Source organism: Pongo pygmaeus, chromosome 8, assembly GCF_028885625.2.
Source record: "Pongo pygmaeus isolate AG05252 chromosome 8, NHGRI_mPonPyg2-v2.0_pri, whole genome shotgun sequence".
Lineage (NCBI taxonomy): Eukaryota > Metazoa > Chordata > Mammalia > Primates > Hominidae > Pongo > Pongo pygmaeus.
Genome location: NC_072381.2, coordinates 136361771 through 136938486, shown reverse-complemented (window position 1 = coordinate 136938486; position 576716 = coordinate 136361771). Strand labels below are relative to the sequence as shown.

The 576716-nt window shown below is 47.9% G+C and overlaps 1 protein-coding gene across 1 annotated transcript; it reads left to right on the top strand.

Annotated features, from left to right (window-relative positions):
* The first annotated feature begins 131398 nt into the window (after positions 1-131398).
* TCERG1L (transcription elongation regulator 1 like) lies at positions 131399-376716 on the top strand. Its single transcript, XM_054436467.2, has 12 exons — positions 131399-131837; positions 133803-133949; positions 134711-134891; positions 203462-203653; positions 303876-303964; positions 307571-307659; positions 324847-325001; positions 337383-337452; positions 351859-351994; positions 364849-364938; positions 370779-370897; positions 375789-376716. Exons 1-12 carry the CDS (start codon positions 131496-131498, stop codon positions 375943-375945), a joined length of 1767 nt encoding a protein of 588 aa, XP_054292442.1. The 5' UTR covers positions 131399-131495; the 3' UTR covers positions 375946-376716.
* The last annotated feature ends 200000 nt before the right edge of the window (positions 376717-576716 follow it).

Genomic DNA, 576716 nt, shown 5'->3' with positions numbered 1-576716 from the left:
TCATAGATCAAGAGGGTTACAGCATATTTCTAACGTCCTAGGAAAACCTACTGGATGACTCAAATAACTCAGATGATAAAGACAAGAGTTTTGTCTTCTTATAGAGCAGCATAAAAAATGAGACCCCTTGGCCGATGCTCCCATAAATAAGCCATGATTCTAAAGGCATCGAGGGCTTTGGGCAAGGGTTCTGATCGTGGCCATTGGTTTAGGACTTACTTTCTGATGTTGCTGGGGTTGGGCTCTGTGTGACCAAGGTGAGCACTCAGCTCTTTCTCTCAGATGATATGTTTCCCATTTTTTGATTTTTTAAGAACTGTTTTAAGCTGTAATTTGGGGTTAGACATGTAAGAAAGGGAGGTATCTAAAGGAGACCGCAGCGCCCAGGTGAGGAGGCCCTGGCGAGTGTCCTAGGCATGACTCCATACCTGCGTGGCCCTCAGCTGCACCCAGCCGCTCTCCCGGTGGGAGGGAGCCCTTTCCCTTCTGGAAGGCGCCGTCCACCACACGGACCTGAGAGGACCCTGGAGAAGCCTCCTCCCCAACCCAGACATGGCCACTGCACTGGCCACGGGAGCTGTGTCCACCACCAACCAGAAAAGGGCCTGGACTTCAGGGCCTTTTAACAAATACTTAGTAATGTCTAAATTTAGAGGTATTATATTGTTGAAGGGTCCTTATTTTGACTCTAATTAAACAAAAATTTAAGTACCAACCATGGGAAGAGCCTTTTTCCAGAGTTTGCTTCCATCCCCGGAAGAGCCCCATGGGGCTGACTTTGCTGCCCTGAGTGGGCAGTGGCGGCTGCCAGGATTCCCAGGTGGGAAGCCCGTGTTCTTTCACCAATGGAAGCCCAAGGATGCTGCTCCTAGGAGGAAGCTGGAAGCAGGTGGGGGCAGAGCAGGCTCTGCTGGGGGTGCTGGGGCCTGAGCTGGGGGTGCTGGGGCAGAGAGAACAGGTGGAGGCAGACCCTGGGGCCGGATGCTGGGCTCAGATAAGCTCAGGCTGCAGAGGGGGTCACCAGCTGCTCTCACACCAAGGAAAGACCTGAGCCTGTGGCCCTTTCAAACGCCTAAAAGTTTGACAGCAAGGTGAGCCCCAGGGAGTTGCCCACAAATATAAATAAGTCAGGGAGGCTTGTGAAAGTGACATGGGAACCAGTGCTGCTGCCCAGCCCATGTCACCAGCAGGGAGTCCCTACCAGGAAATGCACCAAGTCTGGGGCCCAGCAGGCACCCCTGGAATACGTGCTCAGTCTATGCATTAATGAATGAGTAAAAGATTGGGCATTCTGATGAATGAATAAAAGGATAGAAGAATGAGTGAAAAAATAATAAAAAGAAAGTGCACAAAAGGCTGTTTATTAATAGAGCATAAATGAATGCAAAAAAGAAAGGAAGAAGGCAGGAAGGGAGGGAAAGAGGGAGGGAGGGTGGAGGGAGAAGGGAAGAGAGGAGGGAAGGAAGGGAGGAAGAAAGGAAGAGAGGGAAAGACGGAGAGAGGATGGGGGAAGGAAGAGAGAAAGGAAGAAAGGGAGGGAGAAAGGAAGGAAGGAAGAAGGAAGGAAGGAAAGAAGGAAGGAAAGGAAGAAGGAAGGAAAAGGGAGGAGAAAGGAAAGGAAAGAAGGAGGAGAGAGCAGGGCCGAGGAGCACTTCCTGACCCCGCTCTGAGGACGCTCTGGTGGCCCTGGGGGGACTGCCTCCAGCCTCCAGCCTCCAGCCTCTGTCCAGGGGCACTGGTGCCTGCAGCAGCAACCCACCTGTGATCCTGACGAGATCAACCTGCATTAGTGCTCTGCAGAACACTTTGTCCTTGGGCAAAAGCGGGAGCAGTCTCTTCTCTGAATCCTGCCTGAGAAGCCAGGCTGTCCTCATTTCCTTGTTTCTTTGTGGCAAGAGAGGGTCCAGCCATGGACAAGCACCAAGTGCCAGCCGCCTCCTTGCCCAGCAGCTGGGCCCAGGCATTCATTTCCACAGGCCCCTGGGAAAGATTCCGGCAGGGCTGAGCATTGCAAGCGGGATGCCTCACCCAACAACGTCTAGCTTTGGCTCCACGCTCCCTATTGAGCAGAATTCAAGTATGTTCCTGGAAGCAGATTGACTGCAAACGTTGCTTATTAGCCTGGCGCAGGCAGCTCTGCCAGCGGGCATCTGGCCATGTGCATCCCAGCAGAGTGCAGAGGGTGCTCCAACCAGGCTTCCGTCAGGCCCCACAGGGCAGGGAACTCGGACTCCCAGCAGCAGCCTCTCCACCTTCGAGAGGCAGCCCTTGCTGGCAGGACCAGCTCCTCCTCTCTGAAGGACTAGGGAAACACAGAAGTTTGTCAGCAGAACAATGACCACAGCTGTCTTTTTCTCTGAGCAAAAACTGAGGCTTGGGAGGCAAGAGACTTGTCCAAAGCCAGAGATCAAAAGGGCAGAGTCTCCAAGCCATTGCTGGGCTTAGGAATCCGGGTGCAGGTTCACTTGGCCAGCGTTTTCTTCTGAGGCTACTGCACCTCTAAAGGGAACAGGAATGACTGCACCCCACTGCGATCCAGGAGGCACAGTTGTAAGCAGAGGAGGAGGTAACGGGCAGGGCAGAGGGTGGCTGCTCAGGTGCATCCCTACCTGGGGAGTGGCCCAGGGAGGGGCCCAGGCACAGTGAGTCAGAGGCAGAGGTCTCACCACCAGACACCGCGTTCCAACCGTCATTCATCTTCCAGCTCCACCTCACTTGCATGGGCCTCTTGTAATTGAAAACTATCTACTTTGATCTATTTAATGGTTTTGCATTCTCATTTGTTACAAGCAAATATTTGCATTCCAAATACAAAAAACAATACAGAGCTTCTCAGCTCATCGGTGATGAAATTTCGAGGTTTTTATCCTGAAATTTCTCTTGTGGTCCAGCATGCTAGTCAGGCATGTCGACATTTCATGGGATTCCACCTTCCTTGGGTGGAGAGAGGCTCATGGGGTTCTGCCCCCACCGGACTTGATGGTTATCTTGCTGCTGGACAGGGAGGGGAGGGGTCTGGGGCCTGCTCAGTGGGTGGTTGCAATAATTTTCTGTTTTCTGTGTGATTGACACCTGCCAATTGGGGGAGGGGATGTGCTGGGGTGGGGCCAGGATGTGGGGGATGGGGCCCCAGCAGGCACACGGACTGGGCTGTGGGCAGTGGGTGGAAGGTGATGGGGGTGGGAAGAGATCCCTCCTCGCCTTGCCCTCTTCGTTCTCACTCACTGAGTCTCCAAATCCTTGGTCATTCCTCCTCTGAGAAATTTCCAAATTTATGTAATTTTTAGCCTAAGGTTTGATGAAGATACCTATAATATCACAAAAATTATGACGACTCCAGTGTTCTGCAAAATTTCTCTTTGCAATGGAAATAAATCAAATACTTAGCAGCAAGCCTTTGATGACAGGCATCTCTGGGGTCTCCCAAGTGACACTGATGTGTCCTGGGACAGGTAAGTGCTCCTTCCTCCACCCCTGAGAGCTTCCTCCTCTTCCTCACCCACACTTTCAAGATCAGCATACTTAGTCTGATGACAACCCTTAAAAATGGAAAGTTTGGCGGCATTTCAGCCAAGATTCTTTTCACTGGGGTTGCCTCAAACATTAATCAGTCTTCTATTATAAATGGCTCAGATGTAGAGCAGAGTTGGATGGATTTCAAAGACGTCTCTCTCTAACAAGCATGCACCGATAGTTTCCTAAAACTAAAAGGATCGTACATGGCAGAGGAGGAAAAAATCATTAGAGTCATTAATGACTGTGGCTTTGCTCTAAAGGCTGCTTAGATGCTGGAGCCCAGTTCGCATTCCTCTGGCGTGCTCGGGAAGCAATTCCCTTCTTTTATTCATGAGCCTGTTTCTCATTAGCTACCCTGTATAGATTCCAGAGACTTGGGCAGGATCCTGGCCTCAGAGGACTGCTGGCCATCCAGAGCTGAGGCAGGGCCCTCCACTTTGATTTTTAAAATAGAGGTTTTAGTCCATGCTTCTTTCCATTGCTAGGAGATGCATGGCCTTTTGAGGAACCGGCAGTTTCTGGAAGAAACCCAAAACTAATAACATTTTTGTTGTTGTTGGTGAAGACACAATTACTCAGCAGCCCCGGGGGTGCCCTGCTGGGCTCCAGCCTCAAATCAGCTACCCCTGTCCTGAGCCCACAGTTCCAAGGCCGAGGAATCTTCTGCTGGGTTAGTGCCAGGCTGTCCTGGCCTGTATGTGGTGGCATTAGTGGAGGCCAGACCCTGAACAGATCTTCGCCTCCGTGGGAGGGCAGGCACCGACGACCTGCCCCGAAAAGATCTTTGCCTCCCTGGGAGGGCCAGCACCGATGACCTGCACAGCTTCAGAACCGTTTCCCCAGCCTACACAAGTTTTGCTAAAATGAAGAAAAGTGGGGAGCGGAAGCATGCTCAATGGCTCCCTTTAGTCCCCGGCCAGAGTGCCAGGGGCTCCTCCAGAGCTTCGAAGCGGCAGTTCTCCCCAGACACCTGCTGTCATCGGGCTGTCCACACCGCAGCAGAGCGCATGCAGGTTCCTCCGGTGAAATGCGGGCTGTTCTGGCCAAGTCGTTCCTGCTCTGCCCTCTGACTAAAAAGTCTAACAAAACAGACAACACAACCAAACAACACCACCAGCAACTTAAACCATGGTGGTTAGTCCAGTTCCCAGTTTTAGGATACGTTTGTGGTTTGCTTTGTCAAAGAGACAGACTAAAGACACTTAAGAAGCTTGTATTTACAGAGAAATCTTAGACTTGCAAAGGGAGTCCCTGGTCACATCTTTATGGGAGTTGTGTTGTTGGAAAAAGACATGGTGGGCTGACTTGCTTCTTCCGCATTGCCTTCTGCTGGGCCTGGCTGTGGACATGTGTCTGTCCAGGCCCTCAGGGCTGCTGCTGGTTCTCGGGTTGTGGAGACTCAAGGACAATTCCAGGTGTGGGGGTGACGTCCCCAGCCTGCACGCTGGCCCTCACGGCATGGGCTCATTCGCCTTTGCGTATGGTGTGTTCAAGGTCTTTTACTAAGGCCTGCCACTTTCTCTTTTCTTACTAGAAAAACTGCTTTTTAACCATCTCCTTGAAATCCCTTGTAATACACGTGGGATTACAAACTAACATCAGACAGTTCAAAATGAAATAGTGCACAACGGTTGAGATCTACTTAAAGCTGGATGTTGGTAGTTAGGTTGACAGGACCACTGCAGCCTCTTCAAACAGGCAGTGCACACACACGTGCACATATGTATACATATGTTTCTTTTACTGATGCATGCACAAATTTTTTACTGTGACTAATGTTAGATAAGCTGTTATTTCATATTGTTTCCACATTTATACAACTTACGACTGCCCCAACACAAATAGAAGGTTTATTGGTTCAAATCCGCCCACTGTCAGTTCTGCATCTGAGTTTTTCCTTCCACGGCCAGCACCTTTCAGAATTCTTACAAGTTCACCAGGAAACACCCCCTCCCCAGCCCCCACTCTGCATGAGGGCTGCCATTTTCACGATGGGCTTTGCCATCCTTCGTTGGTCAACGACCCCCGGCTTCAGAGCCCTTCCTCTAAGATGGTGGCAGAGAAGGGACTTGGGACACTATGCGCAGGCCACACACGGCCCTCATTCACCTAGCTCAGGGCCTTCCTGAAAACGCCACCTCTCAAAGGAAGATCATACCAACTCCAACTCCTACTGGAAGAGCTGGACACCTGCTGTCCATCCAACTCCCACTGGAGGAGCTGGACACCTGCCATCCAGACTGTTGGGAAAAGAGTGTTGCAGGCAGCCCGGGGGTCCTGGGGGGAAGATCCCCATCAAGGGCCGAGGACACTTTGAGATTCAGCAAGAGGCCCACCTAGTAAGTCCAAAGCCTTTCGGAGCTTTAGGTTCTCAGACATTGACAGGGACAGCCGCACCATGTGATTGCTGTGGGGTCCAGGGAGGAGGTGATTGGCCTCAATTGGGCAAGCTTATGGGCTCTGTTATCTGAAACTGGGGCATGGCTGAGCAGCCGAGTGGGCCGACCTGCGGAGCCCAGGCCATTCTTCATATCTTGCTTCTAGGCATTTGGGTTGGATCAAAATGGTGCACTGTCTGTTCCCTTACATTTTTTGTCAGTTCCCATCTTTCTGCCTTGAAAATAGAGAAATAGAAGTAGAGCTTATGCTTTTTCAAAATCTTGTGAAATTAAACAAAACTAAGTCGGTTCCTACAGAGGCTTCCCTCTGTGCTGCCACATACCAGGTTACCGCCAGTTACCAGGAAGACTTGACCTCTCTGGACCTCAGTTTTCCCAGATGAAAAATCAGGGCACTGGCAACTCTCCCTGGAAGCTGAAGACACAGCCTGGCTCACGCCTGATGTTTGCTCAGGACTCCAGAACTCCGAGTTTTGTGTTACCTAATTTTAAGAAACTCGGAGACTTCCAGGCTAAGGTTGTGGATGACAGGATATTTCTCTTATTTTAGAGGAGGATACGATTTATTCCCTCAGCAGGTATCTATTAAGCACCTGCTCCAGTGCCGGGACTAGAGAGAGAATGTGTGAGACAAGCCCCAGCCCTGTTCACGCAGCTCCAGGCTGCAGCTTCTCAGCTGCCTGATTCCAACAAGCAGCCCAGACCAGCTGCGACCTCTTGTCTCCCTCCTTGGCGGCTGCTGCAATTGTCCTCATTATGTCCCTACACCTGCCTGTGTGCCTGTCATCCCCACTAATTAATCCCCACCTGCTCAGTCTCCTCTCATTGCAATCTCCGTCAGTGCTGAGGTTTCTGGAGCTTCTTCAAAGGGTGGAGGCACCAGCGGGCATCCCACCCCCCTTCAGCAAGGGGCTCACAATTCCCACAGCTGAACAGGGGTCTTCAGGACCAGAAGTAAACTGAGTCACCCTGTTCTAAGCCCTGGACATCTCACCCCTGGTGTGCAAGCTTTTCTGGAGTAATACGCTTTGACATCCTTGGCTTTATTTTTGATGTGATTGGGTAATTTTTGATAATCGATATCCTGTGTATTCAAGTAGACAGAGCCACACACAAGTGCTTAGTTTGATAATGTCATCCAGTAACAGAAATGTTTTCCTTTTCACAACACTTTTACATTTTTATCTAATTTTAATATGTTTATTTAAACAGTGGTAGCACTTTGGCAAATATCGTTCTCCTATTGTATTGTATTTTATTAATTTTTTGAGACAGAGTCTTGCTCTTTTGTCCAGGCTGGAGCGCAGTGGTGCAATCATAGCTCACTGCAGCCTCAGTCTCCTGTGCTCAACTGATCTTCTCCCTCAGCCTCCTGAGTAGTGGGTATGACAGGCATGCACCACCACACCCAGTTTTTTTTTTTTTTTTAGTTTTTGGTAGAGACAAAATCTCCTGATGTTTCCCAGGCTGGTCTCAAGTTCCTGAGCTCAAGCGATCCTCCTACCTCAGCCTCCCAAAGCGTTGGCATCGAAGGCATGAGCCATGGTGCCCGGCCTTTCTCTTGTTTTAGATGTGAGCTAACCAGGAGAATGAATCTCTCTAGCCCAGATTCCAGGTCCTGACAAGACTAATGCCCAGGCCAGAAGATTTTCGGTTCTTATAGAGACAAGCAGGCACTGCCCCGTTTGAACCTTTCCTGGCTCTGCAGTGCTGGGAAACGGCTCATATCCACATCAGGAAGCCTTCCCTGCAGCCAGGTGGGCTCTAGACCCTCCTCAGCCTCTGTGTGGGTGACCCTCCTGCCTTTCCAGACACACGTTCCTCAGATCCAGGGGCATCCACCACACAGGATGTGGCCCTTCTCTTTTGCAGCATCCCTGACCCCCAGAGACCAACCTGTGAGCACTCTCAGCTCCCAGCCTGGCAGCCCTCTCCCCTCTGTGCACTCTCAGGATGGGGTCTCCCTTGGCCCCTGCTGGACACTGGAGGTTTGCAGGCTTAGCCCTCCAGCCCAGGCCTCTCCCAGGCAACCTTGCCCATGTGTCCCAGAGCCTCCCGACACCCACCGCCTCCCAGCAGTTTCCCACCCTGGTTGGCCTCATCTGAAGACCCAGAACTAGGAGCAGGTGTGATGATTTCTTGTCATGCATTTGGACAAAAGGAGGTAACGCCCACTGATGTTTTCTATATCATATGCCACCCTATTTCACTGCTGCCTTCATGCTTCAAGCCAGCACGGCGCATCCTTCACCTGGGCCCTGGCAGCACCTTCCCAGCATGGCCTGTGCTTTCATTCTTGCTCCTCTTCTGCCGCCCTTCTCAACACAGCCCAGGAGAGATTTCCGTTCACAAATCCTAGCATCCCTGGCTGTAAATACTCATTTGGCTCTTCCGGTTCGTAGCCATGGCCATGACCAGGGCTGGGGTGCAGCCTGCACTTGCTCCCCTCCCAGCTGCAGCTCCTGCCCCCTGCCTTGCTGCTCCACGCTGCCCCAGCACATAGCCCTTCTCTAGCTCCTGGGAGGGTTCCGCACTCTTTCTTGCCTCTGGGCTTTTGTCCTTTCTGTTCCCCTTGCCTAGGATTCTTGTTACTTTCGTCTTTTCACAGAAGGTTGCATAATTCAGGGCTCAGCTTTCACGTTCCCTCCCCAAGCAAGCCTTTCCAGCCCACGCTAGGTAAGGTCTGTCTATGCAGCGGGCCCTGGCTCTCGGCTTTGTGCCCCTTGTCTGGCACCATGCCCAATGCAGAGTAAATGCCCAGCATGCCCAGAGGGAACAGCCAGTCCCTTAACTTGAGAGGGACTTTCATCTTTGCAGGAACTTTGAAGAAAGAGGGGCAGGGGTGTTCACTGGGGGGATCCTCTCAAGGGTTTTACCACAGGACTATGCACTCTTTCCTCTGTGTGATCTGGGTTCTGCATCTGATAAAGACCATTTTTAAAGTTAGATTTGATGAGATAAATGTTCCTTAACATATTTAATGCCACCATTTCCAAATCTGCTAGCAAACATTAAAAAAATCAATTCTAGCCATTAAAAGGAAGGGCATTTAATTATATGTAGGGTTAATGATTTTCTAGTTTCAAAATATACTTACAACACAGGAAATTATGCAGGCTGCACGAGGAAGCAAGAGACACTTAAAGACCCTCTTCTACAGAGCCCGACTTCTCCATGCAATGGCCACAAGCAACCAGCCAAGTTGCCAGTGGCAGCCACGGAGGTAAATTTCTTTTTACTTAGAGCTCATTAGCAAAGAAGCAGCTGTTGGTTCATCCAGCATGAGCGACGGCCGTTGTGGAATGGGAGACCTGGGTGCTGATTCCACCTTTCAACACCCTGCTGAGCATCGTGGGGTGTTCCAGACGACCAGACACTAGGCGGGTTGTCCTCGGTGAAATGGCAGAGGGATGGTTATGACGTTCTAGAGTTGTTCCTTCTCTAAGGGATACTATTGTGCCCTATAATATTTTGGAGACTAGATGAAAGCCCCACATTTGAAGCTGGAGGCACAGGTGCAGACCCTCCACGAGGGAGGTGGGGTCTGGAGCAGGTGGGACGGTGTGCTGTCACCATAAGGCAGGCAGTGGCATGAGACCCAGCACACACGAGGTTTCAGAGGAGGAACCACACCTGCCACAGAGGAGGAACCACACCTGCAATTCCAGTAAAAGTGAACTTTTGCCAACATTTCTGAATGCCAGCTTATTAAATATCTTCCCATCTAGTTTAAGAACTTCTAACACTTTTTGGTAGAAAAAACACATATATTCCTTAACTTAAAATGTTTTATGTATGTGAAATCTGGGGAAAACAATGAGAAAATCTGTGGAAGTATGACAGATTGCAATAGGGCCCATGTCTTCCTTAGATAAGCTCAAATTCTGGGGTGAATGGAGATGTTTTTTGGGAAAGAAGTAGAAATGGTGGCTTAGGAAAAACAAATGAAAAAGAAAGGCCTGAAGCATCCTCACAATCTGGGTCACTTTACTTGTTTGCTGCATTTTTGGTGTTGGTGCCCATTGGAGTGAAAAACGGGTTTGATCTTCACTATTTAATCTGAGTTTTCTCAACTAGTTTAACAGAAAGGGATTTAGTTGAGGTTACTTCTGGGGATTGGAGTTGAGAATCACATGGCTCCCTGAAGAAGCGGGTGAGGAATCCTCAGCTCAAGCTTCCTCCGTGCAGGCGAACGGTGCTGTTAGGATCCACCTGCCTTGTCACAGCCAGAGAACTAATGACCAGACGCAGCGGTGCTGGCCATGGGAGAATCACATGCTTCTAACAACCGCACTTGCCAGGAGAACATCTGCAGCTCGAGTGTGGCCTGGGCTCCGCCCCTGCCTCCAAGTCTCGCCTGGTCGCTTGGATGGGTGGATGCCAGATCGCACTCATGGGACTAGGTCCAGAGAACGTTCTGCTTTCGCAGTAATGAGAGGCACGTGTGGGGGAAGCTCCCTCCAGCATGTCCGCTGCAGTGTCCACCAAAACCCCCATCCTCCATCTGCCCTCTTGTGCCTTTGCCCCCGGAATTGTCTCCAGACCTGGTGAGGGGGCTGGATTGTCACCTGGCTCTTTACATTCTCACAGCACCAACTCAGCATCACAGATGACCTCTCCTCTCAACCACTGATAAGTATTTCCTCCAAAGTTAAATTTCAAAATTACAAATGTTCTGCTCTGGTGGGAATCTACTGGCCTGGAAATGCCAGACTTGGATATTAGTGGCCAGTTCCATGGAGTTAAAAGGCCTCATATTTGTCTAGAGAGAAGAGAGACACTCAGGAAGTGGAAGGAGACCTTTCCACGTGAGCTGCTCGGTGCCTCCCCCACCAGCATGTGCTCGCGTCCCTGGCTCTGTCTCCACCCTGGGCCTTCATCGTCACCCCAGCCCTTCCACCCACCTCTCCTCTGCGTGACGTGGGGCTGCTCTCTAGGGGTGAACTGAAGACTGGATGCCCTGTGCTGGCTCTCCAGGTGCCAGAGGGACACGGCTGAGCAGACTGAGGCAGAGCTGAGAGTGACAGCCCAGGGGTGTGGCAGGAGCTGAGGGAGCCAGGGGTCGCATCCTGAGTCCTGGGAGGACCTCTTTGTGCTCTGCACTCCTGTCTGGAGAGTGGGAAGAGGGGATGAGACCAGTAGTTATGAAATCCAAGGCCCAGATAGCCGCCTCATGGGAATGGGACTACCATGTAAGATGCAAACTGAACCAAACCAGAAGTCCAGATTTTCCTGTGTGAATTCGCTCAGCTTATAAATGTGGACAACTCATTCACAGTGGAGAAATCCTGAGGTCTAATGAACTGAGCTGTGGGCCATGTGCACCCTCTGGTTTCAGGTGTGTGACTCTGGGTTGAGTGAATTCCTCGTTCAACCTTCCAGATCCTTCTACCAAAGCAAAGAAAAAGCCGAGAGGCTTGAGGGAGGTTCTTGTCTTTAGTGACTGTGGTTAGTGCCTTTGCTCAGGCCACATTTCTCCTCCTTTCTGATCCCTTCCTGAATTTCTCTGGCTGAAGCCCCAATTTTTCAATGTGGATAATATGGAAAAAATAAAGTGGAATTGACATCTAAATAATTTTCCGTATTCTGATGACATTTTGTAAGGATCACATTTTTGGCAATGTTCTCTCTCTCTCTGTCTCTCTCTCTCTCTCTCTCTCTCTCTCTCTCCCTTGTATAAGGGAAAGTTGAAGTTGGGTGAAGCAGGGACTTGAAGTAGAAACAACCATTCCAGGCCGGGCGTGGTGGCTCACGCCTGCAATCCCAGCACTTTGGGAAGCCGAGGTGGGCGGATCATGAGGTCAGGAGATCGAGACCATCCTGGCTAACACAGTGAAACCCCGTCTCTGCAAAAAATACAAAAAATTAGCCGGGCGTGGTGGTGGGCGCCTGTAGTCCCAGCTACTTGGGAGGCTGAGGCAGGAGAATGGCATGAACCTGGGAGGCGGAGCTTGCAGTGAGCCAAGATGGCACCACTGCACTCCAGCCTGGGCAACAGAGGAAGACTCCATCTCAAAAAAAAAAAAAAAAAAAACAAGGAAACAACCATTCCAGGCTGGCTCGTGTAATCACATGAATCAGGGCCATCCGCAGAGCAGAGGGCTCTAGGTGCCACTCGGGAGGCTGATGGGGCTGGAAGTGGCTTCTCTCCCTGGAGGAGGAAGGCCCTCTTACTGCAGACCCTTTGTTCCTCTGGGTTTCGCAGTCCTTCCGTCCCTGCCACACTCAGACAGTGAGGTCTCCCATGTATGCATTGCTTCTGCAGCTTCGGACAGCAGCCATGCACAAAGTATCCTGCTCCAGGGAGTTGGCTGTGGGTGGCGTGGCCAAAGCCAGCATTGGGGTGGCGGGTTAGGCCGTGCCATCTGAATGGATGGACCAGGTCCAGGGAGGTGTGCGGAGCTGGGGCCATCTGTCAATGCAAACGCAGGTTGAGAATTGTTGTCATCTGCTGGAGCCTCTCCACAGCATCTCCATTTAATCCATTGTAGACACTTGCTGTAATCAAATTGTACAGAAAGAAAACAAATAGAAGAATAGCTAGTATGTGAAGAGGCAGTAATGGAATTCTGGTGAGAAAATTGCTTGGTAACAGCCAACATTATACCCATGGTGAACAAACTTCAATATGCCCAAATTAATGTTTATTCATTCCAAACTCATGTTAATTAAGCAAGCTATAGTTTAATTTTCAGGTTCTGAAAATGATTAAGGCTACCAAGCTGAGACAGCCTTGATTGTCTAGAAGTGACAAATAGAACTTCCTTCGTGTTATTTACCTCATGTGTTCAGAGAAAATGCCCCTCTTCTGGCTTGCATATTTAACTGTTGAAAGAAACATCTGTCTAGATAACAAGAATTTTCTCCTTGATATTGGTCATTCATTTGTAACTCCAATAAAAGTCAGGAAATCAGGCCATAATTTGGGCAGATTTACTTATGTGACCTTTGCAAAAGTCCCCGCTTACGAGATGGGATGGGAATGTTCTTTTGAAGTTTTACGATGTGCCTGTAGTCATGGCTTTGCTGCCCGGTGGACGACAGCCTAGGAGCAGGGCGCCACTGCTTCCAGTTTCTAAACAGAGAGAGAACTCACTCACGGTTTCTTGAGCCAAAGGCAGCGGTGCTGGGATTTAAATGCAGGTCCTTAGGTCTTCTCAATACCTAGACTTTTCTCAGATGAAAACGTCTTATATTCAAAAGAAGAAAAGACAGATGTTGTGCTGTAGGAATTAAAAATGTATCTTCCTTCCTCCACACAAGGCTATTTGACTGCATTTCCAATTCCCTTTTTCCTTGGCCTGCCGGGAGAGCCAGACAGAAGCTCTGCCTCACACTGTAGCTCAGGTGAACATGGGCAAAGGCCAGGTAACCCCAGCAGTGAGGGTGTATCCTGAAGGGGTGGAGAAGGGGCTGTGTCCTCAGAGTTGGGGTTTTTCCAGCTTCATAATGAGAAAGAGTTCAGGGAGCCCAGGGGAACATGGCTGGAGGAGGAGATGCCCACTCCGGGCTCACACCTCCCCCCGCCGCCCCACTGTCTGCACACTCACCATGCTCCGTCCCGCACTGCTGGGCAGTTCATTTGCCCTCTCCAAGCCTCAGCTCCTTGGTCTATGAGTGAGGAGGCTGACCGTGTCTGTTGTTGCCGGGTGAGGTAGGAAGAGCACGCACCCCTCCTCAGTAGCCCCCACCAAGCTGATTATCCCAGGAGAGGCCACGCCCGCCATGTGCATCCCTTTTGAGCTTCACTGGGCCCTGCCTGATGTGCCGGCATTCACAGCCCAGGTGCTTCGAATGCCTTAGCTGTTGTTTTAAGCATGGAAGTGTCCATTGGGTTGTGTGTGTGTGCTCAGGAATTTAAGACCACTCACTTCCTGGGTGTCCAGCCCAGGGGCCACTTATCCTCTCAACCACAACAGGGATGCCTCCCCTGTCCTTGATTCGGTTCAACAGCAGCCTCTTCGGTGGCGTTCTGGCCCTTCAAGTCACTGGTTCCAGCTGTAATCTGAGAAAACAAGGTCTCCTAAACATGAGTGATGGGCCCATTAAATAGCAAAGGCAGAGGGATCGGGGAGCGGCCTTGACCCGATGTTCTGGCCAAAACTTGGGCAGCTGCCCAGACGCAGCTGCTCCAGGCCCTGCAAAGCAAGTCTAGGCTTCCCATGTCTGCAAATGGGAAGGGAAAACCTTCACTCCCCACCTGCCCTGGCCCCTCCTTCCAGGGCTCTCTTTTGAAAGTCCACACTGCCCTTGCTGCAGTGCTGGCTGCTGCTGACAGCCCACACTGAGATGGGAGCTGACTGCCCAAGGGAGCTTGGCCAGGCCCCAGGTCTCCACTGCTCATCTCTCAGAACTGCCTGAGCTTCTCTCTTCTGTCTGTTCTGTTAGGGCCAATGAAGAATTGGAGATGGGCCTGGGGTCATTTGCCTCCTGTGATGTTGGCTTCATTTCAGCCATGCAATGTGACCCCAGGACAAGGCAGGGTCCGTGCTGCGCCTCCCCAGCCCTGCTCAGCTCCTGCCCCTGTCCATGGTTCCATTTTTGGTGCCATTCCTCAGAAAAGGCCTAGAATCTTTCATCTTGGCCACGTGCATTCAGGCAAAGACTGTAGTTGCTGTTAGAAATCTGGCCCCCGAAGCAGGGTCCAGGGCCACAGTGTCACTGAGCCCAAGGGCTCCCCAGCAGCCCAGATCTGGGGTTCAGAGGAAAGGCCCCTGGAAGTAAGGAGCCGGGCAAAGGACTGGGCCCTACTCCTTCACAAGAAAGGCACAGAATGGGAATGCTGTGGGCCCTGAGGTCACTTGGAGACCAGCCCTGCTCCTGCCCCACTGCAGAGAGCTCTTTGGATGCTTCTCCCCTTGTGCCCCTCACCCACTCTCCCATGGGATAAGCCCCGTGCAGGAGACTCTCCAACTCAGTCTATTTCAGAGAACCCAGTGTAAGATGCTGCTAACGTTGCCCTGGGAGTTGTCCTAGAAACAAGCCTGTAGGAGGGGATTTGAGAGGTGGACCTTCCTCCAAATGGTGCTGACTGGGAGTTTATACTGATGGGTACAGGGTACGGACCCCTCCTGACATGCTGTAATGCACACTTGTTACAGTGTTTACTGTCAGTGATGAGAATAGTATGAGAGTTGAAGGGGAGTCACGTGCTAGGGTGAGGAAAATGACAACTGTCAAGGCTGTGCAGACTTTGAAACGGCAGCTGCAGCTGAGAGCCTTTGATTCACTCAAGAGATGAAGAGGGAATCTCCAGGGGACTAAGCACCACCTTAAGGCTGAACGCAGAGGCCTCAGGGCAGCATGGAAGAAAACACAATCACCTGCAGCTGGACGGATAGAGCTGAGCAGAGGATGAGCTCAGGACTTAGGAGAAGATCACCAGGGATTCAGAGGAGGGGCGTCTGCAGCTGGGGCCACTCTCCTGAGCCAGGGCCAGGCCCTACTGGGGAGGGGCAGAACCTGAGATGCTGAGTGGGACCATACATGTAGATGTAACTGACAGCCACGAATCCACCATGTTCCCCTCCCCGCCCCACACTGACCCCTGCTGTGTCTGAAATAATGACTCCATGTCTCATTGTTTTGGAAGATAAAGATAATTCAAAGACCACAAGTGAAATAGGTGCCTTATAACAGGGGTCTTCAACCCTCGGGCCATGGACTGGTCCTGCTAGGAACCCAGGTCACACAGCAGGAGGTGAGCATGAGCCAGTGGTACTGCCTGAGCTCCGCCTCCTGCCCCATCAGCGATCAGCAGCGGCATTAGGTTCTCATAGGCGCCCGAGCACTATTGTGAACTGTGCATGAGAGGGATCTAGGTTGCACGCTCCTTATGAGAATCTAGTGCCTGATGATCTGAGGTGGAGAAGTTTCATTCCGAAACCATCCCACCCTCACTCTGCCAGTTCTGTGGAAAACTGTCTTCCACAAAACCTGTCCCTGGGACAAAAACGGTTGGGGACCACTGCCTCACAAGACGATGCAATGCTCTTCAGTGTCTCCCCAGCACCCTTCCTGGAAACGGGACAATATCGAGGGAACAGCTCCAGTCTGGGACTTCTGTTTCTGGCCATTATGAAGTCACTCATACAGAACTTGCTCTCCTGTGGTAAACAACTAGAAAATCAGACAAAATGCATGAGCATCTGTTTCCAGACACTGGACAACAGGCAGGGCAAGGCTGTGACCCTGGAGAAGGGGGCAAGGCTGTGACCCTGGTCAGGGGAGCTCCACGCCCTGGGAATGCCCTGGCTTTCTGCCTGGAGGGATTTTCTAGAAGACTGCACGGGGAGAGAGAATTGGCCTAGTACAAAGCATTTGGATGGAGCTGAAGACACGGAAGTGGGGATGCAGGGAGGCTGAGGCGGCAAAACTTCCCAGGGGAGATTCTCGAAGAGGGAGGAGTTGTAATAGGGCAGAGCTCCAAAAACCTGCATCACAGCAAATGTGAAGTTTTGTGTGTGTGTAGGATGAGACCACAGGAGGCCAGGCAAAGGCCAGCTATCAGGGAAAGAGCAAGTGTCCACAAATCTCCACGAAAAGGAGCAACTTCCAGAGCTCTCACTGAGGGAGTCGCATTGCAGTTCTGTTCATCTGAAATGAAGATGCTTTGCTGAGCCTCAGTATTCAGTCGGAAAGCAAGAAGGATGACACTCGGAGAGGAAGAGGGTTGCTCGAGGAGAGGAGCACGCTAGTCTATACCCTGCCTGGCACATTTCGAAGAGAGCCTCTGTGGATCGCGTTGACCTGGAGGTAACTTAACTGCCTGCCAGAGCAGAAGCCAACACTTACAGAAAAGAAAACAAAATCCAGACAGGCAGTAATGTCACTTTCAAAATATCCAGTGTTTAATATTTTTAAAATTGTGAGATATGCAAAGATACAAGAAAATATAACTTATAATGAATAGAAAAAACCATTAAAAAACAGACTCAGAAATGAAAGAGTTGATGGAATCGGCAAATGAAAACTTTAGTAAGACTATTAGAAATATGTTCAAAGATCCCGAGAAAAACAGGAACATATGAGATGAGAAAGGGATAAAGTGAAGTGACATTTCCAGAGCTGGAAAATGCAATATCTACAATTAAAAATTCACTTGACAGGCTTCATAGCAGATTAGACACCACAGAAGAAAATAGCAGTGAATCTGGGAACAATAGACACTACCCGAAGTAAAGGGAAAGAAAAATCAGTGAGAAAAAGGTGCCATGACAGTCACCCCTCTAAAGTCACAGTCTGTTTTCCAGTGTTGGTCTCAGAACTAATTCTGAGATCCAAAACCCACTGGATGAAGTTTAGGGTGCAGGTCCCTATGAGAAAGTTTCCTAAAATATGGTGTCAGATATGCTTGGGTAATCGTTTTCTCATTAGTTTCCCAGAAAAGCCCACAACCTCTTACCTACACAAACAAGCACCCAGGAAAGGAGCCCCTGACAGCCCTTTGGAGATGCTGGACACACGGTCTGCGTTGACCCTGATCCGCACCATGGCCCCTGCTGTAGGGAGCCTGTCGGGGAGGGCGATGCCAGAGTTCCTGTCCCAGGCGTCGCTGACCCAGATGCCCAAAGGCCCACAATGGCCCCTCCTGTAGGGAGCCTGTCGGGCAGGGTGGGGCCGGAGTCCTGTCCTAGGTGTCACTGATCCAGATGCCCAAAGGCCCACCATGGCCCCCTGCTGTAGGGAGCCTGTTGGGGAGGGCAGTGCTGGAGTCCTGTCCCAGGCGTAGCTGATGCTGCACCCACTGGCATTCACTTTACCCATCCCAGAATCTGTCATTGAAATTGATTGGAATTGGTAGGTGAAGAACCCTTGCATTTGTTCCACGACCTGTGGAACAGGAACTATCATAATTTGGGGGGCCAAGTGGAAACTTCTTGACCGTGGGCAGTCCCCCAACTCCCAAGTATCCTTCCTTCTGTCCAAGAGAATAAAAAAAATAAACAAACCAAACCAAGTCACAACAGCAAAAAACAAGACTGCATCTCTGGAGGGAATGTTGGAGATTATTGCCACTATCAAAGGCTTAAAGAATGCAGGGATAGTGGTCACCACTATGTACCTACTTAATCTACCAAACTGAGCCCCACAACACTTGGCTAACTCATGACAGAAGACCCTGAACTACCAGATACTCAGCCACATAGCAGCTCCATTTGTAGCACTGGGCTGAACGGTCTCCCACTGGCTAGAATTCTGGGAATTAACCTTCTCATACACTTTGAGCAGAGAGAGGAGTAGCCTAAGTCAAGAATATATGCACAATTACAAGCACTGGCAAATGGCCTGATTGGTTGCCCGGGATCCTGGAAAGACAAAGTGTAGAAGGCTGAGGACAAAAGGAGTGGGACAGCAGCATATAGATGGGTAGATGGGGCTCCAGGAGTGGACATAGAGTGTGAGCCTCTTGTCTTGCAAGCTGGCATCCATCAGGGAGCATCCACTCAACAGCCAAATGGGCAGAATAGCTTGGCTAGTAATTGGCAGAATGGCCACACCTGTGCTGGCAAGTGAACATATGAGCAGATAGGCAAGGCAGCAGTGATGGAGCTTATTCCTGGGCCCAGCAGCTTGGGCCTTTGTTTATTACAGTTAATCCAGCTATGGATGCTGCCTGATGTCTAAACTGCCAGCAACAAAAACCAATACTGAGCTCCTTGCACAGCATCATCCCCTGAAAAGACCAACCAGGAACTTGGTATCAGATTGATACACTGAGCCTCTTCCATCTTAAAAGACAGTGATTCACCTTGGCTAGAATCTACACATATCCTGGATGTGGGTTTACCTACTATAGGGCTTTGCGTAGTGCTGGTATGCAAGGATGCATAGAGAGTTTTATCCTCCAAGTTAGGGTCCCACTTATGACCTCACTGCACCAAGAGACTGACTTTACAACAAAGGAGGTGTGGCAGTGGGCCCGTGACCCAGGCACCCACTGGTCCTATCACATCCTACAATGAAGAAGCTGTGGCAGTGGGCCCGTGACCCAGGCACCCGCTGGTCCTATCACATCCTACAATGAAGAAGCTGTGGCAGTGGGCCCGTGGCCCGGGCACCCACTGGTCCTGTCACATCCTACAACTAAGAAGATGTGGCAGTGGGCCCGTGGCCCGGGCACCCACTGGTCCTGTCACATCCTACAACGAAGAAGCTGTGGCAGTGGGCCCGTGACCCGGGCACCCACTGATCCTGTCACATCCTGCACTCTGCCCTGCACCACTAGAAGGCCTAGAAGGCCTCAGCCTTGGAGAGCCTCAGAATGGCCTCTGGAAGGTGCCGGTGAGGCATCAGCTCAGATTCTTCCTATGAAGAGGGAGCGTCATCCACCAAGATGCAATCCTCATCCTAAATCAATGCCCACTCAAGAGACACAGACACAACAGATGAGCGTAGCGGTGGTTCCACTCAACACCACTTCTAATGACCAAACCAGGACATTCGTGCTTCTCGTCTCACCACTGGAAGCTCTGAAGGTGTAGAAGTCTTGGTGCCCAGAGGTGAAATGCCTCCACCAGGGGATGTAATTGTGGTTACAGCAGTGCCTGTAGGGGACAGGCTCTGGAGCCAGGCTGCCTACACCAGCATGCACGGGTGGTGTGACAGCAGGTACATTCGCTCAAGCCATTCATCCCTCACATCCTCACCCCACAGCTCTGCCTTGAATGCGGCACTTCAGAACACAGCAGTGGCCTCCGCTTGCATGGAGAAATGTTTTATGAGAATACATTTTATTTATATGCCAAGAAATAGGCAGAAAATACACAATAAAGGCAAGAAATGGGTCCCACTGTAGGCTCTGATCTGGAACACCTGGGGAAGCTCACCTTTAGGAGATACTCAGAGAGGCTCACGGAGGTCACCTTGGAGCTGCAAAAGAAAGGACGGATGTTGGGGACTGTGCAGAGCTGGAGCAGACATGGCAGGTTGAGGACCAGCAGGAACAAAACCTGGGGTGGGGAAGAACTCTGGCTCTTGGCCCACACGGGGCAGGGCCAACAGGAGGGCAGGGCCTAGGCAGGGCCAAAAGGAGGGCAGGGCCTGGGCTGGGCCAACAGGAGGGCAGGGCCTGAGGACCCCAGCGGAGGAATGGATGGAACCAGCTGAAGCAGCTGGCATGGTGGGGCATGCAGGCCTTAGGGCAAGCATGAAGAGTTTGTATTTATTTTTTATTCTGAGAGCCTTGAGAAACTACTGAAAACTTTCAGTTAGAGAAGTGACATAATCTGATTTATAATTTGAAGATGACCCTGCCCCTAGAGTGAACTCCATGGAGAATGGAAGCCACAGAGTTGAGTTTGGAGGGGCAGCAGTGAAGACTGGGATCTCCAAACCCTGCATTCTTCTTAGCTGTAATCCTGGCACCACAGGCCTGCTGCACAAATCCATGCCCGCCGGCTGGTGCATGCAGCTGCTCTGAGTGTGCACTGTTTCTGGCACTGAGGGCACTTGAATGTCACCGCCATCTTCAGAATCAGCATCAAGTGGAAAGGAAAGCTGGGCATTGTTCTTAGTTATTTTAGTCACATTGTCCTTTAGCCATTGACGACAGAGTGACGTCTGCTGCACCCCAGAGCCCTTCACTGCCCTGCACCCCCAATGTTCAGCCCCCAGAGAGAGCAGCGCTGGGATCCTAGCTTTTCGTTCCAGGTGGGTTGAGCCAGTGGGAGCCTCAGCAGGAGGAAGAGGAGGGCGGGGAAGATGTCTACTCCCCTTACCGCTCCACCCAGCTTCTTCCTCCCTTAGCCATGTCTACTCCCCTTCCCCTCCCTCATCCAGCTTCTTCCTCCCTTAGCCATGTCTACTCCCCTTCCCCTCCCTCATCCAGCTTCTTCCTCCCTTAGCCATGTCTACTCCCCTTCCCCACACCATTCAACTTCTTCCTCCCTTGATCGTGTCTACTCCTCTTCCCCCCCACCCAGCTTCTTCCTCCCCTGGCCATGTCTACTCCCCTTCCCCTCCCTCATCCAGCTTCTTCCTCCCTTAGCCATGTCTACTCCCCTTCCCCACACCACTCAACTTCTTCCTCCCTTGATCGTGTCTACTCCCCTTCCCCCCCACCCAGCTTCTTCCTCCCTTTGCCATGTCTACTCCCCTTCCCCCCCACCCAGTTTCTTCCTCCCTTGGCCATGTCTACTCCCCTTCCCCTCCCTCATCCAGCTTCTTCCTCCCTTGGCCATGTCTACTCCCCTTCCCCTCCCTCATCCAGCTTCTTCCTCCCTTGGCCATGTCTACTCCCCTTCCCCTCCCTCATCCAGCTTCTTCCTCCCTTGGCCATGTCTACTCCCCTTCCCCCCCCACCCAGCTTCTTCCTCCCTTGGCCATGTCTACTCCCCTTCCCCCCCACCCAGCTTCTTCCTCCCTTGGCCATGTCTACTCCCCTTCCCCTCCCTCATCCAGCTTCTTCCTCCCTTGGCCATGTCTACTCCCCTTCCCCCCCCACCCAGCTTCTTCCTCCCTTGGCCATGTCTACTCTCCTTCCCCCCCCACCCAGCTTCTTCCTCCCTTGGCCATGTCTACTCCCCTTCCCCACACCACTCAACTTCTTCCTCCCTTGATCGTGTCTACTCCGCTCCCCGCCCACCTAGCTTCTTCCTCCCTTGACCCCACCCTTCCATCAAGACCAGGCTCACCCTTCACCCCTGAAGGCCTGAGGTCGGGGCGGCTGCTCTTTCTATTAATAGATCCTGAGTGCATCTGCATCTTGAATGTCTTCACCCTGGCCACACCTCCAAATGGTCCTGCATCGAACGCTCTTCCCTTCGTTCCTGTGGAAGGCATCCTCTCACTTTTGCTGCAAGCCTGAGCACATTAACTTTCGTCTTCCTTTGGACTCGGTGCGATCATTCTGCCCTTTTGTGTTCTCTCCCAAGTACGGCACAGGATGAGTCGTCATGAGAAGGGTTCAAATCAGAGCAGCTGCCTGTGCAAGGTGACAATCAACTTGGCTCAGATGTTACACGACTAAGACGTTTGACTATTGAGCCTCTATCCCATGAACTTAGAGAAAATTCTAAACAGGTATTCTAAATCAACCCCACTTACTTCTTCATTGTCTTCTAAATTAGCCATACACGTTTGTAATGTGAGCTATTAAACAGAAACTTTAATGGCTTTGCATGGGTAGCTGAAAGTCCTTAAATGGTTCTAAAAGTTTACCTGAGGTCTAGAATAAAATTCACTAATTTTAATGTCAACTGCATTGTTATTTATCTAGTCTCTTAATGGAAAAATAATGCACAATAATTCCTAAAAGTTAATACGAGGAAGGCGAGAATAACTGCAAAGATTTTTTTTTTTTTTTTTTTGAGACAGAGTTTCGCACTGTTGCCTGGGCTGGAGTGCAAAGGCGTGATCTCGGCTCACTGCAACCTCCACCTCCCAGGTTCAAGAGATTCTCCTCAGCCTCAGCCTCCCGAGTAGCTGGGATTACAGATGCCCACCATCTTTTTTTTTTTTTTTTTTTTAAGTTTCAACAAATCACTCTGTGCCCAGGGCTCAGGGACTCCCTGCAGGAGTCACTATCTGTGCATTTGGGGTGTGGAGCACCTGGAACACCACAATGTTTTCCATTTCCCATGGGGCTGCGTCTTCAGGGTGATGTTCGCCCTCCAAGTTGATACCAAGGCTTGGCTGAATGGGCATCCAGCACCCAGGAAGACGCCCACAGCACTTTCTCTTTAAAGATTTCTGCATTCTTTCTATATTATGTTTTCCAGTTATAAACAATTACAAAACCATCATAAAATAATTTAAATTTAAATATCATGAACATAGTTAACTTGGAAATAAAAGTCAGATATAATCACCATGAAAATACTGTTTCTATTCTTTAAGACCTCTTCCTATATGTGTATTATAATTATTATTTTATGGGTGCATTTTACTTATAATAGATGACATTGATTCATCATTTTCTGCATGCCTGGCTGCATCTAAGTACTTTAAGCAGATTAGTCGTGAGACACAGAAAAGTTGTGAAATATGCCTAGAGTGGCACAAAGCCAGGAGCTGAACTCCATCAAAACCAGCAATGTTGCAAAGGGAGACCGTCCAACCACACACTCACGCTGCTGAAATTCGCTCTTCGCTTCACATGACTTCAGCATCTTTATAAGTAAGATTTGTAGATTATGTCTTAACGGCTGCAAAGCATTTCACTTCTACCAAGAATTCATGCACTTAGTCTTCTATTAATAAACATGTAAGTTGTTTGAGTTCCTTTTTCAAGTACACTCAATGCCGCGATGGTGATCACGTTTCGTACTTGGTGAATTTGTGATGGGTTTTTTGTCTTTGCACGCCAAGAAGAGAACCTGCCACATCAAAGCACCTACACAATCTTCATCCTGATAGCTATTGACCGATTGATTTCTAGCTCCCAACAGGAGTCAATGAGAGTGACTCTGTCATTCATAATCAAATCATTAATTTGATTATTAATTAGATTGGGTGTTTCTCACACACACACTGCCCCTTTGCATGGCTTTCTGTGGGAATGTTATGTCTTTATTTGTTATACCTTTACTGCCTTTTTAATTTTTATTACTTTACAAGGTTTCCTTATATATTAAGGATGCTGCTGGATTACTAAGTAACAGTTAGAAGCAATAAAGTAGATATTCATAAATTAACAGGAACTATAGAGCTGGATGAATAAGTAAAACAGAATAAGGCCTATAGCATTATACTCTTCATGTAAATGAAAATAACACATGCATGGGTTCTTTTGGAAATAGTGGGCAAGTTAATTTAGACCAAAACTACCACAGAGAACAATTAGAAAAGCTGGGAAAATAATGCTGAGAAAAATCAAAGAAGACATAATTAAATGGAAGAATATGTGAGATGCATGCATCGGAAAATTCAATATTGTAAAGCTGTTAATCTCCCCAAATTTACCTATAGAGGCAAAGCTATATCGATCAAAATGCCAACAGGTTTGTGTGTGTGTGTGTGTGTGTGTGTGTGTGTGTGTGCGCACACAGGCATGGGCATATCTGTGTAGGGGGAGAGGGTTTATTTATTTAGTTTTTGTAAGTGTACCAGCAAATTCTAAAATTGATATGAAAATGCAAACTCTTCAAATAGTCAAGGTCTTACTGAAGAGGAAGAAAAAGTGCGAGAACATTTTCCCTTCATATCAGTATTTATTTTCTGTGCTATCTAAAACATGGGTTATGGGAACGAAGGGAGACATAGAGACCAATATGGCAGAATGGAGTCCAGATACAATCCCTCCTGTGTGTGGACTGGATCTATGGCAAAGCCGGCACCACAGAGCACAGGGCAATGAACGGCAATGGGTCTGTGGGTTCTCCTTTCCGTATTTACCACTACACATAAATAGTAATTCCAGATGAGCTGTTGTTCCCAACCTGAAGGGGAATGCTACAGTTTTAGGATCATTTCCATTTCCAGGTAGGACGGAGCAGCTGAGGCAGACCAACCCCTTCTGAGGACAATGAGAAAAACACAATAGTCGTTTTGATAGGATCAGAGCTGCCGGAGCTGTGAGAACTGGAGGTTCTGCGCAGACACACCAGACACACTTGATTTCTGGGGCTGCTTGTCAGTTCTGGACACAAGGGAAAAGCTGAGAACGGGGTCTTTTCTTCGATGAAACATCAACAAAGCCATTGGCCGTCTCCAAGTCCAGAGACATAAAATTGCACGCTGGAGGCTCCAGTGCACAGCTGGTAAACCAACTTTGCCTCTGGAAAGCAGGAGGGGTGTTCAGTGGTTCTACCGCATTGAGAAGACACAAATAGAGCTCGTGATCTGCAGGGGGAAGCAGCGCAGGGGCGCACTGTGTTCTTGTGTTCTCAGCCCACTGTACTGAAGATCACGCCAAGAAGGCATATGAGAGGCTGGTCCAGCATAGTATTCTGCTGCATAAATGCACCAACATGTATTCATCCATCGTTATGCTGATACTTATCCAAGTTGCTTCCAACTTGGAGCTACTGTGAAAAGGGCTGCCACAGGCATTCCTGTGCAGATGTTTTGTTGTGCATACATGCACATTTATGTTGGAAAAGGTAAATTTGTGAGTACATTTAAAAGTACATTGATTGTAAAAACAAAAGTAATATTGTCTTGTGTAATTTACAACATGTTAAATTAAAACCTGAATTGCTAAAAAGTAAAAGGCCTGCTAACGATCCCTCAAAAGCAGCAGTGAAATGAACAAGTGAAACAGCCCATAACAGCATGGGTGAGTCTCACAGATGCAATGTTGTGTGAAAGATGTCAGTCACCATGGAGTGTGTGTCACAGTTATATTTAGATTGAGTTTGTGCTTTTGGAGCACAGGATAGTGCTTAGCTTCAAGGAGCAGGGTGCAGTTACCCAAAGGTGGCATGGGGTGTCTGGATGCTGGTGATATCCTATGTTTTCGACCTGGAAGACTTTCATGCCTATTTTTATTGTGTGTAATTTACTGAGTGTTGTATTTGTGATCTGTACATTGTTTTTAATAAAATAGTTACAAATATATACACATGGAAAACAGTACTTGTATGTTTCACTAGGATAAGAATCAAAGATACACAGCAGGCAGGTGAGCGCTGTTCCCCCAGGCCAGTGATGGAATGCAAGTGGGGGATAAGCAGAAAAGGGAAAAAAAATAAATCTGGGCACCTTGGCTCATGCCTATAATCCCAGCAATTTGGGAAGCCAAAGTAGGAGGATTGCTTGACCTCAGAGGGTTGTACCAGCTTGGACAACATAGTGAGACCTCATCTCTAAAATTAATTTTTCTTAAAATTTAAATTAGCCAGGCACAATGGCACCTGCCTGTGGTCCTTGTTACTCAGGAGGCTGAGGTGGGAAGATCACTTGAGTCTGGGAGGTAGAGGCTGCACTGAGCTGTGATCATGCCTCTGCACTCCAGCCTGGGATACAGAGCAAAACACCTATGAAAGAGAAGGGGAGGAAGAAGAAGAAGGAGGAGGAGAAGGAGAAGGGGAGGAGGAGGAGGAGGAGAAGGAGAGAAGAAATGAAAGGAGGGTGGGAGAAAAAGAATGAGGGACAGGAAAAGGACAGGCACCACAGAGACAGGGTCTGACTGTGTGCCATTGTCTGGGACGTGAGACGTATTCCTCCTGTTCCCCCCGGGTTCTGGGGAAGGGCAGCCTTTTGTTGTCTAGAGCCCCATGAGCTTGTTCATGTAGCCCTTGAGAAATTGAAAATACAGGTTTGCCTCACCTTGTTCCTTATCAACATCTCAACACGTTGGTTCAATGGTCACAAAGCACTGGCTTTGACTCCCTGAGAATGAAGCTGGAAGTCCATGCATACAAAGTGCTCGACAAATACATACAAAGCATTTTTACTCCTATTTTATTGAAAAAGAAACTGAGACTCCAAGAAAATAAGTTATTGGCTCCCCCTCAGTTATCCATGTGTAAGAGCAGGGATTAGAACTCACAGAGCAAAAATATGGTGAGTCTCCATATTTGCATTAATACTTTCCAAACTATTTATTGCTCTCAGCAGCAAAACAAAACAAATTTTTAAAGGTTTCAAAAAAAAATAGAATCAGACAGGATCCTCAGGAAAGTAAAATATGATCGTGCTCTTGAAAAGTGTACACTGTTAGGAAGATTCTTCTCTTGACGCTTGTATGCACAAATGGCTTCATGGTTCAAACGGGTTCTGGAAAATTAATAAGATAAAAAAGTATAATATTTGCCTAAATGCCTTGGTTTCAAGAACTAACCCTTATATAGCATTTACCACGTCCCAGTCTCTGGTCTAAGTGCTATACAAATATTAACTCAATTTTTTAAAGCCACAGTTTTCTTCCCTTCTCCCCCGCCCCCCAACCATCTTAGTCTTTTTAGCCAGTGATGGCTGGAGTTTGAATGCCACAAGCTGCATGACCCTAGGCCAGTCTCAAACTCTGCAGCTTGGGCCTTATCTTTCAAAGGGGACAGTGGGCAGCTTCTGCATAGAGGGGAATTTCACGGATTAAATGAGATCTTGAATGTGGAAGCATCAGCTCAGGCATGAGGCTGATGCTTTGTGAAAATCCAGGTGCCAGTCGCCTCCTCCTTGGACCCAAGTAGGGGACGCCAGGAAAGCATGGAAACAGAACAGTCCAGCTCTGCTTCTCTGGCTTTGCCTACCTTGGAGGACGTGCACCATCTGAGAAGCCCTTGAGGTTCCCTGGGGAATGATGGGCAGATGCCGACCACCCTCGTTTCTCAGAGGAGGAAAGACAGACCCTCCTCCAAGATGACCCACGCTCTCTGCAGACAATCAGAGAAGAAAAATCCAGGCTTCTAATTTGCAGGGTAAGTGCCTTCCTCCCAAAACACTATTGTGAGAAGTCGTTTTAGCGGCAGTGGCAATGTAATGTTTAGAAAATAGATCTGAGTAGAACCATACCTCATGTTTATAGTTTTTAAAAAGCATTCTGAGGACATTTACTCAAACTAGGTTATTAAGACAACTTTTTCTGGCTGTCAGACTCCTTTGTTGGCTCTGCTTTCTTTCCTTCATTTTCTTAGCCAATGAGACTAATACAAGGTTTGCTTAGTAAACCAATTTTTTAAGCTCAAAGAGAAATACCCGCTAAGAGGTTGCATTGCCTCTTCCCTAATCTTTTTAGCTTAGTGGGAAAATTTACTGTGGTCCTCTCCATTTTTCCCTTCACACACCGTTGGTGACACATTGTAGGGGATAATAAGGGAGAAAATGAAATTCTGTCTCCCTTCTAGAGATATACACCAGCATTGCTCAAACCTCTGGCACTTTTATTCTTCCTTTCTCTCAAGCTTGCCTTGAGAATTGTGCAAGTCCAGCTGTGCCTTAAAAAGAGAAATACTGAGGTTGGGTGGAACCCTTTTGCCCATCTCTTCTGAAGTGTATTTAGAAAGTAATCTCATGATTACTAGTTACCCTCTGATAGGTAATCGCTTTTTTAAATGCTTAGAGTGCAGGCACTCAGAACTGCTTTTTGTAGCTGGGTGCCATGTATTTTTCTGGAAAGATGAACCAAGGAAATAGTTTTCCAACTGTTACTGATATCTAAGGAAGACAGTGTGTCCAGTGGGGAAGGAAAACATGCACAGTGCAAGGTCTCAGCTTGATCTCCGTAGTCCTATGGCTCTGGGGTTCTCCAGAGTCCTTCAGACTTTCCCACAGTCCTCCGGGGTCCTCTAGGGTCCCCCAGGGTTCTCTAGTGTCCTCCAGGGTCCTCCAAGATTCTCCAGGGTTCCCCAGGGTTCTCAGGGATTCTAGGATTCTCTAGGGCTCTGTAGGCCCCTCTGGGTCTGTGTGATGAGGCCCTGCTGCCTCCCACTGTCTGGCAACCCCTCAGCTCCTGGCTGCTCCTTCCCGCTTGCTCCGGACTTCTGTGCCTGCATTCGGGCCTCGGTTCGCCCGCGCCACTCCAGTGCGAGACAGAACCCCCATCCATGCCATTTGCTCCTTGCTGATGGCCATGGCAAGCCACGTGGGGTGGTGGAAGGGCTGCTGATCTGGGACATCCTGGGTCTGGATTGCTCACGAATTTCAGTCCCTTCAGTTCCTGTGGACACAGACGGTGCTGCTTCCCTATTCCCGGGGGACTCTATGACCACGAACCCAAGACGCCGTCTCCTTTCAGCCCTGCCCCAGCCTCCATCAGCTGACCCTGCAGGTCATTCTCCCTCCTAGCCCCGGCCTGTTTTCTTCCTAAGTTATACCAAATAGGATAGAAATTTCCGCATGTACCTTCTGGACATTCTCCTCTCACCCACCTTATCCTCCTGCAATCACTTTTCCTCACTGAAGGGAGTCAGGGATCTTTCCACCTGTAAATCGGACACGGCTGCTCTGCCTAAAGCCCCTGATGGCTCCCCCTCATCCTCAGATACCCGGGGATTCCTAGTGGCCTGTCTCCCGCCTTTCCCCTGGCCCCACACACAAGGTGCTGCTGCTGCATGGAGTTGCCTGAATTTCCATTGTCCTCAGCTCTGTCTCACTCCCATGCACCCAGGGTTCCATCTCACGCCTGCTGTAACCAAACACCACAGGCCAGAGGGTTGGAAACCACAGAAAGTCATCCTATCAGGGTTCTGTGGGCTGGAAATCTGCAACCCAGGTGGCATCAGGGCTGGTTCCTTCTGAAGCTTTGAGGGTGAATCCGTTCCAGGCTCTCTCCTGGCTTCTGGCACCTCCAGACATCCCTGGTGTCCCTTGGGTGGTTGACACATTGCTCCCGTCTCTGCCTTCATTGTGACATGGCCACCTCCTCTGTGGGTCTTCTGTCCTTCTCTCCTAAGGACACTTGTCATTGAATTTAGGGCTGAGCATAACCCAAGGCGATTTCATCTCAGGCTGCTTAACTTATTTATGTCTACAAATACTCTTTTTTTTTTTTTTCCAAATAAAGTCACATTCACAGGTCCTGGGTGGATGTAGCGTTTTGAGGAGCCACCATTTGCCTGCAATAGCACAGTGTCCTCACCCAGCCCTGTCTCTGTCTCTGTCCCAGCTGAGCCCCACTCACCCGTTAAGCCTCACGCTGGACGCCGTTTCTCTTAGGAAGTGCTCTGAGCCTTAGTGTCAGGTCTGCACACCACCTGTGCTCCTGTGAAACAGGGATCTCAGTGCACCTGATCTCCCAACTGATGGCCCCCTAGCCCTCTAATCACCCCCTCAGCACCTAACACAGCCCTGGCCCTGCAGCCTGATCTCCCAACGGATGGCCCCCCAGCCCTCTAACCACCTCCCTCAGCACCTAACATAGCTCTGGCCCTGGGCAATTTTCCTTGCAGGTGTCTGTCGGTTGGCTGAGAACTCTGCACATAGTGGGAAGGGAGCAGGGGCTCAGGAGTGAGGCCTGGTGAGTTCAGCATCCCTCATAAGTGTGTGAGGGTCCTGAGGGGTTCTGCTGGGACACACATGCTTCTGGAGCGAGCTGAGGACAGTCTTGACAGCTCGGGTTGGGGGTTCCAAAGGGAGATTCTAGGGGCCTTGGCAGGTGGTGTTGTGGGTGGGGACAGGTGGCTGGAGGTGGAGCAGGCTGGGCCTCCGGGCTCCCTTCTCATGTCTGCAGATGTGTCTGATGCCGTATGGAACTTAGGGTCAAACCAAGGCTTCACCAGGCCCAGGATCCCCAGGTCTGAGGGTCTCTCCCGGCAGAACCCCTGGAACCCAGCTATGGTCAGGCTTTTCTGAAGATGCCTCTCCATGCAGTGGGCTGCTCAGACCTTCCCACCAGACCCCAGGAAGTGTAGAGAACACCTGCCCACAGCGGGCATGGTAGCTCCTCTCATGCCTGGCTGGTGTGTGCTCCGCGGTGTCTCTGGGTGGTGTGTCTGTGTGCCCGTCTACCCCTGAAGATGAGTTATTAAAGATGACTGAGGCCAGTAACAGTCAGCAGAAGTCAGGCTCCCCTGAGAGGGATGCGCTGTTGTTTGACAGATGTAATCAGGGGTCTAGAAATGAGGGCTTAGGTGCTCAGTGTGGCTGGCCTTGTGTTTTGTATGGCCCACCAAATAAGAGGGGACTTCATGCTTTTAAATGTTGGAAGTTTCCAAAGAAGAATGATATTTCACGATGTGAAAGCTCCATGCCATTCAGACCACAGTGCCTGTGAAAAAAGCAATGCTGGGCTGCAGCCCACCACGCAGGCACTGGCTGTCTGTAGCTGCCTCTGTACCACAGCAGAGCCCGCCAGCCCACACAACCAAACACATTCACTCTCTGGTCCTTGACAGAAAAGGCTGGCTGATCTCCCTTTAGGAGGAAGAGCCACTGCACTGGGGCATCTGAGATGGCATCCGGGCATGTGTGTGTGAACCGGCTTCCTGGGAGATTCTCAAGCACAGTGAAGTTTGGGAATGTGGATCTAGACAGTTACACAACCCACAGCCCTGCTCAAAGACAGAGGTAGCTTTGGCCTCACTGAAGCTCACGGGGGTTCACCAAATTCTCAGATTAATCTAAAGACCTGTAGGTGATGAGTCTGGGGTAGTTGTCATGACTACCCTGGAGGAAGTCTCGCTGGTGCCATGATGATACAGAATCAGGCCGTGGAACCAGGTAACAAAAAGGCCCCAGCAGGTAGACTTCTGAAACAGACTTCATTTGAAGAGCCGCGAAGCTTCTGGCTTCCCGGGGTGGGTCGGTCACCATCTGGGCCGCTGCTGGCTCGGGATCTGAGGGCGGTGCAGTCGCCTGGCTCCGCAGTCTTTGCTGGCATCAACACGTGTTATAGTCGGTGCTCATGTCCCTTTAATTTCCATCACGTCTTTCTCCTCAACACTGGAAACATCGCCCTCCTGGTGAACACGTGTTTGAGGTTTTCTTGTAATGAAATTAATTGTACAACATCCAGTGATGGTTGCCCCCTTCCCTGCCCTGCGTGGAAGTTTCACATCTTCTCCTACTTCAGATCCTCCAAAAACTAGCAGAGCCTTACTTGGGCATTTCACAGAAGTTGTCTTTCTCTGGACAGTGAACACTAAGGCAATGTGGCTGTCGTAGGGATGTTAAAGGGAACCCTTGGTCTCTTTCTTCCCATGCTGGGTACAGCTCCAGGACCTCTGTCCCTGGGCCCTGAGACAAGGCCCTTCAGCTTGGAGAGAAGGCATCAGCAGCGACGCTTTTAGAAGCCTCTTATGGAGGAGCTGAACGTGAGCGTGTTTTTGCATTTACATGGATGCCACTACCAGACGAGCAGCTTTCCTGACGACCGTGCAGAACGGAGCAGGGAACTTTGCCTTGTAACGCGCTATGTGGGTGCTGCTGTTTCATCATCAGACCAAACTCAGGGCTGAGTTAGGCGTGGGTTCGGATGCGGTGTTAACCTCTGAGATGGCTGTGTCGGGGCAGCCCCCGCTGCAGTGGGGGCAATTTCAGCCCATGTCTCTGCCCCTCGGGAGTAGCAATTTCAGCCCATGTCTCTGCCTCCTGGGAGTGCTACATCAGCTCTGGTCTGCAGAGGCAACTTCTCCCATGAGATCACATGATTTGGGGTAGACATGTGGGTTCCTACAGTTCCAGAGGCTAGAAGTATGAATTCAAGGTGTTGGCAGGGTTGGTTATTCTGGGAAGCCTGGCGGGAGGATCTGTCCTGGCCTTTCTCCCGGCTTCTGGTGGTCACTGGCCATCCCTGCGTCCTGTGGCTGCAGCCACGTCACTCCAGGCTCTTCCTCCGTCTGCAAATGCCTCCTCCTCATATGTCTCTGTGTCTCCCATCCCCTTCCTATAACGACACCAGTCATTGGGTTTAGGGTCCACAGGAATCAAGTATGACCTCATTGGAACTTGGTTCTATCTCTAAGACTGACCTTCCAAATAAGGTCACATTCAAAGGTAGCTGGGTTAGGATCTCAACATATCATCTTGGGACACACAATTCGACTCGCAGCAAAGCAGTTACCAGATTTTTATCTTCTTTTTAAAGGGCCTTTTTCCTCTTGGTTTAGACCAACAGGCTGAGCTTGTGTGAATATAACCCCTATCGCATGCACGTCTTCCTCCTTGCAGGGTGCTGAGAGGGAGGACAGGCTTTCCTGGGAATGGTGAGGCTGTCACTGACAGTCCTGGGACCTCTCATTTGACCCTCATTGCAGCTGAGAGAGGGCCACATGGTGGGGCTCACAACCCCACATACAGGATCACATGCTCTGAGCCTCGAGATGCCACACAACACCAGTGGCCTTGAGTCCTGTGTGGGTAGGACCGGGGCTGGAGCCAGTAGGCACTGTTCACACCATCCCACAGATGCACTTGATGCCAGGAACTGCTCCTCAGACACAGTTCCCTTGAGCTGAGTTCCCTTTTCTGCTCATTGCTCCTCTTGAATTTTCCCCACAGATAAAATATTATATGCTGAGCTCTCATTTGGGAATCATGGCTGCATCTTTATTTTGTAATTGCCCTGAAGTGTTGGATCTGATTAAAATATCTGGCTGGGCACAGTGGTTCCTGCTTGTAATTCCAGCACTTCGGGAGGTCAAGGAGGGGGCATTGCTTGAGCCCAGGAGTTTGAGACCAGCCTGGGAAACATAGCAAAACCCTCATCTCCACAATTTTTTTTTAAAATGAGCTGGGTGTGGTGGCACGCACCTGTTGTCCCAGATACTCAGGAGGCTGAGGCAGGAGAATCAGTTGAGCCTGGGGGTTCGAGGCTGCAGTGAGCCATGATGTGCTATTGCACTGCAGCTTGGGTGACAGAGCAAGACCCTGTCTCAGAACAAAACAAAACAAAACAAAAAACAAAACAAAACAAAAAACAAAAACAAAAAACTAACGTGATGGCCACAATCTTAGCAAGTAACAGAGACACATCCTCTTTAAAGCAACTCCATTGAACAAGAATCAACTTTGCTACAAAGAAATGCAGAGAGCCAAGGATGGCGTCTCCAGAAGGAGGAGCCCTAGAGTCTTGGAGCCAGTTCTAGGGTTCTGAGGGCCACGTGAATGTCTGCTCCTTCCCAGACTGGGGCTGGCCATGGACCACCCTGATGCCCCTGGGAGCATCTCAGCCTCCATGGGGCCTCTTGCTGCTCAGGTGCCTGGCCCCCTGCCGCAGGTCCTAGTGGAGGCTTCTGCAGTCATGTAGATTACAAGGGGTACTGAGCTAAACATGTTTAGAGTGTTCCATTATTACAGATTAATTTTAAATGAGACTGTGTAGCACTTATCGTAAATTTATCTCCTATAGACATACTTGTCACCTGTATTTTTATAATTAGTCCACTTTGATTTAATATTAGCCATTCAAATGAAGCATAAACAAGAACAGTTTGTGAACAGCCACGATCCCCGTCCTGGGAGAGAATCATAATAGGTTTAGAGAGATGCTCAGCCCTCCCGAATCCCCACCTAAGGGCAGGACTTTGATCAGATTATCTGGGCGGAGCAATTCCTAAAGGGCTGTCTGTTTCCTGTGGCTGAAATGCTGGCTTGAATCTGAATGCTCACAGAGCTTAGGATGAATTCAGGAATCACAACTCCCTTTCAAGAAAATGCAGAGGGAGAAAGGGAGGATGCAGGTAAGAGGCGTGATGCAGGAAGCTTCGCGTCTGTGCAGCGCCCGCAGCCGTTTAGGCTTTGTTGTGTCTGTTAACTTTTTTTTTTTTTTTTTTTTTGAGATATGGTCTCACTTCGTCACCCAGGCTGGAATGTAGTGGCGAGATTATGGCTCACTGGGGCCTCAACTGCCTGGGCCCCAGAGTAGCTGGGACCACAGGTGCGCACCACCATGCCTGGCTAAGTTTTATATTTTTGGTAGAGACAGCATTTCTCCATGTTGCCCAGGCTGGTCTTGAACTCCTGAGCTCAAGTGATTCACCTACATTGGCCTCCCAAAATGCTGGGATTACAGGCATGGGCCACTGCACTCAGTGTGTGTCTGTCACCTCATTTTGATTCTCACAACTTCCCCACAAGCACACTCCTGTCAACCTTTCTTTCTCGGTAGAGAAGTCGAGGCACAGAGAGGCTCTGTCATTGACCCTGAAGGTCCCAGGGCAGCTCAGGCTCATGGTGGGGCTGGGGCTGGGGCTGTGCTGTTGCCTGGGATATCTGAGGCTTCCGGCTCAGGCAACTGCAGCTCCTGGCTCCTCGTCTCTTCCTGGGCTCCCCCTTTGCTCATGAGAGGTGATGCCCACCTTCCAAGGCCCGATGTCCATCATCTCCCTGTCCCCATGGAGCCACGGAATGGCCTGGGCTGCTCAGGCAGCCCCTCCCTGCACTTGGAGACAAGACCTCACTGCTGAGTGCTGGTCCCCTTGCCAGGTACTCATTTGCTGGGACGTCCCCCACACAGATGCAAAGAGCACAGTGACCAGGAGGATGTGCTCCCTCCTCGGTGCCACTCACAAAACCTGTCTGGCCTTAAAATACCAGCCAGGCTGTCCCCAGGCAGAGGTGGCTCGCCTCCGAGGATGCCTGTCCACACATGTAACTTGCAGGAAGGTGCCCATCCAGGCTCTCTCCAGGTGGGTGCACCCTCGACCTTCTACCCAAACCCTAAGTGGTGCTCTGCTCCCAAGGACGGCTCACGGTGCTCTGCGGTCATGATGTCCACATGTCCCGTCTTTCTCCCGACACATGCTACTGAGTGGGGGACATTCCAGGACCCTGTGGGAGTGCAGGCAGGAGTCACTGAACACTGGGGCCTGGGCACGGGCGGCTTCGGGCTGCCTGGGCTTCCACCCTTGGTGGCCATTTGTTAGTCCTGCAGCCTTGGCAACAGTCACCTCATTTCTGGTTTCAGTCCCCTCCTGTGTATTCAGTCCCCTCCTGTGTAAACGAGAAACGACACAGCTTTTTGGGTTGTTCTGATGGTTAAGAGAAGATACAGAGAAAGGGCTTGGCCTGGCCCTGGCACAGAGCAGGCCTTCAAGAAATGAACTGGCAGAGACTGTGGCCATGGCAGGTCTCAGACCAGGGTGCTCTCTCCTGACCTGCTAGGAATGGACTTCCCTTTGGGAGAAAGCTCTTTTTCCAGAATCCCAGGGGATTCTCATTATTCACCACAGCTATGTCCTGTAAAGTCATGGTGAACACTGAATTCGTGAGTACTGAGGCCTTGCTCCTAGGGGAAATACAGGGTTAGGCTCCTACAAGCTTCTGACCACTTTCTGCCAACCAATCAGTGCATGACCTTGTGTTATATGTAGAAGTTTAAGGCACCTTATTAAGTACATATTGCTGATTCTTTAACCCTGGACTCGTGGCCAGCAGCACAGTGGCTCGTCCTTGGAGGGACTTCTCTAACACAGGCAGTTCCTCCTGATGGCACATCACAGGTGTCCTGCCTTTAGGAACACTGCACAGGACTCTGGCTCTGTGCTCCATGAAGCAGTGAATACACCAACAAAATGCATAAAAATGCAAAAGGTGCCTTGCTAAACAGTGTTTACAGTGTGGGGCTGAGAGGAGAAGGCGGAACCAGCACGGCCCTGCCTGCCAACCTCAACGGGAACGTCCCTGTGGCCGCACGGATGCTGTCACCTCTCTGCACACGTTCGTTAGTGACTGTGAAAGTACCACTAGTATCGACTTTAGCAAGTAGGTGAATTCGCAGACGTGGAATCCATGAATAACAGGCATCAACTGTATCTGCTCTTTGTATTCCCAAATATCCGTGACTTCCACCAAGCAGGGTCCTCAGCTGACCATTCAAGGTGACTCTTCCACCAAGCAGGGTCCTCAGCTGACCATTCAAGGTACCGCACAACCAACTCAACTTCTTTCAGCCTTAACACAAGTCCTTTTCGGCACACGTTGGCTGATTCACACAGGCCCTTCCACAGACCACTCCTCACATGCCCAGGAGGATTCCTCCCGAGGTCTTGCTAGGAGAGAGGGTGTGATTCCAGAGGGAGAGTGAGGTCCAGGCTGGAGGGACCCTGTCTATGCACCTGTTCTCCCCACTTCCTTCTTACAGTGCATAGAACTAGGCTGTTCGTCTCCTGGGCCTTACCTGTCCTGCTTCTCCGTATCCTCCCCTGTACAAACAGACAATGCTGCCTCCCCACAGGGAGCAGAGGGTGCATGAGACGATGCAGGTGGACTTTGGGAACTGCTCTGGGCAGAAGGTGCTCAGTGCACACAATTAGGGGTCCCTATTTGTCTTGCCAGAAAAGGCACATCCTTGCATCTGGGCTGAGCTTACCTGCAGCTCTGGGGAACCCGTTTTCTCGCACCTCCTCTGGTCAGCCACTCTGAGCCCGGAGTGCCCCCGGCCTACCAGGCCTCAGAGGATGGAGATTCGCCGCCCACCCGTGTCTCCCCACCCATAATCCGGGGGTCTCCCCAGGGACCACACCTTGACCCCCATCCTCAGCATCCTCACAGAACCTGACCCAGAGCCACACACATGGGGAGACTAAACTCCTCCACTCCTCGAAGGAGTGACATTTATATCTGTTCAGATGCTCTTCACAAATCAGGCTTCCGATGTATGAAATGTTTTCATGTGATTTACTGCTGCTTCCAGGAAGAAAATCTGAATTTAGACCAAGTCATCAATATTATTTAGTATTTACAACCCCACACATTAATGTGAAATTCTGAAGCCACCATCTCCATTTGTCTGCTCTGTTTCTGCATCCCAGTAAACGGAGCCAGTGTTCCCTGGTGAATTACCAGCCGGCATGGCCGTGATTGAGTTTAACTTCCCTGTGGCATCTGACCACTGGCACAGGTTGGCTCACAGGGGACATTACAGACCCCTTCACGCACACACCCCAGGCTGTTTCCCTGCATTGAAGGGAAGCCCTGTGGGAGCTGAGAAGAGCATGGAGAGCTTTGGTGCCAGATGCACGCAGTGGCGGAGAGCGAAGGCATGTCCTGGCTGAGGGCATGGCTCCCAGCTCTTCTCTGTTGGTGCCAGAATGAGAGCTAAAGCGGATGCCTCCCTGGCCCGGGGGAGCCCCTCAAGAAGGGGTGTCTAGGTGGGTGGGAGGGTCACTCCCACCGTGCTCTGTGCCTATGGGAGCCCCTGAGCCTGGGCAAGACCCCATTAGTGCGATATTGGGCAAGTGGGCGGAATGGTTATTTTCTAAACTCTCAGGCTTCCCCCAGGATCAGCCGTGCTCTCCTGGTGACGAGGTCCTGCTGTTCTGCCCCACCACTGGAGTTTGGAGTCAGCCTGGGAGTCCCCAGGGGGCTACAAGTCACCCTTGCGGTGGGCCAGGCTCAGCGAGGCCAGAGCTGTGGAGGGGAGGCCTCACCCCAGGATGGCTGGTTGGGGTGGTGCTCAGGACCAGGCTCTGGCAGCCCTGCAGGGGGGCTTCCTCCAGCCATGCTGCTGTGGGCAGCTTGTGCCCATGGCCTGTGCTACCCCACCCCAGCCTCCCCCACCACCCGCCCCTGCTGATTGGATCTGTCCTTTGCTTTCTTTCCCTAGTAATGAATTTTTGAGGTGAAGTGCACAGCACGGCGTGACTGCCCCCTCCCGTGCCGCCAGCATGGAGACGCTAGAGACCCACAGAGGGACATTGCTCCTCTTTCCTCACTGAGAAATTGTTTACGAATTGTTCAGGTAGAGCTCAAAGTTCTGAGTCACTAAGCCAGGCCCTGCTGTATGGGGCCCAGAAGGGTCTGGAGTGAGCTGTTCTCTACTCAAAGCAGCAGTGGCGCAGTCATGGCCCGAGAGCTGAGCTGAAAACAGTGAAATTAGGAAGCGCTCGGTTTTAAATGAGCGTTTTTCATGCTCAGGTCTCAGAAGTTGCTCTCCAGATGGTTTGTGTCTTTCTGTGTGAAACGTGCACCACCTTTGCTGCCCTTGGTAGGTTGGAACCCACAGCCCTTTTGATCTAGAAACTGAAAATGCCGGAGGATTTTTGGAGGTCACTTTCCTGGTCAGTCCAAGGCCCGGAATCACAGACACTGGAGCAGACCCATCTGTTTGGATGAGCTGACTTGAGGAAGATGAGAGGCTACCTAGAAGCCAGATTCTGGGCAGCGAGACTCCTGTCCAGAGGCCACTCAGCACGGACGAAGCCTGGTGCGAGACCGTTTCAAACCAGTCTTTCAAAGGGCAGGCGGGACGTGGCTGCGGCTCCCTTCCCCTCCCACATTCTCCTTTCCTTTGTATGTTCTTTAGGGAATCGACAAACTCTGTGTGTAAGCTGCGGGTGGGGGTGTCCCACAGCCCGGCAGGAGGGACGAGGGGCATCCTCACCTCTGTGGCCCCTGCTGCAGTGAATCCACACCCACACCCCGAAGGGAAGGTGTGCCCTGTTGCGGGGAGGGGGGGCTTTCCACACCATGTTCTCTACCCACGGCCCGCCCAGCACCACCTTCAGAGGGGAAGGAGGGCAATGTCTCCAAGCCCAGGCTGGGCTGCCCTGGGGCACTCTCCGCCGCCTCAGGCCTCAGCACACTGGTTCCCATGGCTGCCCTGCAGCTGGTCCTCCACTGGTGGGTGGCTGTGTCTGCAGTGTAGCCAACACCCCACCCCACCCCCATGTCAAGATGCTACATCCAGAGCCCAGGAGATCCTGAAACACGCTCAGAGTTGGGGGCCTTCTGGTCAACCGCTGCCCCATCCCCTGCCTCCTATCCCAGTGCCTTCTCAGCCCCCCACCTGGGGTAACAGCTGCTCGACATCCACCGTTCAACCTCTGGGAAGCTGTTTAAGGCTGATTTTCTCCATATAATTTCACATTGTTCAGTTTTTAAGAACCTTCCATGTTGATGCAATTAATGCTGAAGCTTTTCCTCTGGCAGTCAATGACATATTTCTAAGACTCACTCTACTACAAATGTCATTACTTCATCCTCATAACAAGAGAGCCAGTTCTCCTGTTGATGACAGAATATGCAGCAAGTCTCCTCACACCTGCACCGTGTTAACTAGAGTAACAAAGGCCGCCCCGCCCTGTGAGCGACAGAGCTAGGAGGGAGCCCCTCATTTCACACCTCTGCCCACTTTTCAGCAGAAGTGTTGAATATGGATTTAGAGAATCATTAACAGGCTGGCATCAATATTAAGAGTGACTCGATCTACAGGAATTACCTGTGGCTGAACTGTCTGTCTCCAGACTTCTAAGCGATCGCCAAACACTACACATGGCCTGGGAGCTTTGAGGAGTTTTCACAGAGAGATAGGACAGTGCCAAAGAAACCAATCAGAAAGGGTTTTGAATCCACATTACTCCACAGGGTGCGTGATTGAGTGGACGCATGGATAGGATATGACAGGAAATGATCTAACAGGATGTGGCTCGGTGCAAGGGATCCACAAGGAACCTCCTGGGGAGTGAATTCCCATAGCACTGAGGTCACAGCTCGCCGGCTTCCATGTGCCACCCTTTCTGCAGAATCATGACCCCTGTGCCACCCTCCGTGGCCCCCACAATCCCTGGTCCTTTCCAAGGGCCTCCAGGCTCCTGGTACACTTCCCTGTCTGTCCCATTCCCAGACTTATCTGACATCTGGGTGGACGTGAGTTCTGCAGTGAGAAGATCGCTTCTTTAGTTTTCTAGGTTCTATTTTCCGATAAGATCTAACATTTATGATTGGTTCCTAACCATACAGGTGAAGCATTTAAACAATCACTGGGCCCTCTTTCAAGTCAGGACTGCATGCATATGTTGTTGATGCAGAATGTGAATGAAAATGCCCTCTGAGGTGGTTATGCAGCCTGCTGGAGTTCATGCGTGGACATGCAGCTGGCCCTCCAAATCCATGGGTTCTGCATCCATAAATTCACCGCCCTCTCATCAAAAACCACTGGAAAAAAAAATGGCATCTGTTCTGAACATGCAGATACTTGTTTTTCTTGTTCTTCCCTAAACAATAAATTGTAGCAACTATTTACATAGCATGCACATTGTATTAGGTATTCTACATAATCCAGAGATGATGTGAAGTACCCCTGAGGATGTCTTAGGTTGCATGCAAACACTACGAAATCTTAGATCGGGGACTTGGGCATCTGTGGATTTCGGTATCTGTGAGAGGTCTTGGAGCAAAACCCCCAGGGATCCTGAGGGGCAACTATGGGATGTACATATTTGCTGTAAGGGATGGGCTCACAAGACCATGGACACTGACCAGTCTAAGGGGTGACTATAGGATGTACATATTTGCTGTAAGGAAGGGGCTCACAAGACCATGGACAGAACATGGACACTGACCAGTCTGAGGGGCAACTATAGGATGTACATATTTGCTGTAAGGGAGGGGCTCACGAGACTGTGGACACTGACAAGTCCCACAATATCCAATGTGAGTCGGCAGGCTGGAGACCCGGGAAAGCTGCTGGTGTAGCTTCGAGTCTGAAGCCCGGCAGGCTCAAGACCAAGGAAGAGCCGGTGTTTCCGTTTGAGTCTGAAAGCAGGAAAAAAGCTGATGTCTCCCTTCAAAGGCTGGCAGGAAGAAAGAATTCTCTCTTACCTGGGAGACAGTCAGCGTTTGTTTTATTCAGGCCTTCAGCTGATGAATGAGGCCCACCTACATGGGAGGGGACAACCTGCTTAATTCACCCCACCCATTCAAATGTTAGTTTCATCCCAAATACCCTCACCCACACACCCAGAATAATGTTTGACAAAATGTCTCGGCATCCAGGGGCCCAACAAGCTGACACAGGGAGGGAAGGCTCCTTGCGGGTGACACCAAGTGTCACTCCCATGAGGGACTGCTGTGGCATCACCTGCAGGGCTCTGACCTCAGCTGCCTCCGTAGTGGCCCAGGCAAGCCCTTTACTGTCGGTGGAGTGGTGCCACGCTCCCCAGCCTCTCCCTCCACCCTTCCCTTTGCGCTGCCACAGGCACCCTCCCCACTCAGGTTGGGGCTGGCTAGGAGGGCCCTGCTTAAGCTGTCTCCCTGCATGAGCCATTGTCCTGCTTTCTGCTGGGCCTGGAGGACTGAGATCCTGAGGGTGGAGGACACGTCTTGTTCATCTCAGCACTCAGGACGGTGTCTGGAAGGAGACGAAGCCCAGCCAGCAACTATGAATCCCACCCTCACACGCACTGCCCCCTCCCTGCTGTGCCAACCAGAATCACTGAGAATTTCCTCTTGGTTCTAGAAAACAGGGTGTCCTCTGCTTTTAAATGCCCACTGGTGCCGGGGAACCCACATGCCAGAACTGCATGTACACCACGGGGCGTGCTGAACGGTGTGTTTCTTTGGAATCACAATTTGTTCTTGCTTATCCCCTCTGGCCATCCTCACTGCTTCTGCATCTCATCAGCTTTCAGAATCCCATCGGAAGCTGGGCTGGAAGCTGTGCTCTCTGGCCTTCTCCTGGCAGATGGTTCACTCACAGACAGACCTGTGCTCCTTCTCGGGAGGCCTGACTGCTCTTAAAGCCTCTTTCCCCCTAAAATCCTGATCTTTCTGGGGAGAGTCTTCAGATCCTGATCAACACTGGGTGGACTCTCTGTCCGTAGACCACATGGCCTTTTAGAAAGATAATCTTTCAGTACAACATGAGAAATGGAAGCCGACTTCACTCTATGTCAGAGTTAAAGTTTGCATTTGGGAATGAGAGCTTTTCTTTCATGTAGACTTCATCAATTTATTATACCATCAGTGTCGGCTATTAAACTGGAGGAGTAGGATTTGGAGGCTGGGTTGAGATGGCTCTGCAAAGAGTGTGTTGAAAGAAGTGTAGAAAGTAAAGAAGAGGTTCCTCTTCAAAGACTTTCCTCCCCATCCAATTAGGGATAAATAGTAACTTCTCTTAGAAGCGAAATTTATTCAAAGACCTATGCTAACGTTCTTAAATATCTACTAGCTGCAATAAAAAAATCAATGTACTTTATGTTTTTAGCTCCCACAATTTAGCCTAAATATTTGCCCTGGCATGCTTATACTGGTCCAAGCAAGCATTAGGTCATAGCCTGTTGCTCTTCCTTATTTAAAAGTGTTTTTACCTTTCTCAGCATTCCACAAGTTACTTCCTCTTTCCTTTGTTCTCCTCTACCTTCGCCTCTTTTAAAAGTTATAAGTTGCTAGCCAATCGGGACAAATACAGAATGTGAGGTCCCATTCCAGCCAGTGGAAACCGGACACAGCAGTAGGATGGATGCGTCTGGTTATAAAAGACCCTGTCTCCTTTGTTCGGTGTACTCTTTCATGGCAGAACTGCTGGCAAGTGCACCCTTTCTGCAGAAAGTAAAAATGGCCTTGCTGAGGAAATTAAATTTATGTTCAAGTGCTATTTCTTTATGGCACCAGGGAACAAGCATTTCTAACAGAAGGTTAGTGTTGGCTTATGGTGAGCTTCTTCTACCTGCAGCCACATTTCACCTGCGTGCCTGTTGTACATCAATATTAATTAAGCAAATTTTTCTTTTCTTTCTGTTTTTTTGGACAGGATCTTGCTCTGTTGCCCAGGCTGACATGCAGTGATGCAATCTCAGCTCACTGCACCTTTGACCTCCTAGGCTCAAGTGATTCTCCCACTCCAGCCTCCTGAGTATCTGGGACTACCGGTATGCACCATCATGCCTGGCTAATTTTTTAAAAATATTTTTGTAGAGACAGGGTCTCACCATGTTGCCTAGTCTGGCCTCAAACTCCTGGGCTCAAGCAACCCTCCTGCTTCAGCCTCCCAAGATGCTGGGAAATACTTGTAAGGCATAAGCCACCATGCCCAGCCTTGCAAATGTTTTCTATGATAACATTGTAATAGTTTGTTTGCATTTTTTCTTGCAAATGCAAGAGGCGGTGTGAGGGTAGGTGTATCTGACTTGCGCTGAGGAGCAGGAACGTCCGCTTACTACACAAGAGCATCTACTGCCGTGACAGGCTTGCCTTACGAAAGACGTGAGAATCCTGCAGAGGTTTTGAAGTTTACATTTACTCTTTGGAGTCAAGAAGGGGGTTACTTCTTTCTTTGGTTTAAGTTACAGGCAAAATAAGCAATCAAAACAGTAATGTGCAGGCCGTTGCTTGAAGGGACAGTTGGGGGTGAAGACATCAGAGGAAGGGATAACATGCAGGGGTCACAGCAGCAGAGCAGGGAGCCTGGGGACACAGGGCCGGACTCTCGAGGGGCACATTCTGCTCCTTCTAGGGAGGTTCCAAGAACGGGTTGGACCCTGGCTCCCCCCCGAGCCAGCTGCTTTGGTCAGGCTCAGCGGTCCCCACGCCCTCACCTGGAGAAGACCCACCATCCACCAGCAGCCACACCCACCCAAGAGGGAGATTTCTGCCTGGGGACCAGGACACTATAACAAAACTAGTAACTGGGTTGAAGCAGGAGAAAAGGGAAAATGAGGCAGGAAAATTCAAAGCTGGATAAAGGGCAGAGTGAGTGAAAGCAGAGAACAGAAGCAAGGTGAAGGGACAGGTGAGCAAGAAGAAAGACAAAAAGCAGAGGTTCGGCAGCCAAAACAAGGGTGAGATTCAAAAGTGAGCAAGGACCCCGTGGCCGGCAGGATCCCGGCCAAATCAGTCAGGGGCAGCTCTATCAGAGATGGGCGTACGCCTTACAGAGAAAAAGTATCCTTCGCATCACCCCGGAAGATAATCGGCTACCTAAGGTTCATGCACAGGGGCTGCAAATCGTGCAGGTACTTAGAATTATGGGATGGAGGTGACTCACAAGCACAAAGGGGCCAAAGTAACTAAGCAGCACACCCACCTGATCAAGAAAGGGCAGAACACGGCTAGAGATTAGGCAGCCTTGGAAAGAGAAAGAAAAATAAAAACACTTAAAAGGACCCAAACTACACCAAACGGATGCCGATCTCATCTTGGAGTGGTCAGTCCACTTCCCGCTCCGAGAGGGGGACACTGTGCTTCATACACTGGCCCTGCCTTGCTGTGCTGTCTGTGTGTGTCTCGCCCAATTCTTTGTACCAAGAGCCTGGGCCTGTGTGGCACCATCTGGTCACAGGGTGACACTGGTTTTTTAGGGCAGCACCATAGTGTGGTGGCTGAGCGTGTGCACAGGGAGTCCCGGCCTGCCCCGTTCTCCTTGCGTTCCCCACGGCAAGTCACTTCTGCTGCCCATGCCTCTACCTCACTTGCCTACAAAGAGGGGATAATAACCATATCCAGCTCATAGACTGTTGCAGGGATTAAATGAGCGGAGGCATGAGAAACGCTTAGTGGGTCAGCTCCTAGAATCACCTGACATTCTTTGCTTTCTTACACAGCCCCAGCAAGATGCCTTTTCCTTCACATGATGGAGGTGTGGAGTTCCACCTGCCACAGCTGTGAGTGGGGATGGGGGTTAGGACTGTGGTAGGCTGTTTAGCTCTGTCCCTGTTACTCTTGTTAACTTACAGGCCATCTGGAACTTTAGGGTTAAAATTTTCCTAGGAAAATAAGAGTCAATAAACAATCAAGAAAGAGGCAGAATGTGAGAAGAGAGTGGGTTTTTGGGAAGGTGAATTGGCATTACTGCGCCCCTGGCCATGAGCTTAGCAGACACACTTTAATCCACCTTAGAGATCACGCTGCACACATCACTGGATGTTTGACATGTGGCCATTGCAGCCGCATCTGTATGTTCATAGTGTCAGCTCCACCTCTTGGTTAACTTTCAGAGATTTCAAGCATGTTTATTCAAAATGTAAGTAGAAAGTGTGAGTCAGCATAAGGACCCCAGCCTCACTGTACAGCTCTGAGAGTTCCACTCAGCTTCCGACTCTGACCTTAGCACACCCTGTCAGACCCTGACTCCAGGGCATGGAATAAAATTGTGAAAATGATGGGAAAAAGGGGCATCCATGGCTTGCCTTTTCTAGGTACGCAACGCATTTGAGAAATTTATGAAACTCAAAACATAATGATTTTCATGGCAAAGTTGCAAAAGAAAAGATTTGCAAATACCTAGCAAATGTCCATGCAGGAACGAATGGGCAGGGATTCCATGAGAGTGCTGCCTACGAAATCACAGCTTCACCTCAAGCAACTGTCAGAGCACTGCAGGGACATTCAAAGCCCCAAATCACAGGGACCATTAGCCGGAGAATCTCTTGACAATTACACTTCTGCTTCCACAGTTGCCTTCTCTTCCCCTTGTAGAGGCCAAGATCATATCACTTGCCAGATTGCACTTACCTTGGACCTGAGCAGATTTTATTTAAATACAGGCTCCTACCAAGCTTGCTGGCACCGCCTGCCTCCTGATGGCTCCAGTCCCCTGCAGGTGGTTCCCTAGTTCTGCAATTGGTGGGAGTCCCAGGCAAGTCTGCTCCTAAGCTGTTGTCCAGGAATAATTAATAACAGCATTTAGATAACAAGGTTTCTCCTGAATGTGGACATTAATTGAAGAAGAGCTCACTGTGGTGGTGACGTTGGTTGTGACAAATTGACCCTCGCTCCTGCTCCCCGGGCTGTGCAGATAATCTCCTCTGTGCTGTCAGTTTGCTGTATTATTTTGGAAGGCAAGATAAGCAGCCTCTTATAAATTAGACCACATGTACTTTGGAAGAGTTTCTCTTTAGGCTCTCTGTAGCCTCCTCAGTATTATTAAAATGTTGCTTGCATTTTACTAATGTCCATTGTGGTCGTGGGATAGAGACAGTGTGAACAGAAATACAGGGTTCACACCCAAATGTTGCCTTCAGAGTCATATTCATTTACAAGAGCAAATCTCCCCTGAAATAATGTGGCCAGGTGACAGAATCTATCCAAATGAAGTGGAAACTTGAAGAGGAAAAGGTCAACAGACACAGAATTCAAGTCAGTTGATGGGCATATTTTATTTTTGGAAAAACATTTTGTCAGTTATCTTATAGGTCACAAACAATTGCTAAGTAACCAAAAGTTGCAAACTTTTGGTTTAAGAAATCTCAGCCTGGAATTTGTAAGTTCAGTTTACATGTGACTTGCAACAAGTAGGGGGTGCAGTCTTGAAGGTGCTGACTCCCGCCCCATTGAGCACAGGGATTGAATCTCCCTGGACCTCAGCTGCAGGCTGGAGGCGTAAGGCAAGCCTGGCTGTCACCCAACCTCACTGCTTCACTTGCAAAGACTTCCAGGTGGGTGCTTCTTGATAGGCAGGGAGCCGGCATTGGCAACGTGGCTATTTGATGAGTGTGCACTGTGACTGTCTCCCTGAAAAGGTCTTTGCCCATGGAACCCTTGAGTTTGGTGTACACACAGAGGGGGCTTGTGGGTGACATTTCCTGGAAGACACTTTGAGAGCCAGATTAGCCTCTGTGTACTGAGCTTCTCTGAATGGGTAGCACAATACCGGGATCTGAACTCCTTCTCTTATTCTTATAACACCTCTTTTCATGTTAAAAATATTAGATAGTAATAATGGGACTAGAGGAGCCTAGCTGGAGATTGAAACTTGCATCAAACACAAGCTCTTGAGTTTTTTGAGGTCAAAGGGCTATCACATGGCCTAGAGATGGAGCTAGGAAGTGTCCACAGTGGTCATATAATTTATGTCTACTCAGTGGGGGGCTTTGTGTCATTTACCATCATAACGGTTCTCAGTGGGGATCCTGATCAGCCCAGCTTTCAAACAAATGACAAAAGCATCCACTATGAAGTCTATTGGGGCATGGAGGATGGGTGCTTCTCTTGGGGCAAGGCTGAGAGTGGAAAGGTACCCAGACTTCAGGCCCACTTAGTTATGGCCTGGCCCTAGACCATGAGGTGTCTGGATTGAGTCAGCTCTTAAACAAATAGGCCCTGTTGAGCTGCTTTATGTCACAGCTGGTTTTGAGGCTTCAAAGTGAACTTGGGCTATCATAGAAGCCCATCCGTCCGTCCATCCATCCCTCCATCCATCCACTCATCCATCCACTCATCCATCAACTCACCCATCCACTCATCCATCCATCCATCCATCCATCCATCCACTCATCCATCCACTCATCCATTCATTTACTTAATTCAACATGGATTTGTAGGCAGCTCCATGGGCCAGGCTCTGTGCCACATGACAAGTCTACAATAGTGAACACGAGAGACACAGTCCTCGGACTCCAGAGTTGACTGCAACATGGTGAGACGCACTGCAGTTGGCTGACAAGTGCCCTCTCTCCAGGTGCCACGTCCTAATCCACAGGACCTGTGCGTGTGTCACCTTATGTGGCAGAAGGGCCTTTGGAGGTGTGATGTGGTGAAGGACCTGGAGTTGGGGAGATCCTCCTGGACTCTCTGGGTGGGCCCAGTGAAATCACAAGTGCCCTCATAAGAGGGAGGCAGGAGGGTCCAAGTCAGGGTGTGGAATGGGATGAGAGATCAGAGAGCCAGAGAGAGGCGTGAAGAGGCTACATGGCTGGCTCTGAAAACGGGGGAAAGGCCAGCAGCCCAGGAACACAAGTTCCTCTAGAACTTGGACAAGAAAGAAACCATTCTTCTCCTGGGGATCCAGGAGGAATGCAGCACTACTGATGCCTTGACCTTAGCCCATAAAGTGACTTTGGGCTCTGACCTTCAGAACTGTGGATGATAAATGTGTGTTGTTTCCAGCTCCTTAGCATGGAGGCATTTACTGCACGAGCCACAAGAAATGGAGGGGAAATAAAAAAAAAAAATGAAAGAGAACAAGTCCCAGCTACCTGAGAGACCGAGGCAGGAAGATCACTTGAGCCCACAAGTTCGAGGTTACAGTGAGCAATGATGGCACCACTACACTCCAGCTTGGCTGACAGAGCAAGACCGAAAAAAAAAAAAAAAAACGAAATGGAAACAGGGACAGTGCCGAAGACCCTTAGAGCAGGGAGCACCTGGGGCTGACAGGGCCTCTGGTCTCCTTTGAGACTTCCTGGAGCAATTCCTTCCCCATGCTGGAGTGGGTGTGGGGTCAGGGAAGATGCTCAGAAGGAAGTAACGGGTTGAGGTTTGGAAGACGGGAGATGAGGTGAGATGAGAGCGTCTCAGCCAGAGAGCAGCGAATGTTAAGGCCGGAGGTCAGATCAAGTGGAGCCCACCTAGGGAACAGGAAGCCTCAAGAGGACTGGGATGTGGAGGTCTGAGGTGGCAGAGACTGGTGGGGGTGGACCTGCAGGGCCTTGAGGACAAGCTGTGACCCAACATTTGCATGCTGAGCCAGGAGCTACTCCAGGTTTGTGTTTGCATCTCAAGAAAGGATCACTTTGGCTTCGGAAATGGGGAGAATTGGATTAGGGTTGCCCAAAGGATCTCCATGAACACACAGAAATGCCCCCTGAGTAAGGAACCCCCAGGCCTCCACACCGTCACCAAAGACCGTCCACAGTCATTTGCGGCAGGAAGGGACACAGTCATGGGGACAATCTGGAGATCAAGGGATTGCATACACTTTACTTCTGCCATTCAGGCACAAACTCACCTTCTACATGCAACATTCCGCTATTAATTCTCAATTTTAAAGCAATGAAGGCTTGTTGTACAAAATAAACAAACAAACCAAAAACACACAACCCGGACGTTTCCCGGCTGCCCCCATTTCTCTAACTCTTTCCCCTCAGGCTGGTGCCAAATACCCTGCCACGCTCCCCACACTCCCAGCCGTGTTCTTCAGAAAGCTGCAGCTTCGACGGGGGCTTTTGGTGAAACACACAGGGACATACCAGGTGGGGGCCACATCCCCATCTGGGAAGTAGATCCTGACCATTCCCCTGAGAGCAATGGCTTCTGTTGGTGAAAAGAACATGCAATTTAGAATCTGGCACCGTGCTGGCCCTAAAAGGGCTGAATCACGAGGATGTTCAGATAAAGAGAAAAGAAGAGCAGCCCCTCCCCAGCCATTGCCCTTGGAGGTAACAAAGTGGCTTCTATCCGGTTCATTCTAAAGATGGAGACAAGCAGATGCTGGTGGTGCTGGAGACCCGTGGGCTGCCCCGTTGCTGACTTCCTGCAGCGTTGGGGCTTTGACACTGTCATGACGGTCTCAAACTCAGTCCTTGTTTTGCAGACTCCCAAATGGAAAAGGCCGAGTGACAAAGTTTATCAACCCATATGCAAACGGCAGAGCACAGTGACGGAGACTGGAGGGCACGCCCATAGGAAGACTCCATAAGTGTGAGAGGGAGGCCCATGCCTCCACCCCAGAACACCCACTTTAAAATATCAAAATGTCAGAGATCACAAGCCAAAGTCAAGTTTCCAGATTGCATTGATGAGTTCATGAACACCTGTGGCTGCGTCTGAAATGGATTACAATGGAATCCAGAGAGATATTCCAATGATGGGACTTGGTTCCCTTACAGACCTGGCCTCCAGATGCCTGGCCCTGGGCAGGCAGTGAGGCAGCAGGCTTTCCTGAGGGGCGAGGGCCGTTCTCCTTGGAGCCACGTGGGTCTTCCGGTGCCATTGTCCAGAGACGATCAATGCCCTGGCAACTTCTAGAGTGCTGCACTCAGCAGGCTGCCCGGTACACAGTGGCTGAGCTAGCAATTAGCATCAACCGCTTCTATCCACTTCATGTTTTATCACTCAATGTGCTTATGAACAATACTGATTCAATCAGACTTATTGTCTATAATTTGCTGGTGTATTGCTTTACTGCAGAGAAAAATCCCATCAGGGCTCAGATCTCAGCCTCCTAAAAATGAACTCTGAGGAACAATGGGCAATTTGCCGTGAAGTTATTATTGGAGAGGCTACAGAGCTCATTTTTTTACTGAGTATACTGAGCTTTAAAGGACCTTATGTATCTTTAGACTATAGTAAAAGATATGCATGCCTATAAATGCCATTGTCCCTAATCTTTGGATGGCAATATTCATGTTTATGCCACTTCCAGCAAATGATCTGCACGATGTGAGTCGTGACTGTGGTCCTAGGGGTGGGGCTGTCGTGGTCTCAGTGCACCTCATGAAAACAGCTAAGTGGACAGACATGCTATAGAACCAGGAGTAAACGCAAGAGTGCAGCGACAGAATTGACAGTCGTCTGATAGTTTAAAAACATGGCTTGAACTACAAATCAATGGATCCTATCACCTACTTCATGGAATTTATTATAATGCAAGAAGATCAACAAAGCTGGTGCCTATGATTTATGAAGGTTTCTTTCACATAAAGCCAAATCAGCAAACGCCATTGAAACAATCGTCCCTGAGCGCCGAGCTCACAGCGAAGCCGCCTGTTTGAAAGAACAAAACCCAAATAATAATACATGGCTCTGACATAGTTTCTGACACACTTTCCTTATCTAGGAAGCTCTCCCTAATATTTAGAATTTGGAAATACGTCTTGGAAGACGGTCTCCAAGTACCTCTACTCTGGACACCTAGCCAGCACTTCAATGTGCTGACAGCTGTCTTTGTAGCTCTCAGAGGAACTGATTGCCGGGATCCCTGAGTCAGGGCACTTGGGCATTAGAAGCAGGGCAGAATTTTCATGACCGAGCATCCTGTTGTGCTGCGATACGAGCAAAATTCACTTTGCAATCTGCTGGTACAACATCCCTGATGGAACTTTAGGGATGGCAGGGCATTTAGTATAGAGCGCAGCATACTCATGCCTAAGTTTGCTCAGATGCTAGAATCAGTTGTGGAGCGCGTCCACATCCACCACCTGAATCGATTCTCAGACCAAGGATGCCAGCCACGGAGAACGTGGTTCCTCAGGAAACGGAGGACTCGTCCCTGACTCAAGCCTGTGAAGCGAAGCAGGAGTGGAGGTATCTTTTGGGTATATTTGTTTCTTTCCTCTGGGTAGATACCCGTAGTGGGCTTGCTGGATGGAATGGTGTTGTTCTATTTTTAGTTCTCTAAGAAATCTCTGTACTATTTTCCATTGAGGTTGTGTGAATTTACATTCCCACCAAGAGTGCGGAATGACAGACATCAGAGACTCAGAAGGTCGGGAGAGTGGGTCAGGGTGGGGAGGGGAAATTACTTAATGGGTCCAATGTATCTTATTTGGATGATGGATGCACTGAAAGCCCAGTCTTCACCACTATGAAACTATATGGTCATTTAACAAAACTGCATTGGTACCCCTGAAAATTACACAATTTTCAAAAAGATTATGGAACACTGGAAGCTGAAGCCAGGGTGGGAGCCCACCCATGAAGATGGAGACGGTGCCTGCTACAAATCGTCACCACTAGCTCACAGATTCTGGGTCTCCAGGCCAGAGGACCATGGCACTCAGGAGTCCAGGTGGGTGGAGCTGGATTAGGACAGGATGAAAACATCCCATGATGAAGTCAAGGCCCTATGTGTCCAAGATGACCCCTAGAGAGATCTCAGGGCTCGGGAGGCAAGAATGGGGTGGGGAAGCGAGTGCCCCAGCTGGGAGAGGGCAACCAAGGGCGTCATTCTGTGCATCTGAGAGGTTGCATATGCTGCCGGTCTGAGCTCTGCCCCAGAAAAGTTATGGGCCTGGGTCAGCAAGTGTTTTCTGGGCATCCACACTGCCAGATGCAGCTCCAGCCAGGGCCCCTGCTCTTGAGGTTGTGCTAATTTACATTCCCACGAAGCTCCTCCACCAGCACTCCTCCCTCTGCTACTCCCTTCTGCTAATGTTGATTCAGCCGTGTCCAGGCAATTACATTTAGAAAGGCCAGTGGCTAGCGAGGTGACCACTGCAGTGCAAGGTGGGTCAGGAGTGCTGACCTGGAGGGGGCAGTGCTGTGGGAGCTGTCTGAGGGAGGGAGGCCTCCATATCTGTTACACATAGTGGGGGACCCGGCCACGGAGACGCCTGTTTCCAGCCATACCTGCTTTCCAGGACACTGGAGCAGATCCACGCTGGCTATGATGGAGGTCATGGGACAGCATTTGAGGACACTCCGAGGAATAAGGAGCCACTGCCAGAATAATGTCCTGCTTTCCAGAGATCCCCAAGGTGTGCCAGAAATTAATTACATGGGAATTACCATCATCCAATCGAATGACTATTCTTCAAAGCAGCCTATGGGTGTAGGTGTAGGATACAAGAATCACTGCGTGGCGTTGGGATTAAGTTTATCTCAATGAAATGCAAAGGCATAGCCTAAAGCAACTTATACCTCACAGCCACAGATGAAATGGGGAACGTGTCCACAGCTTCTGTTGGCAATACCAAGGACAATGTGATCATGCTGTCCCCACAAAAGTCCCCTCACTGATCAGGGGCTGCAGAATGAAGCACCCACACTTGCTCAGCAGTGGCTGAGTGAGACCTCCGCACATGTGGGACCCTCGTGGTTGTGAGTGTGAGTGGGACGCGTGCATTTGGCGAGCAGCGTGGGACAAGATGCAGGTGAGAGTCTGGCGTGGAGGTTGCATTCCTCCCTGGATGAGTTTTGTAGGGGATTCTTCCAAATGCCCTGGATTTATGATGTAATTTTAGTATAATTAAAACCTGAATCACTCAAATTATATAATTAATCACATCCAGCTTCAATCACCATTTCTAATTGATCCCATGCTGCTGACTCCGCACCTGGAGATCTTGGTGACACCAGGAACAGTGAGCAGGTGGCCCGGCCTCCTGCCTCCTTGCTCAAGTGCAGGGGCCAATTAGAAAAATGTTGTTTTGCTACTGACCCCAGGGGAGGCAGGCCGGGCAAGGGCACAGTCCACACACGATGCCCGTAGCACACAGCATGCAGGGGCTGCTGAGGGCAGGTCAAAGATGCAGCTGTGAACGGACAAGCTGGAAGACCCGGAAGATCCCAGAGCTCCGCGAGTCTCATAAAAGCCGTGTGGTGTCAAATGAGCTGACCAAGCCTGGCAGGTATAGGGAATTGGATCCAAACTCAATTCAGTAAGCACAGCCCCTGCTAGATCTGCCTTCTCCAAAATGAGCCCTGTGTTTTACGAGAGAACCCAGTAGAATGAGCATACAAGACAGAAACAGTGCTGAAGAAGTGAGGGGCTTCAAAAAGGTTATGGAACACCGGAAGCTGAAGCCAGGGTGGCAGCCCACCGATAACGTTGGAGATGGTGCCTGCTACAAATTGTCACCACTAGCTCACAGATCCTGGCACTCTAGGCCAGAGGACCATGGCACTCAGGAGTCCAGGTGGGTGGAAATGGATTAGGAGGACAGGATGAAAGCAGCCCATGATGAAGTCAAGGTCCTATGGGTCCAAGATGGCCCCTAGAGAGATCTCAGGACTCGGGAGGCAAGAATGGGGTGGGGAAGTGAGTGCCCCAGCTGAGAGAGGGCAACAAAGGGCGTCATTCTTTGCATCTGAGAGGGGCTTGCCATGGCCAACATCAAAGAAAACTGTGATGGTATGTGGCCCCACAGCTTCTAGAAAAACCTCCAAGCCTCTGACCAGACTCATCAGAAAACCTACGAAGCTAATGCTGGAAATCACGGCAGCTCATGGGACATAGGGCATTGAGGATGTTTCAGAACGTGGTCCGAACCTCTTCTCTCATAGGTGCGGATGACTTTCATTCATTTCTAGGCTATTATCACACCCCAGATTTTGCAGATAAGCCTGCACAGGGGTATTGTTTTAAAGCATAAGGCCCAGGTGGATCCTGGGGGTATATGTACTTGTCACGGTCCATGCCAGAGTGTGCACCAGTCAGGTCACTGTGCAGATCTGTGTGGGGGCTCAGGCGCTCTTCAGATGTGTGAAGCTGAAGCGTGTTGAGAAAGGGACTTCTTTCTCCTCCACACAAAGGCTCTGTGTCCATTCCTGCTGGCCCCAATTTCTGGCTGTTGTAAATGTCAGAGTTGGTTAGAAACTTACGTCCACACAAAAGCCTGCACATGGCTGGTTATAGCAGTTTTATTTGTAATTGCCAGGGCTTGGAAGCAACCAAGGTGCCCTTGGGTTGGTGAATGGGTGAATAAACTGGGGTGCATATCGATGGTGGAATGTTATTAGTGTTCACAGACATAAGCTATGAATTCATGAGAAGCCACTGAGGAAGCTTACATGCATATTACTAAGAGAAAGACGCCAACCAGAAACACATTGTTTGAATCCAGCTCTAGGACATTCTGGAAAAAAGCCAGCCAGAAACACATCGTATGACTCCAACTCTAGGACATTCTGGAAAAGGCAAAACTATGGAAGCAGGGAAAAAAACAGTGGTTTCAGGGGTTGGGGGAGGGAGGGAGGCATGGGTGGAGCACAGGAGACTTTTAGGGCAATGGAGCTACTCCGTGTGATACCATAATGGTGGGTGCATATCATGATGCATCTGTTCCAACCCACAGAATGTCCAAAACAGTGAGCTGTCAGTAAACCATGAACTTTAGATGATAATAATGCATCATTACCGACTCGTTAATTGCGACACCCAGCAGAGTGGTGCCTGTTAATGGTGGGGGAGGCTGGGGGCAGGGACAGGGGTACATGGGAAATCTCTGCACCTTCCACTCAATTTTGCTTAAATCTAAAACTTCTCTAAAAAATTAAGTCTTTTAGAAATGTCAGTGCTCAGAGCATCAGTGGTTTGTCGATGATGAGGGTACCTGCACTGCAGCTGGCACACAGCTGGGAGTGGGAGGGAGCTGAGGTGGGAGTGAGCACGGGGTGGCCGAGGGGAGCCTGGCAGGGCAGGAGCCCTGGGGACAGCTGGGGGTGCTCACAGAGATCTCGGGGTCTCCAAGGGAAGCTACTACAGAGGAGCAAGAGAGACAGCGGGAGGCCCAGGCCACGGGCCATGGTTATGCTGCAGCCAGGGAGCTGTTTCCATCACAGAGGGAAAAACACAGCACACCGTGGGAGCCAACCCAGGTGCAGCTAAGCACAGCTAAGGTTGGCTTAGGAATAAAAACACAAAAAACAGGCCCCCTGCATGTCCTCATACTTGTTCTAAGGGCAGGAGCTAGAGACTCGAAAAGGTGAGGGCAAAGAGAGATGACTGAGGAAGCCCAGGGAGCCGCAGGTGGGCTATCACTGGGTGGGTGCTGGGCCAGCTTTGCCTTGAAGCTCCTTCACCAGCACTCCTCCCTCTGCTCCTCCCTCTGCTCCTCTCTCTGCTCCTGCCTCTGGCCCTCCCTCAGCTCTTCTTTCCACTCCTCCCTCTGCTCCTCCCTCTGCCCCTCTCTCCACTCCTCCCTTAGCTCCTCCCTTCACTCATGCCTCTGCTCCTCTCTCTGCTCCTCCCTCAGCTCCTCTCTCCGCTCCTCCCTCTTGTCCTCCCTCTGCACCTCTCTCCGCTCCTCCCTCTGCTCATTCCTCCATTCATCTCTCTTCTCCTCCCTCAATCCCTCTCCCTGCTCCTCCCTCTGTTCCTCCCTCTGATCCTCCCTCTGATCCTCCCTCTGATCCTCCCTCTGCCCCTCTCTCCCCTCTTCCCTTCACTCATCCCTCTGCTTCTCCCTTCACTCCTCCCTCTGCTTCTCCCTTCACTCCTCCCTCTGCTCATCCCTCTGTTCCTTCCTCTATACTTCTCTCTGCTCCTCCCTCCACTCCTCCCTCTGCTTCTTCCTCTGCTCCTCCCTCTATCCTTCCCTTTGTTCCTCCGTCTCCTGTTCCCTCTGCTTCTTCCTCCATTCCTCCCTCTGCTCCTCCCTCTGTTCCTCCCTCCCCTCCTACCTTGCTCCTCCCTCTGGTCCTCCCTCAGCTCCTCTCTCCACTCCTCCCTCTGGTCCTCCCTCTGCCCCTCTCTCTGCTCCTCCCTCAGTTCCTCCCTCTGGTTATTCCTCTGCTCCTCCCTCTGTTCCTCCATCTGTCCCTCTCTCTGCTCCTCCCTCTGCTCCTTCCTCTGGTCCTTTCTCAGCTCCTCTTCACTCCTCCCTTTGCTCCTCCCTCTACTTCTCCCTTCACTCCTTCCTCTAGTCCTCCTTCAGCTCTTTTCTCCACTCCTCCCTCCGCTCCTCCCTCTGTCCCACTCTCCACTCTTCCCTCCACTCCTCTCTCTGCTCCTCCCTCCGCTCCTCCCTCTGCTCCTCCCTCTGCTCCTCTCTCTATCCCTCTCTCTGCTCCTCCCTCCACTCCACCCTCCACTTCTCCCTCTTTTTCTCTCTCTGCTCCTCCCTCCACTTTTTCCTCTGCTCCTCCCTTCGCTCCTCCCTCTGCTCCTCCCTCCACTCCTTCCTCTGCTCCTCCCTCTGTTTTTCTCTCTGCTCCTCCCTCGGCCTCTCCCTTTGCCCCTCCCTCTGTGCTTTGCTGGTGTAAAAACAAATTCTGATGACTTTTCCAGGCCATGAGTTCTGTGTGCTCCACAGACATGCAGAGTGGAAGGAAAACCACACAATACAACCAACGATGAAAGAACAGGTGAAGCTGATTACATCAACCATCTGTGACTCTTCTGGAATCTCTCAGCAGCAAGCTTTTCAGAATTCCTTAAGTCAAGCCAAATAGGATCTTAAAAAAAAGGGGTTTAATGTAATCATTGGGAGAATAAAAAAGACAAGAATAAGATTCATTTTTATTTATGGGTCAAAAATCATATTTGACATGAAGTAATTGGTTTTACTAGGACTTATACACTTGAGAACAGATTGTGTGTGTGTGTATGTATGCATACGTGTACATGTGCATATGCTTCAGTGTGTGTTCATATATGTGTATGTTTACTGGGACTTATACACTTGAAAACAGATTGTGTGTGTGTGCATATGTGTATGTGTGCATATGTTTAAGTGTGTGTTTGTATGTGTATATGTTTTCATGCATGGATGTGTCTGTGTCTGTTTAGACACCTGGGCTTTTAACATTGTTAGGAAAATGAAAGTGACAGAGCCCCTGGAGGCTCCTGGAATTCTCTGACTTATCCCCTGTGCGTGTTGGAGCGAAGGCTGGAGAGAAGGTGAGTGCTTGGCTGGTTCTCCAAGGCCCTGGGCTTTCCCAGTGGGAGTGTCAGAGTCCCCCACAGAGCCCCTGGCTCAGAGCATGCTGCTGAAACACCGTTGTTATGCAGCGTTTTTCACTTAGAAACATTTCACATTGGTTAGCTCTAGCGAGAGTTTTAACTTTTTCCAGATAGTCATACAGGCAGGATTGAGCAGTGATGAAGACCTCAGTCAAGTTCCCAGCTTAATATGCATCAACTAAAAACCTCTTCTTGACTCTTCTGTGTGGCCTGTGAGGTGGGACAAGACTCGCCCTGCTTCCCAAGTTTGCATGGAAGAAGACTTTAGCAGAATATGAAAATATGGGGCTGGATGGCAGCTGATAACGATTGGCTATGAATAGCATTAGCCAGTAATTCCAACTGGAGACTGCTATCCTCCGCTTTTACCTCAGAGATTATTAAATAGATAAAATGAGTTTTCAAAATCTTTTAATAGTTATACATTATTCTAAGCTTTCAATTTATATGCCTTTCTTTTCCCTTTGTGTTTATTTATATCTGACCATTTCCCCTCAACTCCAATACACCTTGTACTCAAATTGCTTATTTTTCCGCAGGATACCGTTTGAGCCTCAGACATACAGTATCTGTAGCAAAGGTCTCAGACATTCTGGGAAAACCCAAATGGAATGTGCACAAGAGCCTGAGCTCAGGTGGCTCAGCTCCAAGTCTGCAGAGCTGTGTAATTGCAGACTCCAACTCCGAGTCTGGAAACAAAAACACAGGATGCAAACAATTTCTGGAAGGAGGCACATTGCATTTGGTTTTGGTGGCTACAGCATAAGATTAGACAGTGTTCATTATGAAAAATTTGTATAAAATTTCTAAATAACACTGAGGAGAGAAGAGAAATGCTACTCAAAGTAAATAAATACTCCTTCCGACACTGGCACACACACATGCACATATGAGCACCACCCTGAGTCACTTCAGTCCCTGGCCACCGCAATTTGAACAAACAGCAGATCCATAGCTGGCAACTGCTGAAAGAGCTATTGAGTGGGGAAGTCAAGAGTGTGGGCTTTGGGACCAGACAGGCCTGGGCTGAGCTCTAAGATTTGCTATATGCTAGACATGTGGCTCCGAGCCTCAGTCTCCCCATTCATGAAATAAGCTGCTATGGCCTCATGGGTTATTGGGAAGCTTCTAGGAGATGGGACAATTTGCGTAGGAAGCATTTGGTAGGTGTGATCACATTTTGAGGGAGAATTAAACAATTCTCTACTCGCATCCTAATTCTAAATGTCGTGTGGGGACTCTCACGCCTGGATGAGGTGAGTGATGGTCCCAGTGTGCCTGGGACTTTCCTGGTTTTAAAATGGAAAGCCTGGCATCCAGGAACCTGTCAGCCCCAGGCACGTGGGAATGGTTCGTCACCCTATTTCCTTGGCACTCTCCACCCGCTCACATTTTCCCTCCCTCCTGGATCTGGGGATGGCCTGCTATTGTAAGACAAGTAAGAAAACCATGTGGAATAAGGGCTTTGGGACACAGTCTGGTTTGTTTCATTGATTGGTTTATGGTCAGGAATTATAATGGGCCATTCCTTATTAAATGTTTATAATTGCTGTGAAACTCTTTATAATCTAAACAAGGAACAATTTATTGACACCAAAAGATCTGGACAGATGACTTTAACCTGCCTTTGATGGATTTTATTTTATTTTATTCTATTTTGGTTCATCACCTTTATTTTTATCATGTGGCATAAACCCTAAAAATACAATTGTCAAAATAAATATTTTCACTTAGATTATTTCCTTTTGTTCCAAAAGTTTGCAAAAGAAACACTGAGCATTTACCATTCTGCCACCCACTTCACATTCTTCTGTTATGTTTTAATAGTTAATAGTTGTCGTGGGCAGAATAATGTCCCCCACCTAAGGTCGGCCTGTTCCAAAGTCCCAGAATCTGTGAATAAGTTGGGTTCCATGGAAGTGGGGAATTTGAGGTGGCAGATGGAATTACTATGATTAATTAACTGCCCTTAAAATAGGAAGATGATCTTGGATCATCCAGGTGGGCCCAGTGTAATCACCAGGGTCCTTAAAAAGGGAAGGAGAGGCAGAAAAGAGTCAGAGAGTGGTGACCACCAGGCAGGTCAGAGGGAGGGAGGGGACCACCAGGATGGTGAGAGGGAGGGAGGTGACCCAGGAGGTGAGAGGGATGAGCGTCGCTGCTCTGAAGGTGGAGGAAGTGGCCATGAATCAAGGAATCCCGGAAACCCCTTGAAGGAGGAAAAGGTGTGGAGTGGGCTCCGCCCTGGAGCCTCTACTCTGCCCAGGGAGACCCACACTGGACTCTGCCCTACAAGACTCTAAGGGAGTCACTTACGTTTCTGAAGACACTGAGTTTGTGGCAATGTGTTACAGTGACAGGGACCTAATACAGCACTGTGTGAGGTTTCATTTAAATTTTTTTTTTAATTTTTACCAGTGAGTCACTAACATTAGAAGTAGTGAAAAAGGAGGTGGTATTGGTGCTTACGTTACCTGTTTCAGGCAGTCCACCAAGAGACTGGCCCAATACTCCCTGGGGTGTTGACATCCCCCAAAGGCGGCAGCTGCACCAGCACTTTCTCTGAGTTCATGGTAAGAAGGTGGCCCTGAAGTGCAGAGGGAGAGCTTCCCTAGGGGCTCAGACACCCGCTGCTCCCGAGCATCCCTGCAGCACTGACCTTTACCCGCGGCATAGACCTTCACCTGGGCTGCACAAAAAGGAAGTCTTATGGGCCTGGGTTTGCTCCAGGGAGGGGGAAGTGTGACTGTGGGGTGGGCCCTGGGGAAGCCTGGGGTGGAGGTGAGGCTGGGGTCACCAGTGTGCAGACGGGGGAGTGTCACGGCCATGGGCACACCGATGGGCACTGGAGCACTGGGACCTCACAGAAGGAAAAGTCAGACAGAGGGAGATGCACCAAGACCAGGTAGAGGGTGGACCCTGATGACCCTGCCTTAACCACACATCCAAGCAGACAGTTCTCACCTCTGTGCTGTGCCCAGGGTGTGTCACAGATGGGATCCAGGGACGTTGAGTTGAGCTGCGGCCTAACACACCTTATTTCTGAGCCATGTAGCAACCCCTCCAGGAAGGTTTCATCATTTCCACTCTGCAGAGGGGACACAGGCGCCAGAGGCCACACAGCTAGGCAAAGGTGGCGCCCAGGTCCCAGGTTCAAGTTCAAGGGTCTGGATCCCAGACTCCTCTCCTCCACCACTCCAACAGCCCCCCAGCGGGCCTGGACCCTGAGTCAAAGACAATCAACATGGCTTGCATGTCCGTGGACAGTGTCCACTCCTCAGCCTGCCCTTCACGGCCATGGGGATGGGCTCCTCCTTGCAGCTCCCACCTGACTTCCAGTTGTGTCTGTTCTGGAGATTCTTGCAGCAGCTGCAGGGACCTGCCTGTCCCAGACACCCTTCCTCCCTCCAGCCTCCATCTCACTGGACTCATGTTCTCCCTGCCTGCCTGGACTCTGTGTACAGATCCCCATGGTCAGGGTCTTCCTGCCTGAGAGGGAACACCTGCACCCTGCTCAGGGCGCACCTCCTCCCAAATGCCAGGTAACACCACTGGTGCCTTCCTGCTGCCCCAGGCAGCTGCTGTCCTGGGGTAGGGTCCCCCCAGCATTGCAGATCCCACAGGGGGTGCTTTCTTTTTGATAAGTACCTGCTGGTAGTAGGTTGGTAAATTGAAACAAGTCAGTTAAAAAGGAAAATCACACCAAGTGCATAGCTTAAGTCTTTTAAGTCTTGGTGTTGCCATTTGGCGGGGAGACAAGTCCTTTCCCAGGTGAGGGTCCGTGGCTTGAACCTGCATCTCCTGCCACTCATTCCTGCCATTTCCCTTTTCTCTGTCACCTGTGGTTACTTGTCAAGGCCAGAGTCTCTGTGTCATGACCTGGGGGTTGATGGGTCATTCTCTGCTGTGTGACAAGCTGGACGGCTCCTGCTGAAACTGCAAGTGCTGCATGAAGCTGCCAGGCTTTGGGAGGTTCTGTGAGCCCCTTGACCTCGCTCCCTTCACCTTTCCTCCCCACTGGCTGTCCTCAGATGAGAGCCGCAGACAGAGCAACACTGCAGACACTGGCATCGGTCTCACACACACATGCTTAAAACAGTTGAGACATTCACAAAACGATTTCAGTTCATTGAGGCACCCCTTGGCGTGTTTTACCAAACTCGAGAGTCAAAGCCTTATCCCACAACGGCCGATCACCTCCAATTGACTGCTCTAAACTAACTTGACAAAACCAGCTTCTCATGGAAAATTTACAAACATTGCTGCCTGAATTACTTGTGCATGAAATAGGACCCGTGCAAGCTTGGCAATATTTCTGCTTAGAGCAAGAATAATTCTCCCATTGGGACCTACAATTTTCGGGAGGGAACACAGGTCAAAAGAGAGAACAGAACTAAGAATTATTTCCTGGGTAGAACCCCCGAAAAGGTGCAGTGAACGTCTTCAGCCAATGTTCCATCTGAGCCCACTCCTTGGAACATAGAGTTTACAATGGCTTTGAAATTTACAATTGCAGAATAGAATTCATGGCTGCATAAAACAAGAAACTATCGTAATGGGAATGCCGCTGATGATCTGTGAGAAAAATGAACAAACAACTTGAGCCTGTCCTGATCGCACCCGTGTCCCATGGCGGAGGTGCGGTGGTCTTGGGACCCTGGAATCCTGCTCCAGAAATCACAGCAACCAAGATTTGACCCAAAGGGAAGGACAGGGGAGCCCCTGTCCCGGGCTGCGTTGCATCCTGGGCTTCGGAGGAGTGGCGTGCCACACCTTTAGAGGAGGCAGTCTTCCAGTGGTGTCTGCTGGCTGGAGGGACCCTTGGCTGTGGGAGTGATGAGGTCACACTGAGTAGTGTTGTCTCCACATTCATAAGCTGTGCCTCGGACTCTCTGTGAAAACAACCAGGGCACCAAGGAAATTAGAGTAAGTGTTGGAAGGGGAGGCATCTCTGCTTGAAGGAGATAAGACTGGGCCTGGTGAACACAGTTCTGGGGGCCTTGATCTTCCGATTAGGAGCACAATCCCACCATAGCTGTGGAGCCCTGCATGTTCTCAATGCCTGGAAAATTACCCTAAAATAATCATATGGCAGCTCTTGGTAATCACCTTACTTTGACTTTTGAACATCTGATAATTAAGTGTGAGCCTTCTGAAAGGTGCTTCAGTGCTGTGGGAAGTGCATACTCGTGGTAACTTTTCCCTCAGCCTGACCAGATGAATCAGGACATAAATTAGGTGTCAGATATGGATATTACCTTTAGAAGGAGCCATTTGATTAGACTGAGAATTGAGGATGGAAGAACCAATTTCATTCTCTTTGAAAAAAAATATGATATCGGATGAAATTGTTTTTCTTGGTATTAAGTTCACGTGTTTGCAAAAATAAAACTGGAATTTCAAGGTTTAAAATATTTATTTTGAATCTCTACATGGAAGATGAGAACATAAAGTAGAATGTTTTATTCTTAAATTATAAACATTTAAAAATAGCATTTAAATACTGCACATTAATGGCATTGTTAGTGTTGTTAACAAGTGAATGACTGTTGAAATTAGCTTGTGAACAGGCTGTCTATTCATCCATCTACCTATCTATTAATTCATCTATCTATCCATCTACCTATCTTTTAATTCATCTACCTATCTATCATCTATCTATCCATCCATCCATCCATGTATGTATGTAGGTATATAGCTAGCTATATATGTATGTATGTATGTATGTATGTATATATCTAGCTAGCTAGCTAGCTAACTAGCTGTGGAGGGGTATTTACTATAGGAAATTAACTCATGCAGTTTTGGAGCATAAGAAGTCCATGACCTGCAGTTGGGAAGCTGGTGGCCCAGGCAAGCTGGTAATGTGAGCTCCAGCCTGAGTCCATGGGCTTAAGAACCAAGAGAGCCTATGTTGTGGTTCTAGTTTGAGTCCATGTTTGAAGGCAGGAGAAAACCAACATCCCAGGTCCAAGACAGTCAGGCAGAGAGAATTCTTCCCACTCAGCCCTTGTGTTCCTTTCAGGCTCAGTAGGCTGGAGAGGGCTGACCCACACGGGGGAAAGTGATCTGCTTGACACATGAAATCGACTGTCACACACCTGTGTCCTAGGTTGGGGAACTGCCCTCCTGTGAGTTGGAGTGAGAGTCAGGAACCCGCCTGCCCCGTGTAACAGCTGCCAGTGCAGACATGCACCTTCTGCCTTCTGGGGATGAGTCTGGCTCCTGTCCTGGGCTTGGTCAGTATGAAGGACCCGCCCTGGACTTTGCATTAGGAGCTGGGGACTCAAAGACACCAGAGCCTGAAGAGCCTCCAAGATGGCAAGATCTAAATCCCAGAGCAGAGCAGAAAGGGCAGCTGTGGCCATGCAGGTGGTCAGAGCACTGCTGTGGCGATCCAGGCGGGTTCAGGACCTGGCAGTCAGAGAGGTGGCAGCACAGCCCTACCTGGCACTAGGGCCAGTGAGAAGAGGGCTATGGTTCCTGTCCGTGCAGCCAGTGAGCTGGGTCCCCAGACCGCAAGGAGGTTCTGTGAGGTACCCAGTACTCAGTACCCCAGACTCCATGGAGGTTCTGTGAGGTCCCCAGTACTCAGTACCCCAGGCCCCATGGAGGTTCCATGAGGTACCCAGTACTCAGTACCCCAGACCCCAAGGAGGTTCTCTGAGGTACCCAGTACACTCCCAGGAAAACCCTTAGTGATGAGATCAGCAAGAGTACCGTATGCTTCTCTCACCTAGGAACGCTGAAGTGCTGAGCCTTCAAAGGAGAGGCCTGGGCAGGACAACAGGCTTGGCCTTGTTCCAGGATCCCTGAAGAACCTGGAAGTTATCAAGAAAAACACATTTTCCCATCCAATTAAGGTGGCTAATTTGAAGTGAGTGTCTAAAAATAGACATTTCTGGGTGAACAGATTGTACCAAAATGCAGCTGCATTTACTGCATCCTGAGGATCGTAAAGGGCTGGGATTGGTGACAGACGCATTATTACAGAAGGTGCAGATGATAGACATTAGAGAGGAGGATGTGGCAAGGCCCCACCCACGTGAAGAAGCTCCTCACACGCAGGCTAGGTGATCTCTCATCCGTGGTGCTCCTGCACGGTTCAGGATCCTCCTCCCCTGTGGACCTGGTGCTCCCTCATCCATGGTGCTGCTCTTCTTCATTCCTCATCTGGCAAGGACACTGCTGGCTGGCAGCTGCCAGGTAGCCCCTTCCATCTAGAGCAGCAGGCCAGAAGAAACAGAATCAGGTGCCCTTCTGGGTGACCCTGGTGAGAATTTACCTTCCTCAAGAACTGCAGACCAAACAGATTCCAAAGCATAGATCAGGCCAGTTTGAGACCCATGTGGAGGGACTATGGGACACATCACAAAGGGAACCGCACCCACAGGGAGAAAAGGTGAAGGGCTCTGAATCCATGAAGAGGACAAACATAAGCATCGGGGTTTTCAGTTAACGGAAACACATACTGTTGTACTTGACTTTATTTCAAGCCGTCCTCGGCATGAATAATCCTGCAGCCTCCTGAGACCAGATCCCGTAAAGCAACCAACAGGACGTTTACAAGGTAAGTTTCTATTTAGTACCTCGAAGAGACGAGCAGAACCACAGCTGGAGAAATCGATGCCTTGTCAATCAAAGTCTGCAAAATCTCCCTGGCCCGATAAGCACGCCTCTGCTAATCGCTGATGGAGACAAATCGACGTGCTTCACCGGCAGGTTTTCTCCGCGCCTGCTGTCTGCTCCCATCTCTGTTGGGCCACTTGAGTCTCACGTGGGTTTTACTGCAGCTGGCCTCCCTCTCCTGCCCCCTCATCACCGTCTGCAGCTCTGACCACACTGACCTGATTTAAACAGAAGAAAGGAGAGGCAGCCCGGGGAGAAGAGGGTGGGCTCCTGGTGCGGTGGTGGGTGTGTGTGAACTCAGCATGGCCCCCCCCAGGGGACAGCAAGGGAGGATCCTCCCACACATTGATGCAGGGAGTGGGAATGGGTCCATTACAGGCAGGGTGAAGGCGCGGCATTTTAAGCACCATTCAGTGAAAATCATTTTGAAAGCACAGAGAATCTTTCCAATGGGTGAAAGTATGGAAAGTCCTGCCACCAGAATGTTTTTAAATTAAATTATCACATAACTATTTTCCAAGCCTAAAGTAACAAGGACCCATCCTGTGTGCTGCTGCAGTGGAGGCATCAAATATTGCAGTCTACATCCTCAAGGGCCGCAAGGTGGCTTTAGATAAAATGTCACCATTCCAGAGACGATTTCCTGAAAATAAATTCCCATTTAGCCTTTCCGAATGCGCTGAAAGCACGATTATTACAGGCAGCAAAGCTCGGCTCCCTCAACAAACCAGACCTTCCCACTCCTGGGTCAGGACGATGCTCACTGTCCAGTCGTCCTCCCCTGTATGTCTGCCTCGACCCCCCTCTCCAGCCCAGGCACTCGGTTGGACACACCATGGCAATAACCCCCAGTGGAGATATAGCCCTGGCCTCAGGAGGTTGTAGTCCAGAGATGGAGGTAGACACTCCAATAAGCACACAGCTGAATGTCGGGTCAATGCCACGCCTGCTAGAAGGGATGAATCACAGCTGCGGGGGCTGGTCTAGCCTCCAGGGAGGATCAGGGAAGGCTTTACGGTGGGCGTGGTGCCTAGGATGAGGTCCCCAGGAGCAGGGGATGGTGAAAAGGACAGTGCTTGCAGTCACAGAGATGCAGACAGAATAGTGTTTGCCAAGGGCCTGGGGCTGTAGGGCAGAGCATGCACGGGTGGGCAGGTGGGTCGGAGCAGAGAGAAAAAGCTGGAGTGGGTGTGAGATTCGGCTGGGGAGGGTCTGCACTGACAATTATGGAAGGGGAGGGACAGCTCCCTACCTAAGTTTTTGAATAAACAAACTATTCAAAATCAGGTCATTGGTGGAAAACTTGAAGTCAACTATGGTTTTAAAAGTAATTGCATTTTATCATTCATACACAGTGATCTTGGTTAAGGGTTTAATCAAAATGTAGAGGAATTCAATTATTTAAAAAAAGCCCTGCTCAAGGGGATAGAAAATCTCATTTAAAATATCAAACTTTAATAATACAAAATAAGAATATCCCAGTAATTACAAAAATCATATTTAGCAACTGGCTTGATATATTTTTAAATTTTATTGTGATGAAACATATTTTCTCCCTTTATTGTGCTTTGGGTAAGTGCTTATTGGAGGATGTGAAAAAGACATTTCTTTTCGCCACAAGACTATATAAGCTGCCCTGATTTTGCAGACCAAGGCCAACTTGAAGAAAACAGTCTATTAATCAGAAGGTCGCCTTTTCAGGCACTGTGGGCTGCTTGTGATTTGAGTGAGAAGGGCACTTTTTAAGATGGTGAAATGAGCAAAGTTTGCTCATGAAAAAAAGAAAGCATCTTAAAATCCTTTGTAATATATGGCTAGATATTAAAAATGGTAGAGAAAGAAAAAATCTATAAATTAACTTTTTTTTTTCAACTTAAAAGCCTTAAGGGACTGAGATTCCGAATGTTACCTAACAGAGAAGAGAGACACCAGCCCGGGGCCTGGAAGCTGTGACTTCTTTGCTCTTCCTCCTGTCCTCCTCGCCACCCCAACCCTACTGCAGACATTGATTGGAGCCTTTCAGTGGGGCCTGGGCAGGGAGGGTGGGGGCTGATCTCCAGAAGGGTGCGTTTGGTCTTGAAGGCTGATTGGCTAATGCCTTGGGTTGGTGTGCACAGATTGCAGAGTTCCGACCCCTTACTGGGGTCAGAGGATGGATCAAGGAGGATATCCTGCAAACAGGGGTTTTTGACCTTGGCCACACAATGGAATCATCCAGGAGCATTTGAAAACCAAGCCTGGATTGAACCTGGAATAACAATTCAGAATCTCAGGAAAGCCACCAGGCTTCTGTATCTTTAGGGGTCCCTGGGTGATTCCAGTGTGCACACATGAGAGAACCTGGTCATGGAGGTGATGCTGGGGCTGAGTACTAAAGGAGGAGGTGGAGTCAGTGAGGCCGAGGGTGTGGGGCATGGAGAGTGCTCCTGGCATAGGCGGGCACACATCGAGACAGGCAGAGGCTGCTGGAGCTGGTTCTGCCCCACTTTCCTGAGAGCTTGGCTGCAGCCACTTACCCCTTCTAGGAGAGTGTGCCTTGAAGCACCATAGCTCTCACTGAGGACTCGAAGGACTACAGCCTACAGAAGTTCCACAGGGACGAAGGCCCTTTCCAAGCAAGGAATGATCCCGTGCCCATTCCATCTCACCTTCAAGCAGTGACCTGCATTGGACACAAACCTCTTTTTCCCTTGAGATCATGCATGTGTCCTGAGAATCATGCCTGCCTCCTAGATCCGTGGCATCCTGGGACACAGGGCTTCTTCTGGGGCACAGGCAGCAGCTCCCTGGAGTCCTCCCAGCCACGGAACACCCTGCTGCAAGTGGACTCTGTGGCTCTGAGGTTTCTTGTGAATCATAGTGTGTGTTTACTGAGAAGAAAGTAGGACTTTCAAGTGGAGAGACAGTGAAGCTTGGTAGCAATGAGAACAGGTGATGTGCCTGAATTATGCAGATGGCAAATTGACTCAGGAAATCTCCTATCTCTGCTGCTAGCACTGTGAGAGCAGAATGTGAGCACTGAGCGAAATTGAGAATCCGGTTCAGTGCTGTCCAAAGGCAAGGCCCTTGCAAAAGGGAGAATGTCAGAATGAGGAGGGGGAATGCTGCCACCCATTGTCCACTTGGCCATCCATTTGTTCATTGGCTCCCAGTGGTGAGGCTGCCCAGGATTGCCTGGGGTGCACGTGGGAGGGTGTGGAGAGTGCTGATGGGCATAAAGACACCCTCAAACGGTCCCGAGGCAGGGGAAAGTTTTGTTACACCTGTTTTGTTACTGTCTTCCCTTCAGATCCGTAGAGTCAGACAGAATGACTGAAGTTGCCACAGTGAAGTCTCAGTGACGCTGCACTTCAGTGAGATTTGCACACTGTATGTTTCAGTCTTTTACCTCTGGAAGGCTGCAATGTGGTTACATAAAAATTACTTTCAGCAGCTTTTCTGGAGTGACCACCAAACAATAAGCCAGAGATCATCACCAGTAAATGTCGCATGTTAAACTACATTTTGAAAACACTGTGTTGAAATAAATAAATAGTATTCTTTGTGGCAAAACTCTTCGGAGCCTGTAATATCTAGCATGCATTTTGGATTCCTAAGAGGGAGATCCCATAAAGCACTTTCCAGGTTTAGGTGACCACAGAACATTTCTTGGTCTTCAAGGCATCTCTTGGGACTATTGTTGCAGAAAACACACTTGGGAAATGGTTTTATAGCAATTTCAGCTGTGATGTAAATGGAAAGCATTGCAATGTGTTATTACTATACACAGATAATGGCTGGGCAGCAAGACTCCCTCTCATGTCTGACTCCAGGGGAAGCAGCTCCCACAGGCGGCTGGCATGGAGGGAGGTTTTAAAGTAACAAAGGGAGCCCTGGGTAGCTGGATGGTGCTGGGACCTGGCTGGGGGATGACCCCCTGAGGGCAGCAAGTCCCACACATGCCTGGCACTTCGCACCACTGTTGCCTCCTCTTCCACCAGAGTCTCACCCCAGCTTTTCAATGACAAATGCCAGCAGCGCCATCCCAACTGGGTGCTGGGGACTGTCAGAGCCTCACCCACCACTGGAGATGAAGTCCCACCTGCCTGCCACTCTGGGCCATCCAGCCCCCAAATCCCATTTCAGTGTCAGCTTCCTTCCCGAGTAGGGTTTCCTGGGAAACCAGAAGCAGAGAGCTGCTTTCAGGAAGTTGACTGGGGACTTCTCCAGGCAACACCACCTGGGGAAAGGGAGCAAGTAGGGCTGGCAGGGAGGAAGGTGAGCCGGAGTCCCCAGGGTCACTCCAAGCTGTGGCAAAGTGACTGAGCCTCTGCACCTGCACAAGGGGACAGAGCCTCTGCACCTGCACAAAGGGATCGAACCTCTGCACCTGCACGGGAACCAGCTATTCCCAGGGAAAAGGAAGGTCACTCTAGCCCATGCACTTCCTGGGGAGGGATGAAGTTGTGAGCCCTGACAACACCCCCAGAAGCTGGGGAAAGGGTCTTTTTCTCCTAAGAGGACAAAGGACAGGATGTGGATGGCACATTACAGCATCTGCCAATGCAACTTAACACAACGCCTGCCTGCTTCTAACGGAGTGAAATGCAGAGTAAGGAATTAAGTTCTCTACATGGTGCACATGTATAGAACATTTTAAATTACTAAATAAAATTTTAAATACTGTATTTCTGCTAAACATCAAAGATATTAAAAAGCTAAATTTCAATAACTGTATTTTAAAATGTGGTGGTATATTTTCAGTTTATTACTTGGCAATTTGGAATGCAGATTTATATTCTTAACAATGTTTATTTAAAATTTCATATTGTAAAGATGTTATTTCTCCAATATTTATCCTGTAATTTAATGCAACTTTTACCAAAATCTTAATAATGCTTTTTAAGAAACACAATAGCCGACTCTAAAACTTACCTGGAAAGATGGGGGAGAGAACTCATTCTTCAAAACATCAAAAAATATGTTATAGCTATAGTGATTTAAAAAGTATTTAACTAGTGCAGGATAAACAAATAAAGCAATGAAAGATACACAACAGAGGATGAGAAGCATGTGTGTGGTTCAGGTCTTTGCAGTCTGTTTTCTACTACTATCACAGAATACCTGAGACTGGGTAGTTTATACAGAACAGAGATTTATTTCTTATAGTTCTGGAGGATAGAAAGCCTAAGATCAAGGAGCCCTCATCTGGTGAGGACCCTCCTGCTGTGTTGTCCCATTTTGAAAGGTGGAAGGGCAAAAGTAGGGGAAGGGGGAGACAGAGATATCTCACACTTTTATAGTGAGTCCACTCCCAAGATAATGGCATTAATCCATGCATGAGGGCAGAGTTTTCATGGACTGAGCCCTCTCATTAGGCCCCACATCCTAACACTGGGGCATTGGAGGTGAAGTTTACTGGGGACTTATTTAAATCACAGTGGCAGTAAAGGCAGAATTCTAGGTCACAGAAGAAAAGGACAGCTTATTCCGCATAGATTTCACTGGGGAGGGACATTTGTTGGACTCTGTGTCACATGGATTTTACGTATTCTACATGGATAAAGCACTAAAATGCTAGAAGTAAAACAAGACATGTACCAGAAGGATGCATTTAGGCTGGGCATGGAGGCTCAGGCCTGTAATCCCAGCACTTTGGGAGGCCCAGGCAGGCAGATCACCTGAGGTCAAGAGTTTGAGACCAGCCCGGTCAACAGGGTGAAACCCTGTTTCTATTAAAAATACAAAAATTAGCCAGGCATGGTGGCTCACACCTGTAATCCCAGCTACTCAGGAAGCTGAGGCAGGAGAATTGCTTGAACCTGGAAGGCAGAGGTTAGAGGGAGCCAAGATTGTGCCACTGCACTCCAGCCTGGGTGACAGAGCAAGACTTCATCTTAATAAATAAATAAATGATGCATTTATTCTTGAGTGTAGAAGAAGCCCTGCTGGAGGACGAGCACAAGCCCAAAACAAAAGGGAGCATGAGCATGAGCATGAGTTTATTACTTGGAAACTTGGAATGCAGGTTTATATTCTTAACAACGATTATTTAAAATTTCATATTGTAAAGATGTCATTTCTCCAATAATTATCCTGTAATTTAATGCAACTTTTACCAAACTCTTAATAGTGCTTTTTGAGAAACACAATAGTTGATTCTAAAACTTAGCTGGAAAGATAGGGGGAGAGAACTCCTTCTTCAAAACATCAAAGAATATGTTATAGCTATAGTAATTTAGAAGGTATTTAACTAGTGGGCTGGGTGCGGTGGCTCATGCCTGTAATCCCAGCACTTTGGGAGGCCAAGGCAGGCGGATCACAAGGTCAGGAGTTTGAGATCAGCCTGGCCAATATGGTGAAACCCCATCTCTACTAAAAATACAAAAATTAGCCAAGCGTAGTGGCTTGCACCTGTAGTTCTAGCTACTATGGAGGCTGAGGCAGAAGAATTGCTTGAACCCAGGAGGTAGAGGTTGCAGTGAGTCGAGATCACTCTGTTGCACTCCAGCCTGGGCGACAGAGCGAGACTCTGTCTCAAAAAAAAAAGTACTTGATTAGTGCAGGATAAACAAATAAAGCAATAAAACCTACAGAACAGAGGATGAGAAGCATGCGGCTGCACTCTAAGTTTCTCAGTGGCATGAAAGAGCTGATGGAAGATGATGGAAGACCACTCCATCTAGAGAACAATTAGACAAGCAAGATTAAATAAAGAAGCCATCTTCTTGAAGGCAGCAGGGTGATGGGAGAACCTTAGAGAAATGAGCTGACTCCTGCAGCAATCTTATTCTAGGGATATTAGCCAGCTCTGGGCCTGAGCAAAAGATGGAAAGTCCAGTTTTGCACCTGTTGTGAGATATAGACACACTGGAAGAGCCTGCAGTGGAGATGAAATAGGCATTGAGAGCATGGCTAGGTTTTCCTCAAGCACATTGGAAAATCCCAGGGCTGCCCTGAGCTAGAAGCTAAAAGCCTATACAAAAATCTGTGAAAAGGATGCGAGTGTATGTCACTTTCATGAACCACAGGTTAGAATTTATGACCCACCAGGAGGGGAATGCTGTGAATACCCCAGGCTCTCAGATAAAAACCCTGGAGGGCCACCGTCAGATCAGCTTGAGACCTGGCTTTAGTTAAATACAGCTCCTAGTTGGATTAAGGTGATCAATCACCATCTATGGGCTTAGTAAAAATGAACCCTCTTAGAAAGAGGATAACATCATTAACACTACAATATTTTATCCATAGTGTCTAGTACTTACTAAAATTTTATCTTTAGAAGGCAGTACCACAGTACTGAAATTGAAGAGAAAAAATAGACTATAGAAACAGATGAACAGATGATGCAAATATCTGAGCTATTTGACAAGGACTTTAGTATAACTATGATGAGTATGTTAAAGAAAATAGATACAGAGGTGGGGCGTGGTGGCTCACGCCTGTAATCCCAGCACTTTGGGAGGCCGAGGTGGGCGGATCATGAGGTCACGAGATCGAGACCATACTGGCTAACGTGGTGAAACCCCGTTTCTACTAAAAATACAGAAAATTAGCCAGGCACGGTGGTGGGCGCCTGTAGTCCCAGCTACTCGAGGGGCTGAGGCAGGAGAATGGCATGAACCCAGGAGGCAGAGCTTGCAGTGAGCCGAGATTGTGCCACTGCACTCCAGCCTGGGCGAAAGAGTGACACTCCATCCCCCACCCCAAAAAAAAAAAAAAGAAAATAGATACAGAACTGTGAAAGACATATGAAAAAATGGAAAATGTTACCAAAGAATGAGAATATATTAAGATGAATCAAATAAACATTCTGGAATGGAAAAATAATAACTGAAATTAAATTAAGAATCACTGGATGAGTATAACTGGGTATAACTGCAGATTTTTTTGTGGGGGGCAGGGTCTCTCTCTGTCACTCAAGGCTGGGGTGCAGTGGTGTGATCTCAGCTCACTGCAGCCTCGAACTCCTGGGCTCAAACAATCCTCCAGCCTCAGCTTCTCAAGTTGCTGGGATTATAGGAGTGAGTCATCATGCCTGATACATAGCAGCAGAAGAAACTATTAGGAAACAGAAGGTCAGGCTAGTAGAACATATCCCAACAGAAGTATGATGATATAATTGAGTAAAAAGACAGAGCATGAGTTAAATTGGATGTGGTATACAGTTCTAAAATACCTGTAGTAGAGCCCCAGAATGAGAAGACAAAGTAAATGGAAAGAAGGAAAATTTAATGAGTAACGGTCATGAGTTTTCTAAAACAGGGAAAGGAATTCTAGCAGACTCAGGTGGCTGAGATTTAGAGGCCAGCACATGTGCAAGAAGGAAGTTTCTCAGAGAAAGCTCCAGAAGCGTGCTCCAGGGTCCCACTGAGTCTTGGGCTGAGTTCTCAGCTAAGGACATATTAGATTGAGATTCTTTGCATCGGGACAAAGACGGGGGTCACGGGGTGGTCAATGGAGCAGGTCAGACCTCACAGGAGACATAGACGAGCTCCGACTGGTGAGACAGAAGGGACTGCCCTGGACATGCACTGGTTTCAGTGGAGATGCACCTCAGAAATAGCTACTCTAGTCCTGCTCAAAAATAACATGAAGTCCATGGAAATAGTGAAATGGACAAACGTATCACTGACCCTTAGCTCACTCCACACACAACACAACTTCAAACAAAATAGATAAAAGTGTAGAAGCTTAAAAATATAAACTTTCTGGGAAAAAAAAAACCAGGTGGAAACCTGGGATTAGGCAAAGATTTCTTAAGCATTCTTAATCATAAATGAAAATATTTGAGAAGCTGGACTTTATCAAAATAAACACTTCTGCTCTGTGGTCAAAACCATCAAAACATAAACATATAAGACACAGACTAGGAGAAAATATTCCAAATGACTTGTATCCAGAACATAAAAATGACTTGCAACTCAGTAAGATGGTAAACACCCTAATTCAATATTGGCAGAATTCAGGCATTTCTCAAAAGGTGATATTTGAATAATCAATCAACATGTTAAAAGATATACAGCATTTGGTGACCAGGAGAATGAGAATAAAAACCACAGTGAGGGGCCACTACCTGACTCCTGAAAAAGCTAAAATATTTTTTAAAACAATAACACTGAGTAAGGTGGGAATCCGGAACAGCTGGAAACCTCATACTTCAGTGGAAGGAGGAGATGACTGTGCAAGCTGCTTAGAAAATAGTGTAGCCGTTTCTAATAAAGTTAAACACACACTTGCCGCCACATAGCCCAGCAATCCTATTCCTGGGCATTTGCCCAAGAGTAATGGAAATGTATGTTCAATATAAGACTTATACACTTACATCCCTGGCAGCTTCCCTCAACAATACAAAACTGGAAATGATCTCAATTTTTTTTCAATTAGAGAACGAATAAAAGTATTTTGGAATATTCACATAATGGAATAATATTCAGCAATAAAAATGAATATAACACTGATTTACATGACAACATGGATGAATCTCAAAAACATTATTCTCATCAAAAGAAGCCAGACACAAAACAGTGCACGTAACTCCATTTATATTTCTATGGAATTCTGGAACAAAAGAACTAATGCATAGAGACAAATAGCAGCTGCCAGAGGGTAGGGATGGGAAGACTGACCAGAAGGAAATTGAGGACCCTTTTAAGGTGACAAAAATGCATCTGTCAAAACTCGGCAAACTGTAAACTTCAAATGAGTGTTTCTTACAATCTATACATGCTACTTCCATAAACTTGATGTAAAGCACAATGTGGTGTACTACCTACTCAGCAAAATGGCCAGAATTGAAATGGTGGATGCTATTGAGTGTTTCAAGAAGTGTGGAGCAGCTGGATCACTCATTGATATGATTTGGATGTGTGCTCTCTAAATCTCATTTTGAATTGTAATCCCCAGTGTTGGAGGTGGGGACTGGTGGGAGGTGACGGGATCATGGGGGCAGATTTCTTTTGAATGGTTTAGCACCATCCTCTTGGTACTGTCCTCATGATGGTGAGTGAGTTCTCATAGATCTGGTCCTTTAAAAGTGTGTGGCACCTTCCCCATGAGCCTTGTTCCTATTCTTGTTATGTGACATGCCTGCTCCCCCTTTGCCTTCCACCATGATTGTAAGGCTCCTGAGGCTACCCCGGAAGCTGAGCAGATGTTGGTGCCATGCTTGTATAGACTGCAGAACCACAATCCAATTAAACCTCTTCTCTTTATTAATTACCCAGTGTCTGATATTTCTTTATAGCCACGCAAGAATGGCCTACTACCCTTCTCTACTGCAGGTAGGAGTGTACATTGTTACAACTCTTTTAGAAATCTATGTGGCAATTCTATTGAACTGAAATAGCATATAATCGAGCAATTCCATTCACTGTTAAAGATGCCACAAAAATGTGCACGTGCACATGCCATAGTGTTTATTTCAGCTTTATTAGCCAGACCTCCAAATGAAAGCCATCCAGACTCCCATGAATAGTGGGCGGATCACACAGAACACTGGAGGGAGGAGGTGCAACCGCATGTAGTGACATGGACACATCTCACAAACCCAATTCCGAGTGTAAGAGGACAGAGGACGTGCACAAAGGAGCACATCCTGTGTGATTCCAGGCTTATGGGGTCCAAAGCCAGTGAGTATATGCCACGCTGTCACAGAGTCTGGCTTTCCTCAGAGGAGGTGGGGGTGTGATGGGAAGTGGACTCCAAGGAGCTTCTGCAGGTGCCGTAACGACCGTTTCCTGATCTCATTGCTGGTTACATTGATTTGTGCACTTTGTGAAATTTCAAGATGTACATTTATAATTTGTGCAGTATTCTGAACGTTTAATTTACTTAATACAAAGTATACATCAAAATGTCAAAAGAAAATACATGTTTCAATAGTGAACAAAATATTTGACTAGAATTCAAAGAAATACAAATGGGGCTGAAGCTGCATCAAGGTGGACTGTGAGGGAGCTCTGTGAGTCTCGCAAAGGAGATGGGAGATTTGGGAGGGGATTGGGGACCTATCGGGTGACAGGAGACTCTGGAGGCAGCCCTGACTCCTGATGGACTCTGGAGGGATCTGCTTACAGGCACTTTTTTGGTAGAACAATCTGGTATGTATGTCGGCATAGGTGTTCTTGTATATGCAAAACTTGTATATGCAAAACTGCTTCATGACTGACACTAAAAACTTTAATTGTGACTTTTTCTGAGGAGCATAACTGGCTATGTGAGGAGAGATGCATTTTATTGATCCTTTACTTATACGTTATGTATTTACCAGCCATTTACCTATCCATTTACAGTAAATAAATTCAGCAAACGGAATGAACACAGCATCATCATTCAAAATCAATAGCTCTACTTTGCGTCAATTAGAGAGTGTGACAGAGACAGAACCTACACATAACAGGGGAGAATCTGAACAGACTTGAGCTTTGATGGTGCCTGTGGTGAGAACCATGGGCAGAAGTGGAGAGGACCTCACACCCGCAGAGGCACCTGACCCCATCAGTGTCCAAAGGGAGCTGCACCTGCCTCCGAGGTGCACCATTGAGCACCACAGCCCTTACGCTGTCTCCAGAATGTGCCTTCAAAACTTAGTCTATGCTATAGGAGGTAGTGGTTCGTTTCTCAGAAAAGTTGTTTAAAAGCAGACACTCTGTGAAGGAAATCAAGGTGGGTCACACATACCTCTCTTTTTCTATAGAAGCATACCATTTATTCAAAATTAGTGATGTCAAATATTGTTTAGAAGAAAGAAATCATCCTGTCAGTGTGTGAGACAGAAGTAAGTTTGGAAGCCCTAATGATGTGTTAAGGTTGTGGTCACCCCTGCAATTTTTGCAAGTGAAAAGGTTTGGAAGGAAAGAGAAGTATGCATGTTCATTAATTCAGCAGATGAGACTACAGGGTGCAGTGGAGAATGAACAAGCTGGAAAGGCCTGTTTGACTTAGTGTCTGCCTTCCTCACGTTTGGATTTCTAGTCACAGTGACAAAACACCTCAGTTAAAAAGGAATAGAATGAACTATTTTCACTTTTTCCAAGTCTTTCATATCAACAAGCGAGCTGAATCCTCCGATAACTTTATAAATGAAGAAATTTGAGCTTAGAGAGGTGAAGTCCTTGGATTAAGCAAGGCAATTAATTTGGACATCAGTACATTGAATTACAAACTTTCAAATTCCATGTTTTGCCTCTGCTTCATGCTGTTTACTAAAAATTTTTTGTTTTTATTTTTCCACTGTGACAATTCCTTGGCAAAGCAGACAACAGGGTTCATTCACTGTAGTTGGATGTTTTGCTTTTGTTGAGGTCAGAGTGCTCTCTGGCCGCCTAATACCCTGGAGACCTACCGTTTCTTGCTGAAGAATGGACTCTGGAACACTGTCATCCTACATGTAAGCAGTGTCTGTTTCTCATTTTCCAGCATCTTTCCAGCATGCAAACACATCCATTGCAGTAAAGTAGGCAACTGCCCCAATGCACTATATTTAAGGTATGTAGCAGGAATGTTCAGCTGAGTGCTAGGGGGGAGAATAAATGCTGTTTGGTCAAGGAGTTGGCTTACTTTGGAAAAAGAATCATCAATCTGATAAGCAATGAGCACAGTGTTTAAGATGTTTTAATTTCTTGTGTAGAACTAACTTTTCTACAGCATTCACTTTGTGAACCACCAGAAAAAAAATAGCTGGGGCAGAAATGATAGTTTAATTTACATGTCAGAAAAGCAGCCAAGAAAACATTGAACAGCTTGAGGATACAGTGCTGCCAAGTAGCATGACTTAGAAATTCAATTCAGCTTTGTAAGGAAAATATTTCTTTTCCCACTTCTGCAGAAGGAAAAGTCCCAGGATCCTGGAGGCTGGGTGGAAATGGCAGTCATCACAGCCTGGCTCCCCATAGCTCCAGCACAGACGCAGGACATGTGAGTCATAGGCTGTGGACACCCATGCCACCACTGTCCACAAGGGGAGGGATGGTTGGAAGGCATTGGAACCCTGTTCTGCCATTGTCAGTCCCCAGCTTTGGTCTTGAATCTGCAGAAAGAAGAATTTGCTTCATTAACCTACAGGATCAGCGAGAGGCCACCAATATGGAGTTAAGAAAAGAGGTCCTGGTTCCCAGCCTGAGGGCCAAGAAGAGGTTAGACGTGATGACGCTTGCTATGAGAGCATGTTCCTGCCGTGAATTTCAAGAGCTGGTCATGCTTCATGTGTCTTCAGTATCTGCATGTAGCTTGGCACCTGGCACCTAATAGGTGTTCCATTAACACCTGTTAAGTAAATGACCCCGAAAATAATGCTGGTAACAGCAAAGTGAGAGAACCTCATGGTGAGCCATTTTGACTACTCCTGTATCCTGGGCAGACACCGTACTGGGACTTCTGAGTTTGTCCTGGGCAGACACCATACTGGGACCTCTGAGTCCTCAGGACAGAGAAGCCATCTGGGGCCCCTCATGATTAAGAAATCTGGTCAAGTCACACTTCCAGTTAGAAGCAGAGTCATGTCACAAAGCCCAAACTGCTACTTATGTAGAATCTAAGCCTGATCTCTTTCCAGTACTCTGTGATCATAATAAAATTCCTGAATGTAAAAGAAGGAAAATCCTTTTCAATACTGATTTAGCTTACAGATAGGAAGGTCGGGAGGTGTAAGCCGCTGGTGAATGTAGCACGTGGCAAGTCTGTGCATGAAATAGAATGTTCTAGTAGATTTTTTCTCCGCTATGTAGGCTCTTGGGGGCCATGTGCTTCACATGATCATCACGCCCCGTGCACGCTGAGCACCACTGGGTGCCAAGTACTGCTCCCACTGAGACACAGGTCCTAACCTAGCAAGGTCCCAGTCTAGCAAGAGGAGTCAACCCATAAGAAATGGATAAGACGTCGTATGGCTTGTGCACATTAGAGGAATATCCCTGTTGTCCTGAGGAACATCCAAGAAGGACTGGCCACCCCTATTTGGGTGTTCAGACAAACATTACCAGAGAGTTGCATCTGACCTGGAGCTTGAAGAAGAAGCAGACCTGTGGATAATGGAGAAAGGACATGGGGCTTGCAGCAGAGGAAAGCTCAGGACTGCTTCGTGTGGAGTCTGTGGGAGGGAAGTCATGCAGTACAGGGATTCCTTTAGACCTGTTGCACCTCCGCAACAGGTGACACATCAGGTGTGGTTTTACAGAAATTGTTCTAGCAGAGAAGTCGTGTGGGAGCTGTTATGAAACAGGGTAAGCCTAGGAGCTGGGGCACCTGGGAGCATTTGCTTTTCTTACTTGCACTCACGGGAAGCACCATGAGGAGGAAGGCTGAGGCTTCAGAGGATGGAGCAGGATCAAGGGACCGATCTGTAGGACCAGAGATGGACAGAGAGGATTGTGCTAAAATGTCTGGAGTGGGCATTTGGAAGGGTGGGAGCACCCCAATCTGAGTGGGAGTGCAGAGGAGCCAGCTGTTCCGGGATCTGGGCAAAGGATCCTGAGCTTTGGGTATGTCGACCTGGAGGTGTTGCCTATGCAGCTGAAGCTTGCAGAGCCTGGACAGAGATCAGGGAGGGCAGGGACAGCACCGTACTGGGTGGGGTCACTCAGGGAAGACAACCAAGAGGGAGGAGACAGCAGGGAATAAACGAATCTGAGAAACACCAAGGGTCAGGCTTGAGTTGAGGAGAAGGCTGTGAGACGGGGCGTGTCTGGAGCATGGTTGGAAGACAGAAGAATCTGGAAACATGGGCACCAAGAAAGGCAGGGGTCCAGACCGTGGTACAGCCAGGGCAGATGGGGAGGCAGAAGTGAATGGCAGAGAAAATCCATCACTGGTCTTTGCTGAACATCATGCTGGGAATAAAGTTCAGGCTGGGCTCCTGCCAGGTGAGGCTGGGTGGGGCTGGTGATCAGCAGAGTGTGGAAGGTTCTGCCTTCCTGTCTGAAATTGGGACTCCTGGTATTCAAAAAACAATGGAATGAATAAAGAGATGAATAAGCCTCTCTTCCCTGAAAGACCAAGGGATGAGTCACACAATCCATCAAAGCGCTTGATGTGATGCCCTGTACAGATCTGCATCAATTAAACCCTCAGTTGTAATGAGAGTCAGTTCATTTTGTGAAAAATTAATTGAAAGCAAATATTACCATTAAAATTCTCAGTACCACTGCCCTAGGGTATTAACCACTTGGAAATTAGCGATGCCCGAGTGTTCCCTGCACAGTGGTGCCCCAGCCAGGGATCACCACGGGGCCAGCTGTTTCCAAGTCTGTGTCCCTGTAGGGCCACCACCATGTTTCCCTGCAGAGCTCATGGCCAGCCACTGTGATTTCCAGGGTTCCCCCTTCTCGCCCATCATGACTCTAGGACCCTGCAGACAGGACAGCTCCTCCTCCCCAAGGACCGGGGGGCATGAGAATGAGCAATAACCGTGGCCTTGGATCCAGAGTTGTTGCCTGCGGTTGAACTGCCACCCCCAAGGGACCTTTTTGTTGCAGGGAGGGATGATCTGGAGCAGAGGCAGGGCTGATGGGCAAAGGCGCTTCTCACTTCATCTGGGAAGTGTTCAAGCTGTGATTGTGATAAACCAATGATCTTTGAAATCTCTTCTGTTAAAGTATAACTGCCACTGGAAACCAGGCCTTTTCATCGCTTCCCAGCCTTTTCGCTAAGATCAAATAGAAACAGGCCTTTCTTAAAACCTTAGCTTTCTTACCTACAAGAACTTCTTTCAAGTTGAACCAAGAGTCTATGAAACATGTTTTCTCCAAATAGTATTATTGAACAGATAAAATTGAGATGGAAGAAACAAGAGTATTTTCTACATGGAATTAGCATGTTTCCTCCTCAAGTGCAGATGAGCCTTAATTTTTGCAAGATACCTCCCTCCCCACTGCCCCTGCCCCGGAACTGACCACTGGTTGGATCTCACTGGGCTGTCTGGGCTGATTCTGTGCCAACAATAGAGAAGGGGGCCTTGATGTCGCCAGCAGGACCTCTAGGAAGGGTCCCACTCTGGGTCCCATTCAGCCTCATAAACGCCCACCTCTCCCCAGCACAAGCATCTCTAGATGGCCGCACCCCATCATAACTCCCAGGCACTGTCCCTAGTTTCATACTTTGCTTCTCTTCACAGTAATGCACCAGCATGGGCGCTGTGACTGCTACTCAACAACGCCCAGTTCTTGCCTCCTTCCCAGCAAATGAATAGCCTCCCTCCCCTGACCCCTCAGTGTCAGAAGAGCTATATGACTTCCTCAGTCCAGTGGGTTGGGGGCAGGGTTGACATGTGACACCAGCAGGCCAAGCATTTAATTATCAGCATAAGAACTTCTAGCCAACCAGGAAGCTGAGCATCCAGACTGTGCAGATTCTGGAAGGTCCGGCCTTTGTCCCTGGCTGTTGTCTCCACATGGAGGACACTTGTCTTGGGGAGCTCCCAGACCCGTGGCAGACCTTGTGTGAGTGAGAAATTCAGCTTAGTTTTTAAAGCCCTGAGGTTTGGGAGATTTTTGTTACTGCAGCATAACGTCACCTGTGGTGACAGAGACACCTGGCTGGAGCATTATAGATATCCTTTCCTGAGTGCTGGAGCCAAGAAGTGCCCTTTTCCTCTCACACCCCCCAAGCTGCTCCTCCATCTGCCTCCTTGGGCTTCCACTGTTGCTGGAATGCAGTTCTGGCTGGTCACACCATCAGCCTCACATTCTGTCAACCCCCTCACCGCCTCCCTCTCTCTAGCATGGGCTCCATGAGGGCAGGTGCTGTGTCTGTCTCAATTATTGTTAGAGGCTCAGTATATGCCCAGGAATGTTTGTGCAACAAATAAATGAATGAAAGCTTTTTTACAAAGAGAAGAAAAATTGTACGATGCAAATGACTACTCACTAATTTATTGTTTATGTAAATTAACAGGATTTTATGTTGGATTTGTTTTAAATGGGACGTACATATTATACAGGCACTAGAATTTAATTTTAATTAAACAGACATTTCTGTTAAAGTTGTTTTTGGTTTCCTCTTTTACTGTCTCACATTGTTCATGAATAGTTCTGCTTGATACTTTTCAGCAATGTGAGAGACTGGAAGACAGCCACACTTCCACGAGCAAGTCTGCCTATCTGCCTCAAAATGTAGTCAACTCAGACACGAACAGACGCCTTCCTAAGTGGGGCTCCGAGGGTGGTGTGGATGGAGTTCTTCTCCCAGGATATCAGTTGGCTCAGAGGGCAGGAAGAACGGGGTGGGGAGGGGTTTCCCTCTCACCTGGTGAGTTGCACATGAAAAGGTGGCCTCATTTAGTCTTCAGTGAAAAAAAAAACCTTGCTCTGGTTGTATTAACTGTTTCCTCACCACACAGTCACCTTTTTATTCACTTTCAGCCATTATTGAAGACTCGCCATGTGCCAGCATCTGAGATATCTTGGCAGGAAAGCCACAGTCCTTGTCATCAGAAGCTTGGAGCTTCTTTTTCTGGTCCTTAATACACTTACTTAGCTCATCTACCCACAATGGGTCCCTGTTAGAATGGATGAACATGCACACACACAGACACACGCATGCACAAACACAAAATGCATGCCTGTACAGATATACGTGCAAGTGCACACACAGGCATGCACACATCTTCAGACTTAGAGATTGGGAGTGGGCTGCCAGGTCCACAGTGCCCATGAGCCACAAGACATAGCTGGTGGCTGCTGAGCCTGAAAGCATTTTTTTTCCCGAGACAGAGTCTTGCTCTGTCACCCAGGCTATTGTGCAGTGCTGCAATCTCGGCTCACTACAACCTCCGCCTCCTGGGTTCAAGCAATTCTTCTGCCTCAGCCTCCCGAGTAGCTGGGATTACAGGCACCCACCACCACACCTGGCTAATTTTTGTATTTTTAGTAGAGACGGGGTTTCACCATGTTGGCCAGGCTGGTCTTGAACTCCTGACCTTGTCATCTGCCCACCTCAGCCTACCAATTTTTTTTTTTTTTGAGACAGAGTTTTGCTTTTTTGCCCAGTCTGGAGAGAAATGGTGTGATCTCAGCTCACTGCAACATCTACCCCCTAGGTTCAAGCAATTCTCCTGACTCAGCCTCCTGAGTAGCTGGAATTACAGGTGCGCACCCCCATGCTGGGGTAATTTTTTTGTATTTTTGGTAGAGATGGAGTTTTGCAATGTTGGCCAGGCTGGTCTCAAACTCCTGACCTCAGGTGATCCACCCGCCTCAGCCTCCCAAACTGCTGGGATTACAGGCATGAGCCACGGCGCCCGGCCAGCCTGACAGCATTTCTGCCATAGCCTTCAAGGGAGCCACGGATGACCACAGACTGTCTTTAGGCAGATGCTGCAGTGCTATTGTCGTTGTGATATGTTGACAAGCTTCTGAGCTCTGATACTGCAATCATTACTTAATGGAAGGGACGTTATCTGCTTCGGGGAACTCTGCCAAGTGCTTCTTGTTCTCAGCTTCAAAAGACAATCTCGACAGCGTGAGGACTATGTGAACAGATAATCGCCTGCCTTCAGGAGGTGGAGCTGCTGAGACAGGCAGGCCCTGAGAGCCGGAGCAGGGAGCGACAATGTCCTGGCCCGGACCTGCATCCTCAGCCGGACCCAGTGGTCAGCTCCTGGCCACCAGGACTCCATTTTGCCAAGAGGCAGTTCCACCGCCTGCGGGAGCCAACTCACACGAGGCAGAGTCTCACTTCCTTCGTTAAGAGAAGTGCCTCTTGTTTTCTCTGCTCGAAATTTTCTGATGTGCACACACTCCAACAACCTTATTACTAGGTATAAAATGATAATTTCTGTCATGGAGAACACAAAGAAATGAGGAAAATCCTCAAACCCGGGGCCCCCTTGTGGCACACAGGAGCGCTTGCCAAATGTTTTACTGTCTACTTTTGGGGGAAATTCTCTTCCTTGGTGAAAACCTCCTCTTCGGACAGGGTGGAGGATGCACCTGGCATTGCTGCTTGCCAAAGCACAAGGAAGACAGGCTGGGCTAACCAGGGCCTTTACTCCGAAGGGCAATATATTTATTTATTTATTTATTTATTTTTGAGACAGAGTCTTGTTCTGTCATCCATGCTGGAGTATAGTGGCGCGATCTCAGCTCACTGCAACCTCTGCCTCCTGGGTTCAAGTGATTCTCCCGCCTCAGCCTGTCAAGTAGCTGGGATTACAGGCACGCACCACTATGCCTGGCTAATTTTTGTATTTTTGGTAGACAAGGTTTCACCATGTTGACCAAGCTGGTCTCGAACTCCTGACCTCAAGTGATCCACCCACCTCGGCCTCCCAAAGTGCTGGGATTACAGGTGTGAGCCACTGCGCTGAAGGATAGTATTCTTTATTCTACTCTTGCACTTACAAATAATTGGCAATGAGAAAGAAAGACCCACTGACATGAGGCCTTGAGATGGTGAACCTCGTGCTCCCCAGTCCCTGCCGCCGTCCATCTCTCAGTGACATCCTGGCAGTTGCACATTTTATGTTGAAGCAAAGTGAGAGGCTGAGCTTGAAAACCTTCAGTTAGCAGAATTGAATATTAATCTTCAGTGATGTGGGGAGGAACTAGTTCACAATCCTGTTCCTTTTTGGGGGCAAAGAAGTTATCTCTCAGAGCTGGGGCATGTTTGGTTGTGAGCTGCAGAGTCCGTGAATCAGCAAAATATTTCTTATTAATGTGGGGGATGAAACAGTTATGCTGAGTAGACATATTTCTCCACTGAAAACTGCAGTAATTGATTTTTAAAACTACTGTAGAGAATGCCGTTTTTCCCATTCGTTCCTCTGTCGTTAAATACAGTTTCATGTGAGTGCGTTTCTGCACCTATTCCCTTATTTCTCTGTGCAATAACTAACAATTTTGTCAGATTCTTTCCCTGGGATTTGTTTTCGTATTATTTCAGTGAAAGTGTCTTTATAGGCAGCCTGAGCCTGACTAAACAGCTGAAAGGAAAACGTCAGAAACCGTCTTTGAAAAAGGACAGAGAAACGATGTGAATGGTGGACTGATTTTCAAATAACTGACAAATAATTAATAAAGGGAATGGCTTTGGCCTTTAATATCTCCTTACAAAGTAAAAGATGTTGCATATCCTGAGCCTGCAATAGTCACTTGGGAGCCCAGACCTAAAAATAGCTGGTTCATCTCAAGAGCTGTCAGGATTCCACATTAAACCTTACAGTGAGCTGCATGTATGATTTGGGGGTCATTCCAGGGCGGCCCCTTATTGAGATGTGAGCAGCTATGGCCTCTGTAAAAGCTTGTATGTGATAGCCATGTGAGAGCCCTGTCATCCTGATAATCATCATCGGTTCTGGGTCTAGCATCAAGCTAATAGCAAGGGCAGTGTCTGGGATAACCAAGGCCCACGGAGTGTTTGGCAGGGGTTCTGTCTCCCTCACAAAGAGTATCACATTGGATGTGTCTCAGTAACAAGTCAGGCTGCAAACAACACTTTTTATGAAAGTGAAAACAAAAACCCTAAGAGGAGTATTTTTGCCGTTGCATTTCAGTTGAACTTGCAGGTTTTTAGAAACCATTCCTACTGAAGGAATGCAAACCCTGTGTTGTGCTTTAACCCACTCTCAATTTAAAACTATAACTGTGCCCAGTGATTTTAACACTGGCTGGACAGTGGGGTCAGTTTCCAGTGTTCAGGATTTGATTGATGAGTCCTCCTGGGATCCTCTGTGCTCTGTCCCTTCTCTCATGATTTTTATCAAGTTACTAATCAGAATCTTGTGTAGCAAGAGGCAGAGACAACAGCTCAAAGGGAGAAGGGATTATCAATGGTAGAGGACCAATGGCACAGCATGTTTTGTATTTCGAGCACTAAAATCTAGAGTGAAGAAGTTACTTGTCCACAGTCCCAGAACAAACTCATGTGGATCCAAATGGCAGAGGGAGCATGGAGCTCTGGGGCTGCACTTCATGTGGCAGCCTGAGTTCAGGCTGGAAGCAAAGCTTGTGAATCAGGTGGCATCCCCCTCTCTGTCGTGGGTCTCCCCCTTCATTCTGAGAGCGATTTCTGAGATAGCGAGAAAACAGACTATGTTAGGTCAGTGTCTGCGTCCTGGTGGAGACTCGCTTCCCGCTGGCTGTCATTGTCAATTGTACACTGAAACGCATCCAAGTGAAGGGTTTCTTTGCCTGACACTGAGCTATAAACTCCTGTGGACTGAGATAAACCAATTTGGAAGGAGGGCTATTATCCCACAACATGGCAAAGGGGAGAAAATAAGCAATCGGCTCATGATGAAAAAAGCCTCTATAAATGGGAAACTCACTGCATTTGGCAAGGCTTCAAAGCAGTGTCAGCTTCTATTTTAATCAAGTGACATTGAAAATAACCCCAAATTTCTTTTTAAACTCCAAAAATGAAAAAATCCTTTTAGATATTTCCTGCTATAAAAATAAGTCCAAATGTTAGGTGAAGGGATTCCAAATGATCAGCTAGGTGTTTCGTGGGTTGCCCTGTGACTTTCAGCCCCAAATTGATGTTGTGAACATGATCATCATCTTCTGCCAAGGACCAGGGGAAAGAGCAGAGCAGTAAGTCTCAAGTGCTGCAGCCTCCTTTGATTTCTATATCATTAAATAGTAAAATGGTAAATGGAAGCTACTGGCCCAAATTCTAGGGATGCCACAACATTGGGTTACAATGAAAAGAACGCGCACCCTTCAATTAGGGATCTGAATCAAGATTCCTTCATTAATGAAAATTCATTGAACACCAGGGGCATGCTCAGCGCTGTCCGCGGTACTGAAACTACCTCATGAATGACCGCTGCCTTCCAAGACATGAATGAATGAATCCAACCAAAATCACGTGAGCCCCACCCAAGTTGCAGAGCCATACGCTAACCTGTAGACCCATGAACAATAAGAAATGCGTATTTTTTTAATACAAAACAAAAACCAAAAAAACCCCAACAACACATCTTTGTCTTCGTAGAGCTAACAGCTTCTGTTCTAGTGCACGGACACAGTCAACAAATAGAAAATAAATAAAACCTGCGGTTAATTAGATGATAAATGCTATGGAGGAAACCAGGGAGGTTTAAAAAAAGGGTGAACCATGGGCACAGCTGGGACACCTATGTGTATACCCACATACACACCTATGTTTATATCTGTGTCTTACTCCAGGGTAAACTGTAACCACAGATCCTGCACACATATACAGACAGACAGACACACACACACTGACATGAACACACTTCTCATTGTGTTTCTCTAGAGAACCCTGATTGATACAATTAGTCATAACAAAACATAGAAAAGTAAACCAACATTTTATTGTTTTATCTTGGCAAATATCCAGAGAAATCTAAACTTTTCCCCCCAAATATCTGCCCGTATGTCAAAATGAACCTCATCAGGGTCCAGGCACAAAGAAAGCCAGAGAGATTTGCCACCTGCTTCGGAAAGAACCACAGAACTCTGAGATGATTCCTTGTATGAGAGAATTTTACGTCAAATTATTAATTTTGAAAGTAAAATGACAAATAAACAGATTGCTTGAGTATTGTTGGTCCGTGCATGGTCCCTTATGGTTAGTGTTCCTCTGCCCCATGCCCCACTCGGGACACCCTCTAGCCCTCCTCCAGATGTGGTCCTGAGCCCTGCACCTCTCTCCACACTGGCCTCCATCTCCTGATGGTCAGTGGCCTGCAGGATCCAGAGCCAGCTGAACTCAAGTCTCAACAGCAGCTCTATCCTCAGGGAGGGGAGAGAGTGCTCCATTGCTGCAATGGAAAGATTCTTTGAACTAGACCATACTTGTCTGATAATGGACTTCTCATCTGCCCAGCAAGATTCTATTTACTAAGGAAGCCAGTCTCCACTGAGCCTGGATTAGACCTGCCACTGTGTGCGGAGCTTGTGTGCAGGAACAATTTTTGATGTCTTCCATTGAGTAAACTCACCGCGCACCAGGTAAATTTGCTTAGCTGGGCTACATCAATCCTGAGCCGTGCGTTTGCCCAAATCTGCAATGTTGACTTCATGCAGTTTTCATGATGTGTTTGGGGCCTGCAGTGTGTAGGATAAAAACGCAGATTCTAAGCTGGGGTTTTAATCCTGGCTCTTCCCCCCCATGCTGTGTGACTCTTCAAAGCACTTAGCCCCTCTCTGCCTCAGCTTCCTCCACTGCCAAACGGGGATGATAGTGACAGGGGCATGGACCTCAGAGGTCTGCCATGAGGATCCGAGATGCCGTGCAGTCATGTGTTGCTTGACAATGAGAATACATTCTGAGAAATGCATCAGGAGGAGATTTTGTCCTTGTGCAAGCCTCCTAGAGGGTACTTACACTATACTCTAGGAGGTACCGCCTCCAGCATACCCAGGTATCTAGTGTAGCCTAGTGCTCTAGGCTACAAACCTGGACGGCATGTGGCTGTGCTGAATACTGGAAGGCAATTGTAACACAATGGTAAGGATCTGTGTATCTAAACATAGAAAAGCTACAGTAAACATACATTATAACCTATGGGAGCACTGTCATAAGTGGAATCCATGGTGGACTGAGGCATTTTATGTGGCATCTGACTGCACATGTGAAATGGTAGGATGCTGCCTTGTGTGATCACGCACCTGCTGTTTGCTCTTTGCTGTCGCTGTTTGGACCCATCAGAGTTCAGGTTCTGATCAACCTTGTTCTTCATGGCCCTTTTCTGTGTCTGAAAATTATGGTGCAAATTATGGAAATGATTTTAATGCAAGGTGGAGCTGGGAGCCACACCTCCAGTCCTAACGTGGGTATCAAATCCTCCATATTCCCAGAGCAACCCTAAAAATCTATAGCATCCCCTGTAGCACATTCTCAATCATATGTCTCAGTCACAGAAACAGTAGCAAATCAAAGGTGGAAATAGCAAGGAAAAAAGGGAATTCTGATCTTTAAGAAGCCTTCTTCCTTATAAGATGGGGACGGGATTGGGAAGGAAGGCTAGGAGGGTACTGAGATTCCATATATGTGGTCATGTACTGGTTACTCATTACAGGTGTCTGTCTCTCTAGTAGATGCTCACAGCACACAATGTCTGCCCACTGATAGCTCAATGTCTCCCACTTTATTTGGGCTCAGCTGTTGTTATCAGGTTCCAGGAGGAATAAGTGGGAGTTTGGATTGGGAAGGACCCAGAAGGCAGGTCAGGTTGGTATCAGAGCGAATCCCTGGATTGCAGGGCTCAGCTGGGAGAGAGGTGGGCTTTCCTGCAAGTCAACAGCTTCAGTCCAGCACTTCTGTCAATTGGCCTCTCCCAAAGGCCACTGCCCAGCCAGAACAAAGCTTGTGTTGGCAGTGTTTCCACCCAGCCAGTGCTTGAAGACTGTCCCTTCCCTCCTCCCCAGCCTCATCATGAGAGGAATTGAGCCGTTCCCCATCATCTGGTGTGTAATACCCTCATCTCCTACACACTAGGGCTTTCCTGGTGGTTCCTCTGGGATGCACAGGAGCTTAGGATACCCCCCAAAGACAGCACTTTCCCCTCCACAACCCTCAGATGCTCTGGATCCTGGGGCATCTCTCTTTCTCACCTCTGGGAATAGGCAATGCCTTCACAGGCTGAGCTTTTACCAAGAGATTATTTCCTTCCAGCAAGGACAACCGCAGTTTGGCTCTTTGAGATTTATGGGCAATAAAATATCCCGCACACATAAAGAAGTGCTCACGACAGCCACATGGCATGTCTGGCAGGGACTGCAGAGGAGGATAAAAGTCTCCTCCTCCACATTGTCGCGTTGTCGTTCTGTTATCCCGGCCACCTTTCAACCTCCGGGTGTATTGTTTGCATCCATGGAGAACGGAAATGCATCTTAATGCAGCCATCCCACTAGCTGGAGGACAATCAGAGGGCTCTGGAGGGGAACCAGCCCAACAAAACAATAGCGAGAGTCTGTAGATAAATATTACATCAAACAGCAAATCTCTGGAGTGCAATTGATCCTTGGATAATAAAGATTGAACACAAAGATTTCCCCCAAAGGTGACCGACACAACTTACATGAATTTTCCCTTTGTAAAACCACCTCCAAATGGGGGTTTTGGCTGAATGCTGCTACATTTGCTGGTATCTGGCCCTCACAATGGGGCACCAAGAATTAATGCATAACAAAGCCCCCAGCCTCTGCAGCTGGAAGACCCCACTGCCTTGAGGACTAAATGCATCTCTCTTCCTTCACTCCCGGGAGCAGGGGTTGCTTGAAGGGGAAATGAGAACTCAGGGCTCTGACTCCAAGCCTGTAACATCCGTGACAAGTACCTGGGACTCAAATACTGATTCTGCCCCTCAAAGCCTGGGATGGGGCCCGGAAATATGCCATCAAATGAGTGCCCAGGTAGGCGAATCTACTCCTGAGCAACAAACACACTAAGGAGTGCTGCAACAGACACACTAAGGAGTGCTGCTGCCTTAGAGGAGGATGAGATGGAGGAGCAGCCTCCTTTGTCTGTCTTTCCGAGGCAAGAGGGCCTGAGGTCCAAGGTTCAGAAGGAACAGAGGGACTGCTGCAACCCAGAGACAACCAGACCCAGGTGTCTGCGACAGGTCGACCAGAAGCCCTGGCTGCTCAGTGAAGGTGGTTAGAAGGAGGGTGGTTGATGGGCAGCCATGCTGGGGAGTTTGGGTGGGGAGATGACAGAGACTGTCCCCACCTCAAAGGCCACCTCAAGAGGCACTGTGAAGAGAATGCTGCTAGGAATCTCCCAAGGGTGAATGCAGCTGAGGGTGATGAAGAGGAGTTTGGGATTTTGCTGAGCACTACCTGCAGAGCCCTTTGTAGGGAAAAACTGGGGGTTTATGGTAAAGGATCCAGAGCAGGAGCTGCTGGAGTAAAGCCTGCATGTCAAGGGTTGGACCATGGCACAGCAAGCCCACCCTGGGTCTCCTACCTCCAGACTTTTTCCAGAGGCTTCACTGGATCTTGGAGAAGGAGATATAGCCCAGGAAGGGTGAAGGGTGGTGGGATGTCACGCAGGTGATGCACACAGGTGACACACAGGAGATGCATATGCAGAGGGCACATGAGGGATACACACAGTCGGCACAATCAGCTGGTGCACAAGTGGCCCACACAGGTGGCACACAGGTGACACACAAGTGGTAGACACAGATGACACAGGTGACACACACAGGTGGTACACACAGGTGACACACAGGTGGTAGACACAGATGACACAGGTGACACCCACAGGTGGCACACACTGGCAGGTCAGCACTCCCAGGGCTCTGCGTTCAGCTGCTACTTGGCTTTCTTGGAAATAGCGGCTTCCCCAGGCCCTGGCAAGAGAAGGCTGATAGCTAACGAGAACTATGCCCAGAGCTTCCGTCTGGCTCGTGATGACTGAGCCCAAGTTGAGAAGAGTCAGCTTTAACTCTGTTCACCTGTGATGTGTTGGGTCTTTGCCAGAACCCCTGGTAGAAGGATCCAACCGAGGGCAAACTGGCCAGTCTGGATGGAGGTGCCTCTCCTGACCATCATGCCATTATCATGATGCTATTGAGGGATTCATTGGAGATGACCAGGCCCTGACCACAGACACATGACCCCAGTCACACTGAGCCAGTGCCTGAAGACTGTCCCCTTCCTCCTCCCCAGCCTCATCTGGAGTGCGCAGGTGAGCTTCTGCACAGGTGCACACAGTGAGGGTTTCTGAGTGCAGTCACCTGCTCCTTTCTGCCCTGGCAACCTGGGACCATAGGGGGTGTGTGACTCCCAGGGTCTGGCTGCTTATTCCTAATCCTGGGCTCTCCTCTTAGGAGCTTAGATGGGTGGTTGTGTCACTCAGCATTTTGCTTCAGTTTCTTCATCAGTAGAATAAGTGGAGTCTCAGCAACTATCTCCACAGCCTGCTGGAGGTTTGCACCAGGTGACTTAAATTTAAGGGGCAAAAGATAGTTCCTCACATGTGGTAAGACCCAGTAAATATACACAATTATCATCAAAGAGTTTTACCACTGGACTTCGAGAATTGAATTGTAGCTTCCCTGTATTATGTGATTTTCTCTCAGTGAAATCAGAAAAATCCTTTATTTTTGGTGAAGTCTTCACACCTTAGGGATGAAAAAGCCCTCACTGACATCTGCAAATGTTAATAAGCTTGTTCATTTTCTTGCAGGTTCACTGATGCCCAGGGAGTGAGGCGTGGTGGCATTGCACGGGGCAACTGCGCTGTACCTGTCCTCGCCCCGGGACCTGGGGGGCGAAGCGGGTTGACTATCCTCTGACAATTCCTGCGTCGTTTCCATCCTTCATTTTCTGGTGTGGGATAGGCCAGGTCTGAGTGTCTGAGTGACTTCCTACGATGAGGTTAAGGGAAGGTGGTCCATGGTCCTGGAGGAGCAATTTCTGTTAGGAAATCTCAAGGCTGCAGGAAACCGATCAAGTGAAAAAAAAAAAAAAAACAAAAACCCACATACCCTTAAAAGAGCAGACTCAGAATCCAGTGACTTGCAGCAAACTTCACACTCTGGGTCCTTTAAAGATGACTTAAAATAGGAGGGCAGGGGCTCTCAGGCTGTAGGGGCGTGAGAATCCCTGGAGGGCTCCAGCCTCCAGTGTCTGGCTCAGTGGTCTTGGAGGACCCGAGAATCTGCCTTTCTGACAAGGTCCCAGGAGACACTGCTGCTGCTGTGCCAGGCACACACTGAGGCTTCGGTCTCCATCAGCTGATTTGCTGGTGGGAGGACTGGGTGGGAGAAAGTCTGATGGAGGAGGGAGCTTTGCCAAGCCCTTCTGCAGTGACTCCTGGCTCTGCAGGGGGCTGGCAATGAAAAGACCACCACCTTTGCTCTCCTGCTGCAAAAGCCTCCCAGAAGCTCATGGGTGAGGGTTGCAGGAAGCCCTGTCATTACCATGAAGGTTTTCTACCCTGATGCAAGGTGATTGGTCACACCTACAAGCAGTGTGCCACCTGGCTTAGGATCCTCACCTTTCCTGCAATTCACCCACATTCCAGCATCATCTGCACTCCAGATTTTTCAATACAGCAGTTCAATTTCCAAAGCCTTACACATTCCAGCCAGCCACGTGGTCAGAAATACAGCTCAACAGGAACCTTTCTATTGCGTGACACCTGGCTGTGGAGTGTTTCTTAAGATGCAATTTATAATCATAAACATCGTTTAGAAAAAACAAAATTCAAAAAAATTGTTTTCAGTTGTATCGCCATCACCTGCCTGCTAGGTTTTTCATCTGCATTCTTGTGAGCTCCTTGACTTGGGCCTCGCTCCCAGGCTGGAGAAAATGAGGTGTTGGAGGAAGGAAAGAAGGAAGGAAGGAAGGAAGGGAAGAGGAGAGAAGGAGAAATGAAGGATAGAAGGGAAGAAGGAAAGAATGAGAGAAGAAGGAAGGAAGGAATGAAGGAGATAAGGAAGAAGGAAGAAGGAAGGGAGGAAGGAGGGAGGGAGGGGAGGCAGGAAGGAAGGAAGAAATTAAGGAAAGAAGGGAAGAAGAAAGGAATGAGAGAAAGGAAGGAAGGAAGAAAGGAAGGAAAGAAGGGAGGGGAGAAGGAAGAAGAAAGGGAGAAAGGAGGGAGGGAAGGAAGGAAGGAAGGGAGGAGAAATTAAGGAGAGAAAGGAAGAAGAAAAGAATGAGAGAAGGAGAAAGGAAGGAAAGAGAAAAGGAAGAAGAAAGGAAGGGAGGAGGGAAAGAGGGAGGGAGGAGGAAAGGAAGGAAGGAAGGGGAGAAGGAGAAATGATGGAAGGAAGGAAGGGAAGAAGCAAGAAGAAAGGGAGAAAGAAAGAAGGAAGGAAGGAAGGAGGGAAGGGAGGAAGGGATGAAGGGAGGGAGGAAAGAAGGAAGGAAGAAAAGGAAGGAAGGAAGGGAGGAAGGAAGGAAGGACAGAAAAAAGAAGGGATGTTCACTGCCTGTCAGCTCTTCAAAGCCCACTTGTCACTCTTGAGGATCTAAGAATCTGACCTAGATTCTGATGTCCAGTAGGTGTTTAATGAGCAGCTGGTGCTGAACAGACAAGCTCGATGTCCAGCAAATACTTGCTAACAGACATCTTTCTGCTTAGCTCTGGTGCCTGGTGCCAGGAGGTGAGTCTAAACAAAACCAGCAGAGCCCGGTCTGGGAGGCTGGCCCAGTGCCCCTGACATCTACCTGGAGGCGCTCTTTCCCATGAGAAAACATCAGCCTTGCAGGCTTCTGGGGTGGGGATTTTGTCACCTCGTCCCCATGCCTGGTTGAGCCCCATGTGACATTCCTGCAGAAGCTCCTGAGGCCCGGCAGGCAACTTGGGAAGGGGTTGTCCAGGCTGAGGCCCAGGTGCAGGATGTCCCATCTCTGTAAGCAGCGTGTCTGCTTGGAACATCTCTGGACCAGCATTGTGGTTACACAACACCAAAGAAAACACAAACACCAAGGCTGAGGAAGCGTGTCCATCTCAGGCTTCTGGAGGACACTGTGAGTTTGGAGGTTACAGTAACATGCTATTGATATTTTATTAGCTCTATGTCACATGTAGGTAAAACTCCCCGCATGGCATCTAGGGAATGTGTATGCAAATCTCTATTTCTCAAAGTGAGCCTAAAAAGCAGAACTTAAAACTGCCGTTTTGGAACCTGAGTAGAGGAGGGTGGCAGATCTTACATAATTTGCTCAAATTCACAAAACCTATATTGAAAGAACCAGAATTAACAGTGAGCAGCTGTTGAATCCAAAGGGAATTTTTCCCCCGTGATGACAGAGCCTGTGTCCCCTGGGAACCCTGGACAAGTACTGGGGATTGTAGAGTCAGATTGGAGGATGGATGTGAAGCTCCAGGTTGTGCCCCTTGCTGGTGAGCTTCTTCCAGGAGTTGTGCTGTTGGAAAAGGGGCCTTCACCAGCTGGTGCTGCTGTCAGCCTGGTGCCTGGCGAGTCGCTCTCCTTGCCATCCCAGGGGACTGTTGTGTGGTCCGGGACTGAGGAGATGGCTCCCGCCTAGGATTCGTCTCCACCTGCAGAGGGTCAGTCTCAGACCGTACCACTGGGCACACAAAGCCTGGCTTCCCCCTCCGAGATGCCCTTCCTCCATCGTAGAAGGCTTGCCTGCTCCTTTTTCCTTTTCTTTTCTTTGCTTTTCTTTGCTTTTTTCTCTTTTCTTTTCTTTTCCTCTTCTCTTCTCTTCTCTTCTCTTCTCTTCTCTTCTCTTCTCTTCTCTTCTCTTCTCTTCTCTTCTCTTCTCTTCTCTTCCCTTTTCTTTTTGAGATGGAGTCTCCCTCTGTGACCCAGGCTGGAGTACAATGGTGCGATCTCAGCTTACTGCAACCTCCGCCTCCTGGGTTCAAGTGATTCTCCTGCATCAGCCACCCAAGTAGCTGGGATTACAGGCACACACCACCACGTCTGGCTAATTTTTGTATTTTTAGTAGAGACAAGGTTTGGCCATGTTGGCCAGGCTGGTCTGGTCTCAAACTCCTGATCTCAGGTGATCTGTCTGCCTTGGCCTCCCAAATTGGCACTCTGTATTTCTTCTCCTAAACCATCCCTATTTCCCCAGGGTCCATCCCTCCCACCGTCCTTCCTGTTGCTAACTGAGATATGGCATCAATGCGCCAGGCTGGGCCTCTTGGCCCACATGACAGGCATGCAGAGGGCAAGAAGCTGCAACTTTGGGTCACAAAAGCCATTGAGTGCCATGGAGACCATGCAGAGGTGGCTTGCTTATCCCAGCTCAGCTGCATCAGGCCAGGCCCACGCATGAGAGGATGAGGAGGTCTTCAGAATGGAGTCTGCCATGGCTGGCCAGAAGCAGACCTGCTGTGATGGATCTCAAAATGGCCCCATGCGCCCTCCCTCCCACTTGTGGAACTCTCCTCTGTCGACTCTGACTCCAGACACAGGCAGGGAAGTGCCCTGGCGATGGGGTGCCAGCAACTGTAGTTCCAGCAGAAGCCCAGAAAGCGCGTGGAGGCTAGGCTTCCCAGGCTGTGTTCTGCCTTCATCAGCACCAGGCTCCAGGCACCTGCCAGAGGATGAAGCAGGTCCTCCAAGGTGTGTCAGACAAATCTGCTGTAGTCCCACTGACGGCCATACAACCTCCAGCCAAGATCAAAAGAACCACTTAGCCAACTCAGGGATTCATGAACAAAATAAAAGTTAATTGTTTTCAGCCACTGAGTGTGGGGGCCATTTGTTCCATAGTGGTCCTGTGATCATAGAGAACGGATGCACTTATCTGAGCTGATACTTGGAACCACACACCCCGATGCCTCTCCGTCTGGGGCCAGGCTGATGATCAAGGCCACAGGAACTGTGATGAGAGATGCCTCACTCTTGGGACCCTGTGGAGTTGCCAGCCCTGCCTGGCTCAAACCGTTCCTGGCAAAAGCTCTCAAGTAGTCTGCACTTATTGGAGGAAGAGAGAGGAAACTGCCTGCTAAGCCCTTCTGTTATAGATTCAGCTTGTGGAGCTGAGAGACTGACTGCTTCCCTGCTTTGCGGCTTGAATAAAAACATTGAGTGTTTCTGGGGAAAGAGCTGCTGGAGGAGTGGAGCTACTTCCTCGTAGGAAACACGCATGGCACTTCCTGGGGGTGAACCACACTTGCAGGGAAGAATGAATCCTCATCCCAAATGGGGGGAAGGCAGCCACAATTTTTCTTTCGGAAATAGACTGTCTGCTCTCACCGTAAATGCAGCTATGTGACTTGACACGGCTTTTGCAGCCTGATGTTAAAATAATCAATACTAAGAAGAGAAAACGATGCATTTGGACAGTGATGAGCCAAAAAAAGAGCAAGATTGGTGGAATTAAATTAAACAAAAACCTGAAACAGAAACAGACATCACATTATTTGAGCTACAGAAAAATCATTTCTGTATGTTTTTTATAAAGATTTTATCCAGTTATTTCAGGATCACAATTATTCTTAAAAATGAGACAAGCTGACAATTTAAAAAAGCTTTCTTTTAACTATTCAGTGCCAAGGGAAAAAATAAAAGTGCCTCTATCTTAATGAGTAAAATTTACATACACTGTTGACCTTGCGTGCAACCTTGCATCATTTCATGTCATCTGATGTTCATTTTCCTTTCCCACAGCTGACATTCAAAACTACTTCTCAGAGTCCAGAAAAATATCACATAATCCTTACTTTTCCATAATCTAAAGAAAGGAAAAATAAAGAGCAAATGTACATTTCTCATTGATAAAAGTCAAGAAGTGAAAATTCCCATAGAATCATGATCACAGAGCATATGCATTCCTTCAGGTAGTGCAGGGGGAGAAGAGGGTGAGCCCCCATCAAACCTGCAAGGAAGCTTTGGGGGTCGGCATTCTCCTGGAGGGTAAGCACCCCTTTCTTCCTAACAGTGTGTTGAGCACCCAGGCTGACACTGGTCTGCCTCAAAGGCCTGGTGTCTGCACGGCCAGGCAGCCCAGCAGCGAGGCAGCCTGGGGAGCAGTGGTTTGCAGGTATGAGAGACATCACGTCTGTGTGCCGATCATCTTTCCTCTGACTGCACCTGCTGTGGCCTTGACTGTGAGGGACCATGGAGTCCTGGCACCCAGGCTGTCCATTTTGGCTGCATTTGCCAAGCAGCCAGTGTCAGCTTTCCAACAACACACTTTGCTCAGAGACGCTTTTTCTTTTTTTACCCAGATCTCTGCCTCAGTCCCTGCTGAAGGTTGTTCTCTCCATTTTGCCTCAAATTTATCACACAGGAAGATTGACCAGCTCCTCCTTGGATGAAGAACCAGGTATCTCTGTTTGTGCCCTTACTGCAAGCCTGTGAGCGCTGAGCGGGGGCACAAATGCACACATTCATTCATTCATCCAGGAAGCGCTGACTGAGGGCCCACTGACACAGAACAAAGGAGAATTCTTGTCCTCAGAAAATCATCCAAAATCATGTGCAGTGTATAATAAAGACACACAGTGAGCTACGGGACTATAGTAAGGTGTGGGGTTAGAGATGCCACAGAGGGAATAAATGCTTTTCAGAGGAGAAGGTGTTTGATTTAGCCCTTGAAGTATGTGTCTGCAAGGAAAAAATGGTGTGGTAGCTTTCTCAGGCAGGGTTTGCATGAGGAAAAAGTGCTTGTACCATGTAATAGTGAGCAAGGAACATCATCCCCTAATTCACAGGAGAAGACATACGGACATCCAGCTAATCAACAGCTTTGAAAAAATGATGCAACCTCAAGAAGAATCCAATATATGTAAATTAAAACTACAAAAAAAAAACATTGCTTATGGCCAAGCAGGTTAGAAGCATTTTAAAATAACACTCCATGATGGCATAATGAGAGAAACTGTTTGCACTCACACGCTACCGACTCAGCCATATGGATCAGGAATTTTAAAAGGGTCCATACCATTCAGCCTTATATCATCTGAAGACCAAGATTCATACTCCAAGACTGTCACACAGGACTGGGCATATTAGCAAAGTTGGGATGCCCCACGTGCTCAACACAGGAATAATGAATACTGATGCATGAATGATTATGTGGCTGTGAAAAATCAGGCTCATGAGAAATGTTGGATGACGTGAAAAATCATGACAGTATACACAGAAAGTTCTGTTACCAAAATGCATGACTCATGTTATCGCGGCTACATGAAAGTTGTGTTTCAGGTTGCATGCCTTTAGATGTAGGTAGCAAAGTGCGACTCAGAGTGTCTTACGCCATAGGGGTTTATGATGATCCAGAACAAGACATTTGGACATCAGTGGTCCTAAAATTAGCCCAGAGAACTTTTGAGCACTCCTGTGCTTCCTCTCTGCCGTTCCTGTTGCTCGACCCATCCTCGGGTGTGGTCTCTTTTGCTCATGAGATGAATTCAGTATCCTGGACTCACATAGCCATGTCAAGATTTTACCCAGAAAACAATCATTCTTCCTTCTCTCTTTTCTCCACATAGATACAAATATGATGACTCTTTAAACAGCTCCCCAGGAGATGGTCCCTTCCAGCTCAAATTTCTGTGGCCGTGGTGCAATATATCCACACCAAAGCCAACCCATGGTGATGTGAAGAGACAGGACGAGGCCAACGTTGACTTTCTGATAGTGTGGAGGGGCCCCTGTTTCCAAAATACACTGTCCCTAGTGACCTTGGAACGCCATAACAAAACACCACAGACCGGTGGCTTAAACAACAGACATTTATTGTCTCAAAGTCCTGGAGGCTGGAAGTCTAAGGTCAAGATGTTGGCAAGGCTGGTTTCTCCTGAGCCCTCTTTCCTCAGCTTGCAGGTACTGTTTCCTCCCTGTGTCCTAATCTCTTCTTGTAAGGAAACACCTCAAGTTGGATTAGGGCCACACCCTTTTGACCTCATACAGTCATGCTGGGGATCAGGGTTTTAACCCATATATTTTAAGGGAACACATTCTGGGCCAAACAAAAGGTCAATAATTTTGCTAGCAAGAACCATGAGTAGAGAAAAATGCCATTGCATAGACCACAAACTCTCAGCCACACATCCTTGAAGTAAAAAAATATGCCCTCCAAAACTGTAACAGTCATCCTCTCTGGAATACGGCGGCATTAGGGTTGAGTTTCATCTTCTCCTTCATGTAGCTGGAATTTGCAGAGCAGAAGGAAGGAAGTGGAGCATAGAAAGACCTCCAGACATTTTCATATTTGCCATTAGGTATTCTCCTGAATGTGAAGCTGCACACGCAGAGCACAGAACTTTATAAAACTGGTGAAAGAATGACTGCTGTGTAGCTGTAAAATGAACAATTCCCAGAGCTCAAGCAGAGCTAGAAGATATTTGGGTTCTGAGCAGTCAAACAAAGAAGAGCGACCTCGTTTAGCACCAGGGCATTCACCAAACACCTGGGAAAATACAATGTTCAGGAAAGATACTGTGGAGCTTATAACAAATAGAGGAGCAAAATGTGTTCCAATCACAGAACGGAAAGTGGAAATTGAAGCCTACTGTTGTAAGTTTCTTACATTAAATGCAAAGTTGTATATTAGTAGAAGATTGGTCGTGATATTTTAAATAGGCATGTTTTCTATAAAAATATATTATTACCAAATAATGCTTATTCACATAATGCAAGTGATTTACATTAAAAATCAGTTTGATTCACCATATTAAAACAATAAGAACAAAAAGTGGCCTCAATGAATGTGGAAAATGCATTTGATGGAATCCAACATCCATTCTTGATGAAAACTATCAGCAAACTGTGAAAAGATGGAAACTCCTCAAGCAGTGAAAGAAAACTATTAATACTGACCTTGCGTATTTTGACCTTACTAAATTCACTCATAAATTCTCTACTGTTGTTCTTTTAAGGAAATTGTTTGCAGCCAGGCATGGTGGCTGAAGCCTGTAATCCCAGCACTTTGGGAGGCTGAGTTGGGTGGATCACCTGAGGTCAGGAGTTCGAGACCAGCCTGGCCAACATGGTGAAACCCCGTCTCTACTAAAAATACAAAAAATTAGCCAGGCATTGTGGTGTGCACCTGTAATCCCAGCTACTCGGGAGGCTGAGGCAGGAGAATCACTTGAACCTGGGAGGTGGAGGTTACGATAAGCTGAGATCATGTCATTGCACTCCAGCCTGGGCAACAAGAGTGAAACTCCATCTCAAAAAAAAAATTGTTTTCATTTTTCTAGGTAGTTTTAATTTTCATGTGATCATACTATCTGATTTTAAGACTTAAGACAGAGCTACCTTAATAAGAAAATGTGTAATTTGCATAAGGGTAGACTAGTAGCCCCAGTGAACAGAACACAATGCCAAGGTAATTCATGGAGAGCGAACACTCTTTGAGCAGCCTCTTCCAGAGGGGCTGAGAAATCTGGAAATCCACTGCTCCATAAAGGCAATCAGAACACTCTATAGTATTGTCAAAATCAATTTTTTCAGGACTCTGTAAATTAACCACAAGCTTGCAACAATCCTAGGAGCAATTTATCCGTGATAAATGTCTGAATCTTGAAATTAAATCCAAAGCATAAATAACCCATACAACTCAATGAGAAAATAAACAACCTAATAAAAAATGGACAAAAGATTGGAACAGACACTTCAACAAAGTATGACATTAAAGTATATGCTTTAAATGAGTGCATTTTACCCTATGTAAATTACATCTCAGGTAATTGATTTAAAATTTCGATATTAAAAACCTAGCAAAATATTTGAAGAGGGGTTTGTTGAAGGAACATGCATGAATGAATATTAGGCACACAGAAAGCTGCTTAGTATCATTTACAGTCATGAAAGGGCAAGTTAAGGCCCCAGGGAGATAGAACTGCATAACATCATCATGGATGCAATTTTAAAATCACATTTTTGGTGAAGATGAGAAGCAATTGAAACCCTCTTACATTTCTGGAGAGATTAAATGTGGTACAACCACTTTGGAAAACAGTTTGACAACTTATTATAAAGTTAAACATACACTTTTCACAGAACCCAAAAATTCCATTCGTATCTTTTCTAAAAAGAAATGAAAACATATAGCCACACAATGAGCTGCACACAAATGATCATAACAGTTTTATTCATAATGGCCAAAAAACTTGAAACAACTAAAAAGTTGATCAGAAGATGAATTGATAGCCAAGTCTAGGTTACATATAGTAGAATAGTACTTAGCAATAAAAAGGAAGGTACCACTGATCCGCCTAAAAACATGTAGCAGCCTCAAAGACATTAGGCTGAACAAAAGAATAAAGATGCAAAAATGTACATACTGCAACATTGCTTTTATATGGAATTCTGGGGCAGTAAAACTCATCAGATACAGAGCAGGTGAGTGCTTGCCTGGGACCCGGGGCAGGCCAATGGGATGGAGGTCAAAGGGCACTTTCCACCAAAAGATGCATTCAACCAAGTGAAAATGTAACTCAGAGAATTGGAGAAAATATTTGCGAATCCTATATATGATAAGAGGTTAACATCCAGAATATACAAAGAACCCCTACAACTCAACAACAACAAAACAAACAACCTATTTAAAAATGGGCAAAGGACTTGAATAGGCATTTCTCCAAAAGACATATACAAATCACCAGTAAGCACATGAAAAGATGCTCAACATCACGAAATCATTAGGGCAATGCCAATCAAAACCGTGATAAGGTATAGCTTCACATCCATCACAATGGCTATCATAAACAAAACAAACAGAAACAGAACATGAACGTTCTCAAGGATGTGCGGAAGCTGGAACCCCTGTGCACTGTCGGTGGAAATGTAAAATGGGGTAGCTCCTATAGGAAAGACTTCCTCAAGAAATGAAAAATAGAATTGCCATATGATTCAGCCATTTCACTTCTGGGCATGCACCCAGAAGAATTGAAAGCAGGGTCCAGGAAATATTTGTACACTCATGTTCGTAAGAGCATTATTCACAATAGTCACAGGGCAGAAGCAACCCAAACGTCTGCTGACAGATGAATGGGTAAGAAAAATACGTGGTCTACTCTACAATGGAACATTATTCAGCCTTAAAAGGAAGGAGATTCTGACACAAGCTACAACAAGGATGAAACTTGATGTGAAATGTCAGTCACGAAATGACCAAGGCTGTATGATTCCACTTATGTGAGCTACATGGAGGAGTCAAATTCACAGATGGAAAGTAGAATCCTGGGCGCTGGGGGCTGGGGAAGGAGGGTGGGGAGTCGGTGTTTACTGAGTACAGACTGCAGTGTGCAAGATGAAAGGAATTCTAGAGATGGGAGGTGGTGATGGTTGCACAATAAAATGTGAATATGCTTAATGCCACTGAACCATACACTCAAAAAATTTTAAGACAGTAAATGTTATGTTTTGCGTATTTCACCAAAAATATTTGTAAAAAGTTAGGAAAAACACAAATGGAGGTAAATGGAAGCATTGAACCTAGCATTTCCCCACAGAAAGATGCAGAGAGAAAAAAGAAACAGAGATCGGCAAATTGAGGAAAAGTGAGAAAAATGAGGGGGTGAGGTCACTTGCCATGGAAGTGCTCAAACTCATGTGCATTTTGCCAAAGTGGAATCCGTCAGCGAGTGGACAGAAGCAACTGTAAAAGTGATTTGGAAAACAGGTACATGTAATTTTTTTCAGTGTCTTTTGCATCCCACCATCCACCTCCATAAAATATTCTAAATAACTTCTAGCAATCTGAGTACCAACTGTCCTTTAATGCTGAGGCTTTGCATGGCAACCCCTACTCGGCAATTTGTGAGAAATGATGAAATAGTGCGTGGGTTGATGGTAATTAATGCCTCAGGAAAAGTCTGTCCTTGGCACCAAATAGGATTCCCTCCTCATCAGCAGAGGAAGTGTAGGTTTTGTTCAGTGCTGGTGGTGCAGCTTGGTGGGTGGGCTTCAGAAGCTTTGAACCTTCCCACCTAACACCTAGAGCAGCCCTGGGGATAGTTTTTGGTTTTGAAGTTGCCTCTGTCTGGGTATGCTGCATTATGGTTGCAACAAAACTGACTTATATGTGCTAGAAAGGATTTTGTATGTAGACTGACAGATTACAAGAAGGACAGTGTCATTCTATTTAATTGTTGGAGGTATTTTTAAAGATACTTTGCATCTAATTTGCTTTGTTATATTTATTAAAATAGAATATAGAATATAGATGAGTACTTATTTAACAAGATGATTGTATCTCTAGCCATGTGTTACATGTGTTATGTTGACAGCATACCACTGTTTCATTTATTTATGTGTCCGTTTAATTATTCATTTACTCACTCATCCATGCATTAATGTATCATGTGTTGATGAAATGCCTACTATATTCTAGTCCTAGGCTGGGTCCTACAGGAATTGAAAATCTCCCAGTTTAGGAAGGAATGACCAGCACTATGATATTTCACAGTCACTTGTACTAGTGCTGTGTGAACACAGAGAACACAGTGACCAGTCCTGCCTGGATATCCCAGGTCCACAGGAAACCACTTCTGGGCTGGGCCTTCCAGAAAGAGGAGAGTTTGTCTGAATTGAGAAGATGTGGGTGGGAGTAACACATTCCAGGTAAAGAGGACGGCAAGCCCAAGACAAAACCCAACATTCTGCAGTTTGAGAAGCAGCCAAAGCCTGGTAACCTGGACAGAGAAATTCCCTTTGGGATACCCCTGTGACCCACTTGGGAAGCAGGAGGCTTTGCTCAGGCTCTGCTCCATTTCTCCCTGCAATGGGAAAAGGGGTCCTCCTCCTTCTCACTTGACTTCCTCCAGTCTTTGCACTTCTCGGCCCCTGAGGTTGGATCCTCCTTCTGTAACGACACGCGTCCTCTGTTTGCCATGTAATACACCAGTGGTTTCTTGGAGGGGAACTCCTGTTGCATGGAAGCAGACTGTGTGAGTCAGCGTGGGCTGCTACTTATAAGAATAGACACATGCTCCATACAGGTCTGGAGGCTGAACGTTCAAGATGAAGATGCAAGCAGGCCCATTCCTGGTGAGGGCTGCCTCCTCACATGCCCTCCTCTGGTGCAGAGGGCTCACTTCTCTCTTCCTCCTCGTATAGGACACTAATCACAGCATGGGGCTGCACCCTCATGAACTCATATAACCTTTCTCACTCCCACAGCCCCTGTCTCCAAATACCTTCACATTGGGGGTTAGGGCTTCAACATATGTATTTTGGGGAGTCACAATCAGTGCACATCCCAGCCTTAGTCTGAGGAGCAGGAGAGGAAGTTCCAGCTCCAGAATCTAAGTGGAGCGCAGTGCTAGTTTCAAACCCACTTGGCTTCTTTGTGACTTCCGAGACAGGTTTCCACGCTGTGGTGACCACACAGCAAGCTCTCCACCAACATCTGCCTGAGAATCTCCTGATTGTTGTGCATTTAGTAGCACCCTTCCTAAATGCTGCTACCAGGAGGTGTGGCTGTGTCCCACAGATGGGAGTCTGGGACACACCTCACTCACATGAGGGTGATGGGCTTTGAAACAGCCTTTCTTTCACAGCAAAACTACTATGGTGGGCTTCCAGCAGCAGATGTGCCACTGGCTTGGGGGCCAGGTGATTGCTGGTGTTTAAAGGTGCTCAGGCTGCCTGCATGACACCTCCTCCACCTCACCCTCACTTCACTGGCCAGCTTCTGCACAGCCCAGGAAGATGGGGCTGCTTTTGCATCTTTTATTCATAGGTTCTTCATGAACTGGGCTCCCAGCGGACATCAACAAAGGCATGAGGGATGTTATTTTAAAGCTTCTTGCCACTTGATAGTAAAAGTGGAAGTCTTCTTGTGGTCCAACTCATCAATCTCTAACTATGGCTTTTTCATGCTTTTGCTAGAGAAGGTCAAGTTTGAGTGAACTAATAGGAATGGCATTGTTGGTGACCGATTGTGGCTTTCCTTGGTGTTCTTCTGTGAGGGCTACGAACAAGGATTTTCCTTTATGGATGTTGCTCAGTGGATGGCACTTCTGCTGTAGCAGGAATGCAACCTAATGTTCCCTGAGAGCAGGGACATTCTGTGGCATCAAATGAAGCTGCTCTTAGACAATGTGGAAATGTCAGAAGAGCAGAGCTTGGCCCTTCAGAGCATGATGCTTCATCTCCCTGAGAAGAATCAGTCATCCTGGCAAGATGGATTGGAAAGGATGGACAGCCATGGGGGCAGTGCAGGCCCATGTCATAGTGGAGAAGCATGCCCACCTCTCCATGAAATTGGTGACCCACAGATGGCAGGGATCTGTTTGCTGACAACTTGGTGCTTGGCATATGGACACAGAAAGATGGAGCTTTAGTCCAGGGACTGGTGAAAATATCTGAAGGTGTCTTTTTAAGACATGGTTACCAAAGTGATCCAAGGTGCTCCACTTCACATAAGTGTCAGGCAGGCATATCAGAGTGTGTGACAGCTAGCAGACCCTGTTCTAGACTCTGGATAGTGGTTCTGCTTTGGCCATCTTGATGACAGGTCTATTGACATGGTTTCAATGTTCTTTTTGCTATTCTCTTAATCTATAATATTGGCTCTCAATGAGGGCAGGGAGGTTTCCTCATAGGGAATATTTGTCAATGTTTGGAAAAATTTTTTGATTATTATGACTTGAGACAGATGTGTAGTTGGTAGAGGCTAGAGTGGCCAAGATGGCCTTCAGCACTAGGTGAATTATCCACCAAAAACGTCAATACTGTTGAGGTTTGTAAAACCTACTCTATGCTATTTACATGCTCACAATGCCACAGCTATCAAAATAGCATAAAAGAGAAAAGAGTTAATAAAAAATAAAAAATGATTCTAGGGTTACTTCATTATAAACTTTTATCACACCACAAAACAAGTCCATCTCAGCTGTTATGTGGAGAAAAACTGAGTAAACACGTGGTAGTGGTGAATGCAGAAATAATGACACTAAAATTAAAAAATGATTTTCCAGATTTGAATCATGTTAGGTATCACTCTAAGAACTCTACACAAATTATATCATTTACATTTTACAACAACTTGGTGAAAAAAGTTTAATTAGCCATTTAATAGATGAAAAAACTAAGGATGAAAGAAATTTAAAAATCTTAATAGCAAATATTGACGTGGGGCTTATAGCAACCCAGAAGCTGCTCTGAGGATTTTACACTTTCTGATACAAAACAATCCTTCCAGGTAAATTCTATCATTATTCCGACTCTACAGATGAGGAGGCATGGATGTCCAAAAGTTAAGTAATTTGCCCATAGTTATGCAATTAATCATTGGAAAGGCCAAGATTTGAACACTGGAAGTTTTATATTAGCATCTATACTTTCTATCACTCTTCTAAACTTGGCCAATTTATGAAGGATGGGGCCAGATCTCCTTTAACTCATGTGTCCCTAGAGTGCCCTCAAATATTACTCTGCATTGAAAGATTTAGGGATCTTCCTTCTCACCTCATGAATAGCCAGTGCCTGGCTAGGAGGACAGTGTGCTCTGAGTACTCCCATGAGCCCCACAGGCAGCTGGGCATGCCCTTGGGGTAAAAGCCAGCCATAGCCTGGGTGCATTTTGCCCATGGTGATGAGAATTATTCTCTGAATAATAGAAAATTGACAAAGAAATGAAAAGAGCCTCAGAGACCGGTGGGACTGTGACATAGAATTTAACATTCATGTCATTGAAGTCCCAGATAGAGAAGACAAAGAACACTGGGTTAAAAAAGTACTCAGAAAAATAGTAGCCAAAAGCTTCTCAAAATTTTTTAAAGAAGGCATAAAACAAGAGAGTCAAGGAGCCAAGAAAATCCCAAATATGATAAGCCAAATGATACCTATACCAAGAAACATCAAGGTCAAATTTTTGGACACCAAAAACAGAGAAAAAGTCTTGAGAGCAGCTAGAGGAAAACCAACAAATCACCACTGGGAAAACTCAATTCAAAGTAGAGAAGATATATGATTTAAAAAAAAAAAAAAAAACTATGGAGGTGAGAAAGAAGTTGCATAGCATTTTTAAAGAGCTAAAAGCATAAAATGAGTTAGGGAGGATTCCCTCTTTTTCTATTGATTGGAATAGTTTCAGAAGGAATGGTACCAGTTCCTCCTTCTACCTCTGGTAGAATTTGGCTGTGAATCCATCTGGTCCTGGACTCTTTTTGGTTGGTAAGCTATTGATTATTGCCACAATTTCAGAGCCTGTTGTTGGTCTATTCAGAGATTCAACTTCTTCCTGGTTTAGTCTTGGGAGGGTTTATGTGTCGAGGAATTTATCCATTTCTTCTAGATTTTCTAGTTTATTTGCGTAGAGGTGTTTGTAGTATTCTCTGATGGTAGTTTGTATTTCTGTGGGATCAGTGGTGATATCCCCTTTATCATTTTTTATTGCGTCTATTTGATTCTCCTCTCTATTCTTCTTTATTAGTCTTGCTAGCGGTTTATCAATTTTGTTGATCCTTTCAAAAAACCAGCTCCTGGATTCATTAATTTTTTGAAGGGTTTTTTGTGTCTCTATTTCCTTCAGTTCTGCTCTGATTTTAGTTATTTCTTGCCTTCTGCTAGCTTTTGAATGTGTTTGCTCTTGCTTTTCTAGTTCTTTTAATTGTGATGTTAGGGTGTCAATTTTGGATCTTTCTTGCTTTCTCTTATGGGCATTTAGTGCTATAAATTTCCCTCTACACACTGCTTTGAATGTGTCCCAGAGATTCTGGTATATTGTGTCTTTGTTCTCTTCGGTTTCAAATAACATCTTTATTTCTGCCTTCATTTCGTTATGTACCCAGTAGTCATTCAGGAGCAGGTTGTTCAAACCAAAGCCGGGCAGAGACACAACCAAAAAAGAGAATTTTAGACCAATATCCTTGATGAACATTGATCCAAAAATCCTCAATAAAATACTGGCAAACAGAATCCAGCAGCACATCAAAAAGCTTATCCACCATGATCAAGTGGGCTTCATCCCCGGGATGCAAGGCTGGTTCAATATATGCAAATCAATAAATGTAATCCAGCATATAAACAGAACCAAAGACAAAAACCACATGATTATCTCAATACATGCAGAAAAGCCCTTTGACAAAATTCAACAACCCTTCATGCTAAAAACTCTCAATAAATTAGGTATTGATGGGATGTATCTCAAAATAATAAGAGCTGTCTATGACAAACCCACAGCCAGTATCATACTGAATGGGCAAAAACTGGAAGCATTCCCTTTGAAAACTGGCACAAGACAGGGATGCCCTCTCTCACCACTCCTATTCAACATAGTGTTGGAAATTCTGGCCAGGGCAATTAGGCAGGAGAAGGAAATAAAGGGTATTCAATTAGGAAAAGAGGAAGTCAAATTGTCCCTGTTTGCAGATGACATGATTGTATATCTAGAAAACCCCATTGTCTCAGCCCAAAATCTCCTTAAGCTGATAAGCAACTTCAGCAAAGTCTCAGGATACAAAATCAATGTACAAAAATCACAAGCATTCTTATACACCAACAACAGACAAACAAAGAGTCAAATCATGAGTGAACTCCCATTCACAATTGCTTCAAACAGAATAAAATACCTAGGAATCCAACTTACAAGAGACGTGAAGGACCTCTTCAAGGAGAACTACAAACCACTGCTCAATGAAATAAAAGAGGATACAAAGAAATGGAAGAATATTCCATGCTCATGGGTAGGAAGAATCAATATCATGAAAATGGCCATACTGCCCAAGGTAATTTATAGATTCAATGCCATCCCCATCAAGCTACCAATGACTTTCTTCACAGAATTGGAAAAAACTACTTTAAAGTTCATATGGAACCAAAAAAGAGCCCGCATCGCCAAGTCAATCCTAAGCCAAAAGAACAAAGCTGGAGGCATCATGCTACCTGATTTCAAACTATACTACAAGGCTGCAGTAACCAAAACAGCATGGTACTGGTACCAAAACAGACATATAGATCAATGGAACAGAACACAGCCCTCAGAAATAACGCCACATATCTACAACTATCTGATCTTTGACAAACCTGAGAAAAACAAGCAATGGGGAAAGGATTCCCTATTTAATAAATGGTGCTGGGAAAACTAGCTAGCCATATGTAGAAAGCTGAAACTGGATCTCTTCCTTACACCTTATACAAAAATCAATTCAAGATGGATTAGAGACTTAAACGTTAGACCTAAAACCATAAAAACCCTAGAAGAAAACCTAGGCATTACCATTCAGGACATAGGCATGGGCAAGGACTTCATGTCTAAAATACCAAAAGCAATGGCAACAAAAGCCAAAATTGACAAATGGGATCTAATTAAACTAAAGAGCTTCTGCACAGCAAAAGAAACTACCATCAGAGTGAACAGGCAACCTGCAAAATGGGAGAAAATTTTTGCAACCTACTCACCTGACAAAGGGCTAATATCCAGAATCTACAATGAACTCAAACAAATTTACAAGAAAAAAACAAACAACCCCATCAAAAAGTGGGCAAAGGAAATGAACAGACACTTCTCAAAAGAAGACATTTATGCAGCCAAAAGACACATGAAAAAATGCTCACCGTCACTGGCCATCAGAGAAATGCAAATCAAAACCACAATGAGATACCATCTCACACCAGTTAGAATGGCAATCATTAAAAAGTCAGGAAACAACAGGTGCTGGAGAGGATGTGGAGAAACAGGAACACTTTTACACTGTTGGTGGGACTGTAAACTAGTTCAAACCTTGTGGAAGTCAGTGTGGCGATTCCTCAAGGATCTAGAACTAGAAATACCATTTGACCCAGCCATCCCATTACTGGGTATATACCCAAAGGACTATAAATCATGCTGCTATAAAGACACATGCACACGTATGTTTATTGTGGCACTATTCACAATAGTAAAGACTTGGAACCAACCAAAATGTCCAACAATGATAGACTGGATTAAGAAAATGTGGCACATATACACCATGGAATACTATGCAACCATAAAAAATGATGAGTTCATGTCCTTTGTAAGGGTATGGATGAAATTGGAAATCATCATTCTCAGTAAACTATCACAAAGACAAAAAACCAAACACCACATGTTCTCACTCATAGGTGAGAACTGAACAATGAGAACACATGGACACAGGAAGGGGAACATCATACTCTGGGGACTGTTGTGGAGTGAGGGAAGTGGGGAGGGATAGAATTAGAACATATACCTAATGCTAAATAATGAGTTGATGGGTGCAGCACACCAGCATGGCACATGTATACACATGTTACTAACCTGCACATTGTGCACATGTACCCTAAAACTTAAAGTATAATAATAATAAAATAAAATAAAAAAAGAGCTAAAAGCAAAGAACTGTCAACTCAATATCCTTCAAGAATAAAAGAGAAATCAAAACATATGTAGATAGAGGAAAATGAAGATAATTTGTCAACAGGAGGCTAACCTCATAAGGATAGCTAAAGGAAGTTCTTGAAACAGAAAGGAAATAATGAAATAATAAATCTTGTAAAATCAGGAAGGAAGAATATGATAAGCCAATGTATGGGTACTATAATAGACTTTCTTTCTCCCTTTGAGTTTTCTAAATTATGTTTGTCAGTTGAAACAAAAATTATAACATCTGATGTGAGTCTACATGCATGTAGATGGAATATTTAAGACAATTATAATTTAATAGGAGAAAATGAAGAGGTGTAAGAGAGGTAAGATTTCTATGCTTTACCTGAACTGGTAAAATAAAAATATTGGTAGATTTTGATGTTATGTACATAAAATGTAATCCTTAGAGCAGCCAATTAAAAAGCTAAACATATATATTGAGTCAATATCACTGTAAGTAAATCAAATTGGGATTCTAAAAAAAATAGTTGAGTAACCCAAATTAAGTCAGGAAAGAGGAAACAGAGAAAGCTAAAACAGAGAGAACAAATAGAAAACAAGAAGCAAAGTGGCAGACAAGCCTTAACATATCAACAATTATATTAAATGTAAATGATCTAAATATACTAATTCTGAGACAGAGATTGGCAGAGTGGATTAAAAAACATGACCCAACTATATGCTGTCAGTAAGAAACTCACTTCAAACATATTAGAGTCAGATTGAAAGTAGAAAGATAGAAGTGACACATTATGCAAAGATTAATCAATGGAAAGCAGGAGTGGATTTAGTAAAATCAAATAAAATAGGCTTAAAAATAAGAAAAATTCCAGAGCCAGAGAAGGATGTTATATAATGATAATAGGGTCAATTCACCAAGATAATACGGCTATTATTCTAAATGTGTATGTATCAAATAAGAAAATTGCAAAACATGTAAAGCAAAACCTGATAGAACTGAAAAGAGAAATAGACAAATCACAATTTGTCTTTAACAACTTCTCCCAACAACAGACAAGAAAATTAAATAAACTTCTCACCAATTGGTAAAGCAAACAAAAAGCAGCAGATATAGGAGAACTTAACACCACCTGACCCAAACCAATTAGACTCAACACCACTGCATAACCCAATTAAACCAATAGGTTTAATAGACATTTATAGCATATTTCATCCAACAACAGCAGAACTGACATTTTTTTCAAGTGTCCGCATAACATATACCAAAATAAACCATATCCTAGGCCTCAAAAATCTCAATATATTAAAAGAATTGATGCCATGCATGTGTGTGTTCTTCTACCACAATGTAGGTGTGCTTTTCTACCACAATGAATTCAAGCTAGAGATAATAATAGGGAAATCAACAGACTCTTAGAAACAAAACAGCACATGTCCAAATAATCCATGGGTCAAAGAGAAAATCTGAAAAGAAAATTTTAAAAATACATTGAATTGAATGAGAATTAAAATACAACATATTAAAATTTGCGAGACACAGCTAAAGCAGTAATGAGAATAAAATTTGCAGCACTAAGTACACAAATTAGAAAAGCAGAAAACTGTTAAATCAATAACATGAGCTCACATCTGAAGAGCCTAGAAAATGAAGAGTAAACCCAAATCCAGGAGGAGGAAGGCAATGACAAAAATAAAAGCAGAAATCCACAGACTTGCAAACAGAAAATGACAGAGAAATAAATGAAACATAGAGGTTTGAAAAGCTCTATAAAAGTAATAAACCACTAGCAAGACAGACAAAGGAGAAAGAGAGAAGATGTAAATTACCAATGTCAGGAATAAAACCTGGAATATCACGACAGACCCTGAAGACATCAAAAGGATAATAAAGTCATACTAAGAACAACAGTACATGCATGAATTTGACAACTTACATCAACTGGACCACATCATTAAAAAACACTAACTACCACAATTCACCCAGTATGAAACAACTAATTTGAATAGCCCTATAATCAGTAAAAAAATAGAATTTATAACTTTAAAAACATCCCCAAAATGGATCTCCAGGCCTACGTGGTTTTGCTAGAGAATTCTATCAAAACCACTAGAGAATTCTATCAAAACTTTAAAGAAGAATGAATACTGATTATACACAATACCTGCCAAGGAATAGAATAGGAGAGAACTCGTCTTAATTTCATGAAGCTGTATAACCATTATACCAAATCTCTCTCTCTCTCTCTCTCTCTCTCACACACACACACACACACACACACACGCCCCAAACAAAACTTCCCAGAACTGAGTGTGAATTCAAGATTGCAAGATACGTGAAAATATATGAAAATAAATTTTATTTCTATATACTGGCAATGAACACATGGTTATCAAAATTAAAATACAATACCATTTACAATTGCTTAAAAAATAAAATATTTGACCAGGTGCAGTGGCTCACGCCTGTAATCCCAGCACTTTGGGAGACCAGACGGGCAGATCACGAGGTCAGGAGATTGACACCAGCCTGGCTAACATGGTGAAACCCCGTCTCTACTAAAAATACAAAAATTAGCCGGGCATGGTGGCAGGTGCCCATAGTCCCAGCTACTTGGGAGGCTGAGGCAGGAGAATGGCGTGAACCTGGAGGCAGAGCTTGCAGTGAGCCGAGATTGCACCACTGCACTTCAGCCTGGGCAACAGAGCGAGACTCCATCTCAAATAAATAAATAAATAAATAAAATAAAATATTTAAGGACAAATTTAACAAAACATGAACAGGACTTGTATGTTGAAAACTATACAATGCTGATGAGAGAAATAAAACAAAGATCTAAATAACCATGTTGAGTGATTGGGAGACTTAACATAATCAAGATATCAAGTCTCTCCAAATTGATATACATGTTTAATGTAATTCCTATTAAAATTTCAACAAGATTTTTATAGATACATTTAAGACGAGTCTAAAACTTATGTGGAAGGGATAAGGGAAATAACTAATATAATTTTTAAAGAGAAGAAAGTGGGAGGAATTATTGTACCTGGTTTTAAGATTTATTATAATTATATAGTTATAGTAGTTAGCAGTGTGGTATTGAATCAATGAAACAAAAGAGATCTCCAAACTTGATACACAGAGATTTCCCCAACTGATTTTTTCAACAGCTTTATTGAGATACCCATACAATGTATTAAAATTTGTGAGACACAGCTAAAGCAGTGATAAAAAAAAGCACCATACAACTCATTTAAAATGTATAATCCCTAAGTTTTTAATATATTGACAGATATGTGCGACCATCGCTACAATAAAGTTCAGATGATTTTCATCATCTCAAAAAGAAGTCCCTAACCATTCAGCTGTCAGTCCCCATTACCACATCCGTGCCATCCCTAAGCAAACATTACAGATTTGCCCCGACATTTTATATAAATGGAATCCCATGTGCTCTTCTGTGATTGGCTTCTTTCACTTAGTGAAAGGTAGAATATTTCCAAGGTTTATCCATGTTGTGATATGTATCAGTACTTTATTATTTTCAAGGCTAAATAATACTCCAGGTATGGCTATAACACATTTTGCTCATCCATTCATCATTTGATGAACGTTTGGTTGCTCCCACCATCTTCCACCTACGTTTTCATCTGATGAACCCTTGATTATTTTCACCCAGCTACATAATTTTTGACAAAAGCACAAAACCTATTCGATGTGGGAAAGAGCATTTTCGACAGATGCGCTGGAGCAACTGGACGTTTATAGGCAAAAGAAACAAAACTGGACCTTGACCTATGTCTCACATTTTACACAAAAATTAATTCAAAATGAATCATGGATTTAATGTACAATGTTAGGGAAAATATATGAGTAAACTGTTGGGTATATGGCTAGGAAAGGAGTTCCTAAACTGGACACCAAAAGTATGAGTCAAAAAAGGAAAAAGAATAAAATGGACTGCATTAAAATTAAAATATTTTTCTCTATGAAAGACTCCAGAGGATGAAAAAGCAAGCTTCAGACTCAGAAAATATTCATAAATCATATCTTGCAAAGGATTATTATCTGAAATACATAGAGGATACTCAAGACTCAAAAGTTAGTCAAATAATCTTCTTAGAAAATGAACAGAGGTATAAAGAGACATTTCAGCAAAGAAGATATAAAGATGGCAGAGAGGCAACAGGAAAAGATGTACAACATTATCACAAACTAGGGAAAGGCAAATGGAACCCGCAATGAGGTAGCACTGCATATCCATCAGAATGGCTTAAAACAGTGGCAACAGTCAATGCACCTGAGGTTGAGGAGAAACTCTCTCTCATACATCGCTGGTGGGAATGCAAAATGGTACAGCCGCTCTAGAAAGCAATCTGTCAGTTTCTTACAAAGTTGAACATGCGACTATCATACAACCAAGCAGTTGCTCTTCTAGACATTTTCCCCAGGGAAAAGAAAATTTAATGTTCATATAAAAATGTGTAGAAATGTTTATGGACACATTACTCATCATAGCCAAAAACTCAAAACAATCCACATGTCTTTCAAAAGATAAAGGTTTAAACCGTGGTGTATCCTTATCGTGGAATTCTTAGTAATAAAAAAAGAAGAAACCCCTGATGTATGAAACCACCTGGATTAAACTCCAGAGAATGATACGGAGTGTAAAACTGAAAAGGTTACATTCTGCATTATTCCATTTATATAGCATTCTTGAAATCATCAAAATATAGAAATGAAGAACAGATTAGTATTCACTGGGGGTTAAGGAGGGCACGGGGGCTGGACTGAAGTGGACATTTCAGTCCAACATTAGGAATTTGTGGGGATGGAAACCTTCATTCTCTTGACTATATTAATGCCGATATCCTGGTGGTGATATCGACCTACAGTTTTGCACTGGGGAAACTGGATGAGGATACACTAGATCTTTCTGTATTATTTCTTACAATTGTTTGTGAATCCACAATAATTTCAAATGAAAGGTTTAATGTTTAAAAGCGTAAGACACTTGCTTAATGCTTTTAAGTGTTAACAGATAATGTCTCCCCTGTTAAATATCTATGCTTGTTTGTGTGAGATAAAGTTTGCATAGAGCGAAAGACAGAGATTGGAAGTGGAAACTGGTGAGTTTTGATAAACGTATGCGTCTGTAACCCCCATCCCACCAAGACACAGAGAACTCCCATCACTCCCTGAAAAGTCAGTCCCCCTTCCCATAGCAACCTCTGTTCTAATTTCTAGAAATACAGATGACTTTTGACTGTTTTTGGATTTAATAAAAATGGAATAATTCAGTATGTATTCTTTCAGGCTGGCTTCTTTCCCTCAACATAATGTTATACCAATCTGTGCTTCTTTAGACTCTTTTATTGCTGGGTAGTATTCCACTGTTTGAACATAAGACAATTCATTTCTCCATTTTCCTGTTGACAGACACTTGGGATGTGTTATGGACTGAATTATGTCTCCCCCCAAAATTTGTACATTGCAGTCTCAACCACAAGTACTGCAGAATTGAATGTAATTGGAGATAAGGTCTGTACACGGTGATGAAGTTCAAATGAGGTTGTTAATAAGGTGGGCCCTAGTCTAACATGACAGGTATCTCATAGGTAGAAGAGATTAGCACATAGGCAAGTACAGAGGGGATCCTGTTTGAAGACAAAGGGAGAAGTTGGACACCTGGAAGCCAAGGAGAGAGGACTCAGGAGAAACCAAGCCTGCTGGCACCTTGGCCTTGGACTTCCAGCCTCAGAACTTAGAAAATAAATTCCTGTTGTTTAAGCCATCCAGTTTGTGTACTTTATTATGACAGTTCTGACAAACTATTACGGGCTGTTACTATCTGGGGTCTTTTAAGACTAACTATGCTAAGACATTTTGTACAAGTTTTATTGCAGACATATGTTTTAATGCATCTGAGCTAAGTACCTCAGAGCGGAAGAGCTCATCACAGGACAGGTGCAAGTTTAGCAGTTTAACGTTACAAGAAACTGCCAAACAGATTTCCAAAATATTGGGACAATGCAACTCTCTCCTCTGCAATGTATAGGAGCTCTGGTTACTCCACAAGCCTCACTGGTATTGATACCATCAGTCCTTTTATTTTGTTTTGTTTTTTTAACATTTTAGCCATCCTTGTGGGTGTGAAATGACATTTTTCAGGGGTTTTTAATTTGCAATTTTCCTGGTGACTAATACTGTTTGGCACCTTTTAATATACTTACTAGCCATTTGAATACCTTATTTTGTGAAACAGCTAGTTGAGTCTTTTCTTATTGGGTTGTTAGTGTTTTTGTAATTGATTTATAGGAGTCCTTTCTATATGCCAGGCCCTTTGTCAGACATCTGAATTACGAGCTTTTTTTCCTCTTGGTTTGTGCATTGCTTTTTTTGTTTTCATAGCAGCGTTTTGCAAAGGGAGAAGCTCCACATTTTGTTGAAAGCTAATGTATCCGTTGTTCTTTTTACAGTTCAGGCTTTCCCTGTGTTGTGATATTTTTATCTGCTCCAAGGTTGGGAAGATTTTCAAGCATGCTTTCTTCTAGAGACTTATACATTTTAGTTTTTAATTTTAGTTCTAGGATACGTTTTGCTTTACAGTCTGTATGTGGTATGAAGTAGGGGTTCAATCTTGTTGTTTCTTGTACTCTTATATTTTTATTCTAATCCCATTTGTTGAAAAGGCCTTAAAATGTGTAATTTATTAACTATTTGTACCCTTTGCACTTGCATAATGTGTTTGAGAATCAGTATATCAAGTTCTATAAAAAAACTTTCGATTGTTTTGATTGCATTAAAGTTATATATAAATTTGATTGCATTAAAGTTATATATAAATTTGGGACAAATTGGCAGCTTTAAAATATTGAGTCTTTCTATTCATAAAATGCCTATTTCCCCACTTCTTAGTTTGTTTTTAAACATTTCAATAAACTTATAAAACTTTATCTTCAATAAATTGCACATTCTTGGTTAGATTACACTTTGGGGTCTCCCTTATCTTTTTTGTTACCATTGTAAATATTATATATTTTTACATTGTATGCTCCCTTTATTGCATGTATTACAGAAACACAAATAACAACTATATACTGATTTTTTAACTTGTCAAACTATTTTATTCATTATTTATTCTAGAAATACTAACATGCATATTTAATTTGGCAGTTAAAATTTAATAAGTCTGTTTACGTCTCTCCAAATTTATGTGCTGTTTTTGTCCAGCACTTTAGTCTTAATTTTTAACCCCGCAGAGTATTCCTTCATTGTTGTTTGCTCATAGATCAAGGCAGATTCATATTTTGACATATTTAGTGCTTTCTTTGCTCACTATTCTTGCAGGCATCTGACTTTTCTCTTAGGATGATTTTTTTTTTCTTTCTCTAGAACTGCATTATGACGTTAGTTAGTGAGAATCTGTTGGAGTAAATCTGTTTTTTTTTATCTTTTCACCTCTTTGTTTTGCCTTTGCCTTTGTATTCTACAGATGTTGGGTACTGTGTTGAACATTTATTTAAAAAGGTAAACTTAGTTACCCTCTTGTGTGTATCTTCTGTGTACTTGCAGATTTATGTATTCATCTGGCTATACTAACAGTTATTAAGAGAGCTATATTAAAATCTACCATTATGATGATGAATTTGTCTACTTTTAAAAAATTCTGCTCATATTTATTTCATATATTTTAAGGTTCTATTATTAGGTACATGCACGATTAGAACACTTACATCTTCCTGTTATTTTATCATGTGCTGCCCTCTTTAATCTCAAATAATGTTTTTTTCACTAAAGTATACTTGGTTTGTTGTTAATATACATACAGCAGCTTTCTTTTCCTAGTGTTGTGTGTAGAGCTTCCCCCAGTGTTACTGAGATCCTATGCAAATCTTTTATGTGGGGCCCCTGTCTAGTGAAATAATTTGATTTTAAAATGTGTCAGAAGATCCAGGGGTCCACCTGGGGTGTCATCATTTATCCCTGAAGACCTAGAATGAGGAGGAGAGCAGAGGGACACACCCACTGGGTGATTCTCTGAGCAGCGCATGGGGATCCTTCCACACTCACTGGGTGAGTCTCTGAGCAGCTCGTGGGGATCCTTCCACACTCACTGGGTGAATCTCTGAGCAGTTCATGGGGACCCTTCCACACTCACTGGGTGAATCTCTGAGCAGTGTCCTGGGGATCCTTCCACACCCGCTGGGTGATTATCTGAGCAGTGTCCTGGGGATCCTTCCACACTCACTGGGTGATTCTCTGAGCAGTGTCCTGGGGATCCTTCCACACTCACTGGGTGATTCTCTGAGCAGTGTCCTGGGGATCCTTCCACACTCACTGGGTGATTCTCTGAGCAGCAAGTGGGGATCTTTCCACACTCACTAGGTGATTATCTGAGCAGTGTCCTGGGGATCCTTCCACACTCACTGGGTGAATCTCTGAGCAGTGTCCTGGGGATCCTTCCACACCTGCTGGGTGATTATCTGAGCAGTGTCCTGGGGATCCTTCCACACTCACTGGGTGATTATCTGAGCAGTGTGCTGGGGATCCTTCCACACCCACTGGGTGATTCTCTGAGCAGTGTGCTGGGGATCCTTCCACACTCACTGGGTGATTCTCTGAGCAGTGTGCTGGGGATCATTCCACACTCACTGGGTGAGTCTCTGCACAAGGGGATTCTTCCCAGTGTCCAGACACCATTTCCTCCTGTTCAGGTCCAGAAATCCCTCTTCATGTTCTTTATCATCAAGTGCACCATTCCTGGCTGATTTCATATCTCCCAACATGACAAAAAGTGACCACCCTGTTGTGACTCACAGTGGCAGGGCCCTTGGGATCCTGTTCGCAGGAGACCCTTTGGGTCTCCTGGCCTCTGCAGCGCTGATGCTGTCGGCGTGGCGCCCGCTATCTCTTGACTCCAGGAGCCTCGTCCTCAGCACTGACTTCCTCAGAGCCTCCCAAAGACTGTGTCCTTGCTTCCTTGATGAAAGCCACGAACCACGTCTCCAGAGAGTGCAGGAAATGAAACGGGCAGGGCTGAGGATGAACCACGTCTCCAGAGAACGCAGGAAACGGGCTGGGCTGGGAAATCTCCACACTTGCGGAACCTGGGGGCTTGGGCTTGGCATCAATTCTGGAAAACGTTTGGTCATTCTCTCTCTGTGTAGGGCATGTCTCTTCTCTCTCAGCTCGTCTGTGGCTCTCTAGACATTTCCCAGCTCTTCTTACCTCAGTCTCCATGTTCTTCATCTTCACTTTCACGTTGCCCAAACGCTTTCCCTCTGTGGGATGTTTTTTGAATAATTCCTTCAAATCTCTCTTCTAGTCCATTTATCACCTCTTCAATCGTGTCTAATCTACTTTTTAATCCACACATTGTGTTCCAAACCTCAACACTGCATCTTTCATTTCTAAAAGGTGTATTATATTCATTTACAAACTCACTTGGTTATTTTTAGAAATTCTCATCCTTCCATCCTAACTTTAATGTAGTTTAAAATATTTTAATACACCCTTCAAAGAGCACACTAAAACTTTTAAATTATATTTAAACATATCAAACACACACATTGATACCCCGTGTCCTACAATCCTAATACCATTTGTCTTCTGGAGTCTGATCCTTCCGTTTTGATTTTTTCCTGTAACCCTCAGTCATGGTGGCCTCTTTCCTCCTCAAGAGCATGGCTTCTGCTCTCGAATATGAATGTGTCCCTTTGATCTGTTTCTATGGAGTCTCTTCGGACACTGGATTTGAAATGTGTCCCTGCAGAGGTTTTCCATTCCTCATTGTCAGCTGCCTGGGGCCACTTCCCACCAGGGACCCCTTCAAACCACTTTTTTTTTTTTTTTTTTTCACACAGGTAGTGTGAACACTGACTCCAAAATCACATGTGGACGGTCTGTGGCTCCTCATTTTGCAAGGAGGCTTCTCCCTCCGCCCAGTGCTGGGCGTGTTTCCTGTCTTCCTTTGTGGAGCATTTTCTCCCAGCCCACAACAAGGATGCTGCTTTCCTGGGATCCTGGGGGTCTCCCGGGCACCCTCCTGCCCTGGCAAGGGCTCGGTCACCAGGCGCTGGCACCTGCACGGATGGGGTGGGTTAACGTGGGAGTCTCCCGGGCAGCCTCCAGGTCTGGACACGGGTTCCCCAAGATGAGGGCTCAGTCACCAGGAGCTGGCACCTGCGCTGGTTGGATGGAGACTCTGCTTCTCTGCCTCTCTTTACTGTAGGTTTTCTCTCAGGATCTCCTCTTCTTCTTGGCCAATTCAGCCCTGCGCTTTTTAAACATTGTAACCGTATCATTGAAAAACTGCTTCACACTGGAAAGGTTTTTCAACACATGTACCTGATAAGATCCTCATTCAGCAAGGGCATATAGGAGTGCCAGTCTGTCATGTCCCAGATTCTGAGGACACAGCCACACCCTGCCATGTGCAGCTCACATTTCAGTGATTCTCAGGGCAGGACAGGAGGGGTTTCTGGACGGCCCCGGACCGCTAGCCTGCCCCTGCCTTTCTCTCCTCCCTCCCGAGTGGCAGTCAGGGGGAGTGGCTGCCTGAGCACCTGCCTGGGCTCCCCTGCTGGGAGGGGGAAGAGAAGAACGAGGCTCCCCTCCCAGCAGGAGGAAGGGCATGTGGTGACCCAGCTGGCTCCTGGAACTGTAGAGAAGTAAAACTAGGACAAGGATATGGAAAAATATCTTTGGAAGTGGTATGAGTGGAAGGATAAGAGAAATCCTCTCTCTTTCCTCGTTCTGAAAAAGTTAGGGGAGAAGCAGGCACCCGATAGGCAGGGAAGGGGCGGCAGAGCCGTGGGACGTCGGACTCACTGGAATTCAAACCCGCCAGGAAAATGGATTAATTCATCTACTTTAAAAAAAAATTCTGCTGATATTCATTTCATATATTTTAAGGTTCTATTATTAGGTACATGCACGATTAGAACGCTTACATCTTCCACATCTTCCTGTTATTTTATTATGTGCTGCCCTCTTTAATCTCAAATAATGTTTCTTGCACTAAAGTATACTTGGTTTGTTGGTAATATACATAAACCAGCTTTGTGTAGCTGAGGCAGGAGTTTCAGGCCCCGTTAACTTCCTTGACTGCTGCAGCCCACTTTCCTCCAAGGCTGCCTGGGCCCCGAGATGGCCAGGGTGAGCTACACAAGGCGCCGTGTCTGGCGCCTGGAACGCAGGCAGTGAGCAGGTTATTGCTAAAAATCAGAAAACTCGGTCCTGCTCAGCCCTGCGGGGCTGCTTTCGGGCTGCCCTGAGGGCAGAGGAGCCTCCCAGGAACAGGCTCTCTCCCTCTATTCATTCCCTGTGTTTAGTCAGAAGGCTTTGAGGAGAAGGTGCATAAGAGGGAGGCTTTCTCCTCCCACCTCTTTATTGAGATGCGGTGTGGCTGTCGCTTCCTTTGAGTGTTTCGCTTTCCCAAATGCAAGCAGGCGGACTTGCAGAAAGGCAGGTGCTGGGACCTGCTGGGAAGAGGCTGCAGCCCCCACGCTGCACTCCTTGTGGACTCACCCCAGGCGGCTGTGGCTGGCTCTGGCAGGGACAGGACCTTTATATGTGATAGTCCGCAAGGGTGCCCTCTCTTTCCAAAACCAGTTTGTCCAGCAGTGACTGGTCCTCTTCTTGCTGATACAAGGAAGAGTACTGCACTGGGCCCGGGGCCCAGGATCCTGGCCCCACCTCAGCTGCCTGAGTGGCCTTGGGTGCCCCAGGCCAACCCCTTGGAGCAGCAGCAGGGGTTTGTTGACAAGCCAAGGGTCCTAAAGCTCCTGCAGCTCCCCTACCTGTGGGTGGGCTTCAATCCGGTGTGCAGCACTCTGGCCCACAAAGATGAGGCCTGTGGCAGCTGCCAGCCTCAGTCCCAGCCTGGGGCTTGGCTCTGGGATGCATGAGGCTGTGTCTGGTTGGGTGAAGGGAACTCTTCTCTCAGGATAAAGAGCATGGGATGCAACAGGCTTCACTCTCTTCCCTGTCCTGGACATTTTACATTTTACATTTTTCTTTTCTTTTCTTTCTTTTTTTTTTTTTTTTTTGCCTTTTTCTCTGACTGTGCCGAGGAAAAGTGTTCTCTCCTAAGGCCCCAGAGAGGTGGTCGAGGCTGGCACACCCTGGACCTGGCCCATGGACTCCCAGCTCATAGGAGAGGCCGATCCTTATGATCTGTCTGAGGGCTTGGAAGTTGGAGCCACTGGGAATCTTCCCTCAATGGTGTAAGGACGTCTTATGGGCTGGCTCTTGTGCAGGGAGGGGTCTGGCTCTTTGCTGGAGTCCTTCCCACCCTGTCTGGTTTCACAGAAGCCACAGAGCAGGTGATTCAGCTTGAGATGGCCCCACTGCCCTCCTAGATCCCTGTGAAACCCTATCCTCTCTCAGGCCCCACGGTCTCATGGGCGTATTTCTATTTTACCACTTAGCTCCTTAGATAATCAAAACTCTTGCCCCGTCTAATTCTGAACATGGAAAAAGGTCAGAAGTCAGATGCCCCAGGGACTGGTCCCAAGGCAAGCATATCTCAATGTATTTATTAATGAGCTGGAAGAGTCAGAGGAAAGGTTAAGAGGCAGAATTCGCTGAATGCACACAATTATTCAAGTTAACTCCTCAGGAAAGACTATCTTCTATGAAATTCTATTTTTTTCTTACCCTAAGACTATTTTATCAAGGTGAAAAATATTAAGACAATCAATGGTGCAGAGAACATACTTAGTCTCCTCTTTTTTTGTTGAGACAAAATTTACTAGTGAGAGTAGAGATGTAGAGATTGGGGTTTAAAGGATTAGGATTGCTACATCTAGAGTTGCCACCTCTTGGGAATATGCGCAGCTCCACAGTCACAGATGTGATTCCAAAGAGAAGGGAAGAGTGGGAGCGTGTGCAGAGGACTAGTACGGATGTGTCATCGGTCACCAGGTGTCCCTACCACCTCGGCAACACTCTGATCCTTTGGTCTCCTTTCCTAGAAAGCCTGGGCTCTGGGAGGCTGCTTGAGTCTGAATCCCAGCCCCCACTAAGGATCAGCCTCGGAGTCCTGGGCAGATTGCCAAATTTCTCTTTGCCTCAGTTTCTCATCCTTTAAACAGGCACAGGAACATACCGTCTTCATCGCACTTTGGGATGGATTTAGTGAAATGATGTGTGTAATAGCTTAGGCTAATTTCTGGCTTCTGTGTGCATGTCTAATGACTACGAGCCACATGGCCCTTCATCTGCACATGTCATGACCAAATGTTAAACCAAGCTCTTGGGGACTCCTGCACACACAGAGGGAGGGCTTCACCCCGGCCTGATGAGGCCCATCGATAGCTGGGTCTGCTGAAGGAACACCTCTTCCACTCTTATTCTTTGTGCTCTGAGCTCCCATCCACAGCACACACTGTGGGCCGAATTGGGGCATTGATAATCCTATGGTACAGCCAGGCTGCCCCACGGGCACTGCTAGCTTAGATGCTACTGGCAGAATGGGAGGTGTGGGTATATCTTTAGAATTCTGATCAGCTCAAGCACAGGCTGCAGAAGCTGAGCTACCAGAAATGTCCAGACCACTCTCTCGTTCTTTTGGTGCCTCTAAAGAAATGTGTTTGGGGTTCAGTTGTGAACTCAGACCCTGTGCATTGGAGATTTGCTAATTTGAGCCTGGTGGGAATCTGCCCCTCCACTGTTTGGGGGCTGTAGGGTGATAACGGTCTCCTAGCAGAATGGAATCCATGTGCAGAGGAGGCTGATTGGCTTCCAGAGAGAAACAGACACTTTGCAGAGCACGTTCTGCCAAAGCTTCCACCTGCTCAGAGCAGGCACAGCAGGCTTCTCCTTGGCCATGGGGGGCCTTGTGCTCCTAGTTTTGCCCTCAAACAGTGAAACTGTGTTAAAAACACACTCGATCATTGACAGTACCCCCAAGTCGGACCAGGCCACTTTTCTTCTTGAATTATTCCCAAACAATGGGTTTGTTGTCACCTGCTTCCCAATTGCAGCCCCTCTTAGGTGTCCGGGTGTGACATCCCCACAGAGTGATGGAACTTGGAGGCAGGGAGCTGCATCGCCATCTTAGCTCCAGATAAGAAATCAGGCAGGGGCACCTTGCAGCGGGACAGATGGGAGCAGGGCTAACACAGTGGCTTCATCCGCATGGGATCTGCAGGCTCCTGCACCAGAAGCTACTACATGGGAGTAGAGATGTTGTTTGTGTCAAAATGGGAAGTTTGTGTGTTTTCTGACTGGTAAATCCTGCTTAACATGAATCAGTGCAGCTTTCTAGTTGTTTGCACAAGTTTTGTAGAGAAAATGCAAATGATTTCATGTAACCAAACCCCACAAATCATGCCACCATATGTGTGCAGTGAGCAGGAGGCAGAGGAATTGCATGGCTGTCTGAATGCCCTGCACCACGCCACGTCCTTTCTCCTCCTTTTAAGTTCCGTAAGTCATCTTCGGATAAGATTAAAGACCCCTGTCCCCTCCTCTAGCAGCCGGATGCTGCCAGGCAGTAGTGAGGCAGTAAAGGGCACAGGGAGCAGTTGTGGGTGAAGGGGGCAGGCTCAGGGTGCCCCCTTCAGAGCCAGGAGCTCGTCCTTCAGCCTCTTACCTTCCTGCCCCCTCCCCACGGGCTTTTGCCCTTCCTTCTCCTCTTCCCTCTCCCTCCCACCTCCCTGCTTTCCCAGGTATTCCCAGGTCTAAGGAGCAGAACAAATGAGGGAGTGGGCAGAGGCTGGGCTTTGCTAGGATCATCCTCAGGCTGCCTTGATGTGACTCTCACAAAGGTACTCTCACAAAGGTACCCTCACAAAATCCGCCCTCTAGGTGGACACATCCCTATACTGGGCATGGCTGGGCAAGTGGCCTGGCTGGACCCCGTCCTCCCCTTGGCTAGGAAACCCCTACAGGGCGCACCTGCAAAACCTCGCTGCACTTCTGTTGGGTGGACGTGGACATAAGGCAGTTTCCTCTTGGATTCATCCATGGGGTTCAGGCATGAGCTTCCCAGGGATCCTGGCCTGGGTCTTCCCTACAGCATGAGGGTTTTTCTGTGCCCTTCCTTGAAAATTTATTAACTTCTTACAGTGTGCAGTGGAAGAGAAGAAGGAAGAACACATGGTTCTTGCCATCCAGGGCCTCTCCACCGAACCAGACAGAGGGGCACATGTGTGGCAAGACCCTGGCAGAGTGAGGGCCTTGGGAGGTGTCTTATGGAGGGTGAAGGATGCGAGGGCAGGTAGTGGGAGGAAGAGTGGCGATTGGAGAGTGGAGGGTGGGAGGTAGGGGATGAGAGAATAGGGGCATGGAGGGTGGAGGGCTTGGTAAAGAGAGGAGCTTTGTTCCCACCAGGGGCTCAATCTGGACCTGAGCATCCCGGGAGCCACAGCCCAAGCCTGGGGTGTCTGGTTTCATCACAGTCACACCAGCCCCATGCAACCTCTGCCCACTCCATGATTTGGGACATTTCTTGTATGTCTCACAGATGATCTATAGATAGGTAGACAGGTAGGCTGATTAACTTTTCTACTTAAAAATAGAATATGTAATTATTTTCACTTCAATTAATATTCTTCTGTAATAATACTTTCACAGCAGAGAGTATTTTATCATATAGATATCTTATCATTTATATCACCAGCCTTTGATTGTAAATAGTTAATTTTTATACTACAAAATAAATATTCTAACATATTCAAAAATAAATTGTTAACATTAAATGTATCCCTGGATACGCTGGTAACCAGCCTGTTCTCATTTCAAGATCCTTGTCCTAACTATATCTGCAAAGTCCGTTTTTTCGACACAGTTATAGAGTAGACAGTTTTTTTTCTTTCTTTTTTTTTTGAGGAGGACACAGTCAACCCACCATGGTGAGTCTGTGGCCAGCATCCTGGACTAGAGGAGGAAGCGGAGAGCCTGGGCAAGTTGCCTCATGAAGAGGGTCAGGCCTCAAGAGGACCTCGAGGTTGGGGCAGAGGGGAAGGGGGACGTTTTGGGGCTGGCGACTGCTGGAGCCTGAGCACTCCACGGGGAAAGTGAGGCGTGTGAGGAAATCCCGAGCGGGGCTGTTCTGTAATTGCATTTCTGAGTGCTGAAGACTGAAGGAAGTTTGGTGCCTCTTTCAGGTATGTCTGTCAGGGGAGGTGGAAGAAATGTGTTCGGAAATGTCACCAGGGTTTGGGTAGCAGCATCATGAGCAGGCAGGGACCCAGGAGCCCTGCCTCCACTGGGTCTGTCCAGGCAGCAGTGCTACCCAAAGCCTGAGGGCCAGACCAGCGAGAGCTGCACCAGGCAGCAGGCAGCGACTGTGCGGGGAGCCTCAGGCTGGCAGAGGGACAGGGCGCTGGGAAGCGGGCTCCATGGAGCTCACTGTCCCTCAGCCAACATGAGCTGCTCCGTGCACACATGGGCTGGGCCCCAGAAAGGCCGGAGAGCTGCTTCAGAGGAAGGGATTCCTGAGGGCCAGGGAACATGCATTTCTAAACATAAAGACTCTTATGAAGATACACAGCCAAAGTGGACCTGAACGCAGCATGTGAGGCCAGGGGGCTGCCGGCTCCAGCCTGTAGCTGCCCTGGAAGGAAAACAGTGAGTGCGTGGAGGCCGGGGAGCCCCAGGACCCGGAGGGTACAAGCCGGGTAGGCAGAGGCGCAGGCCAAACAGGCAAGGGGCTCTCCGCAGCTGCCTTTTTCCTGCCTGACTCCATGTGGGGGTCCCTGTCTCTCAATTATGAATGCAGGTACACATTGTTTAAACAAACTGGCCACAAGCTACTCATCTGCCTTGGTGAAGGCTTGAGGGGAGCAATGTGCACTCAGCGCCTGCTCTGCACCTGCTACTGGGTGGCTCTTTTCACAAGTGTGGTCCTTCGAAAGTTGCAGAAAGTTGGCACAGTGGATGCGAATCCACACAACGACAGGGTGCCCCGACCTGACAGGGGGTGCGAATTCACATGACAGGGTGCCCCGACCTGAACCTCCATCTGTCCTCAGTGGGGTATTTGCTCTGCTATTGGTAAGCGGGTTCTTCTAAGATTTTTAAATAATGTGGGGAAATGTTTATGCTGTGATACTGAGTGAAAAATAAGATTTAAGGTTATATATAGTACAGGCTGCATTAAAGCTATTTATTATAAAATGCAATTTAATATAAAATGTAATACTGTATTACAAGATGCAATATATTATTCATACTATACACACACACACGTATACACGTTAGAGAGACAGAGAAGTGAGGAGAAAAAATGATTGTAGAGAGGTCACCGAAAGGTTAGCACTGCTTCTCCCTGAGGGGTTCTGACTCATAATGCTCTGCAGTATTTTCCAGATATCCTACAGTAACACACTGATAACAAAAATAACAATAATAACAGCCTTTATCAGACAAGCGTGCTCCTGCCTGCCCCGGCTGCCTGCGGGCCCAGTGTATCTCGCTCTCTCTTTCACTGGGAGCCTCACTTCCCATCACTTAACTCCATGAGTGGCCTCTCCTTTTCCCACTGTGTGCTTGCCTGGGATCCCATCCACATCTTAGATCACAATCACTACGGACAGCTGCCACTCTCGATTTTTGTGTTAATTTCAGTTCTGTGGCTCCATCCAAGACCTTGCTCCTGAACTCCAGGCTGAAGTTTTCAACCGTGAGGAGCATAAGTCTTTCCAGGTGGCCTTGGAGCCCTCCAGGTCAGCACGTCTTCGCCAACCTCTTGGCCCATGGTGCATCCCAGAGGGCTCCTCATCTCTGAGCACAGACTTTCCAGGCTCTCCCCAGTCTCACAGAACGGGGGGAGCCACTCTCACACCCTCCTCCTCCTCACCCTGCACTGAGTCAGGTGTCACTCTGCCGATTCCTTCTCTGGGTCCTCGCTGGCATGGCTTTCATTCGGGGCCTTATCATCACGCAGCTGGCGAGTGTTCAGAAAGAAGGAGTTGGTCTGATTGGCAATTGCTTTGGAAAGAAGTTCTGGCAGCGTGGGCGGTGGGCGTTGCAGGGAACCACCGAGGTGATATGCAGGGCCTTGACCTCCCTCCTGTTTCCCTGGTGTTTACTTTAACTCTGCAGGCTTGGAAGGAAATGTTTTCATCTCTCCCATTTTGGGATTCTATTAGGTTTTACTTAGAAAAACAAAATAAAATAACTTCCAAAAGGAAAAAAAAACCTTCTATAGGCTTCAAAATCTTATTCCACTGATGTCTCTGAAATCTTCCACATGATTTTTTCCGAAAGGTAATAAACAATCGGGAACTCATTAGCACATGTAGGTAATTCACACATTTTCCCTGCTGTGGATCTCCTCTTCCTAGGTAATATCCTGTCTCAGCTTAGCAGGAAATTTCTGCTGGTTTTGCCCAAATAACATGGAAAGACTTAAGGTTGTTTTTATTGGATAGGAGAGCTGGAGACTAGACTGTACATAAGATGCTTTATAAAGCAAATTTCTCACTGATTTTTACAGGGAGAAAAAGGGCAAGTTTATGGGGTGCCAGCCACCTGTCTGCCCAGGGCTGACCTCTGGGGGCACTCACAGGGAGGGAGATGTGCCTGCCAGCACACATCTCTCTGGCAGAGAGTCTCAGCTCAAAGCTAGACATTCACTTGGCTTCTGGTTCCCAGGAAGAAGGTGGCATCCTGCTTGTTTGTGTGACAGCTGTCTTCTTTGCATCTTCTCTGCCTTTGCTCTTTCAACCATCCTCAAGATGTACAAATGACATTTGCAGAACCGGTTCATGGAGGGAGTCCTTCTAAACAATCATTGAAATGAGTGTGTCTATGAGGGGGCTTCTCCTATCCACGAGGGTGTAGAAGGTTCCCGGGTTAAATGGGATGAGAGGCAAACCTTGAAAAGAATCTGATGGAAATGAGAGCCAGGAGGAGGGGGAGAAGCCCTGTGCTGGGTCCTTGGCCCTAGCAACGATTAGTGGAAATGGCCGTGCCTGCGTCGTTGAGGGCTGTTTTCCCATAATTTAGCACACCGAGTGGTACAGAAAAGGGCTTCCAAGCATTGTCATACAAAAGGAGAGTCAAGCTTGTGTCAGGAAATAGCAAAAGAGTTTAGGCTGCTTTGTGGTTGAGTCAAGAGTTGCTTTCGACTTTCCAGCTCTTCTTCAGAGCCAAGTAGTGGCTCAAGGGGTCCTGAGCTCAGAGCATCAGGAAGTCCAGAGGGGTGCTGGCAAAAACTGACTTCAGCAGAACCCTTTCTAGGACAGTGGGGATGGTGCTGGGATTCCCCAAAGGAGTGCTACAGCTCCCACAGACTGTGGCCAACCCTACCTTCCCAGGAACCTGGGGGCCACACACGCGAAATCCTGCTTTTGCAGAGAACAGCATGCAAGCCAGGCACCAGCACCCCTGGCCTTCTGTCTTTGCCTCCAAGCAGAAGGGAGGAGAATCTCCTGTTCAAAAGGGACCATGCGGTGGGGGAGGCAGGGGGTGGCAGGGGCATGTGAGCCTGCCTGGAGAGGCCTCCCCAATATCCTGATCTGGCTCTGACCATTAAACTAACACATTTATAACACATGTGCACATACTAATATATGCACATAAATTAAGGGTGTAAGTGAATAGTAACAGCCTTCTAATCTGCAGAGCTTTCTGATTTTAGGTGAATAAAAAATATGCCAGTACTTTCGCATCAAAGAGAGAGATAAACTTGCTAATTGAAAACTGGTTTTCGTGGAGGAAAATATGGAGGCGCCAGCTATGTAAATCAGCATATGCCCAGATCTAAAAGAAATCATGCCAGGCCAAGAGGAAATTAAGCAAATCAGGATAATGAGGAAACAACCCTAGACGCAAATCAAAAGCACTCGGGTGCTTTAGTCCATCTCAGGAGGTTGGCAATGGACAGGTGGGAGGTGATGCGAACACGTGTTTGGAGTACCAGGCGTGTCTGTGCCGGTAGGTGGGTGGGTGCCTGCTCTCCCACCCAGGTCAGGGAGGGTTTTTCATGCAAGTTCTTAAATGCATGGATCATAATGCTGCCTTTTGCATCCAGAAAGCCCCTTCAAATGCCTCTAACAAGCACTGGTCTCGCGCTGGCATTAGCTGTGCTTGGGTCTCCTGGGTTTAGCGACCTAAGGGGTTTACAGTGCACGGAAGTCTCTGCCCAGCTGTCAGCGCGCGTCTCCAGGGGCTGCACTGAAGCTGTGGCCCGGGATGGGGAGGCGGCTGGCGGCCTCCGAAGCAGGGTCTACAGCGGGGGAGGGCGAGCGCCGTCTGGCGGTGGCTGCGCGTGGCCAGTGCGGACCCAGGCTCGTTCAGCCGGCGCTGCCTGCGTGTGGTCCGGGCGGAGCGAGGGTCCTCGGAGCCCGGTTCTGTCCTGGGTCCCAGGAAGTTCGGCGTGCAGCGTCAGAGGCCGCGTGTGCTGGGGGAGGGAGGAGTACAGACTGTGCCTGGGGGCATCCAGGACGAATTCACAGAGGGGTGGTCCTGCCCCACCCAGGGGGTGTCGTGGGCAAAGGCCCTGGGGCCACCTGCATGGTGCCTTGGAGGGCGTAGGGCAGGAGCCGCCGAGGCCAGCGGGCCACTGTGGGGCGCGGAACTCTAGACCAGGCACCCGCGGCTCAACTTCCGGGCCAGGGCACCCGCAGGGGCCTTACGAACGTGTTTGGCCCATTTGTGCAACAGAAATCCGCCCGCGCCTAGCAGCGTCCGGGGCCGCCTGCGCCGGATCCGCAGCCCAGTACCCTCCCGGCCCCGCGCCCTGGACTCCGAGGAGGCCAGGTAGAGAGCGGCCCGCGCGGTCCCCGTCTGCGCCCTCAGCCCCGCGCTGGGCAGCGGGACATGCCTGGCTCCGGCGCCGCCACCTCGGCTTCCGCTGGCCCCTGAGTGCGGAGCCCGGAACCTCCCTCGCGGTGCGCTGGGTCCCCGAGGGCCAGAGGCCACCAGGGGGCCGGCTTCGGCGGGAGCCGAAGGGCGCGCCCTCGGCCCTCTCCCACCCACGTCCTCCGCGGCCGCCCGGGTCCAGGGGCGCAGTGGGGAGGAGACTTGGGCCAGGGCCAGGGAGCGCGAGGGCGGGGCGGGGTCCGGCGGGGAGGGGCGCGGGCGGGCGGGGACCGGGGCGGGGGCCGGGTCCGGGGCGGCGGCGGCGCGGGCGGGAGGAGGAGGAGCTCCCCTCGCGGGGCAGGGGCGGAGCGAGCGGCCGCGCCGCGGAGCCAAGTGAGTTCGCTCCGGAGCCCGCGCCGCCGCCGGCCGAGCATCTCGGGCGCCCGCCGCCCCGGCCGCCGCCGCCAGCGCGGGGATGTAGGATGCAGGCGGGCGCTAGGTTCCAGCGGCGGCGGCGGCAGCTGCAGCAGCAGCAGCAGCCCCGGCGGCGGCAGCCTCTCCTCTGGCCGATGGACGCAGAGCCGCCGCCGCCGCCGCCCTGGGTCTGGATGGTGCCGGGCTCGGCCGGGCTGCTCCGGCTCAGCGCGGGGGTCGTGGTTCCCCCGGTGCTGCTCGCCTCGGCCCCGCCGCCCGCGGCCCCGCTGCTCCCCGGTCTCCCCAGCTGGCCGGCCCCGAGCGAGCCGGTGCTCCCGCTGCTGCCGCTGCCCTCTGCGCCAGACTCCGCCGCCGCCGCCGCGCACCCCTTCCCCGCGCTCCACGGGCAGGTAACGTGTCCCCGTCCCGCCTCCGCCCGGGTCGCCGGCTCCCCAGCTCCTGGGCGCGCCCTGCCCGGCCCGGCTCTGGCCTCCGGCTCGCGCGCCCTCCTCCCCGGCGGTCCTCGTCGCCCCAAACCCTCAGGACGCAGCCCGGCAGCCGTGCCTCGGCGAGAAAGTTCATGCTTGGACGCCCGGCTGTCCACCTCCGCAGCTTTGGCAGGTGCCTCCGGGTGTCTGGACGGAGCCGTGGAGGGACCCGCCGCCCAGGCGCGCGTGGGGACCGCAGGGAACTCGTGCCAGGCCGGGGGTCACTGTCCACCGCGAGGTGCTGAAGTGGCTCCGTGGCCGCCGCGGGCCGTGGCTGACATCGCGGAGAAGTTAGGACTTTCACAGTCTCTGCCAGACTTGAAAGCAAGCTGGAAATCGATAGCTGTTTCAGATTCTAATCTGGTTTGGATTTTCCCCCTTTCATTTGAAAATAGACTCAGGGCAATGCTTAAGAGAATTCCAGCGGATGGAAGTGGCCGGGAAATCCTGCCTTCGGTACTGAGAGATGCTACCGGAGATTCCCCTGCCCCAGGCCTGCTGGAGTCCACCACATTCGCTAATGCCACACTGCACTTTCGAAGAGTTTGGCTTTTAAGACGTGGAATTAAAAAGAAAAAGTGACTGAACCTTTGATAAATGGTGCAGCAGAGCTAGGCGGGCTGGTTTGGGCAAGATTCATTGTCAGCTAACTATGCAGATGCATTTAAATCAGGGAATAGCGTGCATTTTATTCCAAGGATTGACCTCATTAGCATATTCAAATGGTGTTATGTTAGAATACACCATTTGATTAATTTAATTCCAATATTATCTTGTGAGCTTTTCTAAAAGATGTCGTTAAACTCCTGCTAAATTGGTCTTTAGACTTAGTGATACATCACATATGCAGCGCTGGATATTGTATTTTTATGTGTGATGCAGTTTATTTTGGATTTTATTCAATAAACGTTGGTAGTTTTTGCCGTATTTTGGAGGAGTGTTATATCAGAGTGCTGCCACTAGAGGTATATGATGTCAAGGAACTACATTTTTAAAATTCTGTTTTAAAAAACTGCATTTTTTCACTTGTATAAATTTAAAAGAAAATTTAAAAAACCTTAGCATTAATCTTTTAAATATTTGTATGCTACCCATCTTCTGTAAAGTAAGAATATGGAGAACCAGAAGAACATTTTCACGTAACAGGAACATCACAAATGCTTTTACGATTTTAAAACAATAGGTACTGAAACGTTCCATGTCATTGAGCAGTGCATTTTATTAGTGCCTTATGAGGGCTCAGTTATTTTAATTAGAGAGACGGTGTCCTGAATTACCAGCCCCTTCCCATGACTGATGTTTTATTCTGTGCATTGAGATCTTCAACTTATGAGATGCTCAGATTTTTTTTTTTTGCCATAGAATCTATTTGTATTGGTGAACCTTGTATTGGTGAAACTTGGAATCTTAACTTCTTAGATATTTTCATTTTGAAAGTATTAGTTGTTTGTAAAACGACAAAAGTAATTAATACAAAATGCAATACTGAAAGGAATATTATAAAATGTAGCCCTAAGCCTGCCTATGAAAATAATTTAAGAGTTAGAAAAGGAATACCCAGCGTTTCTCTTTTTCATGGTGGTCTCTCATCTCAGAGCAGAAACCCATTTCTTGCTGCGTGCTTGTGGTTTTGTGCTTAGAAGTTCTTTTTCAGTATTGAAGAATGCAATGTTGGTAATGCTTTGTGATGATTCAGATATGAAAACTTCTATAATTTTTTCTTTGATTGGTAAATATTTATAGTTTTTCTCGAGGAAATTTATCTGATAATCGAATACATCCATTTTGAAATTCCCTTTTCAAAGCAGTTATTCCAGCATGTTTTGGCATGAAGTTGAGTGGGTGGATTCAGGCTAATGCAGCTATCTTTTCTTGCTTGGCTTGCAGTGGCTGTTTGGTGGCCATTCTCCGTCCCTAGGACTGCCCCCCTCTTCCACAGTGGAGCTGGTGCCCATCTTCCCACATCTCTGCCCTTCTGCTCTTGCAGCCCCTATTGGGAAAAGTTGGATAGATAAAAGGATTCCTAACTGTAAGGTAAAAATGCAAGTGATTTAATTGGATAAGGGGCTTTTGATGATTAAGTTGTTGAACATCACCATAACAACAAAAATACCCATGTATTTTCTCATTGCCGTAAATTGGCCATCTAGGTATAGAAATAAATCATTTCAGGATTAGATTGATCTGTTCAAAAATATCAGCTGGTGGGGGGCATTTTGTTTTAGTTTAGGATATTTGGATTCCACAGGGCAATGTAAAATTTCCAATTTTTGAATCAGGGTCTTTTAAAAAATTTTTTTGTTTTTAAATTTGTAACCATTGATCAAAAATCTAGACTTAAACATTACACAATACCAGTTTAAGTTTTAAAAGTCAGTTTTTCTTCATATGATGCTTTAAGTTTTCATCTTTCTAATGGTTTGTTTTGCTTTCGGGTTCAAATTTACTGACTACATTTTGTTCACAAGGAAACTAAAGAAGTAAATTATTGACTTGTTGTACAGCTTAGTAATTATCTCATTGGGGTGATTCTTCAATCAGTGAACTGAACTGCTGGGCTGAAGTGACCAAGTCAATAGTTGAAGGCCAGCCCAGAAGACATTAACTAGAAGGTGATTGGTATCAAAGCCCTGTGGAACTTTCTTTAAGTTTTAGAATGATGTTTTTATAGAGTCCCCAAAAATAGAATGTTCAATGTTGGATCAACGTAAGGCAACATAAATATTTTCATAGTCATGTTCAGCTTTTATCATGCACCTTGCCTTAAATGTTATGCTTGCATTATTTTTGGACAGATCTTTTTTAATAATTCCTTTGCTCTGGACTCAACGTGGATACATCCTGAGGAGTCAAGATTTTTCCATGGGCATGAAAAGCCTCATTTGCTGGCAAATCAAGTAGCTGTGTCTCTGTCCAGGCCGGCTCCTGCCTCCAGGCCGCTCCCTACGGTGGTGTTAGCACCTCAGCCCATCCCAGGTTGGTACCCAAATAACATTGACAATGTGTGTTTCATTTTTGTTTCAATCATAAATTAGTTTTAGATATGAAAACCATACTCATCATTTTAATGAAACAATTATCTTGGTAAAATATAATTTCTTTTCACAAGCATGAAGCTTTTTTAAAAAAACTGGTCTTGGATAGCTTATCCACTCTTTTTTTCTGGGATGGGTGGTTATGAGATCTGATGTTAAAATGAAGAGATGGCTGAAGGGGTTTTCACAGAATTGTATTTGCAGTGCTCTGTTTTTAGGATTGGACCAGGTTTCCTGCTGATAGCTCTTAATAGGGGCACTAATTGATCAGTCTGCTCTTTAAAAAATGTTGCTTGTCTGTGGCGAGGTGCAAGGAATAACGTTTGCTGGTCTGTAGGACACAGGAACATGTGTGATCTCTGAATTTTGCCTTCACGTTGCGGGTGATAGTGAGATGGACTATCAAATGCCCTCTTTGAAAGATGGATTTTGTTCTATCTTTGGAGTCTAGTGACCTGAAAGAACATTTGTCCTGGAACAGACTCCCATGAAACAATGCCTGGATGAAAGATTGTATAATAAACCTATATAGTAACAGGGGAATATAATCATCTTATGAATTTTTAAATTGATTTTTAAAATCACCTTAACATGTGGATCATTTTATAAAAGCAAATGCTGCCTGTGCCAAAATTGTCGTGCAACACCTTCCATTATGGAATATTTTATGGCTTCAGAATTACATTACCTTCTTGTAATTTCCTACCTACCAAGCTTGTCTCAATATGTGTCTCTAAAATTTAGTAATAAGTTGTTCTTGTGGATAATGCAGTGCTGGTTTAGGAGATATATTTATTTTGTTCTCTGTTTGCCTACACATTTATTCCAATTTGCTATGAATCTTGCTTAGTAATAAGTCAGGAAGAACAACTAAACTATTTGTGTTTCTCACAGGCCTAAATGATTTCTGACTGCAACTTGTCCTTGTAATTATGCATTAGGGATTAATTGAAATCTGAGTGAGCATGGTACATGCACACATTTATAAACATTTTACACTAAGATGATCATGTTTCCTATTTAATTTAATGATGATAAAAGATGATTCAGTGGCATGTGTTATATGAGGATGACATGACTTTGGAAGGTTCTTTTGGTATATGAAAAGGTAATATTTTAATTTCCTAATGCATTGGCAATAACTGTCATGAAAATAACCAGCAAATGTAGTTTAAAAAATGGTGAAATCAGCTCACCTGTTCCTACAAAGTCTTTATGTGAACTTTCCTTCTCTCAGTTCAACCCTGAGTATAATATAGACATTTTCCACCATGCTTTCACCTTCTTCTTAGGAAATTCATATATAAATGTGCTAAATATCTGTTTAGTTGGAGAAGCTTATGGCCACCTCTCATAGATTTTCCATCTTATGGACATTGTTTACTTACTATTGTGTGGCAAATATGCAATACTTCATTAGAAACATATTTGTATTGATTTTACCTTCTTTGATTTTTGGATGAATCTATTTTTTAAATTTTTACAAATTATTTTTACAATTTTTTGTGGGTACATAGTAGGTGTATATATTTGTGGGGTACATAGTAGGTGTATATATTTGTGGGTACATAGTAGGTGTATATATTTGTGGGCACATAGTAGGTGTATATATTTGTGGGTACATAGTAGGTGTATATATTTGTGGGTACATAGTAGGTGTATATATTTGTGGGTACATAGTAGGTGTATATATTTGTGGGGTACGTGAGATGTTTTGACACAGGCATGCAATGTGGAATAAGCACATCGTGGAGAATAGGGTATCCATTGATGGATCTATTTTTAAGAACAAAATAAAATAATATTTCTTATAAACATGATAAAGAGCAGAGTAACCTTTCATTTTCACCTAGTCTACTATTCAGCAAAGCTTAGGTTTTTCTCTTCTCTGCCTTTTTTGTTTTAATTTACGGATCATATGTGAATATAATACCTACAATTTTAATTATGTTTTGGGGAAAAATGTACCTGACACCAAAGGTAATTTAATAATAATCAAATGTATTTGTTTTGAGATGGTAATTTCTGAGTTTCTTCATGAAAACTTCACTTTTTTGATAAATTTCAGAATTCTTAGAATTTACCCAACTTTGGAATGCACATATTGAATGTCTCTTAGGCCAAAGAAAGCATCTAAGGGGTTATTTGTGTGTTACTAACCGCTTAACAGAGAACTGGGATGGGGGAAAAGTAAAGGTGGTAGGTAGGGTAAGCTCCAAGTAAGTTAAAAATTCAGGTAAATCATTTTAATTTTACTGCAGTTAATGAGAAAATACAACTTTATTAAGACAGTCACACATAAATGTTCATATATGCTGTCATTACTAAAAATTACTATTGTTTTCATATCCTATTATGAATTGATAAATTTATATATTATATTTAATTTGTATCACAAATATATATTATAAAAGTATGCATTAACAAATATATGCATGTACTACATATAAAATATATAATGTATAAATCTGTTATATAATAGTTATATTACATCGATCAATCTTGTTATAAAGTTTTATATTCAGAAATAAGTGGCCTTAGAATCAGATATATTTTATCGATCCCCTTCAAGTTAATCAGTGAAGTAGAATTAGAGCTCCCAAAGAGCTGGAAGAGTGAATCAAACTCACTCATTTTAAACAGGTCTAGTGAGCTAAGCTTATTTTCCTTTCTTGGAGAGGTAGTAATTTTTCTGTAATGATCATTCTTTAAGGACTTTTAAAATTTGCACTGTTGTTTTAGGGATAATAGCAATTTATACTATGAACTCAAATGATGTAACCCAGAAGGCAGGTTTGTTTGAATGAACTGAATCGTTTGTTGAACTAAGTTGGAATCTCTGGTAGAGATGGGGGTGAGACTAATATCGGACCACCCCTCACTTACTGTTGATTAAGAATTAACTGCATGGCACAGAGTCTCAGATAATATAAGCACAATTTGGATGAATTTGGAAAAGCTATCTAAGCTTTAATAATCATTATAAAGGACCCCATTTTTATATACACTGCACTCATTCTTGACCAGGAGGATGATGGTCGCCTGTTATCAGGCTCCATTGTAAACAAGCCTGTTGGCCATTTTTGAGCCTCCCAAAGGGCCAACCTCTTTATGCCATCACCTCGGGGGCTAGCCCATCAACATATGACCTGGAGGAGAAATGCAAGTGGCATGTGCTCTCTGCAGGTGTTTGAGGAGAACCTTAGCGGGGGATCCTCAGGGAAGGCCTCTGAGGCCGATGCCACCTTGGGGCAGGAAGAGTCAAAGGAATTCCAAATGAAGGACATAGAATGTGCAAAGACACAAAATCAAGGGGAGCATTTTGTGATCAGGCAATTCCAAGTAGCCAAGTGTGGTTGGGCTGCTGGAGGAGATGTGGCAGGGATGGGCTCTGGGGCCTCTTCAAACAAGACCCATCACATGAGACCTGTGTTGTGAGTCAGTCCCCTGGATCCTCACGGACTGCTGGGGGACTTTACATCATTCTTCCACTCAGGATTCTTGTCTCCTCCAGGAAAGTGTGAACTTGTTCTCAGGAAGCAGAGGAGCCACAGAAGAGGCAGAGCTTTCTCACAGACCAATGCATCCAAGCATGCAAATAATTACACCTGCGCTAGAAACTGAGGTCTCCAATTAATAATTTTGCAGCTTTCAAAGAAATTCTTCCTGATCATTGTGAATGGGTTGAATGGAGAAATTATCTAGGATCCATTGATTACCAGACCTCAGAAGCTGATTCAGGGCTGGACAGGCAGGGAGAGGCCATCTGTTCCACAGTCACCGCCTCTTCGTCATCAGTGCCTGTGCATCAGCTGCCGCATCTCTGTCAACACCTCCCCACTCCCTGCAGTCCTGCCAGTCCCTCTTCTTCCCAGGAAGAAGGGGCTCACCTTGCATCTTAGGACATGTGGTTCAGCACAGGCAGATGTGGAGAAGGGTCTGGGTGGTAAGAGTACCCTCTAAGGAGTCTCTGTTTTCTACTTCTGAAAATAAGAGCTTCGGAGTCCTTCAAGCCATTCAGGAATTAAAGAACTTGTATCAAGAATATCAAGCAGTGGGAGGATAAAGTAGTTAATTTAGCTTCTGTCCAGCAAAGGCAAATGAAATAGAAGGATCTTGCTGGAAACTAGAGATTTATGTAAAAGTTGTCCATGTCCCATTGCCTGCCAGCTTAAGATCAAAGAGCCTGATTCTACCAACAAACACTGTGATGGGCAAACCAAACCAAAACAAAACAAACCACTGGCTGTACCTCTCTTCATTCAAAGATGACTAAGAGAGAGACAGTGAGAGAAAGTGGAAGATGAGATAGGGCATCTGAAGTATTCTGCTTCATAAAAGATTCATTTGCTCAAAAGCTCCAGAAGAGAAACATATCTGAGAAATGGATTGTGCACAGGAACTAGTAACCATTTTAGGCAAAACAACTTTTGCCTATCTTAATAGGTAAAAGAAAACAGAACATAGAAAAGCAGTAAAAGATAAGCTCAAAAGAGAGCTGGCCAATGTGAAAAGACAGTTTGAGGAAATGAGAAAAGAATGCAAGGAAACTTTTGAAAACTAGCAACTAAAATCATTGAAGAGAAGAATTAATTATGCATCTGATGAGAGAAGACAACATAGAAAGATTCTTAAGCATAAATAGATGTGACTGAAAATCAGATCATAACAGTGGGAGGTGATATCTGTATAAAATAGAAAGCAAACAACAAACCTATATTGCTTTGACATCCTTAAAAACACAGATTTCATGAATGGAAGAAAATTTTTGCAATCTATCCATCTGACAAGGGGCTAATATCTGGAATCTACAAAGAACTTAAACAAATTTGCAAGAAATAAACAAAACCCCATTACAAAGTGGGCGAAGGATATGAACAGACACTTCTCAAAAGAAGACATTTATGCAGCCAACAAACATATAAAAAAAGCTCATCATCACTGGTCATTAGAGAAATGCAAATCAAAACCACATTGAGATACCATCTCATGCCAGTTAGAATGGCGATCATTAAAAAGTCGGGAAATGACAGATGCTGGAAAGGATGTGGAGAAATAGGAACGCTTTTACACTGTTGGTGGGAGTGTGAATTAGTTCAACCATTGTGGAAGACAGTGTGGTGATTCCTCAAGGATCTAGAACCAGAAATACCATTTGAACCAGCAATCCCATTACTGGGTATATACCCAGAGGATTATAAATCATTCTGCTATAAAGACACATGTGCACGTATGTTCACTGCAGCACTGTTCATGATAGCAAAGACTTGGAACCAACCCAAATGCCCATCGACAATAGACTAGATAAAGAAAATGTGGCACATATACATAGTGGAATACTATGCAGCCATAAAAAAGGATGAGTTGATGTCCTTTGCAGGGATGTGGATGAAGCTGGAAACCATTATTCTCAGCAAACTAACCCAAGAATAGAAAACCAAACACCACATGTTCTCACTCATAAGTGGTCATTGAACAAGGAGAGCACATGGACACAGGGAGGGGAACATCACACACCAGGGCCTGTTGAGGGGTGGGGGGCTAGGGGAGGGATAGCATTAGGAGAAATACCTAATGTAGATGATGGGTTCATGGGTGCAGCAAACCACCATGGCACACGTATACCTATATAACAAACCTGCATGTTCTGCACATGTATCCCAGAACTTAAAGTATAATAATAAAAAAAAAAATTGAAAAAAAAAAAGAACTGGGAGGGCCTGGAAGTAAAAGATCTAGCTATGTTAATAGAGATTCTTTACAGATGCAAATTTTCCCCCACCAAAGATGGCTTGCAGGGCCATTTCAAGATATGGCAAAGAAACATGTTTTGGGGAAAATATTTTGGTTTTTCTTCCTTGTCTCATAAGGTTATACCAGAATCAGGTTGGAAAATAAGTCAATATATATAAGGTTAAATAAAACCCATCTGATGAGAAAAAGAAAAAAATATATATCTCCCCTTTCACAAAAAAACAAAAACAAATTTCAGCAGAAGTAGTAAATTGGTCAAAGCAAGCCATATATCCTGCTCACCGTATCCTGGAGGCATTTTATGAATGTTGGAGGCACTACTTAAAAGAACACAGAAATTGACACAGCTTCAGGCCATTTTGCAGTACTAGACAAGCTGGTTCATGGGGAAAAGTTTAGAGAATTATGAGGAAAGCATCTTATGATTGAAGCAATTTATGCCTCTCAAGAAGGTCATACAAATGCATTAGTATGGAAAAGATGTTCTTAAAAAAGCAGTCAATTGACTTTACCACACCTAATGTTTTCACCTCAAATTCTTTGTCTAAAATTAATGTTGCTGCTGCTCTGTCTACATCTTGTATTTTGTTCTTCTTATCAACTTTTGCCTTATTTTTGTTTTAAGCTCAGGTCAATTATTTAAACGTACAATGTCTGCCGTTGCTTTTTGAAAATGAAGTTTAGCATATTTATATTTGATTTACTATGTGTATATTTATTTGTAATTATTACATTCTGCTTTTTTATTTTCCTTTGTTAGTCTTTTGATTTATTCTGTTTTTATATTTGTGGGTGACATTCACATTTTATTTCATTTTGTTTACTTTTGTTTTATATGGTTATTTCGAATGTGTTCACACTGATCCTGTTTTCTCAAGCACTTATCAGTATGTTTTTTTTAAAAAGCAGATGAGGTTACGTTTTCTCAGTTTTCAAATCATTGAAACACAATTACTTTAGAATTCTTCTATGAAATATGAGACATTTGGAAAAAGTTTATTTTATCAAATTTCATTTTTTAAAAATTTTCTCAGGTAAGTGATAAATACAGCTAAAACAAGAATTAACATTGGAGATGTCAGTTTTCAAAATATCTGTAATTATCAACAATTTCTGTTAATCCTTTAAGATATATGTGAATATTTGTTAATTTGGTTGCAGAAATGAGTGAAAAATTTAAAGCAATATTTTTATTTACAGGAGTTTTTTATGATAATTATAATCTGGATACATAAATTATGTCAGTAAAATTCAGGAGGTGAGAAAGAAGGATCATGAGAGTATAAAGCCTTTAAAAATCCTTCACGTTTGTTGAAAGCAGAAGGAGTAAGAAACCCCCAGTCTTGAAGACTAAATGAACAAAGTTACCTAGGACTGAAATTGACAAGGATTTCTTCCCACTAACCAGTTGCAAGTGCTGAGTAAAAAGCAATAACACCCTATCACTGGTGGAAGGAGAGGGACATATAGGAATCCTTTTCTGTGGTGCAGGGATGTAAGGCTGGCTGAAAGCTGGGGTAAGGGTACAAATACTGAAAAAGATTTTCATACACACCAGAATTTGTCTTAATCAAAATACATTTTTAAAGGATTTGAAGCTTGTGGTGCATTGAAGGCAACCATGACAACAAAATCCAAATCCAGGTCCACCCCCTGAATACACTGACAAAATTGCATTCACTTAACAGCTTGACATAAGAAGGGGTGTGCCCATTCCCAGGAGTAAACCGTATTTATCTCATTCATTGTTCTATTTATGATGCCTAGCACTTAATAAATAAAGTTACAAGACACACAAACCAAGCAAGAAGTGATAAACTATTGACAAGATACAAAATAATCAACAGAATCAGACCCTAAGATGACACAGATGTTAGAATTATCAGATAGTTCTATGATTGACCATGATTAGCATGTTAAATTAACTCATGGAAAGGAGAGCAACGTGAATGAACAGAAGGAGAATTTCATCAGTGATATAAAAATATAAGAAAGTCAAATTAAAATATCAGAAAAAATGAAACATGGCATAATGAAAAATTACTTTGATGAACTCCTGCATAGATGTGATACAGCCAAGAATTAGTGAAATTAACGATAGATCAACAGACCTGTAACAAAAAGAGAAAGCAACTGAAAACATGGAACGCCCTTTTCCAGAGCCAGGAGAGAATATCAAATGGTTTAACTTATGTATAACTAAGTCTGAAAAGGGCAAGGAGAGAATATATAGAATATTTGAAGATGTAATGAACAAAGGAGATAAAAATGGACATTATGAAACTATAAATCCAAGAAGTTCAGCAAACCGTAAGACTAATAAATAGCAAAAACAAGAAAAAGCTGAAATTGAAAACTAGATGAATCACATTTAAACTTCTGATTCAAAGAACTTTATACCAAACAGAAACAATTATTGAAAGCTAAATGGAATAAAGATTTTTAACAAGCAAACAAAAGCTGAGAAGAATTCATTCTCTGTAGATTTGCAGTTCATGAAATTACAAAGAAGCTTGTCAGTCAGAAATAGTATACTAGCATAGAGAAAGTTACCTCTACACAAAAGAAGAGTGCTAGAGATAGAATACGTTAAGGTAAAATATATATTTTTCTGTTTTTAATTGTTTTAAAAGATAACTGACAGTATAAAGAGCAAAAGATAGTTATATAATGCTTAAAATTATACACAAAATAAAAATGTGTGTCAAAGATTTCACAAAGAATGTTAGGAAGGAATTGGAAGTGTGGAATTGTAAGGCTATTGTACTATACATTATGTGCTATAGTATCATTTGAAGGTGACAAGTTAAAGACATACTTTATATCTTTTGAAGATATATGTCTTTAAATTCACTATCCAATCGGATTAAAAACAAAACTATGCAAAAAACCACCTGTAAGTCAACTGGGAATTAAAGGGGACTTCCTCAAATTGACGGAGGACATCTAAGGAAGATCTACAGCTAGCATTGTACTTAATAGTGGAAGGATAATGTTTTCCCTCTAAGATGAAGATAAACTTTGTCTTCGAAAGATTTAAGATATCTTCAAAAGATATAAAGCAGTAGAGCAGCAGACACTTAAAACTGTAAAAAGAGTTATAACTAGTAAAATAATTATGGAGATAAAAATGATATGATAATAAACAACCCAAAAACAGACAAAACAAGAAAGCAAAGGATCAAAGTAAAGTTGGAACAAATATTTTAAAGACTATAAAATGGTAGATTTAAATATAAAGATCTAACCTCCCTAATGAATAGACAGAAGTTTTCAGGTTTTCAGTTCCAAATATATGATGTCTATAAAAAACTCACTTTTCATAAGAAGACAGAATGAACATAAAAACAAAGTCTGGAAAAGATATAAAATGTAAATACAAATCAAAAGAAAGCTGAAGTGACTGTATTAATATTTGACAAATTAGATTTCAGAGCAAAAAGTATTGCTAGGGATAAAAATTTCTAATAAAATCTAATCAAATGAATTTAATCTAATAAAATCTAATAATTTAATCTAATAAAAGAAATTCACAATTCAAAACAGAAACTGATAGAAAGGAACAAAAAAATAGACAATTGTGTTTATAATTGGAGAGTTCAACATCTCTCAGTAATTGATGCAGCATGAAAGCTCATCAGTGAATATCAGTGAGAATTTAGAGAACTTAAATAATACTCTCCAACAACTTGACCCGATTGACATGTATAGAACATTCTAATTTACAGTAACAGGGTATATATTTTTATCTGCACATGAAACATTCATCCATACCATATTATAGGCTATAAAACAAGTCAAAAATTTTAAATAATTAAAAGTAGGGCCGGGCACTGTGGCTTATGCCTCTAATCCCAGCACTTTGGGAGGCCGAGGTGGGCAGATCACCTGAGGTCAGGAGTTTGAGACCAGCCTGGCCAACATGGCAAAACCTCGTCTCTACTAAAAATACAAAAATTAGCTGGGCGTGGTGGTGTGTGCCTGTAGTACCAGCTACTTGGGAGGCTGAGGTAGGAGAATCACTGGAACCCAGGAGGTGGAGGTTGCACTCAGCCGATATCGTGCCACTGTACTCCAGCCTGGGCAACAGAGTGAGATTCTGTCTCAAAAAAAAAAAAAAAAAGTATACACAATTTATTTTCCAACCACAACAAAATTAAGTTAGAAATCAGTAACAAAGATATCCGGAAAACCTCCAAATGTTTGAAAATAGAACAGAATGCTCCTAAGTAATGCATAGGTCAAAGAAAAAGTGACAGAGGAAATAAGAAAATACTTTGAATAGAATAAAAATGAAAATAAAAGAAAATCAAAATCAATATCACAAAAAAGTCTTGTGGGACATAGCTTAGATGGGCATTTATAGCATTAAAACGCCTATATTAAAAGAACAAGAAATACCTCAAATTAATGATTTAAGCTTAACCTTAAGAAACTAGAAAATGGAGAAGTAATTAAATCTAAGGATATAGTAAAGATAACAGCCGAAATTAAAAAGTTAAAAAACAGAAGAATATAAGCAAAATCAATGAAAACAAAACTTCATTTTTTAGGAAGATCAATAGAATTTATAAACCCCTGGCTATAAAGAATTAGAGGAAAGACGACACAGATTACTGATGTCAGGAATGAAAAAAAGACATTATTATGGTCTTAACACTAACCATGCAATAGAAAATATAAACTATAATCATAAATGCAACAGCTTAGATGAAATAAGTTATTTGAAATAGAAATAGAAAACATGAATAGAAATAGAAATAGAAAACATGAATAACTCTGTATCTGATAACAACATTAAGTTTATGATTTAACTCTTCCAAGAGGAAGACATTCAGTCCCTGACAGCTTCACTGGTGAGGTCTACCAAATATTTAGGGAAGAAATTATACACAAATTAAAATAAACTTGTTCAGAAAATAAAATGAAGTAATATTCCCTAAGTAATTTTTTTCTAAGGTAGCCATTACCCTTACACAAAAACCAATTTTTTTTTTTTGGTTTCTGGTTTTTTGGTTTTTTGGTTATTACAGAGAGAAAATAGCAGACCAATACACATTTTGAACATACATGCAAGAAGGCTCAAGATAACATTAACAAATCAAATCCAGCCATATTTAAAGTTGATAATATATTATGACTGAGAGTTTTTTGTTTTTTATTTTTTTTGGAATCCAATGCTTGTTCAACATTAGAAAATCCATCAATGCTATTTATCAAAAGACAAAGAAGAAAAGTAAAAAGTTTATTTCAATAGATTCAGAAAATGCATTTGTCAAATTCACCATCCATTCAGATTAAAAACAAAACAATACAAAAAACCACATGTAAGTCAACTAAGAATTAAAGGGGACTTCCTCAAACTGACAGAGGACATCTAAGGAAGATCTACCACTAACATCAAACTGAATAGTGGAAGGATAATGTTTTCCCTCTAAGATGAAAAACAAGGCAAGGATTTGTGCCGGGAGCCCTAGTTGTGCAACAAGGCAAAAAGTAAAAAGAAAAGAAAGATATACAAACTGGGAAGGAAGACACAAAACTGTCTCTATGTGCAGACAAATGACGATATAGACTATCTCAAAGAGTCTACCAAAAGCTACTAATACGAATAAGGAAGTTTAGCAAGGTTGCAGGATGCAAGATCAATGTACAAAATTCAATTGTACCCGTGTATTACTGGTAATAAACAATTGGAAGTTAAAATAAAATACAAGTACCTTTAAAATTGCACCAGAATCATGAAGTATTTAGGGATTAACCTAATAAAATATGTGAAAACCATGAAACATTAATGAAAGAAATCAAATAAGACATTAATAAATGGAGGGATAGACTGGAAGGCTCAATAATGTTAAGATTTCTCTTCTGCCCAGATTGATCTACATGTTTAATGCAACCCAAAACAAAATCCCAGTTTCATGCAAATTGACAAGCCCATGCAATAATTAATATGGACAGGCAAAGGAAGTGGAATCATCACAATAGTTCTGACGAAGAAAACGACTGTAGAGGACACAGGCATAGCTGATCCAAACGCTGATGACAAATCACCAGGAACTAAGGCTTTGTGCAATTGGCAATAGCATAAGAATAAAGACCAATAGAACATCGTAGTAGACCATCCAAAAGTAGACACATGCACGTATGGCCAATTGATTTTTTTACAAGGGCACAAAGAAAAATCAATAAAGAATAGACCATCTTGTCAACAAATGACTTTGGAACAAGTGAACATCTATCTGTCTTCAAAATAAGCAAACAATCCTTGATCAATACATTTTACTATATATAAAAAAGAACTCAAAATAGATGGTTGATCGAGTTGTGAAACCAAAAACTAAATTCTGAAGAAAACATTGAAGAAAAATGTTGTGACCTTGGATTGGACAAATATTTTTAATACATGACACCAAAAGCATGAACCACATTAGAAAATCCATTGATGACTTGAACTTCATCAAAATTAAAAAAAAGCTGTTAGTCTTTGAAATCACTTTTCATAAAATGAAATAACAGAAAAAGAAAAGCCACACAGTGGGAAAAATACTCACAAAACATATATCTGATAAAGACCAGAGCATACAAAGAACCTCCAAAACTTAGTCATAAGAAAAAAAACAATCCAACAGAAATGGACAAAATATATGACCAGACACATCACCAACAAAGAAAGATGGATTGCCAATAAGCACAGGAAATAGGGAGGGATTTGTGAAAGTCTACAAAATTATAGCTAGAGAGCAGGAATAAGTTCTAGAGGTTGTTACCACTGTAGGGTGACTACAGGTGACAACAATGTAATATATAGATTCAAACAGCTAGAAGGAGGGTTATTGGAATATTGAATGTTCCCAACCACAAAGAAATGGTAAATGTTTGAGAGGATGGATATGCTCATTGTCCTGATCTGGTCACTAGACTTCATATGGCTCAAATTATCACTATATACCCCAGGAATATGTATTGTTATTTTATGTAAGTTTAAAGAAAATTAAATAAAATTTTTAAAAATGTTCAACATCATATTTCATTAGCAAAATGCAAGTTGAATCCATGATCGGAGTCCCTACATACTTATTAGAATGGCGATCCTGAAAACAAAACAAGGACAGAACCTGGCAATACCACGTGGTGGTGAAGATGTGGCACAGCTGAAGTTTTCATAACTTGGTGGTGGGAATGCAACACGGAACAGTCACTTTGAAAGGCAGTTGAGCAGGGTATTATTAACACCCTTATTCTAGTACCCAATAATCTCACTCTTACATATTTGTTCTAGAAACATAAAAAGATGCCCATAGCAACCTGCACACAGATGTTTGTAGTAGCTTTATTCCTAAGCGATGTTGGCTGGTGAATGGGTAAACAAATTTGGTTAGATCCAAATAATGGACTGTGACTCAGAAATAACAGGAAACACACTTCTTACGTGTGCAATGATATGAGTGGATCCCAAAAGCATTATGCCAGTGAAGGCATTCAGGATCGTTTATGTCATATATTATTCCACTTTTGTGACATTCTAGGCAAAGCAAGACTATAAGAACAAAAAATACCACAGTGATTTCCAGGAGGTGGGGGTGGGACAAGGGTTTTGACAACAACAGGTCAGAGGGCAGGTTTGGGGATGGTGGACATTTATCTGGCCTCAGTGGTTCCATAAGTGTATACATTTATTAAAAGCAGAGGACTGTACACAGAATGTAAATAGCACCTGAGTGCATCCAACTTAAAAAAAAAAAAAAAAGGCTTAAAAGACATACCCAACAAAATGCCAGGATTTTGTTTGATCCTGGTTTGAATAAAACCAAACAAAAAAAAATGGACAATAGAAGAAAACACTGACTATGTATTTAGTAATTTTAAGTGATTACTGTTAATTTGTTGGAGTGATGAGTTCTATGCTCATGTTTTTCAAAAGAACTCATAATTTAGAGATGTCTTCTGAAACATGGAAGGGTGAGATAAAATGTCACGGGTTTACTTTAGAATAATCCTGGCGTGGGAGCTAGGTTGGTGGTGTTGATCTAAAAGGAAGAAACGGAGGCAAAATTAATACAGAGAGTTTATTTGGGCCAAGGTTGAGGACAGCTGCTCTGCGGAACATTTCCAGGTTGCTTTGGGGAGTGCTCTGGAGAACGAAGGAAAGGCTCAGATTTTTAAAGAGATAATGGACAAATCAGGAGGGGGCAGTTACAGAAGTGGCTCACCAGAGATTCTGCTTGGTTTACAGAAGTGACATTGGTTAGTGATGGGCTACACCGTGTGGCGCTGTAGAGTGTATGGCCTTTGATGGAGACTTGGTGGCACAGCAGGTGGCTTCAGGAGGCCATGATTTAGCTCAGGGGCAGGGAGGTGACTGCTGTTGCATTCCAAAGCCTCTCTGGGCCTGATCATTTATTATTTTTTATTTTTTTTATTTTTTATTTTTTTTTTGAGACCCAGTCTCACTCTGTTGCCCAGGCTGGAGTGCAGTGGCGTGATCTCAGCTCACTGCAAGCTCCACCTCCCGGGTTCATGCCATTCTCCTGCCTCAGCCTCCCGAATAGCTGGGACTACAGGCGCCCGCCACCACGGCCGGATAACTTTTTGTATTTTTAGTAGAGACGGGGTTTCACCGTGTCAGCCAGGATGGTCTCGATCTCCTGCCTCGTAATCTGCCCACCTCGGCCTCCCAAAGTGCTGGGATTACAGGCTTGAGCCACTACGCCCGGCCTGGGCCTGATCATTTAAAGGGGCTCCCATTCTTCAGATATAAAGTTTCCTTTGTTTTTTTTTCTTCCCACAGTGTAAAAACAGGGACACCGGTTCCTTACACTATGATTTACTGTTGTTGAAAGACTTCATAATAAAAGTTAAAGAAAAAACGTAAAAAAATAAGATTCTACATAACACCAGGATGTACACTCAGGAAATTACAGAGAGCAATTGCCTGGGCCTTACCTAAGCCGCTATGCATCCGAACCAGAAAGACAGTGATGGACTATAGGGAAATGCCTATCAACCATGAAGTTAAAAGGCTACAAAAAATAATGAGTGAAACATAAGTAAAAATTACAAATATAAACTCATAAATAAAATTACCCAACCTGAAGTCCGTCTATTAGAATTAAAAAGTTGCAGTTTGTAAGAGTTAAAGAAAGAGGAAAGAAACATGAAATGTGGCTTAACAGTTAAAGACAGATTTATTTTAGAGAAAATAAACCTGAGAGGGGCTTCTGATGGATTTCGGTCAGGAGCACTTTCTCTTACAGACTAAGAGTATAGATTGGTTTTAGGGTGGGGGGGGCTTATCACAAGCTTGGGATGTTTCTGTGTGAGGGAGAAATTTTATGGTGGGGTGGGAATGTCTCTGGGCAGAGGAGAGGTTGTCTTGGGGCTGACATCTTCCCAGCCAGAGAGGGGTTATCTCAGGGCTGGCATGTCTCTGGTCGGGGAGGAGTTTGGAATGTTTCTGGTAGGAGATGTTATTTGTGGTTTATGGTCATGCTGACTTTAGCCATTAGGCCGATGGCCTTTGGATTTAGGCGGTTTTTGATCAAGGTGAACTTTAGCATGATGGTGCTTGTTCAAGACGGCGATACCCCTGCACTGTCACAGTCAAACAGCACTGCAAGTCTAAAGCCTGGAATGATGATGATGTTAAACATGAAACCATCAGCACTGCAGAAATTAGCTTTCAAATCCAGGCATTAGAAAACTCAAGGAGAAAAAGGAAAATATGGGGAATCATATGATAAAAAATAAAGGCAGGCATTGATGATTTTAAAAACAGAAATAAGACCGGGCATGGTGGCTCATGCCTGTAATCCCAGCACTTTGGGAGGCTGAGGCAAGCAGATCACTTGAGGCCAGGAGTTTGAGACCAGCCTGGCCAACATGGCAAAACACTGTCTCTACTAAAAATACAAAAATTAGCCAGGCACGGTGGCGTGTACCTGTAATCCCAGCTACTCGGGAGGCTGAGGCAGGAGAATCACTTCAACCTGTGAGGTGGAGGTTGCAGTGAGCCGAGATCATGCCTCTGCAATGCAGTCTGGACAACAGAGCAAGATTCTGTCTCAAAAATAAAAAAAAACCAGAAATAAATTAAAATGATTAAAAATTCTCATGGACACGAAAACAAATTACATGAAAAAAACAATAAATGGAGCTATCACTGCTCCACATTTGTAATTTTTAAGTAATTAGATAAACTATTTTGGGAGACACGATGGGCAATTCAACTTGAACCACGATGTGGCAGCTGCATAAAAAGCTCCATCTGCACCTGAGATGCCACGGGTTTCAGTGGTAAAATCTCCCAGACTCCGAGGAGAACATTCTCAAGATAGAAGAGCTTGTTTCCAAACATGGAATACGGTGAAACTCTAAATAGAAGTTGATTACCAATGTTTTTTAAAAATAGAAAAAATGGAAACAAACATTATACAGACAAATCTCAGTCATAAAGATAGCTATACAAATCCTACGAAGTATTGTTGAAAATGTAACAGAACAGTAACAATAACATCTGTAAGAATCCAGTAGAATATGCATTTCATCAACAGCATCATATTATGAAAGGCAGTGACAATAGTATCATCTCTGTGTGTTTATAAGAAAAACAATATCCCATCAGTGGACCACAGAAAGATGCATCGTTTGATAAAAATGCAAATGTAACAGCCGTTTAAAAAGTCAGAAAACTAAAGAATGAAGGTGAACCGGATACAGAATAATTAGCTAAAAACCGCCACACTGTTACTAGTCCTTGGATAGTTGGAGTCACTGTTTATCGTTTTACTGAAACTGTTTTCAGGAAGTTCTAGCCAATGCAATAAGAAATAAAATAGAAATATGAAATCCTACTTGGTTATATACTTTTACATTTTGAGAACTAGAGACAGTCAACTTAACAACTCAGAATTAAAAAACCAACAAATGGATTGATAAAATATTAGCATATGAAAATAATATGTTTTCGACATATTAGTAGTTATTTAGATGTTGTAATTGAAGAAAATACTCTATTCACATAGCATAGAAAATTGCACAAAATACCTATGAACAACTATCAACACAGGTAGATGGATCATAACCTTTACTTATGTGTGAAATCTAAACAGAGAAAACGAGAAGAACATTCTGAGAAGTAATTTTTTTTTACAGTTACTATGGTCTTGGATGGGAAAGTGGTGCATTTAGAAATGCTGTTTATGGAATATACACATGAGATTATTAAAGGTATCTAGCTATATATATCTTGGCTATATAGGATCCCAGATATATATGAAATATATGGAATTAAAATTATTCCAAAGTTACATCAGTTTTTTAAATATGTGGTACTGACATAGTAATCTACACATAGGTCAATGTAATGAATTTTACAAGCGTTGTTATATGTGACAGTTTATTCTAATATTATAATAAAAATAGACATAAACGGAAGACAGAATAATTATAAATGATCCTTGTGCAATATGTGGCTTACTCATAAGTCATTCAAGGAATGTAAATTTAAACCACCAAGTGGAATGTTCTCCTTAAATTAGCACCGATTTTCAGAACACATTGGCTTTTTACTCAGCATTCACAACAATGCCACAGTTAGTGAATTCTTTCTCGTGCTCTGTGAGAAGTGGGATGCAATGGGCCACGCCTGCAGCATAACTTTTAGATCCTTTAAATAAGCCAATATAACTTCATTCAGTGATTCTAGCTCCAGGGAGGTTAGAGAAAGAGCGTGTGTGTATGAACCGTGGTAGTGCGCAACATTATTCATAATGCCAAAAGGAAAAATAAAACCTCCAATGTGATAAGTGTTTACGTGAATTATGATACATCTACATTAAAAAATGGATGGCCTTCAGTCATGAATAAAATCATGCTTAGAACATGACTTACAGTGACAAAAGAAAATGCTCTTGTTTTGTTTTAATGTTAAGGTTTTTTTTTTTTTTTTTTTTTTTTTTTTTTTTTTTTTTTTTGAGATGGGGTTTCACTCTTGTTGCCCAGGCTGGAGTGCAATGGTGTGGTCTCAGCTCACTGCAACCTCCGCCTCCCAGTTTCAAGCAATTCTCCTGCCTCAGCCTCCTGAGTAGCTGGGATTACAGGCATGCACCACCACTCCCAGCTAATTTTGTATTTTTAGTAGAGATGGGGTTTCTCCATGTTGGTCAGGCTGGTCTTGAACTCCCAACCTCAGGTGATCTGCCTGCCTCAGCCTCCTAAAGTGCTGGGATTACAGGCGGGAGCCACCATGTCTGGCCTAATGTTAAGTTTTTAAAAGTAGGCTTCAAATTGAACAATAGGATCCAAAGTTGGAGCGCAGTATATCCGTGTGAACATGTACACACCTGCTCACACACAGCGGTGCACACATACACTCTCACACACACAGATAAGAGATGGAGGCAGTGCACACCTGCTCACACACAGCGATGCACACACTCACACACACACTGATAAGAGATGGAGGCAGTGTACACCTGCTCACACACAGTGGTGCACACATACACTCACACACACACACTGATAAGAGATGGAGGCAGTGCACACCTGCTCACACACAGCAGTGCACACATACACTCACAAACACACACCGATAAGAAATGAAGGCAGTGTACCACAATGTCAGACATGTGCACACCTGCTCACACACAGCGGTGCACACACACACACACACACACTGATAAGAGATGGAGGCAGTGCACACTTGCTCACACACAGTGGTGCACACATACACTCACACACACACCGATAAGAGATGGAGGCAGTGCACACCTGCTCACACACAGTAGTGCACACATACACTCACACACACACACCGATAAGAAATGGAGGCAGTGCACACCTGCTCACACACAGCAGTGCACACATACTCTCACACACCGATAAGAGATGGAGGCAGTGCACACCTGCTCACACACAGTAGTGCACACATACACTCACACACACACACCGATAAGAGATGGAGGCAGTGCACACCTGCTCACACACAGCAGTGCACACATACTCTCACACACCGATAAGAGATGGAGGCAGTGCACACCTGCTCACACACAGTGATGGACACATACACTCACACACACACACCGATAAGAGATGGAGGCAGTGCACACCTGCTCACACACAGCAATGCACACATACACTCTCACACACACTGATAAGAGATGGAGGCAGTGTACACCTGCTCACACACAGTGGTGCACACATACACTCACACACACACTGATACGAGATGGAGGCAGTGCACACCTGCTCACACACAGCGATGCACACATACACTCACACACACACTGATAAGAGATGGAGGCAGTGCACACCTGCTCACACACAGCATTGCACACATACACTCACAAACACACACCGATAAGAGATGAAGGCAGTGTACCACAATGTCAGACATGTGCACAACTGCTCACACACAGCGGTGCACACACACACACACACTGATAAGAGATGGAGGCAGTGCACACTTGCTCACACACAGCGGTGCACACATACACTCACACACACACCGATAAGAGATGGAGGCAGTGCACACCTGCTAACACACAGCGGTGCACACATACACTCAACCGATAAGAGATGGAGGCAGTGCACACCTGCTCACACACAGTGGTGCACACATACTCTCACACACCGATAAGAGATGGAGGCAGTGCACACCTGCTCACACACAGCAGTGCACACATACTCTCACACACCGATAAGAGATGGAGGCAGTGCATACCTGCTCACACACAGTGATGGACACATACACTCACACACACTCACCGATAAGAGATGGAGGCAGTGCACACCTGCTCACAGTGGTGCACACACACTCACACACACACCGATGAGAGATGGAGGCAGTGCACACCTGCTGACACACAGCGGTGCACACATACACTCACACACACACACCAATAAGAGATGGAGGCAGTGCACACCTGCTCACACACAGTGATGGACACATACACTCACACACACACACCGATAAGAAATGGAGGCAGTGCATACCTGCTCACACATAGTGGTGCACACATACACTCACACACACCGATGAGAGATGGAGGCAGTGCACACCTGCTTACACACAGTGGTGCACACATACTCTCACACACCGATAAGAGATGGAGGCAGTGCACACCTGCTCACACACAGCAGTGCACACATACTCTCACACACCAATAAGAGATGGAGGCAGTGCACACCTGCTCACACACAGCAGTGCACACATACTCTCACACACCGATAAGAGATGGAGGCAGTGCACACCTGCTCACACACAGCAGTGCACACATACTCTCACACACCGATAAGAGATGGAGGCAGTGCATACCTGCTCACACACAGTGATGGACACATACACTCACACACACTCACCGATAAGAGATGGAGGCAGTGCACACCTGCTCACAGTGGTGCACACACACTCACACACACACCGATGAGAGATGGAGGCAGTGCACACCTGCTGACACACAGCGGTGCACACATACACTCACACACACACACCAATAAGAGATGGAGGCAGTGCACACCTGCTCACACACAGTGATGGACACATACACTCACACACACACACCGATAAGAAATGGAGGCAGTGCATACCTGCTCACACATAGTGGTGCACACATACACTCACACACACCGATGAGAGATGGAGGCAGTGCACACCTGCTTACACACAGTGGTGCACACATACACTCACACACACACACTGATAAGAGATGGAGGCATTGCACACCTGCTCACACACAGTGGTGCACACACACTCACACACACACCGATGAGAGATGGAGGCAGTGCACACCTGCTCACACACAGCGGTGCACACATACACTCACACACACACACCGATAAGAGATGGAGGCAGTGCACCACAATACTATAGATGTGCCTTTCTGGATGCTGGGATAAGTGGGCACTTTTATTTCCAACTACATCATATCTTTTTTTTTCGTATTTAATGAGTATTATTTTTATAATCAGAAACATGCCATTAATATATGAAAATGCATCTTTTTTTCTTTATGCTGTTGAGAATGAGAGTATCACCTGCTGTTAGAGACTCTTGTCAGTCACGTGACGCTCACGAAATGAAGAGAATGCTGTCTTGTCCGTCTGTTCCAAAAAGAAACGCCTGTGCTAAGGCGATGCTTGATTAAAAAAAAAAAAAAAATCAAGACTTTACTATAGCAAAGCAATGTTTTTAAAATTCAGTTTATTTGAATCATGTTATGTCAGGAAATAGGAAGAGCTTTTAATAATTCTGTAACCCTGACTTTTGAAATTTTGTATCAGTTTTGGGAATGCGTAGCAGATTCCGTGTCTAGGGCTGCAGTAACAAAATTCCACAAATGGTGTGGCTGAAGTTCACAGAAACGTGTTCCCTCTCAGCTTGGGAAGCCAGAAGCTGGAAATGTCTAAGTCCCGGGTTGGCTCCCGCTCGAGGCACTGAGGCAGGGTCTGTCCGGTGCCCTCCCCTGGCTCCTGGTGTCCTTGGCCTTCCTGGGCAGTTCTTGGCTCGGAGCTGCATCCTCCAACCTCTGTCTGTGTGGTCACGGGGCCGCCTTCTCTGTGGGTCTCTGCGTGGCCTCTCTTTTTTCTTACAAGGACACCTTGGATGTAAGACCCTCTCATCCAGCATGACAGCATCTTAACTCATTTCATCTGCAAAGATTCTACTTCAAGTAAGGGCCCGTTCCGAGGTAATTTTTATAGGCACAGAGCTTGACATCCGGACGGGACTTCCATTCTCTCCGTGCAGAGAACCCTGCTGATATTGGGGTGGAGGGCAGGCCCTGGGGGGTAGCACCTACCTCCCGGCACAGCGGGCATCCCACAGTGCGTCTGTCCTGGTCCCACCTGAAGGTCTGCATCCACGTGACCATAATGAGATGGGGGTTGGAGAGTAAAATGCAGGTGGTTAGTTACTCCTAGTCAAGAGGAAGCACCTGCTTACTAGGAAATTAAACTGTGGGCTCGGTTTCTCAAACTGGGTTGGGTGCCCAGTGCCGAGTGGTTTCTGAAGTTATAGGATGAACAGATAAATCATTCTGAATCTGCACTTTTCCTTAGAGAGTTGGGGGAGTAACACTTCTTTTATGCTATGGAAGAACAGACTGATTTTACCATCACAGACAAGCCTTCAGAGACTGGCAGGCTTGTGGTGGCCGGTTCAGGCTCTGCCTCTCGTCCTGCTGGAATCGTCACAGGTCCCCAGTTCCAGAGAAAGCTATGGAGAAGCACATGCAAAAAAGTACTGTAGATTACACCATCTGGAAGAAGTCTGAAAAATACTTGTGTGTGGAAAACATTTGTCCAGAGCCACCTTCTAGTCTATTGTTTAAAATTGTTGTTGGAGGAGTGACATCATGTCATTACTGAGAGCACAGACTTTGCCCACAGACTGCCGGGTTCAAAATGGCCTGTCACTCGCCAGCTGCCTGACCTTGAGATGATGACTGAACACCCCTCTCCCTCAGTGTTCTCATCTGTGAAGTGGGATTATTGCAAGAATTAATTGCATTATGATTATTTTAATAATTGATATGGATGGCTACTGCTCCTGTGGTATCCGCAATGCCCGGCTTATTTCGACCGTTCCCATAGATGCTCCCTGAGTAAGCCCACTCTAGATGGCAAGGAGGTGGACACTGGCTTGGAAGTAATCTAGTGAGTCAGACAGACCTTTGGATCACTTTATATTTTCTCTATATCTGGACTGTACTTCAAGGTGCCATTTATGTAAAAAATGGTTGTGTCCCCAGACTCATTGGTAAATTATTCAGACATCAACTAAAATGGGCAGACTGCATAGGTAATGAAATTAAGTAAGATTTGTGTTTACCAACATAATTCATATCATTTTAAACAACTAGGAATCTGTCCTGGTGACCATTATATTCCTTGAATTTATGAGTGACAAGCCACAAAATAATGAATCGATTTGCCAAAAGATTAAAATCCTAACTTACAGATAGGATACAGAATCACTGTGTTGGTGTGGAGACTATTAAGAAAATAAGTATGGAGAGGTCAGAATTCCATGATAACTATGGACTTTAGCATCTAAATGAGAGATTGTTATTCCCCTACTTTCTTCTTACTGGAAGTTTCCAGTTTCTGATACCTATTCTAAAGTAACATTCTCCAGCAGAAATACAATGCTAACATCACATGGAATTTAAAATTTTCTGGCACTCATGTTTGTAAAAGTATAACAAAACAGGTGAATTTTAATAATTTGTTAATTTAGTTCAATATATTCAGAACATTATTATTCCAGCATGTAATTATGTAAAAGTTTAAGTCTTTAATCCATCTTAAATTGATTTTTGTATAAGGTGTAAGGAAGGGATCTGGTTTCAGCTTTCTACATATGCCTAGCCAGTTTTCCCAGCACCATTTATTAAATAGGGAATCCTTTCCCCATTGCTTGTTTTTCTCAGGTTTGTCAAAGATCAGATAGTTGTAGATATGCGGCGTTATTTCTGAGGGCTCTGTTCTGTTCCGTTGATCTATATCTCTGTTTTGGTACCAGTACCATGCTGTTTTTGTTACTGTAGCCTTGTAGTATAGTTTGAAGTCAGGTAGCCTGATGCCTCCAGCTTTGTTCTTTTGGCTTAGGATTGACTTGGCGATGCGGGCTCTTTTTTGGTTCCATATGAACTTTAAAGTAGTTTTTTCCAATTCTGTGAAGAAAGTCATTGGTAGCTTGATGGGGATGGCATTGAATCTGTAAATTACCTTGGGCAGTATGGCCATTTTCACGATATTGATTCTTCCTACCCATGAGCATGGAATGTTCTTCTATTTGTTTGTATCCTCTTTTATTTCCTTGAGCAGTGGTTTGTAGTTCTCCTTGAAGAGGTCCTTTACGTCCCTTGTAAGTTGGATTCCTAGGTATTTTATTCTCTTTGAAGCAATTGTGAATGGGAGTTCACTCTTAAACGTTAGACCTAAAACCATAAAAACCCTAGAAGAAAACCTAGGCATTACCATTCAGGACATAGGCATGGGCAAGGACTTCATGTCTAAAACACCAAAAGCAACGGCAACAAAAGCCAAAATTGACAAATGGGATCTAATTAAACTCAAGAGCTTCTGCACAGCAAAAGAAACTACCATCAGAGTGAACAGGCAACCTACAAAATGGGAGAAAATTTTTGCAACCTACTCATCTGACAAAGGGCTAATATCCAGAATCTACAATGAACTCAAACAAATTTACAAGAAAAAAACAACCCCATCAAAAAGTGGGCAAAGGACATGAACAGACACTTCTCAAAAGAAGACATTTATGCAGCCAAAAACCACATGAAAAAATGCTCACCATCACTGGCCATCAGAGAAATGCAAATCAAAACCACAATGAGATACCATCTCACACCAGTTAGAATGGCAATCATTAAAAAATCAGGAAACAACAGGTGCTGGAGAGGATGTGGAGAAATAGGAACACTTTTACACTGTTGGTGGGGCTGTAAACTAGTTCAACCATTGTGGAAGTCAGTGTGGCAATTCCTCAGGGATCTAGAACTAGAAATACCATTTGACCCAGCCATCCCATTACTGGGTATATACCCAAAGGACTATAAATCATGCTGCTATAAAGACACATGCACACGTATGTTTATTGTGGCATTATTCACAATAGCAAAGACTTGGAACCAACCCATATGTCCAACAATGATAGACTGGATTAAGCAAATGTGGCACATATACACCATGGAATACTATGCAGCCATAAAAAATGATGAGTTCATGTCCTTTGTAGGGACATGGATGAAATTGGAAATCATCATTCTCAGTAAACTATTGCAAGAACAAAAAACCAAACACTGCATATTCTCACTCATAGGTGGGAACTGAACAATGAGAACACATGGACACAGGAAGGGGAACATCACACTCTGGGGACTGTTGTGGGGTGGGGGGAGGGGGGAGGGATAGCATTGGGAGATATACCTAAAATATAATAATAATGAATAAATTAAAAAAAAAGTTTACTAAAATAAAAAAAAATATGTAAAAGTTATGGGTGAGATATTTACCTTCCTTCTTTGATATTCTCTTTGAAATCCAGTGTATATCTGATGTTCGCAACACATCTCGATTTAGGCCAGCCCAGGTCAGGGGCTCTAGCCATATGGAGCTAACGCCTCCCATGTGGGAATGGCAGTGCCGGAAGATAACAACCAAGCTCATTTGTGAAGATCTCAGAGATCTGTTTGTGAGTATAGTTTATAGATAATTCAATGAGGCCTAAAGACAACATTTCAAAGAAATTTGCTTCATGCCTATTTGTTACCAAATGGAACCCAAATGTGACCTCTCTATTTCTTTGATCTTATGAGAATAGCTAAAGGATCCATTTTAATCTACATATATGGTATTTAAATGGTGTACACTTATATAGTATTTATATACACGAATGATTTGCCTTTTATTTTTTCCAGTATAAAAATAATTCATATTTGTTAGATATGAAACATTTATAAATTATTAAAATGTAGAAGGAAGGGAAAAAAGTCACTCCCAGCCCCAGTTAACGTTTACAAATAAGGCTAGTATGCTGGTGCATTACTTTACACAATGCGGTATTGTAACCACAGTTTTGTATTTCACTTCTGACTTAATATTTTAATATAGATTTATCCATGATATTATAAATTATTATGCCATCTTTAATAAATTTTAAAAATCCAGCTGATGAATCAGAGTTTACTTAACATAAATACACTGAAAAAACTATTTCCAAACATTCACAATGCCTAAACACTTTTTAGGCATTTAGCATCATTTTGTTATAAGAACTTCCCAGACGTTTTAAAGGCCTCTTAACCAAAGTTGTCCAAGTATTTCTCCTGTTTTAAGGGGCAAAAAGAAGACTACTGTGCAAGAGCCACAGATGTGTCCACGTTCAGGAGTGAGATTTCTTTCTTCTTTTCCGTTCTTGTGCTTTTTAAAATTTAAAATGTTAAAATATTATTTTTATATTGATTATCTAGGACTTTCAGTACAATGTCTGATGTGGTAGTGATGGCTGGTTCCCCGTGCTGGTCCTGTTTTGGAGCAGATGCTTCAAATGTGTCCTGTTCTCAATATGCTTATAGGTTTTAACCACCCGCCACTGGGCTTAGAACATTCCTTCCATCTGAGTTTCCTGGTGCTCATTTCTTGTTACCATATTTTAGGGATGAATTTTTTTCAATGTTTTACCTTTTTAGATTAAAATAGCCACATTTTTCTTATTTTAATCTGTTATTGTGGTGTATGATATTTTAAACTGTTATAATGTTAAATCACTTACATTTCTTGAATCAACCCAAAATCTTCATGTTGAATTGCCCTTTTCATATACACAATGCTCTTATCTCTATTACAGTGTTTAGGGTCTTTAATCCACGTTCTTGTGTGAAGCCGCCCTGCCATCTCATTTTCTTTTTCTTTTCCCTTTTCTTTCTCTCTCTTTCTTTCTGCACTTATCTCTATTACAGTGTTTAGGGTCTTTAATCCACGTTCTTGTGTGAAGCTGCCCTGCCATCTCATTTTCTTTTCCCCTTTCTTTCTTTCTCTCTCTTTCTTTCTTTCTCCCTCTCTCTCTCTCCTTCCTTCCCTTTTTTTTTTTTTTTTTTTTTTTTACAGAGTCTTGCTCTGTTGCCCATGCTAGAATGCAGTGGTGCAATCTTAGCTCACTGCAACCTCCACCTCCCAGATTCAAGTGATTCTCCTGCCTCAGCCTCCTGAGTAGCTGAGATTACAGGCATGAGCCACCACACCTGGCTAATTTTTGTATTTTTAGTGGAGACAGGGTTTTACCATCTTGGCCAGGCTGGTCTCGAACTCCTAACTTCAAGTGATCCACCTGCCTCGGCCTGCCACAGTCCTGGGATTAAAGGTGTGAGCCGCTGCGCCTGGTTGCTTCATTTTCTTTTACTAGACTCACCTGGCTTTAGTGTGAAAGATAAACTGGATTCATAGAATAAGCTGGGAAATGGCTCCTCTTTTTTTAATGTTTTGGAAGAATTTTACAATGTTAGATTGGAATGTTCCTTAAAAATAATTTGTAGAATTTTCCTCTTAAAAATATAAGAACCTCGTCTTTCCTATGTGGAAAGATTTTTAACTACTGATATAATGTATTTAGTTGTTATGACTATGCGTGCTTTCTATTTCCTATTCTGGTTCACAAGTCACATTTGTTTTCTAAAATTTATACTTGCATCTAAGTTTGCAAATTGCCTTTGGTATAAGATTGTTCAGTACCTACTTATCTTTTTAATATGCTATAATAATAGTTATCTTCTTTAATATATAGTTTTGCTTATTTGCACCTCCTCGTTCAAAAAAATGTACTTGTTCATTTCCACTAGAGGTTTGCCCATTTTATTAGTTCTTCAAAGAAACAACTTTTAGTCTTTAAAAACATTTTGGGTACATTTTTCAACTTGATTGAAATCTGCTCTTATCTCAATTTTCTTCCATTTTCTTTAGATGTATTTTTTTTTCTTCCCCTAAATCCTTAAGTTGTATATTTGCACATTAATTATCTGTCTTTATTTTCATAAAAGATTTAAGGCTATCTCTTTAATACAATTTTCACTGCTTTCTGTAAATTTTTTAATATACTATTTTTGTTATCACTCAGTTTTATATTTAAATTTTAAATTTTTATTGTAGTTTATATCCTATGAATTTTAAAGAAATTCCCATTCAATTAATTTTCTAATGTATGCAGATTTAAAATTTTCTTTTTGTTATTCATTTGTAACTGAAGTAAACTGTGGGCTGTATGCAACAATTCTTCTGAAATGTGTGGAGATTTGATTTATGGCCTGATATCTCTCAGTTTTTCTTTCTTTTTTTTTTTTTTTTTTTTTTTTGAGATGTGGTCTTGTTCTGTCGCCTAGGCTGGAGTGCAGTAGTTCAATCTTGGCTCACTGCAACCTCGCCTCCTGGGTTCAAGTGATTCTCCTGCCTCAGCCTCCCAAGTAGCTGGGATTACAGGTGCCCACTGCAATGCCTGGCTAATTTTTGAATTTTTAGTAGAGACAGGGTTTCACAATGTTGGCCAGCCTGGTCTCAAACTCCTGACCTCAAGTGATCTGCCTGCCTGGGCCTCCCAAAGTGGTGGGAGCCACCGCGCCCAGCCAGTTTTTCTTTTATACTGTTTATCTCTTTGCTATGTATGCTCATTCTAAGCAATCTCTTTAGCTGTGTTTTCCAGTTGCTAAGTCTCTCTTCATTTATGTCAAAGATGCTGTTTCAACTTCCTATGAAGTTTTACATTTCAACAATTATTTTAATCTTTAGAAATTTCATCGTCTTCGTTTTCCAGTTTTTCTTCATTCATTATAACGTCTTAGTCCTTGCTCCTCTTGAAAACATTTCATATACAATTAGTATATTTTATACATGAAAATTCTTATATCTCTAATTTTTGTGGGTCCAAATTTGTCGTTTGTTATTTTTGGCTCTCTGTATGGTGGTTTACTTCTTTTATCCGGTGTTCTTTAACTTTGAGCTTATCATTTCCTCTTAATACGTGGAACTTCAGTAAGCTCAGTTGGTTATGCTTTTCACTAAAGAGGCCTTACATTTGCATCTGCAGAACTAAGGGGCACCATCAACCCAGGAGCAGACCACTCCCCCCGTGAAGGCACAGCTTCTGTTTCATTCTAAAATCCTGCGCTCAGCTTCCCTCATCACTGCAGCCTGGTTCTCAGGGAGACCTAAGACAGGTTTCCTGGGAAATGGAAAGAAGTCGAATTCTTGGAGGTCTGATCAACCTTTGGCAACTGTACCAATGCATTCTGTCTAAGGCTGTTCCTTACCAACCTTTGGCAACCGTACCAATGCATCCCGTCTAAGGCCGTTCCTTACTGTAGCTGGAGAGCCTCTCAGAGAACTTTGCTCACGGCACTGTGGCAGACATGACTCACTTCAGCTTCTATAGCCTACATGCACCTAGCTCTAAAATTGTGTAATAAGAGATATTCTTCTAAGAGAAAATACGTTTTTGTTTCAAATTATATATGCTCAAATTATGCAACTCAATAGATTCAATAGATTCCTATTGAATTACAGATATCACCTGAACTTTAATTTTCTTAGAAAGTTAGGGTCAAGACCCATAAGAAATGAACTTATGAGAAGTAACATTATGATAAAAATTAAATATTCAGCTTACTTTACATTTTTTTTCCTTTAAAACTCTGGTAACATCATGCAGGTAAGAATGTACATTCCTGGAGGGCAGAAGCCCTCTGTGTCTGTCTCATTTACTGCTGGTTCTCCAAAGCCTGACAAAGTGTCTGGTATAACAAGGGCTTGATAAATATCGAATCAATTATCAATATCACAAACATGATTGAGTGCCTGTTCTGTAGCATGTACTGGTATATGTGCTGGGGGATAGAGGTGTGAAAAAAACGGTTATTTTTAAAACCTGCCTCCACAGGTTTTTACAGTCATTTATTTTGTTAACATTTTAGTGTATTAACTTGTATTAGTAAGTTAATCAACTTCTAGTGAAAAGTTTTCAGAGAGGGAGATCTTATCTTCCTGGCGCTATGGCTGAGGTTACTTTCGCTGGTTTCTATAGGGAAGAATTAGTTCCCATCTGCCTGTTTGGTATCACCAACCACTACACATTTTTGTAAAACAATTACATCAGGACTCTTAAAAAAATAATGTCTGTTCCTAAAACACCATGCATGTCACAATCATAATTTCCATAACAATTTTTTTTGAATTCCTGAAAATGTGACTTCAGTATAATTCTGAGACGTTTGAAAGCATGAGGTCTAAATACCTAGCTATTGGATGTGCTTTGAGAGGTGAAGATTTGGGTAAATTCCTCCTAAGTGGCTTTGCAGAAGAAGAGTTTTCTTTTTTTTTTTTTTTTTTTTTTTGAGACGGAGTCTCGCTCTTTCGCCCAGGCCGGACTGCAGTGGCATGATCTCAGCCAACTGCAAGCTCTGCCTCCCGGGTTCACACCATTCTCCTGCCTCAGCCTCCCGAGTAGCTGGGACTACAGGCGCCCGCCACTGCGCCCGGCTAATTTTTTGTATTTTTAGTAGAGATGGGGTTTCACCGTGTTAGCCAGGATGGTCTCGATCTCCTGACCTCGTGATCTGCCTGCCTCGGCCTCCCAAAGTGCTGGGATTACAGGCGTGAGCCACCACGCCTGGCCAGAAAAAGGGTTTTCATTGGTCTCAAGCAACCCTCACTTTTAGGTGTTGGAGGTGGTAAGCAGGGGGCGGATCAGGCTTTTTGGACACTGACTGGTATTCAGATTGTGATGGGTAAGGGTCCTTTCAAAGAACAGGAACACAAAATTCCCAACAGGGACTTTAGGACAGAGCATGGGGAGAGTCTGAACCTGGAGGTTCAGTTGCATTTGCTCCAGGGAGGGTTTGCCTTTGGGAAGAATAGAAAGAGGCCAAACTTTGTGTCTGGCTCTTGCCCTAAGGATCTGGGGCTTGGGCTTCACTCGAAGTTTCCTTTTCCTTCCTGCATCAGCACAAATGCCTTTCATATGGACAAGGTGGTGCTCACTCTTGAGGAAAGTAAGCATTCATTTCAGGTAGCATTGTCTTTACTGCAGTGGAGTTTTTTAAATTTGGAGATGGACCTTGAATCTCCTTTGATCATTGGTGTTCTGTGATACAGACAAAGCTGCACGGTGGACACGCTCAGAGGGCAGCACAGGGTGTGCAGGGCATTCCTCAGCATGCTCAGCCTCAAGGCCGCCGTAATAGACATGCAGGCAATGTCTGCTGGTTTCGTGAAAGGAAGATTGAATGTGATTTGGAATGCAGAGCGTGGTATTGTACAATTTGCAATAGAAGTGGGAAATTTAATGACTGTTGCTAGTAGATTATTGCCATTGAGATTACGAGAAAGAGGCATATAAACATTGATGCAGGCTTTGGATAAGAGAAAAAGAATTTTCACCGTGGACCACAGTGATAACTTGAATAATCCCTTTTAAAAATGACATTTTGTGATTGACTCTAAAAGGTCAAATGATGAATATTGAGTCAGAAGGGGAAGGCGGGGCCACAGGCTTGATCAGGTTCCACGGATAGCAAAATTTCTTCGCTTTATACCTGACAGGCGAAAAGGGCAGTAGCTTGAGTTCCCGGGAGGGCCTGGCCTGGAGTGGTGGGGACGCTGGTGCAGGTTCAGAGCTGTCCACCCTGAGCCTGTCGGGTGCATCTCCGAGACTACCTGGGTATACGTGTGGCTGTTTGCAGGAAGCACAGCCACAAAGAGAACAGGTGTGTGTGTGTGTGTGTGTGTGTGTGTGCGCACGCACACCTTAGGCAGGCACAGATAAGTCATGTAGCTTAATATTGAAAAGTGAAAGGAAAATAAATCTTGGGGCCCCCAAATTACCAAGCTAAAGGGAAAAGTCAAGCTGGGAACTGCTTAGGACCAATCTGCCTCCTATTCTATTCAAAATCACCACTTGGCTGACTGAGATAAGTGCATCTCTGTATGCCTCCTTTGGAGAGGCTCATCAAGAACTCGAAAGAATGCAACCATTCCTCTCTTATCTACCTATGACCTGGAAGCCCCCTCCTGCTTCCAGTCTTCCCACCTTGGTTTTGGGTTGTCCCTCGTTTCCAGACCAAACCAAGGTTCATCTTGCATATGTTGATTGATTACCAAGCTAAAGGGAAAAGTCAAGCTGGGAGTGGCTTAGGGCCAACCTGCTTCCCATTCTATTCAAAATCACCACTGCGCTCACTGAGATAAGTGCGTCTCTGATTGCCTCCTTTGGAGATGCTCATCAGGAACTCAAAGAATGTAACCATTCCTCTCTTATCTACCTATGACCTGGAAGCCCCCACCTGCTTCCAGTCTTCCCACCCTGGCTTTGAATGTATAGAATGCATAAAACCAAACTGCTCTGACCACCTTGGGCACAGGTCACCAGGACCTCCTGAGGCTATGTCCCAGCCATGCATTCTCAAGCTTGGCAAAATACATTTTCTAAATTAACTGAGACCTGTCTCTGATTTTTGGGGCTCACGAAAGGATGTAGGCTGCTCACGAAAGGGTGTAGCCTGGCTCTGCTGGGTCGCATTCCACATGGAGAAACTCTCACCTGTCACTCCTGTGGGATTTGCTGGTAAGAGGAGGGTGTGACCCCGAGAGAGTAGCTGGACCTTTGCAGTGAAAGGCAGAGTGAGGAGCTATGGGTGGTTTTCTCAGGGTTTGCTATGGGTGTCTCAGCATCCGTGAGTGTCACCCACCAAAGCCTGGAAGCGTTTCCCATCCCTACAGATGTTTAGGGGACATTTCCCTGGCTCAGTCAAGGTTTGCTGGAGGTGTGGCCATCCTCACGGGGCCGCTGGGCGGCCTGTGCTCCTCCAGATCCTTCTCGGCTTTCTCTCTCCTTTGAGTTTTTCTGGAATGCAGGTCAGCATGGCCCGCGATCTTCTCTTCATCTGGGTGCCTTGGATGGTGGGACTGGAGCTTGTCTCACCAGATGTCAGTGTTTCCAGGGTTCTGTCACTTGGCTCTTGATGAGGCTAGATTTTTTTGGCCCCTGCTGGGGCTTTAAGTCCTAGAGACTCCAGGCATGATGTGAAGCCTGGAATGGGCTCACTGGAAAGAACCCGTCCACTGTCCTAAACAGTCATGAAGGTTAGCAGCATTGCTTACTGTCAATTGCAGGCAATGCATGGCACTGAGCGTCTTACACTCCTGCCCACCTGCCTGCCCAGGCCTTTTCCCTCTCCTCCCTCCCTCCTTCCTCCCCCTCTCACCTTTCCTCTGTCTCCTTGTAAAGTCAACCCATGTTTAGAGCGGCTTGGAATTGAAAGGAAAATGACTGATGAGTTGTGTGCCAGGCGCTGTATCGGGACCTTCCCTGTGGCTCATCTCGTCTAATCTAGGGCTCCCATGAACCAGGTAGCCCTGTCTCTGCCTGAGGGGGCACGCGCAGCTGTGAGGCTGGACTAGGCTCAGGAATGAAAGAGCTGAACCCAATCAGGCAAGGTTTCCTGGCTTCTGGAGCTTTGGGGGCCTGTGGGGGAGACGGACTTTCTCAAACAGATGTGACCGGCACACACAGTGGCAGCAGAAGGGCCCGGAGGGAGGTGTGGGGTTGAAGTCCACGCAGGAGGATTGTGGGGGTCCAGCACTCATCAGGGAGAACTTTCAGGGGACCCGAGGCCCCATGAGCCCAGGAGTGCTCCCATGGGAGGGAGGAGCACTTCCTCCTTGCAAAGCCCCAGGATGGGAGAGAGCAGGGGCCTTCAAGGGCCTGATGGTGACTCCTGGGCAGGTCAGGACACCAACAGCAAAGGGCACCCAGGCCAGCCTTGGCAGGAAGTGACTCAGCAGCAGGGAAGAGACATGATCGGTCTCATATCTTGAAAAGACGATGTGGGCTGGGTGCGGTGGCTCATGCCTGTAATCTCAGCACTTTGGGAGGCCGAGGCGGGTGGATCACCTGAGGTCCAGGGTTCGAGACCAAGCTGTCCAACATGGTGAAACCCTGTCTCTACTAACAATACAAAAAAAAAATAGCTGGGCATCGTGGCGGGCACCTGTAATCCCAGCTACTTGGGAGGCTGAGGCAGGAGAATTACTTGAACCCGGGAGGCAGAGGTTGCATTGAGCTGAGATCAGGCCATTGCACTCTAGCCTGGGTGACGGAGCAAGACTCTGTCTCAAAAAAAAAAAAAGAAAGAGAAAAGACAAGACGATGTGGCTCAAGTGGAGAGGACAGGAGGGGGGGCCTCGTCTCATCTTCACCAGTGAACTCTAGAGGCATCGCTGCCCCATTTTACAAGTGAGGAAACCGAGCAGGCTCCAGGAGAGGATGCGACTCGGCCGGGGTCACACGGCTCTGCCTGGGGCTTCAGAGTCGGGTGAAGGAGCCCCACCGGTGCCCAGATCAATCCAAGTTCTTCTGTTCCTGAGGCCAGTGGGCCCTGGGAGAGGCAGGAGCCGGGAGTCCCTGCCTCCCTCCGCTTCCATCTCCCACAGCCTGCTGGGTTTCCTCAGACTTTCCTCCCTCCAGAGCCCTGTTTTGGGGAGTGGCTGAAGCTCCCCACGTGTGGAATGAAGTCCAGAGCTCAGGATGGCCCCTGAGCCCCCTGCTCTGGCCGCCTGGCCTTTTTCCATCCCAAGTCCGTGGCTCTCCCAGCTCAGGAGGCGCCTGCCACTGGCTCCTTTCCATTCTCCAGGCCTCTTCCTGGGGCCTGGGCAGTCACTGTGCCCTCCTCCGGGCACCTTTTGACCAGATGTCCTCAGGGCTCATCCCTGCTTCCTTGAGATCTGTGCTGAGACCTGACCTCAGAGGCCTGTGCCTGCCTCTGTGTTTATCCTTCTGCCATGGGCACTGTCCTCTCCAACACCGACTTTGCACCCTCAAGCTTTCTGTTAGCTTGTCCCTGGTCTGCTCCCCAGACGAGAACCTGAGCCAGATGGGCAGGGCCGTCTGCTGGACAGTGCCTGCGTCTGGGAGGGTTCCAAAAACGTCATTAAGTAGCCAAGTGTGTGGGCATGCCTGTGGGCATCAGCGTGCTTGCCAGGAGGTGGGGAGCGGCCGTCTCTTGTGGCTCATGTCTAGGCCAGGCCACTATCTCCCCGGTGCAGGCCTGCGGGAAATTTCCTGGCTGTCCATGTGGGCAGCTGCAGTGACCGCTCCCGTTGTTAGAGCTTTGGGGTAAGCATGCACTGCCAGGAATCTTCAGCATCCAGGGGCTGGGTTCAAATAGTGAACTCAAATCTCCTTTGTACTTTCCAGAACCTCGCCAATCCATCTTCCAGCTTTAAGCCGTCTGTGACCTCCATGGTAACCATTCACTCACAGGGTGGCGGAGCAGACAGTTCTGAGTGCGGCCCCACCCTCCGAGCCCGGTCTCTGCTCTTCTTCACAGCTCCTAGCTCAGTGGTGGTGTTGTTTTCCTCAGTCCCCACCAATGCCTTGATTCTGTAATCTCAAACTCTCGTCTCGCTTAGGGTAGCAGTTCTACAAGGACAGGCATGATCGCGTCTTGCTATGTCATATTGACATGAAAACTCAACAGCAACTACATACGATGAGAAATTTTTTTCTGAGCATTTCTGTCTTCGCTTTTCCTTCTCCAATACTGCGCATATTCATTCTGGAGTTTGTAGGGAATCCTGGTCCAGAGGCTAGTTCCTGGGAGAGTGTCTGGGTGTTGAGGAATAAAGTCATCAGTGTGGACACATTTATCCACGATCCACTGAAGACCTGTCCACCGTCCCAGACAGTCATGGAAGAAAGAGCATGCACTTACCTGGGGAGATTCAGGAACAGAACCCACCCTGGCAGGTGGTGTAGAGAAAAGCATATTTGGTATCTCAATGATGAGGCATTCAGTCATCTTATTTTCATAACCAAGATAGAGTCAGCAAAGCAGGAGAATCCCTGAAAATTGTCAGCTGGCTGATTGCATCGCTGTCTAAATGCGTCTCCGAAGAGAGAGACATGGGCTGAGAATAATTTCCTGTGCTCTGTTACTGCCAAGGGATATGACGAGGCAGGTGAGAGGTGAGTGTAAATTGCATGTGTGTTGAACATAATGAAGTGGTTTGAAAACAGCTGCCTGATGATAAACAGCAGAGTTTTGCTTAATGCATTAAAGAACCTCTTCACAAAACTTTTGTTGTTGTGCAAACAAATAGGCTTCTGTCCTCCTCTCAAGGTCAGTGAAGCCTTGGGCTGCTGGTTGGGAATAGAATCTGCCTGCTGCAGCTTTCGTGATGTAAACACATGTATTCTAGGGCAAAGGGTTAATCTTTTTAGCAACAGATGGACGCTCTGGACTGTACTTAGAGGGATGTTGCTGGATTCCCCCCACGGTAACCCCATATCAGGAGGACCCTTGGAAGTTGAGCAAGCTGTGGACCCTTTTAATTCATGAAAGCCACACATTGAATGGATCTTTCAGGAGGAGAATGCTGTCTAGCAGCCACCCAGTTAACATGTATGTGTTAAGCACCTGCTGCATACACAGTATAGGCCTTGGAGCAGGATCCTGCCTGAGGAGTTTCTGTGTGTGTGGTGGAGGCAGGCAAGTCTCGGATTCTGACAGAAAGTGGGTCTGGGGGAGGCAAAGGGATCTTCTGAGCCAACCTGGGGTGCATGCACGTTGTCATGCCCAGGCATCCACGTCCAGACCTTGTGCTGGATCTCCAGTTCCAGAGAGCCCACTGCCACCTCCCCCACCAGCAGATGCTGGCACAGGGGGAAAGGCTGGGCTGTGGTGTTCATTGGAAGTTACTTTAAAACCATCCATTCTTCCTTTTTAAAGATAATTTTTAATTTTTTTTATTTCAGTAGTTTTTGGAGTATAGGTGGGTTTTGGTTACATGGGTAAGTTTTGAGGGGTGATTTCTGGAACCTTAGGGAACCCATCCATTGTTTCTTAATAATGGAAACTGCTGCTTGCCTTTTTCCCTCTCTCCCTCTCTGATCTGGTTCCTTAAAGTAATCAGGACGTTTACGTTACCAGGTATTCACAGCAATCTGTTCTCCTGGGTAGTGTCATTAATCTCTAGTTATAATAAAATGAATATTCAAATTATTGTGCAACAAATTACATGAAATCACAATAATAACAATGCATTAGTATCCCTAAACTGACGTGCAAAGCTAAGTGAATTTTCTCCGTTCTTAGTGAGAGTACCACATATGTCCTCGCCTTGTACCTGTCCATTTTGCTGAGGCAGGGAGAGTGATGTCCATGCTTGTAGACCTCCGGTGACTCAATGATTAGACATTCTGTCCAGTGTGTGGAGAGCAGGGCTGCTTGTTTATACCCATGTGGTGGGGCCCAGTGGACATTTTGAGCTTACATCATCAGGGTCCTCCGTGGACACATGCCAAAGCTGCACCTCTTAGCTCCTTAGCTCTGTGGGAGGAGGCCCAGCTGCCAGGCACTGTGTCATGGGGTGGAGGGACAGGGTGAACCTTGGCTGCATCCCTTCAATGCTGAGAGCAGGGCAATGTGGGCACCTTTGAGCATGGATCAGGAGTCAGTGGCCCGAGAGGAGCATCAGTCATGGAATGTGGGGCCTAGGGGTCTTCCAGGTCTGTGCCCACAGCCTTAGGCTCCATTCTGAGATCTCGAGCCTGCCTGACTCCACCTGATGTGACAATCCAAATTGCAGAACTGGGATTGTGGATGGAGGCAGGCAGACTGGATGGGGCCATTTCCACATTTTTTATAGCTGCTTAGCGAAGCAGTGATGCCAAGGGACGGTGTCACCCGGCCTGGGCTTAGCTCGGCTGGAAAAGCACAAGGGCAATGTCAGGGGTCAGGTGGGTCCTCCCCTCCTGGGGCCTGGGAGGAAGCTTGGGGTAAGTTGGCATATGTGAGGGCCTGTGCAGAGCCAGATCATGAACAAGCCATGCAGCGGCAATGCCTTGCGCTGGGGGAGCTGGGCCCTAAGGGGGTTTTAACGAAACAGCCGGAGTGAAAGAAGCCCTTTGCAAAGCAGTCTTGGTGCACAGACCTGTGACATCAGCAGAGGAGGGGCACACAGATGAAATGAAAGGGATGTGCCTGGGAAAGTCACCTTCACACTTCCTTCAAGGATGGAGAGGCAGAAAGGGTCCTAAAGCCGAGACTCATACGTTGGCTGATCTCAGTTTTCATGGCCATGGGATGCTGAGCAAAACTGAACAAGTGCAGCTGGGAATGGCGTTGGCCCTGGCTGCCTTGAGCAGGTGCCACTCTGGAGGACAGCGGCTGTGCAGGCACCATCCACCGCCCATAGGCTGCGTTCTGCTTGCTAAATCCCATTTTGAAGAAACAGAATGATCCTTTTAGAATACGAAAATGTGGATATTTTCTGAAATGTAGTTCACGAGAATCTTTCCTCTCCCATGTCTATGGGATCAATGACCATGAGTTGTGTGCAAGACAGCAGAGCAGGAAAAGGAAGGACACTTTCCTCCTCGGCGCTGAGCAGAAGTTCAAGATGCTTCCATCACACGCCCAGGCCCCGTTCCTCTCTCAACCAAACAGAAGAGAAGAAAACAGATCTGAGCAAGCAGTTTCATTTCTCTTGTGACATGTTCCCTGACAAATTATTTTCTTTCAATTTGGGAAGCTTTTCACTGGGGAATAGTTTCTCTCTCACTCCTGACTTTCACTTTGAGTAAATTCTGTTATTTCCATATTTCCTGGAAAGCCTAGAGAAGTGGGGCTTCCTGGCATCCATTCACCAGCACTCCCCAAAGGTCCATTTGGCTCCAAGAGCCTTTTTGGAAGCCCAGAGCCTGGCTCTGGGGCTTCCTGGGAGCACTCAGAGTGACCTCTGGAGACCTTGGGCCAGCGCCACCCACTGCGAAGATGGGGTAGGTGTGGGTAGCGTCTCCTCTGGGGGAAATGACGCCCTCCGCCCTGGAGCCTCCTCTTGGCAAATGAGGGAGCCTCGATCAGCCCAGGGTCCTGGACGGAGGTGGGAAAGCTGAGGACCATTGGGGGCAGCCCCCACCACTGCATTTCACTTTGAGAGTCACCTTTTAAATGACAATTCCCAAAGCCTCATTCCTCAGAATGTTTTCCTTGGCGTTTTGTGGCAGAGATTCAGGCTCCACATTGAGTTTGCGGTAGCAAAGCCTGGGGCTTTGGCCAAGGGACTCTCCAGGAAGCAGGCGAGTGCTTTGGGAATCGGGTTCCTGGTGACTCCAGACCCGGGGAGGAGGCCAGCTGGATGTGCCCGAGCCCCTAAGAGACACTGCCCGAGAATCACCACTGTGTGTGGTCACTGCTGGGGCCTCCATTCTGGCCATCCAGGCTATGTCCTGACAACCGTGGGGGTCCCAGGGTGTCTACGCAGGCAGGACCCATTGCCGTGGGGGAGCCCAGGACCCATTGCCGTGGGGCAGGGACCCGCCCTAGCACAGGGTAATGGAAGGAATTCAGGGAGTGGAAGGTGGCGCTGCCCGAATGAGGGGCCCCAGGCCTGAGTGTGAGGTCGGGCCCACTCCACTGTGGACCCCAACTCCCTGCTGCTCTGTCGGAAGAACAGTCTCCAAAGCCTCACTCCATGGACAGACCCTCCCCATCAGCAAAGGCGCCAGATCAGCCCTCGAATGACGGGAGCTACAGAGCTCCCGGCTGGGCACCTCGTCCATTTGGTCCTCTAAACAACACTCTCCCCACCCCACAGATGCAGAAACCTGGGTGAGGAGCCTCTGTGACCTCTAGGTCCCGTGGAAGCCGATGTGCTGAGCCTGCTGAGGTGACGGCTGGTGCCTCCACATCCCGGCAGGGTGGGCAGCTCTGAGGGCCTGAGCTTCCGTGCTGTGGAGAGATTGCCAAGGGCTCTACCCCCATCCATGCTGGACGGCACAGTTCACAGACCAGGCTGCGGCATGAGAGGATCAGGAAGGAAGGGTTGCCAAGGGTCATCTCTCCCACCGGCTAGGTGAGGCTCCACACAGACAGACACTTCCTGAGCACCGGGGTCCCCAGGCACAGGGCTGGCAGGGAAGAAAGAATGGTGGGGGCCCTTGGGGACTCCATCACCCAGCAAGAGCCAGATAGTCAAACACCTAACATGGTAAGGAGATGAAAGGGGCCCGTGGAGCTTGGGCCATGATCCAGCCCAGTTTGTAGGATTATTTATTTGGCACGTTCAAAACTTGCAACTATAGCAGGCATTGGATGCCATTCAGAAAACAACCAGAACAACAAACACCAGAAATTGCAAATGCTGGCCACCTCATCCAACAGCAATTCAAACACACGTGTCCTGAATCTGCAGGGTGTCTCAGTCAGATATGCAAACACCTAGCGCTGGTCTTCCAAAAGGAGCATAGTTAATTCCTGATGGATTTCCTGATTCTTGCAAGCTGTGTGTGGAGCTGTGTGTGGAGGCGCAAGACACGGTGCTCTCAGAGGACATGGAGGGAAGGACCCGTGCTGTTGATGGAGTCTCTGCACCAGCTCATTCCGCTGCTGCCCACCGTGTTGTCAGAGCCCCCTGTGCCTGCTGTGGACCCAGGCTTATCTCCCCATGAAGCTTGCTGGGCCTGTCTTCTGTGCCTGAAGTCACTGTCCTGATCAAAGAGTCATTTCTGCAGAAATAGTTACCCATTATTTCTGGTATAGTTGGTAGCTACAGCGCCTGAAGGATTTCCACTGGAGCTGAAATCAGTTGCTAAACAGGCATAATAAACTAATGGTTGTTTGTTTTCCTGAATGTGTTGCTCAGCACAGACAGCATGGCAGCTGGTGTTTGTCAGATTCAGTCTTTGGTCACAGGGACCCTCACCAGCCATCCTGGGCTTTGCCTAAAACCCTCTGCCCTCTGGGAGGCCTGCAGACCTTCCCTCCACATGGGCGTTCTCAGAGTCGGATCTGTCCTGGCCTTCCTCCTGAGCTCTGGTGAAGATGCAGAAGGCAAATGCTTAGCATTTTATCTGTTCTGCACCCCACCGGCGGGCATAATTCCCAGCTTAGTCTTTGACAGGTCTTCCAAGCCTCAGGCCCCAGAGCCCATGACGCCAGCACGCTCCTTTTGGGTGAGCATCCCTTGGGCAGAGGGGTCAGATGCCTGGGCCAGGCAGGGAGGGTCTGGCTGGGGTCAGCAGGTCTCTCCCGCCACGTGCCTTCTGTGGGCACTTCCTCTGCAGAGTGCAGGGAGAGACCGAAGTCCTCTGGACTGAGGCTGGCTCCAACCTAGGGCGTGCCCAGAGAGGAAGAGAAAACCTGGAGAGCCGCCCAGCTGTGTGTGGGTGTGCTGAGCCGGCGGTGGGGCTTGGCTCACTAGGCCTGATATTCTGGAGCCTCCTGCCACTGCACCGGCCTCCTACCCTACTGTCCCTCTTCTTCCTTCCTCTTTACTGAGTCCCAGGAAAAGCCAAATCAAGCTGCTGGTTGGGTGCCAGGTTCTGGAGGCAGGTTCTGGGAGCGTCTCAACAGCTGGTCTGCCTCTGAGCAGAGAAGGCGGTGGCAGGGCTGCCCTCCTGGTATTGCTGAGGCCAGTGGGGTCTTCAGGAAGTCACGATGTGGAGCCCAGCCAAATGCCTCAGTGCACACGGCCCCAGGGTGGGACCTGGTGAGGCCCAGAAGAGTCTCTGGGAAGCCCTAGTCCTCTCGGATGCATCAGATGGACGAGGCACGACTTCAGCCAGCGTGGGGAGGGGGCCTGGCCCCAGCCTGGCAGGGTGGGATTCAGGCCAGATACACTGGAACAGGAATGTTGGCACCATCATCACCACGGGCCTTTGTGCAGGTTCTGTAAACCTCGCCAAGCCTGATCTCACCCACCACACACAGGAGCAATGGACACTTGCCTGCCTGTGGATATTAAAGGAAGCGTTTGAAAAAAAACATGCAAGCAAAACTCTTTTGCAAGTTTGATAATCAGAGAAGAAGGTAGGAGTGGCAATAACAATGCAAACGCCAGCAACGGCAGCAGACATGCAGGGCTGGGCATCAAGCACATGCGGGTTTTCTGGAGACGTTGGCTCCGCACCCTCTCCTCAGCCTGCCCTCAAGGGAAGTACATGGTTAATTACTGTTTTGCTTAAAATATTGATTTTTATAAGCCATCCTTGTGGGATAGCATTTCTGGCTTATCTCTGAGCTGGCTTAGCAGTTTTCTTTGGCTGGACCTGTCTTATCTCACTGTTTATTTACTCAACTACAGGATTCTCTGTGGTCCTTTGGGGAAAGTTAGTTATGGTATTTATCCATCCACGCAGTGTATTGAGTGCCTGCTGCTCTTCAAACTCAGCTCAGGAGGCGTCTCCGAGGGGAGCAGCTAGCGTCCCCGGGCTCTGGCTGGCTTTGCGCCCTTCCTGGCTGGTGTCCTCAGGCAACTCTTACCCAAAGGCACTCTTCTGCTTGCTTGGGTGCCCGCGTTATATCCTCTTTTCAGTCCCAGAGCCAGGTGCCATCTGGCTTCATAAATGTCTGACTGTGGGGTGCAGAGAAGGACATAGGAAGGAAAACACAAAGCAACCCACACCTCTTCTTCCCAGCACTGGGCTCTGTGTGTGTTACCGTTGCATGTTTATCAGTAAACGGGCTTGGGTATTCTCCTGAAGTGTGCTCCTCTTGCCTTTGTGATGTACACGTTGGGTGGCCGTGCTCTGTGGGCTCTCCATGGGTTGTGGGTTTGGTGTGAGGCTTCACCTGCCCAGTAGGTACGGGCACACTTCTCTTTATTCTGCTTCCCTTTCTTGTGCCTTGCTGATAGTGTGTTTTTACAAGTTGAAGGTTTGTGGCAACCCCAGGTGGAACAAGTCTGTGGGTGCCGTTTTCCCAACAGCGTGTGCTCACTTCATGTCTCTGTTACATTTTGGGAACTCTCAGTGTTTCAAAGTTTTTAAGTATTGTTATGTCTGTTGTGGTGATCTATGACCGGTGATATTTGGTGCTACTATTGTGATTGTTTTGGGGAGCCACAAACTTCACCCATATAAGATGGGGAGGTTAATCCATCGATGTCCTGTGTGTTCTGACTGCTCCACCAACCAGCCTTTCCCCATCCTTCTCCCTCTCCTTGGGCCTCCCTCTTCCCTGAGACATAGCAATATTGAAATTAGATCAATTGAGGCTGGGCTCAGTAGCTCATGCCTATAATCCCAGCACTTTGGGAGGTTGAGACGGGCAGATCACTTGAGGTCAGGAGTTTGAGAGCAGCCTAGCCAACATGGCAAAACCCTGTCTCTACTGAAAATACAAAAATGAGCCAGGCATGATGGCAGGCACCTGTTATCCCAGCTACTCGGGAGTCTGAGGCAGGAGAATCACTTGAACCTGGGAGGCAGAGGTTGCAGTGAGCCGAGATCATGCCACTGCACTCCAACTTGGGTGACAGAGTGAGACTCCATATGAAAAAACAAACAAACTAACAAATAAATAGAAATTGTATCAATTAATCCCTTACAATGGCGACTACGTGTTCAAATGAAAAGAAGAGTGGCATGTTTCACTTTAAATCAAAAGCTAGCAATAATTAAGCTGAGTGAAGAAGGCGTGTTGAAAGCTATTATAGGCTGAAAACTAGGCGTCATGTACCAACAAGTTAGCCGAGTTGTGAATGCTAAGGAAAAGTTTTTGAAGGAAATCAAAAGTGCTACTCCAGTGAACAACAACAAAAAGATAAGAAAGTGAAACAGCCTCATTGCTGATGTGGGGAAAGTTTTAATGGTGTGGATGGAAGATCAAACCAGGCACAACATTCCATTAAGCCAAAGCCTAATCCAGAGCAAGCTCCTAACTGTCTTCAACTCTGTGAAGGCTGAGAGAGGTGAGGAAGCAGCAGAAGAAAAGTTTGAAGCTAGCAGAGGTGATGCATGAGGTTTAAGGACAGAAGCTGTTTCCATAACATAAAGGTGTAAGTTGAAGCAGCAAGTGATGATGAAGAAGCTGCACCCAGTTATCCAGAAGACCTAGCTAAGAGCGTCAATGAAGGTGGCTACACTAAAGAAGAGATTTGCAATGCAGATGAAACAGCCATCTATTGGAAGAAGATGCCATCTAGGATTTTTATAGCTATAGAGGAGAAGTCAGTGATGGGCTTCAAAACTTCAAAGGACTGATGACTATCCGGTTAGGGGCCAATGCAGCTTGTGACTTTAAGTTGAAGGCAAGACTAATTTACAATTCAAAAAATCCTAAGGCCCTCAAGAATGATGCTAAATCCACTCTGCCTATGCGCTACAAATGGAACAGCAAAGCCTGGGTGACAGCACATCTGTTTCTAGCATGGTTTGCTGAGTATTTAAAGCCCATTATTGAGACCTACTGTTCAGAAAAAATAAAAATAAAAAAGATTCCTATCAAAATACTATGAATGGCAGCAGCAGTCCATCTAGAGTGGCTGCTGCCAAGATGCCAGCTGCAGCAGGGAGGTGCAGCTGGGTCTTCCACTCCACAGAGCAGGCAGGAGCCCAGCCCTCCCTGGGCACCACTGCAGCTGCTCAAGGCTGGCTATGGAGCAGGGCATTCCTGTGGTCTTAGAGGCCTGGGAATCCCTCCCTGCCCCCCACAGGCTCAGAAGTGACTGCTCCCACTGCTGAGCCTGGCACTCCTGGCAGCTGGGCCCAGGGCCTGCAATTCGCTGCCAGAGGAGCCAACCCTGGCTGGGTTGTGAGCTGGGCAAAGGGGAGCCCTGGACCACCCCTGAGCTCTAGGGCCACAGGGGAACTTGTGGCAACATGACCCTTGCCCTGGACTCTGGCATGGGCCCGACAAGGCCCTGGAGCCCCCACCAAAGTCTGCAAGGAGGTGGACAGGGCAGCAGGACTGGCAGTGGGAGCAGCAGTGGGGTCCCCTGTGCCCCATGTCCCCAAGGCAGCCAACTGTGCCACCTCCACCCTTGCATGGTTGGGCAGGACCTGCTCTGAGGCTTGGAGCCTCTGCCGCAGCTTCAACCTCACGCTCTGCCATGTCCTGGGAGCCCATAAGCACCTGGCCAAAGTTGCAGCCAGGACTCATGGGACCAGCCCCAGGAACATCGGATTCACTTGTGCAGGGGCCACCACTGCGGCAGAGGGAGACGCAGAGAAGGGCACAGCCAGGTCTGCTCACCTTGCAGAGCTGGGACAGGCAGGAGCCATGAACACCCTCAAGTTGGCAGTGTGGGAGCTGCTGAGGCTCAGTTGCAGCCACCCAGGTTGCAGCTGTGGGCCTGGGCCTCCCGATGCTTTCAGGGCTTAGGCTTGGGGGTATCTGCTCCTGCTGCCTGGCCTCTCCCTGCTTCCAGTGCTTACTCTGATCCTAGAGTAGGGTTTGGGCCAAGCCTGGGTGCTGTTGCAGTCCAGCCAGGTGTGTGCACACTCAGGGCAGTGCTCATGTGCAGTGCCCTGCTGCCTCAGATTCTCTGGATTTGGGCACCAATGAGCGCAGGTGGGAGGCTGAGATGGGGCTGGTGGCAACTCAGCACTGGCCTGCGGGTACCCCTGGGTGCAAGTGGCCTGGGCACGATGAGTGGTGGCAGGAGGCAGACAGGCTCCTGTGTGTGAAGGAGTGGGTTCCAGATGAGGCCGCACCTTCAGGCCAGGGAGGACCTGAAGGCTGGGGGCTGGGTTGCCAGTCCAGTGGACTGGAGTAGGGACTTGTGCCTTTTCCAGGCCCTCTCTTGGCCGCCCATGGACCAATTGGAAGGCACTTCCTCCCCTCTGAGGACCATAAAAGCCCCAGGCTCAGCCAGAGCAGAGCAGAGGACAGAGAGGTGCCAGGACGACCAGCTGCAGAGAGGAGTTATCCGCTGCAGAGAGCAGCAGATGTAGGGACGACCAGCTGCAGAGAGGAGCTGCCCTCTCCAAGGCCTCCTCTCTGCTGAGAACTGCAGATGTCCAGTTGACCAGCTGCAGACAGAAGCTACCCTCTCTGCTGAGAGCTGAACACACATCAGGATGACCTGACGGCAGAGAGGAGCCACCCATTCCAGGGCCTCCCTTCTGCTGAGAGCCTCTGAGCTATTCTGACACTTAATAAAGCTCCTCTTTGTCTTGCTCACCCTGCACTTGTCTGTGTACCTCATTCTTTCTGGACTCAGGATAAGAAGTCAGGCCGAGGTGCCACTGGCCATAGAGGTTTCCAGCCAGAAAAGCAACACCCCAAAGATCTCGTAACATTTTTACTCATTGATAATGCACCTGGTCACATGGGCATGAGATGAATTGTTTTCGTGCCTGCTAACACAGCATCCATTCTGCAGCCTGTGAATGGAGGAGTCATTTCGACTTTCAAGCCTTACTATTTAAGAAATATATTTTGTACTTTTTTATATATAAGGCTATAACTACCATTAATAGTGATTTCTCCGATGGGTCTGGGAAAAATAAATGGAAAACATTCTGAAAAGGTTTCACCATTCTAGATACCATTAAGAACATTCATAATTCATAGGAAGAGGTCAAAATATCAACATTAACGGGAGTTTGGAAGAAGCTGATTTCAACTCTCATGAATGATTTCAAAGGGTTTCAAGACTTCTTTGGAGGAAGTAACTGCTGATGTGGTGGAAACAGCAAGAGAACTAGAATTGGAAGTGGAGCTTGAAGATGTGACTGAATTCCTGAAATCTCAAATACAACTTTAACACATAAGGAGTTACTTTTTATGGGTGAACATAGAAAGTGGTTTCCTGAGATGGAATCTACTCCTGGTGAAGATGTTGTAAACATTGTTGAAATAATAACAAAGGATTTAGAATATTAAATAGACTGAGTTGATAAAGCAGCAGCAGGGTTTGAGAGGATTGACTCCAATTTTGAAAGAAGTTCTACTGTGGCTAAAATGCCGTCAAACAGCATTGCATGCTACAGAGACATCTTTCCTGAAAGGAAGAGTCCATCGATGTAGCAAGCGTTGTTGTTGTCTTCTTTTGTGAAATTGCCACGGCCACCCCAGCCTTCAGCAACCACCATTGTGATCAGTCAGCAGCCATCAACATTGAGGCAAGACCCTCCACTGGCAAAAGAATTACAGTTTGCTGAAGGCTCAGATGATCTCTAATATTTTTTAGCAATAAGCTATTTTTAAATTTAGGTATGTACATTTTTTAGACATAATACTATTGCACATTTAACAGACTACAGTATAGTGTAGAGGTAACTTTTGCAGACATTGGAAAACCAAAAAATTCACTTGACTCTCTTTATCGCAATATTTGCTTTATTGTGGTGGTCTGGAACTGAATCTGCATTATCTCTGAGGTTTGCCCGTAGTCGATTCTGATGGTTGTCGTGACTGAACATCACCCTTCACAAGGGCCTGGAGCTGGGCAGAAGTCTTACAATAATACCAAGACCTCTTCTTTCGATCTCATCTACCAATGATGTAAATCATTCTGTTGATATGATTATTAACTTTCTATCTTCACTGATATCATTCAGCTGACTTTGTGAATGAATCAGAGTGTTAAAATTTCCTATGGAAACATATGATCTCAGAGCAGCTTAAAAACTATATTTTCAAGTTTATTTTTCTTAAAGAGACAGATAAGAAAGTTTCCTTATTTATTTTTCTATTTAGTTGACCCATGATTTTTTTGCAACAAAATCACATGGTGGTAAACACATTTTCTCACTTTCATATACAAACCACTCTCTCCTTAGTATCTCTTTCTTTTAAAACACCATTAGTCACTTTCTCACTCATTGTTAAAGGCCATCTTCATTTCAAACAACAGATTGAGTTCGTTAAAAAAAAAATTGACTCGGTGGCTTCTCACCAGGATTGTGAAGTTTGGTCCTGTCTTCTTAATTAAGTGCTCGGCTGGGACAGGCAAGAGTCTGAAGTCAGAGGACATGTCGAATCACCGTTCTCTTCCCCCTCTGACCAGCAAACAGGTCTAGAGCCAGAGCAATCTACACAGACATGGGGCCCTCATGCCGTCAGGGAGCCCTGAACAAAAGGCTCCTGCAGTTTCAGGGGCCCTGAAGTCATGGAGTTGGGAAGGGCTTGGAGTGGGAATTCCCTGGGAACTGAGTCAGAGCATGGAGGTGGCTTTAAGCTCTCGCCCTCCCCCGCCAACAAGGAGGTCTTAGGAGAGGCACCTGGAGGACCTCTCCCCAAGGCCTCAGATAATGAGACCTGAGAATGAAGGTGCCCCCGAGATAGGGGTGCAGATGTGCTGGGAGCGTGATTGGCCCCAGGGCCCGAGCCTTTCCCTGCTGCTCCCTCAAGCCTGCCATGCCTGGCTAAGCATGAGCCTGGTGTGGGGATGCAGCTTCCCCCTGAGACCTGCCCAGTGCAGCCTTCAGGTCAGGCCCAAAGTATCACACTCAGGCTTTGAACCAGGAGCCCGACTCCTTGGGTGCAAATCTGTATACTAAGTACCAAGCTGTATGGCGTCTCTGTATCTGTTTGCACCCGTATCACACCCTATAGAGATCCAACCTTTCCTTCCTGTGGGTGGGTGGTCTTGGACAGCCCCTCACTGACCTGGAAGCCCACAGCTTGGGCCTGATCACCAGCACTGCTTCACCTGTGCTCTGGCAGGGCTGCTAAGTGGCAAGGGCGGGGTGTGTTGCCCCAGTCCCTCTCTGCTGGGTAGGAGGAGCTTCAGGGATGAGAGTCAGAGCATCCCCGGCAGGAAGATCAGCCTGGGCTGAGACCAGGGAGAAGCTTCTGGGTGGGCAGGACTCGGGCGCAGAAAAGGGGTGCGAGGGGAGGGGGAGTGCAGGGGGGATGTTACAGTGGCCTGAGGGGCTTTGCGTGTTTACAGCTCTCCCTCCCTGCCACCCACCCATTGCCCTTCTGGGGCTCCCAATGGTTCCTGGGGTTTGGAAAACTCCTCCACGTCATTCTGATACCATCTTTTCCTTACTCAACTGGAAATAGCTTCCCAGCAAGGACTTTAACTTTTCTGCTCACTCAGAGGCCCACTAAGCAGGTTAAATTTAACCACTAAGTGGTTAAATTCCAGTGGAAACAGCTGTGGAGAGGCAGCATGCAAACAGAGATCCTAAGGGGAGAAGCCATTGCTAATAAATTTGTGTAGGGCTTTCTAGTGCATCAAAACTTCCGGAAAATTCCCTCCTTACACTGACACATGCACTCCCCACATGCTTACACTATTTGGACCCTGCAATCTACTGCATAGCAATAAATGCAGAAATGAACCTGTTTGCAGACGGTTGTTTATGTCGTCGTTATCTATCAGAACAGCACCTATTACGATGGGGGTGGGTAACAGAATATGGCAAATGTATGCGGCATGTCCCTTCCTTGGAATACAAGGCTGTGGTTCATAGTGGGACTTTTGAAGGCCATTTAATGATAAAGGAAGTGTTCATTTTATAGCATTTCATGAAAAAACCACACATCTGGTGTGATTGTGATATGTTTCCAACACAGCCAGGCCAAACAACTGCAATATAACAAAAGATGGACAGTGTTCAGTGGGGGAGTTCAGGAGGGACCTTTTTATCCACGTAATTACTTTATCTTACAACTTTTCTAAAGTGTTTTATTATTAAGATGACTTATTTTGAATAGTGCTTATTTTTTTCTGACTTCACATCTGTCTATGGCAACAAGTAGATTCCATGACATACTTTTTAGAAAAGCCGACATCCAGAACACTGACATCACTAAATGCAGATTGAGGATGTGGAGCAACAGGAACTCCCATTCACTGCTGGAGGGAATGCAAAATGGCACAGCCACCGTGGAAGACAGTCTGGCAGTTTCTTAAAAAGTGAAACACACTCTTACCATAAAATCCAACAATTGTGCTTCTAAACTGTGGCACATCCTGATAATGGAGTATCATTCAACAATAAAAAGAAATGGGCAATCAAGTCATGAGAAGAAATGGAGGAATCTTAAATGGATATTGCCAAGCAGAAGATGCCAGTCTGAAAGGGCTACATAGTATTTGGTTCCAACTGAATGGCCTTCTGGAAAAGGCAAAGCTAGAGAGGCCATATAGAAAGATCAGCAGCAGCCAGGGGCTGGGGGGAGGGAGGGATGAACAGGCGGAGGCAGGGGAGTTTTAGGACTGTGAAAATGCGTTGTATGATACCACAGTGGTGGTACAATGGCTGTGAAAATGCTCTGTATGATCCTACGATGCCTCTGTCCAAACCCACGGGATGCACAGCACAAAGGGTGAACCCCAGCGAACACTGTGGCTGTAGTTAATAAGGTGCCGTTGTCAGCCCATGAACTGTAACCAACCCACCACACTGATGCCAAATATTCCCAATGAGGGGAGTGGAGGCGTCTATGAGGGAACTCTCTCTACTTTCTACCCAATTTTTCTGTAAACCTAAAGCTGCTGTAGTTAATAAGGTGCCGTTGTCAGCTCATGAACTGTAACCAACCCACCACACTGATGCCAAATATTCCCAATGAGGGGAGTGGAGGCGTCTATGAGGGAACTCTCTCTACTTTCTACCCAATTTTTCTGTAAACCTAAAGCTGCTGTAGTTAATAAGGTGCCGTTGTCAGCCCATGAACTGTAACCCACCCACCACACTGATGCCAAATATTCACAATGAGGGGAGTGGAGGCGTCTATGAGGGAACTCTCTCTACTTTCTACCCAATTTTTCTGTAAACCTAAAGCTGCTGTAGTTAATAAGGTGCCGTTGTCAGCTCATGAACTGTAACCAACCCACCACACTGATGCCAAATATTCACAATGAGGGGAGTGGAGGCGTCTATGAGGGAACTCTCTCTACTTTCTACCCAATTTTTCTGTAAACCTAAAGCTGCTGTAGTTAATAAGGTGCCGTTGTCAGCCCATGAACTGTAACCAACCCACCACACTGATGCCAAATATTCACAATGAGGGGAGTGGAGGCGTCTATGAGGGAACTCTCTCTACTTTCTACCCAATTTTTCTGTAAACCTAAAGCTGCTGTAGTTAATAAGGTGCCGTTGTCAGCCCATGAACTGTAACCAACCCATCACACTGATGCCAAATATTCCCAATGAGGGGAGTGGAGGCGTCTATGAGGGAACTCTCTCTACTTTCTACCCAATTTTTCTGTAAACCTAAAGCTGCTGTAGTTAATAAGGTGCCGTTGTCAGCTCATGAACTGTAACCCACCCACCACACTGATGCCAAATATTCCCAATGAGGGGAGTGGAGGCGTCTATGAGGGAACTCTCTCTACTTTCTACCCAATTTTTCTGTAAACCTAAAGCTGCTGTAGTTAATAAGGTGCCGTTGTCAGCCCATGAACTGTAACCCACCCACCACACTGATGCCAAATATTCCCAATGAGGGGAGTGGAGGCGTCTATGAGGGAACTCTCTCTACTTTCTACCCAATTTTTCTGTAAACCTAAAGCTGCTGTAGTTAATAAGGTGCCGTTGTCAGCCCATGAACTGTAACCAACCCACCACACTGATGCCAAATATTCCCAATGAGGGGAGTGGAGGCGTCTATGAGGGAACTCTCTCTACTTTCTACCCAATTTTTCTGTAAACCTAAAGCTGCTGTAGTTAATAAGGTGCCGTTGTCAGCCCATGAACTGTAACCCACCCACCACACTGATGCCAAATATTCCCAATGAGGGGAGTGGAGGCGTCTATGAGGGAACTCTCTCTACTTTCTACCCAATTTTTCTGTAAACCTAAAGCTGCTGTAGTTAATAAGGTGCCGTTGTCAGCCCATGAACTGTAACCCACCCACCACACTGATGCCAAATATTCCCAATGAGGGGAGTGGAGGCGTCTATGAGGGAACTCTCTCTACTTTCTACCCAATTTTTCTGTAAACCTAAAGCTGCTGTAGTTAATAAGGTGCCGTTGTCAGCTCATGAACTGTAACCCACCCACCACACTGATGCCAAATATTCCCAATGAGGGGAGTGGAGGCGTCTATGAGGGAACTCTCTCTACTTTCTACCCAATTTTTCTGTAAACCTAAAGCTGCTGTAGTTAATAAGGTGCCGTTGTCAGCCCATGAACTGTAACCCACCCACCACACTGATGCCAAATATTCCCAATGAGGGGAGTGGAGGCGTCTATGAGGGAACTCTCTCTACTTTCTACCCAATTTTTCTGTAAACCTAAAGCTGCTGTAGTTAATAAGGTGCCGTTGTCAGCTCATGAACTGTAACCCACCCACCACACTGATGCCAAATATTCCCAATGAGGGGAGTGGAGGCGTCTATGAGGGAACTCTCTCTACTTTCTACCCAATTTTTCTGTAAACCTAAAGCTGCTGTAGTTAATAAGGTGCCGTTGTCAGCCCATGAACTGTAACCCACCCACCACACTGATGCCAAATATTCCCAATGAGGGGAGTGGAGGCGTCTATGAGGGAACTCTCTCTACTTTCTACCCAATTTTTCTGTAAACCTAAAGCTGCTGTAGTTAATAAGGTGCCGTTGTCAGCCCATGAACTGTAACCAACCCACCACACTGATGCCAAATATTCCCAATGAGGGGAGTGGAGGCGTCTATGAGGGAACTCTCTCTACTTTCTACCCAATTTTTCTGTAAACCTAAAGCTGCTGTAGTTAATAAGGTGCCGTTGTCAGCCCATGAACTGTAACCAACCCACCACACTGATGCCAAATATTCCCAATGAGGGGAGTGGAGGCGTCTATGAGGGAACTCTCTCTACTTTCTACCCAATTTTTCTGTAAACCTAAAGCTGCTGTAGTTAATAAGGTGCCGTTGTCAGCCCATGAACTGTAACCAACCCACCACACTGATGCCAAATATTCCCAATGAGGGGAGTGGAGGCGTCTATGAGGGAACTCTCTCTACTTTCTACCCAATTTTTCTGTAAACCTAAAGCTGCTGTAGTTAATAAGGTGCCGTTGTCAGCCCATGAACTGTAACCAACCCACCACACTGATGCCAAATATTCACAATGAGGGGAGTGGAGGCGTCTATGAGGGAACTCTCTCTACTTTCTACCCAATTTTTCTGTAAACCTAAAGCTGCTGTAGTAAATAAGGTGCCGTTGTCAGCTCATGAACTGTAACCAACCCACCACACTGATGCCAAATATTCACAATGAGGGGAGTGGAGGCGTCTATGAGGGAACTCTCTCTACTTTCTACCCAATTTTTCTGTAAACCTAAAGCTGCTGTAGTTAATAAGGTGCCGTTGTCAGCTCATGAACTGTAACCAACCCACCACACTGATGCCAAATATTCCCAATGAGGGGAGTGGAGGCGTCTGTGAGGGAACTCTCTCTACTTTCTACCCAATTTTTCTGTAAACCTAAAGCTGCTGTAGTTAATAAGGTGCCGTTGTCAGCTCATGAACTGTAACCAACCCACCACACTGATGCCAAATATTCACAATGAGTGGAGTGGAGGCGTCTATGAGGGAACTCTCTCTACTTTCTACCCAATTTTTCTGTAAACCTAAAGCTGCTGTAGTTAATAAGGTGCCGTTGTCAGCTCATGAACTGTAACCAACCCACCACACTGATGCCAAATATTCACAATGAGGGGAGTGGAGGCGTCTATGAGGGAACTCTCTCTACTTTCTACCCAATTTTTCTGTAAACCTAAAGCTGCTGTAGTTAATAAGGTGCCGTTGTCAGCTCATGAACTGTAACCAACCCACCACACTGATGCCAAATATTCCCAATGAGGGGAGTGGAGGCGTCTATGAGGGAACTCTCTCTACTTTCTACCCAATTTTTCTGTAAACCTAAAGCTGCTGTAGTTAATAAGGTGCCGTTGTCAGCCCATGAACTGTAACCAACCCACCACACTGATGCCAAATATTCCCAATGAGGGGAGTGGAGGCGTCTATGAGGGAACTCTCTCTACTTTCTACCCAATTTTTCTGTAAACCTAAAGCTGCTGTAGTTAATAAGGTGCCGTTGTCAGCCCATGAACTGTAACCCACCCACCACACTGATGCCAAATATTCCCAATGAGGGGAGTGGAGGCGTCTATGAGGGAACTCTCTCTACTTTCTACCCAATTTTTCTGTAAACCTAAAGCTGCTGTAGTTAATAAGGTGCCGTTGTCAGCTCATGAACTGTAACCAACCCACCACACTGATGCCAAATATTCACAATGAGGGGAGTGGAGGCGTCTATGAGGGAACTCTCTCTACTTTCTACCCAATTTTTCTGTAAACCTAAAGCTGCTGTAGTTAATAAGGTGCCGTTGTCAGCTCATGAACTGTAACCAACCCACCACACTGATGCCAAATATTCACAATGAGGGGAGTGGAGGCGTCTATGAGGGAACTCTCTCTACTTTCTACCCAATTTTTCTGTAAACCTAAAGCTGCTGTAGTTAATAAGGTGCCGTTGTCAGCTCATGAACTGTAACCAACCCACCACACTGATGCCAAATATTCACAATGAGGGGAGTGGAGGCGTCTATGAGGGAACTCTCTCTACTTTCTACCCAATTTTTCTGTAAACCTAAAGCTGCTGTAGTTAATAAGGTGCCGTTGTCAGCTCATGAACTGTAACCAACCCACCACACTGATGCCAAATATTCACAATGAGGGGAGTGGAGGCGTCTATGAGGGAACTCTCTCTACTTTCTACCCAATTTTTCTGTAAACCTAAAGCTGCTGTAGTTAATAAGGTGCCGTTGTCAGCTCATGAACTGTAACCAACCCACCACACTGATGCCAAATATTCACAATGAGGGGAGTGGAGGCGTCTATGAGGGAACTCTCTCTACTTTCTACCCAATTTTTCTGTAAACCTAAAGCTGCTGTAGTTAATAAGGTGCCGTTGTCAGCTCATGAACTGTAACCAACCCACCACACTGATGCCAAATATTCACAATGAGGGGAGTGGAGGCGTCTATGAGGGAACTCTCTCTACTTTCTACCCAATTTTTCTGTAAACCTAAAGCTGCTGTAGTTAATAAGGTGCCGTTGTCAGCTCATGAACTGTAACCAACCCACCACACTGATGCCAAATATTCACAATGAGGGGAGTGGAGGCGTCTATGAGGGAACTCTCTCTACTTTCTACCCAATTTTTCTGTAAACCCAAAGCTGCTGTAGTTAATAAGGTGCCGTTGTCAGCTCATGAACTGTAACCAACCCACCACACTGATGCCAAATATTCACAATGAGGGGAGTGGAGGCGTCTGTGAGGGAACTCTCTCTACTTTCTACCCAATTTTTCTGTAAACCTAAAGCTGCTGTAGTTAATAAGGTGCCGTTGTCAGCTCATGAACTGTAACCAACCCACCACACTGATGCCAAATATTCACAATGAGGGGAGTGGAGGCGTCTATGAGGGAACTCTCTCTACTTTCTACCCAATTTTTCTGTAAACCTAAAGCTGCTGTAGTTAATAAGGTGCCGTTGTCAGCTCATGAACTGTAACCAACCCACCACACTGATGCCAAATATTCACAATGAGGGGAGTGGAGGCGTCTGTGAGGGAACTCTCTCTACTTTCTACCCAATTTTTCTGTAAACCTAAAGCTGCTGTAGTTAATAAGGTGCCGTTGTCAGCTCATGAACTGTAACCAACCCACCACACTGATGCCAAATATTCACAATGAGGGGAGTGGAGGCGTCTATGAGGGAACTCTCTCTACTTTCTACCCAATTTTTCTGTAAACCTAAAGCTGCTGTAGTTAATAAGGTGCCGTTGTCAGCTCATGAACTGTAACCAACCCACCACACTGATGCCAAATATTCACAATGAGGGGAGTGGAGGCGTCTGTGAGGGAACTCTCTCTACTTTCTACCCAATTTTTCTGTAAACCTAAAGCTGCTGTAGTTAATAAGGTGCCGTTGTCAGCTCATGAACTGTAACCAACCCACCAAACTGATGCCAAATATTCACAATGAGGGGAGTGGAGGCGTCTATGAGGGAACTCTCTCTGCTTTCTACCCAATTTTTCTGTAAACCTAAAGCTGCTGTAGTTAATAAGGTGCCGTTGTCAGCTCATGAACTGTAACCAACCCACCCCACTGATGCCAAATATTCACAATGAGGGGAGTGGAGGCGTCTGTGAGGGAACTCTCTCTACTTTCTACCCAATTTTTCTGTAAACCTAAAGCTGCTGTAGTTAATAAGGTGCCGTTGTCAGCTCATGAACTGTAACCAACCCACCACACTGATGCCAAATATTCACAATGAGGGGAGTGGAGGCGTCTATGAGGGAACTCTCTCTACTTTCTACCCAATTTTTCTGTAAACCTAAAGCTGCTGTAGTTAATAAGGTGCCGTTGTCAGCTCATGAACTGTAACCAACCCACCACACTGATGCCAAATATTCACAATGAGGGGAGTGGAGGCGTCTGTGAGGGAACTCTCTCTACTTTCTACCCAATTTTTCTGTAAACCTAAAGCTGCTGTAGTTAATAAGGTGCCGTTGTCAGCTCATGAACTGTAACCAACCCACCACACTGATGCCAAATATTCACAATGAGGGGAGTGGAGGCGTCTATGAGGGAACTCTCTCTACTTTCTACCCAATTTTTCTGTAAACCTAAAGCTGCTGTAGTTAATAAGGTGCCGTTGTCAGCTCATGAACTGTAACCAACCCACCACACTGATGCCAAATATTCCCAATGAGGGGAGTGGAGGCGTCTGTGAGGGAACTCTCTCTACTTTCTACCCAATTTTTCTGTAAACCTAAAGCTGCTGTAGTTAATAAGGTGCCGTTGTCAGCTCATGAACTGTAACCAACCCACCACACTGATGCCAAATATTCACAATGAGGGGAGTGGAGGCGTCTATGAGGGAACTCTCTCTACTTTCTACCCAATTTTTCTGTAAACCTAAAGCTGCTGTAGTTAATAAGGTGCCGTTGTCAGCTCATGAACTGTAACCAACCCACCACACTGATGCCAAATATTCACAATGAGGGGAGTGGAGGCGTCTATGAGGGAACTCTCTCTACTTTCTACCCAATTTTTCTGTAAACCTAAAGCTGCTGTAGTTAATAAGGTGCCGTTGTCAGCTCATGAACTGTAACCAACCCACCACACTGATGCCAAATATTCACAATGAGGGGAGTGGAGGCGTCTATGAGGGAACTCTCTCTACTTTCTACCCAATTTTTCTGTAAACCTAAAGCTGCTGTAGTTAATAAGGTGCCGTTGTCAGCTCATGAACTGTAACCAACCCACCACACTGATGCCAAATATTCCCAATGAGGGGAGTGGAGGCGTCTATGAGGGAACTCTCTCTACTTTCTACCCAATTTTTCTGTAAACCTAAAGCTGCTGTAGTTAATAAGGTGCCGTTGTCAGCCCATGAACTGTAACCCACCCACCACACTGATGCCAAATATTCCCAATGAGGGGAGTGGAGGCGTCTATGAGGGAACTCTCTCTACTTTCTACCCAATTTTTCTGTAAACCTAAAGCTGCTGTAGTTAATAAGGTGCCGTTGTCAGCTCATGAACTGTAACCAACCCACCACACTGATGCCAAATATTCACAATGAGGGGAGTGGAGGCGTCTATGAGGGAACTCTCTCTACTTTCTACCCAATTTTTCTGTAAACCTAAAGCTGCTGTAGTTAATAAGGTGCTGTTGTCAGCTCATGAACTGTAACCAACCCACCACACTGATGCCAAATATTCCCAATGAGGGGAGTGGAGGCGTCTATGAGGGAACTCTCTCTACTTTCTACCCAATTTTTCTGTAAACCTAAAGCTGCTGTAGTTAATAAGGTGCCGTTGTCAGCTCATGAACTGTAACCAACCCACCACACTGATGCCAAATATTCACAATGAGGGGAGTGGAGGCGTCTATGAGGGAACTCTCTCTACTTTGTACCCAATTTTTCTGTAAACCTAAAGCTGCTGTAGTTAATAAGGTGCCGTTGTCAGCTCATGAACTGTAACCAACCCACCACACTGATGCCAAATATTCACAATGAGGGGAGTGGAGGCGTCTATGAGGGAACTCTCTCTACTTTCTACCCAATTTTTCTGTAAACCTAAAGCTGCTGTAGTTAATAAGGTGCCGTTGTCAGCTCATGAACTGTAACCAACCCACCACACTGATGCCAAATATTCACAATGAGGGGAGTGGAGGCGTCTGTGAGGGAACTCTCTCTACTTTCTACCCAATTTTTCTGTAAACCTAAAGCTGCTGTAGTTAATAAGGTGCCGTTGTCAGCTCATGAACTGTAACCAACCCACCACACTGATGCCAAATATTCACAATGAGGGGAGTGGAGGCGTCTATGCGGGAACTCTCTCTACTTTCTACCCAATTTTTCTGTAAACCTAAAGCTGCTGTAGTTAATAAGGTGCTGTTGTCAGCTCATGAACTGTAACCAACCCACCACACTGATGCCAAATATTCACAATGAGGGGAGTGGAGGCGTCTATGAGGGAACTCTCTCTACTTTCTACCCAATTTTTCTGTAAACCTAAAGCTGCTGTAGTTAATAAGGTGCCGTTGTCAGCTCATGAACTGTAACCAACCCACCACACTGATGCCAAATATTCACAATGAGGGGAGTGGAGGCGTCTATGAGGGAACTCTCTCTACTTTCTACCCAATTTTTCTGTAAACCTAAAGCTGCTGTAGTTAATAAGGTGCCGTTGTCAGCTCATGAACTGTAACCAACCCACCACACTGATGCCAAATATTCACAATGAGGGGAGTGGAGGCGTCTATGAGGGAACTCTCTCTACTTTCTACCCAATTTTTCTGTAAACCTAAAGCTGCTGTAGTTAATAAGGTGCCGTTGTCAGCTCATGAACTGTAACCAACCCACCACACTGATGCCAAATATTCACAATGAGGGGAGTGGAGGCGTCTGTGAGGGAACTCTCTCTACTTTCTACCCAATTTTTCTGTAAACCTAAAGCTGCTGTAGTTAATAAGGTGCCGTTGTCAGCTCATGAACTGTAACCAACCCACCACACTGATGCCAAATATTCACAATGAGGGGAGTGGAGGCGTCTATGAGGGAACTCTCTCTACTTTCTACCCAATTTTTCTGTAAACCTAAAGCTGCTGTAGTTAATAAGGTGCCGTTGTCAGCTCATGAACTGTAACCAACCCACCCCACTAATGCCAAATATTCACAATGAGGGGAGTGGAGGCGTCTGTGAGGGAACTCTCTCTACTTTCTACCCAATTTTTCTGTAAACCTAAAGCTGCTGTAGTTAATAAGGTGCCGTTGTCAGCTCATGAACTGTAACCAACCCACCACACTGATGCCAAATATTCACAATGAGGGGAGTGGAGGCGTCTGTGAGGGAACTCTCTCTACTTTCTACCCAATTTTTCTGTAAACCTAAAGCTGCTGTAGTTAATAAGGTGCCGTTGTCAGCTCATGAACTGTAACCAACCCACCACACTGATGCCAAATATTCACAATGAGGGGAGTGGAGGCGTCTGTGAGGGAACTCTCTCTACTTTCTACCCAATTTTTCTGTAAACCTAAAGCTGCTGTAGTTAATAAGGTGCCGTTGTCAGCTCATGAACTGTAACCAACCCACCACACTGATGCCAAATATTCACAATGAGGGGAGTGGAGGCGTCTATGAGGGAACTCTCTCTACTTTCTACCCAATTTTTCTGTAAACCTAAAGCTGCTGTAGTTAATAAGGTGCCGTTGTCAGCTCATGAACTGTAACCAACCCACCACACTGATGCCAAATATTCCCAATGAGGGGAGTGGAGGCGTCTGTGAGGGAACTCTCTCTACTTTCTACCCAATTTTTCTGTAAACCTAAAGCTGCTGTAGTTAATAAGGTGCCGTTGTCAGCTCATGAACTGTAACCAACCCACCACACTGATGCCAAATATTCACAATGAGGAGAGTGGAGGCGTCTATGAGGGAACTCTCTCTACTTTCTACCCAATTTTTCTGTAAACATAAAGCTGCTGTAGTTAATAAGGTGCCGTTGTCAGCTCATGAACTGTAACCAACCCACCACACTGATGCCAAATATTCACAATGAGGGGAGTGGAGGCGTCTATGAGGGAACTCTCTCTACTTTCTACCCAATTTTTCTGTAAACCTAAAGCTGCTGTAGTTAATAAGGTGCCGTTGTCAGCCCATGAACTGTAACCAACCCACCACACTGATGCCAAATATTCCCAATGAGGGGAGTGGAGGCGTCTATGAGGGAACTCTCTCTACTTTCTACCCAATTTTTCTGTAAACCTAAAGCTGCTGTAGTTAATAAGGTGCCGTTGTCAGCTCATGAACTGTAACCAACCCACCACACTGATGCCAAATATTCCCAATGAGGGGAGTGGAGGCGTCTATGAGGGAACTCTCTCTACTTTCTACCCAATTTTTCTGTAAACCTAAAGCTGCTGTAGTTAATAAGGTCCCGTTGTCAGCCCATGAACTGTAACCAACCCACCACACTGATGCCAAATATTCCCAATGAGGGGAGTGGAGGCGTCTATGAGGGAACTCTCTCTACTTTCTACCCAATTTTTCTGTAAACTTAAAGCTGCTGTAGTTAATAAGGTGCCGTTGTCAGCCCATGAACTGTAACCAACCCACCACACTGATGCCAAATATTCCCAATGAGGTGAGTGGAGGCGTCTATGAGGGAACTCTCTCTACTTTCTACCCAATTTTTCTGTAAACCTAAAGCTGCTGTAGTTAATAAGGTGCCGTTGTCAGCCCATGAACTGTAACCAACCCACCACACTGATGCCAAATATTCCCAATGAGGGGAGTGGAGGCGTCTATGAGGGAACTCTCTCTACTTTCTACCCAATTTTTCTGTAAACCTAAAGCTGCTGTAGTTAATAAGGTGCCGTTGTCAGCCCATGAACTGTAACCAACCCACCACACTGATGCCAAATATTCCCAATGAGGGGAGTGGAGGCGTCTATGAGGGAACTCTCTCTACTTTCTACCCAATTTTTCTGTAAACCTAAAGCTGCTGTAGTTAATAAGGTGCCGTTGTCAGCCCATGAACTGTAACCAACCCACCACACTGATGCCAAATATTCCCAATGAGGGGAGTGGAGGCGTCTATGAGGGAACTCTCTCTACTTTCTACCCAATTTTTCTGTAAACCTAAAGCTGCTGTAGTTAATAAGGTGCCGTTGTCAGCCCATGAACTGTAACCAACCCACCACACTGATGCCAAATATTCCCAATGAGGGGAGTGGAGGCGTCTATGAGGGAACTCTCTCTACTTTCTACCCAATTTTTCTGTAAACCTAAAGCTGCTGTAGTTAATAAGGTGCCGTTGTCAGCTCATGAACTGTAACCAACCCACCACACTGATGCCAAATATTCACAATGAGGGGAGTGGAGGCGTCTGTGAGGGAACTCTCTCTACTTTCTACCCAATTTTTCTGTAAACCTAAAGCTGCTGTAGTTAATAAGGTGCCGTTGTCAGCTCATGAACTGTAACCAACCCACCACACTGATGCCAAATATTCACAATGAGGGGAGTGGAGGCGTCTATGAGGGAACTCTCTCTACTTTCTACCCAATTTTTCTGTAAACCTAAAGCTGCTGTAGTTAATAAGGTGCCGTTGTCAGCTCATGAACTGTAACCAACCCACCACACTGATGCCAAATATTCACAATGAGGGGAGTGGAGGCGTCTATGAGGGAACTCTCTCTACTTTCTACCCAATTTTTCTGTAAACCTAAAGCTGCTGTAGTTAATAAGGTGCCGTTGTCAGCTCATGAACTGTAACCAACCCACCACACTGATGCCAAATATTCACAATGAGGGGAGTGGAGGCGTCTATGAGGGAACTCTCTCTACTTTCTACCCAATTTTTCTGTAAACCTAAAGCTGCTGTAGTTAATAAGGTGCCGTTGTCAGCTCATGAACTGTAACCAACCCACCACACTGATGCCAAATATTCACAATGAGGGGAGTGGAGGCGTCTGTGAGGGAACTCTCTCTACTTTCTACCCAATTTTTCTGTAAACCTAAAGCTGCTGTAGTTAATAAGGTGCCGTTGTCAGCTCATGAACTGTAACCAACCCACCACACTGATGCCAAATATTCACAATGAGGGGAGTGGAGGCGTCTATGAGGGAACTCTCTCTGCTTTCTACCCAATTTTTCTGTAAACCTAAAGCTGCTGTAGTTAATAAGGTGCCGTTGTCAGCTCATGAACTGTAACCAACCCACCCCACTGATGCCAAATATTCACAATGAGGGGAGTGGAGGCGTCTGTGAGGGAACTCTCTCTACTTTCTACCCAATTTTTCTGTAAACCTAAAGCTGCTGTAGTTAATAAGGTGCCGTTGTCAGCTCATGAACTGTAACCAACCCACCACACTGATGCCAAATATTCACAATGAGGGGAGTGGAGGCGTCTATGAGGGAACTCTCTCTACTTTCTACCCAATTTTTCTGTAAACCTAAAGCTGCTGTAGTTAATAAGGTGCCGTTGTCAGCTCATGAACTGTAACCAACCCACCACACTGATGCCAAATATTCACAATGAGGGGAGTGGAGGCGCCTGTGAGGGAACTCTCTCTACTTTCTACCCAATTTTTCTGTAAACCTAAAGCTGCTGTAGTTAATAAGGTGCCGTTGTCAGCTCATGAACTGTAACCAACCCACCACACTGATGCCAAATATTCACAATGAGGGGAGTGGAGGCGTCTATGAGGGAACTCTCTCTACTTTCTACGCAATTTTTCTGTAAACCTAAAGCTGCTGTAGTTAATAAGGTCCCGTTGTCAGCCCATGAACTGTAACCAACCCACCACACTGATGCCAAATATTCCCAATGAGGGGAGTGGAGGCGTCTATGAGGGAACTCTCTCTACTTTCTACCCAATTTTTCTGTAAACTTAAAGCTGCTGTAGTTAATAAGGTGCCGTTGTCAGCCCATGAACTGTAACCAACCCACCACACTGATGCCAAATATTCCCAATGAGGTGAGTGGAGGCGTCTATGAGGGAACTCTCTCTACTTTCTACCCAATTTTTCTGTAAACCTAAAGCTGCTGTAGTTAATAAGGTGCCGTTGTCAGCCCATGAACTGTAACCAACCCACCACACTGATGCCAAATATTCCCAATGAGGGGAGTGGAGGCGTCTATGAGGGAACTCTCTCTACTTTCTACCCAATTTTTCTGTAAACCTAAAGCTGCTGTAGTTAATAAGGTGCCGTTGTCAGCCCATGAACTGTAACCAACCCACCACACTGATGCCAAATATTCCCAATGAGGGGAGTGGAGGCGTCTATGAGGGAACTCTCTCTACTTTCTACCCAATTTTTCTGTAAACCTAAAGCTGCTGTAGTTAATAAGGTGCCGTTGTCAGCCCATGAACTGTAACCAACCCACCACACTGATGCCAAATATTCCCAATGAGGGGAGTGGAGGCGTCTATGAGGGAACTCTCTCTACTTTCTACCCAATTTTTCTGTAAACCTAAAGCTGCTGTAGTTAATAAGGTGCCGTTGTCAGCCCATGAACTGTAACCAACCCACCACACTGATGCCAAATATTCCCAATGAGGGGAGTGGAGGCGTCTATGAGGGAACTCTCTCTACTTTCTACCCAATTTTTCTGTAAACCTAAAGCTGCTGTAGTTAATAAGGTGCCGTTGTCAGCTCATGAACTGTAACCAACCCACCACACTGATGCCAAATATTCACAATGAGGGGAGTGGAGGCGTCTGTGAGGGAACTCTCTCTACTTTCTACCCAATTTTTCTGTAAACCTAAAGCTGCTGTAGTTAATAAGGTGCCGTTGTCAGCTCATGAACTGTAACCAACCCACCACACTGATGCCAAATATTCACAATGAGGGGAGTGGAGGCGTCTATGAGGGAACTCTCTCTACTTTCTACCCAATTTTTCTGTAAACCTAAAGCTGCTGTAGTTAATAAGGTGCCGTTGTCAGCTCATGAACTGTAACCAACCCACCACACTGATGCCAAATATTCACAATGAGGGGAGTGGAGGCGTCTATGAGGGAACTCTCTCTACTTTCTACCCAATTTTTCTGTAAACCTAAAGCTGCTGTAGTTAATAAGGTGCCGTTGTCAGCTCATGAACTGTAACCAACCCACCACACTGATGCCAAATATTCACAATGAGGGGAGTGGAGGCGTCTATGAGGGAACTCTCTCTACTTTCTACCCAATTTTTCTGTAAACCTAAAGCTGCTGTAGTTAATAAGGTGCCGTTGTCAGCTCATGAACTGTAACCAACCCACCACACTGATGCCAAATATTCACAATGAGGGGAGTGGAGGCGTCTGTGAGGGAACTCTCTCTACTTTCTACCCAATTTTTCTGTAAACCTAAAGCTGCTGTAGTTAATAAGGTGCCGTTGTCAGCTCATGAACTGTAACCAACCCACCACACTGATGCCAAATATTCACAATGAGGGGAGTGGAGGCGTCTATGAGGGAACTCTCTCTGCTTTCTACCCAATTTTTCTGTAAACCTAAAGCTGCTGTAGTTAATAAGGTGCCGTTGTCAGCTCATGAACTGTAACCAACCCACCACACTGATGCCAAATATTCACAATGAGGGGAGTGGAGGCGTCTGTGAGGGAACTCTCTCTACTTTCTACCCAATTTTTCTGTAAACCTAAAGCTGCTGTAGTTAATAAGGTGCCGTTGTCAGCTCATGAACTGTAACCAACCCACCACACTGATGCCAAATATTCACAATGAGGGGAGTGGAGGCGTCTATGAGGGAACTCTCTCTACTTTCTACCCAATTTTTCTGTAAACCTAAAGCTGCTGTAGTTAATAAGGTGCCGTTGTCAGCTCATGAACTGTAACCAACCCACCACACTGATGCCAAATATTCACAATGAGGGGAGTGGAGGCGTCTGTGAGGGAACTCTCTCTACTTTCTACCCAATTTTTCTGTAAACCTAAAGCTGCTGTAGTTAATAAGGTGCCGTTGTCAGCTCATGAACTGTAACCAACCCACCACACTGATGCCAAATATTCACAATGAGGGGAGTGGAGGCGTCTATGAGGGAACTCTCTCTACTTTCTACCCAATTTTTCTGTAAACCTAAAGCTGCTGTAGTTAATAAGGTGCCGTTGTCAGCTCATGAACTGTAACCAACCCACCACACTGATGCCAAATATTCCCAATGAGGGGAGTGGAGGCGTCTGTGAGGGAACTCTCTCTACTTTCTACCCAATTTTTCTGTAAACCTAAAGCTGCTGTAGTTAATAACGTGCCGTTGTCAGCTCATGAACTGTAACCAACCCACCACACTGATGCCAAATATTCACAATGAGGGGAGTGGAGGCGTCTATGAGGGAACTCTCTCTACTTTCTACCCAATTTTTCTGTAAACCTAAAGCTGCTGTAGTTAATAAGGTGCCGTTGTCAGCTCATGAACTGTAACCAACCCACCACACTGATGCCAAATATTCACAATGAGGGGAGTGGAGGCGTCTATGAGGGAACTCTCTCTACTTTCTACCCAATTTTTCTGTAAACCTAAAGCTGCTGTAGTTAATAAGGTGCCGTTGTCAGCCCATGAACTGTAACCAACCCACCACACTGATGCCAAATATTCACAATGAGTGGAGTGGAGGCGTCTATGAGGGAACTCTCTCTACTTTCTACCCAATTTTTCTGTAAACCTAAAGCTGCTGTAGTTAATAAGGTGCCGTTGTCAGCCCATGAACTGTAACCAACCCACCACACTGATGCCAAATATTCACAATGAGGGGAGTGGAGGCGTCTATGAGGGAACTCTCTCTACTTTCTCCCCAATTTTTCTGTAAACCTAAAGCTGCTGTAGTTAATAAGGTGCCGTTGTCAGTCCATGAACTGTAACCAACCCACCACACTGATGCCAAATATTCACAATGAGGGGAGTGGAGGCGTCTATGAGGGAACTCTCTCTACTTTCTACCCAATTTTTCTGTAAACCTAAAGCTGCTGTAGTTAATAAGGTGCCGTTGTCAGCTCATGAACTGTAACCAACCCACCACACTGATGCCAAATATTCACAATGAGGGGAGTGGAGGAGTCTATGAGGGAACTCTCTCTACTTTCTACCCAATTTTTCTGTAAACCTAAAGCTGCTGTAGTTAATAAGGTGCCGTTGTCAGCCCATGAACTGTAACCAACCCACCACACTGATGCCAAATATTCACAATGAGGGGAGTGGAGGCGTCTATGAGGGAACTCTCTCTACTTTCTACCCAATTTTTCTGTAAACCTAAAGCTGCTGTAGTTAATAAGGTGCCGTTGTCAGCTCATGAGCTGTAACCAACCCACCACACTGATGCCAAATATTCACAATGAGGGGAGTGGAGGCGTCTATGAGGGAACTCTCTCTACTTTCTACCCAATTTTTCTGTAAACCTAAAGCTGCTGTAGTTAATAAGGTGCCGTTGTCAGCTCATGAACTGTAACCAACCCACCACACTGATGCCAAATATTCACAATGAGGGGAGTGGAGGCGTCTATGAGGGAACTCTCTCTACTTTCTACCCAATTTTTCTGTAAACCTAAAGCTGCTGTAGTTAATAAGGTGCCGTTGTCAGCTCATGAACTGTAACCAACCCACCACACTGATGCCAAATATTCACAATGAGGGGAGTGGAGGCGTCTATGAGGGAACTCTCTCTACTTTCTACCCAATTTTTCTGTAAACCTAAAGCTGCTGTAGTTAATAAGGTGCCGTTGTCAGCCCATGAACTGTAACCAACCCACCACACTGATGCCAAATATTCACAATGAGGGGAGTGGAGGCGTCTATGAGGGAACTCTCTCTACTTTCTACCCAATTTTTCTGTAAACCTAAAGCTGCTGTAGTTAATAAGGTGCCGTTGTCAGCTCATGAACTGTAACCAACCCACCACACTGATGCCAAATATTCACAATGAGGGGAGTGGAGGCGTCTATGAGGGAACTCTCTCTACTTTCTACCCAATTTTTCTGTAAACCTAAAGCTGCTGTAGTTAATAAGGTGCCGTTGTCAGCTCATGAACTGTAACCAACCCACCACACTGATGCCAAATATTCACAATGAGGGGAGTGGAGGCGTCTATGAGGGAACTCTCTCTACTTTCTACCCAATTTTTCTGTAAACCTAAAGCTGCTGTAGTTAATAAGGTGCCGTTGTCAGCTCATGAACTGTAACCAACCCACCACACTGATGCCAAATATTCACAATGAGGGGAGTGGAGGCGTCTATGAGGGAACTCTCTCTACTTTCTACCCAATTTTTCTGTAAACCTAAAGCTGCTGTAGTTAATAAGGTGCCATTGTCAGCTCATGAACTGTAACCAACCCACCACACTGATGCCAAATATTCACAATGAGGGGAGTGGAGGCGTCTATGAGGGAACTCTCTCTACTTTCTACCCAATTTTTCTGTAAACCTAAAGCTGCTCTATAACAAATTATATTTAATTTAAAACATCTGTATATGCTCATCATAGGCAATTCCAAAAGAAAGGAGAGAAAATCAGCCATAATTCTGCCATCTAGATATGTTCATTATCACGACTTTCTTCTATTTTTTAACCATATCTGACATCATAGTGTTAAGTACCTTCTCTATGCCTCCAAATTTCTAGCTCTAGCCTGGATGTCTTCCTTGAAATATGGACTCTATAGGGTATGGCACTGAGCCCATCTGGAAGCGAATGCTGTCCCCTGCCCGTCTGTTCCCATTAAAGAAGGCAGGATGAAGACATTCAGATGAGACTCAGCGTTGGCCTCTCCACTGCTCTGCAGGCTCCGCTCCCTCCTGTGGCTTGCCTCACTTGGAGTAAAACCCAAGTCATCCCCCGCCTGTGTCTGCCGGCAAAGCCTGGCTGTCCCCCCGCCCCCCACTTCCTCATCTCCCTGTATTCTGTGCCTTGAACACTGCACCTCATCCCTGATGATTTCCTTGCAGCTCCTGGAAGGCACCACACAGGCATCGGCCACAGGGCCTTCGCACGCCTGCTTCTTCTGTAGGGGTCAGCAGGGAGCCTTGCCTTGCCTCATGCAGACTTTTACCTATTTTTTCCTTCCCAGTGAGGACTTTCCTGGCCTCCCTGGTCACAATTGAGGCCCACACACCAAGGCTAGATGCCCTCTCCCTGCTTTCCCACTATGCCCACCAGCCTGGAAAGTACAGAAAATCAACAAGAAGAATGAGCACCCTGCCTCTTCCCTACCTGGGAGGAACCTTCCCCGAAGGCCAGCCTTCCCAGTGTTTTGTTCGCTGTTCTGTCCCAAAGAGCTAGAGCTGGAAAATGCCTGGCACTTGCCAGATAAATAAAGACTGGTTGACTGAATGACGATACATTGTAGGAACCTATATGATTTTTAGCCTGTTTTATTTACCTACTGTATCATGAGACATCGCTCTGGCACTAACGATCTTCCTTGATGTGATCGTGCTGAACACTGACCGTCCTGTGCACGGCGCACCATCCTTCGTGCGGCCGTCCGTGCACCATCCTTCGTGCAGCCGTCCGTGCACCATCCTTTGTGCAGCCATCCTGCTTTTGCTGATATTTCTAGCTCCTCATTCTACACCTTTATCCTAAGGCACTGGGCATGTAGGTGGGTCACAGGACAGGACGTGCCAGATCAAGAGTTGTGAATTATATCAAGGTTTTAAAAACATATTTCCAAATTGCAGTCCAGAGCTGGCCAGACTAAACTTCCACCATCCATATAAAATGGCACCTACAAAATACTTCTTAGATACCACATTTATTTGGGGAACTGAGGAGTCTTTTAAAAGAAAAAATGTTTTACTGAAAAGGCAGAGGAAGAAGCAAACTTTCAGATGCATCCATTGGTGTCAGAAAAGATGCCCACTTCCAAGCTTGCAGTCTGACTCCTCTCAGGGAGTGACCCGCGCGGAGCTGGGTGTGGGTTTCTCCCCTGCAGCAGCTGGTCTGGTGACCAGCCACTCCCTGCAGGGCCCAGCTGAGCCTGGTGCCCTCCAGAAACCTCTCTCCACCCTCTCCCTGCAGGGCCCAGCTGAGCCTGGTGCCCTCTGGAAACCTCTCTCCACCCTGGCCCACAGCTGCCCCTTCTTCCAAAGCACCCCCCACTTTTTTATGTCGCACTCCCGGGCCTTCACCGGTTTCTGCTCCAAATCACTGAGTGCTGTTCATGGTCACTTCTGATTAGGTACTTAACACACTGGCACCGGGGACAAGCGGTTTCTCTTTAAGGCACCCGGGTCCTGGCTCGTCCCCTGGTGACTGTAAGCCTTGCGGCTCACTGAGCATCACACAGCCCTGTGTGTGCGCTGGGTGCATGTCAGTGTTTGACTGATGGAGAACTCATCAGAAGCGTATGTTCTGCAGACAGTGGCACATACTGTGGGCTTCCATTAAAGAGGGGTAGCGCCCCCCTCACCTGTTTTCTGGGGGCTGATATCTTGCAGTAGCGAGATGGGCGTCTGTCACCCTTGGCCCTGTGCGTCCCCTTGCTGACCCTCTGCATCCCTCTTCCGCAGGTGGCTGCCATGACAGCCTTAAGCCGACCAGCAGCCCCGCCATTGCCATCGCCACCGCCGCCGCCGCTGCCGCTGCCATGGTCTCCGTGGACCCTGAGAGCCTCCGGGGCCCGTCCCCCTCCAGGGTGCAGCCGCGCCACTTCCTGACCTGGGCGCCCATCAAAATACCCCTCCGGACGTCCCCCTTCTCAGGTAGGCTCGGAGCGCCGTCCCGACGTCGGGTGCTGCCTTAGTGAGGGCGCGGAGGCTTCCTGGTTAGATGCCAATGGCCTGGGCCCAGGCGCTGTGGGACCTGAAGCCCGGCTCTGGTTGAGGGAAACATTTGGGCTTTGCTTGACTTCAGACCCTGCAAATCAGCCCAACTCCACTGAGCCACCTTGTCAGGTCCACCCTGGCACTTCCTGCTGTAAAGCCAAGGTGAAAGTTTCCGTTTGAGGAAATGAGACTTCTCTTTAGTAACCGGAATTTAGGGGGAGTGATGCATGCGTCTGGGAGTGCAGGGACCCCAGGAAGTTGTGATTTTCTTGCGCGGGATGTGCAGGCTGGCGTGCTGGAGTGGAGCCTGGTGAGTAAGCCCAGAGCAAAGCCGCGTGCCGCTCCCCTCAGGCAGTCCACTTGGCATGCCTTCTGGCCCTGGGCTGGACACAGGGGCTGGGGTCCCACCCACAGTGACAGCCTGGAGTACGAGAGCCTTGGGCCGCCACAAAGGCATTTGAGCTCTTTAATGCAGTAGATGTGCTCCCTTTCTGAGATGTCCTCAGGGCAGGGGCCGGGAGGGTGGCCATTCTGGTGTCCTGAGAGGTGTGAGATGCATTGATGAGGCACTTGGAGTAGATGGGAGGCCCTGGGTCCCATCTGCAGCTCTATTGTCCCTACGTGTTCACAGGCATGTGTGTCCGTCTATTAACTGTAACCTGCACGCTTCGTGACCCAGACATCCTTGTGAAATGCCTGTTTCTTCAAACTTAGCAACAGCACCATTAATTTGGAATGGCAGTGCCAACTCCCAGGAATTGAGGATTTACTCTATTATTTTGGTTTTAGTTCTTCATGTGAGATGGTAGAACTTGAAGAGAAATTCCATGGAAGATTGTATTAATATCATTAATTGCTAGATTATCAGTAGCAGGAAATGTATCACGAGACTGTGATAGACACACACACACACATAAATATATACGTACTGGTTTATGGTAGAAAGACAAACAGCCTAGTTCCACGACTTTCCAATTTTTGGAGTGTTTGCAGTTTGTTGACTTTGTCGCTAGTAAATCTAATGTGGTCTTTTTCAACAATGGACCTTCCGCGTTCGCTATTTCTTTGCTGGCTTGATGAATTAGTTGATAAGTCGGATATTGTATTCTCAAGATCAAAATCGTATTTCTATTTCAGCATGTCAGTGAACATGCATTTAGGGTGTGATGGAGAAAATAAATAAAACACATGGATAATCTCGGTGTGGAACATAAATTACAGCTTTGTCAAGAATTTGGTTAAACCTACCAGTCCATTGACATGTATTAGGGGTGATTTACTGTTTTCAGAGGAAAATTAATCTTAGAACCAAAAGCTGTGTACCTCAGGGGCAGCTTCACTTTCCATATCTCTGACATGATTTATAAGGTGCCATAACAATTAGGCATCCTCTCTTGTTTGCCTTTTATAAGGTTCCATGATCAAATTTGCTATAATGTGCGTTCAGTTAGAACGCGGCCAGCACCAATGTTATCTGTCCTGTAGATAACTGGAAAAATGGACTGACAGAAAGATGAAAGGGGCGTTACTCAGAAGGTAGCTCCTAAAGTTGTCTTCCCATTGCTGGAATTGATCCATCCGACCTGGAAACCCCGCCCCACAGGAGAGGGTGCAGGTTGAAGTTGAAATACCATCAGGAGGCTGGGTCTGGACCGGTGATAAGCAGGTCTGAGCTGTGAGCAGTGTGGCCCATCCCAGGCTTCATGGGTGGGTGTGGTGCTGACAGGGGTGCCCCTGGTGAGGGCTCCATTGGAAGGTGGGACTACCTGGCAGTGCTGTCCTGGCGACCTCCTCTGGACTCGGGGGCAAGGCTGTCATGCCCATGTCTCTGGGGTACTTTTTGAAAACCAAGACTTGATGGAGATGGGATAGAGAGCTGGCCTATCCACACCATTCAGGCTGTTTTCTAAACCACCCCAAGAGCCCCACAGAACGGTGGGAGCAAGGAGTCGTCTCTGCTGATGGGCGGTCTCAGCGAATGCCCAGGCAGCCCCCTAGGAAATTTCTGATACCGCTTAAAATAGGTGAACTGGGCAGGGACAGGACAAGGATGAGCTATCCCATGGAGGGGTGGGTGGAGGGAGTGGCCCCCACGAAACCGAAGGACATCAATGCAAAGCAGGTGCTGATGGACTCAGAAGAACACAGCTCACTCCAAAGTTTGCTCTATATTCAAACTGATTTTATGAAAGGATGGACCTTTAATTTATCTACAGAAGAATAATCCTGTTTTTATTTGGAAGAGAAGTCCCACTTTGTATAAATGAGCTTGACTGTTTTACTTACATCCTTGACTTTGATATAAAAGTCAGTAACCTCAGAGCTCCACATGGTTTAGCTTAATGGTCCCCAACTGGAGACAATTCTGCACCCCAGAGGGTATTTGGCAGTGTGACTATCCATGCGTTTTGGTTGTCATGACTTGAGGGTTGCTACTGGGATCTGGTGGGTAGATGCCAGGGAAGAGGCCACAATCCTACAACCCCCAGGCAGCCCCCATGGTAGAGAATCATCCGGCCCAAAGTATAGGTAATGGCTGTGTGGAGAAACCTGGGTTTGTATTGTTAGAACTCTGCTTAAGGCACTGTGAAAAGCTGTCTGGGTCCCCGGATAAGCTCATCTGGGAGAGTTAAGGTGGCACTGCCCTGACCCTGAAGGAGCAGGCTCCATGTTGGAAAGAGTTCACAGTCATAAAGATTGCGCGAATTCGGTGCCTTGCACTAGATTTAGCTTACCTAAGATGCCACATAATACTTAGAGAGCCCGTGACCAGGTCCAGATTCAGCCGTGAGCCGGGCTTCTCTTTCAGAGTGATGTCAGCATGGGCGGGAAGGCTGGTCCCTGCTGCCCTCCCAGGGGACGGGGTGTCCTTTGTGTCCGTTGGCCTCTGCTTCACCGGGGTCTGTTTACCAGGCTGGCCCCTCCCAGACAGTGGGTCTCCAGCAGAGGTTGCATCTTTCCATCCCCGCCCTGCCTGCACCCAACACAGCAATTCCCCTGACTCCAGGGACAGTGCTCCCTTCTGCGCGTTGATAGGCCGGGCAGAGCCTGCTCCCGTTCCACTTACTCACAGAACTTTTTTTTTTTTTCTTCCTTTCTTTCTTTCTTTCTTTCTTTCTTTCTTTCTTTCTTTCTTTCTTTCTTTCTTTCTTTCTTTCACCTTTCTCTCTCCCTTCCTTCCTCCCTTCCTTCCTCCCTCCCTCCCTCCCTTCCTTCCTTCTTTCCTTCCTTCTTTCTCTTTCTCTCTTTCTTTTTCTTGAGACGGAGTCTCGATCTGTTGCCCAGGCTGGAGTGCTGTGGTGCGGTCTTGGCTCATTGCAACCTCCGCCTCCTGGGTTCAAGTGATTCTCCTGCCTCAGTCTCCCCTGTAGCTGCGATTACAGGTGCACGCCCCCATGCCCAGGTAATTTTTGTATTTTTAGTAGAGACGGGATTTCACCATGTTGGCCAGGCTGGTCTCGAACTCCTGACCTCATGATCCGCCCACCTCGGCCTCCCCAAGTGCTGGCATTAGAGGCGTGAGTCACTGTGCTCAGCCAAAGTGATTCTTCTTTTAAGAAAGACAGCATTTATTTTTAAAATTTGGCCCACCATGACTGAAGTGTCCAGGCGAGAAGAGTGAAATATGAGTGCATACTTTCGGTCTCTGGTAGAGCAGGTAACTACCAAACAGATATTAAAAAGGGCCATCTGCCTGGGAAGCCATTTGCCACCTGTTCTTTGCTTCCAGAACTATTTAATGGTTTAAATTTAACATTTTGTCCTGCCACAGAACAGCTGGGAAGTGACTATTTTTTTGTTCTATCAGTAACTTACCAGCCAAGCTACATAACAAGTCAGAAAGTCTCCAAGCCAGAATTCTATCACACAACCTTTCACGTGGCTGTCGGCTTTCCTCTTTAGCAAAATCTGCAGATGCTGAAACAGGCTCTATAACAACGGTAATTCAGACATTTGGGAAAAAGGTCTTTTTTTTAAATCATCCAGGAATTGTTTCCTCCTCCACTATAATCAAAAATGTCATAATACATATTAACATTTTAAAGATTTTCAGAGACAAAAATACTGTAACAACATAATTGCTTATACCTCAAGATTCCTGAAACTCATCGGGCGTGTGCGGGAAAGACGTGTTCATTTCTAATGGAGGATTGAGTTACCTCTAGTGCAACACTTACTGGATTTACACAAACAAACCAACAAACCCCGTCTGTGTAGTTTGTTACGCATGATAAGTGAATTCTTACTGAGAATGCAACTACAAGTATCTGAGCTGGCATTATTACATTTAGGCATATAAGGTGCAGACTTTCCCATTGTTGGGCTCTAAAGAGGAGAGCTGCTTTCACAGGGAAATCACTCCTATGGGCAAGGTCTGGCTCACTTGTCTAGAAAATGATGCTCTTGGGACCTCGCGTTCTTTCTGAGCTGCTCCGTTCCCTGTGCCTTCCCTGAGAATCACCTTGCACTTTAACTACGTTAGCCATCTCCACTGTTAGCTCCAATTCACCCTCTCTTTGAAGAGAAAATGTGGAAATGTATCATGCACGCCACAGCATGCCTAAGGTTATGTCCAGTATAGAGAATACTAATGTAATAGACACCCAGTGCCTCCCTCCAAGCCTGAGAAACGTGATGTTCCCAGCACCCCAGCCTCACCTCCTGCTCACCCCAGAGGTCACTGCTCCCCTGAAGATGTGCCAATTATTCCTTTGCTATTTTTAAAAATATATGTTTACCATATGCACGTGCATTATCTCTAGACAATATATTGCATACTTTAGTTTTTGTTAATTTCACATACATGTTAACATAGTTTGTGCATTCTTCTGCAGTGGCCCATTTCACTCAGGTATGTGCTTTCTTTAAAGTCGTCCCTGCGGGTGTGTGCAGTGGTGGTACCATCTTGTTCACTTTTGTGCATCATTTGTTTGTATGAAGTCATATAACGCCTTGTCCCCTCTTCCAGTGGGGGATGTTTCCTGCCACCTGAAAGGTCAGACTCAGTTGTCCCTTCCTTCCTGCCGGAAGCACTATCCTCTCAGGACTCTCTGAAACCACACCCTGCTGGTGTTCCGCCCGGGGCATCTCTGCACAGATCTCTGGAGCCTGGTCCCTCCTCTCCCCCAGTGTTCCATGGATAGCAATGAGACCGCCTCCAGCCCAGCCTCTGCCTCCCCCTGGAGCTCCAGGTTGATGGATGCAACTGCTTATCGGTACCTCCACTTTCCAATGAACCCTGAAGCCTCACCGCTCTATAAGGAAGTGTTGATGTCCCAACCCACGCTTCTGTTTATAAAAATCAAAACAAAAACACTTGTTTCTCCTGTGGTCTTTCAAGTAAACCTTTTTCACCCCCTGCCACAAAGACTCTCCAGTTCAGTTCCTTGCCCCGGATCTGCCCAGGAGTTCGTGCCTCACACCAGAGGTCGTCCTGATGCCTCCTTTTGCCTGATGCCTCCTCTCCAGCCCCTCAGCACTGCCGCCCTCCTCCCAACCCACACCAAGTCCACGGTGCCTCCTCCTCTCTTTGCCCACCTTCCTGGTCCAAACCAACAAGATCTGTGGACTGAGGCTCTTGCTAGTACTTCTGCTTCCACTCTGCCCTGTTTTCTGCAGAGGAGCCGGAGTTCACTTCCCAAGGACCTTTGTGAGGCCAAGCCTGCCCTTGCTTACAACCCCCAAGGAGCCAGGCGCAGGGGCACCACCTGTAGTTCCAGTTACCCCGGAGGCTGCGGCTGGAGGATCCGTTGAGCTTGGGAATTGGAGTCCAGCCTAGGCAACATAGTGAGACCCTATCTCTAAAAATAAATAAATAAATATATATATATATATATATATTTAAATCCAGTGATTGCCTCCTATGGAGGTTAGAACAAATCCCAACTCCTCTGGAGTCTGGGGTCACTATCTGTGTGACCCACCTGCACCCTAACTTCCTGAGAAGCCCTCCATTTGTCCCCCAGGCCTGATAGTGCCTCCCCAGTCTGTGAGGCCAGGGCTCCCCAGGGCCTTCACACAGCCGGCCCCTCTGCCAGGACGCTCTCCTCCACCCTCTGGCGTCTCATGTGGCCGGTGGTTCCTCCACTGTTCAGGCCTCAGCCCCAGCACATGGCCCGAGTCCTACCATCCTCAGGTGGCCCCTGGAACGAACTCCTTCTCCTCACTGTTGCATTTGCTTTTCAGCGTTTATCACCTCCGGCGGTTCTCTTCGGTGTCAATTCCTGGCCTATCTTCTCTCCCCCACTGGCATGTCACACCCTCAGGGGCAGGGTCCTCCCATATCTATTCACCACTGGGGCCCTGGTGCCAGGAACAATTCTTGGGACAAAGTTACCTCTCATTGACTCTTTGCTGAACACAGCTCACTCCAAAGTTTGCTCTATATTCAAACTGATTTTATGAAAGGATGGACCTTTAATTTATCTACAGAAGAATAATCCTGTTTTTATTTGGAAGAGAAGTCCCACTTTGTATAAATGAGCTTGACTGTTTTACTTACATCCTTGACTTTGATATAAAAGTCAGTAACCTCAGAGCTCCACATGGTTTAGCTTAATGGTCCCCAACTGGAGACAATTCTGCACCCCAGAGGGTATTTGGCAGTGTGACTATCCATGCGTTTTGGTTGTCATGACTTGAGGGTTGCTACTGGGATCTGGTGGGTAGATGCCAGGGAAGAGGCCACAATCCTACAACCCCCAGGCAGCCCCCATGGTAGAGAATCATCCGGCCCAAAGTATAGGTAATGGCTGTGTGGAGAAACCTGGGTTTGTATTGTTAGAACTCTGCTTAAGGCACTGTGAAAAGCTGTCTGGGTCCCCGGATAAGCTCATCTGGGAGAGTTAAGGTGGCACTGCCCTGACCCTGAAGGAGCAGGCTCCATGTTGGAAAGAGTTCACAGTCATAAAGATTGCGCGAATTCGGTGCCTTGCACTAGATTTAGCTTACCTAAGATGCCACATAATACTTAGAGAGCCCGTGACCAGGTCCAGATTCAGCCGTGAGCCGGGCTTCTCTTTCAGAGTGATGTCAGCATGGGCGGGAAGGCTGGTCCCTGCTGCCCTCCCAGGGGACGGGGTGTCCTTTGTGTCCGTTGGCCTCTGCTTCACCGGGGTCTGTTTACCAGGCTGGCCCCTCCCAGACAGTGGGTCTCCAGCAGAGGTTGCATCTTTCCATCCCCGCCCTGCCTGCACCCAACACAGCAATTCCCCTGACTCCAGGGACAGTGCTCCCTTCTGCGCGTTGATAGGCCGGGCAGAGCCTGCTCCCGTTCCACTTACTCACAGAACTTTTTTTTTTTTTCTTCCTTTCTTTCTTTCTTTCTTTCTTTCTTTCTTTCTTTCTTTCTTTCTTTCTTTCTTTCTTTCACCTTTCTCTCTCCCTTCCTTCCTCCCTTCCTTCCTCCCTCCCTCCCTCCCTTCCTTCCTTCTTTCCTTCCTTCTTTCTCTTTCTCTCTTTCTTTTTCTTGAGACGGAGTCTCGATCTGTTGCCCAGGCTGGAGTGCTGTGGTGCGGTCTTGGCTCATTGCAACCTCCGCCTCCTGGGTTCAAGTGATTCTCCTGCCTCAGTCTCCCCTGTAGCTGCGATTACAGGTGCACGCCCCCATGCCCAGGTAATTTTTGTATTTTTAGTAGAGACGGGATTTCACCATGTTGGCCAGGCTGGTCTCGAACTCCTGACCTCATGATCCGCCCACCTCGGCCTCCCCAAGTGCTGGCATTAGAGGCGTGAGTCACTGTGCTCAGCCAAAGTGATTCTTCTTTTAAGAAAGACAGCATTTATTTTTAAAATTTGGCCCACCATGACTGAAGTGTCCAGGCGAGAAGAGTGAAATATGAGTGCATACTTTCGGTCTCTGGTAGAGCAGGTAACTACCAAACAGATATTAAAAAGGGCCATCTGCCTGGGAAGCCATTTGCCACCTGTTCTTTGCTTCCAGAACTATTTAATGGTTTAAATTTAACATTTTGTCCTGCCACAGAACAGCTGGGAAGTGACTATTTTTTTGTTCTATCAGTAACTTACCAGCCAAGCTACATAACAAGTCAGAAAGTCTCCAAGCCAGAATTCTATCACACAACCTTTCACGTGGCTGTCGGCTTTCCTCTTTAGCAAAATCTGCAGATGCTGAAACAGGCTCTATAACAACGGTAATTCAGACATTTGGGAAAAAGGTCTTTTTTTTAAATCATCCAGGAATTGTTTCCTCCTCCACTATAATCAAAAATGTCATAATACATATTAACATTTTAAAGATTTTCAGAGACAAAAATACTGTAACAACATAATTGCTTATACCTCAAGATTCCTGAAACTCATCGGGCGTGTGCGGGAAAGACGTGTTCATTTCTAATGGAGGATTGAGTTACCTCTAGTGCAACACTTACTGGATTTACACAAACAAACCAACAAACCCCGTCTGTGTAGTTTGTTACGCATGATAAGTGAATTCTTACTGAGAATGCAACTACAAGTATCTGAGCTGGCATTATTACATTTAGGCATATAAGGTGCAGACTTTCCCATTGTTGGGCTCTAAAGAGGAGAGCTGCTTTCACAGGGAAATCACTCCTATGGGCAAGGTCTGGCTCACTTGTCTAGAAAATGATGCTCTTGGGACCTCGCGTTCTTTCTGAGCTGCTCCGTTCCCTGTGCCTTCCCTGAGAATCACCTTGCACTTTAACTACGTTAGCCATCTCCACTGTTAGCTCCAATTCACCCTCTCTTTGAAGAGAAAATGTGGAAATGTATCATGCACGCCACAGCATGCCTAAGGTTATGTCCAGTATAGAGAATACTAATGTAATAGACACCCAGTGCCTCCCTCCAAGCCTGAGAAACGTGATGTTCCCAGCACCCCAGCCTCACCTCCTGCTCACCCCAGAGGTCACTGCTCCCCTGAAGATGTGCCAATTATTCCTTTGCTATTTTTAAAAATATATGTTTACCATATGCACGTGCATTATCTCTAGACAATATATTGCATACTTTAGTTTTTGTTAATTTCACATACATGTTAACATAGTTTGTGCATTCTTCTGCAGTGGCCCATTTCACTCAGGTATGTGCTTTCTTTAAAGTCGTCCCTGCGGGTGTGTGCAGTGGTGGTACCATCTTGTTCACTTTTGTGCATCATTTGTTTGTATGAAGTCATATAACGCCTTGTCCCCTCTTCCAGTGGGGGATGTTTCCTGCCACCTGAAAGGTCAGACTCAGTTGTCCCTTCCTTCCTGCCGGAAGCACTATCCTCTCAGGACTCTCTGAAACCACACCCTGCTGGTGTTCCGCCCGGGGCATCTCTGCACAGATCTCTGGAGCCTGGTCCCTCCTCTCCCCCAGTGTTCCATGGATAGCAATGAGACCGCCTCCAGCCCAGCCTCTGCCTCCCCCTGGAGCTCCAGGTTGATGGATGCAACTGCTTATCGGTACCTCCACTTTCCAATGAACCCTGAAGCCTCACCGCTCTATAAGGAAGTGTTGATGTCCCAACCCACGCTTCTGTTTATAAAAATCAAAACAAAAACACTTGTTTCTCCTGTGGTCTTTCAAGTAAACCTTTTTCACCCCCTGCCACAAAGACTCTCCAGTTCAGTTCCTTGCCCCGGATCTGCCCAGGAGTTCGTGCCTCACACCAGAGGTCGTCCTGATGCCTCCTTTTGCCTGATGCCTCCTCTCCAGCCCCTCAGCACTGCCGCCCTCCTCCCAACCCACACCAAGTCCACGGTGCCTCCTCCTCTCTTTGCCCACCTTCCTGGTCCAAACCAACAAGATCTGTGGACTGAGGCTCTTGCTAGTACTTCTGCTTCCACTCTGCCCTGTTTTCTGCAGAGGAGCCGGAGTTCACTTCCCAAGGACCTTTGTGAGGCCAAGCCTGCCCTTGCTTACAACCCCCAAGGAGCCAGGCGCAGGGGCACCACCTGTAGTTCCAGTTACCCCGGAGGCTGCGGCTGGAGGATCCGTTGAGCTTGGGAATTGGAGTCCAGCCTAGGCAACATAGTGAGACCCTATCTCTAAAAATAAATAAATAAATATATATATATATATATATATTTAAATCCAGTGATTGCCTCCTATGGAGGTTAGAACAAATCCCAACTCCTCTGGAGTCTGGGGTCACTATCTGTGTGACCCACCTGCACCCTAACTTCCTGAGAAGCCCTCCATTTGTCCCCCAGGCCTGATAGTGCCTCCCCAGTCTGTGAGGCCAGGGCTCCCCAGGGCCTTCACACAGCCGGCCCCTCTGCCAGGACGCTCTCCTCCACCCTCTGGCGTCTCATGTGGCCGGTGGTTCCTCCACTGTTCAGGCCTCAGCCCCAGCACATGGCCCGAGTCCTACCATCCTCAGGTGGCCCCTGGAACGAACTCCTTCTCCTCACTGTTGCATTTGCTTTTCAGCGTTTATCACCTCCGGCGGTTCTCTTCGGTGTCAATTCCTGGCCTATCTTCTCTCCCCCACTGGCATGTCACACCCTCAGGGGCAGGGTCCTCCCATATCTATTCACCACTGGGGCCCTGGTGCCAGGAACAATTCTTGGGACAAAGTTACCTCTCATTGACTCTTTGCTGAATGAACAGCATCCAGCCACACCTGTGCACTGTGGTTAGGATCCTCTTCAACGATGCTCTGGGGTGTTGGTCGACAGTTCTCTGTGTTCTCTATGAGATGGTGCAGAGATGGCTGCCCTACTCCACAGACGTTCATCCCATATCCACCCAGCCCAATCCTAACAAACAGACAAACATAGTCAGGAAGCGTTCAGCACGGTGAACGCCACATCACCCAGCCGCTGAAGATGCTGGCCAGCTCAGCATTAACTGGAATCTCTGATGGGAACCTCAGGCAGAGAGTGAGGTGATTGTGCCCCAGTCACCACAATCTTTAGGGATTCAAATTTCCCAGAATCCAAAATCTTCAAGCTGAAAGGCCTGTGGACTCTGGGCAACCGATTCCATTACTTAAAGCTGGGGCGCAGGGTCGAAGGCCACTGAAGACCAGTTTACCTAAATCCCAATACAAGTGAGGGGCAGAGTGAGGGTGGGACTCAGCAATCCTTTTCCAAGGATTTTCCCAGGATGTCCTTCTTCTGCACCATTGTCAATCCCACCCACCAGCTGTAATTCCTGTTCGTCTATAGAGCCACTGTGCTAAAGTCAGTAACCCAGTGGCTGCGATGGTGGCCGGGCTCCTGGTGCTGAAGGGACACTGGATAACTTCAGCTGTGCCCGCCTGGCAGGCACAGGCCAAGAGCCCGTGAAAGGCTGGATGCCTACTGTGCTGAGGACCCTCAGGGACAGTCTGTGACCGGCCCAGCAGGGAAGGTGCTAACGGCCTCACTCAGGCACATGGCGGTACGTGCTGCCATCCCCGGGGGTCCCTGTGGTCTTCAAGCAGGGACCAGATTTAGAAGTGTGCCTGGAAGGAGGGTGGGGAAATAGTCTGTAGACAGATCAGGGAGGAGGGAGTCACCCATGGCTGCTTTAATGACAGCATCGTGCAAGGAGGCCGGTCACTGTACAGATCATGTTGCTGTAGCCACAGACAGGACATTGTCATAGTGTACTCACTGCAACAGGAGCAGCAGCTGCTTCCCAGGCCAGGCCACTTTATTTAATTTGTGATAACAGCACTGTTGGAAATAGTATCCATGATGGGTGGCTGTCAGAAGTGGGGAGAGTGACATGTGTTTCAGGACTCGGTAGAGGAGGCGGTCCCTGACGGGCGCTCGTTGGAGACGGCTGGTCTGTAGCTCACACTGGAGAGTCTTCTGGTCCCAACACTCAAATAGACCCGTTTGGTGCATGAATGAGATCCGTGCCCTAGGGTAGGACAGCCTGTGGTCAGGAGCATGCAGGCCTGTGTTTCCCCAGGGGTCTGGATGGGAGAAAGCTGACATTCAGGCCCATGTTCCATCCAGGGATCTGGGTGAGAGAAAGCTGACATTTTGCTCTCCATACTTAAACTTCTAGAGACCGTGTGAGAGTTGCTCTGAACAAACATCCCTAAAGCAACATTGGTGCTTCAGAGTAGCTCCAGCTGTGGACAACTGTGTGGCAGGTCCTCAAACAGTTACACATAGTATTACCATGTGACTCAGCAATTGAAATCAAGGTCTCAAACAGATATCTGTGCACCCATGTTCATAGCAGCATTATTCATTTTTCCACAAATGTTGGAAGCGATCCAAGCGTCCATTGATGGGTGCATAAAGAAAATGTGGCATATCTATATAGTGAAATATTATTTAGTCTTAAAAAAGCAGGAATTGCTGGCACCTGCTGCAGCATGGATGAACCTTGAGGACACGATGGTCAGTGAAACAAGCCTGTAGGATTCCACTTATCTGAGGTCCCCCCATCGGATTCACAGAGATAGACAGTAGAAGGGTGGTTGCCAGGGACTAGGGGAAGGGGAACAGAAAGTCATTGTTGAACCAGGACAGTTTCTGTTTGGGAAGGTAAAATAGTTCGGAGCGTGGATGGTGGTGACGGCTGGCATTAAGTACTGCAAATGTGTTTAATGCCACTGAACTATATACGTCAACATGGCTGAGTCAGTAAATTTCATGTTATGTATATTTTACAATAAAAACAATAAGAAAAGGAGGTGTGTTCTCATATGCACATGAATGAAGTTTATTTGAGGGACCTTGGAGAGGGTCCCTCAGAAGAACAGCATTAAGTAAGAAACAGTGAAAACCTCTTACTGCTTATACCCTTCATGGTGCCTTCCATTTCTGCATTTCCTCTGATCAGCTCTGCTAACAGCCTTTCCAGCGACCGGATTTCTGGCGACATCAGCAGTCCGGAACACAGTAGAAGCTGAGGTGTGAAGAGGAAAGGAGGCCCGGCAGCCTGGGTGAGGGCAGCTGGTGTAAAGCGCGTGTGCTGTCCTGGAGGTGGCTGGCAGACTGGGTGGGGTCTGCAGAGAGCAGGAGAGAGCAGGGCCTGGGGGCTGGCCCGAGGTCTGTGACTGCAAGGATTCGCAATGAAGGAAGCTGCAGAGAGAGAGGGGCTGTTCTGAGCTGGGCTGGGAGCGGGGGTGGGGGGGAAGGGGGCAGAGGGTCAGGACTGGCTCCCAGCACAGACAGGTAGCCCAGTGAGCTGGGGTTGCTGGCCTGGGCAGAGGGGCGTGGGAGAGGTCAGGGCCACGGCAGAGCTCCAGGGGAACGAGGAGGTGGCAGTGTGGAATCTGGACCCCTCTGCTGTCATTATGTTTCCTGGAATTTCTCAGTGTCTTGAAAGGGGCACCATACAGCAAAGATGAGTGGGTTCCCTGAGACGGACCCATGGCCTGAGAGTGTGATGATGTTCCGACAAGCCGGAGAATTTGGCTGGGCCCCAACTCTCCCAGGGATGAGCCATCTAGAAGCACAGGTGGGAAGCGGAGCCCAGTATCGGTGGTGAAATGAGAGAGCTGCAGAGGGAAGGACTCTATGTGTCTGGCACGTCCTATGTCACATGGAGCTGTGAGAAAGAGGAATGTGGCTTGGGAGACTGCCCAGATAAGGAGACTCCATGTGTCAAATGCTCTGCAGGCAGCTGAAAGTTTAGTCAATGTTGATGACCAGAAGGCTGAGTGAGCTCATAGCAGGCAGAACTTCTCACTCCCTAAGAAGTCAACTAACAGGGCACTGGGCTCCTGGGCTAGGAGGAAGGGAGGTGAAGAGGGTGCTTTAGGGCAGGCCCTGGGCAGGCACTGCTGTCCACCATTTCGCTGTCCCATCCCTGCTGAGGCTCAAGACTGGCTCCACTCACACCTAGGCAAGCAATGAATGACGGCCAGGACTCGATTCACAACCCACGTTGTGTCTCCTCAGGATTTCCTGCGTTCGTGGAATGAGATTCCCCGACTAGGATATACCGACCACCTTTCCCTGTGGAGGGTCTGATGCCATTAAAATGATTAGTGCTGACTTAGAACCGTGAGGAAAGAAGTGGAGAAGCATAAGTAAGAGAAGGAAAATAGGCCACAATCCCTCCACCTCAAGTGAACATCTGCAAACCTCTCAAAGGCTCCCGCTCAGTGTGCGAGTGACCGATTAGCCTGTGTCTGTGAGTCCGCATCTCGCAGGAAGTACTTGTAATTTCATTTTACTTCTTTAAGATTATGAACCTCCAGGCCACTTACAGAAACCCCACCCAGTCTCACCATCTGGCGGTTCTCCGTGGACGGCCTCTGGGAGGATCTGCACGGGTGCAAGGTGGGCTCTGCCAGCCCCCGTCAGGCGTGCACGCAGCATGCAGCTTCATGTGAGTCGGCTGGGCTCCTGCCTGGTCTGTGGTACCTCCTTGGGGCCCTGTGACTCAAATCATGCGGCTTTATTCCTCCAGAGTGTCCCTGGCTGCCTCGAACAGTGTTTGCTCATGTGTTCTTTCTGAATGCTGGGGCAGGTGTGTGCTCCTTTCAGGGAGCAGAGCTTTCTTTGCTGGGAGGAGACAGTGTTTGAATTATTCTGTGCACAGGTAGAGAGTGCTGCTTTCTCTCCCCAGGTTCTTATTTGCCAGGCGGAATGCTTTTGTTTTCCTGCAACGATTTGAAAAGGAGGGGAGCACAGCCTTGGCTGCTCAGGTTAAGCAAACCAGTAATGTGTGAGCCAGCGAGTGTGGCCGTCATACCCGTGGAGCTCCCAGCCAGGTAGAACCAGGAGCGGGAGAGTGGACGCGTGATTCCAGTTTTGACTGGTGACATATAGTTTGAAAGTTTGCACAAGTGGAAAGAAAGCTTACTTCTGAGGCTTTCAAAAAAGAACGAAATTTATGATAATTACAACAAAAAAAGAAAGAAACATGCTACTGGGCTGCAGGGACCCCAGTGTGTGTTTGCCGTAGCTGAACAGGGCCACTGTCGTCCAGGGACTCAGGGATGCTGCTTTAAACAGCTGCTGGGGACCCGGGTGGAGCCACTGTCAGGGCCGTGGAAGCCCCTACGCTGGGGTAGCCGGGTGGCTTTCCAGAGCTTGCTGTATTCCCTTTATTTTTCTTTCTTCAACAGTGATATTGCCTCTGCTAAGAAGGCAGGAACAATCACTTATATCTGCTTAAGACAATGGACTGTAGCACGATGCAAAGAATAAACCTGAGCTTTTGTAAATAAATCATTTTGTCCCAGCCCCCACCTGATGAATCGGTCAGCCGCCCCACTTTCGCTGAGTCCCTGCTGGATTCCCAGCATTAGGCTGGGTTCTGGCTGTTTACAAGTGAGCGCGAGAGGGAGCCTTTTCCCTTAGGAGGACTTAGTGCCCCAAGTCAGGCATCACCTCTGTGCACCAGGTCAGCTCCATCACATCCTGCCTCTCCCTGGGGCGGCTGGTCCTGCCGACGGCTGGCCTAGGGCACCATTCCAGGGATGGGCATGACCTGGAGGGCTGGGCACCCCCAGTCAGAAGCCGACTTTGAGACAAAGACTGGATGCGAGCACCAGTTGGGGGGACTGTAATGGGAGCTGAAGGAGCCTCTGCCGGGTGTGACACCCCATGGCACTGGGGGCTCAGCTCTGCCGGAGACTTGGGCAGAAAGCCTAGTGCGTGTTGAGAGTGTCCCACTCAAGGAGCAAAGCTATGTTTTTCCCACTGACTCTCAGCTGCATGTATTTGAGGGCAGCACGGGGGCTCTCCTTCCCTGTGTTCCTGCCTGTCCCGAACTAGGCTAAGATGGCCCTCCAGCCAGACACAGCCCAAGGCAGAGACAGTCTGGGGGTCACGGGAAGAGGCCATTGGCCTGCGTTGGGGAGGCAAGGCTGCGGGAAGGTACGGGGCACCAGGTGTGGCTGACAGGTGGCGTGTGGCCCTCCAAGCCAAGGCGGGCAGACAGACAGAGAGAGATCAGCCTGCTTTGCTTTGTGACTGGACCTCTCTCAAGTTCATAATTAATACGGCCTCAGTGCTAGGGACACAGAGACCTTTCTGTCAGTGTCCTGGCTCTGACATTTCCTGCTAAGGCCTGGGTCCAGTCCTAGATGGCATCTGTGTCGTGTGTGTGTGTCCTGTGTGTGTGTAGGTGTGAGTTCATCAGTGTGTGTGAGTCGTGTATGTGTGAGTTGTGTGTGAGAGAGTTGTGTGTATGTGAGTAGTGTGTGTGTGTGAGTCATGTGGGTGTGTGGGTGTGTTTACCAGCGTATGTGAGTGTGTATCGTGTGTGTGTGAATTTACCAGTATGTGTGTCGTGTGTGTGCGTGTGTGTGTGCGTATGAGTTGTGTGCATGTTGTGTGTGTGTGCATGTGTGTGTGCACGTATGAGTCATGTGAGTATGTGGGTGTGAATTTACAGTGTGTGAGTTTACCTGTGTGTGTGTGTTGTGTGTATGCATGTGTGTGTGCGTGTGTGCACCTGAGTCGTGTGGGCGTGTGGGTGTGAATTTACAGTGTGTGAGTTTACCTGTGTGTGTGTGAGTTGTGTGTATGCATGTGTGTGCGTGTGTGCATCTGAGTCGTGTGGGTATGTGGATGTGAATTTACAGTGTGTGTGTGAGTTTACCTGTGTGTGTGAGTTGTGTGTATGCATGTGTGTGCATGTGTGCATCTGAGTCGTGTGGGTATGTGGGTGTGAATTTACAGTGTGTGTGTGAGTTTACCTGTGTGTGTGTGAGTTGTGTGTATGCGTGTGTGTGCGTGTGTGCACCTGAGTCGTGTGGGCGTGTGGGTGTGAATTTACAGTGTTTGTGAGTGAATGATCTGATGCAGTCCATGGCAGGAGGCAGGGGAGAGGTGGTGCTGCTGGTGGTGGGGATGGAGAGAGAACCTTTTTTGAGAATCAGGTTTGAGAATCATTTGGAAAAGGGTAAAGGGACCAGATGTGTGAATTGATCAAGGATGGACGATGGGGACAGAGAAGGGAAAGCTCTTCTCCTCTAAAATCTCTTGGGTGTGCTGCCACCATTGAGGGTGGTTATTCATCCAGCGTTCTTTTCACCATATTTGTTCTATCTTGTCCTTCTCACCATCTGATAAGTCCTCTGCCACAAAAGCCTTATCTCACGTTCATAAGCCCCAGGGGCTCGACCAGGGGTGGGTCTTGCCGGCGTTCAAGGATCATTTGGTTCTTGACTGAGGACACTTCAGGAAGGAGCTCCTGGGGACAGAATAGGAATTAAACACAGCCTGGGGCTGGTAGGTGATGCTGATCTACATACGTGTGTTTCAGAGTGTGATAATGGTAGAAAGGAAGGTGAGGATATAATTTGCTGTGGCGAATGCATAAGACTTGAATATCTAATATTCAATTTATATTAATTAAGGGGAACTAATGTACACATGCAAGCCACTTTGTGTCTGCCCAGCACAGGGTACCTTTGAGTAGGCACAGTGTGGGCAACCACCTCCAGTGAAAATGTGCCCATTGCTGTGTGTGGTGTGGATGTGTGTGCGTGGATATGTGTGTAATTCAGTTTACTTCCCTGTTCTGGGATGGCACTGTGGCACCTGGGCTTGGTGGCTGTTGAACGAGCTGGCATACTCCCCTCCCTACACATTTCACCCCACCAGTTTGGGAATCTGTTGTGCCGCAGCTCCAGGGGCTTGGGTGAGAGGGCACCTGCTATTTGGTTCGAATTCTGAGTCTCATAGTCCTGTCCCCTGAGTGTGTGGCCCCCACCTGTATGCTCCTGGCAGGAGGATGCCTTGTGGGCGTGTGTGGCTGGGAGGCCGTCTGACTTCTGGGGATAGCCCAGCCTCAAGGCTGGAAGGTGGCTGCCCAGTTCCTCCTCTTTGGACCAAGCTCCTTTGCTACGGACTTCTGCCGCATCCTTGATTGGTCCCGGAGTTCTGGCTCAGACAGGCACCCACCACCGGAGGAAGGGCTCCCTGCAGAGTGGGGTGGGGCAGGGGCGGGAGAGGAGGAGATTCATAGGCCCCTAACTTTTCCTCTGTTTTTTGCCGTCCTTCTCCAACTGGGAAATGCCTCCGCTCACCATAACTTTCCGCATCCTCGTGGAGACTGTAGTGTGCTGTCCCAGTTATGTGGGGCCTGCCTTGCCCACCTCCCAGCCTCCATCACTGGGTCCCACCCGGCCTGGCCAGCAGAGCCCTCCAGGTCCAGCGTGGCCACCCTCTGCAGCACGCACCTGCCCCTCTTCTCTCCTCGCTCAGCACTTCCTGAGCCCCTTGGCCCCAGCCGTCCCTCATGGTGCTTGCCATGCTTCTGGCCAACGATTGCTCATCCTCCAGCACTCAGCTCGTGACACCCCCAGAAAGCCTCACTGAGTGTAGCCACCCCTCTGCCACTGTCGTGCACGAGGTGCCATCTCCCTGCTAGGCTTTGAGCCACGTGACCTGGCTGAGGTGCAATCCCCCCTCCAGCCAGGGGATGGGCCCTACACCCAGGAGGTGCCCAACCAAGGCTGTGACCCTCATGAACCCAGCAGGGCTGGTGCTCTGTGTCTCACCAGAGCCTCAGTGTTTCCAGAAGACCCAGCACTTGGGGGGGCTCTCGGCCTCTGTTTACCCTGTCATTCCCATCAACTCAGCCAAGGGCCCTGGGCCTTGCTCCCTGGCGCTGCCTGCTCTGGGAACTCTTCCCACCTACACTCCCATCCACCTGAGGCTTCTGCCGCCCAGGCCCTTGCAGGACTCCTGGCCAGCCCTTCCATGAGTCCCTGAAGCCCACCCCACAGAGCTCTGATACAAAGGCGCCATGCGCACTTCCCACCCACTGCACCCCTCCCGCCAACTCCGAACTCGACCAGCTCTTTATGAGGATGATACGCTAACCTGTACCGAGGAGCAGTGACAGGAGCCCCTCGGGAAGGTACCCCCCTGGTCTGGGCTGTCGCCACTGAAGGTTACCAGAGAGCCACATGTGGCGGCGGCCTGTGGGCATGACACGTGGTTTCCCAGGGAGGACCGTGAGCTGCAGGCTCGGTCATATTTCCTGTCCCTGCCCCTGGAGAGCCGCCCCCTCGTTTTGGGTGGAAATGCAGAAGGCTCGAGGGAGGGAAGCCCTCTTCAAGGGAAGTGACTGTGGGCTCTTAGGAAGCTAACGTCGACTTCAACTTCTCAGTTTTTTTTTTAAATTATTATTTTAAACCAATTAACAAGCTATGATGTTGGCTGTTATTCCCAAAAATAATTTATCATAAACAAACTTAGAGAACCCCAAAGAGGTAGGCCTGGCCACGCTGCCCGGTGGATTAAATGCTGTAATTAACATTGCTCTTGCAGGCTCCTTTCATCTCACTCTTTAATTAGGTTTTGCTGACACTTTTTCCGGTGTGTGTTGGGGTCACAGTGCCCTGCTCTGCACACTGGTGGCAGCAATACCAATGAGACCCTTTCAAGAGCTCAAAAGGTCCCACCAGGCTCCCATCAGCCAAGATCTGTGGCCAGGGGCACTGTAGCAAGCCCATTTCTTGGGTGGAGCTGGGCTTTGTCCAGGTGCCGTGCAGCAGCTGAGGGGCTCCCCCACTCCCCTGTTCCCAGCACACTCCCACCTGGTCCCCCTGCAGCATCTGCCTCTGTTACTGCCGCTCTTCCTGTTCCCCAGTGTCCTGGGCAGGAAGACACCTGGCCCTGCCTGTGCTCATGGACATGGGATTTCACAGTTCCCTGCCCATCTATGGGGTGGGGCATGGAGACTCTAAGCAGCTGCTGATGTCTTCTCTCCCTGGGGGATACCTGGGCCCACTAGTCCATGGCACTGTTGAAAGTGCACAGGTGACTTCGTCCACAGGTAAAACTCTTTCAGCCTGGGCCAGGATTTCAATGGCTGTGAGCTCTGGAAGCCCTCCCCAATTGGCCGTCCTAACCAGACCCTTCCCAGGGAGTTCCACGGCATCCTGGGCGTTACTGAGACCAGAGTCCTGGCCATGGCTGGGAGGGGCTACCACATGGAGTGAGAGCTCACTGCTGTCTACTCTGGGGACAAACTCTAATTGTCCCCTCCGCCTCAACCATGGGAATATCACACTTCTTGCAGTTTCTTCCAGCGCACCTTAAAGAATCTTAGCCAGCAGCTGAGAGCCCCCTCCCCACCTACTCCTAAAGCACCCCCAACTCTGCATGCTCCACTCTCCCAGGGCTGCCTGCTCTGAATGTAAACCTCCCTTTCCCCTGGATGAATTCCCTGAACCCCTGGATGGAAAGCACGTGCCTGTTCCATGCAGGTGCACCTGACACTTCTGCTCCTGGCATTTCTCATGCTTCACGGTCACACCTTTTCATACTTATTTTTACTCATATGCCTGTACCCATGGAGGGAGATGGCTGGTGATGAGCGAGGGCCTCCTGCTCCAGGATCCCGGGCCCCCACCCCCAGGCAGCCTCTTCCGATTGATGCAACTTTTAGTTTATGTTTTGCATTTTTGTGAGTTAACTTTTCCTTTATAATTACACAGTTGATGTCTTGATCTCTGGGTGTGTCAATTTTAGACAATGGCTGTTGACATCCTGTGAAAGAGGAAGATAGTTTTCGTTGTCTGTTGCTGCATAGCTGAAACCTCAGCTTTTGTGGGATAGCAAACCATCCCCAAATAGAAAGGTTTCGAGTAATGGCTGTTTATGTAGCTCACGATTTTGTGAATCTCCAATTTGAGCTGGGCTCAGTCGGGCAGTATTTGGGCTTTTTTCAGTGACTTATCTCATGATTTTGTTATTTCGAGCCCAGCTCAAATTGCTGACCCACAAATCACGAGCTAATAATGTGTCCCTTGTGCATCAGGTCAGCTGCCATTTTGCCCGATGGCTCACTGGCTGAAGATGGTTATTACATGCGTCTTGGTGAGCAGAGGGTGTCTGGTCATGTGCCTTTCACATCAGGACCATGTTTCTCACATCAAGGTTGCAGGGTTGGTTTTAGGAACAACAGAGAGGACAGCCCCAGTGTGCATGTATATTATTTGTTTGTTTGTTTTTGAGACAGAGTCTCACTCTGTTGCCCAGTCTGGAGTGCTGGAGTGCAGTGGCGCAATCTTGGCTCACTGCAACCTCTGCCTCCCAGGTTCAAGCCACCCAAATAGCCGGGATTATAGGTGCACACCACTACACCCAGCTAATTTCTTTATTTTTAGTAGAGACGGGGTTTGCAGCGTTGGCTAGGCTGGTCTCCAACTCCTGACCTCAAGTGATCCACCCACCTCGGCCTCCCAGAATGTTGGGATTGCAGGTGTGAGCCCTCGCGCCTGGCCGTGCCTGCAGTTTTTAAGCCTCTGCTGATGTAACATTCGCTCCTGCCTCACTGGCCAGGGCAGGTCCATGGTGAAGTCCAGGATCAGCGTAGGAGGGACACTCATGGGGCGTGAGTGCGGAAAGGCATGAGCGAGTTGGCGATTTTTACTATTGTGCTGGTGAACCAAAATCTTGCACAGCCCCACACAATGGTATTTTCTAACTTTAGATATTCAAAACTAACTATTCTTCAAATAAATCATAATGTAAATAAAACACTTAAGCCCCTCATACTTCTTCAATAACATGATGAGTTTCACAAAATGGTGACCTTTTTTATAACACATGGAGATTGACATCCTTATTTCTTCAACTTTCTGAGTCCTAACTTCTGTCAGTTAACACTTTTCCATTTCTGTTTTCAAGGGTGTTCATAATTATATTCGCTTTTACAGAGACCACCAGATTTTCTAGTTTTGTTCCTAGACTGATCCTACAGGTTAATGAGTAAATACATAAACACACAGACACAAGGGCAGCGTCCTCATCCAGAAGGCTCCAGTGAGCTTCTCCTCTGAGCATCCTGCTGTCACTCAAAAAGTCACAGATTTTGGAGTATTTTGGAATGCAGATTTTCAGCCTAGAGATGGTCAACCAGTATGTATTTCTGCAAATAGTTCAAAACTGGAAAAAACCCTGAAATCTGAAATAGTTCTGTTTGCAAGCATTTCATATAAGGGATACTCACTGTGTAGGTTTTCAATAGTATAATTAAGTAGATGTTGTTCCATTGAAAGTCGCTGGTGCCGTGATTTAATATCAGAGTGAAACCCGCGCCTTGACCGCTCTCCAGGTGCTCCCAGTCATGCCACTCCGTCGTTTGCCCAAAGATTAGACTTTCTTGTGCACATCTGCTTGTTCGTCCGGCCAGTCCCCATTTTCTTTCTCTTATACATTGCCGAGATGTTTTTCACATTCTTCACTGTACTTTTCTATTCTGTTTCTTGTCTTTTTACCCTGGAGGCCCCTCACTCCTCACAGCATCCATCTTCTAGATGTCTATACTCTCAGCAGCTCCTCCCGGGGGCTGCGACGCTGGAACTTCGTGCCATTGCTCTGCTGGCTGGGAGCCACATTTCCCGAATGTATTATCTCCACCTTTCCGAGTTCACAATCACACTTGCTGGAGCACAGCCAGAAACAACCTCCTAATAAAAGTATTCCAGATCCCTTTGGTGTTGAAAATTCTGTTCTTGCCCTTCAAACTTGATTGATAGGTTGCCAAGTTGTACAATGTTACTTTGAATTGTTTTCCCTCAACATTTTAATGGAATTGCTCTACTATCTTTTAAAATCTCACCCTACCATGAGAGAGACTCACTGAGTTTGTGTCACTGTATAGGTGACTCATGTTTTCTTTCTGTAGAAATGCTGCGGTAATTGTGACACTTTTATCTCGGATGTTCGGTGATTTTCTATGACATCTAGACATTTTAAAATATTAATTCTGTGGGAACGTCCATGGGCATTTTCAACCCAAAGATGCATATGTATACACATATGCACACAGAGACATACCTGCTATTAATACGTGTTCTATATTATGTTTTTATATTACCCTATCCACTGTGTTATAGCATGTTCTATATTATGTTTTTATATTGCATTATCCACTGTGTTAATGCGTCCTCTATATTATTTTTATATTGCACTATCCACTGTGTTCATGCATGTCCTCTATTATGTTTTTATATTACACTATCTACTGTGTTATATGTCATGTATGCACGATGTTTTGTGTGTCATACAACATGTCACAGGTGCTTACTCCTCCTCCGCACGCACTTAGTTCCTGGGGCTCCTGTCCACGGGTTCCCAGGTGTCAGGAGTCATCCCTCCCTGTCTCTTATTCTTTTCTCTCCTGTGTTTGCCTCTTTGACTTTTTCCCACATTCTGGTAGACTTCTTAACTTTGTTTTCTAAATCTATTGACATTTTGAAAACCTCCTTCACCTCCTAGTTTTCCTGTGTTCCCCACACCCAGCCTCATGTTCTCCGCAGCCCTCCGCCTATTCTGCGTGCGGGTGGCCCCTTCACTCTCCGGATCCGTCCACGCTGTCTCGTTTCATTGCCGTTTCTGTGCAGTGCCCTGAGTTCTCTGCTCCACCTCTGGAGTGAGCTCTTCTCTCTGATGATCTCAGTCTTCCTCTTGCTGCGATGTCTTCTCACTGCCGCCTCATAGACCCTGGCCATGTTTTCCTGGTGAAGGAGGAGGCCTGGGAGCTGGTTTGGCCCCCTTCTGCCCTAGATGAGTCTCTTGGGATTGAGCCAAAGGCCCTGATGCTGCTGCAGCCCCTCGCAGGGGACCTGCATGCTGGTTTCTCTGCCTCTCCTATCTCATAATCAGCTCCCTCCGGGTCTCACCATCTAGAAGCCCGTGGTTCTCTCTCATCTGTGAGAGGCGTCTCTCCGCTCCCCCTCCTCCCCCTTCTCACTTTTCCTGGATCCATATTTCAGGAGGAGCCTCAGACAGGATGGACGCCGACTCAGTCACCTTCCCTGGGATTGTGAAGGACCAGGCTGTGCCATATTTTTAGAAAACGTGTGGCTCACGTCCATTTGCAAGACTGTAAACCCTGTGCGGGTGCTGTCCCGTCTCCAGCACCTCCAGCAGGCCTGGCCTTCGGAACAGATGCTCACTCACTCACTCATTCATTAGTTCCTCAGATACTCACTGGGTGCTTCTGGCATTCCAGGGATTGTGGTCAGTGCTTTGGATGGTCAAATTATAAAAGAGCCCTGAATCCCTGCTCTCAGGAAACTTATGGGGTGCAAGAGGAGGCAGATCATAAAATAAATCAGCTCCATAAGCGTACCCAATACATGCATGCATGAATGAACGGGGAAGAGTCAGGGTGGGAAGGGCCATTCTGAGTTCCTGTGTGGATAACGCAGTGCCTGGCCACACGGCATGGACCCTGCCTTTGGGGGTCTGATGCTCAGCTGCCAAGCACCTGCTCCACACACATTTAATGCCCAGAACTGGGCATGAAAAGGACAGCATCAGGCTCAGAATACACATTTCTGCACAGAATGGAAGGCAGCGGGGATGACTAGGTACCACTGTCCTCCCAGGGACGGTCATCATAAGGGAGGGGTCATGTCCCACCACAGGGACCAGCACAGTCAGCGGGGTCCAGGGAGAAGGGCTTCTTCATCAAGCCCAGGTATTTCCTAAAACCACGGGGTGTGTGCCTGAACAAGCAGATAGAAAGCACCCCACAGACAAAAGTGGCTCCCCAGAAGGACCACTCTCCTCTGTATTCTGAGATGCGGTAGGAAGACACGGCACCCTTTCTAGAGGCCGTAGTAAGATAATGCACGCTTTCTAGGGGCCATGAGGGAGCCTGGGAGGATCTTGGCTCTGACCAGAGGCTGCGTGGGTGTCTCTGTACACTGGAAAAAGGACACGATCCCCTTTATGCAGGAGCCTGAGCAGAAGGCCAAGTGGAGAGATTTCCATACCACCGGAAGCAATTTATCGTGGGTGTAGCCAGTGTCTGAGGCCCTCAGGGCCAATCCTGTAAAAGCCCCTCTGTCTGCACTGCCCTGTGGGCCCCTCCTCACCTCTGACTCTGGTGCAATGGATGTCTGAGGGCCGATGCGTCTGAGAGTCCCCGCAAACACACACCTGGAGCGTGCAGCATGGTGTTGAGATGTCTGATTGTTACCAAACTTGTTTTCATTATTTGACCACTTGTCAGAATCTGTAAAAAGCTTTCTTTGAGGTAATAAATAAATAAGCAGATAACAAGGGAACATATTCTTTTTTTGACATGCCTTTATTTTTAGGAGATAAGATATATGCTGACATTTCATTCTCATTCTTATTCTTGACATCGCTATCAGTGTCTTCTGCAGCAGGCTCTTTTCTATCTGTTTATCTTTGGTTCTCATATCAGCAAACAATTTGTGGGTGGTTGTTTATTTTTTTAAATGTGCATTAAAGGCTGCATTCAAGCAAAGGCGTGGAATTACACCTGGGAAAGGAGACTGCAGGTCTGCCTTCTGCTGCTGGGTGCCGGTGCAAGGCTGGGTCCCAGGCCCGGCTCTGGGCTTCCTTCCACCCAGCTGGCTGGGCCTCAGCAGCCTCAAATGGGCTGTCCCTTGCGAACAGCACTCGGCTTGTTTGCAGCCAATGAAAATGCACACGTGCTACTTGGGGCTTTGGCTTTTATGTTTTCGGAGTTTAAGTCCATGTCAGGCAGGGAGGCAGGAGAGCAGCAGGCACACCACCCGCTGCACGGGGACGTTGGCATGGACCAGGCTTTGCCTGGGACACCCATGACCAGGACAGATCCCCCTCTGCACAGTGTACCTTTTCCCAGCACTGCCAGGCAGAGAAGATGCCTGAGCACTGAGTCAAAGCTGCGGCCCAGCCTCTTCTTCCCCTTCAGCCCTGCCCGCGTGATAGGCAAGTGGCTTGGACCATTTGGCGACAGGACCAGGTCCCATTTCCAGCCGGAGACCATCAGCCCTTCGAGAACAATCTTTGCCAGGGCCGCACATGGAAGGGCGACTTCCTATTTCACAAAGAACCACAGCAAGCTTCAACAAGCAACAGAGATAATGAACATGGAGGAAGGTTCCTAATAGGAAAGCACATAACTTCCAGGAGCCATTCCCTCGGGGGAGGCTTTGCCCGTTGCTTCCTTGTGGCCACTTGTGAAATAAAGCTGGTCCCTGCTTGCTGGGGTGGCCCCTGGCCCCGATGCTGCCTTGAGTGTGGGCAGCCCTGCAGCTGGCTCCTGGGTAGGCTCTGAGCACCCTGGGGAGACCCCCGCCCTGTGTATTACACCCCTCCCGAGTGCTGACCTCCTCCATCAGGACTTCTTTTTGGTGGAAGCTTCATATCTTCTGCAAACTGTCTCCAAATATTATCCTCAGGGGAACGACCATCATTATGTGTACTCCAGTGTGGATTCCTTAACGAGATGGCTGCGCAATGGAATGGCACATGGGGGCCGTCTCCTGAGATCCTGCCAGAGCAGACCCAGGTCTGCGGGCCTTTCCAGACTGCAGATCTAGGGGCTGGAACAGGGGCGGGGTCTAGCAGGTGGAGAGGCCAGGCTGTGAGGTGGAAGATAATTGGGCAGGCCCTGATGTCACGAAGGGTTCCTTGAGTTTTCAAAACACAAAAAATTATTTTGTTGAAAAGATGGCCATTGATTGTACCATGCTTCAGTTACAGATGCTCCACATTAGGGCTCTGCGGGCAGAAAGGTTGTTTAAAATACTGCAACTCAAAAATCAATGAAACACCGAAGCAAGGAGCACACAAGTAATGAGCATACGCCCGCCAACTCTGTCGACGTGATCAAAGAACACGAAGACTTGCAACCCATTAGGTGTTACCAGGTTCAAGGCCCTTGCTGCCTGCAGGGAAATATTTAGGAGAGAAGCCATTGGACTGGCTGAACTCTATGGAGGTGACATTTTCCACCCCGCCGATGCCTGGACTAGCTTCTCAAGCCAAGAGGCACAGAGGGTGTTCAATATGGAGACCACATTTTGGCTCCTAGGAACGTCTTTCTTTTGGAAATCATCAACGCTCTTTTAATATACTGTAAAAAATGATGGCATTGTATGTGAGTATCTGAAATTTTATCTAATCAGATACAATGCAACTGAATTATTAAACTAGCAGTGCACTAATGCATCCTCATTGCTTCATTTATCTCCTCCACTCACTTCAGTAAACACTCATGCCTACTGAGTCCCAGGAACTGTTTTTGGTAAGTGGAGAGTCTTGAGAAACAAAAATCTCCGAGGTGGTGCAGCTGCACCCTAGTAGGAGAAGCACATGCCGAGCATGAGGTGTGTGAGTTGCCTGTGGTGTGGTGGAAAGTGACCAGCATGGGAAGTGGACAGAGCAGGGAGGGAGGGGAGCTCAGGCCAGAGGGAGCTGGCACTCAGGGTCTCCATGTGGGCTCTCAGAAGATGACCTTCTGGGCAAAGCTTGAAGGGTGAGGGGTTTTGCTAAGTGGGTCTCTGGGGAAGAATATTACAGCAGAGGGAATGGCCCACAGAAAGCCTCCGTTGGGAGTGAGCCTGACATGTTCACAGGCCAGCAAGGAGGGGAGGGGCAGCGGCAGGGTATGGGGTGAGGTGGAGGGCAGAGCGGGGTTGCCCAGGGATTCCTAGGACTTTCCTCTACTCCAGGTGAAATGGGATGACTCAGGGTTTGGAGCAAAGGGGCACCATGGGAGGCCGGATGGCTTTAAAAGTGTCCCTCTGGCTACCGAGAATAAGACATTGGGGCAAAGGATGATGTGAGTTTGAATGGGTGGCTTGTGTGGGGACAAGTGGATGGTCCATTCTCGGAGAGCACCTAGACTAGATGAGTGCTGGATCTTCACCCACCTCTAGGGACTCATGTCTCTCTGCTCTTACCTACCTGCCTTACTCCTTCCTTCTCAGAGGAGAGGCTCCTGGGGGATTCTCCTTACAAAGACAATTACCTCTCTTCAGCCTCCCACCCCTGGATAGGACCAGCTGGGCTCCAAGGAAGGAGAGAGCTGATAATAAGATTCAGAGGGCTTCAACCCAGTGGGGATGGCTGTAATCGAATAGATGTCATTTTTAACTACAAACGCTCTAAATATGAGGGGATGTGCCACAAGTTTAAGTGACGTTGGTGAATGTGGAACTTCACCTTCAAAGACAGTTCAGTGAGCAGCGGTAGCCACAGGGCACGGTGACCCTGGGATGCTGATGTGGCCACGTCATGCAGTTTGTGGCCCCAGGCTCGGTGACCCTGAAATGTCAGCATGGCCGTGTCATGTGGTCCATTGCCTTTCTGAGGCTGATTTCCATGGCTGATGAACAAATCGCTGTTTTAATTGAATTGCTTGGGGGGAAAAAAGGTAGTAATAGCTAATTTATGGAGAACAATTGGGTGGTTTTGATGGTCCAATTCATTAGATCATAGATCACAGGTTGGAGCATATGATCCCCTTTTATATAGGACTGGAGGACCAATGTCTCACACTGGGATAACAAGATCGAAAGGCTGAGTGTTTACATAGAGGCAAGACACACAGTATCTTTGGAGATGGGAGTGCAAGAGTCATCCTGCCACGTGGAGTTCAGATTAGGATTTTGAGGGTGACTCACTGCCTGGCACACACACTAGGTGAGCCTCAATGTAATGTAATTCCATGCATTTGCTCATGTAGAGGGCACTGTTTGCATTACAGGCACTGTATTTATTGTGTATTTCTTTAATTATATAAAGACATTTTATAGGGATTTATCTATTGTTTGAAAGGGATTTGCCTATTGTTTCAAAGAAATAGATGAATGCATTTTCATTTTATAAGATTTATACACAACGGAAGTACAGAGCAAGATGTGCTCATTGGCCACCACCAGCCCCTGCTGGTGCTGGCTTCCCTGTCTGCCTTTGGTGGCCTGGCTGATCTCTTTCTGTCCCACAGATATGTACAGATCTATTTGGTTGGTGTGCATGAACAGGATTATATTATATGTGTTGTTCTACATGTTGATTTTTCAGACTTAGCTGTTTTTTATGAGAATGTTTTCTGTATCAGTAGATGGAAACTGATCTAATTCTGTTAATGCACCAGAGTATTCCATAATTTTGAGCTGTCATGCTTTACTAAATTATAGTAGTTGCCTATCAATATCGTTTTTAGCTGTTCTTTATCATTAGAAATGATGCAAACACAACTTGGTGCTTATTTGCAGTATCTTGAGGAGAGACTCCTAGAAATGGAACTGTTGGACCAAAATGACACCCCTCTTCCTTTTATAGATGCTGCCCTATGGTTTTCTAGCAAGGCTCGGACTTTCTTCGCTCACCACTGGCAACGAAGAGCCATTCCTTGCATGTTCATTTTCTAGAATTGTCTATTTTCACTCTTCTCCAACTTGAAATATCAGTCTTTCATTCTGCCATCATCATTGAAATTGCCTTAGAAAACTACTTTGTTGGTACATGTGGTAAGGGTAAACTACATTAGGCATAAGCATTTTCATGGTTGATGATTTTAGAACTTTAATCGACCTTGGGCGCCATCTGAGCGATCCTCCTGCACCTACAGGACCCTGCCTGTGGTACCCTGGGCCCTGTGGTGCTGTTTGAACTCTCCCACTGTCTGGAGGCTCACCACCTCATGTAGCAGCTGCCCTCTGCTTAAAAGAATTATCCGGCTGAGCACAGTGGCTCACGCCTGTAATCCCACCACTTTGGGAGGCAGAGGTGGGCAGATCATGAGGTCAAAAGATTGAGACCATCCTGGCCAACATGATGAAACCCTGTCTCTACTAAAAATACAAAAATTAGCTAGGCATGGTGGCGCACGACTGTAGTCCCAGCAACCTGGGAGGCTGGGGCAGGAGACTCACTTGAACCCGGGAGGTGGAGATGGCGGTAAGCCAAGATCACGCCACTGGTCTCCGGCCTGGTGATAAAGCAAGACTCCGTCTCAAAAAAACACAATAAAACAAAACAAACAAACAACACCACCAAAATTATCCTCAGCTTAGTGAACCGCACATGCTTCTCAACGACTTCCTCCAAGGTGTTGGTTATTTTTTGCCCTTGGGATCAAGAATAAATGAGTACACTCTTTCTCCCATGATGTAAGCTATGGGCTAATCTGAAGTCAGCTCTCATGACCCCTTGAGCCATCCTGCCTTCAAGCCATGAGCCTCTAGTTTATTCCAAACTTTTCTAAAAAAAAAAAAAAAAAGGTTTTAATAGCTTTTATCTACAGCTTTTATATTGCATTCCATCATTTTGAGAATTTGGTGTGCCTAACAGCTGGTGATAAATTGAAAAAAATATTATTTGTAGTAGCAATGATTCATGAAATTACATTAGTAAAATTAGCCTATCTTACTATGAAGTATCTTCTCAACAGCTTACTTAAAAGGTAGCAGGGACTCTCACAGATGCAATGGGTTGGGGTTGATTAGGATAGGAAATAAAATCAAAACAAAAATACCTGATGATCTTCTTCCAAGAATTTTCAAGAAGCTGTCTTAGTCTTGTGTTGCTACAGGAGAATACCTGAGGCTGGGTAACTGATAAAGGAAATGGTTCTGCAGACTGGGAAGTTCAAGAGCATGGCACTGGCATCTGCTTGGCTTCTGGCCAGGGCTTTTGTGCTGTGTCACAATGTGGCAGAAGGTCAAAGGGGAAGCAGACACACACGGAGAGTCAAGAGCCAAGAGGCATCCTGGCTTTATAACAAGCCACTCTCTAGGGAACTAATCGATTCCCACAAAAATAATCTGGTCTGTCCAGAGCGTGAATGCATTCACTACAGAGAACAGCATCAAGCCATTTATGAGGGATCCACCCCTCTGACCCAGCTTCCCCAGGCCCCACCTCCCAACATGGCCACACTGAGGATCAGATTTCATCATGCGTTTTGGTGGGGACAAACCATAGCCAAAGCATAACAGGAGTTAAGTAACTTCTTAAACTTTTAATGGAGATGAAAATGGCATTTTTTTTTCACTGCAATATATTTTTGATAGTTTCAAAATTTATGCTTTAATGTAGCATTAAAAATGGATTATAAAGTTATATATTAAAAATCAGTGCTAACTAGGGAAAATATCCAGAGGGAAAAGGACTAGTAAACTGTAGAAATGAAACAAAAGCCGCAATGCATCATCAAATTTTGTGTGTGCATGTGTGTGTGTGAGTGTGTGTGCGTGTCTGTGTGTGTGTCTGTGTGCCTGAGTGCATGATGTATGTGTGTGTGTGTATATGTGTGTGTGTGTAATGGATATTCAAGAACACCATCCCTTATTAGTAAAAATATAATGGCTGTGATTAAAGGGACCAAAAAAGAGGAAATACATGTTAATGAAAACACAGAATAAGTGTGACCTCATTAATCATCAAAGCAAATTGCAACAATAAGATCTCAATATTTTACTACATTTTTCTCCCTCTCTCTCTCACTCTCTCCTTTCTTCCTGTCTCTCGCGATGTATGACCTGTACTAAAACAGGTGTGGTAAGAAGAGTTGCAGACACACTAATAGAAAAAGTCTCCTTTTGAAAACACTTTGGGAATTTGTGTCTTGAGCCTTACATATGCTAACATCGTATGACCAACAGTTCTCCCTCAGGGAATTTAGCTTTGTGATACAGGACATTTGCTCTAGCCAGACCTACTTGTGATACTTAAAATTGGCAGCCACTTACATCTCCAGTAGTAGTGTGTATAAATTATTCTTTGAAGTAACTCTCTATATAGCCTTTGTAAAAACCTATTTACAAAGACTGTGGGATAATACAGAATGCTGACCACACCTTGAGTTTTGAAGATGTAGAGACTGGAAACAGGTGGGTTGGGGGGAGCTTTCAGGGCAGGTGTCTCTGGCTCCAGGCCCTTGTCTTTCTGTGAGCTGAAGGGTTGGGGGGCACTTATGTGGTGGAACAAGGAGGGAAGGGGTTTTGTGCCCATTTTAGCAGCTTTTGGGAAAGGGCTCTCAATCCCAAATACTCCTTGAGCTGTCCGCACTGTTGGAACTTGAAAACTTCACTTTTGGAAATTTTCGCATTGCAATTTTAAAGAGAAAGAACAAAACCTGTTTTAAAACTTTTCTCAGATTCATCAACCTCTCTTACCCATTTTTTGTGAACACAAATTGGCTATGGACCAAAGCACATGAGATGGATTCAGTGAAACAGGCATCTCGGGGCATCTCTGCCAGGTGAGCGTGTGTGTGTAGGATCTGGGGTGTGCACCGCCTGTTAGCTACCGATTCTGCCAACGCTCCTGCAAAACAAAAGCAGCCTGTCGGAGGCAGCTGCCAGGGAGTGCCCCGGCGTGTGCCACTGCTGAGACGGCAGCTGCTCATCCTGCTGGGCTCCTCCCAGCTCAGGGGTTGCCTGGCTATTGTGGGGTCTGGAGTGCCTATATGGAGTGATGGGATCACTCACCTGTGCTCCTCATGTCCCACCCAGGCCCACTCAGCCATGTTTTCATGGGCATGACAGTGCGTGAGAATGAATGGGCCTGATGGCATCAGTGACTGGAGTCCCAGTGAATCACCTTGGCTAACACGCCGCTGGCCCTGAGCACACGGCTGGGACTGGAGTTGAGGAGGCGGCAGAATGGCCCCTTCCGGGGAGGGCAGACACTGCAGCATTAAGGGACAAAGCTTTGGCCTGGGGGATGGGAGGAAGGGGGGCCATTTCTGCCATTGTTCACACATGAAAAGCAGCTTCCTCAACTTCCTACAGCCTTCCTTCTGTATCAGCCCCCGCTCAGCAGGAACCCTCAGCCTCTGCAGTGGCTGTAGCTGCTCTGCCCTCTCCACCAGACTCCCAGATGTGGAGAGGGAGAGCTCCCCTTGTCCCCACAGGCACTGAGCCCTGAGACTCAGCTGTCCCGGTCTTTTTTTTTGCTAAGTGGAAGTAAAATCGTATTTTATTGGATAAAATCTTAGCACTGACGTCCCCCCACGTGCCGGCCTCATTGGCGTCATCTCTCTCCCACAGCGCTGGATGCTGAACCAGGAGAAAGGTCACAGGCATGGAAGTGCAAAGGGGGAAGGCGGTGGCAGACCTCACGATGTGCTGGCTTTCCCTGCTCCGAACCCCTCTGATGCCGGAGGGGCTCGGATCTGCGTGCTCCTGAGGCTGCACCTCAGAAGGATTCGGCAGAGCCACAAGCTCTGCAGGCAGCGCCACGGCAGCTGCAGGGGATGCCAGCCGGCTCCAGGGCTGCAATTCTTGGAGTCTCAGTCATTTCTCTCTAACTGGGGTTGGCGACCTTCGCCTCTGGAGGGGCTGGTAAGGGTGGGACTGTGGAGGCACAGGAAGCACACGGTAGGTGCTTAGGAAGCTGTCACTCGTGAATGAGTCAGTTATGCTCATTTTCCAATGGCATAACTCTATGATCACAGCTTAGGAGCCATCCTGAGAAGCACCGGAACCTGCTGGTTCATCACTGTCAGCAACCCTCAGCATCCACCGTGCTACAGTCAGAGCAGCAGTCCTCGGGCAGGCTCAGGGCAGCGGCCTGCTCAGAACCCAGTCACTTGAAACTCGGTGCACTTGGAGGCTAATTCACCTAGGCCGGGCAGGCCAACATGGCCACTGCCCCCTCCAGGTCCTCACACAGTCATGCAGTGTTCAGGCCAAATCCCAGTCTTTCATATTTCCAGGAGCGGTGCTCAGGGGCACCCTAAACAATTAAGGGTGCTCAGGGCATGTGTCCCTAAACAATTACGAAGTCTATCACTAGCTCTGGCACGGCACCCTGCAGAGGCCCCTTTGTGCCGGTCTGCAAGGGGCACACTGTCCCCTTCGGGGACTGACTACTGGACATCTGTCCAGAGCCGCCTGCCTGGAGCCAGTAGCAGCAGCATCTCTTCCCCTTGGCACATGGAGCTCAGGTGCTCTAGAGACTCTCCCAGGCTGTCTGGCTGTGAGTAGCCGTGCATGGCCCTGGAGATGCCTGAGGTTTGAGATCCATGCTTTTCTCTAGCCCTGAGCTTGGTCACACATGGAGTAGTGGACCTGAGCCACAGACCCATCTCCACTGTCCCATTGTCTCACATCCACACCAAGGATGCCAGTGCCCTCCGGGGCGGACATTGGAGGTGGCAGCAAGGGGCCTGCACCTGCTGCGGTCACCCAGGAGATGGAAGGGGGCACGGGAAAGCTGGGTCACAGGCACACAGGCACACAGTGATCACCACAGCAGCATGTGCTGCTCAGAATAGTGCACCCAAGAGGGGTGCGCAAGCAGCTCAGAGCTGCCTCTGTGGAGGAGAAGCTGCCTTGTCCTTGTAAAATGAAACACAAGGGCCCAAGGAGGGTGTCTGCTGTCCTGGGGGATGTCTCTGCCCTCTCTGCTCTTTGGTGGTCTGACACCTGGCTGGAGCTGGGCTGGGCACTCTGACACCTGGCTGGAGCCGGGCTGGGCACTCTGACACCTGGCTGGAGCCGGGCTGGGCACTCTGACACCTGCTGGAGCCGGGCTGGGCACTCTGACACCTGGCTGGAGCCGGGCTTTGCACTCTGACACCTGCTGGAGCCGGGCTGGGCACTCTGACACCTGCCTGGAGCCGGGCTGGGCACTCTGACACCTGCTGGAGCCGGGCTGGGCACTCTGACACCTGGCTGGAGCCGGGCTGGGCACTCTGACACCTGGCTGGAGCCGGGCTGGGCATTCTGACACCTGGCTGGAGCCGGGCTGGGCACTCTGACACCTGCTGGAGCCGGGCTGGCCACTCTGACACCTGCTGGAGCCGAGCTGGGCACTCTGACACCGGCTGGAGCCGGGCTGGCCACTCTGACACCTGCTGGAGCCGAGCTGGGCACTCTGACACCTGCTGGAGCCGAGCTGGGCACTCTGACACCTGCTGGAGCCAGGCTGGCCACTCTGGGAGGCTGCAGGTGAAAATTGTGTCAGGCTGAAATCCTCATGGGACAGTCGGGCTGCAGTGGAGAGCTGAGTGCCTGGGGCACCCATACCTGCTGCTCCCTTCCTTGCTTCAGGAAATTTCAACGCTTAGAGCTGCTTCTGCTGAGGGGAAGCTGCCTCGTCCTTGTACAATGCCACACAAGGGAGAAGTGTAGTGAAACAAAATCACGTTCTCCTCCGCGCTCCGTTCAGAAGGTTACTCACCCTGTGCCTTTATTCTTTATTATTATTATCACTTCTTTAAATTTTATTAAGGTTACTTACCCTATGCCTTTATTCTCAATTATGATTACTTTTTAAAATTTTATTTACCTCTAGAAGGTAAATATTCTATAAATATTCTAAATATTTAGGAGGTGAATATTCTATAAATATTCTAAATATTTAGGAGGTAAATATTCTATATGCCTAGGAGGTAAATATTCTATATCTCTATGTGTCTTGGGCTATTTTGGGATTTCATCTACCTCCTAGAATCAGAAGTTGATGGCTGCGCTAATTGGTAATTGGTATTTACACTTCATACTTCTTATATTTTACTGTCATGTTGACCTTTGCTTACTGGAATGGTGGTGCTGAGCATCCTGTTGCCAGGAGCTGAGTGTTCCAGGCGCATTTTGGAGACCTGCATGTGGGCAGGAAGCATGAGACCTACGTGTCGTTGACGGCTGGGGTTTCTTCTGAAAGATCTTGAAGGTGTTTCATTTCCTCCCCCGTCATCTGTTGGAAAGAACTAAAAAGTCTGAGTGGAATTCTGAAGGCAGATTTAGCACCAAGGGCTTTGATGTTGGACAGTTGGAGGCTGGAGGAGAATGGCCTGGGCTGGAACAGCCACTGAGGACGGCCCAGAGTCAAAGCAGAAGGGGAGACTCCCGAGGCCTTGAGGAAACGCCTGTCTGGAGGGAAGACTGGAGGCCTTGAGGAAACGCCTGTCTGGAGGGAAGACTGGAGGCCTTGAGGAAATGCCTGTCTGGAGGGGAGACTCCGGAGGCCTTGAGGAAACGCCTGTCTGGAGGGAAGACTGGAGGCCTTGAGGAAACACCTGTCTGGAAGGGAGACTCCGGAGGCCTTGAGGAAACGCCTGTCTGGAGGGGAGACTCCGGAGGCCTTGAGGAAACGCCTGTCTGGAGGGAAGACTGGAGGCCTTGAGGAAACACCTGTCTGGAAGGGAGACTCCAGAGGCCTTGAGGAAACGCCTGTCTGGAGGGGAGACTCCAGAGGCCTTGAGGAAACGCCTGTCTGGAGGGAAGACTGGAGGCCTTGAGGAAACACCTGTCTGGAAGGGAGACTCCGGAGGCCTTGAGGAAACGCCTGTCTGGAGGGGAGACTCCGGAGGCCTTGAGGAAACGCCTGTCTGGAGGGAAGACTGGAGGCCTTGGGGAAACACCTGTCTGGAAGGGAGACTCTGGAGGCCTTGAGGAAACGCCTGTCTGGAGGGGAGACTCCGGAGGCCTTGAGGAAACGCCTGTCTGGAGGGAAGACTGGAGGCCTTGAGGAAATACCTGTCTGGAGGGGAGACTCCGGAGGCCTTGGGGAAACGCCTGTCTGGAGGGGAGACTCCGAAAGCCTTGAGGAAACGCCTGTCTGGAGGGGAGACTCCCGAGGCCTTGAGGAAACGCCTGTCTGGAGGGCAGACTCCGGAGGCCTTGAGGAAACGCCTGTCTGGAGGGGAGACTCCGGAGGCCTTGAGGAAACGCCTGTCTGGAAGGGAGACTCCGGAGGCCTTGAGGAAACTCCTGTCTGGAGGGGAGACTCCGGAGGCCTTGAGGAAACACCTGTCTGGAAGGGAGACTCCGGAGGCCTTGAGGAAACGCCTGTCTGGAAGGGAGACTCCGGAGGCCTTGAGGAAACGCCTGTCTGGAAGGGAGACTCCGGAGGCCTTGAGGAAACGCCTGTCTGGAGGGGAGACTCCCGAGGCCTTGAGGAAACGCCTGTCTGGAGGGGAGACTCCGGAGGCCTTGAGGAAACGCCTGTCTGGAGGGGAGACTCCGGAGGCCTTGAGGAAACGCCTGTCTGGAGGGGAGACTCCGGAGGCCTTGAGGAAACGCCTGTCTGGAGGGAAGACTGGAGGCCTTGAGGAAATACCTGTGTGGAGGGGAGACTCCAGAGGCCTTGGGGAAACGCCTGTCTGGAGGGGAGACTCCGAAGGCCTTGAGGAAACGCCTGTCTGGAGGGGAGACTCCCGAGGCCTTGAGGAAACACCTGTCTGGAGGGGAGACTCCGGAGGCCTTGAGGAAACGCCTGTCTGGAGGGGAGACTCCGGAGGCCTTGAGGAAACGCCTGTCTGGAGGGGAGACTCCGGAGGCCTTGAGGAAACGCCTGTCTGGAGGGGAGACTCCGGAGGCCTTGAGGAAACGCCTGTCTGGAGGGGAGACTCCGGAGGCCTTGAGGAAATGCCTGTCTGGAGGGGAGACTCCGGAGGCCTTGGGGAAATGCCTATCTGGAGGGGAGACTCCGGAGGCCTTGGGGAAATGCCTGTCTGGAGGGGAGATTCCCGAGGCCTTGGGGAAATGCCTGTCTGGAGGGGAGACTCCCGAGGCCTGTCTGGAGGGGAGACTCCCGAGGCCTTGAGGAAACACCTATCTGGAGGGGAGACTCCGGAGGCCTTGAGGAAACGCCTGTCTGGAGGGGAGACTCCGGAGGCCTTGAGGAAACGCCTGTCTGGAAGGGAGACTCCGGAGGCCTTGAGGAAACTCCTGTCTGGAAGGGAGACTCCGGAGGCCTTGAGGAAACGCCTGTCTGGAAGGGAGACTCCGGAGGCCTTGAGGAAACGCCTGTCTGGAAGGGAGACTCCGGAGGCCTTGAGGAAACGCCTGTCTGGAAGGGAGACTCCGGAGGCCTTGAGGAAACGCCTGTCTGGAGGGGAGACTCCCGAGGCCTTGAGGAAACGCCTGTCTGGAGGGGAGACTCCGGAGGCCTTGAGGAAACGCCTGTCTGGAGGAGAGACTCTGGAGGCCTTGAGGAAACGCCTGTCTGGAGGGGAGATTCCCGAGGCCTTGAGGAAACGCCTGTCTGGAGGGGAGACTCCGGAGGCCTTGAGGAAATGCCTGTCGGGGGCTCGGAGGTCCAGAAACATACCCTTGCAATGCCACTGAGAAAACACAGCACGGAGAGGGGGGCTGGCAAGGAGGACAGAGTCCAAGTCAGGTGCTGGGGGTGAGGAGGGTTGGGGTGAGGAGGGCAAAGATGGAAATGCACTCAGCCAGGGAGCCTGAAGACGCCTGAGCGCAGCCCGACAGCTCCTGAATATTGACACGGAAGATAGCTGCGCTCAGGTCAAATTTAAATATTAGACAGAGACCACGGGAAGGGTTTCCCTTTCCTGTTTAAAAAATGAGAAAGAGAGAACACTATTCGTAAGTGATCAATATTGTAATGAATGTGCCTGTGATCAGTTTTGTAATCATCGAGACGTGTATCTTGGGTTCTTTGCTCGTGTCCGTAACTCATTCATCTTTTCGGTGGGGCAGCTGGCTTGCCTGATGGAAAACCCTCGGCTCACCTGGAGGTGAGACTGAGCTGACGGTTGCCCCGTAGAGAACCCAGGGCCGGGCCGGTGTGGATGCAGGCGCATGGGCTGGGCGGTCCTTTCCAGGGTCTGAGTGGGACATTCCTGGCAAGTGTTTGCTATCTCAGGTCTATATTAGGTGTGTGGGTTGGGGTGAATGGGGGAGGCGGTGGCTCTTCTCCCACCCAAGCCCTGACAGCAGGGAAAGCTGGGCTGCCCTGGAACCAGCCAGACCTGAGGCTGCTGTGTGCCGATGACTCGGTCCAGCTCTGCCCACACTGCGTGTCCACCCAAGGGGACTCCACTCTTCTAATTGGCCAGCTCCGAGCCCAGCTTTGGGAGGAGAACCAGGGATCACCTTTTTCAGACCACTTATCTTCAGGCATAGAGCTGGGGGCCTCCCATGGTGACCAGCACTGGGTTGGGCTTCGGCCAGCCCTGGTCACTTCCAATGGTGGCTGAAGTGCCACATTAAACAAAGGCTCCCTTGCTAGGGCCCACGGCCATGCCCTGTGGGACATTATGGAGAACAAGTCTCTGAATGGGGTGCCGCTCTCTCCAGGGTCCTGCGAGGGCCAAGGGCGAAAATGATTTTCAGCCTTGCTGTTGTGAGCAGGGCTGGAGAGTACCTGGGAGGGGCCGCCTCCCTGCCCAGAGCCCACGTGGCCCTGAGCAGCTGCTCTCGTGCTGCAGGAGCTGACAGCGACGCCAGCAGGTGGGAGGGCCCGCACATTCTGCTTCTCTTTCTGCTTCTGTGTTTTTTGGTTGAAGCAGGATATTTCGTTTTCCTCCAAGTTCTACACAAACATGAAAATACAGCACTTTATCTGTCTGTCTGCCCCCAGGCAAGAACAGGATCCCGTTTTGTTCAAAATGAACCCAGTTTTTGTTGGTTAGGCGTTTACACTTCTAAACTATAATTATTTTTGATTACACGTATTTACTATGTGGCTAATTTACCTTGAATGCCTTGCAGTTGGATTTGGGGCTGTGTTTCTCTCCCTCACGCCAGCTGCTCCACGGACGGTCTCGCCCTTCCTTCAGTGGGTTATTAAGACCGTGCTGCAGAGCAGAAAGCCTGCTTCTGCTGAATGCTAATCGTCATGGCTGTCATCCTAATTTTTATGGTTCTGAAGGAAAACATGAAAACTCGATCATTTCCTGGATTCTCTGCTATTCTGGAAAGGTGGTGGCTTGTTTCTGGGACAGACACAGAGCTTGGCTGAGTGAGAAACCTTACTGGTCAGGTTAGATGTTTTAAGGAAATTGGTAGCGGGGCATGGAGGCTCACACCTGGACTCCCAGCACTTCAGGAGGCGGAGGCGGGCAGATCGCTTGAGCCCAGGAGTTCAAGACCAGCCTGGGCAACCTAGTGACACTTCATCTCTGAAAAACTGTTTAAAAATTAGTCGGGTGTGGAGGATCACAATTGTATTCCCAGCACTTTGGGAAGCTGAGGCGGGTGTATTGCTTGAGCCCGGGAGTTCAGGATCAGCCTAGGCAACCTAGTGACACTCCATCTCTAAAAAAATCTATTTAAAAGTTAGCTGGGCATGGTGGCTCACACCTGTAGTCCCAGCTACTCAGAAGTCTGAGGCTGGAGGATCACTTGAGCCCAGGCATTCGTTACTGTGAGTTATGATGGCACCACTGCACTCTAGCCTGGATGACATTATGAGACCCTGTTCAAATAAATACATAAATAAGTAAAGGAAATTGGCCCTGGCGTCTAGGGCATGCTGCTCTGAGATGTGTATTTTTCAAGTCATTTCATGTCATTAAGATAACTGAACACAAGTCACTAATTTTGAAACTGCATTTGTGAGGCCGACCACACTCGTGTTTATCGGAAACCTAGCCTTGGGCATCGCTGTGTGCAGGGAGTTGGGGGAGGGTCACGTTGGGGGTGCCAGGCGCAGGCTGTGCCTTGACGTGGAGAGCCTTCTCGTTCTGCGTTCCACGTGGTCTGTGTGCTCTGCTACTTCAGTGGGACGATTCCGGAGCCATCGTGAGATTTGGGGTCTCCCTTCACGTGGGGTTTTCCTTCAGCATTAAATGGGGACTCGGTCTTGAAATCAATCGAAACGCATCTTGGGTCTGAGACGAATCCGGAAGTGTGGGTGCCACGGAGGCATCGGGAGCGCCCCCGGCTGGTGTCCTGGATACTTTTTGATTTTAGAAATGAGAAACGCCTCTGTCCTCCTCCCTTCTCACGTGGGTAGAATCGTGTACTTACAAACACAGGTGCAGTGGTCTTCCCTAAGCCACTTCTTTCAGGTCCTTCTGCGTGATCCTGGCTGCAGTGTGCTTTTCCAGCCTATGTGGCAGGGCTGTGCGTCTGTTCTCTGGACTTAGCAGTTGGATGTTGATGTCTGGTTTGTAGGGCCCATCCTAGAAGAAACTTTATCAGGTTGTAGCATTTTTGCTCTCTGCTTAATTGTTTTCCTCTGATAAACTAATACAGTGCGTGATGCAGAAGAGCACCTAAGCTCTGGCACGACGTGGGAGTGAGTCAGACTCCTGGTTCTGTGGGTCTTGGGAACCTCTTTGTTCCCATCTGCAAAACGAGATGATACTCAGGCCTTTCTCAGTCAACGCATCCACGGCACTCATGAGCCTCAGTGCCCAGGCCAGTGCTCAGCACACGGCAGGTCCACACTGCGGGCCGATGGTCATGATTGCAAACTATGTTATTATCTCCACTAGTAAAGAGAGACATTCTACTTATTATTCCATTCAGAATTCCTAACGTACAGGTATGCTAATTAGAGTATAAAGTGTGTTTTCATCAAAATGAGATCTTGCCAGAGGTTGTTATTTTTCGTTTCCATAGATTGTCAGTGTTTTCCCACGTGTTTTATCTGGGAGAGTAGGGGGTGGGGTTTGGGGGATGAGGGGCCACAGGAGCCTGCGATGGGCTGTGTACTTCCCAGGCCTGGCCTGTGCCATCCTCCCAGAGTTCCAGTGAGGGAGGGCATGACTTTGGTCTTGAAGCTGGAGAGTTCAGGTAACTCCCCAGGCCACACAGCTTAGTCCAGCCCTGAGGACATGCCATCAGTTGTGACTGACTTAGCCACAGACATCTCGCAGTCAATCAAACAGCAGACACTGGGATACCCACCAAGGATCCCTGGTGAATTAGATAAAGCCCCTGACTCCCTGGGTCCTAGAGCCCAGGGGAAGGGAAGTGTACAAAGCTACTTTAGTGGGTAAATCTGAATCAGGGATGTGGCTCGTTGCTCAGGGGACTCAAGAGGCCAGAGTGCAGGAGGCAGCAGAGCCAAGAGGATGGGACAGTGGGGCCAGGCCGGCTCAGGAGGGCACTCCCAATGGGACGTGCAGCAACGTCAGGGTCAGCACACTTCGGCTGGAAAGGCGTGTGGGGCAGGAGCATGTAGGGCCATCATCTGAGGCTTGGAGAGGAGCCCCAAGGAAGAATGGGGTGAGAGTTTCCAGAGTTCAGGTCTCAGCTGGGAAGAAAGGGGATAACTGGAAAGAGAGGGAGAGGGTGGGTCAGGGGGAAAGGAGACAGGAAGGGTTCCAGAATTCGTAATCGACTGGAATTCAGGCCCGAAAAGGAAACAGTCGGAAGTGACAATGAGGCCTCCAGGGTGGAGCTCTGGTGGGTTGGAGCGGCTGCTTCTCACCACGGGGAATGCAGTGAAGAGAGAGAAGAGGGAGGGGAGAAGGTGGGGATGTGGCCTGGGGAGGGGACAGGGCTCAGCAGGTCAAGCTGGGATCTATTAGTGAGCTGTGTCCTGAAGATGTCCACGTACAGTGGGCAGGGGGAGGGCCGGGGAGGGTTTGTGGGTGGGCGGGGAGCTGCTTGCCAAAGGAGACTTCAGGGAGTGATCTTGAGCTGGAAGGAGATGTGCAGTGATGGACCCCAGAGGCTTCTGGGGTGTGAGCATATCTGTGTGTGAGCATGTGTGTGTGTATGTGTGAGTGTGAGCATGTGTGTGTGCATGTCAGTGTGTGTGAGCGTGTGTGTGTGAGCATGTGTGTGTGTGTGCATGTGTGTGTGTGCATGTGTGTGTGTGTGAGTGTGAGCATGTGTGTGTGCATGTCAGTGTGTGTGAGCATGTGTGTGTGTGAGCATGTGTGTGTGTGTGAGTGTGAGCACGTGTGTGTGCATGTCAGTGTGTGTAAGCATGTGTGTGAGTGTGTGTGAGCATGTGGGTGAGTGTGCACACATGTGCTTTGTTTTATTTTTGTAGCTGTTGCTTTTGAAGTTAAAAGGCACAGAAGTATGTTTATAATGTAAGGGAAAAGAGCCAACAAATAGAAATGGCAGATATAGGAAAGGGTGGACCCAAAACAGTATCTGAATCATCAGGATGGGTTGGCATTTAGCTCTCTCTGGAGCAAAATGCAAACCAAGCTTTGGCAACCAAAAGGAGCCCCTTGGGAGGGAAACCCACCTGGAGGTAACAGGCAATGGAGCACGCGGTCCCATCCACCTCGACGCCTGGATTGGGGTCTGCACCAGGGTGGGGACACGGCTGGGCTTGCCGTTTGCCCTGGAGGCCGAGGGAGAGAGGCACCCAGTTCCCGTGGGGTCCCAAGGCTGCACAGTCCAGCGGCTGCTGGTGCAGGTGGCAGATCTCCTGGTCTCCTGGCGTGAGGAAGTGCCTGAATCCCGGGTTTAGCCTCTGCTCACTCGACATGCAGGCTGACCAGCATCCTCTGGGATCTCGTCCCCGCCGGTTGATCGGGGGCATTAAGAACGGTGCTTGCGTCTCATGAATCCCAGGGAAGGGAAAAGTCACCCTCAGGTTGGAACTCACCGTCCCCACCAGAATGAGGCCATTGTCTTGTGCAGACTTCCCACAGGCGGGGCAGGGGTTAAACCGGCCACAGCCACCTAGGGTGACAGCACCCTCTCCCAGGAAACACCCTCCACCTTGAGCAATTAGAAGGCAGCTGGGGCTGGGAGAGGCGCCAGCCTTCTTTCATGACCCTCCCCAGAGAGCGGTGGCTTGGAAAGGGGCCTTATCCACCCTCTAAACCACATGTGAGAGGGGACAGGAAGGGGCCAGACAGGCACGGCCACGTTAATGAGGCCGTTGCTGTGACTGCTTAGACACGGTCTTTCCTGAGTAGGGTGATCCTGAAAGGCTCGGCCATATCCTCACTATCTCGTGGACCCTCTGAATGGGGTCAGTTCAAGGAGCCTTGGTGAAAAATCCATCTTGCTGAAGAAACCATGTGAAAATCTAGAACTTTCTCCTTTCCCATCTGGGAGTCCCAGCACCTGGCTGGCGCTCACACCAGTGTGGCGGCTGCCTTCTGACTTAGGTGGAGAAATTTCATTGAGTTTCACATCTGCCAATAGAGAGATGCATCCCTCTCAGGATGCTGAATTTTGCTCTAGAAGTTGGCACATTTTTTAACTCATGGCCCCTCGGGGCAGCACTAATCCATCCACGAATAGTAGGCAGAGCCTGGTTCAAAACACAGCCATCACTGTCCGCACAAAATATCGTGTATGGATAACTTTGAAGCATCTGTCAGATGTGGGGCACTCAGGATGCCCGAGTATGCACCAATAATTCACTCTTTTGATGAGTAGTTGTATTTCTCAAGCTAAACTCGCATGCTGCGGAGAAGCGGCCACCTTAATGGTCTGGAACTCCTAGGGCCATTTCATATTTATGGTGTAATATGTTACTCACTGGCTTGCTAGACTGAGGGAGGCTGTTCTCTTTCTGGTTTGAGACTGTTGAGAAATGTGGATTAACTCCAAGAATTGGAGACACTTAGTGTGTTTTCATGCTCCCTGGAGGAATAGAAATTTAGAGTTCTGCAAACCACAGTAAACAAGTGAAAATGAAAGCCTCATGACTGCACTCTGTGTCGTCCATCACCTAGAGGTTCGGTGGCTATAGCTGGGATGCCCACGCAGATTCTCATTCGCCCTGTGCCGGAAGGTACTCCCCACGTGGAGGCAGCGGCGGGACAGTGGTCTGCAGAAAGACACCACTTCTCCTGTATGATTTTCACACTGCAGAAAAGCAGACCGGGCTGCCCTCCGTGTGATTATGACGTGCTCTGCTGTCTGTCTTGTGGCTAAGTCATAGCATGGGCACCTCCCCTGCTGCAAAAACTGGTGCCAAACAAGTTCTTTCAGAGAGGAGCTGGGATCTGCGCTCAATAAGCGGTGATAACACATGCAGTTTTACACATACACCTGGCACCTTTAAAAAGCGTATTATCTTCTGAGTGCCACATCCCCTCAGTGCATCTTCCAGAAACTTCCTACTTGGAGACTCATGGTACAGTTAGAAGACCCCCACTTTCCTCGCTGTCTTCTAATTGCTCAAGGTGGAGGGTGTTTCCTGGGAGAGGGTGCTGTCACTCTAGGTGGGGTCTTTCTCCACTACCTTTCCCACCCCCCCCACCCACCTCCCGCTGGGCACTTGCTTGGAGATTTCTGTAGAAAATATTGAGAAGGAAATTTCATGGTGTTGCCATCTCTGAATTGAGTCTCTGCCGCTCCACCGGTGATTTGAGCATAGACTTCCTCCTGCCTTTCCTGGACGGCCAGGGGCCTCCCACCCCACAGCAGCAGGGAGGGGAGCTGCGGGTCAGAGTGGGAGACACTTTCCACCTGCCATTCCGGGCTGCCCCTGTGGCCTGCAGGGAGTTGGAGAGGAGGCAGACCCTTGGGGGCAGGCGTGGGGGCCACCTCAGTGATCACCCTGCAGGTGTCCAGTTGCTCAGGGAGGCTGCCTCAGTGACCACACTGCACGTGCTCAGCTGCTTGGGGAGGCCTCAGTGGCTACACTGCAGGTGTCCAGTTGCTCCGGGGGTGGGGCTGCCTCACTGACCACACTGCAGGTGCCCAGCTGCTTATTGCCTCTGGATGGTGGTGGCCCTGGCACCAAGGCAGAACTAAGACCACACATACGAGGGCATGGCGGACCGGGCACAGCGGTTTGCAAACCCTCGGAACCCCCAAGGTGCTGCTTTCCACCCCCACCCCCTTTCCTCATCCTGGCTCTGGACCACTGCCAAGGGTTTGGGCAGCTTTGCAGGGGCGGAGGAGCTGGGGGGATTCAGTGATCTGCTGCCAGCCTGGTCTGGCCTGGCTGCCCATGTGGGGGCCTCAGGCAAGCCCTTCTCTACAGCTGAGGCAGGGTCCTGGGAGCAGCTTCCTGCTCTGAGAGCTTTGCAGGAGCACAGGGTGGCTCCCATGGGGTCTCCATGCCCCTTCCTCCCTCCCTCTCTGAACCCATTTCGCTGGCCCCACAAGACAAGTAAGGTCAGTAAGACACCAAGTAAGGCCAGTAAGACACCAAGTCAGGTCAGTAAGCCACCAAGTCAGGCCAGTAAGACACCAAATCAGGTCAGTAAGACACCAAGTCAGGTCAGTAAGACACCAAGTCAGGTCAGTAAGACACCAAGTCGGGTCAGTAAGACACCAGGTCAGGTCAGTAAGCCAGAGTTGAGTAGCCCAAGCCAAAGAATGCAGGAACGGAGCCTGGGATCCCCATGTGCCCCTTGTGAGTCAGGGCGCCAGGAGGAGGAAACGCTGACCAGAGTTTCTGAATGGTCAGTCCTGCGTCCTGCAGACAGAGCCAGAGGCCCAAGGGCTATGCTCTCCCTGGTCCCTAACCTGGGCCCTAAGCCAAGAACCCTGGAGGATGGGGCTGGGGTGAGTGGAGACCCACCAAGCCCTCCTGACCTGCGGCATCTGTGGCACCTGGGTGGGTCTCCCCTTCCAGGCTGTTGGGGGCAATAGGCCCAATAGCCAGGGGATGTTAGGGGGGCTATCCCCTCCGCATGGCAGGGAACAGTCAACAGGAGAAGCCTCACTACGGATGAGGCTTGGAGGCTCTGAGAGGCCATGCGGGTGCCAGGGTGGAGCTCAGCCCAGGTCCAGGGCCCATGATGCGCGTTGGAGCCTCAGGGAGGCAGAGGTCGTAGGTTGGCTCATTTGCTCTTGGGCTCGTTTCTCAGGAAACGGACCCTTAGAATGGAGCCCCTCTGTTCTATGCGCTTTGGTAGGCCTGGGGAGGTTTCAGAGCTCAAGCCGGGGAGCAAACCACGCTGATCCGAAGGCGAGCCTCTCTCCACTACAGCCTCACTCCAGCACCCCACTTTAACACTGGACGCTGACTTTACCTTCCCGTCCCTTAGTTAACACTGTTGTATTGTAAACAGTCCTGGTTTAAATTGCCGAGCGTGGGATAAATGGTCCCTCAGGACACTCAGGGCCCATATCCAGCCCCGAACGCCCCAGGGATGCCGCGGTGAGCTTCGAGGGGAAGCCCCTTAGAGCACCAGAAGGGAAAGCCCTGGGGCCGGGCAACCTTCCCTGGGGAGGCGGGAGACATGGACAAAGGATCAGTGAGGAGGCAGCCTCCTTGCACCACAGCCCGCAGGTCACCACGGACTTTAGAGTGGCCTTTGTAGACGGTCACTCAACCCTCCCGCAAGTATGTATTGAGCCCAGCGATGTGCTAGGCTCCTTAGGGGTAAGCTAAGGGTCCACCCACAGCCTGGCATCCACAGAGCCTGCTCCTGGCCTGGGGGCAAGAGCACATCCACAACTCAAAGCAGCTAGTGGTCCTTGGATCGGCCAGCCAGGGGTCAGCCCCTCCTGGGGAGTGACAGCTGAATAAGAGTTTGAGGATGATGGGACCTACCTGGCTTAAGGACAGGGGACAGGGGCTCTCCTGGAAGCAGAGGCTCCCGAATTGGCCTGTGGCTCAGGGACCTCTGTGTGCCGGAGGGGCCCCATGGGGTAGTTGGGGGCAAGGGCAATGGCAGCCAGGCTGACACATGGGCAGAGCCAGGCCACGAAGGGCCATCGTGACTGCGGGATGGAGCCTGCAGGCAGAGCCAGGACGGAGAGGAGTCCCGGAGGCTGGAGCTGCTGGCAGAGCCATGCCAGCCATGACCGCTGGACAGGTGTGAGCTGGGCAAGGAGCTGGTGACCAGTGCCCAGGAGGAGTGACAGTGGCTGGTGCCCTGGCTAAGGCAGGAAGGATGGTTCCGAGGGGCCGGAGGGAGCTGAGACCAGATTTGCTGCGTGTTGGAGGCCCCTGCCAGGGAGGAGAGGTCACAGCAGGGCACGGCTGGCCTCCGCAGAGGCCACACGACCACGGCCCTACACTGGTCTCAGGACATGGAGGGTGCCCAGCTGCAAGGATCCCCCTTGGCCAGCACCGTGGTTCCCTCCCGACGTCAGTCCAGCTGCTTCCTGGAGGAAAGGGAAGATGATTCGAGATGATTCCTGGAGGCTCAGGACACACATCCACTTCCCTCCTTTCATCTCCAGTCACTCGCCTATGGGCAGACAGCAGGTGCATTGTAATCCCAGCTACTTGGCAGGCTGAGGCAGGAGAATCGCTTGAACTTGGGAAGCGGAGGTTGCAGTGAGTCAGGATCACACCATTGCACTCCAGCCTGGGCAACAAGAGCGAAACTCTGTCTCAAATAAATAAATAAATAAATAGAAAAAAAGGATCGCAGAAGCAATCTGGCTCTGGACTTACTCAGTCGCCATCTGTAAGCTGTGAATCAACATGCAGTGAGGTCACACCACCCAAGCCAGAAAGGACTGCAGGGCCACTGCAGGGCAGTGGGAGATGGACAACTGATAGGATTATGCGGCGTTTCCACAGAGTTGTGCATTGTTTCTGTGTTTTAAAAACCGCATTTCTATCCATGTCATGCATGTATCAGTTAGATGTATTGGTGCTTTCTTACATAGCACTCACGGTACTCTATGTAGAAATATGAACAGAAGCCATGCGCTATTAAAACAGTGGCAGTCCACACACCAGGAAATGCAGTAATGAGAACAGGAAGGGACACGAGTGGGAAAAGCTGGGCTGTGTCCAACCAGGCAGCTGCGGCGGCCGGGACTGGCTGTGGCTCCTGCTCTTGTGGCAGGCACTGTGCATCCTTTAACTTAAAAGCCAGCTACAGCCGGGTGCATTGGCTCACACCTGTAATCCCAGCACTTTGGGAGGCCGAGGTGGGCAGATCACGAGGTCAGGAGATCGAGACCATCCTGGCTAACACAGTGAAACCCCGTCTCTACTAAAAATACAAAAGAAAAAAATTAGCCGGGCGTGGTGGCGGGCGCCTGTAGTCCCAGCTACTCGGGAGGCTGAGGCAGGAGAATGGCGTGAACCCGGGAGGCAGAGCTTGCAGTGAGCCGAGATCGTGCCACTGCACTCCAGCCTGGGCGACAGAGTGAGACTCCGTCTCAAAAAAAAAAGAAAAAAAGAAGCCAGCTACTGTGTAGGGTCAGATCAAAGCGAGACTCAGCCTGGAAGGAGTGGAGCTTGCCATTGTTCCCTGGGCCTCGCTTGGCCACTGTCCTGGTTTCTGGGCACACAGCAGCTGCTGTTGGCCAGGCAGGGTAGCTGGATGAGAGGCTTTTCCTTGGACTGCCCTGTTGCTGACCAGGCCTGTGTCTGGGATCCAGCCCTCTGCTGCTGAGTCCTGCCTTCCCCTTTGTATGAGTCTGTTCTTCCATTGCTGTAAAGGAATACCCTAGACTGGGTAATTTATAAAGAAAAGAGGTTTAATTGGCTCACTATTCTGCAGGCTGTGCAGAAAGCATGGCTGCATCTGCTTGGTGTTCTGCGGAGGCCTCAGGAAACTTACAATCATGGCAAAAGGTGAAGGTGGAGCAGGCATCCTACATAACTGGAGCAGGAAGAAGAGAAGCAGGATAGGGGAGGGGCCACACACTGTTAAACGACCAGATCTCAGGAAAACTCACTCACTGTCACGAGAATAGCATCAAGCAGGAAATCCACCCCAGGATCCATCACCTCCCACCAGGCCCCACCTCCAACACTGGAGACCGCAATCTGTCATGAGATTTGGGTGGAGACAAGATCCAAACCATATCACCCTTGTTCTCGTGCGTCCACCACTCAGCCAGGGGCATCAACCCTGTAGACTGTGGGCGTTGTGGGTGTGGGGCGGAGGAGGAGTGAGACAGCTTGGCAGCCAGAAGGGATGAGCCATGGCCAGCCTTGTCCCGTGCCCTGGGTAGAGATGCCACCCTCGGTTTCAGTGGGATTTGGGAACCACCCCACCGTCTCTTGAGCCATAGCTTCTTCCTCTCCCAGCTGCCAAGGGGCACTTCCCTCTGCGGACTGCTGGGGGGCTCCGATGCCTGTGTGCACCCCACTCCCATGCCTGGCCCGCAGCCAGCACAAGACACATCTTCTTATAAATGCCACCAATATCTATTTGCCCACTGTAGTCAGTGAAAGTGAAATCCAGCTCTCCTGGGCTGATTCTTAGGCTATTTTCTTAGCTATGTTTTCTTTCCTCTCCGATTCTGTCCCTGGTTAGAGCTTAAATAAAAAAGAAACGGTAGTTATTGAGTATCAGAAAAGTTTGTCCTTGTCGTGTTCCTGGCTCTGAGGAGATTCAGTTTCCTTCTGTGTAATACGTGATGATGAGATGTTAAAATCAACTATAGAGTTTCCAAAGCAGGTCTATCCCCATTTGCTCCAAAGAGTCTTAAAACAACCTCAAAAGAAGCAAGATATTGTCCAAACTGAAGGCCTCACTGTAGCGAAAAGGGCAGGCCGTTGTAGGATCTGCGACAGTAGATGGTACAAGGCTCTCGGCTTGATGCTTCCAAAGTGATGCCTACGGGCTCTGGGAGCTCCTCTTTGCCTCAGTCTCTACCCTTCCATATTGTCGTACACCTGACCCACTTCTCTCTCCACCTCCTCTCTTTGGGCTTTGTACTAGTGAGACAATTTTTTTATTTCTCCATCTCCAACAAGGGCAGAGTGAGCAGAAACTGACTAGCTGATGACACCTGGCTGGATTTTGCTAATGTGAAACTGTTTTTATTTAATCGATTATCTTCCAGTCTGCTTCCGATGTCCAGGCTGATGCAGGGATGAGGCCATTTGCTCACCTGCCCTCCCCGTCCCTGTGGCTGGTCAGGTCCTGTGTTGTGGGGGAGTCCGGGCAGCACGGCTCAGCTGTGGCCGCTCCTCGGCGCACGTTCGTGGGTGAGTTCTGCTTCAGACTCGAGCTTCTGCACAAGCGGCAAGCTGGTTGCTCTGTGCTTTCTACTTTGCTCACTCTTTTTCTTGGTTATGTAATTTTCCATGGAAAATGGTTTTATGTTTCCCTTCAGCACGATCGGTTTGTCCTTCTCTGTGGACACTTCTTAGGGGACTGCTCCATTAGGCGTCAGGGTAGACTCTTGGCTGCAACAACTTTCTTCCCTGTCCTTAATGATTTTATCCAAAGCTCCAGGGGGCTGACTTCCCTTTCTGATCCCTCTCCACAGCCCCTTTCTCTGGCTGTAGCTGAACACCCTCCCATGGGCTGGGCGTCCTCAGAGCGTGACTCTCCTGAAATCCCTTTGTCCCGGGAACTGTGACCTCAGGCTGGGGTCTGCTATGGGCTGGACCAGGCGTCCTCAGAGCCTGACTCTCCTGAAATCCCTTTGTCCTGGGAACTCTGACCTCAGGCTGGAGTCTGCTCCTCCAGCCGGGTGCATATCAGGTCTCCGAGTTTCCTCGGGTTGGATTCATTCATCTCCTCCAAGAACAGGAAGCCTCTGCCAAGACTCAGGCTTTTACCAATTATGTAGATTCCATTTTAATCAAACTGGATTGGATTGAAAATTTCCATTTATATTTAAATATACATTTTAAGGTAATTTTCTCTCAGCAGTTGATATGTTTATCTAGTGGCTAGTTCCGCATTTAGAATGCTTCTTCAGACTTAAGGACTATCTTCTCTAATGAGCCGCTGGTTTCTGGCTCCCCGTGGGGCAACGTGGATTCAATATGAGAAACATGGGTGGTGGGCTTGGGGTGAGCCTTGGATAACTTATGGTCTGGAGGCTTTCAAATGAAGGGAAATCATTAGCAGGTAAGTACCAGCACTGCTTTCACATAAAGTGGCATTGAGTAGAAAGTATCAGAGTATGAGTTCGTCATAGCGAGGAAGTACAAGCGTGGGATCTGGCCTGGGCTGCCGTCCACTCACCGTGTGATCTTGGGGACCACCCAACCTAGCTCTGAGCGTCCCCATTTCCGCCTGTGAGTGACCAACCTAGCTCTGAGTGCCCCCGTTTCCACCTGTGAGTGGCCAACTAGCTCTGAGTGCCCCCGTTTCCGCCTGTGAGTGAGGGCAGAAACAGGGCCCCTGACATGGCCATGGCGAAAATTCAATGAGATGAGCTTCACAAAGGCCTTAGAGGAGTCCTTGGCATGGAATAAGTGTTTAATATGCTTATTAAATAAATAAATTCAGTTCAGTATCAGTGTATCAGTACATGTTTGCTGGCTCTCACTGTCAAATGTCTTTCTCAGTGAGCACATGGTCAGTAGGTGTGACCCACCCAGCTGGGCATCTATGGAGCTGACCTTCCAGGGGCCTGTTCCCACTGCGTGGGCACCACCCGCCTCCCTCGGCACCCCTCCACCTTCAGATAAGTGAAAACGCTGGAAATCCCTGTATGATTGGAACTGAAGCTGCCTCTCTGAACCGCGTCTGTCACTTCCTGGGTGTTAGGCATTGTGGGAGCAGCTGAAATGCAGGAGAAGGTGCTATTTTCCTCTTAACACTCATGGTTCAGTGAAAATAGAAGGTGTAAATGATGATGATGAGCCTTTTCTTAAAAGCATATAGAAAGACTAATTTTCTCAGAAGGGGTTCCAAACTCTGGGGTGGGGTAGGCTTGCTAATCAAGAGTTAAAGAGGTATTGGAGATGGCCGTGAGAGTGGCTGAGATGCCACCATATGGAACAAGATCCTGTGGAAGGGAAGAGATGAGCAGCCAGGAGTATGTGTGGCCCATCCAGACTCCCTGGGGGTCCCAAGGGGACTGTGCTCTGGACAGGGGGCAGTGCGTGCAGTGGAGATGGGAGGGGACTCTGCAGCCAGGTTAGGACAAGCTTCCCAGAGAGCCTCACTCCAGGCTCCCACCCCTCCCTGGGCAGGCTCTCTGAGGACCCTGCAGAGGATGTCAGGAGGCCTGTACATTTCTACATTCTTCAAGGGCTTGTGAATTCATAAATGACTGCCCAGTTAGTATTGTGGTAACTGTTGTGAGTGTGTGTGTATGCGTGTGTGTGTGTGTATGTAACATTAAAACCATGTTTGTATCCCCGGATAAGTAGTGCGCCTCTGCTAAGTTAAACTGACTGACTTCCACAGCCATTGGAACTGCCGGGACTGTAGGATGGTCTGATCCTGGTGAGCGTGTTCTCAGGGCCTGGGAAACACAGGGTTCCCTGCTGGGCCATGGCTAGGGCAGGGCTCTTGTTTTATTCCTGTGTTCTCCCAGTTCCTGAAGCAGGGCCCAGCACAGGGCCCTAAGCTCGGGTTGAGTGGGATTCTCGCCTGTGTGTGCCAGTGCCCTTGCCCTTAAGTGTCCCTTCAGCAAACACAGGAGAGCAGGGTCCAGAGAGAGGCCCGCCTTGTGCCTGCTGAGGGCCTGCCTGGAACCTGAGGCTGATGGAAGCGGCTTGCATAATTAAGTAGCTGCATCTCCATAGCAGTACTGGAGATAGCTTGGGTTGTCCCCATTCCATAGATGGGGACAGCGAGGCACAGCTGGGCCAGACAGTGTGGCCCAGCTGAGCTGGAATCCGAACGGAGGCGGTGGGGTGTCTTGATCCCGTGTGCCTAGCTGCTCAATGATATTTTACTAAGAATTTGAAGAGCAGAATCATGTTTCCTAATATCTGGTCCTGGTGCAGAGGAATTTTATAACATGAAGTCTTATTCCAGTCAAACCTTTCTGTGTGTGAATTTCCATAGACATTTCCAGGAAGTGAGTCCCAGGTTTCAAGCCCTCCCATGTTCACGGGTGAGCCTGGGTACAGGTGTGGGTTCTGATGAGTCTGGGCCTTTCTTTTTCCCTTCTTGGCATGTGCCATCTTGCCGTGTGCCAGGAGCTCAGGGCTGATAGAGCTCTTGTCCTCTGGTCTCCAGGCAGCCATGGGGGGGAGGCCCCACATAGCCTCTGGGGGCTGCAGCCAGTCCTCAGCCCTGTGTGGCCGACACAAGCCCCCTCACTGCCCATACAGCCTCTGATCAAGGTTGGTGAGGGAACAGTTTTCTTGGCTGCCTGCCTGATGGGGCAGAGAGGGTCATTTTCAGCGGATGGGTGACTAAAGTCTTCAGATTCAATATGCTTGTGCAGGTCAGTCCACAGCTGTGGGAGGAGCACTTGTGGGGAACCTCTGGGTAAGAAGTGCTCCAGCGGTGTGAGCCCCATGTAATGCCTGTGTCACACTTTCTACCGCATATCACATGGGGCAGCTGCATCCACAGTCCTGTTGTAAAGTGTTCATGCCTTGGCTGTTTTCCTCTCTTACTGTAAAATGAGCTTTTATTTGCATCTGTGGTTGCTTATTAGCATTCACAAGTTAGTTCTTTGTTTTATTAGCCACTCACAAATAGAACTAATTTGGTAGTCTCAGGTTTAATTGAGAATTTTGGAACTGTAAACTTGTGGATGTGCAAACTAGATATGTTAATTTCAGGAGAGTACCTAAGACCCTTCAAAGCATTATCTTTACATATTTGTAAAATTACCTGGACCCTCACTTCTTTCATTTACCATTCCACTTTTAATTATAGATGCTTTAGGTAAGGCCTAATCATTTTGAGCTTACAGATGCCAAGCATAGAGGAACAGTTTCAAATAATGCATTTAGGCTGGATAAATGGAGTTTCCCATCATGCATTTGTTCTAGATAAATGGAGTTTCCCATCATGCATTTGGGCTGGATGAATGGAGTTTCTGATCATGCATTGGTATACCCTTAACTTCAGGCCATGGATGTGGACACCAAAAAGGATGCTCCCTTCAAGACCTTTGTGTTACAGCCTTGCAGAATCAACTATGCATGGGCCTGAAGGCAGTGGGAGAGCTGCTCTCTTGCCCCGGGTCTGAGTCTGAGTTGAGATGGTGCCAGTGGGTGGAGCATGTGAATGAAGAAGCAGACACAACCTTAGCCTGAACTTTTGGGCAGGGATGGTTCCCACACCGTCACCTGGGGAGATGAGATGGTCTCTCATCCATGTGGGAGATGAGGATAATGTGGCCCCACCACACAGTTGAGTCACAAAACCTTAGAATCACCCCAGTTTTATCATTAGTTCTTGCTCGCTAATCTGGAGAAGAAATAAGTAAAGATCTATGGATGGTCACGTGTCTACTCAGCAACAGCATAAAGATGATCTTAGATAGGAACTAATGCTGTGGAAACTTCTGTTTATCTGGTTATTTTTCTACTTTACATTTCTTACATCATCCTTTTCCATCAGAGAAATGGATGCTGCCAGCCGCTGTCTGCACTAGAGGTGACGCTGGCAAGTGGCCCGGCAGGCCTGGTGCTCTGGTGCTTCTTGGGGTGGAGCTCGTTCTCAGGCCCGAGTCCACTGCCCAGCGGCTTCTTTCTTCCATGTGTGCAATTTTCATGCTGCATTTATGTTGTTTGAAGGTCGAAGTATTAATAAAATAAGCTGCCTTCGTGAAAGGAGCCGCCTATGACATTTCTGGCAAGTTTCGTCCTTTGGCTGAAACTGGCTCTCTGGCTGGGGCTTTGCTTTCATTTGTCCCAGGATGTGGATGAAGAAGTCACTGCATCCTGGGACATTACTTCTCGTGGTGTAACTAAATAGAAGGGGTTCTAGCACATCTAGTTCCAGCCACAGCATGGGCCCAGAACACAAAGGGGGTTGTAGTAGGAAGCCCTTTGCCACACCCTGGGGAAATCTGGCAGGGAAAGTCAGAGCCCCGTGCTCAGGGGCCCAGCCCTAGCTGCAGCTCACCACATGCTTCCTGATGTGCGGCATCTCATCTGGTTCTAGCCTCATCTGCTGGGGTCCTGAAGGCCAAGGGCCGTCCTCCTCAGTCCTCCTTTGAGAGGCTGGCCTATTTCTTGCACTTGTGGGTCCAGAGCCATGATGCCTCCAGCAGGGAGGGCCAAGCTGTGCTGCCCTGACCCTACCACCCAGATACCATCTCAACACCACTTTGCTGCTGTCTCCAAAGCACAGATGCACAGGCTGCAGGCACCTTCAGAAAACAAACATTCAGAAGGTCTCCAGGTGGGTGCGACAGAAGGGGAGATGGGACAATGTCCTTAGATATTTGATTTTGATTCACACATTGAAGTGCATGGCAGCACCTCGTGGAAGGTATAAATCGTCACTAGAGGAAAACGACGAAATAGTAATGACATGAAGTAATGACTTGCTGTTTCGGTGGCTTGTCATGCCTCCCTGATTTTACATGGGGAACTGTGTACTGTTGCTCCCAAATTAGTTTTTGGAACATGAGTTATTGACTGCAGATATAATTTATTACTAATAAGCAAAATATATTTGTAACGTGGGCCTGATGGGGTAGTTAGCAAAGAAGGAATAAGGAGGAGGAGGAGAGGAGAGAGGAAACTGAGGGAGGGGCAGAGATGGAGGCTGGCTCCAGTAGGGCGGGCCTGTGGGACAGCTCAAGACATGTAGTGTGTTCCTGCAATGCCTAAGAGTTCTTAGTTGTACAGTCTGGAGGTAAAAACAACCTGGCAAAGCTGTGCCACTTGTGAATGGTGAAGCCTGGAATTTTTCCCAGATAATTCTTTCTTTTTATTTTCCCCTTGGTGTTTCCCGTGAAGTCCTGGTCATTTGGAGACTCCCTGCCGGAGGGTCTTTGGAGAGTGGATGTGGTCAAAGCTGGCTCTGTTCCAGCAGGGACAAAAGTGAGGCAAGTTGGCAGGTTCTTAGTTCCTGCCAAGGATGGCCCTTGGGGTGGAGGGTTGGGGGGACTGTGGGCACAGGAACCTGGAGTCAGTGGCCTTGGTCCTGGAGCTGACACTGTCTGCAAGGCTGGGCGACCTCAGGGAGAGCCAGATGCCTCTGTCAGTCTCCTCGTCTGGAAAATGGGCACAACAACAGCTCCCATTATTTTTCTTGAAGTTATGGTAATAACAAAAGAGAGGGAGAGATAATGACAAAATGCTGGAAAATCTGCAATGGATTTCATGTTGAGTATTTTCTTCTTCTCCAAGTGATCTTTATGTCACTTCTGTTCCTTGTATTGCAAAAAACATTCATTTTTGTAAGCTAGAGAAAGTATCCTCTAGATTTTTACGTTCTTGCTTCTTTTGGTATGACCGGCACAGTGAAATTATGATGGCATCAAAATGCAGCCTAATCGGTGAAGCCTCTATTTCTAGGTGTAAAATATATTTGTAATCTTGCTATTTTGGGTGTCACATCAAGATTCTGATATATTAAACAGTAACATTTTAAAAGCATTATCTTTGTAAATTAATATTACAAAGTCTTCTTTAAGCTTAAAATTATTTAAATAGTTATATTTATTTAGATAATTATAAAATGCTTTATTTTATCATTTGTTTTAAAAACTACTTAATTATAAAATATAATAATTATTGCCCTACTATGATACTGTGTTTGTCACTGGTAGGAGGACAAATGAGACCATTCAGTTTCCAGATCCTATAGAATTAGAGTGGTTATTCAGAAAAGGTTAGCAGGCCTCACAAATGGCAAAGGCTATATATATTTTACATTTATACGTACATTTATCTAAGACATATGGCAAAAGAATTATTTTACTAGTCATGCTGCATGCATATAAAAATATCTGTTCATTGAAGTTCTAACAGTGATTCCCTAATGCTTTTAAGATAAAACTCCTATTTTTTAATCATAATTACAATATACAGGTATCCACTTTCTCCTTACTGCTACACTAGACATTGTCAGTAAACGTGGTCCACATTTCTATTTAACGACTCGTGATTTTCCAGACTTCGGCTTCTTTGTCAGAGCCAGGCTGAGAAAGAATGCTTTCCAGCTTTGGTTTCCCTGATCTGAAATGCTTGGGACCACAAGTGTTTCAGATTTGGGAACACTTGCTGATATTTACTGAGGTATCCTGGAGCTAGGGCCTAAGCCTGAACACAGAATTCATTGATGTTCCCTAAGCACCCTATACACATAGCCTGAAAGTAATTTTATGGAGTATTTTTAATAATTTTGTACCTGAAACAAAGTTTTGACTACGATTGTTTTTTGAGACAGAGTCTTGCTCTGTCACCCAGGCTGAAGTGCAGTGGTGCAATCTCGGCTCACTGCAACCTCCGCCTCCCAGGTTCACGCCATTCTCCTGCCTCAGCCTCCTGAGTAGCTGGGACTACAGGCACCCGCCACCACGCCCGGCTAATTTTTTTGTATTTTTAGTAGAGACGCGGTTTTACCACTTTAGCCAGGATGGTCTCAATCTCCTGACCTCGTGATCCGCCCGCCTCGACCTCCCAAAGTGCTGGGATTACAGGCGTGAGCCACCGCGCCCGGACAAGTTTTGACTGTGTTTTGACTGAGACGAGCCACGTGAGGTTCAGATGTGAAATTCTCCACTTCTGGGGTCAGCACGGAGAAAGTTTCCAATTTTGGAGCATTTTAGATTGTGTGTTTTCAGGTTAGAAGCGCTCAACCTACATCCTAAGAAAGGCAATGGCTTCCCCCTCCCTAGAAACGGTGGGGCAGGGGACAGATTGTGGAGCATTAGCACATGAGCTCTGATTTATCATTTAACTCCAGCTATGAAAATCTGTTTGCTCAGACACAACATGAGAAGAGGATGCTGAGGACGTGGAAGCAGCCTGTGAACCGGGCGCTCTCGGCAGCTGGTCTGGCCGCCGCTCACTAGCGTTCACATGCATCTCTGTTGAGCTCTGTGGGCTCGGAGCCGAGGAGCGCCCATGTTAAGGAAAGCCAGGCTCACAGGCCTCCTCTGAGGCTTCGCACTTTGTGGCCAGCAGGTGACACAGATGATAGGCATCCTTATGTCACATGAGAGGGAGCTTCCTCCAAGTGATGTAACCTGGGCATCCGTAATGGAGGAGGGGTGTTGAATTTGGAAGATTTCCCCTGGAGGAACCGCTTTGGCTCAGGCATCAAAGGAGATCACAGGTGACTTGTGACGGCCATGTTGACTCCACCTAGTCCCGTCCTGTCTTGGTCTTTGAGCTGGTCCTTGGAGTCCTCGTGTGGGCTAGTGGGCTAGGCAAGGCTGGCCTCTCTGTGGTTGGGCTGGTCCCTAGGGTCCCTTGGTGGTACAGGTGGGTTGGCTCATTGTGGAAGTGGAGTTCAGAGAACCTTGAGTCCCTCTCAGCACGGCCTCCCCTGCCTGCCTCCCTGAAGCCACCCTGGCCTTGGGTCTCTCACTCTGGACACAGCCTATTGCCAGCTGAGCCTGGTACCTTCTTTCTTCCTTCCATGGTGCTTGTCCTCCTAAGACCCACTCGGTGTCGAGGATACCTGCTCGGTATTTCAAGGCTGATGGGAAGCCCGAGCTGTCAGGGTGGTCCTGGTTCCCGGGCCTGGTGTTTCTGAGGTCGCATGGAGCTCGGCCCCACGCCCTCCTCTTGTTGCAGAGGCCCATGCTGTCCTCATAGGAAGCGGACACATCTCCCAATCTGCATGAGGCCTCCAGGCCAAGGGGGCAGCTTTCTCCATATTAAGGTTTTGCCCCATGAATGTTCTTAAACCTGATGCAGCTGTTTCTGGTCTGCTAACTGGAGCCAGGGTATAACAAACAAAATGGTAGCAACTGACGCAAGGGAGAGCTGCAGGGAAAAGCCGGCAGTGCCACTTCAAGGGAACATCTGTCTTCACGTTGGAGCCGCTGTGTCACCTGTAAACAGTGAACTTGAACTCTGCCCTGCATCCCTGCAGTGCTGGCCCTGCAGGCTCCCTCCTGGGCAGCAAAGCCTCGGCAGCAAGACGCCTGTCCACCAGGCCTGCGCGTGAAACCAGGTGACACTCATGCTGGCTTTCAGCCCCTTTGGAAAGCTCCTGTGACCTCTGGGGTCTCCAAGGACAGAACCTCCCTTTGGAGATATGGAATCACGCTGTGCCTGGAGCCGGAGATTGGGTGGGGGAGGGGATTGGGGTAGGGGAAGGGATCGGGGCAAGTGAGGGGTTTGGGGTGGGGACCTCCCTGAAGATCTCCATGCAGCTTTCTTTGCCAGCGGCCAGCAGAGTTGCGCCCACTCCGACATTCGCTGACAAGGACAAAGCACTTTCTGATTCCAGGCTCAGCTCTGAAGAGGGGAACTGATGGAGGGGACCAGCCACAGGGATGCCAAGAAAGGCCTATTTGAGAATTAGGAACAAACAGAGAGTTTCAAAGACCATTTGCTTCCCTGGCCCCTCTGGGAGTGAAGTGACTGTACCAAATCCCTCCTCGTCCTCCCCACCACCGGCTTGGCCAGAGGAGCCTCTGGCTTTTCCCTGGACAGACCCCACCCTCTCCTCATGATCTTGTCCTCTTCAAGGAGGACCAGGCCTCCCTGCCCTACACCCCACATCCCTGGGAAATCCCTGTCGGGGCTGCCCCAGCCTGTATTCCACCCTGGCTGAGCTCAGCTGCTGCTTCTGGGCTCCAGGAGGACCCTGCACCCCTCACGATGCTCTTGTTCTCATCACAGTCGCCCCTTTGGGAACACGTGACCTCTGCCCCTCCTTCACGTGCGGCCCACTGAGCTCAGCCATGGGGTCCCTGACTGCACGGACTTTGCACCCAGGGCCTGTGCAAAGCCTGGCGGGCAGCCGCCCTCGAGGGGCGCTTGTTCCACGGATAAAACACCCTCGATTCTGCCTCTCCTCGTGTCCCTTCCTTTGAGGGCTGCTCCAGGAAGGCTCAGGCGATGCAGGTGGATTCTTCCCTTCCTGGGCTGTCTGGGGCCACAGGGCCTGGGAGGCCTTGGTGGAGCTCCCACACTGGTCTTCACTCCAGCACCCCCTTGGAGGGTGTGTCCTGGGCTGACCTCCCTGCCCAGTGCCCTGAGTCCACTCCCAGGCTGCCAGCCGGTCCGCAGGACCGGCCCTTCTGGTGACCCAAGACGGTGTTTCCATGAGGATTTGCCTCTGCGGACCTTGGCGTACACCAGGTTGGCAGTTCATTTGTTGTCCATGACATCCTTCAAATCCGCCTGTACTTCTTATTCCAGAGCCACCAGCCAGTTCTCCCGCCTGGGAATCCTGAGGGCTTCATGCCTGCAGCACCCATTTTCCTGCCCTTTCAGGGCCTTCCAGACAAAGGAGCTACAGAGCTATAGTAAGACCTCTGTGGTCATATGGCAAACCATCTGCCTGTGGACCCCTGCTCATATGGCAAGCTGTCTGCCCACGGACCCCACACAGACCTGGCGCAGGAGCTGGGTGGAGGGCAGTCACCACCTCGGCCCTCTGTCATAGCTTCCCAACTCTGGGTCCATCCCAGGGGCTCCCACAGCCTCCTGTCTCCTGCACCCTTTGCATAAAACATCCTTTGGATAAAACACCCTTTGCAGCCTTTTAGGAAGGATGAGGTCTGCCGTGCTGAGCCTCCAAGACCAGGTGACCTCAGCAAGGTGGCTGCAGAGGTGCTGCCTTTCCAGGAAGTGGCTGTCAGAGAGGCCAGGGTGGCCCCATGACCCCAGGCCAGGACATGCCCTGCAAAGGGAAGGCCATGGAAGGTGGCATTTACCTCCACATCCCCAGGGCTGCACTGGGGCTACTTAGGAGAAGCATTTTTAAATAAAAGTTCAGCCTGTTACAAAATTTCCTAATGTGAGATACAGGCTGGAATGAGGCAATTCCACAGAGAATCATTGTGGGAATAATTCACATCTAATGTAGTTTTGTGATGGATGCTATTTCCAGAGTCTAACTTTTTCTCCCTTTTTCTCTCACTTTTTGATTTTATTGCTTTTTTTTTTACATTAGGAGAAATTGAAAACCTATTTAGGCTTCATAGCTTCACATTTCTGAAGCAAGTGACACAGCAGAGAGTTGGGATGCATCTGATTTGTGCCTCACAATGAGGCATGCAGGTCACTGGTTAATTATGTGGCATTCCATAAAGGAGAGCTGTTGGGATAAAAGGATACATTTCTAGGATTAACATTCTTTTTCCCTTTTTAAGGGAACCACTTATCAGTCACGACGGCGATAAAGCCAAGTGTAATGAAATTGGATTTCGGGAGAGGCTGCCGTTGAACTGATGCCATGGGCCTCTTGGTCTGGGAGAGGCTGGATTCTCAGTGCAGCCCCAGAAAGAGCTGGGTGGCAGGGGCTGAGGGCGTGACAGGTCCAGGGACAGGGGCCTTAGACCAGCTGCAGAGCACGTCAGGACCCTGGACTTCCAGCAGGAAGGGCCACTGGGTTTGTGGTCAGAGATGGCGTGAACCTCCACCAAGGATCCCTTCCTCTGCCCGTTCATAAAACCGAGAGGTGGGCTCTCCTCTCCAGCCGACCTGTTCTGCCTGGGGCCAGGCTGTGAAGGGACTGAGGGGACAAGTCCACTGCCATCGGGGCCTCTCCCTGAAGGGAGTCTTCTGCCCCAAAAAACATTCTTCCCTTACCCGCAGGCTCATGGGTTTATTTCAGCCTCTAGTGGAAGGACACTGGACAAATGTCCTTTGATTTGAGGACACACACCTTTGGATCTGAGCTGGCTCCGTGCCCCGCTGGAGCCCATGCAGTGACAGTGGCCACTGCTGCTCGGAAGCCAGGACCCACCATCACGGACAGTTTCTCCACTCTGTGTGGGAAAGGGCTTCGACAGGCGTTTTCTGGCATTTGGGGTGGATGGACTCGTCCTCATCCCCATTTTCCAGCTGTGCATATGGAGCCCACGTAGACGCGGGGGCGGGGTGGGGGTGTGTGTGCCAGTTTCCTGAGCCTGCTTGTGGCGGGTCAGGGTCATGATCTGCACCCGTTGCCAGAGCTCCCCTGGCCCCCTCTTCACCGCCCTCCCTCCAGAGCACACTCAGGTCCCACAGGGCACAGAAGAGGGGGAGCCTTCCTAGGCTCAGAGGGAGATGACCTTTCCAGGCCTGTGGCCTCTCCCTCCAGCCAGGCCCTGGCAGGACTTCTCCCACAGCCGGAAAGAGGGGTGCACACTCAGCCTCTTACGCTGCTTTTACTGTTGGAGGCCTGGCCACAGCATCGCCGTTGCTGAGTGATGGGGAAAGCCTTTCAAAGGGGATAAAAGTTAAGAAACACAGTTGGATAAAATGCCCTTTGCAACAGACAAACTGCAGACTCAGCAAACTTCCCACTTCTCTGTGAGGTACTGAGATCCACTCTGGGTGGGGACACTCCAAGGCCAGGTGACCCGGTTAAAATGACTATAATTGAAAGCAGAGATTATCATTAACTTTATCCTCCAAAAATATTGACTTGATCTCTGGGAGCTCTGCTGTGCCTCAGCAGAGACAGAGGGTCCCTGGAGGTGCTCCAGTCTGAGACCACGGGGAGATGTGGGTCGCCTGGCAGGTGGGGCCATCGGGCCAGCCCACTTGCTGGTTTGTGACCTGTCTCAGTCTGTTCCCGCTGCTCTATACTCTTAGACGAGACAATTTATAGAGATGAGAAATGCTTCCATTCTGGAGAATGGAAAGTCCAGGACCAAGGCATCAGCAGATCTGGTGCCTGATGAGAGCTGCCAAGACCCTAGCTAGGCCCAGGCCCAGTGCTAAGCCACCAGGCTTCCAAGATGGCACCTCCTTGCTGTGTCCTCCCATGGCAGGAGGGCGCGAGGGCTAAGAGGGCCTAGCTGGTTCCCTTCTGGCTTTCCATGAGGTTGCTCATTCCATCCATGAGGGCTCTGCTCTCATCAGTTCACCTCTCCTAAACGTTTCACCTCTTCATATTGTCATATTGGGGCTTAGCTTCTTCCTACTTTGGGGTTTTGCGGAGACTCACGCATTCATGCCCTAGTGTGACCTATTGTAACATCACGCCTCTCCCCTCCTAGCTGAGTTGCGGTGGAGACAGCCAGCTGTCCCCTTAAGATGCCCACCCCCACTCGGAGGAGCTCTGCAGTGGAAAGTGGCTGGGGAGGCTGCCATCACATTTCCGAGGCCTCCCCAGGGCCAGCGCTCGCCGGCGGGATGTGAGCGGAGCAGCGGTTAGGAGGGTGCCTTCTCCACCTCCCGGCCCCTACTGGCCTCTGTATTCCAACCTCTCTGAAACTGGGTATGGCAGGGCCACAAACCAGAAACAGATGTGTCCCTGAATCGTTTGCGGTGACCCACATTCATCCTCACAGGAGAGATGCACCATATTTGAATGTGAACGGTTGACATGACAGGAGCATTTTCCCATGAGGCTGAGAAGTCCTGCGCATGCATTCCCTTAAAATAGAGACGTGTGCACCTGTGATCGGGGCCAGCTTGGATGTTCTACTAGAGGCGGTTTGCCGTCTGGTCAAAGAGGTCTTAGGGTGCTTCTTTGTCATCAGCCTCATTAAACAGTGAGCTGATCTTAAGTGATGAGACCGCGAAGGTCACCACTGTGACGTACTGGAAATCTTTTTTTTTTTTTTGAGACGGAGTCTCGCTCTGTCGCCCATGCGGGAGTGCAGTGGGATGTACTGGAAGTCTTAAGGGAGGTCATCTACCACCCAGCTGTGCTTAGTAACCCAGAGAGTGCAGCTGGGAGGGCTGAAGATGGGTATAGGCACATCCATGAACACTGTCACTACTCCTGAGAAGACGTCACTGCTGTCATTGAAAAGCTTTGAAGGCTGTTGTCCATGGTTCTTGAATTTGTAAGTGGAATTCCTAGCAGCTGTGTGATAAATCAAGCACGTTGGTGTTAGCGTGGGCTTCGACTTCTGTCCCTACAATCTGTGAACCAGAATAAACCTCTTCACTCAAACTTCCACTTAGGATGGCACCTGGTTAATATGAATCATGAAGCAATCAAAACTGAGGTGTACGTTTCCATAGATGGTAGACTTAATTATTTAAATGTTTCTTTTTTTCTAGTTAAACTGTAAAAAATAAACATATTTTATTTTAAAAATGGAAACAATTTAGAAGCATATAGAATCAAGCTCCTCCCAACCCTATTCTTCTCATATTGGAAACTTCTATTGATAATCAGATAATTAGAATATTTCCAGTGTATTCCATGCAAGCCTATGGATTCCTGAAAATGTGGAGAGGATGTTACTGACTTGAATTTTGCTACGTAACTGTTTTACTTAGCAGTGTACCTTAAAGACCAAAATGTAGTGACCTTGAAAAAATCTTTTTTATTTTTATTTTTTTTGGAGATGGAGTCTAGCTTTGTCACCCAGGCTGGAGTGCAGTGGCATGATCTCGTCTTACTGCAACCTCCGCCTCCCGGGTTCAAGGGATTCTCCTGCCTCAGTCTCCCTGTATCTGGGATTACAGGCACTTGCCACCACACCTGGCTAATTTTTGTATTTTTAGTGGTGACGGAGTTTCACCATGTTGGGCAGACTGGTCTCAGACTCCTGGCCTCAGGTGATCCGCCCTCCTCGGCCTCCTAAAGTGTTGGGATTACAGGCATGAACCACCACGCCCGGCGAAAAAGTTCCAGGCTTACCAGCTTTCGTGGTACCCCACGGTGCAGGCATGCACATACCTACTTGCTCTGGGGGCATCAGGCTGTTTCTAAAGTGGACCGTTACAGTCAGTTCAGCGTGTACGTTCTCTGTGCTCCTTCGTGTGGGCGGGAGGCTCACGTGCAGCTGGTGATCATGCAATTTGGTAGAATGCTTCTGGAAAGAAATGGATTAATATAAATCGAGACTCTTAATTAGTCTGTCTATTTAACCCAGCAATTCCGACCATGGGCCCTTTCCTAAGGAGCAGTCATCGGAAACGCATTACAGGATCTGGAGTGAACCAGCCCCCGTGACCCCCACGTAGCTCTGGGACTTGTTAGAGCTCTCTAACATCTTTCATTGGCTCTTTCCTCATCTCTGAGGAAGGTCGATGGATGCGCCATCAGCACAGGGCGGTGGTGAACCTGGGGTAAGAGAGAAGCCATGTTTAGCAAAGCCAGCAGCTCTGAAGAACTCACTCACAGCTGAGCATTTAGAAGGTCATTACAGTCCCGCAGAGAAGGATGCATGAGGACATCCCACAGAATGCAGTGTAAAATTCGGAGATTAAATATAAAAAAGAAGTCCAAATGCCCAACAGCAGCAGCAGAGCAAATTGCAGTACATGTTTTGTGGAAATATTTGGCAGCCATTGATTTATTTTATTTTTATATATTTATTTATTTGCAGGCATTTAAATCATGCTTATTAAGAGCTTCTAAGAGTGTGGCGTTTGTTAAAATAGTAAGTAAAGCAAACAATCCTACATTTTCAGTGACAGGTCCTTCATGAATGAGTGAAACTGAAGTGCTGGGACCCTCCTTTTTGGCGCCTTACAAGAGCCCGGGGAACTCTTGGTGCTGTGCTCGCATGATCACGTGTCTGTGTAAAATCTGCCGGATGTTCGATGGCCCCAGGAAGGCTGCTGTCTGTTCCCAGTGTGACCCTCTCTGTCGCTGTCCCTGCCTTGTGGGTGGTGGTGGAGTGTTTGTAGGCGTGGCAGGACCCAGCTGGGGGAAAGGAGGTGCTTCATTTAGTTTGAGTTTAGTGGGATGTGTTTTGGGGGCTCACTTTCCAGGGAGGCAGAGCCAGCTATGGGGGTGGTGGGCCTGACTCTCAGGAACTGTTTCACCTCTTGCGATGGTTCCAGTGTGTCCCCTCCACGTTTCATGTGTTGAAACTTAGTTGCCAATGTGATGGTGTCAAGAAGCACGGCCTTTAACAGGTCATTAGACCACAGAAGCTGCCCTCCGCATCCAAGATGGCGCCGTGATTCTGTATCCGCCCGAGGGGAGGGAGGCTGTGTCCTCACAGCACTGGCAGGAGGGGGAAAGGCAAGTGGGAGATAACCGCGCGAGAAGCCTCTTTTATAAGGGCCTCCATCCCCCTTGCCAGGGAGGATCCCTTGTGATCTAAGTGACTCCTAAAGGCCCCACCTCTTAATGCATTCACGTGACCGTTAAGTTTTAACTTCTAAATTTTAGAGGGACGTATTCCATTATATTATTCTACTCTGACCCTCAAAACTGGAGTCCTTCCCACATGCAAAATACATTCATTCCATTTCAGTAATTCCAAACGTTTTAACTTGTTCTAGCACCAGCTCAAAAGCACACAGTCTTCTAAACATCATATGGGTGAGACTCAAAGTGTGATTTATTCCGAGGCAAATTTCCCTCCAGCTGTGAGCCTGCAAAATCAAGCAAGTCATCCAATTCCAAAATACAGTGGCGGAACACACATAGGATAAACATCCCCATTCCAAAAAGGAGACATAGGCAAGAAGGAAAGAGTAGCTGATCCCAAGTAATTTCAATACCCAACAATGCAAATGGCATTACATCTTGAGGCTTGAGAGTCACCTTCTTTGACTCCATGTTCCAGACACAAAAGGAGGGGTTGGGCCCTCAACACTCCTTGGGGTGGAGTGGCCAGGAGCTTGCATCAGACAACAGAGCTACCAGTGCCTTGGCCTTGGACTTCTGTCCTCTGTTCTTCATAAAATACCCAGCCTCAGCTCGTTTTTCTAGCAGCACAAACGGGACTAAGGCAGAAACTGGTGCTGAGAAGTGGGCTATTGCCATAAAATATACCCAAACTTGTGAATGCAGCTTTAGAACCAGGAATGGGGCAGAGGCTGGAATCGTTGCGGAGTGAATGCTGGGAAAAGCCTGCATTGCCGTGAGCAGAGCATTAAGGACGATCCTGGTGAGAGCTCAGAGGAGGGGAGAGCTGTCGGGAAAAGTAGTGATACAGATGGGAAGGGCCATTCAGAGGAGGCTTCAGATGGAAAGGAGGAATGTTGACCTAAAGGGAGAAGCTGAGGCACAGCAGGTAATTTTGCAGCCTTTACTAGAGCCAGAGTGAGGGCGGCCGCCGGGACACACTTCTAGGTTGCGTGGGGGAGCACTCCGAGTAGGTTTTTAAAGGCAAAAGAGAACAAGGGGTGGCTGCCTCAAAGCTGTTGGGTGGGAATTCCCGCTGTTTACAGGAGCGGCACTGGTTAGTGATTGGCTGTGCACCGCTGAACACAGGGTGTGATGATGGTGCCTGGTGTGTGGCCCTTTATGACTGCTTGTTGTCAGTTGAGAGCCCACAGAGCAGGTGGCTTCAAGAAGTAATTATTTAGCTCAAGGGGGTGTGACGTGACTGTTGTCATATTTTAATGCCCATTTAACGGGCCTGTTAGTTTAAAGGGGCTTGCATTCCCCAGATAAAAATTTTATTTTCTTTCTCAGTAACAAGGTATTGGAAACTGAGGGGAAGGGTACCTGTGTTATAATGTGGCCAAGAACTGGATGAGCTGTGTCTGTGTCTTGGGACTTGGTGGAGGCAGAGCTTTGCGATCAGTGAACTAGGACATTTGTCAGGAATCTCTAAGCAGCAAGGGGTTCAGGATGCTTCTTTTGACCTTATAGTAAAATGTGAAAAGAGGGAAACAAGTTAAAGATGGAATTTATAATCAAAAGAGAAGCAGAGCTTAAAGTTGGAACATCCTCTATCTGGCCAGGTACAGAATGAGAAGGGGGTTGGGGAGAGAGCACCAAGGGTAGCCAAGTCACCCTTTGATCAAAGGATGAGTACAGATAGGCTAGGGCCAGAAGCTGTTCACCAGACAATGGGAGCAGGAGCCTGAAGGCATTTCAGAGAGCCTGGGGCTGCCAAGTCCTTCACAGGCCCAGAGTGCCAGGCCCTTGAGGGTGGAAGGGCTCAGGGAGGGGTCCGGGGTGTCCATGAGATCTTGGGGCTCACTGCCCAGGGCTGCCTCAAGTTTCCATTCCCCTCATTCTGACCCAGCACTCATCAGCCTCCCCAGCTATGGCTCAAGTGGGCCAGGTGAGAGGCTGGACCTGCTGCCCCAGAAGGTATAAGCTGTGACCTTGGTGGTGTCCACATGGCGCTGCCTCTGCAGGTGCACAGGGTGTGTGAGTTGAGCAGGCACAAGCTTCTTCCACCCAGATTGCAAAAGATGCCTCAGAGAGGGTCAGGGCCCATCCGCAGGGGTGGTGTCCCCGCAGAGAGCCCTCGCTAGAGTAACGCCTAGTGGATACATGGGAGCAGGGCTCTCCACAAAGACCCCAGATCCGTAGAGTCACCAGCATGCGGCGTCAGCCTGGGAGGGCCACAGGCCTGAGACTGCCACCTGGGAGAGCAGCTGCAGGGCCGCTCCAGCAACGCTGCACGACCGGACAGCCAGGAGCCTGCTTCAGATGGTGGAACCGGAGGAGCCTTGCCCCTGCTTCCCAGCCTCCAGACGGTGAGGAACACACTTCTGCTCTTTATAAATTACTCAGCCGGTGGTGTTTTGCTACGGCAGCACAGCATGGGCAGAGACACCTCTTGACACAAAAGCAAAGCGTGGGCCAGACGCTCTGTCTTGAGGGACACATCCCGTGAGGCCTGGCCCTCAAGAGCAGGTGGGCAGTGGGTCACCAGGGGACCTGGTTTGAAGCGTGAAGAGCCAGAAGCCAGTCTGGGAAATTCTTCCCAAGTTGGATGTGTAATTTCTCAACAACTAGTTGCTTTTGAGTTCTTTTCTATCAGAATAGACTTGATGATGCCACATACATAGTGATAAACACATCACACCTGGCTGTCATTTCCCATGATAATCCCGCAAAATAGAATGTACCAGGATGCCCAGACCATTGGGCAGAGACACAGTAGCACTGCACCCATGGGCATGTCTCCACAGGTGAGAACATCCTCAGGTGCAGCAATTATGAAGGATTTTTGTGAAAAACAGCAATTCTGAGCATAGATGCTACAGGAAAATTTGAATTAAATATCTATTCTACTATAGAAAATGATGTTACAAAATTGTTTTGTATGCAGAGATGTTTGACAAAGACACAGCCCCAAAATGTAAGAGCAAAAATAATTTAAAACATAACAGGAATTCGGTCTAAAGATTATGCCAATTTCCTCGATTATGTGATGTTTGCAATTGTTTAAACTTTTTTGTATTTGGGATGTGTTGTGATTTTTTGCTCATTCAAGGTAAATATACACATTTGTATTTAATTTTGCTTTTGTATTTTATGCTATTTTTCTAAAAGAGGGCTCCTCACCTCAGGTCGGCTCTGGCTGGTGTGCCCTGCTATCTGCATGGACGTGTTCAATTTTGGGCCATCTCCCTGGGTAGACCTGCTTATTGGTGAAGACTGGGATGTGATGAAAAATTCCCCAGGGTTTACTGCAGTTGCCTTCTGATACTCGATCATGGCTAATTTATTTCATTTTGTGTTTTGTACCTTTATACACTTTGTGAAGTTTGCATCAGAAAAAAAATGGAGGAGAAGGGCCAGGTGCGGTGGCTCATGCCTGTAATCCCAGCACTTTGGGAGGCCGAGGTGGGTGGATCATGAGGTCAGGAGATCAAGACCATCCTGGCTAACACAGTGAAGCCCCATCTCTAATAAAAAAATACAAAAAAACTAGCCGGGCGTGGTGGCAGGCACCTGTAGTCCCAGCTACTTGGGAGGCTGAGGCAGGAGAATGGCGTGAACCTGGGAGGCGGAGCTTGCAGTGAGCCAAGATCATGCCACTGCACTCCAGCCTGGGCAACAGAGTAAGACTCCATCTCAAAAAAAAAAAATGGAGGAGAGAAGGAAACTATTTGGCCCTATTTAAGAAGAGAGAACTGAGCAGGGTCCCAGATGAAAGTTGCAACAAAACTTCTGGTCCCTGGCGCTGACAGACCACGCAGGGAGTGTCTTGTAGAGGAAGGGCAGGGTGCGGGGGGCGGAGCGGGTGGAGGGCGTGGACTCCCCAGCTTCTTCTTGTCCTTCTGATTCCCTGGAGCTCACTCTTCCCTTGCAAAGGACCTGATCCCCGGATCCCCGGGTCCCTTTTTCTGCCTCTCATTTTAGGGGGCAGGTCAGGGGCCCTCCCTAAGTACACCATTCTCTGATTCTCCTTCTTCTCTTAGTAGAGCTGAGATCGACAATGCAAATACAGTATCAACTAGTACTAAGAGGTGAATGGCAGCTAGCCCATGACGACAGCAGAGGCCAATGCTACTTTTTTGGTAGAATGTTTATTCATTGTAGGGAATTGCTTGGTGGTGGTGTTCCAGCCAGTCAGGCCGAGTCCCGGGAGTCTAAGGCAGCAGGAAAGCGGAGATTCTGGGCCGCAGCCCCAGGTGTGCCAAGGTGGCCTCCGGGCTCCAGGGCTCCTCCTGCCCTCTCCTCTATGTCTTTCCCCGTGAAAGTCCAGGCCCTGATCACAGTTTACAGGACAGTGGAGACTGAACATGCAGTGGTAGAGACTGGAGGGGGAGAGGAGCACCTGCACGTCGAGGCTGTCCTCAGAACATGCTCAGGCCTTGGCTGTGAGTGTCAGCGTGGCTGAGCCGGCATCCTTTGGCCTGGGGTGTCCTGGCGTCCTGAATCCTCTTTCTCTTGGAAGGAACCGACACACCCACCTTCCCTGCAAATGTGCAGGGTCACTGAGCGACACAGCTGTGGATGTGCCTGTGTCTCTGGTTCAAGCAGGGACAGTGATCACTGAACTCTTCAAGAAGTGGTGGCTGGAGGATATTTCACAGAGGGTGCCACGCCGATAAAGTAAATCTCACCTCCAGTGGCAGAAGTCCGATCTCATCTGTGTGTGACAGGTGTCTGAACATTTTATCAAAGCCAAGATCCGTTAATTTTTATTTCTCTTATTTTGTCCCCTGCAATGGAAGTACCGTGAATACTGGACCCTAAAGGAACTGACATTCAGTGGGGCTGCTGGCAATGGGGGTACTCACTGCTGTTCAGGTGGCTGACCAGCCAGTGTGTGTCACTCACAGATTCTCTGTGTGTTCACTCAGTGCCAGCCCCACCGCCCAGCTCGGGGGACCAGCTTCCTGCATCCTGTGTTCTTCAAGGAGCTCCAGGCCAGTGGGGACAGGGTGCAGGGGCTGTGCTTGCCTCGCCTTGTGTGGATGGAGCCAGGAGAGCCGTGCCCTGCAGGCCGAGCGTGGTCTGCACCCAGAAGTGCCTGGAAGGCCTGGCAGAAGACAAGATGCTTGAGCATGGCTGGCCATGGCAGGGGCGTCCACCAGAAGATAAAAGGGTGTGGGAAGGTGGGACACAGCAGGCCGAGGGAAGGACCACCTCAAGCAGCACATGTGCCAGGACCACAGCCCTGAGCGTGCAGGGAGCCTGGGCCTGGCAGGGAGGTCCTGTGCGATCAGGCTGGAGAAAGAGGCCTCCCATCCTGCGTTGGTCCTTGGACCCCTCTCATAGAAAGCTCTCGGGGTGCAGGGGAGGGGGATTGGGAAGAGCAGCAAGGGGAACATCTTCCCTGGAGATAAGCTGGCCTGCTGTGGCCTGCTGTGGATAGCCGTCAGCCTCGAAAAGCGGAGATTTCCTCCTTTTTGGTTTCCATCTGGTGCCACAGTCGTGTTCTGGTTTTTCAGGGCCCCGAGCCTCTCAGATGGGGAAACCAAGTAAGCGAGGCCTTTCTGCCCCTGTGTCTGTTGTCTCTGTGTTGAGATGTGCACAGGTGCAAAAGGAAGACAGCCACATCCACCAGACAAGTATGGGCAGATAAAAGCTGTGATCAGGCTTCACATACACGGTTTCAGGTTCCTGGATGTGCCTGCTAAGATGATCTCATGTCATGCTCCATTTCTCATCAAAGTATGAGAAATAAAAATATTCACCTGCTTCCCATTTCACGTCTGTTCCTTGTGCTTGTAAGAACCAAGCATGCTCGGACCTGGAACATCCTGGCCAGGAAAGGAGGAGTCCATGGGCACTAAAAGGGTCTGACCACAACCAGTGACCTCAGCAAATGGAACAGTGAAAACTTTGATGGGCTGGATTTAGTGGCACATGTGTATCAGCAGCCCAATCTTACCAGCAGCATTTATTGCTCCTTGATCTTAAAATAGCATGTGTGTATATACATGCAAAAACATATGATCAATATGTAAATATGCGCATATGTGTCCAGGACTCAGATATCCGTAGGCACGGAGTTTGTGATGAAGAAGATATTTCAAATCAACAGGCAAAATGGATTATTTGGGTGATGCTGTTGAGAAAACAGGGCAGCCGCCTGGTGAAATACACAGGTGTATCCACATCTCGCCCCTTCTCCTGGATAAATTCCATGTACAAACAAGACCACCATGCAAAAAATGAAACCATAAAACTTCCAGAGGAAATCATGAGAGAATTAGTACGTAATTTTGGAGTGAGGGAATTTGTCAATATAACAGAAAACCTGGAAGCTCCAATAGAAAATAATGGAAAATTTGACCACCTAACAATAAAAATTTGAGGCATGGAAACTGTGATCACAAGCAAAGTCAAAAGGAGAACAGCATGTCACAAACCTTATCTTAGACAAAAGGGCCCTCTAATTCTATAACCCAAACAAACCCACAGTCCAAAAGGACTAGGCACTAGGCATAAATAGGCAGCTTCCAGAAGAGGAATTTGGGTGCCTTTTTTAATCCCTGGAAAGGTGCTGAAGGCAATGGTGGGGACATCACCTGTCTCCCTTCATCAGCGTGTAAGTTCCGCGGGGCAGAGAATTACATCTGTTTGTTCCCTCACTCACTCTGCACCTCCAAGAACAGTGCCTGGCACATGGTAGCTTCCCAATGTTTGTTGAATGGAGCAATAAAAAGCAAAGCGAACCTTTATTAAGACATACATCCCCACTGCTTTGCAATGGGTCACAGCTCCATGCCGCATGGTGTGGCCGGAGTGCCGGAAGCCAGGCACGCCGCTGGGGGTTGGAGGTGTGGCTATTAATCAGCACAGTGCATGAGATGGCCAATGAGGCAACATTATCAGAATCTCAAAGGTGTGTATCCTAGAGCCAGCCACTCCCCTTCTGGGGGTTTATCTTCCAATCCCCCTGTGGGGGCTCAGTGAGGGGTACACAGGGCTGTGCTTTCCAGCAAGACTCATAAGCACATTTTTCATAAAATTAGAAAAAAAATTCTAAAATTCACATGGAATCAAAGAAGAGCCCAAATAGACAAAGCAATCTGAAACAAAAGGAAAAAGCTAGAGGCATCACATTACCTGACTTCAAATTACATGACAAGGATATAGTAACCAAAACAGCATGGTACTGGTACAAAAATAGACCCATAGATGGATGGAACAGAGTACAGAACCCAGAAATAAGGCCAGATATTTATAGCCAACTCATCTCTGATGAAACTGACAAGACATTGGAGAAAGGACTCCCTTTTCCATAAATAGTGCTGGGAACATTGGCTAGCCATGAGCAGACAAGTGCAACTGGACCCTTATCTCTCACAATATACAAAAGTCAGCTCAAGATGGATAAAAGACTTAAACATAACACCTGAAACTATAAAGATACTATAAGAAAGCCTGGGGAAAACTCTTCTGGATGTTGGTTAAGCAAATAATTTCTGACTTGCATAGGCAAGAAAAAAGTAGGCAAATGGAACTTAATTAAACTAAAAAGCTTCTTCATAACAAAAGAAATTGTCAGTGTAGTGAACAGACAACGTGGAGAATAGGAGAAAGTATTTGCAAATGATTAATCTGGTAGGGGACCAATATTTAGGATATACAAAGAACTCAAAAAAACTCAACAACAACAACAACAACAATAAATTTCATTAGAAAGTGTGTAAATGCCATGCATAGATATTTTTCAAAAGGAGACATATAAAAAACCAACAGGCATATGAAAGATACTTAACATCACTTATCATCAGAGAAATTCAAATGTAGACCACAATGAGATATCATCTTACCCTAGTCAAAATAACTATTATTTATTTATTTATTTATTTATTTATTTATTATTTTATTTCAATAGCTTCTGGAGTACAAGTGGCTTTTGTTATGTGGATGAATTATATCTTGGTGAATTTGGAGATTTTAGTCCACCTGTCACCCAAGTGGTATATGTCATACCTAATGTGTAGTTTTTTTTGTCCCTCAGCTCCTCACACTCTCCCTTAGTCTCCAGTGTCTATTTTGCCACTCTGTATGCTTTTGCATACTCATAGCTTAGCTCCCACTTGTAAGTGAGAACATACAGTTTTTGGCTTTCCACTCCTGTGTTACTACTTCACTTAGAATAATGGACTCCAGCTCCATCCAAATTGCTGCAAAAAAGACATTATGTCATTCCTTTTCATGGCTGAGTAGTATTCCATGGTGTAGATATACCACATTTTCTTTACTCATTAGTTGATGGGCATTTAGGTTGCAATTGTGAATTGTGCTGTTACAAACATATGTGTGCAGGTGTCATTTTCATATAATGACTTATTTTCCTTTGGGTAGACACCCAGTAGTGGGATTGCTGGATTGAATAGTAGATCTACTTTTAACTCTTTAAGGAATCTAGGAATCTCCATACTGTTTCCATCAGGATTGTTCCAATTTCCCTTTCCACCAGCAGTGTAAAAGGAGTCCCTTTTCCTCACATCTATCATTTTCTGACTTTTTAATAATGGCCGTTCTTGTAGGGGTAAGATGGTATCTCATTGTGGTTTTAATTTGCAGTTGTCTGATGATTAACGATGTTAAGCATTTTTTCATGGTTGTTGTCCATTTGTATATCTTCTTTTGAGAAATGTCCGTTCATATTTTTTGCCCACCTTTTAATGGAATTGTTTGTTTTTTTCTTGGTGGTTTGAGTTCCTCATAGATTCTGGATACTAGTCCTTTGATGGATACATAGTTTGCAAATATTTTCTCCCATTCTGTGGGTTGCCAGTTTACTCTGCTGATCATTTCTTTTGCTATGCAGAAGATTTTTTAGTTTAATAAGGTTGCATTTATTTATTTTTGGTTTTGTTGCATTTGCTTTTAGGGTCTTAGTCAGGAATTCTTTGCCTAAGTCAATGTCTAGAAAAGTTTTTCCAGTGTTGTCTTCTATAAGTTTTATAGTTTCAGATCTTTTTTTTTTTTTTTTTTTGAGATAGAGTCTTGCTCTGTCCCCCAGGCTGGAGTGCAGTTGCGTGATCTCGGCTCACTGCAAGCTCTGCCTCCCGGGTTCATGCCATTCTCCTGCCTCAGCCTCTCGAGTAGCTGGGACTAGAAGTTTCAGGTCTTATATTTAAATCTGTGATCCATCTTGAGTTGATTTTTGTTATGTGGTGAGAAGTGGGATCCAGTTTCATTCTTCTACATGTGGCTTGCCAGTCTTCCCAGCACCTTTGCAATTTAGGCTTTGTTGAAGAGCAGTTGGCTGTACGTATTTGGCTTTATTTCTGAGTTGTCTATTCTGTTCCATCGGTCCATGTGCCTACTTTTACCAGTACCATGCTGTTTTGGTGTCTATAGTCTTGTATTATAGTATAATTTGAGGTCCAGTAATGTGATGCCTCCAGATTTGTTTGTTTTGCTTAGGATTGCTTTGGGTATTTGGGCTCTTTTTTGGTTCCATATGAATTTTAGAATTGTTTTTTCTAATTCTGTGACAAATGATGTTGGTATTTTGATGGTAACTGCGTTGAATCTGTAGATTGCTTTTGGCAGTATGGTTATTTTCATAATATTGATTCTACCAATCCGTGAGCATGGGATGTGTTTTCATTAGTTTGAGTCATCTATGATTTCTTTCAGCAGTGTTTTGTAGTTCTCCTTGTAGAGGTTTTTCACCTCCTGGATGTAGTATATTCCTAGGGTTTTTTGTTTGTTTGTTTGTTTGTTTTTGTTTTGCAGCTGTTGTGAAAAAGACTGAGTTTTTATTTTATTCTCAGCATGGTCTTTGTTGGTGTCTAGCAGTGCTACTGATTTGTGTACATTGATTTTGTAACCTGAGACTTTACTGAATTCATTTATCAAATCTAAGGGTCTTTTGGAGGACGATCATATCATCTGCAAACAGCAATAGTTTAACTTCCTCTTTTCCAATTTGGATGCCCTTTATTTCTTTCTCGGGTTTAATTGCTCTGGTTAGTACTTCCAGAACTTTGTTGAATAAGAGTGGCAAAACTAGGCATCCTTGTCTTGTTCTTGTTCTTGTTCTTAGGGAGAATACTTCCAGCCTTTCCCCATTCAGTATGATATTGGCTGTGGGTCTGTCACGTATGGCTTTTATTACTTTGAAGTAGGTCCCTTCTATGCCTAGTTTGTTGAGAGTTTTTATCATAAAGAGGTGCTGGATTTTGTTGAATACTTTTTCTGCGTCTGTTGAAATGACTTGCGTGTGTTAAACCAACCCTGCATCTCTGAGATAGAACCCACTTGATCATGAGGAATTATATTTTTGATGTGCTGTTGGATTGGTTAGCTAGTGTTTTCTTAAGGATTTTTGCATCTATATTCATCAGGGAGATTGGTCTGTAGTTTTCTTTTTTGTTGTGTCCTTTCCTTTTTTGGTAAAAGGGTGATACTAGCTTCATAGAATGGTTTAGGGAGGCCTCCGTGTTTCTTAATCTTTTGGAGCAGTTTCAGTAGGATTGGTACCAATTCTTCTTTGAATGTCTAGTGGGATGCAGCTGTGAATCCATCTAGTCCTGGGCTTTCTTTGTGTGGCATTTTTAGAATTACTGATTCTATCTCACTGCTTGTTTTTTGGTGTGCTCAAGGTTTCTATTTCCTCCTGATTTATTCTAAGAGGGTTGTATGTTTCCATAAATTAGTCCATTTCCTGTAGGCTTTCTAGTTGGTGAATATAGAGATGTTTATAGGGGTCTCAAATGATCTTTTTTATTTCTGTGGTGTCAGCTGTAATGTCTCCAGCTTCACTTTTAATTAAACTTATTTGGATCTTCTCTCTTCTTTTCTTGGTTAATTGAGCTAATGATCTATCAATTTTGTTTATTTTTTCAAATAACCAGCTTTTTGTTTCATTGATCTTTTGTATTATTTTTGTTTGAATTTAATGTAGTTCTGCTCTGATCTTTGTTATTCCTTTTCTTCTTCTAGCCTTGGGTTTAGTTTGTTCTTGTTTCAGAGTGGCTATTATTAAAAAGACAAAAAATAGCAGATGTTGGTGAGGATGCAGAGAAAAGGAACTCTTGTACGCTGTTGGTGGGAATGTAAATTAGTACAGCCTCTATGGAAATCAGCATGGAGATTTCTCAAAGAACTAAAAAGAGAACTACCGTGCCATCCAGCAATCCCACTACTGGACATTTACTCAAAGGAAATGAAATCAATATACCAAAAAGATAACTGCACTCCCTATGTTTATCACAGCACTACTCACAATAGCAAAGATATGGAATCAACCTAAGTGTCCATTAATGGAAGGTAGGATAAAGGAAATGTGATATATATATTATATGGAATACTATTCAGCCATAAAAAATAATAAAATCATGTCTTTCATAGCAACATTGATGGAACTGGAGGTCATCAACTGAAGTAAAATGAGCCAGACACTGCGAGTCAAATGCCACATGTTCTCACTCACGGTGGAAGCTAAATGATGTGTACACATGGACACAGAGAGAGGGAATGGTGGACAGTGAGGACTTGGAGGTGAGGCAGTGGAGGGCGGATGGATAATGGGAAGTTATGTAACGGGCGCACTGTGTGTTATTTGGGTGACGGATACACTAACAGCTGTGGCTTGACCATTACCCTATCTATGCATGTCATAAAATTGCACTTGTGCCCTATAAGTTTATAAAAATAAAAAACGAAAAATAAATAATAAATGGCAAATCTAAGCAGACTTTCTTTTACAAAAATCCGTTCCTATGGGGTGGGTTTAATGAATGCTAACCGATCCACACGGTGAATATTGTGAGCCATTAAAAATTAGGATGCTGCTTTATGTGCCTGTATCTCAAAGATGTACTACTAGATTTCTTTAAAGGTGCAAAGAAAGTATATACTGTGGTTCATTTGTGTACAGAAAAAGGGATAGAAAAGATATATACTCATATTTGCCTGAAAATGCATTAAATAACTAAGGAAACTCACATAAGAAAGTGGTGACATTTATTACTTTCCGTGACAGTTGTGTGGCCAGATTTAGGAGCGGAGGCAGACATTTCACATTATATCCATCTGTACCTTTTGAAATTTGAATCATGAGACTATAGTGAATATATGGTCTGTTCAAAATTAAATTGATTTTAAAAGAAAAGTGCAAAGTCATGGCCCACGCGTAGACACAATTTACACATGCGAAAAAAATCCCAAGTCAATATTACTGAAGAATTTGTGCGAAGCATCTTTAAATTTTCCATAATTGTCCTGAATTAATGCTAATTGTGTGCCCATTATTGAATGTAGGAGTAATGGAAATGTATAAATTAGGATTTCTTTCTGCTATACTAATGAGAGACCAGAGGCTGCCAAAAATAAAAATGTTTTTGTAAATATTGGCCTTTTGTTTTAGAAGTTCATTTCTCTCAGACTGTGGTCTATACAGTTCCAGTGTGGATGGAGTAATTGTGTGGGCAAGATGAATCTTTTATCTCCCTGTAAAAACTCGGAAGCCCGTTTTCTAGGTGTTTGCATGGAAACGAGGAGCACGTGCCCATTTTTACTGTGTTCTCTTGTGTCAGGCGGCACTTCAGTACCTACTATTTCCACTCATAAACCTCGCCATGAATGAGACTAATTGTATCAGAAACAGGCAGGGAACTTCACAAGCATTCAAAACACATAAATAACACAACCAATTAACAGCTGGGACAGCCAAGCCCTCCATCTTCTTGTCAGCAGCAGTGTGCTCCCAGCTCTAATTGCAGCAGAGTCAGGGAAAGGGCCCAGCCCTGCCCAGCTGTCACTTGGGAAGTGTGCTGGGGACCAAGCCAAGGAGAGGCTGCCTTTCTGCAGAGAAAGTGTCACCCAGGATGCAGAGCCTCTGTGCGACTCAGCTCCAAATCTACCCCTTCCATCAGGCACAGGCTCAGCAGCATGGGAGCAGCGCCTGGTCCAGCCATTGAGTGAGGGCACATGGAGCCCTCCCTTCTGCAGAGGATACTTTTCTTTTCTTTCTATCTGTTGACACCAAGTCCTCCCAGTGCAGCAGGATGGAGTGCCGAGTAGGTGCCAGCTGCATTGGCCTGTCATGAAAGCTCTCCAGGAGAACAAAGTGACCCCAGCATCCTCTCTTGGGGGCAGTATTGTAGTTGCAGCTCAGTTAGGTCAGGGCAGGAAGTCAGAACTCAAGACTTGAGGGAGAACCAAGGAGGCCCCAGAAGGGGCAGATTATTGATTTTGGCCTTTGGTTTTCTACCGTGCCGTTCTTAAGGATGAAATGCAAGAGGATGAGAGGCCATCTACTCACAAATCTGCCCTCTTTTCAAGCACGGGTGGGAGTTGGGGTGGGAGATGGGGGCCGGCCCTGGGTGAGGCCATCCTGTTTGGATAGCAGCAGAGCACGATGGCCAGGTAGAATGCTCCCCGCTGGGCCACCTGGACACCCACCCTCATGTCTAGTACAACTGGAGAGTCTGGAGGGCAAACTTCTCAGTTCTCTGCAATGGCTGGGCCTTGGATTAGCTTGGTCTCTGACCCTGAGTTTGCACAGCTCTATTGAATACCAGCTTCATCATTTAATTACTCCTTCCTTCAACAGACCATCATGCACCAGGAGCTGGGGTGGTGTCTGGGTAGTGGTGATTTGACCGACGTGCCTCTGCTGGCACTGAAGTCACTGTCTTCGGTAGCACAGCCTCTGTCCTCTGCCCACTTCTTGGCCTGGACTTCTGTATTTCCCTCGGAGCTCATGCCAGCTCTGGCAGACTTGCCTTGTACAGGGGCACAGCGAGTGCATTGGAGGGGTGAGAGAGTGGGCTGGAAGGACAAGGAGCCCCTGTGGGATGAAGGGCTGCCGACCTAAGGGCTGGAGGTGTGGGGTCAAGGTCAGATGCGTCTCTGATCCATAGCTTCTGACTTTTCAAAGCTCTTTCATTGATATCACCTTCCATTATTCTAACGATGTTTCTGTGGGGGTAAATCGAGGCATTATCTTCCTCCTTGGTGAGGAGAAAACAAAAACCAGCTGATGAGAAAAAACAAAAATCAACCAATGACAAAACAGACGTCCGGAGCAGCTTGGTGGTGTGGAGTGCCGGGTGCATGAGTGGCAGGCCCAGAGCCAGAGCCTTCAGCGCCGCAGCCCTCTGCCTTCTCGCCAGAGGCACGAGGAAAGGGGGCTCCTCGGGGACACATTTGGCCCTCAGACACCTGCAGCCTATCCCCATCCTTTGCAGGAGAATCAGTTTTCTTTTTCTTTCTGTAACCTTCTAGATCAATGTTTATCCCTGGTCTTCCAAAATACGTCTCTGATTTGCACGGATGCAACTCTGCAGCCATCAGATCTGTAGCCTCATGTCTCTGGAGCTCCCAGAACTTTTCTATCAGTCTCTGTTATCTCTCTGGACCTCTTATGAGTTGGGTGTTCAACTTCCTGGATTGATAATCTGTATGTCTATTTTTATTACCTTTTTTCTTCTTTTTTGAGGTGAAATTCACATACCATAAGTTAACTATATTCAAGTGAGCAGTTCAGCAGCATTGAGTGCAATTACCATGTTGCTCAACCACCACTTCCGTCTACTTCCAAAACATGTTCCTCACTCCGAAAAAAACTTCTTACTGGTTAGTCAGTTTATTCCCAGTTCCCCCTCACCTCAGCCCCTGGCAATACCAACCTGCTTTCTGTCTGTATGGATTTACCTATTCTGCACATTTCATGTATATGAACCACACAATAGGTGACCTTTTGTGTCTGGCTTTTTAAACTTAAGATAATGTCTTTGGGGTTCATCTGTACAGTACCATATATCAGCAGTTCATCCCTTTTCATCGCAGGATAATGTTCCATCGCTTGGATAGCCTACGTGTTGCTTATTCACCCGTCCATTGATGCTCATGTACATTGCATCCACATGTTGGCGATTATGAATAAAGTTGCTGTGAACATTTGTTTAAAAGTATTGATCTAAATATCCGTTTTCAATTCTTTTGGGTATAGATCTGGGAGTGGAATCACTCAGTCTTACATTAAGTCTATATTTGACTTTTTGACTGTTTTCTAGAGTAGTTGGACCATCTTACATTCGGCCGTCATTTTCACCGTACTCTCAGTACTTGTTATTTTCCTTTATTTTCTGAAATTGTTCCTTTCTAGTGAGTTTAATGTGTTCTCTGTGGTTTGGTTTTGCATTTCTCCCGCAACTAGTGATTTTGAGCACCTTTTCACGTGCCTGTTGGCTGTTTGTGTATCTTCTTTGGCAAAATGATGATTTGAGTCGTTTGCTCATTTTCAAATTCAGTGGTTTGTCATTTTCTTGTTGAGTTGTAAAGAATTCTTTACGTATTCTGGATATCAGACCTTTATCAGATACATAATTTGCAAATATCTTCTCCCATTCTGAAGGTTGTATTTTCCTTTCTTGATGGTGTTCTTTGATGCACAAAAGTTTTTAATTTTGATGAAATGCAGTTTTAATTTTTTCTTTTGTTGCCCATGCTTTTCGTGTTATATCTAAGAATCTATTGCCAAATCCAAGATTATGTCTCTTTCTCCTTAAAAATCTTTATGACATTCTTCTGTGTTTTGGGACATTTACTTAATACTGTTTTTCAAACATCTATTTTTTCTAATTAAAATATATCCATATGCATTTATATTCTTGATGCATCTTGTTATCTAATTATTTTAAAATTATACCTACATCTATATTATCTATATTTTTATCTATGTCTATATCTATATGTCTCTATTTTTTGAGATTGGGTCTCACTCTGTCACCCAGGCTGGAGTGCGGTGGCATCATCCTGGCTCACTGCAGCCTCAACCTCCCCAGGCTCAGGTGATCCTCCCACCTCAGCCTCCTATAATCTCTGCAGTAATCCCAGCTAACCTGTAAATATAGTAGGATGTATATTATGTGTGTGTATATATGACTTTCTAGAGTTTATTTGTGTTTTGTAATAGTGACTTTGGGGCCATTTTGTTCTTGCCTCATGGCTAAAGGACCTTCTCAGTCCCTTTGAGGACACTGTGTCGATCCCGCTAAGAGGGCCCACAGCTTCCTCTGTGAGGCGAGAGGCTGATGGGCACTTGTGCACCTGTTGCTGCCATTTCCTTGTTTGATGCTGAGGCTTGCTCTGGTGGCTGGAGCTCCTGGGCTTCCCGTTCACAGCTTAGAATCAGCGAGTAGCAAAAGAGTTCCCGTCGTGACCTATGTGTACACGCAGAGCTGCTAGAGATGCATTTTCTACCTGAGGTTGGATGTGCCAGGAGCCGACCACTTGGTAGTGGGATCCCTCACTGACTGGTATGGAGGGCTTTGTTCCACCTGCCTTGACTCTTGCCAAATATCGCATGCGGTTTCAAATTTATTTGCTGGTTTGTTTCTCTTTTGTTTGATTGCTCTGTGCGTGGGAAGGGCAGATTGACAAGCCCATTTATCTCCTCCAGTGGATAGTTGTTCCCTCATTTATGTATACATTTAGTCAGCCATCCAGTATTTATTAAACTTCTATTTTGTGTCAATCACACAGTTGATTCAAAGTAGATTTAAAAATTAAAAGACATGATGTCTGTTTTCAGAGAGCTTGTGGATAAGAAACGGGTCATTTAAATGTGATATGCTAGAATAGAAATATGGGTCACATTTTTTGAAACACAGAAGGACAATGAAGTCATCGCTTAGTGCACACTCCAAGTGTGGGCTTCACAAGGCAAGGGGGTATTGGAGTGCTCTACTGAGAAGAGGGCTTAGCTGGGCAAAGAGGAGAGCAGCTTCCAAGAAATAGACACTTCCAGGTGGAGACACAGAGACAGAGAGTGTGGTGGGTTCTAGGGCAATCCCCAAACTTGGCCCTGCAGAAACAAGGGCTGGTCACTGAGATGGGGAAGTGAGCATTCAGAGGAGGTGAGTTGAGTCCCACTGCTATCAATGCCTTTGCAAGTGCGTGGCAGACACGATGCTCAAGATGCAATGCCCACCTCCAAGGAGCCTGTCTCCCAAGAAAGAGGCAGACAGACACATGCGCCGTAATGTTAGCATCACGTGTAAGAAGAAGAGCAATGCACAGAGTAGAAGACAGAACAAGGGTCCCCCCTCCCCACCATGGGAGTGTGGACAGTGTCCAGAGAGCCTGGGCCCTGAGCTCAGATGAGGGGGGAGTCAGTGGCGGGGCACGGGTGTAGGGTATTCTAGAGAGAGCGGGTGCATAAAACTGTGTTCTGAGCTTGTTCTGGGAGCAGTCTTAGGTAGTAGAGAATTCCTGAAAAATGAGATATTTAGGAGGAAGAACTGGGATTAGATTATATCCTACAGAGGGTGAGGGGCCACTGAAATACGAGAGAAGCCCAACGTCAGATCTGCAAATACAAGTTCTGGTGGATGGACCAGAAATTCTGATTCTAGCTGACAAAGGCTGACCCATTTGACAGGTAGCTCAATAGAAATGGGAAAAGGTAAATCTCAGACAAGAACCTTCAGTTGAGTATTTCCCCAACAAAGGGTCTCTTTGTATCAGTTGCTTCATTGTAAGTATAGGATTGATTATTTTAAAAGTTTTAATTTATTTAAAAGCAAAAACAAAGAAATAGTCATTAAAAATGCAAGTTCCTTAGAAAATGTCTGCTATGCTGTAAGTCAGAGAAGCCCCTATGGTGGGTAGTGCCAAATAGAACATAGTTATGGCGAGTCTCCCCCTCCCCATCTTTTGAAAAATGTGCCTGCCCTTGTCATAAAAATGCATTTTGTGTGTGTATTCGGGGCTGGCCTTGGCAGAGGAATTATTCTTTCAAGTGATGGGTGGTTTGCTTTGATGCCAACCCAAATTGGATTGTGCAGCCTGACATTACAAATCAATGCCATAAGCACTGCACTGTTTTTATCCTTTAGCGCACAACCAGCAATCCCAAGCCTGGATTCGTTAAAGGTTATGTTTGCCTTAAACTAATTAAAGCCATTTGTATCAAATGACTGGAATAACTTCCCTTTAGAAATAAAGAAAATAACTGAAAGAAGTTAGTTAGAAAAAAAGAGTTAATTTTATCAACTGAGATGAGAACTGCACTATTAATTTTATTACTTCTAAATGTGAAAATAAATCAGTTAGGTGAGGACTGCATTTTCACATAGATTAGTCTGCAAAAAGTCAGAGCCGACTTGATATGAGCTTTTTGAAGACTAACAGGCCTGCAAATGCTAAAGCAGGGTGTATATAAATCACAGGCTACCATAACCACACGGCAGAGGGATCCATACAGTTCTTCTGACGTTATCTTTTGTTTTGGTCATGCAGAGTTTCAAGAAGCATGAGTGCACTTTTGTGCAAGGGCAGGTGCCCTTCTAAGTATCTACTCATTTAAATCATGCAGATGGGTCAGATTAGGATGGGTTTACCACAAATCCTGATTTCTATCAAAGAGGATGTTTTAAATAAATGTTTATTTCTTTTAAATTAGTTGCTTACTGACGCCCTCCCGGTGCTAGCTCCCCAGCTAGGGACAGGGGCACAAAGACCCCGGCCCTGCCCTGAGGACCTCTCAGTCTTTGGTGTAACTTTAATGTGCGTTTTCCTCCCTTTCACACAGTGACAATGCAAAATGCATTTTTACGGAGGCAAGAGAACATTCTTCAGGTCTTTTTCCCGTGCCTACTCACACGGCGGACTCAAGGCTTCTAAAGGGACCTGAATATTTGATATACACATGCACACACATGCTCATACACACACATCCTGTCTGCACACACATGCAATGTGCACACACACATCCATGCACACACACACATGCTATGTGCACACATATGCATGCACACACACAGATGCTGTGTACACACAGACACACGTGCACACAGTGCTATGTACACACACATACATGTGCTATGTGCACACACACAGATACATTGCTGTTCAGATTGGTTTTGATTTCTATGTGGTGATCTGAAGCTGCATCTTAACACGAGCAATGCTGCCTTGGGAGGGATGAATGGTTGTTCCTAATGTATTTGCAAAGAAGGTTTGCAAAGGTTTCCCTTATAATGTTCAGAATAGAATAGTGGCTACCACGAGTTTTTGGAATGTCCCGCTGGATGAACAAGTGCATTTTGCAAAGATACGTGGACCCAGAGGAGCTGAGTTTGCTCAGGAGGCGAGGGGGGACACAGAGAGCCTCTCCCTGCTCCTGGCCCACCTGGTCCACGGCAGGTCTCCTCCGGGCCAGGGTCTTCCCTGCTTGCTTGGACACGGGCAGACGCTGGCAGCAGACGAGGCTGGCTCAGCAGGCTCTTGTCCAAACAATTGTTAGAATCTACTTCCATGAGCCCTGCCAGGGGCATACCTGCGCGTGGCACTGAATGTTTAGCGTCTGTGTCCATAGCCAGAATCTTCCATATGGTATTACTTTTCCCATTCAGTTGATGGAGAAATTGAATCTCAGAGAAGGTAGATGATGCTCCCCCGACTTTTTGGCTAGGAAGTAGCTAAGCTGAGTGCTGTGCCCAGGCCCGCCCAGTCACAGACCTCCGCCTCTGTGCTGAGCACAGACACCCCCTGACCCCCGGTGTTGCTGGTGGCGCTGTCCCATCCTAGCCTGATTTCCATCCTCCCAGGCCAGGTGAAGGGAGAGAGGTGGGCCTTAGCTGAGTCTGGCCCCGCTCTCCTCTTTCTGGCCCCAGCGGCCCTCAGGCTCCAGGCCTTGGCTCCACTGTGGGGAGGTCCCAGCTCTGGCTGGAGAACTGGAGGCTGTGCTTCAACCTGCAGACCAGGGAGCAGCGGGGAGGCCTGGACTCTGGGGTTACGGTCCGTGGCGGGCAGTGGCAGGGGTTGTGCCCTTCCCTGCCTGAGCCTTAAAACTCCCCGGTCATGAGAATGGAGCCAGCGGGGGCTTCTCCTGAAGAGCAGCATCAAACCCAGACACCAGGGATCCGACTTCCCTTCAAGGTAATAGACGTCGCTAATAATAGGATGCAGTCAGCGATGGGAAGTGTGGGGATTCACATGTCTCCCTTTTATATTATAATCACTTTAATACTGAATCTTTTTTTTACAAAAACGTTCTTATTTGATAAAGTTTAATGATGTAATTTAGAATGTGAATATACTTAATCATGCATTTATCTTCCATGTAGAACTGAAGGTTATATTAAAAGGTATTTTGAGGTTTTAAAATCTGAAGTTCTTCTGAATGCGTATGCTAAGATAACGAATGTGTTAAATACAATATTTTAACTTTATGGTTCCAACACTTAATTTTAACATTGTCAAAATACACCTAGGAATAGTACAGGTCCCCTCTTGAAATTCTCTTTCTTCTACAAAATAATATCGCAGTAGATGGTAGCCTAAAATAAATGTTAACGTGAAACAATATTAGCAGTGGATAGTAGCCGAAAATAAATATGAACGTAAAAATAAAATGTCATCGTTTTTATTATGTTAATGAAACAGTATGTGATATCCTATATATGTTGTATATGGCATTAGCAATGCAATACATTGGTGTCCTCAGAGTTTATAATTTGCAGAGCTCCCTGCAATGCCCAGTGGCAGCTGTCCTTACAGCTCGGCCTGAGCTGGCCTCGCTCCTGCGTTGCCTGTCTTCTGTCATTCGCCCCTGCCTGTGAGCCACGCCACTGTGGTCTTAGCTCTGGGACTTTGCATCCCTATCTGCCATTCTTGTATCATATAGATTCTTCTTTATCCCATCCCTACCCATCCTTGGAGTCTCATTTCAATGTCACCATCCCCGAGCATCTCTCCCCTCTGAGCTGTGTGCTGGAGTCCCTTGTAGAGCAGGTTGGTCACTACCTCCCCGCCAGACCAGGAAGACCATGTCTGTCTTTCTCCCGACCTCCCTTGGGTCTCAGGCCATGCTCAGAGCAGGGCAATGCTTGGCACATATTTTTAACTAAAACATGAAGAAATCATTGCCAGCTCTTTGTCTTGAAGCCAACTGCTGTCACCAGCAGCAGAATGGAGAATTCCAGGACTCCAGACCTGCTGGTGGCCATTTCTCTCCACCCAGAAGTGGGTGTGGGGAATCAGGGGGTGCCTGGGCCTTAACTTCACAGAGCCTACTACCCCTCACTATTTGCAAGGGGACAAAACCGTCAGCGACGCATGCAGCTGCTTCTGTCATGGTGAAGTGTAGTTTAAGTTTAAGGCTCCGCTTCTTGGCTCTGGAGAGCAATGTTTTCATTGACCTCGAAACAAAAGCACAAGGGCCAGAAGACATTAGTGGAAGCCCCTCCCCACCAGCCCTCCATGGTGGTCGTGTCAGTAGGGATGGCTTGAACCACATGGCTGGGCTGGTTCAGTCCCCCTGGCTGCTGTCCGGGTTGGAAAAGGTGGTGCCCAAGGGTGGACCGAGGGCTACTCCGGTGATCACCAAGGGAGGGCAGGGCTGTGTTCTGCAGACCAGCCTCACGTGGGATGTGGTGCCCTGTGGGGCACATTCTTCCTGCTTCTATATAGGGCATTCTTGGATTGAAAGAAAAGTTTAAAAGGCAGCTGAATGGTGCTGATTTTTGGTGTTTCTCTATGTATAACTCAAGCCAAGAAGCCCCATGGTCCTGACTTGGGCGTGGCCTGGCCTTTCACCGTGACCTGGGAAACACACAGGTGCTGCCCACGTGGCTGTGTGGGGGCTGCCCCCGCTGCTCTGCCTCAGCCGGCTCCTGTTAGTTTGTGGGGGTTGGGCAGGGAGTGCTGCTCACCTCCTGATCCGGGCAGCCCGACCTGCAGCCTGTGGAGAGAGCCGGGCAGGTGTGTTCACAGAAGCCCCGGCTTCCACCAGCATGGTGCCGATGCGGGCTCAGCCTCCCCTGCTGTCAGAGGGGCTGGAGGCTGGGCTGGTGCTGTCATGAGACGGAACCCTCCGTGATGACACGTAGGAGCTTGTGCTGAGGGATGGAACGAGCACTGATGAGCATACACGAGTAGTGAGCGGGGCTCTGCTGGAACTGCTTTGCCTTCTCATTAAACAATTCATTTGCAGCTCTGCAGAGTGTACAGTGGAGTCCCATCTGTTGATTCTGTTGTTTAACTTGATCAAAGAGAGGCTCATCAAGTGCAGAGAGCCACATCTTCATCCTGGAGCGCATAGAACGGGCAGATGCCTGGGGAGAAGGTCCCGAGGGATCCTGGAGACACCTGGGGCAGGGCGAGCGACGGCCCTGGACTCAGTGCTTGCTGGGAACCCACAGGCGAGACCAGCTGTCTCCCAGGTGCTGGGGAGACCTCAGGTCTGGGAGAGGCATGAAGGTCTCCACACCCAGTTTTCAAATTAGGGCCTGTGCCTCTTCCCAGGCCCTGAGGACAGACAGACAGACAGATGCATGTCCTTGAGAGGTATGTCTCCTGAACTGCATGGCTAGGGGGCCTCACCTTTTTTGGTGAGACTTGGAAGCACATCCCACCATCTAGTAGACCTTTCAAGCTGTTTGAAGACCACTCAGGGCATGAGATGCTCTTTCCCCCATTTATCACAGCTCAGCTGAGAGGAATAAGAGACATTCAGCTACAAACCTGCCTCGTCTTGTTTCAAAAGTACGTCCAGGGCCCCATGCTAGTTGGCTTCCTTGTTTCCTGGGAAAATCCCCTCCAAGCACCTGGCAGAGTCACCTCTGTCACTGTCTTGTGCTAAACCTGCAATTCTAGTAAAGGTAAAGCTGGCAACCTCCCTGGGCAAAGGCTCAGGGCCTCACATGGTGCCTCCTGCAGAGCGCTCAGCAGGGAGGCAGAGTCCTCAGGGGGCACGGGTGGGACCTTGGCTGACGCCCAGTGCGCAGGCTCCCCCCACTCCTGAGAAAGCCCTGGGAGTAAAGGGAGGGAGAGCCTGTGTGACTGTCCCGGAATGTGGAGGCTGCTTCCCTCAAAATGGCCACATGCCAGGGTCTGTTTCTAGAGAAAAAATAAGGTGGAAACAGACTTGAAACCACAGCAGAGACTCAAGGGGCTGACGGCTCCTGTGTGCAGTGCGAGCGTCATGCGAGATCAAGACGGAAAGAAGCTGGATTGTGGATCTAGAACAGTCAGAGGTCGGGGGAGACATGGGGGGGCATCGATCCAGAGTCACGTGCCAGGAGCCTCCCCTTCAGCCTCCTGCCATGACCTCAGCTGACCTCTGCCCAGAGCCTGCTGCTCTGTGCTGGACTCGGAAGAGGGTGTTTGGCTGCCTCTGTGAGGGGCTGTCCAGATGGGGGTCCCAGCACACACGCTGCCCTCTGACATGTGCTGGGCGTGTTAACGCCTGTAAAAGGGGAGACAGTGTGGTAGCCAAGGGGACTTACCACTGCAGATGGGCATGCTGCACTTCGGGACACTGCAATGGCCCTGTGCTGGGAGGAGCAGTGCAGGGCACACACGGTTCTCATCACAGAAGCAACTTGTTTTGATGTCACCTCTAGAAAAAGTCACAATACAGACATTTTGCTTGTTCACATTTACGTACATGTGTCAGCTTTTCTTCCGTTCTTTTCTGGCACACGGAGGGCACAGAGCAGCAGACCTCAGTGGCGAGCTTGTGAGCAATGCCTTTATCCGCTGTGACAGGTGGCCAAAAAGCCATCATCAGGCACAAGCTTTACTTTGTGTCTGCGTGGGCATGTGTGTGCCTGTGTGTGTGTAGTGTACATGTGTGTCTCTTCATATAAGTGTGCTCGTGTGTGCATGTGTCTTTGTGTGTGCACATGTCTGTGTGTGTCCATGTGTCTCTATATGTGTACACATGTCTGCGTGTGTCCATGTGTCTCTATGTGTGTACACGTGTCTGTGTGTGCATATCTCTGTGTGTACACATGTCTGTGTGTGCATGTGTCTCTGTGTGTGTATACATATCTGTGTGTGCATGTGTCTGTGTATACATGTATCTGTGTGTGTGCATATGTCTCTGTGTGTGTACATGTGTCTTGGTGTGTGTTCACATGTCTCTGTGTGTGTACACGTGTCTTGGGGTGTGTTCACATGTCTCTGTCTCTGTGTGTGTGCATGTATCTTGATGTGTGTGAATGTGTCTCTGTGTGTGTATGTGTTTTGGTGTGTGTGCACGTGTCTCTGTTCCTGTCTCTGTGTGTGTACACATGTCTGTGTGTGCATGTGTCTCTGTGTGTGTGCATGTGTCTCTGTGTGTACACATGTCTTGGTGTGTGTGCACGTGTCTCTGTGTGTGTGCATGTGTTTTGGTGTGTGTGCACGTCTCTTTGTGTGTGCCTGTCTCTGTGTGTGTACACATGTCTGTGTGTGCATGTGTCTGTGTGTACACGTATCTCTGTGTGTACATGTGTCTTGGTGTGTGTGCACATGTCATGGTGTGTGTGCACGTGTCTCTGTGTGTGTGCATGTGTTTTGGTGTGTGTGCACGTCTCTTTGTGTGTGCCTGTCTCTGTGTGTGTACACATGTCTGTGTGTGCATGTGTCTGTGTGTACACGTATCTCTGTGTGTACATGTGTCTTGGTGTGTGTGCACATGTCATGGTGTGTGTGCACGTGTCTCTGTGTGTGTGCATGTGTTTTGGTGTGTGTGCACGTGCCTCTTTGTATGTGCCTATCTCTGTGTGTACACGTGTCTGTGTGCGCATGTGTCTGTGTGTGCATGTTTCTTGGTGTGTGTACACGTCTGTGTGTGCATGCATCTCTGCGTGTGTGCACGGGTATCTGTGTGTGCAGCATTGGCCCCTCGGATGGGCACCAGAGGCCCTGATCCAGCTCAAGCACCCAGAGTAACAGCAGTCTTGAGCCCAGCTGTGACTTTCGTGACAACCCATTTGGAGGGACACCCACTGCTGGGTGCTTGCTCTAGCACCTGGAGGGCTTGACAGAGTGGCAGACTGAAGCTCTCCGTCTGTCGGCAGCTGTATTTCTCGCACTGCCTTGAAAGGTGGGCGTTGCTTAAATAACTCAGCCTGGTACTGTGAAATGGATTTATGCTTTGAAAAAAAGTTTCAGGAAAATGTTTTAAGTGATGGCTACAAGTTCACATGAATCTCTACTGCCTTCCTCCCCGCTTCCTGTCTGCATCTCTGTCTCAGTCCTTGCCTTTGTTTCTGTCCCTGTCCCAGCCTCCACCTTCTCCTCCTCCTCCATCGCCGTCTCTTCTTTTCTTGATCCAAGGTTGGGGTAAAGTCCTACTTGGCTCACTACGTACCTGACACAAGAGTGCTTGGAATTTTTATTTCTTTTCTTATAGAAATTGTCTGGTTTAATATGTCTATTTTGCTTTTAACATCCCTACTTTTGGATAAAGATGAGAACTTTGAGCATAATTTGTGAATTGCATGGGACTCACCATCAGCTCATTCATTTACTCATTAAACACACGTGTATTGAGGTCAGAGATGGGCAGGGAACTGGCTCTGTGGCTCCCTCCCGGGGTAGAGCTGGTGCTCCGGTGTCAGCTTCCTCTGGACCCAGCGGGACAAGCCTGCCCCTGGGGTGGGCTGCAGTGCCCAGGTGACTTGGGAGTAGCTCTCTTAGAGGGCCAGAGCATTGAAGCTGGTTTTCCCCGTAGGCCCTGATATGCCACCCTGCAGGCGTGCCGCACCGGGTGAGGCAGGCACTGGGCTCTCCTCGCTGCCTTCTGCTGACAACCAGGTTGCTGGTGCCGTCATCTCCACTCCTGTTACCCTCGGATCCCAAAGCTCACTGTGCTGGGTGTAGCACTTCCTGCATCTCCAACCCGGTGTTGGCCTCTTTGTGGGAAGCCTGCCTTCATCAGAGAAGCAGAGTGCCCCAGGCCCTGGATCACGCTGCTGAAAATGTCCCACCACCTCCCCAGGCCATTCTGTCTGGCGGTGACACCAGATTCTCTTGCTGGTCAAACAGATCTGCTGGTCAGACGGAACCCACAGAGAAAATCTGGACTCTGGCTGGGGATGGAGGACAGAGACCAATTACGGGGCTGGGGTCCTATTAGAGGGGCGGGTTCAGGTAACAGGGGTGGGGTCCCATTAGAGGGGTGGGTTCAGGTTACAGGGGTGGGGTCCTATTAGAGGGGTGGGTTCAGGTAACAGGGGTGGGGTCCTATTAGAGGGGTGGGTTCAGGCTGCAGGGGTGGGGTCCCATTAGAGGGGTGGGTTCAGGCTGCAGGGTTGGGGTCCTATTTGAGGGGTGGGTTCAGGCTGCAGGGGTGGGGTCCCATTAGAGGGGTGGGTTCAGGTTGCAGGGGTGGGGTCCCATTAGAGGGGTGGGTTCAGGTTCCAGGGTGGGTTCAGGTTGCAGGGGTGGAGTCCCATGATGAGGCAAATTCTCATTATAGGGCTGAGTCCTGTAAAAAGGTGGAGTTGCCTCTCACTACTGAGACCCCTTCTTGTGGACGAAGCCACGCTGTGGTTCTCTGGTCTGAGCATTTGACAACCCTTTGTTCTTGCAAAGGGAAATTCAGGATGTTAAAAATGGGTGGAAAATTAATTCTCTGCAGCTTGTCAACTCTGAAATCACTACCTATGAAAAATTTAGGAGGACTCAGAAATGATTTGCTGTTTATATGAAAATTATCTCCATTTATAGTGGGGTTCAACGAGGTGCTCTGGGATCTCAGGAGCCAGCCTTTGCTGGGGAACAGGAGGGTAAGAGGGAGAGGCGGGCACAGCTGCAGCGATGGGCCCTGCCTGCAGCCCAGCCCTCGCCAGGGGACCTCTGGAGCCCTGGCTGACCTGAGCCCTCTCCAACTGCACAGCAGCCCAGCCAGCTGGCATTCTCCTGGCCTACTGAGCAGGGCCCAGGAAGACCTGCACCAGCTTCAAGGAGGCTCCCGGGGAAACGGCCCCACCGTGGGGTTTCAGCCTGTGCGGCTGGGCTTGATGCTGGGCTTGTCCTATGTGCCGGGGTGTGGTGCTCTGTCAGAGGTGCCACCACCCTCCTGCCCCAGTGCCTGCAGCCCCCAGTGCTGTCCTCCTGAGGCGGCAGCAGGCATCTGACTGTAGTCTCGTATTCCGGGCAGGTCAGTGGGTCTGTGCAGCAGACACTAAGCAGGGGCAAGGCCACCACCTGTACATCCTGTGGTGAGATGTGGGGATGGACCAGAGAACCCTGGCTCTTCCGGACCTCCAGGGAGCACCTGCCACTCCAACTCCAGCCCCTCCTGTAGCAGTCAAAAGCCCTGCTTGGGGAGGGGCTTCTTGAGGGGTTTGGTACCCCACCCCCCCGCCTCGTTCCCAGTCCTGAGCTGCCAGGGGGAGCTCTGGACAGGGGGAGACTGTCCAGGTAGCTGCACAGTCTCCCCTTTCACCAGCTCCTCACCAGCGGGATTTGGCTTTCCTGACATCATCTGGAGGACACCGTGGCAGGTTCTGTCTAGAGGGGCAGGCCCTGGAGAAGGGGATTTAAGGAGGCACCTCCAGGCTGTGCCTGTCTTCTCCCAGCTGCCCCCAACCTTCCTTCTCCCAGGTGCCACCAACCTTCCCTGCACTACATGGTACCCCTTCCATTCAAGTGCCCCTCAGTCCCCTGGGCTTCTCTTGTTTTTAACCCCTGAAATCTAAATCTCTCCTGCTTCCGCCTTGCTCTGGGGCCGGCAACTCTTGTGAATCTGACACTCAGCATGAAGACGGCACGCAGGCACCTTCCCGGGGACAGGGTTCCCTTAGATACTTTGGTTCTTATTGAAGAGGCTGACTCGGAAAATCAATGCAGTCACCACGCCTCATTTAGGACCATATACAACTGGCCCTGAGTGTGTCATTTTTATTATCTTAAGCATAAATTGTATTTTCCCCTTATTTTATTATCAAATTTTTCAAAGGAGCTCAGTACCAGTTAAATTGACAGATAATTTCTGCCCTCCCTACTGGCTTACTTTATAATCTAGAAAATGCTCACCTAGTCTGCTTTTCTTAGTTGTTAAATGAGATCATTGTGCCTACTTTATCTCAGCATCTTGGAAATTATTTCAGAAGGGTGCTTCCAGGGAGGCAGTAGGCCAGATTAAAATATCATTCAGGCCGGGTGCAGTGGCTCACACCTGTAATACCAGCACTTTGGGAGGCTGAGGCAGGTGGATCACCTGAGGTCAGGAGTTCAAGACCAGCCTTGCCAACATGGTGAAACCCCATCTCTACTAAAAATACAAAAATTAGCTGGGCTTGGTGGCAGACCCCTGTAATCTCAGCTACTCGGGAGGCCGAGGCAAGATAATCAATTGAACCCAGGAGGCAGAAGTTGCAGTGAGCTGAGATCTTGCCATTGTACTCCAAGCCTGGATGACAAGAGCAAAACTCTGTCTCAAAAAAAAAAAAAAAAAAAAAAAATCTTTCATTATTCTCTCTACAACAATTCTTCAAGTGGATGAGACCTTATATGCTCTTGGAGGTGAAACCATTCATATATGGAAATGGGGTCACTAGATTGTGGCAAACACAGAAACAGGGCTCCAGTGACTCCCGGTTGTCTCCTGCCACCCTACCACCATCATAGCTGGCACAGGCCTGGGTGTTCTCCCCAAGAGTGGAGGCGACTGGACAAGCGTGCATGTCCAACCAAGCAAGGCTCCTGTGAGCTGGTCTCAGGGTCTGCTCCCAGCTGTGTGCGGAGCCAGCACGCATGGAGCACGCATGGTGTGGATCCTCCTCATGAACCCTTTTCATAATGGCTAACAGTCTACAACAATCAAGAACTCCAAGCCCTTCCAGTTTCCTTCAGCCTCAGGGGCGGTGGAGACCATCTGTGGGTCAACGCCCTCCTCAGCCTAAGAGATTTCCTGCCTACATCCAAAATCATCAGAGGAGGTTGGTTTCAAAGGCATGAGCGGCTGCTCTTGGCTTTCAGAATAGGTGAATTCTCTCTCCCTGTTCCTTGGGGTCCATTCACTTCCCCGGGTTGCCCTCCTCCCCCATGGGGTCCGTTTACTTCCCCGGGTTCCCCTCCTCCCCCGTGGGGTCCATTCACTTCCCCGGGTTCCCCTCTCCCCCGTGGGGTCCATTCACTTCCCTGAGTTCACCTCCTCCTCCGGCAGGAAACCAGAAGACGCATGTTCTCACAGCCTCACAGTGAAGGCTGCAACTCCGGTTCCTTTGGGGTTTACTCCACACACTTCCAGATATCATGTTGACACTTGGAATCCCAGAACTGGAAGAGAATGAAGACAGTTTCTTTTATGGATGAGGAAACTGAGGTCAAAGGAGGTCAATATTTATGGAATTAAAATTGGACTGACTTTCAGAATTACTTTTTGCATTGGGAGATACTGATATATTTCTGATAACTTTTTGACGAGGTAGACACTTTTGACTTCCTAGAGTAGTTCTTTATTTTAATAATTTTTGAAGAAACAAACTCTTTTGAATGTTAAAATAAATTCCTGGGCCGGGCGCGGTGGCTCACGCCTGTAATCCCAGCACTTTGGGAGGCCGAGGCGGGCGGATCACCTGAGGTCAGGAGTTCGATACCAGCCTGGCCAACATGGTGAAACCCTGTCTCTACTAAAAATACAAAAATGAGCCAGGTGTGGTGGTGCATGCCTGTAATCTCAGCTGCTCAGGAGGCTGAGACAGGAGAATCACTCAAAGGTTGCAGTGAACCCACTCCAGCCTGGATGACAGAGTGAGACCCTGTCTCTAAATAAATAAATAAATAAATAAATAAATTCCTGATACTTCATTCAACGCAAGAAGCATTTGCTGGTCTTAGGGTGTGTGATGACTACACGGCATATGCCATCAACTGGACCCGCATCCTGGTGCTGCCTTTGAGCTGAGGCCTGACCCCAGGTGATGATGATACCTTTGAGTCTTCACCTTCCAGGCACTCTAGGAGAGCAGGTGCCTCGGGCCTGGATTAATGACTGTGAAGCACAATACGGAAAAGCTTCCAGGACCCTGACCCCGGGTCAGGCACAAGCAAACCCACCTTCCGCTTCTTTCAGGGAAACAGGGCGAATTGATTGCTGAGCTCCAAGGATTTCTGAAGCTAAGTCTTGCCCAGGAGATAGGACACAGTCTTTCTTTCCACACTTTTCTTTCTTTTTTTCTTTCTTCCTTTCTTTTCTTTTTTTTTTTTTCTTTGTTTGAGACAGAGTCTCACTCTGTCACCCAGGCTGGAGTGCAGTGGCGTGATGTCAGCTCACTGTAACCTCCGCTTCCCAGGTTCAAGCAATTCTCTGCTTCAGCCTCCCGAGTAGCTGGGATTACAGGCGCTTGCCACCACGCCCAGCTAATTTTTGTATTTTTAGTAGAGACAGGGTTTCACCATCTTGGCCAGGCTGGTCTTGAACTCTTGACCTCGTGATCCACCCACCTCGGCCTCCCAAAGTGCTGGGATTATAGGCAAGAGCCATGGTGCCTGGCCTCCACACTTTTCTTAAAGAAATATTTCATTGCCTCATTTGACTTCAAGAGGCTGGTGTTGATTACTTTTCTCCTGGATGCCCTCACCCATCCCTGCGGCCCTTTGAGAGAGGAGTGTCTAATTGCTCACAGTGCATCCTCTCACTTCTTCCCCACCAGCAAGGAGGGTTGTGCTGGATTCTATAAGAGCAGTAAATAAATGCTTGTCAGCTGACTGATATGGGAGTTTTTAGCACAGCCTTTTTTGCTTCCTTCCAGGCTTCCATGCGACCTTCTCAGTTCTCTTTGTCTCTCATCACTGCCAGGAGGAAAATTACATTGAAGGCCACTGGGGAGCATTCACATCTCAGAGTTGGGTCTGATCAATAGAGGCATTGCACAGAAAGGTATTACCGCCATGCCTCTCTCGGATGACGGAAATATATTGCATGCTCCCCGAAGTACTTTAGCGCCCATGGTCTTACACTTGTTGATTTTCCTCCATAAACTAGTTCTGTCTGCCACTCAAGGGAGGATTTTATGACAACATCATCAGAGTTTGTGGAGAGGCCCAAAGCAAAGAGTACTTAAGCATGTCAGAGTGGACCCTGGAAGTGGCCCCCGGAGAGCAGTAGAATAAGCATGTCCACGGTGGAATGGCTGAGATGCAGACCCATTTATGTGTGTGAGCCCCTGGTGCCACCTACACACCTCCAAGGTACCTGCAAAATCAATGACTGTTCAAGAGTGCCGGTTATTAAGAAAACTATTTAGGACAAGGCACAAACATTTGTCACAGGTATTCCGGGGTGTGTGTCTGTGACTGGGGGCTTTAAAATGCTCATTAACAATATCTTCTCTAAGAAGCACTCATGAGGAACAATGTAAATCCATTTATCTCAAAAGCCAGACTTTAAGATCTGATTTTTACAAAGATCAACTGTTTTCAATATGAAAAATATCTTAATATGTTTTCTCAAGGTAATGGGGAATAAACTAGGCAATGCTGTCATTTGAGAACAGTATTATGGGCTTACAGACTCCTCGCGCACTGCCAGTGTTCCTAACACAGTTTTTCACAATATGTATTCATTTACATGCTCATAGAAGATACAGACATACATTTCTGTTACTGAGATTGCTGTGTGTTTTATAGGCACCTGCCATGTTGAAAACATAGGGTGTATGGCATAAAATTAAAACACAACCTCAGCTTTCCGTGCACGACCCCTCCAGACTTCCTCCCTGGGACTTGCTCTTTGCTGTACTTTAGATAAAATTTAAACCAATTCACTTTTGGCTCGTTCTTAGGTAGTAAAAAGCCATTCACTCATATCCAGTCAAAAAATAGGTCTCAGAGCAGTAGTGAAATATGTGGAGTGCTGGGTCATTGAATCACCAAGTTTAACTTCCCTCGTCCGGTCGCTTGGGCCTGCTTTGCGTTGGGTCTTCGAGGGCAGGGGAACGGTGGGCTCAGCTTCCTTTGTGTGCCCCCTTGTCCCTCAGTCAGGGAGCTGCTTCTGGTGTCTGCAGGATGGAGGCAGAGGGACAGAGCCCTGGGTTTTTTAACGAGGGTTCCCCAGGGCGTGGCTGTGTCCCCATCTGCTAGCCTCTTTCTGTGGCATAGAGGTAGTGACCAGCTAATCCCATCTTGTAGATGAGGAGGCAGAGATGGGGTGGGGACAGGACAACCCTGCAGGATCAGGACAGAGACCCGGTGTCCAGGCTGCTTGATGACCACTGCATCTTGACAAGGATGGGCTCTGGGAGTAATTCTTACAGAGTTCCGGAAATCTTAATGCAATCCAGGGACTCTGCTTCTCTTCCTGAGTGACAGTAAAATATTTCCACTGTCCTGAAATCTTTTCTTGACTCAGGCTTGGTTACCCGGTTCAGTGCAAAGCCGATAGTCCCTTCCCCAAGGCCAACCTTGAAATAGACCCGTGCACGCAGCTGCCAGGCCTGAGGGCGTCTCTTAGGGTGGTCATGGCTGTTGGGAGCCCTATGGTCGGCCTTGGCAGGCCTCTTGTGAAGGAAGAGTGTGCAGTGTAGACTCTGTGTGGACACCCTCGTAGAGTGGCAATGATGGAGGAGGCTGGCGCCCTCAGGGATCCCTGCTCAGCCTGTTTCCCGGCAGCCGGCACTAAGGGCAGACCAGCCATCCAGCCCTGGGGAGAGCCCGCAGGGCAGGGCCCTGTGCAGAGTGAAAGTGGTGGACAGGCTGGGCATTCCTCCACCCGCTCACTGGATGGAGGGGAGTCTGGGGTGGAATGCTGTGTTTCTGCCTCGTCCGAACTCAGCACCTCCGGGGATGGGGCCTCCGGGCTGCCTTAGTGTTGCTGCTCCACATCTGAAATAAATTTGCTGATTGACCCAACTCAAATGAGGGGCTTCCTCCCAAGGGCGCTAGGGAGGGATGCCTTGCAGACCACCTGGCTCTGCAACCGCAAACCGGACAGGTGCCAATGCCCACGGAGGACATGACAGCTGGCCCCATGCGGAGCTATGCAAATCTCCTTCCCAGAGCTATGCAAATCTCCTTCCCGGAGCTATGCAAATCTCCTTCCCGGAGCTGCAGAGGGGCCCCAGTTTGCAGTGGGGCAAGGAAGAAAGGCTAGAAGGTGGGGTGAGCCAGTGGGACCCCCAGTCTTGCCTTTCACCCCCTTCAAGCACAGACGTGTAGCTTGAAGGGGCCACAGGACGTCCTTTCTATGTGTATGTGTGCATATATGCACCTGTGTGTTGTGTGCACACACGTATAAAGTGATTTACATTAATTCCCCATCCTTCCATCTGCCAGGAAGGAGCATACCCAGGCCTCCCTGACTGCACTGCCCAGTCTTGAGCTCTGGATCAAGTTAAACAAATCTCTGCTTCCCAAGGGTCCTGCCCTGCACACCCATGAGACCTGGCCAGGGCTTTCCTTTGAGAACTTATCTATTATTTTAGGTTGGTGTGTGGTTAGACGGTTTGGGTCCTTCTTTTTATTCTTGGTATTAAAACAGAGCTCAACCTTGCTTTACTGTTTTTCCCTGTATCTACTTGCAAAATTTTGAGAGTTAGATAGACATTTTTAGAGAAGACAAAAAGGTAACAATCTTTGGGAATTTACAGAATCCCTTCCTCCCCTGAAACAAGCACTTTTCCAAGTGCTGTGGGTCCAGCCCCCTGGAAAAACCAGGGCCCACCATGGTAGCCAGTAAAGCCATGGTCACTGGCGGTGTGGCCTGCACAGAGCCCCTCCTGTCCCCTTGGCAGGGCCAGGACCAAGGGCGGCCCATCATGGTCACCAGCTAGCAGAACCTCAGCAAGGCTGATTCTGCTGTCCTACACTGACCCTTTGTCCTTCTTGGGAAGGGCCTGTGTCCTATTCATCTGTGACCCATGTGGCCCAGTTCACAAGGCTTGGCCAACAGTGTTTTAGATGGCACCCAGCCTGGGCATAGATGGAGTCCAGGGGGCAGGTTGACATCACTGGAGGAGGCTCCTGACTGCCCAGCGCACTGGGGGCCCCAGAATGCAAGAGAGCAGCCCCAAGACACCCACACACGTGGGCACAGCACTCCCACCCTGGGCTCGCTGGGCTGGGAGTGGTGAGAATTGTCATGGCGTCACCCTGGTGATTGTCACCAGATGGACAACAGCCAAGTCTCGGGCCTCCCGCTTTTGGGCTTGTTTCCTGCTTGTCCTTCTCCATAAGGCTGAGTCCAGGGTGGAGTGAACACTGCCTGCACACACAGGCACAGGAGAGGGATGCGGGGAGGTCAGGCCGGGGAGTCCAGGGGTGCATGTGTGTGCCCAGGCCTCTGGCCCCCTGCAAACCCATCGTCAGGTGCATCCTCGCTTTGGGATGAGAACTTTGTCAATAGACTTCAACCCAAGGACAGGGCAATGCCACCTTCCTGTGGATTGCACAGTGTCTACTGACCAATTCCAATCTTCAGGGCCACTTTTTGTCTTTGATTGCTTAGGTTTTCCAAACTACTGTGACAACTGAAATTTTAATGACAACTGCTTTGGCCCAACAGATACAAGGACAGAGCGGGGCCGAGCGGCCCGCCCTCCTGCCCTGATGCTGCGGGCCCAGAAGAGCCGGGCTGGGGACAAAGAAGACAAGGTCAGTTTTGGGGCTCGTGTGTGTGTTAAAGACACAAAACCCTGGGTGTGGAGGACCAGGACCAGGACACCCTCACGCTTGTTTGCTGTATGGTGTTTGTGAAACGACTGCCATCTGCTGTGTGAAGCAGCAGGACCTGGCACTGAAGGGGCCAGGTGGGGCCTGGAGAGCAGGGACGCAGCCCTTGCTGGTCCTGCCAGATCTGGGTCTGGAGCTCCCTGGGGAACTCTGTTGAGAAGGAATTTGGCTTCCATTTGAACTTTGTCCATTTTCAGAAGGAAGAGAAGACACACAAGGTAGTCAAACTCAGACACCACTTAGGCAAGAGGAAAGAAAAGCCAACACACTCATTCTAATTTCAGGTCTTTCTCTTCACTGGCTTGCCAAATGGTGTTTTAAAGACTGGCCAGGACAGTGCATTTGAAGCATTTCGTGTTTTCAATAGTACAGTCCTTCCTCTCAATAACCCAAGGGAGTCATTTTTATTACTGCATTTCAAAATCACAAATCACACTTAATTTGCTGTCATCTGTCAAATACACTGAAGATGCTGGTGGGACTCAGTTATTTGTCAACATTATCTCTTACTTCACCTTTCCAAGGTATTTCTCTGCCTCAAGCCACACTGCGAGCTTTCTGTTCTCTCTGGTTTTGCTTCCGTCTATCCTCTGAGTTCTTCCAGGATGTAGTCACCCTGTTGTTCACGTCTTCTCCTCAATCATCGGTGCAGGTGTTCAGTGGTGAAAATTGATCACAAATAGAGCAAATTAATCTTTTGCCCCCTGAGATATGATTTTTCCAATTTTTCCAGATTAACATCCAGGCCAGAATTACGTATTAATTACACAGATAGCCTTTCTAGTTCCTTAAATAACTCCTTTCTTCATCACGTGGTTCTTCGAGTCTAATTCACTTTTATGACTTCAACGTGGAACAAGAGTTTTATACCATGATTAGCCGTTTTTATCACCAACAGGAAATCATAACCAGCATGCATCTCATGGAGAAGACCTCGGTAATTAGCAGTAGAGAACCCCAGCCTTGCCAAATTTAAACGTTAGTCCCCATCACAAATTACATCCTACTCTATTTGCTTGAATAATTAGCTGAGGTAATCTACCACTCAGACTTCTTGTTGAGTTTCTATTGTTCAATTAACTTCATAATGAAAGTCCCCCCTAGTTTTTTTAATTGGATTGGTAATATAAGCTCTAGTCTTAATATATATTTTTTGAGACAAGTGTTTCTGAATGCTCTGTTATGCCAATTATTTATCCTGACCTTATTTTCTCACAAGAAACAAAGATATTTCCTATTACTAGAAAACCTATAAAAATTTTATTCGTAAACTTACAAACTTAAAGATAATGTTATAATATACATTACAAATCATGTGTAAAATACCAAAATGCCAGGATGAACATACGTAAACAGACCACCCCTTCCTTCCTGGTAGTCCCTTGCGTGATGTTCTAGAAGATGCCCTTCCCAGGTTCACCCTGACACTGGAGACTGTGTGAGATGCTTCTGGCTGAGCGCTTTAATCTGTGTGTTTCTTGTCCTTCCCTCTGGGCTGGCATCTCGCAACATGGGCCACTCGCTCTGGATAAGTCGATCACCAAGACGCAGCTTCACTCTGTTTTCCATGGTTCTACCAAGCAGCCACATTAGACAGACTTACTTGTTTGGGCTTTATCTCACCATTGTCTCTTATAGACACTTGAGATTCTGCTAATTTTTGTTCTAATCTCATGCTTCTGTGCCTCAGTAATTTAGCACTTTTCTTCCTAAGCGCCTGTTTGAAAGCAGCTGACACAGTGCAGCTGGGCCCTGGCCCAGCGCAGCCCTCAGGGACCCACACGTGCTGAGTTTTGGTACAGCATCCCCAGCCTCCTGTGCATGGCTGATGTTGCACTGGGGGCTCCCCAGGAGGACTTTGGAGCATTGACTTCATTTAGTTTTGGTTGGTCGAATGGTTAATCATCTTCCCACCTCCACTGCCTCATAAAGTATCAACATCAACAATGGTAGAAACAGAGATTCTAAAATGTTAGGATGACTTTCAGGTTTTTTTTTAATGAATTGTGTATTCTAATTGCACGTGCCATTCTCAGCTCGGAACCAGATTGTTGCTTTGAATAAGGCACTGGTATTTTTAATCCCACCTAATTTTCCCAGAGAGAGAACATAATCTATCAGAGCATTCTAAGTTTGAGATTAAAACCATGGAAACAGCTGGAAGAGGGAAAAAGAAAAAAGTTTCTCACACTGGAATTTATTATACTTCATGTGACTTTATTTCTTTCTTGTAGCCTTCCAAAATTCTGGTGATACTTCCTGATTTTTTTTATTTCTCTTTGTGATATATGGTTCTACTGGTAAGAATTTGGTTCTTTCTGCCCAGTACTGACTGAACAAAGACCTGCTGTCTGTCATACACCAATATGGCTAAAGGAGTTCATCTGAATTCTGGGCCTCTGTTTATGTTAGAGTTGTGATGGGCCATATTTTTAAATCTCAAGCAACTTTTATTTTTCTCCAAATTTTATTCTTAATGAATACTGATCAAGTGTCCTAACCATAGCTTATTTTTATCTCTTTTTAATTTTAGGGCATAAATCTTCATTTTATTCTAGGTGATAAATTTTCTTTTTTTTTTTCTTTTTTCTTTTTTTTTTTTTTAGACAGAGTCTCACTCTGTTCCCCAGGCTGGAGTGCAGTGGTGCAATCTCGGCTCACTGCAACCTCCACCTCCAAGGTTCAAGTGATTCTCCTGCCTCAGCCTCCCAAGTAGCTGGGACTACAGGTGCGCACACCACACACAGCTAATTTTTGTATTTTTAGTAGAGATGGGGTTTCACCATGTTGGCCAGGATGGTCTAGATCTCTTGACCTCGTGATCCGCCCGCTTCGACCTCCCAAAGTGCTTGGATTACAGGCGTGAGCCACAATGCCTGGCACTTCAAACATTCTTATTTCTTAATGGAAATGTGGACCAACGGAGCGTCAGAATCAGAATCATCCCCAGGATGCAAAACAGCCCCCATGAGCCCTGCCCCCAGCTGGATGTTTGGGAAGGGCAGGAGCCTGGGGAGGAACTAGACTCTATGTGGCAGAGTCGTTATTGAGGAATATGGGTTTGTCGCCTCCTCCCGCCTTAACAGGACCAGGATGTGGCAGCCCCAGCTTTGAGGCTCCCTGCCACTAAATGCTGTTGTTTTCATGGCATAGAGACTCCCACTGCTGGGTCAGCTCATTTTTGGGGATGAAGCCAGTGAGATTTTCTGTCCCAAAGACCTCAGACCTCAGATGCCCTCTCTTGGCTGCCTCTGACCGTCTCTGCTTCTGGAAAAGCAGGCAGCTTAGACAACTTGGGACAATGAGGGGGTGCCTTTGTCCAGGTGATTCTACCCAGTGTGCTCTGCACTGATTCCGTGTTCCTGGCAGAACCTCCCAGCCCAGGCGCTGCCGTGCTGAGGTCATTATCTCGTGGCTACTATAAGCAGCCTGCCTGCAGGAGATTTGTTTATTCCTCCCTTCCTTGCTTGTAATTGAAGATGAGTGTTTAAAATTAAAAGCCACTCTCCTGTCTCTTTCTGTTGAAAGGAGCCTCCACCGATGCTGGGGGGAGGAGAGGACAGCACAGCCAGAGGCAACAGGCCGGTGGCCTCCACCCCGGTGCCCGGATCCCCCTGGTAAGACACCCCAAAGCTCGAGAGCCACTAGCAATGGCGTTGTCTGGTCCTGGCATTTGCCTGATGTCACCAAAGAGACACTACATGTTTCTCAGGCATCCTGTGTCTTAAAAACAATGAACTTGCAACTCCTGGCAGGTGTAATTCTGCACTGTGGTCACATTCTCCAGAAAGAAAAAAATAGCATTTAAGCGATGAGCTATCCTGCTCTGATCTATCTGTGAATATGTATTAAAATGATAATGCTGTTGCATGTCTATCAGCGAAAGGCAGTGGCTGAAGAAAGTGTAGCATGCCTTATGCTTCAAAAGATCTGTTTTCCCTCCACTCCAAGAAGAATCGTAACTGAATGTCTGTTAATTAAAGACGTGCCTGTTCTCTCTGTCGCCCTGCGTGGCTGCCTGCTCTCGGAATATGCCACACTCCAGACACCCTCCACGAGGGAGCCACAGTTTTTGGTTTTTAAAAATGCCCTTTTATAATGGAGTCATTTGGAAGCAGAATAAAAGGTTATTACAGTAAAAATTAAGTTTAAAGCCTGAAGATGAGAGTGCAGTATACAGCTGGGAGACACAGCTAATTTAAAGAACAGAAATAGCAACCACTTGTGTCAGCTCAATGTGCCAGCCAGGTACAGAAGGCAGCCGGCTAAGGAGCACAGGGCCCCCACCAGCCTTGCGTAGTGAGTGAGCACATCCCTGCTGACTGGGCCTGCTGTGCCACGCCCCGGCCCTCTGATAATTGGGGTGAACTTGGCTCCAATCTGGACAGACTGGCACCCCTGCCTTGTATGCCATGGACAGTGTCGGTGGCAGGCTCCTGGTACCTCCAGCCTTCCATTTGTAGCTAAAGCTCCTCTGCACCCTGGGAGTGCCTCGGGGTAGGGCCTCTTTGTACTAATATTATGCTGTTTTCCAACCACCCGTTCTCCAACCCTTACAATTTAGCTCGATTCTGATGCTAACTACTGGGAGTTAGTGTCAAACCCCACAGGCTGGGGTCAGTCCCTCAGGCTGCCCTGCTTCAGACATTGGCTGCAAATGGGGTCCCCCAGCTGCCTGCACATCTGCCCAGCTGACCACAGATTTGGGGTCCCCATGACTTCCTCTCCACTTCAGTGGTGATTTGCTAGGACCACTTGCAGAACTCAGGAAGCGCTTTACTTATGATTACAGTTGTCTTATCAAGGATACAATTCAGGAACAGCCAATGGAAGCAATGCTCAGGGAAAGGTGTGGACCTAACTAAGCTTCTGGGCCTCGCTGGTGCCACCCTCCCAGTGCTGCAGCGTTCACCAGCCTGGAAGCGCTCTGAACCTCAAAGTTTTACAATTTCAATGGAAATGTAACTACATAGGCATGACTGATGAAATCATCAGCCAAGTGAGACGACTCAGAGGGTTGGGCAGCGCTAAAAGTGATGGCCCTCCAGTCACGTGGTTGGTGTCTCTGGAGACCAGCACCCTCCCTGAAGCTACTCAGGGGTCCTGAAGTCACATGGTTTATGTCTCTGGAGACCAGCACCCTCCCTGAAGCTACTCAGGGGTCCTGAAGTCACATGGTTTATGTCTCTGGAGACCAGCACCCTCCCTGAAGCTACTCAGGGGTCCTGAAGTCACGTGGTTGGTGTCTCTGGAGACCAGCACCCTCCCTGAAGCTACTCAGGGGTCCTGAAGTCATTTCATTTGTGCGGCCTCAGGCACAGGTGTTATTCCTACCAGGTCAGGGACTTGGTAGGAATAACAAGATGCTCTCCTTGCTCAGGAAATTCTAAGAGTTTGGGAAGCTCTGTGTCAGGAATCTGGAACAAAGACCATATACATCCCTCTGCTGCTTAACGACAGGGGTATATTCTGGAAACGCATCCTCAGGCAGTGGCATCCGACATCCTTTTGTGCACATCACAGGGTGTGCTCACACAGGCCTGGCGGCACGGCCTCCCGCACACCCGGGCTGCATCAGGCTGCAGACCACACGGCGCTGACTGCACGGAAGCAGTTGTGACACAGTGGTGGGGATGTGTGTGTCTAAACACATCCGAACGTGAGAAGGTACAGTAAAATTTGATATTATAATCTGACGGGACCACCATGGTATGTGTGGTCGGTCCATGGTTGAGAGAAATGTCACTATGCGGCACATGACTGCACATACATTTTACGATGCCTCAAACTGGTTGAGAGCTTCTACAGGCAAACTCTCCAATGTCTCCAAGGCAGGCACACTGCCGCACATCGCGCTGCGGGATGGGGAAACGTTCCCCAAGACTGTGTGGAATCCTCACACAGCTTCCGCCAAGCTCCCTGGGGAGTTGCAGGGATCCAGAAGACTTGACCTTGAGCCCTAGAACCTTCTCACTGTGAAAGCTGCGGCTTTCTTCTCCAGCGATATTGTGTTACCATGGGCAAGGCTTCGTGGGATCCAGCAAATGAAAACGGTTCCCTGGCTGCTGCACTCCCCTCCCTCAGCATGGGTCTTTGCCGATGAATCCTGGGTAGGTGAGGGAGTCTGTTGGTTGCTGCATGATCTCACCTGGAAGTGGATTATCTCTGCAGCGGGAGACGTTCGGTCACAGAAGCAGAACAAGGCAGCTTGGCCCACGTGGGAGGGCAGACCCCATGCAGGACGAGGACTTAGCAGGTCCTTGTGGGTTTCTGAGAGGGAAGCAGCTAAGCCAGGGGTACTTGCAGATTAGGGAATGAATGGCGGGTGCTGGGCATGGGAGGTAAGGGTGGCTGTGGTCAGAGGGAGTGGCGGGGTGTATGGCCATGGGCTTCAGGTGAGGTGGGTGAGGGCTTGGGCCTGGAAGCACAGACGAAGGACAGCCAAGGTCCCACAGGACCTACAGGCCTTCCTGGTCTGCACAGTGACTGGTGCCACTAAGGCGGAGGTGCAGTGTAGGTTCCTGGCCATGTCGTCTTTAACTGGCAAGCATGAGGATGAGAGGGAATTCTCCAGGGAACCCCAGGTGGGCACCTCTTGTGTTACAAGACGAGCTAATACCTTCGAGTGGATGGAGAAGCTTCATGCTGGGAGCAGACTGCTTGAATCAGAGCTAGGCTTGCCTGCTGGGACCTGTGCAGTACCATAGAGGGAGGGAGAGGTGGCTGCTGCTTCACTGCATTTCTCGTTTCATGTTTAGTCTAATCTCAGCCCCACCTGAATGGAGAGAGAGCCTAGGCTTGGTTGAGCAGCTGTTGGAGTAAGGATGTGAGTATTGGCAGACCACCACCAGACCTCAGAGGGTGGGTTTGCACTTACCCTTAAAGGTGGAGGCACCTTCGACATTGCAGAGTGAAGGGGCCACTCCAGATCTCAGCTTCTCCCGTGGCCACATGCTCTGTCAAGGAGGGCTTTGTGTGCCTCGTGATGTGACATCCTCACTAATGTCAGCATGATGCACGCAGGCCTGGGAACGGCACACTCTCCTCACACTGCAGCCTGCATCTAGGAAAAGCTCTCTTTGCCATGGGGTGGGGTTGGGGGATGGGTCTATGCCTATTTCACTTGATTAGCTGAATCATCTGCTTCCGTCTCGCTTATAGAGATTTGCTAGTAGTCAGCCTTTCCCCCGAGTCAGCCAGGGTCTCATGGAGACACACTGGGAGCTCCAGGGACAGGAGTGGGGCCCTTTCATCTGTCTCATTTTCCCTCACCCATTTGAAACAACCCATGCTTAGAAAGGGTGTCTTTGCCCAGATAGAGAATGTCTCAGAGACTGTGGCCGCCTTGAACTTTCTAAGAAGACCACAGGGGACCTCAGCAGGAGCTTGGCAGAACCCCCAGGACTAAGGAGGCATTGGGGAGGGGCCTCAGCAACAGCTTCTGCCAGAGGCACAACAGCCCATCCCTGCCCAAATAGACGAGCTCCTTGGTCTTCATCTCAGCCCTGGAATACTTAGACAGAGAGGTCAAGCCCACGGTGCTCGGTGAGTCTCTGGCACATGGCTGTCAGGGCACAGTGTGGTTTGCCTGTTTACTCTGAGCTGACAGAGTGTCCCCGGGGCACACTGCCCCTTTTCCTGCTGAGGCCCCCAACCGTGAGTGAGAACCCGCCTGCCCCACAGAAGGTCATCGTGGCCAAGTGTAAAGCAGGGAAAGGTCTTGTGCTTGGGGTTCCGGGCTGCAGTGGAAGTGGGTGGGAAGGATGGTGGGGAGAGGTCGAGTCTTAAAAGGCCAGTTCAGGGTCACCTGGGGGACCCCACAGGCACTGCCAGCTGAACTGGTGGTGGGGTGAGCAGGCACGGCCGCGGAGGAAGCTCTGATGGCTCCAGCTGACTCTCCTCCCTCCCGTGGCCAAGCCCAGAGCTCGCTGCCCATGTCTCAGGGAATCTCCTGCCTTTCCCGTGATGGTGCATCCTCTCTGCGATGGTCCCCTTGGCAGTCAGAGACCAGGCCGCCCTCAGCCAGGCAGGGGTGATGGTCCAGGCTGTCGGCTCAGGTTAGATCCCAGAATTAGATCCTCTGTCTACGTAAGTGTAGACCTCAACCTTCTCCTAAGGAAACCTGGCTTCTAGAAGTTTCCACATAGGTGGGCCAGCCAAGCAGACTGGGCTAAAGTAGGCTCAGAAAGAGTTCCTCTTGCGTATCAGAGAGCCATCTGGGGGCAGCTGGAATTGGGATGATAAGGAGGTAAGGAGTTTTGGAATCCACTCAACACATCTACCACAAAAATCAAATTAGTCTTACTCGTGGTTGACTTTTTCATGTAGTTATTAAATACATTTTGAATAAAACTGGGGCTAAGAAATGGAGTGTTTGAGAAGACAGCAGACTGAATAAGACCTTCCATCTCCTGTGTGCAGTTATAGGGAAGAAACTCACTTTCAAAGGTGAAACTCCTCCAGCATTTTTCTGATTTGTGTCTGCTCTTGGGAAAGCATCTTAGAAAGCGATGAGGTGGTAGAAACTGGTTTAAAAGTGATGAGAGCAGAAGGGTGATGTTTCTCCTGTTCTCTGCAGGAGCTGGTGCTCCCTGCTAGAGCTCAGTGAATCCATACGGAATGCCAGCAGCAGACGGGCGGCATCCTTAGTTATTCTTAACTATGTGGGAGTCTCTCTGCTGTTCTCGCTGCCGAGAGGTGGCCAGACGCAGGGCCTCCTTGAAAGCATTAATGTAATGCTAAGCCCTTGAGAAATGCAAAATTAACACCTTGACAGGGAATAAAAATGAGAAAGAGCCGTCTACCCACTCTTGTCTAATGGCCTGGGCCAGTTTAACCATTAAAAATGGTGTCGAAGTTCAGAGTAACTTCTGTAGCCAAGTCTGCTCTCTGAAAATCAATTCCACATTCTACTGCTGAGTAGTTTTCAGGATACCATGTCCCAGCCATGGTATTGTAAGGAAGGTAAAGGAAATGAAGACAGCGCGTTTACTTTCATACCAGGTGAAATCCGATCCTCCTCTAGAGAAGGCAGAGCTTGTGTCATGGCAACAGTTGCAATGAAACTTGAATTACTTTTTTTTCAAATCTTCTTCTCGAAACTTTTAGGCATGTTAACAGTAGAACAGCGTTATTTTATGCTATTATATTATTATATAGCATTATATTATAATATTATAATAGCATTATATTATGCTATTCAAACAGAATGGCATCTCCTTCGGAATTTCTGTATCTTCTTTTTTTGCAATTTGGCTTTAGACACAAATAGTAATTTTGAGGAAATTAAACCACTCCCACTTATTGGCAATAAAGATGTTTTTGGAGAGTTGATGACATGGGAAAATTTCAACAGTAATTGCTCGACAAAGTGTAAAATCCATAGCTTTTGGATTAAATGACAATAAATGTCAAAAACGATGGTTAATCAGCATCTTAAAATCATTTAAAGGACTACAGATTTACAAGTAGTTAGCTATTTTTGTGAAATTAAAAAATATATATTAAATATTGGTTTTAACATTATATTATTTTCTAAAAAAATTCAGATTACTGCAGTGCGGGTTTTATGTCATGTTCTGTTAATAGCACAGACCAAAGTTCTTTTTAAGATAGCTTGGAAGATACAAAAGTGCCCTTTAGGAAGTTGACAGTGTCGGAAGGCGCCACTTTCTGGCAAAGCTGATTCACGTTTTATCCTAAGAGGCAGAAGTCATTAAAAGTTAAGAAGTATGGGGCGTATTATCAAAATGAGTACTGTGCATTCCTCTGATGTTAGTAGGTGTGTCTAGCCCAGAAGCCAGGGGCTGACTCTGCATTTCTGCCTGGAGAGGTAAGAGCTATGAGCAGACACCAGCCTAGAGATGTGCTTTGTGAGCTGTTGTAGATGTTGTAGCAGGATGAGCCGCAGACAAAACACCGAGTTAAAAAAGGAAGGGGTTTATTCGGACAGGGGCATCGGCAAGACTCCTGTCTCAACAGCTGAGCTCCCCGAGTGAGCAATTCCTGTCCCTTTTAAGGGCTCACAGCTCTAACGGGGTGCGCATGAGAGGGTCGTGATCAATTGAGCAAGCAGGGGGTACGTGACTGGGGACTGCATGCACCAGTAATTAGATCAGAACAAAACAGGACAGGGATTTTCACAGTGCTTTTCTATACAATGTCTGTAATCTATAGATAACATCACCGATTAGGTCAGGGGTCGATCTTCAACTACCAGGCCCAGGGTGTGGTGCCGGGCTGTCTGCTTGTGGATTTCATTTCTGCCTTTTAGTTTTTACTTTTTCTTTCTTTGGAGGCAGAAACTGGGCATAAGACAATATGAGGGGTGGTCTCCTCCCTTAGTGTAAGCATCTTTCAAAGGGCTGTTTTGTATTTTCAAATCTCAGGGACACACTTTGGTTCTCCTGATTTTATGTTTAATGACTTGTCCTTAGTTCTGACTTCATTTTCTATTTCAGTACCTGTGGGTAACATCTTTTTGTATTAGTTCATAATTATTTATTGGGGATGACATTTAAAAAAATGTTTCTCTGGATTTTCTAAATACAGGTATTGAGCATGTTTGACTTATGAAAAACTAGCATCAAAATCATGTTCTGAGATGAAGTTGGTAGAACTTTTCTAAAAAAAAAAGGAAAAGTTTCCCAAGACATAATACATGTGGATGATGTTCGAGAAGAAAAAGGTGATTAGAATTGATGGTGATTACGAGAGATGCGGGGCTCGGTCACATCAGCCTGTGTCACTTCCTCCCGTGCACCGTCCCCTGACTTGGCAGTTGCACTCGCTAAGCTGAGGGACGACGCATCAGTCTTCTTTGAGTAAGTAGTGCTGAAGAGAAACCAAATGTCACTTCGGCCCTTTTGCATAATTGAGTCTTTTATTATGTCAGAGAAGGGACAGGAGGAGTCAGTTGTCAGGGAGGGGACTCTAATGTTGAATTAAATATCAGTGTGGTTTAGTGAGGGAGGAGGAGTTGGTGGGGAAGCTGCCGTTTATCTGGCATTTGAGAGGTCTGGAGGGAGCAGCCCAGGGAGTGGGGGGTGGGCCGTGGGCTGTGCCACCTCCAGTTCCCTCTGAGCCGATTTTCACTGGTCCTCAGGCCACCTTGCTTTCATCCCCAGGCAGCCACCGGCTCCCGGACGTGCTGTCAGCCCCCTGTCTGCGTGGGGCAGGTGGCAGTTCTATCCATCTTCGACTGGCGACTGGCGGGGAGATCAGAAATCAGATGAGTCCCTGGGTTTGAGGAAAGCTGGGACTCTGCTGGGTGCAAGAGCAGGGTGACACCCCTTTCGAACTCCACAAAGACAGGCTCTCCCAGCAGCCCCCAGCCCGGGTGGAGCCCAGCTCTGGGTGGAAACCTGTGTTCTCAGAGGCTGCCTGGGCCAGATGCTGCCCTCCCGGCAAGCCTCCGGGGGCTTCCGTCTGTGCTGCAAGGCTGGGCAGAGCTGGCAGGGCCCCGAGTGGCCTCGGCTCAACATGACTATGGAGTGGTCTTTCCCTGCGGTGGAGTGGTCTTTCCCTGAGGCTCATTATTTAACAATGACAAAATCCGTTTATGTGAAATAACTAAAGACAGATTGGTAAAATCTTTTAAGACTTAGTTATGCCAAGAAGTTAACAGTGATGCCTTTAGGAGCACAGACACCTGAGCCCAGGGCAAGGGGAATTTTGTTTTTAGCCAAAAAGCCTCCGTTGTTGGTGCCGTGCAGGGACGTCACCGCCCAGCTTGTCCACCATCTCACTTCCAGTGTCTGCCTGGCACTCTTTCCTGGTGTCTTTTTACCTCAAAGGAGGAAGTAGGGGAGCCCGTGCTCTTGGGAGGCCGAGGTTGTGTCCCCAGGCTCCTGGACTCTCACCGTTCAGCAGCCGCCAGCACCTAAAGTACCTTCTGTCTAGAACGTCACTAGCCCTATCGATTTTTGAGAAAGGACAGCAAGACGGCCCACAGCCCGAAGCGGAGAGGCCACACAGTCACGCGGCAGGTGCCCGGCCCAGGCTGCCCCTTCAGTCCCAGTACAGCACGCCTGTGCACGCTCGTGTCCTTGTCTTGCATATCTGCACCTTCTTCTCGAAGTGAGGGTTGGTGGCGGTGGCAACCATGGCCAGACACGATTGGGCTGGAGAACCTACTCAGGAGGGAAGGAAGGTGGGAGGGAGGTCTCCATGCGCTCCTCCTGGAGTCCTTATAAGCCCTAGTCCCTCACCCAGCTGCCAGGTGGATGGGCCTGGGCCACTCAGTCCTGCCCAGGTTGAGCCCTTCCCAGATACAAAACCCCAGAAAAGGTGGGGAGGACCAGGAGAGGGAGAGAAGACGGCAAAGGGCATTGGGTGCGGCCCTTTCATTCTGAGAGCTCAGCCCTGGTGGCCCGGCCCCAGGGAGTGTGTGGCTTTGTCCATCCCCCAGGACACTCCTGGAACAGGGCACTCAGGGATGAAAGATGGATGGAGACAGGGATCCAGGGAGAGCCTTTGTGTAGTAGGGGACTGGGAGGGGAGCATTCCCTCCCCACCAGCCAGCTGATTTTGAAGCTTGGGGTCCTGCTATTTGCAGGATGAATGTGGGAATCCTTTCACACAACAAAGCAACAACCCCAGTGTTCATTCAATGAAACCCAGATCTTCCTATATTGTGGCTGCTTGGTGTGGAGGTACTGTACCAGACTTAAATAATGCTGATGCGCTAACTATATCCTCTGGGATATGGGGACAGTTAGAAGAAGAGGGAATATGGCAGGTATCCAGAAATTATACAGTGTGATTAAAGAAGGGGAACACATGCATATTACTTAGAATGGGCATAAAATGGTACATAAAATTAACTCTGCGTGTTACAGCTGCCTCCGTCTAGTGGAAGCCAACTGTAACGAGTGGATGGATGGATTTCTCCGGGGAAACTGCGTTTATTTACCAGCTACTCACTCTGGTTCAACTCCATACCCGCTCTGGTTCAACTCCATGCATTTCCCCAGGGCTCAGGATCTGGGCTCTTTGTGGTCTGGATATAAATGGGTGGCGTGTTAGTGGCCGTCACTCGGCCTCCTCCCGGGTGTAATCTCTTACCAAGTCCTAATTAGCTCCACTCTTCGCTGGGAATTGGGAGCTGTTTCCCCACACTTTGGGGCATTCCAGGGTGCTGGCTGCTCCCAGCATCAGAATGCACCTTGGGTATCTCTGCATCTGAGAACCGGGGACCTAGAGTCAGTGCATCCTGAGGCACTGCACTTACAACAAATGCTGGCCTAGGATCTGGGGAAAATTTGGCTGAATAAATATAAATCCCCAAATGTAAAGCCTCTTTCTTAAGTTAATAGCAAAGCTTGGAGGCCAGCTGGGAAAATCCCTCAGAAAGTCGATGAGAAAATGATGAGACCCAGTGGATAGGGCCGCCTGGAGCACTCCACCAGGACTCTGGAACACAGGTTTCTGGGGTCTCAGTGCATTTGATTCTCTAGGGAATGAGCACACGGGGCTTAGGGTGAGCAGCCCAGCAGAGGAGCAAGGGGAACCCAGCTTCCTCATGCTGCCCTGGCCTTTGGTGAACGTGCTTTGGTTTTCTGTGGAAAGTAGGACATCCAGGGAAATTCAGGAGGGTCCTGCTGTCCTGGCTGTCTAAGCCAGGCAGCCCTGCCCTTTCCCCACTCTGCTAGAAGAGGCCATTCGCCCAGCATCCTCACACACCACTCAGCCTAGTGTCTGGGGAGGCTTCAGTGGGACTCTCAACTCTGCTGCACCTCTTCCTGGACCCACTAACACTGATGACTGCCCAGGACCTCTTAATGGATTCACCTGCCCAGACCCACTGATATGGTTTGGCTCTGTGTCCCCTCCCAAATCTTACCTCGAATTGTAATCTCGTAATCCCCATGTGTCAAGGGCAGGAGCAGGTGGAGGTAATTGAGTCATGGGGGCCTTTTCCCCCATGCTGTTCCCCTGATAGCAAGTGAGTTCTCATGAGATCTGATGGTTTTATAAGCATCTGACATTTCCTATGCTGGCACTCATTCTCTCTCCTGCCACCCTGTGAAGAGGTGCCTTCTGCCATGATTGTAAGTTTCCTGAGGCCTCCCCAGCCATGTGGAACTGTAAGTCAATTAAACCTCTTTTCATTATAAATTACCCAGTCTCAGGTATTTCCTTATAGCAATGTGAGAATGGACTAATACAGTAAATTCTTACCAGGAGTGGGGTGCTGCTATAAGGATACCTGAAAATGTGGAAGCAACTTTGGACATGGGTAGCAGAAGAGGTTGGAACAGTTTGGAGGGCTCAGAAGAAGACAGCAAAATGTGGAAAAGTTTGAAACTTCCTAGAGACTTGGAGGGCTCAGAAGACAGGAAGATGTGGGAAAGTTTGGAACTTCCTAGAGACTTGTTGAATGGCTTCGACCAAAACATTGATAGTGATATAGACAATGAAGTCCAGGCTGAGGTGGTCTCAGATGGAGATGAGGAGCTTGTTGGGAACTGGAGTAGAGGTCACTTTTGCTATGCTTTAGCAGAGACTGGCAGCTTTTTGCCCTTGCCCTAGAGATCAGTGGAACTTTGAACTTGAGAGAGATGATTTAGGGTATCTGGTGGAAGAAATTTCTAAGTGGCAAAGGATTCAAGAGGAGGAAGAGCATAATGGTTTGGAAAATTTGCAGCTTGACCATGCGATAGAAAAGAAAAACCCATTTTCTGGGGAAAAATTCAAGCCAGCTGCAGAAATTTGCATAAATAACAAGGAACCAAATATTAATCACCAAGACAATGGGAAGAATGTCTCCAGGGTATGTCAGAGAGCTTCATGGCAACTCCTGCCATTACAGGCCTGGAGGGCTAGGAGGGTCACCCTGCTCTGTGCAGCCTTGAAACAAGGTGCCCTGCATCCTAGCTGCTTCAGCATCAGCCATGGCTAAAAGGGGCAAAAGTACATCTCAGGCCATTGCTTCTGAAGGTGCAAGCCCCAAGCCTTGGTGGCTTTCACGTGTTGAGCCTGTGGGTACACAGAAGTCAAGAATTGAGGTTTGGGAACCTCCACCTAGATTTCAGAGGAAGTATGGAAGTGCCGGGATGTCCAGGCAGAAATTTGCTGCAGGTGCAGAGCCCTCATGGAAAACCTCTGTTAGGGCAGTGAAGAAGGGAAATGTGGGGTCAGAGCCCCCACACAGAGTCTCTACTGGGGCACTGCCTAGTGGAGCTGTGAGAAGAAGGCCATTGTCCTTCAGAACCCAGAATGGTAGATTCACCTACAGCTTGCACCATGCACCTGGAAAAGCCACAATCACTCAACACCAGCCCGTGAAAGCAACCAGGAAGGGAACTGTACCCTGCAAAGCCACAGGGGAAGACCTACCCAAGGCTGAGGGAGCGTGCCTCTTGCATCAGCATGACCTGGATGTGAGATGTGGAGTCAAATGAGATCATTTTGGAAATTTAAGGCTTAATGACTGCCGTATTGGATTTTGGACTTGCATGGGGCCTATAGCCTCTTTGTTTTGGCCAATTTCTCCCATTTAGTATGGGAGCATTTATCCAATGCCTGAACTCCATTTGTATCTTGGAAGTAACTAACTTGCTTTTGATTTTACAGTCTCGTAGGTGGAAGGGACATGCTTTGTCTCAGATGAAACTTTGGAGTTGAACTTTTCGGTTAATGCTGGAATGAATTAAGACTTTGGGGTACTGTTGGAAAGGCATGATTGGTTTTGAAATGTGAAAGGGACATGAGATTTAGGAGAGACCAGTGGTGGAATGATATGGTTTGGCTCTGTGTTCCCACCCAAATCTCGCCTCATGGTAATCGCCATAATCCCTGTGTGTCAAGGGTGGGACCAGGTGGAGGGAATTGAATCATGGAAGTGGTTTCCCCCATGATGTTCTTGTGATAGTGAGTGAGTTCTCATGAGATCTGATGGTTTTATGAGTCTGGCACTTCCCCTGCTGGCACTCACTCTCTCTCCTGCTGCCCTGTGAAGAGATGCCTTCTGCCATGATTGTAAGCTTCCTGAGGCCTCCCCACCCATGAGGAACTGTGAGTCAATTAAACCTCTTTTCTTTATAAATTACCCAGTCTCAAGTATTTCCTTATAGCAATGTGAGAATGGACTCACAGCCACTGACCTGCCCTCAGCCTAGTGCAGGATGACGGGAGATCCACGAGTGCTATCAGGGCCCAAAGTTGAAGTCCTGTTTCTTTTAAACTCTGCAGTGGGCAGCACAGAGCTCTTGCTAGTCCCTGCCAGGCAATGGGTCATCCTCTCACCTCTTTCAGCTTCTTCTTCCCCCAGTCCTCTGGCCCTCACCTGGCTCAGGGCTCACCCCTGGGTGTTCAGGAAAGCTGGTGAATTCCCAGGTTAGGAAAGCTCCCCAAGCCAGTGGGAGGGTTGGGATTGGATGAGGCCACTCAGCCAGTCTGAGCCTGTGTCCCGAGGCCTCTGGCTTCCGGATAATTCTCCCATGGCCGTGTTGCTTGTGGAATGCAGTATGAATGCCTGACACTGTGTGCACCTAGCAGCTCAGCGAACTTGAGATGCCTCAGTGAGCATCTGGCCCCTGGCTGAGTATCCCCACACTTCAGTGGCTCTAGAGGAGCACACAAGTGCTCCCAGCTCTGGGTGAGGCCGTTGGAGGCTGGGGTGCTATGCCCAGATCACTAGTGTGCATAGAACCGTGGGGGCCAGATGGCCTCCTGCCAGAAACATGGTGCTCAACAAGTCCATCTGCTGTACCCAGGTCACAGTAGGTTGCTCTGTGTTCTCCAGGTGAGGTCAGGCTCCTGAGGAGACCTTCACGGGTTTACACAACAGGTTTTAAGTCTTCAGTGGCTAGAGAGGAACACAGAGAGCCAAGGATGCTTCTAGGATTTGCCACTCAGACCAGTTGCAGCAAAACATCATGAAAAAACATCCCAAGCAATACTGTTAGAAATGGGCCCTCTTGCTGCCGGGAGCTTCAGGCTTGGAGCTGCCTTTCCAGCCACCGTCCAGTCATGGAAGCTTCTGAAGCCCATGAGGGGCCAGATCTGGGCTTGCTCTGGTCCTGACACGCTGGGCATGAGACATACAGCATGAGGAGGTGGGCTCAGGGTTTCTTCACTCCCTGCACCCCCGATGAGTCAGGGTCTCATCGATGACTCTAGCTGCATTCCTTGCAAGATGGGTGCCTGGAGACAGAGCCCAATGTCACAGTAGTAAAACTGTCCATGTCCTACGTGTTCCCAAAGAGCCCAGGCCTTGTGGGGAGCTAATAATAGGCTCTGCATGTGGCCCACTCACTCACAGCTCCACCCGGGAAGCAGGTCATCACCAGGTCTGTGTCTGGAGGAAAGGAGTCAGTCCCTACCCTGGGCTTATGTTCCCTATTGGCCCACGCTGTCTGCAGAGTTCATACAGTAGCTGAATTGTGCACAATTTACAGCACAGTGTGGTTACCTTCAGCTTTAGACTCAATAAAAACTTCCTATGCTAGCTGGGTTCTACACCATAAATGCATACCCACAGGCTCCCTGCAGGCCCCAGAGGTCAGGTATCCCTGGCCTGGGCTTGCTGGGGACAATGGTCTGCCTGATGTGAGAGCAGGAAGGGATCCAGCTACCTGGGCATGGAGTCTGCTATAGTTGGCCAGCCTCATTTTCCAGCCTCCAGCATGGGCCTGGAAGCGCCCCATGGGCCCGTGAGCCTGCCTCCCCTGAGGGCAGGGTCTGGCATGGGAGTTTGATACACTCTATCTTGGTCCATTTCCCTAGTGGGGTAGACTGTCCAGATAAAGCAAATTCCCATTCCACCCCCCATCTGAAGGGTTGAGGGCATGAGGCCACCAGCAAGGGGAGGCGACCTTCTCAGGGTCACCTGGTAGGTCAAGGGCAGGGCTGGAGCTGGAAAGTTTGCCAGGCAGAAGGGCAGGTCATATTCTCCCACATGGATGACCAGGCCAGCTGTGGCCAAGGCCTCCAGGCACAACACTTGGGGTTCAGGTCAGGGCTCCCAGATGCTGGCGCTCAGGACAGAGTGGCCCCGAGGGGGAAGTCCATTGATTCGTCTCCCACAGACTCAGGGCTCCAGCGACACATAATGATTCTCTTACAGTTGGGAGGATCAGAAGTCTGACACAGGTCTCACTGGGCTAAAGTCAAGGTGTGGGCAGGGCTGGATCCTTCTGGAGCCTCTGGGGTGGTCCATTTCCTGCCTTTTCCATCTTCCAGAGGCCCCTGCAACCCTGAGCTCGTGATTCCTTTCTCCAGCCTCAAAGCCAGGCATCTCCCGATGTCTGTCTCTCCGTGTGTGTGCACGTGTGTCTCCGTGTGTGTCTACATGTGCACGTGTGTCTCCGTGTGTGTCTACGTGTGCACGTGTGTCTCCGTGTGCACATGTGTTTCCGTGTGTGTCTCCGTGTGCACGTGTGTCTCCGTGTGTGTGTGCACGTATGTCTCCGTGTGTGTCTCCGTGTGCACGTATGTCTCCGTGTGTGTCTACGTGTGCACGTATGTCTCCGTGTGTGTCTACGTGTGCACGTATGTCTCTCCGTGTGTGTGTGCACGTGTGTCTCCGTGTGTGTCTACATGTGCACGTGTGTCTCCGTGTGTGTCTACGTGTGCACGTATGTCTCTCCATGTGTGTGTGCACGTGTGTCTCCATGTGTGTCTCCGGGTGCACGTGTGTCTCCGTGTGTGTCTCCGGGTGCACGTGTGTCTCCGTGTGTGTCTCCGGGTGCACGTGTGTCTCCGTGTGTGTCTCCGGGTGCACGTGTGTCTCCGTGTGTGTCTCCGGGTGCACGTGTGTCTCTGTGTGCACGTGTGTCTCCATGTGTGTCTCCGTGTGCGCGTGTGTCTCCGTGTGTCTCTGTGTGTATGTGTCTGTGTGTGTTTATGTGTGTATCTCTGCATGTGTGTGTCTCTGTGCATGTGTATATGTGTGCATGTGTGTCCCTGTGTGTGTGTATATTTGTGTGCATGTGTCTCTGTGTGTGTGTATGTGTCTGTGTGTGTTTATGTGTGTATCTCTGCATGTGTGTGTCTCTGTGTGCATGTGTGTCTCTGTATATCTGTGTGTTTATGTGTGTGTCTCTGTGTGTGTCTCTGTGTATGTGTATATGTGTGCATGTGTGTCTCTGTGTGTTTGTGTGTATGTGTGTTTGTGTGTGTCTCTGTGAGTGTGTTTGTGTGAAACACCTCTGCCTCCATCTTCCTATCTCTTCCTCACTGATCTTCCTGCCTTCCTCTTAGAAGGACCCTTGTGATTACATTTGGGGCCACCTGAATGACCAAGCTATATTCCCCCATCTCAGGGTCCTAATCCCAACTGCACAGACCCTTTGCCATGTAAAGTGATGCACACCTGTTCTAGGGATCAGGACGTGGACGTCTTTGGAGCCATCATTTTGGCTCCCACACTCATGAACATGGCTGGGCTGAGTAGTGGACCTGGCACACCTTCTCAGGGTGATTTCTGGGAAGGGTCCTGGTCTGCCCAGGGTTGCCAACACACAGGTTCCCAGGCCCTGAGCCTTCTGCCTGGCCCATGGAATGTGCCTGGCTGAGTGAAGTGTGGAGTGATTTTCTCCATGCAAAACAGAGTGGCTTCTTTTGGCACGAATCCACAGCTCCTCCAGAACCTGTGCAAGGCTGGCCGGAGTGAGGCGTGAGTGGGCTATCGGGGGCCCAGGCGGTGCCCAACAGTACCTCCAACAGGTCGGGGGCCTCCGTCAGAGGGAAGTCAATAGCTAGAGGTGGGTATGTGGGTGTTCCCACCCATTCATTCCTGCACTTCTGAAAAGTCCCAGGAGACTTGCAGAGCCAGAGGGACCTTTTGAAGTCACTGCAGGAAGCCGAGGCCCAGAGAGGGGAGGGGCTTGCCCCAGTGGAATCTCCTGGGAGGTCCACACCTGGAACGGGCCTCGGTGCCAGCACAGGCCTCAATCTCTACAGCACCCTGACACCACTTAGGGGTTAAACCCAGAGCGCAGGCTGGCCTTGCTGGCCTTTATCTGCCGCGCTTGCTCGTGGGGACAGCGCGGGGTCAGAGGGTCAGGGGGTCAGAAGGTCAGAGTGTCAGAGTACAGAGCCTTCCGTGCACCTCCATGCCGCAGGCTCCCGGACCCACATTCCTTAGGGAGGGACTTTTTTCCTTTCCTTCCCTCTCATTATTTTTCTTCTCTTCATTTTTTTTCTTTTTAATCTTTTCTGATAACTTTTCACAGATAAGGGGTTTAAAAATGGCACATAATTCCTTTTAGATATCTTCAATTTCCATATATGAAAATACAGATCTTCCTTATTTGCCCATCCACAAATGAGCAGGACACCGGGGCTGTGGTTGCTAATGACAGCAGCCGTTTTAATTCTGCTGCTGCCGGAGGGTAATGACCTGTGGCCGTGCGCACTGCTTGATGGCCATGCAGAGCTCGACTGGGGAAGTGTAGGGAGCCGCTCTCTGAATTACTCTATTGTGGGAACCAGGGCCAGAGGCGCCCCAGAGTGCTCTCCATCTGGAATGGAATTTCACTGAGGCAGTGACAGCTAGCGGGCTGGAGAGAGCTCTGCCTGCGTGTGACCTTGATGAGCTGCTTGGCTTCTCTGAATGTTGGTGTTCTTCCTGGTCTAAGGCTGGTGATAAGAATGTCTACCTGTTAATCAAATGAGTCAGATCCGTAAGGTCACCTAAAAAGGCAGGCTTTGTCTTTAGTATTCATACTGTCCATAAACAAGCTTTGCAAATGTGTGGATTTCGGTCCTGAGGGGCTTTTTCAGTGAGAGTTCATGCTAACGACTTTCTAATTAAGTGTCTCCGAGAGCGACTGAGATGAGTTTTTCCACTCAAACAGGTGTGTGGTCTGGACGGGCGATGACCGAGTTTTCTTCTTCAACCCAACGATGCACCTGTCTGTCTGGGAGAAGCCCATGGACCTGAAGGACCGCGGAGACCTCAACAGGATCATTGAGGACCCACCCCACAAACGCAAACTGGAGGCACCAGCAAGTAACTAAGCACTGGGTTATTTACACCTCCTTTGAAGTGTTTAAGCTGCTTATTTCTAATGAACGTAAAGTGAAAGCATGTTTCTTCTTGGTTATGTTGAAAATTGGCTATTAAGGAATCCTGTGCCTGATTGCAGAGTTTAGTAATCAAGTTTTTATGGCACTTCCTGCAGAAACCTTGATCCTTCCAAGTGGTCGGCTCTGGCTGTCTTTTTGCATCACGTAAGGTGATTAATGCAGAGACGGCCATTCGTTCCATCAGCCCCTCAAAGCTTCCATCCAGCATCACTGTTACCCAGCATTTTATTCTTGTTCCAAATGTCTTATGAACGCCACTTCAGAGACCAGATGTACACAGATGGGAGTGTATTTTCTTCCACCTTACATTCACTTTAGACCTTTGCACCACATCGATCTGCTGTTGTGTTTGGATGGATGCCTCAATTTGATAAAAACCTGGTCACGGACAGGGGAAGAGATTTTCTTCAGCTGTAGAGGAATGGGGTGCTTGGCAGAGGCAGTTGTTTCTGACAATGCCTGTAAATCTTGTTTCGCCAAGAAACAGAGAGGAACTTTTAGCATTTTCACAAAGGATCTTTTCTGATTAGATCTAATACATATTTTATTAGCTGCTGCGTTGGGAAAGCCTCCTCCCGGAGCATGTGGATTCAAACGGTCTTGACTCCACTGCAGACATTTGAAAGCAGGAGCTCCCTGCCAACTTGAGAGGCAGAGATGCCTGGCTGCAAGGCCCAGGCCGGTGAAATGGGAGCTTGACTCTTTGTTTTGGTTTTGTGTGGTATTCTATTGGGTTCATAGTGGCATTTTTAATTTCACATCATCGAGGGCTAATGCTAGATGATGGCAATTCACACTTTGTGTGAAATCCAGAGGTATTTGACTGAAGCTTCAGAAGACAGTATTATAAAAGTTTTATCAGTATTTTTAACCATGCTAAGAGACATGGTGGTAGTCTTTTAAGATTGAGACATCACACATTTAAAATGTTTATTCCACTTAAAATAGTAACAGCATTATCCAGAGACTGAATCAACTGATGTTGGGAAAAGGAAAATCTCCAAGGTCCATATGGAATTGAGTCTGTAAAACGTTGCTGTATTTACGGACAATGAAGATTGAATTTGGCAATTGCATTTCCTCCTTTGATCAGGTCACATTCATTATTAAAAGGGGGCCTTGTACGTCTTGAAAGAGTGCCTTAAAATCATTACAGAAAGCACCCTCTCAAGGTTCTTACTCATGGACAAGAGGATGATGCACAATTTAGGGAAATCATGACACCCTCAGATCCCACGGGAAACATTAAGGCACAGTTTGTCCTAACAATGATTTTACTTGCTTGGCAAAGGCAGATCATCCTGGCAGATTCCTCACTCCTTTCTTTAGCTTGCGTTCTTGTAGATAATTTGGTGCTGTTTCATTTTTCCCCCAAAAAGTTGGTAGTAATGAGAAAGAAATGAACTTATTAAAGGCAATGCATAGTTGCTCTCTCATTTCTATTGTTTGGACCAAATCAGGTCAGGTCTGAAAGGAGGTAGGGAGGCGTCTGCAAACGCCCCCACTGGGCCACCTGCGGCCTCAGGGCTCACCAGGACTGTGGGTGGACGACAGGGGCCCGGATTACCTGGCTCATAGCTCGATGCTCAGTCTCCTTCTTTTAACAAGAATCTCATGTTATACTCTGAAAGGTAGAGAGTTAAGGTTTTACAACCAGAAATACCTGATTAATTTAGATTTAGCATGTTTTGGTATTTTGTCTGATACCCATTTTGTTATGGTAGACCTAAGTACTCTACTTAGACATCACAAAATTACATGTAGTTATAAAACGATTTTTAATCTTACTTTCCTCCTCATATAAAGAAAGGAAGAGATTTATCTTCAACCAGTCTTTTTTTTTTTAACCTGAATCTTAAGGATATGCAAATGACCTCGATACTCAACTTCCGGTTGCCGGGATAGAAGTGATGTTTACGAGCACAACTTCTCATTCCCTAAAATGCACTCAGAGGGCTTTGCAGTGAAACAGTTAGGACAGGAGGTGTTTCTAGAGGGTTAATTAATGATCAGGGAACAGAGTTGATGACCTGCAACCATCAGCAGTGACTGGCATTCTCCCTGGCCGATCATTCATTGTAGCTCGTCAGATATTTAACCCTAATTATGATAACAAGCTCTAGGGGAGGTGGCTCTGGGTGGAGAGTTTTGTTTTTCACATTTTGTTCGACTATCAGTCATTGTAGATTTGAATATATTCATACCTATTTGTCGTCTGCAATGGGACAATTAAGCATTACAGTCAACATCCATTATTTTTCAAGAGGCAAATGAAGTAAAAGAATTTTGTAAAATGGCTGCCACATTGAACTGCTCTTAGGTCTCGGGGGCATGTGTGTGTGTGTGAGCGTGTGTACCTGCCTGTGCGTGTGTGTTCAGTGGGGATATGAGACGTGGAAGTTGTGGCTCACAGCGCCAGGCAGCTGTGGGAGACAGGATGCAGCGCCGCCAGAAGTGCTGAGACGTTCCTCATTCCACAGATAAGGAAAGAGTCCCCTTTGTCATTCTGTTAGCACTGCTGAAGGATTCAAGCGAAGTCTTGAATTATTTTCTAATTGCCCTGCAGTGCATCCAGATTTGTTATAGCTGTAGTAACTGTGCTGTTAGTTGAGAAGAAATGCCAGTAGAACTGGAGGAAAATGAGAAGTGCCAGGCTTCACCCCCAGCCCCATCCATTCCATGCCATGTGGTTCTCGGGGATCTTACCAACGCTTCAGTTTGGAGGGTGCTGGCTGTTGTGTTCCCACCCATGCCTGCGTTTCCCAGGCCTATCAGAGGTGTGGTTCTCGTACTGTCTTCGCCTGCAGCAGCCAAACCCTGTCTTGGTAGTGACGGCAGAAACCCCCCTGCCATCTGGCTGTGCACCTGCCGCCCCGCCACCTTGGCCCGCTCTGCCTGCCCTGGCCACGGGGGCCACCTGTCACTTCACTGGGACTTTTGGTGCAGCCTGATGGGAAGTGTTGGAGCTGGGGCCCTCGGGTTCTTCCTCTGGGGTGGAGGGAGGAGAGGCGGGGGAGAGAGAGGGAATACATACCCCGGCCTCTTTTCTCCTGCCTGGCTGTATCTGTTAGTGCCTCCCAGGGGTCGAGGAGGACCGGGAGCCCTGGGGGAAGAAGTGAAGGGGGAGCCTTCTCATTGCCTTGGGGAGGGGAGGGACCACCTGCAGGGACCCTGGGTATGTGCAACCCCCACACTTGGTTCCTTGGACTCCCCTCCTCAGTCCCATGCAGCAGGTGCCATCAGCATTGGAGACCCCTTTGCCGCTGTAACAAATTATCACCACGGGGCTAAAAGCCACACAAGGTGATGATCTTACAGTTCTGGAGGGCAGACGTCCAGCAGGGGCCTCACTGGCATCGGCAGGGCTGTGTTCTTTCTAGGGGATCCAGGGGAGATTTCCTTGACTCCTGGCCCCCTCGTCCGTCTTCTTGCCTCTCCTCTCTCTGGCTCTGGCCCTTCTGCCTCCCGCTTCCACTCTGAGGGGTCCCTGTGGTCTCTGGGGCCACCTGGATGACAGGATGGTCTCCCACCTCAAGGGGGAGCTGTTTAGCAACCTCCATCCTTTCTGCCAGGTAGCCCAGTGTATGCACACCTTCCAGGATTCAGATGTGGGCATTGCTTGGGAATGGTGGGGGGCATTAATCTGTGACGCATGCCTGCTTTACAGAAGAGGGAGTTTAAAAAGGAGCTTACCTAACTGGCCCAGGGCCACATCTCTACTGAAGGGGAATGGGGATTTGCACCCCGGCGGGTCTGATGCCAGACCTGAGGGCAGCCTGTGATGGACACAGGTGACTCTTTGTGCAAGCTCACCAGGCAGCAGCTGCAGCAGCCGTGCACTCAACACTGTCCCTCCCTAGTCTGTGGGCAGATGACGTGAACTTCACTGGGCTTAATTGCTCTGTAAACACTTCAGCCATTTATATTCAAGACCAATGTAAATTGATAATGACATTCATTTCACCAAGTAGGATGTAAAATTGTCTGGTGAGTAAACACAGCTGTGACTGGTGAATGGGTCACTTTCCTAAGCGTTTGTCAGAGAAGACAGTGCACACTGGATCTATCTCACCAGGGGCCCAGGCAGCCGGGGCACTTGGGGGGACCCAGGGCCGCTGAAAACACAAATGCCAGAACCCTGGAGGGTGGTGAGCTAGTGTGGTTCTGTCTGTGAGGATTCAGGGTGATGTGGGAGGCTCTGCCCACCTGGAGCCCACCTGCCCCAGGCTCTCTGGGAGGAATCCTGGCCTTCATATCACGGCACCCTCCACTGGCCTCCAGGGCCTGAGCCTCCTCTTTGCACAATGAATGATCCAGGTGGCTTGTTTGCTAAGCTCCATCGTAGTGCCCACCTTGTTTAGTCTCTACAACATGGTGCCAAGATGAAGCAGGTGAGCTGTGACAGGTGTCTCTTCCTTGCAGAATCCTGAGTTGACTGTGCAGGAAGTTGAGTGTGAGGGTGGAGCTTGCAGGGCAGCCGGTGCAAGGGAAGGAGTGAGCTGGGATGTGCAGGAGCTGGGAGAGTCTCTAGGACGTTCTGATCACACTCACCCCTCAGCTTGCTGTGTTTGGCCTCAGCTGGGAGGCCGGGGGCAGGGCGGGGGCTGAGCCAGGCTCCTGGATTCACCAGTGAATTCGGTGGAGAGAGAGAGGTGCTAGAATAGCATTTTTCAAAGTAGTTTCCCCCAGGACCTAAGACATCAAGCCACCTCCAGGGCCGGGAGCTAAGGAAGGAAAGGGAAGGGAGGGGAAGTTGAAAAGGAGGAAAGGAAAGGAAAGAAGGAAGGGAGCAAGGGAAGGGAGGGAAGAGAGGAAGTTCATTTTCTTCTGAACCAATCCTTTATTTAGAGACTGGTGACTGGCTAAGCACTGGGCTAGACACAGGACGCCAAAGATGAGCACGTGTTGGGCAGGGAGCACCGTGCCTTGCGGGTTGGGGAAGAGAAGCAAGCGACAACGGATGGGTGGAGTGAGGTGACCCCGCACAGCAGCCAGGGGCTTCTCCCTGAGGCACAGTCACTCACACTGGACCCCAGGAGGCAGGGAGGGGAGGTAAAGGGTGTGTTTTGAGCTCTAAGGTAGGAGGAAGAAGGTGCGCTTGAGTCTGAGCTGAGAGGGATGGAGGATGGCTGTCTGGGGACAGTGAGCCTCAAGGAGTGGAAGGCTTGGGGAAGCCCTGCAGTGATCACAGCACCCGTGGTGTGGCATTTCCAAGTGGCCACGGGGAGGTTCCCCATTATGATTATTGACCAAATCCAGAACTTCCTCCCTGAGTTTCATCTGGGAGCCCAGGCCTAGCAAAGCAAAGTGACCGTGTCAGGACCATCTCCTATTCGGTGTAGTTGCAGCTCTGCTACAGCTCTTTCTATCCCTAAACTTCACACCCATCACATTTCTCTCATACGCAGGATGCAATCTAGGAATACAGAGAAGTCCAGTTTCGGCATCTGTGAGCACCTGGCCAGACCTGCTGGTGGAGTGAGGTGGATCAAAACCGGCCCCTGCACAGCCAGGCCTCTTGCCCCCCAGTGCAGGCGGCACCCCCACCACCTCTCCTGGCAGGAGCTCAACCCACAGGACCCTGCTGCCCTGAGTCATGTGCCTTGCACTCTCTGCCAAGGGCTCCTGCTCTGCATCTCATCCCGGTGCCCACCCTTGTTTGCCTCCTGGGCATCCCTCGCACAGCTGTCTGCCTGTGGATGAGTTCTGGCCCAGTCCCTGCAAGGTGCTCTCTGGGGTCCTGGCCCATGCAGGAGGACCCCCCACTGTGCCCCTCTTTGTGCCCAGGAAAGCCACAGTCCTGGGAGAGCACTGACTTTTCCACGAAGATGCTGAGCCTGAGTGCTGCCTAGATGGGGGGGACTTGAGGTTAGGGCGTGACCTGGGGTTCACATCCAACTCACATGGTTGAGTGCAACTGTTCTGGGGAGGGAGGGTGACACCACCTTCTAACCTACCAAGCCCCATCCTCCTCAGGACTCAGGATCCGAGCGAGCAGGGTAGGATATTGGACAGGATGTGGAGCAGGAGGCCCCATCAGAGAGGGCAGAGCACACAGCTCAGAGCCACTGGGCAGCAGGGTCCTGTGGGGCTGAGCCCCTGCCAGGAGCAGGGGTGGGGGTATCACCTGCACCGGAGGTGAGAGGCCTGGCTGTGCAGGGGCTGGGTCCACCAGCAGGTCCAGCCAGGCACCCACAGATACCAAAACTGGACTTCTCTGTATTCGTAGGGTGCATTCTGCATATGAGAGAAATGTGATGAGTGGGAAGTTTAGGCATGCCAAGGATCCCATCTGAATGCGAATTTGCCTTACACACCAACATTCAGCTCCTATGATTCCATAGTAAGTTTTACCAAAGGTTGTGCCTACCCTCTCTAAGAAGACTGACAAAATTAGGTATATTCCCCACCACTCCCAGAAAGGAAGACATTGGCTCAGAGACTCAGGACTTTTACTACCTGATGCAGCCAGCCACATTCCCTGAACTGAGTGACTTACAAACACACTCAGACACACACACAAACGCACACAAACACTCAGACACACACACATGCATATACACACACTCAGACACACACACACGCATATATACACACTCAGACACACACACGCATATATACACAGACACACACACATGCACACACACACTCAGACACACACGCATATACACACTCAGACACACACACTCAGACACACACGCATATATACACACTCAGACACACACAAACGCACACACAGACACACACGCATATACACACACTCAGACACACACGCACATACACACACTCAGACACACACACACGCACATATACACACTCAGACACACACACACACAAACGCATATATACACACTCAGACACACACAAACGCATATATACACACACAGACACATACACAGAGACACACACAAATGCATACACATACACACACATATACACACACAGACACACAGACACACATATACATACAGAAACACATACACAGACACATACACAGGCACATATACACACAGACACACACAGACACAGGCACACAGACACACACAGACACACACGCACATATGCATAGCCTTGCTGGCAAATGCATAAAAAACAATACATTTAAAAAATACATAGATATTGGTGTGTGTGCATTAATAAAACATGTTAGAGATTGACATGCTGCTGCACGCTGTCTGCACCGCACCTGTAACGCGTCTTGGCTATCTTTCTGGCTCAGAGCCTCTCTGTTTCCCGCACCCAGTTCCCTCTCCCTCCAATCCCCTGCTTTTCTCTCCTACCCATCTCCTGTCCCCCGACCCTTGCCCTGTCTGGATGCATGATAACTTCCTCAGAGCCTCCTCTTGGATGGACATCTGGGTCATCTGCTTTGCGCTCACACACACAGTGCTGGAAAGAACATCTTTGTACCTAGGTTTTTACCTTAGGAGTGTTTCTGCAAACATATCGATGGTGTAATTTCACATTATTAGAATTGTTGTCTCAAAAGGTACATGCATTTTAGATTTTGGGCAGCTATTGCCGAATCTTCTCCCAAAGAGATTGAACAGTTCACACTTGTACTGGTAGATTCTGCATGATCTCCTTAGCACTGTAGAGCATCAGACTTAATTCTTAAAGCCATTCTTTGCTTCAGTTGGCATTGCTTTAATTTTGAGTGAAATTGAACAGTTTTTCACAGGTTTGTTGGCCGTTTGTTTTGTGTTTGTGTTCCTTATCTTTCTTATTGAGTTATTTGGACTTGAAAATCAAGGCTGTCAGTGTTTGGCTACAATATTATTACAATATTTTACTGGTTGTTCGATTTTTTTGCCATAGAACAAGTTGTCCTTGATTTTTTTTTCTCATTGTGGTAAAATATATATAACATGAAGTTAACCATTTAACAATTTGTAAGTGTACAATTCAGTGGCGTTAAGTATGTTCACAATGTTGTAGAGCTGTCAACACTACCTATTTCTACAACTCTTTCCTCACCCATAGCAGAAACTCTGCAATGATGAAGCAATATCACAAAGATTTTCCTCTTACGTTTTCTTCAACAACCTTTATAGTTGTAACTTGTAAGGTTAACTCCATTTGAGTTAATTTTTACACACAGACTTCCTCAGGGATGATTTCTGTCAAATTTTTTTATCAGATGAATTGGCCCTACTTTCCTGGTTTTGCATGCTTTTGAGTTTTTTGTTGAAAAGTAGATATGCTAGACATTGTAATGGGGCAACTTTGGTGGAAATGGGATTCTCCCACTTCCCAGAGATCGCTGACGTGGACTTGTGCAGGCTGGAGCCATCCATGTGTGATGCCCATGAAGCCTGTATTCCTCATCGTGTGTGGTGACTGAAGCTTCTGTTCCCTTGTGTTTGCAGTCAACTGAGAACAGCAGCCTCTCTAGTGCTATTCTTTTTTTTTTAGTATTATTATTTGAGACAGAGTTTCACTCTGTCACACAGGCTGGCGTGCAGTGGTGCCATCTTGGCTCACTACAGAGTTCAAAAAATTGAACCCTCCTGGGTTCAAAAAATTCTCCTGCCTCAGCCTCCTGAGTAGCTGAGATTATAGGCATGTGCCACCACACCTGGCTAATTTTTGTATTTTTAGTAGAGACGGGGTTTCACCATGTTGGCCAGGCTGGTCTCGAACTCCTGACCTCAGGTGATCTGCCTACCTCTGCGTCCCAAAGTGCTAGGATTACAGACATAAGCCATTGTGCTTGGCCTCTAGCACTATCGTTACACCAGCCCTAGCTTTTATAAGTGTCTGATCTGCTTCCAGAGAGCTGAAATACTTGCTTCTAATCCCCCTACAGCTTGATGGCAGTCTTGATGGAGACCCAACCAGAGAGCTTGCTATGCCGCCGTTGTGCACGGCAACCACTCTGGTTTTGTATTCTTTAAGTCTGTTAAATTTATACATATTTTTGTTTATGAGTCTGGATCGTAATTAGGAAAGCTCTGCCCATGTTGAAACTATTCAAAACAAACCAGTGTTTAAAACCCTAAAAAATGACCTATATGATACACATGTACTTTAAATAATATGCGTGTAATTGTATGACCTCATTTTTTAAGTTTTAAGAAATGTGGTGTTTCCCCCGTGGCCTCCCTGGGTAGTTTCTGGTGTGGGTGGAGAGGTGCCACTCCCATGCCTTCTTCCAGGCAGAGCTGGAATGTTCCCTCTCCTGGACACAGCAGGCAGGAGGCACGCCTTGGAAAAGATTTCAAACACCACGAGGTGCAGAAAGGCAGTCAGGCGGAGGGCCTGGGGGAGCTGAGAGAGCCTCTGTGAGGCCCCGGTGCCTCCAGATGAGATGGCCAGAAGGCCCAGTGACCCAGGTAGGAATGACCAGGAGGGACCGGGGAGAAGCCAGGGCTCCAGGGAGGGAAAACCGGGAGGGCTCAGTGAGAGCTCAGGACCCAGCGCCCCAGCAGGAGAGGACTCAGGGGCACAGCCAAGGAGTCCTGCACTTCCTTGGAGGGTGTTGGGGTGCAGAGGCTGAGGCAGGGAGCAGGGTGCCCAGGGCGCCCTCAGTTTTTTTTTGTTGTTTGTTTTTGTTTTTTTGTTTTTGAGACAGAGTTTTGATCTTTCACCCAGGCTGGAGTGCAGTGGCACAATCTTGGCTCACTGCAACCTCTGCCTTGTGTTTTCAAGCGATTCTCCTGCCTCAGCCTCCTGAGTAGCTGGGATTACAGGCACCTGCCACCACACCTGGCTAATTTTTATATTTTTAGTAGAAACGAGGTTTCACCATGTTGGCCAGGCTGGTCTCGAACTCCTGACCTCATGATCCACCCACCTCAGCCTCCCAAAGTGCTGGGATTACCGATGTAATTACCACTGTGCCTGGCCAGTGCCCTTAGTTTGAATGGGAAGAGCAGGTTCCCACAGCCAGGAAGCAGCAATGCCTGGAGGTGGCCCGGCATGGTGGCGCCACCATGCTCATGCCTGTAATCCCAGCATTTTGGAAGGCCAAGGGGGGCGAATCACTTGGGGTCAGGAGTTCAAGACCAACCTGGCCAACATGGTAAAACCCTGTCTCTACTAAAAACACGAAAATTAGCCTGGTGTGGTGGCGGGTGCCTGTGATTCCAGCTGCTTGGGAGGCTGAGGCAAGAGAGTTTCTTGAGCCCGGGAAGCGGAGGTTCCAGTGAGCTAAGATCGCACCACTGCACTCCAGCCTGGGTGACAGGCTGAACATGGAGAGCCTCTGAGGGTGGGCCTGGGTGAGGCACTGCTGGGGGCCACCCCTCCTTGGAGCAGCAGCCAGGGAGGTGGCCCCAGTCTCGTGGTTTCCTCTCAAGAACGTGACATAGAAGTGCTTACCCTAGGCCCTCGTCCTGAAGCTGGGCAGAGCGAGACTCCGTCTCAAAAAAAACCAGAAATGCCTGGAAGTGCTGGGCTTGGCACGAGTGAAGCTTGGGAAGCAGGGGGCATAAAGTGTGCCCTTTGGGGCCCCAGCCTGGAGGGCTGTGTTGGGCTGTGGAGCACGCACAGAAGGCTACCAGAGAGGAGGAAGTAGATACCCTCCAGTGTCCTCTCTTCCGTTCCATGGCCCCTCGGTTGTCATCAATGCTCTTGGCTCTAGACCAGTGGCTCTCAACTGGGGAGGGCAAATTTACCCCTGTGGACATTTGGGAACTTCTGGAGGCATTTTCGTTAGCATGGTGGGGAGGGGGCAGGGATCAAGGAGGCTGAGAGACACCTGCAGGGCACAGGGCGGCCCCCAGGGCACAGCAGTCCAGCTCCGGAGTCAGCGCTGCCAGGTTCAGGACCAGGGGCTGCTGAAAAGCCGGGAAGCTCCGCCTGGGCCGTGGCTCCTCCGCCTTCCCAGGGCCAAGTTCTGCTCATCCCCCGCTCTGCACTGCCCATGGGAATTCCTTCCTCCTAGGCCTGCATCCTTTCAGAAGGGTGGAGCACCCACACAGGGTGTGCGTGACGGATACTGCAGCCTTGCTGGAAGGTGCAGGGCAGACACACCGCACCCCGGTCCTGCTACGGCAGCCTCTGTGGTCCTGTGGCTCATGTGGGCAGGGACGACCATGAGCTGCCTGGGCGGCTCAGGTGGCAGAGGCCCCACAAGGATGATGCAGCGTGACTGCGATGAGCCGGGGCTTCCAGAGCCTGACCCTCTCCTCTTACCAAGGGCCCCACGCTGCACATTGAAAACAAGCCTGTAAATAGATTCGAACTGTGAGCTGGTAACACAGCCATTATTGGGATTCTAAAAACAGGTGTAGGGAGAATTGTCGGGTTTTATAGAAAGAAAATGTGCAGAGGCCCCTGCAGTTGTTGAAATTAATGTCTTTTCTCATCAACTCTGTGCTCATCCTAAGCTGAGCCCTGTTTTCATTGCAGACCCTCCCAGGAAGGAGGTGCAGGCACAGCAGTCACTGGGAAGGTGGCCCAAGGCTGGGTGGGAAGACGGAGGGAAGCTCTGCCCAGCCCAGCCCAGCCCAGACTAGTTCAGCCTAGCCCGGCCCAGCTCAGTTGGCCACCCAAGCTGGGCGGGGCGGAATGAGCCAGAGGTAGACACAGAATGAGAAGCAGGTGGGAGGCCGTTGTGATGCTCGGCACATGTGGAAGTCACTCCACCTGTCAGGGCAGAAGCGATGACACTCCAGACCATCTGCACGCTCAGCTTTCCTCTTCCCTCCTGGAGAACCACAGGAAACACCAAAGCACCTTTTTACTTTTTCATTCCAAAAGCTTATCAAACATTTTCAGGGCTGACTGCCTCAGAATGGAAATAAGGGATCATGTCTTCAAAATCAATTTGGCTTTTGGAAGTAGATGGGCGTCCTTAGTGAGGCATGGCCACATGTGAGGTAGGGGGAATCTCGTTATCTGTTGCAGTGGATGGAGAGGAGCTGAGCGTGGGCCTGTTGGAGGTGCTGCTGGGGGTCACCCTTCCCTGGGGCAGTGGCCTCAGAGGTGGCCCCAGTCTCATGGTTCCCTCTCAATAACATGACATAGATTTGCTCATCCCCAGTCCTCGTCCTGAGGCTGAGCAGAGGCTCACCTGTAATTCTCCACCCTCCAGCCCCTCTGGAAGGCCCAGCACCTGCTAAACAGACAGTATCTAAAGAGGACCTCTCTGCAGAACACCACAGTCAGATTTCTGTTCTGCTGAAATGTAAAAGCATGTGTGCCAAGAGGAAACTCGTAGGATTTCACATCAATCTTTAAGAGAAGCTTGTTGTCTTAATTTCTAGATAAGTCTGCTTGAAAGTGAGTGTCACCTGGTGGTTTTGCCAAAGCCCTGAGCTCTGACAACTCTAACCCTGTTCATCTGATTTTCTTTCAGCTGACAACAGCGATGGGTCCAGTTCTGAAGACAACAGGGAAGACCAAGATGTGAAAACCAAGAGGAACCGGTAGGTGGCCATGCTCTTCCCCAGCAGATCTTTCCCTACTGTGTACTCAGGTGATGTAGAAAGAAAAGACATCATTTTGACCACACTGACTACGAGCAAAGAGCTAATTCAACCGCTAGACAGATGGTAAGAGGTCTCAGGTTCTGTCTTAGCAGTGTCTTGGGCACCTGCCGAAGCAGGTGTCTCGGAGGCTTGGGGCACTTCAGACACTGTACACAAGGCCTGCCACCCCCAGCCTACCCAGGCGCCCACATGCTCAGCCCTGCTGTGTTTCCAGAGTCCTGTAGGAGTGGGCATGGGGGCCAGGTGTGTAGGAGGTGCCATGTGTCCAGGTGTGTAGGAGGTGCCATGTGTCCAGGTGTGTAGGAGGTGCTGTGTCAGAGGTTAAGTTTAGGGGTCAGGCAGCCCTGGCTTGGTGCTGCAGCTCTATGTCTTGCCGGCTTGATGACTTTGGGAAAAGTCAGCCAACCCTGATCTCAGGTTTCTCATGTGCAAGATGAGGCTTTGCAGAGGCCCCAGTGGGCCTTGGGACAGGTGGATGAGATGATGCCCGCATACCTGCAGGGTGCACACGGCCAGTGGGAAGCTCTCCTTCCAAGTCGCTGGTCATGGTTTGATTTTGGGAGCTGCCGTGCACCGAGGTAGGGAATCCCTGTTTTCCATCAAGTCGGGGGATGCCTCCTGCCCTTTAACCCCTCCTGTGTGGCTGCTGGTCTGCCCTGCCTTGCCTGTGAGTTTCAGGTAAGGGGGTGAATGTGGAAGTGTGTGTTTAAGTTCCCCAGAACAGGGAGACGGAAGGAATGCTGTGGGTGCTGGGCCCCATGTTTGGCAGAGAAGTGTGGGGAGGATCCTGAAAGGCAAATCAATAAGGGACGCTTCCCAGGCTCTTCCTGAGCTGGGCTGTTACTGGCCCCATGATGCTTGGACGTTCCGTTGGACCCTGGGTCCTGCCACAGCCCACAGGTGTGTTCATCCTGCACCAGGTTCCTGTATCAGCTCTGCTCACGGGATGCCCTAGGCCTGCAACAGGAACCCAAATGAAGTGGTCGGGAAGCTCAGTGTTGTATGTGTTTTCTCTTTTAAAAAATGTACTTTTGCAATAAAAAGTATTTGCCACAATGAAGGGAAAACAAAATCTTGACTCAGAGCCTGTGCGCATTCTCACCTTTTCAGTCCTTTCAACTTTTTAGCAAAGGACAGAAGGATGGTAAGGAAGAGAGGGGAAGAAGGAGCAAGAGCTGGGCTTGAGGGTGCCTAGCAGGCCCAGCAGCCAGGGCGGTCAGGGAAGACTCTTTGCTGGGTGCCCACGGAGCCATGAACAAAACACGTAGAACTAGACCTGAGTGGTTCGATAATAGGCAGACACCACAGAACTTTCAGGAACAATGCAAAGAAGAATAACAGTGTCTTCCCCAAGCCAGGGAGGTGATCAGGTAGGAGGTAGGGCTCTCCTCCCCCAGTGCTCCTGCCGCCTGGTCCCCACAGTACGTGGAAGCCTGTGAACCACTATGTGGGCAGGTCTAGGGCCGCACGTGGCAGGGCAGAGGCTCACTGGCTGTGGAGGGAGGACGCCTCCCATCCACAATCTCCTGGGCAGCTGTCTTCTTGCTACCCCAGATCTCCTCCTTAGAAAGTCACTTTTGGGGGCCAAAGGATGCTGTGTGGGCCACAGGGGATGGACAAGGAGCACCTCTGACGGGGGCTGAGGGCTCCACGAAATGACCCAGTGCAGCCTGTCTGATTTCACCGTCACACGTGGACCTCAGCTAAGCTGGTCTCTGCTGATCTCTGGATATGTGTGCTTAATTTAAAACACAAGATGAGCTTCCTGAGGCACAGGAAACATGGAACGTGGCCATGATTTGATGAATTTTGAACTTGTGTGGGAGGCGGGATCCGAAGCAGCTGGGCGGCAGTCCGCCTCATCACCCGGCTGCACTCCCCATTCCGTGGGGCTGGCCTCAGTTCCCAACAGTTGGCATTTCAACAACATTGAAACGCTAATTTTAGTTTTAATCATCTGAATGACTTCCGTCACTGAAAACCAACTTTGAAACAGGCACGGATGTTTTGCATGGAGCTGCCTCCCTTTTGGCAGCTGTTCATTTCCATGTTGGTTCCAGCCTTGAAGATTCCGTGGGAGAGGAAGACTCTCGGGGAGGTTGGGGCCCCCTCTGAGATCTGAGAGGAAAATGCTTTGGCATTCATTCTGCAGCCAGCCCGAGGACTGAGCACGCCCATCCTGTCCTGGGCATTCATTCATGAGCCGGTTTACAAAGCCATGCCCTCTGTTTGGAAGCTTCACCATAGGGCAGGTTTTCCCAAAGCTCTTCCGAAGCACCAACCTGCACGCCCCCTGCTCAGAGCGAATCGCCCCAGGCCGGGTGAACCATCAGCATCAACGTGGCATTTTGATCCCTCTTTGGGAAGGTTATTGTCAATAAGTCCATGTACTCCTCAAGCTCCTAGCTGCTTTTATGTATTTCTATGTCGTAGAATCTGGCCCAGATAGTTAGAGAACGTGCCTCCAGGGGGCCTGCTGAAATCTGTCCATTTGGACCTGCCCTTTTTGTGTGGATAGCATAATTTTGCCTCATCAAAGAGCACTTAAAAATTCTCCTGAAATGTGTGACTCATCAGCAGCCTGATTATGATGTTTAAGAAACAAGCAAATAAGCTGTGATGATGATTGTTTTGGACACCGGTCTCTACTCCCCACATTTCTTGTGAACCCTGGCACAATCGATACACATTTTGGGCATTCATGCACAGATGGAATTAAATCGATTGTGAAAGTGATTCAGGGCCACATGAGACTTTTCCTGAAATTCTCTCAGAGGAGAAATATGTCACAATGACAAGCATTCAAATTACTGAAATATTCTAATCTCTGTGGTGAGTGTCACTTCAAATAGCTTGTTATTTACTGTTTAGAGGGATGCATTCGCAATGACTGTGCATCTTCCCTGGGACTGGAAAATAGATTCATGACTGCTCGGCCCCTTTCTGCTCAGGGCCTGGAGATGCTGCCAGTTTCTGATGAATGGGTCTTTTCATAGTTCAGACCTGCTTTGATCTTTGGTCTTCTGACTTTATAACTTTCTCTTTCAAATGGGCTCTGGGGAGCATTCCTGTCCACAGTCCCCTTCCTCCTATCCCTCCAACCTCACGTGTGCAGGGTGGTGGTCTCTGCTGAGTGATATCACTGCAGTTGTCTCCCACCTTCCCCCAAGAATGAGCATCTGAGCATCAGAAACCTAGACACCGCGGCTCGAATCACACCTGTGATTTCTGGAATTGCTGCGGTATTTTGAAGTGGAAATATATTTTCTTAAGTCATCAGATTGTTTTGTGCGGCTGTGGCCAAGGGCTTGTGAAATGCAGTGTAGCTTGCATGGGTGCTCACGGGAATGCCCCACCAGTTTGCTTCCTCTGCAGAAGGTGGGCATGTTTTCAGTACTCTTTTCATATAATTCAATTACCCCATATTTATGGTGTAATTACGGTTTGCCAGGGGGTTGATGCCCATCCCTGCAGGGATGCAGAGATCACTGAGGGAGTGGGGGAGTCAGTTTCCCTCAAAACTCAGTACTTTCTTCACAAGGCTGGTTATCAAATATTTGGCTCACTCTATCACCACTTGGAGGTATAAATTTATCACAATCTCAGGTACTTTCATCTCCCGTAAGAGAGAACCTATTTGTTCTGTATTATGATAAATGACAGGTTAACTCTTCAGGGTGATCATCACTTCTGTGGTAAGAAACGCTCAACTTGAATGAGGAGGAAGAGAGGGTCAGAGCAGATCACAGGATGACAGGCAGAGGGACACGGGGGTGTGGCCCTGAGGGGACAGCTAGGGTGGGAGAAGCCAAAGAGAAAGTGGTCATGTGAGGGTGACACGGGTGATGTGGTTTGCCTCTGGCTGTCCATCCAACCCTCATCTGGAATTGTAATCCCTATGTGATATGGTTTGGCTGTGTCCCCACCCAAGTCTAATCTTGAATTGTAGCTCCCATAATTCCCACGTGTCATGAGAGGGACCCAGTGGGAGGTAATTGAATCACCAGGGCGGGTCTTTCCCTGGCTGTTCTCATGATAGTGACTAAGTCTCACGAGATCTGATGGTTTTATAAAGGTGAGTTTCCATGCCCACACTGTCCTTGCCTGCCGCCTTGTAACATGCGTCTTTCGCTTTCCACCGTGATTGTGAGGCCTCCTCAGACACGTAGAACTGTGAGTCCATTCAACCTCTTTTTCTTTATAAATCGCCCAGTCTCGGATGTGTCTTTATCAGCAACCTGAAAGTGGGCTGTGTCAGGGGAGGGGACTTGTGGGAGGCGATTTGATCATGGGGGCAGTTTCCTGCATGGTGGTCTCATGATAGTGCGTCTCACAAGATTTGGTGGTTTAAAAGTTCGTGGAAGTCTCCCCTGTCCCCACTCTCTCTCCTGCCACCGTGGAAGACAGGCCTTGCTTCCTCTTCAACTTCTACCATGATTGAAAGTTTCCTGAGGCCCCGAACCATGCGGAACTGTGAGGCAATTACACCTGCTTTCTTGGTGGATTACCCAATCTCAGGTAGTTCTTTACAGCAGTGTGAGAATGGGCTAATACAACAGGTTAGGTCAGTTCAAAAGATCCCAGGAGAGGAGTGATTTCCATCAAAGCCAAACAGTTCTATTGTGATAGAAGAGGCAGGTGGCGTAAGATGGTCCAGTGTGTGCTTAGCTGCCTGGCGCTGGGTTGAAAAGGCTCTACAAATATATGAAAAAACAAATATACCCAATTAAGGAGTAATAGTTATTTTACCTGCTTTTAACTTTTTATTATGGAAAAGTTCAACATAAAAGCTGGAATAACACAGTTCGCCTCCATGCATTCATTTCCCAGCATCAACTCAAGGCCAGCGTTTTTCTGCTTTAGTCCGTGCCCCTCTAGATTAGTTTGAAACAAACCCCCAACATCATATAAATCTTATCTGTAAACATTCTAGAATATAATACTACAATATAAAGAATTTAAAAATGTAAGCGTGGTAACGTAGTCACATCTTAAAAAACAGAAATAATTCCTTATCATCATCAAATGGGCTCCCAGCCATGGTTTAAATTTCCTTGATTTTTTTTTTTTTCTCTTAGAGGTTTGCTTTCATATCAGGACTAAGTCAGTTTTGGGTATTGCCCTCTGCTTCTCTCTCCTAAGCCTCTTTTAACCTGTTGGTGTTTTCCCTTCTATGCTTCATTTTTATTTTCTTCATTCGTGTTTGAAGAAGCAGGAGATTTTTTACAAGTGTTGCATTTCCCATCATTTGGACTTAGATCATCGCATTCCTGGAGCATGGTTTGGACACAGATCATGCCTGGGGCATGGTTTAGGGGCGTATTCTTCTGTCCCCTGTATTTTTGGTAAATCTGCAGTCGGATCGGAGCTTTATCAGGGTCAGGTTTGATTAGTGCTCCGGCAGGACTAATGGTGGCTTTGAGTTCCTTCCATCAGGAAGCAGGTAATGTCGGCTCGTCTGTCTTTTCGTGATGCAAGCAGGTGATTTACCTTGATCTGTGACTTCCTTAGACACTGCTAAGTGCTAATCTCTTAATTCTGCCATTTTATTCACATTTACTAGCTTGCCTACTTTTATAAAGAGGAACTCACCCTCATAAACTATTGGCTCCCTCAAGGTATTGTTTAAACTGAAAACACACAATAAACACTTGATTCTTTCCTTTAACAATTTCCAAAATGCTGCATCGGTTCCCCGGTATCCTCGAAAGATGACCAACTTACTGTGAATTGGATGTAAACATAGTTGATGTTTTAGTCGATTTTAGTTACTATCTTTATCCTTTAGAAGACAATGATAGAGCTAATTCTTGGTGATTCTTGGTTCATTTTCCCAGACATGAGGTGTATCTTATAAAAATGTAGGTGGATGCCTTTCTTCTATAAGGGCATTTTCTTGAATTGCTTTCATGTGTGTTCTGTTTCGTGGCTTGGAGTCACCTGTGAACTGTTTGGTTCGCCCTCGGCTTCCTCCTGGGTCACCTCCTTTGCGCACTGTTGACGCTTTGTCATTATGCTCTTTCTGGATTTCCTCTTCCCTTCCCACTTTCTATTCCTTCTATGATGTCATTTATGACATCTATTCACTCTTGGGTTCGTTCTAGTTTATTCTTCATTTCCACTTTTTCCCTTTCGTTTCTAATTATTTCCCAGATTTTCTCAGACTGTTTTTCAACTCTTTACTTTGGCCAATATTCTTTTTTACTCATTTTAAAATAAGACATATGCTGATATTTTATAACACCTATTTTTTTTCTTTTAATATTTAGCTCCTTTTTGAATAGTCAGCTGAATTGTCATTCAATATCTGGGTGTGCCTCCCTGTGGTTCCTCTGCCACCTGGGGATGTTTCTCTGAGCATCAGTCCCTCTTGGTAGTGGTCTTGATAGTGGTATGTGGGGTGGGACCATGGTGGTTCTCTGTCATCCCTGTTTAGATGAGACCGGATAAAAGCAGTGGCCCCGGGCAGCATCCCAGGTCTGTGGCTCTGGGATTCCATCCTAGAGTCTGCTATTGTGACACGGGCTGTGTCTTTGGGGGAACTGTCTCCAGGTCTGTGGTTCTGGGACTCCCTCCTAGAGTCTGTGATTGTGATGGGGGCTGTGTTTTAGGGACCTGTCCCTTCACTCTGCACTGCACTCTATCTGGACCTGCCCCTCCATTCCCTGGCATCTCTGTCTGTTGAGGCAGCTGCTGTACTGAGCTCACCAGTCTGTATTTAGGGCCCAGTTTTATCTGGCATGAGATACTCCCAGGCCCTGCCCTTCCAAACTTCCTGGGCCACCTGGGCTCCTCCAAGGTTTGGACCCTGGAAGGCTTCTGCTCACGTCTGCCTCTGCTTCCCATCAGCCTCTTAGCCGCAGAGGCCCAGGGGCTGCCTCCTGGCCTGGGAATGCTGCTCATGACAGGGTCGTGGGCTGGCTGGTGCTCAGGGCCTGGGACGTGCCTCAGTCTCTGTCTCTGTCAGGGCCTGGCCTGGAGTTGCCCACACACACTGGCATCTCTGTCAGGGCCTGGCCTGGAGTTGCCCACGCACACTGGTGTTCCTGTGGGGGGTTCTTCACCCATCAGTGTATGATGATGTTGTCTAAGGGCCTTTTGTTCTGTTACTCTAACAATTCGATGTGCTTAGACTCTGGGGAGGTAAAAACACTTCCCCTCTGCCTTTGTGGTGTTTATTTTCCTGCCGTTTGTTTTTGTTTTAAATCTTAGAATTCCTTAGAATCCTGTGTCCCGAGATGCCTGTGACTGGGCTGATGTGTCTCCTTCAATATTACCTAAAATCAACACCTGGAGGCAGCAAGTAGAGATAAGAAAATAGGTTTTTGTTGTTGTGGGTTTGCTTTTTCAGTGATTAATCAGCCTCCGTCAGCTATGCCCCAAATTCTCAAGTCAAGGTGCCCTGACTGTCTCCCTCAGCTCTTATCTGGCCCCATCCAGAGTTTTGAGAGCTCTGAGACCAAGATCTCCCGTTGAGAGCTTTGGTAATTTTGCAAATGGTACCAGAAGACTACCTGCCAAAGGACAGGACGTGGCCTGGTGTCTGTGCTGCCCTGGGTGGAGGTAGGTGCTGCCTCTCTGGAGCCACCAGCGTGAGTTCCCACATGAGGAGACTGCACAAGTTACAGGTGCAGAAACAAGTCCTGGGGAGGTGCTCAAGGGCCTCCTAATTAATTGCTGGGGAAGCCTGGCAGCCGGCACTGAAGCTGGATGAACACGGTCCCCAGCAGAGTCTGTCGCAAAGCAGGAGCTCAGGCCAGAGCTGCCGCCTGGTAGCACAGAGCTGCCCCGCCTCCCGCAGCTGAGAGCTGGCTCAGAGCTGGAGCTTGCTGCTCACTGGGATTCCCGTGGCTCAGAGCTGGAGCTTGCTGCTCACTGGGATCCCGCCCCCAGCCAGAACGAGGCCACCAGCAAACCCTTTTCAGCAGGTGTTTCACCTTCTGAGTGGCTCGTAAACCTCAGCTGGCAGAGACTTCAGCCCTTCCCAGGCCTTGGTGAGCCTGCCTCTCAGCATGGTGGAGGGTCCAGGAGGCCACCGCTCCCATGACCTGATCACTCCTCACTCTGTCCCCTCTCCCCAGCATAGTCCATGTGCCACAGCTGCACGGACAGCAAGTGCACACGGGACAGATGAGTGTGGTCACACTGAAGACTAGGAGTGAGCTGTCCAGCCACGGTGGGGCCTGTCTGGCCTTAGGCAGAGCCAGGAATTGGTTTGTGATTCCCGGAAGGGGTGAAGCGAGCAGGGCAGAAGCAGGGGTGCTAGGCAGTCAGGAGCTCACCAAGCCAGACAGGCCAACAGTGAGTCTGTGGCTGGGGCACAGGTCCCTGGAGATTCCAGGCAACCCAGACCCCAGCTGGGAACTCACAATCGCTCCTCCAGGAGGATTTTGCATATCTGCCCATCCTAGAGCCCCATCTCTGTGCACTGGGCAGTGTCATCTCTGCATCTCTGTGCACTGGGCAGTGTCATCTCTGCGTAAGAGCAGAGGGACAGCTGCTCCTGCTGAGTTCACCCAGCTGCCTGCAGAGTTCCTACTCAGGGCCAGCACCAAGCCCCACAGCCAGGGTTTTGCTGGTGGCCATGATCCATCCTGGGGAGGCATCCATCTCGATGCCATCACTGGCTGTGACTCCCGACCATCCACGTGAGCAGAGCAGAGCTGGCGGAACTGATGCCCCTGTGCTCCCATCTCACCCGGGGGCCTGCAGCCCACCCTGATTGTTGTGCCAATCTTCCTTACAGCTGCCAGAGGCACGTTTCTGCACTGCACAGTGTCGAGGCTAAAAACCTAGAGAATACAGATCTTTCAAAGTTTGTCTCATCTGAAGACTATTTGTTACAACCACATGTTAGAATGTGTGAGACCCCATAAGGCAAAAGATTCCTGCAGAATTTCACATTGTGTCTAACACCAGATTTACAGTCTGGCAGTATTTTGATGATAAATTCCCAGCCCTCTTTGCTGAAAGAAAGAACAGGTTCTTCCCATCCATAAAATAAAAAATAATAATAATGAGATGTCATCCACATGAACAGAGGGCTGGAACCCAGCCTGGAGAGAACGGATGTGGATGATCAGAAGCTGCCAGAGATGACGAAGGTGAAGAATCATCACCACCACCATCACCATCATCATCATCACCATCATCATCATCTTCATCACCATCGTCACTGTATCATCATCATCATCACCACCGCCATCTTCCTCACCATCATCACTGTGTCATCATCATCACTGTCATTGTCATCAAAACTATTTCTAGACCAGCCATTGTGTTAAATACACAGACTGGCTGTCAGCGGGGACCCCTGATGGTGGCATGGCACCTGCAGGCTGAGACAAGACTATACCAGAGGCAGGCCAGGTCCGAGGGGGCATCTCTCTCACTGTGCCCACACCTGGGCCTCACAGCTCATCACCAGCATGGGTGGGTGGCACTGTCCGTCTGCAGAGCTGCAGCTGGGAGACCTGGCACCTGCAGACTGAGACAAGACTATACGGGAGGCAGGCCAGGGCCGAGGGGGCATCTCTGTCTCTGTGCCCATGCCCAGGCCTCACAGCCCATTACTAGCATGGGTGTGTGGAGCCGTCCGTCTGCAGGGCTGCAGCTGGGAGACCTGCAAGAGGCATCTGTCTGGCACTTCCTGTGGAACATTTTTATGAACAAGCTGGATGAAGACGCAGGAGGCCTGTTCATCAAATTTATAGGAACTGCAAAGTTGGGAGGCAGAGCTAATAAGTTGATGGCAGAGTCAAGATGTTTAAATATTTCATCAGGATGAAATTAACAGGATCCCATTTGCATCATAGAATTGCAATATTGCGAGGCATTTTCAGATCATCTGGTCGGAAGCATGTATCTTACCATGAGTAAGGTCCAGAGAGTTTCCATATTTTGGCCAAGGTTGTACAGCCAGTCATCTTCACCTGTAAGGCTTAAAAACACCTTGACCTCATCACATCTGCAGACAGGCCTCTCCAGAATCGGGTCCTCACTCACATGTCAGCACTTTCCCCACATCACATGGCAGCACCCTTGCAGAGTGACGCCATCTCAACCTGTGTCAGTGTCTATGTCTCTTCCCTGCTCATGTTCTGTCTTGAAGCCATGGTCCACTAGAATGTCTGCTGTTTCTGCAGAGTCTCTCAAATGATTGTGTTAGCGGGAACACCAACCGGAAGCCCACCACTGGGACCCCTCTGGCACTGACAGTCTCTGCACTGTGGATTTCAGCCCTGACACACCTGTGGCAGCTGAGGCTTCGCATGTGTGTAACTGTTTAATTCATGTCCCACTAGACTGTAAGCTCCTTGGGCAGTGAGGGGCTCCTTGTTCCAGTTACAGCCCCGCTGTGCCTAGTACGGGTGAACACACTGCACCTGTAAGCTGGAGAGGGAGGGAAGGAGGGAAGGAGCAGGAGGGGTTGCTCTGACAGGTCGATGAGGACCATCTCGCTGAATCCACACGACAGCTCTAAGTGAGTGCTAGGACCACCTCATGGGAGCACGCTGCGGCTGAAGGCATCAGTGCATTTGCCCACATAGAGGTTTGGATCTTGATCCATCCAGCTGGGCTGTCTGAGCCTCCATCCATCTGGGTAATGCTGTGATAAGGCACCTGGGTGTCAGCTTGCGAGGGAATGGGTGGGTGCCTCAGCCTGGCTGGGGAAGCTGAATATCACACATCCCATTCCTCTAGCCTGGAGCCAACAACTGCTTGGTGTTTGTCATTTCTCTGCCAGGGCAATGGTTCTGACTTCAGGATGGTTCTGCAGAAAGGATCTGGGTGGAGAGAAGTGCCTCTGAGGGTTTAGAGGTGAGCTCTGTGCCCACAGTAGGTGTGCACAGCCCAGCGGCCTGAGTTCCTCCAGCCTCAGATGGATAATTAAAGTGTCTTGTTCACAAAGGGAAAATCATGGCTGGGGTTGCAGTGCCCAGGACTCAGCTCCACTGGGTCTTGGATTTGTGCATTTTACCTGAGAATGTGGTGCCCTCTGCACATGGGCAAAATCAGAAAACCTCAGCTTTACGTCTGTACCGGCACGGGACAGATGCACGCTTGCGCACACACACAGGCTCACACACACACGAATCATTAACAGATCAATTGGCAAGCTCAGAAGCTGGGGGAACGGACAGAACCAGGAGAAGAGAGCCCCCATGCTTAGGGGTAGGATGCTCACCACACAAAGGGGAAGAAGGCAGGGAGGGGCTGACCCTGGGCGTGAGGGCCCCCTGCCCAGGGCGATGGTGCCCAGATTTCAGGAGCACCTACCCTGGTTAAAGGTTAGCCAAGACCAGGCCCCTTTCAACCTATATATTGGACCTGGAAAACTTCCCAAATCCATGGGTTACCTTAATGAGGCTTCTGTGATGCAGTAAGGCTCTCTCCCCGGCTCTCAACCTGCAGTGCTTGTGCACACTAATTAGTGTGTCCTCGGGGATGCTGCCTTTACCAGCAGGAAAACTGTGGCTTGAGCTATCTTTACTAGAAGTATTAGAATTTACTTTTTGTTAAAGGTACAGAAATCATTCAGCCATAAGAATATCAAAAATATATTTAGCTGGTTTGCATTTGCTTTCTACTGATTCTAACTGAACTGATAGCCATTTGGAAGGCATGCCGCAGTCCTAAACAGAGTATTGTGTTGAATAAGCTCCAACACACCATCACCACGCAGTCAGAATGCGCCTATTCTTCTTATTTCAAGTTGCAACAATACACGCCTTGTTTCACATTTCTATTTTTAACTAACGAAAATTTATTACAGGGAAATCCTAATTATACCCTTTGGAATATGATACAATTGGAAATCCACTGGTAATATTCTTTTCTCAAAATTCCATGTAATTGCATAAGAAGCAGAGAATGTAAATTCTCCTGGAATAGTTGGTCTATAAATACAATTCTCTAATGGGCTGAGCAATCTTTTTGTTTCTTTGCACATTTTGTATTTGTTGGGATTAATCCATATTATAGCCCCTGTGAATGAAAACCTCTTGTTAGACATAAGGCATTGTATATTCTCAGCACATCCTAAGCATGGTACTAATGAATTTCCCAGGACCTTGGACAGACCTGCCAAGTGAGGAAACGCTTCTCACTTGGCAGGTGTTGGGAGGCCTGGACGGCCGGGTCTGGCCACTAGATGACCACATGTACCTTTTCTTGTTTGCCCCCTTACCTCCTCTCCAAATGAGGAAGTAGTGTAATCTTTACCTAGCATCCAATTCTCCTGGGGGAGACCCACGTGGGCCACATGAGCCTGCATGGTGGGAGCTGTCCTGTGCATTGCAGGACATTTCACAGCATCCCGGGTCTCCACTCCCAGGTGCTGGTAACATCTCCCCAGTTGTGGCAGCCACAAATGTCTCCAGACCTTGCCAAATGTCCCCTGGGGCAAAATCATCCCCAGTGGAGAACATGGTGCTGTTGTCAAAACCAGAACTGGACAGTAGTTAAAGCCGTAAAAACAGATTATATTTATGACTGTTGCAAAGGAGGAAAAGAGACCAGGCTCAATTCCAGATTTGGCATGGAAAAGCAGGAGTTGATAGCCATGGTCAGGGTTGGGGGTCAGTGGATGGAAAACTACCAAGAGCAGACCTCAGGGATCAGGGGGTTTTGGCTGAACCAACCTCAGCAGATTCTTGCTGAGTCAGATCTGGGGCCTGGCAGAAGATGAGAAATCTGATAAGGTGTCCAGGTGAGCAGATTAAGGGAAGGGTAGGGAAGACTATGGCTATCAGTTTAGCGGGACTCTTGCTCACATTGGGCAATGCAAAGGCGAGCGTGGACGTTCAAAATCCTAGGCCTACTGAGGAGTTCAATGGAGCTTGGGGAGACTGTGGCCCAGGAGAGACTCTTACCTCTAGACCAAATTAGAAAGCCCAGACTACGGTTCGAGAAACTCACAATCTAGATCCCAGGGTGAGCTGGTTTTGAAAGGAGCAGGTAAGGCCCATGCCTTTAGATGCACACATTCCTGCCATTCCCAGATCTCCAAGCACTTAGGGAGCTCCCAGAATGTAGGAGGCCCTAAGCCACTGCTTGTGAGAGGACTGCTCTTCATGAATGCTGGCTGAGCTTGACCTAAGTGCAGCTGAAAATAAGGGAGCTCTCAAATGGGTGGTCTGATGCCATGGGTAGGTGTGGGAGCAGGGCCAGGCCAGGGAGCAGGCCCACGAGGGCTCAGCATGGTCAGAGTGAGGGTGCGCCAAGCCAGCGTGGGTTGAGTCTGCCTGTCCTGGAGAACAGGCTGCATCCTGAGTGGCGGGTGGCAGCTGACGGACCTGCTCCCAGGCAGGGCAAGGGTGGGGAGGAGGGGAAGCCAGACACAAGAAGAACGGCGTCTGCATTTTGCCAGACATTTTCTTCCAGCAGCAAACACTTGGTTTTTTCAAAAGGATATTTCTAGATGCTTCTTAGAATCCAGTGTAGAACCATAAAGAGACCTATCCACGTGCGATTAAAATAATGCAAGGGGGAGAGTTGGTACTTGAAAAAGGCGGGCCTCTAGCATTTCTTCCATAGGAGTGGGGTCCCGCCTCCCTGCCCTTGTGGTTCAGAAGGGAGTGCTGGTCAGCTGCCCAGCCCAGCACGGTCAGCTCGTGGGGTCCCTCCCTCCCTGCTCACCCTTGATTCCATCTTGTGCAGCTCCTGCTGCTGCCCACAGTGTCCGGGGCCTTGGCAGGGGCCACCCCTCTGCTGCGGGAGGGAACTTCTCCAGGGCCCCTGGGTGATCCCATTCTCCACTGTCCTCTGTGCCTGGGGAGGGGTCCCAGCCTCCTTCTTTGTCACTGAAGTTTCCCTTTGGAGTTAGATCTCAGGACATAGATGGTTCTGCTCATAACTGTCTTCCAGGCGTTTGTCCAGAACGAAGGGGCCGTGAGTGAGTGAAATGATTGTTCAGATGAAAAGCCTGCTCCTTACCCCTCCATGATCCCATCTCTGCAGCAGCACCTGAGGCCCGGCTTCCCTGACATGGGCCATGGGCCGTGGGCAGCACGGGGACCTGGAGTGAGGGCCTGCCCAGGAGACATGCCAGTTGGCAGCTGGTGTGTGGTTCCACCTGCACCTGAGCTGCAGCTTCTCACAGCTGGGCCTGGGGCTGGGGCTTCAATTCCAGCCTCCCACCCTGAACACAGCCAAGCCCCGTGCCTGCCAAGAGCAAATGTGCCACCTTTGAGGGGGAGACCGCCTCAGGCTTTATAAAGAGTTGTCAAGGAGACTGTGCTTCTGAAAGAGTTACCTTAAGGAGGGTTTGTAAAGGTTGCAATAAAAACCAGCTGGGTCTCCATGAGTGTGTCTAACTCTCTGCGTCTTGTGTCCCTGAAGGACCGAAGGCTGTGGGAGTCCCAAGCCAGAGGAGGCAAAGAGAGAGGACAAAGGCACAAGGACGCCGCCCCCGCAGATCCTCCTGCCCCTGGAGGAGCGTGTGACCCACTTCCGAGACATGCTGCTGGAGAGAGGGGTAAGGTGCAGTGGCTGAGGGGCCACACTTCTGCGGCAGACCCTGGGGAGCAGCAGCTGAGTGGCCGTCCCTCCCTGAGGGTCGCCTCCTCCTCACTGAGTTCATGATCAGGCTGAGTGACTGTCCTGGCCTGAGAGATGATGTGTCCTTCTTACTGAGTTCCTATTCAGGCTGAGTGACCGTCCTGGGGCCTGAGGGACGCCTCCCCCTTACTAAGTTCCTGATCAGGCTGAGTGACTGTCCTGGCCTGAGAGATGATGTGTCCTTCTTACTGAGTTCCTATTCAGGCTGAGTGACCGTCCTGGGGCCTGAGGGACGCCTCCCCCTCACTGAGTTCATGATCAGGCTGAGTGACTGTCCTGGCCTGAGAGATGATGTGTCCTTCTTACTGAGTTCCTATTCAGGCTGAGTGACCGTCCTGGGGCCTGAGGGACGCCTCCCCCTTACTAAGTTCCTGATTGTGCTGAGTGAGGCGCAGGTGCTAAGTGAGTGGAGGCCGAGGGGCAGCCAAAGTGGGGAGGAGGTCCTGCTTCGCCTCTGAAAGGAGAAAGTGCCTTTGTGGTTTCTCCTGTGGGCGTGAAGCCTGAGAGGCCGGCAGGTGGGGTCCACAGGGAGGCCGGGTCCTGGGTGGCCTGAGGGAGCACCCACTGCGCAGATGAGTTTCCTGCGGGAGCTGGACCAGGTCGCCGTGCCCGATCTCACTGTGCAGCTTCCCCGTGGGGTAATCCATCCTACCTAGTGGTACTCCCTCCCCTCCAGATGAACGTGACTGTTTTTTAAATAAAATTAGGATATCTTTAGTGTAGCTGATTTCCAAATCTCACTTTGAATTGGGGGTCGAAGGGATTTTGTATTCAGATCTCCTTTCAATGACTATCATTTCCTGCTTTGGCTTTGGGTATAAAATGAGCCAGAGGCAGTGTTTCAGCCTGGTTGGATTTCCTCACAAAATAAGGCTGACTGCAGACGGCAGTGGTGAGCCCCACGTGTGAGGATATTCATAAAGAACACGCAAATAGCCTTGCAGACTTCAGAGCAGGTTTCCTCTGCAGCCAGCACCCACCCCTAGGCTGCTTCCTGGCCCTCCCACAGCTGGTAACTCCCAGGGTCCTGGAGACGGGGCAGGGGTGGAGCTGCCATGGGGACCCAGCTCCCTGCAGAACAGAGAGGTCTGAGCAGAACCCTCACAGGGTTAGGGCTGGGGTGCTGTCCTGGGTCTGGATTAAGCCCTGGGGGAACAGGGAACATTGAGCAGGTCCTACCCCTGAGGAATTTTATGGAGGAAGGAGCTGGTCCCACCCACCCCCAGGGACACCTCTCCTCTAAAGCCCCTTGAATTTGAATGTGTGCACCTGTTTATGTTTTTCATCATTTACTCAAAGGTAAAACACAGCCCTGGGCCTCAGGGAACCAGAAGGAAAAGTAGGCGTGTGAGCTGGTGACTGCAATGCCCTGTGTCAGGCCTGAATTAACACATGTGCTGAGAGGCACAGAGTGTGATGTGGATGCGCATGTGGAGCTGGCCCTGGCGTGATGTGGACGCGTGCGTGTGGAGCTGGCCCTGGCGTGATGTGGACGCCTGGGTGTTGATTTGTTTTTCAAAAAATGTTATTTTAAAAGCTGTTTTTACTAGGCTCAAATTTTGTTTGAAAACAAAACTTTACTCCCTCCCTCTTCCTCCCCCGGGGCTTCCTGCCATCCTCCTGCTCTTGGCATGAGGGTCTTTGTTGTAGTTTCTCCTAACTTAGTGTCTGCAGAGTGGTGAAAACCTCTAGCCCTACCCCGAGGGGCTCCAGGGGAGGTGCCACCGGGTGATCACCGTGTGCCTTCACGGACTTTTCTTTATCCTGGTGGACGGCCTGATGTCCAAGTGTCCAGCCAGTGACTAGGTGGCCCTCTCACAGGAAACTTGCCTATATCGGCACATGCCCTGGCGGCAGTGTCTTACCAAAATAGCCACCTTCTAGGAGAGCCCTGCCTGGGAGCAGGGTCAGGTTCAGGGGTGTCACTGGGCGAGAGGCAGGAGAGGCCGTTTTGTGACCCAGAGGTCCACGTGCAGGCAGTTTCCCAGTCCTTACTGCTGTGTCCCTCGGACGGCACGGCCCTTGTGGAAATGGCCGTAATTCTGAGTTTCTGAATAGACCTGGCCAGGCTGGCCTGGTTGGATTATCGGGCAGGAAACATGACTCGTGTTCGCTGAAACAAGATGGCATCGTGAACATTTGGGAAATAGGAATAAACATTTCTTTTTTCTTACTAACGTCCAAGTTTTCCATCTCTTTGTTTTGGAAATGGGCCAGGCCCAATTTACCAACACAGTTTTAAACTAATCTACCTGCTTGAGAAGCTGGCCTTCCCTTCCCGGGCAGGGATGCTAACAGACTCAGTTTACATGGCCTCTTGAATTTCTCTAAATGGCCTTGGTTGAGAGATTTTACCAATGAGATTTTCAGGGCCTTTTTACCCTGTTTAGGGTGGGTGATTCATTTCAACTTTTTCTTCTCAGATTATTATACAGGAATCAGCAAAATCATCTGAATGTGAAGCGGTAACCACTGGGTTGTGTGTTTACCCCGAGAGAAAGGGACTGGGGTGAAGCCAAGTCCCTTGTCTTATGAGGATTTTCAGGAGTGGCCCACACACAGAGCTCATGAGTAGAAAAGATCAATCCAAATTTACTGCTAATATTATAAAGCAATGCCACCATTTATGACTTTTCAGCTTTGTAAAATATGCTGGCAGATTTGCTCATGCTCAGGAGAATTTGATAGCTAAACCCATAAGGTTTCTAGCTGCTTAACAATGAGGCATAGAAAGGTCACTTTTTCATGGACTGAGTGATTAATAAGATTTTTTATTGCATTTGTTCAATACTTCAGTTCAGAAATTCATGTACCTGTGGAGTGATGAAGGGCAGACCCTGGAGTTTTTAGTAGTTTAAAAAGGGCAGAGTTTGGGCCCTGCCATGGAGATTGTGCCCTGGGGCAGCGGGATGAAGGTTTTGTGGTTTTGTGGCATGTAAATGATGGTTCAGCAGAAGGTTTGTTTTTTGTTTTGTTTATTTGTGTTTTTCCTTGCTAGTACAAATCCCAAAGAAGCTTTCTTTTAAAACTTTAGTCCATCAGGAGCAAGTTTAATTGAACAGCAGGTTATTAATTTAATCCTGCTGCTTAGGTAAACACATTAGAGACATCTTATTGAGAACATTTTCCTTCTGCAAAGTATCTCTCACAAGTAGGTGATGCTCGCCCAGGGGCCAGGAGAGAAACTCCTTTTGAGAATACTCTATTTTGACTTAGGGACTCAGGGGCTGTCCTTGGTCCTTTTCAGGGATCCCTCTGCGGGTGATCCTGGGTCAGCTTCCCAGCAATGCCCAGCCTCGGGGACCCTGGCTGGCACTGTGGTGGGCTACACAGGAGAGCCCTGGGACCACATCTGCATTGGAGTGAGGGATTCACAGAGCAGGTTCCTGCAGGCTTTGCTGCGATGGTTTCTCCCTGTGCTAAGATGGGTGTTGACAGTGAGGCTATGGGGTGAGTGGGTACAAACCAGACAGAGGCCTCTACAGTCCCAGGCCGCAGGAAGGGCAGCCTTGCCCTGTCAGTCTCCCCGGATGAGTAACGTCTGGTGCCCTTCCCTCCCGTCAGACACAGGCAGCTCTGCCTCCCAGGAGCTTCACCAGGCCTTCGGCCAGGGCACGTGTGCACAGAAAGGGCTAGGCTGGCAGCCAGGGAAGGGGAGGTGCCTGTGGAGACAGCACCCTTGAAGGTGCCTTTGGGGAGTTGGCACTGCCCACTCTAATTTCTGGAATGGGATTATAATTACCCTTAAAGTGAAAGTAACCCTCAAAAGTAAGTGAAATCAGCTGGCTATACTGTGGGATAACCGTGTAAAATTGCATTTATTCACCGAAAACGAAAACAAAAAGCTGGTAAAATACTCTGAGCACTGAAGATGGGGGTAGGCGTTGATGTGCCCCGAGGTAGGGTAACACAAGGATGCAGATGGAGGCCTCACCTGCGGGCCCAGCCTCCCGTCCACGCTCACCCACAGTTACCTGGGTCCACCTGGGGCCACCTGGACTCACGGGAACTCTGCCTGTGCTGGCCACTTCCGCCTCTAAACGCTAGGGATTGAACACCCCAAGGGCGACCCTCAACCGAGGAGGGACGGGGGTCAGTAGGTAAAAACCCTGCTTCCCAGTCCTTGGTAAGGTTACCTCTCGGCAAATTTGGGCACCTTCCTCGCCCCACGGCCCACCCTCCATTGCTGGCTCCTCTCCTTCCGTGTGTCCATCCCCAGGACTGCCTGGAATCACCTTCCAAACAAACGCCTGCAGCCGGGCCCTTGCCATACGGCTTCTTTAGGGATCTGAGCTTAAGGCAATGGCCTCATCTTCAAGGATGAGGTGGGAGCCCGGTCATCCTGCCCTGGGCTGCCACGTTTTTGGTGGTCGGGGACTCTGGAGCAGCCACAGCCACAGGCTCCAGGAGTGTTCCCCATCCCTGCGAGCAGGCAAAGTCCAGGGGCCAGGAGAAGAGGGCTGCAGAGGGGGACAGGTTGAAAGGGAAGAATGGCCGGGCAGTTTTTCAAAAATGAAGTCTGTCCACATGCAGCTGGCATCGTCATTAGGGCTTGTGGGAGGCACAGTGCGGGCCTGGGGGACAGGGGGAGAAAGTCCTTGGAAGGAGTCCGCCGGGGGTAGGTTGGGGTATCTGGGCTCAGGAGGGGCCGGGTGGGCTGCAGATCCAGGCAGGCATCTCCAGGACAGTGTGGGAGTCAGAGCTGGAGAAATAGAGCAGGCAATTCTGGACAGAGCTCGGGGACAGGGGCGTGGCCCAAGTCTTCAGCCCCCGGCCCTGGAAGCAGAGACCCGGGGCTCAGGCCCCAGGGAGATTTTTGAACTCTCTTCATGTGGCCACTGGGAGTGCTGTGTGGCCGGGGCCCATTTCCCCACTCTCAGGGGTCTTGAACTTCTGCAGCCCCAGCGGAGGCCTTTGGTCAATTTTCCTGAGACCAGAGGAGGCAGGAAGAAACAGGAGAGATGAAGATGGCAGGAAGGGAGGGAGGGTGCTGGCACTGGCCAAGCAGCCTGCAGCTTGCGCTGAGAAGAGAGGCTGGGGGGCGGGGCCCATGACTAGGGACCAAGGGACCTGGAGATGCCTTTTGGCTGCCGGTGTCTTATTTGGCAGCTACAAGGGCAGGCCGCCCTCAACACCTTGGAGCAATCTGGCTTGTCTGTCTGTCTTCCTGTGTTTTCAACACAACATGAAATAATATAGTGTTACCTAGGAGCTTTATTCATTTATTTACATGAGTGAATTCCACGCAGACCCCAAGGTAACTACTCGCAGCCTGTCCTCTGCCCACGGGGCATGGATGAGGGGAAGGGCAGGCTGTGCGAGGAAATCGTGACCGTATTTCAAAGGTGCAGCTGCAGGGGCATCAAGAGACAAGGGTAATTGTGACAGATTGCTTCCTTCCTTAGGATGTTTGCACTCATAAAAGCCAGAAGGAAAAATCACCTCTAATTCGATTAACACTTCATGTTCCCGGTCTATTATGGCCATTTTAAGGTACAAGGAAGTAAAAGTAAATACATTTTGTTTAACAGTCGAATTTGGTCAAAACATTAGCTTCCAGGACTTTCACAAAAGTAACCAGGTTTGTGTTTGAGATGGAAGTTCGTCACGTTTGGGGGCCCTGTATGACCCAGCTTTCCCTGAGGGACAGAGACGGCAGCTGCTGTCCCTGGGACACCCTGAGGACCACAGCAGGGAACCATGAGGGTGGTTGGGGGTGGACGGTGCAGACAGACAGACACACATTTCTGCAGATGCACACGAATGTGCCCGGCTGAGCCCAGCCCCAGCGTCAGGGTCGGAGCGGGCATGGCTCCAGCTTTCCCTGGAGAGGCCGTGGACTGTGCCCCTGACCTGAGGCCCTCTCAAGGCTGGGGCTTTATCCTCCATCTCAGGACTTGGCAGGTGCCATCCTTTTGCCAGATTTCGCCCTTTTCTCTGGTCATCAGGATCCCTGGCCTTTTCCATGATCCAAGGATGGAAAATTACTTGAAAGAGACTTTTTTCGGTTTTAGATATTGAGGGCAGCATTCTGCTTCTGTGGGAGGCTCCCTGCCAATCCAGACCTGTCCTGTCCGTGATAACCTCCGAGAGCCCTCACACACGGGGCACCTCCAGGACTTTGGCGTCCCACATGTGACTGAGCCATCCTCGAGCCACTTTACTTGAATTGAACCCCTTTTTCTCAGGGCTGACGCATCCACTGGAGCAATGCACGATGAGTTTCTCAGTCTCCAGAGAGGCTTTTGGTGAAGCCGGGACTGAAGTTAGATCTAGTTTTCCCTGGCGTTGTTTTATAAATGGTGACCTTTTTCTTTAGGCGCAAGGTCTTGGCTGCCTTCCCAGGGCTGAGGTGCCTGTTTCAGGCAGGAGCTCACCCTGGCCCATCCACAGCAGGAGGCGTGGACGGTGCTGGGCTCGGGCCGTGCTTTGGGGTCTCTTCCCTGCTGAGAGTCTGCTCAAGCCTGTGTGGGTGCTCAGGGAAACCTGGGGCTCCTGGGAGCTGCTCATAGCTCAGCTTGCCAGAGAAGCTGCCCCCTTAATGCTGAGAGGGAGCCGGGGTGAGACCACCAGGGCCACAAGCACTCAGCTGAATTGTGGACTCACCTGAGGCCTCAAGGAGGCGAAGTTTTAGAGGGTGTGAGTTGAGGGAGGTGACACGGCAGGGAGGAGGGTGGTTAGGAGACAGCTGTGTCTGTCTCAGAACCAGATGACGATGGCCAAATGCTTTGCCCAGGTGGTCTGCATCTTGCCACTTGATCTGGAAAACACTTTTGGGTTCTCCAGACCATGTCCTTATCACTGAGAGGATGTTGAAAACAGCTGTGAAAGGGACAGTCCAATTCCTATGGCTGTGAAGAAGGTGCAGTTTCCCTTTCTGAACCTCAGACTCCCGGTGCCTGTCCACTCTCCAGCGGAGATGCCTGCGGGCTGGGACGGTGCCACACAGCGACCTGCAGTCAAGGATGCCTGCTACCAGCCGGCCACTATCTGCAGAGTGACGCTTGGGTGATGTCCATTTTATGGAGGCATCTGCCGAGTTTGGAAACTGCCGCCCTGGCCTGCATCCACACTGCCTCCTCTGCAGCTCCTTCTGGAGCCTGCGTTTCTAACAACCAGCTCTGGCTTCTTCCACTGTGGAAATGGGAGGGAATCGATTGCAACCCGGACACTAATGAGGGAACAGAGGAGCTCCAGCCGGCGTTCCCAGGGAGAGAGGAGAGTCCCGCTGTAGGAGGCTGAGAGTGGAAGAAAGGGCACAACTCCAGCCCAGCCCAGGTGACCTCCAGTTCCCACTCTCGTGATTCAGACACGACAGAGGGACAGTCCTGAAACAGCGATCAGATGAGAATGTGCAGTGAGGGACCAGCAACGCAGTCCTCGGACAGAGTCAAACACTCTCACTCCAGCCCGGGGGACAGAACAAGACCGTGTTGTTCTCGCACCGAGGCGGCTCCAGCATTCACAGACACAGCCACGGTCACAGACACAGCCACGGTCACAGACACAGCCACAGCCACAGTCACAGACACAGCCACGGCCACGGTCACAGCCACGGCCACGGTCACAGCCACGGCCACGGTCACGGCCACGGCCACGGTCACGGCCACGGCCACAGACACGGCCACGGTCAAGGTCACAGACACGGCCACGGTCACAGACGCAGCCACGGTCACAGACACAGCCATGGTCACAGACACGGTCACGTCATCCACAGGGGGACAGTCAACAGGCGTGCTGAGACGGTCACCAGGATCACTGTGACTGTTCGTCAGGGGGTGATGTGACTGTTCGTACAGTGGGGTGAGGAAGTGGGTGGAATCACAAACTTCTGCAGGAAAGGGTCTGAAGTTTACAGAAGAATTCAGGTCTTTAAGGATCAAATCACATATAAAATGCCAAAGAATCAAAGAAGTGTTAGGCAAGAGGAGAGAGAGAGATCTCTGCTGAGAGAGGAACAGCGTGTCCTGGTCTCAGAAACGTGCTGGGCAGACGGGATTCTAAGCACCACCCTCCACCCTGCCCCACTGCACTGTGCTCATCCTGGGTGGTCCTCTCCTTGAGTGTGGACGGGGCCCATGTGACACCCGTGGCAATGTTGCACTGTGTTGTGTAAGACTCTGCCTTAGCCGGGGGAGATTCTCTCACTGGCTTGGAGAAGCTGACCCACTATGGGGGCCCTGGGGCAAGGACCTGCAGGCAGCTGCTCGGAGCCAAGATTGGCTCCCAGCTGGCTGAAGACATGGAAAGCTTCAGCCCTGCAACCACAAGACCTGAATTCTCCCGACATCCATTGAGCTTGGAAGAGGACCCCAAGCACCAGACAAGAGCAAAGCCCCTGCTGGCACCTCATCTCAGCCCAGTGGGATCTGGGCTGAGGAGCCCAATGCCCCCATGCTGGACTCAGGACCACACAGCCCATGGAGTGACCCGAGGTAGTGCTTGTGACCCACTGAGTTTGAAGTCATTGGTTATGCAGCAATAGAAACTAAGATGTGAAGGAGATTCACTGGGCACCGGTCAGCCACCTGTGTGAGGCTGCTGAGACAGAACACCCACGCACACAGCAAATCATCTGAAGTGGGTTTATTCCCCACAGACAGGAAGCAAGGGTGGCAGAAGATGAGCAGCAAATCATCTGAAGAGGGTTTATTCCCCGCAGACAGGAAGCAAGGGTGGTAGAAGATGGGCAGCAAATCATCTGAAGTGCGTTTATTCCCTGCAGATAGGAAGCAAGGGTAGTAGAAGATGAGGGTGCCTTGTGAGCCAGTCCCCCAGACCCAGGAAAGCTGCAAGGCAGGGACAGAGTCTCATCTATCCTTCACTGTAACCAAGGGATCCCAGAAAGCAGCCCACAGTGGGTTTTCTACCCTGGGGTCCTGTGAAACGCTGGGCTAAAGCTTGACGGATGTCTTATTTCTGGGGTGGGGCCCAAACAAAGCCTGGCTGTTCTCAGTCTGTTGTATTCCCAGTGCATTCCAGTCATTCTGGAGAGGTACCAGCCAGAAACAGGGAGAGTCGGGTTTGTCCACGGCCACTTAGAGAACAGTCCCACGACATAGATGGACTTAAAAGAGATACGCAGCTTGCTGTCTACTCAGTTGATAGGCTTTCTTCCCCGGGTTGTTCTACAATGTTGGACTTCCTTGGTGGTGGTAGTGGTACTGTGTGTGTGTGTGTGTGTGTGTGTGTAGGCACACATGTGCATGTGTGTATCAATGTGTGCATATGTGTGCATATGTGTGCATTTGTGCAACTATGTACATGTGCATGTGTACATGTGTGCCTGTGTGTGTGTATTTTAGCGTGTCCTGGGTGTGTTCATGTGTTTGCATGTGTGTGCATCTGCATGTGTACATGCGCCTCTGTGGATGTGTGTATGTGTGGTGTGTGTGCTTATGTGTGTGTGTATAGTCACACACACTTGTACAATCGTGGCCCCATGGAATACACTCTCTGGGCATCGTAAGTGTTTCACGCAGGCTCAGGAACAACGGGCTTCCCTCAGGAGCAGTTCATAGGACTCCTCGTCCCCATAGCTGTCAGGACCCTTTGGGAGAAGTCCTGCACCCACCTGGAGGGCAGGGAAAGACCCTGTTTCACAGGTGGCTGTGCAGCCTTCACTTCAGCCCCCACCTCCGGCCCGGGTCCCAGCCACTGTGCTCTCACCCTTCCCTGAACTGTCCCTGACATGACACAGTTGGTTTTATCATTCAGAGTTGTAATCGTTGTAGAGATGGCTTATCTGACCTTCTATAGAGATTATAAATCCCTTCGGGGGCAAAAACTACACATCATTAATTGAAAAATTATTTTATTATACTTCTAGAACTCCAACATTTTCCAGAAACTGGTGTCGTTATGCCACACAGGGTCTAATCCTCTCTCCCTGCAGAGCTGGGACCATCGGGCTGTGCACAGGTCCCCATGAGGTGGGTGTGTGCCATCTGATTGGGCTGAGTGGAGGCTGCCCACAGCTTCTTTAACAGTCCCACATGCTCCCAGGGGCAGGTGCACTAGTCAAAGCTAAAGGAATCCATTCTGCGTGGAGACCCACTCCCAGGGGCAGGTGCACTCAGTCAAAGTTAAAGGGATCCATTCTGCCTGGAGACCCTCCCAGAGTCGCCACCTTGCCCTGAGTCCCAGCAATGGCACTCAGTCAAAGCTAAAGGGATCCATTCTGCCTGGAGACCCCCCAGAGTCACCACCTCACCCTGAGTCCCAGCAATGGCACTCAGTCAAAGCTAAAGGGATCCATTCTGCCTGGAGACCCTCCCAGAGTCGCCACCTTGCCCTGAGTCCCAGCTATACTTCACCGTGTTCTCACTCTGTGGAGGAGAATCCCTGGCTGGACCCTGGGTCATCCCACCCAATAAAAGAGCTCGTGGGTATTACAGAAAAGGCTTAAATTTGATAATTAAAGATAGAAATTGCCAGTGAAGAAAATTCATCTGTTATAATATACAAATAAAGTATGTGTTTATCGAAATAGTACCTCTATGAAGAATATTTTAAGAAATGTGAATGGAGTTTTGTTTTGTAAACTTTCAATTACCTTCCCCTCCCTGACCCTGTCCAGGTATTCATCTCCTGCCCAGATCCCAGGGTGGCCTTCCTCAAATGCACACCCCATCTTCTTCTCCCCTGTCTCTCAAGAGAATGCCCAGGCTCCTAACCACGTCTCAGACTGCACCTCAGCCTGTTTCTGCTGCCTCTTCCTTGCTCCTTCATGGGCTCTGGCACCCTCAGCCATGTTCAACCTCTTGCAATTCCTGCATTTCCCATAGTTCGTGACCCAGCCTTTGCCCCCACTACCAGCTGGTCCTGGAATACCCCCCAGGCCTCTTTGTGAACCCTGAGGAGTATTCATTTTCCAAAGTCTCAGTACTCTGGAAGCCACCTCCCCAGGCGCTATGGGTCTTTGCTGGGTCCCACTAGTGTCCAGGTCTGTCTCCACCATGGCCCTAGTGCCATCTCAAGAGTCTGTTAGCTCCTAGACTGGCACTACCCTAGACCATGGGCTTCCTTGATTTATTTTCTCAAGATCCTCAACACCCAGCTTGGGGCCCAAAGCACAGTGAATACACAGTCCATGTTTTTAAATGAATGCATTTATGTTCTAAATGGCTTAAACATTCCCTTGCTCTATCAGCTGAGAGAGTCTAGAAGCAACAACACCTCACTAGCAATGAACACACCAGTACCCAGATCTTGGTTTCTAACACCGTTCTAGGAAAGGAGCCAGGGCTTCTTGGAGAATTGACTGATTCAAGGGCAAAGGCAGGACATGCAGAAGATAAGCCTGGAGCATCTTTAGTAGCAGAAATTAAGGAGATGCCCCAAAAGTCAAGTGATGAGCACCTGTCAGAGGCACACAGGAGCCGGGAACCCACACTGGAGCTCGCCAAGGCCAACCTTGAAGAAGCTGAGCAGGAAAAGAAGCAAAGTCACACTGGAGTCCAGCCGGAGCATGGGCTGAGTATCCATGAGTCCATAGCAATATAAATAAAAGATTGAGTACATAAGTAACGTGGAGGCATGAATGAGTATTCCCACCCCCCTCTGGAACATTTCCCAGTCACTCATGACTGGAATCCAGCCCTAGCATGGGCTAAATATCCATGAGTCCACAGCAATATAAATAAAAGATTGAGTACATAAGTAATGTGGAGGCATGGATGAGTACCCCTCCAGGACATTTCCCAGTCACTCATGTAGCTACTTCTCCTCGGAAGTGGAGCACAACCCGTACCCCTAAGTGTGGGCTGTGCATGGCGACGTCCTTCCAGAGAGGACAGCATGGAGAGGGGGACTTCACAGTGGGGAGACCTCAGCCAGCCGACCACAGCCACCACTGTCTGTGAAGAGTCCTGTCAGCAGTGTGTGTATGACATGATGAGAATGGCATTTACCTGTGTGGTCTTCCTCCCAAAACCCATAACCCCAGGCTATTTACGAGGAAAACCTCAGACAAATCCCAACTGAGGAGCATCCTGCAATGCACCTGACCAGGGCTCCTGAAACCATCAAGGTCATCAACGGCAAGGGCCGTCTGAGACCCTGTCACAGCCAAGAGGAGTCCAAGGAGATATGGCAGCCAAATGTGATGAGGTCCTGGGCAGAAATGGAAAATTGGATAAAACCTAAAGAAATCTGAATAAATGCAGACTATTGTTAGTAATAATGCATCAGTGTTAGTGGTGACGAATCTGGCCTACTAATATGTTAACAACGTGAGAAACTGGGTATAAGTATATGGTAACTTTCTGTAATATTCTTGCAAATTTTTAGTACGTCTAAAACTATTGCAAACAAAATAATTTATTTTTAAAATGACCTACCTAAAAGAGGTTAAACTTTGATTACAAATGAACTAAACTCAGCCTATTTTCAAGACATTACTCTTTATTCTGGTCTGTAGGGGTTCTGAAAATTTTTACAAATATAATTTCTCCTTTTGAAATGGGGTGTTCCAGAATGCCACGCCTCCACAGGTATAATTGGGGTTTCAGATCGGGGGACACAGCCCTGAAAGATACCCAAGAAAGAAATAATCACAAGTCTGGAAATTAAATTTTCTGATGTTCTAGGTACTGGTTTTCTTGGAATGTCTGACAGGTCTAACACTTATACTGTACCACATGACGGAATCTATTGTACTTTAATGCTGGTTTTTGTTTGTTTGTTTGTTTTTAACCATGGATCATTTCAGCGTGGCTCCAGGCTTAGCATTAGATGCTAACAGCAACTCTATTGAATATCTTTCTTTAGGTATCAGCATTTTCTACCTGGGAGAAAGAATTACACAAAATCGTGTTTGACCCACGCTATCTCCTGCTCAACTCTGAGGAACGAAAGCAGGTAACGGGGTGGGAAGGCACTTTGACTGCAGAGACACGGCATGAAAGCGACTGTTGCATCCTGGATCTGGGGAGCTTTTCATTGCTAAATAACAGACACCCATGTTGTAAATTTGGCCAGTGGCTTGCGAGCTTGTGAACAAAAGAGTTAGAGGGACTGAGGAAGGTTATTCTGGTCATTATTCTTACCTCAGTATTTGGTTATGACCCTGGAAGACAAATACTTTTAAAGATGAACACGTAAATTTTAGGAACATTAACCCTCATTCCAAATGACTATAAATCATATGTTAAAAATACGAAATAATTAAGGTATTATATAAAGATAGTGAAAGAGGTGGTCTTACATAAGACCTTAAGGTTTTGTATGCTTAAAGTCTTACATAATATTAAAGTTGTCAGAATCAAAATGAAGTCACTAATGTTAAGAATGGAGGAAGGCCATGAAGAGAGGGTTCTCCTACTTGTATACCTGGTAACTATAAAGACTCTACGAGAACCAGAGTCTTGCACACAAGGCCGTCAAAACCTTTTATTTTATTTTATTTCATTTTATTTTAGACCGGATCTGGCTCTGTTGCCCAGGCTGGAGTACAGTGGTGCAGTCTTGGCTCACTGCAACCTCCACTTGCTGGGCTCAAGCCATCCTCCCACCTCAGCCTCCTGAGTAGCTGGGACTACAGGCACCAGCCGCCACGCCTGGCTAATTTTTGTACTTTTTGTAGAGATGTGGTTGCTGTATATTCCCCAGGCTCATCTTGAACTCCTGGGCTCAAGCAATCCTTCCATCTCGGGCTCCGAAAGTGTTGGGATTACAGGCGTGAGCCACCGCACCTGGCTCTTCACAACCTTATACACACAAAAAGCACTTCTGCAAGGACACCTGCCCAACAACTGCCTGTCCAACCTCAGACTGGCTTCGTCCTGTTACGGATCTCTGTAGCCAAAGATAATTATTTCAAAACAATGATTTAATCCTCTCATTTACTTTTCCTTAAAAATTATTGTCTTTTTTTTACCTCCCTGAGTATTCTTGTCATTTACGATGGCATGTGTATTCCCATTGCAATGCTCTCTTCCCAAATAAGCATCCATTTCATTTCAGAGAGCCTCTCTTTGCGTGTCCTTCAGGTTGACAATAACAGTGATGAAATAGGAGTGGTCCAGAGAACAATAGCAGCCCAGTGAAGGGTGGAGTTCTACAAAACACCGCCCAGAAAACACAGAATTGATTGATCAGAGGGGGTTCTCTGGGGGCTATTTTAAGGAGAGACTTGCCAGGGGTCTGCCCTAGCTTTTCACAAAGCAGGTCCCTGAGCCAACACTGCTTTCCATATCAAACAGACAGAGAGACAGATGGCATTGACTCACAGGAGGGGCCTGTTTTTGCTGGGAGAGGGACCGATGGTCTGACGGCATTAGCGGGCACAGCCAGGGTCTGTGTGGCCCGTGGAGCGTGTCTGAGAAGGGCACTGAGATAGACTCTGGAAGGTCCGGACTTCCCTGCCCCAGTTAGACTCCATGTGTGCAGTCACGTCGTGCCCTGTCTTTGCCCTTTGAGTTCAGAAAAGATGCACCTGGAAGGGGAGCTATCAAGAAGAGCTGCTGAAAACAGAAGAGCCAGAGTTAATTAGGGGAGGAGGGGTTCTGTGACCAGGGGCCCCCACGTTGGTGTCCACTGGATTTCTCACACCAGCAGAGTCTGGTAAAGCCCCAGACAGAGGGTATGGGAATTGCCATTTTATTTTCAATTCTGTGCTCTGCTCATAAAGTCCCTTTAAGCAAATGCCTGAGATGGTGTCAGTGAAGCACGAACCCACAGAGTCTCAGTCACATGGACCTGCGTTGCTCGTTGTAACCAGCTCCCACTCTGTCCTCACTCCCGTTCCCAGCCCTCGCCCCACCACTCCGCTCATTGGCACTGGACCCTCTCCCTGGAGCAGGCTCGGGGTAGGCTGGGCAGTGTGACGTGTTCCCAGGGTTGACTGCCTTGGAATACAGAACTTGAACCTTTCAAGAACTTGGAACTAATAATATTTTATTGTCTTCTAGCTGAGTTTCATTTTCTATAAAGAAATATTTTAAAATATGCGAAATGTGTTATCATAGTCTCAAAATAATGCTACAATAGAGTTAGCTGAGTTTGGGTGTTATATATATTTTTTCCTATAGCAAAGGAAAACCATAGACATTAATAACTGGTCATATTTCACCCTTTTGTTGCAATTTTAAAAATCAAAAATTTCACCTATGGGCTGGGCACGATGGCTTATGCCTGTAATCCCAGCACTTTGGGAGGCCGAGGTGGGCTGATCACCTGAGGTCAGGAGTTCAAGACCAGCCTGGACAACATGGCAAAACCTGTCTTTACTAAAAATGCCAAAAATTAGCCAAGTGTAGTGGTGCTTGCTTGTAATCCCAGCTACTCAGGAGGCTGAGGCAGGAGAATCACTTGAAACTGGGAGGCAGAGGTTGCAGTGAGCCGAGATCATGCCACTGCACTCCAGCCTGGGCAACAACAGCAAAACTCCATCTCAAAAAAAAAAAAATCAGCTGTGAAAACGCATAACAAAGAGCCTGTGATTTTATGTGACAGAATCACTGGAGGACACAGGGAGAAGCCATAAACCGGGCAGTGTCTAAAAATCATCAGTACATCTGGGGTGTGTGTGGCATGTGTGGCATGTGTGCTATGTGTGGCGTGTGGGTTGTGTGTGGCATGCGTGGCGCGTGCCACGTGTGCCACCACCAACTTGTTTGCTGTTGTCAGTTGTTCTCTCTCTGTGCCATGGATACCTTTCGAGGCCGTTAGTCCCTTTAAAAAACATTGAATAAGTAAGATCATCCCCACTGCAAAAAGAAAATTCCAATTTATGATCAAGCCCCTTGCAAATATTCTAGTTTAAATGCTAAGGCACATCTCTTAGAACAACTGGGAACACAGGGGCCCAGTCTGCTTGCTGGATGGCAGGGGAGGGCTGGCCCCCCGATGTCTGGGGGACGTGGGCATCCCACCCAGGGCTCATCCAAGGGAGCACTGTGAGGCTGGACCTTCCTCAGGCCATTGTCAGAGAAAGCAGATGCCAACCCTGATGGGGTTGGGCCTGCCTGGGCTGGGATGCCCTGGCCTTGCCTGGGTGGGTCCTCTGCAAATAGATGAGATGAGAATATAGCTCATGCTAAGTACCCATTGCCTGGGGAAAACCTTTAAACGTCCCTGTGAAATCACCCAGAGGAAACTGTGGGCCTGTCCTAACGTCCTGCAACTTGGTCCCAGAAGGTCCAGTGGGAAAGAGGAGGAAGCAGGCCACGCCATAGCCAGTGCATTGGAGGTTCCAGAGAGCGCTCAGAAGAAATGCCTGCAACCTCATCAAAGGGGAGCATGGCAGCCCGTATGAGGAATGGGATGGAAAGAAATCATAACTGGACCCCATCCAAAGACCACAGTCCTATTTAGGAAGAAATTGGGTTAGAAGTATCAGACATAGAATCTGTACAGGACCCAGTGTCACACAGCGTTTTCATGGGGAAAGCTAAGACCCCTGGTGTGAAAATCACAGCCCTTCCTCTGCCGGGTGAGCTGCACGGCAGAAGAGGGTGATCCTACCCAGAATCAGGGTCGAGGGAGTGTGAATCAGGCCTGTTTCTATGGCAACAAATAGTGTTTTGTTTTATTGTGCTAGAACATACAGCAATGATAACAGCCAATGGAATCTCTTTTAAAAAGTCATGCTCCACTTTGGATAAAGCTGGTATAATTTGTTAAGGATGAAAAACAAACCTGTGATGTTAAATTATAGCAGCATAAAATAAAATAACAGAGCAAAGCGAGAGGAAAGAGAGAAGCATTTGATGAGACGGAGAAATGGTTCTAGGCAGAGAGAGAAGCAGGCATTTCTGAAGAGCCCTGACCCCACAGCCAGCCAGGCTTTCTCTCCAGGTCTAAAATTAATAGAGCAAAACTCTAGCTAATGATGGAGCCACATGCTTTTATTTGGATAATAACCCTGCATTCATTTTTTATTAGTTAAATATAAGATAACTGAGAACTTACATTGCTATTTGCCTGGAAGGTATAAGAAGCCAATTATGGCCTGGTGTGGTGGCTCACGCCTGTAATCCCAGCACTTTGGAAGGCTGAGGCGGGTGGATCACCTGAGGTCAGGAGTTCGCAACCAGGCTGGTCAACATGGTGAAACCCTGTCTCTACTAAAAATACAAAAAAAATTAGCCGGGCGTGGTGGCACACACCTATAGTCCCAGCTACTTGGGAGGCTGAGGCGGGAGAATTGCTTGAATCCAGGAGGCAGAGGTTGCAGTGAGCCGAGATCATGCCATTGCACTCCAGCCTGGGCAATAGAGTGAGACTCTGTCTCAAAAAAAAAAAAAAAAAAAGAAAGAATAAAGAAGCCAATCATATTCTTACTTACACATACATGCACATATTCTCAATTTAAGTCATATTTGTGGATGTTTCATTTTGCTGCTGTATCTTCAGGGGACCAGTGGCATTTTGTGTTCATAATCCTGTAAAGGTTTGCCACTTACTGACATGGAATCTGAAACAATAAGACAAAGTGGGAAGAGAGCCGCTTGGGAGAAGGGGCTGGGCGCCGCTGGGGTTGAGGCTTTCACCTGCTCACCCTTGCTTTCTCCTCCCCACTCGCTTGGCATGAGTGTAGAAGAAGCTGCCTGCTTGGTCCTCGGTCACATTCTAGGATCTGCCTGGCTGTTGGTTGGATTGGTGCACAGCTGCTATTTATTGGCCTGATAGGATCCTATGTGGACTTTCTCTGTTATTTTCATTTATGTTTGCATAAACACTTATCTTCAGTTTATTTTTAATGTTCTTGAGTTTGGGGTAGCATTAGGAATGAAAGAACTTTGTTCCTCTTTGACTCTGTAGTCTATAAATGACCATTTTTCGCTTGTTAGAACAATGATCCATCTTACTCTGACAGAGAAGAGGTTCTGTGGCCTGTCACAAAGAGATTGCATCTCGTTATGCGAGCTGCCAGGTTCCAGGAGAAGTGCCCTGGAGCCTTGCCCAGAATTGCCTGCCAGCTGATGTGCGTGTTCCTCCCACTGAGGAGCAGGGTTTTCCTGTTTGGGGCAGCATATGAGATGCATTTCTGGTCAGACAGGGGCGTGCCCAGTGCCCGAGGGTCAGGCCTCTTGGCCAGTTGTTTCCACACTGATGACCCAGGCAGCCTGGCATCCCGTGACCTCCTCAGAAGAGACCGCTTATGCACCCTGAGTCCTCCCCAAGGCACCAGATGCCCAGGTTCACAAATGGGGATCAGAGATGCTGAATTTACTTTCTTTCCACAAGTTAAGGTCATTTTTGGGAGACTCAAATGTCAATTACGTCACCCTAGGAAGTGACTAGCGAGAACTAAGTGCTCTACTGTGTTCTGGTGCCACTGGCCGTGATGAGAAAGTGAGGAGGCCACGCATTACGGATGCTGCTCAAAGGCCACAGTGAGGACCACTGCAGCCTATAGCACGGGTTCCAAACTGCCACTTGGTTCCAGACACCTGCAGAGAGGCAGCTAAGTCATTCTCCGGGTTTCTCCAGCAGGGCTGTTTCACGTTTGACCCAGAAATGGCGCCTGCATGTAGAGAAACGCCGGGCCGTGTGGGCACCCAGGTTTAATTATTCAGACCGCTTGGATCCTTGAGAGCTATGCTGAAAGGCTATTGCTCGTAACTCCAGCAGCTGTAAACAAGAACAGCTTTTGCTATAGATTCTTGCTGCTTTCTCATGTTGTGCTTGGAATACAAGATTTCATTTCTGATATGCAATTTCATGATGTTTTTCTTCTGTGTCTGTGTTTTAAGATATTTGAACAGTTTGTCAAGACAAGAATAAAAGAAGAATACAAGGAAAAGAAAAGTAAATTGCTGCTAGCCAAAGAAGAATTCAAGAAACTTCTAGAAGAATCTAAAGTGTCTCCCAGGTATGGAGAGAGAAATATACCGGATGATTTCTGGGGCTGGGAACTTACCAATGACAAGAGGACTCTTCAGGTTTGTTTTTGTTAAATCGTGTAACCCAGCCTTCCACAGACACGAAAGTGTGAGCTTTGAAGACCTGCCCTTGAGACCAGCCTGGCTCCTCTCTATCATGCTGCCTGTCATGAGCCTCCAAATGTCCCTCTCATCAGTCCTGGGAAAGTGGGCTATTTGCTAACCAAATGCATCACAACCATTTTATTCCTAAGCTGCATGCATTTCGAACATCAGCAGCCCTGACGGACCCAAATCACCAATCAATACGTGAGCACTCGTGAGATGAGGTCCAGTTTCTGATCTAATGATTAAGAAGCAAAAATGCAAAGCTAACTACAAACAATAGCGCCATAACCCCTACCACACCCCTTGGCTCCAGATGTCCTAACAGTTGATCCCAGAGTAAAATGAAGATTTGATACACTGGTGAAGTGAACTGAGTTAACTGGGTTGCCAAAACTTACTAAAATAATAAATGAGGCATTATTTCCATGAAATAAGACACACTTATAAGAAAATAGATGTTAGACATTGGAAGAATACATAAGCTTAACTCTTCCTTAAAAATTAGCTTTAATTGACTGATCTTTAAAAAGTAATGAACATAGGCTGGGCGCGGTGGCTCATGCCTGTAATCCCAGCACTTTGGGAGGCCAAGGCAGGCGGATCATGAGGTCAGGAGATCAAGACCATCCTGGCTAACATGGTGAAACCCCATCTCTACTAAAAATACAAAAAATTAGCCGGGCATGGTGGCGGGCGCCTGTAGTCCCAGCTACTCGGGAGGCTGAGACAGGACAATGGCGTGAACCCGGGAGGCGGAGGTTGCAGTGAGCCGAGATCGCGCCACTGCACTCCAGCCTGGGAGACAGAGTGAGACTCCGTCTCAAAAAATAAATAAATAAATAACAAGTAATGAACATGTACTACTTTTAGAACTATAAAACTGTAAGTTTTGTAAGCATAAAAATGGTTAACGATGTATTTTTATTTTAGACTGGAAGACGCAGCATCAGTTTTTTGTTCTTTTTTTTTTTTTTTTTGAGACAGACTCTTGCTCTGTCACTCAGGCTGTAGTGCAACGGCACTATCTTGGTTCACTGTAACCTTTGCTTCCAGGGTTCAAGCAATTCTCCCTGCTTCAACCTCCCAAGTAGCTGGGATAACAGGCACCCACTACCATGCCCAGCTAATTTTTGTATTTTTAGTAGAGATAGGGTTTCACCATGTTGACCAGGTTGCAGGCTGGTCTTGAACTCCTGACCTCAGGTGATCCACCCGTCTTGACCTCCCAAAGTGCTTGGATTACAGTCATGAGACACCATGCCCAGCCAGAATCAGTTTTTTCTTTCTTTCTTTTTTTTTTTTTTTTTTTTTGAGATGGAGTCGTTGTGTTGCCCAGGCTGGAGTGCAGTGGCATGATCTCGGCTCACTGCAAGCTCCGCCTCCTGGGTACATGCCAAGTAGCTGGGACTACAGGCACCCGCCACCATGCCGGGCTAATTTTTGTATTTTTAGTAGAGAAGTAGAGACGGGGTTTCACCGTGTTAGCCAGGATGGTCTGGATCTCCTGATCTTGTGATCCACCCGCCTTGGCCTCCCAAAGTGCTGGGATTACAGGCGTGAGCCACCGCAACTGGCCCAGCATCAGTTTTTAAATGGACATTAATTGATGCTTTCTATGAAGGCATAGGCCCCCTTTGTTTGACCTGTGATTTGGTTGATCAAGAATTAGGTGACCTAAGTTAGTGCTAGTTACACAATCCTCATAAAACTTCTCTAACTATTCTAAGGACAGGTACTTTCTGAATGGGGAAAAAAATAGCATGAATTATCTTCATCACAAGTGCTAATGTAGACAAGGAAATGTGTGTCCCGTTGATTGCAACTTGTGATTTTCTATGGTTAAAGCAGTCATGAGAATGCTGGGTTCTAGCCATGGCTTAGTTGTGTCCACCCACCAGGTGGCCATGGGACAGAGGCAAAGGAGGCAAGGGCTCGGGAAAGGTGCTGGAGCCCCTTCTCTGCCTTAGTTCACAGCCTGGCCCTGGCCCATCTTCTCCAGGCCATGAGGTAAGTATTGGACCTTCCTGTGCTTCCAAGCCCTCCTCCAAATGGGAGGATGACCTCACACACCTCAGAAAGTGACGAGGAGGATGGCGTGAGGGGCTGCAGGGAGGAACGCCAGCGGTGCCTGGCAGGCAGGAGGAGCTCCGAAAGTGATAGCTGTCATTACTGCTACTGAGACCGTCATTACTATTAAAGACATTTGGCCAGTATTCTCTCTCTATTGATAAACCAGCAGCAATAAGCCACATACTCCCCTTCCCATGAATACATCATGAAAACAACGGAAAAAATATTCGGAATGCATTGAGCCATTTAAAAAAGATGACGTACACACATACACGCACACAGAAGGAAAACGAGGGGTAGAAATTAGAAGGGAGTTAAACTGACCCTTTTTAAAATGAGAGTTAACTGCTTGCTATTTTTTAAAATAAATTTTATTGTATATATTTAAACTATACAACATAATGTTAAGGGCACATAGAGATAAGATGCTTACTATAATGTAGCAAATTATTTTAAAATTTATACTTGGATATATTGCTTTGATAATTATAAAGCTATTTTTTTTTATTTTTAAAGTAGCTAAGTTTGCAACATTTCAAAAACTTTTTCCAGATCTTCTGTGTACTTTTCTGTAGGCATCCTAGTGAAACATGTACAATTCGAATGACCGCATGCTGGCCAGCCAGGCGCGTCCCCATGCAGGCCACGTGGGCCTCTTAGAAGCAGCCTTCTGGGGCTGTGTAGCCTCCTGCAGCCATACAGTCCCATCCTGGTCGCCCGTCTCAGCCTCGGTCCTGAGCAGCCTGTGGGAGTGGTGGCGATGGGACAGTCCAGAACACTCCTGGACAGCCCCTAGCCCCAGCCCTGCCCGCCTCTCAGGAGAGCAGCCACCAGGGACTGGGTCCTAGCCAGGTGGGGTTGGCCACCTGGTGGGGTTGACACCTGGTGTTCCTTCCTGAAAGCTGCAGCAGCCGCCTCCTTCGTGTCAGGCTGGCCCGAGTCCCACTTAGCCGAGGGAGAGCAGAGATCCAGGGCCTGTGCATCAGCTGACCTTCGTGAGTTCACAGCACAGCTCATCAGCATCAGCAGAAAGCCGGTGCTGCCCCTTGGCATGGCTAAGGGGCCACAGAAGCGGGAGGCTCCCTTTCTTTTCAGGGACATTTCTAGCAGCTGTCTAGCTGTCTAGGGCCTGTCTAGCAGCTGCCCCTGTCCAGCCCTAACTGAGAATGTGTAGACGCCTGTCTAGCCAGGGGAGCGTGGAACAAGCCCAGGCAAGTCTGACCGTTTGACTCATCCCCCGCAGGTCAGGGGTGCACACCAAGGTGGTTACATCAGTAAAGGAAGGAAGGGGGAAGGAGGGAGAGAAGGAAGAAAGGAACGGGGAGAAAAGGAGGGAGAGAGAGAAGGAGGAAGGGAAGGCAGGGGAGAGGGCAGGAAGGACGGAGGGAGGAAGAGGGAAGCCAGAGAGAAGCGCTTTTGTTGCGAGAGATGTGTAAACAAGCACCCCCACAGATGGAGAGCAGGAAAACGGCAGCGCCTTGGGGAAGGAATGAGACGAATTGTTCAATGACAGAAATGAGCATGAGTCTGCTAATTATTTGTCTTGTCTTCTAACAGCCATGTCGGCATAATCTTGTTGTTTGTATATTTCAGAAGCTATTAAGTTATAATAATTTAACACAATAATTCGGTGTCTGCAAGGAAGTATAAAATTCTCTGTAAAGAGAAATGGGAGGGAATAAGAAGAATCCCCCGAACAAAGAACGTCCACATTTTTCATGCACCCCGGAGCACACTGCCCAGGCCAGGCCCTGCCCGACTGTCGCCGGACAAGCGAGTGCATCTGCATAGGCCAGCGGCTCCAGGCCTTGGCCCCTCTATCCCTGTCCCTGTTCCTGGCTTCAAGTTCAAGGCTAAGAGAACAGGAAGTTGTGGGGCCAATGCCTGCGAAGGTCACGTCGGTCACCGCAGAGGCGCATCCTGTTTTGCCCTCTAAGCTGCTGTAGCCTTGAGAACAGCCTTGCTGGTCGAGGCTGGGTCACTCACGTTTTCTTACGGGGCGCCACCTGGCCTGGCAGCTCTGACTCGCTCCATCAGTGTTTGGGGCTCACTACTTGCCAGGCACTGGCTGGACATTCAGGGCGTTTATTGGAGAACGAAGCAGATAATGTCTCCCCCATTCGAACATGGGAGTCCAATTCCACAAGTGAGGTTTAACAAGATCACCACTGTGAAGAGGGCTATGATGGAGTCACAGTTCTCTGAGCCTCTAGATGGGGCGAGTTTCCCAAAGAAGACACCCTGGCCTGGTTTCTCATGACGAGCAGCTCTAACTGGGGGAAGAAACAAGGGAAGGGTGTGCCAGGCGGAGGGAACAGTGTAAGAAAGACCGTGGCAGGCAGAGCATGGTGGCAGCAAGGGAAGGGCGGAGGAGACCTGGCAGGCAAAGCTGTGATGGAGGCAGGTGGGGGAGTGACAGCTGCATGAGACGGCTGAGGAGGCTGCTGGGGGCCGCTCATTTCTGGAGACCACTCAGAGGAGAGACGAGGGGGTCCTGCAAGTGAGGGTGGGTCAGGGCCCTGCAGGACCCGGGTGAGGAGCAGGCACGGCTGGCCGGAGCCGCTCATCCACCAGGTGCCCTGCCGCTCACGGCCAGGCCTGGTGGAAGGGCTGGCTGCTTGCTCAGGCAGTGCCGCTGCAGGATCTCTGGGGAGGCCAGAGCTGCTCTCTGGAAGGTGTCTCAGGAAACTCTTTCTTTTTCAGGACCACGTTTAAGGAGTTTGCAGAGAAATACGGCCGGGATCAGAGGTTCCGACTTGTTCAAAAAAGAAAGGACCAGGAGCATTTTTTCAACCAATTCATACTTATTCTTAAGAAACGGGACAAGGAAAACAGACTAAGGCTGCGGAAAATGAGATGAGTTTGTGAAAAAATGCAATAAGCCCGGGGGTTGGCCCTGGGTGTGCCGGGGGTGAGAAGGTTACGGTGGAGACGGACACGGGCGTGGGGCGGCCGGGACCTGCACGGTCCAGTGGGCACCGGCGCTGCGGGGTCTTCGTTCTCAGAGGATTACTGTTTCATATTGAAGCTCTCTCTTTTGTACGTTCAGAGTTTGATGCATTTCTAATCACCATGATACGTCGATCCCTTCATTGTTTTAATTATGCAAATTACTTGTAATATACACAAATTATCAATCCACTGCAGGACTGTGGGGAAGCAGGAACAAGAGCCTCTGTAACAATCTCAAGGCGTTTGTGTTATCACCTAAGATGATTAGTGAAAACTTTTCTGAAAACCTATGTGAATTACTTCGTTCCTCCAGGATTCCCGTGGTGTTGAGGAATTCCTTACTCTGTCCCTAGATCTCAGTCTCGTTTCTGAGTAGCAGCAATAGGGTTTTCATCATTCATCATAGTGACAACTGTGAGCATCCCACACCTGGACCGTGGATCACTTACAGGTTTCCAAGGGTGGCCGCGCGTTCCCCTCAGAGGGGCGTCCCGGCCTGGAACAGGGAGCCATGCTGGTTGCCACTGGTCCTACTTCAAAAGAATTATTTTGTACAAAATCATCATATTAATATTTGAGTTATTTTTATTGTATGCCCAGAGTTTGCATGAGATTTTTTCTCATCATCTTTGTATAAAAAATTTTTAATTTTTTTTAATCAATAAATATTTTAAACCAGTGTGTGTGTGTGACTAAGACATTCCTCATGATCTTAAGCAGCAAAATTGTGTTTCAACTAAAGATACCCAGTTTTGAAAGATTCAGGGAGAAAAAAAATCCTGATGATTGCAATAAGGGCCATGAAAATGCCACTCACACAAAATCTCACTTTTCAACATACTTAGTAGTCCTGGGTGGAACCACGTTTGGCAAAACCTTCACTAATTAATTGCATTCCTTAAACTATTAAATATCCATTCATTTATTTCAAGATTTGTGGAGTTCTCTGTTCAGATACAATATCTTTGTCCCCTAATAAACAGTGACACAGACTCCTCACCTACCTTCTTAATTAGTTCCCATGAGAATACTTTTTTCCACACTTATTAGGATGTAATTGGGCAAGGTGGGATCCACTCTCCACTGAGATCAGCCCTGGTCCCGACATTGTCGCTCACCTCACCTTCCATGTTGGGTGGCCCCTGGGGGTTCCAGGGCCGTCGCTTAGCTCAGGCCATTTTGATGCAAGCTGCCCTCCTACCTGGCCGTGACCTGTGGAGTTGGAAGGACCTGTGATGGGGCTGCCAGAGCCAGACTCTGGAGGAGCAAGTGCTGATTGTGGATTAGCAAGGGACTATCAGGAAAGCGAGATCTCCTTGTGATTTGAACAGGGATCTATTAATGGATCTATTAATGGATGACTACCCCAGGGGACAGGAGTCTGGAGGCTGCTGAGTTCAGATCGCTGAATAGCATAGGGATAGCAGCGCCCCCAGGGCTCCAGAGAGCATCCAAGGAAAAGGCCTCCCCACTAGGGCGGAGGGCTGCACCCCTTTGAAGAAGGCATAGCTGTGGCTTGGTGTAAGGAGATGCGTAATTGAAATGCTGTGTGATGGGACTTGCTGGAAACCCCACCCTGGGGTGCTGGGGACAGTAAGTGTGTCTCATTAGGAGGACTCTGCCCAGAGCCCCCAGGGAGGGCTATCGGGGTGGGGGAAGCTGCAGGTGCCTGTTAGGGCGGGGCTGCAGGATTGAAAGGGAGGAGCTTCTGGGGCCCCCATGGGTTTTGCAGGAAGGCAGTGCCCTCTCCTGCCACCCACTGTGATCCATTTGCAAACTGCTGCTGCTGGCTTCTTGCCCTGGTACAGGCTGACAACCCTAGCACAGAATACCCAGGGACTACAACCTGCATGGCCCCTGACTGCTGTCCTACCCACCCGACACGAAACCGCAGGTGCACAGCAGCGTTTCACTTAGAGTGGCCACAGCATGGGCAAAGAGGCCCTGACCAGTCCGGGGAGACTCAGCTCATGGTCCCAGCCCCACCCATGCCCACAGTGCCGCCTCCTGCTGAGCTCCTGGCCCCAGCCCCGCCCCTGCCCACAGTGCCGCCTCCAGCTGAGCTCCTAGTCCCCCGCTGACAGAGGAGGGAAGGTGCTTGCTAGGACTCACGGGGGAACCCCCAGCTCTGCTGGCTCCAGACACCAGTCATGGCCTGGTCCGGAGTGGTGCTGATGGCTGTTGTGAAGGAGGAGTCTCAGTGAGTGCCCTTGAGCTGTAGAAGCCACCACTTTGTAAACCTTACCCTCGTCTCTGTGAAACGGGAGCACTGGCTTATGGGCTGGGGTTACTGGGTGTCTACTTCAAGCAAGATATGAGGAGGTCTGGGAATTGTTGGGATACCCATCAGTCTCCAATGCGGAGATCTTCAAGTCCCATGTGCTTGGGAGACCCCCTTCGCCAGGCACACTCTAATACCAGGGGAGAAGACAATGGTCCTGGGCCATCATCCCGTGTCTTTGCCTCACTACCCTGATTCTTACGCATTGGGCCAACTTCAAAGTGACTGCAGGGGCAGGGATGAAGGGTCTGCCTGGGCTTTAGGAGAATTGCTCAGGGACGGGGTGGAGCTACTGCCACGAAAGGCCAATGTTCAGTCTCATCGATGGCCCCTTTGCTGGGTTAATCATGTAGAATTGTCTCATTAATGAGGAAGCAATTTCTTCTCATTCGATTACCTCCCCAGAGGCAGATGTTCCTTCCCTGCCTGAAGCGCTTCTACCATCATCACAACGGGATTCCTCCAGGATGGCCTCCATCTCCAGGGCTGCCCGCAGGATGTCTTGTTGAGCAAGGGATTCATCGCAAGTGAAAGCCGTTGCAACAGTGAGCTCAGAGCCACCCGACTCAGTGGTGTTCCCCTGTGCCCACCCCCACAGCAGCTGCCTTGATAAAGTCTGGAATGACCTCCGACGGCCTGGATGTGGTGCCGCCTGGGCGACAAAACCCTGAGGGTCTGGTGGCTGCGGGTTATGGTGCCCGCCTGAGCCCAGCAGCCTGCAAGAGGCTGCATCTCCCCTGGAACCAGGTGCAACAAGGGAAGGTGGGAGTGGCCCCTTCGGTCATTCGACTCAGTAACCTACTTAGGAAATCTTTATGTCCATCCCCACAGCCCCGGGCTAGTGAGTGTGAAGAGCCTGTTGCCCAGGGGCAGAGTTTGGTCACCATCTTGGTTCTGTTCAATTGGAGGCCGTGGCAGCTTCCTGCTATGCGGACCCCTCCTGGCTCTGAAGCAGGAGGTGGAGAAGGTGGCCGCTCTGCTGGCTGGGGCGAGTTCTCCCAATTCCACATAATGAGGACTCGGAGAACCATGACTGGACCCTGGGGGATTTGCTGGGCATCTTTAGTACCACTCAGTGCTTGGCACTGGTCGGCAGGAAACTCATCAACTCAGAAAGTCAGGAGTGGTGAAGACTTGGAACCCACAGAAAAGCAAGCTTGGCTCACCCATCACGTGGTTTTGGGTAAAAGGAGCCTGAGACGGACGTGGAAGCAGTGATTCTTGTCTGAGGGCTCATGGCTGTCTCTGGAAATAGGACCCAAGCTGCTGAGCTTTTCCGTGGATCACGTTTCCCCCTTCCTCTCCCCCATTATCTCACTCAGCCCACTGCCCCGGGTCTCTGCTGGGGACCGTGCAGTGTCACCTCCATGGATTCTCCCACACTGGGGCTGGGGCCCGTCCTCATCAATGCCTGTGAGTGCACTGCGGGGTGAGGGGCCCGAGCTCTATAGTTTCTATTCGTCCCCAAAGTTCCTCTCCCAGGGGGTTCTGCCCCGCCCTGTGCCCGCCGAGTCTCCCACAGCAAGGCTCTGGGCCCTCTTCCTTCCTGCTCTTGACTGGTTCTGTCAATGGGAGGCAGCAGCAGGAAACAGTGGGGGGGGGGTCGGGGAGAGAGTTTGGGGTGCCAGTTCCCCCTCTCCCCTGCTGCCTGCCCACATTGATTCCTTTGCCCAAGGCCACAGCTCTGGTCAGGGAGCCGTGGAGGGCTCCATGGACTTTGGAGCCACAGCTCACATGGACTTTGGCAACAGCGGCCTTTCCCGCTCCTTCAGGCCTGGGCCGGAAGCAGCATCTGCGGTGGCTTTTCCCAGGCACTCTGCCCTCTCTGACTTCCCTCAGTGTTCGGGGTCACACTCTGGTAAGCCTCCTCCGTCACCCCTATCGAGTGGCTATCTGTGGGCCATCAGTGCCGTGACCCTCTATTCCTCACCATCATTTCCATTGTCGCCCAGATGGTAATTATCTAACGCTCACAACGAGGCACAGGTACACCGGAAATGATGTCAGCATGAGCACATGGGAAGGCCACCATTCTAGCTGTTTTCATGAATGTGGAAGGATCCATACTCCCTCAGTGCTTAGGAATACACGAGTGTCCCCGGCCTAGAGGAAAACTCCCAGGCATTTTTGCTTTTCATCCGAATATTCGGGGACCTTCTATGTTAGTTCATACAGCCATGATTATGAATCTAAGAGAATTAAATGATTGAAAGTCTTGGCTACCTGAGTGATGGAGCTATCTGCATGCTTATGGTTGTATTTTCCTGCACGCCCATCTGTGGGCCCATCAGCAATGCCGTGGAGATGAAGGGGGAACATGGGTGTAATTAGGGACGTGTTCAGGGAGAAAACGAGCTCTGAAACCCCACGTGGTGTCTATAGGGAGTGCATTTCCAATGTTCTTCTACTTTAGGGGCTGTAGATAAAAGTAACCTTTATAGTTTCAGTATGTATTTAAGATATTATAGAAAAACAGTATTAGGTTATAATTTCATTTTTCCATGTTACACTTTCATTTTCAATGCCACTAACATAACTTGGATGAACTTGATAATAACCTCTTAGGATTTAGCAGGAAACTAAAATATTCTATTAGAGTGTCCATCAGAAATCACTGAATCCCACTTAGGACCAGCAAGAGAGCGGAAGGAGAGGCAGTCGCTGGCCTTGGTCACGAGACAGAAGCTTCCCTCCAAGCTCCAGAGCCCAAGAGCTTCCTGCGGCTGTCGGCTGGCTGGGCCCACCCGCCTCTCACCTTCCTGGGGCCCTTGCCTTTCACTAACCCCTGCCACCCTCCCCTCGCTCCTCGCTCATCCTCCTCTCAGACTCTGCCCTTCTCTCGGACTTGCCCCTGGGGTCTCAGCTCAGGGGTTCTCTGCCCACCCTGTCCCCACCCCAGCCACCTCTCTCTGCCTGGGAGTTCTCAGCTCCTCCTGGTGCTGCCAGATCTGCCAGCCCCTCCACACGTCAGAGCATGCCCCTTGCCCGTCACCTGCTCTCCGGCACCCCCCTGCTCTGTAGGGAGGCCCTCACAGGGAGGATGAGGGGGCCCTGGGCCTTCCTGGCCTTGAGCAGTCGTGACCAGAGGAGAAGCGTGGCGTGACAGAGATGGATGAGCCTGCGCGGACTCACGCCCCTGCCGTTTCTTCACAGATGGTAAGGACACACTCCTTTACCGCGGTTCACTCAGTGTTCCGTTCGTTTTCTTACTAAATGTTTATTGTTGCTACTGTTTATTTTCTTGTTGCTTTGTTCGAATGATCTGCTTCAAACAATCCATTAACAGTAATAAGAGGAAGTTGTATTGCCCCAAAAATACTTACGTTTTTTTTGTTTGTTTGCTTGTCTTTTCTCCATTAAGAACGTGAAGTGTGTTGCAGGTGAAAAACTCCTACTTGTAAAACGCTGTCAGCATAATGAAGTCGTGCCCTTGGCGGGCCTGCGGACATGAGGAGACCCTTGAAGATCGGCCTTTGTAAAGTCACTGTGCTCTCAGGCACAGGCAATGAGGAGGGAGGGCCATCCCCATGAGAACAGGGACAGTGGGGGACAGAGGACAGCAGTGGGGTGAGGGGGCACAGAAAACAGGGATTCGGACAGCTGCTTGGGAGAGCAGAATTCAGAGCAAACAGAGAATTGTTTCCATACAGTTTTAGTTTAGTCTTCAATTGAATCCGTTCCTGCCTCCAAGCTCTATTTTCCAAGACTCGATCTTTAAAAATTGCATTACACTTAGAAATCATTTGGGGATCTTAAAATAATGCATATTTATTGTGTTGGAGGTGAGGGAGTGGAAGCCATGTGGAAATAGCCTCTCCTGGGGCTCCGGTGGCTTCTCCAGGCGTAGGGCCAGCAGTGTCTATCCACACAGTGCAGGCTGTGCTCCCCGCTCACCACTGCATGCTTTACAGAGACACATGGACATACCCCACAGCCCACGTGCTCCCCTTGCCATGGCCATGACGAGGGGTGGGGTCTGCGTTCTTTCCCCATGAATCCAGCAGGGACCAGTGACTTCTTTCAACCAGAGAGCATGAGGAGGATGCATGTGACTTGCCCGGCCAGGCTCTGAAAGGAGGCAGCGTCTGCCTGGCTCCTCCTTGCCCAGGACAGTCTCCTGTGGGAGCTACCATAGTGTCAGGAAGCCCTGGCTGCATGGAGAGGCCCCGGCTGAGGCCTCAGGAGACATGAGCTAGTGTGGGAGCCTCCTAGGACCCCAGCTCCCAGCCCTTGAAGGCACCTTCTGACACTGAGCCGGGCAGACACCGGCTCCACATTGAGCCCTGCGCAAAGCGCACACCCAGGAGCAAAATCAAAGGGGTCATTGTTTAAGCCACTGTTTGCAGGTAATTGGTGCACAGTCATTGTAAGTGGAACACGCTCCTATTTCCAAATGACCGTGACCCTTGATCTGTAACTAATCCGAAAACTAATCATAGTGAGTAATTGAGCAAATGCTCATTCTAGACCAGGCGTGGAGCTCAGTCCTTTCTTCCTTGACTCATTTTGTCCTCTCAACAGTTCTTTGAGGTAAATCCTGTTGCCACTCGCACTTGGCAGAAGACTCTGAAGTTTAGAAAGAGTGAGCAATTTGTCCAAAGTCTGGGTAATAGGGACCCAGCCAGAACTTGCACAGAAGCCTGTTTGACTCCAGATGCGCAAACCACACACTGCGCTGGACGCTGGGCCTCTCCCAGGGCACTCGGGGCTCTGGCTTTGTGGGAAGTAACATCCCTTCCTGCAGGCGCTCATTCCTTTATTCCTTTGGCATGTGCCCTGCGTCTCCCGGGCCGGGCACTGCTGGAAGGGAGCCTCGGAAGCCTGGTCTTCAAGCAGCTCAGAGATCATCAAGCCACTAATACACAGGGTGGCACATGCTGCCTGGGAGTGTGCAGGGGGACTGTGGGAGGGGAGCAAGCGGGGAGAGTGAGGGGGACAGACAAGTCCTGAGGCTGAGCTGGGGGAACTCAGGAGCAGAGCCTTCCAGGCAGAGGGGGCCACTCACACTGAGGCTCTGAGGACGGTAACAAGATCTGACCAGGGAAATGCCAGCAGCAGCCATTCCCTCAGGGTGCATCTTGTCGGCTGCGTCTTTGGTGCTCTGCCTCTGAAAGTCACGGGACCCATGCTGAACAGCTGAGACATGACACAGGCCAACCAGGAGCTTCTCAAAATCCCTTCAATGTACGTCATGGAGAGCGAGACAATACAGTAAGTGTCACATTCCTTCATTTGTTCAACAAATACTGATGAGCTCCTAAGATGTGCTGGGCACTGTCGCCAACACAGAGGCTCCAGCAGGAAACAGGATGGTGCGGGTCTTCCTTTTGGGGAACTTGGACCTGGGGAGGAAGGCGGAAACCAGACGGACAAGTGCACAGTGCTCCAGGCTGCTATAACCCCTTACCCTACCCCAGGGTGCTTAAAACCACAGGACTTTAATTCTCATGGTTCTGGAGTCTAGAAGTTGAAGATCAAGGCACCGGCAGAGTTGGCGTCTGGTGAGGGCCCCTTCCTCATAGACGGGGCCCTCCTGGCTGTGTCTTCACAGGGCAGAGGGGGCGAGGGAGCTCTCTGGAGCCTGTCTGATAAGACACTGATCCCATTCCTGAAGGCTTCACCCTCATGACTTAATCACCTCCCAAAGGCCCCACCTCCTCACACGATTACCTTGGGGTTTGGTTTCACACGTGAGTTTTTGGGGGATGCGCTCAGGCCACTGCAAATCACATGATTCGAGATGAGGATCATGAGGGGAGCAGAGGCCGGGACGCAGGTGCCTGTATGTAGCTGCCAGGCAAACGGCGTCTCCAGGCCTTTGCCCGCGAATCTTCTCCTCCCTTGAGTCACCAGCTGAGACAATTGCTCTGGCACACCCCTGGGGGCTGCGGCCCATCCTCATGACGAGCCTGAGTGATGGTACAGGCATCTCAGACAAAATGCCATCGTCAGACCTCCCTCCTGGAGGTGAAGGGCCAGCCCACATCACCCTGCGCAGCTCTGGTCTGCCCAGGGCCTCACATGGCTCTGATAAGGGCATGGTGGTTTCCGGTGTTGGTCCTGGGGCTGGAGAGCCTGAGTTGTGACAGCTTGTCTGAGCTACCATCTCCCCATTTGCTCGTTGGGTGCACTCACAGCTCTGCCTCTTAGAGGGCACTGGTGAGCGTGATACAGAAGCATGTCTGGAATAGCCCAGCAGGTTACGGCTGACACGATGATCCTCTTCAGCTTCTTCCAAGGCATAGAGAAGGAAATCAGGTGGAGCATTGCCCACTGCACTGCAGAGGTGAGTCCCCTGGAGACCCCAGTCACCTCTGCCAGTGTCTCTCTTTCCCAGGGCAGTTGAATTGATGGGGGTCTGGCCCCTAGCTGGACAGGCAGGCAGGGGACCATAATGCAGCTGCCTCCTGAGAGTGGCTCTGGCTCTCGGGGGATATGTCCCACCACACTGCACTCAGAGCCAATGTACAATCTGAGCGCTTCCTTTCTGAGGAGGAGGCTGGTGGCCTGGGAAGCAGAGGGTTTGCCCTGACCGATGGCTGCTTAGGCTTCTAGGGGCAGACCCTCACAAGAAGACAAGACCTGCCCAGACGCTCTTTGGCAAGCAGAGCTCAGAGCAGAGATGACACCACCTGTGAGCCTCCAGTCATCGCAGAGGAAGCTGAAGTCTGGGACGTTCATCTCTACCGTGGGGGTGGTCCTTCCCACGAGCCCCTGTCCTCAGGGCCGTTAAGCCAGTTCTGTTCCCTGCTCAGCAGTTCAGTCAGCACTATGGACAATTGCCCCATTTTCTCCCTTATTCTTCCAAAGCTCCCTCTTCCCGTTCCCACTGGTGCCTCTCTCCTTAGATACACGAGCACCCCCTGCCTCATTGGAACCGAGTCCTGCAGGTTACTAACCTTTCTCTCGGCAGTGACCTGGGCCATCTTGTCTCTGATCCGTCCCATCCAAGTTCATGTCGTGTTGAGTTTGGGGAGCAGTCGCGGGGTCATTCTCGCGTTTGGCCCCTGCCCTGCATCCCATTACACAGGATCTATTCCCTGTGGTTGGGATGTCAGCAGCCTCTTCAGCAAGAGAGGGCACATGGGTGACTGAATGGATCAATTGCCTGCGTGGGGAATGTGTGGCCAGATGGACACCGCACAGCCTAATTCCCGATCTAATAAACCCCTGTCTGGAACGGGATGGGAATTGTAAAGCCAATTAGCTGTGTACCATCTCTCTGTAGACTTAGCATACAGGCACTGGGGTTTTCCAATGCAGTGTGTGTCAGGCAGTGTGTGAATGTGCAGCAAGAGCCCAGGCCATCCTGAAATGATGAATTACTTCCAGCCCAGTCACCTCATCCAAATACTCTCAACCCGCCGCGACCTTGGTTTGCAAACCACAAATGAAAACAGCTGCTCTCTTGCTCTGCCGGCATATCTCCTCCACACATAAAAGTTGGTTATCAGATGACTTTGCCAACTCATTCCCTTCAAAGCCTGGTGCAGGTATTTTGCTCTGGGCACTGCTAGAATAACCCACAAACAGAGATTGTGCTGAAATGAAGCTGTTCCATAAATGAGCAGCTGAATAGCAACTTCCTCTCTATCCTGCCCAGGTCAGTGCGCAGCCTGCCCAAACGCGGACAGACGCTGCGCCTGCAGCACCTATGCCCGCTGAACTCTTGACAGCCGGTCTCTGAAACCAAAGCAGACACTTTTAGAAAAGGCTGAAATGATGGCGGGTATTCTCCAGGCTCCCAGAATTTGGAGGAGGAGCTGAGATGGGGCTTAGGGGTAAGACGAGTGTTCCTACATGGGCAGACTGAGCCTAAACTACAGGGCTGCTGTTTTCCATGTGGCCATCCTGGATTTATCCTTGGGCTGGTATGATGGGGGAATCTGAGGTGTCCCAAGAGTGGAAAAGCGGGTTTCCTTTGTAGAGATCAGCCTGACACAGGATGCAGTCCTCTCCCCGCCACCCCACCTGCCGCCCCACCGGCCTCGGGCCACAATCCCACCACTACTCATGGAGAAGCTCTGTGTCCGGCCACTGGTTTTCACTCCCAGCGTCCCAGATGCCCTCGTTCAGAGCAGCTCAGAGCTCCCATCAGGCAAAGGGAGCAGCATCCATCAGGCAAAGCCTCAGGCCGGGGGCCCTGTGACCACAAGTCCAGCCTCCAGCCAGGTGAGTGCTGCCTTCTACACTGGCCAGTCCTCCTCCACCTGCCCCGCCCCGACCCATGCTGCCTTCTACACTGGCCAGTCCTCCTCCACCTGCCCCGCCCCGACCCATGCTGCCTTCTACACTGGCCAGTCCTCCTCCACCTGCCCCGCCCCGACCCATGCTGCCTTCTACACTGGCCAGTCCTCCTCCACCTGCCCCGCCCTGACTCATGCTGCCTTCTACACTGGCCAGTCCTCCTCCACCTGCCCCGCCCTGACTCATGCTGCCTTCTACACTGGCCAGTCCTCCACCACCTGCCCCGCCCCGACCCATGCTGCCTTCTACACTGGCCAGTCCTCCTCCACCTGCCCTGCCCTGACCCATGCTGGGCAGCCTGCAGGGACTCCATCTTGGGGACAGCATAGATCTTCCAGCAGCTTCTGACCTCAGGCAGAGAGGTGCCCTTCCTGTTGGTCGGGAGGTCCTGACTGCAGGCTCCAGCCGGCCACCCTGGCAGGAACTGGCCAGTCTGGGGACAGGTGGCTGGGTTGCTCTTTGGCCACTGAACTTGGCCATTTGCTGTTTTAAAATTTTTGACAGAATTGGGGTAGAGAGGAAAGGAAAATAAGAAAAAAGTAGCCGTGGTCAGATTTCTCATTTTCATGAATTGCCTCTAAGCTTGTTGGAACAGCCCAGGTGACCCTCCTGCTATGCAGGCCAGGAGCCCAGTGTGCCCACCACATCTGCCTGTATGAGAGGCCTAGAGACTGAGGCATTGTGTTGCACACTCCCAGCCCCGTCAGCCAAGCAAGCCTCACTCCAGCTCTTGCCCTGCAAGGCCACCCCAGACTGGTGCCCCTGTGGGGACCACTGACCCTGGGATGCCCCATGGACTTGCCAGGCTGAGAGACACCTGCTGACATTCAAGGCCAAGAGGGGTCTGAATACTTCCCCCATGCTGGGCTCTCTTCCTGCTGCCCAATCCAAGGCCTGTCTCCTCCAGAGCCTTTCCAGCCTCCATCTGCTGGGAGAAGATGAAACAAGGAACGTTGGCCTTGGCCTTGAGCTCAGTTCACTCCTGGGCAGAGCTTCTCCCATTGCAGAATGTGTGCTCATGTGAGTGCACCCCTCTGCTGGAGTTCCAGACACAGGGGTCACAGCAAGGCTTCCACTCACAGGTCTGTAGCAACTACATAAGCACCAACTGTCCCGCCCACCAAGAATGCATGCCTCGCTCAGATCAGGCAGAGAATGTTCACTCAGAGCGATGCTTGTTTTCTGGTTTTGGCTTTTTCTTTGCTCTTACGATCTGGCATATTTCCTGTGAGGTGGTTGTCTGTAAAGAAGGAAGCTCGCTGCACACAGGCTCGGGGCCAAACTACGACATTTCTGCCACCTGCTCCAGCATCCCACCCTCTCTCCTGGAACCAGGAGATCCAGCTAGGATCCAGCCTCATCTCCTCTGCCCACCGGGATTGCAAGCCAAGATTGTCTAAGGAAAAAAGGTGGAGCGGGGGTCGGATTGGCCGGTTGGAGCAAGAAGACCTTCTAAACAGAACTTTTTATTTCAGAAATGCTTTTGTTGGACTAGCAAGAAAAGAACGTCCTCTTGGGTTTGTGTGCCTTTGAGGGCAGGGCTTGGGATCAAGCACTCTGCATCCCCAGCCTGATGGGAGAGCTCCCGGAACTGAGCTGGGGCCCAGCAAAGCAGTATGGAGCCACTGGGGCTGAGCCCCTCCCTACTGATGTGTGTGTGTGTGTGTGCCTGCACATGTGTGAACATGTACCATGTGTGGGTGTGGGTGTGTAAGTGCACATGTGTGTATGTGTGTATGTGCATGCACTGTGTGTGTGTGTCTCTGAACAGCCCCATTGCTCTAAAATAGCCTGCCTCTCTCTACATACGACCCCCAGTGGCTCCTATTCAGGCAGACCCTCCCCTGGGAGGCTGGCAGGAAGGTTCATGTCACAGACAGAATGCATGAGAGCCTCCACATCTCTGAATCTCCAGCAACCCTACCTGGATGTGTCAATTCCATAAACTCCTGTCCATGACTCATTCCCGGGGAACCAGGTCTTGGGCCTGCCTGGCATCATTTGGGGAGATAATCTCTACCCCAAGCAGTTAGAAATCAAGGAAACAGAAACAAATCAGATGATTTTTCCCACCAGAGGACAAATTCTTTCTCTAGACTTTTAGAGTGCAGCGTTGGCTTCAGTGGGTGATTTTACTTGATTCGTCTCCACGTCCATCCGAGATAGATCTCTCCCATTTCAGTCCTCTAATTCTGCCTGAGAAGTGGAGAAATGTGGGCGTCCATATGCTTTTTAAAATAAATCACCTTCTGGCAAAGTATGCTGAGAAATGAATCATTTTTACTACCATTTCAACTCCCTCCACTTCTCCAAAATGCACATTTCATAACAAAGTCAGAGATCTGCACCCTCAATTTTTTGTAGCTCAGGCTAACGGAATTGAAATGCTCTCTTGATTCCAATGTATTTGTGAATGCGCCGTCTTTGCCTACTTCATCTTTTATATAATACACTGCCCTCTGAGATACGAGAACAGGAGTCCTCATCTACTTGTGGATTCTAAGGGCGGAAATCAGCATATTGCCTTGGGTGGCTGTTTCCCTGTATGTTGAGGAGCCGCCCGTCTCTGTCCTGATTGTTTTCTGTTTCTCTTGGGTGGGGCTCCCTCCAGGACTCTGGCAGAAAGACAAGCTCTGTGCATGGCTGTGCTCAGGGTCAGAGAGAGCTCCATTGTAGCTCATGTTCACTGCCACTAAATTTTGGCTAAATCACAAGACGAGGACCATAATGGGAAGACATAAAAGAGGCCCACAAAACACTCACGATTTTGGGGTTTTATTTAGGACATAAAAGAAATATTTATTGCAGTCCTACACATAGTAAATATCTCTTGCCATTTGCATCATCACTTTGCAACTTACACCATATTTTAGAAATGGAAATGGCCCATAAAGGCCCCAACCATTCCGCTACGAATGTGTCGACATAGCTCAGTGCCTTGGAAGTGGAATGAAGTTTGCTCTGCCCTTGCTCCACAGCCATGGGCGCTTACAGCCTGGCAGTAAATTGCTCCTCATCCTGGCTCATTCCATCCACTCTTCCTCCACCAACTGGGACTTCAACAGCCAAGACAATTTATCAGAAAGGCGGGACAGCAGACCTAGGGTGCCAACCAAGGGAACTGCTGTCCAGGTGGGGTCACTCGGCTGCCTGTGATCCAGGAGAGGTCACCTGGCTGCCTGGACTCCAGTGGGGTCATCTGGTTGCCTGGATTCCCTGCCTCCACATCATCTCCCTGTGTGATGGCCAAACAACGGGGTTGCACATGGCGATTTAGCACAACAGATACGGAGCACTGACCAATGCCAGAGCCTATTATGTTCTGGGGTCAGACATGGAGCTGCCTTGGCTCCTGCCCTTGAAGAGTATAAAGTAGAGCCAAAGCAGACACGAGCACAGGGCTGTCCTAGCTCAGCAGACGTGAGCACTGGGCCGTCCTAGCTCAGCGTGTCCAACCTGTGGCAGTAGGACACCAGCAGCGATGCAGCTTCAGCCCGGCGGTTCTCGAAGCGATCAAGGTGTTAACTTAGGTCATCCTCATGCACACCAGTGGCACAGTCAAGGGGACTGCCCCATTATATATACAGGAGGAATGAGACACAGAGAAGCAGTGATTGCTCAGGCTAAGACACAGACAGGCTGCCTCAAGGACCCGCACATCCAGCCACTGCTCTTGGCCCCACAGCAATAATACGAGAGGCGCAATCCCCAGAGACAGTTTCCTATGCACAGGCACTGGCTGTTTCCATCCACAGAGGTCAGTCCTCTCCTCCAGCGTTTATGATGCTCTAGGGGCAGTTCATATGCCCCACTGAGGCTTAGACAGGAGAAGTAACTCGCCCAGAACAACCTATGTTAAACCTCAGTTTTCCCCCAGAGCCCACAGATGAGTCAGAGTTGTCTAGAAGTGGAGCTTGTGGGGTCAGAGAGCACTGGTGGTTCTCAGGGGTGCTGGGGTAAGTTCTTTAAACGTTTAGAAGCTCAGATTCTTCTCCCACTGGGAAGGGTGCCCATGTTAAGGGGGCTGCAGGAGCAGGGTGAGGAGTTTCCTGTGGAGATGGCTGGCACAGAATGGGCTCTGCAGTGCTGTGCACCACGTGGAAATCTTGTCCCCCAAGGGGTCATCATCATTACCTGAGAAGGGAACCAGGCTCTGGGCAGTGCTGGTCACCACCTGGAAAGCTTGTCCTCCAAGGCATCACCATCACCTGGGAAAGGACCCGGGCTCTGGACAGTGCTGGGCACCGCGTGGAAAACTCGTCCCCCAAGGGGGTCATCATCTTTACCTGGGAAGGGACCCGGGCTCTGGGCAGTGCTGGGGACTATGTGGAAATCTTGTCCCCCAGCATGTCATCATCACTCAGGAAGGGACCGGGACTCTGGTTCCACAGTCTAGGTGCAGCTGGCTCCACTGAGGCCAGGAGGCACAGGGTGGGCAGTGATGGAGGAAGACAGAGGGGAGTGGACAAAAGGTGCCCCAGGTGCTGGGATGAGGAGCTGGGACCCTTGGGATGCAGCTATCTCTTTCTGCCTCCAAGACTGCAACCTGGAGGATACAGCTGAGCTGCATGGATGCTGACGCTCTCATCCCGGAGCAGAGCAGGTGCCTGGCCCAGAGAACAGGTATACTGGTGCACGGAACCAGGGCAGGACCCTGGGCTCTGGGCTTCCCCAGGCGTGGCTGGTACCCAGGGCCTGTGGAGGGGATGGGGGATGGGGAGCCAGCCTCAGCCAGCCTGAGAGGAGAGGAGAGGGGACTGTCTTCACACCATGATTGCTGCATTTAATTGCCCCTGCAGAAGTATTATTATAATCCTATTTTCTTATTTTTCAGGCTGAGATAGGATAGAAAATATATAACCTGATTATGCACCGTATAACGTATTAAGCCAGGAAGGTCTTATAATTAAAACATTTAGAAATAACTATCCAGGGAGGTAGTTAAAATCTGTTTAAATCCTTATCAAATAATGAAATTTCTTCAGAAAAAAAACAGCCTCTTAGCTATGTGTTCACCTCCATGATCATCTGTGGTTTTAGCATGAGGCTAGAGACATAGTTACATGAAAATATTGAGGGCTTAAGAGTACTTTTCGGCACAGCTGCACAATCAGACTGGGTACAGTGTGGCTCCGAAAGGCTCTGTAACTGCGTGGAGGTGGGTGGCTTCACGGGGCCCAGAATCCCTGCCCACCCTATCCCCACCCAGCACCCTCCCAGCAGTAGGCACTGCCTCCTCCCCAGCAGGACTCAGTCTCACTCCAAGGCAAAAATTGGGGGGCCTGCCCGGAGAGCAAGGTTAGAGCTGCCCTGTCCTTGGGTCCCCTTTGGGCTTTTGGGTGCCATCTCAGCTCCTTCCCATGGACTTCCTTGCTCACCCTGTGGGCACCTGTCACAGTCAGTCCTGCCTCCTGGCTGCCCTGGTTCCATGCATCAATGTACCTGTCCTCCGGGCCAGGCACCTGCTCCGCTCCGGGGTGAGAGCATCCTCATCTACACAGCACAGCTGCGTCGTCCAGGCTGCAGGCCTGGAGTTGGAAAGAGATGGATGCGTCCCAGGGGGCCTTTTGTCCACTCCTCTCTGTCTTCCCCCATCACTGCCTGCCCTGTGCCTCCTGGCCCCAGTGATGCCAGCTGCACCTAGATCGTGGAACCAGCCTCAGCAGTGGCATAGGCTCAGCCTCCTGAAATAGATCCCTCTTGACCACTCCCAAAGGTGCAGCCTCCATGGGGGAGTCCTAACTCACACAGCCTGTCCCACACGACAGCTCTCAGACTTCTTCTGTGTCAGAGAAACAGTGCAAGGACAGAGAGCTTGTACCTGCTGCTTAGAAAGCTCAGCACCTGGCCCACCAACAGGTCCGCCCCTGGCTGCTCATTTGTGATGCCTGGTTCTACAGATCAGTCCCAGCCCCCGGCCGTACAAGTTGCTGGTCCCTTCCTGCCCTCCCCAGGCCAGGACAGGGGAGACCCCACCTTTCTGTCCAACCTCCACCAAAGCCTGCTCTCCAGAGCTCCCCCCAGAGCCAGGCTGCCCGGCTTCTCCCTGGCTTTTCCTGCAAGGCCTTTGGGAAATACTCCCTCACCTGACTCATGATGCAGGGCCTGCGGAGAAGTTTTTTGTTTTAGTTTGTTTAGTCCATCCCCTGGCTCTGTAGAAGCAGTCCAGAGAATTGGAGTGACCCTCATGGGCAGAATTGGGGTGCACAGGGGTGGAGGGGGCATCATGGGCAGAAGTGGGTTGCAGAGGGGTGGAAGGGCCATCCTAGGCAGAATTTGGGGGCAGCCCAGGCCCCCGCTTCTGCCATTGTCCTCGGCTCTGCATCCTGAGCTCCATGTGGAGCTGCTTTGGAAAGGGCCAGCCAGGCATTGCACAGGGGCCCAGGTGGACATCCCAGTGGGAACCACATCCCGGTGGGAACCACATCCTGGGGGGATCCCCCGGTGGGAACCGCACCCCAGTGGGAACTGCATCCGGGTGGGAACCGCATCCGGGTGGGAACCGCATCCGGGTGGGAATCGCTTCTGGGTGGGAACCACATCCCGTGGGGAACTACATCCCGGTGGGAACTGCATCCCGGTGGGAACTGCATGGTGGGCACTATCTTCTAGCCTCCTCCAAGTGTCACTGGGGGAAAGAAAACCAGGTCATTTCAAGAGGCCTTGTTGAATGCACAGAACTAGAGGAAGCCTGCTTATCTCTGTAGGTGTTTCATAAACTGATCACCTTTTCAGCTATGATGCACCAACAGAGAGGACATTTAGGAGCAAAGACAAAGGGTGGGGAGGGGACGCCCCCCAGGCTGAGCACTGGCGATTTACGGGGGCCAGGATTTGGAGAGGCTGCATTTCCAGTGGGCTCTGACTACCTCTAGGTTCCTTAACTCGGGAACTAACTGAGCTTGGAGTAGTAATCAGGCCATAATTAGCTGGGTGAGCAATGACTCACCCTGGCCCATGAGCAAGAAAGGGCTGCGCCCAGTGCACGGAGGCCTAAGGCTGCACGGAGACCCAGGCTCGGGAGCCCGGACCCAGGTGCGCCCAGTGCACGGAGGCCTAAGCAAGGCTGCACGGAGGCCTAAGCAAGGCTGCACGGAGACCCAGACTCGGGAGCCCGGACCCAGGTGCGCCCAGTGCACGGAGGTCTAAGGCTGCACGGAGACCCAGACTCGGGAGCGCGGACCCAGGTGCGCCCAGCGCACGGAGGCCTAAGGCTGCACGCAGACCCAGACTCGGGAGCCCGGACCCAGGGGATGTGAGGCTGACACTCTGAAGGTCAGTGATTGATCTTGACCTGCAGAAGACCTAGACTAGGTCATGATTGCATCTGAAACCTTTATCCTTAGTTTTTCTGGACAACTCTTTGATTTACTCAATGGGATATTGGCCTGGGAGGAGTGAGGGCCTTGGAGGATTTTCCTGATAGAATTTCTCAAACATGTAGAAGTGGAGAGAAAATGACCTGGGTTCCTACATCAGGAGCTGCCAGACTCTGAGTTCTGTCACTGTCCTACCCCTCCCAACCCCAGGCTCCCGGCCCCCATGCCCTGGGCACCCCAGTGTTGGCCACCAAAGACAAGGGCTCTGAGCTAAGACAGAGCCATTGCCCACCCGATGACAGGGAGGAGTCCTCATTAAGGTTTCCCCACAAGTCCTCACGCCCTTGCAGGAGTCTCCAGGGGAAGAAACCCCTGCCCCTGGTTCATCCCAATTGTGCTCCTGAGGGATATGGCAGAAAGAGGGCAAGGTCCCCACAGCCAAACATCCCTGCACAGCCATGTCTGAGGAATGGCTCCGGGAGCTTGGGACCAGACTTCGTCTTTGCTCAAATAAGCCGTGGTGTTCGTTAGTTCTCCGTGAGAACAGGTGATGTCACCTGAGAAGCAGCTGAAGCTTGCATTCCATCCAAACCACGTCTCCCCCAGCAGCCTCCACCTCCTGGAGGGCCACAGAAAACCAGCACACTGGACATACCTCGTCTGCCATGAGCTGACTGGTTCCACATTTGTTTTCATTTCCAGCGTTATTTGCCTGGTTGTTTAGGTTGCCACTGTGCTGGGCAGACTGGTTTCCATCCAGATAAAACTAATTTGGAGCCCACACCTGCCTCCCTCTTGGTGAGACAGATTTCAGCCACATGCAAAGTCCACTGGTCCATCTGGGTCCAACCTCCCACGGTTCAGCTGGTTTCTTGGTCAGCAGTTTCTCCTTCCCACCCTCCAACCACGCAGTGTCAACCAGCCTTCCTATTGTTTTCTGGAGTTTAAAATCAGCTGCCCAAAATATAAAATGCAATGAAGGTCCAATAACAAGATTTTACAGCTTTACTGCTTTAGAAGTTTACACATTTACAGCTTTGGAAAAGTTTATTGATACCCTGCAGAGCTGTTGCACAAAATATCGATGACTTGAAAGTAAGTTCTTTTTTCCTTGTAGTTTTCTTTGCAAGAGAGACACATTGTGAGCATGCTAGGTTAAAGGGAAGTCAGAAGGCAGGAACAGAATGCAGCCCAGAAGCCTCTGGGCCCAGGAGCTTGCGTTGTGACCAGAGTCTGGCTGGGAGTGAGACTCCTGGCAGCCAGGGTTTCCTGATCGTCCCCATGACAAGCCCTGCCCTGAGCACCTTGGGAACAGGGCACGTGGCTGGCTCCAGGGATCCCATGGGCCAGTGCCTTCAGGGTTGTTGGGTTGGCAGGGGAGGCGGAGCACCGGAATCAGAGTTCAGTTCTAGCTTTGGGGAGGCGGAGCACCGGAATCAGAGTCCAGTTCCAGCTTTGGGGAGGGGAAAACACCGGAATCAGAGTCCAGTTCCAGCTTTGGGGATCAGAGTCCAGTTCCAGCTTTGGGGCCACCAGGGCTGTGGGGCAGCACACACGCTCCCAAGGAAAGGCCTTGGAAGGAAGTGCTGAGGGCCGTCCAGTCGGGACAGAGTGGGTTGGGGCCTGCCCGAGGACACGGGGCTGGGCATCCGCCTAGTGGGAGCGAGGCTGGAGGGAGTAGTCTGGAGCTGGAGGGCCACACGCCTGACAGTACACAGCCAGGGGGCTGCGTGTGTGGCCCTTGTGTGAGCTCCAGGCCCCTCCCATCCAGATCCTGCCCATCCAGAGGGGTTCTGGGCTCTTCTGTTCACAGCCCAGGCTGCTGTCTGCTCCCAAGGGGCCACAGTGGTTCCATTGCTTCACAGGGACACGTTGAGTCCCCTTTCCCCCCGATGGAGTCACAGGGTTGGAGGCCCTGATGGAGGCAGGCACACGTGCTCAGTGGGGCTCTAGGGCAGGCAACTCCCAGAAGCAGCAGGGGCAGGCCCCTCCTGGGGTCAGGACTGCGCCCGTCCAGGGGGCCTGGCTGCTCTCAGCCACATGTGTTCTCCTAGACATCCCCAGCCTAGGATTTTTCTCTGCTTTTCTCATTTTTCTAGACAAACTTTAGTCCATGTGGCCTGGACAAGTAGATAGCCGCAGAGGCAGGACCAGACTGGGCAGGTGAGGGAGGGTTCAGGCAGCACGAGTCCACCCAGGACAGGGACCAGATGCTGCACGGCCTGAGATATGTGGCCTAAACATGCAGCAGACAAACGAGAAACACTGGAACAGGGACTCACGTATGTGTGTGTGTGTGTGTGCCCGCGGATATGTGTGTACATGTGCATGTATGTGTATGTGTGTATGTATATGTGGGTGTTCAGGTATGTATGTACATTTGCATGTGTATGCAGGTACGTCTATACGTGTGTGTTTTTGTACGTGTGTATGTGTGTGCCTGTGTGTTTAGATGTGTGTATGTGTGTAAGTCTGTGTGCAGGTATGTGTACATGTGCATGTGTATACGTGTGTATGAGTGTATTTTTGTAGATGTGTGTGTGCAAGTGTGTGTGTACATGTGCATGTGTGTACATGTGTGTATGTTTATGTGTATGTGTGTGTTCAGGTATGTATGTACATATGCATGAGTGTGTGTTTATGTAGATATGTGTGTGTGCAGGTGTGTAGTATGTGCATGTGTGTATGTGTGTGCATGTGTATGTGTGTACGTGTGTGTTCAGGTATGTGTGTACGTGTGTGTATGTGTTTGTGTATGTTTATGTATATGTGTGTTTGTATATATATGTGTGTACAGCTATGTGTGTACATGGGCATGTGTGTATGTGTGTGCATGTGTGTTTATGTAGATATGTGTGTATACTTGTATATGTAAGTACATGTGTATATGCATATGTGCAGGAGTGTGTACTTGTGCATGTGTGTATGTGTGTATTTTTGTGTGTGTGCGTGTGCGTGTGCGTGTGTGCGTGTGTGTGTGTGTGTGTACTGGGCGGCAAGGGGAACAGCTCCGGATGGTGGAGGACCTGTCCACACTCAGATGCCAGGTTCCACTTCTAGGCCACAGCATAACAAGACTTGAGGTTTTCTGACTATGGGAAAAACAGACCCCTGGATGTGTGTTTATTCAACAAGTGACACACTACACGCCGCTTCTGCCCACTCCGGGGTATAGACATTATTAAATGCATAATCTCTTTTTGAAATATTCATTTTATTTTGCTATAAAAACTTTTAATGAGCACATAAACCTCAACATCACGTAGCTGTTGTGTAAATGGAGTCGTGAGCATGTAGGTTAGTGTGAACAATATTACAAGCATATTTTAGAAGAATATGGCTTAGGGAACGGGATGCTTTTGAAGAACCTCTAACTGGGGATTGAAGACCAGCCACAGGGTTAGAGGCAGGAAGGGCTTGCTGACGGGAGTGGGCCGGGGGCTGGGGCTGGGAGGCTTGGCCTAAGGCTGGTGAGGATAACTTCAAAGAGGCCATGAAGCCCTCTGCATTCATTTTCTACGGCATCTTCTCAAAGAACTGGGTGCCCTGCCAGTCTGAGTCAGCCTCTGCCGCAGACACTCGCTCCTCTGCAGGGTTCTGTCCTTACAACCCAAATTGTCCCTGACTCACCTTTCATATCCATGATTAAGTAAATGTGCATGATAGTTCTTTCTTACCAAGTGTCTACTTAGAAAATGCTATAAACCTATAGAAGAGCTGACAAGTAATAAAATGAACCCTCACAGACTCTCAGCTTCATGCTTTTTAACATTGTTGCATTTGTGCACTCTATACATGTCCATATGTACATACAAGCGCACACACATGTACATTTTCACGAAGACATGTGGAGCGAGTGTAAGACATCATGACATTTTACCCTTGAATACGTCATCATCAGCGGGCATCTCCGATAATAAAGGCCCTTGCCCACCCAGCCAGAACACCATTGTCACAGTGAAGACTCTTTAACTCAACAAAGCATCTAAATAGTGCACATTCCAGTTTCATCTATGTTTTTTAACAATTACTTTTATGCTTTTTCTCCCAGGAGACAACCAAGTTTTACCCACTGCATTTGCTTGCCAGGTTTCTATGGACATTTTAAAATCAGAACTTTCCTCCCACACACACACTTGCCCCATTTCCTTTGTTTTCCTGACATTGGTTCTTTGGACCTCCAGCCCAGCATTTGGGATCGTCAGCTTCTCTTGAGGTGACTCACTCCAGGCCGGCCATTCTGCCCTGGTCGTCCCCGCCGGTGCTGGGCTCCTGTCATCATTCCCCATTGAGAAGGTCCTGGCCTCGCCTGTCCCAGTGCAGGCTGTGTGAAGCAGGACCACTGCTCCTGGTGTGAGGCCACCCCTCCTTGCTCCTCCTCCATGCAGTGAGCGCCATCCCAGGACTCTGAGGCTCTCGTACCCACCCCGCTAAGTGGCTCTCCAGGCTATTCTCAGCTCTTTGCTAACATAGAACACTGCTGCGAGGAATACACTTGTGCACGCGCTGGTTGGTGTTTGGAGACATTCACCTGTAAGGGAAATTCCTGGACATGCAGCTCTAGGTCAAAGGCACGTGCTTATGCTACCTCCTTAGAAGTCTTCTCATTCCCCTCCACGGTGCAGTAACATCCCTGCTCCAACCAGCACTGCATGGGGCGGCTTCCCCCAGCCTTGCCCATGGAGTGCTGCCAGCTGTAAATTGGCATCGATCTGAGAGGTGAGAAACAGCAGCAAAAGCAGCTTTCGCGTGTTCTCCCATCGCGAGTAGCGTTGTAAATATTTCTTCACAGTTCGATGTTTATCTTTAGCATTTGCTTATAGTCATTTTTACAATACAATTTAAAAAGCATATCATTGCATTTATCAACTTTTTTATTGTTTCTAAATGTTGAATCTTAATTAGAAAAGCTTTTCACCTATCCAGGCTAAAAAGGAATTCACCCATGCTTTTGCCTAATATGTGTGTGTATATGTAATTCATGTATATTTTACATTTTACTTTTTGTCCAGCAAATAGTGTGAGTCGTGGATCCAATTTTCCAAGTGAATGTCAAGATTTTCTAGTGAATTTTTAAAAGTTAATATTTTCCTCAGATATTTGAGAGATGTCCTCTTTAACAGTATGCTCAACTTCCATATGTGTTCGGGTTTATTTATGGATTTCTATAAATTATTTTAATTTATTTATTGAGATGGATTTTCGCTCTGTCGCCTGGGCTGGAGTGCAGTGGTGCTATCTCAGCTCACTGCAAGCTCCGCCTCCCCAGTTCACGCCATTCTCCTGCCTCAGCCTCCCGAGTAGCTGGGACTACAGGTGCCCACCACCACGCCCGGCTAAATTTTTTGTATTTTCAGTAGAGATGGGGTTTCACCATGTTAGCCAGGATGGTCTCGATCTCCTGACCTCATGATCCACCCACTTCCACCTCCCAAAGTGCTGGGATTACAGGTGTGAGCCACTGCACCCAGCCTATAAATTATTTTTCTTTCTTTCTTCTATTGGTCTGGTGGTTCATGTCCCACTAATACACTGTTTTAATCACAAAAGCTTTATCGTATTTAGTAACTTTACCATTGTTTTTTAAAATTTTTAAAAGATATTTTGCATTTGTTTTCATAAGAAATTTAGAATATACCTGTTTGGTTTCAGAAAAGAAAATTTATTAGCACTTTTATTGGTATTACCTGAAATATTTACATTAACCACCCAAAACTAGTATCTTTATTATTTAATTTAATTTAATTATTCATTTATTTATTCATTTATTTTGAGACAGAATCTTGCTCTGTTGGCCAGGCTAGAGTTCAGTGGCATAATCTTAGCTTACCACCACCTCCATCTCCTAGGCTCAAGCAATTCTCCTGCCTTCGCCTCCCGAGTAGCCGAGATTACAGGCGTGTGCCACCATGTCTGATTAATTTTTGTATTTTTAGTAGAGATGGGATTTCGCCATGTTGGCCAGGCTGGTCTTGAACACCTGACCTCAAGTGATCTACCCACCTCAGCCTCCTAAAGAGCTGGGATTACAGGCGTGAGCCACCATGCCCGCCCAAATTTTAAATAGTCCTACCCAACAATAGGAGATGCCTCTCCATTCAGGGAAATCCAAATTTTTAGGAATATTTAAAAGTTTTTCTCATATAAGTGTAGAGTTTTTAAAAACTTGCTTTTATGTATTTTTATTTTTATTGCTATTTGTGTTTTCTTATCCACTATATCATCTACTTGGTCATTGTTCGTATATATAAAGACTTTTTATTATTACGTTAATTTTATATCCTGATACTTTACTGATTTTTTATATTTGTTTTGCTTTTGTGTGGTTACATTCCAGTGTTAGTTTAGTAATTTGTTTTACCCTTCTTTCTCTTGGGTTTTCCGGAAATACGCTCATATCTCCTGCAAACAGAAAGGGTTTACATCCTGTCCCTCTTCTATTTCTCCCTGTCTGATGGCACAGGCTGACGCCTCCATTGTGCCCGCCAAGCTGGAGATGACTGGGACCTCATCTTACTGTAATAGGTTTTCCTGTTTGGTAGGAGCTTAGCTTAGAATTTTTTTTTTTTTTTTCTGCCAAGGGCATTACCATAAATTCCTTTTTAACAAGCATTTTTGTGGCTGTTTGAATCAGGAAAGGGTGCTGGAATTTGGAGAAGCCACAAATAAAGCATCTTTGGTCAGGGCTATCCCAGGCCTGTCCAGAAACTGACCATGGAGACTCCCCCAGCAGCTCCATTCCTTGGAGAACAGAGGGTGACATGGAAATGAGTGCCACATCTGTCTCACCTGCGGACGCACAGGTCCTGCGCCTGTGTGGCAGAGCGAGACGTGCTCCGAGGACACCGTGTTCCTGCGCTCAGGTGAGAACTTGTCATGAAGATGCTGCGAGCACAGCACCCCGCCTTGCACCCTCCTACAACACGGGGGAAAACAGGGGATTCGAGTTAGGGCTATCTCTGCCTGAGTCTGCATGCCAGCAGAATTCAGCGATGGGTTATGTTATTAATTTCTAGACTTAATGCTATGTGCAGTCCTTTTTACGACAAGCTCTTCTTGGACCCCAGCGTTCTTAAAGCAGTGCTTGGGGGTGAGATTGGTTTGGGAGCTGATCAATAGCTTATCCCTCATCCGCCCACACGCCTCTCCTCCTGTCCTGCTGTTCTGGGGCTGTGAGCCACTGGGGGAGATTTTAAGAAGCAGCATTCTGTCTGGCCATCTCTCCCCATCCATGACAAGCCCGATGTGAAAGGCCCTCCTGAACCCTAACCCTGCTGTCTGGGCACAGCCCCGGCAAGGGATTTTACTGGAAGGAGGGTCAGGACACTCCGTGTGGCTATTGCCAGGGCGTCACCTTAGTGAAGCCTCAAGGTTGACTCTGAGGCTTTATAGAGGTTTAGGCTAGAATTGCAGATGCAGAGGAACAGCTCATTCGAATGAGCCCACAAAGCTGACTTGCCCACAGGCCATCCACTTATTGAACAGACTTTCCAAGGACATGGCCTCCCACGGCCCAGACACTCCCTCTCATAGCAAGGATGCCAGGGAGCCGCCGCATCTGCCACAGAAGATTCTCGGTGAGTGTGGGGTGAGGGCAGGGGCCGCTGGGGATCTGGGAGGTCTCCATGGAGCTGCTGTCGGCTTGTGCATCATGGCCTGTGTGTGATAGCAAACACACCTCCCACCTCATTGCTGGAGAATCAAACAAGATAATGGATGTGGGCATCATTTGTAAGCAGGAAAGATCTGGGTTATATAAGGACATCTACTTTTTATTCATTCACTGAGTATTTATTGGGTACATTTCGCATGCCAGTAATTGTGGATCACAAACTGAACAAGAGTCATGGACCCTGCCCCAAGGAGTTTAAAGTCAAATTCTGTTTTATTTTCAATTGTTTATGCACAAGGGCAGAGAATCACTCTTACTCATTTCTGCATTTCTGTAAAAGTGTTTGCATTTAAAATTCTCAACAATTTTTTTACATTGAATAATCACTGGTCAACCCTGAATTTTCCTTCAGTGAACTAAAGTGAGGAAGTACACAGAATATAGTATCTCTAAGTTATTATTATTAGTTGTTATTATTTGGACAGAGTCTTGCTATGTCGCCTAGGCTGGAGTGCAATAGCATGATATCAGCTCTCTGCAACCTGCACCTCCTGGGTTCTAACAATTCTCCTGTCTCTAAATTATTTTTAATAGGCAACCTTTTTTCCTGTATTTTCAGCAGCATTGATTTTATCATGTTAGTGATATTGCTGGAAGACAGTACACAGATAAGCTGTATGTGTCACTGTTGACTTCTAAAAAGAGTGTGTCTGGCCAGGCCCGGTGACTCATGCCTGTAATCCCAGCACTTTGGGAGGTGGAGGCGGGCGGATCACGAGGTCAGGAGATCGAGACCATCCTGGCTAACACAGTAAAGCCCTGTGTCTACTAAAAATACAAAAAATTAGCCAGGCATGGTGGCGGGCACCTGTAGTCCCAGCTACTCAGGGGGCTGAGGCAGGAGAATGGCGTGAACCCGGGAGGCGGAGCTTGCAGTGAGCCGTCACACCATTGCGCTCCAGGCTGGGCAACAGAGCAAGACTCTGTCTCAAAAAAAAAAATAAAAAGAGTGTGTCCAGGTTTCTTGATGAGAAACAACAGTTGGAGGTTTCTTAGGGTGATTTCCTCATCTGCCTATATTTGCATTTGTTACATTCTGTTATTACAAATAACATTTTCACAACCTTATTTGCTTATCCAGGCTCATCCATCATTGCACTGCCTGAATGAAGAAAAATGCTGTAAATTATGATTCTGGTCATGGACATACATTTTCTAAGTGGAACAAGTGTTTCTGGTGCCCTGGGTTCTTGCAGTCTCCCAGGATAGGAATCAAGAGAGACTAGCGAAAAGTTTATTTAGCTTGTGCACAATGGAGTCAGCACTGCAGATGGGAAGGACGGGCTGCTCTCTGACAGCAGCGTGGGAGTTAATTTTATAGGACTCTCCTATAGGGAAGGGAGACATCAGGGCGTGTAGAGGAGGATCCTTTTCAGCACCTGGGCAGGGATTTAATACGCTTCTGTATACACTGCATGCAGCATTAGTATTTTAAATCTGCACCTCTGGGTGTGACTTTTAGCATTACAATGAGGAAGGGATAACTATAAGTTCAGTTTTAGTCCTAATGGAAGCAGGAACTTGTGGTTAACAGTGTCTAGGGTCTTTTGTTGCTGATTGGCTGAAAGTTAGATAAGCTAGAGCTTGAGTACAGGGCTTTTGTTCTTCTTCTCTAGACCAGATCACAACAGGAGGCTAGCCAGCCTGCTTCACAGGGAGCAAAAGAGTTTCCCAGCATGCACGATTCTTGCATCTGGGTAGAGTCCATCCTGGAAACTGGGATTTTCAAACTCAGTTCCATAGAATCTGGTTCATGTTCTCGTAAAGAAGATATCCACGTACTCTCCGTGGCTCTGGAGGGCACATGTCTGGGTGGGTGTGGGGAGCCCCAGAGCAGTAGGGAAGACCCAAGCACTGTGAGAGCTGCCAAAGACAGAGTGGGTCACTTGGCTGGCAGAAAGCCAGTGGGGTGGTCAGCAACAGCTGAAGCCTCATGTTGGATGTTATTTAAGAGTTGGTCTGGACGGCCTTTAAGGCTCGTTTTGTCTCAAATGTTCCATTCCTATATAGCTGCAAGTCAGGTATAAGGAAGCAAATGCAGTTAAGAGAGAGTGAAGCTCTTTCTTTTCTTTCTTTCATAGATGCCCATAGGATGATTGCTTAGGCTGGGGAGAATATGTATTTGAATAATGAACCAGTTAGAACAGCTGAGACAGTTATGAAAAAAGTCTAAAAATGTTGTAACCCTATGGTAGCTGCAATAGTGTGAAATAGACCCAGCTACCTGCAGGAGCATACTTTTTTTTTCCTGTTTTTTGAGACGAAGTCTCATTCTGTTGCCCAGGCTGGAGTGCAGTGCTGTGATCTCGGCTCACTGCAACCTCCACCTCCTGAGTTCAAGCGATTCTCCTGCCTCAGCCACAGAAGTAGCTTGGATTACAGGCACACGCCACCACATCCAGCTAATTTTGGTATTTTTAGTGGAGAAGAGGTTTCACCATGTTGCCCAGGCTGGTCTTGAACTCCTGACCTCAAGTGATCCACCTGCCTTGGCCTCCCAAAGTGTTGAGATTACAGGCATGAGCCGCTGTGCCTGGCCGGAGCATAATATTCTATCAGAGAACTACAAATCAATTAGGAGGAGATACATTGGTCAATGTAATATATCAGTAAATGCTGTTATTAAAAAGAGGGTGGCTTGGAGTCCTCATACCACATTATCACACAAAATGAAAGTCCCATGATGCTAAGTGCAGAAGCACAGGACAGAGGAGGAAAGAAAATAGCAAAACAAGATGATTTAGGAGATTATTAGCTGATATACTGATGGTAAGAATGTTGTGTTTGATTTTTGTTTGTTTATTTGAAGTACATGAACAATAAAATAGATTACAGGAAAATTATTGTCTTCTGGATATAATTGAGTGGATCCTTAAAATATCACTTCAAAAACATATTAAAAGATTTACAACCCAGGGGCCAGGCTTAGGAAAGAGGACTTAAATGAATAGTCCAAATAAAAGCATTAATTGGCATAAATAAGGGTTAATTTCTTAACAGAAAAGGAACTGAAGGAAATGAGTAGCTTATTTACAAAGAGATTATTGACAAACATAAAAATTATTCAAATTTTCTGGTAATTAGGAAGAGACACTTTATCATGATAGCAAGATACTTGCTACTTATTAAGTTAGAAAACTTTAAAGTAATGATAATAGCCATTACCCATTAGGGAGAAGGGAAGCAAAGCGCCTGCTACTTGCGGAGGGTTAATTGCCTCAAACTCTCTTGACTTGCATAATTAGATTCCACAGTTATGTTTCTTTGTATCTCTTTTAAGGAAACAGCCATATCAGCCATCAAAGTCTTCTTTGCAAAGGTGCTCATCAGAATATTACCCATAATAGTGAAAAATGCAAAAATCTTATGTCCAACACTAGGGAAATAATTAAAGTGTGCTATGTCATACAATAGATAATTACATGGCCATTAAAATGCTTCTCTAAAATTGTCAATGACTTGTAGAAAATTTTACAGCACAATATTAAGTGAAAAAAGTCAGGATATAAAATTGCACATGCAGTATAAGCTCAATTATGTAAATATATGTGCATAAGACTAGAAGAAAATGCAGATGAATTTAACAGTGCTTACCCCTGGATTATGGCATTATAGGTCTTTAAAAAATGTTTCTTCTTCATACTTCCACATGAGTATGTGTCATTTTCCAAAAATTAGAGTAATGACAAAGAAACCAATAAGAGTTCTTTAAAATAAAGAGGTAAAGTGGGCATCTGCAAGCTAGAGCTTCAAGACCCCAGCACTGTGGTGTAAATCACGTCCACCAGAACCGCAGCCTTTAGCAGCCTCTGCAAAAATCAAAGATTTCCATTCTGCCTCCTATTGATTAAAGGAACATCTCATTATACATCATTACACAGGTATAGATCTTTGCTTCTTTCAGTCTATTTTTTTCTTTCATGGTTTATTGTTATTCTGTTTATTTTATGCTGATGGTGGAATCACCGTTTTGTTTTAGTTTCTTCCTTAAAATTAAGTATCTACCCCTGGGGAAGATTCAGCTGCTGGAGGGTTTGGAAGGGGCAATTTCGGAGGGAAAGAAGGGCTCACTGCTGTCCCTCTGGGGCTGCCACTGTGTCTCTCTGCTAGGCTTGGGCTGTGCTTTCCAAAGAGCCGAGTGGTGCCCAGGCGCCTTCAGAGGAGCGGTGGCCGCATGCTCCCCTGAAAAGATCCATCTGGCAGGATGATGAGAGCCTGAGAGGGGGACAGGAGGTTGAGCAGAAAGAGGGGGGACAGGAGGTTGAGCAGAAAGAGGGGGACAGGAGGTTGAGCAGAAAGAGGGGGACAGGAGGTTGAGCAGAACCCAGCAAGGAGCAGAGGCCCCAGGGTGGATCCTGACCTAGGGCTTGAAGTGGGGGTGGGGAGGACAGTGGCCTAGAATCTCATTTTCTGCCTGTGAATTAAAATGGATAGAATTACCACAAAGATTAATTCAGGTAATAAATAGGAAACTGTTTTGTAACCTCCAAAATGCTACTGCTAGGATACCAGCTGGTGGCCTTGTGATTCCAGCGAGAACAAAACAAGTCCATCCTATGCCCACCAAGTGTGTACATCCAGTTCTGCCTGCAACACATGCCTTGCATGAGGGATGATGGGCCCTGGTTGCAAAGTCTGTCCTGCACAGAGTGAGGGGTCTTTGGGTCTGGCAGCCCCTGTGTTACACCTAGAGAAAGGTGCCTCTTGCGGAAGAGCCTTAGGTGCCAGCTCCTGAAGGGCCAGTTCTTGCCACTAAGTCCCTGAGCCCTGCGAGGAGGCCCAGGCTTGTGGGAGCTGGGGCTGCCGTGGTGGGAGGTTGGAGCTGAGCCCCTGGGTCTGCCCCTCTTCTGAAACCCTCCTGCTGGGCCTCTGTGCCTCTCCTCTGTCTGGGATGCCTCGGGGACCTGCCATGGCCCTCGACTCTGTCTCAGCAGGAAGAAGGAGGGCACTGGGGCTGCGCACAGGAGTCAGGGCTTCCATGGCTGTGCTTTGCACCATGGACCTGGGAGGCAGGGAACTGTGCCCCTGTTTAGACCCATGAGCAGGCTCAGGCTCACAGGGCCTTGCATGCTTCACACAGGATGCCTCCTCCCTGAACATCCACTGACAGCGAAGAATCAGACCCCAGCCCCAGGGCACAGCCTCAGCTGGCCACAGTAGTGCTGTCTGGCTCCAGGGATCTGGACAGTGGCCTTCCTTCCTTCCTTTAGAGAACACCCCAAACGCTCCTGCCTGGGATCCAGACACCAGCTACTGGAGTCTCTCACCCTGGAGGCCCTCACCTGGAGGTTCTCACCTGGAGGTGCTCATCTGGAGGCGCTCACCTGGAAACTCACCTGAAAGCCCTCACCTGGAGGCTCTCACCTAGAGACCCTCACCTGGAAGCCCTCACCTGGAGGCTCTCACCTAGAGACCCTCACCTGGAGGTGCTCACCTGGAAGCCCTCACCTGGAGGCCCTCACCTGGAGGCCCTCACCTGGAAGCCCTCACCTGGAGGCCCTCACCTGGAGACACTCAACTGGAGACTCTCACCTGGAGACTCTCACCTGGAGACCCTCAACTGGAGACCCTCACCTGGAGGCTCTCACCTGGAGGCCCTGACTTTGAGACCTTCACCTGGAGTCTCTCACCTAAAGACCCTCTCCTGGAAGCCCTTCCTTGGAACCCCTCCCTGATGGCTGCTGAGTCCAGAGCCAGAGTCAGGTTTGTTCACAGGTATTTGCCTTCAGGGACGCTCTTTGAGGTAGCAAGGATGTGAGTGGAATGCCCTGAAAGTGGCAAAGGAGACATGGGCAGTCTCAGGGGGTAATCTGGGAAAGCTTTCTAAGTAAGGTGGCGTCTGAACTGGGCTTCAAGGTACACGTAGGAGTTTTACAGGTGGACAGAAAGAAGGTCAAGGAGTTCCAGGCCGAGGAGGCCACATGGGCAGGGAAGTGAGTAGTTTCAGGACACGCAGGGTGGGCGCACAAGGCTCAGACAGAGGCCTCCGAGATGGAGGAGAAGGTATCTGGCGTGCCCTGGGATCATGATGGTAAGAGGGGGTGGGGGCTTTGCAGCTGTATGTCAAGCGTGCCTGCTGTTTCTCCTTTCCTAAGGAATGCTTGTACTCCTAGCTGCCACCTTCCTTCCTCTCTACTCTGAGAGGGTGTCCCAAGCTGCTCTCCAGCTCTGCAGGAGGAGGCTGGGATGTCAGGTGGTCCAGGCTGGGTGCTGCATCTGGGAGAAACAGGATACCTGTGTAAAAATGGGCAGGGGGACGTGGGGAGTCCCAGGGGCTTCTATGAAGGGACCCTTAGGATGAGAAGTGGGAGTCTGATCCTTGTCCCTCTGAGAGCATAGTGCTTATCAGTAGCTGCTGGGACAGGTGGCATGCTGACCCGTGGCAGTGGCAACCTCCGTATCTCTCTGCCTGCCCATCTTCTTACGCCTTAAACTCCGACGCTCGGGAAATGGTGCAGCTACGTGTTCTGAAATGGAGCCCAGCATAGCCATGGTTCACTCCTCAGCCCTCCTAACGCAGAGGTAGAGTTACCCAGTCACAGTCAGAGAGCCTGACTCCAGCCTGCTCAATGAGCCAGCAGGAGCTTGGCGGCCCATTCCGAGACAGGTCATGGGGAGGAGCATTAGCACCCGGAGACCTTGGTAATCACTCAGCTGGCCCCTGATTTTACAGCTGAGGGAGCCTAGGTCCTTACCTCACACCCGAGAAAGGGAAATTATTACCAGAGTTAAAGCTTTCCATTTTTGATATTTTGTAGTCGAGCCATTTTTAAGTAGAGACTGGTGTCAATGCCTTGAAGACTTGAACGTGCTCACTAGGAAGGGTGATGAGTACTTAGGGCAGTGTTGGCTGAGCGGCATTTTTAATCAAGGACTCCTGGGCCTCTTGCATAAATTCACTCCAAACCCAATGCATCACTCCTTCGTTCTCTGAGGACAGCAGCAACTTTGTCATCTTTTGTTTCAAAGTGCATAGTATTTAGATAGTCTAAAATGTGCTCTGCAAATAGTTCCTTTTGGCAATTTTGATAATAAAAGTTATAAAACGCCAGAAGTGCAGTGGTTCTTCACTTTTTTTTTTATAATGGACCTCAGAGATTCTGAGAAAAATTAGAATCTACCTAGTCATACTCATAGCAATGTGCATACAATTGTGCTTTATTGCAACAGGCATGGATATCTTTAATAAAGACAAATGACTACATTTTGTAGGCCATAATTTTGCTTTCATTTTCTAGGATGAAAATTGATTCCCATATCTTGTGAAATAATTGACACAAATCTGATTTGGGACAAGAAAACCGAAAAGCAACTTTCGTAATGCACACAAGAAAATGCGCATGAGAAGGCTTGTAGACTGGGCTGAACTGGGAGGCGAAAGTCGGGGGTGCTCAGCCTTGGCCACCAGGCACCTTTGACATCCAATTGATCTTGCCTTTCCTTTTGTGGCAGTAAATGTTGAAAATGCTGATTTGCAAAAATTTCCATTTGCGATAGACTTAGAGCTTCTAGAATTTGATTTGCCAGGCAGGAGTCTATTTTAGTCTAGGAGCAAGAGAGTTCTCTGAGTTCAGTATGGGTCCAACTGTTTTATTTGTTCTTATGTCAGTAAAGGCATCACTGATAAGTTCTCCTCACTGATACCCTGCCAGGAATCAACAGCTTAGAAACACACACTTCAGTATGATGCCATCTGAGCAAACTGACCATCACAGGAGCTGTGTAGAGTTTCTGGGTATCTGCAGATTTATTTTCTTTTTTCTTCTCTTTTTGAAATTTTAACTAAACCTTTTATTTTGGGATGGTTGTAGATTCACACGCAATTTAAAGATATAATACTGAGAGGCCCTGTGTGTTCATTACCCTGTTTCTCTCAATGGTAACATCTTACAAAACTATAATATGGATCACAACCAGGACATGGATGTTGATGGAGCCGAGACACAGAGCAGTTTCATCTCCACAGGATGCAGCTCAGGATACTGTGATGCAGCCCTGCCCATCTGCTCATTCCCACCCCTCGTCAGCCCCTGGCAATCAATAACCTAGAATTTTAGCATTTTAAGTATAAGTGGAATCATACCATATGTAATCTCTGGGGACTGGCTTTTTTTCCCCTGAGCATTATTCCCTGAAGATCCATCGAGGTCGTTGTGTGTATCAATAATTTTTTCCTGGGCCAATTGCCATGGCTTATGTCTGTAATCTCAGCACAGTGGGAAGCTGAGGTGGGAGAATCCATTGAGGCCAGGACTTTGAGAACAGCCTGGGTAACATAGCAAGACCCTGTCTATATGAAAAATTGTTTTAAAAAATTAGCTGGGCATGGTGGTACACATTGCTCTACTCCTAGATATTTGGGAGGCTGAAGCAGGAGGATCCCTTGAGCCCAGGAGTTCAAGGTTACCATGAGATATGGTTGTGCCACTGCACTCCAGCCTGGATGACAGAGCAAGACCTCATCTAAAAAAAAAAAAAAAAAAAAAAACCACAAAAATTTATTCCTCTGCATTGCTGCATAGTATTCCATGATATGGATTTACCATGGTTAGTTTAACCACACATCCATTGAAGGACATTTGAGTGGTTTCAGTTGGGGGCCATTACTAGTGAAGCTGTTGTGGCTATTCATGTACAGGGTTTTATGTGAACATAATTTTCACATCTCTGGGATGAATGTCCGAGGGTGTACTGCATCTTACAGCAATTAAATATGTAGTTATGTTTTGTTTTGTTTTGTTTAAGAAGCTGCAGAGCAGTCTACTGTATTTGCTTTGTTCTTGCTGACCACACTGTCTTCTTTCCTAGTGTCCCAAGGTTCCTTCTTCTATTGCTTACTGTTTGTCTAGAGACCTTCCTTTAACCATTCTTTTGAAAGAATCTATTGGCAATACTTTCTCTTAATTTTCTATCGTCTTTGAACGCTCTAATTTTCTCTTCATTCCTGAAGGATATATTTTGCTGGGTATAGGATTCTGGGTTGATGTTTCTTTCCATTCAGTGCTTGAAAACTGTCCAACCATTTCCTTAGAGCCTTATGGCTTCTGATGAAGAATCTGCTAATTTTTGTATTTTTAGTAGAGAAGGGGTTTCACCATGTTGGCCAGGCTGGTCTTGAACTCCTGACCTCAGGTGATCCACCTGTCTCTGCCTCTCAGAGTGCTGGGATTACAGGTGTGAGCCACCATGTCTGGCTCTCTTGCTGCTTTTAAAATATTTTTGTTGTCTCTAGTCTTTACACTTTTACTATGATATGTGCTTTTCATAAGTTTGACTATGATGTGTCTTAATGTGGATTTCTTTCTGTTTATCCCATTTAAGATTTGCCCAGCTTCTTGAATCTATAGTTTTGTCCTTTGCCAAATTTGGGAAGTGTTCAGACACTCTTTCTTTGTGTACTTTCCCCACCCACCCTCTCCCTTCTTCTCTTCCAGGACTGTTGACACAAACTTTAGAACTTTTCTTATTGTCCTACAGGCCTTGAAGCTCTGTTCATTTTGTGTGTGTGTATGTGTATTTTCTGACTATAATTTAGATTGAGTAATTTTATTGTTCTACATCCCTGAAGCTCTGTTCATTTTTTGGGCCTATTTTCTGACTGTTATTTAGATTGGGTAATTTTATTGTTCTATATTCAAGTGGCAGACAGTCTTCCGGGTGCAGTATCATCTGATTATTCTCTCTGCACCCCATTCTGTGGTTTAGTGTTTCATTTTGTTATTGTATGTTTTAGCCCTAACATTTCTTTTTGTTTCTTCTATAAATCTGCCATTTATTTCCTGCAACTTTCTGGGGTTTTGTTTGTTTGTTTGTTTATTTTTTCATTTGCTTAAATATGTCCACAATTGCATAAATGGAAACACATTTATGATGATGGCTGACTTAAAATCTTTGTCAGATAATTCTAACATCACTGTCGTCTCAATTTCAACATCTACTGATTTTGTGTTTTAATTTGCTTTGAAATTTTCTGCTTTCTTCCTATGAGTGATTTTTCTATTGCAATCTGGTCATTTGGGGTATTATGAGATTCTGTGTATGATCTGAATCTTCTGTTTTGGCTGGTTTTAGCTGGCATCCCTCCAGCAGGTGAAGGAGAAGATACTGGTACTGTTCGGTGAGGGTATAATCCATCTTTCCACTTGAGCTCCATCAATACACGCAGGGGGGCCTTCATTACAGCATAGGTGAGGATAGCAATCCTGGCTCCCCATTGGGGTGCCCACTGATACCCCAATGCCTGGGAGAGGTAGACATTCCTCCTTACTGGCCGCATGTGACCTCCACAGACATTACAGGATGTGGGGGTGGCCTGGTCATCTCTGGGCAACAGCAAAAGTCCTTATTCCCCACTAGTCCTCCATGGATACTACGCAGTGCTGGAGGGCAGGGAATCTCACCCTCCTGCTGCTGGGGAGGGTGGTGGAAGTCCAGCCATGGTCTCCCCTGACAGCACTCTTGGGTGAGGAAGGTGATATTATCTATATCTGGCAGAGACGAAAGTCCCCACTCTCAGCTTAGCCTTCTCTGGCACCATCACAGCGGGAGGCTGGGGTGCCTCGCAGCAGCCTGGTGAGGGTGAAGGGTGAACCCCTCACCTGACCTTGCATGGGAAGGATCGAGGCGGTTCCTGGGTCTTGGTCAGCTGCTTTTTCCTGATCCTTTGGTGCAAAAGAGCAAGCTCCGGCTGAGGAGTTGTTTTTTGTCCTGTTGGCACTTCCAGGTTGCTGGCTTCTCCAGTTCCCCGTCTGGGAGGCGTGAGGCAAAAAGAAAGCACAGGGAATACACCTCCATGTTGCTCCCCAGGTCCCAAAGTCTGCAGGTCACCTGCCTTCTTCTTGCTCTTTCCTTCTGTCTCTAATATAATAAGTGCAGGCTTCTGCTTGTACTCAGTGGCATGAACAGGGAAAAGTAGACGACTTCATCTCTCTGTAAGTGGGAGTCCCAGAGTCCTTCTTAAAGAGGATGTTCAGAATTTGTCCCTGGACTTTTGCCTGAGGAAGCACATTAGTGGCAGTCCTGGACTTTCTGGGGCAGGATGAGCCTCTTCCACAGAGGGCGTCTTAGTCATGCCAGCGTGGAATGGTGCAGCCTGTAAGCACATTGCTTAGCTCACCCAATGCCGGCGAATTCACCAGGTGACTCACTCGATGCCGGCGAATTCACCAGGCGACCTACCTGATGCTGGCGAATTCACCAGACAACCCATCTGATGCCAGGAAATTCACCAGATGACCCACTCATGCAGGCAAATTCACCAGGTCACTCACCCGATGCCAGAAAATTCACCAGACAACCCACCTGATGCCAGGAAATCCAGCAGGAGAGCCAGGCCAGGACTTAACATCTTCCCTGTCAAATTGTTCCCAGAACAAGTTCCTCTTTTTTTTTCCCCAAAGTGAAGTTTATGTATGAAGTTCAGGCAAACACTTAAGAACTTACTCACTAAAAAGCAAGAGAATTTTTGGGGAGAAAAATCTTATATTCCACTTTCATTTCATGACAAAAATCTCTTGAAAGGCAGTAATTCAAGTCTGTCTCTCATGAATTTGATACATTCCACAGTCAGAGACGAGACGTTTTCCAGGTCATTGATGACAGTCTTTGAGCATAATCTGATAGCAAATGCAAGGAAACACGATGGCTGGTGGGTCCTCTTTTTACACCAAAGCAGCGAAGCCAGATGGGTTGCCAGACAAGGAAGTGTGGGCTCTGCATATCGAATACTAATATTCTTTTATAGTCAGAGTTATTCTCAGAAAAGAAACTTTCCATGATTATAAAGCTGTGGACTGCCTTTGAAGTTTAAAAAAGAAGGAAGAGAAGGACAGCAAGCTTATGAGCTTATGGATTCCATGATGGTGGAAGGGAACTTGGCGGGAAGCAGGTGCTGGCTGCAGGAAGAGATACCAGGAGAGTCACCTGGTTGCATGACCTGCTTGCACAAGCACATGAAATGTCAGTGATTCTAGAAAAGACTGCATCACTTAAGAGAGGAATACTTCCCTTACCCAGCTCCTGTCCAAGCCACGAGTCCAGAGCTTCCTCCTAAGACCCTGGGTTTTGCAACAGTTTCCTGCTTTTAGGTGGCTGCTTTGACTTGGCTTGAGATGCTCAGCCCTGCAGGATGTTTCCAGACAAGAATTTTGCCAGGAACTTAATCTGAATTTTCTTTAAGTTATAGGGTTTTCAAAAAAAGCAATATTCCTGGAAGAGGACCATATTCCCCAATGTATTTATGCAGACTTGTGGAAGAAAATTGCTGCTCGATGTGTCAATAGTCAACAACCTTAACCAAAGTGCTGTGCCCTTTTGACCATCGTTACACCAGGGATAGGAGCAGATTCAACAGACACTTTCACTTGTGTTATCCTCTGTTTGTTCACTTCAATTATGTTACAAGAAATGTCAAAGAAAAACATCAATAACAGCAAAAATAATTTTTTAAAATTCCTATCACTGATCATAAAGATTATAGAGGCTATGACATGACAACAATAATTGTTATTTTACCCAATTCTGTACTGTACCATCCCATGCATGGAGAAGATACCATACATTAATGAGATGATTTGATATTGCATTTTGTAAAACTTACAGGTAAGTGTATATACCCCCAGGAGACCTCAGAAAAAAAACCTCCCGTTTTCCTGTTTTGAATGATATTCATACACCAAGAAAAACATCCTTTGAAATGGAACTCAAGTAAACTGGAGCCTTGAGAAGGTGACATTTATTTTCTCTCAGAAGCAAATGTTATAAACAGAGAGAGGCTGTGTCACAGAAGCTGGAAAATCTAGTGTTTTGTACTGAAAATAATTTGACTGAAGCCTTAGGACAAATATAAAGGATATTCAGGAGGAAATTTGAAAGACAGTTCACATGTTAATTATAATCATCAAAAGGCATAAAGTTTAGAACTTCCTAACTTGCCAGAAAGCCTCCAGGTTATAGAGTATTTTTGATCCAACTTTCCATCCTAACAGGAAAAATAAGACTCTAAACTGCAGTCGTTCTGAGAGGAAAGAACCCTGCGGGTGTCCTACACCAATTCTTTCTTCGTTTGCTTTTCTCATAATGTGATCACAGTGAAATGAAGTAGTAATAGGAACCTTTTGACTCATAACCTCACCAGGTATTTATGGGAGCACTGTCTTATTTATCGGTAGTTGTGATGTTTATTTGCTAGATGTTTATTTACAATGTGGGGGAGAAATGTTTTTAGGCTCAAAAATATATTCATTATTAGAATTTTCCATACAAGACTTTTTTGTTGCACACACATGTATGTGTGAATTACAACTTTTCCTTATTTTTATTTGCATAAAGGGGTGCAACATTATCTTCTGTTACTTAGGGGAACTACGTTCTCTTAAAGACTTTGGGAATATTACTGTTAATAATAAACACTAAAATGTGCATACCTGTGTGTCAGCTTTATTTCATGAATTTAGAGAGAACTGAGAATGTAATAATTTTCGATTTATTAGTGTTGGTGAGAATGTTAAACTCTGTAAAATATTTAAAGAGTTTTATTCGCAGCCAATGATGAATGACCATGGCCCAGGGTATAGTCTCAAGAGGTCCTGGGAATGTGTACCCAAGGTGGTTAGGTTACAACTTGGTTTTATACATTTTAGGCAGAAGGAAGTTACAGACAAAGACATCAATCACTACATGCAAGGTGTACTTTGATTTGGCCCAGAAAGGAGGGATATCTAGAAGAGGGAGGGACTTTGAAGTCCTAGGTGGATTCATAGATTTTCTTACTAGCAGTTGGTTGAAAGAAGTAAGCTTTGTATAAAGACTTAAGAAGTCAGTAGAAAGAAATGCTTGAGTTAAAATAAGGGAGGCTGTGGAAGCCAAGATTCTCATTATGTAGATGATGCCTCTAAGTGGCAGGCTTCAGAGAGAATGGATGGGGAATGTCTCAGACACTAAAAGGTATCAGACTCTTAGTTCCATCTCTCCTGGACCTGGAGAAGACCTAGAAAGGGAAGGGGATTCTTTACAGATGAAAATTTCCCACAAGAGATGGCTTTGCAGAGCCATTTCAAATGCCAAAGAAATAGATTTGGGGGTAAAATATTTTGATTTCCTTTGGAGCCTGCTGTCTGTCACGTGATGCTATAGTCAGGTTGAAATTTGGTATCTTATTGTCACAGAGACTCTGTCAGTCTTATGCTCTCTACTTTAAAGTTAATCCTGGTCAGCTGTGCCTAAGCTCCAGAGGAAGTGGGCATTAACGAGGCCTGTCCACCTCCCTCCCCATCATGGCCAGGAATTTGGTTTTTCAGATTTCCCTTGGCCCAGTTCAGTTGACTGGGAGGCTTAGGATTGCATTTTTGGTTTACACTAGAAGTGAGAGTGAACAAAAACTCAGTTTTCTATGCATTTTGAAGCCTGTGAAATAATGTGTCTGGTCCTTATCCCCACTTCCGGGAGGGAGTTTCTAAACCCTTTGGGTCTCCTGTTAGACGTAGACACAGGTTAACGAGAATTGCATTTGGGTTCTAGACCGAAATAATTAAGCATTAATTATGCTGCACCTTGGCCCACTCCTTTGTAGCTGTTTACTAACCAAAAGTCCTGTGGCACTGGGTCCTGGCTTTTTCCATCCTACTGTTTCTATAGACAGGGCTCCTGACCTTAGAATCCTAAGACTTTTGTTTCAGAATTGATTTGCAGCTCCATTGTTCCTATAGATAGGATTTCCGACCTTAGACGAATTGCTGAAGATGTTTTCCAGGTCCTGAGTTCCAGCAGAAAATGCTGACGCCAGGCGGTTTGAAGACCCCCACAGAGAAACCAAATCAGCAGGACACTGCAGTTCACTCACCACCTTCCACGATTTTACTCTGCACTCTTTGACCCATCAGCCATCTCTAACCTTGGCCCAGTATTTTATTATTATTCTTTTTTTGGACAGGGTTTTAGTCTTGTCACCCAGGCCAGAATGCAGTGATGCAATCTCAGCTCACTGCAACTTCCGCCTCCTGGGCTCAAGCGATTCTCCTGCTTCAGCTTCTCAAGTGGCTGGGACTACAGGTTTGCACCACCACATCAGGCTACTTTTTCATATTTGTTGTAGAGACCAGGTTTTGCCATGTTGCCCAGCCTGGTCTCAAACTCCTAGGCTCAAGCGATCCACCCTCCACCTTGGCCCAGTACTTGTCCAAACCCCTTAAAATCCCTAGCTCCAAACTCCTTGGGGAGGTGGATTTGAGGTTTCCTCCTGTCTCCTCCTCCAGCTGCCTTATGATTCAGCCTCTTTCTCCACTGCAACCTGGAGTCTCCATATATTGACTTGCTGCACATTGGGCAAGAAACCTATTGCAGTTTCAACACCTTTGTTATTTATGGTTGGACCCTGGGACCACTGAGTGGCTCAGATGGTCCTGGGATGGGGACTGGCAATGGTGGAAAGGCCAGCATGTGATGATAGGGTTGGAGCTTTAAGTGAAGGTATCTCAGTGTGGCTTTCAAAAAAGAGACAGGAACTGATGATTGAGTTCAATTAGTCATGGCTGGATTGAGCTCAGTTAATGATTAATTAATGGTTCAACTAATCACACTTGTGTAATGGAGCCCCAATACAAACTCTGAACGTTGAGGCTCAGGGGAGTTTCCTGGTTGTTGAACTCATCAATGAGCTGGGAGGGGCCACATCCTGATTCCACGGGGAGAGGACACAGAAGCCCCATGCCTGGAACCTTCTCAGCCCTCACCCCATGCACCTTTTCATCCAGCTGGTCCTGGCTTTTATTCTTTCATATTAAGCTGTAACCATAAGAACAGTACTTACCTCAGTTCTGTGAGTAATTTGAGGGAGTTATCATACCTTAGAAGATTACGGGAAGCCTCCAGTTTTAGCCAGTTGGTTGGAAGTATGGATGGCCTGAGGACCCCCGAACTTGCAGCTGGCATGCCCTTGACCTGCAGGGATCTGTACTAACTCTGGCAACCAGTGCCAGGACTGCCCTGAAGAAATGCACAAACAGGCTTTTGCTATTTTTGTCTCCAATGACACAGCCATGTGGGTTCTATGTGCTCAATGGTGACTAAAATGTTGGGTCCAGATGTTATCTCCAGGAGCTCGTGCCTAAACAGTAAATGTTTATAGGCACCATCATGCCACGCCCTGTGTACATCATTCATTCAGACTCAGGAATTAATGATGTGGGATCCACCAGAGTCCTTGGAGCCCCTGGGAGGGACAGGTGCCTGTGTTTAAAAGACATACGAGATAGATAGTAGGAGGGGGTGTGACTGCTCCTTCAAATATATTTTTTTCCTTTTTTTCTTCTCTTCACAAAACCCACACAAGCACCTCACTGACACTCTACCACTGACCCCGAGTTTTTAGTTGCACAAAGAAAACAGTAGTTCTTCTGTGCTCTAACAATGCTTAACCATACCTTTTACTGAATAGATTCCAGAAACTGGCCTGAGGAAATCCAAACTTCGAACCAAGGTTGTGTAGTGTCCCACCTTGGGAAGAAATGCAGTGTGATTGATTCACAGCCTTGTTGCTGCCAGACAGATGGCCAAATGACCCATGACTCAAGGAAACCACAGTGACCAGATATGCTGACCCACATGCCCTACCCCCAGGGACTCTCCCCAGTCCAGCTGCATACCCTACTCCTGATGTCAATTCCCACACTTTGCCTAATTAAAAAAAAAATCCCCACTGGCTATTTTTCGGGAACCAGCTGGAGTATTCTTGCACCTCCACTGTCTCCCTTGCATTCAAGCACAAGCCTCCAAATAAAAGCCTTGTCTGGGAAAGCTGCTTGGCCCTGCGTTAGTTTCCATGCCATGGAACCTGAGACCCTGTGGTCTGGAACACATGGAGAATGAGGCAACAGACAGAGGTGAGATGTAGGGTTCTGTCAGCATGCTTCAAGACCTTGTCGGCACGAAGTCACATGAATTCCTTCATGAGAAGACAGCAAAATAAATTGTGGGGGTGGAATAGGAGGAGAGAAAGGTCAGGGAGTGGGGTGAGGGCAGACATGGAAATGATGATGTTGGTGGAAAATGAGACCAGCAGGTGGAAAGGATGATTGGGGTTGGGGAAGAGCAGAGGAACACGAATGTGGTCAGGGCACAGGAGGACTGATGGCTTCTGGAATCCCTGGCCTCAGGGGGCTTCCTGTCATGTCCACAAACCAAGAACATGGGAGAACCATGTCCTTGTCTTGCTCCGTAGGCTTTGAGAGCACTCATTTGAGGATTTCCCATGAGGTGAGCTCCGTGACACGTCAGCTCCATGACACGTCAGCTCCATGAAGGAAGAACTAGTATTTGTCACGTGCGTCCATGTGAAGACACCACCAAACAGGCTTTGTGTGAGCAATAAAACTTTTTAATCACCTGGGTGCAGGTGGGCTGAGTCCGAAAAAGGAGTCAGCAAAGGGAGAGAGGGGCGGGGCAGGAACAAATCATAACGGTAGAATGTCATCTTTTGTGGTTCTTCAGTTGCTCCAGGCCATCTGGATGTATACATGCAGGTCACAGGGGTTACGATGGCTTAGCTTGGGCTCAGAGGCCTGACTGTATCATATTCTTTTTATGGGTGAGGAAACCCAACCTGGGAATGTGAAATAACTCTCTCCAGGCCCCCCATTTGTTAGGTGGGGAAGGATTTGGTCCACATGGTGTGACTCCACAACCCACTGTCTTCTCTGCCAAAGAAGCAAGGATGCGTCATTGCAAAGTCTTGAGCAGATGATTGTGGAGAGCAATTTCTTAGACCTGTGAGGCTACTGAGCCCTTGCAATGGGGCAAGTTGAAACTGCAATTTGCTGTAAGTTTGAAATGTACCCTGGATTCCCAAGACTTAGTATAAAAGAAAGTAAACAGTTTTATTACTAATTTTTATATTGATGATATGTTGGAATAAAAATATTTTGGATCTATTGAGTTAAATAAAATGTTATTGAAATTAATATCACCTGCTTCTTATTGCATTTTTAAAATGTGGCTGTTGGAAAATATTTTTTTAAATTATATGTGTGGCTTGCATTATGATATCACAAATAAAATTGAATTGTATTTCTATTGCTTAAGTTCTACTGACCAGTAAAGTGCTGCTATGAAGAATCAGACTAGGAGATGGTTTGGGAGAAGAAACAGACAAGGCCTGGAGAGGAGGACCAGGCACCCAGACAGCACAAGGCACCCCCCTGGGGTCTCTTAGACTGAATTACCCAAGCACAAGGAATGAGTAATTGAAAAATATTGTCATTGGCCCCAATCAGCGCTTCCTCTGTTCCCTGCTGGGCCCATTGGAGTGTGCCCCTCCTGTTGACAGCCCTGTGGATTAGCTCTGCAGGGTGCAGTGGGAGGAGGGGCTGGCTCATTACTGGTTTTGTGATGCTAAAGGGATTCCAGCACTGACTGCACCTGTTGGGAGGGGGTGGAGTGGGCAGAAACACTTTTCATCAGCTCATTGAGCAAGGAGGCAGTGTTTCCAATAGAGCAAGCTAATTTACCTTTTAACTTAAAGGGTTCTTGCTTTTCTGTAAGTAGAAATGAGTCTTCACTTTTGAGCAGAGGTTGGCAGGGAGCCCACAGCCTTCATTATATCCCAACTGGCATTGTATCCAATATCATCACCAATGTCCACAATGTAATTGGGGATATTTTGATTTGCTCTTTGCTGGAGACTGGGATCAGCTCCAAAATGTGGTGCACGTAGGCGTTGGGTCGCTATAGGCTGGGCTTGGCCATGCTTACCCATTTATGTTGAGCCTCAATCGTCTGTGACTCCAAAGTTGCAGACTACCCTGGTGCTCAGGGGTTCTTGTGGGTAGGCAGGCCAACAGCTATTGCCCGGCTGTCAGCAATGCCCTTAGCCTCCCGCAGTGCTCCTGGCGCCATCCTCCACTGCTGGGACTGAAATTGAAAGAAGGTTGAGAGTCTGTGACTTGGGAGTCGACAGCATCTCCCAGGTGCCGTGGACTCGCACTTGGCATTTACTTTCTGCTTTTCAGTGCAGTTGTTCTCATGTCTCTCTCACCAGCGATGCTCCTTCAGGACACAGAGGGTCCTGGCTCTCCCTGTGTCCCTAAGCATCTCCCACACCTGCCAGGATGGCACCTTGCAGGGATGAGGTCATAAACAGAGTCCAGCCGGATCCAGGGCCCTAGGTTCTGCTGTCCTGGCTTTCTTACCTAATAACCAACAGCCTCATCTGTGTGTTCTGCCCACTACACCTGTACGTCCTGCCCACCGCATGTGAGCCACACTCCCCAAGCTATTACCTGTAAGATCAGATGATAAAATGTGTGTAAAGCACATCACAGCAATTTTAAGGTGGGGCCTCCCCAGTGTAAGAAAGTGCTGGCATACACCCGCTTAGTTGATGCCTACAGTGGTGTGTGAAGTCCACACGTCAAGACTAGGTCTGTTCTCTCCACTTCATCTCCAGCATCTATAGGAGTCTTTTTGTTGAATGAAGGAGACATTGATAAAGGCCAGAGGTATCCAGAGGGAAAGAATTTGTACACAAACCTCTTGCCCTAGAGAGGAGGGTCCCTCACTATCGACACGGCTGCTCAGACAGCCCTGTCCTCCAGGGTCCTCCCTGCCCCCCAGTTCAAGTGAGGCACCTACCTTCGTGTAGGTTGAACTAAACCTCTAGGATTCAAGACAACACCCATTGAATTTATGTTTTGTTTTCTCCAGACACACCATAAAGGGTAGATCTTGTGCCTGGTTGTTGATAAAATAAAGTAACAGGCTGATTGAAAAAATAATATGCAGGCTCCTTCCTGCTCCCTCTTCCCTAATGAATGGGTGTTCAGGATGAATCTCACAATCATAACATTATGCACAAGAAGAAGGCGGTGAAGAGCACCTGGAGGGAGCTGAGTGGCTTGAGTGGACTTGTTCTGAGTCTTTACAGCTCTAGTAAATGACTCGGGCATGGGCCCTGTAGCAGCACAATTGTAATGGCCCAGCAGGTACTTCCAGCCCGCTGCACAGGAAAAGTCAATCAACCAAGAAGGCGGCATTGCAGGAGAGACAGTATAATTGATGCCGGGCCAGCCCATGTGGGAGAACTGGTGTTATCACCCAAATCAGTCTCCCTGCAGGCTCACAGGTTTGGGTTCTGTGAACAATTTTGTGGGCAGGGGGCTAGGGAAGGGGTGCTGCTGATTGATTAGAGATGAAACAATTGGGTGAGAAAAACAGTCTTCATATGCTGAGTCCACCCTTGGGTGGGACCACAGGATCAGCTGAGTCATGAGTCCAGGTAGGGTCAAGTCTGAAAAGCAACTCTGGAAAAAAAAAATCTTAGGTTCTAAAAGGGTGAAGTTATGTAATGGAGCAGTGGGGAGAGTCATGAAGCTTGTGGCTTCTGCCCACATGGGCCCTGAGCAGTAAGGGATTACAGACACTATGCCCAGCTTATCAGAATTCACACCCTTCTCATCATCCCAACCTTGTGGTCTTTCATTAGTTTTACAAAAGCAATTTAGGGTTGGGAAGGGCTATTATCATCTTTGCTTTAAGGTTAAACTAAACTAAATTCCTGCCAAAGTTAGCTTGACCTACACTGAGGAAGGACCAAAGAAAGCTTGTAGGTCAGAAGCAAGATGGACTCAACTCCGTCGCCTTTCTCTTGCTGTCATCATTTTGCAAATGTGGTTTCACAATCCCTACTTGTGAATAACTATGTAATAGTTGTAATAAACTATGTCTTCTATGGTTTTCTTCTCCAGAATTCTCCCTGGCCCTCCTGCTCACCCAGAAGAGGCTCTTTGTTGGTGAGGCTGCCATGCATTGGGAAAGGGTCAGACCCGGCACCCAGGACACAGGGAGGGCTGCCACACTGTGACCTTCTGCCCCAGGCAAGGGATGACGCAGCCTCAGGGGGAAAAGGCAGCCTTCTGGGGGTGCATCCTGGAAGCCCATCCTGCCCTGGAACACGGGTCCCTTCCAGGTGTGACAGCCCAGGTGTGCTCTGCCTGTCTCCTGCCTTCTCCTTCTTCCCCAGGAGACCCCGGGAATCAGAGTGAGGATGTATCCCCATGAGGGCAGGGGCTGGCTGTGCTTTAAGGGTTCATGGCGTCAGCCAGAAAGTGCGGGAAGAAAGAGGAGAGAAGCAATTGAGGGACGAGTTGTTATTTAGAGGACTGTGTATGCGTGTGTGTGCACACGTGTGTGTGCATGTGTGTGTCTGTGCGTGTGTGGACTGTGTGTGTGTGTGTGAGCATGTGTGGACTGTGTGTGCGTGTGTGGACTGTGTGTGTGCACGCGTGTGTGCATATGTGTGTGCATGTGTGGACTGTGTGTGTGCGTGTGTGAGTGCGTGTGTGCGGACTGTGTGTTTGGACTGTGTGTGTGTGGAATGTGTGCGTGTATGTGTGTGGACTGTGTGTGCGCGTGTGTATGTGTGTGTGTGTGTAAGGGGCTTTTGGGACAGTTTCCCATGGTTCAGGACCATGGGAAGATTAATATGGGAACTGGGGGACAATTTTGCTATGTGGTACATAATGGGACTTCACAGGCCCCGAGGAAAGCTGTCAATGAATATTTATTTTACACTGTAAGGCGTTTGGAGTCAAATTCATTTCTCTTGGATGTGTACCCAGGCTGGGACGGGACTTAAAGCAATAGGGAAAGAATACAGATTTATCTGGGTTTCATGATAATTTGAGACTAATCTATGACTGATCTTGGTGTTTAATAGCAAACTATTGAATAAGTAAAAAACATTATGAAGAAACTATGGCCCTTTGCATCATTTTATGAGATTCCTAATTAACTTAAGATACATTGGACGCTTCAAGTGTGTGTCTTCTGTTTGCATTTAGGCAACATGGAGGTGGGGGACGCAGCTCCTTGGCTGCCGTTCACCACTAGAGTCTGCACCTGCTAGGCACACAGCAGACACAGGTATGCTTGTTAAAGAATAGAGAATTTGCTTTATTTTCCTAGGCACGTTATAAATTCTCCCTGTTTCCCTTATTTAACAGTGGTTTCTATAGAATTTTTTCTCATGGAGAAAGTTCTCATCTATAAGCTGAACTTCCAGAATGCCAGAGTGAGGTGCTGAAGGATGGGAAGTCCAAAGGAGAGTCCTCCTCCCTCCTCCCTCCTCCCTTCCTCCTTTCCTCCTCCCCCTCTCCCTCCTTTCCTCCTGCCCCTCTCCCTCCTTTCCTCCTCCCCCTCTCCCTCCTTTCCTCCTCTCTCTCCCTCCTTTCCTCCTCTTTCTCCCTCCTTTCCTCCTCTCTCTCCCTCCTTTCCTCCTCTCTCCCTCCTTTCCTCCTCTCTCTCCCTCCTTTCCTCCTCTCTCTCCCTCCTTTCCTCCTCTCTCTCCCTCCTTTCCTCCTCCCTCCCCCCTACTCTGCTTCCTTCCTTCCTTCCTAACCTTTCTTCCTCCCTTCCTTCCTCCCTTCCTCCTTTCTTCTCCCTTTCCCTCCCTCTCTGTCTCCCTCATGAGATGCCAAGAGAAGGAGGTGATGCCCTTTCCTTTCCTGTTGGGTACTGTTAGGCAAGGCTGCCAAAGGCTAATAGCCCCCTCTGAGCTGGAATAAACCATGACCAAGAAGCAGGTGAACCCACCTGCCTCCTCCAAGCAAGTGCCCTGACATGCTCTGGACCCTGGCAGGCTCCCTTGGGCACCTTGAGGGTCCTCAACCACCAGGAGAGGGGCATATCCACCCATCATGGGGGCTGAGGGTTGCAGTAAAGGCCTTTCCTAGAATCTCGTTTCTTGGTGTGGCTCCAAGAACATCAGGGGTCCCCAGCACGTGGCCTCGGGCCGGGCTCCCAGAGAGTTCTCTGCAGATGGTGACTTTCCCCCTCCCGATACTCTGACCTCTTTCCCACGGTTATAATAAAGGTGGTCTCAGGGATCAGTGGTCAAATGAAGTTCAGCTGCTCCCACACAAGTGCTCTGACACCATGAAGAAGAGAAAGGGAAGTGTGCGCTCTTGTCGCCATGGTGACAGGTGGAAAGAGAGAGAGAGAGAGACAGGGGTGAGAGAGAGAGAGACTCTAAGAGAGAGAGAAAATCAGAGGGAGAGGATCTTGTTGCCCCTTTCTGCTGTCCTGTGGAACCTGGTGGTACCTGTGGCTTCCTGGGCATGATTAAGATGTGCGGCCCCTTCCCAACCACCCAATGTCCCTTCCCCATCTCGTGAGAAATCCGTCCCCCCCAGAAGACATGGACACTCAGGGGGCCATGCCAGCATCTTCCTGCAGAAGTGAGAACGTGGGATCTCCAGGTGCCGGGAAGGACTCAGCAGGGCCTCCGCAAGTCTCCTCAGGAGGGCTTCTAGTGCTCCCCAGGAGTGAGGGCTTCTAGTGGTCCCCAGGACTGAGGGCTTCCAGTGCTCCCCAGGACTGAGGGCTTCTAGCGCTCCCCAGGACTGAGGGCTTCCAGTGCTCCCCAGGAGTCAGGGCTTCCAGTGCTCCCCAGGACTGAGGGCTTCCAGTGCTCCCCAGGACTGAGGGCTTCCAGCGCTCCCCAGGACTGAGGGCTTCCAGTACTCCCCAGGACTGAGGGCTTCCAGCGCTCCCCAGGAGGGCTTCCAGTACTCCCCAGGACTGAGGGCTTCCAGTGCTCCCCAGGAGGGCTTCCTGTACTCCCCAGGACTGAGGGCTTCCAGTGCTCCCCAGGACTGAGGGCTTCCAGTGATCCCCAGGACTGAGGGCTTCCAGTGCTCCCCAGGAGGGCTTCCAGTACTCCCCAGGACTGAGGGCTTCTAGTGCTCTCCAGGACTGAGGGCTTCTAGTGCTCCCCAGGACTGATGGCTTCTAGTGCTCCCCAGGACTGAGGGCTTCCAGTGCTCCCCAGGACTGAGGGCTTCCAGCGCTCCCCAGGAGTCAGGGCTTCCAGTGCTCCCCAGGAGTGAGGGCTTCCAGCGCTCCCCAGGACTGAGGGCTTCCAGTGCTCCCCAGGACTGAGGGCTTCCAGTGCTCCCCAGTAGTGAGGGCTTCCAGTGCTCCCTAGGACTGAGGGCGTCTAGTGCTCCCCAGGATTGAGGGCTTCCAGTGCTCCCCAGGACTGAGGGCTTCCAGCGCTCCCCAGGACTGAGGGCTTCCAGTACTCCTCAGTACTGAGGGCTTCCAGTACTCCTCAGGACTGAGGGCTTCCAGTGCTCCCCAGGAGGGCTTCCAGTACTCTCCGGGACTGAGGGCTTCTAGTGCTCTCCAGGACTGAGGGCTTCTAATGCTCCCCAGGACTGACAGTTTCTAGCGCTCCCCAGGACTGAGGGCTTCCAGTGCTCCCCAGGAGTGAAGGCATTCAGTGCTCCCCAGGATGGCTTCTAGTGCTCCCCAGGAGTGAGGGCTTCCAGTACTCCTCAGGACTGAGGGCTTCCAGTGCTCCCCAGGAGGGCTTCCAGTACTCCCCAGGACTGAGGGCTTCTAGTGCTCCCCAGGACTGATGGCTTCTAGTGCTCCCCAGGACTGAGGGCTTCCAGTGCTCCCCAGGAGTGAAGGCATCCAGTGCTCCCCAGGAGGGCTTCTAGTGCTCCCCAGGAGTGAGGGCTTTCGGCGCTCCCCAGGACTGAGGGCTTCCAGCGCTCCCCAGGAGTGAGGGCTTCCAGCGCTCCCCAGGACTGAGGGCTTTCAGTGCTCCCCAGGACTGAGGGCTTTCAGTGCTCCCCAGGAGTGAGGGCTTCCAGCACTTCCCAGGACTGAGGGCTTCCAGTGCTCCCCAGGACTGACGGCTTCCAGCACTCCCCAGGACTGAGGGCTTCTAGCGGTCCCCAGGGGTGAGGGCTTCCAGTGCTCCCCAGGACTGAGGGCTTCCAGTGCTCCCCAGGAAGGCTTCCAGTACTCCCCAGGACTGATGGCTTCCAGTGCTCCCCAGGAGTGAGGGCTTCCAGCACTCCCCAGGACTGAGGACTTCTAGTGCTCCCCAGGAGTGAGGGCTTCCAGCGCTCCCCAGGACTGAGGGCTTCTAGTGCTCTCCAGGACTGAGGGCTTCCAGTGCTCCCCAGGAAGGCTTCCAGCGCTCCCCAGGTCTGAGGGCTTCCAGTGCTCCCCAGGAGTGAGGGCTTCCAGAGCTCCCCAGGAGTGAAGGCATCTAGTGCTCCCCAGGAGGGCTTCCAGTGCTCCCCAGGGGTAAGGGCTTCCAGGGCTCCCCAGGACTAAGGGCTTCCAGTGCTCCGCAGGAGTGAGGGAATCCAGTGCTCCCCAGGAGTGGGGACATCTAGTCCTCCCCAGGAAGGGTTTGACAATTCAGTCCCTCACAGCCCTGTTTCACTCATTTAAAGAAAGGCTCATATTTTACTGTCTTCTTGACTCATTGTCATTTCTTAACACCCTGCTAATAGCTTCCCTTACGACTTCTGCTTTCAGGGAATCCACCAAGACGCAGGAGACAGGAGACATTTCCAGAACTACTGTGTTCCAGCCAACACTGATAAGGAGAAGATTGGGCTCTGTTCATCTTGTAGTAGCCCCAGAGCTAGTGGAGGCAGAGAGAAAAGTGCAGGCACTCAAATGAGCCACTGGAGCCCTTGGTTGCCCCGTACCCCAAGTTACTCTCCATGGGCAGGTGCTGGTTGCCCCGTACCTCATGTTACTCTCCATGGGCAGGTGCTGCACCTGCAGCCTGACAAAGACACGGAGCCAAGAGGCTCAGAGCCCCCAGCGACAAGAGTCAGCAACCACCAGGTGAGCCACCAGCCCAGGAAAAGTGCCAGCTGGGGGCAGCCTGGAGGATGGAGGAGGCAGGCGAGGAGCAGCTGGCTGCCTAGGATGGGCTGTGGCACGGGGGCTGCACTTCATCTGAACAGCCCTCCCTGGAGCTGTGCCCGTCAAGGGTCCCAGGGAAGCTGTGTCTGGACAGAGGATTTAACGTGAGGAGCAAGTGGACTGGAACAGTACAAGGCAAGGACTCAGTGGATGCTGCAGGTGCTGGCCCCGTTCCTGGCTGGTGCACTCACACTACTGTGGCTGTGAGCATTCCCCAGAGTGAAGCTGCTCTATCTCTTACCCCCACCACTCCCCATATGCTATCTTACCCCACCCCTGATACCCTATCTTACCCACCCCCAATACCCTATCTTACCCCACCCCCAATACCCTATCTTACCCCACTCTTGACACCCTATTTTACCCCACCCCCGACACCCTATCTTACCCCACCCCTGACACCCTATCTTTCTTCCCCATCTCTTGAGAGTGATCCTCACAATACATCAACTGATGCTTCCAGGACTGAGGCCAGTTGCTTTGCAGAATCTGCAAACTCTAGGCTTTCAGGGGATGTGTTAGACTGCATCTAAAGGATTTGATGTTCTCACATTTCAATGCCTATACAAAGCTCTCCTGATGCCAAGAAAGGTGAACAGCTGAGCTATTAGCCTCCCAGCAGGATGAGTTCCACCGGCACTCCCAACCTGCTCTTTCACACAGACCGCTGCTGGGTCTAAAATTAGGAGCACGAGGGCTGATTATGGACCCTTGACACCATTAGCATTGATATGCAAAATTTATTTCCATCCAATCTGCAGAGCAATCCAAATTGCCCTGTGAAAGCAGGGCCTGAAGTCTTTGGATGTTGGCCAGGCTGAGCTGAAGTCCCCAAGGCACAGTCCCTGAGCAGCTCTCCTATTTGCATAAATATTGGCATATGTCCACCCTCTTCCTGTTAGCCACAATTAACCACACAGCACTCTCAGATCAGCATCTCTGGAGCTGCAGCCTGATTTACAAAGAAAGCTCGCATTAGATCCCTTGAACATCTCCTGTAATTAGACCAAGGAGAGGTGTGGTAGGGATTCCAGCAGCGGCCTCTTCTGAAAAGTCCACACGGTTTCCCAGTAGGTTTGCTGCTGAGAAATCCGCTGGTGCCATTTCAGTTTGTCAAGCTTAACCCTGAACATACCCTTACACATTTCATGCTCTCACAAGTTGATAAAACATAGATGGACCTTGGAGTTTGGGAATGTTATATGTAAATGCTTGTTCCCTGGTGATGCAAAGAAATAGCACTCAAACATAAATTGAATTGTCTCAGCAAGGCAATCTTTACTTTCTGTGGAAAGGGTGCTAATCACAGACGGAATAATGGTGAGAGCACACCTGAACAAAGGAGGGAAGCAATTTTTATTCCTTACACACTTTGTCCCACTACTGTGTCCTGTCTTCATTGGCTGGAGCCAGACCACACAATTTAAACTAAAACCCGATTGGCTAACAGTTTAAAACTTTTCTAAATAGGTAAAAGTAAGGGAAAGACAAAGGAAAAGAGGAAGTTTCTTATGCCAAATAGGGAAGGGGCATATAGGCCACTAGCTGGAGCATGCCTGTGAGCATGTCCGGTACAAATATCTTGGTTAAGGTACAAGGACATGGAACGTACTACGTGCCTGTCAGCACGTTTAACAGGTACATAGGATAGGGCCCAACAAAGAGTCACTAGCACAAAGTAAGGAAGCTTAAAGGAAGTTAGTCTTTAAAAGAAACTGTTATTTCTAACACTTATGGTTTATTTTTTAACAAAGAGGGAAACTTTGAAGAGGAACTTTTTACTTTCTACAGGGAACTTGGCCAGCTGTGAGGCCCCTGTGAGCTGTGGATATTTGCTTCTTTCTTCACAGTTGGGACCGACTCCTGCCTTCTGCTGGGTTCTGCTGAGAATGCACGAGAGAAGTTTCCTCCATTCCCTGTTGGGCTCATGAATGTGGACTCTGGGACTGAAAGGTTGTGACCTGTATTAGTCTGTTCTCACATTGCTGTAAAGAAATAACTGAGGCTGTGTTATTGATAAAGAAAGGAGGTTTCACTAGCTCGTGGTTCCACAGGCTGCATGGTTCCTCCCTGAGTGGCTGCGGAGGCCTCCGGGAGCTTTCACTTATGATGGAAGAGGAAGGGGAAGCAGGCACATTGACATGGGGAGAGCAGGAGGAAGAGAGGGGTGGGAGGGACCACACACATTTAAACAACCAGATCTCATGAGAACTCACTCACCAGAACAGCACGAGGGGAATGGTACTAAACCATTAGAAACTGCCCCAGGATCCAGTCATCTCCAGGTCCCACCTCCAGCACTGGGAATTAAAATTGAAGATGAGATTTGGGTGGAGACACAGATTCAAACCCTATCATGATGAATCCCTGTATACGAAGCACCTCATTGGATAGGATGGGGCCTCTGTTGCTATGCACAACACTCAAGTGAGAGAAAACCCTAATATTGTCTTAAGTAATATGGACACGTATTGACCTAACAGGAGGCCTAGAGGTATTGGGTCTCAAGCTTGGTTTTGTGGCTCTTCTTTACTCCACCGTTCTTGTCATGTTGTTCCTCATTCTGAAGCATTTTACTTCCTGATCCTAAAAGAGCTGCCACCGCTCCTGGTATCACATCACCACAGCAACATCCAGAGCTGGGAGAGAATGGAGAAGTGGCACAGGCCCACCTTGTAGCGTCTTATAGCAATTCTCTAATATACCAGGGAGGTGAATCTTCCTGAAGAGCAGCTAGTACCTAAAGAATACCTTGTGTATTATTTATACAAAAGTGAACTTAAAATGGATCAAAGATCAAAATGCAAAATGTAAAACTGTAACATTTTTAGAAGAAAATGTCAGAAAAAACCTTGACTTATTGCTAGACAAATAATTATTAGATATGATACCAAGACACAATCCATAAAAATAATATTGATATATTGGACTTTATATTAAAATTAAAAATGTTTGCTCTGTGAAAAATCTTGTTAAGATAATGAAACATAAAACACATACTGGAGAAATATTTTCAAGCCACACATCTGATAGGACCTGTATCTAAAATCTGTAAAGAACTCTGAACACAACAATAAGAAATCAAACCATCCAATTAGCAAATTGGCAAAAGATGTGAACAAACACTTCACTAAAGATTCATGGGTGCCTCTTTCTTTAGAGAATTGGGTGGCGAAAAACACTTGAAAGATGTTTACCATCCTTAAACATTAGGAATATGCAAATTAGATCTAAAGTGAAGTAATACTACACACCTATCAAAATAGGTAAAAGAAAAAATACTTGACAATACCAAGAGCTATAAAGCATATGCAACAGCTGGAATCTTACATTGCTGGTGGGAATGTAAAGGGTACATCCATTCTGCACCATGATTTGTCAGTTTCTTACACAGTTACGCATATATTTACCCTATGACCCGGCAATGACACTCCTGGATATTTACTTTAGAGAAAAGAAAACTTATGATCATATAAAAACTGGTGCTCAAATGTTCATAGCAGATTTATTTGTAATTGCTGCAAACTGAAAACTACCCACATGTTTTTCAAGAGTGAAATGGATAAATAAACTCTGGAAGATCCATGCAATGAACAGCAGCTACTCAGCCATCAAAGGGAATAGAGGCCGGGCACAGTGGCTCATGCCTGTACTCCCAGCACTTTGGGAGGCCGAGGGTAGTGGATCACTTGAGATCAAGAATTCAAGACCAGCCTGGTCAACATGGCGAAACCCCGTCTCTACTAAAAATACAAAAATTAGCCAGGCGTGGCAGTGCATGCCATTAATCTCAGCTACTCAGGAGACTGAGGCAGAAGAATTGCTTGAACTTGGGAGGCAGCGATTGGAGTGAGCCAGGATGGTGCCACTGCACTCCAGCCTGGGTGACAGAGGGAGACTCCATCTCAAAAACAACAACAACAGTAAAAACAACAACAATAACAACAAAAGGGAATGGAATGCTGATGTGCTGATGTGCACACTGGCCTGAACGGATCTCAGGGCATCACGCTGAATGGCGAAAGCCAGTCTCAAATGGTGGCATCTGTACAACTGCATTCATGCAATGTTCTAGAAGTGATGACACTATAGAGACGGAGAATGCATCAACGGTGGCCAGGGTTCAGGCTCAGCGAGGACACGACCAGTGGGGTAGCAGGACAGAGTTTCTTTGTGGTGCTACAAGTTCTGCATCCTGGTTATGTGGATGACGGCTTGAATTTTTATGTGATCAATTTTATTAGAATGATATGCCGAACTTTAAAAAAAAGTTCATATAAAAACGAATGAAATCCAAGACTGTTTGAGTCACCAGTATTGCACCTGTGCCAATCTCCTGCTTTTGATGACATGGGGTTCGTGTGAGACGTTATCATGGAGGGAGACAAGGGGAAGGGTGACCGGGCACTCATGGTGTGATTGTTGCAATTTATGAGGTCCTTAAGCTATTTCAGAATTTAAATATATACTTAAAAATAGCATCCAGCTGACTTCTGCTTCTCATTTGCCAAAACTGAGTCAACTGGTTCCATGCCATCTTAAACAAAGAAGCAGCAGGTTGTGTCATCAGTGTGGACAGATCCTGATTCTAGTTCTTGGGTGAGCCTGCGGCTGTCCAAACACAAGCAAGGTGAAGTTAGCAAGAAAGAGAGGCCGGGAAGGACTGCAGGCAGGAGAGAATCTGCACAGCTGCATGGATTCCTAGGAGAGGTTGGGTCCCATCCATGAAGCTTTGTGGATAAAAGGGAGAAGGCCAGGGGCCTGAGGAGCCCTCAGTGCCCTTCCGCAGGAGCCAAGCAGTGAGGCTGAGCAGCAGTGCTGGTGTGTGAAGCCCCATACTTCTCCAACACGGTAGGGGACGAATGGTTCTTCAGGATGGGACCCTGCCCACTCTCAGGTGGTAGCTCAAGGCTGGGCACACCATGATATCCACAACACAAAGAGTTGCAAGTATTGGAATCCCCAGCCAAGAGGCAAATTGATTGACTTACGGACCTTGTACTTCTGAGGGCAGCTTTCACAACAGCTGGATTCGGAGGCTGTCTCTTCCTCCTTCCAAGTCTCCACTCCTCAGTGCTGCTCCTCTCCTTCCGCTGCCACTGGGCCCTTGGGCCACAAATGGGCTTCTTCATCTGGAGGGAGAGACGGCTGCTGGCAGCCCAAAGTCTCTGTCCTTACAGATCGTGACCTAAAGGGGAAAGGAAGCTTTCTTCCCCTCTGCTTCCCAGGAAGAACTCTGAAGGAACTGGTTTGAGCTACATCAGTACCCCTTGGACTGACTGGAGTCACATGCCGAGCCCTGTGATCCCCTGAACCGTGCTCATGCCCGCATTCCACACGTATTGAACCTCATCTTCATGCAGACACTGCTGTGGGGCTGGAGACGGAGTGCTGAGCAGCCCAGGTAGGAAAAGGCAGCACCGCCCACCTGCACAGTCCGCCCCCGGCCCCGTGGGAGATGAGTCACAGTGGAGCAGTGGTCACCTCGGATTTCCGGGTGAGTGCCGTCGAAGGGAAAAAAGGCAGGATGGTGAGTGAAATGTTAGGACGGGGAGTCGGGTAGGCGTCACTGGGTGAAGGACAGCCAGAAAAAATCAGCATGAGATTAGAGGGAAAGAGGTCCCAGATGGGAGGAAGCAGATCAGACCAGCACGACCACCACAAGCACAGGGTCCGCTTGGCTCTGATGTTTAGGGGTGAACACAGACCAAGGCCAGAAGAGGAGAGCCCGGAAATGTCCGGAGCCCAGAGCCTCGGTTACATCTAACTTCACATTTGCACAGATCACTATTGAGCAGAAGGCTATGCTACCTGTCCCTCCCCACTCCTGTCTGCCAGAGCTCACCTGGGACAGAAGACAGGACTTCCAAACGACGGGATGTGAGCCAATGCCTTGTGAGGGGAGGGTTTCAGAGAATGTTATCGGGCAAAGTAGACCCAGCCCCCGGCAATTCAGCCTTGTTGGTCACACAATACCTGTGGCCATTCTTGGGGACAAGCACAGAGCCACAGCAGGGGCTGTCACCTGTCACATCACTGGGCTGAGTCCACAGGGGTCCCTTCGCTGATCTCATGTGCTTGTCTGTAATAGCAGTGCAAGCATGTGAGTGTGGGGTTAGCCTGACTGCACAGAGGCAGGGCATCCAAAACAGGATATCTGTGGCACCTGCAACAGTAGGATGCCTGCGGCACCCGCAAAGGCAGGGACACTGAGGGGACGCTTCCTTCCTTCCAGGTTTCCCTCCAGCCTGCCTCAGGCCCTGGGAACTTTATTTTAAAGAGGAAACTGCTGAGAACGAATGGAGAGGTTGCCCCAGTGAATCTTACTTCCTGATCGGACCCTGGTTCCCCAGCAAGAAAAAGGCCGGACGATTTTATGAAGCGAGCTGGAGAACAAAACCCTCCATCCCTGTGACTCACGCAGAAGAAACACACGACTTTGGCAGACTCCTCACATGGCTTTGTGTTGACCTCTGAAGAACAGAGGTCAGAGAAACTTTACCTTTGGATTTAAGACTAACTGGATAAGACCAAGGAGCGTCTTCCTCCTCCTGTTCCCCATCCCCAAAGCTCCTGTTTCCTCCCCACTTGTCTCAAGTCCCTAGGTATTGGAGCTGCCTTCTGAATGGGATGGAGCTGCTAGATTATGATTCTCTGCACTCCATTAACTTCAAATGTAGATCAATGATCTATAAAATATAGAACAAGGAAGCCGAGGAAACACCGCTAGGCTCAGAAATAATTTTCAAACATTTCTGTGTATCAGAAATGGAACAGAAACAAAAAGTAAAGGATTTTTAAAGGTTTTAGAAAAATTTTTAATAGAGTGTCTTTGACTCTGAGGAAAGGAAAAGATGTAAATAAGACATAAAATAAAAGTCATAGAAGAAATGGCTGAAAAATGTGATAACATTAAAAAGTTTTCTATTTCCAACAGTAGTCAATACTGGAAAAAAATGAAAATACAAACATAAAGAAGACATTTGCAATGCAGATAACCAATGTCTAAGATAAATTAATAAGAAGAAAGGCAAAACCTGATAGGCCAATAGATAACTTAAAGATGAGAAACCATAAACAGCCAAAAACATGCATTTCATTTTTGAGCCTCACAATTAACTAGAAACATATGTATTAAAATAAGAAACCATCTGGCTTGGTTGGTCAGAATCAATGGTTGGCAAGAAAGTAGTCTGACTAGAGCCATCCTACACTGGTGGAGAAGAGGAAATTGTTCAACCACATTTTAGGGCAATTTAGCAAAACCTGGTAAAGATGAAGATGCCCCCAAATTGTATTTCTAAGCAAATACCTGTGCAGTTTAGAAAGAAACTCTTCCACCTAGGTCTACGGAGACACGGATCAGAACATGTGTTGCTGAGTTATTCGTGACAGCAAAAAACTGAAAATAATTGAGTTTCCATGAATAAGAAAATGGATAGATAAATCGTGGTGGGCTTATGAGGCGCACTACTACTGCACTGCTGTTAAAATAAGCACGGAGCCACAAACATCAGAGTGGGTCAAAATCCCCCAAACGAAGCAAGTGACAGCATGATAATTACATAGGATGTTAGAACACGCAAATTGTTTGTGGATTTATATGTGAATCATAATTCTCCCTGGATATACACAACGCTTTTGTGCTCATAGAATAAGGTACGCCCTCTGGGCAGACACATTTGAAGGAAGCCGCTGGTGCTGGCTCTGGTGGGGCCTGTGGTGCAGGGCTCTGGGGTGCAGGCTCCCTGTAGCCCCAGCTCATCCATGGCTGAGTGCTCCCATGCAGGGCACAGCCTGTGAAGCCCCGGGGGTAGCCCTGATATAACGCCAGTGTAAGACTGTGCAGGTGGAACAGTAAACCAAACACTGCATGTTCTCACTTATAAGTGGAAGCTAAACATTGAGTACACACGGACGTAAAGATGGGAACATTACACACTGGGGACTCATAGAGGAGGCACAGAGGAAGGGGGATGAGGGCTGAAAAACTACCTACTGTGTGTGCTGTGCTCCCTACCTGGGTGACAGGACCCAAACCTCAGCATCATGCAATATAACACCTAACAAGCCTATTCATATACCCCGAATCGAAAATAAAACTTGAAATTATAAGAAATATAAAAGCATGCTGGTAACAAAGGACACATTCAGGAGGGTGGGGGCCTCCAGGGAGGGAAACAGTGGAACGGGGCTCTGAGGTGAACTGCAGGGGCCTCAATCATGTTATATTCTCATTATGATGTTCTCTCTGCCTCTTTGTTTTAAAAATATTTCACAGCTTACTAATCACTGAAGCAGAAGAGCTGTGTCCTGGAGACTGCAGGTGCCCGCCCTGGCCTGCCTCTGCCTGGCTGGAGCCTTCTGCAGGTGCCTGGCCCTACCCAGGCCCCACAGCACAGGCCCAGGAACCCCAGGAGTTGCCTGTCTGAGGGATGCCGTCTCCTGCTCCTGCTCCACATTCCCCAGGAGGCTCCCTACCTCCCTCTTGGACCCTGGGTGTCTTCTGCTACCCCGTTACCCCAGAGGCTGTGGGAGGGGCTGAGCACTGGGATATTGGCCATGCCTGTGCCCTGCACCAGGTGCCTGCCCACTGCAGGGACACCCTGCCTTGCACAGTGACACTCTCTGGAAGGGGAGCATACCTGCAGCCACCATTGCCAGGACTGCCTTGTGGCTGGATGTGCCTGGGGGAGCAGGGGAACAAACTGTTACCCACATAATCCTCACTCACCCTCTCTGCCATCACTCACCCCAGGTGCACAGGACGTCCTGGTCATTTGGGTGAAGCATGCCCAGCTCAGTCAGTGCCCGATGCCTCGCCTTGGTCCTATGTGCAATCCCAGCCTCATCACCTTGGTCCCACCCCAGCGCCATGTGCAGAGCCAGCCTCCATCTTTCTGCGTATCCAGACCCCCTGCTGCTGCCTGTGTTCTGCATGGAGAAGCCTTCGTAGAAGGTTCACTCTCCAGCTGGTAAAGGTGTCTGGTGCCCCATGTGCTCCCAGGAGAGACTGTGAGTGCCCCCCCATCCCCGTTACTCAGTAGGACCCCATGCCACTGTCTCCACAGGGACCCTAATGCCTCTTGTCCTCAGTAGGACCCTGTGCCCCCATCCTTAGTGGGACTTCGAGCCCTCTGTCCTCAGTGGGACCCCATGCCCCTGTCCTCAGTGGAATCACGTGTCTGCTCATAGCCGTCAGCACAGTTCTGGGCTCAGTAAGTCCTAATATGCCCCTGCCTGGCTCTTACACACTGTCTGCTTCTACGGGGTGTTATATCTTCATTAAGATGGTGAACTCCTAGGGACAGAGGCTCTGTTCCCCCTCCTTCGGCCACTCAGCAGCCTGCCCAGCGCTGGTGCTGCACACCCAGGTGCAGACCGGGGAGCTCAGCTTGCAGCACCTGAGCCTCTTTCTAGATCAGGCGGGACCTGGGGCGGTCTCTGCTGGGGGCAGGGCCGGGCTTCCCCGTGAGCATTCCTCCATTGGTGACCCTGCTACCTCCAGTGGGGAGGAAAATCCAGGTCCAACCATCACACCAGGAGCCAGATGGTGCCATGAAGAGGACTAGCATGAGCCTGGGGTTCCACAGGCCTGGTTCAGTACCCTGAGCCACACACACCGGCTGTGTGTCCTTGCATGGTTACTATCGTCTCGTGCCTCTGCCGAGGGGGTAAGAATGTGTACCCACCTTAGCCGGTTGCTTTGAAAAATAAATGAGGGGATGTGAAAGCAAGGGCCTTCTCAGCAATCATTTGCTCTCTTCATGCAGGACGGTGAGCGAGAAGCCTGTGACGCCGGCATGGTGGTTCTGGCCGCCCTGTGAATTCAGTGGATATCACTTCCATTGCCCAGGAGCAATGCCCTCACCACAGAAACCCCACACGACGCCCTTAGCGTGGCGGCCGACATCTCTGCGGACAACAGAGATTTTCCTGTGCCTTTTGGAGCATCTGTGGGACCAGCGTGGGGGTGCTCTGCCTTATAAGGCACAGGTGCCGCCGCTGTGGGGTCAGAGTTCTGATTGCTTTTAGATTGTGTCTGTGCCAGGGAAGACGAATGAACACAAAGTAAATTACCCTCACTTGGCGTGGTGACGGGGACCAGCCTGTGAGGCAGCTTCTGTCTTCCTCGCTCCTTATCTCTTTCCTGTCTCCTCACCCCAGCTCCTGACTCAATTCAGTGTCATTCTGGAATATGAAGCCCAGCCAGAATGGAAATAGAAAGCCAATCACATTACCACAAAAAAGAGAAGAAAAATAAAAATTTGACTGCAATAACAAATGCTCATTTCTGTTAAATGAGTTAAATTTTTAAGAGTCTATCTTTGGCCAGATGCAGTGGCTCACACCTGTAATCACAGCATTTTGGGAGGCCCAGGTGGGTGGATCACCTGAGGTCAGGGGTTCGAGACTAGCCTGGCCAATATGGTAAAACCCTGTTTCTACTAAAAATACAAAAATTAGCTGGGTGTGGTGGTGGGCGCCTGTAATCCCAGCCACTTGGGAGGCAGGGGCAGGAGAATCTCTTGAACCCAGGAGGTGGAGGTTGCAGTGAGCCGAGACTGTACCACTGCACTCCAGCCTGGGCAACAGAGTGAGACTCCATCTCAAAAAAAAAAAAAAGTCGATCTTCAGGTGTTATAACTTTCTAAATAAATGGAATTATAGGTATGTTAGAAACTCAGAGGTTAAAAGGACAGAAAGAGCCTTCCCATCTGAGTGTTCTATCCAAATTCATCCTCAGCCGAGTTCCTTCCCTGCAAGGATCCAACCCGGGACGGATCCAGAAAGGGACTCCACTGCATCACATCGTACATTTCAGTTAACCAAGCCGAGTCAGTCCTCGGGTAGGGACACGGGGAGGGAGAATGAGACGTGTATCATACCTGCCCCCTTGACCACTTCCTCCTCCCTCAGATCCACCTTCTCTTGTGCTGTCCTGGCAGGAGGGCCTGATGGTTACAGTGCGAGCCATGCTATCAGAGATGGAGGCCTGCGGATCCTCCGATTGCAGCGAGGGAACCCAGAATTAATACCTCAATTCTGGGTGGCTTATAAAGAAAATAAGAAGAATGTATTTGGATTCCTAGAATGAGAACATTGACTCGGACACCTCTCAAGTTTACCCACGAAACTGCCGTGTCTCCACAGAACGAATTGGTATTTACACCGAGTCTTCCTTGATCTTTACAGACACACCTTGGAGACATTGTGGGTTCCGTTACAGACCACCACGATAAAGCCAACATATAACAAAGTGGTTCAGACAAGTTTTTTGGTTTCCCAGTGCATCTAAAAGTGATGTTTACACTATACTGTGGTCTACTAGGCATATAATAGCATAATGTCTAAAAATGTATATACATTAATTTAAAAATCCTTTATTACTAAAAGTTTTTAACAATCAATTATCTGAGCCTTCAGATGATTGATGAAGGATGTTCCATCAATCCTCAATTGATCGAAGGATGTTGATGGCTGCTGACTGATCAGGGTGGTGGTTGCTGAAGGTTGGGGTGGCTGTGGCAATTTCATAAAATAAGACAGCAATGAAGTTTGCCACATCCCTTGACTCTTCCTTTCACAAAAGATTTCTCTGCAGCATGCAATGCTGCTTGACAGCCCTTCACCCACAGTAGAACTTTTTTCAAAATTGGAGTCAATTCTCTCAAATCCCCCTGCTGCTTCATCAGGTAAGTTTACGGAATATTTTAAATCCTGTGTTCCTGTTTCAACAGTGGTCACAGCATGTTCACCAGGAGTAGATTCCACTTCAAGAAACCACTTTCTTTGCTCATCTAAGAGAAGCAACTCCTCATTACTTCAAATGTTACGAGATTGTAGCAATTCAGTCAGGCTCCAGTTTTAATTCTAGTTCTCTTGCTCTTTCCACCATAGCTGCAGTCACTTCCTCCACAGAAGTCTTGAGCCTCTCAAAGTCATCCATGAGGGTTGGAATCAGCTTCCTCCAAATCCCTATTGGTGTTGATATTTTGGTCCCCCCCCCCATGAATTACAAGTGTTCTTAATGGCATTTACAATGGTGAATCCTTTCCAGAAGGTTTTCTTTCTTTGTTATTGTTTTTTGAGACGGAGTCTTGCTCTGTCGCCCAGGCTGGAGTCCAGTGGTGCAATTTCGGCTCACTGCAAACTCTGCCTCCTGGGTTCACACCATTCTCCTGCCTCAGCCTCCCGAGTAGCTGGGACTATAGGCGCCCGCCACCACGCCTGGCTAATTTTGTTTTGTATTTTTAGTAGAGACGGGGTTTCACCGTGTTAGCCAGGCTGGTCTCAACCTCCTGCCTCGTGATCTGCCTGCCTCGGCCTCCCAAAGTGCTGGGATTACAGGCGTGAGCCACCGCACCCGGCCTCCAGAAGGTTTTCAATGTACTTTTGTACTTGGCCAAGATGCACTAGAGGAATCACTATCTATGGCCTTATGAAATGTATTTCTTTTCTTTTTCTTTTCTTTTTTTTTTTTTTTTTGAGATGGAGTTTCGCTCTTGTTGTCCAGGCTGGAGTGCAGTGGTACAATCTGGGCTCACTGCAACCTCCACTTCCCTGGTTCAAGTGATTCTTCTGCCTCAGCCTCCCGAGTAGCTGGGATTACAGGCATGCACCACCAAACCCAGCTAATTTTGTATTTTTAATAGAGACGAAGTTTCACCATGTTGGCCAGGCTGGTCTCGAACTCCTGACCTCAGGTGATCTGCCCACCTTGGCCTCCCAAAGTGCGGGGATTAAAAGCGTGAGCCACTGCACCCGGCCCATGAAATGTGTTTCTTAAATAATAAGAGTTGAAAGTCAAAATTACCCCTTGATCCATGAGCTGCAGAATGGGTGTTGTGTTAGCAGGCATGAAAGTAACATTCATCTCCTTGGGCATCTCAGAGCTCTTGTGGGATCAGGCTGTGTTGTCAATGAGCAGTAGTATTTTGAAAGGAAACATTTTTTTTTTCTGAGAGTGAGTCTTAAAAGTGGGTTTAAAATATTCATTACACTGTGTTGTAAACAGATGTGCTGTCATCCACACTTTGCTGATTCATTTATAAAGCACAGACAGAGTAAATTTAACTTAAATTTTAGGGCCCTAGGATTTTCAGAATGGTGAAAGAGCATTGGCTTCAACTGAAAGTCCCTAGAGGCTTTAGCCCCTAACGAGAGAATCACCTTTTGCTTTGAAGCTTTGAAGCCAGGAATTGACTTTTCCTCTATAGCTATGAAAGCCCTAACTGGCATCTTCTTCCAATAGAAGGCCATTTTGTCTGCATTGAAAATCTGGTGTGTGTGTGTGTGTGTGTGTGTATCCATCATCAGTGATCTTGGCAAGATCTTCCAGATAACTTTCTGAAGCTTCTCCAACAGCACTTGCTGCTTCAGCTTGCACTTTTATGTTATGGAGACAGCTTCTGTCCATAGACCTCATGAACCCATCTCTGCCAGCTTCAAACTTTTCTTCTGCAGCTTCCTTACTTCTCTCAGATTTCATAGAACTGAAGAGAGGTAGGGCCTTGCTCTGAATTAGGATTTGACATAAGAAAATGTTATGGTGGGTTTAATTTATTCAGAACACTCAATCTTTCTCCATATCGGCAATAAGGTTGTCTCTCTTTCTTAACATTTGTAAGTTCACTGGAGTAGCACTTTAACTTCCTTTGAGAATTTTCCTTTATATTCACAACTTGGCTAGCTAGTGAAAAAGTCTCAATTTTTGACTGATCTAGGCTTTCAACCCATGCCTTCCTCACTAAGATTAATCATCGCTAGCTTTTTATTTAAAGTGAGAGCCATGCAACTCTTCCTTTCACTTGAACACTTCGAGGCCATGGTAGGGTTCTTAGTTGGCTCAACTTCAATATTGTTGATTTCAGGGGATAGAAAGGCCTGAGGGGAGGGGGAGAGACAGGGGAGCACTGGTGACTGGAGCAGTCAGAACACACACAGCATTTATTGATTAAGTTTATTGTCTTATTTGGTTGCCACTCGTGGTGCCCCAAAATAATTATATTCATAATATCAAAGATCTTCACAGATCACCATCACAGATGTCACAATAAGGACAAAGTCTGAACTATTGTGAGAGTTCCTACAATGTTATCCAGAGATATGAAGTGAGCACATGCTCTTGGAAAAGTTGCAGCAGAGGTGGTGGATGCCAGGCTCCCCCCATCTTCAGTCTGTCAAACATGATATCTGTAAAGTGCAACAGAATGATGCGCACCTGTAGTTAAGAAGGTTCTGCAAATGCTTCTTACATCTTTTCACTATTGTGACAAACATGACACACAACTGAAGCAAAACTTGCATAAACCCAAATGCTCAGGGAAAGGCGGCTCCTTCATGGGATCCCAGGAAGTCATCTCTGTCCACCCTAACTGTGAGTTCCCATTCCTGGCCCAACTAAAGTCAGGGTCTAAATTGTATTGACTGTGTGGTCAGTTTGGAGCATGTGTGTGTGTGTGTGTCAGACTTTAGGGACTGTGAATGGCAAATGCTTTTTCACTGTCTTAGCCAAATTTCAGCTTATGTCTCACTGGCACATCAACCCAGGACTCTTAGGAGAGGGAGCTAGTAGCTGTATCTATCACACAACTATGAAAGGCTGCATAACAACTAGAAAAGCTCGGTGACAGACAACATCAGCACTGATTTGGCTGTGGGTGGTGCTTGGCCAGGGTTTGCCTGGGAGGGACTGGGCTCAGCTGGGGTGTCTTTGTTGTGCTGCAGAATCTTCCATGCTCCTCTTGCACCAGCAGCCCAGACAGACGTGCTCTTGATGGCAAAGGCAGGGGCCCAAGAGGGCAGGCCCGACCCCCTCAGCACTTTTCATGACTTGCTCATGGACACAACTGCTCTCATGCCACTGCTCACAGCAAGTCACGCAGCTGAGCCTCCAGCCAGCGGGTGCAGATGAGCAGCCCCTCAGCCTGCCCCAGTGCAGTGCAGTCCTGAAAGGTGGAGGGAGGGGTGAGGAATTGGAGTCATCAATGACACCTGCTGAAGTAGCTGTTTTACTCCCTAAACACAAGTTTCTAATCCTTAGTGCCTACTTGAAATGTGTGAAATGCGTGAACAAGAGGAAAAAGGGAGAGAATAAGGGAGACAAGAAGAGAAGAATGACGAGTTTTGTTTTACTTTTCTTACTTTTCTTTTTCTTCATTTTCATGCCTGGCATTGATATAATGCCAGACTCAAAATTAGTTGGTGAGTGGCTTCGGGAGCCCATCAGTCATGTTTTGAGTGTTCTCTGCTAATTTCTGCTAAACCCATCAGACAAAGGCTTCTTTCTTTCCTAAATGACGGAATTATTTTTAAGGAAAGTTTCTTTAAAATGGTAAATAAAAATAAGACATCTTTTCAAAACATAGCTGTACAACAGTTTCCCACCTGCACGTTTTTGCCACGGCACGTGTCATTCCGATCGGAAGCTTTGTCAATAATTGAAGCATGTGCTGGGTGGAAGCCTAGCCTATGAGCATTGGCCCTGATGTGTCTGCCGCAGACGCACAAGAGGACCTGGAGAAGAACCCTGGAAATTGGACATCGCCTGCCTCAGTAGCCAGTTTCCTGGTAAAGCGTCCATTGCCCTGTTTCAGAAAGGCCTGAGGTGGCCAGAGGAAAACCATGAGGCAAAGTCAGTGCAGGGGTGTCTCCCCCATCGGCTCCCTCATTAAAACAGGCAGGGGGTGTGGCTTCTCCTTGGCTCCTGCCCCTTGGCTCTCTAAGGGCTTTGCTGGCCACAGGGGTGTGGAGGCAGCTGGACATAACTTCCCAAGGTCCTGCCTTCTGCTCAGGATGTCCTGGCTGTGTCCCAGCGCTCCCATTTTTCCTTTGTGTTGTGTAGGAGGCTCACTTCCCCAAAGCATGCCTGACTTTGTTATTCTTGGCCATGACAAGTCCCAGGGCACTTATTTATGTTTTAATAAAATGGATTCAAATCTATTTTTCCACTGGAATCTGAATCTTTTATTTGTTTATTTTATTTTTTTGAGACAGAGTCTCGCTCTGTAACACAGGCTGGAGTGCAATGGCACGATCTCGGCTCACTGCAACTTCCACCTTCCGGGTTCAAGCGATTCTCCTGCCTCAGCCTCCAGAGTAGTTGGGATTACAGGTGTGTGCTACCATGCCAGGCTGATTTTTGTATTTTTAATAGAGATGGGGTTTCACCATGTTGGCCAGGCTGGTCTCAAACTCCTGACCGCAGGTGTTCTACCTGCTTCGGCCTTCCAAAGTGCTGGGATTACAGGCATGAGCCACCACGCCTAGCCTGGAATCTGAACCTTTTAAATGTATCACAACTGTGGGGCAACGTCAGGGCCTGGGCGGGGTGACCACAGAAAAGCTGAGAGTGGGGCCGCCTAATCAAAGAGTTCCTTTGCCAGGTGGGGCTAATGCTCATTAGCCGCCCAGTGTTCCTGTGCATTCCCTGGGGTTTCTGAGACTCCCTGCCACTGCTCCTGGGGGTTCTAAGCTCTGCCATCAGCGATGGGCTGCGGCCCTTCATTTCCCCTCTTAGTCTCCATCCGTGCCCTCTCTGCTTTGAGGGCTCTCATACTTTCTTCCCTCCAGGGCGTGGACCTGGTGCAGAGATCTCATCTGGGCTCTGGGATACCTGGTTCTGGTTTGTAGCCACAGGCTCCTTCCCCACCTGGGGATGGCCTCAGCCTCTACTTTCAGAAAGAGCCTCCTGTCCTGTCCTCCCCTGGCCCCTGGCCCCTGGCCCTCCATCCCTGTGCTCCACACCATCTGTCCTCTGGGAGTGGACATGAGTGCCTTCCCCGGGAATCAGAGCCTGGGAAGATCTTGCAGCCTCCACCGGCATGCAGCTTCACAATTATCTTATTAAGGCTGGGATAAGGGAAGGAGGGAAAATGGTCCCCATCGTGGTAGTTTTACGTAGCTGTGTCATCCTTCGCCTGGCCCATGTTCTCTTCCTCATACCCTGGTGGGAGGTCCCAGGTGAGGAAGCTTGTGTGGTGTCTGTGCTGCTGGCCCTTTAGGAAGCTGGGTCCTGCAGGGAGACCAGTGGGCATCAGCAGAGCCAGCAGCTTCCCCCTGGAGAGTGGAGAGTGGGCTGTGGGATTCTGACGACTAAGACGCACTCACAGAGTCGTTTACCTTTCGTAGGGTGAGCATGGACTTGTTGTTCAAACCAGGACGCATTTGAGCACCCAGATCTCTGGGTCTCCTTGCACTGGTGCAATGGCTGTAAAAGCAGGGTGTCTCTGCAAGTCAGGGCATGGGATGGTCCTATCTGCAAACCCTCATTCCATGCCCCTTGCTCAGCATGGGGGTGTTGGGGCGAGGTGGGCAGGGACAGACATGTGGTTCCCACAAGCCAGGATCTCCAGTGCCTCCAGGAACAAGGCAGATGGCAGGCAAGAGGGCAGGTTCACTGGAAAAGGCATTGGGAATAAAGTCCCAACACTTGCCCCGGGTCCAGGCCTGCAGGAGAGAAGCGAGGCAGTGAAGGGCCCTGACAGGACAAGCTGCTCCACGTTGGCACCTCGAAACCACTTTCTTACATTTTGCTGCCCTAAATATGTAAAAAGAGAAATACATTAATAGTTCCAAATTGCTGTTTGTGCCTACAGATTCTCAATCATAAGGCACCAGACTCTGAAATCAGTTTATTTGATGTGTCTTTCCAGCAGGAAAACATTCCGGTGTGACCCACGTGCCTGTGCAACCACCGAGGCTGTTAGGATGCCACTATGATCTGAGTGTGTTCCCAGAGTTCATGTGTCGAAGACTTAATCCCCAACCAAACAGTGTTGGAAGGTGGGGCCTAGTAAGAGATGACTAGGGGATGAGGTAAGTTCTGCCCTTGTGAATGGATTAATGTTGTCGTCACAGAGTGTGTTCGTTATCATGAGGGTGGGTTTGTTATAAAAGAGAGTTGAGCTCCTGTTCCTGTTGCATTTTCTCTCTGATGTGTCTCTCTCTCCCTTTCTCTCAGCTTCTGCCCTGGGATGGCACAAGAAGGAGGCCCTTGTAAGATGCCAGCACCTTGACATTGCACTTCCTAGCCTCCAGAACTGTGAGAAATAAATGTCTTTTCTTCATAATTATCCAGTCTGTGATATTCTGTTTTAGCAACACACAACACAGACTCAGGCTGATGCCAAGTACAGCCTTCATGCAGAGGTTCCAGGCAGCAGTGCTTAATCCAGCACCCACCATGCTCCCTGCGGCCCTCAGTGTGTGGCACCCACTTTCTCGGTGAGAAGTGGTCTCTACTCGTGAGTGTTGGAGAAATTCCTTGAGCTGTTGACGTGTGGAATGTTCTAGGGCAAGGCTCTTGGGGGCACACACCTCCCAGGAAGGCCAAGTCCCATCCCAGGCTGCAGATGAATCTCATCCTTAAGCCAGCCCAACCCCTTTCTCATTTCTTATCGCTGCACCTGCAGTGGCTGTTTAATTGCCGTGGCTGGAGGTATTCCATTATTTGCCATTAAGGCTTATGTTTTTAACATTACATGAATGCAATGTAGTAGCCATGTAGCTAAATTTCATCTTTTCCCCGTGGCACTTCTTAAATGATTGGAAGGAGGGGTTACGCAATTGGTGAGACTGACAAGGTTTTGTGCCAAGTTTTAAAAAATGATATTTGGGGGATTCATGTCCTCCTATCAGCCTGAATAGTGAATCGTCACATGCCGACGCCGGGTCCATTCAGCAGGCTCTGCCTGCACCCCCTGAGTCTCGCACAGCCTTGCCTGGTAGCTGCTGTCTCACTATGGAGCAGAGGAGAAGAGTGAGGGTCCTGATGCATAAAGAACAGGCCTGGGGCACAGCCCAGGGGCCGTCCTGGAGGGCCACCAGGACATCAGGACATCAGTGCTGCACTTCCCTCATGCGTGAAGGAGACGGGGCTCAAGGGCACTGCCCTTTCTCTATTCTGGGGTCCCTGCTGTGTGGCTATTTTCTGGAGGCCAAGTTATCATTGCCTATCACTCAGCATCTGCACGGTACTCCCAGCCTGAGGCTTCGAGCAGTTAGGGAAGGAGAACAGGACCCCTTGCTGCTAATCAAAGTGTTTGGAGATTTCTGCTCTCCTTTGAAGCCCTGGGGCACATTCTTTGATCTTCCCAGCCACCTACCTTCCTCTGCCTTGTCTTCTCTCTCCTCCACACTGGCTTGCCTGGCACGGGTCGGGAATGCGTTGACTTTGGTCACAAGGCTCACCAGGGCTGTGCTGTGTTATCCGGGGCAGATTCTTCCCTTCCCTCACCTGTGGGATGCATGTGTGATCTGTGCAGTTGCCAGTTTCTTTTCTGTTTCTGAAAATGTGCCTTTTGTCTGACTTCCTCATTAGTCAGCCTCAGATCCTGCAGCCCTCACCCACTTGGATTCCTCATGACCTTCCCTGCTGCCCTGTACCCCAGACGAAGACCTTTGCCCCCTTCCCTGAGTCCCGGAGGGTGACCACCACCTCCTGCCCTATGTCCGAGGACAATAACCATGACATCCTGCCCTGTGTCCCAGGAGGAGGACATCATGCGTCCTGCCCTGTGTCCAGGGACAATGACCATGGCCTCCTGCCCTGCATCCTGGGATGATGACCATGGCGTCCTTCCCTGTGTCCTGGGATGATGACCATGGCGTCCTTCCCTGTGTCCTGGGATGATGACCATCACCTCCTGCCCTATGTCCTGGGGTGATGACCATGACGTCCTGTCCTGTGTCCTGGGACAATGACCATGGCCTCCTACCCTGTGTCCTGGGACAATGACCATGGCCTCCTTCCCTGTGTCCTGGGATGATGACCATGGCGTCCTTCCCTGTGTCCTGGGATGATGACCATTACCTCCTGCCCTATGTCCTGGGGTGATGACCATGACGTCCTGTCCTGTGTCCTGGGACAATGACCATGGCCTCCTACCCTTGTCCGGGGACAATGACTGTGGCGTCCTGCCCTGTGTCCTGGGATGATGACCATCACCTCCTGCCCTGTGTCCTGGGAGGATGACCATGGTGTCCTATCCTGTGTCCAGGGACGATGATAATGGAGTCCTGCCTTGTGTCCTGGCAGTGTGACCATCGTGTCCTGCCCTGTGTCACTGGGAGCATGGCCATTGCCAAGTGAGATAACAACTTCCATTGAGCTCAGCCAGTGGGAAGCCCCAGAAGTGTAGCTGTGCAAATGGGAGAAGGGTCTAGCCTGGGAGGAGAGGGAACCGGATGTGAGTTCCAGCAGCGGCCAGGTCTTGCAGTGTCTGTGCTTTAGGAGCCTTCTTCTGTAGCTGTGACTCCCTCTAGCCGCAGTCACACCACCGCCTCTTTTCAGCCTTCCTGCTGAGGGGTCTTGGCGGCCCTCATGCTCCCAGCTGCTGCCCTGTGCTTGGCCAGCCTCGGTCCTTCCTGTAACCCACAAACAGTCTATTTGTCCAGCCACCCTCTCTCCACCATGCGTCTCAGCGGGGATGATGGGGGAAGCAAAAATGTATTCTTGGAAGGCAGAAAGATTTTACATTTTTTTTTTTTTTACATATATAGCACCAATATATACACGGTACATAAGCAGGGACAGAGTCTGTGGTGTTAACATTTCATGGAAGGCCATTTCAGGAAAATGTCTGAAAAGGCTCCTTAGGGGGTGATTATGGAAAACACACTGGGAAGTGCACCATGCGGCAGAAAGCCACGGGCTTTGGGATCAGAACAGGGACGGCAGGGCCGGGAGAAGAGGGTGGACTGCAGAGGCTCCCAGCAGATGGGGCGGATCTCAGGGACTGATCTTAGGGTTGTGTGAGGACAAAGCCAGGAGATTCAGAGACACCAAATTATGGCCCTGAGCAGTGGCAGACACCGCATCGGGCAGGCAGAAACATCAGGGGCATGGGTGGAAGGGCAGCAGGGCAGGTGTCTGCGTGGGGGCGAGGTCTGAACTACGTGAGGACCAGCAGGGGTCTTATTAGGAGACAAGAGCCAACGGAAGGACCAGAAACAGGAATTTGGGATACACAGGATCCCTGGGCCACAGAAGAACCACAGCCGAGGACGTGCGAGGTGCTGAGCTGCCCTGGGGAAGAGACGCAGCTGTGCATTCTGGAGAAGGGTCTAGCTTGGGAAACCTGCCCACTGGCCGCCAGTGGGGTCAAAAGATGGTGAGTCAGGGAGTGAGCGCCCAGTGTGGACAGAAGAGGCTGGGTTTGGTGATGGGAAAAAATGCTGCTGTTTAACATGTTAATTATTTTTATAGTATAATACCAACGTAAATCAAAAAAATCAAATTCAAGAAGATCCTTAGAAAAAGTATAAATGGCAGCAAATGTCAGGTATAATTCCATCTAAGGGCCCCCAAATATCCTCTCACAAGTAACCACAATAAACCAACTCTTCTCCCAGAGGACTCTTTTCTGGCCGGGCAGGCAAGATCTGCTCTCTGCCACCCTGGGAACTGGGTTGCTCTGCACCCATCAGCCCGGCCCCTTCCTGGGGAATTTACCCAGTGCCACATAAGAGTCACAGAGTCACCTGGGAGGTGGGCCTGAGCCCCGGGAAAGAAAAGTCTTTCAGGGTGAGCCCTGCAGGGATGTGGGGTGTGGGCCCTGGAGGGATGTGAGGTGTGAGTCCTACAGGGATGTGGGCTGTGAGTCCTGGAGGGATGTGGGGTGTGAGTCCTGGAGGGATGTGGGGTGTGAGTCCTGGAGGGATGTGGGGTGTGAGTCCTGGAGGGATGTGGGGTGTGGGTCCTGGAGGCATGTGGGGTGTGGGTCCTGGAGGGATGTGGGGTGTGGGTCCTGGAGGGATGTGGGGTGTGGGTCCTGGAGGGATGTGGGGTGTGGGTCCTGGAGGGATGTGGGGTGTGGGTCCTGGAGGGATGTGGGGTGTGAGTCCTGGAGGGATGTGGGGTGTGAGTCCTGGAGGGATGTGGGGTGTGGGCACTGGAGGGATGTGGGGTGTGGGCCCTGGAGGGATGTGGGGTGTGGGCCCTACAGGGATGTGGGGTGTGAGTCCTGGAGGGATGTGGGGTGTGGGCCCTGGAGGGATGTGGGGTGTGAGCCCTGGAGGGATGTGGGGTGTGAGCCCTACAAGGATGTGGGGTGTGAGCCCTGGAAGGATGTGGGGTGTGAGCCCTGGGAAAGAAAATCTCCCAGTGTGAGCCCTGCAGGGATGTGGGGTGTGAGCCCTGGGAAAGAAAATCTCCCAGTGTGAGCCCTGCATGGATGTGGGGTGTGGACCCTGGGAAAGAAAATCTCCCAGTGTGAGCCCTGCAGGGATGTGGGGTGTGAGCCCTGGAGGGATGTGGGGTGTGAGCCCTGGAGGGGTGTGGGGTGTGAGCCCTGGAGGGATGTGGGGTGTGAGCCCTGGAGGGATGTGGGGTGTGAGCCCTGGAGGGATGTGGGGTGTGAGCCCTGGAGGGATGTGGGGTGTGAGCCCTACAGGGATGTGGGGTGTGGGCCCTGGAAAGAAAATCTCCCAGTGTGAGCCCTGCAGGGATGTGGGGAGTGGGCCCTGGGAAAGAAAATCTCCCAGTGTGAGCCCTGCAGGGATGTGGGGTGTGAGCCCTGGAGGGATGCGGTGTGTGGGCCCTGGAGGGTTGTGGGGTGTGAGCCCTGGAAGGATGCGGCATGTGGGCCCTGGAGGGATGCCGCCTGTGGGCCCTGGAGGGATGTGGGGTGTGGGTCCTGGAGGGATGTGGGGTATGGGCCCTGCAGGGATGTGGGGTGTGAGCCCTGCAGGGATGTGGGGTGTGAGCCCTGCAGGGGTGTGGGGTGTGAGCCCTGCAGGGGTGTGGGGTGTGAGCCCTGCAGGGGTGTGGGGTGTGAGCCCTGCAGGGGTGTGGGGTGTGAGCCCTGCAGGGGTGTAGGGTGTGAGCCCTGGAGGGTTGTGGGGTGTGGGCCCTGGAGGGATGCCACCTGTGGGCCCTGGAGGGATGTGGGGTGTCGGCCCTGGAGGGATGTGGGGTGTGGGCCCTGCAGGGATGTGGGGTGTGAGCCCTGCAGGGGTGTGGGGTGTGAGCCCTGCAGGGGTGTGAGGTGTGAGCCCTGGAGGGATGCGGTGTGTGGGCCCTGGAGGGTTGTGGGGTGTGGGCCCTGGAGGGTTGTGGGGTGTGGGCCCTGGAGGGATGTGGGGTGTGGGCCCTGGAGGGATGTGGGGTGTGGGCCCTGCAGGGATGTGGGGTGTGGGCCCTGCAGGGGTGTGAGGTGTGAGCCCTGGAGGGGTGTGGGGTGTGGGCCCTGGAGGGGTGTGGGGTGTGGGCCCTGGAGGGGTGTGGGGTGTGGGCCCTGGAGGGGTGTGGGGTGTGGGCCCTGCAGGGGTGTGGGGTGTGGGCGTGTGGGGTGTGAGCCCTGCAGGGGTGTGGGGTGTGAGCCCTGCAGGGATGCGGGGTGTGGCCCTGTAGGGATGAGGAATATAAACAGAGGGAGCCAACAGACCAGGAGACCTCATGCCATCACAGGAATCCCTCAGGGCAATCTGCCCAGTTTCTCAATAGGTCTCCTTGCCCTCACTTTGGGCTGCCCACCCAGAAGAAGGTGGAAAGGGGCACAGACACGCTGCTTGCCCTCTTCCCATCTGTCCTGGGTTCCTGACCTCATGCCACCACTCTAAGATTTGCTGCCTTCTCCTGCTGAAAGCCAGCTGGCTTCAAGTCATCTAACTCAGATGTCCCTGCCAGTGGCTCAGGCAGTGCTGGGCTCCCACTGTTCTCCGGGCAGGTGCACACATCAGGGCCCGGGGGGCACAGGGCATGGCTGCGGGGAGAGCACTTTCATGGGTGGTTAAACACAGAGGTGCACTTCCAGGGAGGACACCTGAGGAAGCTGCATTAGGCCTGCCCACCTCTGGGCCACCATCACTTCCAGTACCTGCCTCCTGGGCCAGTGCTCTCTGTCCTCACCCAGGAGAGCTCACTTTCTAACTGTCACTTTAAATGAAAACCCAGCCTCCCTCCTGGGCCCTGATTCCCAATCTCTCCGTGAAGATAATGGTGAGAATGTATTATCTCTTGTGTGATAAATATGAAGCTGCTGCTGTTTGAAAAATGACAAAGCAACAATTTGGGCCCATTTACTGAGTGCGGCAGGCACGGGGTGAAACTATCATGAGAGATAATGGAGTGCAGAACCTTCTGCCTGTGGCCGGCATTGGCGTTCAGCTCACGTGTCAGGGCGAGGAGAGGGACGGCTCTGCCCCAGACAAATGTTCTTGTCATGCTGATCTCCTTCTCAGAATTGTGAATGCACCTGGACCACAGCCGTCAGCAATGACCAAGGCCAGGCCAGGGCGTGCACTGAAGGCAGCAACATGGTCAGATGCAGTTGCAGTTAAAGATGGGGAAAATAAAAGTGAAGGAAGAACCAACCCTAAACCCGGAGGTGGAGTTTGAACCGAGGTCTTCTGGGGGCCTGAAGCTGTATCCCTGGGGCAGGCATGGGACTCACAGGCTCCTCTGCCTATTGGCAGATTCTTCCTCAGCTGGGGCCAAAGGGCTTTTGCCATGGAGGTGGTGAAACGCAGAGAAATGCAGACCAAGGGCTACTGACAATAGCCCACTTGCTCGGTGACCTCATTTTCAAAGCCCTTTCACATTCTTTATCTGGTTGGAGAAAATGATCAGTTTATCAACTGTGAATGGGCTGCAGAACTTGAAAATGTAAGTGACTTTGCAGCCTGTGATGCTGGGATAAATATTTACTTTGGAGGGTATTTTTCCTCCCATTATGTCTGTAGTTGCTTAGATTTGATCCTGACCCAGGGCTGACAAAGAGGGTCTGGGCTTGCAGCTCTGAGACTGAGGCTATGGAAGGTGCTTGGGCAACCAGGCTGTCCTCATTTGGTAAATGTCAAAAGTGCTTGGTAGGACCGCAAGCACTTGATTTCCAGCTACTCTTGAAGATTTAGACATTCACCAAGTGGGATGTGCAGGGTTTGGTGTTGCCTTTTTGGGCGATTTCATCTGAAATTCACTTCCTCCTGGTAAAGAGAGCCTGGAACATTCGAGGCTGCTGTACAGTGATACTGTCCATGTGCAATACAGAGAGTTATGACCAACCAGCTACATATAAGTTAGTGCTATGTGACAATATTTCCACTCACTCAGTGCTTAAAACAACTCACATTGTGATCTCAGTTTCTGTGGACCAGGAATCCAAGCACAGCTTGAGTGTGGCATCTGCATGTCTGCAATCCAGGTTTCTGCAGGGGCTGGGGTCTCATCTGAGGCTCATCTGGGGAAGGATCTGACACTGAGCTCATGTATTTGTCAGCAGTATTCAGTTCCTTGGGGCCAATGGGCTGAGAGCTTCAGTTTTTTATTGACTGGTGGCTGGAGGTCACCCTCAGCTCCTTGCCCTGTGGCCCTCCCCTAGGAAAGCCCACAACATGCAGGCTTGTTTCTCCAAAGCCTGCTAGGGGACAGCCTGTGAGTGAGACGGATATCGCAATTATGTGAGCATGCACAGGCCACCATCTTGCTGCATTCCATTGGTTAGGAGCAAGTCACCGGTCCTCACCTCAGGGAAGAAAGCACACAGGGGTGAACCCCAGGCAGGGGGCTGTGGGTCACCCCAGGGTCTGCCTGCCATGCTGTCTTTTAGAGAAAGATGACATTTTCTGGACATTAAGCCCAAAACGGGTTTGTTTTTAACATCTGAAGAGTTTTCAGTTGAAGTCAGCAGGTTAACAGTCCACAGGCTTTAAGAAGTTGCTTTGCGAGGCTCTGGCTGCACAACAGGAGCTGTGGGCATCCATCCCTTTCCTTTGCCGAAATGATTGTCCCTCTTTGCAGTGCCCTGTCAGTCTGCTGGAGCCCTCCAGGGTGAGCATTCTTGTTGGAAAGGTGGTTTTTCTGCTTGGTGCCACTGTTGATAGCTAAAGGGGCCATCGTGTTGGCTCCCTGCCTCAAGAAAACTTACCTTGCCTGTTGGACATTGCATACCTGAGGCATGGACCTAGGCTATGGATGTGAGGAGATGACAAAAGGGTGAGTGTTGGTCATCAGGTGGAGGGTGCTTCTCCACCCTTCCTGCCAGGAGAAAATCGCTGTGTCCTATGCCAACTTGCAAAATGCCTTCAGGCCCCCCGTGGCCCTAAGCCTGGCTCCCCAGTGTGTGGTAGATGCACTGGGCTCCCTCATTTCCTACTCACAAATTCCCTTTTGCTCAAGGTAGCCAGAGCTCAGCTCTACTGAAAATAAAATTCCTCACTGAGAGCACCAGGGCATGATGAGTGGATGCTGCTGACCCTCTGAGTTATGGACGCTTCTAGGCGCTATGAAATGAGTGATTCAGAATCATAGGAAGCAAAATTATTGGCTCCATGATCAGAAATAGCAGGTTTAAGATGAACAAAGCTTGTTTACTTATGCATTAGCAATGAAAGCTATGTCCACTCTTAGGCTGAGAAAGGATGTGAACTGGAGGGACTCACTTTATGAATATCCAGAGCCTCAAAGGTTCAACCTCTGGATGAACTTAGAGAGTGGCTCTTACTTCTTTTTTTGTTTGTTTGTTTTTTGTTTGTTTGCTTTTGAGGTGGAGGCTTGCTCTATTGCCCAGGCTGGAGTGCAGTGGCACAATCTCAGCTCACTGCAACCTCCGCCTCCAAGTCCAAGTGATTCTTCTGCTTTAGTCTCTCGTGTAGCTGGGACTACAGGCGTGCACCACCATGCCTGGCTAATTTTTTTGTATTTTTGTAGAGACGGGGTTTTGCCATGTTGGCCAGGCTGGTCTCAAACACCTGATCTCAGATGATCTGCCCATTTGGGGTCCCAAGGTGCTGGGGTTACAGGCTTGAGTCCCCACACCCGGCCTGGCTCTGACTTCTTAAAAGGTCCGTTCTCTGTCTTCTTGGTGAAGATATGCATCTGTATACATAGACGTGCATATGAAGACATGCATATACATATGCAGAATTACTGAGTCAGTAGTTTCTGGGCATCATTTTATGTGCAGAGCTACTTGGTGGCCACTATTTTCTAAGTAAGACAGAGGGTGAAGCCATATGTGATATCTGTGGCAGACTTAATAAAGTAAATGTATTCCAGTTCTTGGTGCCTTGCGTTTTTTCCTTATGGGATTCTGGGTGCAGAGCGTTTTAGACATTGATTTTTGTTGGCCTTCTTTTCTGTTGTTGCCCATCTCCTCAGCCTGCAAATCCCAAAGCAATGGCTGCTATTCGTGCCATCGCCAAAAGTTTAAGTTCACTCTCGTTTAAAACCAGATCACTCTAGAAAACTTCTCAAAAATAATATGTTATAAAAATAATATTGCACAAAAGTTCATTGTGTTTTTGCTGCTCTTGAAAAAATGTGATTAGGCCAGTCCTTGGGTAGTGGGATAATGGGTGCCACTTTTCTGAATAAAACAAGTGAAAAGCTAAGATGTTCATGATATTTTGTTAGGGTAAGCAGTTATTCATGTAAAACAACAACAACAACAACAACAACAAAACACTTTTGAGATAAAAATATGAAGTAAAAATGGATTTTTTAACCAGAAAAATAAAATATATCTACAATTGCATACATGCAAAAAATTGCAGTAAATTATCAAATGCGAGAGTGTAGGTTTCTGCTAAATTCCTATGTAAGGGAAGTGAGGCGTACATTCTGATCATTGGCACTTACCCAGAACCAATATGTTTTACCATGTTGCTCTTGTATACTCCTTTCTAGAGTCCTGGGGATAGCGTACAGGCCGGGGGCCAGGACAGAGCCCAGCCCTCCTGCCTGCAGGGAAGCAGCTGCGCCTGGTGACCTCTCTCATCCGCCGTGGATCTGGATTTCTGGGCCTCTGCACCTAAGTAGACAAGAGATGGCAGCCAGTGCCTCAGCTGCCCCTCCAGCTTCCCCTTTGTGAGTTTCCAGGTCCTGAATCCTGAAACAACAGTTTTTTTCCAGTCACTCTTCAGCTGGGCAAGTTTCCACGTTCTTTAGGACCTACCAGTTCACCAGAACCACGGATCATCTTCAGACAAACGATAGAATCTCATCTTTTCCAGCCGTCTTATCTTCCATGGGACTTTAAACCACCACTGGAATTGCAGCCGGGCAGGATCCTAACTGTTCCCTACTTACACCAGAAGCCCCGGTTTAGGATTTTAAACCACCACCGGAATTGCAGCCGGGCAAGACCTAGCTGTTCCCTACTTACACTGGAAGCCTCGGTTTGTGCCCTGCCTACACTGCCATTTCTGTTTTCCCTTCGCTGTGGCCAAATCCTATTCGTCCTTCAAGTCACAGGTATTCTCAACATCCAATCCAACTGCCAACTTCTGCAGGGCTTGCCGTTTGTCTCTGCCTTTAGGACACTTGCATAGACAATGTGGATTGGGATTGACTCAATAACTGGAAGGTATGTCTTCCAGTGCAAGAAGCAATCAATCTGGAAGTCAGATGGTGATAGAGGGTTGATAGGTAAGTAGGTAGGTAGAGAGAAAGACAGAGAGGGAGAGAGACTTGCAGGTAAATTCGGGTATATAAAAAATTCCCCTTGACCCTCTGCATATGGGTGGGGGGGCGGGCGGGACAAAGAAAAAGCCTATCAGTTCAATGAGTGGAGGATCTCAGGGACAAAGTACTTATGCTCAGATAATCTTTTTCGGTGCATTTTCACAAAATTGGTCTCCCAACTTCTAAACATTGCATTGAATTTTTCATGATTTTTTTTCTAATCCCACAAAATGCCAGATTACCCAGGTGACAATTTAGGGATAGATACGAGGACCAAAACCTAGAAAATTTTCGAACAACTAAGAAAAATATACCACCCCAAGTAATTTTTATAATTATGCCAAACATATGTTTTATAATCCCAATATTTTAAAAATAGTATCTTATATTTAAATTCTAAGTGCGTGAAGGGATGATTCATCAGCTGTATCTTAATCTGTTACTGATGGTCTGTCTGAAGTTGACAGTGTGCCTGAATGCTTGGAAGAAGCCCCCCTTTCCCTCATTGCCAACACACCTGCCCATGGTGGAGGTTCATTGTCTTTCCCTGCCAGTGGTCCTGCCTGTCGTCTTCTGGGGGTGGTGTCTCCTTTCCCCTGGAGAACTGTCATCCTCATTCTCTGAGGTCTTGGAGAGACTCTTGTCCTGGTGCCATGCACCCTGGAGGCAGGGGTGACCCAGGCTAGGCCAGTCATACCAGCCAGGCTCCCTCTCCTGGAAAGGATGTGGCCTGCCCAGGGCCTGCCCTGGATCTCAGCCTCCTTCTTGCTCCTACCGTATGCGGGGCAGGTGGACCAGTGTGTCTCCCATGCAGTGAGTGCCAGAATCTATTCTATGAATTTCCATTTTCCTTAAATGATACAAACTTTCCATGACTTTCCATCCAAGAAACCGCACCCTGCTGCTGGGCATTCTTCAACACTGTGCTATCTGGACACAAGGGTAAGTGAGTCTCTGTTCAAATGCTCTTTTGTTGGAGACTGGACTGTGAAAGACTGAGAATAAAATAAGAAACACATATTCGTGGCCATATCCCTCGTCATTTGCAAATCATGAACTCCAAAAAGCCTCATTTGCTCATTTGTACTATTTATAAATATTTTAAAATTAACATCATCTTAGAACATTTCCTGACAGTTTTGCATAAAGTAATTGCTACATTCATAAAATTACTTGCAGGATCAGTTAATATAATTTAAGTGATTATATAATTGGAAATATAAGCATTATATTTTGTGTATTTTTGTATGCAAAACTGAAGAAAGAAGAAAACTCTGAGGTGCATCATTTGCTTTTGGAATAAAGTGGAGTAAAATATCCCCTTCTGCTGAGGGAGGTCACTGACGTCTCATCATTGCTACTCCACAATGGCCACTCTGCGGACGGTGATTCTAAGAGCTGCTAAGAACTGCAAGGCTCTGCGTGGGCTCCCAGACTCCAGATCCACCTTGCAGCAATCACAGGGAACGTGAGTTACAGGAGGCGGGTGGCTGGGGAGCAGCACCCTGAAATGCAGGCAGAGCTGGGAATGACGTCCACGTGAGTGGACTGCGCTGTCCGGGTCTTTGGCCTGAGAAGATGCTGGCACCCCAGGTGAATGGCATCCTGGTGGAGGAAGCATGGATTCCAGAGGTCAGCATGGAAGATGGCCGGTTAGAACCAGCCCCATATACCAACCAGCCGCAAGAAGCCTCGACGTGGGTAGAGTCTAACATCTGGGATTCCAGGGGCAGGTATCACCCAGGCAGAGGGCCAGGCAGGCAGGCCACCTGGCAGGCATGTGGGTAAGCAGCCTGCCTCAGCCTCAGGCTGGGGCTCAAGGCACAAGCCCCAGGCACGGGTGGCAGGTATAGACGGAGGCTGATGGTGGAGGCACTTCAGCTCTGGGCCCATTTGTCCAGGCAGAGAACCCAGCCTGGGAAATAAATGAGGCCCAGTCCCCAGAATGAGAGTGAAAAATGTGTGCAGGGCTGGGGAGTGTGACAAGAGCCCATTTATCCAACTAGACAGCGAGGCAGGAAAAGAACGATGGCCGCTTTCCAATGTGCTGGGCGTAAGCTGCTTCGTTTCCTCCTGTCTTGGGGCAGCCTTGCCACTGAGAGGGCTGGAGAGCCACAGCAGGGAGGCCTTGAATGCCCCCTTCACCCCTTTGGTGAGGAAGAAACGTCTGTCCCAGGGTTATGGAGGATCATGCAGCACCTGACCTAGGATCACTGAGATGATGGGGGTTAGTCAGCCAAATGCACCCACACCTGGGGAGGAGGACACCAGGCCACATGGGGTCACAGGGGGATGCGTTCGGAGCAGTAAGCCCGCAGAGTTGTGGGGCAGTCTGGGTGGTCCCAAGAGGGCAAGGTGCCCCTGCTTCCTGCGGGAGAGTGTGACTGGTTTGTCTGAATGACTCCACGGGCTGGCAGGGACCTGAAATCCACTGCTCAGTGATCAGTAGGAGCTGCCTTAGCTGTTAGATAAAGGGAGTTGTTTGGCAAGGGGGCCGTTCTGTGGGGGCAGCATCTAGAAGGAACTTGCAGTCAGGCCTGTTTCTATTGTCAAGGAAGCACATCACACTGAACCTGAATTTGGGGTCTCACAGGGGCATTGAGTGGGGTCTTTGCTGTGTGGAGAGGTGGAAGCAGAGGCCGAGCGGCCTCACAAGGCAAGCATCGTCGCCCTGTTCTGACGTCTGACATCCGACCTCACCTCTAGTTTCAGGGCTCTTGGGCTCTGGGTTGGTGGCCACTCCCACCTTGCACCTGCTCCCAGGGCCTGGCTGGCTCCTGGGTCAGCTCCCAGCTTCTCCCATTCCTACTCATAGCAGTGGCCCCTGCCCTGCCCAGGGTAAAGAATTCTGCTCCTAAACCTCACTCCTCATGAACAAGTTTCTGGATCCTGTTTTCCAGTTGGACCACCCTCTGGCTGCTGCAGGGCCCCCCGCACACGGCTTCCACAGACTGGAGACCTAGCAGGCTGCTGTCCTGCTGTCCTCAACCCAGGCAGGTCCACGCAGAGGCACCACGGGGGTTCTCTGTGCCACTTTATGGAGCAACACTTGAGAAGGACCAGGTAACCCATGATATGAGGATGATGCAGGGAACTGGGGAGCTGGGCGGTGAGTCTGGGGAAAAGGGTACAGACCCAGGAATCTCTGAGTGGCCCCAGATCAAGGTCAGCCCCAGACTCAGGACCTCAGGACCACAGAGCAGGAGCTCCAAGGAGGAAGTCTGGGCCCTCCAGCCTTGGAATGAGCTCTGTATGGGGCCCTCAGGTGGGGGATCGGGGTCTTCAGCGCCTGACTTACAGCCTCATGCCATTCATCCATCCTTGACTCCTCCCACCAAAGCCCTACGGCCAGCCCAGCCTCCCCAGACACTGGGCTGTTTCCACTCATCCAGTCATGGTGAGTTTGGGCCATTCTCAAGCCCTTGCAAAGTGGTAGACAAAAGATTGCAAATACAAACAAGCCCTTGCAAAGGGGTAGACAAAAGATTGCAAATACAAGCCCTTGCAAAGTGGTAGACAAAAGATTGCAAATACAAACAAGCCCTTGCAAAGGGGTAGACAAAAGATTGCAAATACAAGCCCTTGCAAAGTGGTAGACAAAAGATTGCAAATACAAACACATAGGTGTTCACAGCCCCCTACCTTCTGACCCACCAATGGCAGAGGTAAACTACAGCAGGCTGTCCTCACCCCAAGGGCTCTGGGGTGCTCCTCGTCCTGATTCCCTTCCAAGTCCTGTCTGGTTGGCCAAATTACTGGAGAGCATCGGGCCTCTCCCCTCAGTCTTCTGGCCAGTAGAAGCTTGGTGCTGGGGGCTGCTGGGCCTGTAGAACCCCCAGTGCGGGTCTTCAGTGGGGCGTGGCCTTGTGGGGTAACTACCTGGTTTTTTTATGCTACCTCTCACCTCCGTGGTGAGCTAGCTCTCTGCATCCTGCTGGCCCCGGGTCCTGGGAGCATGGACCCCAGGTCTCCAGTCCTGGTTACCTTCCAGATACCCCCAACTCCCCAGATACCCCTCACTTGTAATGACCGGGTGTGTGGTTCTGGGTGTGTGGTTCCGGGTGTCTGGTTTTGCCGTGTCACTTTCCTCAGGCTGCTCCGGTGGCCAAGACCCACTGTGTGGGAAGGTGGCTCCTCCCTCAGAGGGCCATCCGCAGCCTCAAGAGGCAAGGTCTTCCTGCCTGCCTCCCAGGAGGCCTCCCGGCAGGTGTTCTCACATGGCAAGCAAGCCAGAACCAATGGCAATTTGAAGGCAGGTGTGATTCAAATAAAAGACTTCATTAGCTCAAGTTTTGAATATTAAAACAATCAAGTTGAAAAATGTCAGAATAAATAGGTTTATAAATATCACCAGATACTTAGAATTAAAATTTGCACATTGACATTAGCTTATTTAATCTCAATAGCCACCCTATAAAATATTAACTAGTGTTATCCCTATGTTATGAAAAAGTGTATCCTCAAATATATAAAGCCCCTATGGATAGTATCTTACTGGTTAAAGAGAAAAACATCACTTCTGACTAGAGAAAGATTTCCCAGAAATTCATCCACCTTTGATTTGAAATACCAATGCGGCTTTCTGACTCAAATGCAAATTCTATATTCACATAATTCCATTCCTCATTTCCTCTAAGCTAAGACTCACTGAATCCTCCAGTTTCCAAATCACTTGTATTGACAGCTTGATATATGAAGACATAAATAATATTTCTAGGGAGAAAATTAATTTTGAAAATAATTAAAGATGATTAGCTCCTCCTGGTTGAATACAAAAGTGGTTTCATTTCTGCAACATGTAATCCTGAGGGTTGGACACACCACTTCAGGGGCCAGAAAACTGAAGAAGACTAATTCTAATCACGTGAATTAAAAAGAAAAAATCCTTTCTGAGTTGCTATCGATGGTCTGGGAGAGATTATTATGATGTCAAATTTTCTTACTTACCACTGACAATTCTCTTAAAAGGAAGAAAAGAAAGACTGTCCTTGAAGTTGACTAACTCTTAGAATATCAAGCCTACTTCATTCTCCATAACATTAATAACTGGTGCAGAAGCAACACAGAAGAGTCTGAGTTCAGAACATTTTTGTCTAATGGAGGGGCACAGGGACTCATGTCATGCTTCAGGATACCTTGTAACCATTCCTGTTTTATTAGAGAAGATAATCCAGCTACATTCTCAAGGTGGGTAAGTCAACACAGCGAGGTGCCTTGGACAGAGCGTGCTTCCTGTGCTGGGAGCTCGGGTGCCTGCAGGCGTGGGCTCCCTCTGGTGCACCCTCTGCAGCTCCCCAGATAGCCAAAGCAATCTTGAGCAAGAGCAACAGAGCAGGAGGCATGCTGTTTCCTGATTTCGAACTGTATGACAAAGCTGCAGTGATGCAGTGTGGTACTGGCATAAAAACAGACATATGCATAGATCAATGGAACAGACTAGCTACCCAGAAATAAACACGTGGACACATGGTCAACTAATTTTCAATAAAGGCACCAAAAAATCAAAATGGGAAAAGGATGGTCTCTTCAATAAACAGTTTTGGGAAAAGTGGATATCCATATGCATTAGAATAAAACTGACCCAGATCTTATACCACACACAAAGATCAACTCAGAGGATTAAAGACTTAAATGTGAGACTTAAACCATAAAACTCCTAGAAGAAAACAGGAAAAAAGCTTCTTGACATTGGTCTTGGCAATGATTTTTTGGATATGACCCCAAAAGCACAGATCAACAAAAGCAAAAATAAACAAGTCGGACTGCATCAAACTGAAAGCTTTTACACAACAAAAGAAACAATCAATGAAATGAAAAGGCAACCTATGTGATGGGAGAAAATATTTGTAAACTATCTATCTAATGAGATGAGTATTCAAAATATACAAGGAACTCATACAACTGAATAGCAAACAAATCAACAAAAGTAACTCAATTAATAAATGGGCACAAGACCTAAATAGATATTTCTGCAGTGAGGACACAGCAGTGGCCAACAGGTGCAGGAAAAGGTACTTAACATCAGAAGTCATTGGAGAAATGCAAATCAAAACCACAGTGGGACACCACCTGTGATGGTTAATGTTGAGAGTCAACTTGATTGGATTGAAGGATGCAAAGTATTGTTCCTGGGTGTGTCTGTGAGCGTGTTGCCAGAGGAGATTAACATTTGAGTCAGTGGACTGAGAGAGGCAGACCCACCCTCAATCTGGGAGGGCACCATCTCATCAGCTGCCAGAGAGGCTAGAATAAAAAGCAGGCAGAAGAAGATGGAAGACCAGACTTGCTTTGTCTTTCTCCCATGCTGGATGCTTCCTGCCCTCAAACATCAGACTCCACCTTCTTCAGCTTTTGGATGCTTGGATTTACACCAGTGATCCGCCAGGGGCTCTTGAGCCTTTGTCCACAGACTAAAGGCTTCCCTAATGTTGAGGTTTTGGGACTTGGATTGGCTTCTTTGCTCCTCAGCTTGCAGACAGCCTGTCTTCACCTTGTGATTGTGTGAGCCAATATTCCTTAACAGACTCCCCTTCACATATACATCTGTCTTATTAGACCTTTCCCTCTAGACAACCCTAATATACCACCTCACATCTGTCAGAGGACGATTATGACAGAACAAAATGTGGCAAGTGTTGGTGAGGATGGGCCTAGTCATTTTGACATGTTAATAATTTCTTACTCAGATATTCAATACTTCCCTCCCTTTTTACACTGTAAACATAGAAAACATTAAGTTTGACATTCTGTTCTTGATAATTCCAGTATATGCAAGCTTTGCAAATCCAATTCTCTTGTTTTTTATATTTGTGATGTGTCTTGTTTCCTCCTGCAGGCTGTACTTTTGATTTATTTAGCTTAATTTTTGTATCACGGGCACATGTCTGATGGAGCCCTATCTGTGAGGACACAGAGGTCTGCACTGAAGGGGCTTTCTTCCAGACCACTCACTTTAGATTTTGACAAGCACCTGGGGACACCATAACCTACGACTACCTTTCAATATTAACTTGAGGTTTTTTGGACCATCTGTGTTGGGTAATTTCAGGTCAATAACTTGTGTGTAGCTAACAAGGTGGTTACAAAGTCTCAGAGGAGATTCCCCACATACCCCCACCCAGGGTGGGGTTTCTTGTCCTCCTTCCTGTAACGGTGGATTTTTTTTTCTAGTTATTTTACTGCGAGGATAGTCCTTTCAGTCTCTGGCTTCATGGAAGAGGCTCCTGTCCAATGCCTCCTCCAGGTGGGGCCTGGGTTTTGTCTGCTGTTCTCCAGGCTCAAGGTCACCAGTGCTGGCAGGGGCCATCAGCACAGCTGTGGTTTCAGAGCCGGCTGATTCTCTAGTTTGCTCTTTCCCTTGGTATTTGCCTGAGGATTTTCTCTACTTCTTGCCAATTTGATGCCGTGTGTAAGAAGATTTGTTTATTAATATTGTGTTCAACACGTTTAGTCACACTGAAGTGGGAGGGTCGTCTGGAACCTCTAGTCTGCGACATCATAGAAATGAAAGCACCAGCCTGCGGCTCTCCCTGTTCCCCTGAATGGCACGGCGCTGAGTCTCATCTCACGCCGCTGCAGGTGACCTTCCCGCGCTGTCATCCACGCATTGAAACTGTCGCAGCCATTTGCTCCCTGAGGCTCCAGAAGGCATCCCAGATCTCACCCAAAAACTTGTTCATCTATTTCTTATTCACACATGTGCACACCACTGTGCACATAAAATGGATCCACAGAGCCCAGTGTTCGAGGAAAACAGACAAAACTATCATTGTGGTGCATTTTTGTGATTGCTAAGAAAGTATATATGTCAAGTGTTAGGGAATCAAAGCAAAGAGGCCAAACCAAATAAAAGCATTACACTGACAAACAAAACCCCTGTGTTCCGTCCTTATGCCCAGGAAGCAGGGAAAGGGCCATCGGTCTTCCTAGGCGAGGCCCTCACACCTCACTGGCTCCACTCTCAGCTTTCCCAAGAGAGTGACCCTCTAATTTTCAACTCAAGGGCAAAGTAGGGTAGTGGTTAGGGTCACAGATTCTTGAGCCAGCCTGCCTGGGTTCAAATCCCAGCTCCGTCACATACTAGCTGCATGACATAAGGGATGCTAAGGAATCTCTCTATACCTTCGTTGAACCGCAGATGCACCTCTGCAGCTCCATGCAGCCTCTGCTGTGGTGGGAGTCACCCAGAATCCAGCTGTCCCTTCTATATCCAGATGCAGATGAAGTGCTGTGCCCAGGGCATGAAGCTCTGGCTTTCCTAGTAGCTGCCTTGTACGAAGGGGGTTGGGCAGAAGACTGGCCTTACCTGAGGGTATCCCACTGGCACCCTGACCTGGGACTACCAGCTTCTAGCACTCTGAGAAAATAAACACTAATTGTTGAAGCCACCCAGGGCTTCCGGGAGAAGTTCAGGGACATCAGCAGCCTGTGGGAAGAACTTTGACCAATGGGGAAACCGGACAATGAGGAAGAAGCAGAGACACAGAGGCCAGCTGTGTTTCCAGTCAAGCTAAGGCCTGCTTGGTAATGAACCATCTTTTGTTTGCATTTCTTCACTTTTACCTCATCCTTGCTGCCCTGGGAATAGACACCCAGCTCCAGCTACCACAAAAAATGCCAGGCACTGGGTGGCTTCAACAACAAATGTTTGTTTTCTCAGAGTTCTAGAAACTGGTAGTCCCAGGTCAGGGTGCCAGCAGGAGGCGTTCTGGGGAGGCCAGTCTCCTGGCTCTCAGACCGCTGCCTTCTCACTGCATGTTTACGTGATCTTTCCTTGGTGGACACACATGGAGAGAGATCTCTCTTCTTCTTATGAGGTCACCAGTCCAATGGGATTGGGACTCCACATTTGTGACCTCATTCAACCTTACCTCCTATGTGTTAAGCCTCTCTTGAGTTGCTGTCAAGAAATACCTGAGGCCAGGTGCGGTGGATCACGCCTGTAATCCCAGCACTTTGGGAGGCTGAGGTAAGTGGATCAACTGAGGTCAGGAGCTTGAGACCAGCCTGGACAACATGGTGAAACCGTATCTCTACTAAAAATACAAAAATTAGCCAGGCAAGGTGGCAAGCGCCCATAATCCCAGCTACTCAGGAGGCTGAGGAAAGAAAATTGCTTGAATCCGGGAGGTAGAGGTTGCAGTGAGCTGAGATTGTGCCCCTGCACTCAGCCTGAGTGTTAGAGGGAGACTCCATCTCAAAAAAACAAACAAACAAACAAACAAGCAAACAAAAAAAACCTGAGACTGGGTAATTTATAAAGAAAACATAGTATCATGGTTCTGCAGGCTGTACAGGAAGCATGGCACCAGCATCTGCTCAGCTTTTGGTGAGGCCTCAGGAAGCTTTTACTCATGGGAGAAGGCAAAGGGGGAGTAGGCGTCTCACATGGTGAGAATGGGAGCAAGAGGTGGGGGAGGCGCCACATACTTTTACACACCCAGATCTCGTGTGAACTCAGAGCTCACTCATCACCAAGGCCATGGCCCAAGCCATTCATGAGGGCTCCACCCCCTGATCCAATCACCTCCCACCAGGCCCCACCTCCAACACTGGGGATCACAGTTCAACATGAGATTTGGGTGGGGACAAATTTCAAACAATATCATTCTAGACGTCCCATCCCCAAATACTGTCACCTAGAGGGTTAAAATGTCAATATGTAAGTTTGGGAGCGGGCCATCATTCGGTCCACAGCAATGATAGCTTTTATCAGCGTATGCAGGCTTTTTTCTTAAGTTCCATTTTCATTTGGTTATTTTTATAATATTATAAGTATCTGAATCCACTAACCAAAACAAAAATTGGAATCTTGCTGAAAACTATCTACCTCTAACCTGCAGTGGCCACACCCAATCCTTGCTTCCCCCCACACCCAAAGTAAATGTTATGGACACAAGTTCATCATTTTTTTAATTTTCCTATTTATATATGATATTTTCCTAAAATTATATGCTTTATTTTCATTATTTTTAACTTTATAAAAATGATATATTCCTTTGTGAATGAATGTGCACTAAAAGAGCCAATCCTTCAAGATGGGTCCTGAGGAGCCACCTGAGCCTACGTTTTAAATTGAGACAAGCTTCCATTTGCCGACAAGACTTACATACTCTGAGTCTTCCAAAACCCATACCTCTACCTAAATTTGGGAATTCCAGAGCTCACCTCAACCATCCAATCAGAGGTCACCTGTATTGACAAAACAAGGCTCAGCTGTATCAACCAATCGGGACTCAACTGAGTCAATCAATCAGGACTAAGCAAGTTCGAATCCTACATTTACATAAAGGGACCTGATTGGAAACCTGGGCAGGAATTTTGCTACAAAATCTGAACCTTCTGTTTGTTCTCTGGAACACACCTTAGTTTCACACTGAAGGCTGTGTCTCCCTGGTTTGCAAACTATTCACTGGAATAGTCTCTTACCTCTAAATTCCTTTACAGAGAACTTTTGTTCATATCTGAAAGTAACCTTTTGGGACTTAATTGTTCACTCAATGTAATATTACTACTATTAAGCCTTATTGAGTGTGTCATTGCATTTTTTTCATTGTGTTTGCTGTGAAATATTTCACCGTGTGCCTATACCAGAGTTTATTTATCCATTTTACTACTGATGGGCATTTGGCTTACTTCCAAGTCTTTGCTATTGTAAACAGTGCTGCTAAGAACCAACTTCTGTCTCTAGTTGTTTGTAGTTTGCTAGAATTCCCTTTAAGTATTTATCCAAGAGAGGAATGTCTGTGGATAGAACATATGGATAGCTGACTTTAGGAGCAGATGTTGAAGTGTTTTCCAAAGTGTTTGTACTAATTAATACCCCACCAGCAATAGGCCAGGAATTCCATGGATCCCCTTTCTCTCTACCACCTGGTATTGCATCTCTTCCTGGCATTAAATATGGTTTGATCAGCCAGGGAAACTTTCTTATCCAAGAAGTCAGGGCAGTCTTAAAGGGATAACACACTCTCCCTCTCTCTGGAGATAAAACAGCTCCTACAACTATCTGGATGCACTGGAGGACGTTGCAAACAATCCAAACCAAAAGAACGTTTAACATGGTTCTGAGCAATGCATGACATGGATATTTGCGTAGAACTTTTGGACTAGCCTTTGTTAGGGTCTGGCAGTCAGAAAAGAGTGAAATAGCCCATGCCCGCTGGGGGAATCACGATGTAGTTCCAGTTCTCACTGTGTATGAGCACTGACGTCGCTCTCAGGATTGAGTAAAAGTCCACATGCATTTCCCCCATGATCCACAGAAATGGCATGTAGGTGCAGGTCCCAGAGCTATCACTTGGAGATCGTGAGCTCCTCTGTGAACGTTTCCCCCTCAGTGTCTCCTTTCTAATGCACAGCATCTGTCTACAGGGCTGCAGAGAGAAGCAGGAGCGGTCACAGAGAATAAGGGACATTGTGAACCAGCTCCGGCACCCATTATTTCTTTGATGTCAACTGGAACAGAATTGTTTACAGGGCATAATGAGTCAGTAGTTTATAAAACACTTATAGACACATGTTTGTCTAAATGGATTGAAGGCAAATTGGGTGAATTTGCTATTACCTTGCTCTGAAAAAATGTGACCACCTCCTGTGGGTACCCTGTGGATTTGGAGAGAGAGGGTAGGGCTCCCAGGAAACATTCTTTACCTCAGTGCACCTGTTCAAGCCCCTGACACAGGGAAAGCAGAACATGCTGCCTTCAAGCCTTCACAGAGACTCAGCTATTTTTCTGTGGAGCATAAATCTCATTTCTTTCCTTGTGGCTGCCAGCACAAAACAGACTGGTAATAGCCATAAATATCGAATTAATTGTGCTGTATTCATTTATCACAAGAAGTTTGATTTAGGGGTGTTACTTTGTGAGTCTCTATGTGTTTCATTTCCAGCAGGTATAAACCACTCCACAGTTTATATCTCACGGTCAACATATAGGTAATCTAACATCATAACAAAATAGCATATTGATTAATGCAAAGAAAATGACGCTTCTCAGAGCAGGTTCTTACCTCATCTTGTATGAATGACCCATGTGCATAGAATTGCCTGTTAGACGGGCAGGGAACGGGGTTAGCAGGAGCCATTTGAGGAAAGGATATTAACAATGGATCTTTTACCACAGATTTCCCACCCATGAGTACCAAGAATTAAAGAGGAACGGTGGATACCAAGCATTTCTGTAGCAACCATTGGAGACATGCAATATGCTAAGAACCCAGGGGTTTCCATCAGAGCACAGGTCTATTGTCTATTTTGTTGCTGTTGATGTTCTCAAAACCAGGGATAAATTGATGTAATAAGATGGAGAACTATTTTAAGAACCAAGATGGTAGCTCTGAGAGAACTCTATTAAGCCACTACTAGAGCAACATCAACTAAAATTCACACCCTTCATTACTCCTGTGACCGAAGCAGGTGACACAGAAGGGCTCTGCCACCTCTACCCTGATCTGCCCAGGCAGGTGTCATCAGCACTTTGCATGGCTCTAAGGCGCTAGCAGGTTCCTGACTAGCAGCAAATGGGCCCAGGAGAGACTCCGGCACATGGCAGCAGCTGGGGCCCACAGCACTGCTGCTCCCCTCAAAGCCTTGCTTCACTTTGAGGATGCCTGAGCCGGGTCCACGTTGGCTGTGCTGCTCAAACAGAATTTGCTGAAAAGATTTGCAATTCAATATGCTTCCTTCAAACTTGACTGGGAGACCAGATTCTATTTTCGTTCAAAGCCAGGATGCAAATGACTGCTGGGGTGGCCAGGCCGCCTGGAGAGCTTTTGGAGGCCTTCTGCAGAGAGCACAATAAGTCACTGCTATAAATCTCTCAGACTCAAATAGCTCAACAGGTGGAAACCGCATTTCCACCAAATGCTTTGCCAGAATTCACTCCCTGCCAGAGTCTGTCTTGTGTCTAATAAGAGAAAACAAGAATGTTTGCATCATTTTTTCCCCCTACAGAGCCATTACAGATAGAGCTTTCTATTCTGAATGCTGATTAGCATCTTCAGGTCGGGTGCAGGGGACCACCCCGGGACAACGCAAACCCCAAACCACCTGGGAGTCCGGGTTCTGCAGGCTGTGTTGAGGGTAGGAGGCTTCCTGCCATTCTGTGCAAAGTAGCATGTGCAGAGTGGAAGAGAAAGGATGACTCTCATCCCATCCACCCACATGAACATCTCCAGCCAGTTCTGAGCTGTTGGGCTCCAGAGCCTCAGGAGCGACTGTGAAGATTCGGGGAGAGGAACTGCTGCAGGCAGCCAGAAATTGGAGGCTTCAAAGGATGAATCAATCCATCAAAGCCCTTGCGTCTCAGTCGAGGGGAGCACACCTTGAGCTGGGGCAGGACACTGTGTCATGATTCCTTAGGAAACATGCATTTCTAAGAGGGGAAGCCTTGCTGTGTAGGAAGTGGAAGCCTAAAGGCCGAGGGACAAGGCATGGATGGATTCCCTTTGATGATACTCAGAGGCCCTGATTATGAATGATCAAGCGCTTGTCCCTGAAAACTCTATGATTTGAGTCAGGAGAAGGAGTAGAATGATAGGCACATCCTTGGCTGAACTTAGAATCACCCAAGCGCCCTAAAGCACGCAGTGCACCGAAGGCTGTGTCCCTAACCAATTGCACCAGAAACTCTGAGGTGGGCCCCGGGCATGCATCAGGGTTTGCAAAGTTCCGCAGGTGCCTGCACTGCACAGCCAGGGCTGAGAGACATGAGGTCCTCAGCATATTCATCCTTTAAGATGACGATTCTGCACATCTGCGCCCTCATCCTGACGGTTTCCTCGCAGAGTCCTCCGAAGTCATTCATCACCTCTGCACTATTTTTATCTTTTCCTTCATCTTATTTTCTAAGAAATCTGCCCAGATGTGACCTATACATCCCCGATTTATTCTCTGCAATGTAAAAACTCTCCGTACCACCACCAAAATAGATGCATAATTTGCTATTCAACATGCAATACACGCTTCATCTATGTCTTTATATTTCTTCCTTTCAGAGTGGTAGCTGTTTCTTTTTTCTCTTCTATTTTTGTATAAAAGATTTCTATTTTTTCTCTTTTTTTTGCATCTAATGGAGGATATCAAACAGTTTTAAGCTATTCTCTTTTGGTTCAGTTTGTTCTCAATTTTAAGAGGTCTGGTTGTTGCCTGAGTTCCCAGAATGTTGTTCCCTTTCTTTCTGGCTAGAGATAACTTTCTTTGGTGACATGTGCTTGTGTAGCCTGTACGTTTGTGCTGGTTGGCTTGTGTTAGTCATTCTTAAATTTGGACCCATGAGGCTAAGCATTGGTCAGCAGAGGAAGAAGGAGCTCGCCTTGCCCCACCTCTCTGCTCCTCCACTCACTGATCACACTTGCTCGTCAGATTATATCTCAGTGGAAATTGATGTGCCCAACTCCCAGCCAAGTGCAACTCTTGTTTTCATGACGTCCACCCACCATAGCTGCAGGTCTAAAAAGACACCCTTTTCTGTGCTCTGGCCTGGCTTCCTGACTGGGTGACCTGACTGTACAGAGCTCACTGTGGAAGTCCATCCCCAGGATATTCCTGGACACTGCCGTCTCCTTCCCATCCCAGCGCTTCACACAGGAACTTCATCCATCAGATGCAATGTTCTTCCCAACCTCTCAGCTTTACTTCTTTCCTGGGTGCTGATCATCTTACCAAAGCCAGAAGACATGGAGAGAATTAGGATGTGACGGGAAATATAACCTCAGGGGATGCATCCAGACGCAAGTATGGAAGACCCCTACCCAGTGTCCCCATGATCTCAGACTTCTGCTTTCTGGATGAGGAGGCCCAGAGAGGGAGGGAGAGCTTGTGGGGACCTGTTGGTCCTCTCGTGGAGGAAGATGCATCACATGTTCTGGCAATGGGGCAGTCAGCACGTTTTTTTAATTGATCAGAATTGATGGCCATGGAACTTAACACCAGCTGGCAACCTGGCTTTCAAGGTGAGTTTTAGATTAGTATGTCATTAGTGAACAGGACTCAATTTCCTGAGCGTCCGAGCTGGCCTAAATATTTGCAAAGCCTAGATTAGGAAGATATCCTGGCCATCGGTGTCCGTGAAATGAAGTCACAATTTAAGGAGATACAAAGTCCCATAAGATGTGTGGCTTCTCCCACAGGGCAAGAGTAAGGACCCTCAAAGAGGGGACAATGGAAGGGCACCTGGTCTGCTTCCATTCTCCTTGGCAGCAGGGCAGGCCTTGCCCTTGGAGGCCTCCTGCTCTGTCCTGCACCTTGCCTTTCCTGGTGGGTACCAGGGAAGCCCTGCCCCTGGGGTCTGACCATGGCCATGAGCAAGAATGCCAGACAGGCAGGTGCCCCCAAAACTCTGCAGCTAAGCTTGGTGAGGAGGCAGAGGGTCTGGGCCCCACCAGGTGGTGTGAGAGGTGGTGGGTGAAAACACCATGCCTAGTCTTGGACTGTGCTGGGATTGTTTCTGAAACAGAAGCAGAGGGATCTAGGGCTCTGGAGGCTGAACGAAATCAGCTCTGGAAGAAAGGATGAATGACACTTGGCCATGGTGCTTTGTTGTGCTGCAGGAGGGTCAGGCAGCATGGGAGACGGAGGGCCAGGCCCAGGCTGCACCTCACCAGGTCACCTCCAGCTGTGAACGGGGCGTGCAGGGATGGATGCAGGAGAAACAGGGAGCCCCCCTGCCCACAGTGGCTCAGGCTGAAGATGCATTCTGGGCACATTGTCCTGTAAGCACTCATCCCAGGAACTCCAGCCTAAACCTCACCTCTGTGTAGCCCTCGACTGCATCCTGCGGCCCCTCCAGTGCCCACCTGAAGGCAGGGCAGGGTCTGCCACTGCACTGGGGACAGGCAGCTTCGTGTCTCTGCCCCTCTGGGCATGGGCTTGTGCCCAGGTTCCCTACCCATCCGGCCCCTCCTCACAGCCTTGGGTTCTGGCTCTGCTCCATGGCTGCTGGGCTCCTCTATAGCCTGCCCGTCCTCTCTCCCTCCCTTCCAAATGCCTTCTATGGTCTCCTTCAACGTGGATCTTGTCTGCTCTAAGACACCTTCTCTCAGGAAGAGGAAAAGAGAGAACATGTTTGCTTTGTCCCTATAATCATAACTATGTTTCTTTAAATAATCTGGAAAAGAGACTTGGAAGATCCTTTTTCAGAAAGGGGAGAAATCAAAGCGTACCTTATCTAGAAAGTGCTGGTTAAAGTAGTGAGGGCTGGAGCGCGTCAGCCTGTCCCTTTTGGAGGGAGACATTCCTGAGATTATGGTTCTGGGGTGGCTGAACAGGGTGAAAATCTCAACTCCAGGGTCCAGGGGACTTTCATCCCAGAAACGAAGCGGGTAGCTTTAGTGTGGGCGGTTAGTGACTTCCAGGTGGGATGGAGAGCTGGACCCTGGTGGGGCCTGAGTCTGCCCATCACCACTGGGAATGAACCGGAGACAGCCTGTGACTGAGCCTTGATGGCAGATCCATTCCTGAACAAGGCCTGCGGCCTCCTGCAGCTGCGCTCTGTGGAGCCTCCCTGGTGACTGCTGGAGAGTGGCGGATCCTGTGGAGTGTGTGATGGTGTTTTAAGTAAGAAGCCAAGGATGAAGGAAGGACTCAGACCATCTGGGTGTCTCTGTTCTCCGTCTCTGGAGAACCCAAGCAAGGCCTAGGAATCTCTGAGCAGCGTCACCCAGATTGAGCCGGGCCAGAGCTCAGAGGAATCCTCACACCCCCAGCGGGAACGGCAGGAAGTCGCCACAGGCATCCTCTGCCACCGTTTTCCTCAGATATACCCCCTTTAGGACATGATGTGGAAGCCATTTCTCATGGAAAGTAAGACACAACCCTTACTGGCTTTGTGGGGACCAGTTGTCTCTCTCTTCTTCATGTCCTTCGACCCCTCACCTTTGACCCTCTGTAGACAACTCCCCCTGTCCCTAAGCCCCCAGTCCTGGTCAGCAGCAGACAGGGCAGAGGGACCTACACTCCTGGAACCCTCTCTGTCCACACAGATCTATGTCTTCTCAAGGGAAAGCTTCATAAAGCGTTGGGTTGCCCTGCGTTTTTGCTGACAGTTTTTGTAGCCACAGCAGAGAAGGCTGCCCTCCCGAGGCTGGGGAAAATGGGTCCTGCTCTCAGTTTGGCTGAAAACTTTCTCAAGGTCCTGTTCTTAGCCTCTGTCTCCTCATCCCCAAAAGAAATGGATGATTAGTCCATCTCTAATTTTGCAGAACTGAAATGCTTTGGTTTTTTTAATAACTCTGCCAGGGACGGCTGTTGTGCCTTGCTGCCCGACTGGAATGTGAGGGCAGGTTGCCACCTAAGCATCCGTCAGCCCAGCAACCAGGGAAGCAGGGAGGGTCTGCTCTGCCTCCTTATAACCTGGGACTAAGAAGAGGTGCTGCCTGCTGCTCACACAGGGGAATAGAAATCCACTTCCCTGAAAACCCCGCAGCCACTGGGTGGAAACCACAAAGCCTCCTGGGCCCTCACGTGTTGAGGTTTCCTTCTTCACCAGCCTCTGCCTTTCACTGCTGTGGGCACAGAGAGTTGCACGTGTGCCCTGAAAAAGGCTCACCCCTCCTTCCCAATGCAGAATCCCACCCTCACACCCCTTCCCATATTTCTATTTCCTTATCATCAGATTCTCTTTTATTTTACACTCTTCCTCTTCATAGAAGGAAGTATCTTTTCTATCCTTGAAAGAACAAGCACAGTAAATTAACAGGCCAACAAAAAACAAATCCCCCACCCTCTGCTCCAGGTATAGCACTGCCTGGGGAAGAGAATTCTCTGCCGTCAGGATAAGACCCAGCTCCTCAGTGTGATACAGCTCATTCACATGCATACCTTGCCCCCCTCTGAAGTCTGGTATCTACCACTCTTGCCCTGGGAGGCTGGGTTGGTCCCCTGGCCTTTCATAAACGGAGTGTGCTTGGTTCCCAGAACATCTGCTCCCTGGACGCTCCCAGTTTTGCTGCACCCTGTGTTTCAGGAAGCACCAGGGGTTGTCAGGAGCCCTAAGCACGATCTTCTAGCTCGTTAGGGCACAAACTTTCAAGAGTGCAAGTACCACAGCAATTGGTAGGATGGTCTCTCACACAGTTTGAATGCAACCCCAGAGAATTGTATCAAAACTTACCACCAATCTTTTATGAATACAATAATTATACTCTGAGTTTAGCACCTCATAATTTAGTCACAGAATATATTTTCTTAGAGTGAGAAGCAGAGGTAGATGATTAAGGCCATTGTTGCCATCATGTTGTGTTTCTAGCTTTTGTAGACCTAAATAAAATACAGCCTTTAAATCACTCTTTCTTAAGAATCCAGAATCGGTGTTACTTAACCAGATCTTTAGCAAAAATCCATTAGAGGTTAATGACAGAGTAGATGAGCCAAATCTAACTGTCTCACAGATAACAACTATAAAATCTGGACCCCAGCTGGGCGCAGTGGCTCACGCCTGTAATCCCAGCACTTTGGGAGGCCGAAGCGGGAGGATCACAAGGTCAGGAGATCGAGACCATCCTGGCTAACATGGTGAAACCCCATCTCTACTAAAAATACAAAAAATTAGCCGGGCGTGGTGGCGGGCGCCTGTAGTCCCAGCTACTCAGGAGGCTGAGGCAGGAGAATGGCATGAACCCAGGAGGCAGAGCTTGCAGTGAGCCGAGATCACACCACTGCACTCCAGCCTGGGTGGAGAGCAAGACTCCATCTCAAAAAAAAAAAAAATGTGGACCTCAAAAAACCAAAATGTAAAAATGCAGCTCCCTGCAGGCCCTAGAGAACATGCAAGGCATGTGGAGGGGAGTCTCTGCAGGAAAGCCAACCTGCCGGGGCTTAGGTCTGTGAGTCTGCAGGATTTTCACTGAGGACACTCCACAACTAGTGCAGGTAGAGTGTTGGAATGACAACTCAGGCCAGTAGGATGATGACTGAGGATAGAGTGCGGAACTGGCATTCTACATTTAGCCAGAAATCAATGGGGAAATCATGGCAGGGAGGAGTCACAGCAAGTGATGATGCCTCAGCTCTGGCAAGTCTCTGGCTTACCACTAAGGTAACATGCATCGGGACGCACGGGGATGTGGAAAAGTAGGACTGAATGTTGAAATAACTGAGCTGAGATTTCAGCCGCCTCTCCCCACAGAAGAAGCAGAGAGTGTGGTTTGATTACAGGCAAGTTAATTGTTTTCTGAAACAAAAGCCACCCTACAACACAATACTCATCATGACCAGTATCCAATTATCCTCACAATAACAATAACCATACAATGGAAAATGTGGCTTGAACTCAAAAACAAAATGCAGTCAATAAAAATTAACACTGAGATGACACAGACGCTGTAATGAGCAGACAATGACTGTTAACAGGTATAAATATATTCAAGGACTTAAAGAAAAATATAGGCACAATGTCTAAACAGATGAGACTCTCAGCAGAGACACTGGCAATACAACAAAAGAACCAAGTAGAAATTTTAGAGCTGGGAAAGTATAAAAAATCAAATGAAAACTAACTAGCAGGACTTAACAGAAGGTTGGAGACAGAAATAAAAAGAGTCAGCAGACTTGAAGATAGAGCAATAGAAATGATCCAACCTAAAGAATAAAAAGAAAAGAATGTTAAAAATATACAACAGAGCCTTAAAGACACTTATGAAAATACCACACCGACTAGCATATGTAACAATGAGAAGAAAGAGGGTAGGGCAGAAAATATATTTAAACAAATGATAGCCAAAGATGGCAAAGAACATTGATTTATAAACCTACGAAGACTAACAAATGCTGAGTGGGGTAAATATTAGGTTGGCACAAAAATAATGGCAAAAAACTGCAATTACTTTTGCACCAACCTAATACAAAGAAAACCACAATGGAGCACATTGTGGTCAATTGCTGCATTCCAAAGATAAAGAGAAAATCTTACAAGCATCCAGAGAAGAAATGCAACACATCACATGGAAGGGAAAAAATATGTACAAACATAAGGTAGCATTCTCATCAGAAATATTGCAGGTAAGAAGAAAATGGAACTCCATCTTTAAAGCACTAAAGGGAAAAAAATCAAAACAGAATTTTATATTCAATGAAATGACCCTTCAAAATTAAAGGTGAAATAAATTCTTTTTTTTTAAATAAAATTTGAGAAACGTTGTCACCCACAGACTGTTCTAGCAGTCCTTTAGGAGGAAGGAAAATGATGGCAAACAGTATGTGTATATGTGTGTGTATATATGTGGTGTGTGTAGTGTGTAAATTTACATACACACATACATACACTACACATACCAGAAATTGTAATCCTAAGAAAACAGAAGATGCTAAATTAATACCATGAAAAAGAAGCTTAGAAAAAGAAGTAAGACTAAAACTAAGAGAACATTTCATAATAATAAAGATATCCACATATCGGGAAGACCCCACAATTATAAATGTGTGTGTCTAATAACAGAGCTTCAAAATGCAGGAAGTAAAAACTATCAGAGCAAAAGGAACAAACAGGCAAATTGCAACATGCTATCAGCTAAAAATAAATGTGAAGTTGCATCAGTGGCTGAGATGTTCAATGAGATGCCAGCTACAGGTACCAGCATGTCACAGGTTCTCCATTAACAAAGATTCCGTTCCCTCCCTTGCTCGGGATGGGAAACATATTCTTCACCGAGCACCTTAGATTTCTCGCATGTACCTGAATGTGCCATCTCTTTGAGGTCTCCAAAGCCCCCTTGGAATGGAATCCAGTGCTCATCCAGGCTTTATCTCAAGAAGCTGAGGCCAGAACTTTCTCTGACTCATGCAAAGACCCTTAGCCAGGCTGTGAAAAATTCATAACTAGAAATTGTGCCTTGCCTTTCAAAGCTTAATATTCTTTACACTTGACCTTTAATATTCTGTTTTTTTTCCTTTCCAGATGCTTAATTCTGAGTCCATTGACCTGAACTGCATGATTAGATTTTTCAAAATAATAATGTATTCTACATTGATACGAGGCAACACAGAGGAATGCAAGTTTATGATTAGAAGGACGGAAATTGTCTCACTTCTAGGATTTTGTTCTGAATTTGAAACTTAACAAATGGAATGCTGAATGGAATCGTGAACTCCTAGGACTGTGGACTACTGATTTGACTCATGTGTTGTTATTCACCTGCTTGTTGGAATGATGTATCTGTCAGGTCCAAGGCGGGGTCGGGAGTGCTGAGTAATCCAACCTTGATACCACGTCTGTGCGTGGTTCCTCCCACAGGCCAGGCTCCTGTGCTTTGCCTTCGTCACTAGCACTTGGCAGGACATAGGCTCTCTGAGGAGTGCCCCCTGCCCTCCCCACCCCAATCTACATCTGCTGGCCTTGGGCTCATTCTAGTCCCAGCAGAATTTTTAGACACTCCACTTCATCCAGGCTTCTGATGTCTCTCCAAGGTCAGCGTCACCTGCTCTCCATGGGGCTGAGGAACAAAGGCCCCTCCCTTGAATCCCAGGCCATTCTGAAGAATCAAAAGGCAGGGGTCCGGCAGTGGACGAATGGCAGCCCCAACAGAGATGCACCACATCCTGACCCCCACCCCAGGTCTCAGAATGAGGTCTCACTTGGAAGCAGGGTCTGTGCAGGTATAATTCAGTTCAGGGCCTTGAGGTGACATCATTTTGAATTTAGGGCAGACACTGGATCTAATGACTGTGTCCTCATATGAGAGGCGGGGGAGATTTGAGACCCACAGACATGGAGGAAGGATGGCTATGCAGAGACAGAGGCAAGGACCAGGGTGATGTGCCCACAGCCAAGGGGCCACGGAGCACCAGGAGCTGGGGGGAGGCAGGGAACGGGGTCTCCCTCACAGTCTCAGAAGGAGCCTTCAGACCCATGAGAAAATGCATTTCTATTTTTTAACCAAGAGTGAAGTACTTTGTTGCGGCAGGCACAGAAATGAATGCAGGCGCTACCATCATCCTGGGGTAGAGGTTCCAGCCCCTTGGCTCCCCTGGGGACAGCCCCTGAGCTGCATTTCTCCCCCCATGGGGCAGTTGCAGCTCCTGGTACCCTGGTGGCACTCCACATCCCAAACACTGTCTGTTTTCTTCAAAAATGAGTGCCAGCTGCCTCAAGCAAACTAAAAACACAGGGACAGGCCCAGCCACAGTGCCCCTCTTCATCTCCCACTGATGCTGTCATCCAGCGTGGTTGCCCTGGAGGGGCAGGGCAGGTGGGGCTTGGTGGCCTCAGGCTGTCTGGCCTTGTTGTGGGGTTTCTGCATATGGATTTTCCAGAGATCACCCCGGCGTCCTGCTGAGTCAGGTAGGGGAGTAGAAGCTGGCAGGGTCTTGACTTGGCTGGCCTGAGCACCCTGGCCCCGACTCTAATCTGGGCTCTGCGGCCTCCTTGCTGGGCCACCTTGGGGTCACTTGCTCACCGCCTGGGTCCTTCGTTTCCTGCAGTGTCAAATGTGGGACTTGGGTTCCTCACACGGTGGCACAGTGTCGCTCGCTGTCAGCCGTGCCCACGGACCGGGAAAGTTCCTGCTGGAATAAACACTGTGCAAAGCACTTCCAGAACCAAAGGCCAGAAAGTGCTGAGGAAGCATGAGCTACCTGTCTAGCACCGACTTCATCAAGAAATGGAAAGCCGTGCCAGAAGGGAACCGGCAAACACTGGGAGGAGAGGCGCTCTGTCACGTCACTCCAAGAACCAGGAGGAGAATCAACTCTGGGACGCTACAGAGACACTTGGGTCTCACATAAAGCCTCCCACGTCGACTGCAACCTGTGTATCAGAGCCCATGCTCAGCTCCAGGGAGAATTCTGAGACCATAGACACAGCCAGCCCTGCACAGCCCCTGTCCTGCAGGGAGATAATGTGTGTCCCGGAATTGTTTGCATGAAGGGATTCAGAGGCTTGCAGTTGGGGGAGTGTGCCATGGGAAGTGAAGGGAAGCAGACAGTCGTGGGAAGGCTTCAGGGAGCAGGTGCATCTCCAGTGGGCCCTCAGAAAAACGTGCTATCTACAGTGAGGAGCGGTGACCTGCTGTGGCCTCCCCCTGCCCCTTTTATCTTCAGCAGTGACTAGAAATGCTCAAGAATGCCGTGTTTCCAGAATGAAGTCAGCCCCAGTGTTTTGATTTCCGCTCCCGGAGGTGTCTACCTTGGTTTACCTTCCACAGTTCAGCACTGGTGAGCTGCTCTGACACATCTGAGAGTGTCTTTATCCTAACCTCTGGCATCCCCAGCTTCTAGAGGTGCTTTTATTTTTTAATGGGCATGAGTAGTTGTCTTCAGTTTAGCATTATTTCCAGCTCTGTGCCTTCCAGGTCCAAGGTAGCATCATGGCTTCTACCCTTGAAGACACAACACATGACCTTGAGCTTGCTTTGACTAATGAGGTGTGAGCTGAAGTGACCTGTGTCATTTCTGAAAAGAAACAGTAAGAGCTAGTGGCCAATTTTCCATGTTCCCTTTTATCTGCCTGGATGATTGGGAAGCACCCAGGTGGGGCCTCCCTCAGCTTCTGAGCAAGGAGGACATAGAGTAGAAGCTGCATCTGGTCCTTCGTGGCATGGTGGGAGCGAGCGGTGGCCCCTTGCTGTTCTGTGCCCTTGAAGTCTTTGGGTGCTTGTGATGACTGCTTCAGGGAAGTCCAGTTCTTGTGTTGCTCCTCAGAGATGTAAAAGCCAGTAAATGTTTTCATAGTTTGGCAAGACTGGTCAAGCTAGTGTGAAATATTAGATTAACTTCTAAGGTAGAATCAACACACCAAATGTTAAGTGTGAGTCTAGATTACTTTATATTTAAAAAGAATAAAACATAATTTTCAGCACTTACAGAAATTGGAATGAAGAAACATCTTCTGCAATTTTGTAAAGCATGAGCAGCTCCTTCATGAGCCTTTGCAGACTGGTCTCTGACACTGTCCTAGTTCACAGGAAGAGTCCCCCTTGCCTGTTTAGAATAAAGAAGGGAGCAGCTGAACTCTAATTCCCACTATTTACAAGGAGGTTAAATCTAGGAATAGAGTTTCCTAAATTATGAAACTGTTGGTTTGGATTATCTGAACGCCGCTTTTTTCCTTTTTACATAATAGCTACACTGTGGCAGGACTGCGTTGCTGAGATTCTGCCATCTAAAAGGTGGTAGGAGGCGAAGGTGTTTTTATTTGCCTTTTCCTTCTTCTTGACCAATTAAAATACTAAATATAAGACAGCTTGGGCATATTGTCCAGGTTCAAAATGCTCTCCAAATTCACCCATCCTCTTCCCCAAATGCCATAAGTTTCAATAAAAAGACAGATAATTTAAGATGATAAGATGAGGTCTGCACATATCTCCTGCTCTTCCCACCCTCAGCATCTGTTGATAGCTGAAGGAAAGCCAGCGATGAGGTCGCTCAGTGCCCCATTAGCTCACAAGTGCACTGTGCTCACCCAGGCACACTGCGCACTTAGCACATTGGCCAAAGCTTGCAAATGAGCCTATGTGAGTTGAAGGAAAAGGTCTAATGGAGCTGTGGACTCCCTGGTTTTCCATGCAGGCAGCAGATTGGGTGTGTGCCCTTCCTGTTTGCCATGGTGCTCTCTATGCATCCAAACACACGGCATTGGCCAGGCTCAGTGGCTCAGGCCTGTAATCTCAGCACTTCGGGAGGCCAAGGCGGGAGGATCCCTTGAGCCCATGAGTTTCAGACCAGCCTGGGTAACATAGGGAGATTCTCTTTCTACAAAAAATACAAAAATTGGCAGGGCATGGTGGCACATGCCTGTGGTCCTAGGTACTGAGGAGGCTGAGATGAGAGAATCACCTGAGCCAGGGGAAGTCAAGGATACAATGAACAGTGATCGTACCACTGCACGTGAGCCTAGGTGATGGAGAGAGACTCTGTCTCAAAAAACAAAAACAAAACCAAATTTGTACAAATATTATTAATATACAATATTTCATTCAAATACACAACAAAGAGGAATTGTCTCACTAAGATTTTCTTGAAACATCAGTGAAAGTCATCTATGGTGATACTACCAGTTCTAACTTGAAGACACTTATGGGTCCCATGGGGGATCTGGCTTTCCTGGAGTATCTCTTTTCCACTAAAGGTATATCATACAACATACATCAAGAAAAGGAAGCACTGGATGCATCTTTAGTTTTAATATTTATGGCTCTGTTGTTGTCTCTCTATTAAGTACTAGATGATCCTGGGATTTAGAATCTCTTCTTGGTTTATATCAAGAAAACCATTTTCTTTATCCCAACATGGATCTTTTCTGACCATGCTTGATGACCCATTCTGGGCAACAGTGATCTGTGCTGGAATACACCCTTTGTCTTTTTGCAGGAATAATTGACTTAGTAGCAACCGCTACCAATGTTCCTAGTATTCATCTGTATCTAGATGACAGAAATCTTTACCCTTCCAGGTAAGCATTGAATAGAACAATCTGCTTTATGAGACATTGTGAACTGGGCCACATCCATCACCGGTCATTTGGAAAGACTTGAACTTCAGCATTACTGGCTTCCACTGCAGATGACATGTGGCATACTGGGATTTTTTTTTCTCCTTAAGGAGCTTTTGATTCTGATTTTTTTTTTCCTGCACATTTCTCTCTGTTCATCAGGAGGATGTGATTCTGGAAGTTTCTCCCGAATTGGCAGCTCTTTTAAAGATAGCCGTTGATCACTGCCGATGGGCCTGGGTGAGCAGCTTGTCTGGGCACCACACTGGACCACAAGATAATGAATTGGCCTCATCCTCAAGGCCAACTGCGCCAAACCATGGCGACGCTTTGCTGGCCTGTTTATAAACCAGTGAAGTGGCAAAAAGCTGGCACCAGAAAACAGGTGGTTGGCTGGTATTTGTTTTTTAAATGTGTCCAGAATTAATTGGCTTATATATCGGTTGGCAGTGGGTCCTGACGAGATGTTGTAAGATACAACATTGAAAAGCGACTCCCCACTGTGCCTTCTGAACACAGACGGCAAATATTTGTGTATTCGATGGATTTGCAGCTCATAATCTTCTATTAAACTGCATATCCCAATCCCATCTGGAAAGTTCAAAAGAAAACTATTTCCCAATTATACGTTCAGCTGATTGTTCTTTGTTTTTATTGTTTCATAGATGGGAATTTTGTGACAATCGTCAGCTTGTTTACAAATGTTTTTAATTAAAGCCGAGAGATGCTGGGAATCGGGTCTTGGAATAAACAGCTTGCTACTTAAAAGGCTATTCCTCAAATGTTTGACAGGACAAGAGTCATTCTGGTAAATTCTATTCTGCTAGGAGTGAGGAGAAGGAAGAAAGGAGGAAAGAAAAACAGAGAGGAATGGAAGCAGAGAGGGGAGAGCAGGACAGCCCAGGCGACACAGAGGGGGTCTGGGACATGGGAGAAGGCCAGGGGCCTGCTGCAGTGGAGCCTCATCCCCACTCACCGCGGTGCCTTGACAATCACATAGACACAGTCAGCTCAAGTTGGCAAGGCTGCAGCCTGTGTTTTCATCCAAATCCACAACCTGTAAGGAAATGACTTTCCGGCTCGTGGGCTGGGCCAGAGGATGCTGTTTACCAGTTTCTCTGTCTGGTGGCAGCTTGTTCTGGGTTCAGCTGGTCCAGACCCTGGCCTGTGCCCATGGGAACTCTGGATGGAAGAGGCTGCAGACACATCCAAGCATGATCCTGATGAAGATGCTGCACTCATCTTGGCTGGGCCAGTGCTGTGGACAAGGGGAGCTCAACGTCTGCCCTGGAATCCATCCTTCTTCTGGACAGAGCCTTGAGCAGTTGACCCCATCATCTGCCAGCCTGGTAATCCTCATCTGCTCAGCATTTGGTCAATTCTCCTCTCTGCATGAGCAGAGGGGTTGCTGGATAATTTAAATATTGCTTCTGTTTGGTTTCAGATGCAGCTAATGGTTCTACAGGGTAGTCTTCCAGGCAGACTGAGTTTCAGCCCATGTTAAAGCTGGCTCCACTCTCTGGCCTTGAAGAGAGGGACAAGGGCCAGAGATATGCAGGTAGAAGGGAAAAACCAGGCTCGGATGGCAGAGGGAAACTGAGAAGAGGCAGCGTGAACAGGCGGTGCGGCAAGCTTTCTTGAGATGTCTTTATCAGCATGTGTGTCTTGCCCTCGCCAGTGACACAGCAGCTCCTGGGTCTCCCATCACTCTTCCTCATCTTGCTGGAGCACATCATCACACACACCATCAGAGAAGCATGTCAGTGTCCTTACCTCGCCTTCCAGGAATGTGAACACCTTCTGCACCTCTGGTGCTGGGAAAGGTCCCAGGAGCACTGTTGGGGATCATCATAGACACAGCAGACAGTGGGTTTCCTTCACAGCCTGCCCTTAGCTGCAAACAGACATTGCACATGTTCAAGATGGTGGACAGACAGTGGACAGGCAGGCTGAGCACAGAGCCTTGGCTCCGGGGAGCACTGCTCACTCCACACCAGCATCACCATCTCAGATCCCTTTAGGTTGTGGTGATATTGGGCCCTTATTTTCTGATCTCAAATATAAAGCATGCATCTTGTATAAGCAGCAGACATTAGAGAAATATGGAGTAAAGAACAACCTTCCCCCAAAGTGAAAAGACCATGAAAAGCCTTCCCCTAAGTGATCTTGCTTCAGTGCATAGTCTCTCTCTCCATAGGACACACACATGCCATGCACACTTTTCTTTTTTCTGTTTTCTTTCTTTCATTTTTTTTTCATAGCCTCACTCTGTCACCCAGGCTGGAGTGCAGTGGTGTGACCTCAGCTCACTGCAACCTCCACCTCCCAGGTTCAAGCGATTCTCCTGCCTCAGCCTCCTGAGTAGCTGAGACTACAGGCGCATGCCACTATGCCCGGCTAATTTTTTTTTTTTTTGAATTTTTTTAGTAGCGACGGGGTTTCACCATATTGGCCAGACTGGCCTCAAACTCCTGACCTCGTGATCCACCCTACTCAGCCTCTCAAAGTGCTGGGATTACAGGTGTGAGCCACCACGCCCAGCCTGCACTTTTCATTTCTATATAGTACACTGCAAAGTGTTTCATACTTAATCATAAAACACTGTGTGTAAGCGTCTGCATCCTTCTGGAAAGAATTTCCACCAGTTCATAGCCCATGGGAAGTATGGAGGCTGCCCTGGCCCACACCTGTGGGTGAGGCTGGCTGTGGGTTCCATGAGGCCAACCTGTGTCCTGTGGGTGTTCTGCTCTGAGAAGGTCTCTCCTCAGCTGATGGTCACAGGACCCAGAGGCCAGTTGTGTTGTTATGTTTTCAAGGAAAGGAGCTGCCCTGGAAGGATGAAAAAGCAGAGTCCTTCCTTCCTGGGGAAGAAGAGCGAGGCATGGGGGGATACAGCCCAGGCCCGGGAGGGCGGTAGGAGTGGAGGGCTCAGGGAAAAGGCCCACACTCTGTGCCTGAACAGGCAAGAAGCCTGGGGACATTGCAGCAGCTGGCAGAGTCTGGCCTGGTATAGCATCCCTGAGAGGACCTTATACCCATACCGGGTAGGGGGGCTGCAGGCAGGGGCTAGAGAACCCAGGTGCTGGAATCAGAAGGCAGTCTGGGACCTGGAGGGGAAGGAGGGCTCCAAATGCCCTCTGCAGAGGATGGTGAGAGAAGTGCATGGATCGCTGCCCTTCAGGAGTGTTTAGAGACAAAATGCCAATTTGCCAGGTCCCTGGAGACCCAGCCAGTGTACTGGAAAGCCATGGTTCTGTGTCCCTTAGAGTGATGGGAAACGAAGCTGCCACAGATCAGCCCTTAGAAGCTCCCTTGAAGAAGGCTTCCCTGGAATGGCCTGGCTGGCCCTGGGCCTCAGAGCTGGGACTTCAGGGGCAGCCATGCAGGCTGGGGCCCCAAGGAAGTTGAGGGTGGAGGAGCGGAGGGGAGTCTCTGCAGGGTGGGACCCATGGAGGGGGCAGAACCTGAAGCCGTGGAGGTGAGTCTGAGGGACCTCCCAGGCCAGGGGATCAGAGGCCCCTGAAGTCCCTGGAGAAAAGGGTGATGGACAGGAATGTGCATGCGTGTGATCCCCAGGTAAACTGGGGCAGCCAGGCCACCTGCTGGATGCCCTGGCAACGAGGACGGAGCAGCGCTGGGATTGATGGCAGCTTCTTTCCTGCTACAGCTCCACACAGGTGGGAGTCTCCATTTTGCAGCTGACCAAGAGCCAGGGCAGCACGCATTGCCCATGTTTGAGCTCATGGCCAGGCAGAGGGCAGTTTCTGGGCCTCTCAGAGCAGAGGAGGGTGGAAGAGTCCCGGCGGCACTCAATGTCTCTCCTGCCCACATGCTGGGCTGTGCCTTCAGTCACCCATGGAGATCGATCCCCCTGTGGGTAACCTTAAGCCAGCCCATAGGATGCCATTGTTTCCATAGCAACCAGCCTACTTCAGAGTGGAAAGAAGCAAGGCTGGGAAGATGTACAAAAGACACAGCAGAACTGCGTGGGGCACGGTTGCTATGGTGTGGCCTAAATGTGCCCCCAGGACCGTTCAAAGACACCTACATCCTTCACAGATGCCTCCTGCCCTGGGCAGGGACCCAGGCACCCAGAATAACACTTGGAGCCCTTATCTGATGACTCAGCTGCTGCTCTTGGAGAACCCCGGGCTGTCCACCCAGTGACTCCTAGGCTGTACAAGTCATTTTTACAAGGCACTTTAATAAATGTTCTTACATAGAAAATTAGTCAAGGGGAGTGGGAGAAGCAAGGAAGAAGACAGGCAGAGAATGCAGTTTGTGGAGCACGTTTCCATCTATAATGGACAGTTGGGCAAGGGATCAGAAAGCCCAGAGTGCCCCAGGCCAGGGGTGAGGGTCAGGCTTTCTGGGGTGCCTTGGACTTGGGGCTCACCCCACTGAAGACTCCTGTGTACAGGACCCTCAACCCCTCCTGGTAAATGCCCTTTGCAGGTGCTCTTGGGCCTGGCTCCAGCCACCTGCTCTTCTGAGCTGCCCTGGGCCTGAGGGCTCTAATTCACTGACATGAAGGGAAAAATAGCTAAGAGACCACAGAGCACTTTCTTTCCTTCTGAAGTTACCAACGACGCACTCAAGTCTTAAACCCAAGAGCAGATCCCTAGGGGTAGAGGATGTTATTTGTGAGAAAGTCTCTTTTTTTTCTAGAATCAAGAGACATATTCCTGAAATTCTTCCTTGCCCTAAGGCTTGGGTCATGGGTACTGAGGAAGGCTCAGGGTGGCCCTCTTGTCCAGGCCACAGAAAGGCTGGTCCATCCCAGTCTCAGGCAGCGGTGGTGTTTCACTCTGACAATTCGGAGCATCCATTGATCAACGCATGCCTGTGAGGCTGGTGCTGGGCGTGGCTTTCCTGGTACAGTTAGGAAGCCCCTGAAAAAGCTGATTATCTTGGCCTCAGAGGCGAAAGGTCTGACTTACTTCGTCCTCACAGCAGCACCAGGCCAGACCAGACAATCCCTATATCTGAGCATTCAGATCAGACATCCCTGAACCCATGAGTGCCAGCCACAAAGGGCAGAACATTTGTTACAAATGTAAAAACGCTGCCATGTGCACAGGAGAACCGCCCCGGGATGCAGAGGTGTGCTCTGAAGCCATCTCTCACTGCTCCATCGGAGCCGTTCTGCCTAATCATTCACCAGTGGAGGGGGAGGAGAGACTTTGCTTTGCAAAAATCATGCCATAAGATTTTTTTATTGCCATAAGATTTTTTTATTGAGCAATCTTCTGCTTCTCAGACTATCAGAAACCTGAAGACGGCTGAAAAGCGAAGCTCAGGAATGTCTGAAATAATAAATTGATTTTTTTTTATCTCTCTTGATTCCATACTGCCATGAATCACATATTCTCCAGGTATCCCATAAGTGGCAAAATATGACCACCCTTTCCCCCGTGGACTGCTAACACAGCCCGTCCATCATGGGCTGGGAGGGAGGGTGGATCAGCACGTCTGTAAACCCAGCTCCCGGATCCTGTCCTGCTCTGCTGGCCCAGGACACTCGGACTGCCGAGGAAGACCCTCCCTCCCCAAAACAAGATAGTTCAGTTGAGAAGGCAGCAGTCAATCCATCATTTCACAGAGAGAGACAAAAGGAGTTGATTGATGGATGTTTTCACATCTGATCTAGACACCTTGGTGTGGAGGGGAAGGCCTGCTGTGGGAAGGCACCCATGGCACTCCCCAGGCACCTGCTTGTGCAGAGGAGAAGAGCTCCCAGTTGCCTGAGATGAAGGCACTTCTGGTGAAATGCTCCAGTGTGCCTGCTGCGTGTCGGTTGTATCCACTCTGGCTTCTCTAAGATTCTTCGAAACGTATTTGTCACATGCCAGACACAGCAGCTTGATGTGCAATTAACGGCTTCAGAAGTAACAAGCATGGGATGAGAGGAAAATTGAATTCCTGTCTGGCAGAGGTCAGTGGACTCGTCTTCTCCTGGGGAGGCCATGGAATGGACATCCTAAGTGGGATGGGCAGTGTCCCCTTATGAAAAATTGTCAGCCCTTAATTGTCTCCGGAGCAGCAGAAGGGGCCCTTTGGAGGAGGAGGGAAAGATAATCCTCTGTAGATCCCAGTGCAGGGTCCACTCCAGGAGCACCGCTTTCCCTCAGGGGCCCACTGCGGAAGGGGAGCAGGGGCACTGCAGGAGGGGAGCAGGGGCACTGCAGTGGGGGCAGTCTGGGGAGGTGCAGGTAGGGGCCGTGTGGGTGAGGTCTCGTAGGAAGTGGAAGGAAGGGGCTCTCAGGGTCACTCAGAGTGGCCTGTGCTCTGCTGCCCTCATGGGGAACAGAGCCAGGAAAGATGTGGAGTGTGGGGGAAGGCATGTTCCCCAAGATACTGGACCTTCCTCTTTGGACAACATTTATAAGCATTCACAGGGGAAGGTCTGAAGAGCACAGGTGCTCAGAAAAAGGCCCAACAAAGCCAAACGGGAACACTGTGACCTCTTTACTTATCTTAGCCAGGAAAAGCAGAAAAAATGTGTGTGGGGCTCTGGGGGTGTTTATGCTGATGTGAGACCCAAACACATAAATGGGTTCATGAGAATCACGAATCCCCCAGTTCCTGCCCCATCCACAGGCTCCCCACCCCCACCCTCCACCCTCCTCCTTAAAGGCCCTCCCTTTCATCCCATGAGCTCCATGTCACTGAGACCCAGAGAAACTGTCACCTTTTAAATCAATGTTTATTTGATGCTACTTGCCCCCATCCTAACCCACACCAAAGGAGTGATGCCACATCTCTCTGTTCCCCACTATGGCAAGTCATTGAAGATGGCTTTCCTTGGTCATTACCTCCACTTCCTCACCCCTCACTCTTGCCTCATTGGCTGCAATCCAGACTCATTTTGTCTTTGACATGACATGTGTCAAGCTCACCAGCACACCATGGGTTCGCAATGCAGTGAGCCTCAGCATCCAGCTCACCTTCTCAGCAATGGTCTTCACGGCAGACTTCTCCCTCACTGTTCCACTTTCTGCTCTTGGCTTCTGGGACATAAACCCCATTGTTATTCTCACTTTCTTTTCTAACCAGCCAGAATAGAAACTCTCACATTCACGAGGTGGCAGGCGGAGTACTCTGAAGCGTCTTGCGTAAGTGGTGGGGAATGTTTAGCCTTTGACCAAAGGCTGTTCTGGCCCCACCTGAGAAAGCTTAGAAGCAAGACCTGAAAGCATCCCACTGTTTCTATGTAACCAAAAATATTTTTGGTCATGACTCAAAAATATCAGCACTCTATAAGGTTCATTTTACAATATGTAGCATACCACCAAAAATTATGAAGAAGGAAAAGAAACAGGAAAACACAACCCATAATTGAGAATAAATTAGTCAACCAAAACTAACCCACAACTGACACATAAGATGGAATAGATAAAAATATTAAAACAATTATTATAATTATGTTCCATGTTTGAAAAGCCAAAGATTAAAAATATTAAATAGACTCATTGAACATACAAAAAGATTCAAATCAGACTTCTAGAGTTGAAAACTATAATGTCTGAGGTTTAAATCATACTAGATATGATTGCTGGTAGATTGGGCATTGCTGAAGAAAAGATTTGTTAGCATGTAGACCAAGCAATGACCCCAAATGAAGCATGCAGAGAATAAAAGAAAACCAAAAGATGAAAAGAGCATGAGTGAGCTGTGCTTGAGCAGTTTAATAAACAAGATATGTCGAATTGGATACCACAAATGGGAGAAGGAGAAGGGGTCAGAAATAATATTTTTAGAAATAGTCAAAACCTTCAAAAAATTGATGTAAACTGTAAACCCCTAAATCCAAGAAGCTGAATGGGTCCCAAACACAGCAAACATGAAGAGAACCACACCCAAACGCAGTGTAGGCACATTGTTCAAAATCAGTCATAAAGAGAAAATCTTCAAAACATTCAGAGAAGAACACATATTGCATATGTAAGAGCAAAGATAACAGTGATGGAAAAATTCTTGTTGGAAATACTGTAAGCTGGAAAACAGACAGCCAGCAACTTTAAAATGCTGCAAGTAAGGAGATGGGGTTGGGAAACCTGTCAGCCAAGAATTCTATACCCAGTGAAAACAGTCAGATGCCAGAGACACTTAGAAGACACTGAGCATAGCTTGGGTCAGTCAGTCTGTCTGTATATCTGTCCATCTATCTATCTATCTATCTATCTATCTATCTATCTATCTATCTATCTATCCATCTATCATCTATGTATCTACCTACTTACCTACCTACCTACCTTACTATTATTATTATTATGCTACAGGAACCCACTGAAAGCTTTAAAATAGGAAAGTGATATATGACTTACGTTTGTAGTTCAGGTTTGTGAAGCTAAATTCTTTTAGCTTTTTGTATGTCTTTTCACACATATTTTTATTGTTTCTTTATTTTCAAAGCATATGATTTTCTTGAGTAATTTGCTCAAAAAGGAGTCACACTGTCAAATAATTTTGGGGGATGTGCATTCTATATATTTTTCTTGAATCTTTATATGCTTAATAGTTCTGTGAAGTCTTGAAGTATAGAAAAGTCATCATCCAAATATATAAAAATATATAAAATATATACTTATATGTAATATATACATAAGTATATAAATTACATAAATATACATATATTATGTAAAATATATATGTAATATAAATAGATATACGTATTTATATATAAATATGTATATATAATATGTAATATGAATATATAAATATATATTTATATGTCATATATAAATATATATATGTAATATATAAATATATATGTATATGTTATATATAAATATATATTTATATGTAATATAAATATATAACATATATAACATATACATATATATTTATATTTTACATATAAATATATATGCAATATATAAATATATGTATATGTAATATATAAATCTATATGTATATGTAATATATAAATCTATATTTATATGTAATATAAATACATATGTATATGTAATATAAATATATGTATATGTAATATATAAATATATGTATATGTAATATATACAGATATGTATATGTAATATATAAATATATATTTATATGTAATATATATTTATATGTAATATGTATATTTATACGTAATATATATAAATATATATATTTATATGTAATATATATATTTATACACAATATATAAATATGTATATTTATACGTAATAGATAAATATATATTCATATGTAATATATAAATATATATACTCATACGTAACATATAAATATATATACTCATACGTAATGTATAAATATATATACTTATACGTAATATGTAAATATATATATTTATATGTAATATGTAAATATATATACTTGTATGTAATATATAAATATATATACTTGTATGTAATATATAAATATATATTTATATGTAATATATAAATATATATTTATATGTAATATATAAATATATATTTATATGTAATATATAAATATATATTTATATGTAATATATAAATATATATTTATATGTAATATATAAATATATATTTATATGTAATATATAAATATATATTTATATGTAATATATAAATATATATTTAGATGTAATATACAAATATATATTTAGATGTAATATATATTTAGATGTAATATATATAAATATATATTTATATGTAATATATATTTATAGGTAATATATATAAATATATATTTAGATGTTATATATATTTATATGTAACATATAAATATATATAGATATGTAATATATAAATATATATTGATATGTAATATATATTTATATGTAATATATATAAATATATAAATATCTATCTATATAGATATAGATATAGATATATATGTTTTTTGAGACGGAGTCTTGCTCTGTTGCCAAGGCTGGAGTGCAGCGATGTGATCTTGGCTCTCTGCAACCTCTTCTTCCTGGGTTCAAGCGATTCTCCTGCCTCAGCCTCCTAAGTAGCTGGGATTACAGGCACGCACCACCATGCCCGGATAATCTTTGTATTTTTAGTAGAGATGGAGTTTTATCATGTTGGCCAGGCTGGTCTTGAACTCCTGACCTCAGGTGATCTGCCCACCTCAGTCTCCCAAAGTGCTAGGATTACAGGCGTGAGGTTCTCAGTGGGGTTCTTTCCTTCTCTCCAATATCACCTCCACTCACAACTTTACCCCTAACAACTTCACCACCAAGGAGATCTTTGCCATGTCTATGAGGTATTATTGATCACAGTTCATTTCTCCCTCTTCCCAATCACCCTTCTCTCCCCTTTACAGGTTATGATTCCTAATAAAATCTTTCAACCTAATCTCCACTTTAGCTCCCACTTACAAAGAACCCAGGATGTGACACGACGCATAATAAATAGCATCTACCAAAAATTACACAAAAGTATTATATTTACAGATTAAAAGTGTTCTTTTGGCTGGATGCAGTGGCTCACGCCTGTAATGCCAGCACTTTGGGAGGCCGAGGCGGGTGGATCACGAGGTCAGGAGATCGAGACCACGGTGAAATCCCATCTCTACTGAAAATACAAAAAAAATTAGCTGGGCGTGGTGGTGGGCGCCTGTACTCCCAGCTACTCAGGAGGCTGAGGCAAGAGAATGGCGTGAACCCGGGAGGCGGAGCTTGCAGTGAGCCGAGATCGCGCCACTGCACTCCAGCCTGGGCAACAGAGCAAGATTCCATCTCAAAAAAGAAAAAAAAATGTTCTTTTTTCAGTCAGCAGTAAAAGTGGTTGTCATCACTGGGTGCTATTTAACATTATGTTAGAGTTTCCAGAGAAAATAGTAAGATAATACAAATAAATTAAATTATAAATCATGGAAAGGATGAAATAAAATTGTCAACATATCAGACATAAGAGCTTCTGTAGAAAAAGTTTTCATGTGAATAGGAGAGTTCAATGAGGTTACTAGAAACAAGATAAAACACAAAGATCAAAAGCTCTCTTAGACACAGAAACATCAATTAGAATCATACTGTATTTTTTTAAAGCTAGTGAAAAAACGGCAAAGGATATGCATAGAAAATCAATGTGAAGGGAAATCCAAAGACCCAGGAATGTGATATGATTCTCAAGCTCACTAGCAATCAGAGAAAAATAAAATTAAAACCAAAAGAATTAGACTGACTCAGACTGACAGATTCAAAATTCTGACTCAGACTGACAGATTCAAAATTCAGACTCTGTCAAGTGTTGATTAAACTGTAAAGCAATGATGGTGACTGAGGTTTAAATCTGTGTAGCCAACTGAGCAAAATCTAATAAAATTAAAGATTCAAATATTCTCCAACCTACAATTTCACTCTTAGGTATATATTCATACACACAAAAAATAATACAGGGAGATACAGCATCATTGTTGAGAGGAAAAGGGACACAATTTCAGTGTTTATGAGCAAGGTGAAAGTGTATTGTCATCTGTTGAAATACCATACATTATTTAAATAAACAAACTGCATGTGTCAACCTGAAAAACTTAAAATTTAATGATTGGAGTTTGATTTCCAAAATGTCATGATAATGAGTAAAATGGACCCTCTCTTACATGAAGCAACAATTTAACTGCTGAAAATTATAAAACAAAAACAAAACAACATCATTAATATACCTAGAAATTGTCCCAAGAGCATATGGTAAATGGAGAAACATCATTTCGTGAAAATCTAGTAAGTCTCAGTGACAAGAATGAGAGGCTGTGGCATTTAGGTTGTGCTTGCATCTGACTCTTCCCTCTTTCCCCCAGTTAAGTGGGACTGAAGTTCCACTCTAAGTGTCTATAAACGAGAAGACAGGGAGGAAAGAAGAGACATTACTACTGACCTTACAGCACCAGAAAAGATGATAATAGAATATTTTTTTAAAAACTGTGTTAACAAATTAGATAACTTAGAAGAAATGGACACATTTCTAGAAGAATTATCAATTTTTTCACAAACTCTTCCAAAAAATAGAAAATCAAAACCACTTCCCAAATGATTTTTTTTTTTTTTGGGATGGAGTCTTGCTCTGTTGCCCAGGCTGGAGTGCAGTGGCACAATCTCAGCTCACGGCGAGCTCCATCTCCCGGGTTCATGCCATTCTCCTGCCTCAGTCTCCTGAGTAGCTGGGACTACAGGCGCACGCCATCACACCCAGCTAATTTTTTGGTATTTTTAGTAGAGACAGGGTTTCACCGTGTTTGTCAGGATGGTCCTGATATCCTGACCTGATCCACCCACCTCAGCCTCCCAAAGTGCTGGGATTACATGCCTGAGCCACCGGGCCTGGCCCCAAGTGATTTTATAAGGCCAGTATTACCCTGATACCAAAACCAGACAAACATTTGGCAAGAAATGAAAAATGCTGAACAATATGCCTTATGGATAGTGATGCAAAATCATCAATAAAATAATAGAAAACAAAATCCTGCAACACATAAAAAAGATAATACACCATACTAAGTGGAATTTATCCCTGGAATTCAAGGTAGGTTTAGCACCTGAAAATCAATCACTGTAATACTCCATACCAAAAGCATAAAGTATAAAATCCCTATGATCCCTTAAAAAATGGATAAAATGAATTTCAGAAAATGTAGCACATATTCACTAAAAATAAACAGAAATAGAAGAGAATTTCCTCAGCATGGTAAAGGGAATATACAAAAAAGCCACAGATAACGTCATAATTCATGGGGAAAGACTGAATGCTTTAGCCCCCTAAGGTCAGAAAGAAGACATAAAAGCCTGCTCTTGCCACTTCTATTCTATTCTATTATATTGGAGTTTCCAGCCAGGGCAATAATGCAGGAAAACAAAATAAAAGTCATCCATATTAAAAGAAAGTAGTAAAATTAGCTCTATTTGCAGACAGTATGATGTATAGTAAAAATTCCAAGAAACCCACAAATAAAATATATTAGAACTAAGAAACAAGTTTAGCAACATTACAGAATATAAGATCAATATACAAAACTCATTTGTATTTCTAGTCACTAACAACAGGCAATTAAGAATGAATTTAATAAAACAATTCAATTTATGACAGAATAAAAATAATAAAATATGAAAATAAATTTAGTAAAAAGTATAATGTTTGTACTTTGAATACTATAAAATATTTTTGAAATAAAGATCTAAATAATTGGAAGGACATCTTTTGTTCATGGATCAGAAAACTTAAAATTAAGGGGGCAATACTCCCCAAATTGATCTAAAAAATAAAACATGATCTCTATCAAAATACAAGCTGGCTCTCTTTGGTAGCAATTATAAAACTTATTTCTATGGAAATGCAAGAGTTCCAGAATAACCTTTTTAAGTATTCCACCAAACCATAAGCAACTAAAGAAAAAATGCCAAATTGGGCTTTTTCAAAATTAAAAACTTCTGTGTTGAAAACGATACCATCAAGAAAGCAGAATGACAACCCATGGAATGGGAGAAAACTTGTATATCATATCTCTGGTAAGGGATTTATCTCCAAAATATGTAAGGAACTCTTAAAAGCAAATAATTTTAAAATATCATAATTTTTAACATGGGCACATAATCTGGATAAATATCCTTTCAAACAAGACAAACAAATGACCGAGAAGCAATTACAAGTTGCTTAGCAACATTAAACATTCTGAAAGTGCAAGTTCAAACCACACTTAATAACCATTAGGGCAGCTATAATCAAAAGGGCAGAAAGTAACCAGTGTTGGTGAAAACATGGAAATACTGGAGTGCTCACCTATTGCTGGTGGGAATGGAAATGTTACCACCACTTTCAAGAATATTTTGGCATTTTCTCGATATGTTCAACCTAGTTACCATAGGAGTCAGCAACCCTAGTAGGAGAGAAATGAAAACATATGCCACATAAAAACTTGCACACAAATGTTTATGGCAGCATTATTCAGAAAAGCCAGAAGGTAGAAACAACCCAAAGCAACGCAAATGATCATGAAGTGATGAGTGGGTCAACAGATATGGTGTAGTTATACAGTGGAATACCATTCAGCAGTGAAAAGGAATAAAGCAAGGAGGAGAAAGAGCCCCCGACTCACACCTCAACAAGCGTGAACCTTAAAAACACATGAGGTTAAAGAAGAGAGTCACGGAAGATCACACATTGCATAGTGTCATTTATGTATGTAATGTGTTCAGAATTGAGACAAAAAGCAGATGAATGGTTCCCTAGGGCTAGGTGGGGTGGAAGGAATGGGGAGTGATTGCCTATAGGCCTGGGTTTCTTATGGGGGTGATGAAAATATAAAATTAGATTATGGTGATGATTGTGCAACTTTGAATATACTGAAAAAACCACACCACATTGTACACTTGAAGCGGGTGAACTGCCTGGTATGTGAATTACGTCTCAATAAGGCTGTTTAGAAAATAAGAGGATGATCAAACGACCTGTGGAACAACACACTTAAAGCTTTAATGCAATACGACATGTATTTTGTGAGTACCCACCTTCACAATGAGAGTATCCAAACATTTTTGGCAAAGAACCACATGAACTTTCATATGGGCAGACCCTGAGGCCGGGGAGTGGTTAAGGTGAGAACAAGAGCCAGGAAGGATGGTGGCATTGGCTGGATTTTTTCCTTCCATAAAAAGATTAAACAGGCAGGGCGCAGTGGCTCATGCCTGTAATCCCAGCACTTTGGGAGGCCGAGGTGGGTGGATCACCCAGAAGTCGGGAGTTCGAGACCAGCCTGACCAACATGGAGAAACTCCGTCTCTACTAAAAATACAAAAATTAACTGGACATGGTGGCGCATGCCTGTAATCCGAGCTACTCAGGAGGCTGAGGCAAGAGAATCGCTTGAACCCGGGAGGTGGAGGTTGCAGTGAGCCGAGGTCGTGCCATTGTACTCCAGCCTAGGCAGCAAGAGTGAAACTGCGTCTCAAAAAAAAAAAAAAAGGTTAATCATAAATATTCGTTAACCTGGGTAGTCCTACGTGGCTATGAATCTTAGGTGCTTCTATGTTTGTTTCATCTTCCTATTCAGAGTTGCAACCTCTGGCTCTTCAGCACTCCTGGTCACCCTCCAGCTCTCCTTTTCTCCCAGTGCTGTCATTTGACGTTGACATTTACTCATTTGACGACTATTCCATCCCAGCCATTGGAAGGTGATTCCCACAAGGACAGTGATATGCTTCTCTTTTGTTCTCTTCCATAACTCTACTGCATAGAATGCTGCATTTAGTGGCCACCTAGGTTAGGTTAGGTGGCCAATAAATACAGGTGGGTATAATAAATAAGATTTACAAACACAAAAATGCATTAGATGATATTCTATCATATTCCTGTACTGGACGATGTTAAATAGCATGGAAGTTACTGATTCCTGGGATACTGGGCAGAATTCACCAGTGAGAATGCCTGTGCCAAGAGCGTAAGCTGATGTCATTCTTTGATCTTAATCTCTTGAATTGAATGAAGAAATTGTTCAGTAATGTTTGAACCATCAAAGGTTAGATGTGTATTTTGTTCTGGATGGAAACTGATTATCCCTTTGACTTCTCGTTAGAGGAAGTTTAGAGTGTACTTTTCCCTAAACACACCATGAATGGCTTATTTACCTGATGAAAATGACTGCTGTGTGGTTGAGACACCACATTTCTTTGATCAATTTTATTTTATCAAGAAGTAAATATATAAATGTGATATTGCCACTTTATTTTGGGGTAAACATTTTACTGAGATTCTATTTGCACAGGCATTTGTTTCCCAGAGTGTTTACTAATATGGGTTGTGTGTGCCACCAGCTTCCTCCAGTGGCCAGCTGCAGACAGCCCATAAGGCGGAATCGCCTCTCCTGAAATTGGAAGTGGACTTGGTACCTTGTGAGCACCACAATAGTGTCCATCTGTTCCTGCTTGTCCAATATGCGAAGCGCATCTCTCCAACACACCGGCAATGTGCCTCATGTCTCATTTCAGAAAAAGATAAAAGACAGGACACGGATCTTCCAAAAACACATGCCCAGGACCCAGGTGTCTGAAGAATGAATGATTTTGGAGACAAACAATGACTTTGTCATATAAAGAAATAATTTTATGGTTAAATTGTGACCGTATTTCACCTGTTTTGTGTCCAACAGAATTTAGGGGGAAAGTTGACAAGCGGAGATCATGGCTTCATGTCTCTTTCTGAGCAACTGCGTGCAGATGGCTCAGTAAATTATTTTTATACGGGAACTTTTTATTCCACCCCTTTCTATCATTTGCACATGTCTCAGCTGCAGACAAGTATCCATAAAACCCACCCCTCTGCCACGAGGCAGCTCGATCTCCCTCACCCTGCACTCTGAAGTGATTCAAGAAACCGTGGGCTGAAACCAGGATTTGAGACGCCTTCTTTCAGCTTCTGGCTGGCACAGAGGGCTGGGCAGCCTCACCGTGCATCCTGTGGGAGGGCTGTCTGGGCCCAGCCCACACCTTCTGTGGAGAGTCCATGGAGAGGCTTTCCCTGCTCCCGTCAGGGTCAGGGGTCAAGGCAAGTTGCCCCTCTTCACCCTGCAAGCACAGCATGGTGGGGGCAGCAGCCCTGGGCTGGTGGAGCTGGGCAGAAGGACCACTTGGCAAATACACCGAGGCCTGGGCCACACCGCTTCTCAGAAGGACCCACGACAGGGAGCATTACAGTTCCCTGTTTGAACCAGGCCCTGCTGAGCATGAAAGAGGAGCCACCAAAAATGAGGCTGAGGAAACAGGCGTCCACCAGGCCCATCCTGGGGAACCTAGGCTGGCAGCTCCCCCTGTGCAGCAGGGCCTGGCCGCGCCTCCACCTGCCTTCCAAGGAGTCGGCTTTGACCCTCTGCATGTGAGCAGAGGAGGCTGCCAGGGGAAGTGAACGTCTACCGTTCCCCGTGACATGACAAAGCCACCCACAGGGCATTACTGCTGAAAGCACCAAGCATCTGTTTGCATCAGGGTTTGTGACTTTCGGGATCAGAACTCCTGCAGGCTCGGCTTCAGGCAGGGATCCTCACTGCTGTGCCAACTAAGGGGTCTCGAGGCACTCATGCTGAGACCAGCTCGGTCGAGGAGACCCTAACCCAGTGGCACTAGAGGAATTAAAGACACACACACTCAGAAATATAGAGGCATGAAGTGGGAAATCAGGGGTCTCACAACCTTCAGAGCTGAGAGCTCCAAACAGAGATTTACCCACATATTTATTAACAGCAAGCCAGCCATTAGCAGTTTCTATAGATGTTAAATTAACTAAAAGTATCCCTTATGGGAAACGAAGGGATGGGCCAAATTAAAGGAATAGGTTGGGCTAGCTACCTGCAGCAGGAGCATGTCCTTAAGGCACAGATGGCTCATGCTATTGTTTGTGGCTTAAGGCAGGCAGATCACGAGGTTAGGAGATCGAGACCATCCTGGCTAACATGGTGAAACCCCGTCTCTACTAAAAATATGAAAAAAATAAAAATTAGCTGGGCATGGTGGTGGGCGCCTGTAGTCCTAGCTACTCGGGAGGCTGAGGCAGGAGAATGGCGTGAACCCGGGAGGCGGAGCTTGCAGTGAGCTGAGATCGCACCACTGCACTACAGCCTGGGCGACAGAGCGAGATTCCGTCTCAAAAAAAAAGAATGCCCTGGGCGGGCGGGCCAGGTGCTCCTTGCCCTCGTTCCTGTAAACCCACAACCTTCCAGCGAGGGCGTCATGGCCATCTTGAACATGTCACAGTGCTGCAGAGATTTTGTTTATGGCCAATTTTGGGGCCAGTTTATGGCCACATTTTGGGGGGCTTGTTCCCAACACACTCACTTTTGCATGGCTTCCCCCCCGCGTGTCAGGCGCCATAGCAGGGGGGCTGTGAAATTACCTCCATGGGGCTTTTGACAGGGTTCCTAGGTTGTGCTGGTCTCAGGGTAGAAGGACTTTTGTGGGCACCTGCACGTGGGGCTTCTAGAAAGAACATTCTGGCCAGGTTTGGTGGTTCACACCTGTAATCCCAGCACTTTGGGAGGCTGAGGCAGGTGGATCACCTGAGGTCAGGAGTTCGAGACCAGCCTGACCAATATGGAGAAACCCTGTCTCTACTAAAAATACAAAATTATCCGGGCGTGGTGGCACATGCCTGTAATCTCAGCTACTTGGGAGGCTGAGACAGGAGAATCACTTGAACCTGATGGGTGGAGGTTGTGGTGAGCCAAGGTAGCACCACTCCACTCCAGTCTGGGCCACAAGAGTGAAATTCTGAGAAAGAAAGAAAGAGAGAAGGAGAGGGAGTGGGAGAGAGGGAGGGAGGGAGAGAGGGAGGGAGGGAGGGACGAAGAAAGGAAGGAAGCAAAGAAGGAAGGAAGGAAGGAAGAAAGGAAGGAAGGAAGGAAGGAAGGAAGGAAGGAAGGACAGACATTCCAGGAGACCACAGGTGGAAGCTTGGCCTCGTGACACCTGGTCCAGGAAACACAGGACATTGTATCCTCCACGTTCTGTGGGCTGCAGAAGCAACCAAGCTTCCAGATCTAAGGCAGTGGGCCAGAAGCCAGCTCCAGACAAGGGGATCGAAGTGTGCGGGGTCACCCTTACTCCAGGGCATCACCCCACTGATGGAGCTCAGGCCTCCTCTACGTGCACTGTGGGACCCTCTGTGAGATGTGGGCTCCTCCTGCCGATGGTCCCGGCCCCCCGTTTCGGCCTGGCCTCACTCCTTTCAGAACAGAAGTCTCCACATCTATGGCTGGTCCAGGCGTGGCCATGTGTGTGTCCCGAGGGAGGCCCTTATTCAGTGGCCCTACACACCCATCTCCTGGGTCTACGGCTGGTCCAAGCGTGGCTGTATGTGTGTCCCAGGGGGAAGCACGTGCTCAGTGGCTCTGCATGCTTAACTCCTGGGTCTCCGCTGGGCAGGGGTGCTGGAGTCCCCTCACCACCAACAGATGCCATTGGTCTAAAGCACTGTCCCTCTCCTCATGGGCAGACCTGGTGGTGAAGCTCAGGTCCTGGGCTTGGCTACAGAAGGGCAGAAGACCATAGATCTAAGGGACACCCCAGGGTCTCAGCTCCTTCAGAGAGCTGGCGTACAGATAAGGCTCACAGCCCACGGGTTCCTGTGTAGGGGTTCCTGCCCTGGTCAGGCTTCTTGAAGGCAGAGGGGGGGCACTCGAGGCCCCTCCAGTCCCCAGGGCTCCCCTGACACCTGTGCGCAAAGGGGCTGGCCCTTCTGAGACCCCATGTTTTCAGGGATGCCTATGTGTGTGTGTGAGAGAGGGTGAGACAGCGATAAACCCTTAGTTGGGCCAGAGCAGGCTACCCCTAAGCCAGCAGTGTCTGCTTTGGAATGAAAAGCACCCACATGTAGTCTTTGCATCCCCACTTCTTCCCCAACCACTGCACTCAGGGGTGTGTTCCCTGTCCCTATCCCAGCTTGCCCCTCTGGCCTGGGCCACCCTCCACCAATGCCTCAGCCACAGTGGATGGCAGAGGCGGAGACTAAATGGGGCTCTACATACCCATGCTCCCTAATGTGCTCCTGCACCAGTCCTGCATGGAAGCCCAGGCCTGTGCTGCTGAGAGGAGCAGGCTCAGAGCTGCAGCAGTGCATCCCCGCCACTCACTTGCTGGGAGCATGGCTTCCTGGCACTCCTCTTCTGGGCATTGCCGAACTCCACTCTTCTGCAGCTCATAGAGTTCACAGAAGCTTCGATTTGAAAAGAAGTCCCTCTGTTGAAGGTGCTTCCACATTCTTCTGTGATTTGGACCGCATCTCCAGGCAGTGGCTTCCATCAGTGACTCTCTTTACTGGTGAGAGAAGCAAAGCTCAAGAATAGCTTCCTGGGGTCACGAAAGTAGTGTCCAGGGCTAACATTCAAAGCAGACGGCATGAGCCAGGCGGCTGCAAGCTGTAAACAGCTCCACGGTCATCAGGCCGAAAAATATTTGATGCCCCTAAGTAGAACTGTGGACATTCCAGTTTCAAGTCAGGTGTATCGCGGGCTAGTTTACACACAGTAGGAGTCCCGCTTTGGAAGTGTAGGTTCTCTGAGTTTGGACAAATGCACATGGTCGTGCAGCCACCCCCAAATACCATGAGGAGCACTCTCACTTCCCCACAGCACCGCACCCTCTGCCGCCAGGCCCCGCCCCAGCCGCAGCCCGCCATGCTGGTGGTCTTTCGTCCCGTGGCCCTGTCTTGTCCAGAATGTCTTGCTGAGGGAACCACACACATGTTTTTGAGATTTAATCATATTATGTCATGTAGTTTGTTACTTCTTATTGCAGAATAGTGTTCCATTGTGAAGTCTTATTGCAACTTGTTCATGCACTTACCAGTTGATATGTGGATTGTTTCCAGGTTTTGGCTATTGTAAACGAAACTGCTGTAAGCCTTTACAAACAGATCTTGTGTATTTCCTTTTATTTCTCCTGTACAAATATGTAGGAGTGGGGTTGATGGATTGTATAAGCTATATATGTATATTATATATATATATATTTAATAGCTGTACTGAGGTATAGTTTATAATAAAACTCACCTATCGTATGAGTACAATTCAACTATATTTTATCTAAATTTTTAGAGGTGTGCAACCATTCCAACAATCTGGATTTAGAACATTTTCATCCCAACAAACTCCCTGACACCCTTTTTCCGCTTAATCTCTGTTCAACCTCCAGCCTTTAGGTGGGCACTGGTCTGCTGTCTGTGCTTCTAAACGTACTGTTCCTGAATATTTCTCATAAACAGAGTCCTACAGTGCATCTGGCTTCTTTTGCACCCAGCTTCTTTCGTTCAGCATGCTTTTGAGGTTCATCCACTCTGTAGCGTGTCTCAGCAGTGTCTTCCTTTTTCTCACCAAGTAGCATTCCAGGGCATGGATGCAGCTCATTTGTGTTATAAATTACCCAACTGATGGACATTTGGATTGCTGCCTGCTCTGGGCTCTTATGAAAAATGCTGTTATGAACACTCATGCACATGTCTTTACATGAACACATGTCTTCATTTTTCTTGGGTAGATTCCAAGGAGTAGAATGACTGAATTGTATAATAAGCCTGTGTTTAACTTGCTTGATTTCTTTTATTTAAGAACTCTGGGTGGGCCAGCAATAATCTACTGGGTTAGGTGGCAGGAGTAAGTGTCCTAATTCTCTGATGATGTGTCCCTGGGAAAAGGGTGCATTTAGTGTCTCTGAAGAGCAACCCTGGCCTTCCCATGAAGCCAGAGTCCTTGCTGTCCTCCTTAGAAGATACCTGTTTCAGCCCCAGAGATCCCTGAGAAGGGCTTGGGAAGGAGGGGTTCTGTGTCTAGAGAATATTTGCAGACATTTCCAGGCAAGCTCACACCAGTCCCTGGCCCCAGCAGGCTTTTTAACAAGTGGGCCTTCCAGGGGCCAGCAACAGCCATTGGTGTGAAGGACATGACTGGGTTTGTCAAGGAGCTCAGTCAAAACTCCGTGTTCCCTTTACACTTCTGGACCCCAGATCCACCATGGGAGTCATAGAGAACCAAAAAGCGTGGAAAGCCTCCTGCTCAAACACTTTTCCACACCACCAGTGAGGGCAGATAAAGAAGCTCCATTTGAGAGGGAGAAATGTCCATTGAAATGGATGGCTTTGGAGTGCCTTGAGTGTTATTGCTATAAACAAATACCCACATCTCTGATATGAGTGGCACTTAAGTATCTGATCCTTCAGTTCAGAATGAGCAAGGAACACTGTAAGATGGAAGGGTCAGTGTGAGGATTGATTGTGAGGTCTTTGAAGAACCATGAGAGTGATATTCACATCTTAGTCCATTTTGCATTGCTATAAAGGAATACCTGAGACTGGGTGATTTATAAGGGAAAGAAATTTATTTGGCTCACAATTCTGCAGACAGTACAGGAAGCATGGTGCTGGCATCTGCTTCTGGTCAGGACTTCAGGAACAGGCAGAAGAGGAAGAGAAACAGCATGTCACATGGAGAGGGAGAAGAGAAAAGAGAGAGAGAGAGAGAGAAGGTGTCAGGCTCTCTTTAATCATCGGCTCTCTTGTGAACTAGCAGAGCAATAACCCACTCAAGGACAGCAACAAGACATCCATGAGGTATCCACCCCCATGACCAAAATACCTCTCCACCAGGCCCCTCTCCAATACTGGGGATCAAATTTCAGCAGGAGGTTTGGAGAGGACAAATATACGAACTATAGCAGAGCCTTTAGACACTCCTCTCTGGACATGTAGCCTCGATGTTTCAGCCCCTGAAATCTGGGGGCTGTTTGTTACTGCAATATAACACATCCTGCTCTGACTGATACTGATACTATTTACAATAGCACTTAGAAAAAGACATGGAATTAACCAAAGAAGTGAGTCATCCTTTATGAGAAAATTATTATTCTTTTCTGAAAGACATTAGAGGAGACATAAATAAGGGAGAAGAGATGCCAAGTTCATGGATAATAAAATCAAATGTTGAAAAATCTGAGAACTCTCTGAAATTGGTCTAATTTTTCAATACAATTCTAATCAAAATCTCAACAGGGTTTTTCTTGGAACTTTACAAACTGAATGTAAAATTTATATGAAAATGCCAAGGGCTAGGAATAGATAAGAAACTCCCAGAGAAGAGCCAAGCACAGGGAGTGTCCAGCCACATAGTAAGACATTTATATTCTAAGGTTATAGTAATTGGACAATGAGGGAAGGTGCAAGGAAGGGCACCAGGCCAACAGGAGGAGAGAGCCCAGAACCAGACCCACACAACCAGGATGGCATCCCGCAGCACCAGACGGTCCCATGGTGGATGGGGAAGACCAACTTTTTTATTCAATCATCCTATGGCAACTGGTCTCACCTAGTAGAACAACACTGAAATGGGCTCTCAGTCATTCTAGAGAATGCAGTTACTATGAGACTAGCTCTATATACACTCAATGTTATAATTTTTTTTATTATTATACTTTAAGTTTTAGGGTACATGTGCACAATGTGCAGGTTAGTTACATATGTATACATGTGCCATGCTGGTGTGCTGCACCCATTAACTCGTCATTTAGCATTAGGTATATCTCCCAAAGCTATCCCTCCACCCTCTCTCCACCCCACAACAGTCCCCAGAATGTGACATTCCCCTTCCTGTGTCCATGTGTTCTCATTGTTCAATTCCCACCTATGAGTGAGAACATGCGGTGTTTGGTTTTTTGTTCTTGCAATAGTTTACTGAGAATGATGATTTCCAATTTCATCCATGTCCCTACAAAGGACATGAACTCATCACTTTTTATGGCTGCATAGTATTCCATGGTGTATATGTGCCACATTTTCTTAATCCAGTCTATCATTGTTGGACATTTGGGTTGGTTCCAAGTCTTTGCTATTGTGAATAGTGCCGCAATAAACATACGTGTGCATGTGTCTTTATAGCAGCATGATTTATAGTCCTTTGGGTATATACCCAGTAATGGGATGGCTGGGTCAAATGGTATTTCTAGTTCTAGGTGGGACTGTAAACTAGTTCAACCCTTGTGGAAGTCAGTGTGGCGATTCCTCAGGGATCTAGAACTAGAAATATCAATGTTATAATTTTAAATTGTGAAATTATCAATACTATTTTCTTTACGAAAACATATATAGAAAAGCTACAAATGGAAAAATAAACACAAAATTCAGGAAGGCAGGAGGGTAGGAAGATGGAAAGGTGTGCTCAAGGAGGGAGACCCAGGGGTTGCATCGGAACTTCTATTGCATAAGCAAGGTGAGGGGCACATTGCTATGAATTATAATGTTCTTTCTGCCTTAGACAGTTTAGGTATATTTTCTTAAATGTATGAAATATTTCAAGATGAAACTTTCAAACCCAACCCCATCTCTTTACTTTAGACGCTGATCTGGTTCCACTGCCATTTCCTTCTGGTAGAAAAAGGGAAAAAGTGAGAAAGCAAAAAGCTTGGAGGAAATGCGTGGTGGCTGGAAGGTTTCTGTATCTTCAATTCTCTGGAGAACTTTTTACATAAATGTTAAAGAATGAGGTATTTAGAATGATCACGTATATGTCCACAGTCTTATTTGGGAAATTATCTAATTAATTCAAAAATTCATTTTGAATATAATTTAAATACAACTAAGCCAGCCTCCTGTCATTAGCAGAGCACCTGTCTGGGGCTTTGCAGACTTGGGCTCCTAGCATCTCTGCTTTTCTATAAATTGAACTTTTCCATCTTGGAAATATGTACACAGGCAGGCAGCATGCTTGAGTTGCACTGATGATCGGTGCTGGAGATGGGGCTGGGTGGGGCCATAAACTTGTATTTGGTACCTTGAAGTTCTAGTCCATCATTCAATGACTGCGGTTTGGTGATACTAGATATCAAGACAGAAATGAACTAATTTAGTAATGTACAAAAGAGATATTTCAGAGAAGCCCAAAACTGGCATGCCACTCATGGTCCAGAGGATGCCCTTGCAATAGACAGAGATGGACCCCAGAGCCCTTTCGTGGTCCAAAGCAGCAACAATAAAAGCTGAAATAATTGAGCAACCTGGCAAATGTGGTTTGAAGGCAGATGAGAAGCAGGTGCATTAACACAGATAATCTGAGTCTGCTTTTCAGATATCCATTGGTTTTAACCTTGAGGATGAGGACAAGATATTAGTTGAGAGATGTAATAATATGTAGAAGATATTTCTCTGTCTTTTTTTTTTAAACAGGGTCTTGATCTGTCGCCCAGGCTGAAGTTCAGTGGTGCGATCTTGGGTCACTGCAGCCTTCACCTCCTGGGTTCAAGTGATCCTCCCACCTCAGCCTCCCGAGTTGCTCAGATTACAGGCATGAACCACTGCACCTGGCTAATTTTTTGTATTTTTAGTAGAGACAGGGTCTCACCATGTTGGCCAGGCTGGTCTCGAACTCCTAGGATTGCAGGCATGAGTCACCACTATGTAAAAGATATTTCAATCAAATAAAAATAGATACCACCCTCAAAGTTTGCAGGAGATTTAATTAAACATTACCACTTGATTCCATAAGTAACTCCAAATCTGCAAGGCAAGTATTTCCAACTCACCTTTTCCAGTGAATTCACTGAGTGAGGACTTGACCAGGACCTGTGTCTCTGGTCTCCTTGGTTAGTGTTTTCCTGTTGATGCCTCAGCTGTCTGCCATGAGAATGTCAGTCCCTTTCCAGGATGACACATCTCTGTGCAGTTGTATTAAGACTTGAAAAGGATGAATTGGGGCCAGACGCAGTGGCTTACGCCTATAATCTCAGCATTTTGGGAGGCCAAGGCGGGTGGATCACCTGAGGTCAGGAGTTCGAGACCAGCCTGGCCAACATGATGAAACCCCTCTCTACTAAAAATACAAAAATTTGTTGGGCATGGTGGCAGGCGCCTGTAATTCCAGCTACTTGGGAGGCTGAGGCAGAAGAATTGCTTGAACCTGGGAGGTGGAGGTTGCAGTGAGCCAAGATCGTGCCATTGCACTCCAGCCTGGGCAACAAGAGTGAAACTCCATCTCAAAAAAAGAAAAAAGAAAAAAGAAAAGGCGGAATTGGATCAAGTAAATGAGACATGGTACATGAAGAAAAGACCCAGGCCCCAGGAGTTTGGTTTACAGGATGGGGACCTGGAGGCCAGCCTGCCGGGTGCCCTTCAAAGGGACAGGTAGCTGGGTGCAGGGAAGGTCAGTGGGTTCGTGAGGCTCCTGAAAATGTTCCCTAGATGTATGGTGAGCTGCAGAACCATTTTCCCAGGAGTCTTCTAGATCCTGGGGTTAAGGTGCGGTGGGAAAGGTGCTCTTTGACGGAAGTCCCCAGTACCCGGGCTCCACCTTCTCTTGTTTCTCTTCTTTCTTCTCCCTGGGACACTCGGGAGACACAACGTGTTTCTGCTGGTTGGGAAAAGAGGTGAATTGGTTTTCTCCCAACTCCAACATGGAAAGTGTTATTTTGACACTGTAGAAAATACATAATTTCCTGCTGATTTATTTCTGTCTCCTTCTGGGCCTGGCCCCCCTTCATGGGGGAAGCAGGGATGTACCTATTCAAATGACAAACATATCACCAAGATGGTGTGGTGCCCTGGCATTTCAGCATCCCAGAGCATCAGGCTGTGTTTCTGAAATAAATTCTGCCTTGACATGGTGCTAACTCTTTGCATTTATGGAGCACTTTTATTCCCAAAGTGTCTGTGAATATATCGTCTCCTTTCCTCCTCATGGGCTAATGCTTACAGACGTCTCTCCAGAGCATGGAGCTGCCAGGAAGGACAGATGGTTGGTGGCCGCGCTGAGGTGCAGCCCTCTGCCCCCTGCACTTTCCTGCTCCTGGTCGTGAATGAGCAGGAGGAAATGCAGAAGGGGCCTTCCTGGCGAGGCCAGCTGGGCTGTTCCCTGCAAGGCTTCCTTCTTCCTCACAGTGCATGCTCTCGCTGACTTAGTGGCTCTTTCTCCTGCAATCTCCAGCCCTCCCCTTGCCCCGTCTCACTCTGCAGGCTCCTACCTCTGCACTGGGCTGAGGGGCAGTCACCTTCATGTGACAAACATATCCTTACCTAGGACCAGTACACCCAGGCTTTTCTGGTCCCCTAAGAACTTCCAAGGCCCCCACTACCAATAATCACATCCGAACTCACCTTTGGCTAGAGATCTGCATGGCCCATGGCCCAGTGAGGCTCCCTATTTTATAGCATTAGAGGGAAAGTGGTACCAGCCCTCTCCCCAAAGGAGTATCTCTCCTGGAGATGGGGGTCATCTCCCCGTCCACCCTCCCTCCCTGGCTTCTCTGCATCACTGGGCTCAGCCAGGGCATGGCTCGTCTTCAGTAGCCTGAGCTCCTGCCCACTCTGCCTCCTAGCCAGGCCTTTCTCTCCATGGCTGGCTCAGCCCTTGCAAGGCCTTTCCCCTTCTTCTCTTGAGTCACCCAACTGCACCCTGTGTTGCCCCCCTTCAGTTCTACATTAAGGCTTCCTCTCTGGTTCCATCCATTGCCTTCGGTAACCTGGATTTCTAGTTGACTGGGAGACAATTCATCTTCTCTCTCTCTCTTTTTTTTTTTCTGAGACAGAGTATCACTTTGTTGCCCAGGCTGGAGTGCAGTGGCGCCATCTCGGCTCACTGCAAGCTCTGCCTCCCGGGTTCACGCCATCTCCTGCCTTAGCCTCCTGAGTAGCTGGGACTACAGGTGCCTGCCACTACGCCCGGCTAATTTTTTATTTTTTATTTTTTATTTTTTTTTTTTGTATTTTTAGCAGAGACAGGGTTTCACTGTGTTAGCCAGGATGGTCTCAATCTGACCTGGTGATCCGCCCGCCTCAGCCTCCCAAAGTGCTGGGATTACAGGCATCTGCCACTGCGCCCAGCCGACAATTCATCTTCTAACCTAAACCTGTCCAAACTTAAAATAAATAACGCCCTTCATAACTTCCCAGCTCTGCCTGGCCCAGCTGCCAGTCTGCCCAGAGCTGGAGGTGGGGATGTGGAGCCTTCTAGTTACTGTCTTCTCTTCGCCCATGAATGGACCCTGCTGGGCCCTGCCGGGGACCCAAGGATCTTCTTTGCCAGCTGCTTCCTGTTGGGGGTTGCTGCTAACAGCTCGCACCTGCAACCTTTGCCGAGGCTGCCCTGGGAGACTGGAGCTGCCTTGCCTGAAGGTTTCTGGATGATGGGACACTCCAGCCCAACCAGGGTGGCCCAGAGCATTCAGGTAGGGCAGACGCCACAGTGATGTGGATGATCCAGGGCCCCCGCGGGGCACACTGAGGCTGCCCTTGACCCTAAGCTGCATTCTTCAGCTTCCTCTTTTATCTTCACTGCTTCTCTCCCTCCTTCAAGGGTTTCTCCTGAGACACTGCCTTATGCACTTGAACCAGAGCCCTTGTTTCCAGCTCTGCTTCTAGGGAAACCAGTCCCTCACATGAGGTCAACACCTGAGGTGGTCACTTCCCTCTGGGCTGCCCTGGGAGCTCCCATCTCGGTGCACACGGCCACCCCTGAGCCTTACTGCTCCTCAGTGCAGAAGCTTCCCCTCCTGCTGCAGCTCCCGGGGCCACCCAGGGAATCCTCCACCCTCCACTCAGGGGCCATCGCTGGACTTGAAGTCAGAAGAGTGGAGTCGGGTCAGATTTCAACTCTGACTTTGAAGGTAGTGAGTGCCTCAAACTCAACCGTTCATGCATGGTGAGGGTAAAAAGTAACTGCCCTGGGAGGATGAAACCAGGGAAGACAGCAAGTATGGAAAAGTGAGCACCACAGATGCCACCATGCCACCAAGCACGAGCAATTTCCTCTCATGGTGGCCTCTCCTTCAAGACCAGCGGGGGCTCCCATTGCCAAGATCAGAGCCGTGGGCAAGGGTGATGGTTGGCTCCACTCACCCCGGGGGTACTCCCACTCCTCAGCTTCCTGACCCTGTAGGATGCCCGGGTCCATGGGTGCAGCATCAGCCAATGCTGTGCGGAACCAAGAGGTTCCAGTTCCCCCCGCTGCACTGAGAGGAGAGGAGCAGGTGGACAAGGACAGAAGGACCCTAGTCTCAGGGAAGAGGGAGTGGTGCTGGGATCTTGGGAAGGGCTTGGAGGGACAGGACTGACACTCTGTCCGCAGGGATGGCAATGAGCACACGAAGGAGGAGAGATGAGGGAGCACAGAAGACAGCCTCTGAGACAAGATGGGAGCTGAGGAAGCTGTGCACCCACGAGGCGTACAGAGATGGGGCAGAAGCTGCTCATGCTTGCAGGAGGAGGGCAGACAGGAGAGGCCGAGGAGGGGCTCAGTGTCTGCCTCTGAATCTCAACCTCCCTCTCAAGGAAGGTGTCTGTGCCCACTCAGGCAAGGCGCCATGACGAAGTGCCTCTGTCTCCTGTGGGAGCCATCCTGGTATTCCAGCTCCACAGCCAGAGCACTGTGCAGAAAGGCCCCCACCCCACCCCGAATCTCTCTTCCCCCAGCTATCTGCACATGCACTGATCTCTTCTTTGGGGTTCTGCCTAAGGTATTTATCTTCTAAGTCGCACCTGCATTTAGCACATCCACTCACACTGGTTGTGACCCTCAAGACAGATTCTAAGTGTCTGGGTGTCTCCTGATAGGGTCTTGTGCATTGTCACCCACCTCACAGATGTACCTCAAGATACACGTGTTTAGTTAATTCTCACCATTGCACTGACGGGCAAGCTGTGACTCTCTCTACCTGAAATGAGAAACGTGGTTAGAAAGTGAATCAGTCTCTCTGGGGTTTTCCAGAATTCCTGCCATTGCATCATGATGAAACGTGATGGGATTATCATGTCTCACCTGGGTTTTGATAAATGATTATGATCTAAAGAAAGGGGCCAGCTAGAAAAATGGGCTGAGGTCACCACCAGGACAGGGACACTCCCAGATCTCTGTTCCCGTATGTTCATGCCAACCCACATGGGTTCAGGGGAGAAACACGGTGGAAACAGAGGCCTGCCCCTGGCACCCACCACTGACCAGATCTGTGAAAACAACCAAGGTGGACAGATGCTGACTTGACTTGTGTTACATCTGCTGAGAGACAGAGATGAGCTACCAGGCCATGGCAAAGTCAAGTGCCGTTACCAGCTACCTGGCTCTGCTGGAAAGTTTGAGATGCTCCCCAGCTTTAGAAATATAAAAATTAGATGATTAGCTTTGCCATGCATTCCCCTACAGATACCCTGCTTCAGGATGTGGGAGGATCAGGTTTTTGGGGGAGAGACTGTGTTCTGTGTGAACCCCCTCAGAGAGAGGGGGCCCAGCTAAGGCCTCAATCGGAAGAAGAGGAAGTGGCTACACAGTGACATTAGGCCTCGGCAGAAGCTCAGAATCAGACTGAACTCCCGCCAAGGCCAAACATGAGCATCACAAAGTGAGTCAAGGTAAATGCATCATGCCACATGCCTCCCAGAAGATGGCATTGCCCGCCGTCTGCCCCCAACACCCAGCCTTAGCCTCTGGGACAGAACCCGAGGACACAGTGCAAGAACAGGGCTTGGAGGCACAATTCTCAGCCACAGGCAAATTGGCTTTGAGGCTTTTGTCCACAGGCCACCACGTCTACTCCTGTTCCCACACAATCATCCCACGGGCACAGCATACCCTCTGCTCACCCCTCCTCCATGGGACCCCTTTCCGGGGTGCACACAAATGTGTGCATATTCACAGGTGCAGGTGACCTGGGTCCACCCATTTCTGTCACTGAGGACACCCATCTGAGACCCCTACACAGTTGGTGCAGCCCCCACTTTTAAGCAAATGAAAGGCTCTGAATGTGCAGATACATCCAGATTCCCTCTCCATAGCAGCACTCCCCCACCTCAACAATCACAACCTGAAATACAGCAGAATGTCCACAACAAACTGAATTGAGGCTGCCAAGTTTTTGTCATTGTCATTCATCACATTAAAGCATCTACTATGAGTTGAGCTCTGACTTTTTGGAAATGCACAGATAAGATGTCCCTTGTCCACAGGGAGCTTTCATGAATGTGTAGGAGACAAGCTCCCTGGGCAGTGAGCAGCTCTGTCACAGCAAATGCCAGGTAGTGTTACTGAAGCACACTGCAGAAACCAAGGAAGGCTTCCTGGAGGAAGTGATGATCAAGCTGGGAGCTCAAAGATGAATACAAGCTCTGTAAGCCAACGAAGGAGGCATCAAGGGTAAAGACATCAAGGCTAAGGCTCCAGAGGCCAGATGTGGGGCAGGAAGTGGGGCTGGAGAGGTGAGCGGGTCAGACGGGCTCGGTGGTGGAGAGATGACTTTTGCGTCAGCTGGAGTGGTTTCCACAGCCCTGTTCACTTTCCTAATCCTTAGGCTCTTGATCTGCAAACAGTGACACAATTTGCACTCATCTCACCAGAGGGTTGTGCAGTCATCAAAACGTGAACACACAGGCTACTCACTCACAGAGACGTCAACTATTGCAGTGACTGTCATTCCAGAGCCCATGTAAAGCAGTTTTTATTTTTCTTATGACACATGAAGAGAATTCGTTGGAGGGGGCCACAAGATGAGATTTCTCTTTTAGCATGGTCATGCAGGCTCCAGGGTGGAGTTGGATTGCGGGGAGCCTGGTGGCAAGGTTGTTGTCGTGACTAGAAGACAGGACCTCATTCTGGACTTGGGAAATAGCTGGGATTGAAGAGACTTCTGATTTAGAAGGGACAGAACCTGGCCACTGATTAGATTTAGGAGATTGAGGGAGAGGAGGAGCCAAAGATCACATTGAAGTCTGCGTCTTGAGTAATTCGGTAGGCAGTGGGGTGCACACTTAGATGAGGAGCACAGGAGAGATGACAGCCATAGCAGCAATGGGGTCGGGGCGGGGCAGCATGGGAAAGCAGGGAGAAGGGACGGCTGCAGAACGGTGCTAGGCACACTGGGCTTACAGCACTTACAGACTTCAATGAAGGGCACTGGCTGTACTTGAGAGTGAGCTCTGACCTGGACACATTCGGTCATTAACACTCCCAGAAGCAAATGTCCTGGGACCGACATAGCAGTAACCTGGCTTGCAGAGTGGACATGTACTTGTTGGCTCACGTGGACGGAATTCAGATGGAGCCGGGCTCATGGGCACCTACCCTGCTGGTAGCCACACTGAGAGCACATCCACCTGTTGGCTCCCATTGACAAAATTCAGATGGAGCCAGGCTCATTTGCGCCTCTCTGCTGGTGGCCACACTGAGAGCACATCCACCTTTTGGCTTCCATGGATGGAATTCGGATGGAGCCGGGTTCATGGGTGCCTCCCCTGCTGGTGGCCACACTGAGCTCCATGGGCAGTCCACCTTCGTACTAACACCACCTCTGATGTACATGAAACCTCAGGAACACACAGACACTGGGTTTCCTGGGTCTTGATCACCTGAGAAGCATGAGGGTGTGTGTGTGCATGTGTGTGCACACGCACATGTGTATACAGTCATCCCTAGGTATACATGAAAAACTGTTTCCAGGACCTTCCATGGATAGCCAAATCCACAGTGCTCGAGTCTCCTATATAAAATAGCAAAGTATTTGTGCATCCTACACACATCCTCTCATACACTTTAAATCATTTCCAGATTTCTTATAATGCCTAATGCAATGCTTACATATCACTTCATTTGCATGGATTCTATACAATACTTGGCATGCAGCAAATTCAAGTTTTGCTTTTTGGAGCTTGGTGCAATTTTTTTCCCAAATATATCTGATCTGCGGTTGCTGGAATCCACAGATGTGGTGCCCATAGTTACAAAGGGCCCACTGTGCTATACATCAAATGGTATTCAGTAGTTATTACAGTGCTGTGATAGCCACGCAGGTAACAGGACTTCACATGTACAGCAAGGAAATTAGAGTAGCAGCTATTGCATCCCTTCCTCCCTAATTTAATTAGGTCTTAACTACAATCATTGTCCTTTGCTCTTTTCTCCAAGCATGATTGATTCCTGTAGCACCATTTACCGTAAACCCCCGAAACTGTAAAGGCATATACTACATTCATCTTTCCGAAGAAAATTACTAGGCACTTATTTATTGTTGACTTAGACAGGCCCACAAGATATCATCCCCACAAGGTTCCCCAGGAAAGAATATGAGCGAGGCCCTTGACAGAGTTGCTATCGATCATTCCAAGCTCTCCACTTCCCAGTGCAGCCGGTAAGCAGGCCAGCGGGGGGCTGATGAGGACCGCGGATCTGTTGTTAATGACCTAGTTAGCAGTTTAATCAAGAATTGGAGGGCTTATATTAGAAGGAGGAGCTCTTGTGGTAGGTTTAGCTGTTCCTTGGATTTATGGGCTTGGAGTTACTAACCTTTTTAAAAATAATCGTTGTTCTTATTACGGAAAACAGTCTATTTTTAAAAGCTGTAGAAGGCTCTTTGAACACAAAACAGCTTTTGCTATTCTTTTGTCTATGCTTTTGTCTTTTGTCTATTTATTCATAAGGGAATATCATTTTTCTTTAGTTGTTTCTTTGTGGGAGCTGCAAGAATTCTGAGGAATATCTATGGAGTGTCAGTCTAGCTCCATGACACTGACCTTCTGACACCTGCAGAGCCCGAGCCTGTATTTGGCATGGATCGTGAATTGCTAAGAGGCAGTGTCTGAGGAGAGGAACTTGCCTTGAGAGCCATGTCAGGCACTGAGGACCAAGGCCTCCCGAATGTCTGGGCAGGTGTTTCTAAGGCTTCATCCGGTTGGACCCTCCCTGGCCCTTCTCTTCCATAGCCCTGTGTGAGTCTTTAGACCATTTCCCATCATCTGCCTCTTCTTTCCTTGTGTGTTGATGCTAAATGGGGTGCAGACTCTGGCCTTCTGGATTAATGGCCCTCCCCGTTACCTGGTCACTGGCTGATGCTGTCAGCTGCTCTCACCTGTTTGATTCATTTCACAAACAGCTACTAAGCAACTGCTATTTCCAGATCACCTGTTCTAGATGCTGTGCTATACACACAGGTAACAGGACTTCCTGTGTACAGCAAGGAAACAAGACGTGATTTATTTGAGATCGGTATGTTTAAAATTATAGAAGAAATCCAAATGGAGGGTGGGGTCCCAGAGAGTAAAGGGGCAGAGCTGGTTTCATGGTTCATCTGGTTGGGTTGTGCTTGTCAGATAAAATATTGACTGCTTTATCTGGGATGACAGAAACCCAAAGTTGAGTAGTCCTCTGGGAAGCGGGTCATTTAGGGACTGTGGGTCCTGCTGTCCCCCTCCTGAAGCCCTCACTTGCTGGATTTGCCACCTGCTAATGAAGTTCTGCCTTATTCCTAGACCTTTAAGAGATAGGGGGTCAGGGGGAGTCTGCCTTGACCCTTAAACCTAAGGCCTGGGTGCTGTGGCTCCCAAGGGTCCCATGATCATCAGTATGCTCCAAAGCGAATGAAAATGCACAACGAGGCTAAGGATGTGTCTTTTATGTCCACAATCCTATTTGACTCTGTACTTTTGACATTAATTATCAGACATGCCACACACATTGGATATCTGAGCTCCACTTTTGGCTCCAATGTCCAAAATAGACCCCCAATCTGACAGAGTTACTACTTCAAGGAAACAGTCCATGGAATTGCATTGCATGATGTTACCTTTTACATATGAATATTCACACCTACACATACAGTGCATTTAACTTTTCTTAAATAACATGCTATTTTCTCATGGCATTGCTTAGTAAAACTTAACACAACCATTGAAAATATGTTAAGTCCTCATTATTCCTCTTCAATTGAATTGCAGCTCAAATTCCCGAAGTCCAGGACCACAGAGTGAAGGCATAGAGTGAGCAAGACTCCCGGAGCCCTCTGCGGACCCCTCCCTGAGGCCCTTCCTTGCCCAAGGGGTGCGCCTGGCTCTGCTCTGAAACAGCCCCCGCCCTTTTTCAGTGCTTCCTAAGTCCCTGGAGCTGTCCACTGCTCGGTCTTAAAGCATCCAGGGAAGAGCGGCTGTGTCTGCACCTCCTGCAGGCCGTAGGGCATTGCATCCATGCCAGCTCACACTGGCTCCATTTTATTGTATTATTTTTCCTTTTTTTAATTATACTTTTAAGTTTTAGGGTACATGTGCACAACGTGCAGGTTAGTTACATATGTATACATGTGCCATGTTGGTGTGCTGCACCTATTAACTCGTCATCCAACATTAGGTATATCTCCCAGTGCTATCCCTCTTCCCTCCCCCCACCCCACAACAGGCCCTGGTGTGTGATGTTCCCTTATTTTAATGCAAGGTTCACATTCTGGCCTCAGTCCTGGCCTAACTTGCTTTGTGATGTAGGATAAAGGACTTGTGTTCCTTAGAAAACATTTGGGCCCCAACAACACATTTCCATGCCTTTTCATTGAGGATAAACTGGCCATATATTTCAGAAACACTTTCTGCTTCATCTTATGTTTGCATTATTTTCCAATTGAATTAGATAACACATCTGTGCTAATAATAGAAAATAATTTTAAAATACATGAGAGCTAAAAGAAAAACGATCTATTGCTAAATCACCCAGAGCTAACTCCTAACAACAATCCCGTGTGAACTGATTAAAGCTGAAATCTACACATCACACTTTTACACCACACGCTTTTAAAAAGTTTACATATATTGGAGACTGAAATGAGACACCACACACCCACTAGAGAAGCTGAAATTTTAAAAGATGTCTGTACCAAGTGTTGGAAGGAAGGTAGAGCAACCAGAACTCTCATACATTGCTACTGGGAGTGCAGAATGATTCAACCACTTTGGAAAATCATTTGCCAGTTTTCTGTAAAGTTAACATACAACTCTCACATAACCTAGCAATTCTACTTATGAATATTTACCAAAAGAAAATTTTAAAAATCATATATTCACACAAAAATCTGTATGCAAATGTTTATAGCAGCTTTATTCAACATAGCCCCAAACTGAAGAGAACCCAAATGTCCATCAATCAATGAAGAGACACACAGCGGCATGTCCATACAACGGAACACTACTCTGTGATAAACAGGGACAATCTGCCTTGTAACTCTTTGGCATGAAGTAGATTCTCAATAAATACGTGTTGAATGAATGTAGTCCAAGGCAGAGTGGATGTCCAGAGCAAACATCAGGGAAAGAATGAACCTGGTGTGTTTGAAACAAGCAGGAGGTCAGTGTGGTTTAAATTGCAAGAGAAATCAGGATGGCAGTGCAGCTCAGTGCAGACACATGACAGGTGGCCAGGTCCCATGTCAAGTCCATGTGGATACCTAGGGACTCTCGGAGAAGAAAAGGGTGGTCGGATCCCACAGGACCCTTTAGATACTCAGGAACTTTGACTTTCACTTTGGGGGAAGTGAGGAGCTATTACTGTGTTTTGAGCATTGAGACGACAGGTTTTGACTTACAAAATTATTCTGGCTCCTGAGTGGAAAATGTATTAGTGGGGGAATTGGAGAGCCAAGGAGCAGCAATGGATATGGTAGAAGCTAAGAACTTTCCCGTGGATTTTGAAGTTGGTGCAAGTATGATTTGCTGATGGACTAGATTTAGGTGTGAAAGAAAGCACAGCGTTAAAGCCCACACCCAGACTTCAGCCAGGGCCACCTGGAGGATGAGATGTTAAGACCCAGATGCCGCTGAACAAGGCGGAGGTTAGCATGGGCACGCTGAGTGGGTGGTGTTAACAGGATGGCCAAATGGCCATGCCAAGTAGGCCTGGACAGATCAGTCATAGGGAGTGTAGGTAAGAGAGGTACCTTGGGACTGCCCTTGGTGTCAGGACATTTGGGATAAGAGGATAATCCAGCGGAGGAGACTGAGAGGATAAGCCCTGAGCCAGGAGGAGTCAAGTGAGTGTCTAAGAGGGAAGAACGGGACTGGTGCGTTGAACACAGCTGGCGGCTGAGTAAGACCAGGGTTGATGGCACCTACCTCTGCAGCAGTGTCCCACAGAGCTGAAGGGACCTGCTGCACTCCCCCATGTGTACATGCACCTGTGCATACATGCATGCATATGTATACATATACACATGTGTACCTATTTTACTTATGTATATATATGCATACATGTTAATTAAACCTTTTGTTTTGACACAATTGATAATTGTAGATTCACAAGCAATTATATGAAATAATTCTGAGATTCCTGTGAATCCTTTACCATCCCCCCAACCCCAAATGAGAACATCTTGCAAAACTTTAATACAGCATTGCTGCCAGGACCTGGGCGTTGAAGCACATGTGTACCTGTGAAACAAACCTGCATGTTTTGCACACGTACCCTAGAGCTTAAAATATAATTTAAAAAAACAACCTACCCTCACAGCAATACCTTTATGTGTTGTTTAGATAACTTCACGACCACCTTCAAGTTCTTTCTCAGATGTCCACTTCTCAGTGAGGTCTGCTGTGACAGTCCTCCTTCATCTCTTCCCTGTCCTTACAACGTCCCACAGGACTTCTCGCCTACCAACATGCTGTATGATTTGCATGGGTATTGTGCATGCTGTCCGTGTTTTATCTGCTGGTGGAGATAAGTATTCTAGGGACTGGGGTCTTCACCTGTTCAGTGATGCTTCTCAGGACCTTGCAACTCTTTGCCACAAAGTAGATTCTCAATAAATATCTATTGAATGAATGCAGTCTGATCTGGCCTCAAATCTCAGCTTACTATTTAACCTTTCTTGATCTCAGTGTCTTCATACAGAAGCGGTTGTGTACTGCAAACGATTTATCATGGAGATTCACTGCGGTATCATTTTCAAGGTGTGATCCTTGTGTCTGGCATGGAGCAAGCACAGAACCTGGCTCACCTGTCCTATAACCTGCTGGACTCTCTCAGCAAGGTGCGATCTGGTGTAGAAAAAGGGGCGATCATACCACCTGTCTGTTGAGTTTGACCTCGCCATGAGGATGATGTCCAACCTATCACGTGCCTCCCATAAGCCAGGTATGAGCTAAACACTTTCGAGTGTGACTGCATTAAATCTGCTAACACCACTGCCAAGTAGGCACTGTGATGAGCCCATGGTTGGAAGTACAGCGCTATCATGTGCTGGCCCCAGTCTCCCGAGGACGCAGGACCTGTCTGTCTTCAGAGACTCCACTTTTTACTGTCATACTGATGACTCCCCTAATTCATTCCACGCACCTACTCCTACCAAAGGTAACATTAGAAATGCCTTCCGGTGGGGCACATTGGCACGCACATTCCCTGCTTCTCTGATTATGCATTTAAGATGAATCCCTACAAGTGATGCCAAAACTTTTTGACCACTCTTTGATGCTAGTTACCAAATTACCCTCCTGAACATGTTTTCACAATTTGCAGTCCCATCAACAGAAAATAAAGAATTTCACAACATTATGAAAGAGCAAACATTTTTTGTTGAATCTATTTTTCATGATATATTGTCAGATATTTATTTTTAATTCTTAGTTTTACAAATAAGACTCTTTCAACATCCCAGTGGAGAAAATACTTTCTCTTTTGAGAATTTCCCTTCTCTTTGGATAGATTTCTTTGATCAAAAGCTCAAGAATCGTATTTCAAATTCTTTTTCAGAAGAGATAATCATTGGCCGGGCGGGGTGGCTCACGCCTGTAATCCCAACACTTTGGGAGGCTGACATGGGTGGATCACCTGAGGTTAGGAGTTTGAGACCATCCTGGCCAACATGGTGAAACCCCGTCTCTACTAAAAATACAAAACATTAGCCGGGTGTGGCAGCAGGCACCTGTAATCCCAGCTACTCAGGAGGCTGAGGCAGGAGAATTGCTTGAACCTGGGAGGCGGAGGTTACAGTGAGCTGAGATTGCGCCCCTGCACTCCAGCCTGGGTGACAGAGACAGACACCATCCCCCTCCCCCCACTCCCGGCAAAAAAAGAAGAAAAAAAGAAGAAATAAACATTTCTTTATTCTCTCCCCAAATATTGACTGAGGACCTACCAGGGGCCTGGCCCTGTTCTAGGGCTGACAGCCTCAAATTGGCAACAGATCCTATTTGAAATGAGTTTTCCCTTTGCCTCTCCTATGAGGCTGCCTTGGGGGATGTCCCCTTTTCTCCTGGCAGAGAAAGAGACCACACAGTCCTGTCTCTGCCCGTATCCCAGACTGTCTGTGCCCTGGGCTTGCAGGAATACAGAAGAGAGCCAGTCGCCGCCCCGTCAGGTTTCTAGTTACAGACACAGAAAGGTAAAAAGATATGTTTTTCAGATGGTCGTGCTGGTGATATGAATGTAAGTTTTGTTTTACATTTTTACTGCTATGAATCACTTGACAAAGTGAAATAAAATACAAACATTTTTTATTTTAAAATATGGTGAGCTCTTTGAAGAGGTAGCACCATTTCTAAGGCCTGACCTTCCACATCTAAGTGTCTTCTTTGGGAGTGGACACTGAGGTTTCTTGCTAGTGAGATGAAGCTTCTCTTGGGAGGAAGGCCACCTTGTGACTTTTAGATTATGTTGCAGGGCTGTGTATTGAGTGCAGCCCTTGGTGGCTAGAGCAGCAGGCAGAGCCACCTCTGGGTTTTAGCCAGCAAGTGATGGCTTCTGGGACCACTGAGGCACCAGGGTGGGGACCATGGCTTGTGGGTTATGCTTCCATTTCCTTCTCCAACTCCACAGCCTCTATCCTTGACTGCCTTCAGTTGCAAGCCCAGGGATCCTCACTCTTGTCTCCATATGGAGGATGGTGGACAGGTTCTGACTCTGATCTGATCCCCCTTCCATTTTGCTGGTAAGTCCTCAGGATTATTTAATTGGGTAAAGACTGCAAAGATTGCAAGGTACGATTGGCTGAAAAACACGTGGTATTTCTCTATATCATGGAATCCGGGTGGTCTTGCCCTTGCAAGAACAGTTTAACTGGTGTCACTGCTACTATTTACTTGGGCACCACTGAGTTGCTAAATATCCTGTAATTCTACGCTGGCCGAAGCAGTCTGAGTGTAATTTTCTTATCTTGTGCTCACTGTGCTCATCCAACTGCTCCTTCACAGAAAGTTTCCTTTGCTCAGAGTGAGATGGTCTCGGATAAAGGCTCTGTGGTGGCTTTGAAGCCAAGGGTAAGGGCATCTGTCCAGCATGATGCAGGGTCATAGCCCTTGTTACCATGGTATTTTCTCAACACCTGCATCTCAGCTTTTCTAGATGGTGCAAACAACTGACATTCACAATTTCAGAGTCACAGACACACACGGTTCTATGGGGACAGCAGGTGCTGTTCCCGATGGCAAGGTAGGGCCCTGTCACCCTAATTCTCAGCATAGCCACAGTGACCTTGTAGTTATGGGGAGATGGAAGGACCATCAGGTGGGAGCTGGGAACCCTGCATCACTGTCCAGGGCTGGACCTGCTGTCACCCAGGGAGGTCCTGTGAGAATTCTGGCCCCCACAGCGAGCATGACAGTGACAAGACCCCACATCATCGGTGCGGGAGCTCTGCCCTCCCGCTAGTGGGTCTTGTTGGAACAGCACCATCAGTGTCCATGGGGGGATGTGTTAGAAATGCAGGCTCTCCAGGTTTGTCCTGGACCTATTGAGCTGGAGTGTGCATTTTAACCAGATCCCCAATAAGCTTGCACACCTCGCGCAGTTTGGGACATGCTGGTGTGGCTAAAAACTCTCGCTGTGCCACAGAATCACTTAGGAAATCAGGTTTTCAATTCTCACGCATGGTACCCATCACAGAAGTTTGCTTTGCACTGTTCAGGGAAGGAGACCAGTCGTTTGATTTTTAAATGTCCCTTTTGTAGCCAGAGGTGAGAACCCCAGGGCTAGATACCCATAGCCGTATCTATTGCTTGTCAATACCTTCTAATTTCTATGCAGGTCAATAACCATGCCCAAATGAAGAACAGTTTGGACCATCAAGGGATGACTCAAAAACACTTGGGGAGAAATATTTATGTGAACTGTACTGATGGGCTTAAGTGAGGGAACAGAATTAACTGTGCATTCTGGTATATTTAGGAAACAGCAGCCATTTAATTTCTCAGTGTACTGGTGGTAAAATAAAACCAACAAATGTGACTTGTCCCCTCCCTGGCTTTCTGTCTTGCAGTGTGGATGAATTTAATGTCACAGTGCTTTCAAGCCCTGATAGAGTTTATAACTATGATAAAATTCTGACATGAAATAAATTTTGATCCAGGTTTGGTTTTATTTGGAGGTTATAACTGATAGTGCCTTAAAGTGCCTGGAATTATGTTACAATAGATTCTGTGGGTGTCTTAGGTTTATAGTGAGCTGTATCACTGCCCAAGAAGGCAGGTGTGATACCCCCAAAGGGCAGCTGGAACCACAGGCTCCAGTGAGCCCCAGTCTGGTGTGGGGGCCTGTCCCGGGGACACTGCCCCACCACCAAAGCACCATGTTGCCCCTGGGGGCCGTGGTCTGAGCATGGCTGGGACAGTCAAGAATCAAGGACTTGTCCCTCATAATGTCAAAATAAGACCAACTGGGGGACGGAGGATGGAGCCTTTTTGTGCCAGGACTCACTTACCTAACTCTACTGTCACTTTTGTAGGCATCTGCTTTCACCCTGCCAGGGTGCAATTACAAGCTCTTGTTCTTCCCAGGGGTCCCCACGATGTCTTCAGTCAGCACCGGTCATGCTCTGATCAGCCCAGGAAGCAGGGGAGGGACACCATCTGGTGTGGGGCAGAGGGAAACTGGTGCATGGTGGGTCTCAGGAGCACTGGGAGAGCAAGGCAAAGCCGAGTGCATAGTCTTGTCAGGTGGAAGCGGAGGGGACAAAGGCAGCGGAGGGGACAAAGCCAGAGAGGCACTTTAACCTTGAATTGGGAGGAGGTGAGTCCCACCCTAGAAGGTTCTGGGGTGAGAAGAGGCTCCCAGCACGGCCGGCCTGGGGCTTGGGCCTGGGCTTTTCTCTCTCTGGGTGGTCACACTACCTCTGTCCTGCACTTCTAGCCAGGCAGTCTCAGGTCCATGGGTGTCAGTTGTTGTCTGGAGAAATTCCGGGGATTCACAGACAGGAATAGCAATGCAATTCCAGAGGAGCACATGCGGTTCTGTGGGACCCTTCAGACAAAAAGAAGTTACAAACATGGAGGGGGTGATGGAGAGGAGGCTGCTGGCAGAATGAAGGGTGTCTATACCGTCCCTCAGGGAGCGCATATGCTTTCTGTGTTTGAGCTGGTTTACCCTGGTGGTTGGTAGCAAGGTAAGACAAGCTCCTGGAGGGGCTTTCTTCTTTCATTTTTGCTTGAGATTAGTAGAATTGGTGATGTCTGAAAATTGCTATTGGATTCATCAAAATATATCATGAACATTCTAGAAAACTAAATGCTTCTAGACAGGGGAAAACTAAGGGGGGAAAAAGAGAGTGGTTCCATTTCATAAACTAAGTTCAGTTAGCAATCTCAGGCTCTTCTTAAGCATGTGTCCTGTATGAGTTCATTTTCACACTGATACAAAGAGTGGCCTGAGACTGGGTAATTTATAAAGAAAAAAGGTTTAATTGACTCACAGTTTTGCATGGCTGGGGGGCCTCAGGAAACTTACAATCATGGCAGAAGATGAAGGGGAAGCAAAGCACATCTTACATGTTGGCAAGTGAGAGAGAACGAAGTGGGGAAGCACCAGACACCTTTATCAAACAACCAGATCTCATGAGTACTCACTCACTATCACGAGAACAGCATGGGGGAACCACTCCCATAATCCACTCACCTCCCCACAGGTCCCTCCCTCCACACGTGCAAATTACAATTCAAGATGAGATTTGGGTGGGGACACAGACAAACCATATTAGGTCCTGCACCCTCCGCCATGCAGGTTGGGTTGATGGAGACGTGTATTCCATCCCACCCCCGAGAGCTCTTGATCTCTTTGGGTGTAAGGTGGCAAGCAGAGCTCATTCTAGAAATCTGGAAGTTCATAGGTCTGAGCCAACATCATCTGTAAATCAGGGTAATGCTAGTACTTACACGGGGAGTTGTAGTGGGGATATCATAAGGTGACATGACCGCTGTCCCAGTCCTTGTGTCTGGTGTGGAGTAAACAGTATCTGTTGTAATCAGTGGATAGGTGGCCTGGACATAGGGGACTGGACTCTTAGCTCTTTCTCTAAAGCATGTATTTAATTCCTATTGTATGTATTGAAGGTGTACAACGTGGTGTTTTGATAGACATATACATAGTGAAATGATTACTACAGTAAGCCAAATTAACATATCCATTATCTTCCATGGTTACTTGTGTGTGGGGGTGGTATGGGTGGGTAAGAGCACCCAAAATCCACCCTCTTAGCAAATTTCCAGGATACAATACAATGTTATCCGCCACAGTCCTCATCTGTACATTAGCCCTCCAGATGGAATCAGCCACATAACCATAAGATCATACTCTGACCCATTTCTTTCCTTCCCCATTCTTGGTAACTACCGCTGTACTCGGTTTCAGTGATTTGGACTTTTACAGATTTCACATATAAGAAAGCTCACGAAGTATTTTTCAGGAGGGGTGGACCTGGATAGGAAGCCTGCAAGGATTCCCAGCACACGTGTGGCAGGGGAGATCGGAGCCAGTTCTGTCTCCCAGCCCCTGGACCCTGCTGCCTCCTGGGCTCTCACCCCATAAAGTCCCACTCACTCTTTGTCCACAGGGAAAGGTGTTGGATCTCCTCCTCCTCCAGACCCAGCGTGCCTCTCATGATGTCCTCACATTTGGTGATTCTTTGGATGCTGGCTTGTAAAATTCCACACATTTCAAAAATTAATGATTTTCATCTGACATTTCATTTTGATAAGACTCTTTAAAGTTACTCAAGTCACCTTTCCACGAAATATCTGGTTCCCTTGTAAGAACCACGGACAGATGATGATCCTCACTTCTTGGCTTGATCTTCTGTGATGGCAAGAATCTCCTTGTTAGCAAGAAATGACTCTGATGTTTGCTAGAAATCTAATCCTTAAATTAGATGGAAGTGTGTGTCTCTTCCATCCATTGGTCAATTAGCCCTGAAGAATAAGTTGGTGTTTTCCCAGATGGCAGCACTGTACGTATTTGGAGCCAGGTCTCCTAGCTTCCTCGGTCACCTCTTTCCTGAGCTACACATCCATGGTCCTTTCACTGGTTCTTCAGAGGGAAAAGTTATGGTCATCCCGGGAACCAATGCCTGACTAGCTCGGCACAGAGGTGGCTCCCGTGCCCTGCTGGGGATCAGGGTTTTGATGGCTGCTTCCTCAAAGAAGACAAATTCCATTTAGTTTGACTTGTACTTAGTGACCTGATTTTATCCCTTTCTGCGAGGAGTTATGACTCACGCTTTTAAGGAATTCATTGTTGAATCATGCTGAGCATTAGTGTTGGCCTTGCACCTCTTGACTGGTTGGCAGCGCCAACCTTCCCCGTCAACATTGCAGCGTGTGCTGTTATGAGAGTTTTAGCATCTTCTGTTTGGCATCTTGTCAAGAGTTTCTAATAACAGCAAAGAGAGTTTTCTCCCTCTCTCTAAGGATGTGAATCTGCTAAGATTGGAGCCTGTTAGGAAGAGCTACAGCCTCCTGGTCATCCCATTCCTTATCTTGGGCTTCTAGATCTTAATCTGGTTGTTTGTAGCTCTTCATTCAGTACAGTGATGGAGGGAAAGACATAGATTCTCAGGTCAGGGCCACCAGCTTCCACATCTCAGCTTGAACCTCTCTGAGCCTTGGTGTCTCCCTTTATAAAGTGATGCGGTGGGGTTCACCGTGGTGTTTGGTGGACTTTGCAGGCACTGACCTGGAGACGTGTTCTGGTGTCTGCACATAGGCGAGTATCTGGGGATGGCGTTTCGCAGGTAGGATAGTGGGCTGTTAGCCATGCCCCTATGCCACCTGCTCCCTCGACCTTCCTCCATTCTCCACCTTCTGAAATCTTATTTGTGCCTCTAAGTCCAGCCCAGATACAGCCTCTTCCAGGAAACCGTATGCTGTCCTCATACCCAGAATGATGCCTAGCAGGCATATACTTGTGTCTGCACACACTCAGCCATGATGGGCCCCTTAGTATATGAAGCAGAAACTTGTGGCAGCTTGTTTTTTCAGCTTTTACTTTGTTCTGTTACACCCCTCACTAGAATGAAGGGCAAAGGCCAGCTTTTATCTTCTCTCCCCAGCCCAGCACCAATCACAGTGCCTGGGGCCTGGAAAAAAAATAGATTGAGGAATGAGAAGAAAGAAGCAAAATGTGCAAACCTCATTGCTCCGCTGACATGATAGAAGCATGGCAAGGACCAGGGCATAGACCGTCTGCAAGCTCTCTCTGCTCCAGGGTGGCACATCGCATCGTGTTCATAACTAACTGTCATGAACTGCCTTCATTAAGGACAAACTGGCATTTGTTCATGCCAGCCCCTTCTCCATAGGTGTAAAGTAAGATAAAGTTATTTTTAAATATAACATAGTGTAGAAACAAAAGCCATGCAGTTACAAGTACAAAGTAAACATGTGTTTGCTCATTGGTAAGCGTGGGAGAGCAGCTCACCCTCTGTCTCTTGTATTTTTCCATAAATCAGGGTAACTGTGGTACACACGCAGTTGCATACATGAGTTCTGGGATTTCTCATAAATTCCATTTTGGTATTAGAGGGAATTTATGAAAGCGTCTTTGACTGAAAAGCATCAGCTGTAGGAGAATGTTTTCACTGAAATATCCTGACAAAAGCACGGTACCAGCAGGGAATACCCCCAACCCCACCCCCACCCCCCCAGGGAGGAAATCCAAGCAAGTTCAACTCCAAATCCAATGAAGACAACCCGATGCCAGACTCCACGCCCAGATCAGTGCTGCTTTCTTTTACTGTCATTAGCCCTGGAACCTGGAGGTGAGGACCAGAGCATAACCTCTGTGCTCCCCCTACCCCAGCTTCCTTGAAAACAGGGAGCTGCCCTTTTATGCTGTGCCTCTATGACAGGGCACCTTCAAAACCAAGTCCTCCCCGCAGATGGCCAGGAAGAAGAAGGAGCCGTGGGGTTTCCCCCTGAAGCCCAGGCGTATGGTTTTTCCTGGCTGAAAGAAACCTGCTTTGCATAATTTCCACTGAATGTGCAGCTACACTAAAGTCCTGAATTAAGACTATCATTTATTGGATACTGTCTCATATAATATTTTACCAATGTCTCTGATATAGGTTTCTATTCTCCAAATATCTGGGTGAGGCAAATGACTGCCAAGAATATTTTCACACTCAAAAAAGTCTGTGTTAGTCTCAGCAGAATTTCACACAGCCCAGATCCATGTCCTCCGGCTGTGCAAGGCTTTGAGTTGAGCTGTGGGTGCCGTGCTGTCTGATGCAGCATCTCCCATCAGTGAGAGATGTGAGCAAAGAAGAGGAGACAGGCAGAACTCACCTCGTCCATGAATTTACACATTTCTACTGTTCTCACTTTCCATATTTTACTGTACTGACAAGAAAGTACCTGAGGTTCATTGTTAAAAAAAAAAGAAGGAAATATGAGAAAATAATCAATTCCCTTGGAGTCTAGTATTCTGGTTTCCCTTGTGCCAGGACATTATTAGTGAGCATTCCTAAACAGGACTGTTGGCTACTGTATGTAGGTTGGGAGGGTTTTGCAACAGCAGAAGCACACAGCCACATAGTCGAGTGATTTCTGCACAGTACAAACAGGCACAAGGGCAAGTCAGAAGATGAAAAGGCCAGAATAGAGGGCTCACACCCAGCGACAGCTATTTTTCTCGTTGTCTATCACCCTAGGAGAGAAATTTTTCAAGGTAGTGAAAAGAGCAACCTAGAAAAGACATCTTCCTCCTAAGACCAGGAGATTGTGTGTGATTCAAGGTTGGGTCTTCAACTCTGAGCACAAACCCCACCTAGCACATGGTAGGTGCTTGTGGGCACAGTGGCTACTGAGTGAGGGTCCTTAGGCATGGGCAGCTCATGGGTAAGAGCTGTCGTGGAAGTGGATTCAACACTGGAATCCTGTGCATGACAAAGGCACAAGGATGGCTCTCACTGAATCCCTCCCCTGACGCTGGCTTCCATGTAAATGGCCAAACGGCATAAACATGTGGAAGAATACCACTTTTCCATAAGAAATCCCCTGGGACTTTGGTCAGAGGTAGACAGCCAGAGGGATGGGAAGTCCATGTTGTCAACTGCAGAGACACTTGTGGAAGCTCAACACCACACATGGATCCTGAGGGAAGGACAATGCTGGCCACTGCAGACCCACACCACGTGGCTCACAGCATCACATGTGAGGGTGCACCACTGAAAAAAATGTTATGAATCAGTAGAGCAAGCCAATGACACCACAGTTCACAAGGATTGGACTACTGTGAAAAGTCAGGAAACCCCTTTCTCTGAAATGCACTTCCTGCAAGAAACAAAGCAAAAGCCTCATTTGAGGCCTCATCTCCTCTGGGGACAATGCTGAGACAGTGAGTGAGTGTAGGATGAGCATCCTGCTCAGAGCTCCCCGTGAGCTTAGCTGAGCCCTTCCTTGAGACCTCTGCACAGCTCACCTTCTCCCGCAACTCCATGCCTTTCCACAGGGGTTATCCCAGGACCATCTGAATACCCAGTTCAGGGACATCACCTGCGACAAGAGCTGTTGCTGCCCTGAGAAGAATGCATTGTAGTAGTGGGACAAAGAGAAGCAGAGGGTCAAAAGGCTCTTGGGGCTAGTCCAGGAAAGAGAGGAAGTGGTCCTGGCCCTGAGTGGTAGTGGTAAAAACACAAAGCTGGAATATACTTTAAAAGTGGAGGAAGGCCAGTGAGGTGGTTCATACCTGTAATCTCAGCACTTTGGGAGGCCAAGGCAGGCAGATGACTTGAGGTCAGGAGTTCAAGACCAGCCAACATGGTGAAACCCCACTTCTAATAAAAATACAAAAATTAGCCCGGTGTGATGGCAAGCACCTATAATTCCAGCTACTCGGGAGGCTGGGGCAGGAGAATATCTTAAACCTGGGAGGCAGAGGTTGCAGTGAGCTGAGATTGCATCACTGCACTCCAGCCTGAGAAACAGAGTGAGACTCCATCTCAGAAAAAAAAAAAAGAGCAAACAGGGCTCACCCACTCCTATAGTCTTCCAGCTGTTCTTAATGCAAAGAAAATTTGATCCAAATTTTAATCTGGGTGAGGGTCTGAGGTTCCACTTGGTTTATCACACCTTTTACCAAATGGGGCTTCTGAGGGCATCTTAGAATATGACCAAGTCCCAGACTGTGTGCCCCCGAGGGCTGTGACAATAAGCTCCTGCATCTCCAGACTTTGGCATGAAGTAAGGCTTTACAAATATTCAGAGTCAACCTGTGCCAAACCACACCACGCTTCCCTCAAGGTGAGCTCCAGGGCAACGACCACCCTGATTTGAGCTCTGCATCTCCCTGAAGACCTCTGCCAGCTCCTGAAGTCCAGGGAAGCACCAGGCCAGCCTTGCTTGCTCAGGGTTGGGACCCACAAAAGAGGATTTTTCATGTGTCAATTTCACTCAAATCCTTTCTAGCTGTGATATTTGAAGAAGCATAGACTATTGAGTACAGAAAAACTTGCATAGAGAAAATAAAGTTAGATCTCTCCATTTGTAATTGCAGAACTGAGGTCCGGGGAGCTTCAGTGTGTTTACCAGCATCCCTGGCTAATTGCTGGTGGAACCTTCATGAGACATCTGTGTCTGACTTCCGGTCTCCTGGAGCTCTTCCACTTGTCCTGTTCCCCTCAGCTTCCCTCCGGGTGCTCTACAGGCTCTTGTGATCAGAAATGCAGATGGAACGCAAAGCTGCAAACTCCACAGGGTTGGGGGGTGTTCTTATTAGAACGTTTTAATTGCTTCCTCTTATGAATGATTCCATGGGTTACCAGGTAACTAGTTATAGCTGCAGCACCTCTTTCTATTATTCCGTAAAATGCAATGATATATTAAAAGATAATTTACCAGTCTTTCAACATAGATGATCACACTCGATATGTATGTTATTTCATGTATCTGAAGAAGGTGAAAATCTCGAAGATACAGTGAAATTTAAAAAGAGAGCAATGAAAAGCAGAATTTGGGATGGGCATGCTCAACAGCCTCTCATCCAAGAACAGAGCCCATATTTGCCTCTTTAGTCTAGAGTGTGGGCAGCTGTGGCTCAAGGGCTTGCTGAGATGCAACCTCTCCCATGTGTCTCGATGCTGTGTAGATGTGTGAGTCAGGAACACACAGCATTGTGGGCAAGACCCTGATGTGCTGGTCATGGGGAGCCGTGCACCGCTGTGTCTATGCCTTGGAGGCTGCAAAAGGGTCCCGCAGAGAAGGAAGGTTGAGTGGGAGGCTGGGTAGCTCCACATCCTGACAGTTGAGTTACCACCATGGCACCAGAGGAGAAAAACAGCAGCATATTTCAAGTGACCAGAAGCACTTCCTCTTTTTTTTTGCAAAAAGGCATACAGAAAATGGTCCAGGAGGATCAGACTGGGGCTGCCTTGGCTTCCAGGAAGTGGGAAGGGCCAGGAATTCCGCCCTCTCTAAAGTCCACTGGGCACTGAGCTGGGCCTCTCTCCCTCTGCCTCTCTCTTTCTCTTTTTTCCCTAGCCTTTTTTTAAAATAAACATTTTCAAATCTATGGAAATAAAGATGCCACATTATCATGTACAAAACTTCCATTTTTACTAGTTTCCAATTCTGGAACATTTTCGGTTCCACTAACCCACCTACTCATGAACCAGCCTCTCCTCATTTTGATCATGGAAATTTCAGGGCAATTCTCATATCAGCACAGCTAGTCCTCCTCATTGCTGTTTCTCAAGTGTTTCTGAACATTACTACATGTTTACTTTTTCCATATAAACTTTAAAGTTAGCTTGTGAACAAAAACAAACAAATAAAATCAATAAACAAAAGCTCCTCTCCAAGTACATGGCTGTGTTTTCAAGTCTACTTTAGCAGCTTTTTTGATTGATGCTTAAATATTTTTCTTTTACAGGTATCATGTATTTTTTGTTAACTTTAATCTAAAAAATTTCATGTTCTGCTCCTTGTTATTGATGATAGGGTTTTCTTTCCCATTGCTTATTTTATTCTATTATGTGTTCCATTATTATTTAATATATGAAGGTTTTAAAATGTGTATATTAACTTTATACCCTGCTATGTTAGTGAATTATAATATTGAGTTTGTTTACTGATTTTATTATTTTTTCCAAGTATCCTATCCTATCTTCTGAAAATAGAAATGGTTTTATTTTTTCTCTGATAATTATGTTTCAAATTGTTCTCCCTTGCTAATTGCATTGGTTGATGCCTCTAATATAACATTAAATAATACTGGGAACGGTGGATAATCTTGCTTTTTCCTGACCTTAGCAAAGTGCTTCTGGTGCTGCCTATCAGGTTTCCTCTTGTCTTGTGTCTGTGTTGAGGACGTACGTGTCTGTTCACTCATATGCCACTGAATGTATTGTCAGGAATGAATGACATTGCGTTTTGTTAGAGGGCATTTTACTATCTGCAGACATAACCATATAATTTTTATCTTTAGGTTTATTAATATGAGTAATTATAAAAGATTGAGCCATAATTGTATTATTGGAATAAATCACATATGTTTAAAATATGTTATTGTTTTTTCTTAGAAGAATGTTTTATTCTATTTGCTAATATTTTATGATTTTTTATATTGATATTTGTGATATTGTTCTCTTTCTTGTACTGCCATTTTTAACAGTTATAGTTCTCAATTGTGTATTTCCTTCATGCAAATGATTTAGAAGATTTCCTTTTTTAATATTTTTTTCCCTTTCCATTTCTACTTTTTAAAGAGTTTATAGAATTCTCCCAAGTTACTATTTTGGGTCTGGTAATTTTTTTTATGTATAGTTTCTTCATTGCTTTTTATAGACATTAGCCTGTTAAATCTTTCCTTCTCCCTTGGGTTCAATTTTGGTATGCTGTATTTTCCTGGAAAATTGCCTTTTCCATTCAAGTTTTTCAAATATATTTTCAGAGGGTTATGCAAAGTAGACCTTTGAAATTTTTTAAAGCCTGTGTTTCAATGATTTTTTTTCCCTTGTAACTTATTATGTTGTGTATTTTCACTTTCTCATGTTTTAAAATTAGGCTATCTAGTTTGTCTATTCTTTTTTCCCCCAACGAACTAATACTTTTTTAAAAAGTAAATTTTACTTTTTTTCCACTTCACTGATTTGTTTCTGTTCTGAGTTTTTGAAATTCTGATTCAATTTTCTTTTTTCAGATCATCAAATACTTGTTTAAGAAGAAGTCATTGAAGTTGGCCACTGTGTCATGATTTTATTCTGCTGTGTAAGTTTTGACTTAAGGAAATTCACTTTTATGGATATTGTCTGCTTTTTTTCATTCCATTCGAAGTGTCTTGTTTTACTAAAGCAACACCTGTGGGGCTTACACTAGGCAGGGGTGAGAGGTTTGGGCCTCTCTCCCTGGGTTTCACAGTCCAAGAGCACCTGCTCCTCTGTGTATAAGGAGGTGTGTCTCCTCTAATCTGTGATACTCTTCTCTTGGGGAGTAAAGGGGCAGGGGTAGTGTCTGGTTCATCTCACCTTGTTGAAAACATTATCACTTGTTTGTTTTTCCCTCCACATGCCTTATTTTCTCCTTGGTACCCTCAGGTCTCCTGGCCCACCCGCCTCCTCCTCCAGCCTCACCCTCCCTCTCCAGCATCTGTGCCTTCCCAAGCCTGAGCTTCTGCCTGACACACTCCCAAGCCCTGTCTTTGCCTTCCCAAGAGTCGGTGCTTGATCTACCAGACTTTACTCCTGGTCTCAGCATTTTCCCACCCAGTGGAACTTCTATTTCTGGATATGATTTTATCTGCTTTTCACAACCACAGTCCTCCGCTCCCCTCTCCTCACACTTGTGCCATCAGCCTGCTTTCGAGTGAGTCTGGGGTGACTCTGAGGGACTTGGGTGTTTATTCCATACTTGTGATTTGGTGGAATTCCACGCACCAATGCAATGGTGAATATTAAGTGTCAACTTGATTGGCTTGAAGGATGCAAAGTATTGTTCTTGGGTGTGTCTGTGAGGATGTTGCCAGAGGAGATTAACATTTGAGTCTGTGGACTGGGAGAGGCAGACACACCCTCAATCTGGGTGGGCACCATCTAATCAGCTGCCTCTGCAGCTAGGATAAAAGCAGGCAGAGGAACATGGAAGGACTAGACTGGCTGAGTCTTCTGGCCTCCATCTTTCTCATGTGCTGGATGCTTCCTGCCCTTGAACATCGGACTTTAAGTTCTTTAGCTTTTGGACTCTTGGACCTACACCAGTGGTTTGCCAGGGGCTCTCGGGCCTTCGGCCACAGACTGAAGGCTGCACTGTCGGCTTCCCTGCTTTTGAGGTGTTGGGACTCAGACTGGCTTCCTGGCTCCCCAGCTTGCAGACGGCTTATTATGGGACTTCACCTTGTGATCATGTGAGTCAGTACTCCTTAATAAACTTCCTTTCATGCATACATCTATCCTATTAGTCCAGTCCCTCTAGAGACAACTATTACAACCAGTCACCAGCTATGCTCCGGGCAGGGGCCTGGGTGACTTCCTTGGCTCTCGGTGTTGAGCCCTGAAGGATTTGGGAGTGTGTGTGGAGAGGCGAGGTGTAAGCATGTGCTATTGTGATTTTGGAAACAGAATGCCCCTTCCTCTTTTTATTTAAAGTTTCTTTTCTACAGAATTTTGTTCATGCTGCCTAGGAACTTGTGTGTGTTACTTTACATTGTAACAGTCTTAAAAAAATGCTAGACTGTGTAAAAATGTCTTCAATGACTTTCTAACATTTCGTTAGGTGGATTTATTTATTCACTTATTTATTTAACTGTTTCTCTACTACTGAACACCGATAAAACTATTGTTTTACTTCATTTAGAATTATTTTCTTAACCTACATTTTCAATAGTGCAATCAATTGGCAAAGTGGTATAAATATTTTAAGATTCTTTGTACAGTTTTCGAATCATTTTCAAATCCACATATCAATTTGAACTCCCCTGTCTATAGTTGAAAACCTGTTTGCGGATGTCTCTCCAGGATTTGACTCTTGTGTGTCCACACTGTGTCAACTTCGCTCCCCACATTTCTAGAATTCCCTTCCCTGCCAGTGCAGGCGAGGGTTGGCCGCAGAGAGCTGTGCATGAGAATCGGACACGGCAGTGTGGCAGCGCTGTCCCGAGGCACTAGGGGCTGCGGAGGAGCCAGGCACTCTGGCCACTCCATTCACAGTTCCTGGCCTGCTGTCTCCCTTGCTGACATGGCAGCACCCAGTCCTGCAGACCCTCTAGGTCCCAACAGGTCTTCTCTTTCAACTTCTCTGACTCTTCAATGATTGGGGCAGCTCTCTCACAAAGGGTCAAACTTCTTCTAAAGGTCGTCGTGTCCTTAGGCCTTGAGACAGTGCGAAAAAAATGCAAGTTCCGGTCAGTCCTGATGGGATCTAGTTCATCCTCACTCTCTCCCACTTCAGTCTGACTTTTCTTCTCAGCCTCTGGCATGGAGGATCCTACGAGACTACAGGTCCAAATCAGATGCAGAAGGAACAGGCTTGCACAGACTTCTCCACCGGTTTGCACACTCGCAGAAGTTCTATCCTTGATAATGAGCCTCTTATTCTCTATCCCTCCTAGTAGTTCTTCTTCTGTGATGAAGCCCTGCGCATGGTGCCTGCTGCACACATTGATGGTGGGCTTTGGGAAGGGGCTCTAACACCATGAGTCCACGCAGAGCACAGGTGCGAGGGTGCAGGGGTCAGTAGGCAGCTGTGGTCCTGGGAAGCGGTGTGATGGGCAGAACTGCAGCTGGAATGATCACACCACTCAGTGCCCTTCATTAGGAAACTGGGGTCTCCTTTCAACATCGACAGCCCACTCTTGAGGCCAACTGTCATGTCTCCCCAGTCTCCATGCCTGCTCCCGTTTCTATAGAGTGCCTCAGATACAGTAGTTGCTCAACTAATACTCACTGACTCTTCTTGTAGGAACTTGGCAGTCAGCCCCTCTGCCTTAACCCTCCCTTCCTCACCCCAGAGTTACTCTGAGGCCCACAGCATCTGCTTTACCTGCTTTGAAATGAATGGAGAACTGTCCACCATAACCTAGGCTCTTTGGGAGTCACATGAAACACCTAGCCTGTCCTATCCTAATGATAACCGATGTAGTGACAGACAGGGGAGACAGGATGATATACCCTGTGCAGTAACCAAAAACCAAAGTACTTATTGCAAAGTTTTTAAAAGTGTCATTCCTACTTGCAAATGTTGTACTGCAGACATATGTTAACTGACTGTGCCTCCAGCACAAAGAATCAAGTGAACAAAGATATTTTAATTTGAGCTACAGTATGCGTCCTGGTTGACAGTTTTATGATAGGCCTCATAGCTTCCATATGCTGCAGTGATGACTAACTGTTTACCTTCAGAAGCAAAGGAATGCAGGAAGAAAGGGAGCAAAGGGGAAAGGAAGCACGTACACATTTAATACCTATTGTGTGTCAATCACTGGGTTGAGTGATTTTTTATTTCATTTTAGTAAAATGCATAAGAACTGTAGAAGAGGAACACTATGCCATTTTACACACAGAGAAGCCGACTCAGAAAGCGTAAGGCACTCGCTGAATGTGCACAGCTCGAGATTCACAGAGCTTGGACTTCTTCTCCGATCTGTTCAGAGGTAAAGCCATTGTTTATTTTACTTATGTACAGAAATAACAAGGCCATTCTTGGCAGGTGGACAAGACCAGATAGAAAAGTTACAGCAGAGCTAGCGATGGCATCTCTGTGTTTCCCTCCCCGCCGGGACATCCTATTATGATTAAGAGAGGGGAGGACTGAGAGGCCTCTCATAGATCTTCAGGCAGGGAATGTAGAAGCAATTGTCTCTTTCCTCTCAAATCTAGGGAGAAGGTATCTGTTTCTCAAGGCAGGGGCTTGAGGAGGGAAGGGAGGATCACGGACAGGACAGCCCAGCACAGCATTGATAGGGGCTGCTAAGGGGGCTTTGGATGAGACAGATTTGGCCTTGAGTCCTGATCTGTCAATCACCATGTGACCTCAGACAAGTCACGTGATCACCCTGGGCTTCAGCCTCTGCAAAGTGGAATATTCCCCACTGGGTTCTTCTGAGGGGTGTGGGTATCACTGGGTGTAGACTATCTGCTGGTGTAGACAGAGAGAATGAATGAATGTCAGCTACCTCTGCTGCAAACCCAGAGGTGTCCCAGTGCATGCCTTGGTAGCACTGAACCCAGTGTCAGCAGAAGCATATGGGGGAGGAAGCAGAGGGTGGTGCTGCAGCAGTTGCAGGATGCTGCCCACAGGGGTCACCAGTGCTTGCCTGGGCTCTGCCATGCAAGACCCTGCTCTTGAGCAGACAGAAGTCGTGGCCCTCCATCCTCAGGCCCCCAGGAGGAGCCCTCCTGATCCGTGCCCCATTGGACGAGTTTCAGGAAAGTATCACTGCCATGACAAACTAATTATTTTTCTTCTTTGTCTAATCCAATATTCTTCTTTTTATTTATCTTACACAATAAAAACCTTCAAGATAAAGTCCCTTCCAAATTACCATTGCATTTTCAACACAGAAAGCTGCTTACATCTCTTGTTTCTTCTCATTTTTAGAATATTATGGGTTCTTATCCTGGGGTCATACGGTTCAGGAAATTCACAAAACCTTGGACTCAAATGTGCAGTTCAGTGTGTGTGTGAGTGTGTGTACGTGCATGTGTGCATATATTTGTGTGTCTGTTGTGTTTTTGGGAAGGGGAGATTCATAGCTTTCATCAGATTTCCAAGAGCAAAGAAACCCTGCTTTAGATGGTCTATAAAAACATCCTAACTGTATTATTTGGCAGTGCTTGTCCTAACCCTTTATGGATCACTTGGGTGTGAGCAGAGAATAAAAGCTTCAATACCAATACAGGGATGTTGTATGTTGGTCTTGGTCCTTCCACCACAGGCAGAAGAAGCAAAGGACTTCAGTTTTCTCTGTCTTTTGGCCAAGTTGTCAGATGAAGGAACTTGGGTATTCTAAATCGGTGGTTCTCAGAGTGGAATGCCCAGTCGCCAGCATTCTTTCCGCCAGGGGATTTGTTTAAAAAGCAATTTCTTGAGCCCCAACCCTGACAGGCTGAATCAGAAACTCTGGGAGTGGGGCCAGTCATTGCTCGTTTATCTGCATCCCCCGCCCCTCCCAGCAACACTGATACGCTCTTAAGCGCAAGAGCCACATTTTACTTATGTACAGAAATGACAAGGACACAGCAGGAGGTGGGGAGGAAGGAATGAGGCCACTTCCTGGGCCTCCTGCTATGCACTGCGCTCAGTGCTTATCTGAGTTATTGCATGCTAAGTGACCTCTTTATATTCCTAAAATGTTTGAAACCCATCTGCTGATTTGGCCTGCGGACGGAATTTGTTTTTATAGTTAATATCAATATATTGAAGCTATGTAGCTAGAGAAAATGATTTTCATATTTCAATCACATAACAAATGAGGAACCACAACTAGGAGCTGCATCCCCAGAGGGCGGCGCTCCGCATGCAAACAGTGATCTGTTTCACGGGTAAGTATTTGTCAGCCTGCTGAAGAGCTTGCTGCTACAAATCTTAGATCTTGTTTGGCAAATGCTCTGAAGTGGTTCTGGGCCTGAGAGAATTGTGTCTCCTGGCCAGGGCCTCTGTTTTGGCTTCTTCATGACAGAGACTCTGTCTGAGCGAACTCTACCCAGGATCCTCGGAGCCTTCCTTTAGACCAGGCCTCAGCCTCGGGCCCTGTCCTTGGCTGTCCAGCGCAATTTTAACAAGAATCTGGTGACATCAGTTTCCTAGGAATCCCCCACTCTCCATATCTGATCAAATTTCTCACCCCTAGCCCATGCCTGCCTTAGCAGGAGCCCTGTCAGGCCGATTTAGCAAGAACCCTTTCCCCATAGTCTCCTCTGAGTGGTTTCCATCTGGTGGCCACCCACTTCTTCTCGGCTGCACATTCCAGCTGCCCCTGCCATGGGTGGAGTCCAGCCTCTCTCCCTTGCTGCCAGCGTCCTGTGTAAAGTCTCTCTTTCTCATCATTCATCAGGCGGCTCTGCTACTTCTGACATGACAAAGACTCCGCCCCTCTTGCTGAACGTTTGTTGCACATGATATAAAACTTCAATGTCTGTCCTTAAGCAGGCCAGACTCCAGGGAAGCCATGGCTCCAGGAGGAGTGAAGAAGAGCAGAGGCCCTCCAGGTCGGGGCCCCTTTGTTCAGGAACTGGAGTTTTTCTTTGGCAGCTGTGTTCCAACGTGCATTCATGCCCTCATGCACCTGGCAGAGAGGCTGAGTGTAGTGACAAACATTCCCCAAACCCTAGCAACTCCACACCATGGAGATTTATTTCCTGCTCAAATCACAGTTTTATGGGTGACAGCCGAGTCATTCAGGGGCCCTCCAGTGGCATTGTCCCCACAGAAACTTTGGATTCCCTGCTTCAGTGTCTGTGTCCTCAGCAGATGAGGACAGAGAGGGGTGTGCTGAGCACTTCTGCACTGAACCACCCAGGGCAGAGGAGAGGACGCACACTTCCACTGATGCTCCAACGCGGAGAGCCAGTGCCATGGGGGCTGCAGCCCAGCTCTGCTCTCAGGAGGAGAAACAGAAGCACCATTGCTGCTGGTGGAAGCCCTGCACAGTCCCTGTGAGGACAGCCTCAGCACAGAGAAAATGTGCACATGTGCAGAGACACGGCTGGGTGGGTCTCAAGGAGCAGGGGCTCACGTGGCAATACCACTTAGATCTGAGACTGGGTCCCTGGCGAAAGTGTCTCCTGCCACCCTGAGTTGTGCAGGGCCCACCCTGGTGAGCACCCATGGTCTGTATGGAACCCCCCTTGCATGCAGATGGTGCATTTCTGGATTTCAGGTTCTGCCCCATGACTCTCTTGCCATCCACTCCTGAAGCAGGCCTTCTTCTGACTTTCTCTCTGCTCTGGGCTTTGCTTGCACTCCAAGGAGAGCTGGGGTATCCCTTGCTTCCCAGCTCAGGATATCCAAGCCCCATTCGAACTCCTGGACACAATGGAGGCTGCAGGCCCATAACCCAACACCTCTCTGGTCTCCCAGTAAGCCCTCCGCATCCACGCTCACCTGAACCCAGGGCCTTTCTCCTGCCTTGTTTTCTCCTCCAGCTTCATGCTTCTCTCTTGGGCTTCACCGCTCCACAGCCTCCCAGCCTCAGAGCAGGCGGGGACTGGCCACATGGCCCATGCCCCACATCTGCCAACAAATCGAGTCCCTGGTGCCGGAAACATTTAACACTCTTATTAGTTACCAAATCACTATTCAAAGGCCCTGCATCTTTCATTAAATTTCAGAAATGAATCACTGTGCCCTTGCTTTAGAAAATGGCAACACTAAATGAGAATAATCTCCCCCCAGGCAGCCCCGTGCCACATCAGGCCTACTATGTGCTGACACTCGTGCTGGGAAGGGACCTGCCACCCTGAATAACCCACACGGCAAGGCAGCAGCCACTGTCACATCGCTGTGCGTGAGCGCTGACTCCACACTCAGGAAGCCGACTGCGTTCTCTCTCCTTGTCAGTTTGTTCTGGGTTAATTCGGTCAGAACTAACGACTTTAGACAGAAGTTTGTGTTGCCCTGGCTTTGGTATTTGGGCTTGGTGTGAGCCTCCCGAGAGCTTCACTCCAGAGCTGGCATCTCTTGTGATCTGAAGGTAGATGTTCCCTTCCCAGGTTTCCAAGCCCAGGAGAAACACCCTGCCAATTGCTTCACATTTAGTGTCCTGTGTGTTCTAGAGCAAGAGTGTTGACGTGTTGACAGCAGCGGAGGGTCGGCTAAGTCTGGAAGTGAGAGTGTCAGAAGAGCCAGAGGGTCAAGGATGAGATGCGAACACAGGAGCCATCTGGACCCCAGATTGAGAGTAAGGGCTGGCAGGTGGTGTGGCAGCATGGAGCAAGATCTGGCACAGGGATGGGGTCTGGAGGACTCTTCCAGGAGGCTGAGATGCACCCAGACTGCCCAAGTCCATCCGCTGCTGCCTCCTCCACTTTCGTGTTAAATGGGGTATCTGATGCCCAGGCAGGTTCCTCACCCACTGGGGGCCTTTCCTGGCTTCTGAACTCCAAAGGAGCATATTAGAAGTTTCCTTCCCAGAGGAAAAAAAAAGTAATAATACTTAGACCCTATATGGTGCTTTGCCTCTTCAAAGCAGTTTCACACACAGAGCTATAAAAATGAATGTAAACTTAACAATGTAACACTATAAAGATGCCTGGGAATCACGAATGTGCCGTAAGTAAAGTTAAATCATGGTGATAGCAGAAGCATTGTTTTTATGCCTTGAAAACCTTAGTTACAGATTGACTATAGAAAACGCGATGACTCCTGTATATTTAAAGTCTGTATTTTAAACAGTTTTCCACTATGCATGTGTCCTAGTCTGGCCTTCAGGGAGAGATGAACGGATATGTCCCGGTGGCGTTAGGTGTTATCTCAAGTTCTTCAGGCAGAGACCCTGTCCCCTCCACCGCCCACATCCCTGCAGGGGCCGTGCTTCCCTGTGCCATCTGCAAAGTCCGATAAGAGTCCCTTCCTTTCCAGAGTACCCCTCTGGATCGGTGAAAGACCACAGTGCTCAGAAACTAGAGATCTGCCCTCTGTTCTCTTTGAGCTGTGAGAACGGGCAGGTCAGGGAGCCTCTTGGAGCCGAAGAGCTTTCGTCTAAGCTGCGGGATGTGCAGCAGGCGTTCTTCCCATCTCTCTCGTGAAGCTTCGGAAAGATCACAGCGGGAACAGGCCTTGCAGATGCTAAGCAACCCACAAGCAGTGACAGACATGCTTCTCCCCGGTTCATCTGTCCTGCCTCCTTCCCTCTCATCTCTTCCGTGATCAGCTCTTGAAACTGGAAGGATCCTTAGCAACGATCTCATCTGGCACCATGCCCAAGGAACAAGAACCATCTGCACCTTCCCTGCCTGTAGGAATCACCCAGTCTGGAAATCGCAGCGCCACCACGGACTTGGTGAATGGGCCCTCCGCCATACTGTCCCCAGATCCAACTCATTACTGAATGCTGGAAGCTGGGGACACTGTGGTTGTTAGCTATCAAAAAGTTGCTCAAAACTCCCATATCCAATTTCGGGAATGAGTTCCTGAACCTGATATTTTATAAAATGTTACAGCTGAATTAGAATAGCCCCACCCCAGCACCCCCTGGACTGGGGTCAGCTGTGTGTATGGGATTTCTGATGGGGTCTGCTCTTACTCTCCCAGACCTCCTTCCAGAGCTGAGGCCGCATTGAGACTTTGGGATGGCCCTGTGGGGTGCAGAGCCCAGGCTCCCACTCTCCTTGAGGCTTTCCAGCCCAGCATCCCCAGGTACTGGAGCATGTGGCAAGGAGCTCATCCGCCCCACCTGGAACAGCGACAAAGCCACAGGAAGAGGAGGTGCTCATGACAGAGCCCTGCTCCAGGCCAGTTCCCGGCATGGGGCTGTCTACTGCAGCCCATCAGCTCCTCACACCAGCGATGGCAGGAAGAAGGCACTGGCTGTCACGTGGTGCTCGGCCAGCATCAATGCAGGGAGTCGGTCTGTGGCGTCTCTGCTTCCAGGGAGGGGCAGGAAGTGACTGTGTCCCTTGGGCAAGGCTGGCTACCTGCACCTGCTGGAGCTGCCGGGAGTCACACACCAGTCAGGCTGGGGTTCGTTCCCTGGCCCAGGCAGTGTGCGGCAGTCCATGCTGCCAGGGGCTCTCTGGCCTGTGCATTGCAGGAGATGGCTCGGCTGGTCCTGGTATCAGGCGGGGGCAGTGTGGCCTCTCAGGCCCTGGGGCAGCCGCAAAGGCTGTCTACTCCATGACTTTGGGACACCTTGCAGGGATCAGGGAGCCCAGCCCATAAACAGAGGGAGCCAACACCCTGGGAGTCCCAGCCACACCTTCACCGAGGCTGCTGTCCATCGTCCCATCAAGGACGCCTGATGGCAAACACTCCTTTTCCATTTAGAAACACCATAGACACACCTGTGTTTGTATTAAAGACATGCAGTTTCCTTCTGAAAACTTGGTGCATGGCTCCTCTGAGGGAGTCAGCCACTTACAGAGCCAGTCTTGCTCCAGGGAGGTTCAGCCTCCATCCTTAGATTTGTTCTCTGAACAGTCCCCAAGGAGAGCCCAAGATGGCCATGGCAGGGGGTTCATAAGGGGAACAGAGGGCTTTGTTAGGGCTCCAGGAGGAGCAGCTCTACCCGAGCAAGCTGCAGAAGCTTTGAGTCCATGGCTGCCTGGCATGACTGAAGCCTGTTTCTTTATTAATAAGACAACATCGAGAGACAGCTGAAGAAAACTCCCATTTTTTATGTCATGGTCAGTTGTGTGGGTGTCTGGGTGGGCAGAAAGAGGCTCTCAGGACTCCTGTGCTCCTGAGAGTGGGGCTGCCGAGACCTGGATCCACAGGAAAAGGAGAGCAGCCTCCCAGGCACGTGAGATGTCCATGGAGCCCACAGGGCTGGTGAGCACAGCACACAGAGGAGACGGCGATGATGGGAGTGTGAGAGGAAACCCCGGGATAAGGGGTCCTGGGGAGAAGTGACAAGTCCAAATCCTCATCTTGGGGTGCCTAGGGGAGTAAACAGGGCCTCTGCCCCCAGCCATCCCGGATCTCTCTCTGTCGCTCCCTCTCTTCCTCCTCATCCCACCTGCACCTCCATCTCAGGGCACTCATAGCTGGTGAGGGGCTGCTCACATTTTGGTGTCTCCCTGTCTGTCTGCCTGCCCCCTCTCTGGGTGTGGTGGGCTCATCATGTTTGCCTCCCAGGCCCTTCCAGCAGAGCCGGGCCTGGGGTCTGGGGTCTGTAGACCCCACATAGTACCAGGGGAGTTGTAGAGCAGCCCAGCAGCCCTAGTCTTTTTTCTCACCATCCCTGAGAGAGAGATGAAGCATGCTGAAGTCTATCTAGAAGGAAGAAGGCTTCTAAAAAGCCAGGTACCCCAGATGCCACTCTCAATGGGTCCTCCTGCCTGGAGGAGCATCTCCTTCTCCTTGAGGCACTGTTCAGCCCAGAACCAACTTTCTCCTGGGATGTTGGCTTCAGAATCTGGAAAATATTGTGGAAGGTTCTTGAGGGGGATAACTGTGCTGGCTGTTCTCTGTGCCCTGCCCCCCAGACCTATTTGAGTTTTTGCTTTGCTTGGTGCTTGGCAGGAGGCAGAGACTGCTTCACCTGGGCTGCACCCAGGGCTCCCCTGCCTTCTGCTTATGACTGGATCTGGCCAGCAGGAATGCTAAAGGGGCACAGAACAATAAGAGGAGTTCCATACCCCTCCCCACTGTCTCATGTGGGCACCATGGCTCTGGGATGCTGTGCCCCCGTGCCAGGCTCTCTCTCTTACAGCTCTGATTTTCTCCCATTTCTAGTAAATGACAGCATTCTTTTCCACTCCTCTTCAGGCCTGGAAGGAGTTATGGGTTCCTATATTTGCCGGTATGCTGCCCTTAACCTTGCCTTTACCCCTCCAAATAGTTGATTCACTAAATTTCTGCAATATCCCAGTTCAGTGTGTCTTTCATTCTGGGATCCTGTCTGATACAAATGTTTGCCTCTTTGTGATCAGTTTCATCTTGGGAGACAACTTTATGCCTTTGTGATGCAATTAAAGGATGATTTGCCATGTGGCTGACGCACATCCCAAGTATTTTAAGAGATGAGTAAACTGAATGGCTGCAGATATACCCCCCAATATTTCTCCTGAATAGGTAAAGCCTGTGTATTTATGGTAAAATTCAGCAGCATTAGGCAATGCTCATGTTTCTAATTTGCAGGCTTCTGAGTGCTGCCACACATTTATAATGTGAGGTGGGAGGGAGGCTTCTTACCCCTCTGAGAAAGGCTGCCTCATTAAACGGAGGTTTCTTTGTGAAATAATCTGATGTGGTTTCCTCCCATTATGATAATCCCAGCTCGAGGCTCACCCACTCCAGTCTTCTCAGAATTCATTGTCAAAAGTAACCGTTCCTTCCTTTAAACTGACAACTCACATTTAAGATAACCTAATAATCCAAATTTCCATAGGTAGCTTGTCTTCCCTACAAGTCTACAAACATCTCAAATGAGTTCCTTGTTTATGTGCCTGGGTTGATTAGCAAAAGGTTGCCAAGAGTGAGCTCAGAGGTGCTCTGTTCGTCCAACTCATTGGATGGATGGCTTTTGTACAGTAGTTTCAAACACACAAGTTCTTCCCTGCATTCTGAGAACATGAAGATCAATCATACATTGTCTTAGCAAGCCGGTGAAAGATCTGTATTCCATGATCTTAAAAAATAGCAAGGGGATTTTCACTTCCCTACAGTGGGTACAGTTACCAAGCATCTGATTTATTCTGAAAAGAAGGGGAAAGTTCAATATTCATGATTACTTAATGTTGCCATACCTTGAATTACAAGTTAGAAAGACTTGGATTAGTCAGAATGGAATTCCCCACTAAGAAACAACCTGTTCTCGCCAAAGTAGTTTTCATTTTCTCTGTTTTGAATGTGAATATAAGTATTAGGTAGCTTTTTCTTACCAGAGGACAGAGGCTCTTCCCCTTTTCCTCCATGGACCCATACGTCTTGATTCTACCAGCTCCTGTAAGGGAGCAGAACGCCTGCCATCTCTATTCTTTAGAGACTGCTTAGTTTTGAAGTTTGGAATTCTTGCTCTGTAACAAAACAAAATGAATCTAAAATCATGTGGCCTCATTATACCACGGGGGAGTTCTTGAGCCAAGAGTTACCCAGAATGACACTGGGAATGAAGAGTGTAAACCGGCAGGAGAGGGTCTCACCTCCAGCACTGGTGCAGGTCTCAGCTCTGGCTGCCAGAGGAGGGGGAAGGCCTGGAGAACTTAGGCAAAGAAATTGTAAAACATGCACCTGCTCACCCACATACACATAAACATACACTCACCCACACAGTCACATTCACACACACATACACAACCACATTCACACCCATTCACACACGCACACACTCTCACAGAGTCTCACACATTCACCTCATACATGCTCCCAGAATCACACAGACACCTCACACACACTCACCCACACAGTCACATTAACACACACCCACACAACCACACTCACCCATTCACACATGCTCACACTCTCACACAGTCTCACACATTCACCTCATACAGACTCCCACAATCACACAGACACCTTACACACACTCACCCAGATAGTCACATTCACATATACACAACCACACTCACACTCATTCCCACATGCACACCTTTCACACACATACACCTCATACATGCTTCCACAATCAAACACCTCATACACAGTCACACATGCTCAATCACACAAAGACACCTCACACACACCCACGCAGTCACATTCACACACTCACATATACACAACCACACTCACACCCATTCACATATGCACACACTCTCACACAGTCACACAATACACTTCACACATTCCCACAATCACACAAGACAACTCATACACACCCAGACGGTCACATTCACACACTCATATATACACAATCACACTCACCCATTCACACATGCACACACTCTCACACAGTCACACACATACATCTCATACACACTCCCACAATCACAGTCACCTCACACACACTCACCCAGTCATATTCACATATACACAACCACACTCACACCCATTCACACATGCACACACTTTCACACACATACACGTCATACACACTCCCACACACAGATACCTCACACACACTCCCACAATCACACAGACACCTCACACACAGTCACCCACACAGTCACATTCACGCATACATGCCCAACCACACTCACACCCATTCACACATCCACACTCTCACACAGTCACACACATACACCTCACAATGCTCCCATAATCACACAGACACCTCACACACACCTACACAGTCACATTCACACACACATACATAACCACACTCACATCCATTCATATATGCACACACTCTCACACAGTCACACACAGATATCTCATACATGCTCCCACGATCACACACAGACATCTCACACACACACACACATGCTCCCTCAATCACACACAGACACCTCACACACACTTATACATACATGATCACACAATGGCACATAGACACTTCACACACACTCATACACACACCCACAAGATCAAACACAGACACCTCACACACTCACACATGCTCACACACACACAGACATCTCACACATACACACATGCTCACACAATCACACACAGACACATCACATATGCTCAAACTCATACACCTAAGACACATGCCCACACAAATACACACAGGCACCTCACACACACATACGCCCACACAATCACACACAGGCACCTCACAGACTCACACACACACTCACACAATCACATACAGACACATCACACATGCTCACACTCATACACATGCTCACACAGCCACACAAGACACCTCACACACATGCTCACACACATGCTCACACAATCACACACAGACACATCACACACTCTCACACTCATACACATGCTCACACAACCACACACAGACACCTCACACCCTCACACACATGCTCACACTCATGCAGACACCTCACAATCACACTCATACACACGCTCATACAATCATACAAGAACACCTCACACATGCTTGCACTCACACACACAATGGCACAGGCATCTCACACATGCTCACACTCATACATACACACACACAACCACACACAGACACGTCACATGTTCACACACACAGACATGTAACAATCACACTCATACACATGTTCACACAATCACACAAACACACACTCATACACACTATCACACAGAGACCTCACACACACTCACACTCATAGACATGGTAACAATCACAGAGACACCTCACACACTCACACTCATACACACTCACAATCACACACAGACACTTCACACACATGCTCTCAGACACACAGACACCTCACAATCACCCTCATACACACACTTATACAATCACAAACACCTCAAACATGCTCACACTCACACACATGCTCACACAATCATACACAGGCACCTCCAACCTGCTCACACTCATACACATGCTCACACAACCACACACAGACACCTCACAATCACACTCATACACCTCACAATCACACTCATACACATGCACACACAATCACACACAAACACACTCACACTCATACACACGCTCACATAATCACACACAGAGATCTCACACACTCACACTCATAGACATGCTCACTCACTTCACACTCATACACACTCACATAATGACACACAGACACCTCATGCACGCTCACACTCATACACACTGGCACAATTACACTCTTACACATGCAACCAGGACTAACTTGAAGGAGCATGGGCTTCTTTGATCCTGTGTCAAAAACCAACAGAACTGCCGGTCTGGTTATTCCAGGGACCCGGGCCCCAGCCATGGTCAGGAGGAGGAGCAGGTGGTCCTGCTCATGAGAGCCGCCCTGACTGGCTCTCTGTCCCTCTATCCTCTGCCAGCTCACCTGCCTCTCTAGTCATCATCCCATTCCTCACCATTCTCCTGAAACCCGACTTTTACCTGCTCAGGGGCATGGGGCAGGGCTGACTTCCAGGAGCCAGCGCGGCTGATGCCTGTTGGTGACTGTGCTTGTCCTGAGAACAGAACCTGGACCACAAACTGCAGAGAGCCCCCATGGAGGGCTGGGTGCTGGGGATTGAAGGGTGTGAGGTGGACCCCTTGTCTCTGAGGAGCTCTCCCAATGGTTGAGGGAGAAGGACCTTGCTGCAGCCCCTCACCCAGGCCATTTAGAAGTCTGCAGTGGAGTGGCAGAAGGAGCTCAGACTCCCCTGAGCCGTGCCAACACCAGGGAGCCAGTGGCAGCTGATTCTCCTTTAGTGATGTGGACTCCCCAGGTCTGCGGCCTGGGGCCGGGACTGCTGTCCATGGTGCTGACTCAGAACTTCAGTGATCCCGGTGCCCAAACAGCCATTGGCAGCGCCAAAGGGAGGGAGGGAGAGGCTTGAAACGTTTCAAGATAAACCCTACATAGCTTCTGTCTGAAAGAAACAACAGGAAGTAAAGAAAAGGCAGCTTGAAGCAAAGCTGAAACTGCATAAAATCTTTCTAGAAAAGAAGCAATTGTTAGGGCCCTATGGCCTTTGTACAGCACAGGCTGGGGTAGAAGCTGCCAACACGTCTGAGAAGCAGGAATGTCTTTGAACACCATCCTGGGACAGCACTTTCTCTGAGTTCCATGATCACACTCATTCCCTGAAGATCCAAGTTCCAGTGTCTTCTGCTTTTCCTAAATCAAGTCTGAAAGAGATTTTGGCACCTACCCCTCACTAAATGATTCAGGGAAGGCCACCTGCTTATGAATGGAAATGTGAGCTATAGGAAGTCAAGACACAGCATCCGTGGAGAATCAAGGCAGCAATTCGCTTTCACAAATCGCTAACACCTCTCATCGACCATCTGGCTCTGCCACAAGTTAAGCAAGCTGGGAATGTTGGAGATGTGACTGCCAAATCAAGACATCCCCTAAGGGTGGATGGGGAAGGGGGTTTTCTCCAATAAGGGCAGACTGTGAATTAGGGATCCATGTGGAATCTAGCAAAGGAGCTACAAGGGGAAGCTGCTGAGCATGTGAAGAAGTGACCGAAGCTCCATTTATCCTGGCATTTATTTACATAAATATTTTACTTATGTTCTAGAACAGGTTGAATCCTGTGTGTGCTGGAAATTTGAAGGAGATACTGAATTCAGAAACCCTTTAAAGAACAGATTTGGTTCAGGTATCAGATGATCAGTTAGTGGAATGCTTGTACCTGAGCTCCTCCAAATCCCAACTTTACCCCTGCATAGGTGATTGCTCCAATACTCTGGTATTAGCAAGTATTGCAGTATCCAGTACTATGTGTACTGGGTTATTGATTTGTCCAATTCTAGCACAATTGGACAAGGTGCTCAGTATCTCAACCTTTCAAAGCTCAAAGGACATTTTACAAATTAGACTGCACTGACTGTCCTTCCGATGTTCTACTAATTTGGTTCCTATGTGTGATTTCACATCTGTGTACAGTATGGGAAAGCCAGAGGCTCACAGGATGGAACTATTTTGCTAAACCTATCGATAAAAATGTCTTTCCTTTACTACTGAGGAGAGATGATATTATAATCCTCTCTGATGCTAAATGAAAAAAAATAACTTTATCCAAGCAGAACATTCCCCAGGTATTTGTGCTAACCTGAACCTCTACCCCAGGGAAGGTTTCTATTGATCAGAGTACATGAGCCTCTTTATGGTTCCATGTGAACAACATACAATAAGCCGACTTTTCATGGGTTTCATTAGAGTCCACAGCCCAACCTGAATGTTGAATTGCTCAGAGAGTTTCTAACTGGAAAACAGAGGTCTTTATAATAATAATCCCTTCCAAAGAGTTCAGTTTTTTTGTCCAGAGTTCGGTTACTGACAATGGTGTTACAGAGGAAATATTTTTTTCCCAAGAACGTTATCAACTTAGTCCTGACTTTCAGGTTTTATGCTACTAATATTATTCACTCAATTTTCAATACATCTTGGTCAAGTTAAATGTAAGAAATACATCCACATAAAACCAAAAAGCAATCCAAATGATAGATTCATAAGCAAGGTAGAATTTTCTCCATCTTTGTGAAAATGATAGTATTCTGTGAAGGAAGTAGGAAGAAAATGATTGCTTTTACTGCAAATGCAATGGTCTAAGAGTTTGGATAGTTTTACATAGGACCTGCTGATTACATAGCTTTTAGTAATAATTTTCAGAGAGGAAATATCACCATCCAATATGATGCTTCTCATGTAATGTAAAATGTTACAGTCTAGCATGTCCCTATGTGGCATTGCTAGTGAACAAAAATGCCTACAGAAAAGCAGCTAAGAAGGGCTTTTTTCACCTGCAAGTTTTGCTTTATTGATCTGTACAGCCCTAGTGGTCTCTTGTCTGTGGCGCCTCTCCTTGCAAGTGATGTATGTGCCTTTTTACAGAGATCATCTGGAGACAAAGCCATAGCTTTAGAGAAGTGGCACTAATGTGGAGTTGCTGTGCAGGTTCTCTTGTCAATGTGACATCACTACCACCCTTTCTGAATACATTGCAAATGCAGTTGCTACATTGCAAACGCAGCCAACTTTTGTGTGAATTTCCCAGGAGTCCCTTCTCTGTACAGTGCTGAGTTAGAGTCATCCAAAAAGAAATATGTGCATGAGATTTGCAATATGAGATAGAGGAATGGACTTTCTTCTCCAAGGCAGTTGGAGACAGGATGTAGACAGATGTGAAGTTCTTACCATCTCTACCATCTCTAGCCATTGAGTTTTTTGTGCTTGCACTTTGGGGTCCTGAAGCCTGAATCAAAATTCTGTGGTAGGCTCTAAGTGCCCCTGGAGATGTGGAAATAAACACTATAGTTACTGTCCTCACAAAGCCCAAGCCTGTCATCAACGGGGAGCAATAACAACAATAAGTCCATTACCATGTGGCTCGTGCTACACACCTTGATGCAGGTGCTGAAGGGGCAATTGCCTGCCTTGTAGATGACAACAGGCTTCCCCGGGGGTGGGGAGATACAAGCCAGGATGGAGGGGTGGAGAGGGGGCTGTCACTCTTTGAAATCCTCCCAGAGAGTGTGCTGATGCAGGGGCCTGAGAAAGGTAACCAGACTAACAAAAGATGTACGGGAAATACATGTGGAAAGTTACAAAACTCCAATAAAGTAAATCAAAGAACTAAATGAATGGAGAAAACTTCCCTGTTCGTGGGCTGGAAAACTTGATATTTTTAAGATGCCAATTCTTCCAAAATTGATCTATAGATAAAGCACAGTATTATTCACAACACCAGCAAGTTACTGTGTGGATACTGACAAACTGATCCTAAAGCTTATATGGTAAGATGAAAGACCAAGACTAGCCAACACAATACTTAAAAAGAAAAATATTGGAGGACTGATGGTACCTGATTATAAGACAGTAATCAAGACAGCACAGTATTGGTGAAAGAATAGACACATAGATCAATGGAACATAATAGAGAGCCTAGAAATAAATCCACACAAATACAGTCAACTAATTTTTGACAAAGAAACAAAGGCAATTCAATGGAAAAAAAAAGCATAGCTTTTTCAACAAACGATGTTGGAACAACTGGATGTCAATGTGTGAAAAAATATCTAGGCACAGATCTTATAACTTTCACAAAAATTAATTCAAAATGTATCAGAAAGCTGATAAAATGCAGTATTATAAAATATGTTGAAGAAAACATATAAGAAAAGCTGTGTGACTTTGGGTTTTTGGACACAACACCAAAAACATGATCCATGAATGAAAAAATTGGTGAGTTAGACTTTATCAACATTTTAAAACTTTGTTCTGCAAGAGAAACTATTAAAAGAATGAAAAGCCAAGCCACAAGCTGGGAGAAAATATTTGCAAGATACACATCTGATAAAGGTTGATATCAAAATACACATCTGATAAGGGTTTATATCAAAATACACATCTGATAAGGGTTGATATCAAAATACATATCTGATAAGGGTTGATATCAAAATACATATCTGATAAAGGTTGATACCAAAATACATATCTGATAAAGGTTGATACCAAAATACACATATGACAAAGGTCGATATCCAAATACGCAGAGAACTCTCAAAACTCAATAATGAGAAAAAAAAAGCACAGTTTTTAAATTAGGCAGGAACACCAAGCAGACACTTCACCAAAGCAGATATACAGATGTCAGATAAACATATGAAAAGATGCTTAACATTGAATCTCTTGAACTCAGGAGGCAGAGGTTGCAGTGAGCCAAGATCACGCCATTGCACTCCGGCCTGGGCGACAGAGTGAAACACTGTCTCTAAATAAATAAATAAATAAATAGAGGAAAAGAAAAGATGCTCAACATCATTTTTTTTTTTTTTGAGACAGGGTCTCGCTTTATCATCCAGGCTGCAGTGCAGTGGTGCAATCATGGCTTACTGCAGCCTCAATCTCCTGGGCTCAAGTGATCCTCCTGCCTCAGCTTCCCAAGTAGCTGGGACCACAGGCATGCGCCACCATGCCCAGCTAATTTTTCAAAATTTTTGTAGAGATGAGGTCTCACTATGTTGCCAAGGCTGGTATCGAACTCCTAGACTCAAGTGATCCTTCCACCACAGCCCCCCAAAGTTCTAAGATTACAGACGTGAGCCACAGTGCCAAGCCTCAACATCATTTATTAGTGAATTGCAAATTAAACAACAACGAAGACCACTACACACACATTAGAAGGGCTAAAATCCAAAACTGACAATGCCCAGTGCTGACAAGGATGTGAAGCCACAGGAGATCTCATTGGTTGCAAAATGCAAAGTGTGCAGCCACTGTAGAAGACAAGCTAGCAGTTTCTCATAATGCAAAACACAGCCATGCCACAGAGGTCTGCAATCACGCTCCTAGGAACTTACCCAACTGATATGAAAACTTATGATTAAGCCCAACTCTGAATGCAAATGTTTATAGCAGCTTAATTTGTAATTGCCCAGTACTGGAGGCAATCAAGATGTCCTTCAGTAGGTGAATGGATAAACAAACTGTGGCCCATCCATTCATTCACTGTAATACTATTCAGAGATGAAAAGAAGTGAGCTATCAAAGCGCAGAAAGATGTGGAGGAAACTTGAATGCACATTACTGAGTGAAAGAAGCCGATGTGAAAAGACTACAGACTTTAGGACCCCAATTACATGACATTCTGGAAAAGGAAACACCACAAAGGCAGAAAAACAATTAGTAGTTTCCAGTAGGAAGGAGCCACTTCAGGAGGGAGAAGGGAGCTTTCTGGAGACTGAATAAGTGAAGTACAGGAGGCTTTTAGAGTGGTAAACATGTACTGTATATACTCTAATAGTGATGGAATAGGTGAAATACAAGAGGTTTTTAGAGTGGTAAACGTGTACTGTATATACTCTAATAGTGACAGAATAGGTGAAGTACAGGAGGCTTTTAGAGTGGTAAACGTGTACTGTATATACTCTAATAGTGACAGAATAGGTGAAGTACAGGAGGCTTTCAGAGTAGTAAACGTGTACTGTATATACTCTAATAGTGACGGAACAGGTGAAGTACAGGAGGCTTTTAGAGTGGTAAACGTGTACTGTATATACTCTAATAGTGATGGAATAGGTGAAATACAGGAGGCTTTTAGAGTGGTAAACGTGTACTGTATATACTCTAATAGTGATGGAATAGGTGAAATACAGGAGGTTTTTAGAGTGGTAAACGTGTACTGTATATACTCTAACAGTGATGCATGACATTACGCATGTGTCAAAACCCATAGAACTTCACAGAATAAAAAGTGATCCTAAACGAATGCAAACTTAAAAAGTGACTGAGGAGGTCGGGGACCCCAGGAAGAAATGCAGACTGTGATAAGACATGGGTGATATCTGCTGCATTACAAATATATAAAGCAACCTCACTGAAGCAGGTGGGGAGGGGCTGACTTAAGCAATTTTAGAAATGAGTGGCCGCTGTGAGACTATAGGCAGAGGGAACTCCACGGAAGCACCAGAGTCTAGTTGATAATGTTCCTCCCCACACAAGAATACCTGCTAGCAATTCAGATACTTTCTCAGATATGCTGGAACTCAACAATTAAGTAAATGACCGGTGGATGGGAAGACCTGGTTTTTCACTACTGGAGTGGAAGGGAGGAGGTTAGAATGATCCCCTTGCTACAGATTAGAGTTGGAGGCATCACTAAGAACTCATGTTTAACTTAAAAAAGATAAGTGTGTTTTCATGTCTTACAGACGTAGAAATATGTAGATATATGTTTATATACATGGATTAGTATATGTGTGTATATTTCCTTGCTCCGTCAGCTCAGAGGGTCTAAAAGAAACAATACTCCAGCAGCTATATGCACACTGAGCACCCAGCCTTTGTTCCTGGCACCATAATCCAACAGAAGGACCCAGGGCTTCTTGGAGAAATGGCTAATTCTATGGAGTGAGGTACATACCAGATCAGCTGGAAGCCTCTGATAGTGCCGGAGAGTAAGAAGGCACAGCAACCGCCACCACCACCAGCACCATGAACCCCCACAATGATAGGAGTGTGTCATGGGGACACATGAGTGAACTGAAGGAGCACCCAATGGCCAAAGCTTGAGCCATTTCAGCAACAAAAGAGTAAAGGAGTATTGGATTATAACCCATAGTCTAAAATCAATACTCAAGAGTTGATGCTAATGTACTCAAGGATGACTGTTTTCTTGCGGCTGTTGTAACAAATTACCACAAACTTGGTGGTTTAGGGAAAAACATTCTTATCTCACAGGTCTGGAGCCCAGAGTCAGTATCGCTGGGCTGAAATGCAGGTGGTGGCAGGTCCTCTTCCAGCAGCCCATGGCTGCTGCATTCCTTGGTTTGTGGCCACTTCCCTTCAGTCTTCAAGCCCAGAATCTGCAAACCTCCCTGTTCCATCCTTATGTCTCTTTCTCCACTGCATAACTCCCCACTCCTTGGGCTGCCAATGGCAACTTCCCTCAAAAAAGTACAGTGTGGAAAGGAGGAGAAGCCTCAGAGCACTTGAGCCAGGTGACCAAGGTCAACATTGACAGGCGTAAGTCCTGATGGGACGCACCACTGATGTGTTGTGATAAAAATGATACTCTATCTCTGTGACCTTTCCCCAGTACACAACCCTAGTTACTCATGCAGACAATACCAGAGAAATTTCAATAGAGGGGCATACAAAAAATGCCTGATCAGTACTCCCTGAATTTGTCAAGGTCATCAGAAACAAGGAAAGGCTGAGAATCTGTCACAGACAAGAGGAGCCCAAAGAGACATAAACAGACATGACAGTGAAGTGGGATGAAGCATGCTGGGTGGCATCTTCATACAGAAAAAGGACAAAAGCTAGGGAAATCTGAGTAAACTACGGACTTTAGTTAAGAGAAATTTCCTGTTCTTCATTAATTGTGACAAATATGTCATACTACTTTAAGATGTCAATAATGGAGGGGACTAGGCATGCAGCATGTGGAAACTCTGTGTCTTCTCACTATTCTTTAAACCTAAAACTATTCTAAAATATAGTCTACTTAAAAAAATCAGCCAGAAATGAAAAATAAGAGGAATCCCCTTCAAGGAGTCCCCTTCAGTCCTGGACCACCCACCCGGGAAAAACACCTTTCTCTCTGTGTTCTCGTTCATTCTCAGGATGGAAAGAGCAAATGCAGACGGCTGTTGTATGGGCAGCTCTAGAAGCAAATCCTTCTAGTTTCCTTCTGCTCCAGTTTGTTCTGAAATCGTTCAACTCCAAATTCGGATGCGAGATTTGGAGAGGAAAGACTTTCTTTCTAAATGTACACATTGCTGTACATGTTGCTAGAAGAGAAGCAGTTGTTAAACAGCTGAAAAACTTGAGAAACGCCCTGCCCTGAGCAGGTTCCATGGCTACCCCTGCTGTGGGGAAAACTGGCCAGGGAGCTTTATTGCTGTGTAGCTTTTCTTTCCCCATCAGGTTCAGAAGTGGGATTAACCAACCCCTCATCTCCTGCAAACAAGCCTTGGCCATTTAGAGGTTGTCAGACGTTGAGCTGCACGCTTGAAGTTGTAGAGCCAACCTTCCAGCAATCATGGCAGAGCATGCCTTTCCTCACTGGCCCAACAGCCCATCTATATCAGCCAGGCAGCTCACAATCCTCACCCACTTTGTGACTCCCTCCTTCCTTTTCTTGAAACTTTTGCAGTATCTCTGTGTAAGAACATCTTCCTGGCAGGCCAACAGAGTCCCATTGCACAGAATGAAGGAGGATGTCTCTACTCCCAGGGCAGACCTCAGTGATGGTCCTCAAGCCCAGCAGCATCTGGGCTTGGCCTCTTGCTAGCTGCAGAAACACCTAAATTCTCTAAGCCCCAGTTATCTTGTCTATAAAATGACCCCACAGAGTTGCTGCAAAAATAAATGAAAAATAACTTAGCAGAGATATGGGCATAGATCGTGTCAAAAACATCCTCAATAATTTTGTTTTCTTTGCATTAAAAAAGAAGATGCAGCTTGTATTAGCTTGATATATGAAGCTGGCACTGAGAGAATTCATTGTAAACAATGTGTTATCTTTAGTCTTTGTTATGAGCCGATGGTCTGCATGACTTTTGAGGACAAAGATGCGTCTGTCTCTGCACCTTGACCCAGGTGCTCCCTAACTTCCCACTGGCCTGTGGGGCAGGCTGGGGAGGTGGGTTCAAGGTCTGGATTGACTTGTTGCTGTCTTTGTGCTGCTCAGAAGTCTCTTTAAAGATGACAATGAAATCTTGGTGTGTGTGTTTGGGGTGTGAGGAGGCAGGACGGAGGATTGTCTATGCCACTTTGGGTGCAGAGTTTTGAACATTCTTTTTTTCTATTGGAACATGACTTCATTTTTGTTTCTCTCCAGTGAGCTCGTCAGGTTCAGAACCTTCTTCTCAATCTAGCAGCATGAGGAGGGGGCTCTCTGGCCCCTAGTGAGAGTTTTGCAGCCCCTTACCTGCAGGGTATTTTGCCAGATTCCTTGTTTTGCTCTGTATCTTCCAATGATTCCACCTCCTCTCCCTCATGCCCGGGAAATTCCCTGTCCCATTCAGGTCATCCCTCTGTAGGGGACTCCTGTACCCCAGACAATGACAGCTTCTTCGTCCATGCACTGGATTGCTGACTTTCCATCCATTCATTGGCCATTTATCAAAAGCTTAGAAACTACAGGTTCTAGCTGATGTTGGGAGCTGGAGTGACCCCACAAATTCATCCTTGCCTTGCTGGGCACAGGTTTGAGTGGGAAACACAGACATGTAAATGGTTCACGCTGCTTTGGGGCTGAATTAAGTAAGTGCCACAGCCCAATTACAGCAGTGTGTCTGGGGAAGGTTAATTCCAGCTGGGAGAACAAAGACAAAGGTTTGATTCAACAAACACTTTCCTGAGCTTGTGAATAAGGAGCTGCCATCTCCACAATGAAACAGGAAAAAATGATGTTGAATATGGCAAAAAATCAGGGAGGCAGAGATATAGCTTCCACATGTGAGAGAAGTAAAATAAATCGTGACGTTTTGATGAAATGTCTCTATGGTGGAGAGATACAGTATTTTTATGGTGCTGCAGGTACATTGTAATTGATCAAAAAAAGCCCTTTCAACATGGAAAGCTTTCGGGTCCATAGCTGATCCAGACGATAAATCACATTGATTGTGTCTTTCAGTTCACATGCCTGACTTGGGGAGAGTATTGAGAAAGTTTTTGATGGATTTGCTTACTTTTCCTCAGGTCTCTAAAAGGAGCCATGGGGACGGCAGTGGTTCCTGGAGTGTGATTCAGGCATCGCATCTCAGAGGTCTGAGCCCAGCTCTCAAGGTCCCACATTCAAGGTGTGCAAGGTAGGGATGTGTGGGAACTTCCCTGGGCTGGGCCTCCCCAAGGAGCCTGGGGCCTAACAGCACAGGTGACTGCATGGTGTCCTGCAGATCCAAGCCAACCTTTCTCCTCAACCCGGCCTGCTGTGCCTGCAAGCAGCTCAGTGCTCATACAAATCCTGTTCAGGAAGCTGGCGTTGTGTCTTCCATGTGGGTTCTGGCCCAGCATCTGCACTGTCCGCAATTGGGTGGTTGGTTCTTCCCTGAGGGCCACCCACTGGACAGACCCCAAGGGGACCTCTGTGGTCTTTTTGTGCCAGGGCTCCTCTCTAAATAAAGCATCCTAGGAGCTTGGGGATAGGTACTGAAGACGACAAACTCAGCCTTTGACAATTTAGGAAATTTGTCCTTCTTGATCCCATGCTTCCCTGGCCCCCAGCCCATCTCAGGAAGAAAGAGAGTTTTCAGGGAAACTTAACGATGAGCCATTGACCATGCATCAGCCTTACCTCCAAGCTCCGTCAGCCCATCTCAGGAAGAAAGAGAGTTTTCAGGGAAACTCAACGATGAGCCATTGACCATGCATCAGCCTTACCTCCAAGCTCCGTCAGCCCATCTCAGGAAGAAAGAGAGTTTTCAGGGAAACTTAACGATGAGCCATTGACCATGCATCAGCCTTACCTCCAAGCTCCGTCAGCCCATCTCAGGCAGAAAGAGAGTTTTCAGGGAAACTTAACGATGAGCCATTGACCATGCATCAGCCTTACCTCCAAGCTCCGTCAGCCCATCTCAGGAAGAAAGAGAGTTTTCAGGGAAACTTAACGATGAGCCATTGACCATGCATCAGCCTTACCTCCAAGCTCCGTCAGCCCATCTCAGGCAGAAAGAGAGTTTTCAGGGAAACTTAACGATGAGCCATTGACCATGTATCAGCCTTACCTCCAAGCTCCATCAGCCCATCTCAGGCAGAAAGAGAGTTTTCAGGGAAACTCAATGATGAGCCATTGACCATGCATCAGCCTTACCTCCAAGCTCCGTCAGCCCATCTCAGGAAGAAAGAGAGTTTTCAGGGAAACTTAACGATGAGCCATTGACCATGCATCAGCCTTACCTCTAAGCTCCGTCAGCCCATCTCAGGCAGAAAGAGAGTTTTCAGGGAAACTTAACGATGAGCCATTGACCATGTATCAGCCTTACCTCCAAGCTCCGTCAGCCCATCTCAGGCAGAAAGAGAGTTTTCAGGGAAACTCAATGATGAGCCATTGACCATGCATCAGCCTTACCTCCAAGCTCCGTCAGCCCATCTCAGGAAGAAAGAGAGTTTTCAGGGAAACTTAACGATGAGCCATTGACCATGCATCAGCCTTACCTCTAAGCTCCGTCAGCCCATCTCAGGCAGAAAGAGAGTTTTCAGGGAAACTCAACGATGAGCCATTGACCATGCATCAGCCTTACCTCCAAGCTCTGTCAGCCCATCTCAGGAAGAAAGAGAGTTTTCAGGGAAACTTAACGATGAGCCATTGACCATGCATCAGCCTTACCTCCAAGCTCCGTCAGCCCATCTCAGGCAGAAAGAGAGTTTTCAGGGAAACTCAACGATGAGCCATTGACCATGTATCAGCCTTACCTCCAAGCTCCGTCTCCCTCATCATAGTGCAGTCCTCACCTTCAGGCCACCGTGACAGCCCACTCGGGATAGCTTTTCAAGCTTAGCATTTCTGAAATACTCTCTTTGGAATTCCTGATGTTTTAGAATCTATATCGCTAATTAATCTGTCTAAATTATTGACATTCCTATCATTCTCAAGACAAAACCTGAAGTCCCTTTGTCATCTCACCAACATCGAGCTGCCATGTTCATGCTACTGGTGATTAATTAGCTAATTCATTCACTTGACAGCGACAGTGTGGGGACTGCTATGTGTCAGGTGCCATCCCGGGAACTGGAGGATGGAGACTGGATCAGACAAGGTCTGTTCCTTTACCTGCTCACCTTCTGGCTAGCATTGGAGGAGGCCACCTCTGGCAGGAGAAAGGGGGACATCCCCCAAGGCAGCCTCATAGGAGAGCCTTGAGACTTCTTCCAGGCACAGCGAAGGGCAAATTCATTTCAAATAGGATCAGTTGCCAATTTGAGGCTCATATTACAAAAATATAATATGAATGCATCATTCCATGAACAAATATTGGTGCACAGCTTTAATTTTTGAAGCAGTCTGTCACGAGTATCAATCAGGAAAGGAGGGGGGAGAAACAAGAAAACTAAGCCTTGAGTGTGAGCTCTCAAATGAACAGGATGGGGACTTTTATAAAGAGAGAGGGACCTAATGTAGGCTATTTGGCATCAAGAAAAAATAAACATAAACTCCCCAAAAGGTTTCTGATACAACACAAAAAAGAGACTCAGTGTCATTTACTCCTGTTCTGTTTTATTCCAGGTTACCTGAGACTCTGGAATACAGTGACACAAAGCAGGGATTCTCACGATATCCTCAATGGGAAAGAAACAGAGAGAGGCAAGAGTTAGGGGAACTGCCCATCACCCACAGCCCAAGTCAATGCCACTGACATGTCTAGTGGGAGCAACTGAGAGAAGGCTGGCAGCTGCATATGGCAGCAAGCAAAATGGTGAGCCAGCTAGAAACCCAACAGATAGCCACAGAAAGAGACAGTCGCGGACAGCCCTGCTGGGGCCAGTGCAGGTCTTAAAGAGGAGACAAGAGACAACTCCAGTGAAGAGACTGATTTTAATTGGATCAGACTGTGGAGCAATTCATGACTCAGGATGTTGTCAGAAACCATAAAGCAATCAGGTAGACATTGGGAAAGGATAACAACTGGCTGTGGAACCAACACAGGCCAATGAGCGAAAGGCCTAACCAGTGAGCCAGAGGAGGAGAACGTCACCAAGCGCTCAGCTGGAACCACCATTATCCCCGGAGAAGGGAGGTCAGAGTGGCTTGGCCATGGCCAGGCTTTCTAAAGAGTGACATCAGGGGCTGCACACTGCTGTGGAAAGAGACTTCACTGAGCTGATTCTGTCAAGTCATTAAAGAAAAATAAAGTCAACAAGTCAACAACAAAATAACAAGCCCTAGGTTGCTACCACATGTATATATTTTTTATGCCCAGTTTTCTACAACATAAAAAAACAAGAGGCATACAAAAACACAGGAAAGTGAGACACATACACAGGGAGAAAGAAATAAAACCAGGCAATTAAAGCTACCTTCCAGAGTGTGTAGAAATAGCAAAAATGTCAAGCAGCTATTAAAAATAAGTTAAAAGAACTAAAAGGAGCAATGTTTAAAGAAATCCAGAAAGGCATAATGTCAATGTCTCAATAAATAAAGAATAATGATAAAGAGATAACAGGTAAACATGTGTTGAAAAATACCATATCCAAAATAAAAATGTCACTAAAGGGACTCAATAGTAGATTTGAGCTAGCAGAAGAAAACACCAGCAAACTTCAAGGTGGACTGGTAAAGATTGTGTAACTGGAAGAATGGAGAGAAATAGTAATAAAGAAAAATAAACAAAATCTCAGGGAAATGTGGGATACCATTAAGTGTACTAAGGCATACCAGAAGAAACTGTGAAGAGAAAGGAATAAAAAATACTCAAAGAAATAATGGCTCAGGCTGGGCGCAGTGGCTCACGCCTGTAATTCTAGAACTTTGGAAGGCTGAGGCGGGTGGATTATCCGAGGTCAGGAGTTCGAGACCAGCCTGGCCAACATGGTGAAACCCTGTCTCTACTAAAAATTCAAAAAATTAGCCAGCATGGTGGTGAGCATCTGTAGTCCCAGCTACTTGGGAGGCTGAGGCACAAGAATTGCTTGAACCTGGGAGGCAGAGGTTGCAGTCAGCTGAGATCACACCACTGCCTTCCAGCCTGGGGAACAGAGTGAGATTCCATCTCAATAAATAAATAAATAAATATATGAAAATAATGGCTCAAGACTTCCCAAATATGATTTTTTAAAAAACCCCCTCATCTACATATCTAAGGAGCTCAGTGAATATTCAGTAGGATAAACAAACATATCCACATCTTGACACATCTTACTCAAAATGTTGAAGGAGAGAAGAGAAAATAGTGGAAAGACTGAGAGAAAAATGACTCAGCATGTACAAGGGAACCCCAGTGAGATGAACAGATGACTCCACATGAGGAACAATGGCAGCCAGAAGTCAGTAGTACAACGAGTTCAAGGCCCTGAAAGGAAAACTGTTAACCAAGAACCTTATTAAGAGAATAACACAGAAAATATAGTGAAAACTAATGAAAATAATTAAAACATTACTCTAGAGAATATTCACTTAATACAAAAGAAAGCAGTCAAGAATAATCAAAGCAATACAAAAAAATAGGAAACAGTTTAAAAAGTAAAATAGCCATAAATCCAATTATATCAATAATAAAATGGTGACTGGATTAGTCAGTGCATTCAAAGGACAAAGATTGTCAAACTAGATCAAACAAAGAAACAAACAACACAATCCAGCTATATTCTGTCTGCAAGGCAGGAAAAACATTTAAATTCAAAGATATAAATCCGTTGAAAGTAAAAGTAATTACTTGCAAATTGCAACCCTAAGAGAACTGGAGTGGCTATGCTAATATCCGACAAAACGGATTTTAAAACAAATGTATTGCTAAATGGAAGGAGGGACGTGGACATGCATGTGCCAAACAAGTTCCAAAATGCTGGAGCAAAAACAGACAGCACTGATGGGAGAGGTGCTCAGTTCACACTCACTTCAACCATATTAATCTGGAGACTTCAATACCCGACTTTCCCAGAATGGATGCAACCGAGCAGAAGAGCAACAGGATGCAGAAGGCTTGAACAACTTCCTCTAGCAGGCATCTAAAGAGCACTCCGCCCACCACCAGCAAAATGCACATTCTTTCCAAGCCCACATGGAAAATTCTCCAGGATAGAACATATGCTAGGACATAAAATAAGCCTCAAAAATTCATAAGGAATAAAATTCTACAAAATGTTTTTCCAACTGCAATGGAGTAAAACTAAAGCTGGACAACTGAAGGAAATGTGTAAATTTACAAATGTGTGGAAATTGAGCCACACACTTCTAAATAACCAGGTGGTCAATGGAGAAACCACAAGAGAAATTAGAAAACGTTTCGAGGTGAGTAAAAGTCAAAACGCAACAAGCCAGCACTTGTGAGACGCCGCTAAAGCAGTGCTTAGAGAAAATTTACTGTCAACTCCTATTTTAGCAAAGAAAATGTTCTCCCCTAAGCTCCCATATTAAGAAATAGGAAGATGGTGGGTGCACAAAACATAAAGCAAGCAGAAGGGCAGACGCAATAGAGATTAGAGTGGGAATAAGTAAAACAGAGGATAGAAAAATAGAGAAAACTAACAAAAACAAACTTGGCTCTTTGGGAATATCAGCAATGTTGGAAAACTTTTTCTTACCCTAAGAAAAAAAAGACTCAATAAAATAAAGAATGAAACAGCAGACACTGCTATAGACCTTACAGAAATGGAAAGAATTCTCAGGGAATACTATGAACAATTGTATGTTGACACATTAGATAACTTTGATGACATACAAAAATTCCTACAAAGAAAATACCAAAACGGAATTAACAATAAATAAGAAATCCGAACAGAGGTAAAACAAATAAAGGGAAGATACCCCATGAAAATAAGGCGAGGCCCATGTGGTTTTCCCGGTAAATTTTACCAAACATTTAAAGAATTAACACAAATTCTTCACAAATTTTAGGTAAAAGAACCATGTCTTGCCCCATTCTATGAGGCCAGTATTACTCTATACAAAAAGCAAAAACTTCAATAAGAAAGAAAGCTACTACATAATATCTGTTATGAATAATCACTCAAAAACCCTCAACAAAATACATTGCAAATTGAATCTAGCAACTCATGCAATGTTTGCCTTGGGTTAGGCAAAATTTTCTTAGATATGACACTAAAATCACAAGAGACTAAAAAAAATAAACTAGACTACATAAAAATGAAAAATGTTAGGACTGGCACCGTGGCTCACACCTGTAATCCCAGCACTTTGGGAGGCCAAGGGGGGGTAGATCATGAGGTCAAGAGATTGAGACCATCCTGGCCAACTTGGTGAAACCCTATCTCTACTAAGAATACAAAAATTACCTGGGCTTGGTGGCACGCACTTGTAGTCCCAGCTACTTGGGAGGTTGAGGCAGGAGAATTGCTTGAACCCGGGAGGTTGCAGTGAGCCAAGATCATGCCACTGCACTCCAGCTTGGGTGACACAGCGAGACTCCATCTCAAAAAAAAAAAAAGAGGAAAAATGTTTGTGTTTCAAAGGACACCATCAAGAAAGCAAAAACACAGCCCAAAGATAGGAGAAAACATTTTCAGATTACATATCTAATAAAAGACTTATATTCAAAATATATAATAATTCTTAACAATTCAACAATGAACAGTCAAATAACCCAATAAAATGGGCAAAAGATCGGAATAGACATTTCCTCAGAGAATACATTCAAATGGCCAATAAACACATGAAAAGATGCTCAGCACTGTTAATCATTATGGAAATGGAAATCTAAGGCACAAAGGACACCACTTCACACCCATGAGGATGTTGAAAATAAAAAAGACAATCTCAAATATTAGTGAGGTTGTAGAGAAGTTGAGAAAATCAAAATGTTCTCTTGTATATTGCTGGTGGAAATGTACAATGATGCAATCACTTTAGAAGTTTGAATTCTTTAAAATGTTAAACTTAGAATTACCATATCACCCAACAATTCCACTCTTAAATATCTACTCAAGAGGAATGAAAATATACACCTCACAAACTTGTACATAAATGTTCACAACAGTGTTATTCATAATAGTTTAGAAAGTGGAAACAACCTAAATGGTCATCAGATGATGAACAGATAAATAAAAGGTGACATATCTAAATAATGGAATACTATTATGCAATTAAAAAGAAGAAAGTACTGATACATGCAGCAACCTGGATGAACCTGAAGACATGATGCTGAGTGAAAGGAATCAGTCACGGCTGGGCGTGGTGGCTCACGCCTGTAATCCCAGCTCTTTGGGAGGCCCAGGCGGGCAGATCACCTGAGGTCAGGAGTTCGAGACCAGCCTGAGCAACATGGAGAAATCCCGCCTCTACTAAAAGTACAAAGTGAGCTGGGTGTGGTGGCGGGTGCCTGTAATCCCAGCTACTCGGGAGGCTGAGACAACAACATGGGTGAATCTCAAATACATTTTACCAAGCGAAGGAAGCCAAACTCAAAGGTTATGTGCTATGTGATCCCATTACTATGGAAGTACGTGAATAGGAAACAAGTCATAGCTTGCAGGAACGGGGTGAGAGGAGGCGCTGACCACAGATGGGAAGCAGAGGGATTGCCGGGAGTGGGAAGGATTTGCTGTGATCCAGGATGTCACGGCTTATGCATCTGCAAAATCTCACCAAACTGTCCACTAACAAGCAAACTCTGCTGTGTGTAAAGTATCCTTCAATAAACCTAACTAAACAAAAGAGAATAAAAGAAATGCAACATAAACCCCCTGCAACACCATCCTTTTCATCTCTCAGATTGGCAGAACTAAGAACGACTTCACACGGAGGAAAAACAACAAAAAGTTGGTGTGAAAAAACGAGGAAGCTGGCTGCACCTCTTAGGGTCAGTCTTTCTGGAAAATGCATTTCCTGAAATAACACATCTGAACTGACCCATTGGTGCAGGGTAGCAGGGAGGCCCCCAGCTCTGCAGAGGACTGAGAATGGCACTTACTGGCTTCAGAGTCACATCCAGAGGGGTCTGATTAGAAAGGCAAATTCTGAGACTTCACAAACAGACCCCAGAGCACCTTTGTTCTGAAAATGAAACCTGGGACGATCAGAGCCTCTTTAACATGCAGAGCGTGCACCCTCCACTATGCATCTCCCTGGGCTAGATACCAGGCCCCAGGAGGGCCTGCAGGCTGCGTCCTCACAGCCCAGCATCCCCCAGGACTGCTTCATGCGTGAGGAGGGATAGACTCACATCTGCTTCAGAGCCTCAGAACACACCGGGGAGTAGCTCAGAGAGCGTTAGCTCAGCCGGAGCCTCACGGAAACTGGGAGGATGGTTGCTCTGTGATGGTCACTGTAACAGGTGGGAAAACTGACACTAGAGATGGGAAATCACTCATCCCAACTCACCTCATCTGACTAGAGGAGGAGATGGCTCTGAGGGTGGTCTGTCTGGCCCCCGACTGCACTTTCTTCCCATCACCTCGAAGGAAGAGAATGAGAAGGAACAAAGAGAACGTGAAGAGGGGGAGACGCTCTTGGGCCCAAGCCCTGAGCTCTGTGTCCCCAGGTGGACAAGCTTAGTCTCCACCATTGCACAGATCAGAGCAAGCAGCGCTCCGGAGAAGCTTCAACGACCTGCCCACATTCTCAGACAGTAAATGGTCCATCCACAACTGGAACTTGGGGGTTAATAATCCAATCACAGGCGGCTTTCATACTATCTGCTGCCTCCTTAAACTCTGCCAAAGAGTTTACCCAGAAAAGTGAGGCCTGAGAAACAGCTTTAGAACAATCTATGATTAACAGTTTGCTGCTCCCTCTTCAGATTCCTAAAACTCTGTCTGCAGCCTTTTTGCAGGTATCAGTGATGGACTACTTTGCAGCAGTTCTTCAATTTCCAATGAGCTGATACCCACCTCCTGCAATGCGTCTTCACTTCTCCCAAATCATTTTCTCCACCCTGTCCCCTGAAGCCACAGAGCCTGCCTCTGACGCCTCCATGTCCATAGTTGATGGAAGGGTTTTCTCCAGAGACAAGAGAATTTTTCCTGAGCCTGTACTCCAGCAAAGGCGGAGTCTGGATGGAAACTGTGTTGGAACGGGCCAGCTTCTGCTGCAGGAACAGCTGCTCCTCAGATCCTGGGGGCCTCTAGCAATGGAGGCTCACATCCCTCTCACTCTGTGTCCATCATAGGCCAGATGGGGTGACCCAGGGACTTTGCTCTGTGGCCCCCTCCTGGACTCAGCAGGTGGAAGGCCACTGTCCTGAAGTGAACTGCTCCCGGTGGGAGCTGTGGCAGGGTCTCTGTGCCAGAAGGGACTCTCCTCATCTCCACTCCTGACTTGTTGGCCAGAACACGTCACTAGGCTCTCCCACCCCAAAGGCAACCAACCAGAACCACCTTACGTGGGCCCAGGTCAGGGAGAATGGGACAAATCCAACAAACGGGACTGACGTGGTGAGCAGAGAGGCACATGGAGGCATCACCATGAGCCTGCTGTGGAGCAGACATGCACATTTATCAAAAGTGACCCAGAGAAGGGCTGCTGGTGGCAGAGCTGCAGAGACCTGAAGGTGCTGGAAAGCCCTTCATCTGCCCACCCATCCATTCATTCAACAAACAGCGAGCACCTGCCATGAGCAGGTCAGTCCTGCCTGCTGTTTACATAAGATAAGCCCTGAGAAATCCCTGTCGGGCTGGGAAGGCAGACGAGGTCATGGAGCACACTGGCTCGTCCTGAGGAGGCGGTGGCACAGGTGAGCACAGATGGGGCCTGAGCCCCATCCAGGGAGGGGAGAGGGAGGTCTGGGAGGACTCCTGGCCTCCTGGAAAAGGGGTGCCCGATTGAGTCTGGATCCAGGGAGGCTTAGGCAGCCAGCAGGGACATCCAGGCAGCAGGGGCAGAGGCTTGGCAGGGATGGCCAGGGAGGACAGGGCAGCTGAGAACCAAGTAGGGATCAGAGGGCAGGGCTAGAGCAGCGGCATGGGAGGAGCATCTGCCAGGCTAGGAAGTGTGAGAGTGATCCTGAAAGCCAAGAGCTTCTGCAGAATTCAAAGCAGAGAAGTTGAGCCTGGATGCATTTCATCACTTTGCTCTTTCCAGGTTTAACAGGAGGAGCTCGCTGTGTGACCCTGGGGCTGTCCCTTCCCCCTCTCTGGTCTCCTTAAGTCTCTATCCACAAAACATTCTGTTATCACTTAGATCCCTTCCAGCCCCAACTTGCCAGGATTTCTGACTGTGATCATCAATGAAGCCATGGCCCTCCCACCGCACACTGCCACGGTCAAGCCTGGGCTGTCTACAATGTAAGCGGGGTCTCATCTATGGCCGAGAGGGCTTCAGAAACTCTCGGGTACCCAGGAAAACAAGGACTTTGAGAATGATGCTGTCCACACCGTGACCCGCTGTGGCCCTCCCCACAGAGGACTGTAGACGTATCCATGGGGCCCGGGGTCCAGAGGGTCTGTCTACCCATCAGGAAACAGGGCAGGGTAGTGGGGATCAGCCATCCCTGCATGGGCAGCCGTGCACTGAGTCCATGGTGAGCCAGCAGCAGGGAAGCCAGCTGCCGCCCTGCTGAGGATGGGGGAAGGATGCCTCCCGCCCTGCGGAGGATGGCCCTGATGGAAATGGTCTCAAGATGCTGACCACTACGTCGCTTGGGTGCAGCATTATCAAGGAATTTGTGGGAGGGCTCATGTATGCTTCAGCTTCTGCTCAGAGACTAATGTCTGTGGCCCCTCCAATGCAGGAGGCCACCACCCCTGCAGGTGCCAGATGGGCCCTGGCCTGGAGGGGTGGGGTCACCGACTCAGGGGCAGGGGCTTGGCAGGTGGGAAGGCAGGGCCAGCTTTCACCCTGGAGTGGGGAGCTGACTTCCAAAGTCCCTTGATGAAGCCTGCCTCCTTTTAAGCAAATAAAAGCATTAGCCCTCTGAGGCTCTGGGTTTGGGGGTGCTGGGGCTGCTTTAGAGCAGGGTGAGAGCTGACTTGAGCTGTCTGCAGAGGGTGGAGTGGTGTGGGTCCTTAGGGAAGGGTTCAGAAAGAAAGGTCATGGGTCCAGTCTTGAGCCAAGGATAAAAGGCAGAACCTGCAGAGGAACAAGCCTGTGCCTTCTGGTAAGCACTGTCCTCTGACACCTGGGCCACCGGGACATCTGGCTTATTCCTCCATTTCTGGTCTCCATAGACAGTGCAATCCCTGCCCCACTCACTCTCAGCACTGACGTAAACATCATGAGTAGAGGGCATGGTCGTCAGGGTGCGGGGCCACAGTCAGGTTTGTCCCCATCCAGAAGCCCCATGCAGGGGGCACAGGGCTCCCTTTAGACCCGAAGGGCAAGGAGCACCTGAGCCCTTGGCAGGTAACTATCCTGCATGTGCCCTGCATCCTGACTGTCCTTCCTTGTGCAGAGGGAACCCCAGGGTCTGTCGGGATGCGGTGGTCAGCGGCAGCTGAGGACAGGCATGAGTGTGCAGGTGTGGCACCTCAGCAGGCGGTGTGGAGAGGAGAGTGGGACGTGGCAAGGAGCAGTCAGGCAGGCTGCGGAGCCTCTCCAGCCAGGAAGCAGCCTCTGTTGGAATGAGGAGACTAAGTGGGGAGCTGACTACTCATCCTCCTCCCTTGCCCTTTGGTGAACCCCCACTGCCACCTTTCACCATCCCCTGCAGCTTTGTCCACGTGAAGCACCTGCAGACATATGCACCTCGCCTTGCTGTGGCCTCCTCGGATGAGAGTGTGCGGGAGAGGCTACCCAGGAGCCAGAACAGGCCCTGAAGGGAGCCTCTGGGGATCAAACGGGTCCCCCAGATCAAGAGCACTGGGGGTGCAGCACAGCCAGGTCTGAATGGAGAGAAACAGCCAGGAAGCTGCTGGTCCCAGGAACTCCTGGCCCAAAGGCCGGACATTCGCTCTGTATTTCCAGCTGGACAGAGGGAGCTCCTGTCCTCCACGGATGTTCTTTTTTCCCAAATTTTTAACATTTTATTTTGAGACTCTGAAAGGGGCTGATAACATTTCTCATTTCTCCAGCTTCAGGCTAAAATGCTTAAAATATTCCAGGAGGACTTAGCAACATCAGGGCAAGGAATAAAAGCCTAGAACCTGGCTTTAGAGGATGTGAAAAGTTGGGGGCAGAGCCCCTATCTGCCACCACGGAGGCTGGCTTCTTCCTCTCCTGGGCTCTGACCCTCGGCTGAGCAGGGCCTCTCATCCCGGAAGCCAGGACTTTGCGGGCTTGATTCTCCATCTGGGGCCCTTGTGACATCTCAGAGTTGCTCTAAGCCCCCTGCTGGTTCCCTCCCATGGAGGAATGGATATGTCCACTGGGGTCTGAAGCCTGGAGGGTCTGTCTACCCCATCGATGTAGGGTTCATGAAGGCAGCACCCCATCTGAGACCCTCTCAGCTCTGCCATCTACTAAAGCTGTGGCCTCTCTAAGGCAAACAGAATCAGCTAGTGAGTAACAATGGTCATTACTTAAGAAAATGAACGGTTTATAGAATCGTTATGCTTGGTGAAATGTTGTTTTAAAAGCTTCTTCAACAGACTAGTCTCCCCACTTAATTGCTTAAAAGATTGGAGGAGGCAAACACCTCGTGTTTTGTCTTACCTGTGACATGAAGCTGATTTATAATACAGTGTTGCTGACATAAAGTCAGAAAAACAGCCATTTGAGCAGGAAAATCAAAGCCAGCACTCTTCATGTTTGAGAATTGTGCCGTGGGAGTTCACAGGGGAAAAGCTGACTTCTGCAACATCCATCCCTGAATCCTGCTGTAGGCCAGACTGCCTGGGTGCATGGTTCCCTTGGGACTTAAAAATCCCTTTCAGAGTCAGTTGCCCAGTCTGTATGGTCTAGTTCTGATTCAGGCAGGGTCAGGAAAAGTGTTGGAAATCTTAGCAGAGATATGGTCCCCAAAAGATGAAACCTACTGTCACATTAGGGAAAGGAGACCACAGAGGTTGAAATGAATATTGAGTTGTGGGCCACTGATGTATACTTTCCTGGGTCAGGGATTTTTATCAAAGTCATTTTCAATAAGTAAAATGACAATGCAAGTCACAACTGCCACACACCTGTGATTCTCCGGGGGTGCTCGCTGGTCCCCTCTATCTCACTTCTCCTAATCAGAAAGCCATCGTCCTCATACATCATCATTTTCTATTAAGTGTGCACAACTTCTGCCAGTCTAGAGAAATTGCAGAAATACTGAAAATGTCCAGTTTTAAGTTGCTTCTTTCTCCCTGCTTCATGCAAAGCTTATGCTGTCTGCAGGGCTAATTGGGATTAGGCCCCATGAGCTGTCTCGGTGTGAGAGATGCTGCGGAGCTGATGTGGAGGGTCTGTCTGCTCATCGGCGGGGCATCTGTTGTCCTATTTCCCAGAGCCAGGGACAGGTCAGCCCATCCCTTGGATCAGCACCACCCCGGGGCCTCCTGGTTATGGTACCACAGCACCTGCCCGGAGGCTGCGCCAGCTCCTCCAGAGGCTCCCTGGAAAGCATCTAGGATCTGCCATCACTCTTGGAAGATTCCCCAGGCTTGCAGGGGAACCGCAGTTGTAAATAATACATCACTTCCCAAGTCCTCTCTGATCTGCCAGTGCCTGAGAGCCCGATGAATTCCTCAGGCATGTGTGCAAGCACCCCACTTCATCTGTAGCCACACACTGTGCACGGGAGGTCCTGCCGGCCGCTTCCACACACTCCTTGCTGGGAGGAGACATTTAAAGGAGCCGAAAGAAGCCAAAGGGGAGAGGAAAAGGAGTCACCCTCCCAGCAGGGTCACCCTCAGACAACGCCAGCCCAGGGATGCACTGGCCATGCGGCGAGTCTGGAAAACAGCCTGAGCCCCATGGCAGGTGTGCGAGCTCAGCCATCAGGCACAGTGGGGAGGGACCCACCCGAGGGACCCACCCACAGAATCCCCAAGGGCAGGAGGCTGCAAGGGGGATGCTGATACCTTCCAGTTCACAGCACTGGCTGCAGGATTCCCCTTTGAAGTCACCAATATACCTTGGAGATCCCCGACAGGGAGGACGGAGAGAGAACCAGCCCCCCAACACATCTGGAAGGAGGAGACCATTGCCCACTGCAAGTCTTGGAGAAGGACCCCTTCCCACTCATGAAAATGAGGATCCAGGTGCTTCCTTGTTGACCTGATTTACAGAATAATTTGTTTTTACTTGGTAGTACCCCGATGCTGTAGGAGAAATCTTAACTAAATTAATTCTATTTAGTATACAAGCAGGTATTTGGGGCTCATGTTTAAAGGCGGCATATTTTCAGGAAAAATGAAATAAATCATTCTCTCCAGCTACTCTTTGTGCTAAAGTTCATGCAAAATGTAGGAGGCCTTCCACAGGGTGTTTCCAGCCTGGGAAAGGAATCACCCAGTAGCCTTCTTAATCGGGAGGGGGCTGCCTTCTGTGTTCCTGTGTTGCAGACCATGCAGTACTGCTCTGGCCTCCCCACTCGCTAGGGCATCGTTTGTCTGTGACGTCGCCAGGCTTGGCTGAGCCCTGCAGCGAGTCTTCCTGAGGCAGAAGGGGCAGGATGCAAGGTGGACATTATTCTAACCAGGAGCCTCAGGGGCAGTAAAGGACAAGTCGACCCACAAAACAGGTAGTGGTGGGATACCATGGGAGGCCTTTCATCGCACTGCTCCATTCCCTCAAGGCAGTCACCATCAAAGACCACAGGGTTGAGCTGAGCTTCTCTGAACAAAATTGAAATGTGAGGACCAATGCTAGAGAGAACATCAGGCTCCAGGGTCCAGGATGGCTAAGGACCTGCAGTGGGCGCTTTGCCAAAACTGGCGCACCAGTCTTATTTGGGAACTCTGCCAATTTTGTTTGGGGGGTGGGGGACGGGTCTCACTCTGTTGCCCAGGCTGGAGTTCAGTGGCATGATCTCAGCTCCCTGCAGCCTCTGCCTCTGAGTCTCAGGCAATTCTCCTGCCTCAGCCTCCCAAGAATCTGGGGCTACAGGCATGCACCACGACGTCCAGCTAATTTTTATATTTTTGTTAGAGACGGGGTTTCACCATGTTGACCAGGCTGCTCTTGAACTCCTGACCTCAAGTGATCTGCCCGCCTGGGCCTCCCAAAGTGCTGGGATTACAGGCATGAGCCACCTCACCCAGTCAGGGACTTTGACTATTAAATGAACATGGTAAACTAAGCTTTTTTCCAAAAAACAGTTCTTGAAATTGTTATGGAGGATTGGTAAGAACCAGAGGTTGCTGTCTGAGCACTGTGGCCCCAAATGCCTGTGTCGACATTCCTCACAGAAATCACCTTCAGGTACCTTCCTGATGCCCAGGCTCCTGACGCAGCCAGCTCACCTCCCAGGGCCAGACAGAGCTCCCCGTTTCTGCCCTGGCCCCCTTAGCTCCTCTTGGGAGCTTGGTAGAAGACCACCCACCTGACTTCTGGAGTCGGAATTGGCTCTGTTTCAGGGCCCACAGGTGAGACCCTGCCTACCCTCTGTGCTAGGGAGTGCACCTGTGTGCAGTTGGCCAAACTTCGGATGGTTTTGCAGCCTCGGTAGAGTCCCAGTGGGTCCCTTTTCCACACACTCATCTCCTCTCTGCTCTTGCCAATGCTGCTTATGCCCCTGGCTTAGTCACAGCTGCCCCGTCCACCCCAGCTTCAACCCACCGCCCAGCAACCTCTCTTTCTACTTCCTACAGTAGCCAGCTCTCAGGGGCAGGAATTCCTGAGTCGCTTCCACCAGGGCCATGGGAAATTGGAAATGGAGACTTTTCTAACTCCATCCTTCTGCCTGGAAACCTTTCTCAGCTGTTTTTAAGCCAGTCTCCACTGTGCCTTGTTATTCTAGGAGCCTCTCTAAGGAGCTTGCTGTGTCCCAGACTGGCACCTGAGATGGGCAGGGCTGGCCCTCAAAATGACCCGGCTCTTCTACCACCACTGCCCTGCCACCTCCAAGAATTTGGACTTGGAGCAGGACTCAAGACCTTGGGATTTGACCTCTCACCTCTGCCTTCTCCTGCTTCTTCCTGGCTTCCCCAGCCAGATGCGTTTCCCCCGGGAGTGGAGGGAGACTTCTTTCCCTGGGGTCTGTGGCTCTAAACCCTGGCTGTCCATCAGAATTGCTGAAGAGCTTTTTAAACCACCAGATTTTCTGGTCTCCCCCAGAGACTGCTGCAGTGGGCCGGAGGAAGGAAGCAGGCATGGGGCTGTTGCCAGCCTGGTGGGGGGTTCTGAGGAGCAGAGACCTCTGCTCAGGCCACAGCCTGAGGTTGTCCTTCTCTCCTTTAGAGGAAACGTCTGTGCTCCAGCGCCCTGGGCTCACCTTCTGATGGGCACTCAAGCCTCTGGAATTGGGAAATCCTTTGAGAAGCCACACTCATGACTGATAGCTCTCAATGTTTTAAAAATCTAACAATCAAAGAAACCTCTGTGCTTCCAGTGTTTAACCTTTACTCAAAACACAGAACTTTATTGTCCTCATGGATGAGCTCCAGAATTTATTATTTAAGGGAAATGAAGTCCACTGGAGACTAACAAGAGGGCGTCTAATTAGAGACAGGACCGCCTCCCTCAGTGCTGGGGTGTGAGGCCCTGGGGAATCCGACGGGTGCGGCTGTGGCTGTGAGCAAACCCCTGTCCTGTTTGCTCAGCCGGACTTCGGGGACAGTCACTGTTGCACAGGCACCATCCTCCATGGGGATCCCGTGGAGGACAAGACAGGACGCTGGTGGACCTAAGGAAATGCTGGGCACAGGAAAGCACCTACTGAGAGAGGGCATGTGATGAAGAGCTGATGGAAAAGTGTGGTCAGGGAGGGCCTGGAGACCCTGCCAGGCTGAGGGGAAGACCCCTGTGAGTCGGTGGTCCATGGTGGCCACCCTTCCTACACTGGCCCAGCCTGTGCCTCTGGAAGCCTGACTGTGCAGCCGTCAAACCTCAATGTCCTGCAGGAGCTGATACCAGAACTCCCCGAGGACTAAGGTGGGCCTGGAAATACCCAAACACAAGAAGGGGGCATGGCACGGGGCTCCCAGGTGTGACGTAAGGCTGGTTTAGCTGGGACTGGCCACTGGCGCCTTCTTTGTGTGAATCATGGCATTTTGCTCCATGCAGGTTGTCAGAGTGGAGACATGAAGAGGTGGAAAGGCTTTCCTAGGATCACCGAGAATCCAGGGTAGAACTCCCAGGGTTGGAAATCCTGGTTATCCATCTATTGGCCTGAAGCTTTGGAAACATTGGCCAGCCTTTCAGAGAACAGAATTCTCCTTCCCTTTGCAGATCCACGTGGGAACCGGTCATACCACATGCCCCCCAGGGCAGGCAGGGGCCACCTGGAGGTTCTCTGAGCACCCAGGCCCTTCTCAGCCCTGAAGGTGAGGTCAGGAGTCCCCACTGGCCGAGATAGCTTGCTGGCTGGGATCCCCTGCTGACTGGGACTTCTCTCTAGCCTGAACCCCGTGCCCACTAGGACTCCAGCTGGACCCCAGCTATGCTGGCTTGTGGACCTTCAGGCTTTGTCCCCCTCCACTCCAGGAACTGGGGGAGAGGTTTACACTCTCCTTGCCTGGGACAGCCAGAGGAGGGCACGTGGGAGGCACTCCACAGGGATTCTGAATGCATCAAAAAAAGGAAAGAGAAAAAATGTCTTTGTCCAAAGCCCCCTTCCACGTGCCAACCACAGCATGGTTTCAAACAGTGGTAAGAGTTGATTTTCCCTTTAAGCAATTGCAATCAATGGAATGCACCCTAGCTTTTGTAACTAAGTTCTACCATCATCAATTTTCTTCACACATCAAAATTTAAAAATCAGATCTCATTAGAGCAGGTGGAGCAGAGAGCTGAAGGCCTCCCACTGTGGGCTCCTGTGCTGAGACTGAAAATAAAAGTTGCTTCTGAGGGCAAGAGCTTTTCATCTGGAGTCCGTGGGGTGAGCACACCATTGGCCTGGGTAAGAGGGCTGTGGTGCGGTTTTGTTTATCTGTTTTCTGGATGATGGCTTTGTTAAGTTAACCCAGCAGAGGATGACATCTGCAGAGGTTTCTTTTGAAACATGAAAAAGAAAGTAGAATACATATGCCTTCGAAATACGCAAGTCTTGAAATGACGATGGCTGGAGTGGTAAGGACACAGTTACATGGGATCCTTCCAGGTCTGAGGGGCAAGACGGCTATGGTGTGACTTTGCCTGGTGGTCATAACATCTAACTTAGAACGTTTAAATGGCTCCAAATATCTTTCAACAAGATTTTTTTTAAAACCAAAAGATTTTTCAAAGGCAAGTGTAGGAGGTGCTGTATCACCTGACTTGAGCATTATGCATCAGAAGATTTGTGTATTTAATTTCTTGCATATCTCCTATAATATATTCATGAAATAAGGCAATTATGTCTGAAAACTCAGAGTTATGCAAATTCCTGTAGTCTTATGAATGCATGCGAGTGAAGGCTGTCCAGGGCAGTTGCACAGAATGGGCACTGCACCATACCCAATCTGTGTGAATGGTACTTTTGGGGTTGTGTGATATCTGTCGCCCAGGCTGGAGCACAATGGCATGATCTTGGCTCACTGCAACCTCCACCTCCCAGGTTCAAGCAATTCTCGTGCCTCAGCCTCCCAGGTAGCTGAGATTATAGGCGCGCACCACCACGCCCGGCTATTTTTTTGTGTTTTTAGTAGAGACGGGGTTTCACCATGTCACCCAGGCTGGTCTCGAACTCCTGAGCTCAAGCAATCCATCCACCTTGGCCTCCCAAAGTGCTGGGATTACAGGCATGAGCCACTGCGCCCAGCCTTGTCTTCTTGGAATTATTTAGTTTCCTCTAAATTTCCATCCAGATGGGTCAATAAGGAATTTAGCCTCAGCCAGTTTGGGGGTAAAGTGATGAAAGATATCATCTTAGTTTGTGTGTGCTTCTATAACAAAGTACTTTAGACTGAGTAATTTATAAATACTGGAAATTTATTTCCCACAGTTCTGGAAGCTGTGAGGTCTCGATCAAGGTGCAGATTCAGTGTTTGGAAAGCACTGATTTCACCTTCCAAGATGGCTCCTTGTTGTTGTGTCCTCATCGTAGCGAAGGACAAAAAAGGGATGAACTCACTCCCTCAAACCCTTTTATAAACGCCCTAATCCCATGTATGAGGGTGGAGCCTAATCATCTGCTAAAGACCCTAGCTCTCCATACTCTTGCATTGAGGATTAAGTTTCAACACAAATTTGGGAGCACCACAAACATTCAGACCATAGCAGATGTCGGCTCCAAGCCAGCGGGGAAGCCCTGGCAGCAGGGTTAGCAACGCACTGGAGTACTAGGGGGACTCCCCGGCCCCAACCCACGCAGTTCTTCCAGGGGCCTGGCTTGAGGGGCAGGAATCCGAGGGATCTGGGGGCACGATGGCCATTCTCCACTGTGTGCTTGCCGTTCCCTGGAGGGCTCTGAACTCACAGGTACAGCCTTTTGTCTTGAGTTCATTCTGGGCAGCTCCTACGCACCCCTCTGAGACTTGAGGGTGCTCCATATTCAAAGGCGCAGAACTCCCCTGTGCAGGTGGCAGGGAAGGGGCAAAGGCTGCTTGACTGAGCCCACCCAGGCTGCCTCTTATGTTCCATTTCTCTCCTTGCCTATACTCCCCACTTAGATTCCGATTATACCTCACTTGTGCTGTTCCAGAAACCCATCCTATCCCCTTCTCCAACCAAATTCAGTGAGCAAGCTGCAAGAAAGCAGATCGAGGATGCTAGTGCACAGCGGGTCTGGGCACACCTCTACTCTAATGCCTCCCGTGGCTCCCAATTTCCATGTGCACAAAGCACACTTGTGCAGCTCTCTGTGTATGAGGCACTCTCCACACAGCAGTGCAGTCTTTTTCTCCAAATGCGGCCCCCACCTCTCCTGTCCCACACCTGGGCTCCTGCTGGACCAGGCTCCTCCCTGCGTGCTGCATAGGTCCCACACTATCTTGTCTGAGTGAATGCTCTCTAGCTGCTGTAGTGCCTGAGATGCCCCCTGCTGCCTGTGGTCAGATCCCAGTGCCTGCTGTCATCTCAGAGAGGGCAGCTGTGTTGGGCTGCTCAC

What these genes read in the sequence shown, in the direction of transcription:
- TCERG1L (XM_054436467.2), top strand. Translation starts at nt 131,496, where the DNA reads ATGCAGGCGGGCGCTAGGTTCCAGCGGCGGCGGCGGCAGCTGCAGCAG. An exon ending in TCCCCGCGCTCCACGGGCAG is followed by an intron (nt 131,838 to 133,802) that starts GTAACGTGTCCC and finishes CTTGGCTTGCAG; the next exon opens with TGGCTGTTTGGTGGCCATTC. An exon ending in CTGGGGACAAAGAAGACAAG is followed by an intron (nt 303,965 to 307,570) that starts GTCAGTTTTGGG and finishes TTCTGTTGAAAG; the next exon opens with GAGCCTCCACCGATGCTGGG.